The following is a 534,368-nucleotide window of genomic DNA, read 5'->3' as shown; positions in this document are numbered from 1 at the left end:
GGACTACAGGCATGCGCCACCATGCCCGGCTAATTTTTTCTATATATATTTTTAGCTGTCCATATAATTTCTTTCTATTTTTGGTAGAGGTGGGGTCTCGCTCTTGCTCAGGCTGGTCTCGAACTCCTGAGCTCAAACGATCCGCCCACCTCGGCCTCCCAGAGTGCTAGGATTACAGGCGTGAGCCACCGCGCCCGGCCGAGACTCATTCTTTAAAACAAAAAGTCCCACCTCTCAACGCTGTTACATTGGGGATTAAATGTCCAACACATGAGCTTTGGGGGACACATTCAAACCATAACACTCTGAAATCAGACAAAATGGGTCTATGTGTTGGATTCAGCCTGAGAGTTGCTAGTTTGTAACCTTTCAGCTATATAATCTCCCTTCTGGATGTAAAGGTTAATACTTATATGAACAATTAACAGCTATTAGGCACCTAAGTTGAACCAGGGATAGAACACATACTTTCACAGGTACTATTTTATTTAATGTTCTTTTCTACTAAGTCATTCAGAATTCTCTGAATTCTATTCATGCTGTGCCATTTTCAAGGTTGTCTGCTGCATGTTTGACTATAAATGAGGTCAAATCCCATTTTATAGGAAGATGCTGATATATACCCACCCATTCCCTTCTCACTGTGAGCCCGTAGCCATGGGAACTGTGATTAAGTACACAACACCTCCATGAACAAATCCTCAGGGAACAAAGTTCATTTTAATGAAGGTGGCCTGACCACAAAGGAATCTGGGGGACTTTCTGAGCTTCTCAGCACTGTGCCACCTCCTGGCTTTAAGCTGGCGCCGGAGGAGGAGAAAGTGGAGCTGTCTTAGGTATGGACTTCTCTCTGGGAGCTGGGACTTAGAGCAGACAAAGAAAGGCTGTGGGGAAAATTCTCCCAGGCCTGCTTCTCCTGAGGAGAAAGCAGAAGGGCCTTTTATATAGGGTCTTCAGGTCTCTGAGGGCTTTAGTAGTTCTGTGAGTATGTGGATCGAGCCTAGAATTTAGGATGAATTCTGGCATCACCCAGGGTGATTGGCTAGAATATCTTTGAGGATCCTTCCAGCCCTCAAATCATAGGAACATGGGACTCAATCCTATGACTGCTGCTTAGGCCCGTGGAGATGGAAGGGGAGATGAAAAGCTTGAGGCTAAATGATGGAGCTTGTACCCCACTAACTCACTCCCCTTTCTGCATCCTGACACTTCCCACAATATGTTCTTCACTTTGCTCTCTGAAAAGCCCAAGGACCTTTGCATTCCGCTGACTGCCTGGGGAAGGCACTGGGATCTATGCCCTCCAGAACCCTGCCTTTCTCTTTCCTCTGCTCCATGAGCCAGGGTTTCTGCCTCAGTTGCCCTAGGACTGGAACCACTCTAACCCCTGGCATCCAGAGCCCCTGGCCAGTGCCAGGCCCTGGAGTCAGGACTGTCTTCCTATGCTTGTGGTGCCAGGCCGGGCTTTGCTGTGGAAGAAACTGATTACTTAGAACTGCCATTCTGAATATAGTCACTACCAGGAATCTCTGGCTGCCTCTGATGGATTGTATAGATCTTACCAGCCTGAATCAAGCTATTTTGGACACAGTCCAGTAGGCCACAGCCTCATCTGTCAAGGAGTGGCTCTCCGGCAAGGTCAGGTTCTCAGTCCTTTTATTCAGTTCCGGTCCTGCGCGCTTTCTCACCTGCTCATACACCTGAGATCCCCGCATGCCTCTCTGGCCAAGCCACCCATTGTGAAAGAGATGGCCAAAAAAGACAGATGGATGAGAGAGAGAGAGAGAGAGAGAGAATACAGAGAGTACTAAAAAAGATTTCTTTTAGCAGTGTTTTGTAGCTTTCAATGTGCAAGTCTTTGGCCTCTTTCTTTAAATTTCTGCCTAAGTTTTCTTTTGAGGCTACTGCAAGTGGAATTATTATTATTACTATTATTTTGAGACAGAGTCTCACTCTGTTGCCCGGGCTAGAGTGCCGTGGCCTCAGCCTAGCTCACAGCAACCTCAAACTCCTGGGCTCAAGCGATCCTCCTGCCTCAGCCTCCCAAGTAGCTGGGACTACAGGCATGCGCCACCATGCCCGGCTAATTTTTTCTATATATATTTTTAGTTGGCCAGATCATTTCTTTCCATTTTTAGTAGAGACGAGGTCTCGCTCTTGCTCACGCTGGTCTCGAAATCCTGACCTCGAGCGATCCACCCGCCTCAGCCTCCCAGAGTGCTAGGATTACAGGCGTGAGCCACCACGCCCAGCCGGAATTATTTTTTTTAATTTCTTTTTCAGATTGTTTGTTGCAACTGTATAGAAATACAACTGATTTTTGTGTGTTGATTTTATATCCTGTAACTTTGCTGAATTTATTAACTCTAAAAATTTTGTGTGGCTGAAAAGAAATAATTTTACTTCTTTCCAAACTTGGAAGTCCTTTTTTTTTTTGGAGACAGGGTCTCACTGTGTCACCTGGGCTAGAGTGTAGTCATAGCTCACTGCCACCTCAAACTCCTGGCCCAAGTGATTCTCCTGCCTCAGCCTCCTGAGTAGTTGGAACTACAGGCACATGCCACCATGCCCAGCTAATTTTTGTTTTTTATAGAGATGGGGTCTTGCTCTTGCTCAGGCTGGTCTTGAACTCCTGAGCTCAAGTAATCCTCCTGCATTGGCCTCCCAGAGTGGTAGGATTACAGGCATGAGCCACCGCACCTGGCCAATAGTGTGTTATTTAACGTCCACATATTTGTGAATTTTCCAGTTCTTTTTTCCTATTATTGATTTCTAGTTTTATTCCATTGTGGTTGGAGAAGACACTTCGTATAATTCTAATCTTTTAAATTTAATGTGATTCATTTTGCAGAAAATTCACAAATATGTTCAAGTTCACTTCTTCTTCCTTCAGTCTGCTCAAATCTGCTGTTGAATCTGTCTAGTGAATTTTTCATTTTAGTTGTATTAGCATGTTTTTTATTTTTTATATTTCCTGATGCTTTAATATCTTGGGGACTAGCTGACCAGGGAGAGACTGCCCTTCTCAGGGTTAGCCAATTCCTAGAGACAGTAAAGGACTCACCTGCAAATGTGCCTTTCACATACAATAGTACAACCAGTCCAAAGCATATACCCCCAACCAACTCTTTTATTGAGCTCTTACACTCTAGGGAACTAGCCCTCTCCCCTAATCACGCAAAGGCAGATACCAGAAAAACAAGAGGCAGCCGCTAAACCCAGGAGCATGCTGAAATTATTCAAACTGGCCAATCTGAAGTCTGTTTATCCCAGCTTGCCTAGTCCTTTCTATGGAAACCACAATACAAGCTTTTGCCCGTGTTTTCCTCCTGCTCCCTCTGCCTCCTTACTGACCCTGGTGTTTCCCCCATGTGGCCCTGCATGGCCTGCTATACCTGCTGCTTTTAGGGATCTGTGAGTATGAAAACTTCTTTCTTGACAATCATCGCCGTGTCTGTGTTTCTTACCACACCTGATTGACACAAATCCTGTATATATTTTAAAACATCAGTTACTGTACTTTTTGGTTCCAAAATTCTATTTCATTCCTTTTTATAACTTGTATCTTTCTATTCATATCCTCCATTTGTTGAGACATTGTTCTGGTTTCCTTTAGTGCTTTGTCCATAGTTTCTTTTAACTCTTTGAGCACACTATGGACAGTTGACTTAAAGTCTTTGTCTAGTAAGTTCAAATTCTGTGTTTTCTTCCTTAGGTACATTTATATTTTACCTGTGAATGAACCATGTTTTATTGATTCTTTGCATACTTCAATTTTTTTTTTCCTGAAAACTGGACATTTTGAATACTATGGTGCAGGGAGAGGGGAGAGAAAGGGTGAAAGTAGTAGACAGAGGAGAAGAGAAGAAAAAATACTCCCTAGGTCTTTGCAGATTGTCTGTGTTGGGGCACCGCTTTAACATTTAGCCAGGCCATTTATAATCTTACCTCAGCTTTCACTTTCTGCTTATGCTGACACTGAAGGCCAGCTAGAGGGAAAAGCTTATGACCTCCTCAGGTATTTTCTGAGCATGCATCCTGGCATGGATGTGGGAGCTTTTCAAAGCCCTATTTTCCAAGATTCTCACTCCCCATCTTTTCCTCCCTGGCTTTTGGTGTGTCTATTGTTTGCCTCACTTGTTATATTTTGGCCCACGTGGCAGTGGCTTATTCATTTAGCTTTCAATTCTTTCTAGAAATACCCTCCATGCAGCTGCTTCTCTGCCCTGAGAGTGCTCCAAGTTAGGAAAAATGAAGGCAGTCCCCTTGCACCAGTCTTTCGGGGAACCCACAGACAGGTCAAAACAAACAAATGTAATTCCTTGGGCACAAGGTTTACACTGCTCCATCCAAGACCAGCGCCCATACCAGGAACAAAGGCTTCTGTCTTCAAGACTGCCACTGTGTCAGGGAGGGGCATGGGGCAAGGCTAAAGTTAAAATACCACAAAGTTCTCTTACCCTACGTCCACAATCTTTCTCCTGGATAAGCATTCACTTGGTTGCTGTAACCTTTGACTATCTTGGTTCTGACAGCATTTGCCAGGTTTCTTGGTGGTTCTGGGGGGGAATGGGCTGTCCAGGTTCCTACTCTGCCCTTTGCACTGATGTCATTCCATTACTCAGTTTTGAACATACTAAGGGAGGTTGCCTGTAGGACACCAAGTGTAGACAAAGTTATGAGATCTTGAGGCAAAGGATCCATCCGTTATATTCACCATTGGATCTCCTGCACTTAGAACAGTGCATGGCACACAGAGGAGGCACAACAAATGTTTGTTAAATGAGTAGAGCTTTTAGTAGCCATTTGGAAACATGGACCTTAAACTTGATTTCAATGTATGGCCTAGAGATAGGAATTTTTGAATCATCAGTGTATAGATAATAATTGAAGCTACTGATGAAAAAGAAATTGTTTTCAAATTACATTAGTAATAAATACATTCCTTTTTAGGAGAAAGCAAAATTACTATGGCTACCTGCCTCCCTAAAGTTCATGGGAGGCCATTCCAGACCCTACATATATATGAATTCTTTTGCAGATTGTTCTTCTTTTCCCTTTATGTATTTATATATCTTGGAGCTCTTTCCATGTTAGCAAAGATTTATATACAATCATTAATATATTCAACATATTATTCTGGATACATGTATTACAGACATTAAAAGCAGATTCTAGATTTAAGCTGCCTTAATTTAAATACTTGCTCCACTACTTATTAGATGTGTGACTTTTGCAAACTACTCCCACTTTATTTATAAAGTAGGGTAGTGATAATAAATAGGTTTCTCATGGAGTTTTTATTTGACATTTAAATAAAATAATCCCTAGAAATCACTTAGCACTGTGTTTGGTACACGGTAAGCTTTCATTAAAAGTTAACAATTTGGCTGGGTGTGGTGGCACATGTTCGTAGTCCCAGCACTTTGGGAGGCCGAGGTGGGAGGATCACTTGAGCCCAGGAGTTTGAGGTTGCAGTGAACTAGGGTCACGCCACTGCACTCTAGCCTGGGCAAGAGCGTTGTCTCTATAAAAAATAAAGTTAACTATTTGGAACAAGCAATCCAAAAAAAGAAATTAAGAAAACAGTGCCTTTAATGATAGCATTAAAAAGAATAAAATACTTAGGAATAAATTTAACCCAAGAGGCCAAAGACTTTTCCACTGTAAACTAGGAAACATTGCTGAAAGAAATTTAAGAAGACCTAAATAAATAGAATCCTATGTTCCTGGATTGAAAGACATAATTTTGTTAAGATAACACTACCCAAAGAGATCTCCAGATTCAATGCAATCTCTATCAAATTCCAATGCATTTTTATCAGAAATGGAAAAGGCAATCTTCAAATTCATATGGAATTGCAGGGGGCCCTAAATAGCCAAAACAATCTTAGAAAAGAAATATAAAGTTGGAGGACTCATGCTCCCTGATTTTAAAACTTACTTGAAAGCTATAATAATCAAGATAGGCCAAGCACAGTTGTACGTGCCTGTAGTCCCAGCTACTTGGGATGTTGAGGCAGGAGGATCCCTTGAGCCCAGGAGTTTAAGGCTACAGTGAGCTATGGTTGTGCCGCTGGATTCCAGCCTGGGCAACAGAGCAAAACTCTCTCTCTACAAAAAGAAAAGAAACAAAAGAAAAAGGAAAAAAAAAAAAAGCAATAATAATCAAGACAGTGTGTCACTAGCATAAATATAGACATAGAGATCAATTAAATAGCATTGAGAGCCCAGAAATAAATCCTTACATCTAAAGTCACATCTAAAGTCAATTGGGGCTGGGCGAGGTGGCTCACGCCTGTAATCCTAGCACTCTGGGAGGCCAAGGCGGGTGAATCGCTCAAGGTCAGGAGTTCGAGACCAGCCTGAGCAAGAGCAAGACCCCGTCTCTACTAAAAATAGAAAGAAATTATATGGACAACTAAAAATCTATATAGAAAAAATTAGCTGGGCATAGTGGCGCATGCCTGTAGTCCTAGCTACTGGGGAGGCTGAGGCAGTAGGATCGCTTAAGCCGAGGAGTCTGAGGTTGCTGTGAGCTAAGCTGATGCCACGGCACTCACTCTAGCCTGGGCAACAAAGTGAGACTCTGTCTCAACAAAAAAAAAAAAAAAAAAAAAAATGTAAAGTCAATTGATTTTTTCACACTTTTAAAATTTTTATTTTTGCATGTTTTATACAATAAATAGTGCATTAATAGGATAATATTGTAAAAACACTACTAGCAAATAACTATGTTATATTAAAGGTATAGGGTCAAAAGTTCTTACTGATAGAGGTGTACGGTCAAAAATATTTGGACACCAGGGTTGTTGACAAAGTTGTTTTCATAGGAAGAATTCAGAGCTGCTTTTTAAAAAACTGTTAATGAATATAGATAAATATTTGATCTAAATTAAACTAAGCTAATGGGAAACAAGACTGATGAGAAAAGACTTCATTAGAATGAAAAAAAGTTTGTGAAAAATGACCAGGCCCATATTTTGCAGGTTTTGAAACACTGGCCACTGGCCATGCTTCTGCATGGTCAATTGATTTTTCACAAGGGTGCCAAGACCATTCAATGGGGAAAGAATAGTCTCTTCAAGAAATGGTGCTGGGAAAATTGGATATCCACATGCAAAAGAATGAAGCTGGACCCTTACCTTATACCAAATTTAAAAATCAACCGAAAGCTATGTGCAGTAGTGTGGGCCTGTAGTCCCAGCTACTCAGGAGGCTGAGGCAGGATCATCGCTTGAGCCCAGGAGTTTGAGGTTGCTGTGAGCTAGACTGACGCCATGGCACTCTAGCCCGGGCAACAGAGCAAGACTCTGTCTCAAAAAAAAAAAAAAAAAACCAAAAAAAAAAAACTGGGCACAGGTTATAGACATTTCTCCAAAGAAGATATCCAAATAATAAGCAAGCACATAAAAATCTTCAACATGTTTAGTCATTAGGGAAATGCAAATTCAAACCACAATGAGCTATTATTTCCAATGCACTAGGATAACTATTATTAAAAAGATAACTGTTGGTGAAGATGTGGAAAAATTGGAACTCTTGTACATTGCTGGTGGGAATGTAAAATGGTGTGGCCACTACGGAAAACAATTTGACAGTTTATCAAAAAGCTTAACATAGTGTTACCATATGACCCGGTAATCCCTGGCATCTACCCAAAAGATTTGAAAACAGGGACTCAAACAGACACTTGTACACAATGTTCATTGCAACATAATTCACAATAGCCAAAAGGTGGAAACAATCTAAGTGTTCATTGACAGACGAATGGATAAACAACATGTGGTATATCCATATAACAGAATATTATTTGGCCATAAAAACGAATGAAATTCTGATGCATGCCACAACATGGATGAACCTTGAAGACATTATGCTAAGTGAAATTAGCCAGACACAAATAGACAAATATTTTATGATTCCACTTATATAAAATACATAGGCAGATACATAGAGACAGAAAGCAGATAAGAAGTTACTAGGGTCTATCTAGGTCAAGGAGGAATGGGGAGTTAGTTATTACTTTCTAGTTACAGAATTTCTGCTTGGGGTGATGAAAAAGTTTTCTAAATGGCGGTGATAGTTGCACAAAAATTGTGAATGTAATGGTTATCACTGAAATGTGCACTTAAAAATGGTTAAAATGGCAAATTTCATGTTACATATTTATGTGTTTTTACCATAGTTTTTTAAAACTAAGAAAAAAAGAATGACGCAGGTCCTCCTCTAAAAAAATTTATACTCTAGTAAGAGACTTTGGACATTTTAAAGAAAAAAATTAACTATTTGGTGATAGAATAGTGGTTTCCTATGTACGGGATAGGCAGGCACTAACTGGAAAGGGGAATGAGAGATGTTCTTTTTTTTTTTTTTTTTTTTTGTTGAGACAGAGTCTCACTTTGTTGCCCAGGCTAGAGTGAGTGCCGTGGCATCAGCTTAGCTCACAGCAACCTCAGACTCCTGGGCTTAAGTGATCCTCCTGCCTCAGCCTCCCGAGTAGCTGGGACTACAGGCATGCGCCACCATGCCCGGCTAATTTTTTTTTTTTCTATATAGATTTTTTTTTTTTAGTTGTCCATATAATGTCTTTCTATTTTTAGTAGAGACGGGGTCTCGCTCAGGCTGGTCTCGAACTCCTGACCTTGAGCGATCCACCCGCCTCGGCCTCCCAGAGTGCTAGGATTACAGGCGTGAGCCACCGCGCCCAGCTGAGAGATGTTCTTAAAGTGCTGGAAGTGTTTTATGTCTTTTTTTTTTTTTTTATAGAAGGGGTCTTACCATGTTGCCCAGTCTAGTCTGAAACTCCTGGCTTCAAATGATTCCCCCACCTCGGCCTCCCAAAGTGCTGGGATTATAGACATAGCCACTGAGCCAGGCCAGTTTTATGTCTTGATTGGGGTACTTATTATAGATGTTTAACATCTCTATTGGGTTCTTGTTCAAGGATGGGATCCAAGAGGACGAAGGCTCCTCTGATTCAAACTGCATGAAAAAGTTTAGATGAGTATGCATTTTTCTAGGGGAGAGTCCATAGCCAGATTGTAGTTCCAGGAGACCAGGGATCATGAATACTTTGTTCACCATTGTGCACCCAGCCCACAGAATAGAGCCTGGCAGCCAATAGATGTTTATTGAATGAGTATCTGACTGATTGGATGAAAAGCTTTCATCAGATCCTCAAAGGGGTCTGTAACCCCAAAAAGTTTTAAGACTCAATAATCTAGAAGGAAAAAAAATCAGACAGATCTCTGGGAGCTTTATCTGGGCCAGAATTCTGACAGAAATTTATCACTGTGGAATGATCAAGGAATTCCTCCCTTGATTTCTTTCAAGGGACTGGGTGATTCTCTTCTAAACTGGCTTTCTGATTCTCATAAACCCGACTTCTCCCCCCTACTATCTGTATGACCTTAGTTAAATCATTTAAGCTAAGGACCAGGTTTCCACAGTAACATCCACCGTGGGGGCCTGTTGAGTGGATTAAGTCAAAATGTTGGTATCATGTTGGAGCATTATAGTACACAACTAACTGTGTCCTCTCCTGCTCCCCACCACTTTCTTTTCCAGGACATTTGTTCACATCTATTTACCCTGATTCTCAGGCCTCGAGGCACTTCCTTGCTCTAACCAGTTTGCCTCCATTAGTCCACAGAATTGCTTGGTTTGGCCGTATAAGTAAATACCAATTACGGTCATTTACCAGAACTGCTGTTCAAATATGCCTAATTACAACCTACTTACAAGAATAATGAGGGAAAACTCATACTTGTAGACTTCCTATTGTGTATCAGCACTATGCTGGGCACTTTCGTGCTATATCTTACCCTACAAATTAGACCTGCCATTAAGTAGAAGCATTGACAAAGTTTTTGCTACATGGACATTAATTTTGTGCCTGGATCACAGCAGGCATTAAGAAAATACTTGACCAAATAAACCTTGTTTTAGGTTTTAATCTAAACTTCCCAAATGTTTAAGCATGCCCAGATGTGTTCCCAACTTTAACATGGGACTGAAAGTTGGTGAGTTCTCAGGGGAACTTGACCAACAAATACTTATTGAGTGGATACCATGAGCTTAAACTATGAAAAGACCTGGGGCTTGCAAGGTCATACTACTCCAGGAGCTGAGGTCCTGGGTGGGCAGACTAGACTAGATTAGGGAAAGGTTGCCTAGTTGGCCCAGGCTGGGCTGGGTATGAATGGGGAGTGCATGGACAGAAACCTTTGCAGGTGGTCAGGAGAGATCTCTTGGTAGGACTAAGCAAGGAGGATTTAGTGAGAAAGAGACTGGATTCTGTGCTGGGAAGCTTGGGCTCAAGTTCTGGCTGAGGCGTAACTGGTTGGGTAACCTGGAATATATCCTGTAACCCCTGCAGACCTCGGTTTAGCATCTGAAAAATAAGGGGATGAGGGTGTTATTGAACTTGCTCAGTTATTAAATGCCTTCTTAGATTGTAAAAGTCCCTATTAGCCACATTTTCCCCTTGAGAAGAAAATACCTTCTATCTTTAGAATGCCAACTAAGCCAATCAATGATGTTTATAAAGCACCCACTATACCCTAGGAGACTATGTCATAAACTTTTTCTTCCTGTGGTTTTTAAAAAAATTATTATTATTCATTTTTTTTTTGAGATAGGGTCTCACACTGTTGCCCAGGCTGGGGTGCAGTGGCGTGATCACAGTTTACTACAGCCCCAAACTTCTGGGTGAAGCGATCCTCCCACCTCAGCCTCCTAAAGTGCTGGGATTACACGTGTGAGCCACAGTGCCCAGCCTAATTATTATTTTTAATTGTAATAAAATGTACATAACATTAAATTTACCACCTTACTCATTTTAAGTGTACAGTTCAGTAGTGTTAAGCACTTGGTTGTGCAACATCACCACCATTTTCAGAACTTTTTCATCCTGCAAAACTAAAACTCTCAACTTTTTTTTTTTTTTTTTTTTTGAGACAGGGTCTCACTATATCATCCAGGCTGGGCTCCAACTCCTGCACTCAAGCAATCCTCCCTCCTCAGCCTCCCTGGTAGCAGGGACTATAGCACTGCTAGGATTCCCCATTCTCCCCTTTCCCTAGCCCCTAGCAACCAGTATTCTATTTTCTGTCTCTATGAATTTGACTACTCTAGGTACCTCATATATATGGAATTATTTGACTGGCTTTTTTCACTTAGCGTAATGTCCTCAAGGTTCATCTATGTTGTAGCATGTGTTAAAATTTCCTTCCTTTGTAAGGCTGAATAATATTCCCTTTTATATTGTATATACCGCATTTTGTTTATTCATCCACTGGTTGGACACTTGGATCGCTTCCACCTTTGGCTCTTGTGTATAATGCTGCTATGAACATGGGTGCCCAAATATCTCTTCAAGACCCTGCTTTTGATTCTTTTGGGTATACACCCAAAAGTGGAATTGCTGAATCATATGGTAATTCTATTTTTATTTTTTTAGGAACTGCTGTTTTCCATAGCAGCTGTACCATTTTATATTCCCATCAACGGTGCACAAGGGTTCTGATTTCTCCACACCTTCATCAAAACATGACTTTTTGATAGCAGCCATCCTAATGGGTACAAGGTGGTATTTCACTGTGGTTTTGCTTTGCATTTCTCTAATGATTAATGATGTTAAGCATTTGTTTCATGTGCTTTTTGGTCATTTGTACAGTATATCTTCTTAGAAGAAATGGCTATTCAAGTCCTTTGTCCGTTTTTTAATTAAGTTGCTTGTTTTTTTGGTGTAAGAGTTTACATATTGTAGATATTAACCCTTTATCAGAGGTAAGATTTCAAATATTTCCTTCCCTTCTGTGGGTTGCCTTTTCACTCTGTTGTTAGTGTCCTTTAATGCACATAAAAGGCTGTCTTTTCCCCACTAAACAGTCATGGCACCCGTATCAAAAATCACGTGACCATTTATGTGACGTTTTTGTGCCACAAACTTTTGCGGATGGTGGTACAGAAATGACAGTCTCTGCCTTAAGGAAGCCGGAGTCGAGTTAAATACTCAGATTCCGTTTCAAGCAGCTTTCGCCCAGCGCTGGTGTGTGCTCAGTGGGCACCCGCCCATGTTTTCCTACACTTTGCCTCTTAAGCTTCCAATCCAACCAGTGAGATAGGTAGGACGATCCCCTTTAGCAGAGGAGTAAACATAGCCGGGAGCGCATGGTTATGGCTTAGGCTGGGACACGTACAGAGTCAGGATTTGAACCCAGAGTTCCTGGTTGCATGTGTCAGTCATGCTATTTCAGGTAAGATGTTCTCATCTCTAAAATGTGGGCAGAAGTGAAATGAGATGGCCTCTTTAAGCAGCCTTGCAACGCTAGCATCCTACGCATTACGGAGTCGCTAAAAGCCAGAGACCCTGCGTGAGGTGTAGACATTAACTATTATTGGGGTACACAGAAGAGTGGGGCCCACACATCAATCCCAGCCCAGAAGAACAGAGTCCTAAGGCGGCGGCCCTAACCCACTGAGCGGACCCCAAGTCCTTACCCGGAACCTGGGCGCGGCTGGGCTATGCTATTGGCGCGGGTGAGGGGACGAGCAACAGAGAAATGCCTGCGACCAGATCGTCGCTGAAATTCTCCCGCAGTCTCTCCGAGGGGAGATTGCGGGACTCTACAGCGTCTCTAGCATTAGCTGCCTTGCCTCGCTCCCGTTTCCTCACTTCCCGCGGAGTCATTTCGTCCCCTCAGTCCCCTTGTCGGACTTCCTTTTGGTACGCCCCCACCCAGCTCGGAGACGCCAGGCGGGCGCACGCGTGGCCACTGCGCATGCGGACCCTCGCTGCGGGGGCGGTGCTGGGGGGAGGGAAGCGCGGGCCCCGCCCCTTCGCGGCTCCACGCGTGACGTCGCGGGGGGCGCCGGCCTCCGCCCGGCTCCGAGCGGTGAGAGCTGCGGGCAGACCCGACGCGCTAGACTGGGAAGGGATGAGGGTGCTGCGATCCTTCAGGAAGGGGACTTGGGGGGCAGGGGAGGCTCAGGTGCTCCACCAGCCGCCGGCCCTCAGGCTCTGCCCTACCCCCTCCTCTTCCCCCGCTTCCAGCAGTGCAGGGACGGGAGGCGGGGCAGGGGCTGACTTGTGACACCTTCATTTCTGTGGCGCCCCCTTGTTCCCCACCCCCTGTTTATCTTCTCACCTTCCAGATACTCTTTCATCAGGCTGTCGCTTCTTGCGTGGGAGAGAGCACCCCACTTGGAAGCAGGAGGATTTCAGACCTTGGTTCTACCATTGCTATGTTAAAGTCCGCGAGCCCCAGTTTCCCCCACGGTGCTTTTGCCTGGCCTCATCTGGGTTTGAGGATCATTTGTGACACAGAGAAGGAGAAAGGAAATGGGACATTTGTTGAGTTGCTGCACCGCCGAGTACCATGCAGACTGCTTTATCTGCCACATTTAATCCTCATTACTTGGTGTTTTTAAAACTCCCATTTCACCGATTCTTAAGCTCACAGAGAAGTTGCCTGACTTGGTTTTATATAGCCAGTGAGTAGCAGAGGGGGATTCAGACCTAGCCGTTTAGCTCTGAGGCTGAGTTCTGCATACACTTCCCTTGTGTGGGCTGCGGCTGGAACTGTTCAGCTAAACCCTAGTCCCAGAAAAGCAGCTTCCTATTTCTCCAGCTAAGAATTCTACTTTTTGGGTTCCTTTTTCCAGCACAGGGGGCTCTGCTCTGCTTCTGCTTTGATTAGTTCAGAAATGAAATGCAACAAACATTTATTGAGTGGTGCAGGGAGATGAACTGTTGGAGTCAAGAGGCTTAAATTCTTGTCCTAGTTCTGCCACTAACTGTGTGGCCTTGGACAAGTCCCTTATCTGCTCAGAGCTTTAGCTTCCCTTTCCATAAAATCGGTGAGTGCCTTCTCACCAGCAGGCTCTTGTCCAGTTCTCCATCCCTGTCCTCCAGCAGGCTCTCTGTGGAGGCCCAGATACCCCTCTTCCTCATGGGTGACTGCCAGGCAGGGCACAACCTGCATCTGTGTCTGGCCCACCACCCACCTCTGGTCTGTGCCACCTTGATCCTGCTGCTGCTTGGCCTCTCTGGCTTGGGCCTTGGCAGCTTCCTCCTCACCCACAGGACTGGCCTGCGCAGCCCTGACATCCCTCAGGTAAGTGCCCTCCTGTTCATCCTTCCTGTGTAGACCTGCTCTTGCTGCTAATCCCATCTCACCTCTCTCCCACCCTCCTTTTGCACGCAGGACTGGGTCTCCTTTTTGAGATCTTTTGGCCAGCTGACCCTGTGCCCCGTGAATGGGACGGTCACAGGGAAGTGGCAAGGGTCTCACGTCGTGGGCTTACTGACCACCTTGAACTTCGGAGATGGTCCAGAAAGGAACAAGACCCAGATATTCCAAACCAAGATCCTGGGTAGTCAGATGGGACTGAAAGGTGAGATCAGGGAGAACTGTGGGGTCGGGCATCAGAACACTCAAGCCTAGGCCCTGCCTCTGACTTCACCAACCTGGTAACGTTGGCTACATCCCTGAGTCACTTCTGCTGTAACAAGTACTAGATATTTGTAGTGAACATGCTGCTCACAGTGAAGGTTCTCTATAAATGTTTTCCCTTTTCCCTTCCAGTCTTGAGGTTGAGTCTGTCCTTGGAGGTGTGATGAGATGGGTTAGGTTTGACCCAGTGTTCTTGCTCATCCCTATGGCTGTCTGCTTTTAGAGGCACCTTCTTTTTCCTCAGGGATATCGGAGAAACATGTTCTGTTCAATCAAACTAGTGTCTTAAGTGCCTGCTACATGCTTAGCATAGCTCTCTGTGTGCTATGGAGGATACAGAAAAAAATTAGACACTATCAATTTCCAAAGAGCTTATAGTCTTCTGGGAAAATGACAAGTGTATGTGAGAGAGAGAGAGTTAGTAGATACCATTAATCCCTGTGTCATATTTGGCCTCAGATTCCTTATCTGAAAATTGGGAAGATGAGGAGGGAGGAGAGAAAGTAGAATTTTCTGACTTCTTTTTTTTTTTTTTTTTGAGACAGAGTCTCGCTCTGTTGCCCAGACTAGAGTGCCGTGGCGTCAGCCTAGCTCACAGCAACCTCAAACTCCTGGGCTCAAGCGATCCTCCTGCCTCAGCCTCCTGAGTAGCTGGGACTACAGGCATGTGCCACCATGCCCGGCTGATTTTCTTCTACATATATAATTTTAGCTGTCCAGATCATTTCTTTCTATTTTTAGTAGAGACGGGGTCTTGCTCTTGCTCAGGCTGGTCTTGAACTCCTGATCTCGAGTGATCCTCCCGCCTCTGCCTCCCAGAGTGCTAGGACTACAGGCATGAGCCACCGCTCCTGGCCCCAAACTGTTTTCCAAAGCAGCTATACAATTTTATATTCCCACCAGAATGAGATTTCCATTTTGTGCACATCCTCACCAACACTTGTTATTATCTATCTTTTTGATTATAGCCATCCTAGTTATTGCGAAGTTGTGTCTCACTGTAGTTGTGATTTGCATTTTCCTGATGGCTAGTGAGATTGATAATAATTTTTTATGTGTTTATTGGCCATTTGTATATCTTCTTTGGAGAAATATATATTCAGAGTCTTTGCCCATCTTAAAAATTGGTTAATTTGTCTTTTAATTATTGAAATATAAGAATTATGCTTTCTAGGCCGGGCGAGGTGGCTCATGCCTGTAATCCTAGCACTCTGGGAGGCCGAGGCGGGCGGATTGTTTGAGCTCAGGAGTTCGAAACCAGCCTGAGCAAGAGCGACACCCCGTCTCTACTAAAAATAGAAAGAAATTATATGGACAGCTAAAAATATATATAGAAAAATTAGCTGGGTATGGTGGCGCATGCCTGTAGTCCCAGCTACTTGGGAGGCTGAGGCAGGAGGATTGCTTGAGCCCAGGAGTTTGAGGTTGCTGTGAGCTAGGCTGACGCCATGGCACTCTAGCCCGGGCAACAGAGTGAGATTCTGTCTCAAAAAAAAAAAAAGAATTATGTTTTCTAGATACAAGTCCCTTATCTGATATATGATTTACATATATATGTAAATTTACATATATATGATCTTTTCTCTCATTTTGTGAGTTGTGTTTTCATTGTTGATGGTATTCTTTGAAGCATAAAATTCTTAAATTTTGATGAAGTCCAATTTATCTGTTTTTTTTCTTTTGTTTCTTGTACTTTTAGTGTCGTATCTAAGAAGACTTTGCCTAACCCAAGGTCACAAAGATTTACTTCTATATTTTCTTCTAATAATTTTATAGTTTTAGCTTTTACATTTAGGTCTATAATCCATTTTTAGTTACTCTTTGTGTATGGTATGAGGATGGGGTTCAACTTTATTCTTTTGCATGTGGCTAGCCAGTTGTCCTAGCACCTTTTATTTAAAACACTATTCTTTCCCCATTGAATGATCTTGGCACTATTATTGAAAATCAGTTGACCACAGATGTATGGGTTTGTTTCTGGACTCTCAATTCTATTCCATTTATCTAGATGTCTGTTCTTATGCTAGTACCACATTGTTTTGATTACTGTAGCTTTGTAGTAAGTTTTGAAACCAGGAAATATAAGTCCTCCGACTTTGTTCTTTTTTTTTTTTTTTTTTTTTTAGACTAGTCAAGTGCAGTAGTGAGGAGGGGGGAAAGTAGTAGAACAAGGAGTTCAATCTGTAACTGACTGTGAACAATCAAGTGAGATAACTCACTACCTTTGGACCAGCCCGACTTTGTTCGTTTTCAGGATTGTTTTGGCTATTCCAGTTCTCTTTGAGTTTCCATATGAATTTTAGGATCGACTTGTTAATTTCTTCTGCAAAGAAGCTTTTTCCTTTTTATAATGATTAGAAAGAAAGTAATGACATCAAAAATTATTTTAGGGGTAAAATCACCTATGACTGCATCATCCAGGTAACAATTATTGAGCACCTACTATGTACCAGGCATGGGGAATCCAGAGATTTGTAAAACAGGCCCTCCTCTCAAGATGCTCATAGTCTAGCAAGGATATGGATATAAGTAAAAGTAAATACCTTTTGACATGTGAAATAGAGCACCAGATACAGAGGAAGTACCCGAAAGTCTGTAAAGTAGGGCTGGTAAAGGCAGGCTTTTCCAAGAATACTGTGCCTGAGCTAAGGTTTGAGGATGCTTAGAAGTGTACGGTTCCAGCCAGAGGGAATAGCACCCACAAAGGCATGTAGATGGGAACCACAATGGCATGTTTGAGAACTTCCAAGGGTTCAGTTTGGCTGGTGAAGGAGAGGAAATGTTGAATGAGTAGCTGGAGATGGATCTGAAGAAGGAGGAAGAAACTTATGGAGGGTCTCATGTGCCAACCCAAGGTAGCTGGACTTTATCTAGTACATGGGGCAAACTCCAAGATTTTAATCAAGAAAGCAGTGGGATTTTATTGTTCTTTTTTGAAAAATCACACTCTGTGGCTGACTGCTTGGAAGGAATGTGTCTGGACACAGGAAGACCAGTTAGGAGGTGGTTGCAATAAAGAAGTGATGAGAAAAGCTGAGCTAAGACAGTGGCATGATCTGCGAGAGACGTCAGGTGTGGGATTGACAAGGTTTGGTGACTGATTCCATTTGGGAAATGTGGAAGAAAGGGGAGAAGTTCTCTTACAGAATTTTACATGTACATTTTTTCTGTTGTAATTATGATGTATATACTAATTTGTATTTCTCTTTTTTCACTTACACATAAATGGTTTTCCATATTAACATGGTCTTCAACATTATTTTAATGGCCATAAATTGATCCATTAAGTGGTTTGGCCATTGTTAATGCTTTCCTTATTAAACATTTCTATTGTTTCCTATTTGTTTTTTTTTTTTAAGACAGGTTTTCGGTCTGTTGCCTGGGCTAGAGTGCAATGGTGTAATCATAGCTCACTGCAACTGCAATCTCAAACTCCTAGGTTCAAGAGAGCCTCCTGCCTGAGCCTCCAGAGTAGCTGGAACTACAGGCATGCGCCACCATGCCCAGCCAATTTTTTTTATTTTTTGTAGAGATGGGGTCTCACTTTGGTGCTGAGGCTGGTCTCAAACTCCTGGCCTCAAGTGATCCTCCCACCTCGTCCTCCCAAAGTGCTGGGATTACAGGTGTGAGCCACTGTGCCCAGCTATTTGGGGGTATTTTTAATGAAATCACAGTAAACATCTTGGTATACTTTGCATTTTTCTTTTGAATCTTTTCCTTAGGATTAATTTCTACAGTTGGTATTACCGATTCAAAGGGTATGGACCTTTTAAAAAAACTAATACATATTCATTTTGTTGTGTATTCAGACCATGTAGATGTATACAAAGCAAATATGAAAGAGGTCCACGGTTTGGTGGGCATCCTCTCAGTCCCTTTCATTACCCATTTAAAATTATGATAGATACAGCCACATTGTTGTCTACAAGTAAGAATGCTCACTTCCTCACATCTTCAACAATTTTTGTTATTGTCAGTCTTTTTAATTTTTACCAAGTTCATAGGCAAAGGAATTATCTGATTGTCTTAATTTACTTTTTCTGATTTTTAGTAAGGTTAACCCTCTTCTTATGGGTTTATTGGACATTTTCAAGTTGTCTGTGGCTTACCTCTGTTCATTTCCCTTGTTCATTTTTTATTTGTCTTTTTCTTCTTGATTTGTAGGTCTTTACTCTAGATAGTATACCATTTTGTCAATTAAATATAGGTATTTTCAACCAATCTATTACTTGTTTTTTTAATTTATCTTTCATTGCATAGAAGTCTTTAGTCTTTTTCAGGTTAGGTTATTGCTCTTGTCCTTTATGCAGCTTTTAGGTTTTTGTGTCTTTCACAGGAAGGCCTTCCTCACTTTAAAATTAGAAAATATTCTTCTGTATTTTCTTTTAATACTTGCTCAAGGGCCAGGGGCGGTGGCTTACGCCTGTAATCCTAGCTCTCTGGGAGGCCAAGTTGGGTGGATTGTTTGAGCTCAGCAGTTTGAGACCAGCCTGAGCAAGAGCAAGACCCTGTCTCTACTAAAAAAATAGAAAGAAATTAGCTGGACAACTAAAAATATATAGAAAAAATTAGCCGGGCATGGTGGCACATGCCTGTAGTCGCAGCTACTTGGGAGGCTGAGGCAGAAGGATCGCTTGAGCCCAGGAGTTTGAGGTTGCTGTGAGCTAGGCTGATGCCACAGCACTCTAGCCCTGGCGTGAGTGAGACTTTGTCTCAAAAAAAAAAAAAAATACTTGCTTAAGTTTTTTAAAATTTGTATAGTTCTACATCTGGACTGTATTTTATAGTGTCAGGTAACAGTCTACATATTTTTTCCACATGGAAATTGTCCCAAGGCCATTTACTGAATAGGCCATCCTTTCTCCACTAGTTTAAAATAGGGTGTGAACCTTTTACTGAGTCTCAATACCTAGTGAAAACTGCTTTCTTACAAAGAACAAACTAGTTTATACAAACTGATGACAGCAATGTGAACCTTGCGAGTATTCATGTGATTGTTGTATTGATTGTGAGCTAATTTGTGTTATTGATACACAGTTACTTTAATTTCTCAGTGATATAAATGGTGGTATATGGAGTACTTTATTGAATAGAATCAGTGCCAAACACCTGGTATTGTAGGAAGCCTTACAAATGAATAGAAGTCTGAAGATGGAGGCTCCTGCCCTGCCCCTTATTTTCTTCCATCTCTTCTCCTGTGCTTGTCACAGGATCTTCTGCAGGACAGCAGGTCCTCATCACAGCCAGGGTGACCACAGAGAGGACCCCAGGAATCTGCCTGTATTTTAGTGCTGTTCCAGGAATTCTGCCTTCCAGCCAGCCACCCATATCCTGCTCAGAGGAGGGAGCAGGAAATGCCACCCTAAGCCCTAAGGTGGGTGAGGAATGTGTCAGGGTCTGGAGCCACGAAGGCCTCGTGCTTACCAAGCTGCTCACCTCGGTAAGAGCCTCACGTCTCGGTCATTAGGGTTTCATTGACTGCCATGCTGACTACTGTGTCTTGATGGTTCCTGGAGGCAATTTTACCTAGTAAAAAAGGCACAGGCTTTATTACCTCGTCTTGGAGGCTGTATGACCTAGAGAAAGGGTCTGAACCTCTCTGAGCCTCAGCTTCCTCATCTGTAAAACAGAAATCCTGATACTATCTGTTAATTCCAACAAATAAGGATTAAATGAGAATGACTGGAAATGCCCAGCACAAATGCCCAGTACATAATAGAGATTTGATAAATGACAGCTATTACTGTTTGCTATTGTCTTTGTTTTTTTCTTTTTCTTTTTTTTTTTGACACAGAGTCTCACTCTGTTGCCTGGGCTAGAGTGCCATGGCATCAGCCTAGCTCACAGCAACCTCAAACTCATGGGTTCAAGCAATCCTTCTGCCTCAGCCTCCTGAGTAGCTGGGACTACAGGCATGCGCCACCATGCCCGGCTAATTTTTTTCTATATATTTTTAGTTGTCCAGTTAATTTCTTTCTATTTTTTTTTAAGTAGAGATGGGGTCTCGCTCTTGCTCAGGCTGGTCTCAAACCTGACCTCGAGTGATCCTCCTGCCTTCGCCTCCCAGAGTGCTAGGATTACAGGCGTGAGCCACCGCTCCCGGCCTGCTACTGTCTTTAAATACAATAAGGGCCAGGCATGGTGGCGCATGCCTGTAGTCCCAGCTACTCGGGAAGCTGAGGCAGGAGGATCACTTGAGCCCAGGAGTTTGAGGTTGCTGTGAGCTAGGCTGACGCCACGGCACTCTAGCCTGGGCAACAGAGTGAGACTCTGTCTCAAAAAAAAAATAAAATAAAATAAATAAAATAAAAAAATAAATACAATAAAACATGATCTCTATCTCAAAGGAATTCAGAAGCTGTAATAAGAGGCAGAATGGGCTAATTGCTATCACAGAGATGTCAGCAGTGTGTTATACAGAGTAAGGAGCAATTAACCCTAACTTGAACATTTATGGAGAGCGCTTCATAGAGAAGGTGGCATTTAAGAAAGAGAATTGTGCACAGTAGTTTACAATGTACAGAGTGCTTTCAGGTTCATTAACTCATTTGATCTTAAAGTAGCCTTTTGAGATAGGTGTTATTATCCCATTTTACAGATGAGGAAACATGTTTAGAGAGAGGGAGTTAATTGCCTAAGGCCATACCAGCTGGTTAAGTGACAGAGGCCGGATTGCAATCCACACCTTTCGCCCTGTCAAGATGACCCTTGAAAAATGAGAAAGATTTGGGTAGGGTAGGGAGTGCAGTGTAGGAGGTTCAGGAGAGGGGAATGCATTCCAGGAGAAGGGCCCAGCATGAGCACAGGCCATGGGGAGCACTCGATGGTGAGAGGCTTAGGAATGATGTAAAAGAAGAGGTAGGAGAGGCTGCAGAGGCCCGACCATGAGGCACTGTGAATGCCAGGTTAGGATGCCGTGACTTGATACTGAAGGCCGTGTGGGCCACTGTGGAGTCCCAAGGAGGAGAGAGAAGCGCTCCACTGGTGGTGGGTAGAGGAGACTGGCTGAGGTTTTCTATCTCATGGAATCTTTATGGGGGTTCAGGTTGATGGTTGGGCAAGTTTGCAAACAGTTTGCAAACCATCAAGACAAATGTTAGCTTGTATAAAAATGACATTTTTTGTTTAGTTAATCCCTAGACATGGAGAGCTCTCTCCGTCATGGAGGTGTCTCTCTATATCCCTTGGCTGGGGTGAGATGTTTTCCCAAGGGAACGTTCCCCACTCACCTTCCCTCCATCATTCCCCCTTTCCTCCCTGTGCCCACCTATAGGAGGAGCTGGCTCTGTGTGGCTCCAGGCTGCTGGTCTTGGGCTCCTTCCTGCTTCTCTTCTGTGGCCTTCTCTGCTGTGTCACTGCTTTGTGCTTCCACCCACGTCGGGAGTCCCACTGGTCCAGAACCCGGCTCTGAAGGCACTGGCCTACTTCCTGCCTTGTTCTCAGGTGAGGTTCTTTGCTCCAGTCCTGTGGGAGCAGGGGATGGGGTGGGGGTAGCAATTGTAACTTGAGTAGAGCAGATCCTTGGAATCTACCCTCAAATATTGCTGATTCTGAGTCCCTAAGAACCCTCCTCAACTATGGTTATCCTGTAGGGACTGGGAACAATTTATACCATCAGCACTCAATATTTTTCTTATTATTTTTACTTTTTTATTATGACATATTTAAAACTCATGTAGAAAAGTCCAAAAATCATAAAAGTACAGCTTGGAAATTGTCATAAAGTGGATACGTGTAAATACCACTCAGGGAAAAAGTAGAATATTACCAGCAACCCAGAAGCCCCCATGGTTCCTTCTGTTTTCCTAGAAGTAACTACTAGGCTGCTTTACAGTTTATCACCAAGTATGCATTCTAAATAATATAGCTTGGTTTTACTTATTTTTGAACTTTATATAGATATAATCATATATATTCTTTTGTAACTGACTTCTTTGGAGTAACATTCTGATTTTATTAATAAGTGTCACTCATAGCTATAGTTCACATCCAGGCTTTTTGGCAATAATAGTGACTTAAAAGAGTTCAAGTTTGAGGATCCATCCTGGCTATAAATCATGTTTGTCTTGCTTTTGTCCTGAAATTCTGATACCCGGTTTTACGATGCAAATTTCATAAAATTCAACTTGAACAGCTCAAAAGAATCTAACTGATGATGCCTATTTACTGGGCACATAGTATGTGTCCAAGAACTTTACATGCACCTTCTGTCTTCCATTTAGTCATCACTGCATTTAGGAAAAGTTGGTTCAGCTAACAAGATCTTTGGAGAGAATCAGCTTCACAAAGGTAGCAGTGGGTGGGGGGCATACTGGCTAACTACTTCATATGTCAGCTCATTGAGGGAAAAAAATATTTCTGCAAAAAATCTTCACCCTGTCAGGTGGATCTCTCATAATTTGAGAGCTGTATGATATGCATCCAGCTTTGGCTGGCTGCTATGCCCTTGGAAGTTACTATGGGAGAAGTGGAAACGGTCCAGGTCCAGGGAACTGCTCCAGCCAGAGAAACTGGAAGCTCAAGATCAACTTTCCTTATTTTGCTTTGGGCTAAACCTGACCACCCCAACCACCTACTTTGGACAGGAAATGATGGTACCCTCTCAGCTTGGACTGAGAAAGGAAGGCTTCTTGGCCCCCGGCAGATCCTGCGGTCCTGAGGCTACCCCAGTTGGGATTAAGTGCCTGTACCCGTCTCTAGTTGTCATTCCCTCTGCTCCTTCCTCAGTTTCTGCACCCAGCCCAGAGCTCTGCCTGAGAGCTCTCTGATCTGTCCTGTTTTTTATTTCCTTTCTCCTCAGGTTTGAATCAACTTCTTGGGCCTTGTTTCTGAGTTGGAAGAGATGTTACAAAAAGTGAAGAGCTGAAATGTGGGGGAAATAAAAGGCTTTTTTGCTCTGTGTTGCCTAAGGTGTTTATTGGGGATTGGATTGAGGTGAGAATTTTATGGAGGACAAGCTTGGGAGGTTGGGGGGACTTTTCCTTGTTGACTCTTTGGTTGGGATACAGTTTGGCGTAGGCCATAGGTTACTGCAGCTCTTCCCATGGTTGACTTGGCTTTGGAAAACACCTGGGTTTGATCCGACCTGTGCCACTTTGTGTCTTGTTTTCTTCTATGAAATAAAACTGATAATTCCAGTTAGTTGAGGGGGGAGGATGTCAGGTCATGGAAATGCTTTGACATAAATGTACTCTGAGCTTGGGCAAGTCATCCAACTCTGTAGGGCCTCCGTTTCCTGAAGGGATTTGAGCGATTGAGTTTTCCCAACACTCACGTGCAAAGATTCTTCGCACTTGGGGGTCCACGTCCAGGCTGGGTGGTTACAAATCTCGGAACAGTCCATTTTCCCGCCTTTTCCGCGCCCAGCAGCAGCTTTCCCTTATCGTTCCCAACGCATACCCTGCACGCAGGCGCAGATCACGCCGCTCGCCGTTTCTTCCCTTCCACCCGCGCCCCTTCAAAGCTTCCCCTAGCAACAAGCTCGGGCCCGCGCATGCGCCGCAGTTCTTTCCTCTGCCAGTCGTCGGACCGCGCGCTGGGCTCCTCCCGTGCAAGCCTAGCCCTTGTCCCCGCCCCTTGCCACCCCTGGTCCGCGTGGCGGGGCGCGCGCGCACTAGGGCTCGGTAGCAGCCGGTCTCCGGAGCCGGGGCAGTGAGCAGAGAGGGCGGGGCTGTTTCCTCTGGGGCCCCGCCCCCTTTGGCCCGGCATCCCTACCGCGCCTGCGTGCTCCCGCCCGGTCTCCATCTTGGAATTGGGAGGAAGAGGGAGAGGGAGACCGGGACGATACCGGGCCTGTGGTGCGGAGAGAGGCTGAGACGGAAGAGAGGGGAGGAAGAGAGGGCGCGGGGACCGTTAGCAGCGGCTTAGTTACAATCTCTCAGCTATTCTCGGAAGAGAGAAGGGGAGAGGGAGGAGGCCAGGGCGGGAGTGGGGGCTGTCACCCTCGGACCCCGGCGTGAGAGGGGCCGTGCGGCCGGACGTCCTCGGGGGTGGGCCCCCTGTCGGTGGCCGAAAACCTGGGGCTCAGGCCCCCCGAGTCCCAAATTTCCGGGCTTTGCCTCTCGCTTCTCAGATACCCAGGTATCAGCCCTCATATTCCAGATATCCGGGACTCGGGTCCCAGCCTCTCTAAACCTGGGTCTCTGTTTCATAGAATTTCAAATCTCTGGGGTTCAGGCCCCTGCGTGCACCAGTATCGGGGGTTCATTCCCCAGGCATTCAAATATCGGGTTCAGTTTCTCCCCGTTCAGATATACGGGGTTCAGACCCCACTATCAGAAATCCGGGATTCCGCAACTGTCGCCCTCGAGGAGGGAGAGGACTGGACCGCGAGGTCAGATCAGGTTGTTACCCCCTCCCCTCCAGGGGAGGCTTCCCGGGCCCGCCCCTCAAGAAGGGCGAAAGCCGAGGAAGAGGTGGCAAGGGGAAAGGTCTCCTTGCCCCTCTCCCTGCTTGGCAGAGCCGCTGGAGGACCCCAGGCGGAAGCGGAGGCGCTGGGGCACCATAGTGACCCCTACCAGGTGAGACACGGGGTGCAGGGGCGCGGGTCCCTGTGTCTAGCACTGAGAAGAAAGGGTACTCCTTTCTGAGAAGCTGGACCTGGGTAGGCCCTCTCAGGATGGGAAAACCCAGCTGGGCCAGTGGTCAGCCTCTGGCTAGCCTTGCCTTCTGTTGCCAACCTCTTCCCCTTCCTCTTCCCTTTATGGTGTCTGGTTGATGGGGGACCTCAGGTGACAGGGTCTCTGATGTCACCAGGGGTCAAGTCTTAGGGTGTTTGAGCTAATCAGATAGATGGGTTTACACCTTCTGGTCTTCCGTGTTCACTTTGCCCCTCACAGCCACCTCTTCTCCATGATCATGTCCCTTTTTCCTCACTGCTCTGGGGTGTTGATTCCCATGCCTCTGTTTCCCATGGTGAGTCTGCTTATCCGCTTTTCAGGCCTGGTCTGGTTGGGTTTCTTGTCCTTGCAAGGATGTGTGTGTGTGTCTGTGTTTGGGGGTGCCTGGCAATATTATCCTCCAGCTACAGTTGTCTTCCAACCTCTTGTTGTAATGGTATAATCTCATACATTTGTCATGCAATTTATCTTTTACAAAGTACTTATACATCTATTTCCTCATGTGACATTTCCCCCTCTGCGCCCCATCGGTCCACCCTGTGGAGGCTCTTTTATGGGCATCTTCCCATTTTACAGTCAAGAATATTGAGGCCCAGAGAGGTTGCCCAAGGTCACACAGTGGCAGAATCTGAATTTGAACCCAGGTCCTCAATCAGATCTTTCCCCTGATCTCTACCTGGTTTTTGCCATCTCTTTTCTTCTGAGCCTGGGCTTGGCCAGGGGTCCCTAGGTGAATGAGTTGGGGTGAGGTTTAAGAATTGAGATAAAATGAGCTTCCTTTCCAGGAAGGCTATACTCAAAGCTTTTCCTGATGGGAGGCTCTGGCTCCTGCCTCTGCCTCATGCATTTTTCTGTCTAGTGTGACCTTCATCTTTACCCTGATCCCAGACTTTGGCCTAGGTTCCCAAGAGGGCTCTTCTTTCTGACAAATGATAGCCATTGTGGTGTCTTTTAACAGTTAAAGCCAAGCTGTTGGGGTAGGGTGATCCCCAAAAGATTAAAGCCTTTGGGGACCCTGGAGGCAGGGAAAGAAAAATCCATATGCTGAGTAGTCTGTATAGTGTTCCTAAGTATGAGATCTCATTAAAATCTTACAACAGCCCCATGCTGTAATCCATTTTACTGAAGAGAAGACCAAGAAGTATAAGGAACTTATCCAAAGCCCTGTTGCTGTACATTGCAGATGGAATGTACTGGTAACATAGCTTAAGGACAGATAAATTTGGGTTTCCTCACCTGCAGAATGAAGATAACATTTTCCATTTTAGAAGGTGGTTATGATTTAGCATAGACTTTGGTAATTGTTTAAGTGTTTGTTACTGTGAGGAAGGGGACCTGTATGATGTTTTGCCAAAGGCTGGCATCACTTCCATGTTGCCTGGGGTCCTTGGTTGGCATTCTTGGGCCAGAGCTGGTAAAGAGGTCAGGAAGATTCCTTTGGCAGGTTGTGAGCACCTGCCTTTGTGTGTGGGTGTGTGGTGAGAGGTGCTTGGCTTGGTTGCTGGCAGGAGAAGGGAGAAAGGGGCCTGCTTTGAGCAGCCTGCTGAGGGCTGAGCTGAGAGCAATCAATCAATCTCCCAGGCTATTCTGAGCCTTCTGCACCCTGGGGGCCCACTGGAGAGTCAGGCTCCCTTCTTGCCCTCCAGCTTCCAGTTGGGCTGAGGAGACAAAATTAACAACATAACAGGAAACAATGCACGACAGAATATAATTACATGCTAAAATTGTTAGGTGCTTTTAAGTAGCTAGAACTCTGCCCTGGGAGTCCAGCTCTGCTGAAGGCTCCTTTGTGTCTAACTTCAGGCAGGTGCTCAGGCAGGAGCCTGTGCTGGAATCCCCTTGAGGATCCTGTTCTGATATCCTGTAGGAACTTTCCAGGGTGTTTGGGTGCCCTAGGAGCTCTCCCCAAGGGCTGGAGTGGTCAGGGGTGGCTTCCTGCAAGAGTGGGGCTGAACTTGGGGTGATGAGCTGAGAGAATAATGGGCACACAGGCCTGACTAGGGAGGGGAAGGTACTGTTCTCTGACCTTGGAGAAGTCATTTTTGCTCTCTGTGCCTCAGTGACCTCATCTGGGAAATGGTGGTCATGATCTGCCCTGGTGTTTCATAGGGTTGTTCTGAAAGCATAGTGGTGGAGGACCAGCTTTGGGCAAGTCACTTAACCTTTCTGAGCCTGTATTCTTACCTGTAAAATAGGGATGATCATAATACTTGCCTCATAAGGTTGCGATGAGGATTGAATGAGAGATAATACATCTCAGGTACTTATTATACGTGTTCAATAAATGTTATTTGTACACTGCAAATGTCCTGTACCTGTATGTGACGTTTATGCAATTGGATTGGACAAGTAAGGCAGCCCAGACCACAGAGAGGCTCTCAAAGCCAGATGCCATTTATATCCCTGTCCTTCCCCATTCTGGATCTCCTCCCTGCCACAGTGTCCCTAGCCCTTTTTGAGAGTGAGTCTGCTGGCTCCTCTGGGCCAGTACCCACTTATAACAATGGCCGGATTTCCACTGCCTCCGGCCTGGCCATTTCCTGTTCTCTTCCAGGGTGTGAGAAGTTGAGGGAGGAGGGGGCCTCAGGGCTAAGGGGAACAGGAAGGTGCCTGGAAATGGGGTATGGGACTTGCGGAACAGGACACTTGGGGATCTGGAGTGCTGGCTAGGAGGCGGAATCTTTTACCCTTGAGGGGAGAAGTAGGGGTTATAGGGAAATGGAAGTTGTAGAAGGCTGAGGGGAGTGGTGAGGATGCTTACCTTCCCAGAATCTTCCTAGCCGTTTTAGGGACACCAGGGACCCGGCCCCCACGATCTGGTTGCCAGGGGAGCTTCATTTTTTTGAGCTTTTATGTTGTTGCTAATCTCCCCCTGCCCTTCCTCAGCAGTGCCTCGCCCTCATCAGGGAAATGAGGGGAGGAGAAGGCAGAAACTTGAGGGACCCCTTCCTCTCTCTGAGGTTCCCATCCTTGCTCTAAGGGTCCCATCTCCATTCCCCAGGCCAGGCCCCACTCTGAGGGCCCCCGGGGGCCACCATGCCAGCTGGGGGTCGGGCCGGGAGCCTGAAGGACCCTGATGTGGCTGAGCTCTTCTTCAAGGATGACCCTGAAAAGCTCTTCTCTGACCTCCGGGAAATTGGCCATGGCAGCTTTGGAGCCGTGTACTTCGTGAGTTGGGTCTTGGGGGATGCAGTAGGGGTGGGGACTCTACTGTTACCCCTGTGGACCTCCAGACAGCCCTTCTACACTACTCTACCATACTTGCCTTTCCTACCTTTCCTCCTGGGCCAGCAAGTCTTCCCACTGAGGTGGGAAGGCTCTCACCACCTTCACCACCTCTGGTCTGGTCTTCTAGGCCCGGGATGTCCGGAATAGCGAGGTGGTGGCCATCAAGAAGATGTCCTATAGCGGGAAGCAATCAAATGAGGTGGGTCAGGCTCAGTAAGACCTGGTTGGGGGGGACAGGGGACCCCAGTCTCAAGATGCAGGCTGCGTAACCCTCCTCCTCCCCTGATCTCCTCCTAGAAATGGCAAGACATCATCAAGGAGGTGCGGTTCTTACAGAAGCTCCGGCATCCCAACACCATTCAGTACCGGGGCTGTTACCTGAGGGAGCACACGGCTTGGGTGAGCTGGCCCCTACTCAGGCCTGTCCTTATCCTAGTCCAGTCTCTTAAGCGGGCCCTGCTCAGGGTGCCACTCTGGGATCCTGGGAAGGAGGAAGTCTCTCTTGACTGCTTTTAGACAAACCCATGAGCAACAATGTCAGTCGAGGAGAGGCTGACTCAAAGAGTGCCATAGACATTTAGCAGGCGAAAGGGCACATGGGCTGGAGGAGGTGGAGATTGAATGGGACTTTGAAGGGATTCAGAGGGAGTGGTGGTGTTTGGGCTCTTTTTAGGAGGGGCCTTGCCCCTAGGGACTTTGCCACGATCCCCTCACTGTCTCCAGTTGCCCTTCCTCCCTGTCGTTTCCTGGGGGCATTGCCTGAGTAGAGGATCGGCAAGGAAGCTCTATTTTGAGTGTCTGCCCAAGGGAAGTAGGCCAGGAGTGGCCAGGATCTGCTGATCTCTGACCCTTGACCCTTCCTTAGCTGGTGATGGAGTATTGCCTGGGCTCAGCTTCTGACCTTCTAGAAGGTAAGTGACTCTTTGGCCAATAAGTAGGAGAAGGGAGAAGAGCAGAGAAGCTATAGGGGAAGGGTTAAGGGGAGCTTATTCCAGTTCCACCATTGGGCCCCTCAGTTTGATGTTTTTCCTTCACTCCCCAGTGCACAAGAAGCCCCTTCAGGAGGTGGAGATTGCAGCTGTGACCCATGGGGCACTTCAGGGCCTGGCCTATCTGCACTCTCACAACATGATCCATAGGTACGAGCAGCGTCGATGGTGGCTGGGAGAGGGGTGCTCTCCGTACCGCTTTTCATATTTAGCTGGGCTGTGGTCATCTTGGAAACTCTGCGCTAAAACCCCTGCCTGGACTTCCTGAGCACATCTCATCCCTGTACTTTGCCTCTGGCAGGGATGTGAAGGCTGGAAACATCCTGCTGTCAGAGCCAGGCTTGGTGAAGCTGGGAGACTTCGGCTCCGCGTCCATCATGGCGCCTGCCAACTCCTTCGTGGGTACCCCATACTGGTGAGTGAGGGTGGTGGTGAGTGGAGAGAGCTCCCGGGATGTTGGTAGTAGGAGTTGCAGGGTCTGGGCGAGTGATTAGCCTTTCTCTCCTGACCGTTCTCTCAGGATGGCACCTGAGGTGATCCTGGCAATGGATGAGGGGCAGTACGATGGCAAAGTGGATGTCTGGTCCTTGGGGATAACCTGCATTGAGCTGGGTAAGGACATCCTCCTCTCTGTTCCTGCATCTCTTTCTTCCCCACTCTTTTCTGTTACTGTTCCCAGACTCTCCCCTTCTCCATGGATCCCAGTCTCCAAGCTCCTGTCCATTTAGAGTATACCCTGGAGCCCCAGTACAGGCAGCTGTGAAATCCTGTCAGCTCTTAGGCCTAAAGATTTTGTAGCATTCTTTTCTTCCTGTCCACTATCCTAGCTCAAAATCTTTTTTGAATGTGTACTGTGCTGGGTTCTGGGATTAGAGCAGTGAATGAGAATCCTGCCCTCATGGAACTTAACATTCAAGTTGTTGGGGAAACCAGACGTGTTTTTTCTCTGAATGTGATGAAAGCTGAATGGAGAGGTTACAGAAGTGGTACAAACAAAACAAGGGACTTGACCTAGTTTAGGGGCTAAGAAAGGCCTCTTTGTAGCAGAGATGTTTGAACAGACCCGCAAGGTAAATAATAGCTCTTTGAAGTCCGTAGAGAAGAACGTTCCAGACAGAGCAGCATATGCAGAACTCTGGAGGTAGGAGGAGGCCTGGGGAACTGGGAGTAGATTCTGTTGTTTGGAATCTAGCAAGTAATGCAGTGCAACGAGGGATGGAGCCAGAGGGTTAGGCTTGAGCAAGTTCATGAGGCCCTGAAGTCATGGCAGGGTTCTCATCTCTGCCACCCTACGCTATTGAAATAACTGATGAGGTAATGTTTGTAAGGCCTCCCACACAATGCTGAGCACAAAGTAGCTGCCCAGGAAAGAGTTGCTGTTAGTTACTGTTATCGACAACCTCCTATAGTGATCCTACTTACTGCCAATGTCTTCTCCCTTCCAGCCTCTCTTGAGTACTGATGCCAGAGAGATCTGCCTAAGCTCAGTGCTATTGTTTCACTCCCTACTCAGCCATCAGTCGCTCCCTGTTGCCTTCAACACTGAAGTCATCCCTGTCCTTCTTTACATCAGGCTAAAGTCTATGCTTCCTAAAGGCGGCCTCTCTCCTTCATGGGCTCCACCCCCTGAGTGTGTCATGAACTTTTCTACTCCCTTGCCTTGGCTTGTATTGCATCCTCTGCCCAAGGTCAGAGATTTGGACATGCCTTTTCCCTCCATCTCCACAGTCCACATAGCCAGGGCCAGACAGGTGATGAAAATGTATGAAGCAGGCGAAGTGTAAGCTAGATCTGTCCATTTTACTCGTAGTTTTTGACAGAGATAGGGATACAGAGAAATACTTCTCTACTGTTGAAAAAAAACAAAAACCATCCAGCCTGATTATAAACGGCAACTGATACTCAGAGAAGCAATATGGAGGGGGCTTTGGCAAACTGGAGATTGCTGCTCCCATATGAAGAGAGCAGCTATTGCTTAGCTCCAGCCCATTATCATATAGGAGTGTAGATGCCATTTCACCACATCTAACTTTTAAAGAGAAACTGGAACTTTGGATTATTATTTTTGTTGGCAATTAATTTTTAAAAATCACATAATGTTAGACATTTGTCTAGGGCACAAGGGACTCTTGGCTCACAACTTCTAATCTAAGGCCTGGCTCTAGTACCTCTTTTTACAAAAGACTTTCCGTGAATTCCCTGCACATGGACAAGCTTGAAGCCCCACCTCACACTTTCAACTTCCCATTCATTTACCTGTCTCCCTCTTTGCCAGTTAACACTTTGAACTTGATGTTACTTTTTTAGTCCTATTTAATCTCTTTTAGGCCAGGCATGGTGGCTCACTCCTGTAATCCTAGCACTTGGGAGGCCGAGGCGGGCAGATCGTTTGAGCTCAGGAGTTGGAGACCAGCCTGAGCAACAGTGAGACCCTGTCTCCACTAAAAAAACAGAAAGAAATTAGCTGGACAACTAAAAATACATAGAAAAAATCAGCCGGGCATGGTGGCACACACCTGTAGTCCCAGCTACTCGGGAGGCTGAGGCAGTAGGATCGCTTAAGACCAAGAGTTTGAGGTTGCTGTGAGCTAGGCTGATGTTACGGCACTCTAACCCAGGCAACAGAGTGAGACTCTGTCTCAAAAAAAAAAAAAAAAAAAATCTCTTTTAGACTGGAAGTTCCTTGAGGGCAGGGCCTTATTCTTGTTTTTCTTTATCTTCCCTTAATACTTGCTCTCATTTGGCACCTAACAAGTATTAGTTGGGCTGATATCTGAATATGCTTCCTTCTGCCTTCTTCTTTGGTGGTTTTGCATATATTATGTTCTTCGATCCCTATTCCACCTGTGTGCATTGGAGAGGATGGGTGCTGTATTTTACAGAGAAGGGGATTAATTGAGACTCAGGGGGATTATGAAAGTTGTTCAAGGTCATTTGGCAAGAAAGCCAGGGAGCTGGAGTTTGAACTCAAGCCATCTCAGTTCCATTCTAGTCTCCTCTGCCCACCTGCCATCCTCTCACCTTCTCGTCCTCGACCTTTCTCTGTAGCGGAACGGAAACCACCGCTGTTTAACATGAATGCGATGAGTGCCTTATACCACATTGCACAGAACGAGTCCCCCGTGCTCCAGTCAGGACACTGGTGAGGACTGGGATTCCTGGGCTCAGAGGTTAGGCCATGGGCTAAGGCTGCCTGGCTCATTCTCATTCTCTCCCCACCCATCTCCCACCTTCCCATGACTTCCAGGTCTGAGTACTTCCGGAATTTTGTCGACTCCTGTCTTCAGAAAATCCCTCAAGACAGACCAACCTCAGAGGTTCTTCTGAAGGTGAGAGCTTACTGGCCTAGCATTCTCCTAGAACTGAAGCTTGTTAGAACCACAAGAAACCCCCCAGTGAAACCAGTAGTTCCCAGTTTCTCCTCCACCAAGAGCTTCGTTTATAAATTCCAACCCCATCCCCAATGCCCAGTGGACTCTGTGCTTTGCAAATTTTGTCTAACCAGACTGCCTTAATTTTTTTAAGTGATAATTTGGTTTTCCATCTTTTATTAATCAAAAATGTATATAATTGCCAGCCAGAGCCTCTGGTCAGCTTGCGATAATCAGGGTTGCCACACTGATCTGATGTAATTCAAGCCAAAAAGCCTGTGTAGCCTTATCATGGGTAAATGTATGATTTCCCTTAGGTGTTTTTTGAGTTATCAAAAGTAGAGGGGTCCCATTCCCTTCACAAACCTGTGGGGGCCTAAGGATCCCTAATTGGGAACTTAGATTATCTAGTTTGACCTACTTGTTTTATAATTGTAGAATACCTCATGAGGCCCAAAGAGACCTCCTGACATGTCCAAGATCACATAGCACTTTGGTAGAGGAGCTGGACTAGAATCCAGATCTCCTGACTGTTCTTGCCTGTCAGCCATGCCTGGAGGAACAAGAGTCTGTCTAGGGAAGTAGAGACTGGGTGGCAGAGAAAATAACTGTGGGAGGAGGGTTTGGGACAAGGCCAGCATCAACCCATGGTGGGTGTGGGCCCCAGGGGAGTGCCTCCGGCCAGAGGGAATGCCAAGGCCATGGGTTATGGGGGGTGGCAGCAGGCCTCAGTGTTCTCTTCCCCCAGCACCGCTTCGTGCTCCGGGAGCGGCCACCCACAGTCATCATGGACCTAATCCAGAGGACCAAAGATGCTGTGCGGGAACTTGACAACTTGCAGTACCGCAAGATGAAGAAAATCCTGTTCCAAGAGGCACCCAATGGCCCCGGTGCTGAGGCCCCAGAGGAGGAGGAGGTGACCCAGCTTGGCCTGCCACCCTTCTTTATCCCTGTGCTGTGCTGGCCTTCTAGCAGCTGCTTGGCCCCTCTTCCCACCCCCGCTAACACCCTCTGTCTCCTTGTGCTACCTCCATGCGTACACCCCCAGTTTTTCCCCTTCCCTGTCCAACAGCCCACGGCCTGTTCACAGGAGGCAGAGCCCTACATGCACCGGGCCGGGACTCTGACCAGTCTAGAGAGCAGCCACTCAGTGCCCAGCATGTCCATCAGCGCCTCCAGTCAGAGCAGCTCAGTCAACAGCCTAGCAGATGCCTCAGACAATGAGGAGGAAGAGGAGGAGGAGGAAGAGGAGGAGGAGGAGGAGGAAGGCCCTGAAGCCCGGGAAATGGCCATGATGCAGGAGGGGGAGCACACAGTCACCTCCCACAGTTCCATCATCCACCGGCTGCCGGTACGCAGCTCGTCCTGAGTGGGCCTGACACACACGTGGTCCAGCCTGAGCTCCTCTGCTCCAGAATCGTCCGGGTTCCCTGCCCTCCGTCCCTAAGCGTGACTGCTCCTCTGCTCTGGAATTGTCTGGGTTCCCTGCCCTCCCTCCCTGAGCGTGACTGCTCCTCTAAGTCTGAATGGGTCTCCTCAGGTAACTCCCTTTGGGCCTCTGATCCTTGGGCATCGCTTCCACCTTCCCTTCCTCTAGGGCTCTGACAACCTCTATGATGACCCCTACCAGCCAGAGATGACCCCAGGCCCTCTCCAGCCACCTGTAGCCCCAGCTCCAGCCTCCACCACATCTTCTGCCCGCCGGCGGGCCTACTGCCGCAACCGGGACCACTTTGCCACCATCCGTACTGCCTCCCTGGTGAGTGTGGGCTTCCTCACTCGGCCTGCTCGTCGTGTTTTTCTACCTAATCTGGATGCCCCAAACGGTGTTTCTAAGTCCAGAAGTTATTTTCTCCCTGTGACACATGATGAAATCCAGATTCTACCCTCACTCTCTGTTGCTGGCTCCAGCATTATCACCCCACCTCTTCCCCTCTTCCCAACAGACAGCTTTGGTCACATTGCCCAGTCTGGGTGTTCCTAGCTTGGCGAACTCTTCCTCCATTTCTGTGTCCTGGCTTAACTAACATCTCCTGAGGTGCCTTCCCAGGCTCCTCTGGCCAGTCAGGTGATTCACATCCCTGCACACAAGCGTGTCCGGCCCTGTGCTGGCTGCTCCTGAACAGCAGCATGCTTTGCTGGATTCTGTGCCCCCGAGGGCAGGGATAGTATTCAAGCGTCTTCCTCATGCCAGTGATTAGCTGTGAGGCCCCTACACAGGCCTGTGTTTTATCCTTCCAGCGACTCTGGGAGGGAGAGGGCAGGCTCCCACTGGAGAGATGAGGCAGCTGTGGCTCGGAGGGCCTGCTCGCCCGGGGCACTTACCCAGGTGCCTCTGTGGTCCTCAGCTTCTGTAAGCAGGCCCGTGGTCCTCTCCTAAAATCAAGTCATGGCAATCTTTTCCTCAGTTCACAGGGAAGGGTGGTTAGGCTTTTCATAAAGCATAGTTTTTCATCCATGCTTTTAATAAATGCTTTAGATCACATTCATGCCTAGCTGTATTTGAGCCTCCTTAGAGGCCACTGTTTCGGTCTAGTGTGTTCCGGCCGCCTCTGCTTGTGGCTGATGTGCTAGGACAATTCTTCAGATCCTATGCTTGATACTTTGTGGTACTGTACAGAAAGGTCTGTGACTTGCTTGGCCACTTGGACTAGGTTGAGAGCCACTGAGAGAGCCAGTTGAGAATGGGACTTGAGATCACACTTTGGATGAAGATGTCCAGGCCCAGCGATTTTGTTATTTTAGCATTTCACGGCCTAGATCCCAGCTCAGTACCTGGGTGTAATAGGCCCACTGTGTTTGCTGAAGGGGAAGGAAGCAGGGAGTGTTCTATTAGATATTTATCAAATGTAGCTCCACTGCCTCCTATGAGGAGGTATTATTGCCCCATTTAAAAGATGAGGGAACTGATGCTTTGAGAAGTTAACTTGCTTGAGATCACATGGTTAATAAAGTGGCAAAGCTGGGATTTGACCCCAGGTCTGTCTGGTTCACTCTTTGAACTAATCTGTGTTGTTCCTGCTTTTGTGCAGGCCCTGTGCTCCCCACCTTTTATCATCTCATTCGATGACACCAACCTGTGAAGTAGATAATATCTCCATTATCCAGTTGAGGAAACAGGCTCAGAGAGGTTAAGTGTGAGGAAGGTACTAAGTGAGAATGAAAGCTATGCATCTACAACCCATGGAGCACAAAGACCATCTGTGTGAATAAAATGGGGGCCAGGGTTGAGCCCCACTTCTCATCCTCTCTCCCACCCCAGGTCAGCCGTCAGATCCAGGAGCACGAGCAGGATTCAGCACTGCGGGAGCAGCTGAGTGGCTATAAGCGGATGCGACGACAGCACCAGAAGCAGCTGCTGGCCCTGGAGTCGCGGCTGAGGGGCGAGCGTGAGGAGCACAGTGCACGGCTGCAGCGAGAGCTCGAGGCACAGCGGGCTGGCTTTGGGGCTGAAGCAGAAAAGCTGGCACGGCGGCACCAGGCCATCGGTGAGAAGGAGGCACGAGCTGCCCAGGCCGAGGAGCGGAAGTTCCAGCAGCACATCCTTGGGCAGCAGAAGAAGGAGCTGGCTGCCCTGCTGGAGGCGCAGAAGCGGACCTACAAACTTCGGAAGGAGCAGCTGAAGGAGGTGGGCGAGGGCTGTGCGGAGGGCGGGGCTGATGGTGGGCGAAGCGGGCCCTGACCCTGCTCCCCACTGCCTCGCCCAGGAGCTCCAGGAGAACCCCAGCACGCCCAAGCGGGAGAAGGCTGAGTGGCTTCTGCGGCAAAAGGAGCAGCTCCAGCAGTGCCAGGCGGAGGAGGAGGCAGGGCTGCTGCGGCGGCAACGCCAGTACTTCGAGCTGCAGTGTCGCCAGTACAAGCGCAAGATGCTGCTGGCTCGGCATAGCCTTGACCAGGACCTGCTGCGAGAGGTAGGCTGCCCTGTCCACTCTTCCTCCTCTCTCCACTCGCTCACGGGTCCCAGGCACCTTCCCCTGTCCATTTGCCTCACTGTGTCATCTTTCCCCTCTGCCCTAGTGTGCTACAGCTCAGCTTCTCTTCAGCACCCCTTTTGCTTCCCATCCCCAGCAGACCCTGCTAGAATTTCTTCAGGCCTTTTGTTCCCAGGTCAGCCAAGAGTTTGGCTCCCTTACACCTCTCATCTCCCCACCTCACCCCATCCCCAGCTCCCTCTGCCAAGGAGTTCTGGGCTCTCACTTGCTGGACACCAACAAGCCTCCCTGACCAGGCCCTGGGCCCTGCTTCCCTTCTGCCTCAGGACTTGAACAAGAAACAGACACAGAAGGACTTGGAGTGTGCACTGCTGCTTCGGCAGCATGAGGCCACACGGGAGCTGGAGCTACGGCAGCTCCAGGCTGTACAGCGCACACGGGCTGAGCTCACCCGCCTGCAGCACCAGACAGAGCTGGGCAACCAGCTGGAGTACAACAAACGGCGTGAGCAAGAGTTGCGGCAGAAGCACGCGGCCCAGGTTCGCCAGCAGCCTAAGAGCCTCAAAGTACGTGCAGGCCAGAGCCCCCCGGGCCTCCCGCTCCCCATTCCTGGGGCTCTGGTACCACCCAGCACAGGCACCCCTAGAGAAGAGCAGCCCTGCTCATCTGGCCAGGAGGCAGTCCTGGCCCAAAGAATGCTGGGAGATGAGGAGGAAGCAGTTCCAGAGAGAAGGATTCTGGGAAAGGAAGGGGCCACCTTGGAGCCAGAGGAGCAGAGGATTCTGGGGGAAGAATTAGGAGCTCCTAGTCACAGTCCACAAAAACATAGGAGTCTTGTTGATGAGGAAGTTTGGGGTGTACCTGAGGAGGAGATAGAGGAGTTTAGAGTCCCATCCCTGGCACCCCAGGAGAGGAGCATTGTTGGCCAGGAGGAGGCTGGGACGTGGAGGTTGTGGGGGAAGGAGGATGGGAACCTTCTGGATGAGGAGTTTGAGCTTGGCTGGGTCCAAGGCCCAGGACTGACTCCAGTCCCTGAGGAGGAGGAGGAAGAGGAGGAGGGGGCTCCAGTTGGGACTCCTAGGGATCCTGGAGACGGCTGTCCCTCCCCAGACATCCCCCCTGAACCCCCTCCAACACATCTGAGGCCCCCCGGCCCTGCTAGCCAGTTCCTTGGACTCCTATACCATGTCCTCCTGGCTGGGCTCTCCTTTGCAGTGGGGTCCTCCTCTGGCCTCCTCCCCCTACTGTTGCTGCTCCTGCTCCCACTGCTGGCAGCCCAGGGCGGGGGTGGCCTGCAGGCAGCACTGTTGGCTCTTGAGGTGGGGCTGGTGGGCCTGGGGGCCTCCTACCTGCTGCTTTGTACAGCTCTGCACCTGCCCTCCCGTCTCTTCCTACTCCTGGCCCAGGGCACTGCACTGGGGGCCGTCCTGGGCCTGAGCTGGCGCCGAGGCCTTGTGGGCGTGCCTCTGGGTCTTGGGGCTGCCTGGCTCCTAGCTTGGGCAGGCCTGGCTCTACCTCTGGCGGCTGTGGCAGCTGGGGGCAAGTGGGTGCAGCAGCAGGGCCCCCGGATACGGCGGGGCATCTCTCGACTCTGGTTGCGGATTCTGCTGCGCCTGTCGCCCATGGCCTTCCGGGCCCTTCAGGGCTGTGGGGCTGTGGGGGACCGGGGTCTGTTTGCACTCTACCCCAAAACCAACAAGGATGGCTTCCGCAGCCGCCTGCCTGTCCCTGGGCCCCAGCGGAGTAATGCCCGCACTGCCAAACACCCACTGGCCCTGTTGGCCAGGGTTTGGGCCCTGTGCAAGGGCTGGAACTGGCGCCTGGCACAGGCCAGCCAGGGTTTAGCCTCCCGCTTGCCCCCCTGGGCCATCCACACCCTGGTCAGCTGGGGTCTGCTTCGAGGTGAACGGCCCAGCCGTATTCCCCGGCTGCTGCCACGCAGCCAGCGCCGGTTAGGGCCCCCTGCTTCCCGCCAGCCACTGCCAGAGACTCTAGCTGGGCGGAGGTCCCGCACCCGCCCGTCCCGGGCCCTGCCTCCCTGGAGGTAACTAATTCCAGCCCCGGTGCAAATCTAGAGCATTGAGCACTTTATCTCCCAGGACTCAGTGAAGTTTCTCCAGTCCCCAGCCCTCTCCTCCCTCTCGGCCCTCCTTGCTCAGTGTGCCCCTCCACCCCAAGGACCTCTAGACAGGCAGCCGCCTCCACCGTGGAGTCCAGAAGTCACACTTTGTGTTCTCCTGATGCTCGTCCCCTAAGTTATTGCTCTTCTCCCCTGTGTGTGTGCTCATCCTCACCCTCATCGACTTAGGCCTGGGGCCAGGGGTGGTGGTGGGTGGGAAGAGTCATGTTTTTTTTCTCTTCTTTGATTTTGTTTTTCTGTCTCCCTTCCAACCTGTTCCCTTCCCCCCACCAAAAAAAAAAAACAAAAAAAAAAAAAAACAAAAAGACAAACACAAATAAAATATCTGAGCGGAACTGTATCTTTGGCCCAGGCTGCCTCTGTCTGCTTTGTCCTGCCACCTAGCCTCCCGGTATGCCCCAGTCTACCCTTGGCCCCCAGCTCCATGACCTCACCCCTTCCATGTTATCTCAGCCCCTCTCACTCCTCAGCCTCATCCTTTCCGCCTTCATAACTTCATTGTACCACGACCACCATCAGCTCTGGAGTCTGGGACCCTGTGGAGCTTCCACAGGACTTCTTGGTCCCACAGTGCCCTGTTTGTGGGTTCCCATAGGTTCCAGGCCCTTTGGTCTCCTTGTCCCCTGCCTTTTCTCCCAACCCCATTCCCTACATAGTCCCCTTCTGTTTGGGAGCTGAATCAGTCTCCTATATCAGGCATTGCCCTAGGGTTGGGGGAGGGGACTGCAAACCCTCCACAGTATGGGGTGCTGGGCTTGGGGTGGGCGGCCAGGCAGAGAGTGTGCAGGCCATGGAAACGGATTGGCTGTGGGCTTGGAGTGGGAGCTGAGTGCGTAAGGGGCGGGCTGGAATGTGGATCTGGTCAGGGTGGCAGCTGCTGGCCTGTCGAACTTGTCAGGCCCTTTCCGGCCTCCTTCTTTGCCCCTTTCCCTTCTGTGGCCCGAAACAGGGCAGCCCCGTATCCATTTCTCAGCTCAGCGCTTATTCCCTGTCTTCTTCCCTGAGGTGCTGGACCTGGGATTTCCTCTGTCTGTCCTCGGTTGTGTTGCTTTCTTCTGTGGGTGTTTTGTGTGACTGGGTCTTCTTGCTCATTCTGTGCACATTCTTACGTTTGCTCACATGCTTCTATCTTTAGGTCATATTTTCTCCCGCTTTGCCTGGTCAAAGCTTCTTTTGTGCACTCAGTACTCCAAAGATTCTCAGTTCCCTATCCATTAACTCTGATGTTCTTTCTCATGAGTATTCCACCCAGTTCTGTGAACGTGCCTTTGGTTCCTGTCTTGTCTTCTCTGCATCTCTTGCCCATTGAAACCTTCCTGATCTCTCTCAACACGATCCCATCTCTCCGTGTCTGTCTGTATACAGCTCCCCCCACCCCCTCTGTCTAACATGTTTTCTGTTTCTCTCCCTCTCCCTGTCTCTGCTTCTGTCTCCTCTTCTCTCTCTCTCTTCTCCCCCTTTCCCCTGGTGGTTCCTCCTCCTTCTCCTCTTCCTTCTCCTCCTCCTGCTCCTCCTCCTCTCCCCTGCCCCCATCTCCCCTTGATCCATCCACTGCATAGTCTAAGGAGCTGCAGATCAAGAAGCAGTTCCAGGAGACGTGTAAGATCCAGACTCGGCAGTACAAGGCTCTGCGGGCACACTTGCTGGAGACCACACCCAAGGCTCAGCACAAGAGCCTCCTTAAGCGGCTCAAGGAAGAACAGACCCGCAAGCTGGCGATCTTGGCCGAGCAGTATGACCAGTCCATCTCAGAGATGCTCAGCTCACAGGCGGTGAGGCCTGGGGTCCAGGGAGGGAGCGCAGTGGAGGTTGGCCTCTGTATTTGCAGCTTAGTTATGGGCAGTGGGAGGTGGGGGTTGTGGACAGAGCTAGAGCTTTGTGTATTTGGGAAACTCAGATACTCCTTCACTGTTAATATTCTTCCCAGTGGTTTTACTATTTTGAATTCTCTGCAACGGTGTTATTACTTCTCTTAGTATTTTCTTAAGGTCTAGACAAAGCCATCCTGCCTACTCTACTAAAAGCCAGCAAGGAAAAGAGTGGCTATTATTTTTTCCTGGGCCTTAGTTTAATGTGTGAACAGGGAGCAAATTAAAATGAGTGTAGCCCTCAGGCCAATTTACTTTGATTTCTGAACGATTATTGAAGGTTGCTGTTCTAAAAAGTTGGCCAGGCATGGTAGCTTATGCCTGTAATCCTAGCACTTTAGGAGGCCAAGGCGAGAGGACTGCTTGAGCCCAGGAGTTCGAGACCAGCCTGGGCAACATAGTGAGACCCCATCTCTACAAAAAATAGAAAAATTAGCCAGGCATGGTGATGTGTGCCTGTAGTCCCAGCTACTCTGGAGGCTGAGGCAGGAGGATCGCTTGAGCCCAGGAGTTTGAGATTGTAGTGAGCTATTATGATGCCACTGCACTGTAGCCCAGTGTCACTGTGTGACAGAGCGAAAACCTATCTCAAAAAAAAAAAAAAAAATCACACATAAATCTAGAGTGAGCCACTTAAAATGTACATAGGATATAGAGTGAAAGTGCCCCATTGGTGATCATTCTGTCACTTAGTCCCACCTCTCAGAGGTAACTTGTTAATAATTAACTGTATTTTAGATTTTTTCCAATGCATATTTTAAAAAGTATATAAAAATTTTAAACACAAATGAAATCATACTTTACATACTATTCTCGGACTTCTTTTTTCCACTTAATATTTCTTAGACATCTTTCCATGTCAGTACACATCTCATTTTTTTTACAGCATAGAGTTTTCTATGGTATGGCTGTACCATAATTTATTTAACCCATCCCTTATTGGTGGACATTTAGGTTGTTTCCAGTATTTTGCTATCACAACGCTTCCGTGAGCACCTCGAGCACATGTGCAAGTATACCTGGGGGATAGATTCCTGCAGTGTAATTGCTGTGCCACAGGGTATGACCATCTTCCCTTCTGGTAGACGTTGAGACTGCTGCTTCTTGAAACCTTAGGGCCCAGGCCTACCTGGGGCTGGGGAGGATTGTGGGGATCAGGGAGGAGATCCCTAAAACCTGTCCTTCCTGTCCTCCAGCTGCGGCTTGATGAGACCCAGGAGGCAGAGTTCCAGGCCCTTCGACAGCAGCTTCAACAGGAGCTGGAGCTGCTTAACGCTTACCAGAGCAAGATCAAGATCCGCACGGAGAGTCAGCATGAGCGGGAGCTACGGGAGCTGGAGCAGAGAGTAGCTCTGAGGCGGGCACTGCTGGAGCAGCGGGTAAGGGGTTCAGCCTCCAGGACCGGGCAGGGAGGGCAGGCTACCTTCCCCAGACACTGACCTCTGTTCTGGGTGCTCCAGGTGGAGGAAGAGTTGCTGGCCCTGCAGACTGGGCGCTCCGAGCGAATCCGGAGTCTGCTAGAGCGGCAGGCCCGTGAGATCGAGGCCTTCGATGCTGAGAGCATGAGGCTGGGCTTCTCCAGCATGGCTCTGGGGGGCATCCCAGCCGAGGCTGCTGCCCAGGGCTATCCCGCTCCACCGCCTGCCCCTGCCTGGCCCTCCCGTCCTGTTCCTCGTTCAGGGGCACACTGGAGCCACGGCCCTCCTCCACCAGGCATGCCCCCACCAGCCTGGCGTCAGCCATCTCTGCTGGCACCCCCAGGTCCCCCAAACTGGCTGGGGCCCCCAACACAGAGTGGAACACCCCGTGGTGGAGCCCTGCTGCTGCTAAGAAACAGCCCCCAGCCCCTGCGGCGGGCAGCCTCAGGGGGCAGTGGCAGTGAGAATGTGGGCCCACCTGCTGCCGCCATGCCAGGGCCTCTGAGCCGCAGCACCAGTGTTGCTTCCCACATCCTCAATGGTTCTTCCCACTTCTATTCCTGAAGTGCAGGGTAGACGAGTGATGAGTGGGGCAGGGGTGGGTGCAGCCTACTGTCCTAGAGGCAGTAAGCTCGAGGCCCACCGAAGGGTAGGGGACAGGATATTGGCTCCAGCTCCCCTCAGACCTCCTCATCTCATGAGCTTCATGGGGCTGGCCAGTGGCCTAGGGCCAGCTTGGGCATAGGTGCCTCAAGGCTGACCAGGAGCCCTGCCTCCCCACCATGGTGCCAGGGTCTCCCTCCATCACCGCCTGGGAAGAGAGGGAGATGTGCGTGTCAAATATTCATCTAGTCCCCTGGGGGAGGGGAAGGGTGGGTCTAGATATATTATATTCAGAGAATTATACTACCCTCACAGTGGGGCCATGGACTGGAGACAACAGGGCCCCCAGACCTGGGACGTGGCAGAGCAGGTCTGGGACCTGAGGCGGGACAATGGGAGAAGGCATTCCTACGAAAGAAGGATCAGGATGGGGTCTTGGGGTCAGGATGCCTGGGTCTCTCCATTCCCCCGTTGCTGTCTGACGTCCTGTGCCGTCTTGTCTTTTATCTTTTTTTTTTTTTTTTTTTTTAATTGGGATCAGGGCTGGGGCAGGGGAACAAGGGAAGGACCTTGGAAGGGGCTGCTCCTGGGCCTGGGGGCAGTCATGGATGCCCCTCTCAGCTGTGGGCTGGCACAGAGCCCCAGGGCAAGCTTTTAATAAACTGTTGGTTATTCTAACAGACTCCAGAACTCAACCTTTCTGTCTAAGGTGTGTATGAAGGAATGTTCAATGGCAAATGATAGTATTCCTTGTATTTAAAAAGAGAATTTATTGGCGTACATAACTGAAAATTTCAGGGCTTTTAATGACTTCCAGTGTGACTGGATCCAGGGCCTCAACGGAGGTCACCAACCTAACCTCATTTCCTGTGCTTTCCTTTGCTCTGGCTTTGAAGATTCTTAGAAGGTTCACTTCACACACAGACCCCTGGCAGCTCCAAGCTTACACCTTACCAGCAACCGTCAAAGGCAAGAGTTCCTGCAGAGACCTGTAGTGACTTCATTGGCTAGATCTGTAGCCAGGCCCTGGAGTGCTCTGGTTGGTCAACTGAGTCTAGGTCCTCCTGTACCCACCCCTTTAAGGCTGAAAGAGTCAGCCCTTGGGCTAAGTGGCTGTTTCCAGAAGAAGGGGGAAGGAAGACATAAACACCAGCTGTCCTGAATCATTTTGTGCTTCACATTCTTAAGGCCAGTTATTCAGATCCTCCTCCCAACTGGGCCTTAGGTTATCAGACCCAGCTAAAAGAAGCAAGGTTGTCAAGAAGGGCCCAGCGGTTAGGTTAGGTCGTAAGGTTAGAAGGGAAGGGGCCACACACTTCTCTGATAGGGCCTGGTGGCAGACTTTGGATGGCAGGGTCTGGAGGCTGGAACTGCTCTGGGGAACCTGGGGGAAATTAAAAACCAGACCAGGGGAATGGGTGGGGAGCAGTGGCCACTCCAGCTTCCTGGCCTAAAGTACAGGAACTGGGAGTGGGGGACCAGTTTTGATGAGGTGATTACAAACACTCCTTTATTGAGTCTCAAAAAATAAAACCCTCTAAACACCTTAAACGGAGAACATGAAGCTGAGATGTGTCCCAACAACTTGTGTCCTTGGGGGCTGCAGTCTTCTCTGAAGAAAGCTGCTCCTGCTCTGTGCAGGCACAAAGCAAGGGGTGTTACATATGCTCTGTACACATTGGAAAGGGTCCATATCCTGGGAGGTGGGGAAGTTCAGTTACTCTCGCCATCACTGCTGATGATGCCACGCATATGTGACCAGTCTGGGGGTGCGGGACGGGGCCGTTCTTCCTCTGAGTCTAGGGTCCGGCGGTATAGCTCCCCTGGGGGAGCTGCTTCTCCTAAAGGGTTCCAGGCTGTGCGTCTGCGTGGCCGGCCTAGGAGGAAGAGGAAATGGGAGATTAGTTGTTTGAAAAAATCCAACCCTACCCATCTTTTCCTGGGCAGTGAGAGGAAACCCCGTACCTGAACCACTGATGATATTGGCAACATCCAAGGAGGCCACCTCGGCCGCCTCCTCCCGCTGCTCCTTCAGGGCCCGGCACTTCTCCAAGGAAGGGTTACCTGGGGCAGAGGAAGCTCGTGATCCTCTCCTCCCCAGCAGCAAGGCCCTCTCCTGCTGCCCCCCAGGGCACACCTGGCCTCACCCTTCATGCCCAAGGCTTCCAGTTCTGCTCGGAGGACACTCAGGCGCTCCTTGTGTGAGCGACAGGAGCCCAGTAGCTTCTTGTAGTTTCGATGGGCACCACAGGCCCGAATGTAGCGCTTTAGCCTCATCACAGCTGGGTGGTCCTCTCCACGGCGGCCAGAGCCAGCCTACAAGGAAAGCCAGCTGAAGGCCAAGACTGCTAGGCTTGAGTCAGGGTCTCCTTCCTCCCTAACAGTAGCCTCCCACGCCCCCTTACCTTCCCTCCTTTCGGCTCTGGGCTTCCATCTGAGGAGGAAGAGGAGCTGCGTGTCCTGCCTTTCTTGGAGCTCTTCTTGGAAGAGCGGTTCTTCCTTTCCCCCCTGGGGCTCCCTGCTGCCTCACTGTCACTCACCTCCCTTTCCAAGTCACTCTCCTCACCACTGACACTGCCCAGTTTGGCTATCTTTCCGGTGCCTTTAGCCATTGCTTTCACCTTCCAGCTGTCTTCCCCAGCCTCGCTGCTCCCACTCTGCCTTTCCCCACTCTCACACAAGGTCCCATCCTTGTTCTTCCTCTGCTCTGGGGGCTCTTCCCCTCCCCTACTGCTATCCCCACTGCCTGCAGCCTCTTTTTCCTTCTCTTCCCCACTGTCCTCCGAGTCTCCCATTAGTCTCCTCACCCTGCTTTTCTGCTTACAGCTCCCCTCCTCCCAAGCTGACCTTTTCCCTCCATTGCTCCTGGCTCTGGATTTCCAATCTTCCTCCTCCTCCTCTTCTTCCTCCCTGATCTCTTTGTTCTTGGCTAGGATCTCCTCCTCCTTCTCCTCATTCTCCTGGTAGGTTTTAACTCCTTTATTTCCCTGTACCTTCTGTGCTGTCATCTGGGCAGGTTCTTCCTCACTGTCCTCACTTTCTTCCCTGGCCTGCTTCCTGCTAACTGAGGCCTTGCCTGATGCCTGCTTGTTCTTTGTCACAGGTCTGTTCTCAGTCCTGCCCTTGTACCCCTTTTTCTCTTCCTCTTCCTCTTCACTGCTCTCTTCCTCCCAGACCTTACTTGTTCTGATAGAACAATCCTGCTCCTCCTCCTCCTCCTCACTGCTCTCCTCTAATTTTATCTTTGCAGTCAGGTCCTTCTGTTGTTCTTCTTCATCGCTGCTTTCTCTGTTCCCTTCAACTGCTTTCTTTGAGGCCTGCCTTGGACTCTCTTCCTCCTTGGCTGGGCTGACTTCTGGGGCTGCCCTCCCGTTCTTTGCTAGGGGTCCAAAGTATTCTGGGCTGGAGGTTGCAGAGCTGGGCTCTGGAATATGGAGAGAAAAGAGGGTTGGGACAAGTTCCTTCTGTCCCTTCTCCTACCACTTGGGATAGGTTGCCTCTACCCGTGGCCTGACCGTTGAGGAAGGGCAACAGGAAACAGGTATCCTGTGTTTCCACCCTGTTCTTGGTTCCTGACTCACCGGTCTCACCCCCTCACTACCACCTTTGGATATAATATATGCACAATAGATACTTTTTGAGTGAACCAATGATGTAAAAGTCACCAATAGCAAGAAGGAGGCACTAACCTGACTCTGAATTTAAGTGGAACCTTTTTCTCTCTGATTCACTGCAGGGGGTGGGAGGTCTCTTCACCTTCTTGGTAAGGTCTAGTTTCTCTTCCCTGGTACCAGCTTCATCCACCTATGTGTGCATCCAGAGGGTAAAACAGATACCAAGGTTGCTTTGTGCCCCATCCCCTCTCAGGCCCCTCCTACTCGGCAACAAACCCCGCCTCCCGTGGCCCAGACTCGTGCCCACACCTGCATCTTCAGCAGCTCCTCCTCCACTAGCCGCTTCAGCGCCTGCTTTTCCTCGGGTTCCAGGTGATCGCGGCCCGCGTGAGCCAAGAACCTCCGCCGCACGATGGAATGAGTGAGCGTGCTGCGGCGACATGGTGTCAAGACGGAGTCCCCGTCCCACCCCGTCCCTTTCCAACCCCAACTCCAACCCCCTATGCACCTGAGGTCTGGGCGGCCTCGGAAGAAGCTACGGGTGAACTCCTGCATCTCCTTCTCCCGCGCCATTTTGCTCCACCCGGGATTGGCGGCTCCCGCCTTTTTTTCTTGTCGGCCTCCGTCAGCGCGTTTGACAGCGGCTTCCGCAAGCGCAGTGTTGTGACACCTTAAGGCAAGGGGCCGTTGAATCTCGGTCGCGGACTGCTGGGGCCGAGAACTTTGCCAGACCAAACTTGTTTTCCCTGGGTAGTTGGAGGTCTCGCGGCTCCCACCTTTTCTTAGAATGAACGGTTAAAGTTCTTATTAGAAACCGGTTCAGCGTCGGCAATCTGTCGGTGTAACGTAATTAACGCGCGACGCAGCCTTCTTCCCTGTTACGGGCACCATCTAGGCCGCTGTTATCTCGAAACGCAGAAAAAAAAGAGCATCTTCGCCAGGAGATTGGGAACATCTGGATGAAACGTTCCCGTGGCTTCAAATCTCTAAGCAGATTTGGAATAAAAAACAGCCTCCTCCAACGTCCGCCATCTTTGTGACGTCACCGCGTCGCGGCTTCGCCGTCTCCTGCGTAACCACTCGAATCCCCGTTCCTTTCCCGGTATTCCCCTGGAGGACGGCCCGGGCGGTTGCGCTGCCTGGGCGCGGGGCACGCCGGGAGTTGTAGTCCTAGCCGGCACAGCCTTGCGAAGTCTCCGGAAGTGGAGACGTGAAAGGCCGGGCTGAGCCGGCTCGGGGTAGCGGCAGACGCTGGGGCGCCTCTCCCGGGCCGGTCATGAACGGGCCGGCGGACGGCGAAGTGGACTACAAAAAGAAATACCGGAATCTGAAGCGAAAGCTCAAGTTCCTCATCTACGTGAGTGCTGGTGGTGTGGGAAGGTTGCGGGGCGTGAGGCCTGGCGCTTATAGGACCTCAGTTTACCCATGTGTAAACGGGGTGGGGCGAGTTGTCCCGAGTTCCGGAACCCTTTATGGATGGCCGTTGGCGCAGCGCCCACCTTGCCCTTGATACAGGAACACGAGTGCTTCCAGGAGGAACTGAGGAAGGCGCAGAGGAAATTGCTGAAGGTGTCCCGGGACAAGAGGTGAGGCACGTTGGGGGCGGGGGCGATGCGGCTCCTGGGGATCTGCATTCGGGCTCCATCCTGGAATAGGGCCACAAATGCATGGGCTCCTTTCGGGTTTTTTTTTTTTTTTTTCCTTTTTTCTTTCTTTTGAGACAGAGCCTTACTCTGTTGCCCGGGCTAGAGTGCCCGTGGCGTCAGCCTAGCTCACAGCAACCTCAAACTCCTAGGCTCAAGCGATCCTCCTGCCTCAGCCTCCCGAGTAGCTGTAGGCATGCGCCACCATGCCCGGCTAATTTTTTCTACATATATATTTTAGCTGTCCATATAATTTCTTTCTATTTTTAGTAGAGACGGGGTCTCGCTCTTGCTCAGGCTGGTCTCGAACTCCTGAGCTCAAACAATCCTCCCGCCTCGGCCTCCCAGAGTGCTGGGATGGGCTACTTTCGAGGATCCAGTGAGCCATCTAGAAGGGACAGGGACCCAGGAGAACATTGCTGAGATGGGAACAAACACTCTCGTTCTCCTCACCTCTTCCCTCAGTTTCCTCCTAGACCGACTTCTGCAGTATGAGAACGTGGATGAAGACTCTTCTGGTGAGCAAGGTCATGAAATTTTGGTGGAGGACATGGCTCCTGGCATTTCAGCAAACTTCCTGGACCTCTCCTTGTAGGCTGTGCAAGCTGATGCAGCCTCTCATGGTTCCGAAACCTAGTTGATTGCCTTCCATTCAAGTATTTATTGAGCAGCTACTGTATTTCAGGCACTGTGCTTGGCACAGGGGATACAGGAGTAGCAAAGGTGGATGAAGCCCTTGGCCTCTTGTAATTTATATTCTAGTTGGGGAGAATAAGTAAATGGAGAAATAAACTAGAATTTTTGGTAGCTCTAAGGACTTGAAGGGAATGAAAACAGGGGTATGTGGTAGTGATAGGAGTTGACAAACTTTCTCTGCAAAGGGCCAGTTGGACTTTCTGAAATATAGAGTCCTTGAAGCAACTGCTCAGCTCTGCTGTTGTAGTGTGAAAGCAGCCATAGCTGATATGAAAATAAATGAGTATGGCAGTGTTCAATAAAATTTTATTTACAGATACTGAAATTTGAACTTCATATTATTGTCACATGAAATATTATATTTTTAATTTATTTCAACCACTTAAAAACAAAAACGTAAAAGCCATTCTTAGCTTGCAGACCACACAAAAGCAGGCAACAGGCAATATCTGAATAGAGTACTTAAGAAAGACCTTTTCAGGGAGTAATGTTTGAGGCTGGGACCTAGATAAGAAGAAAGCAACCTTATGAAGATGTGAGCTAGAACTTTCCAGGCAAAATAACAAATGTAGATGCTCTGAGGTAAGAACGGGCCAGGCTTGAAGAGCAGAGGGATTAAGCTTATAGAGCTCGGCTTTTCAAGCTTTTCTCTGAGTACTTTTTACAATTAATTGGATAGTTTACATCATGATCAGGTCCCCACATATATATAAAATTATAAAACAGTATTTAATGAAACATTTTTAAGTAAGTCACTGTATCCAATTCATCTTGATAATTTTAGACTGTTTTTTTTTCCTCTTTTTAATGCTGGTTGCAAACCGATAAATTGATTTCATGATCCACTAATGGACTGAAACCCACAGTTTGAAAAGCCCTAAGGTGGGCATTTGTGGGCCTGTTGCTGGGTGGAGCCCTCATAAGCAGTGTCACATAGAGTCACCTGTCCACAGTACCTTTAAACGCTGGTTTAGGGCAAGGATCAGCAAACAGCAGCCAGGCATGTTTTTGTAAACAGTATTTCGTTGGAACACACAGCACTCGTTCATTTATTATAGGAGGATGACAGACAAAGGGAAGTAGGCAGGGGCAATGTAGGTTATGGCAGAAATATTTGGCTTTTATTCTAGCCTCTTATTTCCTGCCTTTCCCATCCCTAGGGTCTTTCGGTTAACTTCCTATTTGAGGGAAACTTCAGGGCAAGAGACATGAGAGAGCCCAGCATGATATGTCTCAGCACAGTGTGAGGATGGCTGTGACAAGTGAGAGTAGAGGGTTCTGGAAGAGCCAGCAATTAACTGGACCTGAGGGTTTCTGGAAGACTTCTCAGAGGAGGTGGTGTTTAATCTGCTTCTTAAGGGATCTCTGTGGGCAGAGAAATTGGGATCAGCTTACGTAACGTGTAGCAGTTGTTTATTAAACGAAAAATGTGCCTTTTAGGCAGGGTGCTGAACTAGGAAATAAATTTCTTTTTTGAGGAAATAGGTTGGTGTGATTTGGAGAATACAGTCTTTTGGGGAGACCAGAAAGGTAGATTGAGGTCAGATTAAGAAACACTACAGGCCGGGCGCGGTGGCTCACGCCTGTAATCCTAGCACTCTGGGAGGCCGAGGCGGGTGGATTGCTCAAGGTCAGGAGTTCGAGACCAGCCTGAGCGAGACCCCGTCTCTACTAAAAATAGAACGACATTATATGGACAACTAAAAATCTATATAGAAAAAATTAGCCGGGCATAGTGGCGCATGCCTGTAGTCCCAGCTACTCGGGAGGCTGAGGCAGTAGGATCGCTTAAGCCCAGGAGTCTGAGGTTGCTGTGAGCTAAGCTGACACCACGGCACTCACTCTAGCCCGGGCAACAAAGTGAGACTCTGTCTCAACAAAAAAAAAAAAAAAAAAGAAACACTACAAATTTATGCAGGCAGAAGGAATGTCACCAGGAAAGATGTGGCAGTTTTATGTTTTAGGTCGTTGTGGGGTTGGAGTGGACAGTGAGTGGCAGGGAGCGGTGACAGTGCTTAGCAGGTGATTTTGACATGGAGATGGCATGACCTTGTGGCCATGGCAGTGGAGAGCAGTGGATGAAAGTAAGAGAGATTTGAGGGGTAGATTAACAGGACGACACCCCCCCCTCCCCCGGCTATGGGGAGTGGAGCAGAGGCAGGAGCTGAGGCAAGTAAGGAGAGAGTGGCATAAAATGGCCAAGGAGACCTGAGTTCAGTCCCAGCCCCACACCTTAGTTTCTGAGCCTCAGTGACCTCATGTGGCAAGTGGAAGGGGTACCCTTACCTTCCTCCTTAGATGGTTATGAAAGACAGGGAGGTGGGGAGTGGGAAGGAGCCTGGCAGGGTGTACTGCAGCGAGTGCTGAGTGCTTGGCGAGTGCGTTGTGGGAAGGGCCGGAGCAGGAGGTGGGCTGGGGAAGCTGAGAAGCCACCTGGGAACAGAGCATGCGCATGTGCCATTGGGACCTCAGAGTCCTTGGAGCTTCCCCGCTTCCCCCACTTTTTTTTTCCAGAGACAGGGTCTTGCTCTGTCACCCAAGGCTGGAGTACAGTGGCATGATCATAGCTCACTGCAGCCTCCAGCTCTTGGGCTCTGGTGATCCTCTCACCTCAGCTTCCTGAGCAGCTGGGACTGCAGGCACATGCCACCACACCTGGCTAATTTTTAAATTTTTTATAGAGAGGGGGTCTCGCTATGTTGCCCAGGCTAGGCTGGAACTCCTGGGCTCAAACGATCCTCCCGCCTTGGCCTCCCAAAGTGCTGGGATTACAGACGTGAGCCACCATGGCCAGCCCCCCAGAGCCCTTCTGTAGTGTTGAGGTTTTACTCCTCTGAGGTGTAACCGCCCACTCCCACTGACCCGCCCTCCCCCTAACAGATTCAGATGCCACTGCATCTTCAGATAACAGCGAGACAGAGGGCACACCCAAGTTGTCGGACACACCAGCCCCCAAGAGGTGAGAAAACAGCATGGGGGAGGGGAGGGGATGGGGCACCTGGGCCTCCAAACTGCCTCTGACACCCCCCCCCCCCCCCCCGTCCTTTCTCCAGGAAGAGAAGCCCTCCACTGGGGGGTGCCCCCTCTCCCTCCAGCCTCTCCCTGCCTCCTTCAGCAGCGTTCCCCCTGCAGGCCTCCGGGGCCCCCTCCCCATACCTGAGCTCGGTGAGTTGGGGCCAAGGGTGGGAAGTGGTGAACTGAGTTGCCTGGGAATAAGGTGGGCATCATTTGGGCCAAAGGGCTAGGCCTCAGGGTGAGGCCAGCCTAACTCTGGGGACAACTGTCTGGGTGTGGCCAGCAAGTGTCCCTTGGAGGGTATGAGTCGGGAGTGCCCACTTCTGTGTTGTAGGAAGGGGGAACAGACGTAGCTAAGGAGAGCAGACCCCAGGACACAGTCCTGCTGTCCCCTGCCCTTCTGTTCTGGGAGCCCTGGGAGCCACACTCATCACCATCTCTTTTGTTTTTCCATTCTTCCTTCTGTTTGCATTTCTTCCCTTCTCCTCACCCTGATCCACTCCATCTCCCATCTCCACCCCAACTCCCGCCTGCAGCTGGCTTCCCCCCTCTACCCCCCATTCCCTTCTGACTACCTGGCCCTGCAGCTGCCCGAGCCCAGCCCCCTGAGGCCCAAGCGGGAGAAACGGCCCCGCCTGCCCCGGAAACTCAAGGTACCCTGATTTGGGGATGTTAGGGAGGGGCCAGAATGGTAGGAGGACAGCCCTGTGAGGGAGGCTTAAGACAGACTGGGGGCCTGTCCAAGAACTCTGAACCATTGATTTGGGACTGCTGGGGACCCAGCCCAGAGCTAGGCACTGAGGGATGGATCAGAGAAGTACTGGCTCACAGGCCCATTCTGGGGCACTAGGAATGAGGCTCCTTTTCACAGGGGTGTATTCAGTGATGCCAGACAGCCTCAGAGTAGGCACAGAAGTGGAGAATCCAGAATCAAGTCGAGCCTGCCCCAAGTTAAAAAGCATGTGACCTTGAACAGGTCTCTTTGACCCGGTAGGTCTAGATTGGGCATCTGTAAAGTGAGGAATCTAGATGGGATCAATGAGTGTTTGTGGAGCACCTGCCATGTACCAGGCATTGTTCTGGGAGCTACAGATACAATAGTGAACAAAACAGACAAAAACCCCTGCCCTCACTGGGCTGACGTTCTAGTAAGATAGGCAGAAAATAAACAAGATGACTAGGCAACAGTGGCGCAGAATGGAGTCAGGTAAAGGGGACGGAGAGCTTAGGGGGTGTGGCTGATGTTTATGGTTGGCAGTCTGGGCTACAATTTGATCAGAGACTTAAAGGAAATGAGAGTAGCCATGTGGCCGTCTGGGAAAGGGTTTCACTAGAGGCCCGCTCGGCTTGTGCAGGGATCCGAAAGGAGGCCTGTGGTGGGAGGAGGATGAGGGGAGAGTGGGCAGGGGGCCCCCGGCAGAGTCCAAAGAACCAAGGGGCAGGATGGTGGCAGGCCTCAGAGATACTGGAAAGCCTCGGGCTTGTGCTGTGGATGAGATGGGCCATTGGAGGTGGTTGAGCAGAGGGGGGAGTCTGATCTAATTTACATTTTAACAAAATTGTGAGTGCTGCGGTGTATAAATTAGACTGGGTGCAGAGGTCCGAGTGAGTCAGGAAGGAAGGGAGGAGGCTACCACCCTGTGTGAGAAGCTGTGCAGAGGGGGAAAAGTGGCCCGAGGACCCATTTCAAAGAACAAGCCGCAGGAGCACCTGAAAGCCCAAGTGTGGGCTAAGAGAGGAGGCAGGGTCGCTCCAGGGATTTTAGCCCGAGCCACTGAAAAAGTGGAGTTGCCTTTTTTCTGAGATGGTGAGAGCTGTGGGAGGAGCAGGTTTTGGAGGGAAGATGCGGTGTTTGGTTATGGACATGCTGAGATGCCATCTGGAAATGCCTGTGGCAACCGGGTACGTGAGCCTGGAGTTCACGGGGATGGCGCTGGGAAGTAGGCAGCATGGAGGGAGATGCGTGCGTCGGGATGTGGGGGAGTGTGGGTGGAGAAGGGGGCACTGCTCCCTGAGCCCCCGGGGCGGTGAAGAGGGCCATCTGAGGGTGCGGACCAGCACAGTGCCCTTCTGCCTCTGCATCAAAGTTAAATAGGGGACCGGGCGCGGTGGCTCACGCCTGTAATCCCAGCACTCTGGGAGGCCAGGGCGGGAGGATCGCATGAGGCCAGGAGTTCAAGACCAGTCTGGGCCGGGCGCGGTGGCTCACGCCTGTAATCCTAGCACTCTGGGAGGCCGAGGCGGGTGGATCGCTCGAGGTCAGGAGTTCGAGACCAGCCTGAGCAAGAGTGAGACCCCGTCTCTACTAAAAATAGAAAGAAATTATATGGACAACTAAAATATATATATATACAAAAAAATTAGCCGGGCATGGTGGCGCATGTCTGTAGTCCCAGCTACTCGGGAGGCTGAGGCAGTAGGATCGCTTAAGCCCAGGAGTTTGAGGTTGCTGTGAGCTAGGCTGACGCCACGGCACTCACTCTAGCCCGGGCAACAGAGTGAGACTCTGTCTCAAAAAAAAAAAAAAAAAAAAAAAAAAAAAAAAAAAAAAAAAAAGACCAGTCTGAGCAAGAGCAAGACCTCCTCTCCACAAAAAATAGAAAAAATCAGCTAGGTGCAGTGGTGCACACCTGTAGTCCCAGCTACTCAGGAGGCTGAGGCAGGAGGATCGCTTGAGCCCAGGAGTTTGAGGTTGCTGTGAGCTAGACTGACGCCACAGCACTCTAGCCGGGGAGACAGAGCAAGACCCTGTCTCAACAACAACAAAAAAGTTGAACAGGTGAATAGGGACCAGACTGGACAGCTTTCAAGGCTCTGGAGCCAGAAGCAAGATAGGAGGCTGTGTGTGTGGTGGTTAGGAGTATGGGTTCTGGAGTTCAAATCCCAGCTCTTCCATTTACTCCCTTATTGCTTACGTTCTGGAGCCTGAAAAATGGGGGTAATGATGCTGGCCCTTGCTCCTCTTAGCAGGGTTTTTGCGTTTGGCCTGGAGGGCAGAGTAGTGGAGAAGGCAGGGGTGCACGCAGGGGGTGGGGGTGTGGCACTACGTGGGCAGGGGCCTGTTGGGGCTTTCTGGCTGGCCCTGGGCCGTGCAGTGGAGCACTGTCAGGGAGCTAAGTTCTGGATGTACAGGGGAGAAGTGTGGGCTGGGAGGGGGCCCCAGTCAGTGACTGTGCAGTGTCGAGTGGGGGGGCAGGATAAATCAGGGAAGGTTGAAAGAAGAGAACATTTGGGCCCAGGGGGAGTGAGGTTTGGATATACCAGGCTGAGGCCATCATGGGAAGGGAGACAGAGACACAGTGAAAGTATTGTTTGGACTGGAGCTGGAGTGCTCAGGGAGAACATTGGGATGAGAATTAGGGTGGGGTTACAGAGGCCTGCACTCCCAGAAGCGGGAGTCTGCCTGCCACCAAGGAGGGAGTGGGAGTCCCTGAGGTTATGGGAGACATGGTGTGATGGGAGGTAGCAAGTCTGAGCAGAGCTGGGGCAGCTGTGAGGACTGTGGAGGTCGCTTAGGCTTGGGTCTGAGTCAGACTTGCAGTTGGAATCAGCTCTTCCACCTACTTGCTGTGACCTTGGGCATGTCATTTAACTCTTTGAGCCTCAGCTTGGGGTCATTGTGAGGAGAATGTGAGTTAAGGGGTGGAAAACACTGATCCTGGAGCCTGGCCCCAGTGAGCCCCAGGTAAACATCAGCTGCCATGGGTCATGCCGAGGGGGCCATTGAGTAAGCCCAGGCAAGGGCAGGACGTGGGCATAGGGTCAGGATGGAGAGGTGGAGCCAGAGGAGGGGCAGTCCTCAGGCAGCTGTCGTGTTTGGTTGTGCATGTTTGTCTGCTCCCGTGTGTTCACATGGGTGCCTGGGACTGGGTGCAGGGGCGCCGTTCAGAGTTGAGCCCCTTGACGGTCACCAGTCCTGCTAGGCCCCTGCACCCCAGGCCTGACTCGTGCTGCCCCCCCACGCCACCCCAGGGCCAGACTGGATGCTGCCCAGTGGGACCCCCATGGACCTGCTCCTTCGGGCCTCTGTTTCCAAATCTCAGTGTCCGCCTCTGGCATTTGACCTCTCCTCCCTCCCAGTGTGTCCTAAAGGTTGAAGATCATTAACAGAAATCACCTGGCACGTAGTAGGTTCTCGGCTTGTACCCGCAGGCAAAGCATGGGGGCTGTCGCAGCCCAGAGCTCTCCATGGGGAGGATTTGTCAGGATGGGGCTGGGGGGTCGGGTGGGAGAGAGGCCACTTCCCGGTCTCAGAGGACAAAGTAGGACTTTTTCCAACTAGAGAAGGATGCCCCAGGTGGAGGGGCCAGCCTGTTGCCAGGCATGTTGCTCTGCCTGTCCTGAGGGCAGTGAGGAGCCTGAGGGCCCAGGAGTGGAAGAATGACATGCGCAGGTTTGTGTTGTAGAGAGATCACTCTGGCTGCAGTGTGGAGGAGGAGCTGGATCGGGGAGAGGCTGAAGGCAGGGAGTCCAGTTAGGAGGCTGGTCCCATAGCACAGGTGAGCCGAGAGGAGGGCCTGGTCTAGGCCAATGGCTGCGGGGATCCCAAGGAGGGGCCCCGACCAACATACAACAGAAGTTCCTGGGGGGCAAAGAAGCTGCCCAGGCTCCTGGCTGGGGCGGCCTGCGCTGCCCTCCGCGGAACCGGTGAGTCCCGAGCTGGAGGAGGGAGAAGCAGCCGGTGGTGGCAAGCGGTATACGAGGTGCCCAGAGGCAGGCGGGCACTCCAGGCTGACTCTGCTGTTAACTGCTGTTGCAGTGGCAGCCAAGGTGCCTCCCTGGAGAGGGCAGGGCCCAGCTTTTCCCTCCGGTGTCCTGTGAGACCCCCACCCCCTCATTTCGCCTCCATCACCCCCTTCACCCCCGGGCACTTGCTGGTTTGAGACTCTGCAGGGGCTGAATTGGGGCAGGGCCCTGATTCCAGTACTGGCTGACCGGGCTGTGCCCACAGCCCCTTCCCATCCCCCAGAGCTGCCCTGGGGGGTCAGTGCCCAGCCTCCTGGAGGTCCCAGTGCCTCCCTGACGAATGCCCCCTGTGTTTCTTCCCCTGCTACAGATGGCGGTGGGACCCCCCGACTGTCCTGTGGGAGGGCCGCTGACCTTCCCTGGCCGGGGTTCTGGGGCTGGGGTTGGGGCAGCCCTGACTCCCCTCCCGCCTCCCAAGATGCACCCCCCCACGATCCTGAGCACCGTCCCTCGGCAGATGTTCAGCGATGCAGGCAGCGGGGATGATGCCCTGGACGGGGACGATGACCTGGTAATCGACATCCCGGAGTGACCCCCGCTGCTGTGTGCCAAGCCCCTGCCCGGGGCCCCTCCCCGTGCCAGCACGCGCAAGCCCCCAGCTTCCTCAGAGATGTTTATTGGTGCCCAGTTGCCATGCTTTGGCCACTGACACAATCAGAAAAGGCGTAAACATGCACAAATGTCCTCCAGGAGGGTGGCAGGGGCCCTGCCTGCACATCTCGACCCCATCTAGGGGACAGTATTTAGATGAGCCGCCGGGAGCATCTGCCACCCCCTGAGGAGGCAGAGACTCCACAGTGGCCACCCCTTTAAAAGGGCAGCTGTACAGGGCTAGGTTTTTGTTGTTGGGTTTTGTTGTTTGTTTGTTTTTTAATGAAGATTCTGTGTTAAAGAGGTGGCTCTGGGGTTTTTTTGTCCTTTTCTGTTTTGGAAACATCCTCCTCTGAACCTCCCCTGATCCGACCTCCTCCCTGTCGGGGGAGGGGCCGGGCAGCGTGGAGAGGCAGGAGCAGGAGCAGGAGCAGCAGGGGCTTGGGGCGGGCCCTGACAGCACCCCCGCAGGTGTGCAGAGGATGGGTGGCTTGCATATTTGCAGGATAGCTAGTCAGGCAGGAGGAAGTTTGCATATATGAATATAGAGCTCCACAACCCCTCACAAGAAGACAGACCCACAGTCACGGAGACTCTCACAAAAATAAGACAGGTAGTGCGGGCAGGGGCATCCACCCCCTGTAAACGTGCAACACACTCGTGCAAAGGTTGGGTACTGGACCCCGCCAGGAGGGTCGCTGGGCAGCTGTGGCCCGCTCAGGCCGAAGGCAGAGCCCCAGCTGCTGGGGGCAGCTCGCTGGTCAGGGTGTGCCAGCGCTCCAGGGCTGCGTCTGGCTGCTGCAGACAGTCGCTCCAGTGCTTTCGGGCCTCGCCTCGGGCTCCTGGCCCCAGGGACACGCCACCTGGGGGTCAGGCAGAGTCAGGACCCCTCTTCTTGCCAGTTGCCCTCCCCCAGCACCACGCAGCCAGGCTCCTCCCTCACCGATGAAGTCATTCGATTTGCCGATGTCATAGTCCCAGACTGTGACTTCCAGAGTCTTGGTGGCCAGAGTGGGGAGCTCCATCTCGTAGAAGAACTCCTGAGGGACAAGGCAAGCCGCACCTTCCACGAAGCCTTCTCCTCCGCCTCCCCGAGCCCACCTGTATTTCTGGTCCCTGCCCTGCCCACCTCGTTAAATTCTGGGTTTAGGGTCTTCTTCTTCACACACGTCTTATGCTTGGATTTCTTATCCACATCCGGTCTCAGGTACCTAGGGGTAGAGGGAGAGGAGTCATGCAGTTAGGGACAGGACAGGCCCCAAAGGAACATCGGGCAGGGGCCAGGCTCCCAGGGGAGGGCAGAGCAGGCCTTAGGGCGAGGGCTCACGTCTTAACGTAGGGATCGGAGTAGCCATTGACGTCCATGGCAGCCAGGTGGGCACAGCGAACGATGCCCACCAGCAGCCCCCGGCGCCGAGAGCTGTAGCTGAGGCAGAGCAGGATGCGGCCACGCTCTTCCAGCAGCCCAGGCCCCTGCTCCGCCTGCTCTAGCTGCAGCGGACAGATGCAGGGGTCAGCCTGGGTCCTCCACCACCTCCCACCCAGATGTCGTCCCTGTGAGGTGCCTCACCTCCTTCAGGTAACAAGAAATGCCCCTCAGTGCTGCCGACATGGAAGAGGGTGAAGCCAGCTGAGGAGGCAAAGAGAAGGTTCTGGAAACCTGGCCTCCCCAGGGCCCCTCCCCCTGGAGTCCCTGCAGCCCCCACACAGACCGGGACCTGGCGCTCAAGGCAGATGTTAAAATGCTTCTTCTGTGAAGGCTTGAGGCGGCGGAGGGGCACTCGGATCTCCCCGATAAACTCATTGTGGCTCAGCTTGTCCTCGTCACAGACAGAGATCCTGGCGGGGAACTGCAGGGTCAGGGCCCCCTGGGGTCCTGAGCCCTGCTCCAATGTGGGAGAAAGATCCTCAGGCCCACCCCAGTTCTGCCCTGAATACTCCCCACCTCGTCTGGAAAACAGGCTGGAGCCTGAGAGGGACGATTGGATTTGCCTGTTCCACTGCCCTCCTTTCCAGCTGCCCAGGCTGTCCCTGGTCCATCAGGACCTGCTCAGCCACTGCCAGAAGCCCTCACAAGTCAGGGGGCCCACCCCACTCACTGCCTCCTCTAGGGTCTGGGGCAGGGTCTGACTGAGCACCACAGGCGGGTGTCAGCCATAGATGTAGGCTGTGAGAGCTAGAAGGGCCTTGAGGAGCCTTGGGCAGCCAGACGGGAACCCCACATCTCCTCAGGCCGTCCTGTCCTTTTCTGCATGGAGCCAGCCTGCAAGGACACATGAGCCCAGAGATTAAAAAATGATTGCTTTGGCCGGGCGTGGTGGCTCACGCCTGTAATCCCAGCACTCCGGGAGGCCGAGGCAGGAGGATCGCTTGAGCTCAGGAGTTCGAGACCAGCCTGAGCAAGAGCGAGACCCCGTCTCTACTAAAGATGGAAAAATTAGCTGGGCATGGTGGTGCACCTGTAGTCCCAGCTACTCGGGAGGCTGAGGCAGGAGGATCGCTTGAGCCCAGGAGTTGGAGGTTGCTGTGAGCTATGATGATGCCACTGCACTCTAGCTAGGGCAACAAAGCAAAACTGTCTCAAAAAAAAAAAAAAAAAAAGATCGGATCGCTTTGACTTGTGCCCATCCCCTCGGGCAGCCTCTGTGCTGCTGCTGCTGTGACCTGCTGCTGTGCTGGGCAGCTGTGGCGTGGAGGCTGTTCAAAGCCCAGCACTGCCACTTTCAAGCCATCTGTGTGACCTTGGGCAAGTCAATCTCCCTAAACCTCAACTGCTATCTGTAAAAGGGAGATAATCAAGTGGAAGGAAATTTTGCATTAATGCTTAGCCCAGGGCTGGCCACTAGTGAGCACTGTCATTTTAGGCCTCATTCCTTCACCTCTGGAACATGGTGCCAGCCCTTCTGGTGCTGCCTCCGGCCTCCCCCAGCCTACCTGCACACCCAGCACCAAGGTGAGCTCTACAGCAGCCCTGGTCATGCCCCTTCCCTGATGCAAACCCCTTCTGTGGCTCCCTGTTGCCCAACAAAGAAAGGTCTCTTTCAGCCCGGGCTTTGCTGCCCTCCATTGCCCTTAAGGGCATACTCTCCTCAAGTCTCCATCTCCTGGGATGATGGAGCCCGTTCCCTGCCCCTGAAGACTTCACTCCCTACAGGTTTTAGAGGAACTCAGGGAACAGAAGGGGCAGACCTAAACTGCATAGGTGTGACTTCAGCCAGGGGCTCTGAGAAAGGGTCTCAGTGACCAGGGGCAGTTTTCAGGAGGAGGCAGAGCTTGGACTCGGGCTCACATGAGTGGATTTAGGCTGGCAGAGACGAAACAGAGGGTGCTTTCTAGGTGGAAGAGACACAACAGGCAAAGTTCCAGAGTTATGAACGCGGCCGGTCGGAAGAAGGCGGTCCTCTCCTCAAGGAGCAGTAGGAGAAGCTTTGGGGCCAGCAATGCCAGGGAAAACTCTGGCCTGCCGCTGGAGTGGTTGGGGAGCCACTGATTGTTCTTGAGCTTCAGAGAGGTAGGGTCTTAATGGGACATAGATCAATCAACCAAAGAAGGTTACAATGACACGTTCATGCAGCACCCTTGGCTGGGGGAGGGAGTGTGAGCTGTCCCAGAAGAGGTGTTAGGCTGCAGTCCTTGGTATCAGGGAGGATGGGCCCTCACCTGAGCACCTTGTGGGTGATGTCCTCATCCGTGATTCCACTATACATCAGGTCTTCGTTCCACACGGGATTCAGCGTGTTCCTCTGAGTCTTCGTTTTTAGCTTATTGGCCTGGGGTGTGGGGACGAAGCATTCTGAACCCATGTCCCCTGGCCCACAAAGGCTGAAGGCAGAGGCTGGGGAAATCTGGGACAGACCCCCCACCCCCCAAGCTGGGCCAGGCTGGGGAGAGAGGAGGCTGTTACCTTGCAGGCTCCAGGCAGCAGGTGCAGCTTGACATAGGGGTCTGCAAGGCCATTGAAGTCCATGGGCTTGAGACCCTGGAGAGGAGGGTGGGGCAGAGGGCTGTGGGCTCCCATCCTCTTTCCCTCGCTCCCTCCACAGAGCTGGCCCCTGAGGTGTGCAGCGCCCAGAAGGAGGGTGCTGGGGTGGGGAGGAAAGGAGCAGGCATTTGGCCTGGGGAAGGGAGGGAGGGAGGGATGGAAAGCCACCACCCCTCCTGGGCTGGGAGGCAAACAGGGCCAGGGCCTGGGAGGCCGGGAGCGCCCACCTTGGCCCTGAGGATGCTACAGTGCAGAGTGCAGGAGGCCTGGTCGTAGAGAAGGTCAAACTCCAGCGTGCCCAGGGCAGCTGGAGAGAGGGGAAAGGTAGCATGAGTCAGTGTGTGAAGGCAGGTGTGTATGAGACCGGCGGGAGGCACTGGATGTGTGTCTCCATCTCCGTCAGCCCAGAGCGTGTGTGCAAGAGGCTGAGTGGGCACGTGTGTGTGTGTGTGTGCGCGCGCGCGCGCCTCTGGGTCCGTGCCTCGGCCACAACTGGGTCTGTGTGGGTGGTGGAGCGTCTCAGCAGAAATATTGAATATTGAGCCTTGCCGAAGCTGTAATCTCCACGCTGACTGCAGCTGTGGCAACAGTCCCCGCTGCCCCCAACAGTGCCCACCCAGCAGGGCTTGTCCCCTCCCCACAAGCCTGGAGGCCCCTTCACACACACACACACACACACGCACGCACACCCGACTCACTGGTATCATCCGAGTCATAGCTGTCCACTTCAGCTCCGTCCTCAGGCGTGGTGGCCCCAAGGAGGGCTGCAGGAGGGGCCAGAGCCAGGGGGGCCAGACGAGCAGGGGCCTCCCCGCAGCCGCCTCCACCCCCTTCGGGTCCTGGTCCCCGGCGGGGGAAGTAGTCCGAGATCTGGCGGATGGGCCGGATGGGCCCGGGGCACACATTGATGGCCATGTGCTCCTGGATGTTGATGGTCATGCGGTCGCCCCTGCGGCCCCTCATGCAGCACCCCTGGCTGGGGGAGGGGGTGTGAGCCAGCCTGAGCCAGGGTGACTCCTCGTACCTACCATTGGTGGCTGAGGGCCCAGCAGCAACCTCCTCCGCCTGTGGGGCCCTCACTGGCCTCCCTTCCTAGGTGTCGAGGGACAGAATGGCCTGGCCCTCCAGACCCCAGGCCTTGCTCCACAGGGGCCGGGCTGCCAGCTCACTCCCCGAAGACAGCCCCCCTCGTCCACCTACCTCGAGGTTGTCCCTCTGTCATCTTCCCAGCTCCTTCTCTCATTCTGGGCTCCCATCTGCCCCTGAGCCTTGCCTACTCCCAACATCCCCATAGGTCCCCGCCTGTCTCTCTGAGGCTCCTTCCATCCTTTGCACCAGGCGCTGGTCTGGTCAGGTTATCAACCACCCCTCTAGGCTTCCACTTCCCAATGTCCCTGCATTCAAGCCCAGGCTCTGTCTGCCTGCGGGGTTCCCCGCCCCCTCTGCGCAGCCCCAGGTGGAGACCCCTGCCTCAGATGCCTCCTCCCGAGCTTGGCTCCCCAGGGGCGCCAGAAATCGCAGCCGCAGGAGAGCGAAACACCCCCGGAACCCAGCAGACTAAGACGCACCCCCTCACCCTCACGCCCCCAGCCGGCCCAGCCCCCTGCACCTGTCTCTGCCTCCAACAGGTGCCCAGGCACGGGGTGGGGGACGGCGGGTGCAGGCTGGGCGGTGGCGGCCGGCGATTCCCAGGGCGGCCGGCGAGAAGAGCCCGAGTCCGGCTGTGCGAGCGAGAGCAGGGAGCGCAGAGAAAGTGCGGGGAGGAGGGGGTGAGCGGGGTGGCGGCGCGGATGCAGCCGGCGCAGGCGGCACGGGGCGGGGAGGGGCGGCCGGGCTGGGGAGGGGGCGGGACTCTCCGGCTACACCCGGCGCCCGCCCGGGCACGCTCGGGAGCACGCGCAAGTGCACACGCCGACACGAGTGTCCGCGCGCGCACGCACACACACGCGTGTGCACACGTTGCCCGGGCACTCCCGCGCGCACACGCCTGTGCCCACGTGTGCACGCTCACCCACATGCACAAACCCAGACACGCGCGGAGAACTTCGCATACACACTCTGGCAAACACGCGGGCTCCCTGCGGCGCCAGGAACCCACGGCGAGACTCGCCGGGTGTCCCCAGGTCTTCCCGGAGACCCAGGCCCGCGCCGCCCCCGCGGAGCTCTGGCGCCTCCCTGCCTCGCCTTCTCCCTCCTTCCCCCGTGGGTCTCCCGGGCTGACCACCCGCCTGGTCGCCATGGCGACACCAGCTAGCCACCCACCTCAACTCCGCACCTCCTCACGCCCCTCCCCGGCAGAGAGCGCGGGGCGTCTGCCCGCCCCCTCCCCATATCCGTAGGGGCGGGGCATGGAGATCCGCAGTGAACTAGGGGCGGGCAGGCCCAGGGGGTCTGCACTTGCCGTCGCTGGCCTGGGACTCCGGGGTCTCGGGGCGGAGCGCGGCTGGGGAGCCCCACAGTCCGAGGGAGGAGACAGGCCTGAGGCTGTGGCTTCCCCCGCGCCTCCTCCCTTTGGCTGTTCAGGCGTCTCTACCTGTTACCCAAACCAGTCCCCTGGGGCCCGTGTCTCAGGGATGTCATCTCCTCTGGGGATCCACCCTCCGTCACCCCACCCCCTGCCATCTCCAGTTCTGTCCTGCAGTGTGGAGGGGACAGGTGTGGAGGGGACGCGGGGCTTGGCTCTGAATGCCCAGAGCCCTGCGGTCGTCCTCTGCGTCTGCCACTTCTCACCCAAACCCTCCACCCCCACGCCGCCTCCCTGCTCCGCCCTGCCCCCGGCCTGTCAGTCGGACCCTAACCTTTGGTCTTCGCTCTCTCTTGCCCCAAACTTACCATCGCCGAAAGAGAAAGTACCTCATCACCCCGCTGCCCACCGCCAGCTCGCACCAGTTACCTGCAGTTCCTAGAACAGCAGTTCCTTGATTTCTCAGCCGCTGGACCTTTGCTCACAGACGCTCCTCTACCTGGGAGACCTTCCTGCCCTTCCTTCAGGAGTCATCCTGAGTCACCTCTTCCTAGGAGCCTTCCTGGAGCATCCTCCTCTGCCCCTCAGCTTCCAGCGCTGGCGGGGACTCAGCTCTGCCGGCGCCGTTTTGTCTGCGCCTCCCCCACCAGGCAGCGAGCTCCACAGTGAGCGAGGCTGATTCATCTCCCAGTCCCCAGTGCCCCAAACCGGCCTGGCACTAAGTCGGCGTCCCCGAATAGTGTTCTTTAAGAGAGAGAAATGTGATTGTGCAACGATGTAACGATACCTGACACTAACTGTACACTTAAACATGGTTAAAGATGGTAAATTTTGTTATGTGTATTTTACCACAATTTTTTTTAAAAGTAAAGGAAATGGGGCTGGGTGCAGAGGCTGATGTGGGCTTGAGTGTTTGAGGTCAGCCTGGGCAACACAGCAAGATGCTGTCTCTTAAAAAAAAGAAAAGCAAGAGAAATGTAAAGTCAAACTGTACTGAAATACCATTTGTCACTTGTCAAATGAGCAAAATCAAAGTGTCTGTTAACACACAATGTTGGAAAGGCTGTGGGTAAGTGAGCGACCCCTCTGCCTACTCCAGTCTGGCAGCGGATACCAAGATGACAAATTCACATACTCTTGGACCCAGAAATTCCACTGCTAGGATTTTATGCTATAAATATGCTGATCCATGAGCAAAATAATAGAAGTTCAAGATTCCGAACCACAGCATGTTCCAAAAGACTGGAAACAACCAAAATTCCACAAGGAGGGGACCAGTTTAATCAGTTATGACATAATTTCAAATGATGAAATAATGGATAATGAATAATTTCAATGAAATAGTATACGGCCAGGAAAAACAAGGAGGCTGCTTTTGCACTTGTATAGAATCATCTTCAGAGGCTCATTTTAAGTTAAAAAAAGCAAGGTGCAGGACAGCATGTATGGAATGCTGCCATTTGACCGGGGAAAGGAACTTCCACATGTTTATTTGTGCATTAAGTTATTTCTGGAAGGCCGCACGAGAAAATGATAACTCTAGTGACCTCTGAAGAGGTAAAGCGGGAATAGGAAAGACTTATTTTCAACATACATCCTTTTGTATTTTTTGAATTTTGTGCCACGTGATAGGTTACCCATTCCAAAGAATATATTAAGATAATACATTTTTAAAGTAAAGGCAACCATTAGGTTTTCTTCATGGCTGTCCAGGTTAAGAAAGGAGGCAGAACTAGGAGATGCCATCCAGGGCCACAGCTGGTGGGTTCAGCGGGACTGTGTCCATGGCAACGTGGCCCAGGAGTCTGCAGAGCCCTGTCTCCTCCAGTGCTCTCTCCTCAGTGCTCCCGGGCCAGCAAGCCTCCAGAAAGCCGTGTTGAAGACAGGTGAGGATGAGGAGCTAAGCCAACTGCAGGGGGAAATAGCGGGCAGTGCCGAGCCCTGGTTTGTCCAGACACGGAAGGCTTTTCATCCACCAGTCATCCGCCTAGTTGTTCAGTAAATGTTCACTGAATTCCTCCTACAGATAGAGGTGATACAGCTATGGCCAAGATCAGTGGTCTCTGGCTTCCCAGCCTCCTAGGGGAGATAGTCAAACACACAGACAGTTCCAATTCAGGGAGACAGTCACAATGATAGGGATGGTCAGAAAGCCATGGGAGCCCAGGGCTCGCTTCCCAGAGGAAGTTTTGTCTCGGCTGAGCCCTGAAAGATGATCAGGAGTTAGCCAGGGTCAAGCGTGGAGGCAGGGGTATCCAGGCAGAGATCCATGCCAAGGCTGGGAGGCAGTCAGGAACTGGGTGTATACAAAGAACAGCCCGAAGGCCAGTATGGCTGGGTGCGCTGAGGAGGGTAAGGATGAGAAGGTCCGAAGGGGGTCAGTGAAGAGGAGCTGGCCAGCCGGAGTCTTGCAAGCAAAGGGGAAATGCTCAGAATACCAGGGGCAACAGGAAGTCACTGGAGGGTTTTAAGTAGTGGATCCTCGTGTTCTGATTGTTCTGGCCCATAGTTGGGGAATGGGTCTTAGAGGGTAGGAGTGAACGTCGATGGACCAGTCCACAGGCTGCCACAGTAAGCCACGTGAAACACGGTGTCGGCTTGAACGGGGAGGGCCGCAGTGGAGGGGAGGGCAGCGATGGATCTGGGATGGGATCTCTGTTGGACATTGAACCCACGGGTCTTAACTGGGGGTTTTTCAGGTGAGAGCTGGGAGGGATGGGAGATGATTCCTGGGTTCCCGTGTTGAGCAGAATGTGCAGAGGAGTGGTGGGACCATTTGCTGAGATGAAAAGACGAGAGAAGGAGCAGGTTTGGGTAGGAGACTCAAGAGCTCCATTTGGGAACTATTGCATTAGAGATGTTTTTGGACATTCAAACAGAGACATCAAGCAGGAAGCTGGCTATAGGAGTCTGGAGCTCAGAGGAGAGGTCTGGGCTGGAAATATGCATTTGTGAGTCACCAGCATATAGATGGTATTTAAAGCCATGAGTATGGATGAGATCACCTAGGCAGAGAGAATATAGATAGAAAAGCAAATGCCCAAGGCTGAGCTGGCTAGAGAAGGAGGAGTCTCAAAAATTGATGAGTGTGGCTCCCATGCCCAGAGTTAGGGGCAGGTGTACCCTGCTGAGAGACAGAATGGAAAAAGAAGTAACCATTGGATTTGGCAAACCAAGAGGTCATTCATTGGTAGACTTGCCCAAAGTGGCTTCGGTGCAGTGGTGGGGATGAAGAAAGATCAGAAGAGGCTGAAGAATACATTAAAGGCGAGGGAGTGGGGACAGCAAGTGTAGACAACTCCTTAGGAGTTGTCCGTCTCATACCGGAGCGCTGTGCATCCGTGTGTTCTCTCCCTGTGATTCCGAAGGGCAGAGACCATGGCCTGGTGATTTCTATCTAAGCCATACATGGAGTCCAGCCAGCACATAGCGGGAGCTCAATACGTGTATTTAATGGTCGGATGAATGGATGAGTGGATAATTCACTGTTGGAGTCAAAAGGGCCTTTTCTTGTAGCGAGAGCAGCTGTATTCTTTTGAGGCAATTGAGGAAGCTAAAAAATCAGCCCCAAAGGCTACAGGCTGTGGCCCCCTTCTCCCAGCTGACGGCCAGGAGCAGCTGCACACAGGCCTGTGGCGGGAGTCCTGGCCCTGAGTCAGGAACCAGGCTGAGCCCCTGCATCCCCCGCATACGCTGCGGTTTTGGGTAAGTCACTTCCTCTTTGTCCGAAGAGAAGAGCTGGGGAAGCAGCCTGCAGGGCCAGTCCCAAAGAGGCCCCATAGGTGTTAGTCTCCCTCCTCTTTTTCCTTTTTTTTTTTTTTTTTTTTTCCTTTCTGGGCTTTTTTCTTGCCTAGGAGCTAGATGCTGATTGTGTGAGTACCTCCCAGGGTTGCTGTTGGAAGCACAGGTGGGCTAGGACTCTGGGGGCCCTGGGGCAGGAAAGACGGAGAGGTGGAGCATCCAGCCCAGGAGGGGGCCTCCATCTATGGGCAGAGGACCTCACACACGCCACGGACACACGCGTGGCTGTGGGGGAAGCCACGGCCCTGGGCGTGCCAGAGACTGTTGAAAAGGCACTTGTGTAGTGAAACTAAGGAGACCCTGAAGTGTCCTTGGGCTTGGGGGGATGGAACATGTCTGTGACAGACAGGCCTGCCTGCCAATCAGAAGGGAGCTAACTCTTGCACCCTGAGCGGCCACAGGGTATCTGGGGCCACAGGAGTGGGAATGGCTGTTGGGAAGTGTGACCCAGAGGGGAGATGGGATGGCCGTTGGGAGAGCCCACCGGCCGCAGAAGGGGAAACTGAGCCACAGCGAGGGGAGTCAGCCAAGACTCTGTGGATGGCCAAGAGACCTGCCTCGGAATGGGCCCGGGGACTTCCTCTGACAAGCCCCCGACTGCCATTCCGCAGCGATCCGTTTTCCTGCAGCACCAGTTGCAACCTGTGGGAAGAGGCGGGAGGAGGCCCCGGGGCCGCCGGCTGGCGGAGGGGAACAGCCAGGCGCGGACACTGCTGCCACCTAGCGGGGAGGGGCTGTTACTTCTCTTGGTTCCCAGCCCCGGGAGCCTCATTCTTTCTCAGCTGGGCAATGAGATCCGGTTTGGTGCTGGATCGGGAGACCGCTGTTCCCAGGATTTGGGCAAGAGGGAAGCCTCAGGGAGGAAGGCACACACCCCTGGTTAGTGTGCACCGCTCCATCACTTTCCCCCTCTGTGTCTTGGTTCCTTCTTCTGTACAAGGGGGGCAAGAGTACCCGCGTCGCAGGGTTGTTCCAGGGGTTGAAAGAGCCAATCTGCGCCAAGTACTTGGACTAGAAATAAGTGCTCAGCAAATGCTACCTGTGATTGATCCAAGGGGTAACTGGAGGTGTGCAGTAGCCCTGTACCCCCACCCCAAAATGTCCCTGCTGTACAAATGCAGCTTCCCTTAGTTCTGGCTTTCAGCAAGATTGCCCTACTAAGCCCCTCATGTTTGTAGATTCTGGGGCTGCCATTGTCATGGTTTTGTCATCAGCGTCATCCCAAAGGATGAAGGCTCTGTTGGTCCCAACCTCTTCTCTTCTGATTCTGGGGGGTCCCAGGTCCTAGCGCTTTCTCTATCCCCTCGCCCTGGAGTGTGCACTCAGAATGGTTCTGGGCTGTGACATCATAGAGCCCCCACCGCATAATTGGAGTGGAGGGGCCATGAGGCTGTACCAGCGGGTGCTGGCGTGGGTGTGGCTGGCGGGGCTGGGGACCATAGAAACAGGTGGGGCGCTGTTGGGGAGCAGTGGGAAGGAAGGAGGCTGTGGGGTGAGGGGCAATACCCCCTTAGGGATTGGGAGGCCAACCCCAGGCCTTTCTCTTTTCTCTCTACGCTTCTGTCCCATCCTCCCCATCTGTCCCCATCCCCTTCCCCACCATGGCCTCTCATGGAGAGCTCAGCTGACCCGAGGGACAAATTCCAGCCCCTCTGGAGCCACAATAAGGCAGCCTCAGCTTCTTGGGGTGTGGGCAGGGGTCTGCTGGGCTGTGGTCACAGCCTTTGCTGTGGGTCCTAGCGCCCAGCCCACAGCGCGCCAAGGCTTTAGTCCTGGGCACAGAGTCCCCAGTCTTCATACACAGACCTGATTTCTTCGATTACCCAGACTCGGACCAAGCCAGCCTCCTGGCTGTGGCCCGGTTCATTGGAGAGAGGCCTGCCGTCTTTCCTCGCTCAGGTGTGAACCAGGGCCTGGGGGAGAACTGCCCGTCACCCTCCCGCTGGGGACGAGTCAGGGGTCCCCGTCTCCCCTCCTTGCCTAGCAGGTTCCAACTCGGGGCTCTTCCATCACATCCTGGTGGGCGCGCTGGTGCTGGCCTTCCTCTTCCTCCTCTTCCAGTTCTGCACCCACGTGTAAGGCCTGCCCCCGCCCCGACCCCACTCACCTCCACCTTTCTCAGGAGAGGCTGAAGGACCCCAGTCCTGGGGGGCAGTGTGTGACCTCCCTTCTCTGACCTTCGTGCCCCACAGGAGCTTCCAGAAAGGGGCCTGAAGAGTGGACAAGGTCCCTGGAATCAGCCCAAGTGCTCCAATCCTCCCTCCTCTCCTGCTGATGAATACAAGTCCTCGCTTTCTCACCCCTGACAGCTCTGTGACCCGCCGGGGTCCTGCCCTCCCTTGCGGATGTCCCTGTTTCCACCACCTGTGCCCACCTCCTCCCTTCCAGACCCCAAAGAACCGGGTGAAGAGGGCCTTGGCGGCGTTCACACAGATCGTCTTTATTAGCGGTCTGTAAGCACCTCCCAGGTCCCCCGACCCCAGATTGGAGGAAGCCTTGCGAGGTCTGTAGCACCAGGGACATGCCAGGGCTGAGGGCAAGACGCGCAGCCTGACGGGAAAGGACGGCGCCCTCGCCTGCCCCAGGGCCGCTCAGCGCTGAGGCTTGGCGGGCAGCAGCGCCCTCCCTCCCCCCACCCCAACAGACCAGTCTGAATTTGGACAAATAAATAAAATAAATAAGATTCCCCAGCCTGGCCCGCCCCTCAGGCGAGCTCTGGGGGGGCCGGCCCCCGGTGAGGCCTGTGGTGGGTGTGATTAGGGTGTCCTCTCTCTCCCAGATGACAGGAAGCCCCGGGGTTTGCAGCAGGGGGCGGGGATGTCCTTGGCAGCGGGGGGGCCTCCCCCATGTCCTGACTCCTGGTCCCCTTGAGTCCTTGTCTCCCCATGGGCCCTCCGGCCCTCAGCAGGCGGGAGGTGGTGCCCCCTTCCCTTCTCCAGTGAGGGGTACACCGGGAGGGGTCACCAGCCCCGGCTCGGGCACCGTGGGGAGAAGAGGTCCTCCCTCTCCCTGCCATTGGCCCCTGAGGGAGGGCCCCTCCGCCTTCTGGTCCACCCCCGTCCTGGGGCTGTCCAGCGAGGGCCCCCGGTTGCCACCGCCACCGGTCAGCCCCACAGCCCCGTCCGCAGGGTGGTGGGGCGGGGAGGGGCAGGGGCAGGGCCCCAGGCCCCCTCAGTCCTGGGCCTGGCAGGGGGAGGGCGGCGGGGAGCGGGGCCGGAAGAGGCGGCAGGCCCCGCGGCAGATGAGGAAGAACCAGTAGAGCTGGGGAGCCAGGAGCAGTGCGGCGCCCAGGTTGACGTGGGCCGGGATGGCCCAGGGCACGGCCAGCAGGGGCAGGCCCGCGTGCCGCCCGTAGGCCCAGTACAGGTAGGGGAAGAGCAGCACCCGGCAGCACAGGAAGCTGAGCAGCATCAGGGCCCCGTTGACCTTGTGCAGCAGGGTGTGCTGCTGCTTGTACTGTGGACACACGTGGAGGGAGGCCAGAGTGCCCTGCCCTGCTGCCCCGCTCGCCCCTCCCTGCCTCCCCCCTGCCGCAGCCTGCAGCTCCCCCAGAATCCCTGAAGGTCCCCGAAGGTGCCTCCCTTCCTGTGCCCTCTCTTCAGGCTCCTACACCCTCAGGTACCCTCTCACCTGGATAAGGATCTTGCCAAGGCAGACGAAGGGGGTGCTGACCTCTGCCATCAACATGCAGCCCAGAAAGAAATCCCCCTTGCCCTGTCGCCACACCTGAGCAGAGAGGGAGGAAGGTGGGGGCCGGGCCTCACCCTGGGCTCCTCTCTCTGCTGTCACTTTCAGAGATGCTTAACTCTGGACCTCCGAACATGTGGGCACAGTTGCAAAGCTGGGTGCGTGACCTCACTGTATCCCTCCAACAGTCCTGCAGGTAGGACTGATTCCCTATGTTACAGGTGAGGAAACTGAGGCTCAGAGACACTCGACACCAGATCCAAAGCACCACAGCAGGGCACGGCACAGACCCTCATGCTTAGCAAACCCTCCAGGCCAACAGCTTTTCCCGGGGCCCTGCGGGGCCCTCCCTGCTGCTGGGACCCAGACCCGCAGCCCCCCGGGGCCCCCGAGGACTCACCACCGACAGCGGGAAGCACACCAGCACCATGACGGCGTGGTGGAGCACCATGAGGAACTCCTTGTGCAGGTAGCCGCGCGCCACAGCCCAGGTGCTGCCCGGGGCTCCAGCCGCTCCGTCGTCCCCTCCATGCCCTTTGACCTGGTGCTTGTGCCAGTGACAGAGGAACATGGCGTAGATGTCGTAGATGAAGTAGGGCACGGCAAATTGCGTGTAGGCAGAGGAAAGCCAGTGTCTGTGGGGCAGAGAGAGAGAAGAATCGGGAGGAGACGGGACGGACGGCGTGACTCAGAGCTCAAGTGATCCTCACAGCAGCCCTGAGAGGGAAGCGGAGCCTCCAGCTACAGAGCATGGAACCAAAGGGTAGAGGATGAGAAACTCCCGCAGGCCACAGTCCCGCAGCTGGTCGGTGGCGGTGCTGGGGTTCGAGACTGATGTTCTCCCGTGTTCCTCCCTCCCTCTCTGCAATACCGTGGGAGAGACGGGAAGGGACCAGAAGACACCCGCAGCCCAAAGGGCGGAGATGGAGTGAGAATACGAGCTCGGGCGAGGGACGGGGCTGGCTTAGGTTAAAGCAGTAACAGCAGAAGGGGTGAGTGGTGGGGGGAGGCCACGTCGGTGGCCACCAGCTGTCTGCTTGCTGGGCACAGGTACTGCTCTAATCCTCGGATCCTTGGCGCGCGCGAATGTGCTCACTTCTCCCCAGACCCTGTGAAGGGCAGGGGTTCATCACCCCCGTGATACAGATGAGGAAACTGAGTCACAGAGAAGCTAGGTAAGCTGGCCAAGGAAAAAACATGGTAAGTCTGGCTTCAGAGCCTTTGCTCGCAGCCCTGCTGTCCCTAGAAGATTCCAGAGGCGTCAGACTAGGCCCTGTTGGCAAGTAAGAGGTGGTGACAGTGTGCTGCTTGTTCTGCCTGAATGTGACCCAATCTCTTGTTTTTTCAGGTACAGCCAAGCATTAAGGAGAAAACGCTGAGCAAAAGGAGCCAAGAACATAAAAAGTTCTATGTACTTTGAGAGTAAACAAAAATGAGAAGTGCATGAATATGCAACATTGCATTTTTCTTCTTGAGTCAGCACGTTGGCACTTTGTCTTAAATCCCACAGTCCTGAGACAGGCGTGGGGAGGGGGCTGTGAGGTCAGGAAGGCAGGCCCAGGGGGGCTCACCCGCCGGAAGCGACACAGAAAGAGAGCTTGAGAGCTCGGGCCAAAGCTGGGGCTGCTCTGGGGGTCAGAGAAGCGGGCGCTGGGGCCAGCAGGGTGGGCAGAAGCAGAAGACAAGTCCTGGCGCTGCCCGCTGCCCAGCAGGGACATTTCCGGGAACTGCTGGAACTGTGGCCTGGGGGCAGGGAGAGGGGAGGGACAGGCAGCTGGTTAGGAACAAAGGACAGGAGAATGGAGAGAGTGGAAAAGGATCCAACTGTCTCTGGAGAAGTTACACAGGGAGTGGCCCAGAGAGCTGGCTCTGCGGAGCAGATGTGACGGGAGAGGGGCTGGCCTGGCCGTGGGGAGCAGCTGCGGGCCTGGTGGCTAGGTGTGGTGTTCAGTCCCATCCCCGCCCTCTCAGCAATTAGGTGCTCAGAAATAGGAACAGCTGCTGTCCCCGGATTAACCTTGATCCCCCCACCTGAGGATTAAAGCGGGGAGAGACAAGAACAGACCTGGGTGGGGGGATGCAAGAGCCAAAAGGTGACTCTGCGTATGAGATTTTAAGGAGCCGGGCACATCTTGGACCAGGGCGGGGAGGGGCGGAGAGAGGCCAGAGGGAGCCGAGTCACTGGCAGGGTCTGAAGAAGGAGTTAGGCTTCCACTGTGAGGTGACAGGGCTGTCCTTGGCGTCTGCCACATATCAACTCAACTCCTCCTTGCAACAGCCCTTCCAGGAAGGGACACTGCCCTCATGCTACAGTGGAGGGGACTCGTCTTTGGGGAAGATGAGGCAGACCTCCAGGTCAGGTCCCCCAGATGATGTCCCCTGGGGCTCAGTGGGAAGCAGGGCCAGAAGCTGAGAGGGAGCACTGTCAGCACTCACAAGCCACCAGCAGCAGCCTGTGGGTCACCCCAGAGCGGACTGTCAGCACCATGGACAGGGCCCCTCTCCTCCGCCTCCGCCGCCTCCTGCCCCATCTCTCAGACCTGGGCCTTTTTGGCAAGCACCAGGCACTGCAGCAGCTGCTGTGCTAAATTCTGGCCTCTTCCCCCCTCCCCTCCCCCACCGCCTGACCGTTAGTGGCCCTGTGTGTGTCATCTGTCTCCTCTCTTCTCCCTGGTGCGCGGAGCTGGGCTGCACACCTGGGTTCTGAGAGGAGGTGAGGGGTGAGCCTGGCATGAAGAGGGGGCTCCCCAGTTGGGTGCTGGTTGGAAGTGGGGTCTGACTCCCAGGTGCAAGGGCAGGAGGAGGCCGGGAGGAAAGGACATTCAGAACCACTAAGACCGAGCAGGCAGGGGCGCTGACGGGGAGGATTCTCTTTGATCCTCACCCCTTCTCTCCCTGGTCTGACCTTTAAGGACAGGACGGGATAAATTTATCCCTGGGTGTTGAGTTGCAGCTATTGAAGTTAACTTGCTCGGGCCCAAGTTAAGGCCTTCGGGACCACTGCAGTTCCCTGCAAGATGTGGGGTGTTCTGGCGTCGCACAGAGGCAGACTGCTGAAAACGGGGCAGGGGTGGTCTCAGGGCACTTACTGGTCGTCAATGATGTGCTTGCAGGAGGTGGAGACGATGTAGCCAGCTGTGGAGGCCATGATGGCTTGGACAGAGGACACGAGCCTGGGGAGAAATAAATAGAGCAGAGTGGTAGAGAGAAGAGGCGTGTGCCTCGATTTCCCTCCCTGCTAGTCTAGTGACCGTGCTTCGGATCTGGTCACTTCTCAGAGCCAGTCCTTGCCCCTCCTCCCGAGGTGGGGCTTGCCCAGCTTCACCCCCCCACAGCCGCTTCCCTCCTTCCCTCCGGTTGTGGATACTGAGCTGCCTTCCTCTCAGGAGGACAGCAGGGAGGTCATGCTGGGGTGGCACAGTGCTGCTGCCGGCAAGGCTCTCCCCGGGGCAGGAGGGCACTGCGAGGAGGCCAGGGGAGCCCTGTGCCTGTTCCCTGTCCACTCAGCTGCCCGGTCACCGTGCCCCATCACTCTGGCCCCTCGGTGACCCCAAGTTCCCCCCGGGCCACCTTCCCACTCTGTCCTTGACTGCCACCGTGACCCCTCCCCAACTCTGGCCCTCGTTCCAGGATTGTAGAGTTCTACCGTTAACTCTTCTGTCCCTTGTCCCCCCAAACACTCACCCTGGCTCTCTGCCCCTTGCCTTGGTCGTTAATATCTGATAGGAATGTTTTAGTCACAGGCTGGCCCTATTTTGGAGGGTGGGGGGTGAACAGGGGAAGGAGGAGCAGTCTGAACACTAGTCGACCAGATGGCTGGGCTGGCCGGGTCTCCCGGGACAGCAAGTGAGGCTGTGAGGAGGGAAGGAAGCTTGGAGGCAAAGCCCACCAACCACTGCAGGGGCTCCCAGTCCCCACCAGCTGGCCGAGGTCCAGGGAAGCGCTGAGGTCCCCTCCGTCCCCAGAGAGGCCTGAGAAGGAGCAGGGGGCTGAGGGGAAGGGAAGCAGTTTACCTGGCAGAGACAATGACCGCGTCGGCCTCCTCCCAGCGCAGCTGGGGCAGCCGCTGGAGCGTGTTCTTGGAGAGGAGGAAGAGTCCGGGGAACACCACTCCCCCAGCCACCATTGGGGTCAGCATGGTGGCCATGAAGGGACAGGGAGGCCGCAGAAGGGGGTTAGAGGTGGGGAAGGGACGCCAAGCTAGGGAAGGAGAGAGAACAAGAGAGGAAGGGGCACAAAGGGGACAGGGTGGAGACTGGATGAGGCAAGGGAGCCAGACCGAGGGGGGAGAAGAGGAGTCGGTGCGACTGAGCGAGCAGGGAGGGGCGGCTGGGCTGAGGCTGGGACAGAGAGGGCCGGAGAGAGGGAGCAGGAGCCAGCCAGTGAGAGGGCTGGGAAGAGATGAGGAGGGGACGACTTGGCCAGGGACAGAGAGGAAGAGGGGACAGGAGGAGGATGCAGATGGGGGAGGGGAGGGAGGACCGGGCAGGTGGGGGGGGGTGGCTTACGTGGAGAGGCTGGGAGGGCCCGAGAGGCGGGGTGGGGGGACCGCGGTGCCAGCCCTGAAGGAGGGAGGGGGGCCGGCAGGGAGGGAAGGAGCCGGGAGCAGCCGGGCAAGTGGTCAGCCGTCAACGCGGCTCTCCCACCGCCTCTGCCGCCTCCGTCCGCCGCCACGGTCCCCGCTGCCCAGCACGGGCACAGCACATGGCATTACAGAGAGTTCATGCCCAGCCCCCTGCCCCCTCTGCGGGGAGGGGGAGGGGGAGGGGAGGCCACCAGCTTGGGAGGGAGGGGTGGGAAATGATGGCACCGACCAGACACCCAGAAACCGGACCTGCAGCAGCAGTCTCCCCATGCAGCTCTGAGCCACAGCGTGGCTGCGACAGAGATGGGGGGAGCTGAGAAAGAGGGAGGGGGGAGGCCCTTAAAGAGACAGCAGCTGTGGCACAGGGGGCTGCTGGGGACAAGGGCGCGAAAGGGATGGCTCTTCTCCTGGAGAAGAAGGGGGCCTGGGGCTCCTTGGCCAGCTGGGAGGGCTCTGAGGCCCCAGATGGGCCTGACCCCATCTCCCGTCAGCCCTTTGCAGATGCCCGGCGTTCCTCCTCTGCCCGCGCCTCCAGCAGGCACCCTCAGTGGCCTGCCGGGGGCCAGCTTAGGACACCCACTCAGGCAGAAGGGAGGACACCCTGGGAGAGGGGGCAGGAGAAAGGGGTGCATCTTTCGCTCTCAGAAGGAAGTGCTGAAGGAGTGGGTGGGAACAAGCCCCTCGACACAGCATCCTCCAGACCAGAGACCCCTCACCCAAATGGCAGACAGGGAAGCTGACACACACGAGGCGCCTTGTGTGAGCATGGCCCGTGCTGCGACGTTGCGCCTGCCCCATCGCTCTCCTGGGACTCCCGCAACAGCACCCAGGCAGCCGCACCGGCCCCTCCCGAAGGGCCAGGCAGTGGTCCTGAGGCACTAAGTGAGGCCGCCCAAGGTCACAGTTAAGCGGCAGAACCCTCTCCTGCCGGGTGTCAGAGTGGCAGTGCACGGTGTGAGGATGGTGGGCCCTCAGAAAGCCCACCTGGAGCCCAAGGGCTCTGGGGCACTGGCCCCTCCTGACCTCCCCTGGGCACCCACCACACTTTTTCTTCAGTTTTCTTGTGCTCCTGGCTCCCTTCCCTCTGAGGTTTCAAAGGACAGCCCAGTTTCAGAGTGTGAAGGCCCGTGGGACTGGCTGGCTCAGGCCGTTCGTTCCAGCACAGGCAGGGCGAGGCGCAGTGACTCGGCCAGGGTCACGTTGCTGCTCTTCCCTGCTGCCTCCCTGGGATTCTGCCTTCCTGTCCTCACCCAGCTGTCCTGCGGACTTCTGCAAAACGCGGGGCCTGCTACCCAAACTGCACTTTGGTGTCCAGGCTTGCCCTAAGGTTCGCCCCAATAACCAGCCCTGCAGTTGGCCTCTCCCTGCCCCAGGCCCGCCACCTCCTCCCCTACAGAGGTGAGGGGCTGCGATGTGCAGTTTTGTGCTGCCCTCTAATGGCGAACTGTAGGAAAGCCCCCGACAAATCCTGTCTTAGGCAGGAGTGACAGATTGTTACACAGCTTTTAGAGACAACAGTAGACCTAACCTGACCTCAGAGCTTCACCCGAGGGGAAATAGGGACTAATTTCCTGAGTTTTTACTACATTCTGGGTTCAGTGAGAGGTGATTTATGTTGATTCTTACTTAATCTTCCCAACTGGTGGTCTCCCTGTTTTATAGAAGAAGGTTTAGAAGTTGGGGGGAAAAAAGACCTTGCCAAGATGACACAGCTATGACACTTGGTAAGGCTGCATTTCAGCAGGGAGCAGGGATGGGCGAGCTCACACCTAGCATGTACAGTGCACACTATCTGAGTGACGGACACACCTGTAACTTTGACTCCATTTGTACAAAAGCAATTCATGTCACCCAAATGTTTGTACCCTCGTAATATTCTGAAACTTAAAAAAAAAAAAAAAGCTGGATTTCAAACCCATGTTGGCATAATCGAAAGCCACACAAGAGCAAAACCATAAAAAAGCACTGAGTTGGGAGGATGGGGGATGGTAGCCCACCATAGCTACTTAATTAAGGACCACAGAGCTGGTCTCGGAGCTTTGCTTTCATTTTGAATGAGGCAGATTAAAGCAGGTAGAGAAAGTTTTTGCTTTGTTTTGTTTTTTCTGCCAGGAATTCACTTAGACACCCTAGTAAAATCTGCCTTCTACAAACTCCCTCTTCTCTCTATGGTTTGATGATAGCATGTATGTTAAGCTTTGTCAAATAGGTCATAAATTTGTAGCCCGAGGGCCCAACCCAGCCCCCAGACATATTTTGTTTGGCCAGTATGGTGTTATTAGGATAGTATTTTCTTAAATAAATTCTAAGTTATTTGTCAATATTCAAAAACTGGGCAATTTAAAAAAAAAGAAAGAAAGAAAAAGAAAAGAAAAGAAAAGCTCAGGCCGGGCGTGGTGGCTCACGCCTGTAATCCTAGCACTCTGGGAGGCCGAGGCAGGTGGATCGCTCAAGGTCAGGAGTTCGAGACCAGCCTGAGCAAGAGCGAGACCCCGTCTCTACTAAAAATAGAAAGAAATGATCTGGCCAACTAAAATATATATAGAAAAAATTAGCCGGGCATGGTGGCGCATGCCTGTAGTCCCAGCTACTTGGGAGGCTGAGGCAGGAGGATCACTTGAGCCCAGGAGTCTGAGGTTGCTGTGAGCTAGGCTGACGCCACGGCACTCACTCTAGCCAGGGCAACAAAGCGACACTCTGTCTCAAAAAAAAAAAAAAAAAGAAAGAAAGAAAAGGAAAGCTCAATTTTTTTTTTCTTAGACAAAGTCTCAGTCTGTCGCCCAGACTGGAGAGCAGTGGCCTCATCATAGCTCACAGCAACCTCAAACTCCTGGGCTCAAGCGATCCTCCTGCCTCGCTGAGCAGCTGGGACTACCATGCCTGGCTTCAACTTCTTTTAAGAAAGAATCAGAAGAACAGACAACACTGGGCTCACATTCTAACTCCATAGCATTTGGCTGGGGCTGAGCAGCCACTGCCCCCATTACATGAAATGTGAGTCCTCTTGCTCACAAGATCCCCACAGAGCCTACCTCCCTTATATTATTTGCAGGAGTTTGCAACCCCTACTTTATACACGTTAATTCACATGACATCTCCAGGAAGAAAGGAAAGTTGGTGTTATTATTAAACCCATTTACCAATGAGAGATCTGAAGTTCAGAGGAATTATACGAATTGCAAAAGATCCCACAGTTGATGTCTTTTGACCCTTAGCCCCACCCCCACCCCAGTTCCCACTCTGCTTCTGCTTTCAGTACTAACTTTCCCTGAAAGTAAGGTATCAGCTCTGCCAGCCCTGGCCCCGGCAAAGATACTCTCACCCTTGTCCTCTTACTTGGATGCCACCAAGACAGCCTCCTGTCTCTCCATCCGCAGGCTGGCATGGTTCTGCAGGCCCCAGCGTAGGACAGTGAAGCACAGTGGGAAGAAAATGCAGCCTAGCACGAAGAGCAGGGGCATGCCTGTCTAAAGAAGAGAAGGTGAAAAAAGATGGCCATGGGGACACCTCAGCGCAGTGCCCTTCAGACCCCTCACCAGCCTCCTTCACCCCAACAAGGCAGTGGCCCCTGAGATCCATCCATCTGTGACCATCAAAAGCCACCAGGCAGACTCTCATCTCTTGTGGGTCTGTATTGCTCTTTTGATATGCCTCACCTAGGGCAATTAGATGTCTTAATTTTTTGTTTTAAACCCAATTCTGTCAAAGTCATTTTTTTCCTGTAACCCCGAAGCTGGCCTGCACTCCCAGTCCATCTCCCACCTTAAAAATTCCTTCTCTTTTTCCTTCACCCAGTGACACGATGCTTTTTCTGAACTCCACCCTATCCCATCTTCTGCACGCCCTGCTCCCCCGCCCCAAGCTCTTTTAGTCACCTCTCCCTTCTAGGTCCTTAAACTTCTCACAGGGCCTCACCTCTGAGCGACAAGATGGGAGGCTAGAGAGGGAGGCTGATGTTTCTCCTCAGCACCCAAAACTTGGAAAAGGGCGAGAGAGGGTATTCAAATTGTCAAGATACTTGAAACTTTAAAATGACATTTCTTGAAAAAGAAAAAGAAAACCAAAGCGATTGTTGTCCCATTAAAAAAGAGAACAAAGGAAATAAAAGAAGAAAGCCTGAAAACATATATTTACATATATATTATTTTTGTCTGGAAAGGCCTTCCCTCCCATCTGCTCCAGGGAGGAGAAGACTGGGGAGGGCCCAGGTGGGACTTAGGGAGTCCAGGCCTGCCATCTTGCATCCTTTACGTGGCCTCGAAGGGACCCTCTCAGGATACAAGGAAGGCGTCAAACTGCAAGGGCACGAGGCTGCCCCACCAAGGCAGTTGGAGTAGGAGAGGGCAGGAACATCACCCTCCCATTGGTGGACTGGTCGGACTATGCCATCCTCCTATTGGTCAACCAGTAGGCACATGCTCCCTATCATGTGCTTCCCACGGCTGTGGGGGGGGGGGGTCTAGCCTTTTGCATGTAATTGGCCAATTAGAATGTGTTGATGACTTGATGGACAGCTACGTTTTAGGGACGGAGCTGCAAGAAGAGAAAGGAAGAGGAGGGAGAGGTAAAGTAAGAGTAGCAGCCGTAGGTTGTCATTGCTGTAACAGGCGGTGTAGGTCGGGCGCGGTGGCTCACGCCTGGGAGGCCGAGGCGGGCGGATCATTTGAGCTGGGAAGTTCGAGACCAGCCTGAGCAAGAGCGAGACCCCGTCTCTACTAAAACATAGGAAGAAATTAACTGGACAACTAAAAACATATATATTAAAAAAGCCGGGCATGGTGGCGCATGCCGGTAGTCCCAGCTACTCGGGAGGCCGAGGCAGGAGGATCGCTTGAGCCCAGGAGTTTGAGGTTGCTGTGAGCGAGGCTGACGCCGCGGCACTCACTCTAGCCCGGGCAACAGAGCGAGACTCTGTCTTAAAAAAAAAAAAAAAAAATGGCGGTGTAGGATAATAGCTAAAGATGGCAGTTTCTAGGGTGGGAGCATCTGGACTTCAAATGCACATTCCACATACAATCAAAGAAACGCACTGTTTCTTTGTGCACTTTAAGCTGCAATTTAAAAAAATGCTAAAGAAATTTAGGGCCGGGCGCGGTGGCTCACGCCTGTAATCCTAGCACTCTGGGAGGCCGAGGCGGGAGGATCGCTTGAGCTCAGGAGTTCGAGACCAGCCTGAGCAAGAGTGAGACCCCATCTCTACTAAAAATAGAAAAAGTAGCCGGGCATGGTGGCGCGCACCTGTAGTCCCAGCTTTACTCTGAGGCTGAGGCGGGAGGATCGCTTGAGCCCAGGAATTGACGTTCCAGTGAGCTATGATGACACCGCTGCCATCATTCAAGCCCAGGCAACAGAGCAAGACCCTTTCTCAAAAAAAAAAAAAAAAAAAAAAGAGAGGAAAGAAATTTAGGTTTTTTCACTCCCTGAATAAAAGGGGACAAAACCTTTGTGGGCCTCAGTTTCTTCATCTGTGAGACTGGGATAATAAAGCCAGCCCATTAAATACTACTTATATAGCATTTACTATGGGCTGATCTTTTTACCCGATCTGAGTGCTTAAAAACATCAAGTCATTTCCTCAAAACAACCTTGTGGATAGGAATGATCATTGTGCCTTTTTTACAGATGAGAAAACAAAGGCACAAAGAGGTTTGGTACCCTGTCCAAGGTTACTCAGTCAGGAAGTGCATGAAGTAGGATTTTTTTCAATCATATTTTCTGAATTTATTGGTCTCTATAAAGTCAGGCAGATACAGAAAACCCATAAACCCGTTTTCCTAATGGAACTGAAAGTTTTTATTTTAAAAAAAAAAAAAAGGAGGAAAAAAACATTGAATACAATTTAGACATGCTCATTCACATTTTCAGAGCTTATATCTCTGTTAGCGGCTCTTGTTTCTTAGCCACTCCATTTTCTTCCCCTCTGGATGTGCCTCTGAAAATTAAAGGGTAAGCCAAGAACAAGATGAGGTTGTTAAAGATGAAGCTTCTAGTTGCCTAATCACTATTCATTCTCACCTTCTTCCTTATTTTGTTGGGGACTGAAATGAGACTATTTTTGTTCATTTTATTTATTTACTTATTTATCTTGAGACAGAGTCTTGGTCTGTTGCCCGGGCATGAGTACAGTGGCATCATTATAGCTCACTGCAACTCCTGGGCTCAAGTGATCTTCCTGCCTGAGCCTCCCCAGTAATGAGGACTACAGGCACATGCCACCACACCTGGCTAATTTTTTCTATTTTTAGAGAGACCGGGTCTTGTTCTTGCTCAGGCTGGTATTGAACTCCTGAGCTCAAACGATCCACCTGCCTTGGCCTCCCAGAAGGGTAGGATTACAGGCATGAGCTACCACACCTGGCAGAACCTATTTTTAAAAACTACATTTCCCTGCCTCCCTTGCAGCTAGAATTTTAGCTAATGTGATATAAGCAGAAGTCATTATATGAGGTTATGAGAACAGCTCCTTTTATTATTATTATTATTACTTTGTAGAGATGAGGTCTTGCTTTGTTGCCCAGGGTGGAGTATAGTGGTACTATCATAGCTCACTATAACCTCCAATTCCTGGGCTCAAACTTTCCTCCTGCCTTAGCCTCAGAGTAGCTGGGACTACAGGCGCCCCACCACATCCTGCTAATCTTATGTTTTTGTAGAGACAGGGTCTCACTATGTTGCCCAGGCTGAATAGCTCCTTTTTAAAAAGGAGGCAATGCAGTTCACAAAGAAAGAAATATGTATGACCTTTAAAGATATGGAAAGATCCTGAGCTGGGATTGGAAACCAGGCATGCTGTCCGTGGAGCTGGCCCTGCTTCCTTCCCAGTCCTGCGCGGCTCATTGCACAGATTAAAGAGAGAAAATGCACATAAACTACAGTACTTCACACGGTATTTGGCTACTATTATTAAGAATATTCACAGTATGCGAGTTTCCTAGCACAAGGCACTGTGTTAAGCAACATACATTTTATCATTTAATCATCTCTACCACCTTACAGATAACTTCCCCATTTTACTACCGAGAAAACTGAGGCTCAGAGAAGTTAAATCACTTGCCCCAGGTCACACAGTAAATGGCAGAGCTAACTCAGACTTGGGTCGACAGGACGGCTGCCTTCCAAGATCAGAGGAGAGGAGAGAAGGGGAGGGCAGGGGCAGGCAGAGGAAGGAATGAAGAGAGCAGCACCCTCTGTGCTGAGGGGTGGCCATTTTCCTCTGCACCTGCGGCTGCCCCTGCATGATAGAATGAGGAAGGAATGAAAAGTCATGGTCAAGTTCAGACCCAAGTTTCATTGGAATCTGGACTCTCACCTACATTTCTTTCTTTCTTTCATCATCAATATCTTCTTGTTTCCAGGGCAACAGTCTAAGGCTACACAAGCTTGTCTGAGATATGAAAGAGGAGGGGAGAGAATAGAGTTTTTGGGTATTTGGTGTTTTATTTTGTTTCTTGAGACAGGGTCTTGCCCTGTTGCCTGCCCCCATGCCTGGCTAATTTTTCTATTTTTTGTAGAGACCAGATCTCATTTTTGCTCAGGCTGGTCTTGAAATCTTGGCCACAAGCAATCCTCCTGCCTTGGTCTCCCAAAGTGCTGGGATTACAGATGTGAGCCACCATGCCTGGCCTGAGAATAGTGTTTTTGATTAATGGCTTTCAACTATTTTTACGGTGACCCACAAGAGATATCTTTTATTTCATAACTCAGTACACACACACACCCCGAACTGAAAGGAAACTTTTTCACAATAAATACTGACTGGCCCCTGTTGTGTGTGGTCCCCTATGGCATTTTCTATATCATTTTTCCCCAAAGGCTGGTCATGACCTATTAAGCTGCTTTCACAACCCACTAGTGGGCAACCACCCAAGTAGGAAAAACCTTGGTGTCAAGCAGTGTTTCTCAACCTGTTTTTGTTATTGCTCCCCTAAAGAGCCTTTTTGAGACTTTTTTCCCCTAATTGCTGCCCATGATGAAATTTGAATAACATAGATATACTGGATATATATTTATGTATGTATGTCTGTGCTTTATATATTAAAAAGAGTGAGGCATTTTTGCCCACCGAGAGCCAATTCCTGCCCCCTTGCGGGTAACATTATCCCAGTTGAGGCTGCATGAGCGCCATCACACTGACACTCATTTTCTGAGCTGCCTCTACACATACCACCCCAATGTCCGGTTAGACAGTATTAGTCCCATTTTGCAGTTGAATAAGTCAAGGCTGAGAGGTTATAATAATTATTGAAGATTGAAATGGCTGGTAATTAGATTAGGAATCCAGAAACTTACCAAGGGCCTAGCTCAGCCTCTATCTTCTCCAAACCTTTGTTTCCCCATGTGGAAAATGGTGGAATTGATCCATAGAAGTGGTCCTCAAACCTCAGTTATGGGTGTTTTTGCCCTATTTGATGTAATAAGAGCAAACATTTATATAGCATTTGCTAAATGTTAGGCACCATTCTAAGGCCTTTACTTATATTAACTAATGTAATCCTCACACTAACCTAAGAGAGAAATACTGTCATTACTTTCCCAGTACAGATGAGGGACTTGAGGCACAGAGAGGTTGTGTGACTAGCCCAAGGTCACACAGGTAGGAGGTGGCACAGCTGGGATTTGAACCTAGTAGTCTCATTTCCAGAGTACCTGCTTCTAACCATGTACTTTAAAAGGAAACTTGACCAGGTGCAGTGGCTCGCACCTGTAATGCTAGCACTCTAGAAGGCTGAGGAAGGAGGATTGCTTGAGGCCAGGAGTTCAAGACCACACTGAGCAAGAGGAAGACCCCTGTCTCTACAAAAAACAGAAAAATTAGCTGAGCATCGTGGTGAATGCCTGTAGTCCCAGCTAATTGGGAGGATCTCTTGAGCCCAGGAGTTTGAAGCTGCAGTGAGCTAGGCTGATGCCACTGCACTCTAGCCCAGACAACAGAGCAAGACTGTCTCAAAAAAAAAATAAAATAAAAATAAAAGGAAACTTTTTATCACTACACAAAATAGAAAGCCAGTATCACTTGTTGTAAATAGAAGGCAACAAAAAATATATAAAATGAAAACACATAACATTCTAGCCAGCTGCTACCCTTGTTGCGCTGTTCCTTTTACTCTGAGCTGGAGGCCTGCTCTCTCTTTGTTTAAAAAAGAAAGAAAGAGGCCGGGCGCGGTGGCTCACGCCTGTAATCCTAGCACTCTGGGAGGCCGAGGTGGGCGGATCGTTTGAGCTCAGGAGTTCGAGACCAGCCTGAGCAAGAGCGAGACCCCGTCTCTACTAAAAATAGAAAGAAATTATATGGACAGCTAAAAAAATATATACAGAAAAAATTAGCCGGGCATGGTGGTGCATGCCTGTAGTCCCAGCTACTCGGGAGGCTGAGACAGGAGGATCGCTTGAGCCCAGGAGTTTGAGGTTGCTGTGAGCTAGGCTGACGCCACGGCACTCACTCTAGCCTGGGCAACAGAGTGAGACTCTGTCTCAAAAAAAAAAAAAAAAAAAAAAAAAAAAAGAAAGAAAGAAAGATTAGAAAAGCTAAGCACAAACAGAAAGGTGTTGAAGCATTTCTGGCAGCAACATGATTCTCCTGGAGTAATCAGAAGTGTTGAAAGGGAATTGGAAAGAGAATAGCATTGGGAGGTGTGCGTTTTCTTGCTGAACTGGGTACCACCTAGAACAAACCCAAGACGGGAAGCACTCCACACACTCCGAACCCTCGGCTGGGCAGTCCAGGCGTGTCTGGACGTCCCCGCAGAGGAAGCAGACGCCACCGGCTAGTGCCGGCCTGGGTGCGCAGCCAGAGCGCGTCCTGCAGCCGCACGTGCAGGAGCAATGCAGGGCGGCGCCACGGGAGGCCCCTCTGGGCTCACAGGACTTTGACCACCCACCGTCTTCCCTCCCTCAGCCCGGCTCCCCCGTCCCCCACCCCCTTGTAGCCCTCACTGAGCTGACGCCGAGTTTACTCTGGGCCTAGAGTTTGCCGCGCTCTGTTCCTGCAGGCTCCTCCATCCAGATGCCGTTTGGGTCATCCTTCTTACCTGGGTGCCGAGGCTCCTCAGCCCTGCGGAGGTGAGCAGGTGTGATATCATCGAAAGCTGTGAATAAGTAAACAATAAGCGGCCAGGAGTGGCCTGTTTCTTACATGATACCCCGGGCAGGGTCCGATTCCCCCGACCCAGTGCTCTGGGGAGAGTCCTGGCCAGGGTGCCAGAGCATTCATTATTTAGTATTTTTACTTGTACCTGTCCCACCTTAGGTACTGTCCCAAGCAATTCCAGTCTCACCCTTCATCTGTTCAGCAGAAAACGCTGAGGGACACAACAGGTGAGTTGGAGTCAGACAGCCAAGGGTCCAAGGCCCTTTCTTCTCTCATAGGCTGGCTGTGTGATCTTGCCAAGTTTCAGAACCTCTCTGAGCCTTTGTTGTATAAACACAAAGTCTCACTGACTGGACCTAAATCCTGGTTCTGCCACTCACTAACCAGGAGTCCTTGTGCAAGTGATTTAACTCCTCTGGGCCTCAGACTTCTTATCTATAAAATGGGGACAATAGCAGTACCTCTACATGAAGCTGCTGGAGTGATTAAATGAGACATGTGTAAAGCACAGTTCCTATATAAACATTCACTGTGATATGCATTAACAGCTGTTGTTGGGCCAGGCATAGTGGCTTATGCCTGTAATCCTAGCATTCTGGGAGGATGAGGTGGGAGGATCGCTTGAGGTCTGGAGTTGGAGAACAGCCTCAGCAAGAGCAAGATCTCATCTCTACTAAAAATAGAAAAAATTAGCCGGGGTGGTGTCACACGCCTGTAGTCCCAGCTACGGGGGAGGCTGAGGCAAGAGGATCACTTGAGCGCAGGAGTTTGAGGTTGCTGTGAGCTAGGCTGACGCCATGGCACTCTAGTCCAGGCAACAGAGCGAGACTCTGTCTCAAAAACAAAAATAGTTGTTGTTGTATTTTTAAATTTGCTGTTGTTCTATGCCAGGTACTTTATATACATTTTCTCTAGTCATTGCCACAAGCCTTGGCAGTCTGCTATGATAATTCCCACTTTCACATGAGGAAGACTGAGGGTCAGTGAGGCCAATTGACTTGCCTAAGGTCATACAAACACATGATGGCAGAACTAGAATTCGAACCCAGATCTTGCCTGCTTCTAAAGTGCTGGGTTTTTGTTTTTGTTCCTGTTTTTGTTTTCTAACTAGGCCATAATTCTTTCCATGAAATGGAAATAACGGCTTCTGCTACCCCGGTCTATTGTGAGGATTAAATAAGATAAGGTCTACTTAGAGGCCTCTACTGATGCTAGCTGTAGCTCAGCTCAGCTTCTTTCTCCTCCCAGGGTAATTGACCTTTCATTTTCCTAATAAGGAGCCTGGGGAATCTCTTCTTAATCTCTGGGAGCTGATGCTGTCTGATGTCCACAGGAGGGGGCTGAAAGTAAGAGATCAAAATCAGAACTGCCAGGTTACCATCCCACACCCAAGCCCAAGCCTGCTGAGGCTTCTTTCATCTTCTGGGCCTTTTCTACATCTTCAGTCTCCCACTTACCCAGCGATGATTGGGAGGAAATAATCCTTTTCTCCCTTTCCCAGGGGCAGGGCAAAAGTATTAAATACAGGTGATACTATCTGACATCTTCACCCTCAATCTTCAGGTAGAGGGAGATCTCATGGTTATCTGGCTACTGTGGAGTAGCCTCCAACAAATGGTGTGTGGTGGGTAGAAGTAGGGCCTTGCCAAAGTGGGGTGCACGTATCACCCCTCCTCTTGGCTAGCCTGGCAACCAGCAGGCCTGGGGCACTGTCCACCCTCCTGCATGACGTATGGGCCCATGGTAGGAGCAGAACACCGTCAGCAGTGAGCCTGACCACTGCAGGCCACGCACGCATCCAGAGGCCTTGCCAAAGCTGACATCTCTCTGTTGGCAGGAGCCAAAGAGAGTATGTGTCACCAGAGGCCCTTTCTGGGGTGGGATTGGGAACTGGTCTCATCTTGGTCCTCGAGATTCTGTCAGACAATAGGACAGCCCAAGAAGGCAATCTGACCCTGCCTCAGAATCAACAAAGGTGACATTGGGAACAGTTAGACTACTATTTTCTGGGGTTGAAACCCTCTATGAGAGGGCTAGTGGTGGCAAAAGGGGTGGTTGAAGGTGGGAGGGGAGGTTTGGGACCCCAGGACATAGACTCTGGGAATTTCCGTGGCTGCCTCATGGTGTAGGAAATCCCCAGGGGCAGCAGCTGTGGTGAGGTACATTAGCGTGGAGAACATGGACAAAAATAGGTATTTGGTGGTACCGCTTTCAGGGGAAAATGCCAGGATGCAGCAGTCATGTAGGAAGTCCAAGGTGTCCACAGGGAGGTGGACCGTGCATGTGTGCCAGCATGCGTGTGTGTAGGAGCAAAAGGGTTAGGAATGAAAGGGGGAGGTCTGAGTGCCTTGAAAACCAAGGGAACTGGACATCTGGATGACAACAACTACACTTCTGTGGAGCTGGATTCTATTCATTCATAGGATCAGTGAGTATTCACCATGGCCCCCAAGATTAGGCCAAGTGCTAGAACTTAGGATGCAGAGATGAGTCACACCAGGCCCCCAGGCACTTCCGGTCTAATTGCCAGGTGGGTACTGAAGTGGGGAACCTTGTGCTAAGTGCTGGAACAACAGTGTCTATATGGTGCTATGGGAACTTAGAGCCCAAAGCAGCCACGTCCACCTGAGGTTGGCAGGGACACCTCACCAAGAGGAACGAAACTGAGCACATGCTTGAGTGTGAGGAAGTTTGTCAGGGGAAGGGTGTTCCAGGCAGATGGAACAGCAGCTGCAAAGCTGTGGACCTATGAGGCCCTATGCACTGATTCCCATGCAGGAAGCTTCAACAGATCCCATGTGGAGCCTTGGAAAAACTGAGGAAGTACAAAATCTTATTCGTTTATATATTTATTATCTGATCCTCCTCCTCCAGTAGAATGTTAGCAATGTGAGGGCAGGGAATTTGCCTTCGTCTTTGCTGGAGCTGCAGAGCCTACGGCAGTACCTGGAACCCAGCTGGGTATGTCGTGAATGAACAAAGACAAGGTAGGCAGGGCTGGTCCGCTGCTGCGTTGGGGCTTTATCCTGGAGTCAATGGGAAGCCTTTGGAGGTTTTAAAGTAGAAAAGGAACAAGATCTGATGTGGGTGGTAGGAAAACACTTTGACGGTGATGCGAAGACTACAAAAATGGAGTAAAAATGGAGAAGTGGGGTCAGAATGAAAAAATATTGATAATTCCATACAATTAACAAGTAGCTTTGATTTTTACAATATCCCTGAGAGGCAGGCGTTTCCCCCTTTTCCGGATGAGGAAATGGACTCAGTGACGCTCACGGACTTGGCAAAGTCACACAGCAAGTCGGGGCTATAGCCCGGGGGTTCAGGGGCCAGTCATCCCTTTGCAGAGTCCCAGGCCCCGGGGCCTCCTCCAACTTCCAGCATCTGATGAGGATCCGACCCAGGCCGGTGGTGGCCGGAATGCGCTCTTTTCACTTAGCCTCCGCGGCGGGACAGCCCGGAGGACCAAGGTTCCGAAGGACTCGCAGGAGGCCAGGCGTGGTGGCGCATGCCTGTAGTCCCAGCACTCTGGGAGGCCGAGGCGGGAGGATCGCTTGAGCCCAGGAGTCTGAGGTTGCTGTGAGCTAGGCTGACGCCACGGCACTCACTCTAGCCCGGGCAACAGAGCGAGACTCTGTCTCAAAAAAAAAAAAAAAAAAAAAAAAAAAAAAGGACTCGCTGGAGAAGCGAGGAGGGAAGAAGGAGTTTGGGCCTCGGCGGTCGCCGTAGAAATAACGCTTGATCCCCATGGCAACAGCAAGAAGCAGCCAAAGGCTTCTGGGCGGAGCTGGCTCCGCGGCCGATTGGAGCCAGCGCGGCGCGGAATCCGCGAATTGCCCGTGGCCACGCGGGTGCAGGTGACGGGGCTGGGTCGACGGAGAGAGCCGGGGTGTGGGACAGCGGACGGGTGTGGCCCGGGCCGGGCTGGGGCCTGCGAGGAAGGCGCCGCCCTCGAATCCCCGGACCGCCAGCTCGCACTGTCCGAACCGTAGAGAAACTGAGCCCAGTTTCCCCCAAACTGGAAATGGGAGGAGGAGGAGAGTGGGCACCCGGGTCTGACGGCCCCTCTCGGCCTCTGAGGCCCAGGACCTTCTCTCCCCTGCAGCTCCCGGACGGACTGGCGCTGCCCTGCCCCATGGACGTGAGTCTGGCGCGGCCCCTTCGGCGCCCCGTGCTCGCCTGGTTTTGGCTGCTTTCCGGCCCGGACCGGGGAGGGGCTTTCTACCCATCACAGCCCCTTCCAGCTCAGGACAAAAGCTGTGAGAAAGAGAGTGCCAAGGAGGGACTGCCCACGGGAGGGCACATTTCTGGTATTCCTGGCAAGATAAGGAGGAGTTTGCCAAGTAATCAAGGAGCAAAGGCATTCCAGGCAGAGGGGAAGCATGGGGCCTGGGTGTGGGAGAGAGGATGGGTCCTTTGGGGGAACTGCTAGGACTTCAGTGCGGCCGGAGCGGAGAGGCGGGAGGGAGAGAGAGGTAGGCAGGGCAAGATTAGGGACTCTGTCACTAAGAAAGTTTTCACTGAGTCACTGGGAGCCATCGATGGGTTTTAAGGAAGGGTGGGATACACAAGGACAGCTGGGGTGGAAAGGGGCAAAAGTGCAGGTTGAGAGACGGTTGGCAGTGATGTGGGCTGAGGGATGCCAAAGTAGTGGTATCGGGGTCAGAGACAAGAGCTCTGTTTGGAGAGACATTCTGAAAGGAAGATCAGTTAGTCTAAGAAGATTCTAGAATGATCCACAAGTACTTGATGGTGCTGAAATGGGGATGCCAGGAATAAAGGCAGGTCTGGGGGGATAAGACAGTGAGTCAGGGTACAGTCCTATGGACTCCCCACCGTCTGGGGGTTGTTCCTCCCCCAGCCATCTCTGTGTCCCTCCTGGTAGTCCTGTGTTCCTGCAGCCCCTCTCCACTCCTTGTCATCCCTTCCTCCTGTGCTCGTCCAGGCCTCCTCTAGCCCATGGAATCCAACCCCGGCTCCCGTCAGCAGCCCTCACCTGCTGCTCCCCATCCCTGCCATCGTCTTCATCGCTGTGGGCGTCTATTTGTTGCTGCTGGGCCTAGTGCTGCTGGTTAGGCACTGCCTGCGGGTGAGGGGCCTGGTGGGGATGAAGGGTGGGCTCTGGGGAAGAGGAACCCAGTTAACCTGTCCCTTCATCTGCAGGCTCTTACCTTGAGGCTCCTTTGCCATTTAGTCCCCACATCTGTCCCTTTTGTGGAACCAAAAGGTCCCTCCCCTCCTGTCCCCAGCGAAACCTTTTCCTGCCCCCTTAAGAAAGCCAAATCTTGGCTGTCATTATCTGCTGCCTGGCCCAGATCCTGAGCCCTGTCATCTCCTAGGTCCAGGGCTGCTGCACAGACTGCAGCTCCCCCTGCAGGAAGCAAGGTGCCTTCCGGCCTCAAGACTGTTGCTGGACCTGTGCCGAAGCCTGTGACTTCCCTCTGCCCAGCCCAGCCCACTGCCTGGATGCCTGCTGCCCCCAGCCCACCGAAGCTGTGAGTTCCATTCTTACCTTCTGCCCCACTGAGCCCTGATCTAGATAGGATCTGTGCATTCTTTTTTTTTTGATGTTCAACATTTATTATTGAGCACCTACTGTAAGCCAGGCAGCATTCTAGATACTGAATTATGTGGAAACAGGCAAAAACAGCACATCAGTTGAAAGTTGGTGATGAAAGCTACTTGAAGAAAAGAAAATAGGGTGCCAGCATGAGAAAGGTGATGTGAATAACACACATCGCACATACTCAGCACTTCTGAAAATGGTAGCTAAAAGCAAAAAGAGTTCAAAGAGCTCTTACTGTTCATTGGGTGAATACTATGTTCCACATACAGTGCCACTTTATTTTGACATTACTTTTCTCAACAACCCTGAGAACTGGGTATTTTTTTTCTTCCTTCCCACCCTACAGACCTGGGTATTTTTAAAAACTTAAATATATTTTTTCTGATTACAAAAGTTATTGTTTACAAAGTATGCATATAGAAACACACAGAAAGGCTGCGCGCAGTGGCGTGTGCCTGTAGTCCCAGCTACTCAGGAGGCTGGGGCAGGAGGATCACTTGAGCCCAAGACTTCAAATTCAGTCTGGGTGACATAGTGAGTCCCCGTCTCTAATAAAAAAAAAAAAAAATACATCAAATCACTTTATAAATCAGTTCCTTAACCCAAAGTTGCTGCATTTTATGTATGTCCCTCATATACCACCATACAAGTACTATCACTGCTGTATTTTACTATTATTTGGCTAAGATGGAGTTATACCATGTAGACTATTTCATCAGAACTGCTACTTGCCCTTCTTAACTTGACATCAAATGCTGGCCACCTGTCCATGCCTGCACATATCGATGGGTAAATATTACTACCCTCCTTTTGCAGGGGAGTAAACTGGCTTAGAGAAGTTTGGTTGCTTCTCCAGTGTCACACAGGAGAGCCTTACATAGCATATTGCTCCATAGCAGTTAGTTGAAACAGAATCCTCAGGGGAGAAGCCTGGCTCACAGAAGACAGGCCATTTTTGCATTTGTGGTTTAAAGATGTTAAATGTAATCGACCACCTTCTTAGGCAATGATTATTTTGGGCTCACAGATTTAGACAGAAAAACTCCTGCCCTTGGTGTATTGACCTTCCCTAGGAGGGAAGGCAAGGATGAACAAGCCCAGCAAGTTCATAAAACTGGGCTGACTGTGACTGGTACAAATCCCTGGAAGATGTTTTCAATTTTGAAATAAATCGTGGGGCAAGGAGCTCTCTTCTTTCTGGTTTCCCAGGGGTAGCCAAGAGAGGAGTCCCAGGATTGGAGCTGAGGGAGAAAAGGGAAAATGGAGGGTTCTAAAAACTTCCATCTTGTAGGAGGTATTCAGTTACAAAATGATTTTTGGCCCCCTATCCTGGGGACACAGCCCCCTGTCCCCTCTCTCCACTCAAAGTGAACAGTCAGGGACCCATCTTCTCTTCCTTGGGAGAAAGGTGTATTATACAGAGGGACTGGGTCCTCCCACCTACCCCCCAGGGTTGCAGGAACTCCTAAACCTGGACACTTGGGGCCTGATCCTATCCGGTTTCTACTGGAGCCAGGAAGGGATTTAGAATGGCGGAGGGCGGGGCAGGTTCATTCTGTCCTTGAGCTGTCTTTCCACCAAGTACATTTAAGTCCCTCTGTTCTTCAGTTTCCTTGTGATAACAGTAAGAGCCACGAAGGTTTCAAAGCTCTTGCCCATTTTACAGTTGTAGACACTGAGGCTTAAACAGGCTTGAGTGACTTGCCTGAGGTTATATGGCTGAACCAGCCAGAACACAAACCCAGGTTTCTTCTCTTTTCTTAGGAAGAAACCTTGCCTTCGCTGCTTCTTTCCCAGGCATGTTGCAAACATCTAATTCATTCATTTATTCATTCACTCACCAAATGTTTATGGAGTCACTGTTAAGGCACTATACTAGACCCTGCGGGCTCAGTAGAAACCAGATAGACAAGGTCCCAGGCCTCAAGGGGGCTTCCATTCTGGTGATGGACAGAAAGAAAGAAACAGGCTGTTACAATAGAGAACTGATGGGATATGGTGCAGTGGTTGACTCTCAGCCCTGTGTGTGGTCAAGAAGCAAGTATGCTTGTAAAAGGAAAGCCAGGCACCAGGCCCCACACGCAGTGGGTCTGGGATGGGACTAAAGTTTGTGAATTTTTAACAAGTTCTCACAGGATTCTGATACAGACTGCTAGGGGGAAATCAAGCTATGACAAGAGAACAGCTCACTGAATATCAGGCATCGGGCTTAGTTCTTTCCACTGATTCCCCACAATGACCCTGTGAAGTAGGTGTTATATTTGCCTCAGAGATGAGGAATCTGAGGCTCAAAACATGAATTAGCCAAGCTGATATTCAAACCCAGGCTTTACTGACTCACGGGCCTGAGTTCTCCCTAGCAAAGGGCTGGCCCTCACAAAGTTGGGGGTAAAAAACCAAAGTGGAAAACTCTCCCAAGAGCCTAAAGAAACACAAGGGTTAACAGTCTTGTGGAGTCCTTGTTTAATGTACTTAAACAGCAGATTCCTTCCAGAAGCCACATGGCTGCTTGTAAGAGCCGAGAAACCCATTAGCCAGTTATTAATGACTCGATCTAAACCCTTCCAGTGCACAGAGCCAAGAAATGCTTTTAATACCCTCTTCTCTGAGGTAAGGGCAGCAGAGCCTCTCTCAGCCACCAGTTCTGTACACAGAATGACAGTGTGGTCCTCCAAAAAACCCACAGAGTCAATTTCATCCCCAAACCTAGACTCCCTAGAGATGCCCCAAACCACACCCTCATCAAACACAAGAAAAACCACCTCTCTCTCTCCCCTCCCCCACACCGTGACGCTTCAAGCCTCCCCCTAACAGGCAATTCTGTGGGCAGTGGCATAGCCCAATATGGACCCCCTCCCTGCGGACGGCTGGTGCCCTCTCCTCACTGGAGCCCCTAGTGATATCTGATCTCACCAGTCATCTGACACAGCACCCCGAAACCTCAGCTGTTGGAAAGGTCATTCCCCTATTCCTGGCTTGGCCTGATTTCTGATTGAGCTGTACAACTGTGACTGTCACTACCTTGGCTTCTGGCCTCAAGGAACCAATCTTGTGTCACACAGCCATCCTGAGTGTGTCCCACTCCAGCCACTTGGCCTGACTCTAGTCCATGCCCGAGGCAGCTGCAGATCATCCCTGTGCCAAGTCAGGGGAGCAGTGAGTTCCCAGGAAGGAGGCGGGGTCTCCATTCCTGTCTCTAAGGACATGCTGTTCCTGTTCTCCAAGAGACCGACTTTCTGCTTCTCCCAGGAGCTGAGAAGCCCCCTCCTTTCTTTTTTGCCTAAAGAGTGGGAAATGATATGCTCAGATTCATCCATTCATTCAACATTCATCTATATCTCGGACACCTGCTGAGCACGAGTCCCCATGCTAGCTCAGTGGAGAACATGAGAGGAACAGTCCCTGTTCTTGCAGACCCAGAGAGAAGCTGATGTTCCTGGCCCTGGGAGGCAGAGGGGTTGAGGGGTATCACAGGGCTGGAAGCAAGCAGAGCCTGGTTCATCCTAGCTCCATTCCCTAGTTGTGTTCCTTTGGGCAAATCACTCCCCCTCTGAACCTCCATTTCCTCTTTTGTACAGAGGCCCACTACTCAGAGTTCTGACAATTAAAAGAGATATAACTCTTTTTAAAACATTCAAAATTTAAAAAGTATAGAAATTGCCATTTTCAACGAAAACTACAAAGATTTTATTAATCATTCATGAATGCAGTCTGTGTCTTGCACAGGGTAGGTACTCAAATATATGAATGAGATCCTGTAGTTTGGTCTCATGCCAAGGAAGAAGTCCATAAAAAAATCACAAGTTATTTTCATGATTGACAGAAAAATGTGTGTGCTTTCTCTGTCTACTGACTCTCAATTGCATGAGGCCATGAGGATGTAGCAGAGCCATCTTTGAACTGGACATAGGGAAGCTCAAATTCTAGCATGGGACCCAGGGCCAGTTGCTCTCTGGTCCTCCCTCAGTCTCCTCACCTATAAAATGGGAAGGGGGGAACCCTTGCATAATTGCTTCCAGCCCTTGAACTCCGTTGTTCAGAACATTGCCTCATTACTGATTTTTCAACAGCAGAGAGAATTGCTTTGTTCCCTCTGTTCCACTGGGCAAATGCGACTTCCCAGGCTTCTCTGTTCCCTTCTCCCCTTAGAGGGAAAAAGATTCTGGCTCTGGTCCCACCTCTCTCACCCCTCTCTCTTCTCCCTCAGGGTTGGGCACCTCGCTGCCCTCGCTGCTGCCCACTCTGCGACTGTGCCTGCGCATGCCAACTTCCCGACTGCCAGAGCCTCAACTGTCTCTGCTTTGAGATCAAGCTCCGATGAGGATCCAGGGTCCCTGCCCTTTGGGGAGCGGCCAGCCTCCAGGACTCACATACCCTCATCCCTAAGGGGCCTCAGGACACCTTTCTCCAGGTTACTGGAACCACACAAATGGCCTGCCCAGCTCACAGCCCCAGGAACTGGAACTGGCAGTGGGGGGCCTGGCTCCCTGAGTCCTGGCGGAGTCCAGCCCAGCTGCAGCTCCTTGGAGGGCTAGAAGAGACGGGGCTGGCGTTCCAGCAGGTGTCCTGCCCCTCTTCCCCTCCCCAAGTAAACTCTCCTCCCTCTAAGGGGCGGGAGGCACTGCTCACCACAGACAGCATTATCCGAGGAGCTTGGACCTTAAATATCAGGATATATAGGGGTGCCCCAACCACATCCCTGTCCATGGACTCTTGGTTATTTTAAGAGGTGAGTGCAGTGCCTGTATTTGCCCTCCCTCTGAAACAAATGGGCTCCAGCTGGTGCAACAGCCATCATCAAGGCCCAGAGTCAGGGGAGGAGGGGCACCAGAGAAGGAGCCAGTGGGAAGGAGGCAGGGAGAGCCACAGGATCTGAGTCCCCTTACTCCTTTCCCTCCCACAGATCCCTGGCCAAGATTTATTTCTCTTGACAACCAAGGGCCTCAGTCTGGATTTCCAAGGAAGAAATTTCCTTTGAAGTAGCGGTGAGTGGGCAGGGGGCCCCTCATTTCCCCTCAATAGGGCAGACCCAAGGCTTCCTCTCCCTTCCCCCATGCCGAGCCCCATGCTGGCATGAATGTCAGGGGCTTCAGGTTTCCCTAAATATAGGTCCCTGCCAGGGGATCTGTGGCGGGGAAAGGGCAGGGGTCACTGGAGAAGGTCGGGGACACTGGTTGAGGGGGAGGGCAGGAGCTGCCTTATAACCCAGCCCCGGGCACGCCTGGCTCACTCGCTGCTGACCAGGCTCTGCCGGCTCCTCCAGTCTTGCCGCAGGTGGGCCGCTAGCAGGACCGAGCTGGGATGGGGAGGTGGGGGAAAAGCGAGTGGACGAAGGGATCGGGATGAAGCAGGGGTGGGGTGGTGGCTCGGAAAGTATCTAGGAGGTGGGTCAAGTCGGGGAAGGATTTTATTTTGGGGAAGTCAGGCCCAAGGAAGACGTTTCTCAGGGACTGTGTCCGCCCCTCCCCCCGCCATCCCAGAGACTTGGCTTGGGCCGAGCCGTGGCAGGTCAATTTCCGCATAGTTTGGTTTTCGGTGGTGGCGGGGTACAACCCGCCTGGCAGCCGCGGCCCCGGGCGGATGCGTACGCGCATGTGCAGGCCATGGTGGCCTGGCCTCCGCGGCCCCAGAGCCCAGCTGCCAGGACCCAGCTCCTGGGGGAGGGGAGGACTCGCCTCCGCGCCCCGCCAGCCCCCGCGGCCCGGGTGCTCCCTGTGCGTCTACTCGCCGCCCTTTCCTCCGCCTCTCTTACGCCTGGGCTAGTGACAGGGAGCGCGCATCCTGCGCAGCCCAGCCAGCGGGCGAGGCAGGCAGACACACCCGACTTCTCGATTAGGTTACAATGTGACGCGCGCTGCAGCCGCACAGGTCGGAAGCTGGGGCGGCGCCGGGCCGCTCGGGCTGGGCGTGGGAGGGGAAGCCAAGTCTTCATCTTTTCTGACTCTTCCACCGGCTTTCCCTCCCCCTCACCCCCAATCCCCATCTCCTCCGGTGCCAACATTCTGGCTGAGTCACGGGGCCCCACAGCGCGCCAGGCGGGGGAAAAAGCGAGGAGGGGGGAGCTCTGGCGATCCGCGGGATGTGGCCCGAGTCACGTCCGAGGGGAGCGGGGAGGGATCATGTTCTCGCCGCCCCGCCCCCTCCCAAGCGCCGCCTCTGGCTTTGCCTCTCGGGGGCGGCCTCTTGCGCAGCTCCTCGCCTGCCATTGGTCGTCTCCCGCTCCCTGCAAAGGAAAAAACCCGGCGGAGCATGGAGCGGTGCCTTTAAAAGGCGGGGCACCACCTCCCTCCTGCCCGCCCCCTGCGCCGCCCCCTCCGGATCTGAATAGGCTGTGTTCCTCCTGGAACGCACCGCAGAACCCGGTGCTGGTGACGACCGTCGCGTTCGCGCTCTCGGTCCGCTCGCCAGCCCTCCGCCGCGGTACCCCGCGCACCCGCTCTCTCCTGTGCCAGGTGAGCGTCCCTCTTCACGAGCGAGGGTCAGGGACCCTGGAGAAGGATCTTGGGGGCAGTGGCGGGTCGGGCGTCGGCGCAGAGCCCCACTCCCACCCCGTCCGAGCATCTCCCCACTACCACCCCCCACACACATGCTCCCCGCCCTGGTGCCCCGGCCCTCGGTAGCGCGAGCTCCCTGGGTCTGCTGCGCAATGCAGCGGCTCCACGCGCTGAGTCATGGCGGTGGAGGAAGGAGAACGAGTTGGAGGGCCGTTCCCCCTCCCTTTTCCTCGCAGGGACTCCTGGTGCAGAGCTTTCGGGCCTTTTGGCATCGGCAGAGATCCCGAGAGGCAGCGAGGGGTGGGGGCCTGCTCGTTTACTGCCTCAGGGTTCTTGCAAGCGGGAGGTTAGACCTCGCTAGGTGCCCCTAGCGTGGAGGGGGGAATCCCCTTGGCAGCACGTGATGCCCCATTAACACTTTCCCTATCTTTCCTTATCGGGTGACCTTGATTCTGAGCCTGGAACAGCTGCAGCCCAGCGAACCGACAGGAGCATTTTTCGGGGAAAGGGGTGGGGCTCTTGCCTCTCCTGCACGTTCTTTCCCTGTATGACCAGTGACAACGGCAAATCTTAACCACTTCCCCCTATCTCGGGCTAGGGCTTGCTCTGCTGCCCTTTCCTGAGCTTCTGATTGCCCTCCTGCCTTTTTCCTAACACCCTTTTCCTAACACCCTCCCCTCACCTTGCGGGGAGAAGCCTGACCTTGGGATGTCCTTGAAGCACTGGAGCCTGGGCCAGCCCTGGGATCTTGGGTGGATTGGAAGGAACACCCTGATGGCAGTCAGAAGATCTGGGTTCTAATCTCAGATCTGGCCCCTGGGTTGCTGTGTGGCTTGAAGCACAGACCTTTCCCTTTTCTGGGCCCTTTTAAATGAGGGTGTTGGGCCCTCTACCCTTTTCAAGACCTTTAAATTCTAAAATACTCCGGTTCGGTTTTGTTTCTAGGCAAGGTGACCCCATGGCAAGGCGCAAGCCAGAAGGGTCCAGCTTCACCATGACCTGCCTGTCCATGGCTATGGCCTTTTCCTATCCCCCAGTTGCCAGTGGGCAACTCCACCCTCAGCTGGGCAACACCCAGCAACAGACAGAGTTAGGAAAGGTACAGGAGGCAGGCCTAGTATAGGGAAGTCGGGTGTACAGAGCTGGGGACAAGAAGTTCCCCAGGGCCCGCTGGGTGTGGGGCAGGAGAGGTAGGGAACATTTGCCCTGATCTCCAGGTGAGGGGCCCTGCTCCTTGAGCAACGGAAGACTCAGCTTACAAGTCCTCCTCCATCTGTCGCTTCTACCCAGGAACTTGCTGTCACCAGCACCATGCCCTACCCACATCCAGCGCTGACCCCGGAGCAGAAGAAGGAGCTGTCTGACATCGCTCACCGCATTGTGGCTCCGGGCAAGGGCATCCTGGCTGCAGATGAGTCCACTGGTATGGGCAGGAGACAGAGTGGGAGGGGTGCCCAGGGTTGGGAGTGGCAGGCGGGTCCCCTTATTCCCTTACTCCCTGATGCTCCCCTTCAGGGAGTATTGCCAAGCGACTGCAGTCCATCGGCACTGAGAACACAGAGGAGAACCGGCGCTTCTACCGCCAGCTGCTGCTGACAGCCGATGACCGCGTGAATCCCTGCATTGGGGGTGTCATCCTCTTCCATGAGACACTCTACCAGAAGGCGGATGATGGGCGTCCCTTCCCCCAAGTTATCAAATCCAAGGGTGGGGTTGTGGGCATCAAGGTGAGGGGGCAGGGCCTCAGAATGTGAGATCTGAGATGGATCTGGGGGAGAGAAGCCCAGAGTAATGAACGAGGCAGGGGGTGAATACTGGGCTGGAAGTCTAGAGAATTGGATGGAGTCTGCCCCGGACCTATGGTACCTAGTTGGCATTTTTAATCCTCAAAATTCTAAGAGCAGGGTATGTCACTGCACAGATGAAAAGCCAGCAGCTCAGGGAGAAGTGTTCTGCATACAGTTGCTAAGTGGCAGAGCACAAGTCTCCTGACAGCCAGCATTCCTGACAGTTAGCATTCGTGGTGTCAAATAATATCCAGTGTATCCTGCCTCACAGGATTAAACGAAATACTTGCAACTGTAACTAAACGAAATACTTGCAAACCCTGAGATGCTGCTTGAGAGATTAAGTAGAGGGGAGAGTGGGGCTAGAGAGGAGGAAAGGGCACTAGAAGTCATTTCTCCTGTCTCATATTGTTGCCCCCCTCCCCCAACAGGTAGACAAGGGTGTGGTGCCCTTGGCAGGAACAAATGGCGAGACTACCACCCAAGGTGAGACCATTTGGCTCTCTCCCCTCCCAACCCAAGGCAACTCATCTCTTGGGTGCCAGGGGTGAGTGGGAGCCACATTCCCCTCTCCCCCACCATGCTTTGACTCCTCTGTCTTTTCTTAGGGCTGGATGGGCTATCTGAGCGCTGTGCCCAGTACAAGAAGGATGGAGCCGACTTTGCCAAGTGGCGTTGTGTGCTGAAAATTGGGGAACACACCCCCTCAGCCCTTGCCATCATGGAAAATGCCAACGTTCTGGCCCGTTATGCCAGTATCTGCCAGCAGGTGGGCCTGCAAGTCCCCAGTAGGCCACCTCCTGCCTCATTTGGTTCTAGTGTTGATAGTTTGCCATCCACCTGCCAGGACGCCTACCTCCCTCAAAGCAACTGTTCGTGATACTCACCGAGCATCAGCCTTGGCCCGTGGAGGACACCTGAGGGCTCTGTGAGGCAGAGGGGCAGAATGGGGACTGTGGGGTGGATCTGAGGAGATGCCTGTCTCCTGTCATCCACTGAGGGCTTTGAAGCCATGAGTCCCTATCATCATCAAGATAAGATCTTGGCACATAGGTGGGATTCCAGGTTAGGAGGCCTCACAGCTACCCTGTCTCTCGCCCCCCAGAATGGCATTGTGCCCATCGTGGAGCCTGAGATCCTCCCTGATGGGGACCATGACTTGAAGCGCTGTCAGTATGTAACCGAGAAGGTAGGTGCTTGCCTACCTGCCCAGTGTGGTAGGCTGGGCAGCTGGGCCGGGGGCCCTGGGGCTAACCCCTGCCCTCCACGCCACCTCACTTTGACCCCGCCGTCTTCCAGGTGCTGGCTGCTGTCTACAAGGCTCTCAGTGACCATCACATCTACCTGGAAGGCACCTTGCTGAAGCCCAATATGGTAACCCCAGGCCACGCCTGCACCCAGAAGTTTTCTCACGAGGAGATTGCCATGGCAACTGTCACCGCACTGCGACGCACAGTGCCCCCCGCTGTTACTGGTGAGGCTCGCACCCTCATCTTGGCCTCTGGGAGGTAGACAAACTGTACCCACAACCTTTATGCCTTTTGTTCTGATTTTCAAGGCAGCTGCCAGGGGCTCCTAGCAACCCCTGGTTCTCTGACCACAACCCTCCTCCCATCTCGCCCCTTGTTCTGCAGGGGTCACCTTCCTGTCTGGAGGCCAGAGTGAGGAGGAGGCATCCATCAACCTCAACGCCATCAACAAGTGCCCCCTGCTGAAGCCATGGGCCCTGACCTTCTCCTATGGCCGCGCCCTGCAGGCCTCTGCCCTGAAGGCCTGGGGTGGGAAGAAGGAGAACCTGAAGGCTGCCCAGGAGGAGTATGTGAAGCGAGCCCTGGTAAGTATGGGGCAGAAGGCGGGCAGGGTGCCTGGGCGAACAGGATTCTTAGAAAAGAACTTCTCACTCTGTCTCCTCTCCCCTCTTAGGCCAATAGCCTCGCCTGTCAAGGAAAGTACACCCCCAGTGGTCAGGCCGGGGCTGCAGCCAGCGAGTCCCTCTTCGTCTCCAACCACGCCTACTAAGCTGAGGTGTTCTAAGGCTGCCCCCTCAACACTCCAGACCCTGCCCCCTCCCACAGTTGGAGAGGGGGCCTCATGCAGGGTTCCAGGCTGTCTCGCCCATCGCTCTTACCTGCCATGTGACACTGGTGTGTGGTGTTGTCTGTGTATGCTAATGCCATCACTCTTTCCAGCCCACTGCCAATAAACAACTATTTAAGGGGGAGTCTTTTGTCTGTATCTTGTGGTGTCTAGGGCAGGGGAGGGCCTGGGGAGGTGGCAGAGCCCAAAAGAACAGTCCTTATTTTGTGTTCTTCCTTTCTGGGCAGGAAAGGGGTAAAAGATTGAAAGGACCTCTCTCTGTTTGATACTTGCCCATGGGTTTGAGAAAGGCAGAGAGCCTGTGAAGTTTTCTTCTAGCCATTACAGTCTTCACTCCTACTAGCAGCATCTGATAGGGTTCACGGTTGTCGAGCGAAGGTGTAACAGCTCAAGATTTAGGCGGCTACAGCATCAGTCTCACTTGTAGGCCCAGAAGTCAAGGGTACAGAAAGGCTCCTGTGACCAAAACAGCCACTGAGTGCCATGAGCCAGGCAATGTAATAGGTGATCTTATGAGTAGGTGGTGGTATTCACAATTTATGCTTAAGGCTCTTTTGCCCAAGATTGCACTGTTTCTTGGTGGAAACGGGATTGTCAATGCATATCTCCTTAATTTACGCTATTGAGTTTCCTGATTCCCCATCTTAACAGGAGATGGGATTAAAAATGGCTTCTTAGTCTCCTTCGGGCTGTGGAACTCCGTGAAAAACTTGAATCCCTTCTGACACCCTCCTCAACAATGCAGGTACACAGAGTTCAACTGCAGAGTTCAGGCTCCAGGTTAAGATTAGCCTCTAGCTGCTGCATTCCATGAAGCCAGAATGGGGGGGGTCCACATTTATGGAGCCCCTATGCCATGCCTTGAGCCCTTCCCCAATAACCCAAGCTGGGTACATGTGGCAGTAACTACACAAGGTCTTAGTTGCTACAGATCCTAGCTAGCCATATCTGGGAAACTAGTTAGTCCTGCCATTTTCTAAATTTCCTGCAACCTTTCTGCAGCCTTTCCTGGTATGGATCCTTTTTCCTCTCTGAGCTCTTGTCTCAAAAAAAATGTTGACCTTTCTGATCTCTCTGGACCAACAATCCTTGCAGGGACCCACCTACAACTGACTGACCTAGGGTCTTCTAAGAGTTTAAAAACTTGGTCCTTCCCTTCTCCGCACATTGGCATCTGTTGCTTACATCCAAAACGAAACCCATCCCTAGTACCCCTCCAAACTTTGGCCTCACTTCTCTGCCTAGCCTCATTCAGGTCTCTGGGAAACAAAATCTGAAGTGAAGCAAATAAAGTGTCAGTAAAAGATGGCGAAGGACATTCCAAAACAGAGCATCATGTGCAAAAGGCCAGAGACTGGAGAGTTGTTTAAAGATCAATAGCTCCCTCTCCTACAGCAAGAGACTTGGAGCGTCTGGACGTCTCCATTGTATGACAATCTGAGTTCCGGAAGGTGAGTGATAGGAGAAGACTAGTACAGAGAACACAGTTATCCTGGATTCAAATTTCAACCGTGATTCAAATCCCAAATTCTTAGTTATACAACCAATGACCAAGTTACTTAACCTCTCTGAGCCTGTTTTATCCAATTAAAGAAGGAATAAAACTTTTCAGGCGATAGAAAGCAACTGAGGGGTGTCAAGGGAACCATTTCGAAATCAGAGAAGTCATGCTGACAGGCTTGGTGTGGGAAAGGTGTATTCCTTTCTGCTTCTAACTGCGGAGGTCCTCCATGGCTAGGATTTCTCTGGGGCCATGGGATGAGATTTGGATTGGGATCCTCTCGGCCAGTCAACAAGTACCTGTGTATGACTACTGTGCCAGGCCTTATTCTAAGCACTGAGGCTGCTGCAATGGTGAACAAGACAAAAAAATCTCTCGAGGATTATGGTGGCGAAGGCAGACTCAAACACGGAAACAAAAATGTGTAAAGTCACAAGACCTATTCCCAGCTTAGCCGCAGTCTATTTCCCTAACTAAAATGGGAGGGGATTGGTCTGGGGTCTCTAACAGCCCTCACATCGCCCTTTGCCTGAGTCCGCAAAGACTTCCGCCCGCACATCGCCCGTCCGAGGTTCCTCCAGCTCTTCCCTTTCTTCCGCTTGGGAGGAGGAGCCGAGGGTGCGCCGAGGGAGGGGGCGGAGTGTGTATGACGCCACATCCGGCGCGCGGCGGAACTGGCCTCCCTTTGCTTCCGCCGCGGGGACGGAAGTAGAAGCGGCGGCGGCGGCGGCGGCCCAAAGCGGAGGGAAGGAAGGAGGCAAGGAGTCCGAGAGCCGGAGCCGCAGTCGTAGCGGCGGTAAAGTCTGAGGCCCCTCTAGGTCACCGTCCTTAGCGCGGGACCGCGGAGTTCGGCGGGAGCTAGCAGGGCTGCGGCCAGGCCGTGGGACGCTGGGGCTCCGGGGGCCGATGTGAGGGGACGCGGGGTGGGGGGGCTGCCGGGCCAGCCTTAGAATCGAGTTGCCCCCCACCCGCGCGCCCCGCACGGACACTCTGATCCGCGAGCACGTCTTGGCCTTCCCCAGGAGACCCCTGTGCGGTGCGGAGGGGGCGGCGGCCCCAACTCTGACCCGCGCCGGGGGGTGGGCCATGGCGGAGATCAGCGACCTGGACCGGCAGATCGAGCAGCTGCGGCGCTGCGAGCTCATTAAGGAGAGCGAAGTCAAGGCCCTGTGTGCTAAGGCCAGGTGAGCCCGGTAGCGCCGAGGAAGGGAGGCCCAGCCACCGCCTAGTGGTTCCAGCCTGGGGCCAACTCAGCTGAGAACTTTGGGCTTGCCCCAGCCTGGAAGCCTTCCCAGAGAGGAGCAGAATAGGACCACTTCCCTACAGGAACGACTAGCCTGCTGGGGGAAGACAGGCCCGGATTAAGACAGTTAAAGTATTAGATGATGTATTTCCAGGGCAGTAAGAGAGTTACAGGAAGTACTTAGGAAACTCCGGGAAACATTCCCCTCTGAGGGAACAGAGGCTTTTTGTAGGAGCCGAACTCTGGCATAGGCCTTGAAGAATAAGAAGGTGGTAAAAGAGAGTATTAACTAGAATCAAGGTTTGAGGCAGGATAGCTAAAGACCCTGTAATTAAAATTAAAATTCTTTTGATTCTAACAGCAATCCCTAAAGGTAGGTGGTATTGTTCCCATTTTACAGGTAAGGACTCTGATGTTCAAAGTGGCTTTCATCAGGCTGAAGAATTGTGGGAGAAGAGCCAGCAAAATTTCCCCCCTGTTTACTGAACGATAGGCCCACTATTGACAAAAAATTTATATCCATTTCCTCCCCCCAAAGATCCTGTTAAGCTGGAGTAATTTGCTCTATTTTACAGAGCAGAAAGCCACGAGTTGTAGAGGCCTGGTGACTTGACTGAGATCACCCAGTGAGGAAGTACTAGAGCTGTCTTCTGTATCTGTGGCGGTCAGACTCTGCCTCACACAGACAGACTCCCTGCAGCCAGACAGGGCCTGCAGGGGTTTGATGAACAGGCTAGGCTCCTTTTCAAAGGCCTATCTGTGGCTCTTCTTTTCTGCCAGCTCAAGGAACTCTCCTTGAACAGATGAGCCCTAGGGTGTTTTTAGTATTCCCTTCTCTCTCAGTCCTAATTGGCATTTTTGGGAACCTAAACCAATTGCTCCTTGGGGCACAACTGTCTGAGTTTTCCCTGTGAGTCTTATCACCCCGACAGGGCCTGGATCGGTGTGGTGGTGATGATAGGTAACGTTTGGATAGCATGCTGGAGTTTTCAGAATAACAGAGAAGTTATGTGTTCAGACTCCATGGCTTTTTGTAGCATCCCCATGGAATAGGCAGGACGAGGGTGAGTATTTACCCCATTTCACAGAAGAGAAAACTGAGCCTCAGAGTAGATAATGTCTTGCCCGACGTCACACGGCTAGTTGGAGGGGAAGTTAGTTTTGCATCCAGGTCTTTGACTATGCCTCGTGGTCATTGATAGCGAGGCGGTAACATCTGGATTTTGATGTAGGGGCAGTAGGGAGCAGGGAGGAGTGGAGGGTCCTGCCCAGTTGAAACTGAGATGGAAACAGGAGGGACTAGGCAGAGGCCTGAGTTGGCCACAATTTCCCAGGCTCATTCTGAAGAGGAAACAACTCTAGCACTTCTCTGTGGCCTCCTGGGGACCCACCAGGGACCCAGGCTGAGGTTGGTAGTGTCGTCAAGAGTGGTCAGCTTGCCCAGAAGGCACATAGACTTTACATCAAACCCTGGAACCATGGAGGCCTGCAGTGTCTGAGCTGAAACTGTTCCTATTAAAAATATTAGCGTGTTAGAAGAGCAGAACTTTTGAATCAGGTGGCCTTCGGTATGAATCTGTGCTTTGTCACCCATAAGCAGTATGACCCTGGTCAAGTCAACCTGTGTGAGTTTCTGAAGTCATTATGAGGTGTAAATGAGATTCTAGGTATCCAGGGTCAGGGCCTGCCCTGTTGGTAGTTGTGGAAGTAAAGGAGAGCAGCTGCAGGTCATGATAGGGCTGGTGGGTTTCAAGTTTTGACTCAGGGTTTGTGGAAGGGGCTGTCATAAATTCCAAATTGGGTTCCTGAGTTCCAAGTCAGTCACTCTCCAGTTTTGTGACCTTGATACCTCCATTTTTTTCTAAGCCTTGGTCTCTTTATGAGTCAGGTTAGGATGAAAAGAACCTCCGCAGAAAGATCCTTGTAAGTAGTTGATGTGGAAGGATGTTAAGCACAAGGTGCAGTCCATACAGGTGGGCGAGCCGAGTTGCTGTTACGGCATCTTGGACCACCGCCAGTGCCGCCTCCCGTTCCTGGACAGCTAAGGCAGACCTCTTTCTTGCTGCCTTTGTTAGAGCAAAGGGACTAAGTCAAAGCTGTTGGCTGAACTAAGGATACTCACAGTCTAAGGGAAGAAACTTGCAGAAGGAATGTGGGCCAGGCAAGTGCCTGGGCTTCCCACATCTGAATAGCTTGATAGAGTCAGACCCTGGAGCCAGGCTGCCTTGGTTCAAATCCCACTTGTGTGACTGCAGCCAAGCCAGCGTCCTCCTGTGCTTCAGTTTCTTCCTCTGCACTGGGATCATCACAGTACCTGCCTCTTGAGGTGGTGGTTTGATGGCACGCGTCTGTGCAGAGCTCTTGATGACAGCCTGGCACATGGTATGAGCTTGAATGCGCACAGGGCAAAATTTAGAAATGCAGTGCTGCTTAAATTGGGTGGCTGACGGACAAAGTGATTTTATCTCATGCTCACTCAAATAGAAGTAGACTGCACTACAAGGAGAAATAAGTAAATAAAGTCCTGGCTGAGCACGGTGGCTCATGCCTGAAATCCTAGCACTTTGGGAGTCTGAGGCAAGAGGATCACTTGAGGTCAGGAGTTCGAGACCAGCCTGAGCAACATAGTGAGACCCCGTCTCTACCAACAAAAAACACAAAAATTAGCTGAAAAAATGTGCTGTCTTCCCAGCTACTTGGGACACTGAGGCAGGAGGATCGCTTGAATCCAGGTGCTTGAGATTGCAGTGAGCTTGATGACTCCACTGCACTCTACCCCAGGCTATAGGGTGAGACCCTGTCTCAAATAAATAAAGTCCTCATTGTCTGTAAAGAAACACTGAAAACATAATAGCTGTGTGTCACTTTGAAGGTGCATCTGATGGTTGGCCTGCCTTGGGCCCTACCGTTGTCTTCGGACAGTCTGGGAGGAGGCCCTGTGATTGGTGAGAGTTATGTGAGACCAAGGGCACAGGCTCTAGGAGCAGAGGGCTCTATGCAGAGAGGAGGAGACTGGCTTTCCAGTGCTGGGTGCCAGAGAGGGAGCAGCAGGGGTTGTCACAGCCTACTTGGAAGGGTTTGAATGCTGGGATTCAAAGAACTTGGACTTTGTCCTTCTGGCAGCAGGGAGCCATGGAAGGGTGTTGAGTGGTGGAGGGTCATGGTCAGCCTATCTTGGGGAAATTGCACATTTTACTCCTGTCCCGTGGAGGTTCAAGGACTACCTCGTATCCTCCCCCGCCCGCAAAAAAAAAAAGGTCAGGAATTGGGCTGGCCTGGCCTGGCTGTGGTGACCCTGGTCTTCTCTTGTCTCCAGAGAGATCTTGGTAGAGGAGAGCAACGTGCAGAGGGTGGACTCCCCAGTCACGGTGAGTACCCTCTGTCCCTGCTGAGCCTGGCTAGGTCTTTTAGCCACGTGGACTTTCCTCTTAGTTGTGTGAGCTCTGTAAGTTCACTCCTCATTCTTGGGATCCTGTAAAGCTCCTTGTATCTGTCTCCCGTCTTCAAGGGTGCCCTGCTATAAAAAGTAGATGTTGTGGGAAGGATCTTTCGATTTTTGGTGGGGAGACTCTTGGCCAGGGCAGAAGGACTCTTAATTTGGTGAGTGATTCTGGTCACTCTGAGCCTCTGCGTTGGTAACTTCATTCTGGGTAGCTTAAGGGGAGTAGGGAGAGAAGAGGGCCAGGTCCTCCAGGGGCTGCAGGTCTAGCGTCTGCTCGCAGAATAGTTGGCATTCAGTGTGGGGTGGTGGGTGATTCTGGACCAGGCTAACCTGCAGTGAAAGAGCAGAATTTTGGCCCTGAGAAGCAGAAACATGGCCAAAAACAATCAGCCTCTCCTAAAGCAGTGGGTGTTGTAGAGGATATTTCCTGGGAACAAAGGCTTTCCACTGTGAGAGTTGCAACCCACTTTCCTACTCCCCAGGTATGTGGTGACATCCATGGACAATTCTATGACCTCAAGGAGCTGTTCAGAGTGAGTGTGGGGCAAACACTGGGGAACGTGACGGGGGGATGACTGGAAGGCCCCTTTAGGGAGAGTGGAAGCCTTAATTTAGTGAGTAGAGGGGGGGCAAGAGGCCCTGGTGAGGTGGGCCTCACTAGAACATGGGCCACCGCAGTGGGTAGTGGGTGGTTTAGGACCAAGCAGAACCTCTTCCCCTCAGGTAGGTGGTGACGTCCCTGAGACCAACTACCTCTTTATGGGGGACTTTGTGGACCGTGGCTTCTATAGCGTCGAAACGTTCCTCCTGCTGCTGGCACTGAAGGTGAGAACCCCTGGCTTCTGGACCCCACACCTGGGCCACCTCAGGCCTGGCCTGCCTGCTTCCTTTCTGCCCTGGTCTCTAACTCCAGTCACCCCAACGTGGAGCTGTGCTGCTGGTGTGGACCGATTCTGCTTGGCAGGGTGGTCAGAGCCAGTTCCCTTGACTTGGGATGCCTGATTGGGCCCCTGGAGGGTGAGGCTGGCAGGGCAGCGTCCTAGGGGAGGGAATAGAGGCTCGCTACATCCACAAAGTGGCAAGTATGACTTGGTACAGTATCCCTTGGTGGGAGAGGTGGTGAGGGGCCAGGTGAGAGAGGGCCTGGAGTGTCTTACTAAGGACTTGTGCCTGTATTTGGTGGGTGAAAGGATTCATTAGGTTCACAGTTGATGGAGAGGGGTCTGGCTTGTGTTCTCTGGAGGAGGGACTGGGGGCCTGTGAGGTGGCTGTTGCCACATGAGTCAGGCAAGAGATGACATGAGTCTGGGCCGGGGAAGTGGTTTTGAGGAGATTTGGGGCATAGGTGGAGGGACAGGGCCTGGGGACCAGCCCTCCTTGGTGGCTCCCCCAGGTTCGCTATCCTGACCGCATCACCCTGATCCGGGGCAACCACGAGAGCCGCCAGATCACGCAGGTCTACGGCTTCTATGACGAGTGCCTGCGCAAATACGGCTCGGTGACTGTGTGGCGCTACTGCACCGAGATCTTTGACTACCTCAGCCTGTCGGCCATCATCGATGGCAAGGTAGGCCAGCTGCGGGGCTGCCCGGGCCTGGGAGAGCTGAGGATGCTCTGGGCCTCAGCCCCTTCCTCCTTTCCCTGTTCCCCTGCAGATCTTCTGTGTGCACGGGGGCCTGTCCCCCTCCATCCAGACCCTGGACCAGATCCGGACGATTGACCGAAAGCAAGAGGTGCCTCATGACGGGCCTATGTGTGACCTCCTCTGGTCCGACCCTGAAGGTGAGGGCGGGTGGGCAGGGGCGGGCTGGCTCCACCCTTCATTTGTCCAGACTGATTAAAGCAAGTGCCATGAAGGGACACGCAGGCCGGGGGGTCAGGGAAGAATGGGAGCAGGCCTGGTCTTTACTGGCTTCCGCCCTTGACCTGCCAACTGGCTACCACCCTCGAGGAGGCGCAGGGACGCCTGCATCAAGCTCAGAGAATGGCCTGGAGCGTGCATATCATGGCTCAGAGGGCTGTTGAGGACCAGGTCATTGGCTCCTGAATGCGAAGGGGCTCAGAACGTGACAGCAGCTTCTTCAGAGGTCAGACCCCCAGAATGATAGCCCCCCGGGACTCCCTCATTTCCCGAGGTTCCCCACCAGTACGGAGCTCAGCGGAGTTTTAAATCCAGGGCTCCTGGTGTCGCCTTCTCACCCTCACGTGCACGCGCACATGCAGCCTCCACTCCGTCACTGCCCTTCCCTGCTGCCCTGTTACGGTGTAGGGTGACCGTACATCCCCGTGCACTGTGCGTGCCTCCTTCCCTCTTGTGTGCCTGTTTGGACAGGAAATCGTGTGGCCACTATGATTATGAGGTGGCCCTGGCCATCGAGGTTCTGTCTCCTTTGGAGCCTATCTGCCCAACATTTGCTGTGCTGGTCCCCAAAATCCTCCATCCCGTATTCAGGCCCCAGGCGCCTGCCCCGCAGGCTTCTGGTTGATGGAGGGAGGGAGACAGGCAGTTCACCTTCACGGGGCAATGGGCAATCAGAAGCCTTGAGGATGTCCTCTCCCCATCCCTACCTTATCTCCTCCTCAGACACGACAGGCTGGGGTGTGAGCCCCCGTGGGGCCGGCTACCTATTTGGCAGTGACGTGGTGGCCCAGTTCAATGCAGCCAATGACATTGACATGATCTGCCGGGCCCACCAACTAGTGATGGAAGGTTACAAGTGGCACTTCAATGAGACTGTGCTCACTGTGTGGTCAGCACCCAACTACTGCTACCGGTGAGCTGGATGGGCCAGGTCGGGGTGGGGATCCAGGCCTGACCCATTCCTAACGCTGCCGCCTCCTCCTTCCAGCTGTGGGAACGTGGCAGCCATCTTGGAGCTGGATGAGCACCTCCAGAAAGATTTCATCATCTTCGAGGCCGCTCCACAAGAGACTCGGGGCATCCCCTCCAAGAAGCCTGTGGCTGACTACTTCCTGTGACCCCTTGGCCCCTGCCCCTCCAACCCTTCTGGCCCTCGGACCACTGTGACTCTGCCCTCTTCCCCAGACGGAGGCTGGGTGTGGGGCTGTCCCTGGCTCTGCTCTGCCCCCAGAGGGTGCTTCCAGGGTGAGGACTTTCTCTGGAGAGGCTTGGGGCCTTTGCTCCATCCTCCTCCTCTCCTTTCTCCCCACTTGAACCATGAAATTTCCAATAATTTTTTTGTTTTTCTTTTTTTCCTTCTTTTTTTGTTTGATTTTAGATAAAAATTTTGAGAAAAAATGGAAAAAAAAATTCTAATAAAAGAAGAAAAATGGTCTTTGGGTTTGTGTCAGATCTGGTTGAGGATGTGCGGAGTTGATGGCCTGGGACCTGGGGTGGACTTTGGGGCCTTCAGAGGCTCAGGCCAGTGAACTTGCCCAGAGCCCCCAGGGCCCAGCCAGTGACCTCCCCAAAGGCTTTCCTCAGTGCTGGGCAGAGGGCTGGGTTCTTGTGGGCAGCCTATTCAAGTCTCCGAACATAAATGTCATGAGATTCAGTTTCCCCGACTTTCCTGATGAGGAAACAGGCCCAGAGCTGGTCAATTTATGGACATGAGAGGATTTCTGTGCACAAGGTCAAGCAGCCGGCAACTGGCAGGTCTGGGCCTGGGTCTGCCCACAAAGCCTTTGCTCACCCAGCCCTGCCCAGGGCCCGACACCATTAGCCCACGTTTCCTGAGTACTGATGTCTTTTGAGTTTTATTAACAAAAATACTCTGGCCCTGAGAACAACAGACTGGTGTGGCTGGCAGGAGTGGTGAGGGGGTAGAACCTGCCCAAACTGATGCGGAGGCCTGGGGTGGGGTGGGGGGGAATGCTGGTCTGTGGCCCCATTTGGCCAGGGAGAGCCCCCCTCCATTCACACCGAGGTGAGAGCCGGGAAGGGGAAGCTGGCCCCAGCTGGACTCCCAGCAGCCCAGCCTAAGCTTTGAAGCCAGAGAGGGGTGGGAGTGAAATCAAGGTGTGAAGTGGGGGGGCAGGGGGCAGGGCCAAGGTAGCCATTTGGTGTGGGGGATGGGGCCAGTGGAAGTGAGGGGCTACAGGGCTGGGGGAAGGGAACTGGAGGTCTGTGATGGGAGATGATGGGAGGCTGAGGGGCCCAGCAGTGGCTCAGTACATCGGCTTGGAGCCCACATCCAGGTAACTCCCAGGCCCAGGGTATGGCAGGGGGAAGGGGCCCGCTTGGAGGAAGTGAGGGGCAAAGGACGCTGCAGGGGAAGTTGCTGGGTACCCTGAGCCCCCTGGTCCTGGCTGCAGATCCAGGAATGCTGTCGAGTAGGGGGCTGGGTGCCCAGAGTCTGGAGCCTCTGGGAAGCTGGGGTTCCTAAAGTGGAGAGAGATGTCAGAACAGGGGAGAGGGACCCTCAAGCCTGTGACAGCCCTGCCCTGTGCCTTTGTCCCACTCACCTGGTTGGAAGGTGACTGGGGGCCCCATGAAAAGCTGCAGGGTGCAGGAGGTAGGCCTCAGCGCTGGGGCCACCGCATGGAGGAACTGGGGCAGGGGCAGCTTCCCGGGGTGCTGGGGCCTTCTCTGGGTCTGTCTCACGAATGTCCCCACCCAGGGTGGAGTCACAGGGACCACCTGGTGCTTCTGGGCAGACAGAGGGAAAGATTGGGCTAGGGAGGATCAGTGTCTCAGGCCTGATCACCATTGGGACTGCACTTACCTCCACTCCCATAGGCCTCTGTGGCTACTGGCTCTGGGCCCCGCAGTTTCCTCTTCACACGGGCATCTCGCTCCCTGGGGAATAGTGGTGATGATGGTGATGATGATGATGGTGACGGTGATGATGATGGCAATAATAGTATTTACCAGGTGCCACGTATTTCACCCTCCTAGGGACCCTATCAGGTATGCACTGTCATTATACCCATTTTACAGATGAAGGTACTGAAGGTCAAAAAATGAAATAACTAAAAAGTGGCAAAGCTGGATTTATTCCCCACTTAAGCTCGCCAGTGCTTTCCTGTGGCACTTAGACTCAATGGAAACTCCTTCCCAAGCTGCGAGGCCAGGCACAGGCTGAGCCCAGCTCACCTCTGCCCATCTCCACTAGCGTCCTTCAGCCTCTCTTGAATCCTCTTCCGCCCGCTCTTAACCTCTTACTTAACTCATCCTTCTCCGTTCAAGCACAACTTCCTCAAGGAAGTCCTTCCTGACCTCTGAGCATGCCATACACCCTCCCTGAAAACATTTATCACGTTTCTGCTTTTACGTTTCATAGGGTTATGAACCCTTTGGTTAATGTCTGTCTCTTCTGACAGACTGGAGGCTCCTTGAGGGCAGGGCCAGCTCTGAGGGGCCGCACTCAAAACAGCTGACCAAGTCCTTACTAAACCAACATCATCTGGCTGCCTGTCCCCTCCCTTACTCCAGCCATGCTGCAGGTGGTGTGGGGCCCTTGCTCGTGCTGGTCCCACACAGCACACCCTCCCCAGATACCACCTGGCTCCCTGCCTTACTTCCTTCAGGTCTTTTCTCAGATGTCCTCTTCTTATCTAATACCTCACCCCAGTCCTTCCTCTCCTTCTTCCCTGCTTTAGTTCCCATCTCTTTAGAACGTATTCCTAACACATAGTATTTTATTTATTTCTCGTTTACTTGTCTACTCTGCCCACTAGAATATCAGTTCCATGAGGGCAGGGGCTTTGGTTTGCTTTGTCTCCTGATGTATCTGTCTCTAGGGCCTAGAACTGTGCCTGGCACGTAGCAGGTACTATTTGTTGAATCAATGAGTGAGTAAGTGTCTTTACTTACCACTGCGTTCCTGAATCCAGCACAGTGCCTGGACACAGCGAGCGACTGATAAGCATTTGTTGAAGGAATGAGTGAATGAACAATGCCCACCTCACCTCTTACAGTTTCTGCCGTTCTCCCGGAAGCCTTTGGCAAAGGGATTGGCTGCAATCTTCAGTTGTGTGATCTGGGGGCACACACCCAGGGTCAAAGCTCCTGTGGCCTGGGCAGGGCACCACACCCCCTCAAGCAGGGCCACTCACCCGTGGGTTCTGGTAGGCTGTCACAGAGATGAAGATGGTTTCGGGGAAGCGGAAGGACGCCACGCCCCCCCAGTGTTGGCTGCAAAGCTGGGCTGCCCGCACCAGGTGTATGCGGGGTTGGTACTTGTGCATGGAGTGCAAGATCAGCTAGGAGGGAAGAAATGGGAGTGACTCCCTGTCCTGGGCCCCAGCCTTGGTCTCCCATCCGGCACCACCCCCCGTCCCTGTCTGGGCCTCACGTGGCCATGGGGGTCCAGCGTGCTGTTGGTGAGCTTGACACGATGGAAAGACACAGGCTGCCGCATCCAGTGACCACCAGTGGCAGGAGAGTCAGGGTGAATGTAGACGCGGTCGGGCAGGCGGGGCTCTGCCTTGCCACTGGGCTCCCAGTGCCGGCCCTGCCACCGGTAGCGAGCCCCATCTACCGGAACCACATCCAGAAGAAACAGGTAGCGGGCCTCGGGGTCCAGGCCAGTGACTGATACTCGACAAGCAGGGAACATGCGCCTGCACAGGGGAGGGCGTGGGAGAGGCCAGGAGTGGGCACAGCACCAGCAAAGGGACAGAGCAACAGGCCCCCGGTGCTGGCAGAGAAACACCCGGGAGGTGGAATCAGAACCCAGAGGGCAGAATCCTAGAGCTGGAAAGGTGTCTCCTTCCATCTTGTATATGGGGAAACAGGAGAGACAGGTTAGGCGATCCGGCCAGGATCACACAGCAGGTGAGGAGCAGAGCCCAGGCTCCTCCTCACTCCTCGACCCTCAAAGTCCATTTGCAGAAGCAGTGGTGACTACTTATCTCTCAGAAATCTTGCCAGGAGCCTACCCTGGTCTCCTCAACTGATCCCCAGCACCAGCATCTGCAGCTATTGGACAAATTTGCCTCAGAAAAAACATTCTCTGCCTTCAGCGGGGCAGAGAACTTACCACGCCGGGAGCCCTCCCGCCCTCCCACCTCCACACAGGCCACACGGTGACCACACCCCTGCCTGTAGGGCAACCCCAGACCTAGTCTTATACTGATTCCTATTCAGTCACATACTGACCCCTGATCCTGGCCAGATTTCACTGATGCTGGTCACTGGCTGGCCCTTGACCCCAGTCAGTCTGAATCCTGATTCCAGGCCCAGCCTGACCCATGATCTAGGCCACACACTAACCTATAATCCAGCCAGACTTCTTGAACCTGGCAGACTGACCTATGACCCTTGACATAGATTGGTCCCCATACCCAGCCACAGACTCCACAGACTGACCCTTGACCTTTGCCACAGAATGACTCCTGATTCCAGCCACAGAGTAACTCCTGCCCAGGCCATATTCAGATTCTGAACTTAGGCAGAGCCCCAGCCATCAGGGAAAGCCCCAAACCTAGCCCCATCCCAGGAATCCTGCCTTCCCCAAGAGACCCCTCCAGAAACACTGATCCTGGCCAGCCCCTCACCTCCCAGCTTTGGTGATGATCATCTCTGTCCCCACAGAGCTGAACTCCTTCCACAGCTCCCGGTTCTCCAGGCTCAGGCTGACCCCAGGGAGTGAATGGAGGACCTCTGGGGCTGACGGTGCCGGTTCAGTGCCCACGGCTGAGGGCAGAAGGGGCAGAGGTGGGGGTGCAGCCAGAGGGCGGGGAGCAGCCTCAATTCCAGAGAGGAAGCAATCCAGTTTTGGGGTGTCCAAATCTGGAGATGGAGGAAGAATGAGGAGCCAGTGGAGAGCCACAGCAACCCCAGACTCCTACCCAGGAGCTGGTCCCAAAGCTCACCGGGGTAGCGGTAGCCTTCTGCCAGGGCAGACGGGAAGCTGGAGTCAGCCCCGGGCTGGGGGGGCCCCAGGCGGTAGCCGGCCCCCAAGGAGGGGTACAACTCTCGTGGATGGTACATGTTGTAGTTCCCTCTGGCCTCAGGTCCTGCTTCCTAGAGTCCCCCAGTGCTGAGAGATGCCCCCTTTATAGCTCACAGCTCAGCCCCTTCCAGACCCAGGATCACAGCCCCTCCCCTCTTTGGGGCCCTGGAGTTGGGCTGGGGTGGAGACCCCTGGGGCCTCGATGGGGTCCAAGAAGGGGCCGGATACCTGGGTACCCTCCCCACCCCTCCCAGGGCGGCTTCATTAGCCCCGACCCCCTGCCCCCTCATTACATAATTAACTCCTCGGCCTGATTGATCCCCCGGGGCTCGACAGGGACGCAGTTTGGTGCTTCCGGCCAGCTGGTCCCCGTTCCCACGGGGGGAGCCCCGGCGAGAGATAAGCTGGGGGGCGGGGCCTGGACCCTGGGACGGCGCCTGGAGTCTTGGGGCAGACCCCGGCACCCTAGACTTTCTGGCAGGTGACCCCCTCCTCGCCCCCCTTCATTTGAAGGACAGGCCTTGGAGGGGAAAAACCTAACTGGAGGGAAAGTGCAGGGCTGGAGGGACGCGGCCTGAGCTGATGACGCGGGGTACTCGGGGCCTCGAGGAGTCCGCAGCCGAGGCCCGAACCCTGGAGTCCTCCCCGGTTCCCATTCTGTAAAACCTCCATTCTGGGCCAAATCTCAAAAGTTTAGAGGCGCGCAGTCTCCACAGTCAAGTCTGGCGACTCGCGCAGGGTTTCCCAGAGGTCCCGCGGCAGGGAAACCCGCGGAACTACACTTCCCAGCAGGCCCAGCGCCCCGGCCCGCCCCGAGAAGGCCGACGGGCCGCGCCGGGGCCATTGGGAGTCGTAGTCCACCGGGAGGGGCAGCCGAGCAGGCGGCGCGATCGCCTCCCGGTAGAGCTGCCCCTAGGCGGCGGCCAAACGCTGAAGCCGAGAAGATGCAGATCAGCCGAGGTCAAGGCCTGGGGAGCCAGCGTGGGCGCGAGAATCCCCACCGGCTGTGAGACCTGTCCTGGTTCCTAAACGCCCAGCTTGGACGGCACAGAACCGCGAGCAGGTCTTTAGGGGCAGGAATCTCCATTTGAATTCCCCCTTCCTGGGTTCCACATGAGCCTGGGGCTGTCTCCACTCCATTGTTTTATTATGTACAAACGCTACAGAACAAGGGGAACAGACACGCGTGGGGTAAGAGGGGCCTGGTGGGAGAAGTTCACAGAGCAGACGGTGCACTGGGGCCAAGAGAGCAGCACACAGGCCATTATCTATAGGGCAGGCGGGACAGGGACGGGTTAAAAATGAGATCCAAGCCAGCCAGATCGCAGGGAGGTGCGGGGGTGTCGGTCCCCCTTCTGATCTCCCCCCAAGGTCACAGTGCATGCAATAAAATATATGTACAGGAGCTGGGTCCTTCCTCCACAGGGGCTCTGAGGGGTCAGAGCTCCCTTCCGGCGGAGGGAAGCCAGTGGCGCCCCCTGGCGGCCAGGCCGGGCTGGAGCCACATGCGTCAGGAGCAGGGGTCAATCCCAGCCGTTGTCTTTGATCATGTGGTTGAGTTCAATGATGTACTTCCCCTCTTTGTACTTCTGGCTGCTCTCAAAGGCCTGTTCCTGAAAGGAGGAGAGGGCCCATCATCCCTGGAGCAAAAGCCCTACCACAAGGCACAGGGGTTGGGAAGTGGATATGACTGGCCCCATTTTACATATGAGGAAACTGTGGACCAGAGAAGTCAAGCCACCTGCCCACAGACACAAGCTGGTAAATGGCAGGGCGGTGTTTCTCACTAACAGGGGGTCGACAGGACTCTCTGAATCATAGATACTTTTTAAGTACTAATGATGGCTCCAACAGAGAGGATATGGAAGTGTCTAAAAGACTTCATAGTCTAGGGGTTGCCAACTGGTGGCCTGAGGGCCATTTTAGTCTACACATGTTTTGTTTGGACAGGAGAAAGTTTTATAAAAATAACTTTAAAATTTTAAAATATAGGCAGACCATGCTCATTCCAGTTGGCCGCAGCCTGCTCCCCCCATCACCTCCAATCCTTTCTGCACCTTTTAAAAATCCACAGTATCTGCTTGGCCTTGCAGGCACTTGAGTTTTTGATCTCTGGACTAGGTAGGCCACCCCTCTATTTTACAGATGTCTAGAGAGGCCAAGCCACCTGTCCAGAGACACACGGCAAATCTATGGCAGGGTCAAGGGTGAACTCAGGTCAGGGCTGGCTGTCTGTCTCTGTCCATCCACTTCACGTAGGCACCACAGCTCTAAGCGATGCCTGAAGAATCCTCTCCCTTGCACTTTCCCAAGAGCATCTTCCTTTGCTACATCTATTCTGATCCCCGTAACAATCTTGGGTGCCAGGTAGTGGCTTTATCTTCCACTGCCAGATAAGGAAATGAGACTCACGGTGGTGAAATCAGACCCTGGACAGCAGCAGTGGCAATGAGGGCAGTGAAAAGGAGGCCCGTGAACCCAAGCTCCATGTTGCTGTGGAGTCTTAGGCAACTTTTCTTATCCTCTGAATGATAACATAGGCTGGTGGCCAAGGGTTTGGAGTAAAAGAAAAAAAAAAAAAATCAACTAGGATTCCGGTCCCTATTCTGTTACTTACCAGTTGTATGATCTTGGGCAAGCTACCTAACATCTCTGGGCCTCCCTGTTGTCTTCTGTAAAGTGGAGATAATAATGGATTCTATCTACAGGATTGTTGTAATAATTGAATGAGATAATATATGCCAAGCACACAACAGTTCCTGGCACATAAGCATTCAATAAAGGTTAACTCTGATTATATCCTCATCTCTAAAATGGGGATGCAAGTACCTGTGAGGGAAGGGATGAGTTAAGAGAAAAATTCTAAAAGCCCTTGTAGGATGTGAGAGAAGAGAACACGGTCAGGGGATCAAAAGACAGTTTGGCTTGTGTGAGCCGGGCCTATGCACTCTGAAAGATTACCAGATGACTGCTTGTGAAGAGGTGACGTAAGGTCAGGTCAAAGGCTAGCCTGGGGTCAGAGGCTGCTAACTCACATATTTCCAGCCCAAAGTGGTCTTGCAGTTCTCGCAGTGGATGTCAGCGACAGCATGGAGGCCTGTCAGCAGCACCCGCTCCTCGGCTGGCCCGCAGCCCACGTTCACCCTGTGGGGACATGGGGCAGTCCCAGGGAGGGTCCCACCATCACAGAGCCCCCCCGCCTTGCAACCTTGTATTCACTGTGTCAGTTTTTAGCATCCAAGAGAAGGGTGATCACAGCTTCCTGCCTGAACCAGGGAACTCTGGGAGTCTCAGCATGATGCCAGGGGCCACAGGTCACAACAGAGGTCAGGGAAAGAAAGGAGGGAGGCTGAATACTCACACGGAGTTGAAGAGGTAGGCACGCCCCTGACTGCCCTGGAAGGACTACAGGGTGGGAAGAGAGAAGGGGTCAGGGCTACTGGTGGGGAGCTGCCAGGCAGCCTGTCTAGCCTCCCATTCCAGCCCCAACTGTGGCCTGGTTACCTTGGAGATGAGGTCGTCGTGGTTGGCCAGGTGAGCGCGGCAGTGGGCACAGCTATACCTCCGGTGACAATCATCCAAGTAGGCCTGAAACGTCTTGGGCTTTGAAATCCGCACCATGGCGGGGGCCGGGGGCAGTGGCCCCACGCGGGGAGCAGCCCACGGGGAGCAGAGGGAGCCCAGTGCCTGCCGGGGAGGGAGTAGGTGGGCTGTCAGGACCCGGACCACACACATGCAGGCACTCCCAGAGTGACAGGGATTCTCTCTGTCACACTTGGCTGCTCTCTACTTTCCCCAGAGCCAAAAGCCTCTCTAGGGACTAGAGTCATTTCAGTTTTGACTCAGTGAGGAGGCCTCAGGTTGCATCAGTAGGGAAACTGAGGCTAGGAGGAGCCCAGGGTGAGTCACCCACCTGCTTCCAGCCTCACCCCTGCTGACCTGGCAGCTGAAGCTGGAGGAAGGAGTTTTAGAGTGGATGGGCTGTCAGTTTACAGTTTAGGAGGAGCATGGGGGGTTAGGAATTGGTTGGTCCTTAGGACCTCATTTGGACTGTGCCTGGCGCTTCACCTGAGTGCAGGGAGTTCATCTGGGGAGAGGGTCCCTCACCTGGAGGAGGCAGGAGGCCTCGCTGAAGGTGGAGGGTCACCTAGGAGGGGAGGGGCTCTTACCTGGGGGCGCTGAGGCCTTATCTACGCAGAAGGGACCTTACCTGCATCGCGGAGCCTTACCTGAGACCCCGGGGCTCACCTGGGGCGCGGGGGTTGAGGGCGGGCGCCCGGGGAAGGGACAGTCCTCGCCGGCGGGGCGGGGGCGCGGGGCGACGCGCAGCGCTGATGATGCGGGCCTCACCTCTCCTGGGCGCGCGAGGGCCCAGTCCGCCGAGGTGGCCTGGCCTGGGAGTGGGGGGCGCTCCTGGTGGGCGCCGTCCCCCCCGGCCCGGGTTCGCAACCGCCTTGACTTGTTTACACCGAGACCAGCTGCTGCCGCCGCTGCGGCGGGAGGGGGAGGGGGCCCGCCTCCTGTCCCGGCGGCCGCCGTGGCCAATCGGCGCGCGGCATGCAAATAAGGGGGCGCGTCATACGGCGGCCAGCGCAGGCCTGGGCTGCCCTTCCCCCTGCTCCCCGCTCTGGCCAGCCCGGAAATGCGGCTGCGGCCGGCCCGGCCCGCCGCGTCCAGGCCTGGCCGCCGCTTTGGCTTCCCGGGGTTCTTGAAGGGGCGAGGATCCGAGGGTCCCGACCGAGGGTAGGGTTAGGAGGAGGCTGGTGTTTGCACGCACGCCCCTGAGAAATTAGGCATAATTACCTGCGTTTAGCCGCCACCGGTGTCCCGCTCTCTTAATCTCCCATCGATCCTATAAGGCAATTGTTCCTATTGTCTCCATTTTGGAAACTGAGGCCCAGCGAGGCCCAGCAGCTCTCTCGAGGTCATCCAGCTAGTAAGAGGCAAAGCTGGAATTTTCACTTTGGGGGGACAGATTCAGTTCACCTCTTAGAAGAGCTAAAGCTGTGTATCCCAGTTAGACCCCTGGGAGCCTGAGCCTTGGGATAAACCAGTCCCTACTGTTGAGCATCACATCCTCCAGGCAGCCCCCTCTGATGCCCCTACCCTCCAGGCCTGGTTAGGTGCGAACTCAGTTGAAAATATTTGCTTAAACATACATCTGCCATACTTGGACTTGTCTTGTGTACTGCAGTGTTCCCAGTCTGGCCCAGAGTAGGCACTCAATAAATGCCTCTGTCTTGTGAATATGGGATTCATCAAATGAATTAGGTACCAGGGCTGCAGAGGGCAGGGGAGTTCAGGGAGCTTCTGGAGGAGAGGAGGGTTAGAGGCAACAGAGGGCTGCTGTGAACTCAGCCGTCCCACCCAGGCCCACCCTCTACAGCCCAGTGAGGAGGACCACGGAGGCCAGAGGTGGGAGAAGTCAAGTAACTGGTCATGTGCCTGGGGCTCTTGATGGCCTCAGGAAAATGGAACCATTATCTGTGGCTCTCAAGGGGCTCCGGGCCAGGACACCAGGGTTGGCCCTGCAAGGTACATTCCTGAGGAAAGTAGAGGCCAGGCTGGCACTGGGTGTGGGACCGTTCTGGGTCTGGAATGTAGTGGAACCAGTGGGTCAGGCTTGTTAGAGGCTCTGGCCTCTCCATGCTTGAAGTCTTCAGGATGACCCCCACCCCTCACTCCAAGCACAATGATGTAACTGAAAAATATTTATTTTCCAGGAAGAGAAATAGAGGAGAGGGTAGGGGGGGCTCTGGACTTAAGAGGCCCAGGCAGCTGGTCTGTGGTTGTCCAGGTAGCGCCGCAGGGCTGTGGGATAATCGGTCATGACACCAGTGGCTCCCAGGCTGAAGGCCGCTTCAAAATCCGACTCTTCATTAAGGCACCAAAAGATCACCTGGGCAGGGAGTGGGGCTTGTAGTTTCCAAACAATTGTACTTGGAACTTCCCCTTACATCTAGACGGTGGGAGCACTCCTCCGTGAAGATCTCCCAGCAGTAGTATGCTGGAGCTGATTGTTAAATTTTGAGGAATTTTGCAAAGTGGTTATTAAATCCAGCCATTATTAAAAATTAAATTCTATGTAAACTTATAATTAAATTATATTAACAACGCAGGTAATAAATACTCAAAACTTATCGCTTTCTAATTATAACCTATGTTCTTGAGGTTCTATGTCTGTTGCAGCTGTACGAAGGAAATACCGTGTAATGATGAGCCACCACATGCCTCTTCCCATTCTGCATTTGGTGAGCTCATGTTGGTGGCCTGAAATTGGCCAAAGTGGGAGTATTTAAACCAGGGAAATTCACGCTCAAATCAGGGCTTTTATTTTTTTCCTTCTGGAGAACCGGTTGTTGACTGTGTACCAGCACACCCATGCCTCCCAGCACACCCATGCCTCCCAGCCTGCCCTGTGTCTGTGCCTTCCCTGCCTTCCTCAGTCTTCTCTTGTGGGCACCAAGGCAGGTGGAGATAGTATTTTTATACTAGACAAGTTCCTCGATCTCTCAATTTTTTTTTTTTTTTTTTAAGACAGGGCCTCACTCTGTCATCTGGGGTGGAGTGCAGTGGCATCATCATGGCTCACTGCAACCTCAAACTCCTGGACTCAAGAGATCCTCCCGCCTCGGCCTCCCAGAGTGCTAGGATTACAGGCATGAGCCACCACACCTGGCCTCAATTCCTAATTTGATGAATGAGAGCGGTGGTCCACACCTTCAGCTTTGTGGTGAAAATGTGAGTGAGAGGGTTGACCTGAAAGAGCTCTGTCACACCATGCTGCACGCCCCCCACAGCCAATCAGCAGCCTGGCCTGGCCTGTCTGTGAGGCCATCCATCCCCAGTGCTGCCGCCTGAGCTAAGTCCTGTCAGTGGCAGCAGCGCCTGCTACTGAGACTCTCTGCTTCCACAGCGGCCCCCACAATCTCTTCTCCACATGTTGTTCACTCAGCAAACCTCAACTGGATCGGGTCTTTCCACTGCTTCAGACCCGCAAAAGCTTCCCTTCCCTCTGGGCTGAAGTCCATGTTCCTTACTGAGGTCCACAGGCCGGCCTCAGCCTCTGCTGCCTTCTCTAGCTCCCCTGCCACTTCCTCCAGGCTGCAGCCTGGGGGACCCTCTTGGCCCCTCTGCCAGCTCTCCCAGCAGTCACACATGCTGGGCCTCCTGGCTGAGATGTTCTCCCCTCCTTCCCCGAGAGCCGGCTTCCTCCCATCCTTCATACGGCTGCTCACCCCTCACTTCTTCCAGAAGGCCTCTGAGCCCACAGACCACAGCACTCTGTTTCCTTTCTGTCCACTCATTGCCCTTGCAATGGCGGCTTCATTTCTTCTCCTGCCCTTGATGGTAAGCTCCCATCCTCAGTACCACCGTGCCTGGAACATTCTCAACAAAGTTTTGCTAATTAAATGACCTGGTCAAAGCTGATGCTCAGGGGAGGGGGTGGTGCTGGGCCTGAGCTGTCCCTGCTCTGATCCTTCCCCAGCCCCCCCATCAGGGATCAGGATAGTAGGTTCAATACATCATCCTCGACATCATGGCTAATGTTTATCATGCCCTTACTGAGTACCAGTTACATATTCAAAAGAATTAAATATAACATTCTCCCCATTTTGCAGATGAAGAAACTGAGACTCAGAAGGTGAGTGACCTGCCCAAGTGATCCAGCTCGTGAGTGGCAGACTGGGACTGGACCCTGCTACCAGGCCTACGTGCTGCGGGAGTGGCAGTCTGACCTCACCTGCACCCCACGGTCCTCCAGGTGGCGGATCAGACTCTTCCTCATGATGAGCCTGCAGGGTTGGGTGGGGTGACAAAGGGAGCGATGAGACGGGACAGAGAAGGGCAGTGGCAAGTCTCTAAGGGATTCTCCATCTAACCTTCTTGCTCAGCTCACCATTTGGAAACCGTAGCTGTCAGCTGGTTCAGCCAAGAGCAGGGAAATGGGAAATAGGTCCTGTGGAGAGATGGGAGGGTCAGCCCTTCAGGTCCCCCTCTCTCATTGCAGGGGAAATAGTGACCCCCTGACCAGTGTAACCCTACCCCCCAGAAGAAACTTTGTAGTTGCCCAAATGAATAATTCACCCACTATTCAGTGAGACCCTACTCTAATATCCATGCTTTGAGGATGTGCCCCTCCCCTCGCCATTTTATTGTTAAGGAAACTGAGTCTTAGAGAGCTAAGGTGACCTGCCAGTCACAAAGCAAAGCAGTGGTGAGGCCAGGGCCAGGGCCACGACCCAGCTTGATTCCAAAGCTGGACACCGACTCTGGAGGGTCTCCTGCTTGGGCCTGGCCAGCTTGAGACCAGACAGCACTTCATGTTTCACCTACTTGCCCCTAATTATCCCACTCCAGAGTGACTTCAGAGGCCCTTTATAGTGTCCCAGGGTAGGCTTTGGAGGAAGCCCCGGGGCAAACCTGGGCTCTATACTTCTAGCTGTGTGACCTTGGACAAATTACAGAACCTCTCTGAGTCCCAGAATCTCCATGGGTACCATGGGGAACATGATTTCCATACCTCCTGGAGGTGCTGTAGGGTAAAGATTAAATAAACCAAAAGATGTAAAAACACTTTACAAGCCCTGTATAAAAAGTCACGTCAGCTGGGCACAGTGGCTCCCGCCTGTAATCTCAGCATGTTGGGAGGCCCAGGTGAGAGGATGGCTTGAGCCCAGGAGTTCTAGACCAGCCTGGGCAACAGAGTGAAATCCTGTCTCTACAAAAAAATTTAAAAAAATTGGCCAGGTGTGGTGGCTCATGCTTATAGTTCTAGCTACTTTGAGAGGCTGAGGCAGGAGGATCACTTGAGCCCAGTAATTCCAGGTTGCAGTGAGCTGTGATCACATCACTGCACTCCAGCCAGGGCTACAGTGAGATCCTACCTCCAAAAAAAAAAAAAAAAAAAAAAAAAAGTTACCTACACAAAGCTTTTAGCATAATGATTTCTTTGTAGCAAGGGATTGTGGGGGCTGGGTAGGAGCCTCTCTCAGGACAACAGAGGGGAGCAGACAGAGAGCCCTGGGGACCACGCATAGAAGTTGTTAGAAAGCAAAGGGTGAGGCCAGGCCTGAAAGCTAGGAAGTATCCAAATTCCTGATACTTTACCCAGCTGTTACTTTGTTAATCCCTGTCTCCCTGCAGGAGAAGGCTGGCTTTTTCCTTCTGAGAGTTGAGAGAGCCGCACTCTAAAGAGTTACTATAGTATCTGTCTCCCCAGCCAGACTGTAAACTCACAGGGGCCTCACCCCCCAACTGGTCTTATTTACTGGTATAACTTATTTACCGGAACAGCGGAGACATTCAATAAATATGTTGGATGAATAAATGAATGCTTTACCCTGAAGCTCCCTGTCAGTACACAGCTGCATGTAATTTCACACGTATTCTCGAATGCTGGGGAAGATCCACTGTGTTCCAAGGGCCTTGGGGTTACCTTGGAAGGGATCCAGGGAGCTGGGGGAAAAGAGGACTCCTCCCCTACAGGGACCCAGAGCAATGGGCTTGAGGGGGGGTGTTTTTATGAGGTTCTGCCCCCACCCTGGCACCTGTTGATGATGGTGGGCAGGAAGCAGAAGAAGAACTTCTCCGGGATGGGGGTGAAAGGCAGCAGCCCCAGGTAATAGAGCAGCAGCACCCACAATCCTCTCCTCACCGTGAAGGACCGTGGCATCTCAGCGTTCTGGGGAGAAAGCAGAGGGTGAGAAAGAGATCAGCCTGCTCTCGAGGAAGCAGAGAGGAGGTGCGAGCTGCAGGGGAGTGGTGGTGGATGTTCAGCAGGTCCTACTACAGGCATGATCAAAGTCACATCGTGGCCCAGCGTTCGAGATCTAAATCCGGCTTCCTTGTTGCCGCCTCTATGTGGTCCCTCACCCCCCTCACCAGCCACCTCTTCAAGTTCTACCCTGGGAGACCCTGCTCAAGGGCCAGTTCCTCCAGAACCTTCCCCAACCCCTCTAGCTCAGGCCCCTCAGAACTCTGGCTCTTGGGAGGAGGGGACCCTGGAGCGGGAAGGACAGGGTCTCACGGCAGCCTTGCACTTCTTCATGACTGAGCTCTTCTCTGAGGCCCAGATGGAGATTTCATTGCGGTTAAAGCGCCTCACCAGGCTTGCTATCTGGGAGGAGGAGACGAAGGTGAGGGGAAGCCAGGCCTCTCTCCAGCTGGGCCACTGCCCCCCTCTGCCTGCAGCCCCACCTTGTGAATGAGCTCTTCATTCTCTTCTTTGACCTCCAAGCTCATGGGTGTCCTTGGGAACCTCTGGAACGTGTCCTCCAGACTCACCATGTGCCGGTCTGACCCGTGAGCAAAGTGGCCTGGGGTAGGGGGCGGTTGTGGGAGGAGGGTTCAGAGGAGGAATGGTGGGCTGGGGGTGGGAAACCGAGGCAGGGGTCTGGGGAAGGTGGGCCGGGCTTGGTCATGGCTCACAGCCCTTGCTCTCACCTGGTGAGAAGTAAATCTCCAGCTTCTCCTTGTAGAGGGGCAGGTCCTGGGGAGGGCAGGAAGCACGTCACTAGAGGCACACAGGGAAACATGGCAACTCTGCGCGGGGGTGGGGGTCAGGGCGAGGCCCACCTCAAAGTCCAGGCTGCTCACATCCCTGTTCAGGCCTGACTGGCGGGACAGGTTCTCATCATGTGACACCACCACCACTCCGTCCCTTGTCAGCTGGCAGTCTAGCTCTAGGAGGTCAGCTCGCTGGGTCATGGAGCTATGGGAACAAAGGTCAGTGGGGGGGGGGGCGGCCACGGGGTGGGAAGACTGAGATTGGCCAGACTGCATGTTGGTGGGGAGGTATGTAGGGGAATGGGGAGGGGTGCAGACTTCACTGTGGGATGTGCAGGCGCACCTCTAGTGTGCTCCAGTCACAGGACCCCTTGGTATGATGCAGTGCACAACTGGCACAACCTTACATGGCGACTCGGCCAGGGGCAGGTGCACTCACTTCTCCATGGCCTCCATGGTGTGCTCCAGCCGCTCTCCAGATCCTGTGTGGGATAGCTGGGGTGGGTCCCTGGGGCATGGACTGGCCTAGTCACATTCCTCTCACTGGTCTCCCTTCTGCCTCCTCTTCCCAGTTACTGCTGGTTGAGCCAGACTCTCCCTCCCTATCCATCCCCTGCCCTGCCACCTTGCTGTCCTTCTGCTTTGGTCCTTGCCCTGTTTCTGGCATCCCGCCCATGGACTAACTCTTCTTTGCTGTCCACCTTGACGCCTGTCTTGCCATCCTCACTCTACCCCATCCCTGCCAGTCCCTCCCTTCCCTCCCCTGCCCAGCTCACCTCCTCGGTGGGCCCCCAGGCGGACACGATAGGCTGGAGCCCAGGGTGTGTACAGCAGGCGAGGCCGGCGCAGGAAGAAGATGGACAGCATGACATAGCTGCCCAGGGCGGGCAGGGCGTAGTACAACAGGGGACTCATGGCCACACTCCCGTGGCTCCCGCAGCCACAAGCTCAGCCGTCTCGAAGGAGGACTGTGCTGCCTCGCTGCCTGCCTAGCCGGTGTGGGCTGGCTCTTGTACTGGCCACTGCCACACCCCTGGGACCTGCTGAGCCTGCTGCTGGAGCGAAGCCAGGCTGCAGGGCTCAGCTGGAGCCAGGGTGGAAGCAGAATAGGCAGGCAGCCCGGCCCTCACACTCCCAGCCCTTCAGGGACCCCAGCACCCCTCCATCCTTGGCCACATGGCAGGAATAAAGTCCCCCCCAACCAGGTCTGTTGTGGCCTTCCCCGCACCCACTGGTGCTTGTGGCCAGGGTTCACAACGCACCTGCCCCTTGCCATTCCAGAGAATCTGGGGATGTGTAGGGTACCCCTGAGTCACCCCCAAATCACCCCCAGCAAGTCAGACAGGAAGCCATAAGAGAGGGGAGAGGAAAGTGACTCAGGTGAAAACTGACCCCACCCCACTCTTTCCAGGAGTCTGGAGCTCCTTTCACGCCCATCCTCAAGCTTGGCCAGCTGGGAGCCAAAGGGCACCAGGGTCACGTACAGCCACAGCTGGGCAGCAGCTGGGCTGAAGTCAGTCCTCAAAGCAGCGATGGTTAGGGTCGGGGCATCGGCACACACAGACAGAGGCAGGACCATCCGTATACACATCTCTATATTTATATATTAGATACAGGCACAGGGAGGTGGGCAGGGGGCAGCGTGTGCTCCACGTACCCCCAGCTTCACTTCCGCTCACCCACACACAGAAGCAGCAAGGGTGTTAAATGTGGCAGCTTTGAGGGGGGGGGTTTGGGCCTGGCCCTACTCCTCAGGGATACTAGCCCTTGAGACTTAGGAATGTTCCTTCAGGGAAACAAGGTGGGTTTGAATGAGATGAGTGGGGCAGGGCTTGCCCTGAGTCCTTACTCAGTGCCGCACCCCACAGTGGGTCCTGGGGCAGCCAGAGCCCTTCCACTCCAGAACTACCAGACTGGGATAGCTGGGGTAGGTGAAGACAGAGCAGCACAGGGACATTCGCTTTGGGGCCACTTGAGCCCTCGGGCCCCAGCGGGAGGGGGTGAGGGACACCTTGGCCCGGCTGAAGCAGGAAGCCTGAGCAAAGGGAGAGAAGGTGGCCAGGCCCACCCTCTGAGCCGGCCTGGGCTGCCGGGGTCTGGGCTGGGCACAGTGTCCATTTCTAACAGTCTGGCGGGAGAGGGGCAGGCAGGAGGCAGGACCTAAAGGAAAAGACAGGCAGGGAAGGAATCGTTAGTACTCATGAGGGGACCTGATAGAGCCCTGACCTCAATGTCCCTCATCTCATCCTTACATTGGATAAGATGCATCTCAGTTTCCTTACCTGTAAATGAGATAATTACATATTTTTATATATTTTACATATTCATATATATTTTTAGAGATGGGGTCTTGTTTTGTTGCCCAGGCTGGAGTGTAGTAGCGTCATCATAGTTCACTGCAGCCTCGAACTCCTGGGCTCAAGTGATCCTCCTGCCTCAGCCTCCCAAGTAGCTGGGACTACAGGCATGTACCACCCTGCCTGGCTAATTTTTTTTTGTAGAAATAGGGTCTTGCTATGTTGCCCAGACCAGTCTCGAACTCCTGGCCTCAAGCGATCCTCCCACCTCAGCCTCCCAAAGTGTTGGGATTACAGGCGTGAGCCACTGTGCCCAGCCAGTGGAGATAACAATAGTACTTATCTCAAGGTCGTGCTATAAGGATTAAATGAATTAATACATGTAAACCTATTAGAACAATGTTGAGATTTCTCTCACTGCTTGCTCTCCTTATTAGACTGTCTCCAGGAAATGGTGATGCAGAGAGGTGAGGTGTCTTGCACAGTATCACACAGTGCTTAATGAGCGGCAGGCCTGGGTTTGAGCCCAGGTGTGTCTGTCTTCTTTCTAACAGACCACAGCTGGCCAAAGCCAGGAAGAGACTGTAGGAGGGAAGTACGGCAGTGTGGGTGGGGGCAGGCCGAGCGGGGTCCCCCACAGCTGTGTGAACTGCCGACCTGAGCAGCAGGTGTGCGAGGGCCTGGCATCTGGGTCAGGGTGGGTGCTACTGGGCTCCTCCCAAACAAATCACAGCCCCACCTGCCTCTCTGCCCACACTGGGAGAGCCAAAGCCTGGCTCTGCTCCTCAGATGGGTGACAGGCACCCTCAGTGACCTCTGGAGGTCTGGAACGGCTACTGGGGCTGGAGCATGCAGGGTGTTGACAGGTGGGAGATATTTGGGGTTGGAGGACTGAGTAGGCCACAAGTCTGGGCCTGGGCAAGCCCGTGACTGTGTGGAGGTGTGTTAGGCACCCTGGTGTCAGCTGAGCGTGTGCGTGGGCAGTGGGAACACTCACCAGGCCCAGAGGGCAGGACCGTCTGTCCAGGTTAGGGGGCCTCCAGCACCCCAGGCTGGAAGCGGGCTGTCTCCTGGAAGATGAGCTCCTTCAGCCGCTCCTTGGGTAGATCATCCAGCTCCATGTCGAAGGTGAAGGGCTCCTCAGCGACCGGCTGGGGTGGCAAAGACAGTGAGGCTCAGGGCAGGTGCTGGGGGAGGCCTGAGCTCCCGCCGGCCCTGCTGCGGGGGGCTGGCCCACCTCATCCGTCGGGTCGTAGTACTGCTCTAGGTAGGGGTGAGCCAGTGCTTCCTCCACTGTGATCCGTTTGTTGGGGTTAAAGGTTAACATCCGGTCCAGCAGGTCAAGGGCTAGGGAAGGACAGGAGCCAGGGTCAAAGGGAAGGCCGGAGGAGCTCCTAGAAGCACCACTTTGCTGCGTGTGCCCAGGGGCCTATCTCCTCAGGGGGCTGCTGGGCTCACGCACCCTTCTCTGCACCCAGCGTTTAGGCCGTACCAGCCCCTCGTCTCTCTCACCTTTGGAGTCCGACTTGGGAAACAGTTTGGCCCAGGCCACCTTGGTCTTGGAGGGCAGAGACTGTAGGTAGTTTCGAGCCTTCATGTTGATGATGCAATTGAGGTCCTCCTGGGATGGGGAGCCCAGGATGCCTGCAGATAAGGAGGTGACTTGGTGAAAGATCTCCTCCTCCTTCTGGGACTCGGACAGGCAAGGAGGCAGGAACAAGAGCTCCCAGCTCAGCAACTCACTCCTGTCCCTCACACGGTCACCTCCAGGCCACTGGTGTGCTGGTGAAGAGCGAGGGGCTGGACTCGGGCAGACCTAGCTCAAACCCTGGCTCTAGCGCGTCCTTAGGTGGGGGCTTAGCCTTGCTTTTCCCATCTATCAAATGGGGATAGTGTCTACACCTCACTGAAATACTGTGAGACACTGGAGGGGCCCTTCACTCTGACCCTCAAGAAATCTCACCTCAGGTAAGCTAATACCTGCCCCTCAGCCGGCCAGGCGCCCTCACCCAGAATGTGGTTGAGCTGATCCAGGTAGTGCTTGCCAGGGAAGATGGGCCGGTTGGAGAGCATCTCAGCCAGGATGCAGCCCACAGACCAGATGTCAATGGACTTGGTGTAGCCCTGGGGAGGAGGAGAAAGTGGTGGGCTCCTGGGCCAGCCTCAACAGGGTCCTATTGTCTGGGCTAAGCCACTAGCTCCAAACTAGTTCCAACAGCAGCCAGAGAGACAGAGGGCAGAGGCCTGGAGGACCCAATGCTCAGCTTTCCTCCAGAGCCCAAGTGCCAGAGGGAAGTGACAAGGCCCACAGGGTGGACTTCCAGTGCCATGGGGGTCAGTACCTAGCTCAGTGGTGGCTCCAGAGCTTCCCGGGACCTGGCCCCTTCCCTTCAGGGCTGGGGAGCTCTCCTACCTTAGAGTTCAGCATGATCTCTGGGGCGCGGTACCAGCGTGTGGCCACATATTCCGTCAGAAAGCCAGTGTGGTCGTGCTCAGGGTCAGCAATCCGAGCCAGGCCGAAATCACAGATCTGGAATCAGACCCAGGCTGCTGAGCTCTGGGCTTCAGCCTTCCATGGCCCAGGGGGTCACACTGCCTTGCTTTTGCCCTCACTGTTCCCCTTGCTTGTGATGCGCTCCTGCCTGAGGCTCCTACTGGTCACCTGGAAGCCCGAGACCCTAGGGGAAGAGGGGACAGGTGCCCAACCTCTGACCTTAAGGTCGCAGGTGGTGTTAATGAGCAGGTTGGAGGGCTTTAGATCCCGGTGGAGCACGTTGGCTGAGTGGATATACTTGAGGCCCCGCAGGATCTGGTAGAGGAAGTAGCAGATGTGGTCGTTGCTCAGCTGCTGGCTTTTGAGCAATTTATACAGGTCTGTCTCCATTAGGTCCTGCACAATGTAGCTGAGCATGGCTCCGGAGACCCCCGGGCAGGGGGCAGCAGGAGGCACTTGGTTAAGGAAAACAGGCCCTGGCAACTAGGCTGCATGTCCCCTCCAGCCAGAGCCCCTTGGACTTAACGATCTGCCAACCCATATCATGAGCTGGGCAGGGCCACGTGCAGCACCAGGGCTCGGAGCCTCTGCTGCATCTCAGCTGAGGCACTGTACCCTCCCCAGCAAGGCACTTCATCCTGTGGCCTCAGTTTCCCTACTGGGGAGACAGAGGTAATAATAAACCTTGGGAGGCAGGAGAACTTCACAGTTAAGAGCAGAGCTCAGGAGGTAACCCAATGATGTCTGAAATCCCCACTCTGCTACTCACTGGCTACAACCTGTCTGTGCCTTGACTTCCTCATCTGGAGAGTAGGGAAAATAATTGTTCTGTGAGTGTGGCTGTGAAGACTAGATGAGGTGACCCACGTTAAGCTGCCAGCCCAGTGCTTGGCACCCTGTGAGTGCTCAGCAAACGTGAACTATTATTGCTAATATGAGTGCCTGAGTCACGTGGCTGTTGAGGGACTTAAATGAGATAATGCACGAACACCATCTGGCATGCAATGTTTGCTTAAAAATAAAATGCCTGACTTATGGGATTGGTTTGTGCAAGAAAAATGAGGAGACACTCCCAACAGCACACTCCTACTCAAGGAAGAATGCTTGGCCATACATCATGAGATAGAGGAGTAAGTGTCTTCATATTTGAAGATAAAACAAAGATCAAACATAAATAAATAAATAAATAAATGCCATTTGGCTTGTCTCTGGAAGAATAAGTCAGGGCTGTGTTTTAGAGTCAGCCTTAAAAGGGTCTTCAGGGGACATCTTGACCAACCCTGCTGTTTTATAGATGGGGAGGCCCAGCGAGAATGCAGTCACTTGCTTAAGGTCATGCGGCCAACTGGGGGTGAGCATGGAATTTCCTGTCTAGTCTGTGGTGGGGGCCGCAGACTCTGTAGTACCAATTCCTTCTCTTGGGTGGAGGACCGGGACTGGCAGCAGTGGGCAGGATAGGGAAGGGGTGATGGGTGTTACAAGGTGCCAACAACAAGGCCAGGCAGGAAGTGCACAACAAACTAGGAAAGCAATATTGGGGGAGGGCAGCAAAGGCTGGGCTGTCCCTCCCTGGGCAAGGTGCAAGCCTACAGGTGATTAGGTGGGGCTCTGAGTGGGAAGTCCCAGAGAAAGGACAAATTCCCACCTGGGGGGGGGGGAGCAGGCAGCAACAGAAACACTCGATTTTAGGCTTCTGGGCCTTGGTTTCCTCATCTTTGAAATGGAGCTGATGAGGCCATCTCATAGCGCAGCTGGGAAGTAGAATAAGAAACGTCGAAGCACTTGTCACACATGGCATCTGACAGAGAGGAGGCCCTCAAGAAAAGGCAGTTTTGTTTTCCCTGCCTTCGCTCTAGTCTGGGGACCCAGAGAGGAAAGAATCATCAGTTTGTTAAGCAAGAACTGGTTGTGGACAGAAACTGGATCATGTCACAGAACTACAGATGTCAGAAGACAAAGCTCCCATAGAGACCATCTTGCCCAGCCCCCCCCCCCCCACTGAGGCAGGGAGCAGAGAACCGACTTGTCCAAGGTCATTCCGCCTGGCTGCAGCAGGCCAGGATTCATCTGAGACCTCCAAGCCCTGTTACACTCTGTGGCCTCTCCTCAGCTGGAAAGTTTCTTTTACTGGGTTTGTTTTGGAGGGTGGCAGGGAAGATGGAAACAGAAAGAAAGCCAGTGTTCCCCAGCCCAGCTCTGAAGCTGTGCCTGGACAGCCATCTGGCCAAGGTGAAGGATACACATCCCGCATGGCCTCCAGGGTGGGCGCTCGCAGAATGTCTCGGATGCCAATGACATTCTCATGACGGAATCGCAGCAAGATCTGGATCTCTCGCAGCGTGCGCTGGCAGTACGTCTGATGCTCGAAGGGGCTGATCTTTTTGATGGCCACTCGAGTCTTGCGCATGTGGTCATAAGCTGAGCTGAGAGGGCCAGAGACATGTTGCTGGTGTGGCCTTACAAAGGGGGAGTCCAGGCCTGGTGGCCCCACCCAGGCCTTGGCAGGGAGGGGAGGGAGCAGGAGAAAGCTCTGGCCAAGTCATAAACAATGCTGGTTCCTTCCTGCTGTGAAGGCCTGGGATCTCCAGGGAGAAGGCTGGGGACCAGCCAGGCAGCCCTTCGGTGACTTCATAAACAGAGGAAGAGCCTGACCGCTGACTTCCCCTCTCCTCAATCCCTTTCCATTCTAGTTGCCCTGAGCCCTCCTCTGCCCTGCCCAGGAAGGGCTCCTTCAACCCAAGACTGGCCCAGCGGGTGGAGATGAGTAGATGAGAATGAAGCAAAGGCACTCGTAGGAGGGATAGAGAGAATGGATAAGGTGAGGGGCCTGGGCAGTCTGCTGTCCCTGAGGAGCAGAGGCCCAGAGCACATGGAGGAGCCAGGAGAACTGGCAGACCGCTCCCAGAAGATGCAGGGAGACACTCCTGCCCCCTCATCCCTTACTGGGCCCCTCCCAAGGGACCCAAAGCCCTGCCCCATCCTGAGCTCTGCTCTTCTCTCCCCAACTCCCTGCACAGCTTCACTGGGGGAATTCAAGACACGCTCTCCCCCCAAAAGGGGCCCTCACCCACCCTTCCCTAGGGACACCACATCCCCGAGGATACTTATTCTCTGTGCTTCACCCCTTGTCTCCAGGGTCCCGGGGGCCCCCACAACTCCCCCATATCCACTTAGATGCCCCTCCTTTCATTATAGAAGGGTCGGTTCAAAATCTCCAAGCCCCCTCCCCCAGAAAGCACTCACAGGCTCCCTCCTTGGGACGCTCCCAAGCCTCCAGAGTCCCCTGCCTCTTCAGACGTTCCGAGCCTCCACGTCCCAGAAAGCACTCAGGACCTCTCCCCTCCCTCTCCCTCGAAACCCGCTCCCCCTAAGTCGCCCCCTCCCCCGGAACGCCCCCTCACCTGACCATGCCGTACGCGCCCTCGCCGATGTACTGCAGCTGCGTGTAGCGCGGGCCCACGTCGAACGGCTGCCCCTTCACTATCTCCACTTCCCCCGGGACCCCCGGGCCGACCCCATCGGCTCCCCGGGGCTCCCCGCCCCCGCCCCCCTGAGCCGCAGCCGCCGCCGCCGCCATCTCCACTCCTCCCCTCCCGCCCGCCTCCCCCGGCGGCCCCGCCCGAGGCCCCGCCCCTTCCCGCCCGCCCTGTCACCCGCGGGGCCGCGCGCGCCAGGCCCCGCCCCCGCCCCGTCCCCCGCGCGTCCCGCGGGCTGGCGCGCGGGCCCGCGATCGCCACGTGACCCGGCCCGGGCGCGCCGGGCCTTCCCGCCGCGGGTGCCGCGGTCCTCGGCCCGGCCTCGGCTGCGCCGGTTGCCGCCGGGCCCCGCAGGGCCGTTTCAGGGGCGTCCACGCCGTCCCCTCGAAGGCGAAGCAGCGGGTCGGGCCGGCCGGTGACTTACCCCGGGCCGCCCCGAGGACGAGTACTGGAGCCGGACCAGAGCCGCGGCCCTAGGTCACCCTGGGTCAAAATTTTTTGGAATGCATGAATCAGGTTTTACAGATGGAGAATCTGGGGAGTGGGGTTAACTAACTTGGGCAAGGTCACCGTAACAATGACAGCGGAGACTCAAAGCGATGGCTTCTGTCGCAGAGGCAGTAATTCCATGCTGTCGCAGGTCACAGACTGTGAAAACTCGAGGAGGGGCCCTCAGACTGTCCCGTCCATCCCTCCCATTTCACAGTGAAGATGTGAGCTGGAAGCCTCACAAAAACACACAGCTCCTAGGCTTCAGTAAGTAATGGCGGTGTTTTTTCTTCCTGAGGAGCTGGGGTTAGGTCCTTGTATGCATTACAGATCAAGAGACAAAATGGAACAGTAATTATGATTCTGAAATTGCTCATGATTACACGCACAGCCCGGCATTCTAACTCGGATTAGTGAGACTGAGTTGCTGGTTCCCAATACCCCATAGGTCAGTGAAGGTTCTAGAGGTGCTCATTAGATCAGTGATTTTTTTAGTTATTCATTTGACAAACCACTGAATGGCACCGTGTACAAAGCTCTGAGCTAGGCACTGTGGCTGAAGACGGGGTATTACCGAGTGTGAATTCATGGTTGAGAGCAAGAACTCTGGAGCCAGAGTGCCTGGTTTAGAATCCCACCTTTGCCACTTACTGGCTGTATTACCCTGGGCAAATGACCTACTGGCCTCTCGTGGAGGTTCTAATCTATTGAAGAGACAAGATGCACATGCATAATTCAACTTAATACAAGATAGAAGGACGTACTATATGGTGTGTGAGCTCAGGGATGGGCAAGATCAGTCTTTGTGAAGAAGTGAGGAGAGAGTAATGGAGGTGGTGTTTGAGTCACTGAAAAAGCAGGAGGGCTGCAGAAGGCTGTGACCAGGAAAGCCATCAAGGGAAGGGCACCGGAGCCAAGGCGTAGAGGCGGGAGCGTGACCCGTCCGGTGTGGCTGCAGTGAAAAGGATGAAGGGGGTTCAGGCTGGAGGGGTAGGTTGGGGCCAGATGGAGGAAGGCCATGGATTCTGGCAGGGAGTTTGGATGTTACTCAGTAAGTGTAAAAGCCCTTGAGGGGCTTTTGCCAGATCATTTTGCAACTGCGGGAGATCATAGTGAGTCAGAGAAAACACCACAAGAGTTCCTCATGGAGCCAGGTTTCCTGAGTGGGAGTGTGTGCGCAGGGAGGAGTCTGCCACCTCCTGCTGCGAAGGCTCATTTAGAGAGTGTGACCGAGGTTCCCCTCTAGTGGCTGAGGTTGGTATTTCCATAGAGGCCTGGACGGGAATCATTTTCCCTGCCAGGTAGTTCATTACCTACCTCACAGCTCCCTGCATTCTTAGAGTTTTTCTAATAGCTCCTATTTGGTTTAGCTCTGTCCTTTGGCGCTACCCAGACTAAATATTAAATCATTTCTTATCTTTTTGTGATTTCAAGGTCCGGCACATGAAAGAGCACAAATGAACATTCCCATTTCAACTTACTCAACTAGCCAGTGTGTGTGCAGGATGAAGGGTCAGAACACATTAAAACATGTATCAAGATTTAAGTACTGACTATTTTTTAAAAATCAAAAAAAGCCTCTGTTATCATTTTCTTGGGACCTTTCTTTATATATTACAGATATTTGAGATGCCCAAATATCTCTTCTCTGGTATAAGCATTCTTCAACTGATCCCTTCTCCAAAATCTTTTTTATTTTTTTATTTTTTATTTTAAGAGACAGAATCTTGCTCTGTCACCCAGGCTGGAGTGCAGCGCCACAATCATAGCTCAACTGCAGCCTCGAACTCCTTGTCTCAAGTGATCCTCCTGCCTCAGCCTCCCCAGTGGCTGGGACAACAGGTGTGTGCCACCAGGCCTGGCTCCTTCTCTGAAATCTTTGTGGTCAGCTCTGCCAGTCTGTGCTGGGCCCCTTCCCTGTGCTGTTCTCCGCTTCACCAGGTTTCTTTCTCTGCAGTGTCTCCCTTAGTCACATCATATTCCTGTGGCATTGGCTTTTTCCTTTATGTAAAATCTCTGCCCTTAGCCTAGTTCCAGTGTCTGCTGGAGGCTAGCTGATACATCCGATTCAACATGTCCAGTGAAAGTCGTCTTCTGGCCGGGCGCGGTGGCTCACGCCTGTAATCCTAACACTCTGGGAGGCCAAGGCGGGAGGATTGCTTGAGGTCAGGAGTTCGAGACCAGCCTGAGCAAGAACAAGACCCTGTCTCTACTAAAAATAGAAAGAAATGATTTGGACAGCTAAAAAATATATAGAGAGAAAAAAATTAGCCGGGCATGGTGGCACATGCCTGTAGTCCCAGCTACTCAGGAGGCTGAGGCAGGAGGATCGCTTGAGCCCAGGAATTTGAGGTTGCTGTGAGCTAGGCTGACGCCACGGCACTCTAGCTCAGGCAACAGAGCGAGACTCTGTCTCAAAAAAAAAGAAAGAAAAAGAAAGTCATCTTCTACTCCCCAAACTGTTTCTCTCCTACACTCCCTTTTCTTTAGTACCACCACCATTCTCTCATGGCTGAGCCCTGCAATTTTTCCAGTTTTCCGTTTCTCTCCACCTGCAGCCAACTCCTTGTCATATTATTGCCATAGCATTTCCTGAAGCCATGCCCTCTACAAATGATCTAACCCTAATTTCATATTTTTATTATTTTTTAACTTTTTAAATAATTTCAGACATACCAAAAAGTTACAAAAATAGTTCAAAGAATTTCTGTATACCCTTCAGTACTCCCCAGACATTAACATTTTATTTATACAGTACAACTATTAAAATCAAGAAATAATATTAATAGAGTTAATCTATAGATCTTATTCAAATTTTGCCAATTGTCCCACTAATGTCCCTTTTCTGGCTTAGGATCAAATTCAGGATCACATGTTCACATGTTGCATTTAGTTGTTGTGACTCCTTAGTTTCCTTTAATCTAGAACAGTTCCTTATCCTTTTTGGGGGGGGGGTCTTTCATGACCTTGAGTTTTTGAAGATTACAGGCCAGTTATTTTGTAGAATATCCCTCAGTTTGGGTTTGTCTGATGTTTCCTCTTGATTCCCAGGTGATTTTGCCTTTATTATAGTATTCCACTATTACTATTGTATTAACTAGTTTCCTTTCTCCTTAGCTATGCCTAAAACACAACCTTGATTAGGTTTGCACTAGGCAGGAATCTTTTAGCAACAAGTGGTCAAAGACCCAACTCAAACTGACTTAGGCAAGAAAGGAATATATTGGCTTACTTACTGAAAAGGTTAGCAATAGATGTTAAGGCACAGTTGGCCCTAAGGATTCAAACAATGTCATCAGGACTTTGGTCCTGTCTCTTAGCTCTGCTTTTTTCTGAATTGGTTCCATCTCAGCCAGCTCTTCCTCTCAGAGTAGCCCAATGGCTGCCAGCAGTTCCAGATTCATGTCTGACTTTTTCCAGTAATTCCAGTGAAGGGAGAGCTCTTCTCTCTCTATTTCTCTCTGTCTCTCCTTGTCTCCTTGTAACTAGATTTGACTCTTACTGGTTACCAGTTTTGTTTGTAGCCTGTGCAAATCCTTGAACCTGAATCAGTGTGCAGTTGGAGATCAGTTATCTCTATGGGTACAACATGAGCTGAGCTGGAAGAGGGATGGTTTTCCCAAGGAAAATTGGGGCATGGTCCCCAGAAAGTGCTGAGTAGGCAACACAGTAGTGTCTAATTACATTTTTTATTCTGAATTCTTCCCAGTAAGTGTCAGATGAAGTCCAAATCCCTTTATCAACATTCAAGGCCCTACTGACTTTGATCCAGGTCTATCATTTCAGGCTCATTTCCCAGATGACCTTTGCTCTAGCCCAGTGAAATTTCTCAGTGTCTAATGTATCATACACATCCTGCTTCTGCACTTTTGCTCATGCTATTTCTATTAATGTTATTTCGGATGCTACTTATATGGGATGGGTATTTCAGTTAAAGAGAATCCTTTCCATTGGCAGGATTGGCTCACATACCACCCCCTCCTGAGGTGTTTCCTGATACCCTCCCACTCCATGTGGTATATCTGTACCTTTTTCCTGTCTTAGAGCAAATGCCCAATTTGTATTATGTTTATTTATGTACTCATCTTGCCCTCCTAATAGATTGGAGATCCATCCTTCCTTCCTTCCTTCCTTTTCTTCCTTTCTTTTCTTTCCTTCCTTCCTTCCTTCCTTTCTTCCCTTTCTTTCTTGCTGGGTCTCACTTTGCCACCCAGGCTGGAGTGCAGTGGCACAATCATATCACACTGCAACCTCGAACTCCTGGGCTCCAGTGATCCTCCTGCCTCAGCCTACTGAGTAGCTAGGATGATAGGCACACACTACCACACCAGGCTAGTTTTAAAAAATTTTTTGTAGAGATGGGGTCTTGCTATGTTGCCCAGGCTGGTCTTGAACTCCTGACCTCAAGTGATCCTCCCATCTCAGCCTCCTAAAGTGCTGGGATTACAGATAAGAGCCACCGGGCCCAGCCTGTATAATTTCCTGAAGCCCATGATGCTGGTGTCTTCCCTTTCAAACCCTCTCCAGTGTCAAGTAATATTTTGCACCTTATAAATATTAGTTGAATGAATAAGTTGAATATTTATGGCACAGTCTCCACATCCTTCATCATCTGGGATGCTATTTTCTGGATGAGCTCAGGGTTGACTGCGTCCCTGTTAAAATGCAGTGTGCAAAATAGAATACCATTTTCTAGATGTGGGAGTACAGTAGGAGTACTCTTCCCTGGTAGCGTTCCAATACTTTATTCATTTCTACACAGAGCCTTTCCCTGAGCCTCCAGTCTACACTACATGCTTTTCATAAGCCTCCCTCACGGTGTTCTTTCTTTCATGGAACTTATCACAATTTGTCATTATACATTCGTGAAGTGAGAAAGTGCAGTGATTTTAAGTGTGGGGGCTGCAAGATCCCTTCTTTTTCTGCTTCTGTGAATTCACTTCCCAGAACTGTGGAGGTGAGGTGTGTTACTGTCAATTTTCAAAATACATTCATTGGCCAGGTGCAGTGTGTCTCCTCCCTGTAATGCCAGAACTTTGGGAGGCTGAGGCAGGAGGATCACTTGAGCCCAGGAGTTCAAGACCAGCCTAAGCAACATAGTAAGACCTCATCGCTACAAAAAATTTAAAAATTAGCCAGGCATGGTAGCCAGCCCCTATAGTCCCAACTACTTGGGAGACTGAGGAGGGGGGGATCACTTGAACCCAGGAGTTCAAGGCTGCAGTGAGCTATGATTGCACCGCTGTGCTCCAGTGCCTGGGTGACAGAGCAAGACCCCGTCTCTAAAAACAAAAAAATACATTCATTGAGTACTTATGTGCCATATGAGCAATAGCTAAATTGGAGGAGAAAATCAAATGCTTCCCAAGTGCTAGATTGTTGGGGAGCACATGGTCTCATTTGATTTTTATGATAGCCACGTGAGGTAGAAGTCATCTTGTTTTCACAGGAGTGGGAAAGTTTGAGATGGGGAAGTTGGGTGACTTGCTTGAGACTACGTACTCGGCAAGCGTGGGAGACTCAAAGCCATGTCTGTCTGGCTCCAGAGCAAAGACCGTAAGTGGGTGGCCCAAGACCACATTCAGCGTGAAGGTGCATATTGCTTGGCCTGTGTCATTTTGCTTTCTTTTAATCTGAAAAAACAAAGCAAAACAAAAATACGGCCTGTGGAATCAGACTGCCTGAGTTTGAATCCTTTCACCACTTATCAGTTGTTTAACTTCTTCCTTCGTTTTCTCATCTAAAAAAGAAGATGCAGTACTCACTTCGTAAGAATGTTGAGATTTAAATGCGTTTGTATGTGAACCTGCGTAGGTGATATAACTTTCCTGAACTTCAGTTTTCTCAATTACAGATTTGAGAATATAAAACTGATTCTGTCTACTTAACGAAGTTAGAGTAAAGTTTTGGAGATTTCGAGTGTGGAAGCCTTAAAACTGCAAAGCATATATAGATGTTATACGTCTTTTTGTTTAATTAATTAATTAGTTTTTTAAGAATGACCTCCATTGTCTCTTGTCATTAGAGATGTCTTCTTAAATTGACATCAAATTTTTATTATGTAAAAAAATCAAGATATAATTATATTCAATAAAATCCACCCATTGAAGGACACAGCTAGATGAATTTTGATAATTATATATAATCATGTAACAATCACCACCAACAGGATATAGAACAATTTCTTCAAACCAAAAAGCCGCTTTCTAGGCAGGCAATATCTATATCTATATCTATATCTATATCCAGGCAACAATGATCTCTTTTCTGTCACTCTAGTTTTGCTTTTCTAGAGTTTCATATAAATGGAAACTTACGCTATGTAGTGTTCGTGTTTGACTTTTTACACTTAGTATAACATTTTTTTTTTTTTTTGAGACAGAGTCTCACTCTGTTGCCCAGGCTAGAGTGAGTGCCGTGGCGTCAGCCTAGCTCACAGCAACCTCAAACTCCTGAGCTCAAGGGATCCTCCTGTCTCAGCCTCCCAAGTAGCTGGGACTACAGGCATGTGCCACCATGCCCGGCTAATTTTTTCTATATATATTTTTAGCTGTCCATATAATTTCTTTCTATTTTTAGTAGAGATGGGGTCTCGCTCTTGCTCAGGCTGGTCTTGAACTCCTGAGCTCAAACGATCCACCCACCTCGGCCTCCCAGAGTGCTAGGATTACAGGCGTGAGCCACGGCGCCCGGCCAGTATAACATTTTTGAGATTCATCTATGTTGGTATATTAATAGTTCGCTCCTTGAAATCAACTTTTTTATTGAGATATAATTCACACGCCATAAAATTCAGTATTCTAAAGTGTACAATTGAGTGGTTTTAGTATATTCCCAAGATTATGGAACCATCACCACTATCTAATTCCAGAACATTTTTATCACCCCAAAAAGAATCCCCCCGTACCCATGAGCAGTAACTTATTTCCCCTCCCTACAGCCCCCGAACAACCACTGATCTGCATTCTGTCTCTGTTCTGGATCTTTCACAGTAACAGAATTATATGACATGTAGCCTTTCGCATTGTTCACTTAACATTGTGTTTCCGAGTTTCATCCAGATTGTGGCTTTTATCAGCACTTCAGTCCTTTCTATGTCTTAATAACAGTCCATGTGTGGGTATACCACATTTGGATATCCATTATCAGTTGATGGACATTTGGGTTGACTTTTTTGGCTACTATAATTAATACTGCTGTGAACATTCTTGAACATAATACAAGTTTTTGTGCAAACATATGTCTTCAGTTCTCTTGGGTGTATACCTAAGAGTAGAATTGCTGGATCATGGTAACTCTACATTTAACTTTTTTGAGGAACTGCCAGACTGTTTTCTGTAGTGGCTGCACCATTTTACATCAGTGTATGAGGGTTTCAACTTCTCTACATCCTTGTCAACGCTATTATCTGTCTTTTTTATTATACACTTCTTAGTAGTTGTGAAGTGATATCTCATAGTTTTTATTTCCCTGATGGCTATGTGCTTATTGATCATTTGAATATCTTCTTTGGAAAAATGTCTACTTAAGTCTTTTGCCCATTTTTACCCCTCTCTCTGTCTTTTTTTTTGACAGAGTCTCACTCTGTTGCCCTGAGTGGAGTGCCGTGGCGTCAGCCTAGCTCACAGCAACCTCAAACTCCTGGGCTCAAGCGATCCTCCTGCCTCAGCCTCCCGAGTAGCTGGGACTACAGGCATGCGCCACCATGCCCAGCTAATTTTTTCTATTTTTGGTAGAGACGGGATCTCGCTGTTGCTCAGGCTGGTCTTGAACTCCTGAGCTTAAGCGACCTCCCGCCTCGGCCTCCCAGAGTGTTAGGATTATAGGCATGAGCCACCACGCCCGGCTGGTTTTGCCCATTTTTATTTATTTATTTATTTATCTATTTTTGAGACAAAGTCTCGCTCTGTTGCCCGGGCTAGAGTGCCATGGAGTCAGCCGTGGCTCACAGCAACCTCAAACTCCTGGGCTCAAGCAATCCTCCTGCCTCAGCCTCCCGAGTAGCTGGGACTACAGGCATGCGCCACCATGCCTGGCTAATTTTTTGTATATATACATTTTAGTTGTCCATATAATTTCTTTCTATTTTTAGTAGAGACGGGGTCTCGCTCTTGCTCAGGCTGGTCTTGAACTCCTGACCTCGAGTGATCCTCCTGCCTTGGCCTCCCAGAGTGCTAGGATTACAGGCTTGAGCCACCACGCCTGGCCAGCCCATTTTTAAATTGGATTGTTAGTCTTTTTGTTGTTGAATTTTAAGAGTTCTTAATATATTCTGGATGTGGGACCCTTATCAGATGCATGATTTGCAAATATTTTCTCCCATTCAGGGGTTTGTCTTTTCATTTTCTTGGTAGTATGCTTTGAAGCACAAAATGTTTTCATTTTGATGGAGTCTAGTTTGTCTATGTTTTTTATTTTTCTTGCTCATGCATTATTTAGGGTTCATGTATAAGAAACTGTTGCATACTCCAAGGTCAGAAAGATGTATGCCTATGTTTTCTTGTAAGAATTTTATAGTTTTAGCTCTTACATTTAGATATTTAATCCTTTTTGAGTTATTTAAAAAAAAAATTTTTTTTAAATAGAGACAGGATCTTGCTCTGTTGCCCAGGCTGGAGTGCAGTGGTGTGATCATAGCTCACTAGAATCTCAAACTCCTGCCTCAAGTGATCCTCCTGCAGTGGCCTCCCAAAGTGCTAGGATTATGGGCATGAACCTCCCCAACCAACCTTGAATTATTTTTGTGTCCGGTGTGAGGGGGGATCCAAATTTATTCTTTTGCATGTTGCTATCCAATTATCCTCACATTACTTGTTGAAAAGACTATCTCCCATTGAATTGTCTTTAGACCTTCGTTCAAAATCAGCTAACCAAAAAACCAAAAGAACACCCCTCCAAAATCAGCTTACCATAGATATATGGGTTTATTTTTGGACTGTCAGTTCTATTCCATCAATCTAATCATTATTTCTTTCCTTCTCTGTTTTTCCTTCTGCTTGCTTTCCTTTCCAGTGTCTTAAGGAGGAAGATTAGGTTGTTGATTTGAGATCTTTCTTCTTTTATACTATGGCATTTCTAATATAGGCTCAAATTTAAGCCTCAAATTTATAAACCCCCTCTAAGCACTGCCTCAGAAGCATCCTGTAAGTTTTGGTATGTTGTATATTCATTTTCGTTCATCTCAAAGTATTTTCTAATTTTCCTTGTAATTTCTTCTTTAACTCATTATATGTAATAAGAGTGTATTGTTTAATTTCCACATGTTTGTGAATTCCTCAAATTTCTCTCTGTTAATAATTTCACATTTCATTTCATTGGGGTCAGATAACATACTTTGTATGATGTCACTATTTTTAAATTTACTGAAGCTAGTTCTATGGCCTACAATATGGTTTTTTTTTCTTTTCTTTCTTTCTTTTCTTTCCTTTTCCTCTTGCTTGTCAACCAGGGACTGCAATACGGTGTATCCTGGAGAATCTCCCGCGTGCACTTGAGAAGAATGTGTACGTGTATGTGCTGTTGTTGTTGTTGAGTAGAACATTCTATAGATGTGTTCTAGCTCTGGTTTGTGCATACTGTTATTCGAGTCTTCTATTTCCTTGTTGTTTTTACTGCTTAGTCATTCTATTCATTGTTAAAAGTGGAGTACTGAAACCTCCAACTATTATTGTTGAGTTTTCTATTTTTCTCCTCAATTCTGTGAGATTTTGCTTCACGTATTTTGGAGCTCTGTTGTTAGGTACATATATGATTATGACTGCACTATCTTCCTGATGAATTGACCGTTATATCATTAGGAAACATCCCTCTTTATCTGTAGTAACATTTTAAATTTGTTTTAAAAGTTTATTTTGCCTGATATTAGTATAGCCACTCCAACTTTCCTAGAATTGCTTTCTGCATGATATTTATATTTATTCCATCCTGTTACTTTCAACCTATTTGTGTCTTTGAATCTAAAGCATGTCTCCTATAGATTACTCACTATGACAATCTCTGCCGTTTGATTGCTTAATCCATTAACATATATTATTGATACAGTTGAATTTACATCTGCCACTATTCTTTTTGTTTTCATATATTCTTATGTCTTTTTGTTTTTCCATTCCTTCTTTACTGATTTCTTTTGCATTAAGTGAATATTTTCTTATATAACATTTAAATTTTTAAAATTATTTTTTACTATATATTATATAGTACATATATATATATATATATATTTTTTTTTTTTAGAGATAGGGTCTCACTATGTTGCCCAGGCAGTAGTGCAGTGGCTATTCACAGGTGAATCAAAGCACACTACAGTTGGGAACTCTTGGGCTCAAGAGATCCTCCTGCCTCAGCCCCCTAAGTAGCTGGTACTACTTAGGCATGGTGGCACATGCCTGACTTTACAATATTTTTTTGAGTTATTTTCTTAATGGTTGTTTTAGGGCTGATTAAAAAATATATATACATACACACACAGACACACACACATATATATACACATATGTCAGAATCTACTTCAAATTTATACCAACTTAATTTCATTGAGATATAGAATGAAACTCCTATATAGCCATAGTCCCTCTTCCCCCACTTTGTGCTATTATTGTTATGCATATTATTGTATTACAAATCCAACAATACATTGTTATAATTCTTACTTTAAATAATTTTATGCCTACTGAAGAATCTGAGAAAAAAGGAGAACAATTATGTATTTATAGAATTTCTTATATTTATTTCACTATTTCCAGTTCTCTTAATTTGTTCCTGTGGGTTCAAGTTACTATCTAGTAGTATTTTCTTCTTTTTCTTTATTTATTTAATTTAATTTTTTTTTTTTGTCCCAGCCCAGTATTTTATTCTTATTCATTTTTTTTTTTGAGACAGGATCTTGCCCTGTTTTGCAGGCTAGAGTGCAGTGGTGTGATCACAGCTCACAGCTCATTGCAACCTTGAATGCCTGGACTCAAGCAATCCTCCTGCCTTAGTCTCCCAAGTAGCTAGGGCTACAGGTGTGTGCCACCATGCCCAGCTAATTTTTAAAAATGTTTTAATAAAGACAGGGTCTTGCTATGTTGCCCAGGTTAGCCATGAACTCCTGGCCCCAAGTGATCCTCCCGTCTCAGCCTTTTCAAAGGCTGAGATTACGAATGTGAGCCACTGCACCTAGCCTGGTAGTACCTTCTTACTTCAACACAACTTTGGTCCCACCACCTCCATTGTGCCATTGTCAAGTATATTCCTATATGTTATAGACCCAGCAATACAAGTACATACATATTGTTTTATATAATTGCTTTTAAAATCATTTAAGAGAAGAAAAATGCATTTATATTGTCTTTCATAATGACATAACTACCTTTACTGTCGCTCTTTGTTTTTCATGTAGATTTGAATTTTAATCTGGGCTTACTTTTCAGCTTGACTTCTTTTAGTATTTCTTGTAAAGTGGGTCTGCTAGCAATGAATTCTCTTAGTTTTGTTTTATCTGGGAATGTCTATTTCTTCTCTATTTTTGAAAGGTAGTTTTACTGGATATAAGATTTCTTGGTTGATTGTTTTTGTTGGTTTTTTTTTTTCACTGCAAATAATCCTAATTCTTCACCGACTCCACATTTGCAAATTTGCTTCCTTGCTAAAATTTATTTTAACCCTGAAATCACTACTTGCTGTGCTTTCATGGCCATTCACGGCCATGTGCAGAGCAGCAAAAATTTAGGTCACCAGATGCATGCTCATAGCTGAGAGTGAACAAGGTGATTGATGCTGTCTTGTTTCAGCTCTTAAACAAGTGTCTCTTTCATGGTCTATTTAATGCCATGTTTTCTGCATTTTTGTGCCTTTTATTGGTGCTTTCACTGTTTAAAATGGCCCCGAAGTATAGTACTGAAGTGTTGTCTAGTGTTCCTCAGCCCAAGGAGGCTGTGGGGTACCTTATGGAGACAATATATGGGTTAGATAAGCTTCATACAGGCATGGGTTATGGTTTCGTTGGCCATGAGTTAAATGTTAATGAATCAATAATATATGCTAAATAAAGTGTCTTGAAACAGACATGTACGTAAAATAAAGGCTATGGATTGATTGATTGACTAAAGGGTCATGACCAGAGGTTGGCAGGAACTTCCTTTGTATTTCACTTAAGAGTAATGTTCAGTATTCACTAATGCAGTGTTTGTGGTGGTTCTGTAGAATGTAACTACCACAAATAACAAGAATCAGCTGTGCTTCGAATACCTCGCCCCACTGCCTTCTGGCCTCCATTGTTTCCGATTAGCAGCCAACTGCTAATCTCACTGGAGTTTCCTCCTACGTGATGAGTCGTTTTTCTCTTGCTGCTTTCAAGATTTTCTCTTTGTTTTTGTCCTTCAGCATTTTTAGTATAATATGTCTGGGTGTTGTTTTCTTTGCATTTATCCTACTTGGAGTTTGTCAACCTTCTTCAATGTATAGATTAACATTTTCCAGCAAAATTGGGCAGTTTTTAGCCATTATTTCTTCAATTTTTTTTTCTCCTTTCTCCTTCTCCTCTCTTCTAGTAATCCTGTTACACACGTTAGTGTGTATGTCCCACATTTCCCATTCTCTGTCTCTTTTTTTTTTTTTTTTCCGAGACAGAGTCTCACTCTGTTGCCCAGGCTAGAGTGAGTGCCGTGGCATCAGCCTAGCTCACAGCAACCTCAAACTCCTGGGCTCAAATGATCTTCCTGCCTCAGCCTCCCAAATAGCTGGGACTACAGGAATGCGCCACCATGCCCGGCTAATTTTTTCTGTATATATATTTAGCTGTCTATATAATTTCTTTCTATTTTTAGTAGAGATGGGGTCTCGCTCTTGCTCAGGCTGGTCTTGAACTCCTGAGCTCAAACGATCCGCCCACCTCAGCCTCCTAGAGTGCTAGGATTACAGGCATGAGCCACCGCGCCCGGCCTCTGTCTCTTTTTTTAGACAGGGTTTCACTCTGTCACCCAGGCTGGAGTGCAGTAGCACAATCATAGCTCACTGCAACCTCAAACTACTGGGCTCAAGCAGTCTTCCCACCTCAGCCTCCCAAGTAGTTGTGACTACAGGCATGCATCACCATGCCTGGCTAATTTTTCTTTCTTTCTTTTTTTTTTTTTTTTGTTGAGACAGAGTCTCACTTTGTTGCCCAGGCTAGAGTGAGTGCGTGGCGTCAGCTTAGCTCACAGCAACCTCAGACTCCTCGGCTTAAGCGATCCTACTGCCTCAGCCTCCCGAGTAGCTGGGACTACAGGCATGCGCCACTATGCCCGGCTAATTTTTTCTATATAGATTTTTAGTTGTCCATATAATGTCTTTCTATTTTTAGTAGAGACGGGGTCTCGCTCAGGCTGGTCACGAACTCCTGACCTTGAGCGATCCACCCGCCTCGGCCTCCCAGAGTGCTAGGATTACAGGCGTGAGCCACCGCGCCCGGCCTAATTTTTCTTATTTTTTGTAGAGACGGGGTCTCACTATGTTGTCCAGGCTGGTCTCAAACTCCTAGCCTCAAGGGATCCTCCTGCTTCGGCCTCCCAAAATACTAAGATTACAGATGTGAGCTACTGTGCCAGCCTCATTTTCCCTTTCTTCTTTGGATTGCATAATCTCTATTTGTCTGTCTTCATGTTTGCTGATTCTTTCTTTTGCCAATTCACATCTACTGTTGGGCCCCTGTAATGAATTTTACCTTTTGGATAATATATTCTCCAACTCCAGAATTTCTGTTTTTTTTTTTTTTTTTTTTTTTGAGGAGACAGAGTCTCACTCTGTTGCCCAGGCTAGAGAGAGGGCCGTGGCGTCAGCCTAGCTCACAGCAACCTCAAACTCCTGGGCTCAAGCGATCCTCCTGCCTCAGCCTCCCAAGTAGCTGGGACTACAGGCATGCACCACCATGCCCAGCTAATTTTTCTATATATTTTTAGCTGTCCATATAATTTATTTCTATTTTTATTTTATTTTTTTATAGCCCCGGGAGGAACCCGAGGCCGCAAGTGCGTTCGAAGTGTCGATGATCAATGTGTCCTGCTATTTATTTATTTCTATTTTTAATAGAGACGGGGTCTCGCTCTTGTTCAGGCTGGTCTCGAACCCCTGAGCTCAAACAATCTGCCCGCCTCGGCCTCCCAGAGTGCTAGGATTACAGGCGTGAGCCACCGCGCCTGGCCTTCTGTTTGGTTTTTTCTTCCCCAATAATTTTTACCTCTTTACTGATATTCTCTATTTGATGAAACATTGTCATCATACTTTCTTTGATTTCTTTAAACATGGTTTCCTTTAGTTTCTTGAACATATTTATAATGGCTACGTTGAAGTCTTTTTAAAATCTGATATTGGGTGCCTCTCATAGGCAGTTTCTGTTGCCTGATTTTTTGCCTATATATGGGTGACATGTTCCTGTTTCTTTGTGTCTGTCATAATTTTTGTTGAACATGGTACAATTTAGGTAATATATTGTAGCAACTCTGGATACTGACTCTCCTTCTCCCACTCTGAAGGTGGTTTTTGTTGTTTATTTGTTTTGTGACTTGACTAGGCTATGTTGGTTAAGTTTCATCTCCCCTCAGCATGAAGGCTTTTGTGTTGCTCCTTGGAGGGCCCAGCCCCGGGTATGCACTCTTTGATTGCCTCTTTCTCTAATTTCTCTATTAAAGGTGTCTGCTTCATTTGGTGTTATACACTGCCTGTTAGGTTCTACTAACTAATGGCTCTATTGTTTTTGACAATGCCTTGGGGCGTATAATTCTCAGCAGTCTGATCCTATTAAATGTGGGTAGGGGTAGGTTTTGAGGTTGATCTTTGGAGGTTTGTTCTGTCCCCGGGAGGGCTCTTATTAGCTGTCTCTTTCTAGGGTTCTCGTTGGTGAGTTAGGTAGCCTGTGGTTTATCTTTGTTGCTCTTAAATAAGAGGAGCTATTGGTTTTTTGAGTGTGCTCTTAGGATTGAACTTTCCCACACTATGTTTCAAATAGTCACTTCCTTTTGGGAATAGCCTTGATTCTCTTTTCTTACGGTCTGCCTCTCCCCCAGGCAAAGTGTCTGAGCCACCATTCTGAACCCTGGTGGAGCAGTAGCCTCTGGTCTCCTTGGCTTGCTTCTCCCAGCACGGGATCTCTGTTGTACGAGCAAACTGGGATGAGGCTGATCATGGTCCCAGTATTCTTGGACTGTCACACCTGGGATGGGAAGGGCTGCGTAGAGGAAGGGAGCCACCTACCTCTCTACCACATTCACCAGAAATTTAGGCTCTTCAATTTGGATTTGGAAGGAATGAACAATGCTGGCAGCCTGCCCCTCCTGGTGAGATACGGTAAGCCTTGATTGGGAGCGGAGAGGAGAGGGAGCGTCTTCTTGGCCACACCTGCTCAGAGTAGAACTTCCTTCAAGCTGAGCTGTAGGAGGAGAGAGTCAGGAGGTAGTTGGTGTTTTTTAAGAATATTTTTCGCCAGCGGTGCTTGTCTTGCCGGGGAGTGCATCCACAGACTCCTCACACTGTTATCTCAGAGCTTGGATCTCCCTCCCAAAGCTTTTCCTTTCATGCTTCTGGGCTAGTCTGTTGTTGGCCCCAACAGCTGTCCACCAGTTCCAGCAACTGCAGAGTTAAAGCGCTTGCCTGTAAATGTTTCTGACCAATACTCCTGGGGAGAAGGCTTGTGGTACTGGGCAAGACCCAAGCGAGGTCAAATATGGACAGCCTCGTAACGGGGCCTTCCAGGGAACCTCAAGACAGCTTCGGTAATGACAGTTCTTTGGGAATAAGACTTTGAAAGCATTCCAGCTCTGTTTTATTCCCTCCAGTGGCTGCCAGGTTGCACTGAGAATGTGGGCTGTTATTTTGTAAGGTTGTAACAGAGCTGGAAAGTGAGGCATGAGACTAGGGAAATTTCTTTTTTTTTTTTTTTGAGACAGGGTTTTGCTCTGTTACCCAGGCTGGAGTGCAGTGGCATGATCATACGTCACTGCAGCCTCAAACTCCTGGGCTCAAGCCAACTGCCTGCCTCGGCCTCCCAAATTGCTGGGACTATAGGCGTGAGCCACCATGCCCAGCCTCAAAATCAATTTTTAATAAATATTGATGTTCAAACTACTGTCGACCCAAATTACTGTACTTGTGCTCAGGTTTATTTATATCATTTGCAGGGATGTTCTGAAAGACTTTGTGTCGTCTTTGACATCAACGCAGAAAGCAAGTCAAGATGTAAAGGTCACCCTAACAGTGTTGTAACCTAACCCTATTGTAATGCTGTGAAAGAGGGAAATGAGGTTTACTTAGCTTTGTATTTCTCACTGGTCTCACTACTTGTTGCTCACAAATTATCTAAAGAAAATGGAACCTAGAACTTTGTGAGGGACACTAATACCAAAGTCACTGGTGAATAGTTTTATAAATTACTTTTTAAATTTTCTTGAAATTTAGAGCAATATGTGCCTATCCCCAGTATTTTCCTTATTTCCTAAAATTTATCAAAGTTGGTCTACAACGGTTCCAAAACCATATCTGTAGTTCTTTTCACCATCGTCAGGGATGGACTGCACCCAAATCTGGGGTCTTGAACATTTCAGTTGAGTTAGTGTCCTCTTACCATTCTTCACTTCTTTGGGGCTTCAATTTCCTCTTAACTACAACCTTAAAGCAATTTAATCTTGATTGTCATTCTCTTTATAGAAAACACAAACCAGATGAAAATGGAGAGGTTCTGCTTTCTCTTGGTCATCTGTTTGTGTTACACCATCTACCCTAAGCAACAGGCCTATTTCTTCCTTCTTTTCTTGCTCCAAATATAGCTATAAAAGCCTTTCTTGTTGTCTCCAGTGTGTTTTGTAATCTCAGCTCACTCTGAGTTATAGCCATCCTGACACTATGCATGAATGTTTATACCAGTCTTTTGTGTGCATCCCTGGGTTAGTGGCTCCTCTTACGTCCTTTATCACAGAATTTCCTGTGCAGCCACTTTGGCTCCTTTAAATGCTCTTCCCATTGCATCCTCATCAGGATCCAAAAGGGATGAAGGAATGACTAGTTTTTTTGGTGGTGGTGAGGATTGGATAGTCTTGAAATGATAAATAAAATTATACATATTAATTCAATGTTGGAAATAGATAAATAGTACATGCAATGAGATAATTGTTCATTAATTTAGCATCTAGTGATTAATTTATGCATCATCAGTTTAGTGTCCTATGATTAATTTAGCGTCCTTGTAGTCATAGGCATTGTCTTGTTCACCCTGAGTACGTTAATACACAATTACATGCTGCTTTTTCCCTTAGCTTTTGCTTCAGTTATCCATTACTGTGTAATAAACCATCCCAAAATTTAGTGGCATAAAACAACCCGCGCGTGTGTGTGTGTGTGTGTGTGTGCGTGCGCGCGCGCGCCCAAATGCTCACTGAGGGTAGGATTTGGAAAGGGAGCAGTAGGAAAAGCTATGCTCTGCTCCATGATGTCTAAGTCTCAGCTGGGATGACCCGAACAGCCAAGGTTGACTCTTAACTGATGGAGAGGGAACGGCTGGGGCTGTAAGAGCCACTTCCTAGGTGGCTTCTTCACTCATGTGCCTATTGCCTGGGCTGGGGTTTCAGGAGGGCAGGCCCAGGCTCAGATGGGACCGTCAGTCACAGAGCCTATGTGTGTTTTACCCACACTTCTCATATGGGAGCTCCAGACTCCAGGAACGAGTGTTCCAGCCAGCAAAGTGAAAACTGCCGGGTCTTTTGTGACCTAGCCGGGGAAGTCACATAGCATCATTTCCACCACACTCTGTTTATGGAGGCAGTCACAGGCCAGCCCAGATTCAAGGGGAGGGGACGCAGACCTCACCCCTTGATGGGAGGAGTGTCAAAGAATTTCTGGTCTAGAAGAATTGTCTAGCCTACCCACAGAATTGTAAGTTAAATATTAATAAAACAAAAGAACCCCAAAACAAACAACAAAGGCAAAACAAAAAGTATTTATGGCCATATATTAAAACTATCACAGCTCTGCAAATAATTGTTTATAAAAGTGGAGTATGCATTCTTGGAAGGTTGCCAAACCAGTGTCCAGAAATACTTATTTTCAGCCAATTTCTTCTTTTGATCAATTGAAATATCTTTGTATAAAAAAATAAATGTATGCTTCTCGTAAGAATACAGACATATAGAAAGTGGGAAAATTCTCCATCTCAGGCGGGTGTTTTACTTATCCTTTTTCCAAAGTACCATATGCACATCTTTAGAAAACCTATAAGGCTTATTTTGAAAAACTGGGGCTCCCCCAAAACCCATTTCCTGTTCCCCAGAGGCAACCACGTTCAACCCCTCTAGCTAATTCTTTGGTATTTGCCTCCGTGTCTCTAAAGAATATGCTCATATTGCTACTTCTTGATTTTTTGGTTTTAGGCATCATCTATCATCATTTTGAAAGTTGAGGCTTAAACTCTCTTTCACCTCCCTTCTAAGACATACATAGGTATCTGTGTGTGTGTGTGTGTGTGTGTGTGTGTGTACGCATGCGCGCACGCACGTGTATACACTTCCTGTCTTCATTCTTCCTATGTTACTGTATCACAGTTTTGGTTACATAGATATTCAGGGTTTTCATCACTCTATGAAAATGCTGTCCACAGCTGAACCATGTAGTTACTATGATTACTTCTTCCTTCCTAGACCTTCTGTTTCTCCCTTTCCCCTCCACCCCACTGAGTTAATAACTATGTCATGTCTTTGTTGTTTTGTTTGCTTGGCATGTAACACTAATTCAATCCTAAATTCTACCTTCAATCCCTCATTGCATTCAAACACATTAGATTTCCTATTGCTTTTATTTTCTTAAGGACAACTCTCTCTCTAACTGTCTGGCCTGTTTCCATCTGGAGTGGCCATTCTCCTGGCCTCTTGCTCAGTTGTCTTCTTGGAGTCTCCCTTCACCATCTACTGGGGCTTTCCTTCATGAATTTCTTCTGTTGGATCCCTAGTTTCCTGGATCCCATAGCTTCCTCTTTCCCGCTTTATCCCTTGTTTTGGTGGGTACATTTTCCAGTAAAGGGTAGTAGATTTTTGAGACTTTGTATGTCTGAAAATGTCTTTATTTTATTTTACTTGCCCACTTAATAGCTTGGGTAGAGAACTCAAGATTGGAAATCGGCTAACGGTGGCTTATGCCTGTAATCGTAGCACTCTGGGATGTCAAGGTGGGAGGATTGCTTGAGCTCAGGAGTTTGAGACCAACCTGAGCAAGAGCGAGACCCCATCTCTACAAAAATAAAAAAAATAGCCAGGCACAGTGGCATGTGCCTGTAGTCCCAGCTACTTGGGAGGCTGAGGCAGGAGGATCACTTGAGCCAGGAGTTTGAGGTTGCATTGACAACGCCACTGCACTCTAGCCCAGGGAGCAGAGCGAGACTTCGTCTCAAAAAAAAAAAAAAAAAAAAAAGATTGGAAATCATTTGTCCTCAGTATTTGGATGTACAGCTCTGTCTTCTGGTTCCCATGGTCACCACTGAGCAATCCAGTCACACTCTGGTTCATGACTGCTCTCCAGAAGCATGTGGGAGTCTTCAGTGTTCTGAAGATCTTGGTTTAGATCTGTTTTCATTCACTGTGTCAGACCCCTTCGTTCTGGAAATACATTCTGTAAGGTTTTTATTTCTTTTTTTATTGTAGTATTGTGTATAAAATACATATGTACAATTTAACAAAACAGTGGAAAGTGAAGAGCCACTATCACCTAGGTCAAGAAGGAAGATTGTCAGCATCTCCAGAAGCCCAATCCCAATCCTGCCCATCCCCGAGAGGGGTAATGACCATGGGAACTGTTGTGATGGTCACCGTCATGCCATTCTTTGTAGTCTCCTCCCCCCACCCCGATGTATACATTTCTTTTTTTTTTTCTTTTCTTTTGAGACAGAGTCTTTGTTGCCCAGGTTAGAGTGCCGTGGCGTCAGCCTAGCTCACAGCAACCTCAAACTCCTGGGCTCAAGTGATCCTCCTGCCTCAGCCTCCCGAGTAGCTGGGACTACAGGCACGTGCCAGCACGCCAGGCTATTTTTTCTATTTTTAATTGCTTGGCTGATTTCTCTTCTTCTTTTTTTTTTTTTTTTTTTTAGTAGAGACAGGGTCTCACTCTTGCTCAGGCTGGTCTCGAACTCCTGACCTCAAGTGATCCTCTCACCTCGGCCTTCCAGAGTGCTAGGATTACAGGTGTGAGCCACTGAGCCTGGCCTTGGCCTCTGTCTTTTATGTTCAATGCTTTCCTCAAATGTCTGGTGAACCTTGGGTGTCTGCTCATACTTCAGTGTGGAGCTATTGAAAAGCTGATCAAAGGTTTCCACTGTGGGCAGGTTTATTCCCTGTGGCCTTTGCTGGAGGGTGACCCAGCTGGTGGTTTCCCAGGGAGCTCCTGATATCATTGTCTTCAGGTCTTTCCTCTCAGGTTGAACATACTCCCTCCAGGAGGCTCTTCCAGTCTCCTGCCTGAAGGTACCAATTTCTGTGTCTTTTGTGGCTTCTGCAAAGAAAATCTGTTGACTTCTCATTTTTTTCTAATGTGAGCTCAAGATTCCATTTCCTCAGTTCTAGTAAATCAGTTACCATGTGTCCATAATTACCTGGCTTAAAAATTTCTGTTCCTATTGTATTCTCTCCCATTACTGTTCTTGTAGGTTTGTGGCATTAGAAAAAAAATCCTCTTACTGCCATTTTATTGTGGGTGGGGCAAAAACAGAGGTAAATACATGTGTTTAACCTACTTTCTTTAACCTGATGCATTGCAATTTTTTTTAAGTAAACCTTTTCTTGAAGTATAACATACAGACATCAAATTTGTTTATGACTAAATTGTTTGCATCCTAATAAATTGTTTAGAAGTTCAGAAGAGAAAGGAATAGTTTCATGGAAAAATTGGGACTTCAGAGATATGAGCTGCTCTGGAGAGGTAAAAGGGAGATACGAGAAACTTCCAAAAGTGGGAGACAATGAGTTTACCTGGAATGAAGGGCTCAAGAATGAGAGTTGTGCGGAGAAGAACAGGAGGGGCAGGTGACGAGGAAGCCCTGAGGGCTAGGATAGAAAGATTGGATTTTCTGCTAGAAAGAATGAGGGCATTTTATCACGCTGCTCAGCTTTAGAGGGTTGCAGTAAAAACATTTGCACATTTGCATGTTGCGGAAGACATTTACAAATATAGAAAAGACGTGACAATCTGCACTGTTCTCCGGTAAGATCCCCAGTTGGTGTTAGTGATATCATTGGCCACACCAGTTACAGCAGGTGGAAAAGTACTTCAGGATGTTAGGCTTGTACCCGATGTTTGAGCATGATCAGTGGATTTTAAGAAAAAGGAAAACATTATCAAGGACCCAGCAATATTGGAAACAGAAATATGAAACTCATTTGCCAACATATGCAGCCACCTTTAGCTACATGGATATTTGAGACAGAGCTTTTCCGGGTACTCATGTATTGAAAGGAGAGGACGAGGGAGACAAAGTATAGAAAACCAACTATTCATCTGTTCAGGCCTCATCACTCTTTAACAATGTATGGCAGCCAGTAGTGAACATTTTGAACATTTGCCTCTAAATATGTGTGCTATAATACTATAACATAATTTTAATTTCAAGTTAAACTTATTGAGTTTATAAACCTTTATAGGAAAAACCAAGTGGTATTTGAGAAAAAGCATGTGCCAACTCTGCGTGACACCAACAGATGGAATTAATGGTTGCATGTGATCACATTAGCATCACTCCTTTATCTTCGCTGTGTTTTCTGGGTTTGTACTTGGTCTTTAGGTGTTTACAGACATTGTTAATCCTGCCATGCCTCATCGGTGTTAAAAGTACTAGTTCGAATCTCCTTGATATATTCTAATTTAAAAAAAGAAAAGAAAAAAGTACTAGTTAGAGGCTGTGTACGTTGGTTGGCTCAGGCCTGTAATCCCAGCACTTTGGGAAGCCAAGGTGGGAGAATTTCTTGAGGCCAAGAGTTCAAGACCAGCCAGACAACATGCAAGACTCCATCTCTACAAAAGATGTTTAAAAATTAGCTGAGCATGGTGGTGCAGGCCTAAGTCCTAGCTACTTGGTAGGCTGAGGTAGGAGGATGGCTTGAGCCCAGGATTTCAAGGTTTCAGTGATCTATGATTACACCACTGCACCCAGCCTGGGCAACAGAGCAAGACCCTGTCTCTAAAAAAAAAAAACCAAAAAACAAACAAAGAAAAAGAAAAGAAATGCTACATGGGTTGGGAAGTGTCATAGTGGTAACTCATAAGAAAATGATAAATGATCATGAATATTTGGGATGAATTTTTCCCCAATAGAAAGCCATTCTGAAGAACAAAGATTTAATTATTCAACCTGCAAAAATGTGTCATTGATGATCATCAAGAGAAGAGGAAAAGTGATTGGCAAATGCCTCCAATGCCTCGTACCCTGATATTGGTTGGCAAAACTTATAAGCTAAGCTTGGTGAAGGTACTGTGCTGAAACTTCGGTCACATGACTCCGCTAGGTTCTTGTGTCCAGCCCCTTCCGATCTGGACAACATCTGAATAAGTAAGCAGGTGGCAAGTGTGGACGTGGTGGCTGCTAAGGATTCCCACTGACACCGAGATCCTCACGGGAGGAGGTTTCCTGCTGCCACAGATGCCAACAGTGGTGTTCAATAAAATGTTATCTGCACGGAGGCTCAGGGGAGCTTAGGACGAACACACAGTCCTGTTTAAGGGGAATGCACGTCAAGAGTGCAAGCCTAACCCCCTCTTCCTTGCAAATGAATGGACACATGAACAGCCCTTCAGGATCTAACCTGTTTGTAAGTTAATGAGCTTCTTTCTTAGTTACCAAAATGACTTCTTCCAAATGGGACGTGTACATATCATTTATTGAGCATCAACTATGTATAAGTCAGGGGGAAGCGAGGATGAATAAGAACTGATTCTACCCTCAAGAAAGTTATAGCATAAGAGGGGAATACCCCTGCATGAATGGTTCATTGCAATACTTTGTAAGTGTGATCACACACTACATGATTATTATTATAATCAGACTGTGTTGTAACGGTGGAGCTAGCCAGAGGGTCCCGTGAAACACAGGGGCATGCTTAACAGGGGAGAGCCTTCCTGGCATAGGTGGCACCTGAGTGTAGTTGGGAAGAACCAGGGAGGCTCACTGGAGCGAGGAAGGGAGGTGAGAGGTAATGGAGGAGTCGGGGTTGAGTCATGGAGGGTCATACCCGCCACATGAAGGCGTTTAGACCCTATTCAGTTTCAGGCAATAAAAAATCATTAAAAGGTTAAAAGTGGGGTCTGACATCAGATTTATATTTTAGGTAATATTTTAAGTTTTCTTTTGCTCCCCCAACAAGTTGCTATGAACTTAGAGACTTAACACAAATGTATTATCTCACAGTTTGTAGTTTAGAAGTCCAGCTTGGCTCAACTGGTTTCTCTCTTCCAGGATTCACTAGGCTGAAATCAAGGTGTCAGCTGGCTAGACTCTGATGGGGAGGCACTGGGAAGAATCCACTTCCTCATTCTGCTGTTGGCAGAATCTAGTTCCTTGCAGTTGTAGGACTGAGGTTCCCATCTCCTTGCTGACGGCCGCCCTTGGCTCCCAGAGGCCTCCTTCCTGGGTGTGCGCACAGCCTCTGCATCTCAGAGCCAGCAGGGCGTGTGTGCACTATAGCTTCTCTTGCTTCCAGCTGCAGAAAGTTCTCTGTTTTTAAGGGCTTATGTGATTAGATTGTGCTCACTTGACTAATCCAGGCTAATTTCCCTATTTTAAGATCCATAACCTTAATTACATCTGCAAAGACCTATTACCTATATAAGGTGACATATTCACAGCTTCTAGGGATTAATTGTGGACATCTGGGACAACTTATGAAGTTGTGCAACCCTTACTACAATCTGGTTTTAGAACATTTACATCAACCCAGAAAGAGTTTCCACGCCTGTTTGCATTCAGCTGGCTATTCCTACCTATTCTCTTTTTTAGGCTCATCTTTTAATGCTACTGTTGACGGGTCAGATGCCAAGGCCTCCCGTTCTCACGCGTCTCCAGTCACCACCACAGCCCTGCAGGGCTGCTTAGCTGGTGTTGGCTCCATGGCCAGCTCATGGCATCAGAGCTGGGCCCAACTCATGGAACATGCTGTTTTCTCTACTCAGTCTTTGGAATAGAAGCTTGAAGAGAAAACCCGGTCTAGGAATGTTGGCAAGGCCAATACAAATATTGCAGTGTAGCAGCTGTGAAATATTAACAAAGTTCCAGGTTCTATTTAGCTCAAGAAACTGCCAGAAGTACTGTTTTGTTTTTTTTTTTTTAATTTAAGCTTGTTTTTTAAACTTCTGCAGGAGGAAGATAGAAAATTGTGTTGAATATCTCAAAAACAAAAAGCTATACCAGCTTTTTACAGTTTGAAGGACAAAAGGGGAATTTTGGACAGGAAATCTCATAAATTTCATTGCAAAGCAGGTTCATGTGAAATGATTGACAAGTAAAATCAGTGAAGTATCATTAGACTCCTACACTGATCATGACAAATAATTTCTCGTAATTATTAAAATGTATTTCATAATTCTTGACAAACAAGAAGGCTTATGTTTTAGAAAGGTAATAAAATAAGTTGTCAGCAAGACCTTATCTGTTTTCACTGAATGGTAGGAACATATACCAGAACTTAAAATTAGGAACAGAGGAAGGCCACATATAATCTTTTTTGAAATAACAGCTTTATTGAAATATACATATAGCATAAAGTTTACTTTTTCAAAGTGTACAATTCAGTAGTTTTGATTTTTAGTGTATTCACAAAGTTGTACATCAATCACCATATCTAATTCCAGAATATTTTCTTTCTTTCTTTTTTTTTTTGAGATGGTGTTACACCATGTTGCCCAGGCTGGTCTTGAACTCCGGGGCTCAAGTGATCCCTCTGACTCAGCCTCTTGAGTAGCTGGGATTATAGGCCTGCACCACTGCACCCAAATTCCAGAATATTTTCATCACCCCAAGAAGAAACACCATATTCATTAGCAGGCACTCTCCATCTCCTTCCCACTCCCCAAATCCCTGACAACCTAATCTAGTTTTTGTTGCTATGGATTTGCCTATTCTGGACAGAACACATGTAAAGGTTTTGCCTAATCTGATTAATTTATAGATTCTGGCTGGGCTCGGTGGCTCATGCCTGTAATTCTAGCACTTTGGGAGGCTGAGGTGGGAGGATTGCTAGAGGCCAGGAGTTCAAGACCAGCCTGAGCAAGAGTGAGACCCCTGTCTCTAAAAAAAATAGAAAAAAATTAGCTGGGTGTGGTGGCATGCGCCTGTAGTCCCAGCTACATGGGAGGCTGAGGCAGGAGGATAACTTGAGCCCAGGAGTTTGAGGTTGCAGTGAGCTATGATGAGGCCACTGCATCCGAGGCTGGGTGACAGAGCTAGACTCTTTCTCATAAAACAATTTTTTATAGGTTCTATTTTTATAGATACATAACTTTTCATGTCAGCAAAAATGAAAGATTTAGAACATAGTACCTGAACCTCCCAGGCATTATTTTAGGTTCAAATGATTTATTCCAGCTTCTACTCTTTTTTTTTTTTTTTTTAATGAGACAGAGTCTCACTCTGTCACCCAGGCTAGAGTGTCATGGCGTTAGCCTAGCTCACAGCAACCTCAAACTCCTGGGCTCAAGCAATCCTCCTGCCTCAGCCTCCCAGGTAGCTGGGACTACAGGCATGTGGCACCATGCTCGGCTAAGTTTTTGTTTCTATTTTTAGTTGCCTGGCTAATTTTTTTTTCTATTTTTAGTAGAGACGGGGTCTCGCTCTTGCTCAGGCTGGTCTCGACCTCCTGGCCTCAAGCGATCCTCCCGTCTTGGCCTCCCAGAGTGCTAGGATTACAGGTGTGAGCTACTGTGCCCGGCCTATTTCAGCTTCTACTTAATTAAAGCTGATCTCTTACTAGAAATCTTGGGGACATTACTATCAGCCTTACAGAAATAAAAAGGATTATAAAGGAATACAATGAACAATCATATGTCATTAAATTAGACAACTTAGGTGAAATGGGCTAAGTCCTAGAAAAACAAAAGCTACCAAATTTCAAGGAGAAATAGAAAATCTGAATAAACCTATAATAAGTAAGACATTGAATTAGTAATGAAAAAAACGCTCACAAAGAAAAGCCCAGGCCCAGATGGCTTCACCAGTATATTTGATGAAATATTTAAAGAAAAATTATTAAATAATACCAGTTCTTCTCTATCAAAAAATAGAAGGGGAGGCCACACTTTCCAACTCTTTCTATGAGGCTGGTATTTATTACCTTGATACCAAAACCTGACAAAGATACCATAAGAAAGAAAACTATAGATCAATACCTCTTATGAATATAGAGGCAAAAACCTTCAAACAAATACTAGCAAACAGAATCCAGCAACATATCGAAAGGAGAGAGTGCTCCATGATCAATTGAGATTTATCCCAGGAATGCAAGGATGGTTTAACATCTGAAAATAAATTAATACACCACAGTATTAAAGAAAAAACTCAATCATCTCAGTAGATGCAGAAAAAAAAACCTTTGTCAAAATTCAACATTCTTTCATAATAAAAACATGCAACAAACTAAAAATAGAGAACATCCTGTACCTGATAAAGAGCATCTGTGAAAAACCCATGGCTAAAGTCATACTTAATGGTGAATGTTCCTGAAAGATCAGAACAAAACAAGGATGTCCACTCCTGCCACTTATATTCTACATCATGCTGGAGATTCCAGCCAGAAAAATTAAGCAAGAAAGTGAAATAAAAGACATTTAGATTGGAAAGAAAGAAGTGAAACTATCTCTATTTGCAGATGACATGATCTTGTATACAGAAAATCTTAAGGAACCCACTAAAAAATTGGAACTATATCACTGATCACCAGGGAAACACAAATCAAAACCTCTAAAGAAAAAACATGAACTATGCTTTTTGTCTGCTCTCACATCACAACAACAATTACTACAGAAGACTTCTGTGACCAAATTTAGGGGGGCCCCCACACACCAAGAAAGCAATCACTTCTGTAGTAGACAGCAGCTGGGTGTCCTCTAATTCAATTTCAATGCTGTCTGGAGATAGCATCGGCTCCCACAGGTTGAAGGCTCAGTCCCACAAGACTGCCCTCCCGCCACTTAAGACACCAATCACAAGTCTGGGCTTCTGGAACTTCTGACCAACCAGCTTCAAGATGGGAAACTTGTTTACTGGTTTGTTATAAAGGATATTACAAAGGATTTAGATGAAGAGATGTGTAAGGCAAGGTATGAGGGAAGGGGCCTGGAGCTTCTAGACACTCCCCCAGCACTCCACCCTCCAGGAACCCCCATATATTCAGCTCTCTGGAAGCGCTCCAAATCCTGTCCTCTTGGGCGTTTTTTGGAGACTTCACTGATTGACAACTGTGTGGAACTGTGACTGGACAAGAAGGATATAATCTAATATTGTTAATAGTAGACTGAGTGGGGAATCCCAGCAAGGCCTGCCTGTCCAGATTCTTCTTGGCTTCTTTGTGTAGCATTCCTTCCTCCAGAGTATGGGGCAGGATTCCTTCTGAAATGAGAGTCTTATGACCTGCAATCAGACAAGGCAGGTCAGAGAATTTCTTTATGGCCAGCTCCAAGACGGGCCATAAAGGAAGATTCCTGCCTTGGGGAGAAAAAGGAGCAGGTAAAAGGAGGGCAGGAGAAAGTCAGAGAGAGAGAGATTCTGTTGACTGAGGCCTGCTTCTGAGGCCTCAAGTGCCCCAACATCCTAACAAGGGCTATGGGAGTTACGAGCCAAGAACTGGGGTGAAAATTTATCTATCTATCTATCATCTATCTATCTATTTCATAACATCACAAAACCACAGTGAGGTATCACCTCATACCTGTTAGAATGGCCATTTTGAAAAAAAACCAATAATAATAAAAAACGAAACCAGAAAATAACAGGTGTTGGCAAGAATGTGGAGAAATTGGAGTCTTTATGCACTGTTGGTGGGAATATAAACTGGTATAGTCACTGTGGAAGACAATATGGTGGCTCCTCAAAAAATTAAAATTATAACTACCATATGGTCCACCAATCCCATTTATGGGTATTTCTTCAAAAAAACTGAAATCAGAATCTCAAAAAGATATTTTCACTCCCATGTTCATTTCAGCATTATTCACAGTAGCCAAGAGTTGGAAACGAGCAGAATGTCCATCAACAGATGAATGCATAAAGAAAATGTGGCATACGCATGCCATGGAATATTTTAACTCAACTTTTATTGTATTCAAATATACAATGAAATATTATTCAGCTATAAAAAAGAAAGAAATCTTGTCATATGTTACAACATGGATGCACCTTGAAGACATTATGCTAAGTGAAATAAACCAGTCACAGAAGAACAAACACTGCATGATTCCACTTATATGAGGAATCTAAAGTAGTCAAGCTCATGGAAACAGCAATTGGAATAGTGACTTCCAGGGGCTGGAGGAAGAGGAAAATGAGGAGTTGCTGTTAATTTGAGTATAGAGTTTCAATCGGGCAAGATGAAAAAGTTCTAGAGATGTGCTGGACAACATTGTGTTTGTAGTTAACAATACCATACCATACACTTAAAAACTTGTTAAGATCGTGTTTCTGCCTTTTAGCTAAGATCAAGTGTAAAAACTTGTTAAGAGAGTACTCACTACCACAATAAAAAAAAATAGAACTAATTAATGAGAACAGCAAAGTTGCAGGATATAAGGTTAATATGCAAAACTCAGTTGTATTTCTGTACACTTGCAATGGACAATCCAAAAAGGAAATTAAGAAAACAATTCAATTTACAATAGCACCCTCTAAAAAATAAAATGTTTAACAATAAATTTAACAAAAGATGTACAAAAAGTGTGTACTCTGAAACTTTCAAATAATTGTTGAAACAAAGAAAATTTGATTTCTAAGTAAATGGAAAGACACCCATATTCATGGATCATAAGATTTAATATTGTTAAGTTTCTCTACAGATTAAACAATCCTTACTGGAATCCCAGTGGTTTCTTTGTGGAAATTGGCAAGTGAGTCCTAAAATTTATATTGAAACTCAAGGGGCCGGGTGCGGTGGCTCACGCCTGTAATCCTAGCACTCTGGGAGGCCGAGGTGGGCAGATTGTTTGAGCTCAGGAGTTCGAGACCAGCCTGAGCAAGAGCGAGACCCCACCTCTACTAAAAATAGAAAGAAATTATATGGACAGCTAAAAATATATATAGAAAAAAATTAGCTGGGCATGGTGGTGCATGCCTGTAGTCCCAGCTACTCGGGAGGCTGAGACAGGAGGATCGCTTGAGCTCAGGAGTTTGAGGTTGCTGTGAGCTAGACTGATGCCACGGCACTCACTCTAGCCCGGGCAACAGAGTGAGACTCTGTCTCAAAAAAAAAAAAAAAAGAAAGAAACTCAAGGGACTCAGAATAGCCAAAACAATCTTGAAAAAGAAGAATAAAGTTGTAGGACTCACACTTCCTAATTTCAAGACTTACCGTAAAAGCTACAGTAATGAAGACAGTGTGGTACTGGCATAGGTTAGAACCATGTATCAATGGACGAATCTAAAGTCCATAAATAAACCCATACATATGTCAATGGCCAAGATTTTGGATAAGGGTGCCAAGACAATTCAATGAGGGAAAGAATAGTCTTTGAACAAGTGGTGCTATGTGCCATTGAACATGTACAAAATATACACATACAAAAAATGAATCTGGAGCCTCTACCTCATACCATATGCAATAATTAACTCAAAATAGATTTAAAAAACCCCAAATATAAGCGATAAAACTATAAAACTCTTAGAAGAAAATGTAGAGATGTCTTCATGGCCTTGAGTTTGACAGTTTTCTTAGCTATGTCACCAAAAGCGCAAGCAACAACAACAAAAAATAGACAAATTGGACTTTGTCAAAATTTGAAACTTTTGTGCTTCAAAGGACACCATGAAGAAAGTGAAAAATCTGGCCGGGCGCGGTGGCTCACGCCTGTAATCCTAGCACTCTGGGAGGCCGAGGTGGGCGGATCGTTTGAGCTCAGGAGTTCGAGACCAGCCTGAGCAAGAGCGAGACCCCATCTCTACTAAAAATAGAAAGAAATTATATGGACAGCTAAAAATATATATAGAAAAAAAAAATTAGCCGGGCATGGTGGTGCATGCCTGTAGTCCCAGCTACTTGGGAGGCTGAGACAGGAGGATTGCTTGAGCTCAGGAGTTTGAGGTTGCTGTGAGCTAGGCTGACGCCACGGCACTCACTCTAGCCTGGGCAACAGAGTGAGACTCTGTCTCAAAAAAAAAAAAAAAGAAAGTGAAAAATCTACAGAATAGCAGAAAAATTTGCAAACCATATATCTGATATAGGACTTGTATCCAAAATATATAAAGAACTATTACAACTTAATAATAAAAAGACAAATAATGCAATTAAAAATGGGCAAAGGCAGGAGTTCGAGACTATGGTGAGCTATGATCGTGCCAATGCACTCCAGCCTGGGTGACAGAGCAAGACCCTGTAGAAGAAGAAAGAGGAAAGAGGAGAAAGAGAAGCAGGGGAAAGGGGAGGGGAAGGGGGAGGGTGAGAGGAAGGGGGAGGGGAAAGAAGAAAGAAGAGGAAGAGGAGGAGGAGGAAAATGGGCAAGGATCTGAATAGACATTCTATTAAAAAATATACACATGGCTCAACATCTTTAGTCACTAGGGAAATGTGAATAAAAAGCAAAGGTGCTATAACATTTCCCATCCACAAGAGTGTCTAGAATCAAAAAGTTAAATAATGAAGTGTGGGTGAGGATGTGGAGACATCAGACTCCTCATAAACTGCTGGTAGAAATGTAAAATAATAAATAAAAATATCTCCCAGCTCTTAAAATTAGGCAATTTTTTAAATTTAACTGCTCTTGCCTGAAAAATTACACAATTCTATTGGAAGAGATATAACTCTGTATAGAGATAACAAGGAAGAGTTTGAATTTATCAGGAGAGTGATGGGAAGCTATCTAAGTTTATAAAGCAAGACAGTAACATTAAAGCTATGTTTTAGAAAGATAACCACATTCTGCGATTCTGAAATAGCTACATTTAGGTAGATTGTGAAATGTGCTACTGATCTTCTCTTAATGAAACTAAACTTTCTATTCTACAACAGGAATTATTTGTTCTTGTGACAATGATGAAGGTGATTACCAATTCCCTCAAGTATTAGGGATATCCAACTTAAATAGGCAAAAATATTTATTGAATGATATAATTGAAAAGTCCTGGGTACAGTTGGCTTCAGGAAAATCTGAATGTAAGTGTTCAAATAATGTCTTCAGGAATTTGTCTAACCAGTCTCTTGCCTGTGTGAGCTTCATTTTCAGGCAGGCTCTTTTTTCTACCATTTTGTCAACCAGCAGAAAGAAATCTCTTTCCCAGAAGTTCCAACAGTAGTTCCTTGGGAGGACTCTCATTGGTCTAAAATGGATTGTAAGTCCTAATCTAAACTAATCCCTATGGGGAAGAAGAGGTAGGAATATGCTTTGGTTTCCCAGGGTAATGGCAGTGGGGACAGAGGATGGACCAGCCGGGAAAGAAGGCGGTGGAGGCAGAGTGGGCAAGAGTTGGTTGCTCAGCAGTGTTGGGAAAGGAAGATCATGTTTATTGAATGCCAGCCATGTGTTGGGCCCTGTGCGGAACAAATAAGACTCAGTCTAGTGGAGGAGTTGGGCATGTAAACACGTATCCAGTGTACTGATTACAATGTTGGAGGGATGCACCAAGGGCCAGGACTGCAGGGGAGAAAGGACACCATTTGAGGAGTGGCTCTGTCTCAGGACAGAGGGGTGGGTCAAGGAAGGCTTCCAAGAGAAGGAAATCTTGACCTGAGTCTTAAACGATAAGTAGGGCACATAAATGTTTCGTAGCAAACAGAGCAAGAGATTTTAGGCTCATGCAAAGGGCAAAGAGCAGAGTCAAAAAATTGCTGACCAGAAAAACCACATCCACACCAAAGATGTGGCTGGGCGTGGTGGCTCACGCCTGTAATCCTAGCACTCTGGGAGGCCGAGGCAGGAGGATCACTTGAGATCAGGAGTTCGAGACCAGCCTAAGCAAGAGTGAAACCCTGTTTCTACTAAAAATAGAAAGAAATTAGCCAGACAGCTAAAAACAGAAAAATTTAGCTGGGTTAGCTGGGCATGGTGGTGCATGCCTGTAGTCCCAGCTACTTGGGAGGCTGAGGCAGGAGGATCACTTGAGCCCAGGAGTTTGAGATTGCTGTGAGCTAGGCTGATGCCACAGCACTGTAGCCTGGGCAACAGAGTGAGACTCTGTCTCAAGAAAACCCCTAAAAAAACAAAAAACAAACAAACAAAAAGAAAAGATATATTTAGTTTTGCTCACACAACATTTTCAAAAATTTTTGAATTAGTTGCCAATGTTGAAAGATCTAGAGCTTTCACATAAAAATCCATATTTCCAACTTATCTTGAAAAACCAGGTTTGGCTAACAAAGGGCCAGCATGTCTGCATGGTGACAAATGTCTGGCATGGCCACAGCCTGTCCACTCCCTATTATATTGCACCTGCCCTGTATCAGATATTCATGTTACCTCTGTAGTCCTCTGTAATGGATTAAAGATGTCTGCAAATTCTTTGTAACTCTCTACCTCAGAAGGAGGAGTTTATTTCCCCTCCCCTGGAATCAAGGCTGGTCCTACGACTGCTTAACCAATAGGATGTGGTAGAAGTCCTGCCATGACAATTACAGGCCTGTCCTTTCAGAGGACCGGTAGCTTTTGCTTCCTTCCTCTTGGGGCACTCTCTCTTGGAACACTTCCTTCTCAAGACCCTAGAATACTGAGAGATAATAAAATGGTTGTCGTTTTAAGTCACGAAGTTTTAGGGTGGTTTGTTATTTCATAACGGATACCCAGAATGGAACATCCACCTCCGCCACTTCCCTTGTGGGTATTGGAGGGCTCAGCCTCTGCACCAGAGGCCGGAGGGCACATACCGAGCTTGCGTAGCGCCAAACAGACCAGACAGGTAGATGGGGAAGATCAGGAATAGCTTTGCATGCCAGGCTCAGGGAGTTTTGACTTTTTCCTAGAGATGCTGAGGAGCTGGCTGAGTTTTCTTAAGGTAGGCCTGTTATGATCAGATTTACCTTTAAGGATGGTGATTCTAGCAGTGTTATAAAAAATGGATCAGAGGACGGTGTGATGGCGAGCAGATTATTTAGACGGCCAGTGCAGTGGCACAAGCAACTGGACTCAAGTGATGGAGAGAAAGCGGGAGATTCAAGGTCCAGTCTTCCTCCTCCCCAAGGCCCTTCCTGAGGGGCCAGTGGGACCTGCAGTCAGAACCAGGGAACACAGAGACAGGTTGGGAGCTGTCTAGGGGGGTAGCTGGAGCTGCTGATGTGGGTGAAGAAGCAGGAGGAGTCGGGTGTGACAAGAAGAGGCGAAGTCCTGGCGAGGTCTGCATATAACGTGTCAGACAAGGGAAGAGACACCTGAAGCGGATGGAGAGCGGAAGCCACAGAGGAAAGGAGAGAACCAGGGGAGGGTGGGGTCCCAGATGCCAAACAAAGACGACATTCAGGAGGGAGGTAGTAGTCAGCAGCGTCAGGCGGTCACCTAAACGTGTTTGCTGATTCCATGACCAGAGGATTATCGGTGGCCTCGGCGAAGGCAAGTCTGTGTGGAATGGTGATAGCAGAAGCCAGACTCCAGTAGGTGGAAAAGTAGGAGATGAAGAAGTGGAGACAGTGAGTGTAAACAGATCTCTCAAGAAAACTCAATTATGAACAGGAGTGAGATAGGGAAGTGGTTTGAGGTCGCTGGGTTGAGAAAGGTTCCCACGACACACAGAGACTGAGCATGTTTCTACAAACTGAAAAGAGAGGGTCTGTGGAGAGAGAACCTGGCAGGGCAGGAGAAAGGGGGTAAGCAGGGGAGTCAGGGCACGGAGGAAACGGAAAGGAATGTGTCCCCAGGGGGAGGAATCAGCCCTAGGTCCCCAGAGAACCCCTAACTCTTTGCTAACAGTCTGTAGCTGGAGAGGCTGTTGCTGGTGAGAGCAGAGGGGTTGAAAGAGTTTTCGTTTTGTTTTGCCGTAAAATCGGAGTAATGATCATGTCATGCTGAGGGGGCAGCCTAGGGGAGATGGCCAGCAAAAAGTGGCCGGCAAGGTTGACCCAGGCCTGAGCCTGTAGACCATGTGATCTGGCTCCCTCATAGACCTCCCGTGATGGCCAGGATCGGTTCCTGAATGGGGATCGGCGCCAAGCCTGCAGGTGCATGGAAGCCCGTGGGCATGACTTAGGGGCCACACGGGCAGGGGCCAAGCTACAAGAGTAACCTCTTTTTTTTGGCCGGGCGCGGTGGCTCACGCCTGTAATCCTAGCACTCTGGGAGGCCGAGGCGGGTGGATCGCTCAAGGTCAGGAGTTCGAGACCAGCCTGAGCAAGAGTGAGACCCCGTCTCTACTAAAAATAGAAAGAAATTATATGGACAACTAAAATATATATATACAAAAAAAAAATTAGCCGGCATGGTGGCGCATGTCTGTAGTCCCAGCTACTCGGGAGGCTGAGGCAGTAGGATCGCTTAAGCCCAGGAGTTTGAGGTTGCTGTGAGCTAGACTGACGCCACGGCACTCACTCTAGCCCGGGCAAGAGAGTGAGACTCTGTCTCAAAAAAAAAAAATAAAATAAAATAAAAAAAAAAAAATAAAAAAAAATAAAATAAATAAAAAACCTCTTTTTTTTTTTTTTTGAGACAGAGTCTCGCTCTGTTGCCCAGGCTAGAGTGCCGTGATGTCAGCCTAGCTCACAGCAACCTCAAACTCCTGGGCTTAAGCGATCCTCCTGCCTCAGCCTCCCGAGTAGCTGGGACTACAGGCATGCGCCACCATGCCGGCTAATTTTTTTTTTGTATATATATATTTTAGTTGTCCATATAATTTCTTTCTATTTTTAGTAGAGACGGGGGGGGGGGGGGGTCTCACTCTTGCTCAGGCTGGTCTCGAACTCCTGACCTCGAGCGATCCACCCACCTCGGCCTCCCAGAGTGCTAGGATTACAGGCGTGAGCCACCGCGCCCGGCCTGAGTAACCTCTTTTAAACACGACATTGTCAGTTCTTTGCTGGGAGACTTGTGTGGCTTCCCATTGCCTACAGGAGCAAGCTACCTGAGAGGTCCCTCATGCTCTGCTTCCTGGGGACCTTCCCAGCTTTCTCACCTCCCCTCAGTCCCCCAGCATCGGAGGCTCCAGCTGTGGCGGGGAGCTCTGCACTCCCTAAAATGTCACGATCTTTTCCTGCCTTTATCTGAATGGCCTTTGTCCCTCTCTCCTCTCTTCTCTGCCTGGCAAACTCATATTCAGGACCCAGTTGAAATGTAATGCCACCCATGATCCCACCACCGTCTGTGGAGTGTCTCACCTTGGTCGCCCTCGGCTTCAAGAGGACACCTGGACAGTCTGGTTGGACTCATTCATGGGTTTCAGAGTCAGGCAGACTTGGACGTGAATCCTCGTGGCGACCTTGGGTCACTTATCTCCTCCTGGGCCTTGATTTCCTCATCTGTAAAAGAGGGACAGATACCTACAGGGCCTTGAGACTTCTCAGTGATGGAGTGTTCGTGAAGGCACTTGGCATAGCACCTTGGACGCAGCGCTGCTTGGAGCAGTCAGGACTCTGCATTGTAAGAACCCAATGAAAAATCTCCTTTTACAGTTGATTTGTTTGAATGAGGATCCAAAGAAAGTCCACACGTTACAGCTTATGACTTTTTTAATGTATTTCCACCTTGTTCTCTTTTAGTGCCACTTACTGTTGAAGTCGGCCTGTAAAATTTTCTGCATTGTAGATTTAGGTAATTGCTTCCACATGGTATTATTTATCCCTCTTATTTTCTGCAAACTAATAGATCTAGAGGCTTGATTAAAGATTATTATCATTATTATCATTTTGGCACAAATACTATTCATCCGAAGGTGACGCTGCATTACTACATCATAGCAGAAGGCACATGATGTCTGCTTGACCTACTTTTGGTGATGTTAAGATTAATCAGTGGGTTTTTTTCTTCTGGCAATCACAGAAATTTGAACATAATCTGGGTATTAGATGATATTAAGAAATTACTGCTCGGCCGGGCGCGGTGGCTCACGCCTGTAATCCTAGCACTCTGGGAGGCCGAGGTGGGCGGATCGTTTGAGGTCAGGAGTTCGAGACCAGCCTGAGCAAGAGCGAGACCCCATCTCTACTAAAAATAGAAAGAAATTATATGGACAGCTAAAAATATATATAGAAAAAATTAGCCGGGCATGGTGGCGCATGCCTGTAGTCCCAGCTACTTGGGAGGCTGAGACAGGAGGATCGCTTGAGCTCAGGAGTTTGAGGTTGCTGTGAGCTAGGCTAACGCCACGGCACTCACTCTAGCCTGGGCAACAGAGTGAGACTCTGACTCAAAAAAAAAAAAAAAGAAAAAGAAAAAAAGAAATTACTGCTCAATTTTTAAGGTGTAATTATACATAATTATGTAAATATATATATACATAATGGTACTGTGGTTAGGTAAAATAAAAATCCTTATCTGATGTTATAGTAACATGCATGAATCTCAAAACATTACACTGAGTGAAAAACCAGACCCATATTGTATGATTTCATTTGTATGGAACATTCTAGAACAGGCAAAACTAATCTCTAGTAACAACAAACAGATCAGTGGTTGCCTGGGTCTGAGTCTGGGAATTGATTGTGGAAGGACATGAAGAAACTTTTTTTTCTTTTCTTTTCTTTTTTTTTTTTTTTTTTTGAGACAGAGTCTCACTCTGTTGCCCGGGCTAGAGTGCCGTGGCGTCAGCCTAGCTCACAGCAACCTCAAACTCCTGGACTCAAGCGATCCTCCTGCCTCAGCCTCCCGGGTAGCTGGGACTACAGGCATGCGCCACCATGCCCGGCTAATTTTTTCTATATATATTTTTAGTTGTCCGGCTAATTTCTTTCTATTTTTAGTAGAGACGGGGTCTCCCTCTTGGTCAGGCTGGTCTCGAACTCCTGACCTCAAGTGATCCTCCCACCTTGGCCCCCCAGAATGCTAGGATTACAGGCGTGAACCACTGCGCCTGGCCTACATGAAGAAACTTTTAAGGGTGATAGAAATATTTTATGTTTTGATTATGGTGGTAATTACATGGGTATGTACATTTGTCAAAACTAATTGAGCCATGTACTTAAAATTAGTGTGTTTTAATGTATGAAAAAAAAATTTTTTTGAGACAAGGTATCACTTTGTCACATCAGCTGGAGTGCAGTGGCATCATCATAGCTCACTGCAACCTCAAATTCCTGGGTTCAAGCGATCTTCCTGCCTCAGCCTCCTGAGTAACTGGGACTACAGGTGCATGCCACCGTGCCCAGCTAATTTTTTAACTTTTTGTAGAGACGGGTCTCGCATTTGCTCAGGCTGGTCTGGAACTCCTGACCTCAAGCAATCCTTCCGCTTCAGCCTCCCAAAGTGCTAGGGTTATAGGCGTGAGCCACTGCGCCCGACCTGTATGAAAATTGAGATGTATTTTATTGTGTGTAAGTAAAGTTGATTGTAAAAGTCCCTATCTGTTATAAGTAAATGCCGAAGTATTTAAGTTGAAATGTTATGATGTCTGGGATTTGTTTTAATACATTCTATGAAAATAATGTGGAAGAAGAAATGAATCAATATTTGCCAATATTGCCATATTTGAATCAAATATTGCCAATATATGTTAATTGTCAAACTTGGAAGATGAATACAAGTGTTTATTATTTAATTCTTTTGGTTTTATGTATTTGAAAATTTCTACAGTAAAAGTTCAAAAGTGTAAATGGCTCAAATTTTAAAACCAGATAAAATAAAACCTTATTTCCACCAAAAGTTAAAAAAAAAAAAAGAAACCTAAGTCAAGGTTGGTAAGAAAAAAAGAGAACTTGCTGCTTCACATAACTGAAAACGGCCAGCTTCAAGTCTGGCTAGACCCAGGGTCTTCCACAGTGACTCTGTCTAACTCTCTTCCTTTCTTGGCCCTACTGTCCTCTAGGTTGGGTCTGTTCTCAGGCAGTCTTGCTTCCGATGAAGGTGAGAAGAGATGACCACCAGCATCTTTTAGACTTCTATCCTGTAACCTGAGTCACCCAACAGAAAGCTCCAATTAGAGGCCTGGAAGAGTTGCAGGGCGCTGTTGGCCTGGCATGGGTCACCAGCCCATATCTCTTGATCAGGTCCTCTCTACTGTTAGGGGTGTGCCTAGTTAGCCTCTGGATCCCCTGCACCAAGCACGCTGCCTGGGACACAACCAGGTGGGTGGTAGGATGGATGGATGGATGAAGAAAGGGATGGAAAATAAGCAACACAGTGAGACCCTGTCTCAAAAAAAGAGAGAAGAATCCTTTTCATATGTATATAGAGAACATCACCATTTGGAGGGCAGAAAACTCCAAGTGGAAGTGACTTCCCAAGGACAACATGTTACTTGTGTGGTTCTAGGGCCATGCTTTCTTCCTGAGGAAAGCCCAGGGAGTGGGAGGCATGCCAGCACCCTCACGCACGGTTACTGGCACGATGCCCAGCGTTCACTATAAATTATTTCAATCAGTCCTCATATTCGATAAAGTGAGAGCTGCTGTGCACCTTTTCTTTTCTTTTCTTTTTTTTTTTTTTGAGACAGAGTGTCACTTTGTTGCCCTGGCTAGAGTGAGTGCCGTGGCATCAGCCTTAGCTCACAGCAACCTCAGACTCCTGGGCTCAAGCGATCCTCCTGCCTCAGCCTCCCGAGTAGCTGGGACTACAGGCATACGCCACCATGCCCGGCTAATTTTTTCTATATAGATTTTTAGTTGTCCAGCTAATTTCTTTCTATTTTTTAGTAGAGACGGGGTCTCGCTCTTGCTCAGGCTGGTCTTGAACTCCTGAGCTCAAGCGATCCACCCGCCTCGGCCTCCCAGAGTGCTAGGATTACAGGCGTGAGCCACCGCGCCCGCCCTGTGCACCTTTTCTAAATGAGGAAACCTCACTTGGCCGGGCGTGACAAGGAGATGGTGAAGTTAGGGTTCTCAGGTCTGTCTGACCCCATTGTATTCTGCAGCCTGTTTAGGGCAGGACAGACCAAAGAAGGCCTTGTGAGCCTTGCTAAGGAGTGTGGACTTTATCCCAACATTTCAGTTCATTTCTGCTGTATGTGTTTGGCTCCTTGGAAGGGTCTCTGGTCCTGTCTCCCTCTAGGGCGGGTGTACCAGTCAGAAGAATGCTTTCAGTTGCAAGTGCCAGAAATTCAACTCAAACTTATTAGGTTATGTGAAAAAGGAACTTATTGCCTTATGTAACAGAAAAGTTAAGGGGTTCAGGCATGGCTTGATCCAGATACTCAAATGATGTCAAGGCTATGTCTGGCTACATATCTTGCCTCTGCAGTCTTCTGTGTGGGCTCATTCTGGCCGGCTTTTCCTACATGGTGACATATGGTCCCAACCAGTGCTGGGCTTATATCCTATCAGCTTACCAACCCCCCGTGGAAAGAGGGCATCCTTCTCCCAGTAGCTCCCAGTAGCTTCTGATTGTGTAGACTTGAATCAAGGGTCCATCTCTGAGCAACGGAAAGAGTTTGCTTTGGCTGGGGAAGCATGGGCCATGGGCCCACCCGGATCCCCTCCCGAACCTCATGGACTGCCTGAGGAAAGGTTGGTTGCTCAAAGGAAAGCCCAGGTACTGCCAGGAGTGAAGACGTAAGAGGGCGCGCCGTCAGCAACAAGAGAGACAAATGCCCTTCTCTCGTCCTCCGAGGCAAGCGCCAGCCCCTTCTCAAACACGCGGAAAGCCGCGCAGCCCGGCCTTCGCTGCCTGCCACTGAGCTAACTCAGCCTTGCGCGCTGCAGAGTCTGCCTCCCTGAAGCTCCCGCACTGGCCTCAAGTCCGCCCCCTGCGGCAGCCCCTTGTCCACGCACCCCCAGCGCCGCAGGCCGCCCGGTGTCTGGAATCAGGGTTGTCTGCCACAACCCCTGCCTCTCCAGGCCCGTCAGGCTCACTGCCTTTGGGGGCGTGGTTTTCACCAAAGTGCTTGTCCTCTATGTGGCAATGGGCTCTCTACAGTTGAAGCCAGTGTGTGCCTCAGTTTCCTCCTCTGTAAAATGGAGATAGTAGCTGCCATCTAGGGGCATTTCAGGATTAAATGAGTGTAGTATAGTTATAGTGTTTACAGCTGTGCCTGCCATAGAGTAGGTACTCAGTAAACAACAGCTATTGTTCTTATCACTTCAGTTGGAGACTGCACATCACAGTTCCTGCCCCCTCTCAGCCCAGTCCAGTCCTACTGGGATAATTACGTTTTTCCAGTTGAATTATCTGTCACTTCCATATGCATTGTCTCATTAGAGCCTCAGCTTTGTGTGGTGGGCAGAACAAATCTTATTTTATCCCTCATTTACTGATGAAGAAACTGACGTTCAGAGAGGTTAGGACTCTTGCCCGAGAGCACACATTCAATCGGTGGTGGAATAGGATTTGAACCAGTCCCTTGCTGTTTCTGGAACCTCTTAACATCATTGGGCCTTTGCTCAGGCTGTCCCCCAGCCCACAGGACCCCTACGAGCCTTGCCTGTTGGCTCTTTCTCATCCTTCAGGCTCAGCCCAAATACTCTGTAAACAATAGTAATAAGATTTTACTTTTTAAAATAAGTAATAAAATAACATTTATTAAGCCACTTGCTACTCTCCCACGAGGTGCCTAAGGCTTTTCTTGGGTTATTTTAGGTAATCACTCCCATAACACTATTCAGTAGGTGTGGCTCTGTTACAGAGGGAGAAACTGAGGCTGAGAAAGGTTAAGCATCTTGTCAGTAGGTGTGACAGCCAGGGGTCACACTCAGAAAGCAACCAGATTCTAGAGTAGGCCTTTCTCGCCGGCCTTGGAGCTCCGTGCAGGGTGCGCTCTGAATGCGGGATGGGAGCAGACTCTTCCGCGGCCTGGGTCTGACCGACGTCCGGCCTCCTCTCTCCTCCCGCCAGGCCGAGAGCCTGACCCATGGCCTCTGTGCGGGGAACCATCCCAGCCGGACCTCAGAGAAGCCAGGGTCGGCCGCTGCCTTCCTGTGTGGAGCTCCCAGGGGTGGGGATGGCACGGAAGGGCACCTGCTTTCCAGAGCGGAGGCGAGAGGCAGAGGTGTAGGCAGGAGACACCGGGACCTGAGCCATCACCGGTTTCTGGTGCCCAGAGACCTACTGGGGAAGCCATCCTGTCGCCGCTTTCCCTCTGGGCGGGCCCCTCACACTTCTTCCTGTGTGTCCGGCGCTGTGCTCCGTAATGCCGGGTTATTTCAGCTGTTCCTTGCCACAACCCTGCGAAGCAGGTGGACAAGCGTGCTCCAGGTGAAGACAGGACACCCCGGAGGATAAGTGATCCCTGAAGCCACCCATGAGTAGATCTAGAAGCCGGGGCAAGAACCTTGGTCCCCTCGCCCTCGCTGTCCTGCCGTGCCGGCGGCGCGGGGGTCCGGAGGCCTGGAGGGCTGCCAGGCAGCTGTCACGAATGCCGGGGCAAGGATGCCGAGCAGGCTGGGGCGGGCTGAATGACGGAGGAAGAATGGGGTATTTTTGCATTTTGACATTTTTCAAAAGTGCAAGTTCGATTAGGAGCGACTGGCCAGCAGCATGTGCTTGGGCCCCGCAGTTGTCGCCGAGCCGGAGGCGGGTGGCGGCGCGGGTGGCGGCGGCCGTCGGGGGCGGGCCCGGCCCCTAGAGCTCCGCCCCGAGGGGCGCTGCCCCCCGCAGGAGGCGGTGCTCGGCCGCTTCTCATTCATTGTCTTGACAAGAGCATCCTTAGCGGGCGCGTCTCGGCTCCTCCGCTCCTTCCTCCTCCGCCTCCGCCTCCGCCTCCGCCTCCATTTGGGGGTCACTCTCCACTCTCAGCTCGGCAGCAGGTAAGGCTGGGGCCCCCGGGGCGGCGGGGGTGGCCTGGCGGCCACCGGCCACCTGTGGGGCAGGCGCGAGCGTGGGCGCCGCGGGCTGCGGGGGCGGGCGGGCTGTCAGCACCCCGCAGGGCTGAGGCGACGGAGCCGGTGGGTCCGGCCGCCTGGAGGGACGCTGCCTGGAGAGCGAGGGCCCGCCGGGGACCCGAGGGCTCCGAGGAGGTGAGGGAGCGGGGCCCCCGCAGCCAAGATGGGGGTGGGGAGCCGGGGTCAGCACAGACTCCGGAATGGGAGTCTCTGCGGGTGGGAGTGGGGCGCAGGGTGGGGCGAGCGAGGCAGCTGCCCTGGGCTCGGAGACAGGAAGGGGTTGAGAGCAAAACAAGAAAAAGACCAAGTTCCCCTTTCCGTGGTTTCCGGGCCTGGTACCTGCGGTGGGGGAGGAGGCAGGGTGGGGCGATGGCTTCCTATCCCCCCACCTCTGGTCTGGGGCTCCCCTCTCCCCAGACCCGGGCTGCCCACGAGACTGGGGCCCTTCACACACCTCCTCACAGCTTTTGGGGCCGGCACACCTAGCAGCCTCCTCCCTGGGCCCAGGGTGGGCTAGGGGCTGGAGCCCAAGGCAGGGCAAGGGGCGAAGCTGCGGAGGTGGGCAGAAGGCTCTGGGCAGGGTGCCCTCTGAGCATAGCACAGGCCCCTTCACTGAGCAGGAAGGTGACGCTGTTGGGCACAGGATTGGCCCCTGGAGCTCCTTGTTCCCCACCCAGCCATCGTGGGGGGAACCATCCCAGCCGGACCTCAGAGAAGCCAGGGTCGGCCGCTGCCTTCCTGTGTGGAGCTCCCAGGGGTGGGGATGGCACGGAAGGGCACCTGCTTTCCAGAGCGGAGGCGAGAGGCAGAGGTGTAGGCAGGAGACACTGGGACCTGAGCCATCACCGGTTTCTGGTGCCCAGAGACCTACTGGGGAAGCCATCCTGTCACCGCTTTCCCTCTGGGCGGGCCCCTCACACTTCTTCCTGTGTGTCCAGCCCTGTGCCAGGAGGCGAGGCAGGGCCGGCCCCTGACCCTGCCTTCAGGAAGCTCTCCATGTGGGTATGAGGGATGTGGCCTCTGGACACAGTAACTAAGGGAGAACCCACCCTCTGCCATCTGGGCTGATGCCCTGGAATCCGAGCCATTAGAGACGAAGGGCTCTGCATCCGACGGCCAGTCAGTCAACAAACATGTGCTGGGCGCCGCTCCGCACCTTCTCTGTTGCAGAGGCTGAGGCTGTGGGACTGAGAGGGCGGCTGAGAGTGGCCTGCAGTGGGTGGAGAAGGTGGGCTTGCCGGCTAGACAGGAGTGAGGGGGCTGGGGAAGGTGAGCAGGGAGGGTGGCAGGCTTTCAGCCACAGAGAGTAAGGGGCAAGGAGCCCCCAGGGATGATGCTCGGACTGAGGGGTGTCCTGGGGGAGGTGGGGGCCACTGAAAGATCAGAGCTGACATGAAGGGAGAAAAGCTCTCAACCTGTGTGCCCCCAGGATGAGCCGGCAGGTGGTCCGCTCTAGCAAGTTCCGCCACGTGTTTGGCCAGCCGGCCAAGGCTGACCAGTGCTATGAGGACGTGCGTGTCTCACAGACCACCTGGGACAGTGGCTTCTGTGCCGTCAACCCCAAGTTCGTGGCCCTGATCTGTGAGGCCAGCGGGGGAGGAGCCTTCCTGGTGCTGCCCCTGGGCAAGGTGAGGCCCTGGACACAGCAGCTCCTGCACCTAACCCATGGCTCCGGAGAGGTCCTGATTAGGTGACTGTCATCAAGCCTTCCTGGGCCTCAATGTTGTCATCTGTAACACTGAGCTGGGCTGGATGAGTCTTAAGCTCCCTCCAGCTCCTCCATGCTGGGGGTGTGGGGAAACTGAAGCTCAGATGGGAGACAGCACAAGAAAGGTGTCACGGCAAGTCCTGCAGGACCTCCCAGGACCAGGTCTCCTGAGTCTCAGCCTGAGGCTCTCCCCGCAGAAGCACGGAGAGGGCTGGGATGCGGTCTGGACAGGCCCAGCAGTGTTCTCGGGGCTGGGAGGGACTCCAGGTTGGGGCCTGTCTGAGAAGCCAGGCTGAGCCCCTGGGGACCCAGTAAGCTCCAGCCCCCAGCTCGCAGGCAGAGATGATGCAAGAGGCCTTCTCCCTCCCCAGCCCAGCTTTCCCTCTGGTGGCGCTGCCCCTCCACCTGCCGTCTGCCGACCCCACCCCAGCACACCCCTGTGCTCTTTGGGGGGTAAGGCAGGAAGGGGAGATGGCCCTGAGCTGTTACCTTAAAAGGGCCGATGGAAGCAAAAAGAAGAGGAAGTGGTTGTCGGGGTGAGAGCTGGGCCCGCGCCCTGCATGGCTCTCTACACAGGAAGCCCTGCTGAAGCAGCTGTCCCCGGAAGAGGCCATTTCCAAACCTCTGTCCTTGCCGGGGGGCCAGTTATGACAGACTTCCTCGGACCCCTCCTTTTGGCAGGGCCCATCCCTGCAGCCCCACCATTCACATTCTTCCTTGGAGAGCCCCAACCCTGCCCCTGTCCTGGGTCCCGGGCCTTGGCCTGTTGTGCCCATGGAAGCCTCACTCCGGGACGTGGGGCGGGGGCGGTGGGGGGGGGGGTGCCGACTCTCAGGCACAGACTAGGACTGAGATAGAGACTGGCGGGAACTTGGCCAGGGTCTCACAGTAAGGCAGGGGCAGGACCCTGCATCCTGGGGTTTGCCCAGGCAACTCTGGGATTGGGGCAAAGAGAACAAACCGTCCCCACCCCAGGCCCTGGGCCACTTCCTGGAACCCCACAGCCTTCCTCTCTGGGCCTCTCCAAAGTGGGTGTAGGGAGGTTGGATTGGGTTTGGGGGCAAAAGTGCTTCTTGTAAGGCCCTCCTGTGCCCTCTAGACTGGACGTGTGGACAAGAACGCACCCACAGTCTGTGGCCACACAGCCCCCGTGCTGGACATCGCCTGGTGCCCACACAATGACAATGTCATTGCCAGTGGCTCTGAGGACTGCACAGTCATGGTGAGTGGTGATGGGGACCCAGGGGCTAGGAGGAGGGCTCCAGGATGGGATCTGACATTTGGACCCCAAAGACTCACTCACTCACCCCTTCTCTGCAGGTGTGGGAGATCCCTGATGGGGGCCTGACACTGCCCCTGCGGGAGCCTGTTATCACCCTGGAGGGCCACACCAAGCGCGTGGGCATCGTGACCTGGCACCCCACAGCCCAGAACGTGCTGCTAAGTGCAGGTGCCACAGGGGGTGGGGGATGAGGGGTGGCTGGTGGCCTGACATGGATGAGGGCAGGAGGATCATGGTTTCTGGCACTGGGGGGGATTGCACAGGTTGTGACAATGTGATCCTGGTGTGGGACGTGGGCACTGGGGTGGCCGTGCTGACGCTGGGCCCAGACGTGCACCCAGACACGATCTACAGCGTGGACTGGAGCCGAGACGGAGCCCTCATCTGCACCTCCTGCCGCGACAAGCGCGTGCGCATAATTGAGCCCCGAAAAGGCACTGTTGTAGCTGTGAGTCACCATGAACCCTGACCCTTGACCCTAGGACCTTTATCCCTTTTACCTGCCATCAACCAGGCGCTTGGATGCTGCCTTCCCTTGCTCCCACCTGGGACTGGCCCCGTAGAGGGTGTGTGTGTGCCTGACCTGCCACCTCCCTTTCTTTGCAGGAGAAGGACCGTCCGCACGAGGGGACCCGGCCTGTGCGTGCTGTGTTCGTGTCGGATGGAAAGATCCTGACCACGGGCTTCAGCCGCATGAGCGAGCGGCAGGTGGCGCTGTGGGACACAGTGAGTTCCAAACTGGGACGCAGAGGGCCCCTGGACTGGGAGTTAAAAAAAAAAAAAAAAAAGACTGGAGGCTTGGCTGGGTATGGTGGCTCACGCCTGTAATCCTAGCACTTTGGGAGGCCGGGGAGGGAGGATCTCTTGAGCTCAGGAGTTCAAGACCAGCCTGAGCAAGAGCAAGACCCTGTCTCTACTAAAAATAGAAAAAATTAGCCGGGCATGGTGGTGCGTGCCTGTAGTCCCAGCTACTCAGGAGGCTGAGGCAGGAGGAATGCTGGATCCCAAGAGTGAGGCTGCTGTGAGCTAGGCTGACACCATGGCACTCTAACTGGGGCAACAGAATGAGACTCTGTCTCAAGGACTGGAGGATTAGGCCCTGCTCTGCCACTTGCCAGGCCAGAAAAGCCATGGGCCTCAGTTTACCCGTGCATGAGATGGGGCTCCCACTGTTTGGCGTGGGATGGCTCTCACTGGGTCACTGCCTGGTGAAGATCACCATCCCAGGGCCTGACATGGCCCAGCCCATTGTTACCTACCACCTGTCTCTACAGAAGCACCTGGAGGAGCCGCTGTCCCTGCAGGAGCTGGACACAAGCAGCGGTGTCCTGCTGCCCTTCTTTGACCCCGACACCAACATTGTCTACCTCTGTGGCAAGGTGGCCAGTCAGGCGGGGTGGGCAGGGAGGTGGGTGGTGAGGACTCGGAGAGGACCAGGGCCAAGGCATCTGTTGGAGCTGACTCTCCCTCTGCCACCTGCAGGGTGACAGCTCTATCCGGTACTTTGAGATCACTTCTGAGGCCCCATTCCTGCACTATCTCTCCATGTTCAGTTCCAAGGAGTCCCAGCGTGGCATGGGCTACATGCCCAAACGTGGCCTGGAGGTGAACAAGTGTGAGATTGCCAGGTGACTGACCCTTGACCCTGACTGGCGCATGCTCCTTGGGCAGTGCTAACCACATGCTGGCCTTTAGCCCCCCACCCAGCCATGCTGTGGGCGATGCTCACCTTCCCGTTTTCACAGATTCTACAAGCTGCACGAGCGGAGGTGTGAGCCTATTGCCATGACAGTGCCTAGAAAGGTGACGCTCCCATGCCCTTCCCTGGGCTCCCGGGAGGGGCATTGACCCCAGGGCATTGCAGGGTGGTGTTGCAGCGTAAGTACTCTCTTAACCAGCCTTGGCCTTGCCCACAGTCGGACCTGTTCCAGGAGGACCTGTATCCCCCCACTGCAGGGCCTGACCCTGCCCTGACAGCTGAGGAGTGGCTGGGGGGTCGGGATGCTGGGCCCCTCCTCATTTCCCTCAAGGATGGCTACGTTCCCCCGAAGAGCCGGGAGCTGAGGGTCAACCGGGGCCTGGACACCGGGCGTAGGAGGGCAGCACCGGAGGCCAGTGGCACTCCCAGCTCGGTGAGAGGGTGGGGCAGCAGGGCAGTTGGGACAGGCAGATGGGGTAGGGCTGGTGTTTGTGGCAGCTCAAACTCACAACAGTGGGGACCCTTTGGGGGCTGGGAGTGGGTAATCCTGAGGACTCGGAACAGGTTTCAGGTTTACAGGCCTGTAGGTCTCCAGGTAGCAACTGGCTGAGGGACAGAAGGGCCCGAGGCCTGGGGCTCTTGCGAGGGGCTTGGCAGATGCAGGGTAAGGGGAACCCAGGGAGGAGCTGGGCCTAATGCAGCACTGGGTCCCTCAGGAGGTCGTATCCCGGCTGGAGGAAGAGATGAGGAAGCTCCAGGCCACGGTGCAGGAGCTACAGAAGCGCCTGGATAGGCTGGAGGAGACCATCCAGGCCAAGTAGAGGCTCCAGGACCTTCAGTGGGGCCAGCCATTCACAACCTTCCATTCAGTCCCCACTCCTCGGGCCACATGGCAGATAAGAAAAAAAATAATAAAATGGCTTTATTTTCTGGTACTGCTCAGACTCTGATGACTGGTGGTCTGGATGCTGGGTCTGGTGAACTGACTAGCCCTTGCACTTCCCCGCAGTAGCCCTGATGAGACTGCCCATGGTAGGGGTGGGGAGTGCCTCCAGATGCCCTACGACACAGGATGTGCTTCAGAGCCTGTTCTCCATTTCCCAGCTCCTCAGGGCTGGCAGGTCTGAGCTATTCAAAGCCCTGGCCTAAGGCCTCAAAAATGTCCATATTCATCCCAAATCTGGCTTTCCTAGTCAACCAAAACATCTGGTTGCATGCAGTCGTACTGGCACTATTGCTTGGGGGGAGCTGAACCACTGCAGGCCTAAAGAATAAAAATAACATGGAAGCCTTCTCCAAGGAAAAAGCTTAGAAGCAAAACAACAGCCTGGGCCGGGCGTGGTGGCTCACGCCTGTAATCCTAGCACTGGGAGGCTGAGGCGGGAGGATTGCTCGAGGTCAGGAGTTCGAGACCAGCCTGAGCAAGAGCGAGACCCCGTCTCTACTAAAAATAGAAAGAAATTATATGGACAGCTAAAAACATATATAGAAAAAATTAGCCGGGCATGGTAGCGCATGCCTGTAGTCCCAGCTACTTGGGAGGCTGAGGCAGTAGGATCGCTTGGGCCCAGGAGTTTGAGGTTCCTGTGAGCTAGGCTGACGCCACGGCACTCACTCTAGCCAGGGCAACAAAACAACACTCTGTCTCAAAAAAACAAAAAAACAACAGCCTGACCCCAGTTTACAGGTAAGGAAACTAAGGCACAGAGTGAGACCAGCTTGCTGAAGGGAGATCCCGAGTCATGGCCTAAGTCTCCCCCTTCAAGTTCAGGGCCTTCCCCTGTGCAGAGCTGCTGCCTCTTGAGCCCTTACTGTGGGTCCTCCCTGGGCCTAGCCTCTGTGCGAGGGCCCTGGAAGGAATAGATCTGTCAGGCCCTGCTGAGGGGGGGTGTGGGAGTAGGTTCTGATGACCAACTTAGTGGGTGATCCCCTGAACCGGGAGGACACAGGGCTGTTTGGGATGGGTGTCTTGGCCATAGCAGAACTTGGCACATATCATGCAGGAGCCACCAAAGGCCCCATTCCCAGACCCCTGCTCTTCAGCATGCCATTGGAAACTACCTGGGTAGAGAAGTGCATGAAAACAGATGGACAAACATCCCCATCTGCCCACTTGGGTTTCACCCTTTATGCAAGCTATGTGACCCTGGGCAAGTCACTTCTCTCCAGGCCTCAGCTGCCATCTATAAAATGGGGGAGGGATGTCATCACAGCCCGGTGAATGTGGTAGGTGGATCCAATCAGAGGTGCGGTCTTGGCTTCTTAAAGAGGCAATGATCCTACTCTGAGCCTCTCCCGCACAATGGGAACGATGGGGCCTTCTGGGGTCTGCATAAGTAGACTCAGTCACTAGTTTTCCTCTTGGCCCAAGGGAACCAAAAAAAGTTCAGGAAATGATCCCTGGAGCCCTGAAGGATTAACCAGTCATGACCACGACTCTCCGCTTTACTAGCCCATTCTCTTCTGGTGGAAACAAGAAAAGGAGGTAGGGGTTGGAGGTAATTTAGGGACCGAGAAACTAGTCTTGAAAACACAGGGGAACAGAGTGGGTGATGGCTGAAACTTGCAATTTCTCAGTCCCAAAGAGCCCTGGCACCAACTGGGTCGCTTGCTATCCCTCCTGGGTTTCAGTGACCTCTGTGCAAGGTCCTACCAACCCTAACAACCTGTGGTTAAGACTGACACAGGAGCACCACCTGCCCCAATTTTGTGACTCAGGTCAGCCTTCTTTTTCTGCTCCAATCCCATCCCTATCCCCTCTCCACAGCCCCAATTCCTGAAAACCTCATGATCTTCCCAGGGGCAGCTGTGGCCACATCAAGCCCAGAGCTATGAGGCCACTGGACCTTCTCCAGTGGGCCAGAAAACTTCAGATTTCAGGTGTTGAGGAGCTCCTACTTGGGCATCACATCCCCTGAGGCCTTTGAAGGGCCGAGGGAAGGTACCTGTAGGGGATGTGTAAAATCCTGTAACATGCCTTTGATATTAGAAGGGTGCTGGGGAGAGGGAGAGGCTTGTTCAACTGTCCAGGGCCCTGAAACCTTGAGCACTTTCTCATCTCTGCATCTTGAAGGCTGGTAGAAAGCAGGAACCCCAGCTCTCTGGGGTTGGGTGGGTGGTGGCAGTATAGGCCCTTAGGGGTCTACAGAGAGTTACACAGACAAGGCTTGTGAGGCAGGCTCTGGAGGGGACCGTAACAATAAAACTTTCATTTTACAAGCAGGTATACAGAAGCCCAGATGGGAGAGGGCCTTGTCCAAGGTAAAACAATGGAGGAGGGCAGGGAGAGGCCAGGTCCTAGAGTCAGTCTCAATGCCCTCCCACACACAACACACCAACACAGACGCTGGTCCTGACTTATAATTTAATGGCTGTGCAGGTCCTGGTCCCTCATTTCTGCTGCTCACGGGCCCACTGCTCTGGGGTCAGAGTTTTCTGCTCAAAAGCATGGATGTGCGGGAGCTCTTCCACTAGACACGTGTTCACCAGCCTAGGGGGAGAGATGCCGTTAGGAATGGGAGAATGGGGCCTGGGTTGCGGCCCTCGAAGCTAGGGTGACTCAGGAGACTGTAGGTGTCCTCAAGGTTTGTAGTCCCCAGGACGTGGGAACAGTTGGGGGTGTTGGGCTTAAATTGAAATACTTGAAGCAGGGGCCACGAAGGCGGGATCCTTAAGGTCACGGGGCCACGTTGTAGGGGTAAGGGAATTAGGTTGCAGGAGAAAGGGGAGTGGCCACGGTTGTGGTCCCAGAGTTCTGACCGCTCTGTGCGGCGTGTTGCCGGGACCTCACCGGTGTCTCTGAAGCAGCGGCTTCCCCTCAAACTTGGCGGACACCACCAGGACTCGGAAGCTGGACGCGCAACGGCTGGGGGTCGTGTCCTCCACCTCCTACCCGGCAGAATAATACGAATGGAGCCGAGCGCGTCCCCCAGGAACACTTTTCCCCCGTTGGGGCGGCTCAACTCACCACGTGCTCCGCCTCCAGGTCCCGCTGCAGCTTCTCCCGAAGGTATTCGGCGCTGAGTTCCATAGCGGCAGTCCAGCTGGGGCTGCAGCCCAGCGGGGACGGAACCTCAGCTCGTAACCGGGCCACACCGCTTTCCGCCCTTACAGAAGCCACTTCCGCTGGGGCATCTACTTCCGCCCTTACTAAGGCGTCGGTAAACGCGGTACTCCGCCCTCAAGCAAGCCGAGCTTTCCAACAGTCAAGGGTTTCCGCGCTTGCCATCAGTTAGCCAATCAGAGTGTGCGTAAGGATGGTCGCTGCCGGAGCCGACGCTCATTGGCTGGCGCTCGTCGCCGCCGTACCGGCCTCGGTTCTGTGGGCGGGTTTCCAAACCCCTCAGCAGCCCAGAGAGAGGGCACGGACCCGCATTGCTGTGACTTCCACGGTTCCTGGGGATCGTCCCCAAGCACTTTTTCCGAAACAAGCATCTTACAGCCCTAGCAGCCCAGCCCTCCCTGGGGTCTTAGGTCATAGCAGTCAACCCCCAGCGGCTGCCCCTTACCCACAAGCCCCGATGGGCCCCGCGGGGGACGCGGTGAGGGCGGGGCGCTTCTACGGCGTTTACCTGCTCTACTGCCTGAACCCTCGGCACCGGGGCCGCGTCTACGTGGGGTTTACCGTCAACCCTGCTCGACGGGTCCAGCAGCACAATGGGGGCCGCAAAAAAGGCGGAGCCTGGCGGACCAGCGGGCGAGGGCCCTGGTAAGAGGGAGCGGGTCTGTGTGTCAAGAAGGAAGGCTTCATGGAGAAGGCGGGCCCCGCGGGGCAGAAGCCTGAGGAGAGGGGCGAGCCAGGCCAGTGATAGAGGGCAGGGCTGCTGTGGGGTCTGATGGGGCTGGAACGGGGAAGGGGGGTGAGGGTGGGGTTCTAGTGACGGGGGCGGGGCCTATCACAGGGGAGGGGCGCGGCAGGGAGGCGGTGCCCTGTGGAACTCCGGGCGGGGGAGGGGGCTGGCTAAGGAGGGGACTGGTGAGCAAGGCTGGGGTTGGAATAGAGCCTAGAAGGGACGGGAGTCAGGTACCTGGGACTGGAGCGAGGCCTGGGGTTGCACGTGTGCGGGACGTACCTCCCCGGAGGGGGCGGGGCCTCGCGGCCAGGCTTGAGGCTGGGTGTGAGGACTCCGAACCGTGGCCAGGGGATTCGGCATGACGGAGTCGGGGGCTCACGGACCGCACCCTCGTTCTCCTCTGCCCCCTAACCAGGGAGATGGTGCTCATCGTTCACGGCTTCCCGTCCACTGTGGCCGCCCTTCGGGTAAGAAAGAAGACCCGGCGGCGGGCGGGGGGCTTGGGGCCTGCCCCAGGCCGCCCCCTGCCCCGAGCTGCCCTGACGCTCTTGTACCCCGTCTGCAGTTCGAGTGGGCCTGGCAGCACCCGCAAGCCTCCCGCCGCCTGGCGCACGTGGGTCGGCGTCTGCGCGGCGAGGCGGCCTTCGCTTTCCACCTGCGCGTGCTGGCGCACATGCTGCGCGCGCCTCCCTGGGCGCGCCTCCCGCTCACGCTGCGTTGGCTGCGCCCTGACTTCCGCCAGGAACTCTGCCTGCCGCCGCCGCCACACGTGCCGCTGGCCTTCGGGCCTCCGCCGCCCCGGCTCTCTGTCCCCAGGTGCCGCACCAGTCCCTGTGCTGACACCGAGCCTGAGCTGGACCCGGGCGCCGCTGAGGCCTGCTGCACCCTGTGCGCTCACTTGCTCCAGGTGAGATCCGCCCAACGCAGGGGCGGGTCTAGGGTCCAGACAACTTCGGATCAAGTTTGGCCGCCTTGCCCCCGTCTCTGAAATGGGGATGATAGTACTTGTGGCCATTCACGAACACATCAGTGCCTCCTCAGTGCCTTTGCACTTTCCCTCTGCCTGGAAGGGTCTTCCCTAGACTTTCTGTCTTTTTTTTGAGACAGAGTCTCGCTCTGTTGCCCGGGCTAGAGTGAGTGCCGTGGCGTCAGCCTAGCTCACAGCAACCTCCAACTCCTGGGCTCGAGCGATCCTCCTGCCTCAGCCTCCCGAGTAGCTGGGACGACAGGCATGCGCCACCATACCCGGCTAATTTTTTCCATATATATTTTTAGTTGTCCAGCTAATTTCTTTCTATATTTAGTAGAGATGGGGTCTCGCTCTTGCTCAGGCTGGTCTCGAACTCCTGACCTCGAGCGATCCTCCTGCCTCGGCCTCTCAGAGTGCTAGGATTACAGGCGTGAGCCACCGCGCCCGGCCTAGACCTTTTGTCTTGATGACATGTCACCTTTTCAGTGAGATCTTCCCTGGCTTGCTATTTAAAATTGCACCTTTCTTGTACACTTTCCTGCCCCACTTTTTTCCCTGAGCACTTACTATTGTTTGACATAGTACATATTTTATTGTCTTATTAGTCTCTCCTCACCCCCATACTAAACTTCACAAGGGCAGCTCTTGTTCACTACTGCAGATATTTAACAAATTAATAATGATGGCCCTGGCTTCTCCTGAGCTCTCAGTGAATGTAAATGGTTGAGTGCTTGCCATTCAGAGATGTGAGCTGCCTGCGGCTCCTTGGGCTGTAAGGAACTACAGGTGTGGCTGCAGTGGCCAGGCTGTGACATAATCACTGCTGATGCTCAGAGGAAGTTGTACAGCTTAGTTCCTGGGGGCAAGTATTTTACCCTCTCCGTACCTGTTTCTTCATCTGTAAGATGTAAAAAATAGTAGTATGTGCCTCAGAGGGTTGTTTTGTGTAATGCAGCGGTCCCCAACCTTTTTGGCACCAGGGACCAGTTTCATGGTAGACAGTTTTTGCATGGACCGGGGGTCGGGGGGACGTGGTGCAGAGCTCAGGCGGTGAGGAGCAGCCCGTTTCCTAACAGGCCGCGGACCGGTACTCAGCTACAGCCTGGGTGTTGGCGGCCGCAGATGTAATGGCCCCAGAACATTGTCCGGTCCATAGAAATGCTTTATGAAGAAATGCATCATTCCTCTTTGTGTGCTCTTACCTGCCTGCCACCTCTGACAGGATGAAGAGGGTCCCTTGTGTTGCCCCCACCCTGGCTGTCCCCTAAGGGCCCATGTGATCTGCCTGGCAGAGGAGTTCCTTCGGGAAGAACCAGGGCAGCTTTTGCCCCTAGAGGGCCAATGCCCTAGGTGAGTTCGCTACCCCTACTCCTGCCTGGTCTAGCTCTGGGAAGTGGGTGCCCAGTTGTCCAATCTAGGCCCAGGCAGCTGAGTCCTCATCTGGGCACCCAGGGCCTAGCCTGGAGGGGGCTTGTGATGCCTGACACTTGTGTTTTCTCACACAACCCCTTGGTAGCTGTGAGAACTCAGTGCTTTGGGGAGACCTGATCTGGCTGTGCCGGATGGGCACTGAGGAGGAAGAAGAGTTGGAATCAGAAGAGGTGAGAGATGGCTTTGGCCCCGGCCTCTCTGCCCTCCTCCGTCCCCTGGGCTGCCTTGGACCAATCCCCCTTGCCTCCACAGGAACACTGGACAGACATGCTGGAGACTGATCCTCAGTGTCCCTAACCCTCCTCCCCCTCCTGTTCTGTGCCACACCCCCCCGCCCCGCCCCCGTGGGTCTGGCCAGGTTTTACTTGAGTTCAATAAAAAGTCTGACTAAGTTAAGGGTACCTTCTGGTGTTCGTTGTGGGGTGGGGGGCAGGGTGGAGCAAGTAGGCAGGGGCAAGTAGGCTTGGGTGAGAGGAACAGAGGAAGGAGGAGGGGCCGCCACTGGCCCAAGAATGTGACCAGCCCCTCCTCTGCCTGGAGACCACGCTGCCTCAGCTTTCCCAGCTGGCCTCTGAGGTCGTATAGGTCTTTGAAGGCTCGGAAGACTCACACACCCTTGCTCAGACTGTTAACTGCCTGCAGCGCCTGGCTTGACTTTGGACTTCAATCCACATTGTGAGGACAAAGGCTGAGGAGGAAGGTGGGGTGCTCTCCTTCCTTGAGGCCCTGTGGCTTCCAAGCCCCAGTCTCTTCTTGTCTCTGTCTGTGGAGCTGCCTTCAAACCCAGGGGAAGAAAAGCACCTTCTGGGGTGCTTTCACGAGTGATGTTCTGTGAGGTCCTCCGGGAGTGTGACGCTGGGGCTCACTCCCAGAGTCATTAGGCTCCAGCATCCTCGTGCATTCTTGTCCTGTGTTGCCTCCAGAGGAACTTTCCTTGGTCTGCTCCACCCCCAACCCCTTCACCCTGCCCACCCACATCACTCTGGACTTGCCTGTGGTCAGAGCCTGGAATGCCTGGGCCAGAACTCTTGGCACCTTCACGACCGGCCTGGAGCGAGTGGGCAGGTGAGTGGCCCGCCCTGCCCCATGCCTGCCTAGCACGTGTGCATCCTTCCCCTTCCCTCCTCCCCGTCCTGCACAGAGTCCATAAGAAAAAGCCACCTGACCTTGCAGGGGCAGTTCGGAGGGGCAGGTCAGGAGCCAGATTACAGCTCAAAAACCAAACCACTATTGGGCCCTTTCTCCTTTCAGTCTTTCTTTTGTTTTCTACACACTAAAGTCACATCTTGAGGTTTGGGTCAGTCTAGGTGTGGCTCCAGGCTCCCCCACCCCTTTCCTTCCGGGAGGACTGCCAAGGCCCAGCGCTGGCTCCAGATCCCTCCCACTTTAGAGTTACAAAATCCTCAGCTCAGAGAGCAGCTCTGCGCTGTCCACACGGCACACACCCTGAGCGACAGCACGCCGAGGTGGGCACAGGCCAGGTTCCTGAAAAGTCAGGTGAGTGCCAGGGTGGCAGTGGGCTGGGCCAGATCCCCCTCACCCTGCTCGGCTCCTGTGGCTGGTCCCTCTGCTCCGGCCTCTCCCACCCCTGCTTGTGTCCCATGGGTATCCCCATTTCAGCGCAGCTCTCGGCTGGCCTGGATCCCCCTTCCTTCTGCCGAGTCATAAGAGCTTTCCTCATTCACATACCAGACTCTGGCCCCGAGAGCAAGCTCAGTTGCTCAATTGGCCATATTTGTCCCCAAGCCAAGATAGAGTGTGGCTGGGCAAGTGGAATGACAGGCCTGGTCAGCCTGGGGGTTTCCACAAGTGAGGGGCCTGCGGAGCTCAAGGAGGGGAACGGGTCGGGGGTGGAGCGCATAGAGGCGCCCACTGGATGGAGGCTGGCTCCAGCAGGAAGTAGTGAGAGAAAATAAAGCTGGCCCGCAGGGAGTTCGGATGGGCAGGCCCTAGAGTTTTCTCAAGTGCAGGCTGGAATCTCCTGCAGAGCTTCAAAAACCCTGCTATCTGGGCTCCACCCCAGAGAGTGCTTTAATCCTGCAGTCCCCAACCCCTGGGCCATGGTCTGTGGCCTGCTCAGAAAACAGGGCTGCACATCACCGCCCGAGCTCTGCCTCCACCCGCCACCCCCACCCGTGGGAAAATTGTCTTCCATGAAACCGGTCCCTGGTGCCAAAAAGTTTGGGGACCCGTGGTTTACTTGGTCTGGGATGAAGCCTGGGCACTGGGATTGTGAAAGCTCTACAGGTACATCAAAGGTGCGGCCAGCACGGGAGCACGGCACTGGAGTCTGAGTCCCCAGCCCCACCACTCACTAGACTTGGAGCCTGGGCAAGTCGCTCAGCATCCCCAAACCTCAGTGTCCTCATCTTAAAGCGAGACTTCAGCAGATGGTATTGTTTGATGGTATTAAGGGGTCTGGCTTCTGACACAGCAGCATGGAGCTAGTCCAGGATACTTACCGCCAGCCAGAGGAGTATGTGAAGGGGGTCCCGCTCATCAAGTGCTTTGCAGAAGCTTTGGGGCCGCTGCAGAGCTTCCAGCCCCAGCCTGATGACCTGCTGATTTGCACCTACCCCAAGTCTGGTAGGTGAAGAGGGCCACCCACCCTCTCCTGGGCCGCCATCCCCACCCTGGCCCTCAGGGGCACGCCCTCAGCCCTGCTCGCCTCCCGTTCCCATCTCCCTCCCTCTCTAGGCACCACTTGGGTGAGCCAGATACTGGACATGATCTACCACGGTGGCGACCTAGAGAAGTGTCACCGGGCCCCCATCTTCATCCGTGTGCCCTTCCTTGAGTTCAAAGCCCCAGGGCTTCCCTCAGGTGTGTGGTGGCTGCTGGGGGCAAGTGGAGTGCAGGGAGCGAGGCCCGGGCTCCAGCTCACCAAACCTTTCCCTACCCGCGGCTTAGGTTTGGAGACGCTGAAAGAAACACCAGCCCCACGGCTCCTCAAGACGCACTTGCCCCTGGCCCTGCTGCCCCAGTCTCTGCTGGATCAGAAGATCAAAGTAAGTGGCAGGGGAAGCCAAGGGGAGGCTCCTGGGGACATCCAGCTTTAGTCCTGTTCTTCTGGGAAGGTCTCCTTACTTCCTCGAGCCTTTTCTCATCTCTCTGCCGCTTGACCTGGTGGGGCTCAGCCAGGAAAGTGAGCTGTTCACTGCAGACCCGAGAAAGGCGGAGCCCAGGTGATCACAGGCTCTCGGGAGAGGGGGCTGGTGGGACCCGGCATGTCTTGCTCCAAATCTGGGTGTGATGGCATCAACAGAGATTAGATTAATGTAAAATATGGCTCCAGGGACCAGCTAGGACTTTGGCATCAAAGCAGGTTCAAATCCCAGCCCAGTAATAACCTATCTTGAGAGATCTCAAGTCAGCCTCTAAGCCTCAGTTTCCTCCTTTCCCAGACAGAGATAACTTCGCTCACAGGGATGCTGTCCAGGGCGACAGGAGGGCAGGATGGGGGCCCAGGACTGGTGTGGGGTGTGCTGTGTGGTGATGGTGCTGGGGGTTGAGGTGATCTGCCCCTGCAGGTGGTCTATGTTGCCCGCAATGCAAAGGATGTGGCTGTCTCCTATTACCACTTCTACTGCATGGCCAAGGTGCACCCTGATCCTGGTACCTGGGACAGCTTCCTGGAGAAGTTCATGGCCGGGAAAGGTGGGCCCTACTCGGGGAAGGAGGGGGCGGAGCTGAGGAGCAGCAGCTAGAACTAACTCCAGCCCCACCCTGGTGCCCTGCCCCTTCCCAGTGTGCTACGGGTCCTGGTACCAGCACGTGCAGGAGTGGTGGGAGCTGAGTCGCACCCACCCGGTCCTCTACCTCTTCTATGAAGACATGAAGGAGGTGAGACCCCCTGTTCCTGCTTCCCTCCATGTCGCACCTGGGGGGCAGGATCCTCACAGAGGCCTGCCAAAGCCCTCTCAGGCCCCCTCCCCATGGCAGTGCCCACCCCATCCTGGATCTCCGTCCTGGCTTCCCTCAGCCGCAGTGCCAGGTACTCTGTACGGCCCTTATCCCTGGCGCCTGAGTCAGCCACACATGCAGTCAGTCACCAATCAGCAGTTCACCGCCCTCTACCCTCCCTGCCAAAGGGTTTGCCAAGGGTTTACCCTGGGGCCCGGTATGAAGGAGTACCGTGCCTGTCCTCAGCCAGGAAGAACCAAACCCAGCTTATTACAGGATCACAGGCAGGTGAGAGGATGAGTGAGACAAGGAGCTGGCTCTGAGGTTCCTAGTGGAAGTGGCCAGGTCCCTTCTGAGGTTAGAGGAGATCCCCCTTTCGTTTGCTCAGTGAGCAACCCAAACCTCGCTGAAGCGTCCTCTGCTGCTCTAGAACCCCAAAAGGGAGATTCAGAAGATCATGGAGTTTGTGGGGCGCTCCCTGCCGGAGGAGATCGTGGACCACATCGTCCAGCACACATCTTTCGAGGAGATGAAGAAGAACCCCATGACTAACTATACCACCGTCCCCCACGACATCATGGACCATGACATTTCCCCCTTCATGAGGAGAGGTGGGTGCCCAGCCGGGATGGGTGTCGAGGGAGGGTGGGAGCAGCAGCCAGAGCCCACCCTGAGCCATGGGGCCCCCTCTGCAGCGGGACTTCACCCCCCTCCTTCCCCCACAAGGTGTGGCTGGGGACTGGAAAACCACCTTCACCGTGGCCCAGAGTGAGCGCTTTGACGCCGACTACGCCGAGAAGATGACTGGCTGGGACCTCGGCTTCTGCTCACAGCTGGGAGTGGTGTTCGGCGGGAATCAGTCCAGAGGGAGCGTGTGAAACAAGGTTGACCCAAGGCCTCAAGAATAAAATATGATTTGGGTTCGATGCAGGCTTCTATTGGAAGCCAAGAGGAAACCTGCGCTTAAAGAGTAAATGCCCACTGGGACCAAATAAGGCCAGCTGCCGCCGCAGCCTCCACCTCCCCGACTTGCCCTGCTTGGGGAGGGGAAGAGTGTTTGGAGAAGTAAAACCCGGGAGACGCGGGCCAGGGGGAAGGTATTTATTTGATCACAGAACACCTTTGTTGATCTCCCCCACGAGGGCGGTGGGAGTCTGCCAGCCAGCTTCACTTCTTCTTCGGCTCCTTACAAGCCACCACGTACCTCTGGGCCACATTGAGAGGGGGGGAGTAACCATCTGCGTAGGAGGTGTCTTCAAACAGGACCGAGTAGTCGTCCTGGGGCTGCGGCGGAGGCAGACGGGACGGGCTGGTCAGAGGCCCCTGGCCAGGCCAGCCCCCATCTTCCACTCAGAGTCAGGATGTCTTGTCCCCACCGTCCCTGCTCTTTTCTCAGCAACAAGGGCCCAAGGGCAGGGACTAAAGAGCAGGAAGAAAGGAGACTCGCTCCCTACACGGTCGGGCCACAGCTGCAGGACCTGGTACCATTCGGACACCTGTGTTAAGGGGATCAAGGACAGCCCAGAGGGCAGCAGGCAGGGATCCTGCCCTTATAACGTGTGCCCAGGAGTCAGACTTGGGCACAAGCTTCCCATTTCAGGGTCTGTATCCTCCACTGACTGCAGGGGTGAGGCGAGGCTGGAGCAGCAGCAGGCCGCTCGGTCGGGGCTTGCCAAGGGGACCGCAGAGCGGACTCTGGGAAGCAGGAGAGGGAGGGCAGGTCCCTTTAGCTGAGGTGTGAGGTGAAGAGAAAGGGGAAAGACACAGGAGGATGACCCCTGACCTTCTTGGTCAGCCTGGTCCTGGTGGCATGATGGCCTGTGCCACAGAGCCTGCCTTACCCGTTGTGGGGGCGCGTGGATCAGCGCACGGTAGAAGCAAGTGGTCTGGGGGTACAGGGCCAGCACGAGCTGCTCCTTCTGGAACAAGGCCTCCGGGTCTGTTTCAGGGTTGGCCTTCCACTGGGGCAGTGGGATGATGCGCCGCCGGCTCAGGGTGTGTCTCCTGGGGGTGAAGGGGACTTCCGGCAACCCATAGCCAGGTGGGGGGACTCCCTCCCAGCAGTGTGGCTGCCCCCCAGGCTCCCACTGCCCCTCCCTGGCCCGGACACTCACTCTTTGCCTTCTTCATCAATGTCATCTACCTCATACCTGTGGACAAGGAAGAGGCCCATGGGGTGAGGTGCACAGTCCACGCGGGGCTGAGACGGGGAAGGAGCCCGTGTTTCCGTCACACCCGTCCCTGCCCACAGCACCCTCTGGTAGGAAAGAACGCGGCTAAAGCAGGTCTGATGACAGCAGCCCGGGGGCCACGTGTCCACTCACTTGTTGGTGGCATGGCTGTAACTGACCACCTCAGCCAGGATCCACTGCTCGTCCCCGTCCACAGCCTTTACCCGGGCAGCCACCTTGTCTCCAGGTTTGGCCACATAGTCCCCTGAGGCTGGGATGGCCCCACAGAGGGGTGGGGGCCTGTGCGTGGAACAGAGCATCAGTCCCAGGCCTTGCCGCCGGCCCCTCCCCCACAGCTCCCGCCCTCACTTGTCACCAGGCTTCCCGATCCACAGGGGCAGGGTCATCGCCGACTGCTGCAGTAGGGTCATCAGCACCCCCCTGCGCATGGTCTTCCGGGGCGGCTCCGAGTCGTTGTACAGGCCTGCGATCTTGGCCGCTGCGGAAGGAAGTGAGCCCCTGAGGCGCCAGGGACAGGCGCTTGCCCCACACCCACCCTCAGGCCCCGCTGTCACATGTGGACTCAGCCTCCTCAGGCCTGGCTGCACACACCTGCCTGGCTGCACACAAGGCCAAGGTGGCACACGACAACATTCTGATGGGTGAGGGGTCTGTCCACTATGGGTTTGTAGGAAGGGCAAGAGAGAGGTGGGAAAGCCAAGGAAAGGGCGGCCAGAAAAGGCTGGAAGGCTGGGTTTTGAGACACGCAGGGTGTGGCTCGGCAAGAAATGGGACTGGGCTGTGCCAGGACTGAGGAGGCAATTGGCCCAGGCCACAGAGGAGGAGGGAGATGTGAGGGCAAGAGCGGAACCATCTGGAAAACCACGTCTCCCAGTGTTGGGAGTGCTCTGCATTCCCTTCCCAGTGGGTCCACACTGCCAGACACGCCGCGGGATGATCCCACCAGGCTGCAGCCATGGGCTGCTCTCAGGAATCTCACTCTCTGGCCAGACTCGTCCTCTCCAACTCACCGATCCGCCTCTCTTCCAGCAGAGACTTGATTTCAGCAATCTTATCTAGGGCCTTCCGAAGGATGCTGAGGGTGGGGAGGAGGGAGAGAGAGGTCTGGTGGAAGCATATAGCACAGACTTCCTTTTCTAATTGCAGCAGGCTGGATGATTCAGACCAACCCTACTGCTGAAAATTAAAAACTCCGTAAGATTTTTATTTATTTATTTTTTTTTAAGACAGAGTCTCACTCTGTTGCCTGGGCTAGAGTGCCGTGGTGTCAGCTGAGCTCACAGCAACCTCAAACTCCTGGGCTCAAGTGATCCTCCTGCCTCAGCCTCCTGGGTAGCTGGGACTATAGGCATGTGCCACCATGCCCGGCTAATTTTTCTATATATATATATTTTTAGCTGTCCAGATCATTTCTTTTCTATTTTTAGTAGAGACAGGGTCTCGCTCTTGCTCAAGCTGGTCTTGAACTCCTGAGCTCAAACGATCCGCCTGCCTCGGCCTCCCAGAGTGCTAGGATTACAGGTGTGAGCCACCGCGCCCTGCCAAGATTTTTAGTCTTTTTTTTTTCTTTTTTTTTTTTTTTCTTTTTTTTTTTTTGAGACAGAGTCTCACTCTGTTGCCTGGGCTAGAGTGAGTGCCGTGGCGTCAGCCTAGCTCACAGCAACCTCAAACTCCTGGGCTTAAGCGATCCTCCTGCCTCAGCCTCCCGAGTAGCTGGGACTACAGGCATGTGCCACCATGCCCGGCTAATTTTTTGTATATATATATTTTAGTTGTCCATATAATTTCTTTCTATTTTTAGTAGAGACGGGGTCTCGCTCTTGCTCAGGCTGGCCTCGAACTCCTGACCTCGAGCGATCCACCCGCCTCGGCCTCCCAGAGTGCTAGGATTATAGGCGTGAGCCACCGCGCCCGGCCAATTTTTAGTCTTAAAAGCATAAAAGACAAGACAGTAGGAAGTGGCAGGCCAACAGCTCTTAAGAGAAAGCAGGATCCCAGAGAGGTGAGCAAACGGACTGAGTGGCCTTTGACAAATCCTGAAGAAGTGCAGCTCAGTTCTGGCAGCCTCTCACCTCTTGAGGACAAAGGGTCAAACTCAGGGTCTACCCAAGATGGGACATGTAAAAGGAGAAACCCCCAGAGGTGGGGAGAGCTGCTGGTTCAGAGCAGGGCTGGGGTGGAGGGAGCTAATCCCTGAAAGGCTGTACCCAGACAAACCCCAGCATGGACTTGCGGTCGCAGGAAACTATGAAGTCAGTGTTTGGGGGCTCCAGGATGGCAGGGACCCAAGTAACCTCGCAGAAGCAAACAGAGCTTTGCTGGAGGCAGGTTTCTTTGTCCTGGATCTTGAGAAATCTCCCGAAAGAATATTTCAACAGCAGTAAGCAGTGCAGACTCCACTTTGGGTCATTTTTTGCTCCTCTGCTCCCATGGCAAACCCTAGTCCATTCCTTTAGCAAACTTATTAAATGCCCCCATGGTACTAAAGATCTTTGTCCAACAGAAGGAAGTACCTAGGAACACAGCACATGACCCATGGAGTTCACCAGGCAGAGGCCAGAAGACGGGGATCGGCCAGGGGCAGCCAAACCAAAGCAGGGAGGGTGAACCGCTTGCCGCTATGCGTGGAGCGTCGCAGTTCAGTGTGGCCAGCACATGGTGCCGGGGAGCGCTCAGCCAGAGCCACCACGGGCTGTGAGCACTGGGACCTAGGCAAGCAGACATCCCAGAAAACAAGGAATAAAAGTCCTGAGGCCGATGGGAACCTTGAAGTTTGATCACTGCTGTTGGGCCTATTTGGGTTTTTTTTTTTTTTTTTTGAGACAGAGTCTCGTTCTGTTGCCCAGGCTAGAGTGAGTGCCTTGGCGTCAGCCTAGTTCACAGCAACCTCAGACTCCCGGGCTTAAGCAATCCTTCTGCCTCAGCCTCCCAAGTAGCTGGGACTACAGGCATGTGCCACCATGCCCAGCTAATTTTTTTTTTCTATATATTTTTAGTTGGCCAGATAATTTCTTTCTATTTTTTTTAGTAGAGACGGGGTCTCACTCTTGCTCAGGCTGGTCTCGAACTCCTGACCTTGAGCGATCCACCCGCCTCGGCCTCCCAGAGTGCTAGGATTACAGGCGTGAGCCACCGCGCCCGGCCTGTTGGGCCTATTTGGAGGACAGTTTTATGAAGCATACATAGCCTAACTTGTAGTCTGTGATATCTGTTTCTTTGTTTATTATTTGTTTATATATTAGAGATGGGGTCTCTGTCATCCAGATTGGAGGGCAGTGGTGTTGTCATAGCTCACTGCAGCCTCAAACTCCCGGGCTCAAGTCATCCTTCTGCCTCAGCCTCCGGAGTAGCTAGGACTACAAGGCACATGCCGCCATGCCCGGCTAAATTTTTAAATTTTTTGTAGAGACACGGTCTTGCTGTGTTGCACAGGCTGGAGTACAGTGGTGCGATCATAGCTCACAGCAGCCTCAAACTCCTGGGCCCAAGAGATCCTCCCATCTCAGCCTCCTGAGTAGCTGGGACTACAGGCACAAACCACATAGTCTGGCCTTCTGTGATATATTAATGGAGTTATTTTCAACCCTAGCTGGACATCAGAGTCTCCTGGGGAACTTTAAAAAAAAAAAAGCCAATTGTTTCAGGCAAGAATTATAAACAGATGCTAAAACTGCTGGGTTTAATGTGAATGGAATATTTACATAGTCTCAAAGTATCTTCCCACAAGATATTTATTAACCACACCATGGAAAATAGCAATAATTCAACACTGGAGAAACCTGGAAGATACTACCTTAACCAATGGGACAAGTAGCATCTTGTGCTTCCTAATATGATCTACGGAGGACAACGTTACTTTTGTGGTATTACTGCCAAAAGCGTAAAACCTGAATCTAACAGTGAGGAAATGCCAGACAACCCACGCTGAGGGACATTCTGCAGAATAACCAGCCATCTTCAAAATGTCAAGGTCAGGGAAGGCCAAGACAGACAGGGAGGGCACTCTTCCGGACTGAAGGAGACTGAGGAGACAGGATGCTCAATCCCATGGTGGCTGCACTACAAAAATGGCTTTCTCCTTTTGCTATAAAGGCCATCAGCAGATAAGATGAAATCTGAATAAGATCTGTAGTTAATGGTTTTATATAAGTGTTAATGTCCTGATTTTGAGAATTGTACTGTAGTTACATAAGAATGTCCTTGTTTTTAGGAAATACCGACTAATGTGTTTAGAGGTCAGGGGTCACGTCTGTAACTTAAATGGTTCAGAAAAATACCACCAAACAAGTTTGTGAAATACTGAATTAAAGGAAATTATTATTGTAGGAACTTATCAGAGCCTTTAATGCTTTAATTTGCTCTGTGAATCTCTAGGAGAGGAATGTAATGTTCCGTTTCCTAAAGTTACTGCAGTTTTGCTGAGATTCAAGGAAACAATGTTTGTGAGATCATTCAAAAAGCAGCCATGGCCAGGTGTGGTGGCTCAGGCCTGTAATCCCAGCACTTTGGGATGCTGAGGCAGGAAGAGTGCTTGAGGCCAGGAGTTCAAGACCAGCCTGGCCAATACAGCAAGACCCCATCTCTACAAAAAAATTTAAAAATTAGCCAGGCATGGTGGTGTGAGCCTGTACTCCGAGCTACTCAGGAGGTTGTAGTGGAAGGATCACTTGAGGCCAGGAGTTCGAGGTTTTAGTGAGCTATGATTAGGCCACTGCAATCCAGCTGGGCAACAGTGAGACCCTGTCTCCATTTAAAAAAATAAATAAATAAAAATAAAAAGCAGTTTTCTGGAATGGAAACTTCTCCATCTCAGAGTCATAAAAGCATCAGGCCGTCTAGTATGACCTCCCAGGTGAGCCTGAGTCCCTGCCTCTGCCAGCCAGCCAGCCAGCCAGCCTGACAGCAAACCTCAGGGACAGTCCCACCTGAGGAGGCCCCCTGTACCTGGGACAGCTGAAGAAGGACTTCTTTCCAGATGACATTCCTTTGACTGCAGCCAAGAGCCCAGAGCTCTAGCCTCCCTCCCTACTGACCATTAGTAAGGGGCGAAAACAACTGTGGGCCCTTTAGAATTTGCCAATACTACTGCGTACAAATACACAGCATCATTATTTGATTAGGGTGACTTTTTAAAAAGCAAAAAGGTAAAAAGCAATTCCTTTTGGCCTTCCCTCTTGTTGAAGGGGCTGGAGCTGTGCTTGCAGAGTTGGACAGAAAGCAGCAAAGGCCCAGGGCGCTGCTCCATCCCACCCCCTCCACCACCCGCCCAGAACAGGAGGGGCCTGTGGCAGCCCCGCGAGCCTCTCCGACCGCTGGACCCTGGCTGAGTGGGAGAGGTGATCAGTGTTGACTTCCCAGCACACGGCTTCTTTGCCCCCATAAGCAGTCCATGCTTGTGTGTGGTCTGTGTCAGGGTGAGGAGGAAGAAATACCTTCCTTCTGGCTCCTGGGCTAGGACTTGAACACTACATCTGGTCAGCAACACGGAACACCCTTCATGCTGCGGTGCACCAGCAAGGGGCCTCAATTCACTCCGCCTCCAGGCACTCGGAAAGGTTTATAAACCAATCTGCTGGGAAAACGCACTGATGCACGTAGCACCAGCAGTAACACAGGGTGACAGGGTCTTCCCCCACCTAGACTCTGGCAGCAGGGTTGGCATCTCATCCACCTCTCCCGCTCTCCCTTCCCCACAATAGTATTGGGCTGAGGAGGCCTTATCCAGTGTTTACCTAACGAATGTATGAAGGTTTTAGATTCTCAGAGTCTGAAAAAGTGAAATGGCAGCAGAATTGCAAGAAGTTGGGCTCTGCATTTATGAAACTGAGCTCATGTTTCCCTCTGCGGAAGTCAACACCAGAGACGGCCCGCACCAAACTGGGTTCAGGGTCACTTTGTTCTGCCAGCAGCCAGGCTAGGATGGGACAGTTTGCTTTTTACTCTCACATGAGCAAGAGTCACTCCAACTTACGCAAGGCAAACTCCAGCCCAGGAGGAAAGTGGGTGGGCCAGGAGGAGGAGCCTATTTCCAAGGCCTCCATGGGAATGTGCCCCGCTCTTCCCTGCAGGCCAGCCTACTCTTTTGTTCTGCTCCTTGGCCTGGCACAGGGAGCCCCACCAAACCCCTCGGCCCCAGCTAGAAACCCTGGACTCTTCAACTCCTCCTCTTCCCCAGTTTGATCTCAGACACTGCTCCTGAGCCCATCCGTGCTCTCCACCCCACTGCCAGTGTCTCAGCTCAACCCTGCCCCTCTCTTGCCTGGCCTGCTAGCTGGCCTGCTTCCCTCCTGGCCTGTTCTGCACGTGGCAGCCAGGGTTTCCTTCCTGCCCTGAGTCTTCATTGGCCCCCCCATGGCCTCCAGGATAAAGTCCATGGCAGCGGGGACCCTTCATGTCTTTCTCTCCTTGTCCCCAGCCATACAGGGTTAGTCCTCCCTCCCCAAATGCCTGTGCTCTGCAGTCCCTCCTCCATGGCCTCTGCACCTCTGTCCCGCTGCCTGGGCTTCTGCCTCGTCTGCCAACTGCTCCCTAGCTCAAGGTTGTGCTCCAGTCCCTCCCACTTCCTGAGGACATCCTAGATCCCTCACTTCTGCAGGACAACTCCACTGTCCTACAACTGTTTTCTTTAGGGTGTCTCCCCTTTCTGGACTGTACCCTTGAAGGAGGATCCTCCCTATCCTCATGTCTCTACATGGAGACGGCCCAGTGCCAGACTTGGGGTAAGCACCAGCAACGGTCTGCAGAACGGCTGACGGCCGGCAAAGAAAATACAGGACCATGAACACAGGACAGAGCTGTGAGAGCCAGATGGGAGGAAGGATGAGCCCTGGAGCCATTAGTAATGCTCAGGGCGCTGCCTCTGGCCCATGGCTGTCACCCCCACTGGGCCCTGAATGTTAGCCATCACCTGCACACACAAGGCAGTGGTATTTAAACTGCAGGTTGTGGCTCATTAGTGAGTCATGAAATTAATTTTTTGGGTAGCAACCAGCATTAAAAAAAAAACAAAAAAACAGCATAGTAACAGTAAGGGCTGGAACACTTATTCCAATTCTGAGATACACACACATAAAACAAATGTGTGTGCTGTAGAAAGGTACCTTATACCATTCTAGCAGGTCCACATTAAAGAATGGGGACTTTGGGTTTAAAATTGGGCTTCTCCACTTACTAGTTGTGTGACTTTTGGCAGATCATGTAACCTCTCAGTGCCTCGGTTTCTTCATCTGTAAAATGGGGCTAATACTACAAACCACCTTAAAGAATTGCCATGAGATTAAATGACGGGGTAAACATACAAAGTACTTGGAATAGTACCAGGAGTATAGTAAGGCCACACAGGGGTTATTACTACTGAGCCACATTATAGAATGTGGGTTATGGTCAAAAGAGTTTGAAAACCATTGGCATTAGGCACTTTACATGCATTATTTATGCTTACAATCCTGTAGGTAGTTCTTATCCCTAATTTATTTTATTTTCTTAATTTTTTTGAAACAAGGTCTTGTTCTGTTGTCTGGGCTAGCGTGCTGTGGCATCATCATAGCTCACAGCAACCTCGAACTCCTGCGCTCAAGCGATCCTCCTGCCTCAGCCTCCCGAGTAGTTGGGACTTACAGGAACACACCACCATGCCCAGCTAATATTTTGTATTTTTGTGTAGACATAGGGTCTCACTATGTTGCCCAGGCTGGTCTTGAACTCCTGGCCTCAAGTGATCCTCCTGCCTTGGCCTCCCAAAGTGCTGGGATTAGAGGTGTGAGCCACCGTGCCCGGCTTTATTCTCCCTCTTTTAATGATGGGACAACCGAGTCTCTGCTGCAGTGACTGCCCAAGGTCCCATGACCAGTAAATGGCAGCACCGACACAGGCCTCGCTGGCACCTATAAAGCGGCAGGGCTGAGGGAAGAATGGGCCTAGAGCAGTAGACTCCAGGAAAGGCAGGACCCAAGGGACAGGCTGGGAGTAGGAATCGATTTCTCCATGGGAGGGAGGCAAGCTGGGGGTCTGGTCCACAGGGGCCTGCAGCCCAGTGCCCAGGCGAGGCGGGCGCGGCGGCGGGCAGGTGGGAAGGTACTCACTTGCACTCTGCCTCTGCATCAGCCTTGGCTGTTGTATAGAGGCCACGCAGCTTTGTCCGGTAATAGGGAGAAACTGCAGAGGAAACACAGGGGTAGGCAGGTGTGCGCGAGGGCAGGCGGCAGTGACGCGGCCCTGCTTCCAGTTCACCGCACTCCGGGAGGCACAGGGAGGCCCGGGCCTGAAGACTGAGCTTTACCGGTTCAGAAATGCTCCCAGAGGCGGATGCCCCCATGCTCAGTGGGTTCATTCATGTTTCCTTATGGTACAAATGCTATCCTCTCCTACATCTAGGAGAGGACTTTCTAGCCTCTACTATATCATGACACAGCTCGAAAGTATTTGTCAGCACACAGAAAAACAGACAATTCTCAAAGCTACCCAGAGTTGGAAGGCACCCGCCCACGACCTGGAGGTCTCAGGGCACATGCAGGGACACCTGGGAGGGCAGCTCTGCTCCGGAAAACACCAGCGACCAGGTGCTTGTGCCTCCAAGGCCAAGTTTCCCTACATGTGGCCTCATTTCACTGCCTTTCCAGTCCCTGGAGTTGAGGGATTTTTAAGGTTCTTTAGTACTAAGCAGTCTGTCACCAGTCTCCTGGGCGACTTTAGGTCACCCAGCCTAAAGGAAAACTGTCCCTCTGGCCTAAGGAGCAGTTCATTTTGGAATATGCTGATACATGCAACAGCCCCCTTGGAGAATGGTTCCAGCCACATCCCGTCCTCAGCCTCTTTCTCTCCTGAGTCAGCTACTCACTCTTGTTTTCTGTCTGCATCCGCTCGTGGGTCTTCTGAATGTTCACTAGGTTGTGTTCGCTCCGAGAACGCTCTTCCTGTAGGAATGAGGGTCAACAGGACGTGAGGGAGGCCTGTCATCCTGCTGTGGCACCCTGCATCCCAGGCCAGAGGCCGCATCCCATAAATACAACCCTCATTTTCTAAATCCAAATTCAGGATAAATTCGAGATGATTTTTTTCCCCCTGACTAATGCAAAAGCTTTACAAAAGGAATGAAAGTTGAAATCCTAAGTTACAGCTTTCATGACTCTCCTTTATCAACAAAAGATAAATTGATCTACACGCTCAGTGCAATCCCCATCAAAATTCCAACTGACTTCTTCATAGAAATTGACCAGCTCATCCTAAAATTCATATGGAAACTCAAGAGGCCCAGATTAGCACAAACAATTTTGAAAAGGAAAGACAAAGTTGGAAGACTCACACTTCCCAATTTCAAAATTTACTACAAAGTTGCTGTAACCAGGACGCTGTGGTGCCGGCACAGAGATCAACAGAATAGAATCAAGAGTCCACAAATTAACACAGACATCTACGGTCCACTGATCTGGGGAAGAAGGAGTGGAGAAGGATGCTGGAAACAGGGATGATTCCCTAAACAAGAAATTGTAGTAACTACATCTTTTAAACTTTATGTGAGAATTATTTTTCTTTTATTCTTTTTGAGATAGAGCCTCACTCTGTTGCCCGGGCTAGAGTGTCGTGGCGTCAGCCTAGCTCACAGCAAGCTTAAACTCCTGTGCTCAAGCAATCCTCCTGCCTCAGCCTCCCGAATAGCTGGGACTACAGGCATGCGCCACCATGCCTGGCTAATTTTTTCTATATATATCTTTAGCTGTCCATATAATTTCTTTCTATTTTTAGTAGAGACAGGGTCTCGCTCTTGCTCAGGCTGGTCTCGAACTCCTGGCTCAGACGATCTGCCTGCCTCGGCCTCCCAGAGTGCTAGGATTACAGGCGTGAGCCACCGCGCCTGGCCTATGTGAGAATTTTTAAGTGCCTGAGGGGTAGGTTGCACCTTTACCTCATCTGGCAAAATGGGGTTAACAGTGGACAAAGCTGGTTGAGATCGCCCACCAGTCCGTACCTAAGTGGACTGAACGAGGATGCCTGCCAGACAAGTGCTGTGCTGGCAATCTGGACCAGCACAGTGGCCAAACCTAACATCCCTTCCGAAGGTGGAAAAGTTTGGGTAAAATCAATGACAAACGGAAAAGGAGAAATAGTAGCTGAGGTTAAATGGGTTATGCAACAAGGGAAATCCAATATTATATTAATATCTCGAAAGGCTCAGAGCAAGAGACTATTGTCTCTTAGTTATACCAGATGCCCGAAAGGGTGAAGCCGTATGTCTGCCAAAACCACTCCTGCTTTTGGAACCTAACACAGTCTCATGGAGGCCTGCAAACCTGAGCTGCACCCCTCTGAGAGACACTCTGGTTATATGGAATGATGATAAACTGGACTAATTGTTAATGACTGAATGGAGTCTTGTAATATGCCAGTATCTTTTTTTTCCTTTAACAATAAACTATTTTTAGAGTTTTAGGTTTATAGAAAAGTTGAGTAGATAGTACAGAGAGTTCCCATATACCTGCTCTCTGCACACTTTCCCCTATTACTAACATCTTGCATTAGTGTGGTGTGTTTGCTACAACTGATAACCCAGTACTGACACCTTATTACTAACTGAAGTCATAGTTTCCATTAGGGCTCACTGTGTTGTGCAGTTCTATGGGTTTTGACAAATGCACAATATCGTGTGTCCGCCATTACAGTGGTTGGGATGGCCCACTCTCAAATATTCTACCACACCTCCCTAAAAATCCTCTGTGCTCCACCTACTCATCCCTCCCATGGCTCTGACAGTCACTGATCTATTTACTCTCTCTCTAGTTTTGCCTTTTCCAGAATGTCATATAGTTGGAGTCACACAGTAGGCAGCCTTCCAGACTGAGTTCTTTAACTTAGCAATATGTGTGCCAGTATCTTCTGACTCTTATTCTCCCGGTTACGTCTACTGAAAAGGGTATCATCTGGGAAGGAATTATTGGGAACTACTCCTTACTGGACTGTGTGGTGTACAACTGGCAACAGACTGATCACTGTGTAGCTATAAACCTGGGTGATCAAATGTTTAGAAAGGTCCCTGATTATAATGGACAAAATATGGCAGCGGCATGCCTGACATGCCACAATGAGCTATAGGAACAAATACATATCATGCTCGTATTTGTGAACATAAGCTATTAAATGGGGGGAAAGTGGGTTTCTGACAGGAAACATTGGGCATCACATGGTGGGTCCCAATTCCCCTGGGGAACAGCCCCACCCTGAGAAAAGGAAGGTTAGGGAGGCTGTGTGGTTTGCTCAGGCTAAGTGCTAGGTATGACTACCACTCGTTTCATACTAGTATGGGGAACCCCAAATTTTTGGGCACAAAATATGTATCCTAACTGCACTCAAGCCAATGGTACACAATGGCAACAACATGCATGGCAGAGCAAACAACACTGGCCCACAGACTGAAAAGGGCTTTAGGAGAGACAGGCATTGGGTCTGTGCATTGTGAGACAAGGTGAATTCACATTTAATGAGGAGCACCACTGAGAGGAAAACAATTTGTTAATCAGAATAAGCAGACTAAAGTGAGTTCTCTTCCAGGAGAAAGGCAAGGAATGGGAGTCAGTCTAGAAAGATGATAAGGCTTTAGTGCAGGGGGTCAAGTAGACCCCAAATATAATGCTGGGTAATTATAGGACAACCTGGTGTGGCGACAGGGCTTACACCCTGACCCAACAGGGTCTCTTGGCTATTTTAATACAAATGGAGGCCAGAGTAGCCATGAGACAATGGCCTTGCATCCTAGCTGCGGAGGCCAAGGGGCACACCTCTGGGAATCTTATGGACCTCAAACCTATGGAAGTCCTCTGTGGGCACCTGTAATTACACCGATGCACCACCAAGTGGTGGTGCCCTTGATCCAAGAATAGATCAAAATAAGACAGATCTGGAAGTACATTAAGCAGGGGTAGGAATTACAGGTATCTGAATACCACCTGTGTCTTTCCCATAGGAGAAAGGTGAGTAGGCAACAGGAAACCAGTCTCAGTACAAGCCTGTGAACTGAGACAGGGTGACTGCCTTTGTTCCCAACTGTGCTGGAAACCAAAACTAACTGAATCATAGCAAACTGTAATGATGCCTGTTTATAGTAATATCTGATATAATGGCAAGGGCCAATTTTGTTTGAAAAGCATAACAAATATCTTTGTGATTCTTACTGATCTGTTCTGTCATGAAACTGAATTTTACCATGACCACATTGCAATATGGTATGTGCATTCTGGTATTGTTGGCAAGATTCAGCAGCTCCCTTATATAAATAAGTCATATGATAATACTGATATACATGTTTACTGGTTTTTTTTGACAGAGTCCTGCTCTGTTGCCTGGGCTAGGGTGTCGTGGTGTCAGCCTTGCTCACAGCAACCTCAAACTCCTGGGCTCAAGCGATCCTCCTGTCTCAGCCTCCCGAATAGCTAGGACTACAGGCATGCACCACTGCGCCTGCCTAATCTTTTCTATTTTTAGTAGAGACAGGGTCTTGCTCTTGCTCAGGCTGGTCTAGAACTCCTGCCCTCAAGCAATCCTCCCACCTCGGCCTCCTAGCATATTAGGATTACAGGCGTGAGCCACTGAGCCTGGCCTGATATATATTTAAAAACAGTTTTTTTTTTTTTTTTTTTTAGAGACAAGGTCTTGCTCTGTAGCCCAAGTTGGAGTGCAGTGGTGCAATCATAGCTTACTGTAGTCTTGAACTCCTGGGCTCACGCAATCCTCCAGCCTCAGCCTCCCGAGTAGCTAGGACTACAGGTGTGCACCATCATACCTGGCTAATTTTTTTTTTTAATTTTAATTTTTGGTAGAAATGGGGTCTCCCAGTGTTGCCCAGGCTGGTCTCAAACTCCTGGCCTCAAGCGATCTTCCTGCCTTGGCCTCCCAAAGTGTTGGGATTATAGGCATGAGCCACCATGCCTCGCCTATAATACTGATATTGATGATCAAATGTAAGTATACCTTCTCAGAATGTAATACTGATAGAAAATTACTGGCCTGAGGAAGAATTTGATTTAGCTAAACATCAACTAATTTATTGTAAAAAGTTCTATGCAAATTTATCGTAAGGTACAAATAGTGGTAGATCAAGGGAGGAAACAAGTAATCAAATTAGAACAAAAATATGAAAATGTATGTAATGGCTTTATGGGACAGATTAGCTATTTCTTTCTTTTTTTTTTTTTTTCAAAGACAGGGTCTCACTCTCACCCAGACTGGAGTGCTGTGGTGCAATCACAGCTGACTGCTACATGCAACTCCCAGGCTCAAGCGATCCTCCTGGTTTAGTCTCCTGAGAAGCTGGGACTCAGGCACATGCCACCATGCCCAGCTAATTTTTACAATTTTTTTGTAGAGGCAGGATCTTGCTGGTCTCGAACTCCTGGCCTCAAGCAATCCTCCTGCTTCAGCCTCCCCAAATGCTGGGAATACAGATGTGAGCCACCGCGCCTGGCTAGTTGTTTATGTCCATCTCTACCCCATGATGGCTCCTCCAAGTGTTAAGCATATTCATACTGATGCTACTGCTATATCTGTTATATAAATGCTATGCTAAATACAGATGCTCAAACAAATATGATTGTTGTGCTATAAGAAAGCCTAGGCCAAGGGCCAGGGGAGTAACCTGTGCAAGAAAGGATTAACTCAGCAGGCCTGGATTGTCCAGACTCTGCACATTCTAAGAAAAGGTTTGATCCTTGACCAGCTCCTGAGAGATATCCTCTAAGCCCTTGGAATATCTTGCCTAGTAAGAGAGTGGAGGAAAATGGGACTGGCTGTTAATAGGTATGGGGCATTTTTGTTGAGTGATAAAAATGTTCCGAAATTGATCACGATAATGGTTGTACAAGCCTGTGAATATACTGAAAACCACTGAATTGTGCACTTTAAATGAGTGCGTTGCCGGGTACGTAAATTATCTCTCAATACAGTTGTTAAAAGGAATCATGAAATCATGTATATAATAGAATATCCAACAGGAATGGTAATTATATCTCAAATTCCCTAACTCTCCCCTTCATTACATTGTCTTGGTTCCTGCATGTCCAGTTCCTGTGAACACAAGCCCCATCGTCACCCCTCCACAGCTCAGCATCATAGCTCACGGTCCCATCTAGGAGTGGACAGCAACAGCTTCTTACCTGGGTTTGTTTAATCAGCTGATGGAGCTCTGTGAGAAGTTCTGCAATGCGGGAATCAGCAGACACAAGGGCCATGGTCTATGAAGGGCACCTGGTGGGCAGTGAAAACACAAGCGAACTCTGTTAGTGACTGCTCTGAGTTGAACGGTATTTCCTCAAAAGATACAGTGAAGTCCTAACCCCTGGTACCTAGGAATGTGACCTTATTTGGAAATAGAGTCTTTGTAGATATAATTAAGATGTACATTAAGATGAGCTCATACTGGAGTAGGATGTGCCCTTAATCCAGTATGGCTGATGTCCTTTAAAGGAGAGAGAGGAGCGAGACGTAGAGACAGACACACACACAGAGAGAACACGGACATGTGACTGGAACAGAGGCAGAGATTAGAAGTTACGCAGCTGCAAGTCACGGCAGCCACCTAACCAGCCGGGGGAGAGGCATGGAACATAGTCTCCTTCTGAGCTTTCAAGAAGGAACAAACCCTTGATTTTGGAACCAAGCTGACACCTTGATTTTAGAATTCTGACCTCCAGAACTGTGAAGGAAAAAGTTTCTCTTGTTTTAAGCCACCCTGGTAAGGTAATTTGTTATGATAGCCCTAAGAAACTAATACTGTGGCAAGTTGTCCTTGAATTCTACCCTACTCCAATGATATGTCTGTATTCAACATGTTCAACCAAGTCAAGGGGTACTTACGAAATGCCTTCGAAAAGCAGGCCCTGGCCCCAGCTCTGCTACTAATATTCTGACAAATGATTTAAGAATTCTGGTCTCCATTTTTTAATCTGTGAAATGGGATCACCTCTGCTATATTTCAGGAAATTCAAATAAGATTGTATATGAAGACACTTTCCAAGTCACAAAGCACTGTTACTTTCTTACTGTAGAGGAAAGAGAAATTAACTACTAAAAAATATCTCACTCAAGGCAAGGTGAATGTATTCTGATGAAAATAAAATGCTTTTGTACAATAAAAGGTAATTAGACAAAGAATAAAAAGACAATAAGAAGTAATAAGTTATAACTAGGTAAAAAGGGACATAAGCCTAAAGATAAAGGTATATTGGATAAAAAAAAAGACATTTTGGCTGGGTGTGATGGCTCACATGTCCAGCACTTTGGGAAGCTGAGGCGGGAAGATCATTTGAGGCCAGGAGTTTAAGTCTACCCTAGACAACACAGTGAGACCTCTGTCTCTACAAAAAAATAAAAAAAATTAGCTGGGTATGATGGTGCACACCTGTAGTCCCAGCTACTCAGGAGGCTGAGGAGGCTGAGGAGGAAGGATCACTTGAGCCCAGGAGTTTGAGGTTACAGTGAGCTATGATTGCACCACTGCACTCCAGACTAGGTGACAGAGACCCTGTCTCTAAGAAAGAAAAGACCTGTAGTCCCAGCTACTTGGGAGGCTGAGGCAGGAGGATCGCTTGAGCCCAGGAGTTTGAGGTTGCTGTGAGCTAGGCTGATGCCACGGTACTCTAGCCCAGGCAACAGAGTGACACTCTGTCTCAAAATAAATAAATAAATAAATAAAAATAAAATAAAATAAAAGGAACTATTTTTCCTCTGCTTTCACTCTGCAACAATCAACACAGAAGACTTCTGTGACCAAATGTGTGGGGATTTCTCCCGTCAACAAGCAAGTGGTCAATCGAACAGTGGACACCAGCTGCGTATCCTCTAATTCAATTTAATTCCAACAAGATACACAGGGCAAGACACGCAGGAAGGGCTGCGGAGCTTCCATATCCTCTCTGGGTGCAGCGCGCCGTCCTCCAGGAACCTCCACATGTTCAGCTATTGGGAAGCTCTTCCAACCTAAAGCTGGGCTTCATTACATAGGCAAGACTGATTAAACCACTGGCAATCAATTTAACCTTCAACCCCTCTCGCCTCCCCAGAGGTGGGTGTGGGGCTGAGAAGTCCTAACCCTGTAATCATGCCTGTTCTTTCCAGTGACCAGCCCACGTCCTGATGCTACCCAGGGGCAGCCAGCCATCAGTGAACTCATTAGCATACAAAATGACATGGCATTGGAGACGCCAAGGATTTTAGGAGCTGTATGCCAGGAAACTGGGACGAAAACTGAGTATTAATATATATTTTACAATATCACACATTCAACAAATACCTTTTATGCTTAGGATAGTTGGGGTTAGCTTTTTGTTATCTGCAACTGAGAAGCTTGACTAATAAAGAGGAACCTTCAATTCTTAGGGACAAAGGTTGCAAGGTGGAAGTACTGTAGGGATAAAGCAGAAAAGAAAGGTCGAGAGAGCCTGGTACAGCCATTTTGATGGATACCAGACCCTGACCACCCTGAACAAGGACGTCGCCAGCAAGTCGCTAGGACTACACTAGGCCAAATGCCTTGCAAACTGTTTGTGCTTAGCTTTCAGTGACAGCACTTTATGATTAACCTTTATGGACTGACCTTAGTCAATGCTGGTCATGTATGGGTTGTTTTTTTTTTTTTTTTTTTTCGAGACAGAGTCTCACTCTGTTGCCTGGGCTAGAGTGCCCTGGCATAAGCCTCGCTCATGGCAACCTCAAACTCCTGGGCTCAAGCGGTCCTCCTGCCTCAGCCTCCCGAGTAGCTGGGATTACAGGCATGTGCCACCAAGCCCGGCTAATTTTTCTCTATATATATTTTTTAGCTGCCCATATAATTTCTTTCTATTTTTGGTAGAGATAGGGTCTCGCTCTTGCTCAGGCTGGTCTCGAACTCCTGAGCTCAAACAATCCGCCCGCCTCGGCCTCCCAGAGTGCTAGGATTACAGGCATGAGCCACTGCGCCCGGCCATGCATGGGGTTTTTAAACATATAAAAACGTTACCACTGACCCATAAGCGGTCCCCCTCCTGCTTGGGCAAGGAAACCTAGTCTGTCTGTGGAGTAAGATCTGTTGTCTGTTTCTCTCTCAATAAACTTTCTGTTGCTAGTTGACTTGCTCTCAAATTCTTTCCAGCACGAAGCCCAGAACCCACCTGGCAAGTTGAGGAGGCTTTCCTCTCTTCATTGGGGCACCCCTAAATCAGAAGCATAGAGTAACCACACTAAACACCCAGCCTAAAATTGCTGGCCCTTCAACTGGTAGCCAAGACTTCAAACAAACAAATCCAAAATCCTATGTTTATTTATTTATTTGAGACAGAGTCTCACTCTGTTGCCCGGGCTAGAGTGAGTGCCGTGGCGTCAGCCTCGCTCACAGCAACCTCAAACTCCTGGGCTCAAGCGATCCTACTGCCTCAGCCTCCCAAGTAGCTGGGACTACAGGCATGCGCCACCATGCCCAGCTAATTTTTTCTATATATATATATTTTAGTTGGCCAGATAATTTCTTTCTATTTTTAGTAGAGACGGGGTCTTGCTCTTGCTCAGGCTGGTCTCGAACTCCTGAGCTCGAGCGAACCACCCGCCTCGGCCTCCCAGAGTGCTAGGATTACAGGCGTGAGCCACCGTGCCCGGCTCAAAATCCTATATTTAAACCACTCCAAGATTAATCCCATGGGGTTTAAGACAGTATGAGCTTTGTTGAGTCAAAGGGAAAGAAGGCATCTAATACCCTACTCTCAGATCGCACATCCTCAATCCAGTCACTATCAATAACAATCTACATTATCAATTGGTCAAAAAAAAAAAGAGACAATGTTGATTTTTTTCCCCACCATGCCTATATATGTACTGGGACTTACTTATCCAAGTAATTTCTCATTTAAATGTTACAGCAATCCTATAACATAGACATCAGCAAATCCTTTTTATAGCTGGGGAAATGCAAGTTCAGATAAATCATGCTAGGTAACTCTGTTAAGAAAAACAGGTAGTTGAGGCGGGGTTGCAAAGCTGCAGATTCCAAAAGCTATGCTCAGCTGGGCGTGGTGGCTCACACCTGTAATCCTTGCACTCTGGGAGGCCGAGGCAGGAGGATCACTTGAGGTCAGGAGTTCAAGATCAGCCTGAGCAAGAGTGAAACCCCGTCTCTACCAAAAATAGAAAAAATTAGCCAGCTGTTGTGGCATGCGCTTATAGTCCCAGCTACTCGAGAGGCTGAGGCAGGAGGATGGCTTGAGCCCAGGAGTTTGAGGTTGCAGTGAGCTGTCATGACACCACTACACTCTACCTGGAGCCAATGGTGTGAGAATCTGTCTCAAAAAATAACATAAAAGAATAAAAATAAAAGCTATGCTCTTCCTCTGAATTCCAAGTTTTGTCATAACTTCAGCATATTCAATAGAAAAAGAAATAGTGGACGTAGAAGCATTTTGTCTCTTGTAAACTGCCAATCAACTGTTAGGCTATTATGATTACACTGAAAGTATTACCAGTAAAATGGTGATTGCTGTGGCAACTGAGAAAAAGAGATAGGAAAATGTGATGGTTAATTTTATGTGTCAATCAGACTGCCTAAGGGATGCTCAGACAGCTGGTGAAATATTATTTCCAGGTGTGTCTGTGAGGGTGTTTCCACAGGGTTTGAACTGGAACTATATCAGCTTTCCTGGGCCTCCAGCTTGCAGATGGCAGATCCTGGGACTTCTCAGCCTTCATAATTGTGCAACCCAATCTATCATAACCAATCTCTTTCAATACATCTATACAGTGACCACTGAACAACACAGGTTCGAACTGTGCAGTCCACTAAAACGTGGATTTTCTTTCACCTCTGCCACCCCTGAGACGGCAAGATCAATCCCTCTTCTTCCTCAGCCTACTTGATGTGAAGATGGGAATGATGAAGAACTTTATGATGATCCACTTCCACTTAATATAGTTTCTCTTTCTTAATAACAATTTTTCTAGCTTACTTTATTGTAATAATATAGTACATAATATATGCACAAAATATGTGTTAATCAACAGCCTATGTTATCAGTAAGGCTTCTGGTCAACAGTAGCTATTTAGAAGTTAAGTTTCAGGAGAGTGGAAAGTTCTATGTGAATTTGACTGTGCAGCGGGGTAGGTATCCCTAACCTCCACATTGTTCAAGGGTCAACTGTATATGTAACCCCCTCACAATGGTAAGAAATATTCATCCAAAGCACGTTCTAAATACGTGCTTTCCAGGGCTCTCTGCTTGGGAAATAGTTCCACTCACTTTAAGAAAACAGCACAGAACACATCTCTAAAGAAGTGTGCTTGGATTTAGCTTTTAAACGTGTACAGGTAAACCTCTCACAATGAAACCTTAAACACGACGGTAAGAAGCATCCTTCAAGAGCATGTTCTAAACATGTGCTTACAGAGTTCTCTGCTTAGGAAACAGTTCCAGTTGCTGTAAAAAAGCAGCACACCATGCACCTCTGAAGCAGCATGCTTAGAGCACTGTACACAAACTTCTGTCCTTGCACTTGTGACACGTACACCAAGAGACTAATCGTTTCACTTGTCTATCCTGCTAGACCACGAGCTCTTAGAAGAGCAAGGTCCAGTTTTATTCATCTTTATATTCCCAGCACAGGCCCTGGCACCTACTAAGTCTTCAAAACAGATTGCTGAACTGAACTAAATCCTAAACCCTTAAAACGGTCTTTCAACTTAAAACACTGCCACAATTCTGAAGCTGGGCTATTCAACATCTTCTCCTCCTCATTCCCAGAAAAAAACTTGTCACTATCAACATACTCGAAGAGAGAATGTCTACTTCCCACCAAGGGAGAAACACTTCCCTTTATAAATTCATTCACGTTCAACAGTATCTACCAAGCACCTACTCTGTGCCAGGCATGAGAGATATATGGCAGCGAATGAGACCAAGAATCCCTGCCTTGCTCTTAGAAGACAGTCCAGAAAGGAACACAGACACTACACAAATAGTTCCATTTACTTATTTGTAGCTGAAACAAGCACTAAAGGAGACACAGAGGACAGAGTAGATAAATGGATAACTCTGAATACATAATGACAGAGAATGTCAAAGACCTGAAAAAAAATTCTCAGGCAGAAAGGACCTACCAAGTGCCAAAGAGAATATCCATGTTAAATAAAAATTACAGGAGGTTGAGAAAGAAAAGAAACTTTTCATCTGAGGAATGAGCCCTTTTAAATTTTCAGGCCCAGAGAGGCATTGGAATGAGACAGCCGTCATGTCCTCCCATCCCCGTTGAGCTAAGTATCATTTTGAAGTCACCCTGCTATATGGATTTGAGACTGAGTGTTGCCACCAATAGCTATAATGTGACCTAACAATGTCATTCCCTGGACATCATAACCCATACCCTATAGCTCAAAAACGTATAGCCAATCACTAATCAACGTTATTTGTGTAAACCAATTCCTGACAAAGTTTTTGGAATTGACCCCCTCTCTCCATTCATCCTTTTTTCTTTAAAAGCTTGAGCTTCTTTGTTTTCTGGAGCACTTCTCAAGGCAACCTGGAAGTGTTTCCTGAGCTGCAGTCCTCAACCGTGGCCCAGATCACCAAACCCCAGATCACCAAACCTAAACTAAGTTATCTAATCTTCTGAGAAATCAGAAGAGATAACAATTTCCCAAACAGGCCAGTTTAAATCTTGAATGGGTGTGATAATGAAGTTCCCTTCAACTTTAATTCTTACACCAAAAGGGTAGCCTGAAGTAACCTGATGTTAACTAATCAGTTTTTTTTTTCTATTTTTGTTTCCCTATCCCCACTTTACAAGAAAAAGTAACTTCGAAAACTAATACCCTCTTTGTTCTTTACTTCTGCTTTCTTCAGCCCTTCTCTTGTTCATAATGCCAACCTCTTTCTACTCAGCTCACTGGAACACTTATTCTATTTTATGCAAATCACAAATTTGCAAAAATAAAAAATAAAGCCAATTGAGATCTTTATGCTAAGTTTATTGTAATTTTGTCCCTTTTTGGGTAAAGAGACAGGGTCTCACTATGTAGCCCAGGCTGGACTGCAGAGGCTACTCACAGGCAACGTCATAACACCCTACAGCCTTGAACTCTTGATCAAAGTGTGAAATGGATAACAGCTAGGCAGTGATTAGAGACAGAAAAGAGATCAAAGATTAAGGCTTGGTGTAGTACAACCATTCAAGATAAGGAAGAAGAGCAAGAATCAGCAGAGGAGAGGCCAGAGAGGGCGCAGGTTAAGGAAGAATGTTCAGCAAGTCAAATGAAGAGAGTTTCAAGAACAAGCAGTGATCAACTGCATCAAATACGGCTACAGGATCGAGAACTAACTTCACACTGAACTTGGTAACCTAGAGATCATTGGTGGCTTTGAGAAAGAGCTGTTTCAGTGGAGTGGTGGGAACCAAAGCCTAACCGGAGAGGGATCAAGAGACTGTGAGGGGGAAGGTGCCAGCAAGCACAGACTGAAGCCCCCGGCTGCAAACGGGCACACAGATGAGGTAGCTGGCGGGTGAATAAGGTTTTACTGTTCTTAAGATGGGCACTTTCTGAGCAAATAATAAAAAGTGCTGGAGCCCAGGGCCTTCGTCAGATCTTGTCTTCCTGACCCTGAGCTGAGCACTCCACCTTCTGCCGGCCTCCTTGCCAAACTCCACCTGCTGCGGTTTCCCACCCAGGCTCCCGACCGAAGGGCGCACGCGCAGAACCCAAGGCGGCCGGGCCCGGGGCCTCCCTCCGCGGACCCCGCCCCCTTGCCGCCCAGGGCGCGTGCGCACCGCCCTTCCAGAGCCGCCTCGTGGAGGCCGGAGACGTCGGGGAAGGACCTCAGCCTTTCGCTCCCGCGCTTCTCCGCGGGTCCCAGGCCGCGACCCATCCCCACCTACCGCGCTTCGGACAAAACAAGCTCGTCTCGCTGGAAATTGCAACGGCGGGAGCAGGCGCGTCCCTCGAACGCTTTTTTCAGAGTCTCTGGATGTTCACGCGCTTGAGTTCGAAGGTTCGCGGCACGTCGAGAAACCTACGCGCTTTTTCCCCTTTTATGAGCGTAGCCGAGCGCGGAGGACCCTTTTACGCATGCGCGGTCCCACCGCTGTGACGTCTCGCGCTGCCTCCTGGGAAATGTAGTTTTTACCTTGACATACTTCCGTTTTCTTGGCTGAACCTTCATATAACAAGCCAGCGCGCTTGTGAATTTTCAGTGTTTTCTCCCATTCCCCCAAGGGCTCTACTGAAAACAAAAAGCAGAAAAACTTAAAAGCGAGCAGATTGTTGCTCGTTGCGGGGAGGGCCCCAGAGGATATATGGGAACTCTGTACTTTCTGCTTAATTTTGCTGGGAACCTAAAATTGCTCTTAAAAAAAGGGCTTTAATACTGAAACTATTTCAACCCCAAAATTAACGCATCACTTTCTTCCATCAAGCTTGCATTTCTTTCTGTGGTCTCTAGCTCAATGAATGACAAGACCATCCACCCAGTCTCAATTCAACATCCGGCATTTTATGAATTTTACATTTGTAAAGGTCTCAGGAGTTATTTTTCCTGAATGTCAAATACTGACCGCTAATTGCTCATCAGGAAAGATTTGGGGCTCATAATTATTTTTAAATTTATCTTTAATATCTGATTTTTCTTAATTTTAAAAGGTGTTTTTAAGTGTTGCCCACATGTAAGGAGTTGCTTTGCCTTCGCCTTTCACATACAGATTTCTCAAGAGAATGATCAGATTTCATTTCCTCTCCTTCCACTCTACACAGTGTCCCCAACCCGCACCTAGAGCTTATCCCTGACATCGCCTTTTCCCTCCCCTTCCATATTCAATCCACCACTAAGGGTCTACAGTATAAAAACACATTTGTTGGGCACTCATTCTGTAACTGACACTGTTGAAAATGTTTTGCATGTATTCATTCATATAACGCAATCCATCTACTTTCCCTCTCCACCACATCCACTGTAGTCCAAGGTAGAGGCACCTTGCCTAAAATACTGCAAAAGCTTTCTCTTTTTTTAGTCCTAGGCACTGAGGTTGAATTACTCATTTCTACTTTATGACACACTATTATCTTTGGGCTCTTTACTGCCTCTCTCGTTTTATATAATTGTGTCCCTTTAAACCTTTTCTCCACCCCTCCCTCTTTCACCAATAGTGTGTGGGAATTTCCTTATAAAACATGTTTAGTATGTGTGTATCTTCAACTTACTTACTAAATGTGTGCTATAAACCTTCTATTTCATTTTTTTCCCTCTCAGCACTACACTTTTAAGACCCATCCTTGTTGCATGTACACCTAGCCTGTGACTTAGAACCACTGTGGAATATTTCAACATGGGCAACCACATTTTAGTTGATTTGGACCCATGATGATGGACCTCTAAATTGCCTCCAACTATTGGTTACCACAAACAGTGCCACAGTGAACAACTTCAAGCTTGTCCCCTTGTGGCCCATACGAAGATTTCTCTGGAATGTATATCCACTAGTGGGACTGAGCAATGCCCTCTTAAATTGTCTCCTCTCACCTATTCTGGCCGGAGCGACCTTTTAAAATTGCACATGTGTTCATGTCTTGGCATCCCTGTCTCTTGTCCCACTGCTTTTCCACTTCAGCCTCCTCAGTCCTCTTCAGGTCCCTCCTCTCCCAGGGGCTCTGCAAAGATCCCTGGAGCACATTTTCCTTCTTTACCTCCACAACTCCTCATCTTTCAATCCCCCTGATTGGGTCAAATCCCTCTATTATTAATATAATCTCTCACAGCACATGCAGACCTCTGTAATTCTGACAGTCACACAAATGTCACAATTTTATATTTGTGATAGAATTGGATTCATGTCTGTCCTACCCCTCCTTCAATTATAAGCTCCATGAAGGCTGGGCTTGTATCTGTTTATGCTCATTACTTTATCTGTAGCACTTAGCCTAGGGCCTGGCACATAATATAAACATTTGTTAAATGAGGTTGGTTAAGGTGGCTCCTGCCTATAATCCCAGCACTTTGGGAGGCCAAGGTGGGAGGATCACTTGAGGCCAGGAGTTTGAAACCAGCCTGGGCAATACAGTGAGACCCCATCTCTATAAAATTTTTAAAAAAATTTTTGTTAAAGAGAAATGAAGGTGTTATCTCTGCTCAGGGAGGGCCATGGAGGCGGCAACGTCTTGGTGCTATAGAGTTTGGTCTTCAGCTTTGCAGGATCAGAAGGTTCATTCCAGCAGCAACCTCTCAGGATAGATTTCCACTGATGCAACTTACAAGAGAATGAGACATAAACCACGAGCCCCCTGAGTTACCTGGGAAGAGGCTCACATCCGTCACAGTGGAGCTGACCCGAATACTCCCTTTCCCTGGGAAAGCCACAACAGGGCAAAGAAATCTAGGCCTTCCTGTTCTCTCCTTAGATTTCATTGCCTCAGGCCGTTACTTCTGAAATCCTTTCCCAAAGAATCCTGAAAAGTCACAGGGGTATTTACTGAAGGTCTCTTGAGGATACCAAGGAGGACATTACATAGCATAACTTCTTTTTTTCCTCTTCCTTTCCTCTCCTTTCCTCTCTTCTTTCCTTTTCTTTTCCTTTCCTCTTCTTTCCTTTCCTTTCCTTTCTTTTTTTTTTTATGTTTTACTTTTTCTTTTTTTCTCCCCAAACCTGAAACGCTTCAAAATATCATAACTTCTGGCCGGGCGCGGTGGCTCACGCCTGTAATCCTAGCACTCTGGGAGGCCGAGGCGGGTGGATCGCTCGAGGTCAGGAGTTCAAGACCAGCCTGAGCAAGAGTGAGACCCCCCGTCTCTACTAAAAAATAGAAAGAAATTATATGGACAACTAAAATATATATATACAAAAAAATTAGCCGGGCATGGTGGCTCATGCCTGTAGTCCCAGCTACTCGGGAGGCTGAGGCAGGAGGATCGCTTGAGCCCAGGAGTTTGAGGTTGCTGTGAGCTAGGCTGACGCCACGGCACTCACTCTAGCCCGGGCAACAGAGTGAGACTCTGTCTCAAAAAAAAAAAAAAAAAATCATAACTTCCTAACAATCCTTTTTACAAATACCCTCCCTTCTGAGTTCTACTGTTGAGGGCAAAGCTCACATCTCTCCCTCCTCTCTTCTTTCTCCCCCTTCAAAATCCTCTTTCTGCTTGGGGGCTTCTGGCACCTTCTAAGTAAAGCCAGCCACACATCTCTCACCTCGTACCTGTTCATGCCCAGCCATCGCCCATTTGAACAAAACAAAAGTCTCTCGGGCAGGATCAGACATGGCAGGCAGGTCAGGGAAATTGTAACTATTCACGATTTAATGGTTTTTGTCTCGGAGGCATACAGAAGCCTTATTATGGCCAGAAGGTGGCATAGTATGCAGGGAATCCAAGGGAGGAAGATGATGCAACACATTAACTCTTAAACATTGCATTTTTTTCTGCCTATCAACTAGATAGACATTGCAAAAAAGTCAAACATTGCAGAGATCTGGAATCTACAATATACGAGGTAAAAGTTCGCCGTAATCCCAGTCTAGGATATAACCACTGTGGTGAGTTTGGTGAGTTTGATGCGCCGCTGCTAGCTCCTGTGCAGTGCAAGGCCGAGTTGGGCTCTGGCTCGCCCTCCGGGGTGGACAGTGACATTGGGGTGTGCTTCCTTCCCGGTCCCTGGGGTCCTGGGCATCGCCCCTGTGGTACCCGCTCCCCAATGGCACCGGCTCTCCAACCACCTGCCCAACCAGCGTGCGCAGGGCAAGGTGCCAGGAAGGCGCTCCTGCCCTGCGAGAGAATAAATACAACTTCTCTATGAGGATTGACCGGTGTTTCGCATTGGATAAGGCACCAAGCAGAGCTCAAAGATCACCCTGACTGACTCCTGGGAGCCTCTTGACCTTCCTCAGAAGTCCACCTTTGAACACCAGCCCCATCGGGCCCTCCAGAAGCCGACCGTCCAGGAGTGGTCACACAGAAAGTCACCTAGAGCCTATGCAACCTGGATTGTTATCCTGCCCTGGAAGCCTTCACCAAAAGTTACAGTGTGATGTTGCCCACCTGGTTTTTCTACATACAGCTGGACATTAAAGAGTGCTCTGTGTTGACCCCACGGGCACGTGCCAGATGGTCCAGCGGAGAAGATGCCCAGGATTGCTGCTGCTGGTGAACCTGGGAATGCAGAAGCGACAGACAGCACGGGACATCAGACAACAGTGGCTCCTGCTGGAAACAGATTTGCGTCTTGAGATGAGAATCTTCATTGGCGTTTTTTTGTGTATGATCTTGACTAGCCAAACTACGTTTACAAAACGAAACTGAATGCAGAATATGTGGTGACAAGAGCTGAATCAGTGGCTAATATGGGTATCTCAGATATTTCCAAAGCCTGTTTGGGTTCTGTTTTTTATCCATGTGCAGGTAAGTTTAGTTCTGTAGGAGCAGTTTCCTGTGGCAGGGAGGCGTGTTTTATTAATGACTGACATTGTTGAGAATTGATAGTGATAATGAAAAGAAAGACTTAGATCAGTTTAATTGCTAATTAATAAGTTCCCTACATACAATAACCACATTATTGCCTGCACTCAGTGGGTGCGGATGCTCCCCACTGCCTGTCCCCACAAAATGTTCCCTTATTCCAGATATTTAAGAGTTTTATGGCATGACCCAATTGCTATAAAAATTTTAGCTTAAAGGAAAATCAACATTATGAAGTAACTATTTCTGTAAGGAAACATTTTAAGCAAGAGGGTTTGGAAAATCTAAATATCTACACCTGGGTAAGCACTAGCCATCTGTGTTTCCTTTTCTTTCTCTATGCAAGAGTGTTAATAAATGTGCTGAATCATTACTTACTTGTCAATAGACCTAGTGAAACAGGAAGTATTTTAAAAACAGCACTGAACTGGGGGTCAGGATGCTATTTTCTCCTTAAACCCATGACTAGAATTGCCTTGTACTCGAACTCCTTTGGTTAACTAAATGCACTATACTCTCCCTAATTTTGGCCTTCCTGGGACACTGCTGTGTGACCGCCTGGTCTATCTGACTTCTGCTCATCCTTCCCAGGTCAGCTCACACCTTACTTTCTCTGGGAGTTGCTCCCAAACCTGGATTTTTACACTGTGCAGCTTGAACGTGTCTTTCTTGCATTACTTATTAAGCTGTGTGATAATTTTCTGCCTGTTGGACAAGCTGGAGTGCAGGTATTGTGTTCTGTTTACTTTTATATCCCAGCACCAAGCACATGACTGGCATATGGTTAGTACTCTAAACATTTGTAGGCTGGAGAATGCTAGCCTCTCTGGTCCTTACTTTCCTTTTCTGTTAAATGGGGTTTAATTTCCTCATCTGTAAAATGGGGTTGGGTTTGCTGATGTGTAGGGAGACTTCAGTAATAGAATTTATTATTCTATTTTTTTTTTTTTTGAGACAGAGTCTCACTCTGTTGCCCAGGCTAGAGTGAGTGCCGTGGCGTTAGCCTAGCTCACAGCAACCTCAAACTCCTGAGCTCAAGCGATCCTCCTGTCTCAGCCTCCCGAGTAGCTGGGACTACAGGCATGCACCACCATGCCCGGCTAATTTTTTCTATATATATATTTTAGCTGTCCATATAATTTCTTTCTATTTTTAGTAGAGATGGGGTCTCGCTCTTGCTCAGGCTGGTCTCGAACTCCTGAGCTCAAACGATCCGCCCACCTCGGCCTCCCAGAGTGCTAGGATTACAGGCGTGAGCCACCGCGCCCGGCCTATTATTCTATTTTTTTTAATATAAAAGGATCGAGGCTGGGCACAGTGGCTCATGCCTGTAATCCTAGCACTCTGGGAGGCCGAAGTGGGAGGATCGCTTGAGCTCAGGAGTTCGAGACCAGCCTGAGCAAGAGCGAGACCCCGTCTCTACTAAAAATAGAAAGAAATTAGCCAAACAACTAAAAATAGAAAAAATTAGCTGGGCATGGTGGCGCATGCCTGTAGTCCCAGCTACTCGGGAGGCTGAGGCAGGAGGATCGCTTGAGCCCAGGAGTTTGAGGTTGCTGTGAGCTAGGCTGACACCATGGCGCTCTAGCACAGGCAAGAGAGTGAGACTCTGTCTCAAAAATAAAATAAAATAAAAGGATTGACTTATTGTAGTTCAAATACATATACTGAACATTCAAACATCTGAATATTAAAACTTAGGAACAAAAGTTTAATGTTCAAGCAGGAGTATAGTTTTCAGGGAACACCCAGAAAAGTAATTTGTTGTCTAATCCAGAATACTGATAAAGATCACTTCATGATGAATAAAATGTTTCACCAGCAGTTCTATTCTGGCCAACATCTTAATGACTGTGGTTCCATACCTGAGAAGAAATTGCTAAGTAAATCTTAGGCTAAACAAGACTTGGCTAAACAACAAGACTTCAGAGGGGATAATCAAAGCCTATAAGTAAACAAATTAAACAGTTCTTTAGAGATGAAGATAAAAGCATGTCCATTACAGTAATCTTAGTCTCTGGAAGATAATTCAATTTTCAGTGTTTTACCTGCTTAAAAAAAAAAAACAAAACAAACCTGAACTTGGGCTTTCTCGGAGTCTGTGGTATTTGCATCTTGCAAACCACATATGCTCATTTTCTTTTTTTTTTAGAGAGAGGTCTCCCTCTGTTGCACAGGCTGGAGTGCAGTGCTATCATCATAGTTCACTGTAACTCAAACTCCTGGGCTCAAGGGATCCTCCCGCGTCAGCCTCCCGAGTACGTGGGACTACCAGTACACACCACCACGCCTGGCTAAGTTTTTCTGTACTTTTTGTAGAGACGGGGTCTCGCTATGTTGCCTAGGCTGGTCTTGAACTCCTGGCCTCAAGCAATCCTCCCCTGAGCCTCCCAAAGTGCTGGGATAACAGGGGGGAGCTACCGGGCCGGCCGACACATGCTCTTTGGAACTCTTCATGTATACCACTGTTAGGAAGAACATCGCTAAAAGTCACCAACTTCTGCACCTCATAAAAGGATGATTTTTTTTTTTAGTTTCAAGATTTTAAATTTACTAGAGATAGTCTATATTAAAGTATGTCAATCATGTTACACAAAGAAAAATATTTCCAAAGCATTCTCTGTTCAAAAACTTCACAAATGCTTCTCCTATTCGTCAGATCATTTTGCAATAGGTTGACTAATGTGTATTTGTATAAAAACCTGAAAATTGGCTTATGAAATCATTTCAAGTTAGTAGATTACCTTCATGGAAGAGTACACAGAATTATTTTGCCTTGTGGGCTCTGAGGCTCTAGGAGACGGGGATGGAGCCTGGCATTCTAGGTTATCAGCATATGCCACTGCCAGTTTATGCCTCTCTTCTGGCACATAGTCCAGTATTGGGTATCGTTTATCATTCTGCAAAATTTTGTCTCTGTCTTTCCAGTGCTGGTCAGACTCTTAGATTAGCTCTGTTCTGTTGATGAACAGAGAACTTCAGTTTGCAGGACTGCCAATCCCAACATCTTCCACAAGCTTTCACTTTCACATCTTTCACTAAATTGATTTTATATTATAAATTTCGTTTCTTTCAAAAGTGTCCTGATGTCAACTTTGGTTGTGATATATCTGTCTCTGATATATTCTTCAAATTCTCTATTTTTTCCTATCACTGGAGAACTGAATGTACAGAGGATCTTCTGTAATGATTTTTTTTTAATTCTTTCCATATGGATGTTAAGGTAATCACAGAGGTTTCACGCAGAAGTTGCCTAAAGTCTTCCCTCTTCTTTTTGGTAAGTGTATCAATGTGTTCATTAAGTTTCTGTATCTCTTTTCTTTCCAACAAAGATCCAGATTCCCAGTAGTGATGTTTTTGGGGAATCCTCTATCAAAAACGATGACACATCTAAAGAACATATCTCAACAACCCTGAGGAGTAATGCAGAAGGATTTTTCAAGAAAGTTCCAGGGTATCTCCTGGGGTTGGTATACCTCCAGTTCTACATCTCATAGTTTTTCAAAACAGTTTTATTGAGATATAACTTGTATACTGTACTTTAAAATGTTCAACTCAATGGATTTAAGTATACTCAAATTGTGTGCAACCAGCACCACAATCTAACTGTAGGATATGTTCATCACTCTGAAAAGAAATCCCACACCCATTGGCAGTTACTCTCCATTCCAGCATTAGGCAACCACTAATTTTTCTGCTTACTCTGGATCATATAAATGGAGTCACATAATTTGTGATCTTTTGTGACTGGCTTCTTTCACCTGACAATATTTTCAAAGTTCATCCATGTGTAGAATGTGTTAGTCCCTCATTTTTTTCTATTGCCAAATACTGGTTATAGACCTAGGAGTAGAATTGCTAAATTGTATGGCAACTCTATGTTTAGAATTCCTTTTGAAGAACTCATAGTCTGTTTTCCAAGGTGGTTGCACCATTTTACATTCCCACCAGCAACTTATGAGGGTTCCAGTTTCTCCACATCTTCACCCTTTTTAATTATAGCCATTCTGGGAAATATTTCATTGTGGTTTTGATTTTCATTTCTCTGATGATTAACTGTGTTGGGCATCTTTTCATGTGCTAACTGGCCATTTTTATAGCAGTGTTTGTTTCTTTCAAAAACTGTCACATCAAGAAACTTTTCAAAACTAAGGGTACGTTTTTCTGTGCTAAGGCAATTGTTTTGATGTACTTCCCTTTGCTTTTGATGACACACTGTGCTCCATCTTCTGACATGTTGACCAAATACTATACATACAAACACTAAGACTTGGTTTGGGGCTGCCCACTGTTAAGTCCAAACTCAACAAAATGCATGGAGACTTTGAAAAATCCTTCAGGATAATTCTACAGTTAAGACTTTGCTGAAGCAAGTGTTTTTTCTAACTCTTTGAGCTACATATTGCCTTGAGTAATCATCATCCGGATTGTATCCTCTTTTGTGGCACTTTTCTTTCTTTTGAATTCTTCCCTTGCCCAGTCCTTCAGGTATTTGCAATCAGAGTCATTTGGAACTTGCCAAATTGCTTGCAAACCTCTTCTGTAGAGGAAGAGAACTTGCTGCCTTCTCATGAACTGCTTTAGAGTTAGCATCGCTGGGGGTAAGCAGGAAGCGGCCATGTCCTCCAGATAGCATCCCCCTGGAGCCTCAGGGCCAGAATTTATTATTCTAGATTCTTCTACTGTTGTGTTTTATCTGGGTATGTTTTTTGGTTACCAGGAGAAATGTATGACACCTATATTATGCTGAAAACAATGTATTACTCAGTGTTACCTATATTATTTCAATAAATTTAATGCAAAAATAGAATTATAGTACATATAATGTTCTGCAGCCTGCTTTTTTTCATTTAACAATGTATTTTGGACCTTTGTCATCAGAGTCAGAGATACAGCTTATCTCCAGGGTGCTGACTGCCTGCAGTACTTTCCCTGCGAAAAACAAGTCTTCGGTGAGCCTCCTCGTACGCTCCTCTTTACTCACCCGGGAGCATTTCCGTAGGAGACTCCTGAAAGTGGAACTGCAATATCGGGGGGATGCACATTTCAAAATCTTATCAATATTTCCAAACCATCCATTAAAGACAGCATCCATTTATATTCAAGATGATGAAATCACACAGCCAAGAAAAATTCCAAGTGCAGCTGCCAGATTTGATGGTTTCTCTGGACTGGGACTGTGAAGTCATACAGATACATCTTGTTTAACCTCATTTTAGGCTTCTCTGTCCCCTTGGTACACAGTGATGTCACCACATTACACGTCCTGCCTATAGCCTGGAAAGCTTGTGACTTTGAGCTAGTGACTTCGGCACATCCCTCAGTCTATCCAGGCATTCCTGATTTAGAAGGTTTAACTTCTGGAATGGGTGTGTCTTGCTCTTTCCCACAATCAGAATTCTTGTTCAAACTTTACCTCCTCCAGGAAGTCTGCCCTGATCCTCTCCCCAGCCCCAGCTGGGTTAGGTGCCCTCCTGGGAGCTCTCTGGCCCCTGTGTTTACTCCAGGCTGATGGTGCTGGGTTGTAATAGGTATGCCTGGTAACCTCCCAGAATGTCATGAAGGTATAATCACAAGAAGAAAGAAAATAAATTTCCTTGTGGCTGATTATACACACACCTGGAAGCTAGAGGATGGGAAAACACACCTCCTGACTTTTCCCATTAAGTCACCTTTTGGGTACTATTGGTCCATGCCAGATGGGTCCCAGAAGTCCCTTCTCTTGGCCACCTCCCTCTGCCCATCCCTCCCCCCAGGGTCTGGGCTTCCTTCTTCTAGCACCTGCAAGATCAAGGCCAGAGAGACCTTCCCTGGCTTCATGGCAAACGATCACAGTGTCTTCACTGTCCTCTGTGGGACTAGGATTGGGCCTCTCAGTTTCCTCGGAGCAGAGCATCGGGAAGCTGAACAGGCAATACTGATCCTAGCAAAGCTTCGTGTATTCAGTTAGTCACTTACTGAGCTCTGAGTGCCAAGCACAGAGGATACAATGATAAAATGATGATAATCAAAGGCACTGTGCTAAGCCTTTATCAGAATTGGTCTTTTACTTCTCACAACAACCCCACCAGGTAGGTACTATTATTAATTCTCATTTTACAAATGAGGAAACCAAGGCACAGAGAGGCTGAGTGATTTGTCTAAGGACATGTAGCTAACGAGGGATAGAACCAAACTTTGGACCCAGGTAGCCCGGCTCTAGAGCCTACTCCTGTAACCACGAACTAAACCAAACCAGTGGTTGCATTCAAGTGGAGACAAATAATAGAGAAGTTAACAAATAGAAAAAGATACTTTCAGTTAGTGATAACTCAATGCTATGAAGAAAGTAAAAGAAAATCAGGTTAATGGGATAAAGGAAAATTAGAGGTGTGTGTGGTATTTTGGGCAGGAATGTGCACTGACGTGCTAAACACCTGCCTCCTCCATTGCACGGAGCTTCCAGAAGGTGCAGGTCACATGTAGTTCTCTGTGTCCTCAACACTGGGTCTGGGCCAAAGCAGGCACCACTAACTATTCGGGAAGGGAGGCTGGAAGGGGAGGAGGGATCCCAGACCTTTGCCAGTGTCTGGCTAGCTGTGCTTAGAACAAGCCCTGGAACTGGGGCTCGGTTTTCCTTCTTTGAAGAATGGGTCGAAAACGGCACACCGCGTGCCTGGCTCTAGGTTAAGCCCTTCCACGAGTGGGTGCTGTCATCGCCCTCCCTTTTCAGATGAGCAAACTGAAACTGAGCTGTGCCCAAGGCCTCTCAGCTAGTCACCACGGTGGCCTGGTGGCAAGGCCAGCACTGCCCCCTAGCGGGAATCTTGGGAATTTGCGGGGGTGATTACAGTCGTCACAGTAACGGGTGGGACAGAAAAAGGTCAGGACAGTCCCACATTCTGCACAGCATTTGGCGGTCCCGATAGACATTCATGAAGGTAAAAAGGTTATTTGTAATTGCCCAGGCCTAGAACCTAACCACATCGTACGTCACGAGAGAGGAATTATTTTGCTGCACTCGGCGATGAAGCCCACCACTATCCAAGAACACCTATCTCCTCATTTTCTTCACCTTAATTTGTCTGGACGTATTATCTTTGTTTAAATTAAGATTGTTTTCCTCTTTTCTTATCGTCTGGTTTGTTATTATCATCCCAATTCTGTTGTTATCCATGTGTCCTTCTGTCTTCCCTTTCATTTCACAAATCACACAATCACCCAAATCTGGAAAACAAAAGCTAAATTTAATTCTGGTTCAGGCAAGGGAGTAACGTAAGCAGAAGTGCAGCTTCTTGTTAAACAAAGGACGAGACTGGGCTGTTAACAGGGTTTGGGGGAGGGATGGAGTTCAGCGAGCACCGAGGTGGACGGGTTTTGTGGGCTCAAAACAAAGTGGGGTGTGAGTAGAAAATTAACATCTGTCCTGGCCTGAGAAGGTCCTGTTTTGTTGGAAACTAGAGTTAAAATAAAAAGAAGTGGAAAGTTTTGTCTGCCTACCTCCCTGTCCCAAGATTGCAGAGCAGATAAAATGAGTGGGCAACCAAAGGTGTGACCTCTCTAGCCCAACGTGACTCACCCAGTTCAGATCCTTCAGACAAGAGTGGAATGTTCCATCTTCATGGTTTTATTTTCTGAACTTAAAATTCATACTAATTCCAGCCAGACATGGTGGTGTACCTGTAGTCCCAGTTACTCGGGAGGCTGAGGCAGGAGGATCGCTTGAGCCCGGGAGTTTGAGGTTGCTGTGAGCTATGATGATGCCACTGCACTCTAGCATGGGCAACACAGCGAGACCCTGTCTCAAAAAAACAATTTATACTAATTCCTTTCAAGCCAGCAATGGCATGTTGAAGAAAACAAAATCATACAAATTCCTATTAAATTCACACTTAACCTTAAATTCTTACTAACTCATATTAAGGAAGTACAAACATCTGTTTACCTCATTATGTCTTCTACTTCAGTATATCCATGTTTTGAAATGTGTATTGTTTTATTATAAATTAATTTCCTTTTCTGTCTCCTTTGTGTTACCGTGAGGACTACACAAAACTACACTGGGTGTTTTCGCAGCTCTGTGATGAATCCTGGTGTGGAGCTTACTCTGTGCCAGGCACTGTGGCAAGGGCCTTTACACGTATTAGCTCATCTGATTCTCTCCCCAGCTCTAGGAAGTACATTATTATCATCATCCGAGGCACAGAGAGGTGAAGTGACTTGTCCAAGGTCATAGGAAGTAGGATCAGGGTTCGCACCAGGGGCATCTGGCTCTACAGTCTGCACTCTCAGCCACTCTGCAGCCTCCTTCTCTGGGACCCCGTTCCAAAGGGGCATTGGGTGTGACAGGGCAGAGACAAATGATCTGCACATAGCAGTCCCCGCCCCCTCCTTTGTCATGCCCTGAATCTGAGCCAGAATTGGGGTGGGGAGATCACCCCTGTGGCCATGACCCCAGGCCCAGGAGGGGCATGCGACCTGTTGGCCGTGATCCCAAGGACTGTTTACACCTGGACCTGCCTCTTCCCTCCTCCTGAGAGGGGCGGGGATCTCTGTGGAAAACACCCAGCTGGGCGAGGGAGGAGGTGAGGGGGGCTGGGACTCACAGGACCAACTCTCTTCCCCTCTCAGGACTGGTGTTTGCTGGGCTGGGCTCTGGGCCAGGGCCAGATTGCATCAGACAGAGCCTGAGGGGCTGGAGCCCGACTGTGGTCTGAGGAGGAGCCTCGTACGTTGGGGCGAGTGGAGTGGGAGAGGAGAGCCACTTGGTCAGGAAACCAGACACAAAGCTCTGGAAGACGACGAGAGACAAGGAGAGACAACGAGAGCAAGCCGGACATGACGGCCACCTCCCCTCGAGCAGCCAGCCCCTCCCAGCAGCCAACAGGCCCCGAGGACGAGGACCCCAGCCTGGATGAGTACGACCTGTACAGCCTGGCCCACTCCTACCTGGGTAAGCCACTCTGTCCACTTCCTGGTCCTTCCACCGCCCGCCTCCTCTGGGGCTTCTCCCCCACCCTGTCCTCTTCTGGCCAGCCTGTTCCCTTGACCCTTCAGGTCACCCCCTTCTAATAACCTTACACACAGTGGGGTCCCTCATGTCACAGATGGGGAAACAGCTGGCTGGCTGTGCCTGCCCCAAAGCTCCATGGTGCCCCCCCCACCGCCCCCAGTCTCCCGCTGTTTCCACCTCTGTAGCCCTGACCACCTGCCTCTTCTCTGAGGCCTCTGCACACTTCACCTCTGACTCCTGCCTTGGCTACAGGAGGTGGAGGCCGGAAAGGTCGCACCAAGAAAGAAGCTGCCACCAACACCAACCGCCCCAGCCCTGGTGGGCACGAGAGGAAGCTGGTGACCAAGCTCCAGAGATCGGAGAGGAAAAAGCGAGGGGCACGGCGCTGAGATGGAGCTGGAGGTAAGAAGTCAGGGGGCCCAGAGAGCCTACACGGGGCCTCTGCCTTGAAAGGACAGGCCTGAGCGTGTGTGTTTGGGTGGGAGGAGGGAGGGATCAGAGAACTGCTGCCTCAACATAGAATAAAATGAGACATACGTTTGGCTCTGGGTTTCCTAGTGACCAGAGCAAAGGGGGAAAACAGAACCTTTCCATCATGGACAGAAATTTGGTTTACAGACAGAGAAACTAAAGCCAGAGAAGGTCAGGCCAAGGATTTCCCCTGTATTAATTTATTTTATCCTTATAGCAACCTTCTGAGGCAGGTTCCAATATGATCCCATTTTAAAGAGGCAGAAACTGAGGCACAAGAACATTAAAAAATTCTCACAACCTCCCATAAGATGGAGCAGGGACCCCTTTTAGGGACCTTCCAGGCCCTTCACAGAGCAAGTGAATAGGAGAGGTAGAATTAGAACCCAGGTCTCTGTCCCTTTCACCACCTGCTTTCCCTCTCCCTAGATGAGGCCAGACCACGGACACCACACCCAGCAATGCACACAGGACTATGGAGGAATGAGGCCCTGGGGACAGGATCCAGGCCTGCTTGCCCCACCCCCCACCCCCAGGACTTACCCCACCTGACTGAGTCGCTGAGGGGCTGCCAACCGAGCCCTGCCAACCCCAGCAGAAAGGCAAGATGGAGAGCAAGAGGCAGGGAACAGAGAGGGGGGCAGGAAGGCACCGAGGAAAAGAAAGCCACTGAGGAAACCGGAACTCTCTGACAGTGGCTGCCACAATAAACAAAGTACAGCAGCTGCAGCTTATGTGTGTGTTTTTATCTCTACTCTGTGTGTGTTTTTGTTTGGGCACATTTCTGCCTGCATGTGTTCATGCATTTGCGTGAACAAGTGAGAAAATTTTTGGTGTGTATTTGTATTTGGTGTATGTATTTGGGGCAGGGAGTGTCCCTGTTTTTGTAAGGGCTTAGGCTGTGAACCTGTTGTTTGGTTTGTTTTTTTGTTTTGTATGTTTTATATTTTGGTGCATACATTTCTGTGGTCTCTTATGGGGTGCAAAGGAATTTTCTTTGTTTCTTTGCAATGTTGCCCATGAAACCCCATGATTATGTCCTGTTCATATAAAACCACCAAAATGCCTTTTTTTAAAGACATGGGGTCTTGCTCTGTCACCCAGGCTGAATACAGTGGCTCAATCATAGCTCACTGCAGCCTCGAACTCTTGGGCTCAAGCGATGCTCCTGCTTCAGCCTCCCAAGTAGCTGGGACTATAAGCATGCACCACTATGCCCAGCTAATTTTTATTATTTTTTGTAGCGACAAGGGTCTCACTATGTTGCCCAGGCTGGTCTTGAACTCCTGACCTCAAGTGATCCTCCCATCTCAGCATCTCATCTCAACCCAAAGAGCTAGGATTACAGATATGAGCCACTATGTCTGGCCTAAAACCACATTTTGAAGGGAATGTTATTTATTTATTGATGCGAGATGTAGAAAACTGAGATTTAAAATATTAAATGTCCTAAGTTACTCAGGGCTCATATTCAAGGATTTTATTGTCCTTAAGTATGAAGTGGGTCCCCATGCCAAGGTGGCCGCCAGAATTGGGGGTTCTGGGAGGACAGCTGAGGGAGGAAGGTTCTTATCCAGTGTTGTCAGTCTCAGGACCAGAGTTCGAGAAGAATGTAGGGCAAATAAAAAGTGTGGTTGGAGCTAAGAAGATGTATTGACTGAAATACAGGTTGGGGCTGCTATAATGGAGAATCAAATAAAACAGGATGGAAAGTTATTTCTTTCTCACTTAACAGCTCCAAGGGTAAGTACTCCTGGGCTCAAATGGCAACTCCATTGCGTTGGGGAGTCCAGCTACTTTTAGCTCATTGGCCACACTCAAAACATGGCTTTCACTTTCAGGTTCAAAATAGCTTCTCCAGCACCTGCCATCACACCTGCATCTCAGCCTGTGGAATAGGAGGAGGAAAGAGACCAGGGGGAGGCCATGCCTATTCATTTTTAAGGGCAAAACCTAAAAGTATAACACATCACATCTGCTCGGAATTTAGTCATGGCCACACCCACCTCCCAGAGAGGCTGGAGAATGTAGTATTTAACTGCTTGGCCACATGAGAGCCAAAACTTGGGCGAGGGCAGGGTTTTGTTATTAAAGGAAGCAGGAGAGAGTGAATACTGGAAGAAACTAGCAAGAAACATTGTCCACATGCAGACTCAACAGAAGTGGGGGCAGAAAACTGTAGGTCTGGCTCTGGACAGAGCCTTTTTCATTTTCTCCTATCCCTTCTATCTAAGCCCTAGGCTGCAGAAGTTGAAACCGATGGTTGGTTCTTAGGGACCCAAGAATATCAACAGAGGACTGAGGTACCTGTTAGAGCAGTCACAGACGCACAGCAGACTATGGCCAGCTGGAACCCTCGGGGACCTCTATCCGCCCACATTCCCTGAGCCCAGCCTAGTAACTGCCATAGAATCCATGACTGGAAAGGACATTAAAAGACCTCTGGCCCAACTCCACTCCACTCAACACTGGGATAACTTCTGCTACTTAAATACTGCTAGGAATAGGGAACTTGCTACTCTCTTATGTGGGCTGAAACCTCTCTCCCACCTGCCTGTGAGCAAGCTTCTGCCTTTCTGATCCTTTCTGTCTGAGATGACTTTAATCCCCCCATTTCATGAACCTCAGCTCAGCTGTCTCCTCCTTGAAGTCTTCCCTGACTTGCCTCTACACACTGTCTCCTGACCTCCACCCCAGTCAGACCCCTTCTCCAGCATCACGCGGCAAGTCTGGGCCCAGAATCTCATGGTCACCTCAGCAAACAGCTCTTTCAGATTTCCCCTCCAATCCCTCTTTCTATACAAATTATTTATTAATCCGATGTTTATTGGATGCCGACTGTATTACCAGGGCCTGGCTGAAGGCATGGACTGCAAGGAGGGACAAATGGGATCCTGGTCTGATCGGATCCAGGTCTTAGGGCCACTATCAGCTCTAGAACCCAGGGAGCAAATGGCAGGACAAACACTGGGCAGCGGGCTCTCAGCCCAGCACAGATCTGGGTGTCGGCTTTAGAAAATCATAGCAACAGCTCCCGTGTTTGGGCTCCTACTCTGTGACAGGTGTTTTATAGGCTTTGCTCTATTTAATCCTTATAGTAGCCCAATAGGACATGTTATTATTGACTCCCCCCCTTTTTAGACCAGAAAATCAAGGTTCAGAGAAGTTAAATAATTTCACATAGTAGGAGCTGGGATTATGAACTCAGGTCTGTCTGATTTTTAAGGCCTAGACTTTTTCCTTTTTACTGTATGCCTGAGAATTGCCATGCACTGACAATGAGGAATCCTGCACTCTATTTAATTTCCTGTCAATGACTCCTCTGAGTCTCACTTGCCTCACCTGTCAAATGGTGACATTAGCCTCTCTTCTGTTAAAAGACCAAACAAAGGCAGGGAAGTGCTGTGTCCCTAGCTGGCGTGGTCACTCCCTGCCTACTGGGTCCTTTGACATTGCAGGGGGCCCCAGACACCACCCCCAACTCCTGGCCTCTGCCTGGCCTTCCCCAGCCCTGCCCTTCCCTGGCACAGCCTCTGCCTGGGATGCCCTTAAGTGGCTGTTCCAGGAACTGTTAAGACAATTCCTGCAATCACAGAACTTTTGGATCTGGAAGGATCCCGTCTAGAATCTCCTCTTCTGTCTCCACCTCCTTTCTCTATACTCCTTCTTCTCCCGGTTGCAAGTAATGTCCGTTTCCCCAGTTTTGAGGGATCCTTGAGAACTGGAGAAATCACTACTTCTTGTTCCCCTCAGGGGCTTACACAAACATCCCCATCAGGTTTCCATAACTCAAAGGATTCCCAGGTCCTTGCAGAGAATTGAGACACTCACTATGGGGTTGTCTGTCCTGCAAACATCCTGAGTCTCCTCCTCCCTCCCCTCTCTCAAAGGCCAGCTCTCAGACACATTATATATCGTTTCAAATTTCAGAATCACCCCAACTTGATTTTCAACTAGCATTCCCTAAGGTAATAAATACTACTAATAGGAGCAGTCATAGCTGCCACCATTGGTGATCTGCCCCAGGCTTTTCCTGGCTGCAGCTTTCCCATAGCACTTCTGTGAAGGATTTCTGCTGCATGTCAGTGATTTCTGCTGCATGTCAGTGATTTCTGCTGCATGTCAATGATTTCTGCTGCATGTCAGTGATTTCTGCTGCATGTCAGTGATTTCTGCTGCATGTGCATTCAAGCTATACGATTTTTACTATACTGTGTTGCCCTAGCTTTTAAAAAATTACCTCCTTACTTTTTTTACTCAAATGTATTTAAAATGGGAACCATTTTGTGAACACTGACATCAAAACGAATAAATAAATAAATAAAATGGAAACTACTGCATATAACCACCCCAAATGGAAAACCATAGTCACACGTCACAATTGGAAATTAACTACAAAATGAAACTCCGAACTGTAACTTTTTAAAAAAGTTTATCTGTGCACTACCTACGATGATCTGGCGTACGAAGAGTCACAAGTGCACACACTTGGGGAAACACCCAGCGTGATATTGTGATCCGATGGGAACATCGTAAGAAATACGTTTGTCCACATATTTAGTAAGAGAGACAAAGTATTGAGTGCCCACTACAGCAAACAAATAAGCATAACAAACTCACTGTTTTTCTCTATATTGTCATACAACACTTCTGACACCAAATGTGTGGTTTTCCACACCAAGCAATTCCCTAATTCTCTGTGGATACCCACTGGGTGTCCCACAATTTAATTTGACACTACTCGAGTAGACCCTACGGGTTAGGGGCTCAGTGGCACAAGAATGCCTCCACTTCAGGTGCCAATTGCAAGCCCAGGCCTCTCATACTTCTGATGCACCAGCTATAAATCTGGGGTTCCCATGACCCTCTCCTTGCGTTCATTAATTTGCTATAATGGTTTACAAAACTCAGGGAAATGCTTACTTATATTTATTGGTATAGTATAAAGGATAAAACTCAGGAGCAGCCAAATGGAAGACATACACAAGGCAAAGAATGTGGCGGGGGGAGAGCTGGGGCGGGAGTGGGGAGCGTCCATGCCCTCTCCCAGCACCTCGATGTGCTCATCAACACCAAAGCCCCCTGAACCCCTTTGTTTAGGGTTTTTATGGGGGCCACATTATATAGGTACAATTGATTAAATCACCGGTCATTGGTGTAATCTGACCTCCAGCCCTTCTCCCCTCTCTGGAGGTCAAGGGCTGGGGCTGAAGCTTCCAACCCGCTGATCACATGGTTGGCTCCTCTGGTGACAGCCTCATCCTCCTGGAGTCCCCTCATTAGTATAAACTCAGGTATGGTTGGTTGAAAGAGGATTGTTATGAATAGCAAAAAATGTTCTTCTACTATCACTCAGGAAATCCAAGGGTTTTAGGAGCTCCGTGCCAGCAATGGGAATGAAGACCAAATGCATATTTCTTATTATATCACAATACCACAACCAGTTGTTTACGAGCAAGACTCTGTGCCAGGTGCTTTGCATTCCTGAGGGATGGCCTCATTGTACTCACTGGGAATCAAAGAAAATACTGATGCCTCACTCCCACTGCCAGGGAGTCTGGTTTAACTAGTCTGGGTTATGCCCCTGGCATTGGGACTTTGGAAAGTAATTCTAATGTGCGGTGAAGCCTGAGGACCACTGATGCAGTGGGCTTTTGTCACACATGGCGTTTAACAAAGATGGCCACAGTAAGAGCTCACATCCCATACACTCTTCTTTCTCATGGAGGGACCTTGACACCTTCCCATCCAATGTGGGGACAGGACTGTGTCCTCTCTATGACTGCCTTGACTGATGGAAGTAGTGCTATCATAAAATGCCATGCGATCCACCTTGCACCAGGGGGTTCTTGGAACCCAGCTGCCACGCTGTCAGGAAGTCCAGAATGGTCCCCTGGAGAGACAGGACAGAAAGGCCATGCGCTGTTAGTGTTCTGGCCTTCAGCCCAGCCAAAGTCCCAGCTGAAAGCCATCATTTGCCAGCACTCAGGTGACTGCAGGGAGCCTGGAAGTCATTCCAGCCCCAGCTGCCAAGTCAGTCCCAGCAACTGAATCTTCCCAGACGAGGCCAAGGCGGTGTGGGCCAGAGACAAACTGTCTCCAATTTGTGACCCAAGGAATCTGTGAGTGTGATAAAATGGTTGTTTTCTCCCACCGCATTTTGGGATGGTTTGTTACACAGAAGTAGGAACTGAGGCAGCTTTACAGTTCCCCAGAGCTGTGCCCAGATCCTGTCTGTAAACCTACGGTGTGACCTGGGACAAGTTATTACTTACCCTGCCTCTAAATCGCCTCATCTGTAAACAGGAGATGAAGATAACATCCACCTCCCAGAATGGTTTTGAGAACTGAAGGAAACTGTTTTTAAATACTTAGTGGGGTACCCAATAAGAACTTAAAGAGGCAGCAGAGTCATAGCTAACAGCTTGGGCACTAGACCCAGGATACATGAGTTCAAATCCCAGCTTGCTCTAACTTATTATCTGTGTGACCTTGGACCAGTAATCTGACCTCTCTATGCCTCGGTTTTCTAACGTGTAACATGGAATGTCAATGACATTCAGCACGGGCTGTTGCTGTGATTAAGGGAGTTAATGTTCTAAAATGCATAGTAAGCACCACGTAATCCATGATTAAAACAATGATATATGAACACAGCTTAGGTGTGCAAGCCATGTGACTCTGTCTATTGTTTAAATTTCTATTTCCTCTTCCCTTTCAACCAGGTAGCAGGTGTTTGATGGGGGTCAGTTTAAGGTTTTTCTTGTCCCTTTGCCCAGGATTGCCCAGGAGTGGAGTTGGGAAGGGATATGGAGTCATCTGGGCCTAGATATCACCTTGGCACACTGGCATTTGCCACGGTGGTCCCTTCTTTCTGTCCTTTCTGTCTACTCTTTACTCTCAACACACCACCCCTGCCTTACTCTATGTCCTCTGGGCCACTTCTTACAGCCCTTGTGTCACACTGGAGTTCATGGGCACCGCTGGGGTCTGTCTGCTGGTCCTCAGATGCCTCCAACCTACTCAGAAAGAGCAGAGCATGGGAGCCCTTCCTCAGGGACACACCAGTTCTAAGTTCTCTGTTTCCTCTTCAGATTGCCTCTTTCCTTGACTTGGGGGAATATTTTAAAGTTTGCTCCCTATCACCACACCTTAACCCCATCCACCTTGCTCCGACAATTCTCTATGCGTTGAGTCCCCTAAGGCCATGGGACTAAAAATGAAATTGCAATGACAGCCTTGCACCCTAGCAATAAAAGCCACTCAGCCCTCACTGGGTAAAGGGGGATGGGCTGAAGATTGCTAAAAATGATGGGAGGCGGCCGGGCACAGTGGCTCACGCCTGTAATCCTAGCACTCTGGGAGGCCGAGGCGGGAGGATCGCTCAAGGTCAGGAGTTCAAGACCAGCCTGAGCAAGAGCGAGACCCCCATCTCTACTAAAAATAGAAAGAAATTATATGGACAGCTAAAAATATATATAGAAAAAATTAGCCGGGCATGGTGGTGCATGCCTGTAGTCCCAGCTACTCGGGAGGCTGAGGCAGGAGGATCGCTTGAGCCCAGGAGTTTGAGGTTGCTGTGAGCTAGGCTGACGCCACGGCACTCCAGCCTGGGCAACAGAGTGAGACTCTGTCTCAAAAAAAAAAAAAAAAAAAATGATGGGAGGCCATTGGTTTGGACTGAGCTCCTACACTAGGTCCCAACAGACCAGACCAAACTAAAGTGGGGTCACTCATGCTAAATGCCACATAATCAAACTGAAACTTTAAGGAAGGTGATAGATCCCAAATCAGGACATTTTTTCCTGAAAATAGGAGATTCCAGTCTACCTGAGCCAGGGTGATTTGGAAGTCCCCTCTGCTTTAACCCTTACAAAAACTTAACCTGAAGTAACCTGATGTTAAACAATCCGCTTTTTTTTTAATTGTTCTGTTTCCATGTCCCCACCTTACAGAACCCACAGTCTGCCACTACCCAGTGGGAGCTCTCATTCTACTTTGTCGACTGGAGACTGCCCCAATTCATGAACCTCGAATGAAAGCCAACTACATCTGTAACTAAATTTGTTGTCATTCTCTTTTTTGACAAGGTGGAAGAGGAATGGGATAACTCTACCTTGGTTTGTATCTAAAAACATTCGTCAGCCACAGTGATGGCTATCATCACACCAGCTATTCACCAAAGCCCGAGTCACAGGTCACTGCTGGCCTAAGGCTGAGCCAAGAGTGAACCAAGCGTGCTGACACCCATGCCCCTGCTTTCCAGAGAGGGCTTTGGACGTCAGGGCATCGCAGGAGAGTCAGCAAAGAGGTGGTCCTGAGAGAAAGCACCCCCCCCAAGTGCCATGCTAAGGGGTGGGGCACCTGTGGCCTTGGGATCACATGTGGCCCTCCGGATCCCCGAACGCGACCCCTTGACTGAATCCAAACTTCACAGAACAAATCCCCCTCCTTCCAACTATTGCAAAACACTGAAATTATAAAATTAATGTTTCTCTGTCATCACTTCATGGAATGCTTATAGCAGCTGTATGTGACCTTATCCAGTTCTCTCTTTTCTGGAAAACTAGTTTGGAGGGTTTTGTTTGTTTTTAAATGTTTAGAGAAATAATCATTTATTCGTTCAACAAATATTCACCGAGTACCTACCATATGCCAGGGAATATGCTAAAAGCTGTGAAGACAGTAGTAACTGTGACACAGAGACACTGTCCTTTCCTCCAGGAGCTCACATCCTAGTGGGGGCAGACAAACAATTACAGGTGAACAAACAAACAAGAATTTCAGCATGGCTTGCATGGCTTGTGTATTTTTAAATGCCTTGGTTAAGGAAAGCCTCACTGAGAAGGTGGCTTTCAAGCCAAGCCCAGAAGGAAGTTTCAGTCATGCTGAAATTCCTGTTTATTTCCTTAAGTGCACATAGTACCATCTGACATGTTGCATATTTTACTTATTTATTGGCTGATATTTTTTGCCACTATCTCCTAGATATCTGAACATAGTAGGTGCTTAATAAATATTTGTTGACTGCCTGAAAAATGCTATGAAGAAAATAAGCATTGAGTTGGGTGTAGTGGCTCATGCCTGTAATCCTAGCCCTCTGGGAGGCCAAGGCGGGGGGGATCTTTGGAGCTCAGGAGTTTGAGACCAGCCTGAGCAAGAGCGAGACCTCGTCTCCACTAAAAATAGAAAAATTAGACAGGTGCAGTGGCACGCGCCTGTAGTCCCAGCTACTCGGGAGGCTGAGGCAGGAGGATTGCTTGAGCCCAGGAGTTTGAGGGTGCTGTGAGCTATGATAACACCACTGCACTCTAGCCAAGGCAATGGAGTGAGATTCTGTTGAAAGAAAGAAAAGAAAAGAAAGAAAGAAAAAGGAAGGAAGAAAGGAAGGGAGAAAGAGGAAAGAAAAAAAAAAAAGAAAAGGAAGGAAAGAAAGAAAGAAAGAAAGAAAGAAAATAAGCAGAATGATTTGATTGAGAGTAACTGATGGGTGAGGAGAGAGGTCAGTAAATACTTCATATATACATATACAGTAGACTATATTGCCCAGGCTGGTCTTGAACTCCTGGCCTCAAAGTGATCCTTCTGCCTCAGCCTCCTAAAATGCTGGGATTACAGGCATGAGCCACTATTCGCAGCCAGTTAATGCTTCTCTGAAGAGTTAACTTTGGAGCTGAAACCCAAATAATTATAACAAGGAACAAAGCATATGAAAATAGGAGTATTAGTTACCTATTACTATGTAACAAGTGACCCCAAAATGTAGAGGCTTAAGAAAACACACATTTATTATCTCACAGTTCCTACGGGACAGGGATCTGGGTGTGGCTCAGCTGGGTGGTTCTGGCTCCCAGCCTCACAAGACTGCAGTAAAGGTGGTGGCCAGAACTGCAGTTACCTTAAGGCCAGACAATGGGGAGGGGCGGGGAGCAGGATCTGCTTCCAAGCTCACGCAGTGCTGGCAAAGGCCCCAAGTGCTTGCTGGCTGCTAGTCAGAGACCAGCTCCAGAGGGCAGCTCACGATCTGGCAGCTGGCTTACCCCAGAAAAAGAATCCTGAAAGAGAGAGAGCAGGCGATGGCACACAAGACAGAAGCCATGGTCTTTTTTGTTTTTTAGAGATAGAGTCTTGGCAGAGGCCTAATGACAGCTCACTCAAACTTCCAACTCTTGGGCTCAAGCAATCCTCCTGCCTCAGCCTCCCAAAGTGCTGGTATTACGGGCACATACTGCCATATCTGGCTAATTTTTCTATTTTTTGTAAAGATGGGGGGGTCTCACTAAGTTGCTCAGGCTGGTCTTGAACTCCTGCCCTCAAACGATCCACCTGCCTCAGTCTCCCAAAGTGCTGGGATTACAGGCCTGAGCCATTGAGTCTGGCTGCCGGTCTTTTTGTAACCTAAGTTCAGAAGTGACATCCCATGACTTTTGCCATATTCTGTTTCTTGGAAGTGAGTCACTAGTCCAGTCCACACGTATCACTATCAAAATAGCAGGGCAACATTAGGGTGTTGGGGACAGAGAAGATTATGGCTTAGCTGTGGGGCCCTTATCCTACTCACAAGACCTCAGTCAAGGAGTGACTGTGGAGAGTGAGGTCAGGTAAGATGGGGGCACAGACAACCTGTGAAGCTTCCTGATTTCCGGGGTGGCACTGATTCATGCCCAAAGGGAGTAGAAAAGAAGCAGACTTCAAGGGGCTATGTGGCGACCTATGGCATTGAGAGCTGCGGCCTAACAGCACAATGGGTTTTGAGAGAATGCCTGAGTGGTGCAGGGCTCAAGAACCCCACAGGCCCCTCTCCCAGCCTCTGGCCACTTTGTAAATTTGGAGACTGAGATTCACACACTTTTGGCTGGTAAACAGATAATTAGAAATATATGCCGGATAAGGTCGCTCCTACCTGTAGTCCCAGTGACAGGGGAGGCCAAGGCGGAAGGATGGCTTGAGGTTGGCAGCTCAAGACAAGGCTGGGCAACACAGGGAGACCCCGTCTCTACGAAGAATAAACGACAGAATCGTTGTCAAGTGGTCAGAAAAGGCCTCCTGAAGAGTGATGAGGCGCTGGTGAGGCCGGAAAGTCAGACACCAATGTGATGTTACAGATCTAAGAAACAAGAAAAAGTTAAGCTGGTGGTTCCTAGCGCCTGATGGCGAACCAGGTCATAACGTTGCTCTGAACAACAGATTCAGGCGCCACAAAGGCCTTTCCCTTCCAACAGGTCTCCACCCAAGGGGACCCTGAAAGATGGAAGCTTAGTTTATTCCCCTTTGTGTTACGGTTATCTACTGGCCCAGACGGGAGAGGGGCCTTTGCAACGTACCGAGTTAAATACAATTTCCCAAATGCAAACTGCGCATTCTGGAGCCTTGGGATTGGAATTCCTGCGTTAGGCCATCCTGGCCTCTTTACTCCATGTCAGGCCAAGCGCTCCAACTGGGAACGCTAACGCACAAGTCAGTCCCCGAGAACTACAACTCCCAGCATGCCCGCGGTGATTTTTTTGCGCGAGACTTGCTGGCAGCCGTGGTGGCTTAGGCTTAGGCTCTGAGCGCCCCGGCCTGGCCCGACAGCCTTCGCGCGTTCCTGGGTGACGTCATATCACCATGCTGAAGCCGCTGCCAGGTGGTGGGCGGAAGCGTTTGGGAACTTAGCAGGAGAGATGGGGCAGGGCAATAGAGTTAGGGGAGGCGACCCATTGCCCTGAAAAGCCCGACCCAACAAGCGGGAGACTATGGGGGGCGGCGGGAGGAGCTGGAGGCCGAGGAACCAACGGCGGGAGTGCAAGGGTTGAGGGTAGGCCGTCGGGGGAGGGGGCAGGCAGGGAGATCTGAAGTGTCCACTCTTCTGCTTAGCTCTCCCTCCCCTACAGTGAGGTGCGGCTGCCCTGCTCCTTGGTAAAGGTGTGCCACTCCCCCAGGGGTCTCCTGCAGTTGTCCTGTTAGTGGGCCTCTCTGTCACCATTCTTCCTAACATGGCTCCCCGTTGCCCATTTGACACAGTCCATATTCTTGGGTGTGGCCTTCCAGGGCCTCAACCACCTGCACTTTCATCTAAGTGCCCTTGGGTTTCTCTTGCCTAGGGTTGGTGCCTGGCAGTGAGTGGGTGTACAGTAAATGTTTGTGAATGGACATATAAGAAATAGCCTGGCTTCACACCATCCCTTTTGTTGGGGACATTTCTCCTATCTGCCTATCAGAATTCTACTTGTTCTCAGTAGTAACCCTTGTCCATTGACCTGGTAGTAAAGCTGTCTTTCCATTTTACAGTTTCTCCTATTCAGTCAGCCAACAGATGTGACCCTCGCAGTAACCCTGTTAGGCAAATATAGTCATCCTCCTCATTTCACAGATACAGAGACCCAGGCTCAAAGTGAAAATGAGCTGTGTAGCTGTCTTGAGGCAAAGCTGAAGCTGGAACCCCTAGGCTAGGGCCAGGGCAGAGACTCTCCTGCAGGAAGCCCACTCAGAGTCTCCTCACAGGAATGGCCCTCTCCTCACACACAGCCCCATGCCCTTTGCTCCTCCTGTTGCAGTTCAGCCTCTTTTACGGCACTTAGTGTCTGCATCTGCTTCCCCTTTGAATGAGAACAAAATGAGGGGGTGGTCAGCATAACTTTGCTGCCTCTATTTGAGTTGGCCAGGCCTGCTTTGCTCGCCTCCCCAAGTACCAAGTGGGACAGTTGTCTTCTGTGACTCAGACCAGCAAGGATGGTGGTGAAGACATTGAAGTCCTGACCAACCATTTCTGCATGGCGGGGTGAGTGTGGGGTGGGGGTTCCTGGTAAGCAGGAATGGTTTACCTTCAAGATCTATTACCTGCAGAAGTGGGTGTGAGCCAGGATAGAGGTCAAGGATTTGCTTAGGGGGAGCTTGATGTGGCTGTGACCTCTGACATCAACCTAAGCTCTCTGACAGCTAATTTCCTGCTTTCATCCACTTCTTTGCTCCTAAGGATTTTCTGGTATTTACTGAGAAAGCTTGGAATGCACCTGCACAGGTGAGCAGTACCAGAATTTGAGGGAATGGCTATGAGATTTCTGGTGGGAGAATGTGTGAAGTCCCAGGGGACTGGGAGACTTTCTGGGTTCCATACTTTGCTTTGCCCTCTTGTTGCTTCTGTTCCTTGCATACTTTTTTTTTTTTTTTTTTTTTAGACAATGTCTTGCTCTGTTGCCCGGGCTAGAGTGCAGTGGTGTCATAATAGCTCACTGCAACCTTGAACTCTCACGCTCAAGCCATCCTCCTGCCTTAGCCTCCTGCATAGCCAGGACTACAGGTACATGCCACCACAGCTGGCTAATTTTTTATAGAGATTGGGGGTCTCCCTGTGTTTCTCAGGCTGGTCTCAAATGATCCTCCTGCCTTGGCCTCCCAAAGTGCTGGGATTAAAGGTGTGAGCCACTGAGCCCAGCCCCTTGCATGCTTTTTACTTCTGCTGCACAGAGGGTCATCACAGCAAGACCCTCTGTGTAGGGAACATGGACAGCCCAGCTGTTGGGCCATGGGGTGGGAGGCAGGGCGAGTAGGGTTCATCACACTCTCAGAATGAATGCAAGAAGGATCATCTCTTTATCAAGACTGAAACCTGGCATCATTTAGATATGGGGACTTAGGGCTGGGCCTCTTGCCATCCTTCACCCCTGAGCTTGATTTTTGTTTTCTGCCCCCTATTTGTTCTTATGTTCGTTCATTATAAGCAGTGTGTGCTAGTGGTTAAGGGTATGGACTCTTGAGCCACACTATTTTGGTTCAAATTTCAGTTCTGCCACTGTTGTTTAACCTCAGTTTCCTCATCTGTAAAATGGATTGTTTGGTGATGACAGTAGTTCTCCCTTAACCACAGGGAATGTGTTCCAAGACCTCCAGTGGATGCCTGAAATGACAGATAGTTCTGAACCCTATATACTACGTTTTTTCCTATCCATATGTACTTGTGATAAAATTTAACTTATAAATTAGTCACAGTAAGAGATTAACGATAACTAATAATAAAAATCAAACAATTATTGATATAACAATATACTATAATAAAAGTTATGTGAATGTGGTCTCTCTCAAAATATCTTATTGTACTGTACACATCATTTTTTTTCCCTCTAGGGACAGAGTCTCGCTCTCTTACCCACGCTGGAGTGCAGTGGCATGATCATAACTCACTTCAGCCTCTAACTACTGGACTCAAGCAATCCTCCCATCTCAGCCTCCCAAGTAGTTGGGACTAGAGGTGTGTGCCACCATGCCCAGCTAATTTTTAAATTTTTTGTAGAGACGGAGGCTTGCTATGTTGCCTAGGCTGGTCTCATACTCCTAGGCTTAAGCAATCCTTCTGTCTCAGCCTCCCAAAGTGCTGGGATTACAGGCATGAGCCACTGCGCTCCGCCTGCTCGCCTATTTTTGGATCACAGTTGACCACGGGTAACTGAAACTGCAGAAAGCAAAACCACAGATATGAGGGGACTACTCTATATGAGTTTATGCATGTAAAGCTATTAGAACAGTGCCTGGCATATAGAGCAGGCTCAGTAAATGCTAGCTGCTATGCCAGGCAGTACGGTACAGTAGTTTAAAAAGCCAGACTGCCTTGAGTTCAAATCTGAGAGCTGCCACTTATTAGCTCTGTGACCTTGGGCAGGTCACTTAACCTCTCTGGACCTCAGTTTTCTCTTCTGTATAAAATGAACATGAATAATAGTATCTACATGATAGGATTATTGTGAAGATTAAATGAGCCAATAGTTGAAAAGCACTTAGCACATGTAACCATTTAGTTACATTTTAGTTATAATTTTATTTCATTCAATACAAACTCCATAAAAGTAGAGCTTCCTATTTGCTTTGCTCACCGCTGTATCTCTGACGCTTGGAACAATGACTGGGACACACTGAGTTGGTGCTCGGTAAATACTGACTGAGTACCCTCTTTTCAGACTTTTCCATCTGAAATGCTCTCTCTGCTGGCTTTTGACACAGTGCTCTTTCTCCTATATGATACTCTTTGGCTTTATCATGATTATCTAGCCTGTGATTTTTATTTATTTATTTGTTTGTTTTTATTTTGTTGTTCTTATTGCAACATATTGTGGGGGTACAAAAGTTTAGGTTACGTATATTGCCCTTGCCTCCCCACTCCCCCGAGTCAGAGCTTCAAACGTGTCCGTCCCCTAGACAGTGCGCATCGCACTCATTGTGTATGTGTACACCCCTCCCCTCCCCCACCCACATCTGCCCGACACCGGATCAATGTTATTGCTGAATGTGCTCTTGGGTAATGATCAGGGAAACCAATTTATACGTACATAATGAGTGCGATGCGCACCATCTGGGGGATGGACACACTTGAAGCTCTGACTTGGGGGGAGGGGGACAAGGGCAATACACATAACCTAAACATTTGTACCCCCATAATATGCTGAAATTTAAAAAAAGCAATTGCTTCAAGAATGGGTGGATCTAGGAGCTCAAAATAAATAATAATCAAGATTCTTGTGTCTTCTCCAGCTCTTAGCTCTACTCTCCCATGCGTTGGCTCCAGACAGAGGGAGGGTCTTCCCTTGTAGCAGCCCTCAACAGATTCAAGTTCACACCCTATCAGTTTAGTGATCCCTGCAGAGAGAGAGAGAGAGAGGGAGAGCTCGCATGTGCCAGCCTCTTTCCTTATAGCAAATCCAGGGGCCAGCTCTCAGTGTGTCATATGCCTGTCCCTGAACTGTTCACCGTAGTGAGCGGCATGGAGCACCCTTACTGGCTGGTCCTGGGTCTTGTGCCTGCTATGGCGGAGGGGCAGCCTTTGAGAAACAGGAGATGATTCCCCGAAGGAAAATCCAGTGCTTTGCTTTTTTAAAACTTAAAAAGGAGGAGGAGGGCATGGCATTGTGCACTTGTAGTCCCAGTGACTTGGGAGGCTGAGGCAGGAGGATGGCTTGAGCCCAGGAGTTCCAGGCTGCGGTGAGCTATGATCATGCCACTACACCCCAGCCTGGGTGACAGAGCTAGATACCAGCTCTAAAATAATTAAAATATAAAAGGGAGGAATGGGTGGGCAGGTGGAAATGACAAATGTCAACTATATCCCAAACAATGCTCTTCTCTCCTCACCCTCCCACCCATGGCCAGTTGACAATCTTTGCTTTATGCTTTCTCAATGCTAAGAGCATGTTCCAGTTTCCAGGGCACCAGAGCACATGTGCTCCTGCACTCTCTGTGAAGAAGGTATTGCTGTGCCCGTTCTCCAGGTGAAGAAACAAAGACCAGAAAGTGGCTTGCCAGGCTCTCCCAACATGTTACAGACTCTGTCCTGCTTTGTCTTGTTCTCTCTGGTTTCATGTGTATGTCCAGTATTCTCAGCTAGGTGTGGCCGCCCCTGTGGGCAAGGACCATGGTTCCCACACCTCGGTATCCAGTCCCTAATGCTGTCTCTCCCTCTCCTACCTGGGTGCACCACCTCAATGCAGAAAAACAGAAGGAAGTAGAAGCTGTTTATAGCAACATTGCCAACAGGGCCTAGATGTCTGATAAGGTGGGTGGGGCTTGAGGTCTGGACAAGACTCTAGGGATTTGAGAAGGGCCCAGAATGTGTAGAAAAATTGAGAGGCTAAGAGACTATTGTCTGGATCTTAGGGTTGTGCACGGGATGGGACAGTCCTCCGAGCCATAGAGGGCAGAAGGAAGTTGTGAATAGGTGAGATGTGAGGGAGGAGAAAGGAGCTGGTTATGTGAAGAGCCAGGGGAAGGGTGTTCCTGGCAGAGAGGACAGCAGGCACAGAGGCCTGAGGTAGGAGTGTACCTGGTATGTTGGCAGGGCAGCCAGGAGGCCAGGGAGAGAGTAAAAGAGGTGAGAGAAGTGATGGCAAGGATCATGAGGACATTATAGTCCCTCAAGAGGGTTTTGTTTTTACTCAGAGGGAAATGGGGAGCCACGGGAATTGGAGAACCCATCATGTCCTGTTGGGACCCAGGATCAGAACTCAGGTAGGAGGAAGCAAAGTGGGTGGACGGGAACGTATGTTGTACATATTCTTTTGTACAGATCAGCTAGTGCGTGAAAATACTAGTGGTGCGTGGCGTGTGTTGCTGGTCCCCTTCCTGGGGAGTAAACCGTCTTCTCACCTGGGTGTTCCACATGCAGTGGGCAGGACAAGCAAGGGACATGGTGGTCAGGGGTGGCTGAGGGCTCTGGGATGGGCACGGGGCCCAGTGTCAGCCTGGGAGTTCAGGGCCGCTGGAGGACCTGGTGTGCATGCCCGGGCCTGCCTCCCCATCTCAGACACCTGACACGGCTATCCTGGGGCTCAGCCCAAGGTCTGTCTCCATTCTGTGTCCTCTTCTTGGGGATGTTGATGATGAGCCTGCCAGGGGTGCTGCTGCAGTGCAGGGCGAGGCCTCCTGGACTCCAGGGATACCCGGGTGGAGCCCGCCCCACCCATCCACCCAGTGGGCATCAGACCTAAGGCTGTGCACCCTGGCCCAGGGGCCAACTGGCTGGCTCCCTGAGATTTCTGCTTCTGGCCTGGTCTCTGCTCTAACGTACGTCTCGGTGTCACCAGGCCCCTTCTGCCTGTGGTTCTTCCTCCCCAACCTGCACCGCCCACCGCCCCCTCCACTTTCTAAGCTCTGACTGCAGCCTCTTCTCTTTTCACCTGCTTCCCTCCTCCTCCAAGTCTGCTTCAGCCCTTTGCCTGTGGATAACAACCATCCCCTGCATTTATTAATGACAACTAACATTTCTTGAGAATTTCCTGTGGGTCAGGCCTTGTACTACTAGTAATAGCTAAAACCCACCCTGTTCAAAGCACTACACATAATATCTCATTGAATCCTGGGCACGGTGCTCACACCTATGATCCCAACACTTTGGAAGGGTGGGGCAGGAGGATCGCCTGAGCCCAGGAGTTTGAGACCAGCCTGGGCAACATACTGAGACCCAGTCTCTACAAAAAATAGAAGAATTAGCTGGGTATGGTGGCACCTGTAGTCCCAGCTACTCAGGAGGCTGAGGCAGGAGGATCACTTGAGCCTGGGAGTTGGAGGTTGCAGTGAGCTATGATGATGCCATTGCACTCCAGCCTGGGCAACAGAGTGAGACCCTGTCTTTATAAAAACAACAACAAAAAAAGTCCAGTCTTATGAATCTGTATTATTTTCCTCACATTATAGGTGATGAAACTGAGGCACAGAGAGGTTAAGTCACTTGCCTAAGATCACTGTACCATTTCATATGCATAATTGTCACAGCAGTCCTACCCAGCTGGTACTTGGTAGGTGAGCCCAGCCCAGGGAGGTTACATGTCTGGACCCAAGGTCACGCTCTGGGAAGTGCGGGGGCTCTGAAAGGAGGAGTGTGGGGCCGTCTGACTCCCTGAGCCAGCCAGGGCCCTGACCCATGACCCCTCCCAAGCTCACCTTCACATCCAGGCTGAGAGGTGGGCAGGGCTGGGAGCGTGGGCCTCATTTTACAGAGGGGGAAACTGAAGCTCAGAAGGTTTGGCCGTCTTGTCCAAGAGGGCACAAAGAGGAAAGGGCACAGCAGAGCTGGGACTCAAACCGGGACTTTTTGTCCCCAGGCTGGTGTTTTTCCTCTGCAGTCCCTGCTTCCTGGGCTTGAACTCTTCCTTCCCAGCACTCACCAGACCTGGCCTCCCACCTTCCCCTCACCCCTGCATAGCTCAGTCTTCCCGGGCCTGATTCCTGTCATCTACATCCCCGAGAAGAGCACCCCCTCACCCTCTTCCTCTCAGCCCTCCCCGGGTGCCTGCCAGGGCTGCGAGAGCGGCAGGGTACACAGTGCCCCCTAAGCTTACAGGGAGAAAAGTAAGGTGGGACAGAGGGAGAGAAGCCCTTTTCCCCTGGCCCGACTCTCCCTCCGGGGGCCATTGGTCCGATGACAGATGCCACATTTAGGGGCAGCCCCCAAGGTGGGCAGGAGAGGGCTAGACACCCAAGCCCCCTGTTGCTGCCACGAGTGCACACTGCAGAATACATGCTGGTGGGGTCCCGGGGCGTGGGGCGAGCTGCATGTGCACGAAGGGAGGCGGGCCCAGTAGTCAGCGATGGCACTGTGGGCCTCAGCGCGCCCTCTCCTGGCCTAGCCTCAGGGTCACACCACCTGTGCTGGGGAGGCTCTGAGGGGAGGCCTCGGCCCACCCTCTCCTGGTCCCGCATTCGCTGCCCCCAGCCTTCCTGCTTTCACCGCACACCGTTTTGGTTTCACCCAGAGGTTAGTTCCAAGCCTCGGAGCTGACATCACAGAGAGCAGGGATTCCCCTCCTGGGCCCGAGCTGGAAACAGAGGACTCAAGGTCCGGTCTTCATTCTGTCGCTCATCTGCTGTGTGACCTTGAACAAGACTTTCCTTCTCTGATTTCATCCTGAGGTCACATCTGAAGCATCTAACTTCTGCCCCCGGGCTCAGGACTCCCATGCAAGCCCACGGAGTGCCCCACGGCAGCGGTCCCCAACCTTTTAGGCACCAGGGACCGGTTTCATGGAAGACAATTTTTCCACCGACTGGGGGCAGGTGGATGGTTTCAGGATGATTGGAGCCCATTGCATTTATCGCGCACTTTTATTTCTATTATCATGACATTGTAACATACAATGAAATAATTATACAACTCACCATAGGTTGGGAACCTCTGTCCCACAGGGTCAGAGCTGTAACAGGGCTTGGAAAATAACCAGAAAATTGGTGGATGCTTCTTTTTTTCTTTTTCTTTCTTTTGTTATTTATTTGTTTATTTTTTGGTCCAGCTTTTAATTTCTCTAAAAATAGTATGGCAGCATTTGAAAATTGCTATCACTTTTCAGTGAGGAGACTGAGGTCCAGAGCAGGCCAGTGACTTACCTGAGGTCACCGGAAGTGTTTGCTGCACACTGGAGTCTACAACCCAGGCTTCCCGGTTTCCTTTCTCCTCGTTCTCCCCCTCACCACATCCCTTCTGCTTCCTGCTGGCACCAACACAAGCCTCAGCCCTTTAACCAAGACCACCTATGGAAACTGAGGTACAGGTAGCCAGAGACTGGCCCAGACCCTTCGTCCAAGAATGTGGACAGATTCTGGCACTGTCCTCATTGGCCCTCTGGGTTCTTGCCAAGGATCTGCTGGATCCCAGGGCCATGTCTGGCAGCCTGGGTGCCCCCTTGCCATCCCTGCAGCATGGGGCTGGAGACTGGGCTGAGTGCAAGGCTGCCAGTGAGACCCCAGGGCTCAGGCTAGTCCCAGACCTGCTCCATCCAGGCAACTTACATGTCACCAGCATGAGCAGAACCTGGATCAAGCACTTGTGGCAGAAAATGGATTTGTTCAACAATTTTTTTTTTTTTTTTTTTTTTGAGACAGGGTGTCCCTCTGTTGCTTGGGCTAGAGTGCAGTGGTGTCATCATAGCTCACTGCAACCTCAAACTCAGACTCCTGGACTCAAGCGATCTTCCTGCCTCAGCCTCCCAAGTAGCTGGAACTACAGGCGGACACCACCACACTCTCCTAATTTTTCTATTTTTAGTGGAGACGGGGTCTTGCTCTTGCTCAGGCTGGTCTCAAACTCCTGGCCTCCAGTGATCCTCCCACCTTGGCCTGCCAGAGTGCTAGGATTACAAGGCATGAGCCACTGTGCCCATCCAACAATGATTTATTAAGAGCCTCCTATTAACTTCTGGGAACACAGCAGTGCACAAAACAGGCAAAAATTCCCACCCTCGTGGAACCCATATTCTAATGCATGAAGACAGACAAAAAAAAAAAAATGGACAAATGTTAGATATCTAAAATATATAAATGCTAGGTAGAAAAATAAGGCGGGGAAGGGGATAGAAAGTGCCAGGGACAGGGTTTTAGTAAGAAGGTGACATTTGAGCATTTTCTTTTTTTAAAGAGCCTTACTATGTTGCCCAGGCTGGAGTGCTGTGGCTATTCACAGCTGCAATCATAGCTCATTGCAGTTTCAAACTCCTGGGCTCAAGCGATTCTCCTGCCTCAGCCTCCCGAGTAGCTGGGACTACAGCCGCGTGCCACCATACCCAACTTGAGCAGACTCTTAAGGAGAGAGTGAGCTTTGCAGATATCTGGAAGAAGAGTGCTCCAGGCAGAAGGAACCGCAAGTGCAAAGGCCCTGAGGTAGGAGTGTGCCTGTCATATTTATGGCTGGAGTGGTGTGAGTGAGGCTAGAGTGAACAAGATTTTTAAAAATATGATATGTCCATTTGAGACAAGATTTATGGCAGGAAGGAATTAGCCATTCATGGGTAACCCAGCAACAGCGGGTATGGGTGCAGGGAAGGCTGGAGAGGGGGAACTCCAGAGAAGGCAAGATGGCATTCCAGGCAGAGAACGGCTTGTGCATAGGCAAGGAAGTGCAAGGTGGCTCATCGAGTTGACACATGAGTGGAAAGTTGCTCGAGTTGGAAGAGGGCGAGGGTGAGCCTGGAGGAATCCGCGGCAGCCGGGTTGAGAAGGGCAGAGGAGCAGCATGGGACAGGGTCTCAGGGAGCCCTGAGAGGGCATTGGAGGGCTGGGAGGCTGTGGTCAGAGAGTGGGAGGATGGGTTCAAGGTTTGAAAGGTATAGCAGTTCTGGGTGCTGGCAGAGGGTGGGAGGGGCTGTGGAGAGTGGAGGGAGGACCGGTGTGCTTGAGGGGCTGAGCGGGTGGCATGCCTCCAGGATGACAGCAGGACTTGGGGATGTGCAGAAGACAAGCCAGGCCGCTGTCCTCACAGTCAGTCTCGGGACGTGCTGGACCCCAGCCCCGGTGGGAAGCCCAAGCTACAGATGTGGGAGAATGAGCTGCCCCCACTGGGGGCACCGCGGGGATCCCTGCATCCCTGTCCTTCTCCAGCTGCCCCGGGGCTGCTCCCAGGGCAGATGCTGGTACTTCCCTGGCACTGGGTCCTAGCAGCCCTGGCGACCTGGCGAGCAGTGCCTACGGGGGCTGAGGAGGCAGGGAACAGGCAGGGGAAGCCCCCTTGGTTTCTGTCTCACAGCAGGGACCCAGCAGGGAAACCCCACAGGTCCCAAAAGGAAAGTGGCAGCAGTGGGTCCCGGGGAAGACCAAGAAACCCCATCCTCTCCCTGAAGATGGGAAATCCAGGGTGGGGCTGAAGGCAGGGCCGTGCCGGAAGGGAGCTCTGTGGCTGCTGCCACCCACCCTGACGGTGGTCTCCACAGAGCAGAAACACTGAGTTTACTCTGGGTGCTGGGCGAGCCCTGATCCTGACCTCACGCAAGCCCAGTCTGACTGCAGGATGAGCCCTGATCCTGGTCATTGACTGAGCTCTTATCCCGGCCCAAGCCTGCACCCTCACCTGAGTGACAACAGCCTCATTCAGAACCTTGGTCACAGACTGAGCGCTGTCCCAGATCTGAACTGAGTTCTGGGCCCAACCCTGACAGGCCACAAGAAGAGCCCCAGGTCACTGATAGCTCTGACCCCAAACACAGAGCCAGAACGTTGGCCCCAGACTAGGCTCTGAGTCCAGCCCTAAAACAAGTCCTAGCCCTGGTTATAGCCTGAGCTCTAATCCTGTATCTGACTCTGGCCAGAGACTGAGCCCTTGGCCCTGGATGGAGGCCTGACCCTGGTTCCAGACATGGCCTTGGACCTGCTCTTATCCTGTCCTGACCATAGTTACAGACTGAGCTCCAATCCCAGCCCAGGCACCATCAGACTGAGCCTCTGCCTGCTCCGTACAAGAACCCGTCCCAGCGACCCATTGAGCCCTGACTTCCCTCACACCCCTCCCTCGGCTATCTGGTAAACCAGAAGAGAGTAAGGATGACTCAAAACCCCAAGTCCCCTCTGGTGGGCAATCCCCTTACCTGGCCATCCATCTTTTGAAGCACAGTGGGCTGGTAATGGCCCTAGGATGATGATGGCAGAGCAGAGACGTGGGAGGGGGTTTGAGTCTCTGGGACCTCCCAGGCAATAGCGCCCGTGGCTCACCCAGGAGTGGGGAATTGAGCGAAGGGCTGGCCTTGGAAGCTGAGCAGTAGGTCCAGAGCTTGGATTGACCGAAACTCCAGCTTCCCGTCACTCCCCACCGTAACTCCCACCCCCTCTGGGAAGGGAAATTACATTTCCCCATTTTAGCAAGGGGTGGTGAGGAGGGAAGACTGAGTGAATGCAAAGCTGAAAGTACAAGCAGGACGGAAAGTGAAACCGGGTGCAGCCCCCAGTATAAGACCCCCCCTACCCAGGAGATGGCTGGCCAAAGAGGCTGGGCCCCGACATGGGCCAGACGGCAGGCGACCTTGGCTGGCGTGAGTTTGAGGCCAGGGCTGGGGCACAGGGTGGGGACTTGGTTGAGACTGGGCAGAGGACGGGTGAGCTTGGCCACTGTGGATGGGGCTGAGGGCTGGAGGCTGGCTGGAGGATGGGAATGAGGCTGGCATGACTGGGGTGGGGGCCTGGGGCAATGGGGTAGTGGTTGGGCCCGGGGCTGGGCAGAGGATGGGACGATTTGGCTGGCATGAATGGGGAGGAGGGGTGGGGGATGGATGGGTGGTGATTTGACCAGGGCTGGGCAGAGGATGGGAAGCCTTGGCTAGCATGAGTGGGAGGGTTGGATAGACAGCTTGACCAGGACCAGGACTAGGCAGATAAATGAAGAGTTTGGAGTGAATGAGCAGGGGCCAGACAGCTTGGCTAAGACAGAGGACTGGCGTCGGCTAGAGGAAGAATGGCAGGAGGAGTGGCACAAGGGGTGCACTGAGGTCAAGGGTCAGCAGCCTAATGGGCCAAGGGTCTTCAGCTTGGAAAGAGGACCAATCTGCAGTTGGTGGCTGAAGAACTCAGTGGCTAGAACCAGAGTTGCAGGCAGAGGAGCAGGTAACATGGCCAGGTAGGGGCCAATGGCTGGAGGATGGAGACAGAACCTTCAAAGGCCAGGGCCAAGGACCCTGGGCTGGCCACAGAGGGTAGGGAGAGGGCCTGGGGGCTCCAGAGCTCAGTCAGGAAAGGGGGATAAGTAGGAGATGGCTCAGCTAAATTCTGGGTGGGCAATATCCACCAGGGCCCGGGGGTACCCACTCTGTCTGCAACATAAAACTAGGAAGAACCCCACTCTGCCCTAAGTTTCCAGGATGTCAGAGGGTCAGAGTGGCCCCCAAGCCAGGGAAGCTGAATGCCAAAGCTCTTAGCCATTACCTACCACCTCTGGAGATCCATAAGGGAAGTGGATGTCCCTAGAAGCTCCCCGTAACCTTTACTGTGGAGACATTTCAAGGAGCAGAGCTCAGGGATTAGAGATTGAGAATGGACAGGGAAGAGGCAGGAGAGGAGGGAGAGCAGGGATGGACTCGGGGCCAGTTTTGGTTTGTGTTTCGAGGAGAATTGTGTAACTCCTCTGACGGCTGGATTTCCTCTCCCTGAGGGAGAAACTGCTGAACGCTGCCCTCTGCCCAGAGCCTCTACCCCATCGCCCTTCTTTCCTCTTTCCAGGAAAATGCAGAGCAGGAAGCACCCTCAGAAATCAGCTATTCTGAGTCCCCCATTTTACAGATGGGGGCCTGAGGCACAGGGAAAGGCCAGGCTGAGAAAGAGAGCTCCTGCCTCCCATCCTAGGCCCTCCTCCCTCTCCTGTAGCCCCCACTCTTCCCTCTCCCACACTGGCCATTTGCCCCAGGCAGGTTCCCCTGCGCAGTGACCCACCTGCCTTGGTGGAGGCTGGACCAACCTGTCCTTCTGACTCCCTGGAATAGAACCTCTGGCAGTGCCAACCCACCCCTGGGGCCCTAGGGGCCAGTTCAAGCCATCAGAGCCGCCTGGCTGAGCCCAAGGAATCCTTAACAGAACAGAGTGTGCCCAATCCTGGGGCAGATGGCTGCCTCTTCTGAGTTCCCTGGGGAAAGCACATGGGCTATGCATTTGGAAAGATCTGGAATCCAGTCCTGGCTCCCCCACCCTCTGGCTATCTGATCTTGGGCAAATCAACTTTACTGAGCCTCACTTTCCTCATCTGCAAAATGGGGAGAATAACATCTAGGCTACCACATGCAGTTGTGCAGGCTGTTCACGGACAAAAGCACTTGGCCAAGGGAGTGAGTGGCAGGGTCAAGATCCAGCCTCCAGTATGCTTGCAAAGTTGGGCACTCTGTGCGGAGATGCCACCTGGTGGCCTTAATAGCCCCTGGTGGTTTTGGGGGGGCAGTGGGAGGACGTCCATGAACGCGCCTACACAGTGCTCACACGTAGCGCAGGCTCAGAAAGGGCACGTCCCTCCCTTCTCCTGAGTTCTTAAACTCTCTCCTCATCTTGCTCCCAATGCCCGCCCCCTCCGCCCCCCTCCACGTCTCTCCAGGGCTCAGCCTGTTGCTACTGTCCTTGCTCCTGGTTCAAGCTGGTGTCTGGGGATTCCCAAGGCCCCCTCTGAGCCTGCAGGAGCTGCGAAGGGAGTTCACGGTCAGCTTGCAGCTCGCCAGGAAGCTGCTCTCCGAGGTTCGGGGCCAGGCCCACCGCTTTGTGAGTCTCCCTAATGTGGCTCTGGGGGTGGAGTGGGCAGAGCCCCAGTCCCCTCTGGGCCCCACTAACAGGCCTTGCCCCACAGGCTCAATCTCACCTGCCGGGAGTGAGCCTGGACCTTCTACCCCTGGGAGAGCAGCTCCCCAACGTCTCTCTGACCTTCCACGCCTGGCGCCGCCTCTCTGTGAGTGAGACCCGGGCGGTGGGGTGCGAAGCTGCCAGCCTAGGGCTGGGGCATGTGGACATGAAGTTGGGGATCGGGCTGAAGATGGGTTTGGGTAGTGTCTAGGTGAGGTAGAGTGTATCTCTGTATATAAAGATGGAGCTGGAGTGAGGAAGTGGGGTAGGAAGAGGGTAAGGACAAAGTCCAGCATGGGAAAGGGACGGGGTGGAGGATGGATTAGAGATATGATGGAAAGATGGGGAGAATGATGGAGATGAGATTAGGAATGGGAATAAGGGTGGAAATGGGATGAAGTGAGCAGGAGGTAGGACAGGACGGTGGAGAAGAGGATGGGATGGAGCTCGGATGGGGAGTGCTGTGGGGGTGGCAGTGGGTAGCCAGAGAAGAGTGGGCATGGGGCTGCAAGGGAGGCTGGAAGAGGAAGTGGGTAGAGGTCGAGGACAGTGGAGATGGGGAGGGTGAGAGCACAGGAGGGGATGGGGATGGCAGTGGGGCAGAGGGTGAGAAGAGGGATGGGATGGAGGGAGGTGGGCGTATGGAATGGGAATGAGAACCAGATAGGCAGGGTTTGGGTTTAATGTGGGTCATCCTTGGCCCATGGGCCTTTCCTGACCTTTTCCCTCCCCTTCAATAGGGACCAGAACGACTCTGCTTCCTCTCCACGACGCTTCGGCCCTTCCATGCCCTGCTGGGGGCGCTGGGGAGCCAGGGAGAATGGACCAGCTCTGAGAGGATGCGGCTGTGGGCCATGCGGCTGGACCTCCGGGACCTGCAGTGGCATCTCCGCTTCCAGGTGGTGCGCCCACTCCCTCCTCCACTCCCAGGGACCAGAACACAAAATAAGTCTCATTGGCTACTTTTTTAAAACACTCCACTTCCCACAGGTTGGGAAGTCTGGAGGGAGATGTTTCAGATCCTCTGAGTGTGCTGTGAGTGAGTGTGTGTGACGCGAGAGTGTGTGGCAGTGTGTCTGAGTGTGAGCGTGCATGTGTGTGCAGCTGCACCAGGCCCTGGAGCCGTGGAGCTGCCTCATAATCTCTGATCTTTGTCTTCTCCTGGGGATTGGTTTTTGTTTTGTTTCGTTTTGTTTTTAGAAACAGGATCTTGCTCTGTCACCCAGGCTGGAGTGCAGTGGCATGATCATAGCTCATTGTAGCTTCCCACTGCTGGGCTCAAATGATGCTCCCCACCTGAGCCTCCTGAGTAGCTGGGACTACAGGCACATGCCTCCATGCCCAGCTAATTTTTTTCTTATTTTTTTGTAGAGATGGGGTTTCACTATGTTGCCCAGGCTGGTCTTGAACTCCTGGGCTCAAGCAGTCCTCCCACCTTTGCCTCCCACTATGCTGGGATGACAGGTGTGAACCACCGTGCCCGGCCCGGGGGTTGGTCGTAAATGAGAGAACAGCTCTGAAGCACCCAGGACCGCGTCCGGCATCAGCAGAGTTGCTTCCCTTCTCCCTGACTCTCTGACATTACCCAGATCCTCCTGAACCTTTCAAAGGGAAATAGGAATTTTCCTCTTAATAAAAGGAGAATAGAAAATGCAACCAGTATGGAAATTTTAGCCAAGTCACCCCCTGCCCGTTTCTGATCCTGCAACAATCCTTAATAGCAGAGAGATATTTCCTGAAGCCCAACCCCCAGGGCACTCCTGGGAGAGTGACCCAGCTCTGTGAGCATCATCTTGCTCCGTGACTTTCATTTTCTTGAACCGAAAAATCAGGTAGGACACATGAGATGATGACATCATAGAAGATATGAAGGACGGGCTGTCTAGGGAAATCATGACCTCATGGTCTGATGTCCCTGTGAGTCGTTGGGCACATATAAGAAACAAAGATTCGGTCAGGCTCTCAGCCAGGCTGCTCTCTGACCCATGGGCCTCTCCTCACAGGTGCTGGCTGCAGGATTCAACCTCCCCGAGGAGGAAGAGGAGAAGGAGGAGGGGAAGGGGCTTCTCCCAGGAGCTCCTGGCAGCGCCCTGAAGGTGCCGGCCCAGGCGTCCTGGCCCCGGCTGCTGTACACCTACCAGCTGCTTCACTCCCTGGAGCTTGTCTTATCTCGGGCCGTGCGGGACTTGCTGCTGCTGTCCAAGGCCGGAAACCCAGCCAAGGCCTTGGGGTTCCCGACACCTGGCCCCCAGCCCTGATGGGGTGACTTCTTAGCCTCCTACCCCTCACCCTTTAGGACTTCAGTACTGAAGTCTTGACCAACAGGACAGCTCCAGCTCATATGCCTTAGACAAGGCAGGCCTCTACCAGCCCCCAGCCCCAGGCCCTACCCAATAACTTAAAGCCCCTCCAGTCCTTGCCAGCTATTTATTTCTTGGATATTTATTTATTGTTTAGGGAGATGATGGTTTATTTATTGTTTCGGGGCCTGGCCACCAAGCTGGGTACCTAATAAAACACTCTCACCTTCTCCCCGCCTCAGCTTTTTTTCAGGGTATGGCCGCCTGACACCCAAAGGGTGGGATGGCCTGGAATGGAGCTGGCAGCCTCTGACCACCCTGGACCCCTCTCTGATCCTACATTTTTGGGGTCCGTGATCCATCCTCCCCTACTCTGGCCTTTCGGCTGGGCGGTTACCATAGTAACCAGCAGAGGTCCCAGGCTGAGCTACTATTTTGGAAGCTCAGGGCAGCCCCCTGGATCCCAGTGGTGCTTATGAGGTCCTCCTAACCCCCTGCCTTTGGGCAGGCGTCACACCCAGAGGTTTGTTGTTCCTGCACAGCTCTGAGGGGCTTGGGTGGGAGGTGGGCTGGGGAGATGGGCCAGAGAGGGAAGGCTGTGGGCAGAATGGTGTCTGTCCCCTCTCGGTCCTCTGTTCAGTCTCTGGACAGCTGAGATAGGCTGGGGAGGTAACCAGGGCAGGGATGCTGAGAAGTGGTTCCAGTGGGGCAGGTGGCCCAGCAGCCTGCACTGGAGAATCAGATTCCCTAAGTTCAAGGTCTTCACAAATGTCTGGTTTTGTCCACTCCATGAAAGACACACTATGAAACTGAGGCTCAGAGGGTGGAAAGGATGTGTCCAGGTTGGCAGAAGGAGTGAGGGGTGAGCAGGGTCCAATCGAGCCTCTGCCCCTCACTCAGGGCTGGTTCCCATGGCGTCAAGTCTCAGTTACTGGGGCTTTGGCTGGCCCAGGCGGGCTTGCAGTTCCTGCATCATGCCGAGGTGTGCAAGGCCAAACCTGCAGGTGGATGACAGGAGCCAGTCCCTAGATGCCCACAGCCTCCTCCTCCATCCCAGCCCAGTCACCCTGTGCCTACCCGTGTCCCAGGGGCCTTCTCCTGGCTGGCACCGGGGTCCCTTCAGGCCTCAGAGGCCTTGGCTCTGGGGGTTCCTCCAGCTGTAGTAGACTCTGCTCTGGAGCTGACAGCCCCTCCGCGGGCTGGGGGCTAGGGGGCTCCTCTTGCTGCTCAGGGGCAGGGGTCCTACAGAAAGAGGGCCGGGAGCGGCGCTGGGAGGAGCTTCGTGAGAGGAGTACTCGGCTCCTCGGAACAGAGACATCCAGGCGGGACCCAGGAAGCAGAGCCTGCAGGGAAGGAGGCACAGAGGATTACAGGGCTGGCTTTGAGATTCTGCCCTGCCCCGCCCTGGACCCTGCCCACTGGAGCCCTCACCTCACTCCAGCTGCTGTGAGCATCCCCTCCGACATTGCCCGTGGCCTCTGCGGTCTCAGCGTCCCCGAGTGGCCCAGGCGCAGCCTCTGCAGGGTCCTGTTTTACTGGCTCCTCCTGGCCCTTGATGTGCCCCAGGCCTTCTGGGTCCATCTCCTCAGCCTCTGTCTGGCCCCGAGTCACCTGGATCTCCTCCTCAAGGGTCTCCTCATCAAGGGGCCCTCGCGCCTCTCCCTCGGGGTGGCAGTCCCCATGCTGCCCCTCACTGTCCTCCCTCTGCTCTCCTGCTTGCCACTCCCCAGCCTCTTTTTCCAAAACTATCTGCTTTCCCAGGAGCCCCTGAAGCTCCACTGTGGCTCTGGTCCCCTCTGTCCTCACCGCCTGGGAGCCCAAGTTCAAGTGATCCAGCCCACCGTTTCCTTCTGCCTCTGCAGACTCCCCAGCCTCTGCCTGCCCTACCCCATGTTCTCCCTCCCCGGCCTCAAAAGCCTCTGCTAAGCCACCTCTGCCAACCACCTCTTCCTCTGCTGAGCCCTCCAAGCCAAACTCCTGCCCACCTCCGCTCTGTGCCGCTGCAGCCGCCTCTCTCCCTTCTGAGTCCCAGCTCCTCCCAGACTCCCCCTCCCAAGCGGCTCCTGCCCCAGCAGCCCTTATATCCAGATCTGCCTTATCCTCCACCATCTCTGCAGCCAAAGCACTGGTCTGTGTGTTCTCCCCGTCCAGGAGGCCCAGAGCTGCCCCCTCCAGCCTCCAGCCTCTCCTAGATGTTCTGTCTGCCTCTCGTGGCCTTGTGGCCTCTACCTCCCCAGGCTTGGTTTCTCTGGCATCTGACTCTCCCAGTGACTGGCCTGTCCCCGCTCCTGCCCTGGGGCTGCTATTCAGCTCCTGGGTCTCTGCTACAGAAGAGACCTCTGTTTCACACCCCTTTTCCTTTGCTTTCTTTCCCTCCCCACCTGCCTCCAGGACCTCTGGTAGTTCAGAGGCTTGGCCTCCTCTGGCCTCTGCCTCCAGGGCCTGGACTCCTGAGGCCTCCTCTTCCCCACCTTTGGCCTCTCCCTCCACCTCTTCCCCCTCCTCCTCCCCTTCTTCCACCTCCCTGTCCTCTTCGGCATTTGCTTCTTCCGCCTGGGTATCTCCTCTCTCCTTGTCCCTTCTCCTCTGGTTTTCCCAGGCTTCTGGGAAAGCCTGTGAGTCCTCAGGCTCTACACACTCCAGGTGCCCAGGATAGTCCTCCAGGATCCTTTCTGTCCCCTCTTTGCTCAGGGCTGGAACTCTCCAGAGCTCTTCCTTACCGCCCTGTCCTTCCTCAGGTTGCTTTGTTGGGGTCTGGGTGCCTCCCATCTGCTCGGATTCCTGGCCTTCGGTGACCTTGTGTTGGAGGCCACCCTGCTCCGTCCTGGGTGCCTCTGGACTCATCTGGGCCTCCTCACTCCTCTGCCCTGTGAAGTCCTCTTCAGGCCTGGCCTTTGTGGTTGCCTCCAGGTCAACATAACCTCTGGCTTCTTTGTCTAGGGACAGCTCAGCTCCGGTGGCCCAGTACCTCCCTTTCTCCTCCTGGGCCTCCTCTGCCTGTACCACATCTTCCAGACTGGCCTGCTCTGCCTCTTTCCCACGCTGATCTGCCCGGCCCTCCAAGCCCTCCCCTGCCGCCTCCTCCCACTCCTGGCCCCCCGCAGCCTCCCTCCCTGATGTCTGGCCCTCAGCTGCCTCTTCCACTGCCTCAGGGCCCAGGGCCTGGGCCTGTTTGGGGAAAAGACTCAGCTCAGCCTCTGTCTTCTCACCCACCTCCTCCTCCTGGGCTCCCTTGGAGCCCTCCTCTAGGACCCAGACTCTCCCAGTAGCCTCTGGGATCCTTTCTCCGGGGACTGGCCCATATTCTGTCTCCCTGACTCCTGGGAGGTAAGCCTCCTCCCTGCCCCAGGTCGTCCCAGCCTCCTCTCTGCCCAAGGTTGCCCAGTCCTCAGACTCCTCCCCTGGGCTCTGTATCCCCTGCGCACTTGTGCTTTGGCAGCCCCTCACCTTTATTGCCACCTCTTCTTCCCTCCCAACCTTTCTCGCCCCAGGCCTCTTAGGTTCCCCTGCACTTGCCTCCTTGATCACCTGCTCTGTCTCCCTGCTGTCCCCTGCCACCTTTTGCCCATCAGCAGCAGCCTTCCCCTCAGGCTGCCTGTGCCAGGTCCACTCTGACTCCACCCCTCTTGCCATCCCTGGCTCTCTTGCTCTGACTTCTTCCTCCCCCTCCTGTTCCCAGGTTCTCAGCGTCTCCCCTCTGTTCACTTCCTGCTCCTCGGGCTCCTGCCTTTCCTGGGCTTGGCTGCTCCTGTCTCGTCGAGCCCCAGACCCTGCCTCAGACTTCTTTCCAGACTCCAAGGAGACACTTGGCTCCTGGCACCTGGCAACCTTGGCTGCCTCCCAGACCCCTGTGTCCTGCCTGTCTGTTTGGGACCCATGGGAGCTGCTGTCTCCCCAGCCCCAGGCTTGTTCTGCAGCTAAGCTTCCCTCTTGGCATCTTCTGGCTTCTCCAGGCCCTCCCAGCCTTCCATCCCCCTTGCTTTGGCCACCTCTAAGGCCCTCCATGGCCTCCTGGGCCTCCTCCTCCACAGTCTTCCCTGGCCTTTCTACCGCCATCACCCCTAGTTCCTCGGCTGCCTGCGCCTCCCTCTCTACAGTGGGGACTGCATCTCCTATGAGGTAGGAGACAAAGGTGCCGAAGGAATCCTAGAAGAAAGGGGGTGGGGGAGGCATTAAAGGAAGGCCCAGCCCTTGCCCTGGGGGCCCTGGGGCCAGAGGAGCCAGGACAAGCAAGAGGGCTTCTGGGATCTGGGAGGAGAAGGAGAGCAGGATCTGCAGAGAAAGTAAGAGAGGGCCTAGATTGGGGGCATGTGGATGTGTTTGTGGAGGTAGAGGGATTGAAATCCAGAAAAGATTGGGCTAGGGGGCTGTCTGATCCCAAGAAAGGAATCTCGAGCTGAGAAGTTCAAAGGGAGGAGGAAAGGTGAGGCCCAGGGGAGAGGGCTGAGGCAAGGCCCCAGGGATTAGGGTGAAGGTCTCTGGCATCTCTTTGCCCCTCTCACCAGTGCCCCCCTCAAGGCCTGATGCAGCCCAGGGAGGTATAGCCGGAGGAAGTCCATCCTGTCTGTCTTTGTCTGTGTGTCCAGAAAGCTGACAATGACTGTCCCCACCTACAAGCCAGGCCTCCCCGGGACCCAAGACACTTCCTCTTCCTCTGTTTCCCCTGACGCATACCCACCCCAGGCCCTGCCCACTGCCCCAATGCCCACTGCAGCCTCCACTCCCGGCTGGGCAACAGGTGGGCATCACACAGGGGACTCAGGTGCACATTTGGAATTAAAGGACAAGGGGGAAGACAGAAAGGAAAAAGTGGGAGCAGGAGACCTCAGAATTGGTAATGGGGGAGGGGGCATGTGGCAACTGCAGCTCAAGTGACTCAGGTCTTATATTCATACCTCAGCCATTTCCGTCTCCCCCAAGCCACAGCCACTCTGTGAGAGGAAGCTGGGGTTTGTGGTTCCTGTTTTGCCTGGGGACAAGCAGTAGGAGTGAGGAGACGGCTGGTAGGAGCTCTGTCTTCTCATTTCACTGTCATTAAAGCTTCCCCAAGGGGACAAATGGGCTGGGTTGGTGGCTGCAATGCCCATCCCCTCATGTGTGGTTAATCTTGCAAAAGAGAACTTGGCTAAACTTTGTATTGTGGTTATTTGTGTCTGCCACCCACCCTCCTGTGAGTTCCTTGAGGGCAGAGGCTGTGTATGAAACGCTGCTGAATTTCTAGAGCCCTTCGTGATAGTAGGACCCCAGTTTTTCATTATTTGAGTGACCTGGGAAGCACACTAGAGAGAGTATATTTTAAACAACAGTCTGAAGGCTTGGTGGTGAGAAAGAGCTAGTAGAGGTGGGCACAGCCTGTTGGAAGCCCACAGCAGACTTTAGCAGGGAAACTACGCCATGAAGAGAATTCAGGATGCTGCTTTACCACCTAGAGGAAGGTAAGGGTATAACTCCTTATTTGGGACTATGTGATGTGACCTTGATCTACATTTCTTCCCCATCCCCTCTCCCCAGCCCCAGCTTAATTTCCAATTAGGGCAATTGAATCAGAATCTTAGGCCTTAGAATCATCTGGTCTAAGCACCCTTGATGGAGGCAGGAATCCTGCAGCAGCCTGCCCAGTGGTTCCCTGCCTGTGGTGCTCTATTTGTTATTGCCAAAGGGGTCTCTAAGGTCACCTTTGGATGTCACTAACTTTACTTTGTTTTTTGGTACCTCGGTTTTCCCATCTGTAAAACCAGGAATTGGACTACTTCCGTGATATTTTTTGGCTCCAGCATAATTGGCGAAAGGGGATCTTTTAACGTCTTGGATACCGCCCATAGATAATTCATGAAATTCCTTCAGGTGAGTGTTATTTTTATTTTAGATTTCTAAAACAATTTGTAAAGGCAACAGGTAGGAGAAAGAATAACCTACAGCTGGCGTCTTTGTTCCCAGCCGGAAACAGTCCTGTTTGAAAAAAGGATTAGCCAGGTGGCCATATTTGTTTCTGGTAAGCGAGTGCTGAGGGAAAGGATCTGAAGCCGCCCGCAGCCATGACTAGTCCTGGCAGGATACCGTCACCGCCTTGGGCGCAGCTAATGCAACGTCACGTAGCTAACTTGCTGATCCCACCGCTCCAGTTTAAAGCCAAGGGTTCCAGGGTTCTCCCGGCCTCTCCCTTTCTCACGCCCCAAAGCTGAGACGGCCTAAAGTTAAGAGGGAGTTAGGACCCGGAAGTAGGGAGGACCTCCGAGCACGTGATGTGGGGGGGGGAAACACGCGGATGCTGTCACGTGACCCAACAACCTGCCAGTCCTCGATGCGGAACGCTCTGCGGCTCTTAAAGGTACAGGTCGCAGAGCCCCCCGCTATAGATGGGGTGGGGGCAGAGGCCGACGGGTGGGGCGTGGGAGGGCGTGAGATGGCTCGCGATGGAGCCTGGGGCTCGCCTCATGGATCGCGGGGCGCGAGTGCAGCAGACAAGCCGGAGCTGGGACCGGGAATGGGGCGTTGATCCTTCTCACCTGTCGCAGACCGTCATCTATCCTGTCGAAGCCGACTCTGAAGAACACTCAGTGACTTTGGACCCTTGGGGCACCTGAACTTGATGCCATGGGAGGACGTGCAGGCTCGTGGCGGAGCCTTTCGGATTCTGAGGGTGAGTATCACCGCCATCCTCACGGGAGTGACCACGTCTGACTCGCAGCCCACCTGACGGGAGTGAGAGCTGGCTCGGCCCCGGGAAGACACCCATGTGGCCGTCGTGCCCCTGAGAGTGGGGTGGGGGGTCATGCTATCTTCTCGCCCTCCCAGGGGAGGAGACCGCCTCGGATCCCCAGCCCCCTTTGTTAGACCATCAGGGCGCCCATTGGAAGAACGCAGTGGGCTTCTGGTGAGTGGCCTAGAGTTCAGCAAAAATAACGATGGGGTGGGAAGAGGGAACTGACGGGAGGGAAAGGGGAAGAAAGAGTTGAGCTGCACGAAGGAGCTGAATCTGTAGGTACTTACTGAGTCAACAGGTTTGCCCTGAGGTGGCGCATAAATTTTCCAAACTTAGCTCCTCTTCTTACCACCTTCAGGCTTTAGCCAGATCCTCATATCACGTAGGATTATTTACTTCGCGTTTTTCCTCCAATCAATTCAGCTTTAAAAATTTTTAATGCACATGTTTTTAAAAAGAAAACTTTAAATCACTACTCCAAAGGGAAAACCAATATTTTCCTAATGCATGTTTAAATAAATACGTCACTACTAGAATGTTTTAAAAAAGTCATCCATCTACCTTCTAGAATTATTCAAATACTGAGCCTTGGGGAATACTTCTAGCATTAACCTAAACATTAAGGACTTGGGTTGCAGTTTGGGTTGGAAGTGGCTTCCCATGTGTTCTTTGGAAGAGTCACTTAACCTCTCTGAGCCTCAGTTTCCTCAACAGTAAAATGTGAGGGAAGAGTACTGTAGTACCACTTCATAGGCTTGGGGAAAGGTCATTTATGAAATCGCTGGCACTGGGCCCACTTTTCTTCCCATCACCGAGTGTAGCTCTGAAAGATGAGAGTAAGTGAATAAGATCCTTTGCATGGATCATAAAGGGCTTTGGTATGGACTTCCTTTGATCCCTGCAGCACTCTGTGAGGTAATCAGGAGAGAAATTTGTATCCCATTTTACACGAGTAGATGGAGGCCACAAAATTCAGAAGTGGCAGACTCAGGACTTGAACAAAGTCCTCTAGGTTTCAGCCCCAGGATTTTTTTTTACTGTACCACAGTGCATCAGTGGGTGAGAAATGCCCCCAGGAACTGAATCCTAGTAGGAGATCAGAGGAAACAGTGATCAAGGATAGCCTCCTGGTAGAGGTCTCCGAGGTTGGAACTGAACCCAAGATCCTAAAGCCTTTATCTCTGACCCCAACACTGAATGAAGGTGGGATCTGGTGACAGAGGAAAAAAAAGAAGGAGCTGATTGGAGGGCACAGATAAGGGGGAGGTTTGGCACAAAGACTGTGATAGATTAAAGACCTGAAAGGAAGCTGAGATCTGTCCTGCTCGTTCCAGGCTGCTAGGTCTTTGCAACAACTTCTCTTATGTGGTGATGCTGAGTGCTGCCCATGACATCCTTAGCCATGAGAGGGTACCTGGGAACCAGAGCCATGTAAGTGACCCCCTCTCTACCACCACCACCATGGTTAAGCCCTGTGTGAAGATGACAGACTCCCCCTGGGTTAGAGGCCCCCTTGAAAAACTCATGGAATAGAGTGGCCTAGGGGGTGGGACAAGGGGGCTCAAGTTCCCAGTCTCCCAGACCCTCAAAGCAGGAAGGGCCTTTAGGGGATGAATGGGTGCCGGGTTTGCAAGCTCAAATGTTGGCTGGGTGGGACCAGAAACTCTGGCAGGGTTTCTTAACCTGGGCCCTATTGACATTTTGGGCTGGATGAGCCTTTGTTGTGGGGCTTCCCTGTGCATTGTAGGATGTTTAGCAGCATTCTTGGCTTCTACCTGCTAGATGCCAGTAGCACACCCCACGACTGCCAGTTGTGACAATGAAGAATGTCTCCATATGTTGACAAATGTTCCCTGGGGAGGTAAAAGTGCCCTTGGTTGAGAATCACTTGTCCGTGGTGAGCTGGAGGGGCACATGCCCCGTCCAAGGGGAGCACCTATCACCTTCCAGGTCCAACAGTGAATTTGGTCCTGGATCAGATTTTCTGGAAACCGAAATTTTTGTATGAAAGCTCTTAAATGTGTTACCCAAATAAAGTCTGTTTCCAGGACTATTTTGGCTTGTGGGCCATTAGTTTGTGACTTACATGGAAATACCCCTCCACTGTGCAGGTAGAGAAGGCTGGTGCTGATCTAACGCCATCCTTCAAGTTAAGGCAGAACTGGGGCAGGAGGTGGGCTCTGTTTGTCCACCCTTCTGCCTCCCTGGGTGAAAGACTTTCTCCTCTCTCACCAGGTGGACCCAGGCCCAACGCCCATCCCTCTCAATAGCTCCTCTCGATTTGACTGCAACTCTGTCTCCACTGCTGTGCGTACTCATCTGTTCTGTCCCGCCCCAGGCCCTCTGGGTCTGTAGACCCCACCCCCTGACCTCTCAGTACCCAGCTAGGACCCTCATGATGAAAATAATTGAGACCACCATTTACTGAGCCCTTTCTATGTGTAGTGTATATTAGCTCATTTAATCCACACAGCAGCCCTGTGAGCTAGGGAGCTAGGCACTGTAATCATCCCCATTTTTCAGATGAGGAAACTGAAGCTCAGAGACTATAAATGCCTTGACACACAGCTAAGGAGCAGCAGAGCTGAGAGTTGAACTCAGATCTGCCTGACTCCAAACCCCGTGTTTGTAGAAGGCCTAATTGGCCGACTCCGGCCTTTCCTTGGCCACTTGGTGGGGAAGGTTGTCCCTGGGAGGTCTGGGCTCTCACTCTGCTCTCCTGTCCAGGCGGTGCTCCTGGCAGACATCCTCCCCACCTTTGGCATAAAGTTGCTGGCTCCTCTTGGCCTTCACATGCTGCCCTACAGGTCTGGGTGTGGGTGGCGGGAGGACGGGCAGGTTGGGGCTGGGAGTGGGGAGGCTGGGAGGGCGAAGGAGGTGGCAAAAGAGGAGGAGGTGGGAGGGCTGGGGGCTGAGAGTGGAGGCTGACCCTCCCCTTCCTATCCCTCCTCGCCCTCAGCCCTCGGGTTCTCATCAGTGGGCTTTGTGCTGCTGGGAGCTTCATCCTGGTTGCCTTTTCTCATTCAGTGGGGACCAGCTTGTGTGGTGAGTGTGTGGTTTTGTGTCAGGTGGGGGGCCCAGGGGAACACAGTGTTTGTGGGGTGTGGTCTCCCCCGCTTCCCAGAGGAAAGGGCTTATTTTTGTAAGTCTCAGAAGCCTGCTAGGGCTGTCACAGTAGGAGATCAGAGGTGAGGGCAATTTGGAGGGGCAGGTGGTGGAGGAGATGGGAGGAAATGGATGGATTGGATGGAGACTGAGGTGAGCAGAGTCACCCAGACGTCGAGGACAAGTTCTTGCTCCTGGTCTGTTAACTGGGTGGATGGAGGTACTGGTCTCTGTGAGAGGACATGGGGAGGAGGGCGTTGGCTGTGCTTCAGATCTGGAGCCCAGCGTGTCCAAGGGATCTGTTTTTAGCTCCTTTGGGCTGATACAGAGGAAGCCATGGTCAAATACCGTAGGGGACGCGGGCTGTCGAGGAAAGGCTAGGTATGGCCACCTGTGTGCTTATCCTTCTCCCAGGTGTAGTCTTGGCTAGCATCTCCTCGGGCCTGGGGGAGGTCACCTTCCTCTCTCTCACTGCCTGCTATCCCAGGTAAGCAGCTAGAGCCAGCCCTGAGGGGAGAGGCTGTCCTGCTGCTGGCGTGGGTCTTCCTGAGCGTTCCTGTGTTCTCCTTCTCAGGGCTGTGATCTCCTGGTGGTCCTCGGGTACTGGGGGCGCAGGGCTGCTGGGGGCATTGTCTTACCTGGGCCTCACCCAGGCAGGCCTCTCCCCCCAGCACACCCTGCTGTCCATGCTGGGTATTCCTGTCCTGCTGCTGGCCAGGTGAGCTGTCTGAGCTGGGAGGAAGAGGGATTGAAGGAGAGAGAACTTGATCATGATCCCAGTCTTCAAATCCCTACCACCTCGCTATGAGGGGATGTGGATTCTGGTCTCTGGTAGCCCTAGATTTGAGTCCCGGAGCTGCCACTTGTTAGCTGTGTGGTGTTGGACAAGTTACCTCACCTCTCTGACCCTCGGTTTCCCCATATCTCAAATAGTGGTAGTTCTCCTTGCTTTCCCGTGAGGTGACGAGTGTGACGCATTCAGCACAGTGTGGTTCCCGAGATGGTTTGAAATGGGACATGGGTGGACTTATTTTGTTAGTTCTGTATGTATTTTCCTGTATATGAGGAAACAATTTGAACTAGCCAATCAAACATGGGCATTCACAGATTATTGCTTAGGACAAGGCCAGGTAGAAAAAGCGAGTCAATTCAAAAGAAAATATTAAGTAAAAAATAGTATGTACAGGAGGAATGTGGATATGGCAAATCACATGAAGCCAGAACATAAGTGACTAAAATTTGGGCAGTCCTGGCCTAGCACAGAGTGAACATATAATTTATTGTAGCTGGAGTGATCATTAGAGTTAAGACGATGAGAAGACAGAAGCGAGTCTCCTGGTGTGAGCCAGCAGTCGGAACAAGGGCCCTGGGCAGGGGCCTTTCCAGCCCGCCAGCGGCCCTTTGACCCTGTGTTCATCCTACTCCAGCTATTTCTTGCTGCTCACGTCTCCCGAGCCCCAGGACCCTGGAGGGGAAGCGGAGGCAGAGACAGCAGCTCGGCAGCCCCTAATAGGCACTGAGGCCCCAGAGTCGAAGACAGGTAGGAGACACAGACCCTCAGAGAGGTCACTTTCGCTCTCGGGGTTTTAGTCTTTTGCTCTCTACAGTGGACATAGTCAAGAAGGGAAGAGGGTGGGTGTCCTGGTTACAGGAAAAGCAGTGACATATTCAGGAAATACTCACTGAGCGCTTACTATCTGCCAGGCACTCTGGTCACTGGAGGAGTAGCAAGTGCCAAGGCCCTATGCGGGGAATGAGCTTGGACGCTCTAGAAACAGAGAAGGGCCAGTGAGGCTGGGCAGAGTGGGCAGGTGGACGTCTGTTGAGCTGTGTTCGAGCTGTAAAGAGGTCTCACCTGGTTAACTCTTTTCTTTAAACTGTGGTAAAATATGGACATAACATAAAGTTTACCATTTTAACCATTTTTAAGTGTAGAATCTGGTGGCAATTAAGTCCGTTCCCACTCTTGTGTTGGCTGGTTAATCTGGCATACCAGCGCCCCTTTGCTGAGCCTTTCAGTGTGAAAACTTCATCCACCCTTCTCTTCCTGTTCCCTGCAGGGTGCAGCTCAGGCCTGTCCTTTCAGGAAAGGTGGACGGTGTTTAAGGTTTGGATGGTGGCTGTGGTGTGTCCCCCATGGGTGGTGCCCACCTCCTGGCCTTCCACTTATATCCTCTGACTCTTCTAGAGCCTGCTGCAGTACATCCTCCCCCTGGTCCTGGTGTACTTTGCCGAGTATTTCATCAACCAGGGACTTGTGAGTGAGGGGTGCAGGGAGGGCCGTGGAGGGAGCAATCGGGGTTGGGGCCCACATGTCCACGTCCTGGTTCATCTCCCGTGTCTGGTCTTTGCTGCAGTTTGAGCTCCTCTTTTTCCGGAACACATCCCTGAGTCACGCTCAGCAGTACCGCTGGTAGGAGGAGTGGAGCGGTGGGCTGGGAGGGTCCCTTGATGGTGTAGTGGGGCTGGGGCTGGGAGGGGCTGCTGTGCCCAGTAGGCACCTGGGGGTGGGGGGGAGTGTGCAGGTGCCCAGCTTCCTCCTCCTCCCTCCCCCCAACTCAGGTACCAGATGCTGTACCAGGCCGGCGTCTTTGCCTCCCGTTCTTCTCTCCACTGCTGTCGCATCCACCACACCTGGGCTCTGGCCGTGCTACAGGTACTGAGCCCCTGCCCCTCACCCCCTCCCACCTTGGCTCCCAGCTTCCCAGGGCCTGCTGCTTCCCTCCGTCAATGGGAAGTAGTCCTTGTACACTCTCATTTATAAGCACAGGGAACCAAAGGCCAACAGGGCTCCATGTAAAATGCGTAGTGTCAGGAGCCAGGCAAACCCGGGTGCAAATTTTAGCTTCTGTGCTCAGCAGCTGTGTGACTTAGGGCACATCTCTGGACCTCTCTGAGCCTCATCTATAAATCAGGTGTCACCAACATCCATTTCTCAGGTTACTGTAAGAAATAGAGATGAGAAGAAAAATGAACAAGATTTTGTGTTATGTTTCAATCAGAAGCATTGTTTAATGATGATTTGCATGTACCTCGTGCACAGTGACAGGCTTTCAAATAATGTTTCTAACTGTAAGAAAATGCCCAGTTCTTTTTTTCTGGATGGTTAATTATAATAGAATCAGTGACATTCTAGTCAGTGGATTCATTATCTCATAGCTGGTGAGGAAATTCAACTACCCATGGCAAACGGTCCACAGCACAAACACCCTTTCTTAGACCAGTCTAACAAAGGGAGTCTCACATAACCAGCATTCATCATTTCAAGGTTACAAGTCCACAGCCCCTGAAGGTAACTGTTAAACCTTCAACTATAACAGGAAAATCCGTTGCCCTTAAAACTTAAGAACTCAATTCTATGATAACAGGATACAGAATAAGTATAGACTACACTTTAATTGTTATGGCAAAAGCATTTAAATATTCTCTGCCCTTCTTGCTTTCTTATCTAAGCAGTACTGCCAGCCCAGGGCTTGTACCAACAAAGTCCCAACTTGTTGTGTCAATCTGTAACTCAGGGTTCTTCTAGATGCTGCTGAAATATGCAGCTTATGGTCTTAGCTGTAATTTTTTTTTTTTTCTTTTGAGACAGAGTCTTGCTCAGTCACCCTGGGTAGAGTGCTGTGGTGTCAGCATAGCTCACAGCAACCTCAAACTCCCGGGCACAAGCAATCCTCCTGTCTTATCCTCTCAAGTGGCTGGGACTAGAGGCACTCACCACCATGCCCCACTAATTTTTAGTTGCCTGTCTAATTTTTTCTATTTTTAGTAGAGACAAGGTCTCACTGTTGCTTAGGCTGGTCTTAAACTCCTGACCTCAAGTGATTTTCCAGTCTCAGCCTCCCAGAGTGCTAGGAGTACAGGCGTGAGCCCCTGTGCCTGACCAAGCTGTAATTTTTTATTTAAATTATTATGAGTACATAAGAGTTGTGTATATTCATAGGGTTTGTGTGATGTTTTGATACAGGTATACAACGTGAATTGATCAAATCAGGATAATTGGGCTATCATTGCATGAAGCATTTATTGTTTGTGTTAGGAACATTCCAAGTCTACTCTTTTAGTTATTTTAAGGTATACCATAACTTATTGTTGACTGTAGTCTTAGCTGTAATTTTAACCAAGGCTGTTTTGTACGGTTAGGGCTTATATCGTTTACTTCCATTACAGAAGACACCTAACCTAATGCTGCAGATGAAAGTGTTTGGAGTGTTTCACTGGTTACATTAGTGTTACCAGGATGTGTTCTTTTTAATGCACATTTCTGAGCCTACGTCAGACACACTGAATTAGGACCTCTAGAGCTGTGGTCCCCAGCCCCGGCACTGCAGCCCAGTACTGGCCCGCGGCCTGTTAGAAAACATGCCGCGTATCACTGTCTGAACTCTGCACCACCTCCCGGCCACCCACGACACCACGACCCCCCACCCCCCACCCCCCACCCTTGGTCCATGGAAAAATTGTCTTCCATGAAACTGGTCCTCGGTGCCAAAAAGGTTGAGGACCACTGCTCCAGGGGGAAGTCTCCATGGTGCATTTGTAACAAGATCCCAGGTGATTGTTATGTACATAAGGAGCGAACTGCCAGGAGGTGGGTGTTTAATGATTACTTGAACATGCCTCATGCAGAGCTTTCAAAGAATGTTTCTAACTGTAAGAAAATGCACAATTCTTTTATTCTGGATGGTGGGACCCCCTGGAGGGACTGGGACACAGAGAGGAACCTGCCCCCTTGGGTGGGGGGGCCAAAGATGCTTCCTAAAAGAGATGGGAATATCTAAACCCGGGTTTCTGAACCTCAGCACTCTTGACATTTGGGGTCTGATATTCTTTGTTGTGGGGGACTGTCCTGTGCATTGTAGGGTGTTTAGCACTATCCCTGATCTCTACCCACTAGATGTCAGTAGCACCTCCTCCACCCCCCATGTTGTGACAACCAAGAATGCCTCTAGACGTTGCTATATATCCCTTGGGCAGCAAAACTGTCCCTGTTTGAGAACCACTGGTCTCACTGTGGTAAAATGGGGGTGGGGTGGGCATTCTGTTCAAGGAGCCCTTGGGAGGAAGAAATAAGATCCCAGGAGTGGGAATGACCCTGATCCAAGTTGAGCTGTGAACAGTGACTGGGAGATCCCAAGGGAGGGAAGGTGGGACACGTTGGGGGGTGGGGTAGGAGTGATGGGAGCAAAGGTGTGGGGGGGGGAGGAGGCCGGTGAAGTGCAGGGTGCTGAGGATGGGGTGGGGGAAGGCCACCCAGATCCCAGGGTGTGGCAGGCTGGGCTGGGTGTTGGGGTTCTCCAGGCCTGTCTGCCCTCTCCTCCACCAGTATCTCCTAGGCTCAGCCCTCCCGTCTGCCTCTGCCCACAGTGCCTCAACCTGGCCATCCTGCTGGCGGACATGTGGTTCAGCTTTCTGCCGAGCATCTACCTTGTTTTCCTGATCATTCTGTATGAGGGGCTCCTGGGGGGTGCGGCCTATGTGAACACCTTCCACAACATTGCCCTGGAGGTCAGCACCCGCCGGGCGAGGGCTGTGGATGGTCTGTCTGGGGAGGTACAGGGCAGGGAGCTCTAGGACTGAAGACTCACCCCTGTTCTCTGCCCTCCCAGACCAGTAATGAGCACCGGGAATTTGCCATGGCAGCTGCCTGCATCTCTGACACCTTGGGGATCTCCCTGTCTGGGCTCCTGGCCTTGCCTCTGCATGACTTCCTCTGCCATCTCTCCTGACACTCAGGCTCCTCGGGATGCAAGACATGCTGACCTGTGGGCAGGTCAGACACCCAGGCCTACCCATAGCCCATCCATGAGCTCTGCCCCTGGCCTTACATGCCCGCTGGGGGTGGGGCAGTGCTAAGGCCTTATAACAGGGAGCAGGGGCAGCCCTTGTCTCCCATTCCCAAGCTGGTCTCGGGGAGTTTCTTGGCATCATGCCCTACGAATAAATGCCTATTTTATCAGTTGACTTTTTGTGCCATTTTTCTTTCTGGAAAAAAATTAATTTTCTTGTATTATAAAAGTAATAGAAGCCTGCTTTGGAATATATACATATAGGAGAGAGTGGCCGGCGACTTGCTTTTGCGTGCGCCTGTCTCTCCGGAGCCCTGGTGAGGAGCGTGCCCAGCGTGAGGCCTGGGCCTGAGGCCCCAGTGTGGTGGAGAAAAAGTCTGCGGTGGTCTGGGGGTTCGGAAGCCCAGGGGACGGTTTTCTGCCGTGGGCGGGCGGGTGTAGCGGATGTCCCAGTGTGTGTGGGTGGCGTTGACCCAGCAGCACTTAAGTATCCTGGCGTCCGGCCGGGTGTGGGCCCAGGGCTGGGATGCTCTACTGCTGCGTGGCGGTGCTGCAGCGGTGCCCGGCCGGGGGTGGGCGCCAGGCCGGGCCTGCAGGGCATAGGGTCCCCCCTTCCCTCTCCACGCAGGCCAATTAGCCGGACAAAGAAGAGGCAAAAGCCTACAGCACCCGGTATTCCCAGGCGGTCTCCCATCCAAGTACTAACCGGGCCCGACCCTGCTTAGCTTCCGAGATCAGACGAGATCGGTTGCATTCAGGGTGGTGTGGCCCTGGACGACGGTGGCCGTCCCCGGCCGTCCCTAGAGGCCGAGCTGCTCGGTGTAACTCCCTGCCCAGTCCTGCCCGCTGCTCCCCGCCAGTGCTCACTCCTGGCCTCGCCTTCTCGGCCCGAGGGCCGTGGGCCGCAGGGCCGTAGGGCAGGGTGGCGGGGGGGTGGGGCAGGGGGCCGGGCTGCCGGGCACACGATGCACCCCCACGCCGCCCAGCGCCCCCTGCCCCAACCGACAGGCGGCACGGCGCTGTCCCGCTGCCTGGCGGGGCGCCAGAGGCCTCGGTCGTGCCGGGGACCCGGCCTCCCAGTCCCTCCCCTCAGACCTGCACGCTAGGGCCCTCCCCACGCTGACCGACTTCCCGTCAGCCTAGCAGACCGGCCAAGCTCAGGACGTGTCAGCAGGACCCCGGCGCCTCGGCCTTCCCCTCCCGCCGGGCCCCATCTGGCCCCAGCCCCAACGGCTCCGGCGCTGCCCCTCCCCCCACGCGCGCCGCGGGTCACGCCCCCACCGCAAGGACCCCGCCGCCGCGCTCCCCGCGCTCTCCGCTGGCTCGGTTGCCCCAGCCCCTCGCCCTGGCGCTTCCCTACAACACCTGTCCGCCTCTGGGGCGGGGGGAGACTGACGGCGTGCCGGCTACGGGAGCCCAGACACACACACCCCCACCCGAACACACGGACGCGTCACCGTCACACACCCCAACGAGCACGGCCACAGGCACACGCGCAGAAACAGACTTCCAGACGTGGGGTCAGAGAGCCAGAGCCGGAGAGCGCGCCAGAGAGGGCCCTCTGGCCCCCCAGGCGAGGGCACGGAGTGGAGGGGCTTCGGGGCAGGGCCAGGACAAGGAGGCAGGGCCGTGGGGCTGGTTCCCTTCACCCGGAGGTCCTGAAGACGTGCGGCCCCGTCTCTGGGGAGGCTTGTGCTGCCTGGATTCCCATGGGGCCTGTCTGTGGCAGCAGCAGCCGCGGGCCCCGGAGCCGGCTCTCCTGTTCCTTGGTCGGGTGGGGGTTGGGATGGATTCGCACGGGTAGCCATAGGTTGGGCGGACGGCGTGTAGGTGGGTTTGGGTGCCTGTCCTCCGTGCGTTCCTTGGTTTCCTGTTGCCTGTCCTCTCTGCCCGGATGGCCGGCGACTTGCTGTGCGCGGGCGCAGGTCTGTCTCTCGGGAGCCCTGGCGAGGAGCCTGCCCAGCCCGAGGCCGGGGCCTGAGGCCCTGGTGAGTGGCGGAGACAAAGTCCCTGGCGGGCTGGGGGTCCTGGAGCCCAGGGGATGGTTTTCTGCCCTGGGCTGTCCTGCGCCCCAGTGGAAATGAAATACAAACGAAATTTTCATATAATTTAAAATCTTAAAGTCATCACGTGAAGTTAAAAATTATCATAAAGTGTCTGGGTCATTCATAAGGTAAAATACTACAACATTAGTTCTTAAACGTAAGTTTAAGCTTATGCCTTGTTATCTTATTTTTCTATTTAAGAACGCTAATAAAAAGGGCGACCAACACTTCAAAGTCACTTTAACTTCCTAGGATTTTCTAAGAGTTGACATTATCATCTGTATATGTAATTGAAACTTCTAGGTGAAAGGGAAACAATTCTATCCAAAAAATTTTTAATGGAAATGTTAGAAGATAGAAGTGTTTTGTTAAAAGATAATTTTGTCTAATTTATTTTTGAAACTCCTTAAATTCAATCTGTAAATGTTGATTAAAAATTAAGTGGAGATAAAAGTTAAAGGTCATAAAAGGTCTGTAAAAGTCTTAACTTACAGTCTAATTGGTTAAAATTAAATGGATTTATTTAAGAGATTTTATGGAAATTAACTTTATCACTAATACACGAATATAACGAAACTTGGCTTTCTCTTTTGAACTCGATTGTCATGTGCTATTAATAGGAATAACAAAAGATTTTTTATTTACCTTTTAAACTGCAAAAAAGGAAGGGAAGGAAAGAAAGACACAGATTTAGCCTCTTTCTCTATTACCTTGTACTTCAGTCTGTCTTTGAGGTCTTATACTTGTTTGAGAAACTGAGGCTCCTCTCTCACAGAATAGGATTCTTGCCTGTAAAAAATTTGAATTATCAGTTTGGCTATAATTTTATAGTAACCTGCAGTCTTGCTTCATGACAAGTGTCTTATGATGAACAATTCATGACTTCACTTAAAGCTTTCAGTAAAATTTAAGGTGACTAAAAATAGGAATTCTACTCGATGCCTGTAATTTTATCTATAAGGTGTACCAAGGAATAAGAGGTTTTTAATAAGAAAAATTATAAAAGAAATGGAAGGTGTGCTTATTAAAATATGTATAACTTTGTCTAATTCAGAGGTTATTTAAAGGTTGAATCCAAATAAATTTAGAAAGAAAAGAAAAACAAAATTCCACTTGTGAGTAAGAGAAAGATGTAAAAAGGCAATGAATATAGAAATATACTTTTTAGTAACAAAGGTTAAACAGAAAGAATAATGTAAAGAAAAAATCTCAGCCACAAGGGTCCCACCGAGGGACTGGATGGACCCAGGGCAGATACCCACACCACCCTCGCAAAGGATGGCACAAAATGAAAGTTGGGCCGTAGATGCTGTCTCTGACATATCTTGGCAAAAAGGGGGGAATTGGGAACTAAAATAAAAGTTTAAGGCTGACCGCCACCCCCCTCCCCCCCCACACACACACACACGCAGACCGGTTGACTACATGCACCACCCCTAGTGGCCACAGCGAGTCCACCTGCTCAAGGCCTCTTGGGCGTGGCTCTGGGTCATGATCCACAAATTTGGCTCAGAATAAATCTCTTTAACTTATTATACAGAGTTTGGCTTTTTCTTTCGTTGACACCCAGCAGCACTTAAGTATTCTGGCGGCCTGCGGCCCAGTGTGGGCCCAGGGCTGGGATGCTCTGCTGCTACGTGGGTGGCCGTGCTGCAGCGGAGGATGGGGCCACTGGGCGGGGAGGGGGAAGCCGGAGACGGGGGTGGGCGCCCAGTCGGCCCCGCAGGACATAGGGCCCCCCCTTCCTACTCCCCCCTCCACGCAGGCCAATGGGCCGGACAAAAGAAGAGGCAAAAGCCTACACCATCCAGTATTGAGGAAACTTAAAAAACTGACCACGCTGTTGGCTAGGAGGAGAACTCTTACACACACACACACTGCTGACACTGCAGGTGGATTTATAAAATAATTTGGACAACAATTTAGCATAAATGAATACAAATAAACACGGGCATCATTTAGAACAAGCATATTCTCTGAGTAGCACATGCCATAGAGAAGATAGGGCACACATGACCAGGGAACACCTAGAGTGATACTGACGGGAGCCCTGTTTATGTGTACCTAGTCAAAGATCAGACAAAGATTTTCCATTTATTTGTGCGGTGTCATTCGATAGAAGTGCTGATGAACTCCAGATTCGTGTGTAAACAAGGATTATTCTCCAAACTGAAGGATTCCCCTGGAACACAAGTTACCCAGAATGAATCCAGAATGGTTCTACATGTATTATATAAACTGTGAAATTAACAAAATATCTCAATGAGATAGTGATATAATAGAGAGCAAAAACCTTAAAACGAAAAGCAAAAAAAAAAAAAAATGATGACAGTCGAGATGGGACTTGTTTGGAAGAAGTGTTTTCTTGGTTCCATGCCTTCAGAAACACATACACAGGGGCTTCCAACTTAGGAAAAAACTCCAATTTTTATAAGGTGAGCAGCAGAGTAACATATCCATTTCCCAAATTAAAAGAAAGAGAGAAAGAAACAGATTGTAAATTTCTGGTTACAACCCTGCTTAAATTTGATTATTTATTAATTTGGGGAAATGATTATTTTGGGGATTCTGTGCCCATCTATCTAGGAATATAGTCTAAATCTCCATCGATTTGGGCCACCATTTATATTTTCACTAAGTTTTCCATCTAAGCTGGCACCCATTTCCCCTAGGTGCTACGCAGACTTTCAATGAGTTCAAATGTTAATTGTTTATAAAAATTGAATTTATTCTCTATTTGCTAGGAAAAAAGAAATATTGAAACTATCGATTGAATGTTGATTTCAGATAGAGCTATCTTGCTGGACTCACTTAGGATTTCGACAGGTCTCCCATGCATACTGGCAAACATTCTATTTTGAGAACCGTAGGAGGTGAGGAAAATGAAGAAGGTGATTTTCCTTTCCCGTATATTGTTAGTGTCTTCCCCTGTTTGAGTATATTTTTAGAGCGTCGCTTGCAGTATTGAACAGAAGAATTTCATATCAACACCCTGTTCTTGCTCGTGACTTTCCAAAGAATGTTTTTACTTCTTAATCCTTAAGAATATTTTCTAAAGATTTAGACTTTTGAAAAGTGTTTCTAGGTGTCTTCTCATCTGGATTCTTAAATTCCTTTCCCGTGAACGAATAGCCAACTGTTTAGATTCTATGCTTCTGCATATATGGATATGATCGAATTTTTCCTTTCCTAGGGTAACGTGGTCATGTACTTGGACAACTTTAGAATTTGTCCTGAATTCAGAGCCGGTCCGTCAGCAGTTCCGGAGGCCCGGACCTGGGGCAGGTGTCTGAGGGCCGACAGCCTCGGGGACTGAGCCTCCACATCTCAAATCTGACCCTCTCTCCAGGGGCCACGGGGCAGGATCCGGGCCTGCCGGGGCGGGGTGGGGGTGGGCGGGGGCGGGAGCCAGGACGGGCGTGGAGGGCGAAGGGCCCCCCCCCCTTTCCCAGCCGAGGTGGGCGGAGGAGCCCCCCCTTCCCAGCCCAGGGCGGGCGGGACAGAAAAAGAGGCAAAGCAAAAAGCCTACAGCACCCGGTATTCCCAGGCGGTCTCCCATCCAAGTACTAACCGGGCCCGACCCTGCTTAGCTTCCGAGATCAGACGAGATCGGGCGCGTTCAGGGTGGTATGGCCGTAGACGATGGCGGCCGCCCCCGGACGCCTCAAGAGGCCGAGCTGCTGCTACGCGTCCCTCCCTGCCCAGTCCGGTCCCTCCCGCCGCCCTGGCCCTTCGCTAGACCACCTGTCCGTATCCGGGGCAGGCGGAGACTGACGGGTCTCGCGCGCATCCCCCCTCCCCCACCCAAACCGCGGACGCACCACCGTCCCGCAGCCCAAGGAGCAGCCCCACGGGCAAGCGCGCAGGGACAGACTTCCACGCGTGGGGACGGAGGGCCAGAGCCGGAGAGTGCGCGCGAGAGGGCCCTCCGCCGCCCCACGCGAGGGCACGGTGGAGAGGGGCTTTGGGGCAGGGCCAGGACAAGGAGGCAGGGCCGTGTGCGCGGCTGGTCCTTCACCCCGAGGTCCTGAAGACGTGCAGTGTCCCCCCCACCCCGCCACCCCACTCCGTCTGGGGAGGACTGTTCTGCCTCGATTTCCCCTCAGGGCCTGCATGTGGCAGCAGCACCCGCGTGGGGGTGGGGGGCCCAGAGCCGGCTGTCCTGTTGCTCGGTGGGGCGGGGTTTGGGGGTGGGGCGTTTGGGTTTGGGTGCGTGTGCTCCGTGTGCTGTTGTGTGTCCTCTCTGCCCGGGCGGCCGGCCACTTGCCCTGTGCGGTGCGCCGGTGTGTCTCTCGGGAGCCCCGGCCCGAGGCCCGGGTGTGCGGCGGAGAGGAAGTCCACGGTGGGCTGGGGGTCCGGGGGCCCAGGGGACGGTTTGCGGCCGTGGACTGTCCCGCGCCGGGTGTAGGGATTGTCCCGGGGGGGCCGGGGGGTGGAGACCCAGCAGCACTTAGGGATCCCGCCGCCCGGCCCGGTGTGGGCCCAGGGCTGGGGCTCCGCTGCTGGGCGGAACGGAACGGCTGGGATGCTCCGCCGCTGCCGCCGCCTGGCGGTGGTGCTGCAGCCGGGGAGAGGAGAGGAAGCCTCCGGCGGGCGCAGCGGGCGGCGACCGGGGCCAAGGGCGGGCGCGGAGGGCGGAGGGCCGAGGGCGGAGGGACCGGCCCACCCCCAGCCCCACCCCCCGACCCCCGACAGGCCGGCGGGCGGGACAAAAGAAGAGGCAAAAGCCTACAGCACCCGGTATTCCCAGGCGGTCTCCCATCCAAGTACTAACCAGGCCCGACCCTGCTTAGCTTCCGAGATCAGACGAGATCGGGCGCGTTCAGGGTGGTATGGCCGTAGACGACGGCGGCCGCCCCCGGACGCCTCAAGAGGCCGAGCTGCTGCTACGCGTCCCTCCCTGCCCAGTCCGGTCCCTCCCGCCGCCCTGGCCCTTCGCTAGACCACCTGTCCGTATCCGGGGCAGGCGGAGACTGACGGGTCTCGCGCGCATCCCCCCTCCCCCACCCAAACCGCGGACGCACCACCGTCCCGCAGCCCAAGGAGCAGCCCCACGGGCAAGCGCGCAGGGACAGACTTCCACGCGTGGGGACGGAGGGCCAGAGCCGGAGAGTGCGCGCGAGAGGGCCCTCCGCCGCCCCACGCGAGGGCACGGTGGAGAGGGGCTTTGGGGCAGGGCCAGGACAAGGAGGCAGGGCCGTGTGCGCGGCTGGTCCTTCACCCCGAGGTCCTGAAGACGTGCAGTGTCCCCCCCACCCCGCCACCCCACTCCGTCTGGGGAGGACTGTTCTGCCTCGATTTCCCCTCAGGGCCTGCATGTGGCAGCAGCACCCGCGTGGGGGTGGGGGGCCCAGAGCCGGCTGTCCTGTTGCTCGGTGGGGCGGGGTTTGGGGGTGGGGCGTCTGGGTTTGGGTGCGTGTGCTCCGTGTGCTGTTGTGTGTCCTCTCTGCCCGGGCGGCCGGCCACTTGCCCTGTGCGGTGCGCCGGTGTGTCTCTCGGGAGCCCCGGCCCGAGGCCCGGGTGTGCGGCGGAGAGGAAGTCCACGGTGGGCTGGGGGTCCGGGGGCCCAGGGGACGGTTTGCGGCCGTGGACTGTCCCGCGCCGGGTGTAGGGATTGTCCCGGGGGGGCCGGGGGGTGGAGACCCAGCAGCACTTAGGGATCCCGCCGCCCGGCCCGGTGTGGGCCCAGGGCTGGGGCTCCGCTGCTGGGCGGAACGGAACGGCTGGGATGCTCCGCCGCTGCCGCCGCCTGGCGGTGGTGCTGCAGCCGGGGAGAGGAGAGGAAGCCTCCGGCGGGCGCAGCGGGCGGCGACCGGGGCCAAGGGCGGGCGCGGAGGGCGGAGGGCCGAGGGCCGAGGGCCGAGGGCGGAGGGACCGGCCCACCCCCAGCCCCACCCCCCGACCCCCGACAGGCCGGCGGGCGGGACAAAAGAAGAGGCAAAAGCCTACAGCACCCGGTATTCCCAGGCGGTCTCCCATCCAAGTACTAACCAGGCCCGACCCTGCTTAGCTTCCGAGATCAGACGAGATCGGGCGCGTTCAGGGTGGTATGGCCGTAGACGACCGTGGCCGTCCCCGGACGCCTCAAGAGGCCGAGCTGCTGCCACGGGGCCCTCCCGGCCCAGCGCCCCCTCCCAACCCCCGCCGCCCCCCCTCCTCCCGCGCAGTCCTGCAGCCCACTAGCCTTCAAAGCCTTGCTCAGTAGCTGCTACACGCACATCAAAGACTCAATACTTTTCCACAAACACATACACCAATGACAACAAAAATCAAAGACTCAAGATGACATCCATTGAAAGCACGGAGGACACAAACGGAGGACAGCGTGTGACTTAGCAGATTCTACACACTGCAGGAGCTGACATGAAGGCCCAGGGAAATATTCCAAAGGAGTGTGCCATGGCTCAGAGCTCCTCGGCATGAGCAGACTGGCTTCGGCTGACAGCAGCTCTTAGATTTTCACAGTGGAGCCAGAACAGTAGAAAGTTCCTTCCTCGCCTTTCCTACTTCATGCAGTACTAAGTAGTCCACGGTTATATGGTGAATGGATACGATTATTCTGTGGGATCATGCAAAGAAGAAATGCTGTTGGTGTCTTTGAGAACTGGGAATTTGGGGGTGAGAGAAAGAAGTGAAATCGATAAAGTAGCGTAAAAAAACTCTCAGTCTCAGATTGAATTTGGATTATCAGTGGACACTCAATGTGTTTTTCTTTAATTTTTTTTTTTTTATCCCCATGGAGGGTGCTGAGAAGTAGGTGCAAACTGAACAGTAGTGCATTTCACCAGCATCTAGATCGTGGTCTCCACAAACCATTGTTATTAAATGGTCCGAAGCCTTACCGGAGACACAGGCTGACTTCAAGTCCGGGGCAGGAAATGGACGCTTCTTCTGCCGGGAAGCGTGGATGCTCTGATATCCAACAGAACGAGGGTCATGTCAAAAGACACAGGAACCAGAATGAGTAGACTCCCGTCTGCCAAACACAGGACGGTTTGATCACCAGTAAGTATAATAATTGCAAGATATTGAAGCACATTAAATGTGTTTAAATCCACGACTAAACCCCTAACAATGCAAAAATAACTCGGGTCCCCCACTGTGGAGAGCGGGAGGAAACAAAGTGAAATGGTGACAACCGGGACTGCCCCCAACTGGTTGGGATGTATGGACACTCTTTCCAAAGACCTCTCAACCGAGCACAATGTATGTACTGTATTTGGACTGGATTCCAAGAAACTGAAATGAGTGTATGTGTGTCAGGGAAACGCAAACATTGAGGACTTGCTGTTCTCTCCAATACGGTTAGATTCTTAGATGGAATAATGTGGCTGCGGTTACATTTAAAAAGGAAAGAAAGCCTCTACCTTTGATAGAAACATATTGACTTTTTGTCGATGGAGGGATATCGTTAAGGGGATCATGAACTTAAGGTAGGAGGGGTATAAAAGAAACAAGATCTGACCAAGGGTTGATGATTTCTTGAGTCAGGGTAGTGAGTAGGTATTATATATTCTTTCTGTTTTTGTTTATATTTCAAATTTTCCATAACAAAAAGTTTCCAAAGATACCATAAACACGGTACAAAACAAGTTGCAAACAGGACAAGGGATCTGTAGCGCATACAATTGGCAAAATATCACTGCTACAGAATATCTATGTGTAATAGGCTTAATACGCGTTTGACACTGTATCCTCATTATTAATCAAGGAAACACAAAATAAAAAATGAAGCAAGATGTAGTTCCAAACTCACCAGATTGAGGAAACTTAAAACACTGATCACTGTGTTGGCTGGGAGGAGAACTCTTAACACGCACACTGCTGATATGGGAGGTGAAATTATAGAACCATTTGGAAAACAATGTAGCATAAATGGATATGAATGAACACTGGCATAATTTAGGAACAAGCATATTCTCTGAGTAGCACGTACCAGAGAGAAGATAGGGCACACGTGACCAGGAAACATCCAGAGTAATACTCACGGGAGCCCCGTGTACATGGACCTAGTCAAAGATCGGATAAAGATACTTTGATTGACTCGTGCAGTGCCATTCTATAGAAGTGCTGATGAACTGCAGCTTCCTGTGTAAGCAAGGCGTATTCCCCAAACAGAAGGTTTCCCCTGGAACACAAGTTAGCCAGAATGAATCCAGAATGGCTCCACATGTGTTATATAAACTGTGAAATTAACAAACTACCTCAATGAGATAGTCATGGAACAGAGAGCAAAAGCTTTAAAAGGAAAAGCCAGCAAAATGATGAGAGTCGAGATGGGATTTGTTTGGGAGAAGTGTTTTTTCGGTTCCATGCCTTCGGAAAAAGATACACAGCGGCTTCCGACATATGAATAAACTCCCATTTTTATAAGGCGAGTGGTAGAGAGTTTTGGTACAGTTAATTGGGTCTAATAGAATAAAACTAATAATTGCTATTATTGCTCTTTAACATATCCATTTCCCAAATTAAAAGAAAGAGAGAAAGAAACAGATTGTAAATTTCTAGTTATAAACCCTGTTTAAATTGCACTATTTATTAATTTGGGGGAAATGATTAGTTTGGGGACTCCGTGTCCATCTATCTAGGAATATAGTAGAGCCTCTCCATGGATTTGGGCCGTCATTGACGTTGTTACTAAGTTTTCCATCTAAGTTGGCACCTTTGTCCCGTAGGTGCTATGTAGATTTTCTGTGACTTTGCATGTTATCCTTTTTACAAATTGCCTTCAACATTGTGTATTTGCTAGGAAATAAGAAATATTGAAACTATCGATTGAATGTTGATTTCAGATAGAGCTATCTTGCTGGACTCACTTAGGATTTCGACAGGTCTCCCATGCATACTGGCAAACATTCTATTTTGAGAACCGTAGGAGGTGAGGAAAATGAAGAAGGTGATTTTCCTTTCCCGTATATTGTTAGTGTCTTCCCCTGTTTGAGTATATTTTTAGAGCGTCGCTTGCAGTATTGAACAGAAGAATTTCATATCAACACCCTGTTCTTGCTCGTGACTTTCCAAAGAATGTTTTTACTTCTTAATCCTTAAGAATATTTTCTAAAGATTTAGACTTTTGAAAAGTGTTTCTAGGTGTCTTCTCATCTGGATTCTTAAATTCCTTTCCCGTGAACGAATAGCCAACTGTTTAGATTCTATGCTTCTGCATATATGGATATGATCGAATTTTTCCTTTCCTAGGGTAACGTGGTCATGTACTTGGACAACTTTAGAATTTGTCCTGAATTCAGAGCCGGTCCGTCAGCAGTTCCGGAGGCCCGGACCTGGGGCAGGTGTCTGAGGGCCGACAGCCTCGGGGACTGAGCCTCCACATCTCAAATCTGACCCTCTCTCCAGGGGCCACGGGGCAGGATCCGGGCCTGCCGGGGCGGGGTGGGGGTGGGCGGGGGCGGGAGCCAGGACGGGCGTGGAGGGCGAAGGGCCCCCCCCCTTTCCCAGCCGAGGTGGGCGGAGGAGCCCCCCCTTCCCAGCCCAGGGCGGGCGGGACAGAAAAAGAGGCAAAGCAAAAAGCCTACAGCACCCGGTATTCCCAGGCGGTCTCCCACCCAAGTACTAACCGGGCCCGACCCTGCTTAGCTTCCGAGATCAGACGAGATCGGGCGCGTTCAGGGTGGTATGGCCGTAGACGACGGCGGCCGTCCCCGGACGCCTCAAGAGGCCGAGCTGCTGCTACGCGTCCCTCCCTGCCCAGTCCGGTCCCTCCCGCCGCCCTGGCCCTTCGCTAGACCACCTGTCCGTATCCGGGGCAGGCGGAGACTGACGGGTCTCGCGCGCATCCCCCCTCCCCCACCCAAACCGCGGACGCACCACCGTCCCGCAGCCCAAGGAGCAGCCCCACGGGCAAGCGCGCAGGGACAGACTTCCACGCGTGGGGACGGAGGGCCAGAGCCGGAGAGTGCGCGCGAGAGGGCCCTCCGCCGCCCCACGCGAGGGCACGGTGGAGAGGGGCTTTGGGGCAGGGCCAGGACAAGGAGGCAGGGCCGTGTGCGCGGCTGGTCCTTCACCCCGAGGTCCTGAAGACGTGCAGTGTCCCCCCCACCCCGCCACCCCACTCCGTCTGGGGAGGACTGTTCTGCCTCGATTTCCCCTCAGGGCCTGCATGTGGCAGCAGCACCCGCGTGGGGGTGGGGGGCCCAGAGCCGGCTGTCCTGTTGCTCGGTGGGGCGGGGTTTGGGGGTGGGGCGTCTGGGTTTGGGTGCGTGTGCTCCGTGTGCTGTTGTGTGTCCTCTCTGCCCGGGCGGCCGGCCACTTGCCCTGTGCGGTGCGCCGGTGTGTCTCTCGGGAGCCCCGGCCCGAGGCCCGGGTGTGCGGCGGAGAGGAAGTCCACGGTGGGCTGGGGGTCCGGGGGCCCAGGGGACGGTTTGCGGCCGTGGACTGTCCCGCGCCGGGTGTAGGGATTGTCCCGGGGGGGCCGGGGGGTGGAGACCCAGCAGCACTTAGGGATCCCGCCGCCCGGCCCGGTGTGGGCCCAGGGCTGGGGCTCCGCTGCTGGGCGGAACGGAACGGCTGGGATGCTCCGCCGCTGCCGCCGCCTGGCGGTGGTGCTGCAGCCGGGGAGAGGAGAGGAAGCCTCCGGCGGGCGCAGCGGGCGGCGACCGGGGCCAAGGGCGGGCGCGGAGGGCGGAGGGCCGAGGGCGGAGGGACCGGCCCACCCCCAGCCCCACCCCCCGACCCCCGACAGGCCGGCGGGCGGGACAAAAGAAGAGGCAAAAGCCTACAGCACCCGGTATTCCCAGGCGGTCTCCCATCCAAGTACTAACCAGGCCCGACCCTGCTTAGCTTCCGAGATCAGACGAGATCGGGCGCGTTCAGGGTGGTATGGCCGTAGACGACCGTGGCCGTCCCCGGACGCCTCAAGAGGCCGAGCTGCTGCCACGGGGCCCTCCCGGCCCAGCGCCCCCTCCCAACCCCCGCCGCCCCCCCTCCTCCCGCGCAGTCCTGCAGCCCACTAGCCTTCAAAGCCTTGCTCAGTAGCTGCTACACGCACATCAAAGACTCAATACTTTTCCACAAACACATACACCAATGACAACAAAAATCAAAGACTCAAGATGACATCCATTGAAAGCACGGAGGACACAAACGGAGGACAGCGTGTGACTTAGCAGATTCTACACACTGCAGGAGCTGACATGAAGGCCCAGGGAAATATTCCAAAGGAGTGTGCCATGGCTCAGAGCTCCTCGGCATGAGCAGACTGGCTTCGGCTGACAGCAGCTCTTAGATTTTCACAGTGGAGCCAGAACAGTAGAAAGTTCCTTCCTCGCCTTTCCTACTTCATGCAGTACTAAGTAGTCCACGGTTATATGGTGAATGGATACGATTATTCTGTGGGATCATGCAAAGAAGAAATGCTGTTGGTGTCTTTGAGAACTGGGAATTTGGGGGTGAGAGAAAGAAGTGAAATCGATAAAGTAGCGTAAAAAAACTCTCAGTCTCAGATTGAATTTGGATTATCAGTGGACACTCAATGTGTTTTTCTTTAATTTTTTTTTTTTTATCCCCATGGAGGGTGCTGAGAAGTAGGTGCAAACTGAACAGTAGTGCATTTCACCAGCATCTAGATCGTGGTCTCCACAAACCATTGTTATTAAATGGTCCGAAGCCTTACCGGAGACACAGGCTGACTTCAAGTCCGGGGCAGGAAATGGACGCTTCTTCTGCCGGGAAGCGTGGATGCTCTGATATCCAACAGAACGAGGGTCATGTCAAAAGACACAGGAACCAGAATGAGTAGACTCCCGTCTGCCAAACACAGGACGGTTTGATCACCAGTAAGTATAATAATTGCAAGATATTGAAGCACATTAAATGTGTTTAAATCCACGACTAAACCCCTAACAATGCAAAAATAACTCGGGTCCCCCACTGTGGAGAGCGGGAGGAAACAAAGTGAAATGGTGACAACCGGGACTGCCCCCAACTGGTTGGGATGTATGGACACTCTTTCCAAAGACCTCTCAACCGAGCACAATGTATGTACTGTATTTGGACTGGATTCCAAGAAACTGAAATGAGTGTATGTGTGTCAGGGAAACGCAAACCTTGAGGACTTGCTGTTCTCTCCAATACGGTTAGATTCTTAGATGGAATAATGTGGCTGCGGTTACATTTAAAAAGGAAAGAAAGCCTCTACCTTTGATAGAAACATATTGACTTTTTGTCGATGGAGGGATATCGTTAAGGGGATCATGAACTTAAGGTAGGAGGGGTATAAAAGAAACAAGATCTGACCAAGGGTTGATGATTTCTTGAGTCAGGGTAGTGAGTAGGTATTATATATTCTTTCTGTTTTTGTTTATATTTCAAATTTTCCATAACAAAAAGTTTCCAAAGATACCATAAACACGGTACAAAACAAGTTGCAAACAGGACAAGGGATCTGTAGCGCATACAATTGGCAAAATATCACTGCTACAGAATATCTATGTGTAATAGGCTTAATACGCGTTTGACACTGTATCCTCATTATTAATCAAGGAAACACAAAATAAAAAATGAAGCAAGATGTAGTTCCAAACTCACCAGATTGAGGAAACTTAAAACACTGATCACTGTGTTGGCTGGGAGGAGAACTCTTAACACGCACACTGCTGATATGGGAGGTGAAATTATAGAACCATTTGGAAAACAATGTAGCATAAATGGATATGAATGAACACTGGCATAATTTAGGAACAAGCATATTCTCTGAGTAGCACGTACCAGAGAGAAGATAGGGCACACGTGACCAGGAAACATCCAGAGTAATACTCACGGGAGCCCCGTGTACATGGACCTAGTCAAAGATCGGATAAAGATACTTTGATTGACTCGTGCAGTGCCATTCTATAGAAGTGCTGATGAACTGCAGCTTCCTGTGTAAGCAAGGCGTATTCCCCAAACAGAAGGTTTCCCCTGGAACACAAGTTAGCCAGAATGAATCCAGAATGGCTCCACATGTGTTATATAAACTGTGAAATTAACAAACTACCTCAATGAGATAGTCATGGAACAGAGAGCAAAAGCTTTAAAAGGAAAAGCCAGCAAAATGATGAGAGTCGAGATGGGATTTGTTTGGGAGAAGTGTTTTTTCGGTTCCATGCCTTCGGAAAAAGATACACAGCGGCTTCCGACATATGAATAAACTCCCATTTTTATAAGGCGAGTGGTAGAGAGTTTTGGTACAGTTAATTGGGTCTAATAGAATAAAACTAATAATTGCTATTATTGCTCTTTAACATATCCATTTCCCAAATTAAAAGAAAGAGAGAAAGAAACAGATTGTAAATTTCTAGTTATAAACCCTGTTTAAATTGCACTATTTATTAATTTGGGGGAAATGATTAGTTTGGGGACTCCGTGTCCATCTATCTAGGAATATAGTAGAGCCTCTCCATGGATTTGGGCCGTCATTGACGTTGTTACTAAGTTTTCCATCTAAGTTGGCACCTTTGTCCCGTAGGTGCTATGTAGATTTTCTGTGACTTTGCATGTTATCCTTTTTACAAATTGCCTTCAACATTGTGTATTTGCTAGGAAATAAGAAATATTGAAACTATCGATTGAATGTTGATTTCAGATAGAGCTATCTTGCTGGACTCACTTAGGATTTCGACAGGTCTCCCATGCATACTGGCAAACATTCTATTTTGAGAACCGTAGGAGGTGAGGAAAATGAAGAAGGTGATTTTCCTTTCCCGTATATTGTTAGTGTCTTCCCCTGTTTGAGTATATTTTTAGAGCGTCGCTTGCAGTATTGAACAGAAGAATTTCATATCAACACCCTGTTCTTGCTCGTGACTTTCCAAAGAATGTTTTTACTTCTTAATCCTTAAGAATATTTTCTAAAGATTTAGACTTTTGAAAAGTGTTTCTAGGTGTCTTCTCATCTGGATTCTTAAATTCCTTTCCCGTGAACGAATAGCCAACTGTTTAGATTCTATGCTTCTGCATATATGGATATGATCGAATTTTTCCTTTCCTAGGGTAACGTGGTCATGTACTTGGACAACTTTAGAATTTGTCCTGAATTCAGAGCCGGTCCGTCAGCAGTTCCGGAGGCCCGGACCTGGGGCAGGTGTCTGAGGGCCGACAGCCTCGGGGACTGAGCCTCCACATCTCAAATCTGACCCTCTCTCCAGGGGCCACGGGGCAGGATCCGGGCCTGCCGGGGCGGGGTGGGGGTGGGCGGGGGCGGGAGCCAGGACGGGCGTGGAGGGCGAAGGGCCCCCCCCCCTTTCCCAGCCGAGGTGGGCGGAGGAGCCCCCCCTTCCCAGCCCAGGGCGGGCGGGACAGAAAAAGAGGCAAAGCAAAAAGCCTACAGCACCCGGTATTCCCAGGCGGTCTCCCATCCAAGTACTAACCGGGCCCGACCCTGCTTAGCTTCCGAGATCAGACGAGATCGGGCGCGTTCAGGGTGGTATGGCCGTAGACGATGGCGGCCGCCCCCGGACGCCTCAAGAGGCCGAGCTGCTGCTACGCGTCCCTCCCTGCCCAGTCCGGTCCCTCCCGCCGCCCTGGCCCTTCGCTAGACCACCTGTCCGTATCCGGGGCAGGCGGAGACTGACGGGTCTCGCGCGCATCCCCCCTCCCCCACCCAAACCGCGGACGCACCACCGTCCCGCAGCCCAAGGAGCAGCCCCACGGGCAAGCGCGCAGGGACAGACTTCCACGCGTGGGGACGGAGGGCCAGAGCCGGAGAGTGCGCGCGAGAGGGCCCTCCGCCGCCCCACGCGAGGGCACGGTGGAGAGGGGCTTTGGGGCAGGGCCAGGACAAGGAGGCAGGGCCGTGTGCGCGGCTGGTCCTTCACCCCGAGGTCCTGAAGACGTGCAGTGTCCCCCCCACCCCGCCACCCCACTCCGTCTGGGGAGGACTGTTCTGCCTCGATTTCCCCTCAGGGCCTGCATGTGGCAGCAGCACCCGCGTGGGGGTGGGGGGCCCAGAGCCGGCTGTCCTGTTGCTCGGTGGGGCGGGGTTTGGGGGTGGGGCGTTTGGGTTTGGGTGCGTGTGCTCCGTGTGCTGTTGTGTGTCCTCTCTGCCCGGGCGGCCGGCCACTTGCCCTGTGCGGTGCGCCGGTGTGTCTCTCGGGAGCCCCGGCCCGAGGCCCGGGTGTGCGGCGGAGAGGAAGTCCACGGTGGGCTGGGGGTCCGGGGGCCCAGGGGACGGTTTGCGGCCGTGGACTGTCCCGCGCCGGGTGTAGGGATTGTCCCGGGGGGGCCGGGGGGTGGAGACCCAGCAGCACTTAGGGATCCCGCCGCCCGGCCCGGTGTGGGCCCAGGGCTGGGGCTCCGCTGCTGGGCGGAACGGAACGGCTGGGATGCTCCGCCGCTGCCGCCGCCTGGCGGTGGTGCTGCAGCCGGGGAGAGGAGAGGAAGCCTCCGGCGGGCGCAGCGGGCGGCGACCGGGGCCAAGGGCGGGCGCGGAGGGCGGAGGGCCGAGGGCGGAGGGACCGGCCCACCCCCAGCCCCACCCCCCGACCCCCGACAGGCCGGCGGGCGGGACAAAAGAAGAGGCAAAAGCCTACAGCACCCGGTATTCCCAGGCGGTCTCCCATCCAAGTACTAACCAGGCCCGACCCTGCTTAGCTTCCGAGATCAGACGAGATCGGGCGCGTTCAGGGTGGTATGGCCGTAGACGACGGCGGCCGCCCCCGGACGCCTCAAGAGGCCGAGCTGCTGCTACGCGTCCCTCCCTGCCCAGTCCGGTCCCTCCCGCCGCCCTGGCCCTTCGCTAGACCACCTGTCCGTATCCGGGGCAGGCGGAGACTGACGGGTCTCGCGCGCATCCCCCCTCCCCCACCCAAACCGCGGACGCACCACCGTCCCGCAGCCCAAGGAGCAGCCCCACGGGCAAGCGCGCAGGGACAGACTTCCACGCGTGGGGACGGAGGGCCAGAGCCGGAGAGTGCGCGCGAGAGGGCCCTCCGCCGCCCCACGCGAGGGCACGGTGGAGAGGGGCTTTGGGGCAGGGCCAGGACAAGGAGGCAGGGCCGTGTGCGCGGCTGGTCCTTCACCCCGAGGTCCTGAAGACGTGCAGTGTCCCCCCCACCCCGCCACCCCACTCCGTCTGGGGAGGACTGTTCTGCTTCGATTTCCCCTCAGGGCCTGCATGTGGCAGCAGCACCCGCGTGGGGGTGGGGGGCCCAGAGCCGGCTGTCCTGTTGCTCGGTGGGGCGGGGTTTGGGGGTGGGGCGTCTGGGTTTGGGTGCGTGTGCTCCGTGTGCTGTTGTGTGTCCTCTCTGCCCGGGCGGCCGGCCACTTGCCCTGTGCGGTGCGCCGGTGTGTCTCTCGGGAGCCCCGGCCCGAGGCCCGGGTGTGCGGCGGAGAGGAAGTCCACGGTGGGCTGGGGGTCCGGGGGCCCAGGGGACGGTTTGCGGCCGTGGACTGTCCCGCGCCGGGTGTAGGGATTGTCCCGGGGGGGCCGGGGGGTGGAGACCCAGCAGCACTTAGGGATCCCGCCGCCCGGCCCGGTGTGGGCCCAGGGCTGGGGCTCCGCTGCTGGGCGGAACGGAACGGCTGGGATGCTCCGCCGCTGCCGCCGCCTGGCGGTGGTGCTGCAGCCGGGGAGAGGAGAGGAAGCCTCCGGCGGGCGCAGCGGGCGGCGACCGGGGCCAAGGGCGGGCGCGGAGGGCGGAGGGCCGAGGGCCGAGGGCCGAGGGCGGAGGGACCGGCCCACCCCCAGCCCCACCCCCCGACCCCCGACAGGCCGGCGGGCGGGACAAAAGAAGAGGCAAAAGCCTACAGCACCCGGTATTCCCAGGCGGTCTCCCATCCAAGTACTAACCAGGCCCGACCCTGCTTAGCTTCCGAGATCAGACGAGATCGGGCGCGTTCAGGGTGGTATGGCCGTAGACGACCGTGGCCGTCCCCGGACGTCTCAAGAGGCCGAGCTGCTGCCACGGGGCCCTCCCGGCCCAGCGCCCCCTCCCAACCCCCGCCGCCCCCCCTCCTCCCGCGCAGTCCTGCAGCCCACTAGCCTTCAAAGCCTTGCTCAGTAGCTGCTACACGCACATCAAAGACTCAATACTTTTCCACAAACACATACACCAATGACAACAAAAATCAAAGACTCAAGATGACATCCATTGAAAGCACGGAGGACACAAACGGAGGACAGCGTGTGACTTAGCAGATTCTACACACTGCAGGAGCTGACATGAAGGCCCAGGGAAATATTCCAAAGGAGTGTGCCATGGCTCAGAGCTCCTCGGCATGAGCAGACTGGCTTCGGCTGACAGCAGCTCTTAGATTTTCACAGTGGAGCCAGAACAGTAGAAAGTTCCTTCCTCGCCTTTCCTACTTCATGCAGTACTAAGTAGTCCACGGTTATATGGTGAATGGATACGATTATTCTGTGGGATCATGCAAAGAAGAAATGCTGTTGGTGTCTTTGAGAACTGGGAATTTGGGGGTGAGAGAAAGAAGTGAAATCGATAAAGTAGCGTAAAAAAACTCTCAGTCTCAGATTGAATTTGGATTATCAGTGGACACTCAATGTGTTTTTCTTTAATTTTTTTTTTTTTATCCCCATGGAGGGTGCTGAGAAGTAGGTGCAAACTGAACAGTAGTGCATTTCACCAGCATCTAGATCGTGGTCTCCACAAACCATTGTTATTAAATGGTCCGAAGCCTTACCGGAGACACAGGCTGACTTCAAGTCCGGGGCAGGAAATGGACGCTTCTTCTGCCGGGAAGCGTGGATGCTCTGATATCCAACAGAACGAGGGTCATGTCAAAAGACACAGGAACCAGAATGAGTAGACTCCCGTCTGCCAAACACAGGACGGTTTGATCACCAGTAAGTATAATAATTGCAAGATATTGAAGCACATTAAATGTGTTTAAATCCACGACTAAACCCCTAACAATGCAAAAATAACTCGGGTCCCCCACTGTGGAGAGCGGGAGGAAACAAAGTGAAATGGTGACAACCGGGACTGCCCCCAACTGGTTGGGATGTATGGACACTCTTTCCAAAGACCTCTCAACCGAGCACAATGTATGTACTGTATTTGGACTGGATTCCAAGAAACTGAAATGAGTGTATGTGTGTCAGGGAAACGCAAACATTGAGGACTTGCTGTTCTCTCCAATACGGTTAGATTCTTAGATGGAATAATGTGGCTGCGGTTACATTTAAAAAGGAAAGAAAGCCTCTACCTTTGATAGAAACATATTGACTTTTTGTCGATGGAGGGATATCGTTAAGGGGATCATGAACTTAAGGTAGGAGGGGTATAAAAGAAACAAGATCTGACCAAGGGTTGATGATTTCTTGAGTCAGGGTAGTGAGTAGGTATTATATATTCTTTCTGTTTTTGTTTATATTTCAAATTTTCCATAACAAAAAGTTTCCAAAGATACCATAAACACGGTACAAAACAAGTTGCAAACAGGACAAGGGATCTGTAGCGCATACAATTGGCAAAATATCACTGCTACAGAATATCTATGTGTAATAGGCTTAATACGCGTTTGACACTGTATCCTCATTATTAATCAAGGAAACACAAAATAAAAAATGAAGCAAGATGTAGTTCCAAACTCACCAGATTGAGGAAACTTAAAACACTGATCACTGTGTTGGCTGGGAGGAGAACTCTTAACACGCACACTGCTGATATGGGAGGTGAAATTATAGAACCATTTGGAAAACAATGTAGCATAAATGGATATGAATGAACACTGGCATAATTTAGGAACAAGCATATTCTCTGAGTAGCACGTACCAGAGAGAAGATAGGGCACACGTGACCAGGAAACATCCAGAGTAATACTCACGGGAGCCCCGTGTACATGGACCTAGTCAAAGATCGGATAAAGATACTTTGATTGACTCGTGCAGTGCCATTCTATAGAAGTGCTGATGAACTGCAGCTTCCTGTGTAAGCAAGGCGTATTCCCCAAACAGAAGGTTTCCCCTGGAACACAAGTTAGCCAGAATGAATCCAGAATGGCTCCACATGTGTTATATAAACTGTGAAATTAACAAACTACCTCAATGAGATAGTCATGGAACAGAGAGCAAAAGCTTTAAAAGGAAAAGCCAGCAAAATGATGAGAGTCGAGATGGGATTTGTTTGGGAGAAGTGTTTTTTCGGTTCCATGCCTTCGGAAAAAGATACACAGCGGCTTCCGACATATGAATAAACTCCCATTTTTATAAGGCGAGTGGTAGAGAGTTTTGGTACAGTTAATTGGGTCTAATAGAATAAAACTAATAATTGCTATTATTGCTCTTTAACATATCCATTTCCCAAATTAAAAGAAAGAGAGAAAGAAACAGATTGTAAATTTCTAGTTATAAACCCTGTTTAAATTGCACTATTTATTAATTTGGGGGAAATGATTAGTTTGGGGACTCCGTGTCCATCTATCTAGGAATATAGTAGAGCCTCTCCATGGATTTGGGCCGTCATTGACGTTGTTACTAAGTTTTCCATCTAAGTTGGCACCTTTGTCCCGTAGGTGCTATGTAGATTTTCTGTGACTTTGCATGTTATCCTTTTTACAAATTGCCTTCAACATTGTGTATTTGCTAGGAAATAAGAAATATTGAAACTATCGATTGAATGTTGATTTCAGATAGAGCTATCTTGCTGGACTCACTTAGGATTTCGACAGGTCTCCCATGCATACTGGCAAACATTCTATTTTGAGAACCGTAGGAGGTGAGGAAAATGAAGAAGGTGATTTTCCTTTCCCGTATATTGTTAGTGTCTTCCCCTGTTTGAGTATATTTTTAGAGCGTCGCTTGCAGTATTGAACAGAAGAATTTCATATCAACACCCTGTTCTTGCTCGTGACTTTCCAAAGAATGTTTTTACTTCTTAATCCTTAAGAATATTTTCTAAAGATTTAGACTTTTGAAAAGTGTTTCTAGGTGTCTTCTCATCTGGATTCTTAAATTCCTTTCCCGTGAACGAATAGCCAACTGTTTAGATTCTATGCTTCTGCATATATGGATATGATCGAATTTTTCCTTTCCTAGGGTAACGTGGTCATGTACTTGGACAACTTTAGAATTTGTCCTGAATTCAGAGCCGGTCCGTCAGCAGTTCCGGAGGCCCGGACCTGGGGCAGGTGTCTGAGGGCCGACAGCCTCGGGGACTGAGCCTCCACATCTCAAATCTGACCCTCTCTCCAGGGGCCACGGGGCAGGATCCGGGCCTGCCGGGGCGGGGTGGGGGTGGGCGGGGGCGGGAGCCAGGACGGGCGTGGAGGGCGAAGGGCCCCCCCCCTTTCCCAGCCGAGGTGGGCGGAGGAGCCCCCCCTTCCCAGCCCAGGGCGGGCGGGACAGAAAAAGAGGCAAAGCAAAAAGCCTACAGCACCCGGTATTCCCAGGCGGTCTCCCACCCAAGTACTAACCGGGCCCGACCCTGCTTAGCTTCCGAGATCAGACGAGATCGGGCGCGTTCAGGGTGGTATGGCCGTAGACGACGGCGGCCGTCCCCGGACGCCTCAAGAGGCCGAGCTGCTGCTACGCGTCCCTCCCTGCCCAGTCCGGTCCCTCCCGCCGCCCTGGCCCTTCGCTAGACCACCTGTCCGTATCCGGGGCAGGCGGAGACTGACGGGTCTCGCGCGCATCCCCCCTCCCCCACCCAAACCGCGGACGCACCACCGTCCCGCAGCCCAAGGAGCAGACCCACGGGCAAGCGCGCAGGGACAGACTTCCACGCGTGGGGACGGAGGGCCAGAGCCGGAGAGTGCGCGCGAGAGGGCCCTCCGCCGCCCCACGCGAGGGCACGGTGGAGAGGGGCTTTGGGGCAGGGCCAGGACAAGGAGGCAGGGCCGTGTGCGCGGCTGGTCCTTCACCCCGAGGTCCTGAAGACGTGCAGTGTCCCCCCCACCCCGCCACCCCACTCCGTCTGGGGAGGACTGTTCTGCCTCGATTTCCCCTCAGGGCCTGCATGTGGCAGCAGCACCCGCGTGGGGGTGGGGGGCCCAGAGCCGGCTGTCCTGTTGCTCGGTGGGGCGGGGTTTGGGGGTGGGGCGTCTGGGTTTGGGTGCGTGTGCTCCGTGTGCTGTTGTGTGTCCTCTCTGCCCGGGCGGCCGGCCACTTGCCCTGTGCGGTGCGCCGGTGTGTCTCTCGGGAGCCCCGGCCCGAGGCCCGGGTGTGCGGCGGAGAGGAAGTCCACGGTGGGCTGGGGGTCCGGGGGCCCAGGGGACGGTTTGCGGCCGTGGACTGTCCCGCGCCGGGTGTAGGGATTGTCCCGGGGGGGCCGGGGGGTGGAGACCCAGCAGCACTTAGGGATCCCGCCGCCCGGCCCGGTGTGGGCCCAGGGCTGGGGCTCCGCTGCTGGGCGGAACGGAACGGCTGGGATGCTCCGCCGCTGCCGCCGCCTGGCGGTGGTGCTGCAGCCGGGGAGAGGAGAGGAAGCCTCCGGCGGGCGCAGCGGGCGGCGACCGGGGCCAAGGGCGGGCGCGGAGGGCGGAGGGCCGAGGGCGGAGGGACCGGCCCACCCCCAGCCCCACCCCCCGACCCCCGACAGGCCGGCGGGCGGGACAAAAGAAGAGGCAAAAGCCTACAGCACCCGGTATTCCCAGGCGGTCTCCCATCCAAGTACTAACCAGGCCCGACCCTGCTTAGCTTCCGAGATCAGACGAGATCGGGCGCGTTCAGGGTGGTATGGCCGTAGACGACGGCGGCCGCCCCCGGACGCCTCAAGAGGCCGAGCTGCTGCTACGCGTCCCTCCCTGCCCAGTCCGGTCCCTCCCGCCGCCCTGGCCCTTCGCTAGACCACCTGTCCGTATCCGGGGCAGGCGGAGACTGACGGGTCTCGCGCGCATCCCCCCTCCCCCACCCAAACCGCGGACGCACCACCGTCCCGCAGCCCAAGGAGCAGCCCCACGGGCAAGCGCGCAGGGACAGACTTCCACGCGTGGGGACGGAGGGCCAGAGCCGGAGAGTGCGCGCGAGAGGGCCCTCCGCCGCCCCACGCGAGGGCACGGTGGAGAGGGGCTTTGGGGCAGGGCCAGGACAAGGAGGCAGGGCCGTGTGCGCGGCTGGTCCTTCACCCCGAGGTCCTGAAGACGTGCAGTGTCCCCCCCACCCCGCCACCCCACTCCGTCTGGGGAGGACTGTTCTGCTTCGATTTCCCCTCAGGGCCTGCATGTGGCAGCAGCACCCGCGTGGGGGTGGGGGGCCCAGAGCCGGCTGTCCTGTTGCTCGGTGGGGCGGGGTTTGGGGGTGGGGCGTCTGGGTTTGGGTGCGTGTGCTCCGTGTGCTGTTGTGTGTCCTCTCTGCCCGGGCGGCCGGCCACTTGCCCTGTGCGGTGCGCCGGTGTGTCTCTCGGGAGCCCCGGCCCGAGGCCCGGGTGTGCGGCGGAGAGGAAGTCCACGGTGGGCTGGGGGTCCGGGGGCCCAGGGGACGGTTTGCGGCCGTGGACTGTCCCGCGCCGGGTGTAGGGATTGTCCCGGGGGGGCCGGGGGGTGGAGACCCAGCAGCACTTAGGGATCCCGCCGCCCGGCCCGGTGTGGGCCCAGGGCTGGGGCTCCGCTGCTGGGCGGAACGGAACGGCTGGGATGCTCCGCCGCTGCCGCCGCCTGGCGGTGGTGCTGCAGCCGGGGAGAGGAGAGGAAGCCTCCGGCGGGCGCAGCGGGCGGCGACCGGGGCCAAGGGCGGGCGCGGAGGGCGGAGGGCCGAGGGCCGAGGGCCGAGGGCGGAGGGACCGGCCCACCCCCAGCCCCACCCCCCGACCCCCGACAGGCCGGCGGGCGGGACAAAAGAAGAGGCAAAAGCCTACAGCACCCGGTATTCCCAGGCGGTCTCCCATCCAAGTACTAACCAGGCCCGACCCTGCTTAGCTTCCGAGATCAGACGAGATCGGGCGCGTTCAGGGTGGTATGGCCGTAGACGACCGTGGCCGTCCCCGGACGTCTCAAGAGGCCGAGCTGCTGCCACGGGGCCCTCCCGGCCCAGCGCCCCCTCCCAACCCCCGCCGCCCCCCCTCCTCCCGCGCAGTCCTGCAGCCCACTAGCCTTCAAAGCCTTGCTCAGTAGCTGCTACACGCACATCAAAGACTCAATACTTTTCCACAAACACATACACCAATGACAACAAAAATCAAAGACTCAAGATGACATCCATTGAAAGCACGGAGGACACAAACGGAGGACAGCGTGTGACTTAGCAGATTCTACACACTGCAGGAGCTGACATGAAGGCCCAGGGAAATATTCCAAAGGAGTGTGCCATGGCTCAGAGCTCCTCGGCATGAGCAGACTGGCTTCGGCTGACAGCAGCTCTTAGATTTTCACAGTGGAGCCAGAACAGTAGAAAGTTCCTTCCTCGCCTTTCCTACTTCATGCAGTACTAAGTAGTCCACGGTTATATGGTGAATGGATACGATTATTCTGTGGGATCATGCAAAGAAGAAATGCTGTTGGTGTCTTTGAGAACTGGGAATTTGGGGGTGAGAGAAAGAAGTGAAATCGATAAAGTAGCGTAAAAAAACTCTCAGTCTCAGATTGAATTTGGATTATCAGTGGACACTCAATGTGTTTTTCTTTAATTTTTTTTTTTTTATCCCCATGGAGGGTGCTGAGAAGTAGGTGCAAACTGAACAGTAGTGCATTTCACCAGCATCTAGATCGTGGTCTCCACAAACCATTGTTATTAAATGGTCCGAAGCCTTACCGGAGACACAGGCTGACTTCAAGTCCGGGGCAGGAAATGGACGCTTCTTCTGCCGGGAAGCGTGGATGCTCTGATATCCAACAGAACGAGGGTCATGTCAAAAGACACAGGAACCAGAATGAGTAGACTCCCGTCTGCCAAACACAGGACGGTTTGATCACCAGTAAGTATAATAATTGCAAGATATTGAAGCACATTAAATGTGTTTAAATCCACGACTAAACCCCTAACAATGCAAAAATAACTCGGGTCCCCCACTGTGGAGAGCGGGAGGAAACAAAGTGAAATGGTGACAACCGGGACTGCCCCCAACTGGTTGGGATGTATGGACACTCTTTCCAAAGACCTCTCAACCGAGCACAATGTATGTACTGTATTTGGACTGGATTCCAAGAAACTGAAATGAGTGTATGTGTGTCAGGGAAACGCAAACATTGAGGACTTGCTGTTCTCTCCAATACGGTTAGATTCTTAGATGGAATAATGTGGCTGCGGTTACATTTAAAAAGGAAAGAAAGCCTCTACCTTTGATAGAAACATATTGACTTTTTGTCGATGGAGGGATATCGTTAAGGGGATCATGAACTTAAGGTAGGAGGGGTATAAAAGAAACAAGATCTGACCAAGGGTTGATGATTTCTTGAGTCAGGGTAGTGAGTAGGTATTATATATTCTTTCTGTTTTTGTTTATATTTCAAATTTTCCATAACAAAAAGTTTCCAAAGATACCATAAACACGGTACAAAACAAGTTGCAAACAGGACAAGGGATCTGTAGCGCATACAATTGGCAAAATATCACTGCTACAGAATATCTATGTGTAATAGGCTTAATACGCGTTTGACACTGTATCCTCATTATTAATCAAGGAAACACAAAATAAAAAATGAAGCAAGATGTAGTTCCAAACTCACCAGATTGAGGAAACTTAAAACACTGATCACTGTGTTGGCTGGGAGGAGAACTCTTAACACGCACACTGCTGATATGGGAGGTGAAATTATAGAACCATTTGGAAAACAATGTAGCATAAATGGATATGAATGAACACTGGCATAATTTAGGAACAAGCATATTCTCTGAGTAGCACGTACCAGAGAGAAGATAGGGCACACGTGACCAGGAAACATCCAGAGTAATACTCACGGGAGCCCCGTGTACATGGACCTAGTCAAAGATCGGATAAAGATACTTTGATTGACTCGTGCAGTGCCATTCTATAGAAGTGCTGATGAACTGCAGCTTCCTGTGTAAGCAAGGCGTATTCCCCAAACAGAAGGTTTCCCCTGGAACACAAGTTAGCCAGAATGAATCCAGAATGGCTCCACATGTGTTATATAAACTGTGAAATTAACAAACTACCTCAATGAGATAGTCATGGAACAGAGAGCAAAAGCTTTAAAAGGAAAAGCCAGCAAAATGATGAGAGTCGAGATGGGATTTGTTTGGGAGAAGTGTTTTTTCGGTTCCATGCCTTCGGAAAAAGATACACAGCGGCTTCCGACATATGAATAAACTCCCATTTTTATAAGGCGAGTGGTAGAGAGTTTTGGTACAGTTAATTGGGTCTAATAGAATAAAACTAATAATTGCTATTATTGCTCTTTAACATATCCATTTCCCAAATTAAAAGAAAGAGAGAAAGAAACAGATTGTAAATTTCTAGTTATAAACCCTGTTTAAATTGCACTATTTATTAATTTGGGGGAAATGATTAGTTTGGGGACTCCGTGTCCATCTATCTAGGAATATAGTAGAGCCTCTCCATGGATTTGGGCCGTCATTGACGTTGTTACTAAGTTTTCCATCTAAGTTGGCACCTTTGTCCCGTAGGTGCTATGTAGATTTTCTGTGACTTTGCATGTTATCCTTTTTACAAATTGCCTTCAACATTGTGTATTTGCTAGGAAATAAGAAATATTGAAACTATCGATTGAATGTTGATTTCAGATAGAGCTATCTTGCTGGACTCACTTAGGATTTCGACAGGTCTCCCATGCATACTGGCAAACATTCTATTTTGAGAACCGTAGGAGGTGAGGAAAATGAAGAAGGTGATTTTCCTTTCCCGTATATTGTTAGTGTCTTCCCCTGTTTGAGTATATTTTTAGAGCGTCGCTTGCAGTATTGAACAGAAGAATTTCATATCAACACCCTGTTCTTGCTCGTGACTTTCCAAAGAATGTTTTTACTTCTTAATCCTTAAGAATATTTTCTAAAGATTTAGACTTTTGAAAAGTGTTTCTAGGTGTCTTCTCATCTGGATTCTTAAATTCCTTTCCCGTGAACGAATAGCCAACTGTTTAGATTCTATGCTTCTGCATATATGGATATGATCGAATTTTTCCTTTCCTAGGGTAACGTGGTCATGTACTTGGACAACTTTAGAATTTGTCCTGAATTCAGAGCCGGTCCGTCAGCAGTTCCGGAGGCCCGGACCTGGGGCAGGTGTCTGAGGGCCGACAGCCTCGGGGACTGAGCCTCCACATCTCAAATCTGACCCTCTCTCCAGGGGCCACGGGGCAGGATCCGGGCCTGCCGGGGCGGGGTGGGGGTGGGCGGGGGCGGGAGCCAGGACGGGCGTGGAGGGCGAAGGGCCCCCCCCCCTTTCCCAGCCGAGGTGGGCGGAGGAGCCCCCCCTTCCCAGCCCAGGGCGGGCGGGACAGAAAAAGAGGCAAAGCAAAAAGCCTACAGCACCCGGTATTCCCAGGCGGTCTCCCATCCAAGTACTAACCGGGCCCGACCCTGCTTAGCTTCCGAGATCAGACGAGATCGGGCGCGTTCAGGGTGGTATGGCCGTAGACGATGGCGGCCGCCCCCGGACGCCTCAAGAGGCCGAGCTGCTGCTACGCGTCCCTCCCTGCCCAGTCCGGTCCCTCCCGCCGCCCTGGCCCTTCGCTAGACCACCTGTCCGTATCCGGGGCAGGCGGAGACTGACGGGTCTCGCGCGCATCCCCCCTCCCCCACCCAAACCGCGGACGCACCACCGTCCCGCAGCCCAAGGAGCAGCCCCACGGGCAAGCGCGCAGGGACAGACTTCCACGCGTGGGGACGGAGGGCCAGAGCCGGAGAGTGCGCGCGAGAGGGCCCTCCGCCGCCCCACGCGAGGGCACGGTGGAGAGGGGCTTTGGGGCAGGGCCAGGACAAGGAGGCAGGGCCGTGTGCGCGGCTGGTCCTTCACCCCGAGGTCCTGAAGACGTGCAGTGTCCCCCCCACCCCGCCACCCCACTCCGTCTGGGGAGGACTGTTCTGCCTCGATTTCCCCTCAGGGCCTGCATGTGGCAGCAGCACCCGCGTGGGGGTGGGGGGCCCAGAGCCGGCTGTCCTGTTGCTCGGTGGGGCGGGGTTTGGGGGTGGGGCGTTTGGGTTTGGGTGCGTGTGCTCCGTGTGCTGTTGTGTGTCCTCTCTGCCCGGGCGGCCGGCCACTTGCCCTGTGCGGTGCGCCGGTGTGTCTCTCGGGAGCCCCGGCCCGAGGCCCGGGTGTGCGGCGGAGAGGAAGTCCACGGTGGGCTGGGGGTCCGGGGGCCCAGGGGACGGTTTGCGGCCGTGGACTGTCCCGCGCCGGGTGTAGGGATTGTCCCGGGGGGGCCGGGGGGTGGAGACCCAGCAGCACTTAGGGATCCCGCCGCCCGGCCCGGTGTGGGCCCAGGGCTGGGGCTCCGCTGCTGGGCGGAACGGAACGGCTGGGATGCTCCGCCGCTGCCGCCGCCTGGCGGTGGTGCTGCAGCCGGGGAGAGGAGAGGAAGCCTCCGGCGGGCGCAGCGGGCGGCGACCGGGGCCAAGGGCGGGCGCGGAGGGCGGAGGGCCGAGGGCGGAGGGACCGGCCCACCCCCAGCCCCACCCCCCGACCCCCGACAGGCCGGCGGGCGGGACAAAAGAAGAGGCAAAAGCCTACAGCACCCGGTATTCCCAGGCGGTCTCCCATCCAAGTACTAACCAGGCCCGACCCTGCTTAGCTTCCGAGATCAGACGAGATCGGGCGCGTTCAGGGTGGTATGGCCGTAGACGACGGCGGCCGCCCCCGGACGCCTCAAGAGGCCGAGCTGCTGCTACGCGTCCCTCCCTGCCCAGTCCGGTCCCTCCCGCCGCCCTGGCCCTTCGCTAGACCACCTGTCCGTATCCGGGGCAGGCGGAGACTGACGGGTCTCGCGCGCATCCCCCCTCCCCCACCCAAACCGCGGACGCACCACCGTCCCGCAGCCCAAGGAGCAGCCCCACGGGCAAGCGCGCAGGGACAGACTTCCACGCGTGGGGACGGAGGGCCAGAGCCGGAGAGTGCGCGCGAGAGGGCCCTCCGCCGCCCCACGCGAGGGCACGGTGGAGAGGGGCTTTGGGGCAGGGCCAGGACAAGGAGGCAGGGCCGTGTGCGCGGCTGGTCCTTCACCCCGAGGTCCTGAAGACGTGCAGTGTCCCCCCCACCCCGCCACCCCACTCCGTCTGGGGAGGACTGTTCTGCTTCGATTTCCCCTCAGGGCCTGCATGTGGCAGCAGCACCCGCGTGGGGGTGGGGGGCCCAGAGCCGGCTGTCCTGTTGCTCGGTGGGGCGGGGTTTGGGGGTGGGGCGTCTGGGTTTGGGTGCGTGTGCTCCGTGTGCTGTTGTGTGTCCTCTCTGCCCGGGCGGCCGGCCACTTGCCCTGTGCGGTGCGCCGGTGTGTCTCTCGGGAGCCCCGGCCCGAGGCCCGGGTGTGCGGCGGAGAGGAAGTCCACGGTGGGCTGGGGGTCCGGGGGCCCAGGGGACGGTTTGCGGCCGTGGACTGTCCCGCGCCGGGTGTAGGGATTGTCCCGGGGGGGCCGGGGGGTGGAGACCCAGCAGCACTTAGGGATCCCGCCGCCCGGCCCGGTGTGGGCCCAGGGCTGGGGCTCCGCTGCTGGGCGGAACGGAACGGCTGGGATGCTCCGCCGCTGCCGCCGCCTGGCGGTGGTGCTGCAGCCGGGGAGAGGAGAGGAAGCCTCCGGCGGGCGCAGCGGGCGGCGACCGGGGCCAAGGGCGGGCGCGGAGGGCGGAGGGCCGAGGGCGGAGGGACCGGCCCACCCCCAGCCCCACCCCCCGACCCCCGACAGGCCGGCGGGCGGGACAAAAGAAGAGGCAAAAGCCTACAGCACCCGGTATTCCCAGGCGGTCTCCCATCCAAGTACTAACCAGGCCCGACCCTGCTTAGCTTCCGAGATCAGACGAGATCGGGCGCGTTCAGGGTGGTATGGCCGTAGACGACCGTGGCCGTCCCCGGACGTCTCAAGAGGCCGAGCTGCTGCCACGGGGCCCTCCCGGCCCAGCGCCCCCTCCCAACCCCCGCCGCCCCCCCTCCTCCCGCGCAGTCCTGCAGCCCACTAGCCTTCAAAGCCTTGCTCAGTAGCTGCTACACGCACATCAAAGACTCAATACTTTTCCACAAACACATACACCAATGACAACAAAAATCAAAGACTCAAGATGACATCCATTGAAAGCACGGAGGACACAAACGGAGGACAGCGTGTGACTTAGCAGATTCTACACACTGCAGGAGCTGACATGAAGGCCCAGGGAAATATTCCAAAGGAGTGTGCCATGGCTCAGAGCTCCTCGGCATGAGCAGACTGGCTTCGGCTGACAGCAGCTCTTAGATTTTCACAGTGGAGCCAGAACAGTAGAAAGTTCCTTCCTCGCCTTTCCTACTTCATGCAGTACTAAGTAGTCCACGGTTATATGGTGAATGGATACGATTATTCTGTGGGATCATGCAAAGAAGAAATGCTGTTGGTGTCTTTGAGAACTGGGAATTTGGGGGTGAGAGAAAGAAGTGAAATCGATAAAGTAGCGTAAAAAAACTCTCAGTCTCAGATTGAATTTGGATTATCAGTGGACACTCAATGTGTTTTTCTTTAATTTTTTTTTTTTTATCCCCATGGAGGGTGCTGAGAAGTAGGTGCAAACTGAACAGTAGTGCATTTCACCAGCATCTAGATCGTGGTCTCCACAAACCATTGTTATTAAATGGTCCGAAGCCTTACCGGAGACACAGGCTGACTTCAAGTCCGGGGCAGGAAATGGACGCTTCTTCTGCCGGGAAGCGTGGATGCTCTGATATCCAACAGAACGAGGGTCATGTCAAAAGACACAGGAACCAGAATGAGTAGACTCCCGTCTGCCAAACACAGGACGGTTTGATCACCAGTAAGTATAATAATTGCAAGATATTGAAGCACATTAAATGTGTTTAAATCCACGACTAAACCCCTAACAATGCAAAAATAACTCGGGTCCCCCACTGTGGAGAGCGGGAGGAAACAAAGTGAAATGGTGACAACCGGGACTGCCCCCAACTGGTTGGGATGTATGGACACTCTTTCCAAAGACCTCTCAACCGAGCACAATGTATGTACTGTATTTGGACTGGATTCCAAGAAACTGAAATGAGTGTATGTGTGTCAGGGAAACGCAAACATTGAGGACTTGCTGTTCTCTCCAATACGGTTAGATTCTTAGATGGAATAATGTGGCTGCGGTTACATTTAAAAAGGAAAGAAAGCCTCTACCTTTGATAGAAACATATTGACTTTTTGTCGATGGAGGGATATCGTTAAGGGGATCATGAACTTAAGGTAGGAGGGGTATAAAAGAAACAAGATCTGACCAAGGGTTGATGATTTCTTGAGTCAGGGTAGTGAGTAGGTATTATATATTCTTTCTGTTTTTGTTTATATTTCAAATTTTCCATAACAAAAAGTTTCCAAAGATACCATAAACACGGTACAAAACAAGTTGCAAACAGGACAAGGGATCTGTAGCGCATACAATTGGCAAAATATCACTGCTACAGAATATCTATGTGTAATAGGCTTAATACGCGTTTGACACTGTATCCTCATTATTAATCAAGGAAACACAAAATAAAAAATGAAGCAAGATGTAGTTCCAAACTCACCAGATTGAGGAAACTTAAAACACTGATCACTGTGTTGGCTGGGAGGAGAACTCTTAACACGCACACTGCTGATATGGGAGGTGAAATTATAGAACCATTTGGAAAACAATGTAGCATAAATGGATATGAATGAACACTGGCATAATTTAGGAACAAGCATATTCTCTGAGTAGCACGTACCAGAGAGAAGATAGGGCACACGTGACCAGGAAACATCCAGAGTAATACTCACGGGAGCCCCGTGTACATGGACCTAGTCAAAGATCGGATAAAGATACTTTGATTGACTCGTGCAGTGCCATTCTATAGAAGTGCTGATGAACTGCAGCTTCCTGTGTAAGCAAGGCGTATTCCCCAAACAGAAGGTTTCCCCTGGAACACAAGTTAGCCAGAATGAATCCAGAATGGCTCCACATGTGTTATATAAACTGTGAAATTAACAAACTACCTCAATGAGATAGTCATGGAACAGAGAGCAAAAGCTTTAAAAGGAAAAGCCAGCAAAATGATGAGAGTCGAGATGGGATTTGTTTGGGAGAAGTGTTTTTTCGGTTCCATGCCTTCGGAAAAAGATACACAGCGGCTTCCGACATATGAATAAACTCCCATTTTTATAAGGCGAGTGGTAGAGAGTTTTGGTACAGTTAATTGGGTCTAATAGAATAAAACTAATAATTGCTATTATTGCTCTTTAACATATCCATTTCCCAAATTAAAAGAAAGAGAGAAAGAAACAGATTGTAAATTTCTAGTTATAAACCCTGTTTAAATTGCACTATTTATTAATTTGGGGGAAATGATTAGTTTGGGGACTCCGTGTCCATCTATCTAGGAATATAGTAGAGCCTCTCCATGGATTTGGGCCGTCATTGACGTTGTTACTAAGTTTTCCATCTAAGTTGGCACCTTTGTCCCGTAGGTGCTATGTAGATTTTCTGTGACTTTGCATGTTATCCTTTTTACAAATTGCCTTCAACATTGTGTATTTGCTAGGAAATAAGAAATATTGAAACTATCGATTGAATGTTGATTTCAGATAGAGCTATCTTGCTGGACTCACTTAGGATTTCGACAGGTCTCCCATGCATACTGGCAAACATTCTATTTTGAGAACCGTAGGAGGTGAGGAAAATGAAGAAGGTGATTTTCCTTTCCCGTATATTGTTAGTGTCTTCCCCTGTTTGAGTATATTTTTAGAGCGTCGCTTGCAGTATTGAACAGAAGAATTTCATATCAACACCCTGTTCTTGCTCGTGACTTTCCAAAGAATGTTTTTACTTCTTAATCCTTAAGAATATTTTCTAAAGATTTAGACTTTTGAAAAGTGTTTCTAGGTGTCTTCTCATCTGGATTCTTAAATTCCTTTCCCGTGAACGAATAGCCAACTGTTTAGATTCTATGCTTCTGCATATATGGATATGATCGAATTTTTCCTTTCCTAGGGTAACGTGGTCATGTACTTGGACAACTTTAGAATTTGTCCTGAATTCAGAGCCGGTCCGTCAGCAGTTCCGGAGGCCCGGACCTGGGGCAGGTGTCTGAGGGCCGACAGCCTCGGGGACTGAGCCTCCACATCTCAAATCTGACCCTCTCTCCAGGGGCCACGGGGCAGGATCCGGGCCTGCCGGGGCGGGGTGGGGGTGGGCGGGGGCGGGAGCCAGGACGGGCGTGGAGGGCGAAGGGCCCCCCCCCCTTTCCCAGCCGAGGTGGGCGGAGGAGCCCCCCCTTCCCAGCCCAGGGCGGGCGGGACAGAAAAAGAGGCAAAGCAAAAAGCCTACAGCACCCGGTATTCCCAGGCGGTCTCCCATCCAAGTACTAACCGGGCCCGACCCTGCTTAGCTTCCGAGATCAGACGAGATCGGGCGCGTTCAGGGTGGTATGGCCGTAGACGATGGCGGCCGCCCCCGGACGCCTCAAGAGGCCGAGCTGCTGCTACGCGTCCCTCCCTGCCCAGTCCGGTCCCTCCCGCCGCCCTGGCCCTTCGCTAGACCACCTGTCCGTATCCGGGGCAGGCGGAGACTGACGGGTCTCGCGCGCATCCCCCCTCCCCCACCCAAACCGCGGACGCACCACCGTCCCGCAGCCCAAGGAGCAGCCCCACGGGCAAGCGCGCAGGGACAGACTTCCACGCGTGGGGACGGAGGGCCAGAGCCGGAGAGTGCGCGCGAGAGGGCCCTCCGCCGCCCCACGCGAGGGCACGGTGGAGAGGGGCTTTGGGGCAGGGCCAGGACAAGGAGGCAGGGCCGTGTGCGCGGCTGGTCCTTCACCCCGAGGTCCTGAAGACGTGCAGTGTCCCCCCCACCCCGCCACCCCACTCCGTCTGGGGAGGACTGTTCTGCCTCGATTTCCCCTCAGGGCCTGCATGTGGCAGCAGCACCCGCGTGGGGGTGGGGGGCCCAGAGCCGGCTGTCCTGTTGCTCGGTGGGGCGGGGTTTGGGGGTGGGGCGTTTGGGTTTGGGTGCGTGTGCTCCGTGTGCTGTTGTGTGTCCTCTCTGCCCGGGCGGCCGGCCACTTGCCCTGTGCGGTGCGCCGGTGTGTCTCTCGGGAGCCCCGGCCCGAGGCCCGGGTGTGCGGCGGAGAGGAAGTCCACGGTGGGCTGGGGGTCCGGGGGCCCAGGGGACGGTTTGCGGCCGTGGACTGTCCCGCGCCGGGTGTAGGGATTGTCCCGGGGGGGCCGGGGGGTGGAGACCCAGCAGCACTTAGGGATCCCGCCGCCCGGCCCGGTGTGGGCCCAGGGCTGGGGCTCCGCTGCTGGGCGGAACGGAACGGCTGGGATGCTCCGCCGCTGCCGCCGCCTGGCGGTGGTGCTGCAGCCGGGGAGAGGAGAGGAAGCCTCCGGCGGGCGCAGCGGGCGGCGACCGGGGCCAAGGGCGGGCGCGGAGGGCGGAGGGCCGAGGGCGGAGGGACCGGCCCACCCCCAGCCCCACCCCCCGACCCCCGACAGGCCGGCGGGCGGGACAAAAGAAGAGGCAAAAGCCTACAGCACCCGGTATTCCCAGGCGGTCTCCCATCCAAGTACTAACCAGGCCCGACCCTGCTTAGCTTCCGAGATCAGACGAGATCGGGCGCGTTCAGGGTGGTATGGCCGTAGACGACGGCGGCCGCCCCCGGACGCCTCAAGAGGCCGAGCTGCTGCTACGCGTCCCTCCCTGCCCAGTCCGGTCCCTCCCGCCGCCCTGGCCCTTCGCTAGACCACCTGTCCGTATCCGGGGCAGGCGGAGACTGACGGGTCTCGCGCGCATCCCCCCTCCCCCACCCAAACCGCGGACGCACCACCGTCCCGCAGCCCAAGGAGCAGCCCCACGGGCAAGCGCGCAGGGACAGACTTCCACGCGTGGGGACGGAGGGCCAGAGCCGGAGAGTGCGCGCGAGAGGGCCCTCCGCCGCCCCACGCGAGGGCACGGTGGAGAGGGGCTTTGGGGCAGGGCCAGGACAAGGAGGCAGGGCCGTGTGCGCGGCTGGTCCTTCACCCCGAGGTCCTGAAGACGTGCAGTGTCCCCCCCACCCCGCCACCCCACTCCGTCTGGGGAGGACTGTTCTGCTTCGATTTCCCCTCAGGGCCTGCATGTGGCAGCAGCACCCGCGTGGGGGTGGGGGGCCCAGAGCCGGCTGTCCTGTTGCTCGGTGGGGCGGGGTTTGGGGGTGGGGCGTCTGGGTTTGGGTGCGTGTGCTCCGTGTGCTGTTGTGTGTCCTCTCTGCCCGGGCGGCCGGCCACTTGCCCTGTGCGGTGCGCCGGTGTGTCTCTCGGGAGCCCCGGCCCGAGGCCCGGGTGTGCGGCGGAGAGGAAGTCCACGGTGGGCTGGGGGTCCGGGGGCCCAGGGGACGGTTTGCGGCCGTGGACTGTCCCGCGCCGGGTGTAGGGATTGTCCCGGGGGGGCCGGGGGGTGGAGACCCAGCAGCACTTAGGGATCCCGCCGCCCGGCCCGGTGTGGGCCCAGGGCTGGGGCTCCGCTGCTGGGCGGAACGGAACGGCTGGGATGCTCCGCCGCTGCCGCCGCCTGGCGGTGGTGCTGCAGCCGGGGAGAGGAGAGGAAGCCTCCGGCGGGCGCAGCGGGCGGCGACCGGGGCCAAGGGCGGGCGCGGAGGGCGGAGGGCCGAGGGCGGAGGGACCGGCCCACCCCCAGCCCCACCCCCCGACCCCCGACAGGCCGGCGGGCGGGACAAAAGAAGAGGCAAAAGCCTACAGCACCCGGTATTCCCAGGCGGTCTCCCATCCAAGTACTAACCAGGCCCGACCCTGCTTAGCTTCCGAGATCAGACGAGATCGGGCGCGTTCAGGGTGGTATGGCCGTAGACGACCGTGGCCGTCCCCGGACGTCTCAAGAGGCCGAGCTGCTGCCACGGGGCCCTCCCGGCCCAGCGCCCCCTCCCAACCCCCGCCGCCCCCCCTCCTCCCGCGCAGTCCTGCAGCCCACTAGCCTTCAAAGCCTTGCTCAGTAGCTGCTACACGCACATCAAAGACTCAATACTTTTCCACAAACACATACACCAATGACAACAAAAATCAAAGACTCAAGATGACATCCATTGAAAGCACGGAGGACACAAACGGAGGACAGCGTGTGACTTAGCAGATTCTACACACTGCAGGAGCTGACATGAAGGCCCAGGGAAATATTCCAAAGGAGTGTGCCATGGCTCAGAGCTCCTCGGCATGAGCAGACTGGCTTCGGCTGACAGCAGCTCTTAGATTTTCACAGTGGAGCCAGAACAGTAGAAAGTTCCTTCCTCGCCTTTCCTACTTCATGCAGTACTAAGTAGTCCACGGTTATATGGTGAATGGATACGATTATTCTGTGGGATCATGCAAAGAAGAAATGCTGTTGGTGTCTTTGAGAACTGGGAATTTGGGGGTGAGAGAAAGAAGTGAAATCGATAAAGTAGCGTAAAAAAACTCTCAGTCTCAGATTGAATTTGGATTATCAGTGGACACTCAATGTGTTTTTCTTTAATTTTTTTTTTTTTATCCCCATGGAGGGTGCTGAGAAGTAGGTGCAAACTGAACAGTAGTGCATTTCACCAGCATCTAGATCGTGGTCTCCACAAACCATTGTTATTAAATGGTCCGAAGCCTTACCGGAGACACAGGCTGACTTCAAGTCCGGGGCAGGAAATGGACGCTTCTTCTGCCGGGAAGCGTGGATGCTCTGATATCCAACAGAACGAGGGTCATGTCAAAAGACACAGGAACCAGAATGAGTAGACTCCCGTCTGCCAAACACAGGACGGTTTGATCACCAGTAAGTATAATAATTGCAAGATATTGAAGCACATTAAATGTGTTTAAATCCACGACTAAACCCCTAACAATGCAAAAATAACTCGGGTCCCCCACTGTGGAGAGCGGGAGGAAACAAAGTGAAATGGTGACAACCGGGACTGCCCCCAACTGGTTGGGATGTATGGACACTCTTTCCAAAGACCTCTCAACCGAGCACAATGTATGTACTGTATTTGGACTGGATTCCAAGAAACTGAAATGAGTGTATGTGTGTCAGGGAAACGCAAACATTGAGGACTTGCTGTTCTCTCCAATACGGTTAGATTCTTAGATGGAATAATGTGGCTGCGGTTACATTTAAAAAGGAAAGAAAGCCTCTACCTTTGATAGAAACATATTGACTTTTTGTCGATGGAGGGATATCGTTAAGGGGATCATGAACTTAAGGTAGGAGGGGTATAAAAGAAACAAGATCTGACCAAGGGTTGATGATTTCTTGAGTCAGGGTAGTGAGTAGGTATTATATATTCTTTCTGTTTTTGTTTATATTTCAAATTTTCCATAACAAAAAGTTTCCAAAGATACCATAAACACGGTACAAAACAAGTTGCAAACAGGACAAGGGATCTGTAGCGCATACAATTGGCAAAATATCACTGCTACAGAATATCTATGTGTAATAGGCTTAATACGCGTTTGACACTGTATCCTCATTATTAATCAAGGAAACACAAAATAAAAAATGAAGCAAGATGTAGTTCCAAACTCACCAGATTGAGGAAACTTAAAACACTGATCACTGTGTTGGCTGGGAGGAGAACTCTTAACACGCACACTGCTGATATGGGAGGTGAAATTATAGAACCATTTGGAAAACAATGTAGCATAAATGGATATGAATGAACACTGGCATAATTTAGGAACAAGCATATTCTCTGAGTAGCACGTACCAGAGAGAAGATAGGGCACACGTGACCAGGAAACATCCAGAGTAATACTCACGGGAGCCCCGTGTACATGGACCTAGTCAAAGATCGGATAAAGATACTTTGATTGACTCGTGCAGTGCCATTCTATAGAAGTGCTGATGAACTGCAGCTTCCTGTGTAAGCAAGGCGTATTCCCCAAACAGAAGGTTTCCCCTGGAACACAAGTTAGCCAGAATGAATCCAGAATGGCTCCACATGTGTTATATAAACTGTGAAATTAACAAACTACCTCAATGAGATAGTCATGGAACAGAGAGCAAAAGCTTTAAAAGGAAAAGCCAGCAAAATGATGAGAGTCGAGATGGGATTTGTTTGGGAGAAGTGTTTTTTCGGTTCCATGCCTTCGGAAAAAGATACACAGCGGCTTCCGACATATGAATAAACTCCCATTTTTATAAGGCGAGTGGTAGAGAGTTTTGGTACAGTTAATTGGGTCTAATAGAATAAAACTAATAATTGCTATTATTGCTCTTTAACATATCCATTTCCCAAATTAAAAGAAAGAGAGAAAGAAACAGATTGTAAATTTCTAGTTATAAACCCTGTTTAAATTGCACTATTTATTAATTTGGGGGAAATGATTAGTTTGGGGACTCCGTGTCCATCTATCTAGGAATATAGTAGAGCCTCTCCATGGATTTGGGCCGTCATTGACGTTGTTACTAAGTTTTCCATCTAAGTTGGCACCTTTGTCCCGTAGGTGCTATGTAGATTTTCTGTGACTTTGCATGTTATCCTTTTTACAAATTGCCTTCAACATTGTGTATTTGCTAGGAAATAAGAAATATTGAAACTATCGATTGAATGTTGATTTCAGATAGAGCTATCTTGCTGGACTCACTTAGGATTTCGACAGGTCTCCCATGCATACTGGCAAACATTCTATTTTGAGAACCGTAGGAGGTGAGGAAAATGAAGAAGGTGATTTTCCTTTCCCGTATATTGTTAGTGTCTTCCCCTGTTTGAGTATATTTTTAGAGCGTCGCTTGCAGTATTGAACAGAAGAATTTCATATCAACACCCTGTTCTTGCTCGTGACTTTCCAAAGAATGTTTTTACTTCTTAATCCTTAAGAATATTTTCTAAAGATTTAGACTTTTGAAAAGTGTTTCTAGGTGTCTTCTCATCTGGATTCTTAAATTCCTTTCCCGTGAACGAATAGCCAACTGTTTAGATTCTATGCTTCTGCATATATGGATATGATCGAATTTTTCCTTTCCTAGGGTAACGTGGTCATGTACTTGGACAACTTTAGAATTTGTCCTGAATTCAGAGCCGGTCCGTCAGCAGTTCCGGAGGCCCGGACCTGGGGCAGGTGTCTGAGGGCCGACAGCCTCGGGGACTGAGCCTCCACATCTCAAATCTGACCCTCTCTCCAGGGGCCACGGGGCAGGATCCGGGCCTGCCGGGGCGGGGTGGGGGTGGGCGGGGGCGGGAGCCAGGACGGGCGTGGAGGGCGAAGGGCCCCCCCCCCTTTCCCAGCCGAGGTGGGCGGAGGAGCCCCCCCTTCCCAGCCCAGGGCGGGCGGGACAGAAAAAGAGGCAAAGCAAAAAGCCTACAGCACCCGGTATTCCCAGGCGGTCTCCCATCCAAGTACTAACCGGGCCCGACCCTGCTTAGCTTCCGAGATCAGACGAGATCGGGCGCGTTCAGGGTGGTATGGCCGTAGACGACGGCGGCCGTCCCCGGACGCCTCAAGAGGCCGAGCTGCTGCTACGCGTCCCTCCCTGCCCAGTCCGGTCCCTCCCGCCGCCCTGGCCCTTCGCTAGACCACCTGTCCGTATCCGGGGCAGGCGGAGACTGACGGGTCTCGCGCGCATCCCCCCTCCCCCACCCAAACCGCGGACGCACCACCGTCCCGCAGCCCAAGGAGCAGACCCACGGGCAAGCGCGCAGGGACAGACTTCCACGCGTGGGGACGGAGGGCCAGAGCCGGAGAGTGCGCGCGAGAGGGCCCTCCGCCGCCCCACGCGAGGGCACGGTGGAGAGGGGCTTTGGGGCAGGGCCAGGACAAGGAGGCAGGGCCGTGTGCGCGGCTGGTCCTTCACCCCGAGGTCCTGAAGACGTGCAGTGTCCCCCCCACCCCGCCACCCCACTCCGTCTGGGGAGGACTGTTCTGCCTCGATTTCCCCTCAGGGCCTGCATGTGGCAGCAGCACCCGCGTGGGGGTGGGGGGCCCAGAGCCGGCTGTCCTGTTGCTCGGTGGGGCGGGGTTTGGGGGTGGGGCGTCTGGGTTTGGGTGCGTGTGCTCCGTGTGCTGTTGTGTGTCCTCTCTGCCCGGGCGGCCGGCCACTTGCCCTGTGCGGTGCGCCGGTGTGTCTCTCGGGAGCCCCGGCCCGAGGCCCGGGTGTGCGGCGGAGAGGAAGTCCACGGTGGGCTGGGGGTCCGGGGGCCCAGGGGACGGTTTGCGGCCGTGGACTGTCCCGCGCCGGGTGTAGGGATTGTCCCGGGGGGGCCGGGGGGTGGAGACCCAGCAGCACTTAGGGATCCCGCCGCCCGGCCCGGTGTGGGCCCAGGGCTGGGGCTCCGCTGCTGGGCGGAACGGAACGGCTGGGATGCTCCGCCGCTGCCGCCGCCTGGCGGTGGTGCTGCAGCCGGGGAGAGGAGAGGAAGCCTCCGGCGGGCGCAGCGGGCGGCGACCGGGGCCAAGGGCGGGCGCGGAGGGCGGAGGGCCGAGGGCGGAGGGACCGGCCCACCCCCAGCCCCACCCCCCGACCCCCGACAGGCCGGCGGGCGGGACAAAAGAAGAGGCAAAAGCCTACAGCACCCGGTATTCCCAGGCGGTCTCCCATCCAAGTACTAACCAGGCCCGACCCTGCTTAGCTTCCGAGATCAGACGAGATCGGGCGCGTTCGGGGTGGTATGGCCGTAGACGACCGTGGCCGTCCCCGGACGCCTCAAGAGGCCGAGCTGCTGCCACGGGGCCCTCCCGGCCCAGCGCCCCCTCCCAACCCCCGCCGCCCCCCCTCCTCCCGCGCAGTCCTGCAGCCCACTAGCCTTCAAAGCCTTGCTCAGTAGCTGCTACACGCACATCAAAGACTCAATACTTTTCCACAAACACATACACCAATGACAACAAAAATCAAAGACTCAAGATGACATCCATTGAAAGCACGGAGGACACAAACGGAGGACAGCGTGTGACTTAGCAGATTCTACACACTGCAGGAGCTGACATGAAGGCCCAGGGAAATATTCCAAAGGAGTGTGCCATGGCTCAGAGCTCCTCGGCATGAGCAGACTGGCTTCGGCTGACAGCAGCTCTTAGATTTTCACAGTGGAGCCAGAACAGTAGAAAGTTCCTTCCTCGCCTTTCCTACTTCATGCAGTACTAAGTAGTCCACGGTTATATGGTGAATGGATACGATTATTCTGTGGGATCATGCAAAGAAGAAATGCTGTTGGTGTCTTTGAGAACTGGGAATTTGGGGGTGAGAGAAAGAAGTGAAATCGATAAAGTAGCGTAAAAAAACTCTCAGTCTCAGATTGAATTTGGATTATCAGTGGACACTCAATGTGTTTTTCTTTAATTTTTTTTTTTTTATCCCCATGGAGGGTGCTGAGAAGTAGGTGCAAACTGAACAGTAGTGCATTTCACCAGCATCTAGATCGTGGTCTCCACAAACCATTGTTATTAAATGGTCCGAAGCCTTACCGGAGACACAGGCTGACTTCAAGTCCGGGGCAGGAAATGGACGCTTCTTCTGCCGGGAAGCGTGGATGCTCTGATATCCAACAGAACGAGGGTCATGTCAAAAGACACAGGAACCAGAATGAGTAGACTCCCGTCTGCCAAACACAGGACGGTTTGATCACCAGTAAGTATAATAATTGCAAGATATTGAAGCACATTAAATGTGTTTAAATCCACGACTAAACCCCTAACAATGCAAAAATAACTCGGGTCCCCCACTGTGGAGAGCGGGAGGAAACAAAGTGAAATGGTGACAACCGGGACTGCCCCCAACTGGTTGGGATGTATGGACACTCTTTCCAAAGACCTCTCAACCGAGCACAATGTATGTACTGTATTTGGACTGGATTCCAAGAAACTGAAATGAGTGTATGTGTGTCAGGGAAACGCAAACATTGAGGACTTGCTGTTCTCTCCAATACGGTTAGATTCTTAGATGGAATAATGTGGCTGCGGTTACATTTAAAAAGGAAAGAAAGCCTCTACCTTTGATAGAAACATATTGACTTTTTGTCGATGGAGGGATATCGTTAAGGGGATCATGAACTTAAGGTAGGAGGGGTATAAAAGAAACAAGATCTGACCAAGGGTTGATGATTTCTTGAGTCAGGGTAGTGAGTAGGTATTATATATTCTTTCTGTTTTTGTTTATATTTCAAATTTTCCATAACAAAAAGTTTCCAAAGATACCATAAACACGGTACAAAACAAGTTGCAAACAGGACAAGGGATCTGTAGCGCATACAATTGGCAAAATATCACTGCTACAGAATATCTATGTGTAATAGGCTTAATACGCGTTTGACACTGTATCCTCATTATTAATCAAGGAAACACAAAATAAAAAATGAAGCAAGATGTAGTTCCAAACTCACCAGATTGAGGAAACTTAAAACACTGATCACTGTGTTGGCTGGGAGGAGAACTCTTAACACGCACACTGCTGATATGGGAGGTGAAATTATAGAACCATTTGGAAAACAATGTAGCATAAATGGATATGAATGAACACTGGCATAATTTAGGAACAAGCATATTCTCTGAGTAGCACGTACCAGAGAGAAGATAGGGCACACGTGACCAGGAAACATCCAGAGTAATACTCACGGGAGCCCCGTGTACATGGACCTAGTCAAAGATCGGATAAAGATACTTTGATTGACTCGTGCAGTGCCATTCTATAGAAGTGCTGATGAACTGCAGCTTCCTGTGTAAGCAAGGCGTATTCCCCAAACAGAAGGTTTCCCCTGGAACACAAGTTAGCCAGAATGAATCCAGAATGGCTCCACATGTGTTATATAAACTGTGAAATTAACAAACTACCTCAATGAGATAGTCATGGAACAGAGAGCAAAAGCTTTAAAAGGAAAAGCCAGCAAAATGATGAGAGTCGAGATGGGATTTGTTTGGGAGAAGTGTTTTTTCGGTTCCATGCCTTCGGAAAAAGATACACAGCGGCTTCCGACATATGAATAAACTCCCATTTTTATAAGGCGAGTGGTAGAGAGTTTTGGTACAGTTAATTGGGTCTAATAGAATAAAACTAATAATTGCTATTATTGCTCTTTAACATATCCATTTCCCAAATTAAAAGAAAGAGAGAAAGAAACAGATTGTAAATTTCTAGTTATAAACCCTGTTTAAATTGCACTATTTATTAATTTGGGGGAAATGATTAGTTTGGGGACTCCGTGTCCATCTATCTAGGAATATAGTAGAGCCTCTCCATGGATTTGGGCCGTCATTGACGTTGTTACTAAGTTTTCCATCTAAGTTGGCACCTTTGTCCCGTAGGTGCTATGTAGATTTTCTGTGACTTTGCATGTTATCCTTTTTACAAATTGCCTTCAACATTGTGTATTTGCTAGGAAATAAGAAATATTGAAACTATCGATTGAATGTTGATTTCAGATAGAGCTATCTTGCTGGACTCACTTAGGATTTCGACAGGTCTCCCATGCATACTGGCAAACATTCTATTTTGAGAACCGTAGGAGGTGAGGAAAATGAAGAAGGTGATTTTCCTTTCCCGTATATTGTTAGTGTCTTCCCCTGTTTGAGTATATTTTTAGAGCGTCGCTTGCAGTATTGAACAGAAGAATTTCATATCAACACCCTGTTCTTGCTCGTGACTTTCCAAAGAATGTTTTTACTTCTTAATCCTTAAGAATATTTTCTAAAGATTTAGACTTTTGAAAAGTGTTTCTAGGTGTCTTCTCATCTGGATTCTTAAATTCCTTTCCCGTGAACGAATAGCCAACTGTTTAGATTCTATGCTTCTGCATATATGGATATGATCGAATTTTTCCTTTCCTAGGGTAACGTGGTCATGTACTTGGACAACTTTAGAATTTGTCCTGAATTCAGAGCCGGTCCGTCAGCAGTTCCGGAGGCCCGGACCTGGGGCAGGTGTCTGAGGGCCGACAGCCTCGGGGACTGAGCCTCCACATCTCAAATCTGACCCTCTCTCCAGGGGCCACGGGGCAGGATCCGGGCCTGCCGGGGCGGGGTGGGGGTGGGCGGGGGCGGGAGCCAGGACGGGCGTGGAGGGCGAAGGGCCCCCCCCCCCTTTCCCAGCCGAGGTGGGCGGAGGAGCCCCCCCTTCCCAGCCCAGGGCGGGCGGGACAGAAAAAGAGGCAAAGCAAAAAGCCTACAGCACCTGGTATTCCCAGGCGGTCTCCCATCCAAGTACTAACCGGGCCCGACCCTGCTTAGCTTCCGAGATCAGACGAGATCGGGCGCGTTCAGGGTGGTATGGCCGTAGACGACGGCGGCCGCCCCCGGACGCCTCAAGAGGCCGAGCTGCTGCTACGCGTCCCTCCCTGCCCAGTCCGGTCCCTCCCGCCGCCCTGGCCCTTCGCTAGACCACCTGTCCGTATCCGGGGCAGGCGGAGACTGACGGGTCTCGCGCGCATCCCCCCTCCCCCACCCAAACCGCGGACGCACCACCGTCCCGCAGCCCAAGGAGCAGCCCCACGGGCAAGCGCGCAGGGACAGACTTCCACGCGTGGGGACGGAGGGCCAGAGCCGGAGAGTGCGCGCGAGAGGGCCCTCCGCCGCCCCACGCGAGGGCACGGTGGAGAGGGGCTTTGGGGCAGGGCCAGGACAAGGAGGCAGGGCCGTGTGCGCGGCTGGTCCTTCACCCCGAGGTCCTGAAGACGTGCAGTGTCCCCCCCACCCCGCCACCCCACTCCGTCTGGGGAGGACTGTTCTGCCTCGATTTCCCCTCAGGGCCTGCATGTGGCAGCAGCACCCGCGTGGGGGTGGGGGGCCCAGAGCCGGCTGTCCTTTTGCTCGGTGGGGCGGGGTTTGGGGGTGGGGCGTTTGGGTTTGGGTGCGTGTGCTCCGTGTGCTGTTGTGTGTCCTCTCTGCCCGGGCGGCCGGCCACTTGCCCTGTGCGGTGCGCCGGTGTGTCTCTCGGGAGCCCCGGCCCGAGGCCCGGGTGTGCGGCGGAGAGGAAGTCCACGGTGGGCTGGGGGTCCGGGGGCCCAGGGGACGGTTTGCGGCCGTGGACTGTCCCGCGCCGGGTGTAGGGATTGTCCCGGGGGGGCCGGGGGGTGGAGACCCAGCAGCACTTAGGGATCCCGCCGCCCCGCCCGGTGTGGGCCCAGGGCTGGGGCTCCGCTGCTGGGCGGAACGGAACGGCTGGGATGCTCCGCCGCTGCCGCCGCCTGGCGGTGGTGCTGCAGCCGGGGAGAGGAGAGGAAGCCTCCGGCGGGCGCAGCGGGCGGCGACCGGGGCCAAGGGCGGGCGCGGAGGGCGGAGGGCCGAGGGCGGAGGGACCGGCCCACCCCCAGCCCCACCCCCCGACCCCCGACAGGCCGGCGGGCGGGACAAAAGAAGAGGCAAAAGCCTACAGCACCCGGTATTCCCAGGCGGTCTCCCATCCAAGTACTAACCAGGCCCGACCCTGCTTAGCTTCCGAGATCAGACGAGATCGGGCGCGTTCAGGGTGGTATGGCCGTAGACGACGGCGGCCGCCCCCGGACGCCTCAAGAGGCCGAGCTGCTGCTACGCGTCCCTCCCTGCCCAGTCCGGTCCCTCCCGCCGCCCTGGCCCTTCGCTAGACCACCTGTCCGTATCCGGGGCAGGCGGAGACTGACGGGTCTCGCGCGCATCCCCCCTCCCCCACCCAAACCGCGGACGCACCACCTTCCCGCAGCCCAAGGAGCAGCCCCACGGGCAAGCGCGCAGGAACAGACTTCCACGCGTGGGGACGGAGGGCCAGAGCCGGAGAGTGCGCGCGAGAGGGCCCTCCGCCGCCCCACGCGAGGGCACGGTGGAGAGGGGCTTTGGGGCAGGGCCAGGACAAGGAGGCAGGGCCGTGTGCGCGGCTGGTCCTTCACCCCGAGGTCCTGAAGACGTGCAGTGTCCCCCCCACCCCGCCACCCCACTCCGTCTGGGGAGGACTGTTCTGCCTCGATTTCCCCTCAGGGCCTGCATGTGGCAGCAGCACCCGCGTGGGGGTGGGGGGCCCAGAGCCGGCTGTCCTGTTGCTCGGTGGGGCGGGGTTTGGGGGTGGGGCGTCTGGGTTTGGGTGCGTGTGCTCCGTGTGCTGTTGTGTGTCCTCTCTGCCCGGGCGGCCGGCCACTTGCCCTGTGCGGTGCGCCGGTGTGTCTCTCGGGAGCCCCGGCCCGAGGCCCGGGTGTGCGGCAGAGAGGAAGTCCACGGTGGGCTGGGGGTCCGGGGGCCCAGGGGACGGTTTGCGGCCGTGGACTGTCCCGCGCCGGGTGTAGGGATTGTCCCGGGGGGGCCGGGGGGTGGAGACCCAGCAGCACTTAGGGATCCCGCCGCCCGGCCCGGTGTGGGCCCAGGGCTGGGGCTCCGCTGCTGGGCGGAACGGAACGGCTGGGATGCTCCGCCGCTGCCGCCGCCTGGCGGTGGTGCTGCAGCCGGGGAGAGGAGAGGAAGCCTCCGGCGGGCGCAGCGGGCGGCGACCGGGGCCAAGGGCGGGCGCGGAGGGCGGAGGGCCGAGGGCGGAGGGACCGGCCCACCCCCAGCCCGACCCCCCGACCCCCGACAGGCCGGCGGGCGGGACAAAAGAAGAGGCAAAAGCCTACAGCACCCGGTATTCCCAGGCGGTCTCCCATCCAAGTACTAACCGGGCCCGACCCTGCTTAGCTTCCGAGATCAGACGAGATCGGGCGCGTTCAGGGTGGTATGGCCGTAGACGACGGCGGCCGCCCCCGGACGCCTCAAGAGGCCGAGCTGCTGCTACGCGTCCCTCCCTGCCCAGTCCGGTCCCTCCCGCCGCCCTGGCCCTTCGCTAGACCACCTGTCCGTATCCGGGGCAGGCGGAGACTGACGGGTCTCGCGCGCATCCCCCCTCCCCCACCCAAACCGCGGACGCACCACCGTCCCGCAGCCCAAGGAGCAGCCCCACGGGCAAGCGCGCAGGGACAGACTTCCACGCGTGGGGACGGAGGGCCAGAGCCGGAGAGTGCGCGCGAGAGGGCCCTCCGCCGCCCCACGCGAGGGCACGGTGGAGAGGGGCTTTGGGGCAGGGCCAGGACAAGGAGGCAGGGCCGTGTGCGCGGCTGGTCCTTCACCCCGAGGTCCTGAAGACGTGCAGTGTCCCCCCCACCCCGCCACCCCACCTCCGTCTGGGGAGGACTGTTCTGCCTCGATTTCCCCTCAGGGCCTGCATGTGGCAGCAGCACCCGCGTGGGGGTGGGGGGCCCAGAGCCGGCTGTCCTGTTGCTCGGTGGGGCGGGGTTTGGGGGTGGGGCGTTTGGGTTTGGGTGCGCGTGCTCCCTGTGCTGTTGTGTGTCCTCTCTGCCCGGGCGGCCGGCCACTTGCCCTGTGCGGTGCGCCGGTGTGTCTCTCGGGAGCCCCGGCCCGAGGCCCGGGTGTGCGGCGGAGAGGAAGTCCACGGTGGGCTGGGGGTCCGGGGGCCCAGGGGACGGTTTGCCGCCGTGGACTGTCCCGCGCCGGGTGTAGGGATTGTCCCGGGGGGGCCGGGGGGTGGAGACCCAGCAGCACTTAGGGATCCCGCCGCCCGGCCCGGTGTGGGCCCAGGGCTGGGGCTCCGCTGCTGGGCGGAACGGGACGGCTGGGATGCTCCGCCGCTGCCGCCGCCTGGCGGTGGTGCTGCAGCCGGGGAGAGGAGAGGAAGCCTCCGGCGGGGACAGCGGGCGGCGACCGGGGCCGGGGGCGGGCGCGGAGGGCGGAGGGCGGAGGGCCGAGGGCCGAGGGCGGAGGGACGGGCCCACCCCCAGCCCCACCCCTCGACCCCCGACAGGCCGGCGGGCGGGACAAAAGAAGAGGCAAAAGCCTACAGCACTCGGTATTCCCAGGCGGTCTCCCATCCAAGTACTAACCAGGCCCGACCCTGCTTAGCTTCCGAGATCAGACGAGATCGGGCGCGTTCAGGGTGGTATGGCCGTAGACGACCGTGGCCGTCCCCGGACGCCTCAAGAGGCCGAGCTGCTGCCACGGGGCCCTCCCGGCCCAGCGCCCCCTCCCAACCCCCGCCGCCCCCCCCCTCCCGCGCAGTCCTGCAGCCCACTTGCCTTCAAAGCCTTGCTCAGTAGCTGCTACACGCACATCAAAGACTCAATACTTTTCCACAAACACATACACCAATGACAACAAAAATCAAAGACTCAAGATGACATCCATTGAAAGCACGGAGGACACAAACGGAGGACAGCGTGTGACTTAGCAGATTCTACACACTGCAGGAGCTGACATGAAGGCCCAGGGAAATATTCCAAAGGAGTGTGCCATGGCTCAGAGCTCCTCGGCATGAGCAGACTGGCTTCGGCTGACAGCAGCTCTTAGATTTTCACAGTGGAGCCAGAACAGTAGAAAGTTCCTTCCTCGCCTTTCCTACTTCATGCAGTACTAAGTAGTCCACGGTTATATGGTGAATGGATACGATTATTCTGTGGGATCATGCAAAGAAGAAATGCTGTTGGTGTCTTTGAGAACTGGGAATTTGGGGGTGAGAGAAAGAAGTGAAATCGATAAAGTAGCGTAAAAAAACTCTCAGTCTCAGATTGAATTTGGATTATCAGTGGACACTCAATGTGTTTTTCTTTAATTTTTTTTTTTTTTTATCCCCATGGAGGGTGCTGAGAAGTAGGTGCAAACTGAACAGTAGTGCATTTCACCAGCATCTAGATCGTGGTCTCCACAAACCATTGTTATTAAATGGTCCGAAGCCTTACCGGAGACACAGGCTGACTTCAAGTCCGGGGCAGGAAATGGACGCTTCTTCTGCCGGGAAGCGTGGATGCTCTGATATCCAACAGAACGAGGGTCATGTCAAAAGACACAGGAACCAGAATGAGTAGACTCCCGTCTGCCAAACACAGGACGGTTTGATCACCAGTAAGTATAATAATTGCAAGATATTGAAGCACATTAAATGTGTTTAAATCCACGACTAAACCCCTAACAATGCAAAAATAACTCGGATCCCCCACTGTGGAGAGCGGGAGGAAACAAAGTGAAATGGTGACAACCGGGACTGCCCCCAACTGGTTGGGATGTATGGACACTCTTTCCAAAGACCTCTCAACCGAGCACAATGTATGTACTGTATTTGGACTGGATTCCAAGAAACTGAAATGAGTGTATGTGTCTCAGGGAAACGCAAACCTTGAGGACTTGCTGTTCTCTCCAATACGGTTAGATTCTTAGATGGAATAATGTGGCTGCGGTTACATTTAAAAAGGAAAGAAAGCCTCTACCTTTGATAGAAACATATTGACTTTTTGTCGATGGAGGGATATCGTTAAGGGGATCATGAACTTAAGGTAGGAGGGGTATAAAAGAAACAAGATCTGACCAAGGGTTGATGATTTCTTGAGTCAGGGTAGTGAGTAGGTATTATAGTATTCTTTCTGTTTTTGTTTATATTTCAAATTTTCCATAACAAAAAGTTTCCAAAGATACCATAAACACGGTACAAAACAAGTTGCAAACAGGACAAGGGATCTGTAGCGCATACAATTGGCAAAATATCACTGCTACAGAATATCTATGTGTAATAGGCTTAATACGCGTTTGACACTGTATCCTCATTATTAATCAAGGAAACACAAAATAAAAAATGAAGCAAGATGTAGTTCCAAACTCACCAGATTGAGGAAACTTAAAACACTGATCACTGTGTTGGCTGGGAGGAGAACTCTTAACACGCACACTGCTGATATGGGAGGTGAAATTATAGAACCATTTGGAAAACAATGTAGCATAAATGGATATGAATGAACACTGGCATAATTTAGGAACAAGCATATTCTCTGAGTAGCACGTACCAGAGAGAAGATAGGGCACACGTGACCAGGAAACATCCAGAGTAATACTCACGGGAGCCCCGTGTACATGGACCTAGTCAAAGATCGGATAAAGATACTTTGATTGACTCGTGCAGTGCCATTCTATAGAAGTGCTGATGAACTGCAGCTTCCTGTGTAAGCAAGGCGTATTCCCCAAACAGAAGGTTTCCCCTGGAACACAAGTTAGCCAGAATGAATCCAGAATGGCTCCACATGTGTTATATAAACTGTGAAATTAACAAACTACCTCAATGAGATAGTCATGGAACAGAGAGCAAAAGCTTTAAAAGGAAAAGCCAGCAAAATGATGAGAGTCGAGATGGGATTTGTTTGGGAGAAGTGTTTTTTCGGTTCCATGCCTTCGGAAAAAGATACACAGCGGCTTCCGACATATGAATAAACTCCCATTTTTATAAGGCGAGTGGTAGAGAGTTTTGGTACAGTTAATTGGGTCTAATAGAATAAAACTAATAATTGCTATTATTGCTCTTTAACATATCCATTTCCCAAATTAAAAGAAAGAGAGAAAGAAACAGATTGTAAATTTCTAGTTATAAACCCTGTTTAAATTGCACTATTTATTAATTTGGGGGAAATGATTAGTTTGGGGACTCCGTGTCCATCTATCTAGGAATATAGTAGAGCCTCTCCATGGATTTGGGCCGTCATTGACGTTGTTACTAAGTTTTCCATCTAAGTTGGCACCTTTGTCCCGTAGGTGCTATGTAGATTTTCTGTGACTTTGCATGTTATCCTTTTTACAAATTGCCTTCAACATTGTGTATTTGCTAGGAAATAAGAAATATTGAAACTATCGATTGAATGTTGATTTCAGATAGAGCTATCTTGCTGGACTCACTTAGGATTTCGACAGGTCTCCCATGCATACTGGCAAACATTCTATTTTGAGAACCGTAGGAGGTGAGGAAAATGAAGAAGGTGATTTTCCTTTCCCGTATATTGTTAGTGTCTTCCCCTGTTTGAGTATATTTTTAGAGCGTCGCTTGCAGTATTGAACAGAAGAATTTCATATCAACACCCTGTTCTTGCTCGTGACTTTCCAAAGAATGTTTTTACTTCTTAATCCTTAAGAATATTTTCTAAAGATTTAGACTTTTGAAAAGTGTTTCTAGGTGTCTTCTCATCTGGATTCTTAAATTCCTTTCCCGTGAACGAATAGCCAACTGTTTAGATTCCATGCTTCTGCATATATGGATATGATCGAATTTTTCCTTTCCTAGGGTAACGTGGTCATGTACTTGGACAACTTTAGAATTTGTCCTGAATTCAGAGCCGGTCCGTCAGCAGTTCCGGAGGCCCGGACCTGGGGCAGGTGTCTGAGGGCCGACAGCCTCGGGGACTGAGCCTCCACATCTCAAATCTGACCCTCTCTCCAGGGGCCACGGGGCAGGATCCGGGCCTGCCGGGGCGGGGTGGGGGTGGGCGGGGGCGGGAGCCAGGACGGGCGTGGAGGGCGAAGGGCCCCCCCCTTTCCCAGCCGAGGTGGGCGGAGGAGCCCCCCCTTCCCAGCCCAGGGCGGGCGGGACAGAAAAAGAGGCAAAGCAAAAAGCCTACAGCACCCGGTATTCCCAGGCGGTCTCCCATCCAAGTACTAACCGGGCCCGACCCTGCTTAGCTTCCGAGATCAGACGAGATCGGGCGCGTTCAGGGTGGTATGGCCGTAGACGACGGCGGCCGCCCCCGGACGCCTCAAGAGGCCGAGCTGCTGCTACGCGTCCCTCCCTGCCCAGTCCGGTCCCTCCCGCCGCCCTGGCCCTTCGCTAGACCACCTGTCCGTATCCGGGGCAGGCGGAGACTGACGGGTCTCGCGCGCATCCCCCCTCCCCCACCCAAACCGCGGACGCACCACCGTCCCGCAGCCCAAGGAGCAGCCCCACGGGCAAGCGCGCAGGGACAGACTTCCACGCGTGGGGACGGAGGGCCAGAGCCGGAGAGTGCGCGCGAGAGGGCCCTCCGCCGCCCCACGCGAGGGCACGGTGGAGAGGGGCCTTTGGGGCAGGGCCAGGACAAGGAGGCAGGGCCGTGTGCGCGGCTGGTCCTTCACCCCGAGGTCCTGAAGACGTGCAGTGTCCCCCCCACCCCGCCACCCCACTCCGTCTGGGGAGGACTGTTCTGCCTCGATTTCCCCTCAGGGCCTGCATGTGGCAGCAGCACCCGCGTGGGGGTGGGGGGCCCAGAGCCGGCTGTCCTGTTGCTCGGTGGGGCGGGGTTTGGGGGTGGGGCGTCTGGGTTTGGGTGCGTGTGCTCCGTGTGCTGTTGTGTGTCCTCTCTGCCCGGGCGGCCGGCCACTTGCCCTGTGCGGTGCGCCGGTGTGTCTCTCGGGAGCCCCGGCCCGAGGCCCGGGTGTGCGGCGGAGAGGAAGTCCACGGTGGGCTGGGGGTCCGGGGGCCCAGGGGACGGTTTGCGGCCGTGGACTGTCCCGCGCCGGGTGTAGGGATTGTCCCGGGGGGGCCGGGGGGTGGAGACCCAGCAGCACTTAGGGATCCCGCCGCCCGGCCCGGTGTGGGCCCAGGGCTGGGGCTCCGCTGCTGGGCGGAACGGAACGGCTGGGATGCTCCGCCGCTGCCGCCGCCTGGCGGTGGTGCTGCAGCCGGGGAGAGGAGAGGAAGCCTCCGGCGGGCGCAGCGGGCGGCGACCGGGGCCAAGGGCGGGCGCGGAGGGCGGAGGGCCGAGGGCGGAGGGACCGGCCCACCCCCAGCCCCACCCCCCGACCCCCGACAGGCCGGCGGGCGGGACAAAAGAAGAGGCAAAAGCCTACAGCACCCGGTATTCCCAGGCGGTCTCCCATCCAAGTACTAACCGGGCCCGACCCTGCTTAGCTTCCGAGATCAGACGAGATCGGGCGCGTTCAGGGTGGTATGGCCGTAGACGACCGTGGCCGTCCCCGGACGCCTCAAGAGGCCGAGCTGCTGCCACGGGGCCCTCCCGGCCCAGCGCCCCCTCCCAACCCCCGCCGCCCCCCCTCCTCCCGCGCAGTCCTGCAGCCCACTAGCCTTCAAAGCCTTGCTCAGTAGCTGCTACACGCACATCAAAGACTCAATACTTTTCCACAAACACATACACCAATGACAACAAAAATCAAAGACTCAAGATGACATCCATTGAAAGCACGGAGGACACAAACGGAGGACAGCGTGTGACTTAGCAGATTCTACACACTGCAGGAGCTGACATGAAGGCCCAGGGAAATATTCCAAAGGAGTGTGCCATGGCTCAGAGCTCCTCGGCATGAGCAGACTGGCTTCGGCTGACAGCAGCTCTTAGATTTTCACAGTGGAGCCAGAACAGTAGAAAGTTCCTTCCTCGCCTTTCCTACTTCATGCAGTACTAAGTAGTCCACGGTTATATGGTGAATGGATACGGTTATTCTGTGGGATCATGCAAAGAAGAAATGCTGTTGGTGTCTTTGAGAACTGGGAATTTGGGGGTGAGAGAAAGAAGTGAAATCGATAAAGTAGCGTAAAAAAACTCTCAGTCTCAGATTGAATTTGGATTATCAGTGGACACTCAATGTGTTTTTCTTTAATTTTTTTTTTTTTTATCCCCATGGAGGGTGCTGAGAAGTAGGTGCAAACTGAACAGTAGTGCATTTCACCAGCATCTAGATCGTGGTCTCCACAAACCATTGTTATTAAATGGTCCGAAGCCTTACCGGAGACACAGGCTGACTTCAAGTCCGGGGCAGGAAATGGACGCTTCTTCTGCCGGGAAGCGTGGATGCTCTGATATCCAACAGAACGAGGGTCATGTCAAAAGACACAGGAACCAGAATGAGTAGACTCCCGTCTGCCAAACACAGGACGGTTTGATCACCAGTAAGTATAATAATTGCAAGATATTGAAGCACATTAAATGTGTTTAAATCCACGACTAAACCCCTAACAATGCAAAAATAACTCGGGTCCCCCACTGTGGAGAGCGGGAGGAAACAAAGTGAAATGGTGACAACCGGGACTGCCCCCAACTGGTTGGGATGTATGGACACTCTTTCCAAAGACCTCTCAACCGAGCACAATGTATGTACTGTATTTGGACTGGATTCCAAGAAACTGAAATGAGTGTATGTGTGTCAGGGAAACGCAAACATTGAGGACTTGCTGTTCTCTCCAATACGGTTAGATTCTTAGATGGAATAATGTGGCTGCGGTTACATTTAAAAAGGAAAGAAAGCCTCTACCTTTGATAGAAACATATTGACTTTTTGTCGATGGAGGGATATCGTTAAGGGGATCATGAACTTAAGGTAGGAGGGGTATAAAAGAAACAAGATCTGACCAAGGGTTGATGATTTCTTGAGTCAGGGTAGTGAGTAGGTATTATAGTATTCTTTCTGTTTTTGTTTATATTTCAAATTTTCCATAACAAAAAGTTTCCAAAGATACCATAAACACGGTACAAAACAAGTTGCAAACAGGACAAGGGATCTGTAGCGCATACAATTGGCAAAATATCACTGCTACAGAATATCTATGTGTAATAGGCTTAATACGCGTTTGACACTGTATCCTCATTATTAATCAAGGAAACACAAAATAAAAAATGAAGCAAGATGTAGTTCCAAACTCACCAGATTGAGGAAACTTAAAACACTGATCACTGTGTTGGCTGGGAGGAGAACTCTTAACACGCACACTGCTGATATGGGAGGTGAAATTATAGAACCATTTGGAAAACAATGTAGCATAAATGGATATGAATGAACACTGGCATAATTTAGGAACAAGCATATTCTCTGAGTAGCACGTACCAGAGAGAAGATAGGGCACACGTGACCAGGAAACATCCAGAGTAATACTCACGGGAGCCCCGTGTACATGGACCTAGTCAAAGATCGGATAAAGATACTTTGATTGACTCGTGCAGTGCCATTCTATAGAAGTGCTGATGAACTGCAGCTTCCTGTGTAAGCAAGGCGTATTCCCCAAACAGAAGGTTTCCCCTGGAACACAAGTTAGCCAGAATGAATCCAGAATGGCTCCACATGTGTTATATAAACTGTGAAATTAACAAACTACCTCAATGAGATAGTCATGGAACAGAGAGCAAAAACTTTAAAAGGAAAAGCCAGCAAAATGATGAGAGTCGAGATGGGATTTGTTTGGGAGAAGTGTTTTTTCGGTTCCATGCCTTCGGAAAAAGATACACAGCGGCTTCCGACATATGAATAAACTCCCATTTTTATAAGGCGAGTGGTAGAGAGTTTTGGTACAGTTAATTGGGTCTAATAGAATAAAACTAATAATTGCTATTATTGCTCTTTAACATATCCATTTCCCAAATTAAAAGAAAGAGAGAAAGAAACAGATTGTAAATTTCTAGTTATAAACCCTGTTTAAATTGCACTATTTATTAATTTGGGGGAAATGATTAGTTTGGGGACTCCGTGTCCATCTATCTAGGAATATAGTAGAGCCTCTCCATGGATTTGGGCCGTCATTGACGTTGTTACTAAGTTTTCCATCTAAGTTGGCACCTTTGTCCCGTAGGTGCTATGTAGATTTTCTGTGACTTTGCATGTTATCCTTTTTACAAATTGCCTTCAACATTGTGTATTTGCTAGGAAATAAGAAATATTGAAACTATCGATTGAATGTTGATTTCAGATAGAGCTATCTTGCTGGACTCACTTAGGATTTCGACAGGTCTCCCATGCATACTGGCAAACATTCTATTTTGAGAACCGTAGGAGGTGAGGAAAATGAAGAAGGTGATTTTCCTTTCCCGTATATTGTTAGTGTCTTCCCCTGTTTGAGTATATTTTTAGAGCGTCGCTTGCAGTATTGAACAGAAGAATTTCATATCAACACCCTGTTCTTGCTCGTGACTTTCCAAAGAATGTTTTTACTTCTTAATCCTTAAGAATATTTTCTAAAGATTTAGACTTTTGAAAAGTGTTTCTAGGTGTCTTCTCATCTGGATTCTTAAATTCCTTTCCCGTGAACGAATAGCCAACTGTTTAGATTCCATGCTTCTGCATATATGGATATGATCGAATTTTTCCTTTCCTAGGGTAACGTGGTCATGTACTTGGACAACTTTAGAATTTGTCCTGAATTCAGAGCCGGTCCGTCAGCAGTTCCGGAGGCCCGGACCTGGGGCAGGTGTCTGAGGGCCGACAGCCTCGGGGACTGAGCCTCCACATCTCAAATCTGACCCTCTCTCCAGGGGCCACGGGGCAGGATCCGGGCCTGCCGGGGCGGGGTGGGGGTGGGCGGGGGCGGGAGCCAGGACGGGCGTGGAGGGCGAAGGGCCCCCCCCTTTCCCAGCCGAGGTGGGCGGAGGAGCCCCCCCTTCCCAGCCCAGGGCGGGCGGGACAGAAAAAGAGGCAAAGCAAAAAGCCTACAGCACCCGGTATTCCCAGGCGGTCTCCCATCCAAGTACTAACCGGGCCCGACCCTGCTTAGCTTCCGAGATCAGACGAGATCGGGCGCGTTCAGGGTGGTATGGCCGTAGACGACGGCGGCCGCCCCCGGACGCCTCAAGAGGCCGAGCTGCTGCTACGCGTCCCTCCCTGCCCAGTCCGGTCCCTCCCGCCGCCCTGGCCCTTCGCTAGACCACCTGTCCGTATCCGGGGCAGGCGGAGACTGACGGGTCTCGCGCGCATCCCCCCTCCCCCACCCAAACCGCGGACGCACCACCGTCCCGCAGCCCAAGGAGCAGCCCCACGGGCAAGCGCGCAGGGACAGACTTCCACGCGTGGGGACGGAGGGCCAGAGCCGGAGAGTGCGCGCGAGAGGGCCCTCCGCCGCCCCACGCGAGGGCACGGTGGAGAGGGGCCTTTGGGGCAGGGCCAGGACAAGGAGGCAGGGCCGTGTGCGCGGCTGGTCCTTCACCCCGAGGTCCTGAAGACGTGCAGTGTCCCCCCCACCCCGCCACCCCACTCCGTCTGGGGAGGACTGTTCTGCCTCGATTTCCCCTCAGGGCCTGCATGTGGCAGCAGCACCCGCGTGGGGGTGGGGGGCCCAGAGCCGGCTGTCCTGTTGCTCGGTGGGGCGGGGTTTGGGGGTGGGGCGTCTGGGTTTGGGTGCGTGTGCTCCGTGTGCTGTTGTGTGTCCTCTCTGCCCGGGCGGCCGGCCACTTGCCCTGTGCGGTGCGCCGGTGTGTCTCTCGGGAGCCCCGGCCCGAGGCCCGGGTGTGCGGCGGAGAGGAAGTCCACGGTGGGCTGGGGGTCCGGGGGCCCAGGGGACGGTTTGCGGCCGTGGACTGTCCCGCGCCGGGTGTAGGGATTGTCCCGGGGGGGCCGGGGGGTGGAGACCCAGCAGCACTTAGGGATCCCGCCGCCCGGCCCGGTGTGGGCCCAGGGCTGGGGCTCCGCTGCTGGGCGGAACGGAACGGCTGGGATGCTCCGCCGCTGCCGCCGCCTGGCGGTGGTGCTGCAGCCGGGGAGAGGAGAGGAAGCCTCCGGCGGGCGCAGCGGGCGGCGACCGGGGCCAAGGGCGGGCGCGGAGGGCGGAAGGCCGAGGGCGGAGGGACCGACCCACCCCCAGCCCCACCCCCCGACCCCCGACAGGCCGGCGGGCGGGACAAAAGAAGAGGCAAAAGCCTACAGCACCCGGTATTCCCAGGCGGTCTCCCATCCAAGTACTAACCGGGCCCGACCCTGCTTAGCTTCCGAGATCAGACGAGATCGGGCGCGTTCAGGGTGGTATGGCCGTAGACGACCGTGGCCGTCCCCGGACGCCTCAAGAGGCCGAGCTGCTGCCACGGGGCCCTCCCGGCCCAGCGCCCCCTCCCAACCCCCGCCGCCCCCCCTCCTCCCGCGCAGTCCTGCAGCCCACTAGCCTTCAAAGCCTTGCTCAGTAGCTGCTACACGCACATCAAAGACTCAATACTTTTCCACAAACACATACACCAATGACAACAAAAATCAAAGACTCAAGATGACATCCATTGAAAGCACGGAGGACACAAACGGAGGACAGCGTGTGACTTAGCAGATTCTACACACTGCAGGAGCTGACATGAAGGCCCAGGGAAATATTCCAAAGGAGTGTGCCATGGCTCAGAGCTCCTCGGCATGAGCAGACTGGCTTCGGCTGACAGCAGCTCTTAGATTTTCACAGTGGAGCCAGAACAGTAGAAAGTTCCTTCCTCGCCTTTCCTACTTCATGCAGTACTAAGTAGTCCACGGTTATATGGTGAATGGATACGGTTATTCTGTGGGATCATGCAAAGAAGAAATGCTGTTGGTGTCTTTGAGAACTGGGAATTTGGGGGTGAGAGAAAGAAGTGAAATCGATAAAGTAGCGTAAAAAAACTCTCAGTCTCAGATTGAATTTGGATTATCAGTGGACACTCAATGTGTTTTTCTTTAATTTTTTTTTTTTTTATCCCCATGGAGGGTGCTGAGAAGTAGGTGCAAACTGAACAGTAGTGCATTTCACCAGCATCTAGATCGTGGTCTCCACAAACCATTGTTATTAAATGGTCCGAAGCCTTACCGGAGACACAGGCTGACTTCAAGTCCGGGGCAGGAAATGGACGCTTCTTCTGCCGGGAAGCGTGGATGCTCTGATATCCAACAGAACGAGGGTCATGTCAAAAGACACAGGAACCAGAATGAGTAGACTCCCGTCTGCCAAACACAGGACGGTTTGATCACCAGTAAGTATAATAATTGCAAGATATTGAAGCACATTAAATGTGTTTAAATCCACGACTAAACCCCTAACAATGCAAAAATAACTCGGGTCCCCCACTGTGGAGAGCGGGAGGAAACAAAGTGAAATGGTGACAACCGGGACTGCCCCCAACTGGTTGGGATGTATGGACACTCTTTCCAAAGACCTCTCAACCGAGCACAATGTATGTACTGTATTTGGACTGGATTCCAAGAAACTGAAATGAGTGTATGTGTGTCAGGGAAACGCAAACATTGAGGACTTGCTGTTCTCTCCAATACGGTTAGATTCTTAGATGGAATAATGTGGCTGCGGTTACATTTAAAAAGGAAAGAAAGCCTCTACCTTTGATAGAAACATATTGACTTTTTGTCGATGGAGGGATATCGTTAAGGGGATCATGAACTTAAGGTAGGAGGGGTATAAAAGAAACAAGATCTGACCAAGGGTTGATGATTTCTTGAGTCAGGGTAGTGAGTAGGTATTATAGTATTCTTTCTGTTTTTGTTTATATTTCAAATTTTCCATAACAAAAAGTTTCCAAAGATACCATAAACACGGTACAAAACAAGTTGCAAACAGGACAAGGGATCTGTAGCGCATACAATTGGCAAAATATCACTGCTACAGAATATCTATGTGTAATAGGCTTAATACGCGTTTGACACTGTATCCTCATTATTAATCAAGGAAACACAAAATAAAAAATGAAGCAAGATGTAGTTCCAAACTCACCAGATTGAGGAAACTTAAAACACTGATCACTGTGTTGGCTGGGAGGAGAACTCTTAACACGCACACTGCTGATATGGGAGGTGAAATTATAGAACCATTTGGAAAACAATGTAGCATAAATGGATATGAATGAACACTGGCATAATTTAGGAACAAGCATATTCTCTGAGTAGCACGTACCAGAGAGAAGATAGGGCACACGTGACCAGGAAACATCCAGAGTAATACTCACGGGAGCCCCGTGTACATGGACCTAGTCAAAGATCGGATAAAGATACTTTGATTGACTCGTGCAGTGCCATTCTATAGAAGTGCTGATGAACTGCAGCTTCCTGTGTAAGCAAGGCGTATTCCCCAAACAGAAGGTTTCCCCTGGAACACAAGTTAGCCAGAATGAATCCAGAATGGCTCCACATGTGTTATATAAACTGTGAAATTAACAAACTACCTCAATGAGATAGTCATGGAACAGAGAGCAAAAACTTTAAAAGGAAAAGCCAGCAAAATGATGAGAGTCGAGATGGGATTTGTTTGGGAGAAGTGTTTTTTCGGTTCCATGCCTTCGGAAAAAGATACACAGCGGCTTCCGACATATGAATAAACTCCCATTTTTATAAGGCGAGTGGTAGAGAGTTTTGGTACAGTTAATTGGGTCTAATAGAATAAAACTAATAATTGCTATTATTGCTCTTTAACATATCCATTTCCCAAATTAAAAGAAAGAGAGAAAGAAACAGATTGTAAATTTCTAGTTATAAACCCTGTTTAAATTGCACTATTTATTAATTTGGGGGAAATGATTAGTTTGGGGACTCCGTGTCCATCTATCTAGGAATATAGTAGAGCCTCTCCATGGATTTGGGCCGTCATTGACGTTGTTACTAAGTTTTCCATCTAAGTTGGCACCTTTGTCCCGTAGGTGCTATGTAGATTTTCTGTGACTTTGCATGTTATCCTTTTTACAAATTGCCTTCAACATTGTGTATTTGCTAGGAAATAAGAAATATTGAAACTATCGATTGAATGTTGATTTCAGATAGAGCTATCTTGCTGGACTCACTTAGGATTTCGACAGGTCTCCCATGCATACTGGCAAACATTCTATTTTGAGAACCGTAGGAGGTGAGGAAAATGAAGAAGGTGATTTTCCTTTCCCGTATATTGTTAGTGTCTTCCCCTGTTTGAGTATATTTTTAGAGCGTCGCTTGCAGTATTGAACAGAAGAATTTCATATCAACACCCTGTTCTTGCTCGTGACTTTCCAAAGAATGTTTTTACTTCTTAATCCTTAAGAATATTTTCTAAAGATTTAGACTTTTGAAAAGTGTTTCTAGGTGTCTTCTCATCTGGATTCTTAAATTCCTTTCCCGTGAACGAATAGCCAACTGTTTAGATTCCATGCTTCTGCATATATGGATATGATCGAATTTTTCCTTTCCTAGGGTAACGTGGTCATGTACTTGGACAACTTTAGAATTTGTCCTGAATTCAGAGCCGGTCCGTCAGCAGTTCCGGAGGCCCGGACCTGGGGCAGGTGTCTGAGGGCCGACAGCCTCGGGGACTGAGCCTCCACATCTCAAATCTGACCCTCTCTCCAGGGGCCACGGGGCAGGATCCGGGCCTGCCGGGGGCGGGGTGGGGGTGGGCGGGGGCGGGAGCCAGGACGGGCGTGGAGGGCGAAGGGCCCCCCCCTTTCCCAGCCGAGGTGGGCGGAGGAGCCCCCCCTTCCCAGCCCAGGGCGGGCGGGACAGAAAAAGAGGCAAAGCAAAAAGCCTACAGCACCCGGTATTCCCAGGCGGTCTCCCATCCAAGTACTAACCGGGCCCGACCCTGCTTAGCTTCCGAGATCAGACGAGATCGGGCGCGTTCAGGGTGGTATGGCCGTAGACGACGGCGGCCGCCCCCGGACGCCTCAAGAGGCCGAGCTGCTGCTACGCGTCCCTCCCTGCCCAGTCCGGTCCCTCCCGCCGCCCTGGCCCTTCGCTAGACCACCTGTCCGTATCCGGGGCAGGCGGAGACTGACGGGTCTCGCGCGCATCCCCCCTCCCCCACCCAAACCGCGGACGCACCACCGTCCCGCAGCCCAAGGAGCAGCCCCACGGGCAAGCGCGCAGGGACAGACTTCCACGCGTGGGGACGGAGGGCCAGAGCCGGAGAGTGCGCGCGAGAGGGCCCTCCGCCGCCCCACGCGAGGGCACGGTGGAGAGGGGCTTTGGGGTAGGGCCAGGACAAGGAGGCAGGGCCGTGTGCGCGGCTGGTCCTTCACCCCGAGGTCCTGAAGACGTGCAGTGTCCCCCCCACCCCGCCACCCCACCTCCGTCTGGGGAGGACTGTTCTGCCTCGATTTCCCCTCAGGGCCTGCATGTGGCAGCAGCACCCGCGTGGGGGTGGGGGGCCCAGAGCCGGCTGTCCTGTTGCTCGGTGGGGCGGGGTTTGGGGGTGGGGCGTTTGGGTTTGGGTGCGCGTGCTCCGTGTGCTGTTGTGTGTCCTCTCTGCCCGGGCGGCCGGCCACTTGCCCTGTGCGGTGCGCCGGTGTGTCTCTCGGGAGCCCCGGCCCGAGGCCCGGGTGTGCGGCGGAGAGGAAGTCCACGGTGGGCTGGGGGTCCGGGGGCCCAGGGGACGGTTTGCCGCCGTGGACTGTCCCGCGCCGGGTGTAGGGATTGTCCCGGGGGGGCCGGGGGGTGGAGACCCAGCAGCACTTAGGGATCCCGCCGCCCGGCCCGGTGTGGGCCCAGGGCTGGGGCTCCGCTGCTGGGCGGAACGGGACGGCTGGGATGCTCCGCCGCTGCCGCCGCCTGGCGGTGGTGCTGCAGCCGGGGAGAGGAGAGGAAGCCTCCGGCGGGGACAGCGGGCGGCGACCGGGGCCGGGGGCGGGCGCGGAGGGCGGAGGGCGGAGGGCGGAGGGCCGAGGGCGGAGGGACGGGCCCACCCCCAGCCCCACCCCCCGACCCCCGACAGGCCGGCGGGCCGGACAAAAGAAGAGGCAAAAGCCTACAGCACTCGGTATTCCCAGGCGGTCTCCCATCCAAGTACTAACCAGGCCCGACCCTGCTTAGCTTCCGAGATCAGACGAGATCGGGCGCGTTCAGGGTGGTATGGCCGTAGACGACCGTGGCCGTCCCCGGACGCCTCAAGAGGCCGAGCTGCTGCCATGGGGCCCTCCCGGCCCAGCGCCCCCTCCCAACCCCCGCCGCCCCCCCCCTCCCGCGCAGTCCTGCAGCCCACTAGCCTTCAAAGCCTTGCTCAGTAGCTGCTACACGCACATCAAAGACTCAATACTTTTCCACAAACACATACACCAATGACAACAAAAATCAAAGACTCAAGATGACATCCATTGAAAGCACGGAGGACACAAACGGAGGACAGCGTGTGACTTAGCAGATTCTACACACTGCAGGAGCTGACATGAAGGCCCAGGGAAATATTCCAAAGGAGTGTGCCATGGCTCAGAGCTCCTCGGCATGAGCAGACTGGCTTCGGCTGACAGCAGCTCTTAGATTTTCACAGTGGAGCCAGAACAGTAGAAAGTTCCTTCCTCGCCTTTCCTACTTCATGCAGTACTAAGTAGTCCACGGTTATATGGTGAATGGATACGATTATTCTGTGGGATCATGCAAAGAAGAAATGCTGTTGGTGTCTTTGAGAACTGGGAATTTGGGGGTGAGAGAAAGAAGTGAAATCGATAAAGTAGCGTAAAAAAACTCTCAGTCTCAGATTGAATTTGGATTATCAGTGGACACTCAATGTGTTTTTCTTTAATTTTTTTTTTTTTTATCCCCATGGAGGGTGCTGAGAAGTAGGTGCAAACTGAACAGTAGTGCATTTCACCAGCATCTAGATCGTGGTCTCCACAAACCATTGTTATTAAATGGTCCGAAGCCTTACCGGAGACACAGGCTGACTTCAAGTCCGGGGCAGGAAATGGACGCTTCTTCTGCCGGGAAGCGTGGATGCTCTGATATCCAACAGAACGAGGGTCATGTCAAAAGACACAGGAACCAGAATGAGTAGACTCCCGTCTGCCAAACACAGGACGGTTTGATCACCAGTAAGTATAATAATTGCAAGATATTGAAGCACATTAAATGTGTTTAAATCCACGACTAAACCCCTAACAATGCAAAAATAACTCGGATCCCCCACTGTGGAGAGCGGGAGGAAACAAAGTGAAATGGTGACAACCGGGACTGCCCCCAACTGGTTGGGATGTATGGACACTCTTTCCAAAGGCCTCTCAACCGAGCACAATGTATGTACTGTATTTGGACTGGATTCCAAGAAACTGAAATGAGTGTATGTGTCTCAGGGAAACGCAAACCTTGAGGACTTGCTGTTCTCTCCAATACGGTTAGATTCTTAGATGGAATAATGTGGCTGCGGTTACATTTAAAAAGGAAAGAAAGCCTCTACCTTTGATAGAAACATATTGACTTTTTGTCGATGGAGGGATATCGTTAAGGGGATCATGAACTTAAGGTAGGAGGGGTATAAAAGAAACAAGATCTGACCAAGGGTTGATGATTTCTTGAGTCAGGGTAGTGAGTAGGTATTATAGTATTCTTTCTGTTTTTGTTTATATTTCAAATTTTCCATAACAAAAAGTTTCCAAAGATACCATAAACACGGTACAAAACAAGTTGCAAACAGGACAAGGGATCTGTAGCGCATACAATTGGCAAAATATCACTGCTACAGAATATCTATGTGTAATAGGCTTAATACGCGTTTGACACTGTATCCTCATTATTAATCAAGGAAACACAAAATAAAAAATGAAGCAAGATGTAGTTCCAAACTCACCAGATTGAGGAAACTTAAAACACTGATCACTGTGTTGGCTGGGAGGAGAACTCTTAACACGCACACTGCTGATATGGGAGGTGAAATTATAGAACCATTTGGAAAACAATGTAGCATAAATGGATATGAATGAACACTGGCATAATTTAGGAACAAGCATATTCTCTGAGTAGCACGTACCAGAGAGAAGATAGGGCACACGTGACCAGGAAACATCCAGAGTAATACTCACGGGAGCCCCGTGTACATGGACCTAGTCAAAGATCGGATAAAGATACTTTGATTGACTCGTGCAGTGCCATTCTATAGAAGTGCTGATGAACTGCAGCTTCCTGTGTAAGCAAGGCGTATTCCCCAAACAGAAGGTTTCCCCTGGAACACAAGTTAGCCAGAATGAATCCAGAATGGCTCCACATGTGTTATATAAACTGTGAAATTAACAAACTACCTCAATGAGATAGTCATGGAACAGAGAGCAAAAGCTTTAAAAGGAAAAGCCAGCAAAATGATGAGAGTCGAGATGGGATTTGTTTGGGAGAAGTGTTTTTTCGGTTCCATGCCTTCGGAAAAAGATACACAGCGGCTTCCGACATATGAATAAACTCCCATTTTTATAAGGCGAGTGGTAGAGAGTTTTGGTACAGTTAATTGGGTCTAATAGAATAAAACTAATAATTGCTATTATTGCTCTTTAACATATCCATTTCCCAAATTAAAAGAAAGAGAGAAAGAAACAGATTGTAAATTTCTAGTTATAAACCCTGTTTAAATTGCACTATTTATTAATTTGGGGGAAATGATTAGTTTGGGGACTCCGTGTCCATCTATCTAGGAATATAGTAGAGCCTCTCCATGGATTTGGGCCGTCATTGACGTTGTTACTAAGTTTTCCATCTAAGTTGGCACCTTTGTCCCGTAGGTGCTATGTAGATTTTCTGTGACTTTGCATGTTATCCTTTTTACAAATTGCCTTCAACATTGTGTATTTGCTAGGAAATAAGAAATATTGAAACTATCGATTGAATGTTGATTTCAGATAGAGCTATCTTGCTGGACTCACTTAGGATTTCGACAGGTCTCCCATGCATACTGGCAAACATTCTATTTTGAGAACCGTAGGAGGTGAGGAAAATGAAGAAGGTGATTTTCCTTTCCCGTATATTGTTAGTGTCTTCCCCTGTTTGAGTATATTTTTAGAGCGTCGCTTGCAGTATTGAACAGAAGAATTTCATATCAACACCCTGTTCTTGCTCGTGACTTTCCAAAGAATGTTTTTACTTCTTAATCCTTAAGAATATTTTCTAAAGATTTAGACTTTTGAAAAGTGTTTCTAGGTGTCTTCTCATCTGGATTCTTAAATTCCTTTCCCGTGAACGAATAGCCAACTGTTTAGATTCCATGCTTCTGCATATATGGATATGATCGAATTTTTCCTTTCCTAGGGTAACGTGGTCATGTACTTGGACAACTTTAGAATTTGTCCTGAATTCAGAGCCGGTCCGTCAGCAGTTCCGGAGGCCCGGACCTGGGGCAGGTGTCTGAGGGCCGACAGCCTCGGGGACTGAGCCTCCACATCTCAAATCTGACCCTCTCTCCAGGGGCCACGGGGCAGGATCCGGGCCTGCCGGGGCGGGGTGGGGGTGGGCGGGGGCGGGAGCCAGGACGGGCGTGGAGGGCGAAGGGCCCCCCCCTTTCCCAGCCGAGGTGGGCGGAGGAGCCCCCCCTTCCCAGCCCAGGGCGGGCGGGACAGAAAAAGAGGCAAAGCAAAAAGCCTACAGCACCCGGTATTCCCAGGCGGTCTCCCATCCAAGTACTAACCGGGCCCGACCCTGCTTAGCTTCCGAGATCAGACGAGATCGGGCGCGTTCAGGGTGGTATGGCCGTAGACGACGGCGGCCGCCCCCGGACGCCTCAAGAGGCCGAGCTGCTGCTACGCGTCCCTCCCTGCCCAGTCCGGTCCCTCCCGCCGCCCTGGCCCTTCGCTAGACCACCTGTCCGTATCCGGGGCAGGCGGAGACTGACGGGTCTCGCGCGCATCCCCCCTCCCCCACCCAAACCGCGGACGCACCACCGTCCCGCAGCCCAAGGAGCAGCCCCACGGGCAAGCGCGCAGGGACAGACTTCCACGCGTGGGGACGGAGGGCCAGAGCCGGAGAGTGCGCGCGAGAGGGCCCTCCGCCGCCCCACGCGAGGGCACGGTGGAGAGGGGCCTTTGGGGCAGGGCCAGGACAAGGAGGCAGGGCCGTGTGCGCGGCTGGTCCTTCACCCCGAGGTCCTGAAGACGTGCAGTGTCCCCCCCACCCCGCCACCCCACTCCGTCTGGGGAGGACTGTTCTGCCTCGATTTCCCCTCAGGGCCTGCATGTGGCAGCAGCACCCGCGTGGGGGTGGGGGGCCCAGAGCCGGCTGTCCTGTTGCTCGGTGGGGCGGGGTTTGGGGGTGGGGCGTCTGGGTTTGGGTGCGTGTGCTCCGTGTGCTGTTGTGTGTCCTCTCTGCCCGGGCGGCCGGCCACTTGCCCTGTGCGGTGCGCCGGTGTGTCTCTCGGGAGCCCCGGCCCGAGGCCCGGGTGTGCGGCAGAGAGGAAGTCCACGGTGGGCTGGGGGTCCGGGGGCCCAGGGGACGGTTTGCGGCCGTGGACTGTCCCGCGCCGGGTGTAGGGATTGTCCCGGGGGGGCCGGGGGGTGGAGACCCAGCAGCACTTAGGGATCCCGCCGCCCGGCCCGGTGTGGGCCCAGGGCTGGGGCTCCGCTGCTGGGCGGAACGGAACGGCTGGGATGCTCCGCCGCTGCCGCCGCCTGGCGGTGGTGCTGCAGCCGGGGAGAGGAGAGGAAGCCTCCGGCGGGCGCAGCGGGCGGCGACCGGGGCCAAGGGCGGGCGCGGAGGGCGGAGGGCCGAGGGCGGAGGGACCGGCCCACCCCCAGCCCCACCCCCCGACCCCCGACAGGCCGGCGGGCGGGACAAAAGAAGAGGCAAAAGCCTACAGCACCCGGTATTCCCAGGCGGTCTCCCATCCAAGTACTAACCGGGCCCGACCCTGCTTAGCTTCCGAGATCAGACGAGATCGGGCGCGTTCAGGGTGGTATGGCCGTAGACGACCGTGGCCGTCCCCGGACGCCTCAAGAGGCCGAGCTGCTGCCACGGGGCCCTCCCGGCCCAGCGCCCCCTCCCAACCCCCGCCGCCCCCCCCCCTCCCGCGCAGTCCTGCAGCCCACTAGCCTTCAAAGCCTTGCTCAGTAGCTGCTACACGCACATCAAAGACTCAATACTTTTCCACAAACACATACACCAATGACAACAAAAATCAAAGACTCAAGATGACATCCATTGAAAGCACGGAGGACACAAACGGAGGACAGCGTGTGACTTAGCAGATTCTACACACTGCAGGAGCTGACATGAAGGCCCAGGGAAATATTCCAAAGGAGTGTGCCATGGCTCAGAGCTCCTCGGCATGAGCAGACTGGCTTCGGCTGACAGCAGCTCTTAGATTTTCACAGTGGAGCCAGAACAGTAGAAAGTTCCTTCCTCGCCTTTCCTACTTCATGCAGTACTAAGTAGTCCACGGTTATATGGTGAATGGATACGGTTATTCTGTGGGATCATGCAAAGAAGAAATGCTGTTGGTGTCTTTGAGAACTGGGAATTTGGGGGTGAGAGAAAGAAGTGAAATCGATAAAGTAGCGTAAAAAAACTCTCAGTCTCAGATTGAATTTGGATTATCAGTGGACACTCAATGTGTTTTTCTTTAATTTTTTTTTTTTTATCCCCATGGAGGGTGCTGAGAAGTAGGTGCAAACTGAACAGTAGTGCATTTCACCAGCATCTAGATCGTGGTCTCCACAAACCATTGTTATTAAATGGTCCGAAGCCTTACCGGAGACACAGGCTGACTTCAAGTCCGGGGCAGGAAATGGACGCTTCTTCTGCCGGGAAGCGTGGATGCTCTGATATCCAACAGAACGAGGGTCATGTCAAAAGACACAGGAACCAGAATGAGTAGACTCCCGTCTGCCAAACACAGGATGGTTTGATCACCAGTAAGTATAATAATTGCAAGATATTGAAGCACATTAAATGTGTTTAAATCCACGACTAAACCCCTAACAATGCAAAAATAACTCGGGTCCCCCACTGTGGAGAGCGGGAGGAAACAAAGTGAAATGGTGACAACCGGGACTGCCCCCAACTGGTTGGGATGTATGGACACTCTTTCCAAAGACCTCTCAACCGAGCACAATGTATGTACTGTATTTGGACTGGATTCCAAGAAACTGAAATGAGTGTATGTGTCTCAGGGAAACGCAAACATTGAGGACTTGCTGTTCTCTCCAATACGGTTAGATTCTTAGATGGAATAATGTGGCTGCGGTTACATTTAAAAAGGAAAGAAAGCCTCTACCTTTGATAGAAACATATTGACTTTTTGTCGATGGAGGGATATCGTTAAGGGGATCATGAACTTAAGGTAGGAGGGGTATAAAAGAAACAAGATCTGACCAAGGGTTGATGATTTCTTGAGTCAGGGTAGTGAGTAGGTATTATAGTATTCTTTCTGTTTTTGTTTATATTTCAAATTTTCCATAACAAAAAGTTTCCAAAGATACCATAAACACGGTACAAAACAAGTTGCAAACAGGACAAGGGATCTGTAGCGCATACAATTGGCAAAATATCACTGCTACAGAATATCTATGTGTAATAGGCTTAATACGCGTTTGACACTGTATCCTCATTATTAATCAAGGAAACACAAAATAAAAAATGAAGCAAGATGTAGTTCCAAACTCACCAGATTGAGGAAACTTAAAACACTGATCACTGTGTTGGCTGGGAGGAGAACTCTTAACACGCACACTGCTGATATGGGAGGTGAAATTATAGAACCATTTGGAAAACAATGTAGCATAAATGGATATGAATGAACACTGGCATAATTTAGGAACAAGCATATTCTCTGAGTAGCACGTACCAGAGAGAAGATAGGGCACACGTGACCAGGAAACATCCAGAGTAATACTCACGGGAGCCCCGTGTACATGGACCTAGTCAAAGATCGGATAAAGATACTTTGATTGACTCGTGCAGTGCCATTCTATAGAAGTGCTGATGAACTGCAGCTTCCTGTGTAAGCAAGGCGTATTCCCCAAACAGAAGGTTTCCCCTGGAACACAAGTTAGCCAGAATGAATCCAGAATGGCTCCACATGTGTTATATAAACTGTGAAATTAACAAACTACCTCAATGAGATAGTCATGGAACAGAGAGCAAAAGCTTTAAAAGGAAAAGCCAGCAAAATGATGAGAGTCGAGATGGGATTTGTTTGGGAGAAGTGTTTTTTCGGTTCCATGCCTTCGGAAAAAGATACACAGCGGCTTCCGACATATGAATAAACTCCCATTTTTATAAGGCGAGTGGTAGAGAGTTTTGGTACAGTTAATTGGGTCTAATAGAATAAAACTAATAATTGCTATTATTGCTCTTTAACATATCCATTTCCCAAATTAAAAGAAAGAGAGAAAGAAACAGATTGTAAATTTCTAGTTATAAACCCTGTTTAAATTGCACTATTTATTAATTTGGGGGAAATGATTAGTTTGGGGACTCCGTGTCCATCTATCTAGGAATATAGTAGAGCCTCTCCATGGATTTGGGCCGTCATTGACGTTGTTACTAAGTTTTCCATCTAAGTTGGCACCTTTGTCCCGTAGGTGCTATGTAGATTTTCTGTGACTTTGCATGTTATCCTTTTTACAAATTGCCTTCAACATTGTGTATTTGCTAGGAAATAAGAAATATTGAAACTATCGATTGAATGTTGATTTCAGATAGAGCTATCTTGCTGGACTCACTTAGGATTTCGACAGGTCTCCCATGCATACTGGCAAACATTCTATTTTGAGAACCGTAGGAGGTGAGGAAAATGAAGAAGGTGATTTTCCTTTCCCGTATATTGTTAGTGTCTTCCCCTGTTTGAGTATATTTTTAGAGCGTCGCTTGCAGTATTGAACAGAAGAATTTCATATCAACACCCTGTTCTTGCTCGTGACTTTCCAAAGAATGTTTTTACTTCTTAATCCTTAAGAATATTTTCTAAAGATTTAGACTTTTGAAAAGTGTTTCTAGGTGTCTTCTCATCTGGATTCTTAAATTCCTTTCCCGTGAACGAATAGCCAACTGTTTAGATTCCATGCTTCTGCATATATGGATATGATCGAATTTTTCCTTTCCTAGGGTAACGTGGTCATGTACTTGGACAACTTTAGAATTTGTCCTGAATTCAGAGCCGGTCCGTCAGCAGTTCCGGAGGCCCGGACCTGGGGCAGGTGTCTGAGGGCCGACAGCCTCGGGGACTGAGCCTCCACATCTCAAATCTGACCCTCTCTCCAGGGGCCACGGGGCAGGATCCGGGCCTGCCGGGGCGGGGTGGGGGTGGGCGGGGGCGGGAGCCAGGACGGGCGTGGAGGGCGAAGGGCCCCCCCCTTTCCCAGCCGAGGTGGGCGGAGGAGCCCCCCCTTCCCAGCCCAGGGCGGGCGGGACAGAAAAAGAGGCAAAGCAAAAAGCCTACAGCACCCGGTATTCCCAGGCGGTCTCCCATCCAAGTACTAACCGGGCCCGACCCTGCTTAGCTTCCGAGATCAGACGAGATCGGGCGCGTTCAGGGTGGTATGGCCGTAGACGACGGCGGCCGCCCCCGGACGCCTCAAGAGGCCGAGCTGCTGCTACGCGTCCCTCCCTGCCCAGTCCGGTCCCTCCCGCCGCCCTGGCCCTTCGCTAGACCACCTGTCCGTATCCGGGGCAGGCGGAGACTGACGGGTCTCGCGCGCATCCCCCCTCCCCCACCCAAACCGCGGACGCACCACCGTCCCGCAGCCCAAGGAGCAGCCCCACGGGCAAGCGCGCAGGGACAGACTTCCACGCGTGGGGACGGAGGGCCAGAGCCGGAGAGTGCGCGCGAGAGGGCCCTCCGCCGCCCCACGCGAGGGCACGGTGGAGAGGGGCCTTTGGGGCAGGGCCAGGACAAGGAGGCAGGGCCGTGTGCGCGGCTGGTCCTTCACCCCGAGGTCCTGAAGACGTGCAGTGTCCCCCCCACCCCGCCACCCCACTCCGTCTGGGGAGGACTGTTCTGCCTCGATTTCCCCTCAGGGCCTGCATGTGGCAGCAGCACCCGCGTGGGGGTGGGGGGCCCAGAGCCGGCTGTCCTGTTGCTCGGTGGGGCGGGGTTTGGGGGTGGGGCGTCTGGGTTTGGGTGCGTGTGCTCCGTGTGCTGTTGTGTGTCCTCTCTGCCCGGGCGGCCGGCCACTTGCCCTGTGCGGTGCGCCGGTGTGTCTCTCGGGAGCCCCGGCCCGAGGCCCGGGTGTGCGGCAGAGAGGAAGTCCACGGTGGGCTGGGGGTCCGGGGGCCCAGGGGACGGTTTGCGGCCGTGGACTGTCCCGCGCCGGGTGTAGGGATTGTCCCGGGGGGGCCGGGGGGTGGAGACCCAGCAGCACTTAGGGATCCCGCCGCCCGGCCCGGTGTGGGCCCAGGGCTGGGGCTCCGCTGCTGGGCGGAACGGAACGGCTGGGATGCTCCGCCGCTGCCGCCGCCTGGCGGTGGTGCTGCAGCCGGGGAGAGGAGAGGAAGCCTCCGGCGGGCGCAGCGGGCGGCGACCGGGGCCAAGAGCGGGCGCGGAGGGCGGAGGGCCGAGGGCCGAGGGCCGAGGGCGGAGGGACCGGCCCACCCCCAGCCCCACCCCCCGACCCCCGACAGGCCGGCGGGCGGGACAAAAGAAGAGGCAAAAGCCTACAGCACCCGGTATTCCCAGGCGGTCTCCCATCCAAGTACTAACCGGGCCCGACCCTGCTTAGCTTCCGAGATCAGACGAGATCGGGCGCGTTCAGGGTGGTATGGCCGTAGACGACCGTGGCCGTCCCCGGACGCCTCAAGAGGCCGAGCTGCTGCCACGGGGCCCTCCCGGCCCAGCGCCCCCTCCCAACCCCCGCCGCCCCCCCTCCTCCCGCGCAGTCCTGCAGCCCACTAGCCTTCAAAGCCTTGCTCAGTAGCTGCTACACGCACATCAAAGACTCAATACTTTTCCACAAACACATACACCAATGACAACAAAAATCAAAGACTCAAGATGACATCCATTGAAAGCACGGAGGACACAAACGGAGGACAGCGTGTGACTTAGCAGATTCTACACACTGCAGGAGCTGACATGAAGGCCCAGGGAAATATTCCAAAGGAGTGTGCCATGGCTCAGAGCTCCTCGGCATGAGCAGACTGGCTTCGGCTGACAGCAGCTCTTAGATTTTCACAGTGGAGCCAGAACAGTAGAAAGTTCCTTCCTCGCCTTTCCTACTTCATGCAGTACTAAGTAGTCCACGGTTATATGGTGAATGGATACGGTTATTCTGTGGGATCATGCAAAGAAGAAATGCTGTTGGTGTCTTTGAGAACTGGGAATTTGGGGGTGAGAGAAAGAAGTGAAATCGATAAAGTAGCGTAAAAAAACTCTCAGTCTCAGATTGAATTTGGATTATCAGTGGACACTCAATGTGTTTTTCTTTAATTTTTTTTTTTTTTATCCCCATGGAGGGTGCTGAGAAGTAGGTGCAAACTGAACAGTAGTGCATTTCACCAGCATCTAGATCGTGGTCTCCACAAACCATTGTTATTAAATGGTCCGAAGCCTTACCGGAGACACAGGCTGACTTCAAGTCCGGGGCAGGAAATGGACGCTTCTTCTGCCGGGAAGCGTGGATGCTCTGATATCCAACAGAACGAGGGTCATGTCAAAAGACACAGGAACCAGAATGAGTAGACTCCCGTCTGCCAAACACAGGACGGTTTGATCACCAGTAAGTATAATAATTGCAAGATATTGAAGCACATTAAATGTGTTTAAATCCACGACTAAACCCCTAACAATGCAAAAATAACTCGGGTCCCCCACTGTGGAGAGCGGGAGGAAACAAAGTGAAATGGTGACAACCGGGACTGCCCCCAACTGGTTGGGATGTATGGACACTCTTTCCAAAGACCTCTCAACCGAGCACAATGTATGTACTGTATTTGGACTGGATTCCAAGAAACTGAAATGAGTGTATGTGTGTCAGGGAAACGCAAACATTGAGGACTTGCTGTTCTCTCCAATACGGTTAGATTCTTAGATGGAATAATGTGGCTGCGGTTACATTTAAAAAGGAAAGAAAGCCTCTACCTTTGATAGAAACATATTGACTTTTTGTCGATGGAGGGATATCGTTAAGGGGATCATGAACTTAAGGTAGGAGGGGTATAAAAGAAACAAGATCTGACCAAGGGTTGATGATTTCTTGAGTCAGGGTAGTGAGTAGGTATTATATATTCTTTCTGTTTTTGTTTATATTTCAAATTTTCCATAACAAAAAGTTTCCAAAGATACCATAAACACGGTACAAAACAAGTTGCAAACAGGACAAGGGATCTGTAGCGCATACAATTGGCAAAATATCACTGCTACAGAATATCTATGTGTAATAGGCTTAATACGCGTTTGACACTGTATCCTCATTATTAATCAAGGAAACACAAAATAAAAAATGAAGCAAGATGTAGTTCCAAACTCACCAGATTGAGGAAACTTAAAACACTGATCACTGTGTTGGCTGGGAGGAGAACTCTTAACACGCACACTGCTGATATGGGAGGTGAAATTATAGAACCATTTGGAAAACAATGTAGCATAAATGGATATGAATGAACACTGGCATAATTTAGGAACAAGCATATTCTCTGAGTAGCACGTACCAGAGAGAAGATAGGGCACACGTGACCAGGAAACATCCAGAGTAATACTCACGGGAGCCCCGTGTACATGGACCTAGTCAAAGATCGGATAAAGATACTTTGATTGACTCGTGCAGTGCCATTCTATAGAAGTGCTGATGAACTGCAGCTTCCTGTGTAAGCAAGGCGTATTCCCCAAACAGAAGGTTTCCCCTGGAACACAAGTTAGCCAGAATGAATCCAGAATGGCTCCACATGTGTTATATAAACTGTGAAATTAACAAACTACCTCAATGAGATAGTCATGGAACAGAGAGCAAAAGCTTTAAAAGGAAAAGCCAGCAAAATGATGAGAGTCGAGATGGGATTTGTTTGGGAGAAGTGTTTTTTCGGTTCCATGCCTTCGGAAAAAGATACACAGCGGCTTCCGACATATGAATAAACTCCCATTTTTATAAGGCGAGTGGTAGAGAGTTTTGGTACAGTTAATTGGGTCTAATAGAATAAAACTAATAATTGCTATTATTGCTCTTTAACATATCCATTTCCCAAATTAAAAGAAAGAGAGAAAGAAACAGATTGTAAATTTCTAGTTATAAACCCTGTTTAAATTGCACTATTTATTAATTTGGGGGAAATGATTAGTTTGGGGACTCCGTGTCCATCTATCTAGGAATATAGTAGAGCCTCTCCATGGATTTGGGCCGTCATTGACGTTGTTACTAAGTTTTCCATCTAAGTTGGCACCTTTGTCCCGTAGGTGCTATGTAGATTTTCTGTGACTTTGCATGTTATCCTTTTTACAAATTGCCTTCAACATTGTGTATTTGCTAGGAAATAAGAAATATTGAAACTATCGATTGAATGTTGATTTCAGATAGAGCTATCTTGCTGGACTCACTTAGGATTTCGACAGGTCTCCCATGCATACTGGCAAACATTCTATTTTGAGAACCGTAGGAGGTGAGGAAAATGAAGAAGGTGATTTTCCTTTCCCGTATATTGTTAGTGTCTTCCCCTGTTTGAGTATATTTTTAGAGCGTCGCTTGCAGTATTGAACAGAAGAATTTCATATCAACACCCTGTTCTTGCTCGTGACTTTCCAAAGAATGTTTTTACTTCTTAATCCTTAAGAATATTTTCTAAAGATTTAGACTTTTGAAAAGTGTTTCTAGGTGTCTTCTCATCTGGATTCTTAAATTCCTTTCCCGTGAACGAATAGCCAACTGTTTAGATTCCATGCTTCTGCATATATGGATATGATAGAATTTTTCCTTTCCTAGGGTAACGTGGTCATGTACTTGGACAACTTTAGAATTTGTCCTGAATTCAGAGCCGGTCCGTCAGCAGTTCCGGAGGCCCGGACCTGGGGCAGGTGTCTGAGGGCCGACAGCCTCGGGGACTGAGCCTCCACATCTCAAATCTGACCCTCTCTCCAGGGGCCACGGGGCAGGATCCGGGCCTGCCGGGGCGGGGTGGGGGTGGGCGGGGGCGGGAGCCAGGACGGGCGTGGAGGGCGAAGGGCCCCCCCCCTTTCCCAGCCGAGGTGGGCGGAGGAGCCCCCCCTTCCCAGCCCAGGGCGGGCGGGACAGAAAAGGAGGCAAAGCAAAAAGCCTACGGCACCCGGTATTCCCAGGCGGTCTCCCATCCAAGTACTAACCGGGCCCGACCCTGCTTAGCTTCCGAGATCAGACGAGATCGGGCGCGTTCAGGGTGGTATGGCCGTAGACGACGGCGGCCGCCCCCGGACGCCTCAAGAGGCCGAGCTGCTGCTACGCGTCCCTCCCTGCCCAGTCCGGTCCCTCCCGCCGCCCTGGCCCTTCGCTAGACCACCTGTCCGTATCCGGGGCAGGCGGAGACTGACGGGTCTCGCGCGCATCCCCCCTCCCCCACCCAAACCGCGGACGCACCACCGTCCCGCAGCCCAAGGAGCAGCCCCACGGGCAAGCGCGCAGGGACAGACTTCCACGCGTGGGGACGGAGGGCCAGAGCCGGAGAGTGCGCGCGAGAGGGCCCTCCGCCGCCCCACGCGAGGGCACGGTGGAGAGGGGCTTTGGGGCAGGGCCAGGACAAGGAGGCAGGGCCGTGTGCGCGGCTGGTCCTTCACCCCGAGGTCCTGAAGACGTGCAGTGTCCCCCCCACCCCGCCACCCCACTCCGTCTGGGGAGGACTGTTCTGCCTCGATTTCCCCTCAGGGCCTGCATGTGGCAGCAGCACCCGCGTGGGGGTGGGGGGCCCAGAGCCGGCTGTCCTGTTGCTCGGTGGGGCGGGGTTTGGGGGTGGGGCGTCTGGGTTTGGGTGCGTGTGCTCCGTGTGCTGTTGTGTGTCCTCTCTGCCCGGGCGGCCGGCCACTTGCCCTGTGCGGTGCGCCGGTGTGTCTCTCGGGAGCCCCGGCCCGAGGCCCGGGTGTGCGGCAGAGAGGAAGTCCACGGTGGGCTGGGGGTCCGGGGGCCCAGGGGACGGTTTGCGGCCGTGGACTGTCCCGCGCCGGGTGTAGGGATTGTCCCGGGGGGGCCGGGGGGTGGAGACCCAGCAGCACTTAGGGATCCCGCCGCCCGGCCCGGTGTGGGCCCAGGGCTGGGGCTCCGCTGCTGGGCGGAACGGAACGGCTGGGATGCTCCGCCGCTGCCGCCGCCTGGCGGTGGTGCTGCAGCCGGGGAGAGGAGAGGAAGCCTCCGGCGGGCGCAGCGGGCGGCGACCGGGGCCAAGGGCGGGCGCGGAGGGCGGAGGGCCGAGGGCGGAGGGACCGGCCCACCCCCAGCCCCACCCCCCGACCCCCGACAGGCCGGCGGGCGGGACAAAAGAAGAGGCAAAAGCCTACAGCACCCGGTATTCCCAGGCGGTCTCCCATCCAAGTACTAACCGGGCCCGACCCTGCTTAGCTTCCGAGATCAGACGAGATCGGGCGCGTTCAGGGTGGTATGGCCGTAGACGACCGTGGCCGTCCCCGGACGCCTCAAGAGGCCGAGCTGCTGCCACGGGGCCCTCCCGGCCCAGCGCCCCCTCCCAACCCCCGCCGCCCCCCCCCCTCCCGCGCAGTCCTGCAGCCCACTAGCCTTCAAAGCCTTGCTCAGTAGCTGCTACACGCACATCAAAGACTCAATACTTTTCCACAAACACATACACCAATGACAACAAAAATCAAAGACTCAAGATGACATCCATTGAAAGCACGGAGGACACAAACGGAGGACAGCGTGTGACTTAGCAGATTCTACACACTGCAGGAGCTGACATGAAGGCCCAGGGAAATATTCCAAAGGAGTGTGCCATGGCTCAGAGCTCCTCGGCATGAGCAGACTGGCTTCGGCTGACAGCAGCTCTTAGATTTTCACAGTGGAGCCAGAACAGTAGAAAGTTCCTTCCTCGCCTTTCCTACTTCATGCAGTACTAAGTAGTCCACGGTTATATGGTGAATGGATACGGTTATTCTGTGGGATCATGCAAAGAAGAAATGCTGTTGGTGTCTTTGAGAACTGGGAATTTGGGGGTGAGAGAAAGAAGTGAAATCGATAAAGTAGCGTAAAAAAACTCTCAGTCTCAGATTGAATTTGGATTATCAGTGGACACTCAATGTGTTTTTCTTTAATTTTTTTTTTTTTATCCCCATGGAGGGTGCTGAGAAGTAGGTGCAAACTGAACAGTAGTGCATTTCACCAGCATCTAGATCGTGGTCTCCACAAACCATTGTTATTAAATGGTCCGAAGCCTTACCGGAGACACAGGCTGACTTCAAGTCCGGGGCAGGAAATGGACGCTTCTTCTGCCGGGAAGCGTGGATGCTCTGATATCCAACAGAACGAGGGTCATGTCAAAAGACACAGGAACCAGAATGAGTAGACTCCCGTCTGCCAAACACAGGATGGTTTGATCACCAGTAAGTATAATAATTGCAAGATATTGAAGCACATTAAATGTGTTTAAATCCACGACTAAACCCCTAACAATGCAAAAATAACTCGGGTCCCCCACTGTGGAGAGCGGGAGGAAACAAAGTGAAATGGTGACAACCGGGACTGCCCCCAACTGGTTGGGATGTATGGACACTCTTTCCAAAGACCTCTCAACCGAGCACAATGTATGTACTGTATTTGGACTGGATTCCAAGAAACTGAAATGAGTGTATGTGTGTCAGGGAAACGCAAACATTGAGGACTTGCTGTTCTCTCCAATACGGTTAGATTCTTAGATGGAATAATGTGGCTGCGGTTACATTTAAAAAGGAAAGAAAGCCTCTACCTTTGATAGAAACATATTGACTTTTTGTCGATGGAGGGATATCGTTAAGGGGATCATGAACTTAAGGTAGGAGGGGTATAAAAGAAACAAGATCTGACCAAGGGTTGATGATTTCTTGAGTCAGGGTAGTGAGTAGGTATTATAGTATTCTTTCTGTTTTTGTTTATATTTCAAATTTTCCATAACAAAAAGTTTCCAAAGATACCATAAACACGGTACAAAACAAGTTGCAAACAGGACAAGGGATCTGTAGCGCATACAATTGGCAAAATATCACTGCTACAGAATATCTATGTGTAATAGGCTTAATACGCGTTTGACACTGTATCCTCATTATTAATCAAGGAAACACAAAATAAAAAATGAAGCAAGATGTAGTTCCAAACTCACCAGATTGAGGAAACTTAAAACACTGATCACTGTGTTGGCTGGGAGGAGAACTCTTAACACGCACACTGCTGATATGGGAGGTGAAATTATAGAACCATTTGGAAAACAATGTAGCATAAATGGATATGAATGAACACTGGCATAATTTAGGAACAAGCATATTCTCTGAGTAGCACGTACCAGAGAGAAGATAGGGCACACGTGACCAGGAAACATCCAGAGTAATACTCACGGGAGCCCCGTGTACATGGACCTAGTCAAAGATCGGATAAAGATACTTTGATTGACTCGTGCAGTGCCATTCTATAGAAGTGCTGATGAACTGCAGCTTCCTGTGTAAGCAAGGCGTATTCCCCAAACAGAAGGTTTCCCCTGGAACACAAGTTAGCCAGAATGAATCCAGAATGGCTCCACATGTGTTATATAAACTGTGAAATTAACAAACTACCTCAATGAGATAGTCATGGAACAGAGAGCAAAAGCTTTAAAAGGAAAAGCCAGCAAAATGATGAGAGTCGAGATGGGATTTGTTTGGGAGAAGTGTTTTTTCGGTTCCATGCCTTCGGAAAAAGATACACAGCGGCTTCCGACATATGAATAAACTCCCATTTTTATAAGGCGAGTGGTAGAGAGTTTTGGTACAGTTAATTGGGTCTAATAGAATAAAACTAATAATTGCTATTATTGCTCTTTAACATATCCATTTCCCAAATTAAAAGAAAGAGAGAAAGAAACAGATTGTAAATTTCTAGTTATAAACCCTGTTTAAATTGCACTATTTATTAATTTGGGGGAAATGATTAGTTTGGGGACTCCGTGTCCATCTATCTAGGAATATAGTAGAGCCTCTCCATGGATTTGGGCCGTCATTGACGTTGTTACTAAGTTTTCCATCTAAGTTGGCACCTTTGTCCCGTAGGTGCTATGTAGATTTTCTGTGACTTTGCATGTTATCCTTTTTACAAATTGCCTTCAACATTGTGTATTTGCTAGGAAATAAGAAATATTGAAACTATCGATTGAATGTTGATTTCAGATAGAGCTATCTTGCTGGACTCACTTAGGATTTCGACAGGTCTCCCATGCATACTGGCAAACATTCTATTTTGAGAACCGTAGGAGGTGAGGAAAATGAAGAAGGTGATTTTCCTTTCCCGTATATTGTTAGTGTCTTCCCCTGTTTGAGTATATTTTTAGAGCGTCGCTTGCAGTATTGAACAGAAGAATTTCATATCAACACCCTGTTCTTGCTCGTGACTTTCCAAAGAATGTTTTTACTTCTTAATCCTTAAGAATATTTTCTAAAGATTTAGACTTTTGAAAAGTGTTTCTAGGTGTCTTCTCATCTGGATTCTTAAATTCCTTTCCCGTGAACGAATAGCCAACTGTTTAGATTCCATGCTTCTGCATATATGGATATGATCGAATTTTTCCTTTCCTAGGGTAACGTGGTCATGTACTTGGACAACTTTAGAATTTGTCCTGAATTCAGAGCCGGTCCGTCAGCAGTTCCGGAGGCCCGGACCTGGGGCAGGTGTCTGAGGGCCGACAGCCTCGGGGACTGAGCCTCCACATCTCAAATCTGACCCTCTCTCCAGGGGCCACGGGGCAGGATCCGGGCCTGCCGGGGCGGGGTGGGGGTGGGCGGGGGCGGGAGCCAGGACGGGCGTGGAGGGCGAAGGGCCCCCCCCTTTCCCAGCCGAGGTGGGCGGAGGAGCCCCCCCTTCCCAGCCCAGGGCGGGCGGGACAGAAAAAGAGGCAAAGCAAAAAGCCTACAGCACCCGGTATTCCCAGGCGGTCTCCCATCCAAGTACTAACCGGGCCCGACCCTGCTTAGCTTCCGAGATCAGACGAGATCGGGCGCGTTCAGGGTGGTATGGCCGTAGACGACGGCGGCCGCCCCCGGACGCCTCAAGAGGCCGAGCTGCTGCTACGCGTCCCTCCCTGCCCAGTCCGGTCCCTCCCGCCGCCCTGGCCCTTCGCTAGACCACCTGTCCGTATCCGGGGCAGGCGGAGACTGACGGGTCTCGCGCGCATCCCCCCTCCCCCACCCAAACCGCGGACGCACCACCGTCCCGCAGCCCAAGGAGCAGCCCCACGGGCAAGCGCGCAGGGACAGACTTCCACGCGTGGGGACGGAGGGCCAGAGCCGGAGAGTGCGCGCGAGAGGGCCCTCCGCCGCCCCACGCGAGGGCACGGTGGAGAGGGGCCTTTGGGGCAGGGCCAGGACAAGGAGGCAGGGCCGTGTGCGCGGCTGGTCCTTCACCCCGAGGTCCTGAAGACGTGCAGTGTCCCCCCCACCCCGCCACCCCACTCCGTCTGGGGAGGACTGTTCTGCCTCGATTTCCCCTCAGGGCCTGCATGTGGCAGCAGCACCCGCGTGGGGGTGGGGGGCCCAGAGCCGGCTGTCCTGTTGCTCGGTGGGGCGGGGTTTGGGGGTGGGGCGTCTGGGTTTGGGTGCGTGTGCTCCGTGTGCTGTTGTGTGTCCTCTCTGCCCGGGCGGCCGGCCACTTGCCCTGTGCGGTGCGCCGGTGTGTCTCTCGGGAGCCCCGGCCCGAGGCCCGGGTGTGCGGCAGAGAGGAAGTCCACGGTGGGCTGGGGGTCCGGGGGCCCAGGGGACGGTTTGCGGCCGTGGACTGTCCCGCGCCGGGTGTAGGGATTGTCCCGGGGGGGCCGGGGGGTGGAGACCCAGCAGCACTTAGGGATCCCGCCGCCCGGCCCGGTGTGGGCCCAGGGCTGGGGCTCCGCTGCTGGGCGGAACGGAACGGCTGGGATGCTCCGCCGCTGCCGCCGCCTGGCGGTGGTGCTGCAGCCGGGGAGAGGAGAGGAAGCCTCCGGCGGGCGCAGCGGGCGGCGACCGGGGCCAAGAGCGGGCGCGGAGGGCGGAGGGCCGAGGGCCGAGGGCCGAGGGCGGAGGGACCGGCCCACCCCCAGCCCCACCCCCCGACCCCCGACAGGCCGGCGGGCGGGACAAAAGAAGAGGCAAAAGCCTACAGCACCCGGTATTCCCAGGCGGTCTCCCATCCAAGTACTAACCAGGCCCGACCCTGCTTAGCTTCCGAGATCAGACGAGATCGGGCGCGTTCAGGGTGGTATGGCCGTAGACGACCGTGGCCGTCCCCGGACGCCTCAAGAGGCCGAGCTGCTGCCACGGGGCCCTCCCGGCCCAGCGCCCCCTCCCAACCCCCGCCGCCCCCCCCCCTCCCGCGCAGTCCTGCAGCCCACTAGCCTTCAAAGCCTTGCTCAGTAGCTGCTACACGCACATCAAAGACTCAATACTTTTCCACAAACACATACACCAATGACAACAAAAATCAAAGACTCAAGATGACATCCATTGAAAGCACGGAGGACACAAACGGAGGACAGCGTGTGACTTAGCAGATTCTACACACTGCAGGAGCTGACATGAAGGCCCAGGGAAATATTCCAAAGGAGTGTGCCATGGCTCAGAGCTCCTCGGCATGAGCAGACTGGCTTCGGCTGACAGCAGCTCTTAGATTTTCACAGTGGAGCCAGAACAGTAGAAAGTTCCTTCCTCGCCTTTCCTACTTCATGCAGTACTAAGTAGTCCACGGTTATATGGTGAATGGATACGGTTATTCTGTGGGATCATGCAAAGAAGAAATGCTGTTGGTGTCTTTGAGAACTGGGAATTTGGGGGTGAGAGAAAGAAGTGAAATCGATAAAGTAGCGTAAAAAAACTCTCAGTCTCAGATTGAATTTGGATTATCAGTGGACACTCAATGTGTTTTTCTTTAATTTTTTTTTTTTTTTATCCCCATGGAGGGTGCTGAGAAGTAGGTGCAAACTGAACAGTAGTGCATTTCACCAGCATCTAGATCGTGGTCTCCACAAACCATTGTTATTAAATGGTCCGAAGCCTTACCGGAGACACAGGCTGACTTCAAGTCCGGGGCAGGAAATGGACGCTTCTTCTGCCGGGAAGCGTGGATGCTCTGATATCCAACAGAACGAGGGTCATGTCAAAAGACACAGGAACCAGAATGAGTAGATTCCCGTCTGCCAAACACAGGACGGTTTGATCACCAGTAAGTATAATAATTGCAAGATATTGAAGCACATTAAATGTGTTTAAATCCACGACTAAACCCCTAACAATGCAAAAATAACTCGGGTCCCCCACTGTGGAGAGCGGGAGGAAACAAAGTGAAATGGTGACAACCGGGACTGCCCCCAACTGGTTGGGATGTATGGACACTCTTTCCAAAGACCTCTCAACCGAGCACAATGTATGTACTGTATTTGGACTGGATTCCAAGAAACTGAAATGAGTGTATGTGTGTCAGGGAAACGCAAACATTGAGGACTTGCTGTTCTCTCCAATACGGTTAGATTCTTAGATGGAATAATGTGGCTGCGGTTACATTTAAAAAGGAAAGAAAGCCTCTACCTTTGATAGAAACATATTGACTTTTTGTCGATGGAGGGATATCGTTAAGGGGATCATGAACTTAAGGTAGGAGGGGTATAAAAGAAACAAGATCTGACCAAGGGTTGATGATTTCTTGAGTCAGGGTAGTGAGTAGGTATTATAGTATTCTTTCTGTTTTTGTTTATATTTCAAATTTTCCATAACAAAAAGTTTCCAAAGATACCATAAACACGGTACAAAACAAGTTGCAAACAGGACAAGGGATCTGTAGCGCATACAATTGGCAAAATATCACTGCTACAGAATATCTATGTGTAATAGGCTTAATACGCGTTTGACACTGTATCCTCATTATTAATCAAGGAAACACAAAATAAAAAATGAAGCAAGATGTAGTTCCAAACTCACCAGATTGAGGAAACTTAAAACACTGATCACTGTGTTGGCTGGGAGGAGAACTCTTAACACGCACACTGCTGATATGGGAGGTGAAATTATAGAACCATTTGGAAAACAATGTAGCATAAATGGATATGAATGAACACTGGCATAATTTAGGAACAAGCATATTCTCTGAGTAGCACGTACCAGAGAGAAGATAGGGCACACGTGACCAGGAAACATCCAGAGTAATACTCACGGGAGCCCCGTGTACATGGACCTAGTCAAAGATCGGATAAAGATACTTTGATTGACTCGTGCAGTGCCATTCTATAGAAGTGCTGATGAACTGCAGCTTCCTGTGTAAGCAAGGCGTATTCCCCAAACAGAAGGTTTCCCCTGGAACACAAGTTAGCCAGAATGAATCCAGAATGGCTCCACATGTGTTATATAAACTGTGAAATTAACAAACTACCTCAATGAGATAGTCATGGAACAGAGAGCAAAAGCTTTAAAAGGAAAAGCCAGCAAAATGATGAGAGTCGAGATGGGATTTGTTTGGGAGAAGTGTTTTTTCGGTTCCATGCCTTCGGAAAAAGATACACAGCGGCTTCCGACATATGAATAAACTCCCATTTTTATAAGGCGAGTGGTAGAGAGTTTTGGTACAGTTAATTGGGTCTAATAGAATAAAACTAATAATTGCTATTATTGCTCTTTAACATATCCATTTCCCAAATTAAAAGAAAGAGAGAAAGAAACAGATTGTAAATTTCTAGTTATAAACCCTGTTTAAATTGCACTATTTATTAATTTGGGGGAAATGATTAGTTTGGGGACTCCGTGTCCATCTATCTAGGAATATAGTAGAGCCTCTCCATGGATTTGGGCCGTCATTGACGTTGTTACTAAGTTTTCCATCTAAGTTGGCACCTTTGTCCCGTAGGTGCTATGTAGATTTTCTGTGACTTTGCATGTTATCCTTTTTACAAATTGCCTTCAACATTGTGTATTTGCTAGGAAATAAGAAATATTGAAACTATCGATTGAATGTTGATTTCAGATAGAGCTATCTTGCTGGACTCACTTAGGATTTCGACAGGTCTCCCATGCATACTGGCAAACATTCTATTTTGAGAACCGTAGGAGGTGAGGAAAATGAAGAAGGTGATTTTCCTTTCCCGTATATTGTTAGTGTCTTCCCCTGTTTGAGTATATTTTTAGAGCGTCGCTTGCAGTATTGAACAGAAGAATTTCATATCAACACCCTGTTCTTGCTCGTGACTTTCCAAAGAATGTTTTTACTTCTTAATCCTTAAGAATATTTTCTAAAGATTTAGACTTTTGAAAAGTGTTTCTAGGTGTCTTCTCATCTGGATTCTTAAATTCCTTTCCCGTGAACGAATAGCCAACTGTTTAGATTCCATGCTTCTGCATATATGGATATGATCGAATTTTTCCTTTCCTAGGGTAACGTGGTCATGTACTTGGACAACTTTAGAATTTGTCCTGAATTCAGAGCCGGTCCGTCAGCAGTTCCGGAGGCCCGGACCTGGGGCAGGTGTCTGAGGGCCGACAGCCTCGGGGACTGAGCCTCCACATCTCAAATCTGACCCTCTCTCCAGGGGCCACGGGGCAGGATCCGGGCCTGCCGGGGCGGGGTGGGGGTGGGCGGGGGCGGGAGCCAGGACGGGCGTGGAGGGCGAAGGGCCCCCCCCTTTCCCAGCCGAGGTGGGCGGAGGAGCCCCCCCTTCCCAGCCCAGGGCGGGCGGGACAGAAAAAGAGGCAAAGCAAAAAGCCTACAGCACCCGGTATTCCCAGGCGGTCTCCCATCCAAGTACTAACCGGGCCCGACCCTGCTTAGCTTCCGAGATCAGACGAGATCGGGCGCGTTCAGGGTGGTATGGCCGTAGACGACGGCGGCCGCCCCCGGACGCCTCAAGAGGCCGAGCTGCTGCTACGCGTCCCTCCCTGCCCAGTCCGGTCCCTCCCGCCGCCCTGGCCCTTCGCTAGACCACCTGTCCGTATCCGGGGCAGGCGGAGACTGACGGGTCTCGCGCGCATCCCCCCTCCCCCACCCAAACCGCGGACGCACCACCGTCCCGCAGCCCAAGGAGCAGCCCCACGGGCAAGCGCGCAGGGACAGACTTCCACGCGTGGGGACGGAGGGCCAGAGCCGGAGAGTGCGCGCGAGAGGGCCCTCCGCCGCCCCACGCGAGGGCACGGTGGAGAGGGGCCTTTGGGGCAGGGCCAGGACAAGGAGGCAGGGCCGTGTGCGCGGCTGGTCCTTCACCCCGAGGTCCTGAAGACGTGCAGTGTCCCCCCCACCCCGCCACCCCACTCCGTCTGGGGAGGACTGTTCTGCCTCGATTTCCCCTCAGGGCCTGCATGTGGCAGCAGCACCCGCGTGGGGGTGGGGGGCCCAGAGCCGGCTGTCCTGTTGCTCGGTGGGGCGGGGTTTGGGGGTGGGGCGTCTGGGTTTGGGTGCGTGTGCTCCGTGTGCTGTTGTGTGTCCTCTCTGCCCGGGCGGCCGGCCACTTGCCCTGTGCGGTGCGCCGGTGTGTCTCTCGGGAGCCCCGGCCCGAGGCCCGGGTGTGCGGCAGAGAGGAAGTCCACGGTGGGCTGGGGGTCCGGGGGCCCAGGGGACGGTTTGCGGCCGTGGACTGTCCCGCGCCGGGTGTAGGGATTGTCCCGGGGGGGCCGGGGGGTGGAGACCCAGCAGCACTTAGGGATCCCGCCGCCCGGCCCGGTGTGGGCCCAGGGCTGGGGCTCCGCTGCTGGGCGGAACGGAACGGCTGGGATGCTCCGCCGCTGCCGCCGCCTGGCGGTGGTGCTGCAGCCGGGGAGAGGAGAGGAAGCCTCCGGCGGGCGCAGCGGGCGGCGACCGGGGCCAAGAGCGGGCGCGGAGGGCGGAGGGCCGAGGGCCGAGGGCCGAGGGCGGAGGGACCGGCCCACCCCCAGCCCCACCCCCCGACCCCCGACAGGCCGGCGGGCGGGACAAAAGAAGAGGCAAAAGCCTACAGCACCCGGTATTCCCAGGCGGTCTCCCATCCAAGTACTAACCAGGCCCGACCCTGCTTAGCTTCCGAGATCAGACGAGATCGGGCGCGTTCAGGGTGGTATGGCCGTAGACGACCGTGGCCGTCCCCGGACGCCTCAAGAGGCCGAGCTGCTGCCACGGGGCCCTCCCGGCCCAGCGCCCCCTCCCAACCCCCGCCGCCCCCCCCCCTCCCGCGCAGTCCTGCAGCCCACTAGCCTTCAAAGCCTTGCTCAGTAGCTGCTACACGCACATCAAAGACTCAATACTTTTCCACAAACACATACACCAATGACAACAAAAATCAAAGACTCAAGATGACATCCATTGAAAGCACGGAGGACACAAACGGAGGACAGCGTGTGACTTAGCAGATTCTACACACTGCAGGAGCTGACATGAAGGCCCAGGGAAATATTCCAAAGGAGTGTGCCATGGCTCAGAGCTCCTCGGCATGAGCAGACTGGCTTCGGCTGACAGCAGCTCTTAGATTTTCACAGTGGAGCCAGAACAGTAGAAAGTTCCTTCCTCGCCTTTCCTACTTCATGCAGTACTAAGTAGTCCACGGTTATATGGTGAATGGATACGGTTATTCTGTGGGATCATGCAAAGAAGAAATGCTGTTGGTGTCTTTGAGAACTGGGAATTTGGGGGTGAGAGAAAGAAGTGAAATCGATAAAGTAGCGTAAAAAAACTCTCAGTCTCAGATTGAATTTGGATTATCAGTGGACACTCAATGTGTTTTTCTTTAATTTTTTTTTTTTTTTATCCCCATGGAGGGTGCTGAGAAGTAGGTGCAAACTGAACAGTAGTGCATTTCACCAGCATCTAGATCGTGGTCTCCACAAACCATTGTTATTAAATGGTCCGAAGCCTTACCGGAGACACAGGCTGACTTCAAGTCCGGGGCAGGAAATGGACGCTTCTTCTGCCGGGAAGCGTGGATGCTCTGATATCCAACAGAACGAGGGTCATGTCAAAAGACACAGGAACCAGAATGAGTAGATTCCCGTCTGCCAAACACAGGACGGTTTGATCACCAGTAAGTATAATAATTGCAAGATATTGAAGCACATTAAATGTGTTTAAATCCACGACTAAACCCCTAACAATGCAAAAATAACTCGGGTCCCCCACTGTGGAGAGCGGGAGGAAACAAAGTGAAATGGTGACAACCGGGACTGCCCCCAACTGGTTGGGATGTATGGACACTCTTTCCAAAGACCTCTCAACCGAGCACAATGTATGTACTGTATTTGGACTGGATTCCAAGAAACTGAAATGAGTGTATGTGTGTCAGGGAAACGCAAACATTGAGGACTTGCTGTTCTCTCCAATACGGTTAGATTCTTAGATGGAATAATGTGGCTGCGGTTACATTTAAAAAGGAAAGAAAGCCTCTACCTTTGATAGAAACATATTGACTTTTTGTCGATGGAGGGATATCGTTAAGGGGATCATGAACTTAAGGTAGGAGGGGTATAAAAGAAACAAGATCTGACCAAGGGTTGATGATTTCTTGAGTCAGGGTAGTGAGTAGGTATTATAGTATTCTTTCTGTTTTTGTTTATATTTCAAATTTTCCATAACAAAAAGTTTCCAAAGATACCATAAACACGGTACAAAACAAGTTGCAAACAGGACAAGGGATCTGTAGCGCATACAATTGGCAAAATATCACTGCTACAGAATATCTATGTGTAATAGGCTTAATACGCGTTTGACACTGTATCCTCATTATTAATCAAGGAAACACAAAATAAAAAATGAAGCAAGATGTAGTTCCAAACTCACCAGATTGAGGAAACTTAAAACACTGATCACTGTGTTGGCTGGGAGGAGAACTCTTAACACGCACACTGCTGATATGGGAGGTGAAATTATAGAACCATTTGGAAAACAATGTAGCATAAATGGATATGAATGAACACTGGCATAATTTAGGAACAAGCATATTCTCTGAGTAGCACGTACCAGAGAGAAGATAGGGCACACGTGACCAGGAAACATCCAGAGTAATACTCACGGGAGCCCCGTGTACATGGACCTAGTCAAAGATCGGATAAAGATACTTTGATTGACTCGTGCAGTGCCATTCTATAGAAGTGCTGATGAACTGCAGCTTCCTGTGTAAGCAAGGCGTATTCCCCAAACAGAAGGTTTCCCCTGGAACACAAGTTAGCCAGAATGAATCCAGAATGGCTCCACATGTGTTATATAAACTGTGAAATTAACAAACTACCTCAATGAGATAGTCATGGAACAGAGAGCAAAAGCTTTAAAAGGAAAAGCCAGCAAAATGATGAGAGTCGAGATGGGATTTGTTTGGGAGAAGTGTTTTTTCGGTTCCATGCCTTCGGAAAAAGATACACAGCGGCTTCCGACATATGAATAAACTCCCATTTTTATAAGGCGAGTGGTAGAGAGTTTTGGTACAGTTAATTGGGTCTAATAGAATAAAACTAATAATTGCTATTATTGCTCTTTAACATATCCATTTCCCAAATTAAAAGAAAGAGAGAAAGAAACAGATTGTAAATTTCTAGTTATAAACCCTGTTTAAATTGCACTATTTATTAATTTGGGGGAAATGATTAGTTTGGGGACTCCGTGTCCATCTATCTAGGAATATAGTAGAGCCTCTCCATGGATTTGGGCCGTCATTGACGTTGTTACTAAGTTTTCCATCTAAGTTGGCACCTTTGTCCCGTAGGTGCTATGTAGATTTTCTGTGACTTTGCATGTTATCCTTTTTACAAATTGCCTTCAACATTGTGTATTTGCTAGGAAATAAGAAATATTGAAACTATCGATTGAATGTTGATTTCAGATAGAGCTATCTTGCTGGACTCACTTAGGATTTCGACAGGTCTCCCATGCATACTGGCAAACATTCTATTTTGAGAACCGTAGGAGGTGAGGAAAATGAAGAAGGTGATTTTCCTTTCCCGTATATTGTTAGTGTCTTCCCCTGTTTGAGTATATTTTTAGAGCGTCGCTTGCAGTATTGAACAGAAGAATTTCATATCAACACCCTGTTCTTGCTCGTGACTTTCCAAAGAATGTTTTTACTTCTTAATCCTTAAGAATATTTTCTAAAGATTTAGACTTTTGAAAAGTGTTTCTAGGTGTCTTCTCATCTGGATTCTTAAATTCCTTTCCCGTGAACGAATAGCCAACTGTTTAGATTCCATGCTTCTGCATATATGGATATGATCGAATTTTTCCTTTCCTAGGGTAACGTGGTCATGTACTTGGACAACTTTAGAATTTGTCCTGAATTCAGAGCCGGTCCGTCAGCAGTTCCGGAGGCCCGGACCTGGGGCAGGTGTCTGAGGGCCGACAGCCTCGGGGACTGAGCCTCCACATCTCAAATCTGACCCTCTCTCCAGGGGCCACGGGGCAGGATCCGGGCCTGCCGGGGCGGGGTGGGGGTGGGCGGGGGCGGGAGCCAGGACGGGCGTGGAGGGCGAAGGGCCCCCCCCTTTCCCAGCCGAGGTGGGCGGAGGAGCCCCCCCTTCCCAGCCCAGGGCGGGCGGGACAGAAAAAGAGGCAAAGCAAAAAGCCTACAGCACCCGGTATTCCCAGGCGGTCTCCCATCCAAGTACTAACCGGGCCCGACCCTGCTTAGCTTCCGAGATCAGACGAGATCGGGCGCGTTCAGGGTGGTATGGCCGTAGACGACGGCGGCCGCCCCCGGACGCCTCAAGAGGCCGAGCTGCTGCTACGCGTCCCTCCCTGCCCAGTCCGGTCCCTCCCGCCGCCCTGGCCCTTCGCTAGACCACCTGTCCGTATCCGGGGCAGGCGGAGACTGACGGGTCTCGCGCGCATCCCCCCTCCCCCACCCAAACCGCGGACGCACCACCGTCCCGCAGCCCAAGGAGCAGCCCCACGGGCAAGCGCGCAGGGACAGACTTCCACGCGTGGGGACGGAGGGCCAGAGCCGGAGAGTGCGCGCGAGAGGGCCCTCCGCCGCCCCACGCGAGGGCACGGTGGAGAGGGGCCTTTGGGGCAGGGCCAGGACAAGGAGGCAGGGCCGTGTGCGCGGCTGGTCCTTCACCCCGAGGTCCTGAAGACGTGCAGTGTCCCCCCCACCCCGCCACCCCACTCCGTCTGGGGAGGACTGTTCTGCCTCGATTTCCCCTCAGGGCCTGCATGTGGCAGCAGCACCCGCGTGGGGGTGGGGGGCCCAGAGCCGGCTGTCCTGTTGCTCGGTGGGGCGGGGTTTGGGGGTGGGGCGTCTGGGTTTGGGTGCGTGTGCTCCGTGTGCTGTTGTGTGTCCTCTCTGCCCGGGCGGCCGGCCACTTGCCCTGTGCGGTGCGCCGGTGTGTCTCTCGGGAGCCCCGGCCCGAGGCCCGGGTGTGCGGCAGAGAGGAAGTCCACGGTGGGCTGGGGGTCCGGGGGCCCAGGGGACGGTTTGCGGCCGTGGACTGTCCCGCGCCGGGTGTAGGGATTGTCCCGGGGGGGCCGGGGGGTGGAGACCCAGCAGCACTTAGGGATCCCGCCGCCCGGCCCGGTGTGGGCCCAGGGCTGGGGCTCCGCTGCTGGGCGGAACGGAACGGCTGGGATGCTCCGCCGCTGCCGCCGCCTGGCGGTGGTGCTGCAGCCGGGGAGAGGAGAGGAAGCCTCCGGCGGGCGCAGCGGGCGGCGACCGGGGCCAAGAGCGGGCGCGGAGGGCGGAGGGCCGAGGGCCGAGGGCCGAGGGCGGAGGGACCGGCCCACCCCCAGCCCCACCCCCCGACCCCCGACAGGCCGGCGGGCGGGACAAAAGAAGAGGCAAAAGCCTACAGCACCCGGTATTCCCAGGCGGTCTCCCATCCAAGTACTAACCAGGCCCGACCCTGCTTAGCTTCCGAGATCAGACGAGATCGGGCGCGTTCAGGGTGGTATGGCCGTAGACGACCGTGGCCGTCCCCGGACGCCTCAAGAGGCCGAGCTGCTGCCACGGGGCCCTCCCGGCCCAGCGCCCCCTCCCAACCCCCGCCGCCCCCCCCCCTCCCGCGCAGTCCTGCAGCCCACTAGCCTTCAAAGCCTTGCTCAGTAGCTGCTACACGCACATCAAAGACTCAATACTTTTCCACAAACACATACACCAATGACAACAAAAATCAAAGACTCAAGATGACATCCATTGAAAGCACGGAGGACACAAACGGAGGACAGCGTGTGACTTAGCAGATTCTACACACTGCAGGAGCTGACATGAAGGCCCAGGGAAATATTCCAAAGGAGTGTGCCATGGCTCAGAGCTCCTCGGCATGAGCAGACTGGCTTCGGCTGACAGCAGCTCTTAGATTTTCACAGTGGAGCCAGAACAGTAGAAAGTTCCTTCCTCGCCTTTCCTACTTCATGCAGTACTAAGTAGTCCACGGTTATATGGTGAATGGATACGGTTATTCTGTGGGATCATGCAAAGAAGAAATGCTGTTGGTGTCTTTGAGAACTGGGAATTTGGGGGTGAGAGAAAGAAGTGAAATCGATAAAGTAGCGTAAAAAAACTCTCAGTCTCAGATTGAATTTGGATTATCAGTGGACACTCAATGTGTTTTTCTTTAATTTTTTTTTTTTTTTATCCCCATGGAGGGTGCTGAGAAGTAGGTGCAAACTGAACAGTAGTGCATTTCACCAGCATCTAGATCGTGGTCTCCACAAACCATTGTTATTAAATGGTCCGAAGCCTTACCGGAGACACAGGCTGACTTCAAGTCCGGGGCAGGAAATGGACGCTTCTTCTGCCGGGAAGCGTGGATGCTCTGATATCCAACAGAACGAGGGTCATGTCAAAAGACACAGGAACCAGAATGAGTAGATTCCCGTCTGCCAAACACAGGACGGTTTGATCACCAGTAAGTATAATAATTGCAAGATATTGAAGCACATTAAATGTGTTTAAATCCACGACTAAACCCCTAACAATGCAAAAATAACTCGGGTCCCCCACTGTGGAGAGCGGGAGGAAACAAAGTGAAATGGTGACAACCGGGACTGCCCCCAACTGGTTGGGATGTATGGACACTCTTTCCAAAGACCTCTCAACCGAGCACAATGTATGTACTGTATTTGGACTGGATTCCAAGAAACTGAAATGAGTGTATGTGTGTCAGGGAAACGCAAACATTGAGGACTTGCTGTTCTCTCCAATACGGTTAGATTCTTAGATGGAATAATGTGGCTGCGGTTACATTTAAAAAGGAAAGAAAGCCTCTACCTTTGATAGAAACATATTGACTTTTTGTCGATGGAGGGATATCGTTAAGGGGATCATGAACTTAAGGTAGGAGGGGTATAAAAGAAACAAGATCTGACCAAGGGTTGATGATTTCTTGAGTCAGGGTAGTGAGTAGGTATTATAGTATTCTTTCTGTTTTTGTTTATATTTCAAATTTTCCATAACAAAAAGTTTCCAAAGATACCATAAACACGGTACAAAACAAGTTGCAAACAGGACAAGGGATCTGTAGCGCATACAATTGGCAAAATATCACTGCTACAGAATATCTATGTGTAATAGGCTTAATACGCGTTTGACACTGTATCCTCATTATTAATCAAGGAAACACAAAATAAAAAATGAAGCAAGATGTAGTTCCAAACTCACCAGATTGAGGAAACTTAAAACACTGATCACTGTGTTGGCTGGGAGGAGAACTCTTAACACGCACACTGCTGATATGGGAGGTGAAATTATAGAACCATTTGGAAAACAATGTAGCATAAATGGATATGAATGAACACTGGCATAATTTAGGAACAAGCATATTCTCTGAGTAGCACGTACCAGAGAGAAGATAGGGCACACGTGACCAGGAAACATCCAGAGTAATACTCACGGGAGCCCCGTGTACATGGACCTAGTCAAAGATCGGATAAAGATACTTTGATTGACTCGTGCAGTGCCATTCTATAGAAGTGCTGATGAACTGCAGCTTCCTGTGTAAGCAAGGCGTATTCCCCAAACAGAAGGTTTCCCCTGGAACACAAGTTAGCCAGAATGAATCCAGAATGGCTCCACATGTGTTATATAAACTGTGAAATTAACAAACTACCTCAATGAGATAGTCATGGAACAGAGAGCAAAAGCTTTAAAAGGAAAAGCCAGCAAAATGATGAGAGTCGAGATGGGATTTGTTTGGGAGAAGTGTTTTTTCGGTTCCATGCCTTCGGAAAAAGATACACAGCGGCTTCCGACATATGAATAAACTCCCATTTTTATAAGGCGAGTGGTAGAGAGTTTTGGTACAGTTAATTGGGTCTAATAGAATAAAACTAATAATTGCTATTATTGCTCTTTAACATATCCATTTCCCAAATTAAAAGAAAGAGAGAAAGAAACAGATTGTAAATTTCTAGTTATAAACCCTGTTTAAATTGCACTATTTATTAATTTGGGGGAAATGATTAGTTTGGGGACTCCGTGTCCATCTATCTAGGAATATAGTAGAGCCTCTCCATGGATTTGGGCCGTCATTGACGTTGTTACTAAGTTTTCCATCTAAGTTGGCACCTTTGTCCCGTAGGTGCTATGTAGATTTTCTGTGACTTTGCATGTTATCCTTTTTACAAATTGCCTTCAACATTGTGTATTTGCTAGGAAATAAGAAATATTGAAACTATCGATTGAATGTTGATTTCAGATAGAGCTATCTTGCTGGACTCACTTAGGATTTCGACAGGTCTCCCATGCATACTGGCAAACATTCTATTTTGAGAACCGTAGGAGGTGAGGAAAATGAAGAAGGTGATTTTCCTTTCCCGTATATTGTTAGTGTCTTCCCCTGTTTGAGTATATTTTTAGAGCGTCGCTTGCAGTATTGAACAGAAGAATTTCATATCAACACCCTGTTCTTGCTCGTGACTTTCCAAAGAATGTTTTTACTTCTTAATCCTTAAGAATATTTTCTAAAGATTTAGACTTTTGAAAAGTGTTTCTAGGTGTCTTCTCATCTGGATTCTTAAATTCCTTTCCCGTGAACGAATAGCCAACTGTTTAGATTCCATGCTTCTGCATATATGGATATGATCGAATTTTTCCTTTCCTAGGGTAACGTGGTCATGTACTTGGACAACTTTAGAATTTGTCCTGAATTCAGAGCCGGTCCGTCAGCAGTTCCGGAGGCCCGGACCTGGGGCAGGTGTCTGAGGGCCGACAGCCTCGGGGACTGAGCCTCCACATCTCAAATCTGACCCTCTCTCCAGGGGCCACGGGGCAGGATCCGGGCCTGCCGGGGCGGGGTGGGGGTGGGCGGGGGCGGGAGCCAGGACGGGCGTGGAGGGCGAAGGGCCCCCCCCTTTCCCAGCCGAGGTGGGCGGAGGAGCCCCCCCTTCCCAGCCCAGGGCGGGCGGGACAGAAAAAGAGGCAAAGCAAAAAGCCTACAGCACCCGGTATTCCCAGGCGGTCTCCCATCCAAGTACTAACCGGGCCCGACCCTGCTTAGCTTCCGAGATCAGACGAGATCGGGCGCGTTCAGGGTGGTATGGCCGTAGACGACGGCGGCCGCCCCCGGACGCCTCAAGAGGCCGAGCTGCTGCTACGCGTCCCTCCCTGCCCAGTCCGGTCCCTCCCGCCGCCCTGGCCCTTCGCTAGACCACCTGTCCGTATCCGGGGCAGGCGGAGACTGACGGGTCTCGCGCGCATCCCCCCTCCCCCACCCAAACCGCGGACGCACCACCGTCCCGCAGCCCAAGGAGCAGCCCCACGGGCAAGCGCGCAGGGACAGACTTCCACGCGTGGGGACGGAGGGCCAGAGCCGGAGAGTGCGCGCGAGAGGGCCCTCCGCCGCCCCACGCGAGGGCACGGTGGAGAGGGGCCTTTGGGGCAGGGCCAGGACAAGGAGGCAGGGCCGTGTGCGCGGCTGGTCCTTCACCCCGAGGTCCTGAAGACGTGCAGTGTCCCCCCCACCCCGCCACCCCACTCCGTCTGGGGAGGACTGTTCTGCCTCGATTTCCCCTCAGGGCCTGCATGTGGCAGCAGCACCCGCGTGGGGGTGGGGGGCCCAGAGCCGGCTGTCCTGTTGCTCGGTGGGGCGGGGTTTGGGGGTGGGGCGTCTGGGTTTGGGTGCGTGTGCTCCGTGTGCTGTTGTGTGTCCTCTCTGCCCGGGCGGCCGGCCACTTGCCCTGTGCGGTGCGCCGGTGTGTCTCTCGGGAGCCCCGGCCCGAGGCCCGGGTGTGCGGCAGAGAGGAAGTCCACGGTGGGCTGGGGGTCCGGGGGCCCAGGGGACGGTTTGCGGCCGTGGACTGTCCCGCGCCGGGTGTAGGGATTGTCCCGGGGGGGCCGGGGGGTGGAGACCCAGCAGCACTTAGGGATCCCGCCGCCCGGCCCGGTGTGGGCCCAGGGCTGGGGCTCCGCTGCTGGGCGGAACGGAACGGCTGGGATGCTCCGCCGCTGCCGCCGCCTGGCGGTGGTGCTGCAGCCGGGGAGAGGAGAGGAAGCCTCCGGCGGGCGCAGCGGGCGGCGACCGGGGCCAAGGGCGGGCGCGGAGGGCGGAGGGCCGAGGGCGGAGGGACCGGCCCACCCCCAGCCCCACCCCCCGACCCCCGACAGGCCGGCGGCCGGGACAAAAGAAGAGGCAAAAGCCTACAGCACCCGGTATTCCCAGGCGGTCTCCCATCCAAGTACTAACCAGGCCCGACCCTGCTTAGCTTCCGAGATCAGACGAGATCGGGCGCGTTCAGGGTGGTATGGCCGTAGACGACCGTGGCCGTCCCCGGACGCCTCAAGAGGCCGAGCTGCTGCCACGGGGCCCTCCCGGCCCAGCGCCCCCTCCCAACCCCCGCCGCCCCCCCTCCTCCCGCGCAGTCCTGCAGCCCACTAGCCTTCAAAGCCTTGCTCAGTAGCTGCTACACGCACATCAAAGACTCAATACTTTTCCACAAACACATACACCAATGACAACAAAAATCAAAGACTCAAGATGACATCCATTGAAAGCACGGAGGACACAAACGGAGGACAGCGTGTGACTTAGCAGATTCTACACACTGCAGGAGCTGACATGAAGGCCCAGGGAAATATTCCAAAGGAGTGTGCCATGGCTCAGAGCTCCTCGGCATGAGCAGACTGGCTTCGGCTGACAGCAGCTCTTAGATTTTCACAGTGGAGCCAGAACAGTAGAAAGTTCCTTCCTCGCCTTTCCTACTTCATGCAGTACTAAGTAGTCCACGGTTATATGGTGAATGGATACGGTTATTCTGTGGGATCATGCAAAGAAGAAATGCTGTTGGTGTCTTTGAGAACTGGGAATTTGGGGGTGAGAGAAAGAAGTGAAATCGATAAAGTAGCGTAAAAAAACTCTCAGTCTCAGATTGAATTTGGATTATCAGTGGACACTCAATGTGTTTTTCTTTAATTTTTTTTTTTTTTATCCCCATGGAGGGTGCTGAGAAGTAGGTGCAAACTGAACAGTAGTGCATTTCACCAGCATCTAGATCGTGGTCTCCACAAACCATTGTTATTAAATGGTCCGAAGCCTTACCGGAGACACAGGCTGACTTCAAGTCCGGGGCAGGAAATGGACGCTTCTTCTGCCGGGAAGCGTGGATGCTCTGATATCCAACAGAACGAGGGTCATGTCAAAAGACACAGGAACCAGAATGAGTAGACTCCCGTCTGCCAAACACAGGACGGTTTGATCACCAGTAAGTATAATAATTGCAAGATATTGAAGCACATTAAATGTGTTTAAATCCACGACTAAACCCCTAACAATGCAAAAATAACTCGGGTCCCCCACTGTGGAGAGCGGGAGGAAACAAAGTGAAATGGTGACAACCGGGACTGCCCCCAACTGGTTGGGATGTATGGACACTCTTTCCAAAGACCTCTCAACCGAGCACAATGTATGTACTGTATTTGGACTGGATTCCAAGAAACTGAAATGAGTGTATGTGTGTCAGGGAAACGCAAACATTGAGGACTTGCTGTTCTCTCCAATACGGTTAGATTCTTAGATGGAATAATGTGGCTGCGGTTACATTTAAAAAGGAAAGAAAGCCTCTACCTTTGATAGAAACATATTGACTTTTTGTCGATGGAGGGATATCGTTAAGGGGATCATGAACTTAAGGTAGGAGGGGTATAAAAGAAACAAGATCTGACCAAGGGTTGATGATTTCTTGAGTCAGGGTAGTGAGTAGGTATTATATATTCTTTCTGTTTTTGTTTATATTTCAAATTTTCCATAACAAAAAGTTTCCAAAGATACCATAAACACGGTACAAAACAAGTTGCAAACAGGACAAGGGATCTGTAGCGCATACAATTGGCAAAATATCACTGCTACAGAATATCTATGTGTAATAGGCTTAATACGCGTTTGACACTGTATCCTCATTATTAATCAAGGAAACACAAAATAAAAAATGAAGCAAGATGTAGTTCCAAACTCACCAGATTGAGGAAACTTAAAACACTGATCACTGTGTTGGCTGGGAGGAGAACTCTTAACACGCACACTGCTGATATGGGAGGTGAAATTATAGAACCATTTGGAAAACAATGTAGCATAAATGGATATGAATGAACACTGGCATAATTTAGGAACAAGCATATTCTCTGAGTAGCACGTACCAGAGAGAAGATAGGGCACACGTGACCAGGAAACATCCAGAGTAATACTCACGGGAGCCCCGTGTACATGGACCTAGTCAAAGATCGGATAAAGATACTTTGATTGACTCGTGCAGTGCCATTCTATAGAAGTGCTGATGAACTGCAGCTTCCTGTGTAAGCAAGGCGTATTCCCCAAACAGAAGGTTTCCCCTGGAACACAAGTTAGCCAGAATGAATCCAGAATGGCTCCACATGTGTTATATAAACTGTGAAATTAACAAACTACCTCAATGAGATAGTCATGGAACAGAGAGCAAAAGCTTTAAAAGGAAAAGCCAGCAAAATGATGAGAGTCGAGATGGGATTTGTTTGGGAGAAGTGTTTTTTCGGTTCCATGCCTTCGGAAAAAGATACACAGCGGCTTCCGACATATGAATAAACTCCCATTTTTATAAGGCGAGTGGTAGAGAGTTTTGGTACAGTTAATTGGGTCTAATAGAATAAAACTAATAATTGCTATTATTGCTCTTTAACATATCCATTTCCCAAATTAAAAGAAAGAGAGAAAGAAACAGATTGTAAATTTCTAGTTATAAACCCTGTTTAAATTGCACTATTTATTAATTTGGGGGAAATGATTAGTTTGGGGACTCCGTGTCCATCTATCTAGGAATATAGTAGAGCCTCTCCATGGATTTGGGCCGTCATTGACGTTGTTACTAAGTTTTCCATCTAAGTTGGCACCTTTGTCCCGTAGGTGCTATGTAGATTTTCTGTGACTTTGCATGTTATCCTTTTTACAAATTGCCTTCAACATTGTGTATTTGCTAGGAAATAAGAAATATTGAAACTATCGATTGAATGTTGATTTCAGATAGAGCTATCTTGCTGGACTCACTTAGGATTTCGACAGGTCTCCCATGCATACTGGCAAACATTCTATTTTGAGAACCGTAGGAGGTGAGGAAAATGAAGAAGGTGATTTTCCTTTCCCGTATATTGTTAGTGTCTTCCCCTGTTTGAGTATATTTTTAGAGCGTCGCTTGCAGTATTGAACAGAAGAATTTCATATCAACACCCTGTTCTTGCTCGTGACTTTCCAAAGAATGTTTTTACTTCTTAATCCTTAAGAATATTTTCTAAAGATTTAGACTTTTGAAAAGTGTTTCTAGGTGTCTTCTCATCTGGATTCTTAAATTCCTTTCCCGTGAACGAATAGCCAACTGTTTAGATTCCATGCTTCTGCATATATGGATATGATCGAATTTTTCCTTTCCTAGGGTAACGTGGTCATGTACTTGGACAACTTTAGAATTTGTCCTGAATTCAGAGCCGGTCCGTCAGCAGTTCCGGAGGCCCGGACCTGGGGCAGGTGTCTGAGGGCCGACAGCCTCGGGGACTGAGCCTCCACATCTCAAATCTGACCCTCTCTCCAGGGGCCACGGGGCAGGATCCGGGCCTGCCGGGGCGGGGTGGGGGTGGGCGGGGGCGGGAGCCAGGACGGGCGTGGAGGGCGAAGGGCCCCCCCCTTTCCCAGCCGAGGTGGGCGGAGGAGCCCCCCCCTTCCCAGCCCAGGGCGGGCGGGACAGAAAAAGAGGCAAAGCAAAAAGCCTACAGCACCCGGTATTCCCAGGCGGTCTCCCATCCAAGTACTAACCGGGCCCGACCCTGCTTAGCTTCCGAGATCAGACGAGATCGGGCGCGTTCAGGGTGGTATGGCCGTAGACGACGGCGGCCGCCCCCGGACGCCTCAAGAGGCCGAGCTGCTGCTACGCGTCCCTCCCTGCCCAGTCCGGTCCCTCCCGCCGCCCTGGCCCTTCGCTAGACCACCTGTCCGTATCCGGGGCAGGCGGAGACTGACGGGTCTCGCGCGCATCCCCCCTCCCCCACCCAAACCGCGGACGCACCACCGTCCCGCAGCCCAAGGAGCAGCCCCACGGGCAAGCGCGCAGGGACAGACTTCCACGCGTGGGGACGGAGGGCCAGAGCCGGAGAGTGCGCGCGAGAGGGCCCTCCGCCGCCCCACGCGAGGGCACGGTGGAGAGGGGCCTTTGGGGCAGGGCCAGGACAAGGAGGCAGGGCCGTGTGCGCGGCTGGTCCTTCACCCCGAGGTCCTGAAGACGTGCAGTGTCCCCCCCACCCCGCCACCCCACTCCGTCTGGGGAGGACTGTTCTGCCTCGATTTCCCCTCAGGGCCTGCATGTGGCAGCAGCACCCGCGTGGGGGTGGGGGGCCCAGAGCCGGCTGTCCTGTTGCTCGGTGGGGCGGGGTTTGGGGGTGGGGCGTCTGGGTTTGGGTGCGTGTGCTCCGTGTGCTGTTGTGTGTCCTCTCTGCCCGGGCGGCCGGCCACTTGCCCTGTGCGGTGCGCCGGTGTGTCTCTCGGGAGCCCCGGCCCGAGGCCCGGGTGTGCGGCAGAGAGGAAGTCCACGGTGGGCTGGGGGTCCGGGGGCCCAGGGGACGGTTTGCGGCCGTGGACTGTCCCGCGCCGGGTGTAGGGATTGTCCCGGGGGGGCCGGGGGGTGGAGACCCAGCAGCACTTAGGGATCCCGCCGCCCGGCCCGGTGTGGGCCCAGGGCTGGGGCTCCGCTGCTGGGCGGAACGGAACGGCTGGGATGCTCCGCCGCTGCCGCCGCCTGGCGGTGGTGCTGCAGCCGGGGAGAGGAGAGGAAGCCTCCGGCGGGCGCAGCGGGCGGCGCGGCCGGAGGGCGGAGGGCCGAGGGCGGAGGGACCGGCCCACCCCCAGCCCCACCCCCCGACCCCCGACAGGCCGGCGGGCGGGACAAAAGAAGAGGCAAAAGCCTACAGCACCCGGTATTCCCAGGCGGTCTCCCATCCAAGTACTAACCAGGCCCGACCCTGCTTAGCTTCCGAGATCAGACGAGATCGGGCGCGTTCAGGGTGGTATGGCCGTAGACGACCGTGGCCGTCCCCGGACGCCTCAAGAGGCCGAGCTGCTGCCACGGGGCCCTCCCGGCCCAGCGCCCCCTCCCAACCCCCGCCGCCCCCCCTCCTCCCGCGCAGTCCTGCAGCCCACTAGCCTTCAAAGCCTTGCTCAGTAGCTGCTACACGCACATCAAAGACTCAATACTTTTCCACAAACACATACACCAATGACAACAAAAATCAAAGACTCAAGATGACATCCATTGAAAGCACGGAGGACACAAACGGAGGACAGCGTGTGACTTAGCAGATTCTACACACTGCAGGAGCTGACATGAAGGCCCAGGGAAATATTCCAAAGGAGTGTGCCATGGCTCAGAGCTCCTCGGCATGAGCAGACTGGCTTCGGCTGACAGCAGCTCTTAGATTTTCACAGTGGAGCCAGAACAGTAGAAAGTTCCTTCCTCGCCTTTCCTACTTCATGCAGTACTAAGTAGTCCACGGTTATATGGTGAATGGATACGGTTATTCTGTGGGATCATGCAAAGAAGAAATGCTGTTGGTGTCTTTGAGAACTGGGAATTTGGGGGTGAGAGAAAGAAGTGAAATCGATAAAGTAGCGTAAAAAAACTCTCAGTCTCAGATTGAATTTGGATTATCAGTGGACACTCAATGTGTTTTTCTTTAATTTTTTTTTTTTTTATCCCCATGGAGGGTGCTGAGAAGTAGGTGCAAACTGAACAGTAGTGCATTTCACCAGCATCTAGATCGTGGTCTCCACAAACCATTGTTATTAAATGGTCCGAAGCCTTACCGGAGACACAGGCTGACTTCAAGTCCGGGGCAGGAAATGGACGCTTCTTCTGCCGGGAAGCGTGGATGCTCTGATATCCAACAGAACGAGGGTCATGTCAAAAGACACAGGAACCAGAATGAGTAGACTCCCGTCTGCCAAACACAGGACGGTTTGATCACCAGTAAGTATAATAATTGCAAGATATTGAAGCACATTAAATGTGTTTAAATCCACGACTAAACCCCTAACAATGCAAAAATAACTCGGGTCCCCCACTGTGGAGAGCGGGAGGAAACAAAGTGAAATGGTGACAACCGGGACTGCCCCCAACTGGTTGGGATGTATGGACACTCTTTCCAAAGACCTCTCAACCGAGCACAATGTATGTACTGTATTTGGACTGGATTCCAAGAAACTGAAATGAGTGTATGTGTGTCAGGGAAACGCAAACATTGAGGACTTGCTGTTCTCTCCAATACGGTTAGATTCTTAGATGGAATAATGTGGCTGCGGTTACATTTAAAAAGGAAAGAAAGCCTCTACCTTTGATAGAAACATATTGACTTTTTGTCGATGGAGGGATATCGTTAAGGGGATCATGAACTTAAGGTAGGAGGGGTATAAAAGAAACAAGATCTGACCAAGGGTTGATGATTTCTTGAGTCAGGGTAGTGAGTAGGTATTATATATTCTTTCTGTTTTTGTTTATATTTCAAATTTTCCATAACAAAAAGTTTCCAAAGATACCATAAACACGGTACAAAACAAGTTGCAAACAGGACAAGGGATCTGTAGCGCATACAATTGGCAAAATATCACTGCTACAGAATATCTATGTGTAATAGGCTTAATACGCGTTTGACACTGTATCCTCATTATTAATCAAGGAAACACAAAATAAAAAATGAAGCAAGATGTAGTTCCAAACTCACCAGATTGAGGAAACTTAAAACACTGATCACTGTGTTGGCTGGGAGGAGAACTCTTAACACGCACACTGCTGATATGGGAGGTGAAATTATAGAACCATTTGGAAAACAATGTAGCATAAATGGATATGAATGAACACTGGCATAATTTAGGAACAAGCATATTCTCTGAGTAGCACGTACCAGAGAGAAGATAGGGCACACGTGACCAGGAAACATCCAGAGTAATACTCACGGGAGCCCCGTGTACATGGACCTAGTCAAAGATCGGATAAAGATACTTTGATTGACTCGTGCAGTGCCATTCTATAGAAGTGCTGATGAACTGCAGCTTCCTGTGTAAGCAAGGCGTATTCCCCAAACAGAAGGTTTCCCCTGGAACACAAGTTAGCCAGAATGAATCCAGAATGGCTCCACATGTGTTATATAAACTGTGAAATTAACAAACTACCTCAATGAGATAGTCATGGAACAGAGAGCAAAAGCTTTAAAAGGAAAAGCCAGCAAAATGATGAGAGTCGAGATGGGATTTGTTTGGGAGAAGTGTTTTTTCGGTTCCATGCCTTCGGAAAAAGATACACAGCGGCTTCCGACATATGAATAAACTCCCATTTTTATAAGGCGAGTGGTAGAGAGTTTTGGTACAGTTAATTGGGTCTAATAGAATAAAACTAATAATTGCTATTATTGCTCTTTAACATATCCATTTCCCAAATTAAAAGAAAGAGAGAAAGAAACAGATTGTAAATTTCTAGTTATAAACCCTGTTTAAATTGCACTATTTATTAATTTGGGGGAAATGATTAGTTTGGGGACTCCGTGTCCATCTATCTAGGAATATAGTAGAGCCTCTCCATGGATTTGGGCCGTCATTGACGTTGTTACTAAGTTTTCCATCTAAGTTGGCACCTTTGTCCCGTAGGTGCTATGTAGATTTTCTGTGACTTTGCATGTTATCCTTTTTACAAATTGCCTTCAACATTGTGTATTTGCTAGGAAATAAGAAATATTGAAACTATCGATTGAATGTTGATTTCAGATAGAGCTATCTTGCTGGACTCACTTAGGATTTCGACAGGTCTCCCATGCATACTGGCAAACATTCTATTTTGAGAACCGTAGGAGGTGAGGAAAATGAAGAAGGTGATTTTCCTTTCCCGTATATTGTTAGTGTCTTCCCCTGTTTGAGTATATTTTTAGAGCGTCGCTTGCAGTATTGAACAGAAGAATTTCATATCAACACCCTGTTCTTGCTCGTGACTTTCCAAAGAATGTTTTTACTTCTTAATCCTTAAGAATATTTTCTAAAGATTTAGACTTTTGAAAAGTGTTTCTAGGTGTCTTCTCATCTGGATTCTTAAATTCCTTTCCCGTGAACGAATAGCCAACTGTTTAGATTCCATGCTTCTGCATATATGGATATGATCGAATTTTTCCTTTCCTAGGGTAACGTGGTCATGTACTTGGACAACTTTAGAATTTGTCCTGAATTCAGAGCCGGTCCGTCAGCAGTTCCGGAGGCCCGGACCTGGGGCAGGTGTCTGAGGGCCGACAGCCTCGGGGACTGAGCCTCCACATCTCAAATCTGACCCTCTCTCCAGGGGCCACGGGGCAGGATCCGGGCCTGCCGGGGCGGGGTGGGGGTGGGCGGGGGCGGGAGCCAGGACGGGCGTGGAGGGCGAAGGGCCCCCCCCTTTCCCAGCCGAGGTGGGCGGAGGAGCCCCCCCTTCCCAGCCCAGGGCGGGCGGGACAGAAAAAGAGGCAAAGCAAAAAGCCTACAGCACCCGGTATTCCCAGGCGGTCTCCCATCCAAGTACTAACCGGGCCCGACCCTGCTTAGCTTCCGAGATCAGACGAGATCGGGCGCGTTCAGGGTGGTATGGCCGTAGACGACGGCGGCCGCCCCCGGACGCCTCAAGAGGCCGAGCTGCTGCTACGCGTCCCTCCCTGCCCAGTCCGGTCCCTCCCGCCGCCCTGGCCCTTCGCTAGACCACCTGTCCGTATCCGGGGCAGGCGGAGACTGACGGGTCTCGCGCGCATCCCCCCTCCCCCACCCAAACCGCGGACGCACCACCGTCCCGCAGCCCAAGGAGCAGCCCCACGGGCAAGCGCGCAGGGACAGACTTCCACGCGTGGGGACGGAGGGCCAGAGCCGGAGAGTGCGCGCGAGAGGGCCCTCCGCCGCCCCACGCGAGGGCACGGTGGAGAGGGGCCTTTGGGGCAGGGCCAGGACAAGGAGGCAGGGCCGTGTGCGCGGCTGGTCCTTCACCCCGAGGTCCTGAAGACGTGCAGTGTCCCCCCCACCCCGCCACCCCACTCCATCTGGGGAGGACTGTTCTGCCTCGATTTCCCCTCAGGGCCTGCATGTGGCAGCAGCACCCGCGTGGGGGTGGGGGGCCCAGAGCCGGCTGTCCTGTTGCTCGGTGGGGCGGGGTTTGGGGGTGGGGCGTCTGGGTTTGGGTGCGTGTGCTCCGTGTGCTGTTGTGTGTCCTCTCTGCCCGGGCGGCCGGCCACTTGCCCTGTGCGGTGCGCCGGTGTGTCTCTCGGGAGCCCCGGCCCGAGGCCCGGGTGTGCGGCAGAGAGGAAGTCCACGGTGGGCTGGGGGTCCGGGGGCCCAGGGGACGGTTTGCGGCCGTGGACTGTCCCGCGCCGGGTGTAGGGATTGTCCCGGGGGGGCCGGGGGGTGGAGACCCAGCAGCACTTAGGGATCCCGCCGCCCGGCCCGGTGTGGGCCCAGGGCTGGGGCTCCGCTGCTGGGCGGAACGGAACGGCTGGGATGCTCCGCCGCTGCCGCCGCCTGGCGGTGGTGCTGCAGCCGGGGAGAGGAGAGGAAGCCTCCGGCGGGCGCAGCGGGCGGCGACCGGGGCCAAGGGCGGGCGCGGAGGGCGGAGGGCCGAGGGCGGAGGGACCGGCCCACCCCCAGCCCCACCCCCCGACCCCCGACAGGCCGGCGGGCGGGACAAAAGAAGAGGCAAAAGCCTACAGCACCCGGTATTCCCAGGCGGTCTCCCATCCAAGTACTAACCAGGCCCGACCCTGCTTAGCTTCCGAGATCAGACGAGATCGGGCGCGTTCGGGGTGGTATGGCCGTAGACGACCGTGGCCGTCCCCGGACGCCTCAAGAGGCCGAGCTGCTGCCACGGGGCCCTCCCGGCCCAGCGCCCCCTCCCAACCCCCGCCGCCCCCCCTCCTCCCGCGCAGTCCTGCAGCCCACTAGCCTTCAAAGCCTTGCTCAGTAGCTGCTACACGCACATCAAAGACTCAATACTTTTCCACAAACACATACACCAATGACAACAAAAATCAAAGACTCAAGATGACATCCATTGAAAGCACGGAGGACACAAACGGAGGACAGCGTGTGACTTAGCAGATTCTACACACTGCAGGAGCTGACATGAAGGCCCAGGGAAATATTCCAAAGGAGTGTGCCATGGCTCAGAGCTCCTCGGCATGAGCAGACTGGCTTCGGCTGACAGCAGCTCTTAGATTTTCACAGTGGAGCCAGAACAGTAGAAAGTTCCTTCCTCGCCTTTCCTACTTCATGCAGTACTAAGTAGTCCACGGTTATATGGTGAATGGATACGGTTATTCTGTGGGATCATGCAAAGAAGAAATGCTGTTGGTGTCTTTGAGAACTGGGAATTTGGGGGTGAGAGAAAGAAGTGAAATCGATAAAGTAGCGTAAAAAAACTCTCAGTCTCAGATTGAATTTGGATTATCAGTGGACACTCAATGTGTTTTTCTTTAATTTTTTTTTTTTTATCCCCATGGAGGGTGCTGAGAAGTAGGTGCAAACTGAACAGTAGTGCATTTCACCAGCATCTAGATCGTGGTCTCCACAAACCATTGTTATTAAATGGTCCGAAGCCTTACCGGAGACACAGGCTGACTTCAAGTCCGGGGCAGGAAATGGACGCTTCTTCTGCCGGGAAGCGTGGATGCTCTGATATCCAACAGAACGAGGGTCATGTCAAAAGACACAGGAACCAGAATGAGTAGACTCCCGTCTGCCAAACACAGGACGGTTTGATCACCAGTAAGTATAATAATTGCAAGATATTGAAGCACATTAAATGTGTTTAAATCCACGACTAAACCCCTAACAATGCAAAAATAACTCGGGTCCCCCACTGTGGAGAGCGGGAGGAAACAAAGTGAAATGGTGACAACCGGGACTGCCCCCAACTGGTTGGGATGTATGGACACTCTTTCCAAAGACCTCTCAACCGAGCACAATGTATGTACTGTATTTGGACTGGATTCCAAGAAACTGAAATGAGTGTATGTGTGTCAGGGAAACGCAAACATTGAGGACTTGCTGTTCTCTCCAATACGGTTAGATTCTTAGATGGAATAATGTGGCTGCGGTTACATTTAAAAAGGAAAGAAAGCCTCTACCTTTGATAGAAACATATTGACTTTTTGTCGATGGAGGGATATCGTTAAGGGGATCATGAACTTAAGGTAGGAGGGGTATAAAAGAAACAAGATCTGACCAAGGGTTGATGATTTCTTGAGTCAGGGTAGTGAGTAGGTATTATATATTCTTTCTGTTTTTGTTTATATTTCAAATTTTCCATAACAAAAAGTTTCCAAAGATACCATAAACACGGTACAAAACAAGTTGCAAACAGGACAAGGGATCTGTAGCGCATACAATTGGCAAAATATCACTGCTACAGAATATCTATGTGTAATAGGCTTAATACGCGTTTGACACTGTATCCTCATTATTAATCAAGGAAACACAAAATAAAAAATGAAGCAAGATGTAGTTCCAAACTCACCAGATTGAGGAAACTTAAAACACTGATCACTGTGTTGGCTGGGAGGAGAACTCTTAACACGCACACTGCTGATATGGGAGGTGAAATTATAGAACCATTTGGAAAACAATGTAGCATAAATGGATATGAATGAACACTGGCATAATTTAGGAACAAGCATATTCTCTGAGTAGCACGTACCAGAGAGAAGATAGGGCACACGTGACCAGGAAACATCCAGAGTAATACTCACGGGAGCCCCGTGTACATGGACCTAGTCAAAGATCGGATAAAGATACTTTGATTGACTCGTGCAGTGCCATTCTATAGAAGTGCTGATGAACTGCAGCTTCCTGTGTAAGCAAGGCGTATTCCCCAAACAGAAGGTTTCCCCTGGAACACAAGTTAGCCAGAATGAATCCAGAATGGCTCCACATGTGTTATATAAACTGTGAAATTAACAAACTACCTCAATGAGATAGTCATGGAACAGAGAGCAAAAGCTTTAAAAGGAAAAGCCAGCAAAATGATGAGAGTCGAGATGGGATTTGTTTGGGAGAAGTGTTTTTTCGGTTCCATGCCTTCGGAAAAAGATACACAGCGGCTTCCGACATATGAATAAACTCCCATTTTTATAAGGCGAGTGGTAGAGAGTTTTGGTACAGTTAATTGGGTCTAATAGAATAAAACTAATAATTGCTATTATTGCTCTTTAACATATCCATTTCCCAAATTAAAAGAAAGAGAGAAAGAAACAGATTGTAAATTTCTAGTTATAAACCCTGTTTAAATTGCACTATTTATTAATTTGGGGGAAATGATTAGTTTGGGGACTCCGTGTCCATCTATCTAGGAATATAGTAGAGCCTCTCCATGGATTTGGGCCGTCATTGACGTTGTTACTAAGTTTTCCATCTAAGTTGGCACCTTTGTCCCGTAGGTGCTATGTAGATTTTCTGTGACTTTGCATGTTATCCTTTTTACAAATTGCCTTCAACATTGTGTATTTGCTAGGAAATAAGAAATATTGAAACTATCGATTGAATGTTGATTTCAGATAGAGCTATCTTACTGGACTCACTTAGGATTTCGACAGGTCTCCCATGCATACTGGCAAACATTCTATTTTGAGAACCGTAGGAGGTGAGGAAAATGAAGAAGGTGATTTTCCTTTCCCGTATATTGTTAGTGTCTTCCCCTGTTTGAGTATATTTTTAGAGCGTCGCTTGCAGTATTGAACAGAAGAATTTCATATCAACACCCTGTTCTTGCTCGTGACTTTCCAAAGAATGTTTTTACTTCTTAATCCTTAAGAATATTTTCTAAAGATTTAGACTTTTGAAAAGTGTTTCTAGGTGTCTTCTCATCTGGATTCTTAAATTCCTTTCCCGTGAACGAATAGCCAACTGTTTAGATTCCATGCTTCTGCATATATGGATATGATCGAATTTTTCCTTTCCTAGGGTAACGTGGTCATGTACTTGGACAACTTTAGAATTTGTCCTGAATTCAGAGCCGGTCCGTCAGCAGTTCCGGAGGCCCGGACCTGGGGCAGGTGTCTGAGGGCCGACAGCCTCGGGGACTGAGCCTCCACATCTCAAATCTGACCCTCTCTCCAGGGGCCACGGGGCAGGATCCGGGCCTGCCGGGGCGGGGTGGGGGTGGGCGGGGGCGGGAGCCAGGACGGGCGTGGAGGGCGAAGGGCCCCCCCCTTTCCCAGCCGAGGTGGGCGGAGGAGCCCCCCCTTCCCAGCCCAGGGCGGGCGGGACAGAAAAAGAGGCAAAGCAAAAAGCCTACAGCACCCGGTATTCCCAGGCGGTCTCCCATCCAAGTACTAACCGGGCCCGACCCTGCTTAGCTTCCGAGATCAGACGAGATCGGGCGCGTTCAGGGTGGTATGGCCGTAGACGACGGCGGCCGCCCCCGGACGCCTCAAGAGGCCGAGCTGCTGCTACGCGTCCCTCCCTGCCCAGTCCGGTCCCTCCCGCCGCCCTGGCCCTTCGCTAGACCACCTGTCCGTATCCGGGGCAGGCGGAGACTGACGGGTCTCGCGCGCATCCCCCCTCCCCCACCCAAACCGCGGACGCACCACCGTCCCGCAGCCCAAGGAGCAGCCCCACGGGCAAGCGCGCAGGGACAGACTTCCACGCGTGGGGACGGAGGGCCAGAGCCGGAGAGTGCGCGCGAGAGGGCCCTCCGCCGCCCCACGCGAGGGCACGGTGGAGAGGGGCCTTTGGGGCAGGGCCAGGACAAGGAGGCAGGGCCGTGTGCGCGGCTGGTCCTTCACCCCGAGGTCCTGAAGACGTGCAGTGTCCCCCCCACCCCGCCACCCCACTCCGTCTGGGGAGGACTGTTCTGCCTCGATTTCCCCTCAGGGCCTGCATGTGGCAGCAGCACCCGCGTGGGGGTGGGGGGCCCAGAGCCGGCTGTCCTGTTGCTCGGTGGGGCGGGGTTTGGGGGTGGGGCGTCTGGGTTTGGGTGCGTGTGCTCCGTGTGCTGTTGTGTGTCCTCTCTGCCCGGGCGGCCGGCCACTTGCCCTGTGCGGTGCGCCAGTGTGTCTCTCGGGAGCCCCGGCCCGAGGCCCGGGTGTGCGGCAGAGAGGAAGTCCACGGTGGGCTGGGGGTCCGGGGGCCCAGGGGACGGTTTGCGGCCGTGGACTGTCCCGCGCCGGGTGTAGGGATTGTCCCGGGGGGGCCGGGGGGTGGAGACCCAGCAGCACTTAGGGATCCCGCCGCCCGGCCCGGTGTGGGCCCAGGGCTGGGGCTCCGCTGCTGGGCGGAACGGAACGGCTGGGATGCTCCGCCGCTGCCGCCGCCTGGCGGTGGTGCTGCAGCCGGGGAGAGGAGAGGAAGCCTCCGGCGGGCGCAGCGGGCGGCGACCGGGGCCAAGGGCGGGCGCGGAGGGCGGAGGGCCGAGGGCGGAGGGACCGGCCCACCCCCAGCCCCACCCCCCGACCCCCGACAGGCCGGCGGGCGGGACAAAAGAAGAGGCAAAAGCCTACAGCACCCGGTATTCCCAGGCGGTCTCCCATCCAAGTACTAACCAGGCCCGACCCTGCTTAGCTTCCGAGATCAGACGAGATCGGGCGCGTTCGGGGTGGTATGGCCGTAGACGACCGTGGCCGTCCCCGGACGCCTCAAGAGGCCGAGCTGCTGCCACGGGGCCCTCCCGGCCCAGCGCCCCCTCCCAACCCCCGCCGCCCCCCCTCCTCCCGCGCAGTCCTGCAGCCCACTAGCCTTCAAAGCCTTGCTCAGTAGCTGCTACACGCACATCAAAGACTCAATACTTTTCCACAAACACATACACCAATGACAACAAAAATCAAAGACTCAAGATGACATCCATTGAAAGCACGGAGGACACAAACGGAGGACAGCGTGTGACTTAGCAGATTCTACACACTGCAGGAGCTGACATGAAGGCCCAGGGAAATATTCCAAAGGAGTGTGCCATGGCTCAGAGCTCCTCGGCATGAGCAGACTGGCTTCGGCTGACAGCAGCTCTTAGATTTTCACAGTGGAGCCAGAACAGTAGAAAGTTCCTTCCTCGCCTTTCCTACTTCATGCAGTACTAAGTAGTCCACGGTTATATGGTGAATGGATACGGTTATTCTGTGGGATCATGCAAAGAAGAAATGCTGTTGGTGTCTTTGAGAACTGGGAATTTGGGGGTGAGAGAAAGAAGTGAAATCGATAAAGTAGCGTAAAAAAACTCTCAGTCTCAGATTGAATTTGGATTATCAGTGGACACTCAATGTGTTTTTCTTTAATTTTTTTTTTTTTATCCCCATGGAGGGTGCTGAGAAGTAGGTGCAAACTGAACAGTAGTGCATTTCACCAGCATCTAGATCGTGGTCTCCACAAACCATTGTTATTAAATGGTCCGAAGCCTTACCGGAGACACAGGCTGACTTCAAGTCCGGGGCAGGAAATGGACGCTTCTTCTGCCGGGAAGCGTGGATGCTCTGATATCCAACAGAACGAGGGTCATGTCAAAAGACACAGGAACCAGAATGAGTAGACTCCCGTCTGCCAAACACAGGACGGTTTGATCACCAGTAAGTATAATAATTGCAAGATATTGAAGCACATTAAATGTGTTTAAATCCACGACTAAACCCCTAACAATGCAAAAATAACTCGGGTCCCCCACTGTGGAGAGCGGGAGGAAACAAAGTGAAATGGTGACAACCGGGACTGCCCCCAACTGGTTGGGATGTATGGACACTCTTTCCAAAGACCTCTCAACCGAGCACAATGTATGTACTGTATTTGGACTGGATTCCAAGAAACTGAAATGAGTGTATGTGTGTCAGGGAAACGCAAACATTGAGGACTTGCTGTTCTCTCCAATACGGTTAGATTCTTAGATGGAATAATGTGGCTGCGGTTACATTTAAAAAGGAAAGAAAGCCTCTACCTTTGATAGAAACATATTGACTTTTTGTCGATGGAGGGATATCGTTAAGGGGATCATGAACTTAAGGTAGGAGGGGTATAAAAGAAACAAGATCTGACCAAGGGTTGATGATTTCTTGAGTCAGGGTAGTGAGTAGGTATTATATATTCTTTCTGTTTTTGTTTATATTTCAAATTTTCCATAACAAAAAGTTTCCAAAGATACCATAAACACGGTACAAAACAAGTTGCAAACAGGACAAGGGATCTGTAGCGCATACAATTGGCAAAATATCACTGCTACAGAATATCTATGTGTAATAGGCTTAATACGCGTTTGACACTGTATCCTCATTATTAATCAAGGAAACACAAAATAAAAAATGAAGCAAGATGTAGTTCCAAACTCACCAGATTGAGGAAACTTAAAACACTGATCACTGTGTTGGCTGGGAGGAGAACTCTTAACACGCACACTGCTGATATGGGAGGTGAAATTATAGAACCATTTGGAAAACAATGTAGCATAAATGGATATGAATGAACACTGGCATAATTTAGGAACAAGCATATTCTCTGAGTAGCACGTACCAGAGAGAAGATAGGGCACACGTGACCAGGAAACATCCAGAGTAATACTCACGGGAGCCCCGTGTACATGGACCTAGTCAAAGATCGGATAAAGATACTTTGATTGACTCGTGCAGTGCCATTCTATAGAAGTGCTGATGAACTGCAGCTTCCTGTGTAAGCAAGGCGTATTCCCCAAACAGAAGGTTTCCCCTGGAACACAAGTTAGCCAGAATGAATCCAGAATGGCTCCACATGTGTTATATAAACTGTGAAATTAACAAACTACCTCAATGAGATAGTCATGGAACAGAGAGCAAAAGCTTTAAAAGGAAAAGCCAGCAAAATGATGAGAGTCGAGATGGGATTTGTTTGGGAGAAGTGTTTTTTCGGTTCCATGCCTTCGGAAAAAGATACACAGCGGCTTCCGACATATGAATAAACTCCCATTTTTATAAGGCGAGTGGTAGAGAGTTTTGGTACAGTTAATTGGGTCTAATAGAATAAAACTAATAATTGCTATTATTGCTCTTTAACATATCCATTTCCCAAATTAAAAGAAAGAGAGAAAGAAACAGATTGTAAATTTCTAGTTATAAACCCTGTTTAAATTGCACTATTTATTAATTTGGGGGAAATGATTAGTTTGGGGACTCCGTGTCCATCTATCTAGGAATATAGTAGAGCCTCTCCATGGATTTGGGCCGTCATTGACGTTGTTACTAAGTTTTCCATCTAAGTTGGCACCTTTGTCCCGTAGGTGCTATGTAGATTTTCTGTGACTTTGCATGTTATCCTTTTTACAAATTGCCTTCAACATTGTGTATTTGCTAGGAAATAAGAAATATTGAAACTATCGATTGAATGTTGATTTCAGATAGAGCTATCTTACTGGACTCACTTAGGATTTCGACAGGTCTCCCATGCATACTGGCAAACATTCTATTTTGAGAACCGTAGGAGGTGAGGAAAATGAAGAAGGTGATTTTCCTTTCCCGTATATTGTTAGTGTCTTCCCCTGTTTGAGTATATTTTTAGAGCGTCGCTTGCAGTATTGAACAGAAGAATTTCATATCAACACCCTGTTCTTGCTCGTGACTTTCCAAAGAATGTTTTTACTTCTTAATCCTTAAGAATATTTTCTAAAGATTTAGACTTTTGAAAAGTGTTTCTAGGTGTCTTCTCATCTGGATTCTTAAATTCCTTTCCCGTGAACGAATAGCCAACTGTTTAGATTCCATGCTTCTGCATATATGGATATGATCGAATTTTTCCTTTCCTAGGGTAACGTGGTCATGTACTTGGACAACTTTAGAATTTGTCCTGAATTCAGAGCCGGTCCGTCAGCAGTTCCGGAGGCCCGGACCTGGGGCAGGTGTCTGAGGGCCGACAGCCTCGGGGACTGAGCCTCCACATCTCAAATCTGACCCTCTCTCCAGGGGCCACGGGGCAGGATCCGGGCCTGCCGGGGCGGGGTGGGGGTGGGCGGGGGCGGGAGCCAGGACGGGCGTGGAGGGCGAAGGGCCCCCCCCTTTCCCAGCCGAGGTGGGCGGAGGAGCCCCCCCTTCCCAGCCCAGGGCGGGCGGGACAGAAAAAGAGGCAAAGCAAAAAGCCTACAGCACCCGGTATTCCCAGGCGGTCTCCCATCCAAGTACTAACCGGGCCCAACCCTGCTTAGCTTCTGAGATCAGACGAGATCGGGCGCGTTCAGGGTGGTATGGCCGTAGACGACGGCGGCCGCCCCCGGACGCCTCAAGAGGCCGAGCTGCTGCTACGCGTCCCTCCCTGCCCAGTCCGGTCCCTCCCGCCGCCCTGGCCCTTCGCTAGACCACCTGTCCGTATCCGGGGCAGGCGGAGACTGACGGGTCTCGCGCGCATCCCCCCTCCCCCACCCAAACCGCGGACGCACCACCGTCCCGCAGCCCAAGGAGCAGCCCCACGGGCAAGCGCGCAGGGACAGACTTCCACGCGTGGGGACGGAGGGCCAGAGCCGGAGAGTGCGCGCGAGAGGGCCCTCCGCCGCCCCACGCGAGGGCACGGTGGAGAGGGGCCTTTGGGGCAGGGCCAGGACAAGGAGGCAGGGCCGTGTGCGCGGCTGGTCCTTCACCCCGAGGTCCTGAAGACGTGCAGTGTCCCCCCCACCCCGCCACCCCACTCCGTCTGGGGAGGACTGTTCTGCCTCGATTTCCCCTCAGGGCCTGCATGTGGCAGCAGCACCCGCGTGGGGGTGGGGGGCCCAGAGCCGGCTGTCCTGTTGCTCGGTGGGGCGGGGTTTGGGGGTGGGGCGTCTGGGTTTGGGTGCGTGTGCTCCGTGTGCTGTTGTGTGTCCTCTCTGCCCGGGCGGCCGGCCACTTGCCCTGTGCGGTGCGCCGGTGTGTCTCTCGGGAGCCCCGGCCCGAGGCCCGGGTGTGCGGCAGAGAGGAAGTCCACGGTGGGCTGGGGGTCCGGGGGCCCAGGGGACGGTTTGCGGCCGTGGACTGTCCCGCGCCGGGTGTAGGGATTGTCCCGGGGGGGCCGGGGGGTGGAGACCCAGCAGCACTTAGGGATCCCGCCGCCCGGCCCGGTGTGGGCCCAGGGCTGGGGCTCCGCTGCTGGGCGGAACGGAACGGCTGGGATGCTCCGCCGCTGCCGCCGCCTGGCGGTGGTGCTGCAGCCGGGGAGAGGAGAGGAAGCCTCCGGCGGGCGCAGCGGGCGGCGACCGGGGCCAAGGGCGGGCGCGGAGGGCGGAGGGCCGAGGGCGGAGGGACCGGCCCACCCCCAGCCCCACCCCCCGACCCCCGACAGGCCGGCGGGCGGGACAAAAGAAGAGGCAAAAGCCTACAGCACCCGGTATTCCCAGGCGGTCTCCCATCCAAGTACTAACCAGGCCCGACCCTGCTTAGCTTCCGAGATCAGACGAGATCGGGCGCGTTCGGGGTGGTATGGCCGTAGACGACCGTGGCCGTCCCCGGACGCCTCAAGAGGCCGAGCTGCTGCCACGGGGCCCTCCCGGCCCAGCGCCCCCTCCCAACCCCCGCCGCCCCCCCTCCTCCCGCGCAGTCCTGCAGCCCACTAGCCTTCAAAGCCTTGCTCAGTAGCTGCTACACGCACATCAAAGACTCAATACTTTTCCACAAACACATACACCAATGACAACAAAAATCAAAGACTCAAGATGACATCCATTGAAAGCACGGAGGACACAAACGGAGGACAGCGTGTGACTTAGCAGATTCTACACACTGCAGGAGCTGACATGAAGGCCCAGGGAAATATTCCAAAGGAGTGTGCCATGGCTCAGAGCTCCTCGGCATGAGCAGACTGGCTTCGGCTGACAGCAGCTCTTAGATTTTCACAGTGGAGCCAGAACAGTAGAAAGTTCCTTCCTCGCCTTTCCTACTTCATGCAGTACTAAGTAGTCCACGGTTATATGGTGAATGGATACGGTTATTCTGTGGGATCATGCAAAGAAGAAATGCTGTTGGTGTCTTTGAGAACTGGGAATTTGGGGGTGAGAGAAAGAAGTGAAATCGATAAAGTAGCGTAAAAAAACTCTCAGTCTCAGATTGAATTTGGATTATCAGTGGACACTCAATGTGTTTTTCTTTTATTTTTTTTTTTTTTATCCCCATGGAGGGTGCTGAGAAGTAGGTGCAAACTGAACAGTAGTGCATTTCACCAGCATCTAGATCGTGGTCTCCACAAACCATTGTTATTAAATGGTCCGAAGCCTTACCGGAGACACAGGCTGACTTCAAGTCCGGGGCAGGAAATGGACGCTTCTTCTGCCGGGAAGCGTGGATGCTCTGATATCCAACAGAACGAGGGTCATGTCAAAAGACACAGGAACCAGAATGAGTAGACTCCCGTCTGCCAAACACAGGACGGTTTGATCACCAGTAAGTATAATAATTGCAAGATATTGAAGCACATTAAATGTGTTTAAATCCACGACTAAACCCCTAACAATGCAAAAATAACTCGGGTCCCCCACTGTGGAGAGCGGGAGGAAACAAAGTGAAATGGTGACAACCGGGACTGCCCCCAACTGGTTGGGATGTATGGACACTCTTTCCAAAGACCTCTCAACCGAGCACAATGTATGTACTGTATTTGGACTGGATTCCAAGAAACTGAAATGAGTGTATGTGTGTCAGGGAAACGCAAACATTGAGGACTTGCTGTTCTCTCCAATACGGTTAGATTCTTAGATGGAATAATGTGGCTGCGGTTACATTTAAAAAGGAAAGAAAGCCTCTACCTTTGATAGAAACATATTGACTTTTTGTCGATGGAGGGATATCGTTAAGGGGATCATGAACTTAAGGTAGGAGGGGTATAAAAGAAACAAGATCTGACCAAGGGTTGATGATTTCTTGAGTCAGGGTAGTGAGTAGGTATTATATATTCTTTCTGTTTTTGTTTATATTTCAAATTTTCCATAACAAAAAGTTTCCAAAGATACCATAAACACGGTACAAAACAAGTTGCAAACAGGACAAGGGATCTGTAGCGCATACAATTGGCAAAATATCACTCCTACAGAATATCTATGTGTAATAGGCTTAATACGCGTTTGACACTGTATCCTCATTATTAATCAAGGAAACACAAAATAAAAAATGAAGCAAGATGTAGTTCCAAACTCACCAGATTGAGGAAACTTAAAACACTGATCACTGTGTTGGCTGGGAGGAGAACTCTTAACACGCACACTGCTGATATGGGAGGTGAAATTATAGAACCATTTGGAAAACAATGTAGCATAAATGGATATGAATGAACACTGGCATAATTTAGGAACAAGCATATTCTCTGAGTAGCACGTACCAGAGAGAAGATAGGGCACACGTGACCAGGAAACATCCAGAGTAATACTCACGGGAGCCCCGTGTACATGGACCTAGTCAAAGATCGGATAAAGATACTTTGATTGACTCGTGCAGTGCCATTCTATAGAAGTGCTGATGAACTGCAGCTTCCTGTGTAAGCAAGGCGTATTCCCCAAACAGAAGGTTTCCCCTGGAACACAAGTTAGCCAGAATGAATCCAGAATGGCTCCACATGTGTTATATAAACTGTGAAATTAACAAACTACCTCAATGAGATAGTCATGGAACAGAGAGCAAAAACTTTAAAAGGAAAAGCCAGCAAAATGATGAGAGTCGAGATGGGATTTGTTTGGGAGAAGTGTTTTTTCGGTTCCATGCCTTCGGAAAAAGATACACAGCGGCTTCCGACATATGAATAAACTCCCATTTTTATAAGGCGAGTGGTAGAGAGTTTTGGTACAGTTAATTGGGTCTAATAGAATAAAACTAATAATTGCTATTATTGCTCTTTAACATATCCATTTCCCAAATTAAAAGAAAGAGAGAAAGAAACAGATTGTAAATTTCTAGTTATAAACCCTGTTTAAATTGCACTATTTATTAATTTGGGGGAAATGATTAGTTTGGGGACTCCGTGTCCATCTATCTAGGAATATAGTAGAGCCTCTCCATGGATTTGGGCCGTCATTGACGTTGTTACTAAGTTTTCCATCTAAGTTGGCACCTTTGTCCCGTAGGTGCTATGTAGATTTTCTGTGACTTTGCATGTTATCCTTTTTACAAATTGCCTTCAACATTGTGTATTTGCTAGGAAATAAGAAATATTGAAACTATCGATTGAATGTTGATTTCAGATAGAGCTATCTTGCTGGACTCACTTAGGATTTCGACAGGTCTCCCATGCATACTGGCAAACATTCTATTTTGAGAACCGTAGGAGGTGAGGAAAATGAAGAAGGTGATTTTCCTTTCCCGTATATTGTTAGTGTCTTCCCCTGTTTGAGTATATTTTTAGAGCGTCACTTGCAGTATTGAACAGAAGAATTTCATATCAACACCCTGTTCTTGCTCGTGACTTTCCAAAGAATGTTTTTACTTCTTAATCCTTAAGAATATTTTCTAAAGATTTAGACTTTTGAAAAGTGTTTCTAGGTGTCTTCTCATCTGGATTCTTAAATTCCTTTCCCGTGAACGAATAGCCAACTGTTTAGATTCCATGCTTCTGCATATATGGATATGATCGAATTTTTCCTTTCCTAGGGTAACGTGGTCATGTACTTGGACAACTTTAGAATTTGTCCTGAATTCAGAGCCGGTCCGTCAGCAGTTCCGGAGGCCCGGACCTGGGGCAGGTGTCTGAGGGCCGACAGCCTCGGGGACTGAGCCTCCACATCTCAAATCTGACCCTCTCTCCAGGGGCCACGGGGCAGGATCCGGGCCTGCCGGGGCGGGGTGGGGGTGGGCGGGGGCGGGAGCCAGGACGGGCGTGGAGGGCGAAGGGCCCCCCCCTTTCCCAGCCGAGGTGGGCGGAGGAGCCCCCCCTTCCCAGCCCAGGGCGGGCGGGACAGAAAAAGAGGCAAAGCAAAAAGCCTACAGCACCCGGTATTCCCAGGCGGTCTCCCATCCAAGTACTAACCGGGCCCGACCCTGCTTAGCTTCCGAGATCAGACGAGATCGGGCGCGTTCAGGGTGGTATGGCCGTAGACGACGGCGGCCGCCCCCGGACGCCTCAAGAGGCCGAGCTGCTGCTACGCGTCCCTCCCTGCCCAGTCCGGTCCCTCCCGCCGCCCTGGCCCTTCGCTAGACCACCTGTCCGTATCCGGGGCAGGCGGAGACTGACGGGTCTCGCGCGCATCCCCCCTCCCCCACCCAAACCGCGGACGCACCACCGTCCCGCAGCCCAAGGAGCAGCCCCACGGGCAAGCGCGCAGGGACAGACTTCCACGCGTGGGGACGGAGGGCCAGAGCCGGAGAGTGCGCGCGAGAGGGCCCTCCGCCGCCCCACGCGAGGGCACGGTGGAGAGGGGCTTTGGGGCAGGGCCAGGACAAGGAGGCAGGGCCGTGTGCGCGGCTGGTCCTTCACCCCGAGGTCCTGAAGACGTGCAGTGTCCCCCCCACCCCGCCACCCCACTCCGTCTGGGGAGGACTGTTCTGCCTCGATTTCCCCTCAGGGCCTGCATGTGGCAGCAGCACCCGCGTGGGGGTGGGGGGCCCAGAGCCGGCTGTCCTGTTGCTCGGTGGGGCGGGGTTTGGGGGTGGGGCGTCTGGGTTTGGGTGCGTGTGCTCCGTGTGCTGTTGTGTGTCCTCTCTGCCCGGGCGGCCGGCCACTTGCCCTGTGCGGTGCGCCGGTGTGTCTCTCGGGAGCCCCGGCCCGAGGCCCGGGTGTGCGGCGGAGAGGAAGTCCACGGTGGGCTGGGGGTCCGGGGGCCCAGGGGACGGTTTGCCGCCGTGGACTGTCCCGCGCCGGGTGTAGGGATTGTCCCGGGGGGGCCGGGGGGTGGAGACCCAGCAGCACTTAGGGATCCCGCCGCCCGGCCCGGTGTGGGCCCAGGGCTGGGGCTCCGCTGCTGGGCGGAACGGAACGGCTGGGATGCTCCGCCGCTGCCGCCGCCTGGCGGTGGTGCTGCAGCCGGGGAGAGGAGAGGAAGCCTCCGGCGGGCGCAGCGGGCGGCGACCGGGGCCAAGAGCGGGCGCGGAGGGCGGAGGGCCGAGGGCCGAGGGCCGAGGGCGGAGGGACCGGCCCACCCCCAGCCCCACCCCCCGACCCCCGACAGGCCGGCGGGCGGGACAAAAGAAGAGGCAAAAGCCTACAGCACCCGGTATTCCCAGGCGGTCTCCCATCCAAGTACTAACCAGGCCCGACCCTGCTTAGCTTCCGAGATCAGACGAGATCGGGCGCGTTCAGGGTGGTATGGCCGTAGACGACCGTGGCCGTCCCCGGACGCCTCAAGAGGCCGAGCTGCTGCCACGGGGCCCTCCCGGCCCAGCGCCCCCTCCCAACCCCCGCCGCCCCCCCTCCTCCCGCGCAGTCCTGCAGCCCACTAGCCTTCAAAGCCTTGCTCAGTAGCTGCTACACGCACATCAAAGACTCAATACTTTTCCACAAACACATACACCAATGACAACAAAAATCAAAGACTCAAGATGACATCCATTGAAAGCACGGAGGACACAAACGGAGGACAGCGTGTGACTTAGCAGATTCTACACACTGCAGGAGCTGACATGAAGGCCCAGGGAAATATTCCAAAGGAGTGTGCCATGGCTCAGAGCTCCTCGGCATGAGCAGACTGGCTTCGGCTGACAGCAGCTCTTAGATTTTCACAGTGGAGCCAGAACAGTAGAAAGTTCCTTCCTCGCCTTTCCTACTTCATGCAGTACTAAGTAGTCCACGGTTATATGGTGAATGGATACGATTATTCTGTGGGATCATGCAAAGAAGAAATGCTGTTGGTGTCTTTGAGAACTGGGAATTTGGGGGTGAGAGAAAGAAGTGAAATCGATAAAGTAGCGTAAAAAAACTCTCAGTCTCAGATTGAATTTGGATTATCAGTGGACACTCAATGTGTTTTTCTTTAATTTTTTTTTTTTTTTATCCCCATGGAGGGTGCTGAGAAGTAGGTGCAAACTGAACAGTAGTGCATTTCACCAGCATCTAGATCGTGGTCTCCACAAACCATTGTTATTAAATGGTCCGAAGCCTTACCGGAGACACAGGCTGACTTCAAGTCCGGGGCAGGAAATGGACGCTTCTTCTGCCGGGAAGCGTGGATGCTCTGATATCCAACAGAACGAGGGTCATGTCAAAAGACACAGGAACCAGAATGAGTAGACTCCCGTCTGCCAAACACAGGACGGTTTGATCACCAGTAAGTATAATAATTGCAAGATATTGAAGCACATTAAATGTGTTTAAATCCACGACTAAACCCCTAACAATGCAAAAATAACTCGGGTCCCCCACTGTGGAGAGCGGGAGGAAACAAAGTGAAATGGTGACAACCGGGACTGCCCCCAACTGGTTGGGATGTATGGACACTCTTTCCAAAGACCTCTCAACCGAGCACAATGTATGTACTGTATTTGGACTGGATTCCAAGAAACTGAAATGAGTGTATGTGTGTCAGGGAAACGCAAACATTGAGGACTTGCTGTTCTCTCCAATACGGTTAGATTCTTAGATGGAATAATGTGGCTGCGGTTACATTTAAAAAGGAAGGAAAGCCTCTACCTTTGATAGAAACATATTGACTTTTTGTCGATGGAGGGATATCGTTAAGGGGATCATGAACTTAAGGTAGGAGGGGTATAAAAGAAACAAGATCTGACCAAGGGTTGATGATTTCTTGAGTCAGGGTAGTGAGTAGGTATTATAGTATTCTTTCTGTTTCTGTTTATATTTCAAATTTTCCATAACAAAAAGTTTCCAAAGATACCATAAACACGGTACAAAACAAGTTGCAAACAGGACAAGGGATCTGTAGCGCATACAATTGGCAAAATATCACTCCTACAGAATATCTATGTGTAATAGGCTTAATACGCATTTGACACTGTATCCTCATTATTAATCAAGGAAACACAAAATAAAAAATGAAGCAAGATGTAGTTCCAAACTCACCAGATTGAGGAAACTTAAAACACTGATCACTGTGTTGGCTGGGAGGAGAACTCTTAACACGCACACTGCTGATATGGGAGGTGAAATTATAGAACCATTTGGAAAACAATGTAGCATAAATGGATATGAATGAACACTGGCATAATTTAGGAACAAGCATATTCTCTGAGTAGCACGTACCAGAGAGAAGATAGGGCACACGTGACCAGGAAACATCCAGAGTAATACTCACGGGAGCCCCGTGTACATGGACCTAGTCAAAGATCGGATAAAGATACTTTGATTGACTCGTGCAGTGCCATTCTATAGAAGTGCTGATGAACTGCAGCTTCCTGTGTAAGCAAGGCGTATTCCCCAAACAGAAGGTTTCCCCTGGAACACAAGTTAGCCAGAATGAATCCAGAATGGCTCCACATGTGTTATATAAACTGTGAAATTAACAAACTACCTCAATGAGATAGTCATGGAACAGAGAGCAAAAACTTTAAAAGGAAAAGCCAGCAAAATGATGAGAGTCGAGATGGGATTTGTTTGGGAGAAGTGTTTTTTCGGTTCCATGCCTTCGGAAAAAGATACACAGCGGCTTCCGACATATGAATAAACTCCCATTTTTATAAGGCGAGTGGTAGAGAGTTTTGGTACAGTTAATTGGGTCTAATAGAATAAAACTAATAATTGCTATTATTGCTCTTTAACATATCCATTTCCCAAATTAAAAGAAAGAGAGAAAGAAACAGATTGTAAATTTCTAGTTATAAACCCTGTTTAAATTGCACTATTTATTAATTTGGGGGAAATGATTAGTTTGGGGACTCCGTGTCCATCTATCTAGGAATATAGTAGAGCCTCTCCATGGATTTGGGCCGTCATTGACGTTGTTACTAAGTTTTCCATCTAAGTTGGCACCTTTGTCCCGTAGGTGCTATGTAGATTTTCTGTGACTTTGCATGTTATCCTTTTTACAAATTGCCTTCAACATTGTGTATTTGCTAGGAAATAAGAAATATTGAAACTATCGATTGAATGTTGATTTCAGATAGAGCTATCTTGCTGGACTCACTTAGGATTTCGACAGGTCTCCCATGCATACTGGCAAACATTCTATTTTGAGAACCGTAGGAGGTGAGGAAAATGAAGAAGGTGATTTTCCTTTCCCGTATATTGTTAGTGTCTTCCCCTGTTTGAGTATATTTTTAGAGCGTCGCTTGCAGTATTGAACAGAAGAATTTCATATCAACACCCTGTTCTTGCTCGTGACTTTCCAAAGAATGTTTTTACTTCTTAATCCTTAAGAATATTTTCTAAAGATTTAGACTTTTGAAAAGTGTTTCTAGGTGTCTTCTCATCTGGATTCTTAAATTCCTTTCCCGTGAACGAATAGCCAACTGTTTAGATTCCATGCTTCTGCATATATGGATATGATCGAATTTTTCCTTTCCTAGGGTAACGTGGTCATGTACTTGGACAACTTTAGAATTTGTCCTGAATTCAGAGCCGGTCCGTCAGCAGTTCCGGAGGCCCGGACCTGGGGCAGGTGTCTGAGGGCCGACAGCCTCGGGGACTGAGCCTCCACATCTCAAATCTGACCCTCTCTCCAGGGGCCACGGGGCAGGATCCGGGCCTGCCGGGGCGGGGTGGGGGTGGGCGGGGGCGGGAGCCAGGACGGGCGTGGAGGGCGAAGGGCCCCCCCCTTTCCCAGCCGAGGTGGGCGGAGGAGCCCCCCCTTCCCAGCCCAGGGCGGGCGGGACAGAAAAAGAGGCAAAGCAAAAAGCCTACAGCACCCGGTATTCCCAGGCGGTCTCCCATCCAAGTACTAACCGGGCCCGACCCTGCTTAGCTTCCGAGATCAGACGAGATCGGGCGCGTTCAGGGTGGTATGGCCGTAGACGACGGCGGCCGCCCCCGGACGCCTCAAGAGGCCGAGCTGCTGCTACGCGTCCCTCCCTGCCCAGTCCGGTCCCTCCCGCCGCCCTGGCCCTTCGCTAGACCACCTGTCCGTATCCGGGGCAGGCGGAGACTGACGGGTCTCGCGCGCATCCCCCCTCCCCCACCCAAACCGCGGACGCACCACCGTCCCGCAGCCCAAGGAGCAGCCCCACGGGCAAGCGCGCAGGGACAGACTTCCACGCGTGGGGACGGAGGGCCAGAGCCGGAGAGTGCGCGCGAGAGGGCCCTCCGCCGCCCCACGCGAGGGCACGGTGGAGAGGGGCTTTGGGGCAGGGCCAGGACAAGGAGGCAGGGCCGTGTGCGCGGCTGGTCCTTCACCCCGAGGTCCTGAAGACGTGCAGTGTCCCCCCCACCCCGCCACCCCACTCCGTCTGGGGAGGACTGTTCTGCCTCGATTTCCCCTCAGGGCCTGCATGTGGCAGCAGCACCCGCGTGGGGGTGGGGGGCCCAGAGCCGGCTGTCCTGTTGCTCGGTGGGGCGGGGTTTGGGGGTGGGGCGTTTGGGTTTGGGTGCGTGTGCTCCGTGTGCTGTTGTGTGTCCTCTCTGCCCGGGCGGCCGGCCACTTGCCCTGTGCGGTGCGCCGGTGTGTCTCTCGGGAGCCCCGGCCCGAGGCCCGGGTGTGCGGCGGAGAGGAAGTCCACGGTGGGCTGGGGGTCCGGGGGCCCAGGGGACGGTTTGCCGCCGTGGACTGTCCCGCGCCGGGTGTAGGGATTGTCCCGGGGGCCCGGGGGGTGGAGACCCAGCAGCACTTAGGGATCCCGCCGCCCGGCCCGGTGTGGGCCCAGGGCTGGGGCTCCGCTGCTGGGCGGAACGGAACGGCTGGGATGCTCCGCCGCTGCCGCCGCCTGGCGGTGGTGCTGCAGCCGGGGAGAGGAGAGGAAGCCTCCGGCGGGCGCAGCGGGCGGCGACCGGGGCCAAGGGCGGGCGCGGAGGGCGGAGGGCCGAGGGCGGAGGGACCGGCCCACCCCCAGCCCCACCCCCCGACCCCCGACAGGCCGGCGGGCCGGACAAAAGAAGAGGCAAAAGCCTACAGCACTCGGTATTCCCAGGCGGTCTCCCATCCAAGTACTAACCAGGCCCGACCCTGCTTAGCTTCCGAGATCAGACGAGATCGGGCGCGTTCAGGGTGGTATGGCCGTAGACGACCGTGGCCGTCCCCGGACGCCTCAAGAGGCCGAGCTGCTGCCACGGGGCCCTCCCGGCCCAGCGCCCCCTCCCAACCCCCGCCGCCCCCCCCCCCTCCCGCGCAGTCCTGCAGCCCACTAGCCTTCAAAGCCTTGCTCAGTAGCTGCTACACGCACATCAAAGACTCAATACTTTTCCACAAACACATACACCAATGACAACAAAAATCAAAGACTCAAGATGACATCCATTGAAAGCACGGAGGACACAAACGGAGGACAGCGTGTGACTTAGCAGATTCTACACACTGCAGGAGCTGACATGAAGGCCCAGGGAAATATTCCAAAGGAGTGTGCCATGGCTCAGAGCTCCTCGGCATGAGCAGACTGGCTTCGGCTGACAGCAGCTCTTAGATTTTCACAGTGGAGCCAGAACAGTAGAAAGTTCCTTCCTCGCCTTTCCTACTTCATGCAGTACTAAGTAGTCCACGGTTATATGGTGAATGGATACGATTATTCTGTGGGATCATGCAAAGAAGAAATGCTGTTGGTGTCTTTGAGAACTGGGAATTTGGGGGTGAGAGAAAGAAGTGAAATCGATAAAGTAGCGTAAAAAAACTCTCAGTCTCAGATTGAATTTGGATTATCAGTGGACACTCAATGTGTTTTTCTTTAATTTTTTTTTTTTTTTATCCCCATGGAGGGTGCTGAGAAGTAGGTGCAAACTGAACAGTAGTGCATTTCACCAGCATCTAGATCGTGGTCTCCACAAACCATTGTTATTAAATGGTCCGAAGCCTTACCGGAGACACAGGCTGACTTCAAGTCCGGGGCAGGAAATGGACGCTTCTTCTGCCGGGAAGCGTGGATGCTCTGATATCCAACAGAACGAGGGTCATGTCAAAAGACACAGGAACCAGAATGAGTAGACTCCCGTCTGCCAAACACAGGACGGTTTGATCACCAGTAAGTATAATAATTGCAAGATATTGAAGCACATTAAATGTGTTTAAATCCACGACTAAACCCCTAACAATGCAAAAATAACTCGGGTCCCCCACTGTGGAGAGCGGGAGGAAACAAAGTGAAATGGTGACAACCGGGACTGCCCCCAACTGGTTGGGATGTATGGACACTCTTTCCAAAGACCTCTCAACCGAGCACAATGTATGTACTGTATTTGGACTGGATTCCAAGAAACTGAAATGAGTGTATGTGTGTCAGGGAAACGCAAACATTGAGGACTTGCTGTTCTCTCCAATACAGTTAGATTCTTAGATGGAATAATGTGGCTGCGGTTACATTTAAAAAGGAAGGAAAGCCTCTACCTTTGATAGAAACATATTGACTTTTTGTCGATGGAGGGATATCGTTAAGGGGATCATGAACTTAAGGTAGGAGGGGTATAAAAGAAACAAGATCTGACCAAGGGTTGATGATTTCTTGAGTCAGGGTAGTGAGTAGGTATTATAGTATTCTTTCTGTTTCTGTTTATATTTCAAATTTTCCATAACAAAAAGTTTCCAAAGATACCATAAACACGGTACAAAACAAGTTGCAAACAGGACAAGGGATCTGTAGCGCATACAATTGGCAAAATATCACTGCTACAGAATATCTATGTGTAATAGGCTTAATACGCATTTGACACTGTATCCTCATTATTAATCAAGGAAACACAAAATAAAAAATGAAGCAAGATGTAGTTCCAAACTCACCAGATTGAGGAAACTTAAAACACTGATCACTGTGTTGGCTGGGAGGAGAACTCTTAACACGCACACTGCTGATATGGGAGGTGAAATTATAGAACCATTTGGAAAACAATGTAGCATAAATGGATATGAATGAACACTGGCATAATTTAGGAACAAGCATATTCTCTGAGTAGCACGTACCAGAGAGAAGATAGGGCACACGTGACCAGGAAACATCCAGAGTAATACTCACGGGAGCCCCGTGTACATGGACCTAGTCAAAGATCGGATAAAGATACTTTGATTGACTCGTGCAGTGCCATTCTATAGAAGTGCTGATGAACTGCAGCTTCCTGTGTAAGCAAGGCGTATTCCCCAAACAGAAGGTTTCCCCTGGAACACAAGTTAGCCAGAATGAATCCAGAATGGCTCCACATGTGTTATATAAACTGTGAAATTAACAAACTACCTCAATGAGATAGTCATGGAACAGAGAGCAAAAGCTTTAAAAGGAAAAGCCAGCAAAATGATGAGAGTCGAGATGGGATTTGTTTGGGAGAAGTGTTTTTTCGGTTCCATGCCTTCGGAAAAAGATACACAGCGGCTTCCGACATATGAATAAACTCCCATTTTTATAAGGCGAGTGGTAGAGAGTTTTGGTACAGTTAATTGGGTCTAATAGAATAAAACTAATAATTGCTATTATTGCTCTTTAACATATCCATTTCCCAAATTAAAAGAAAGAGAGAAAGAAACAGATTGTAAATTTCTAGTTATAAACCCTGTTTAAATTGCACTATTTATTAATTTGGGGGAAATGATTAGTTTGGGGACTCCGTGTCCATCTATCTAGGAATATAGTAGAGCCTCTCCATGGATTTGGGCGGTCATTGACGTTGTTACTAAGTTTTCCATCTAAGTTGGCACCTTTGTCCCGTAGGTGCTATGTAGATTTTCTGTGACTTTGCATGTTATCCTTTTTACAAATTGCCTTCAACATTGTGTATTTGCTAGGAAATAAGAAATATTGAAACTATCGATTGAATGTTGATTTCAGATAGAGCTATCTTGCTGGACTCACTTAGGATTTCGACAGGTCTCCCATGCATACTGGCAAACATTCTATTTTGAGAACCGTAGGAGGTGAGGAAAATGAAGAAGGTGATTTTCCTTTCCCGTATATTGTTAGTGTCTTCCCCTGTTTGAGTATATTTTTAGAGCGTCGCTTGCAGTATTGAACAGAAGAATTTCATATCAACACCCTGTTCTTGCTCGTGACTTTCCAAAGAATGTTTTTACTTCTTAATCCTTAAGAATATTTTCTAAAGATTTAGACTTTTGAAAAGTGTTTCTAGGTGTCTTCTCATCTGGATTCTTAAATTCCTTTCCCGTGAACGAATAGCCAACTGTTTAGATTCCATGCTTCTGCATATATGGATATGATCGAATTTTTCCTTTCCTAGGGTAACGTGGTCATGTACTTGGACAACTTTAGAATTTGTCCTGAATTCAGAGCCGGTCCGTCAGCAGTTCCAGAGGCCCGGACCTGGGGCAGGTGTCTGAGGGCCGACAGCCTCGGGGACTGAGCCTCCACATCTCAAATCTGACCCTCTCTCCAGGGGCCACGGGGCAGGATCCGGGCCTGCCGGGGCGGGGTGGGGGTGGGCGGGGGCGGGAGCCAGGACGGGCGTGGAGGGCGAAGGGCCCCCCCCCTTTCCCAGCCGAGGTGGGCGGAGGAGCCCCCCCTTCCCAGCCCAGGGCGGGCGGGACAGAAAAAGAGGCAAAGCAAAAAGCCTACGGCACCCGGTATTCCCAGGCGGTCTCCCATCCAAGTACTAACCGGGCCCGACCCTGCTTAGCTTCCGAGATCAGACGAGATCGGGCGCGTTCAGGGTGGTATGGCCGTAGACGACGGCGGCCGTCCCCGGACGCCTCAAGAGGCCGAGCTGCTGCTACGCGTCCCTCCCTGCCCAGTCCGGTCCCTCCCGCCGCCCTGGCCCTTCGCTAGACCACCTGTCCGTATCCGGGGCAGGCGGAGACTGACGGGTCTCGCGCGCATCCCCCCTCCCCCACCCAAACCGCGGACGCACCACCGTCCCGCAGCCCAAGGAGCAGCCCCACGGGCAAGCGCGCAGGGACAGACTTCCACGCGTGGGGACGGAGGGCCAGAGCCGGAGAGTGCGCGCGAGAGGGCCCTCCGCCGCCCCACGCGAGGGCACGGTGGAGAGGGGCTTTGGGGCAGGGCCAGGACAAGGAGGCAGGGCCGTGTGCGCGGCTGGTCCTTCACCCCGAGGTCCTGAAGACGTGCAGTGTCCCCCCCACCCCGCCACCCCACTCCGTCTGGGGAGGACTGTTCTGCCTCGATTTCCCCTCAGGGCCTGCATGTGGCAGCAGCACCCGCGTGGGGGTGGGGGGCCCAGAGCCGGCTGTCCTGTTGCTCGGTGGGGCGGGGTTTGGGGGTGGGGCGTCTGGGTTTGGGTGCGTGTGCTCCGTGTGCTGTTGTGTGTCCTCTCTGCCCGGGCGGCCGGCCACTTGCCCTGTGCGGTGCGCCGGTGTGTCTCTCGGGAGCCCCGGCCCGAGGCCCGGGTGTGCGGCGGAGAGGAAGTCCACGGTGGGCTGGGGGTCCGGGGGCCCAGGGGACGGTTTGCGGCCGTGGACTGTCCCGCGCCGGGTGTAGGGATTGTCCCGGGGGGGCCGGGGGGTGGAGACCCAGCAGCACTTAGGGATCCCGCCGCCCGGCCCGGTGTGGGCCCAGGGCTGGGGCTCCGCTGCTGGGCGGAACGGAACGGCTGGGATGCTCCGCCGCTGCCGCCGCCTGGCGGTGGTGCTGCAGCCGGGGAGAGGAGAGGAAGCCTCCGGCGGGCGCAGCGGGCGGCGACCGGGGCCAAGGGCGGGCGCGGAGGGCGGAGGGCCGAGGGCGGAGGGACCGGCCCACCCCCAGCCCCACCCCCCGACCCCCGACAGGCCGGCGGGCCGGACAAAAGAAGAGGCAAAAGCCTACAGCACTCGGTATTCCCAGGCGGTCTCCCATCCAAGTACTAACCAGGCCCGACCCTGCTTAGCTTCCGAGATCAGACGAGATCGGGCGCGTTCAGGGTGGTATGGCCGTAGACGACCGTGGCCGTCCCCGGACGCCTCAAGAGGCCGAGCTGCTGCCACGGGGCCCTCCCGGCCCAGCGCCCCCTCCCAACCCCCGCCGCCCCCCCCCCTCCCGCGCAGTCCTGCAGCCCACTAGCCTTCAAAGCCTTGCTCAGTAGCTGCTACACGCACATCAAAGACTCAATACTTTTCCACAAACACATACACCAATGACAACAAAAATCAAAGACTCAAGATGACATCCATTGAAAGCACGGAGGACACAAACGGAGGACAGCGTGTGACTTAGCAGATTCTACACACTGCAGGAGCTGACATGAAGGCCCAGGGAAATATTCCAAAGGAGTGTGCCATGGCTCAGAGCTCCTCGGCATGAGCAGACTGGCTTCGGCTGACAGCAGCTCTTAGATTTTCACAGTGGAGCCAGAACAGTAGAAAGTTCCTTCCTCGCCTTTCCTACTTCATGCAGTACTAAGTAGTCCACGGTTATATGGTGAATGGATACGATTATTCTGTGGGATCATGCAAAGAAGAAATGCTGTTGGTGTCTTTGAGAACTGGGAATTTGGGGGTGAGAGAAAGAAGTGAAATCGATAAAGTAGCGTAAAAAAACTCTCAGTCTCAGATTGAATTTGGATTATCAGTGGACACTCAATGTGTTTTTCTTTAATTTTTTTTTTTTTTATCCCCATGGAGGGTGCTGAGAAGTAGGTGCAAACTGAACAGTAGTGCATTTCACCAGCATCTAGATCGTGGTCTCCACAAACCATTGTTATTAAATGGTCCGAAGCCTTACCGGAGACACAGGCTGACTTCAAGTCCGGGGCAGGAAATGGACGCTTCTTCTGCCGGGAAGCGTGGATGCTCTGATATCCAACAGAACGAGGGTCATGTCAAAGGACACAGGAACCAGAATGAGTAGACTCCCGTCTGCCAAACACAGGACGGTTTGATCACCAGTAAGTATAATAATTGCAAGATATTGAAGCACATTAAATGTGTTTAAATCCACGACTAAACCCCTAACAATGCAAAAATAACTCGGATCCCCCACTGTGGAGAGCGGGAGGAAACAAAGTGAAATGGTGACAACCGGGACTGCCCCCAACTGGTTGGGATGTATGGACACTCTTTCCAAAGACCTCTCAACCGAGCACAATGTATGTACTGTATTTGGACTGGATTCCAAGAAACTGAAATGAGTGTATGTGTCTCAGGGAAACGCAAACCTTGAGGACTTGCTGTTCTCTCCAATACGGTTAGATTCTTAGATGGAATAATGTGGCTGCGGTTACATTTAAAAAGGAAAGAAAGCCTCTACCTTTGATAGAAACATATTGACTTTTTGTCGATGGAGGGATATCGTTAAGGGGATCATGAACTTAAGGTAGGAGGGGTATAAAAGAAACAAGATCTGACCAAGGGTTGATGATTTCTTGAGTCAGGGTAGTGAGTAGGTATTATAGTATTCTTTCTGTTTTTGTTTATATTTCAAATTTTCCATAACAAAAAGTTTCCAAAGATACCATAAACACGGTACAAAACAAGTTGCAAACAGGACAAGGGATCTGTAGCGCATACAATTGGCAAAATATCACTGCTACAGAATATCTATGTGTAATAGGCTTAATACGCGTTTGACACTGTATCCTCATTATTAATCAAGGAAACACAAAATAAAAAATGAAGCAAGATGTAGTTCCAAACTCACCAGATTGAGGAAACTTAAAACACTGATCACTGTGTTGGCTGGGAGGAGAACTCTTAACACGCACACTGCTGATATGGGAGGTGAAATTATAGAACCATTTGGAAAACAATGTAGCATAAATGGATATGAATGAACACTGGCATAATTTAGGAACAAGCATATTCTCTGAGTAGCACGTACCAGAGAGAAGATAGGGCACACGTGACCAGGAAACATCCAGAGTAATACTCACGGGAGCCCCGTGTACATGGACCTAGTCAAAGATCGGATAAAGATACTTTGATTGACTCGTGCAGTGCCATTCTATAGAAGTGCTGATGAACTGCAGCTTCCTGTGTAAGCAAGGCGTATTCCCCAAACAGAAGGTTTCCCCTGGAACACAAGTTAGCCAGAATGAATCCAGAATGGCTCCACATGTGTTATATAAACTGTGAAATTAACAAACTACCTCAATGAGATAGTCATGGAACAGAGAGCAAAAACTTTAAAAGGAAAAGCCAGCAAAATGATGAGAGTCGAGATGGGATTTGTTTGGGAGAAGTGTTTTTTCGGTTCCATGCCTTCGGAAAAAGATACACAGCGGCTTCCGACATATGAATAAACTCCCATTTTTATAAGGCGAGTGGTAGAGAGTTTTGGTACAGTTAATTGGGTCTAATAGAATAAAACTAATAATTGCTATTATTGCTCTTTAACATATCCATTTCCCAAATTAAAAGAAAGAGAGAAAGAAACAGATTGTAAATTTCTAGTTATAAACCCTGTTTAAATTGCACTATTTATTAATTTGGGGGAAATGATTAGTTTGGGGACTCCGTGTCCATCTATCTAGGAATATAGTAGAGCCTCTCCATGGATTTGGGCGGTCATTGACGTTGTTACTAAGTTTTCCATCTAAGTTGGCACCTTTGTCCCGTAGGTGCTATGTAGATTTTCTGTGACTTTGCATGTTATCCTTTTTACAAATTGCCTTCAACATTGTGTATTTGCTAGGAAATAAGAAATATTGAAACTATCGATTGAATGTTGATTTCAGATAGAGCTATCTTGCTGGACTCACTTAGGATTTCGACAGGTCTCCCATGCATACTGGCAAACATTCTATTTTGAGAACCGTAGGAGGTGAGGAAAATGAAGAAGGTGATTTTCCTTTCCCGTATATTGTTAGTGTCTTCCCCTGTTTGAGTATATTTTTAGAGCGTCGCTTGCAGTATTGAACAGAAGAATTTCATATCAACACCCTGTTCTTGCTCGTGACTTTCCAAAGAATGTTTTTACTTCTTAATCCTTAAGAATATTTTCTAAAGATTTAGACTTTTGAAAAGTGTTTCTAGGTGTCTTCTCATCTGGATTCTTAAATTCCTTTCCCGTGAACGAATAGCCAACTGTTTAGATTCCATGCTTCTGCATATATGGATATGATCGAATTTTTCCTTTCCTAGGGTAACGTGGTCATGTACTTGGACAACTTTAGAATTTGTCCTGAATTCAGAGCCGGTCCGTCAGCAGTTCCAGAGGCCCGGACCTGGGGCAGGTGTCTGAGGGCCGACAGCCTCGGGGACTGAGCCTCCACATCTCAAATCTGACCCTCTCTCCAGGGGCCACGGGGCAGGATCCGGGCCTGCCGGGGCGGGGTGGGGGTGGGCGGGGGCGGGAGCCAGGACGGGCGTGGAGGGCGAAGGGCCCCCCCCTTTCCCAGCCGAGGTGGGCGGAGGAGCCCCCCCTTCCCAGCCCAGGGCGGGCGGGACAGAAAAAGAGGCAAAGCAAAAAGCCTACAGCACCCGGTATTCCCAGGCGGTCTCCCATCCAAGTACTAACCGGGCCCGACCCTGCTTAGCTTCCGAGATCAGACGAGATCGGGCGCGTTCAGGGTGGTATGGCCGTAGACGACGGCGGCCGCCCCCGGACGCCTCAAGAGGCCGAGCTGCTGCTACGCGTCCCTCCCTGCCCAGTCCGGTCCCTCCCGCCGCCCTGGCCCTTCGCTAGACCACCTGTCCGTATCCGGGGCAGGCGGAGACTGACGGGTCTCGCGCGCATCCCCCCTCCCCCACCCAAACCGCGGACGCACCACCGTCCCGCAGCCCAAGGAGCAGCCCCACGGGCAAGCGCGCAGGGACAGACTTCCACGCGTGGGGACGGAGGGCCAGAGCCGGAGAGTGCGCGCGAGAGGGCCCTCCGCCGCCCCACGCGAGGGCACGGTGGAGAGGGGCTTTGGGGCAGGGCCAGGACAAGGAGGCAGGGCCGTGTGCGCGGCTGGTCCTTCACCCCGAGGTCCTGAAGACGTGCAGTGTCCCCCCCACCCCGCCACCCCACTCCGTCTGGGGAGGACTGTTCTGCCTCGATTTCCCCTCAGGGCCTGCATGTGGCAGCAGCACCCGCGTGGGGGTGGGGGGCCCAGAGCCGGCTGTCCTGTTGCTCGGTGGGGCGGGGTTTGGGGGTGGGGCGTCTGGGTTTGGGTGCGTGTGCTCCGTGTGCTGTTGTGTGTCCTCTCTGCCCGGGCGGCCGGCCACTTGCCCTGTGCGGTGCGCCGGTGTGTCTCTCGGGAGCCCCGGCCCGAGGCCCGGGTGTGCGGCGGAGAGGAAGTCCACGGTGGGCTGGGGGTCCGGGGGCCCAGGGGACGGTTTGCCGCCGTGGACTGTCCCGCGCCGGGTGTAGGGATTGTCCCGGGGGGGCCGGGGGGTGGAGACCCAGCAGCACTTAGGGATCCCGCCGCCCGGCCCGGTGTGGGCCCAGGGCTGGGGCTCCGCTGCTGGGCGGAACGGAACGGCTGGGATGCTCCGCCGCTGCCGCCGCCTGGCGGTGGTGCTGCAGCCGGGGAGAGGAGAGGAAGCCTCCGGCGGGCGCAGCGGGCGGCGACCGGGGCCAAGAGCGGGCGCGGAGGGCGGAGGGCCGAGGGCCGAGGGCCGAGGGCGGAGGGACCGGCCCACCCCCAGCCCCACCCCCCGACCCCCGACAGGCCGGCGGGCGGGACAAAAGAAGAGGCAAAAGCCTACAGCACCCGGTATTCCCAGGCGGTCTCCCATCCAAGTACTAACCAGGCCCGACCCTGCTTAGCTTCCGAGATCAGACGAGATCGGGCGCGTTCAGGGTGGTATGGCCGTAGACGACCGTGGCCGTCCCCGGACGCCTCAAGAGGCCGAGCTGCTGCCACGGGGCCCTCCCGGCCCAGCGCCCCCTCCCAACCCCCGCCGCCCCCCCTCCTCCCGCGCAGTCCTGCAGCCCACTAGCCTTCAAAGCCTTGCTCAGTAGCTGCTACACGCACATCAAAGACTCAATACTTTTCCACAAACACATACACCAATGACAACAAAAATCAAAGACTCAAGATGACATCCATTGAAAGCACGGAGGACACAAACGGAGGACAGCGTGTGACTTAGCAGATTCTACACACTGCAGGAGCTGACATGAAGGCCCAGGGAAATATTCCAAAGGAGTGTGCCATGGCTCAGAGCTCCTCGGCATGAGCAGACTGGCTTCGGCTGACAGCAGCTCTTAGATTTTCACAGTGGAGCCAGAACAGTAGAAAGTTCCTTCCTCGCCTTTCCTACTTCATGCAGTACTAAGTAGTCCACGGTTATATGGTGAATGGATACGATTATTCTGTGGGATCATGCAAAGAAGAAATGCTGTTGGTGTCTTTGAGAACTGGGAATTTGGGGGTGAGAGAAAGAAGTGAAATCGATAAAGTAGCGTAAAAAAACTCTCAGTCTCAGATTGAATTTGGATTATCAGTGGACACTCAATGTGTTTTTCTTTAATTTTTTTTTTTTTTATCCCCATGGAGGGTGCTGAGAAGTAGGTGCAAACTGAACAGTAGTGCATTTCACCAGCATCTAGATCGTGGTCTCCACAAACCATTGTTATTAAATGGTCCGAAGCCTTACCGGAGACACAGGCTGACTTCAAGTCCGGGGCAGGAAATGGACGCTTCTTCTGCCGGGAAGCGTGGATGCTCTGATATCCAACAGAACGAGGGTCATGTCAAAAGACACAGGAACCAGAATGAGTAGACTCCCGTCTGCCAAACACAGGACGGTTTGATCACCAGTAAGTATAATAATTGCAAGATATTGAAGCACATTAAATGTGTTTAAATCCACGACTAAACCCCTAACAATGCAAAAATAACTCGGGTCCCCCACTGTGGAGAGCGGGAGGAAACAAAGTGAAATGGTGACAACCGGGACTGCCCCCAACTGGTTGGGATGTATGGACACTCTTTCCAAAGACCTCTCAACCGAGCACAATGTATGTACTGTATTTGGACTGGATTCCAAGAAACTGAAATGAGTGTATGTGTGTCAGGGAAACGCAAACATTGAGGACTTGCTGTTCTCTCCAATACGGTTAGATTCTTAGATGGAATAATGTGGCTGCGGTTACATTTAAAAAGGAAGGAAAGCCTCTACCTTTGATAGAAACATATTGACTTTTTGTCGATGGAGGGATATCGTTAAGGGGATCATGAACTTAAGGTAGGAGGGGTATAAAAGAAACAAGATCTGACCAAGGGTTGATGATTTCTTGAGTCAGGGTAGTGAGTAGGTATTATAGTATTCTTTCTGTTTCTGTTTATATTTCAAATTTTCCATAACAAAAAGTTTCCAAAGATACCATAAACACGGTACAAAACAAGTTGCAAACAGGACAAGGGATCTGTAGCGCATACAATTGGCAAAATATCACTCCTACAGAATATCTATGTGTAATAGGCTTAATACGCATTTGACACTGTATCCTCATTATTAATCAAGGAAACACAAAATAAAAAATGAAGCAAGATGTAGTTCCAAACTCACCAGATTGAGGAAACTTAAAACACTGATCACTGTGTTGGCTGGGAGGAGAACTCTTAACACGCACACTGCTGATATGGGAGGTGAAATTATAGAACCATTTGGAAAACAATGTAGCATAAATGGATATGAATGAACACTGGCATAATTTAGGAACAAGCATATTCTCTGAGTAGCACGTACCAGAGAGAAGATAGGGCACACGTGACCAGGAAACATCCAGAGTAATACTCACGGGAGCCCCGTGTACATGGACCTAGTCAAAGATCGGATAAAGATACTTTGATTGACTCGTGCAGTGCCATTCTATAGAAGTGCTGATGAACTGCAGCTTCCTGTGTAAGCAAGGCGTATTCCCCAAACAGAAGGTTTCCCCTGGAACACAAGTTAGCCAGAATGAATCCAGAATGGCTCCACATGTGTTATATAAACTGTGAAATTAACAAACTACCTCAATGAGATAGTCATGGAACAGAGAGCAAAAACTTTAAAAGGAAAAGCCAGCAAAATGATGAGAGTCGAGATGGGATTTGTTTGGGAGAAGTGTTTTTTCGGTTCCATGCCTTCGGAAAAAGATACACAGCGGCTTCCGACATATGAATAAACTCCCATTTTTATAAGGCGAGTGGTAGAGAGTTTTGGTACAGTTAATTGGGTCTAATAGAATAAAACTAATAATTGCTATTATTGCTCTTTAACATATCCATTTCCCAAATTAAAAGAAAGAGAGAAAGAAACAGATTGTAAATTTCTAGTTATAAACCCTGTTTAAATTGCACTATTTATTAATTTGGGGGAAATGATTAGTTTGGGGACTCCGTGTCCATCTATCTAGGAATATAGTAGAGCCTCTCCATGGATTTGGGCCGTCATTGACGTTGTTACTAAGTTTTCCATCTAAGTTGGCACCTTTGTCCCGTAGGTGCTATGTAGATTTTCTGTGACTTTGCATGTTATCCTTTTTACAAATTGCCTTCAACATTGTGTATTTGCTAGGAAATAAGAAATATTGAAACTATCGATTGAATGTTGATTTCAGATAGAGCTATCTTGCTGGACTCACTTAGGATTTCGACAGGTCTCCCATGCATACTGGCAAACATTCTATTTTGAGAACCGTAGGAGGTGAGGAAAATGAAGAAGGTGATTTTCCTTTCCCGTATATTGTTAGTGTCTTCCCCTGTTTGAGTATATTTTTAGAGCGTCGCTTGCAGTATTGAACAGAAGAATTTCATATCAACACCCTGTTCTTGCTCGTGACTTTCCAAAGAATGTTTTTACTTCTTAATCCTTAAGAATATTTTCTAAAGATTTAGACTTTTGAAAAGTGTTTCTAGGTGTCTTCTCATCTGGATTCTTAAATTCCTTTCCCGTGAACGAATAGCCAACTGTTTAGATTCCATGCTTCTGCATATATGGATATGATCGAATTTTTCCTTTCCTAGGGTAACGTGGTCATGTACTTGGACAACTTTAGAATTTGTCCTGAATTCAGAGCCGGTCCGTCAGCAGTTCCGGAGGCCCGGACCTGGGGCAGGTGTCTGAGGGCCGACAGCCTCGGGGACTGAGCCTCCACATCTCAAATCTGACCCTCTCTCCAGGGGCCACGGGGCAGGATCCGGGCCTGCCGGGGCGGGGTGGGGGTGGGCGGGGGCGGGAGCCAGGACGGGCGTGGAGGGCGAAGGGCCCCCCCCTTTCCCAGCCGAGGTGGGCGGAGGAGCCCCCCCTTCCCAGCCCAGGGCGGGCGGGACAGAAAAAGAGGCAAAGCAAAAAGCCTACAGCACCCGGTATTCCCAGGCGGTCTCCCATCCAAGTACTAACCGGGCCCGACCCTGCTTAGCTTCCGAGATCAGACGAGATCGGGCGCGTTCAGGGTGGTATGGCCGTAGACGACGGCGGCCGCCCCCGGACGCCTCAAGAGGCCGAGCTGCTGCTACGCGTCCCTCCCTGCCCAGTCCGGTCCCTCCCGCCGCCCTGGCCCTTCGCTAGACCACCTGTCCGTATCCGGGGCAGGCGGAGACTGACGGGTCTCGCGCGCATCCCCCCTCCCCCACCCAAACCGCGGACGCACCACCGTCCCGCAGCCCAAGGAGCAGCCCCACGGGCAAGCGCGCAGGGACAGACTTCCACGCGTGGGGACGGAGGGCCAGAGCCGGAGAGTGCGCGCGAGAGGGCCCTCCGCCGCCCCACGCGAGGGCACGGTGGAGAGGGGCTTTGGGGCAGGGCCAGGACAAGGAGGCAGGGCCGTGTGCGCGGCTGGTCCTTCACCCCGAGGTCCTGAAGACGTGCAGTGTCCCCCCCACCCCGCCACCCCACTCCGTCTGGGGAGGACTGTTCTGCCTCGATTTCCCCTCAGGGCCTGCATGTGGCAGCAGCACCCGCGTGGGGGTGGGGGGCCCAGAGCCGGCTGTCCTGTTGCTCGGTGGGGCGGGGTTTGGGGGTGGGGCGTTTGGGTTTGGGTGCGTGTGCTCCGTGTGCTGTTGTGTGTCCTCTCTGCCCGGGCGGCCGGCCACTTGCCCTGTGCGGTGCGCCGGTGTGTCTCTCGGGAGCCCCGGCCCGAGGCCCGGGTGTGCGGCGGAGAGGAAGTCCACGGTGGGCTGGGGGTCCGGGGGCCCAGGGGACGGTTTGCCGCCGTGGACTGTCCCGCGCCGGGTGTAGGGATTGTCCCGGGGGCCCGGGGGGTGGAGACCCAGCAGCACTTAGGGATCCCGCCGCCCGGCCCGGTGTGGGCCCAGGGCTGGGGCTCCGCTGCTGGGCGGAACGGAACGGCTGGGATGCTCCGCCGCTGCCGCCGCCTGGCGGTGGTGCTGCAGCCGGGGAGAGGAGAGGAAGCCTCCGGCGGGCGCAGCGGGCGGCGACCGGGGCCAAGGGCGGGCGCGGAGGGCGGAGGGCCGAGGGCGGAGGGACCGGCCCACCCCCAGCCCCACCCCCCGACCCCCGACAGGCCGGCGGGCCGGACAAAAGAAGAGGCAAAAGCCTACAGCACTCGGTATTCCCAGGCGGTCTCCCATCCAAGTACTAACCAGGCCCGACCCTGCTTAGCTTCCGAGATCAGACGAGATCGGGCGCGTTCAGGGTGGTATGGCCGTAGACGACCGTGGCCGTCCCCGGACGCCTCAAGAGGCCGAGCTGCTGCCACGGGGCCCTCCCGGCCCAGCGCCCCCTCCCAACCCCCGCCGCCCCCCCCCCCTCCCGCGCAGTCCTGCAGCCCACTAGCCTTCAAAGCCTTGCTCAGTAGCTGCTACACGCACATCAAAGACTCAATACTTTTCCACAAACACATACACCAATGACAACAAAAATCAAAGACTCAAGATGACATCCATTGAAAGCACGGAGGACACAAACGGAGGACAGCGTGTGACTTAGCAGATTCTACACACTGCAGGAGCTGACATGAAGGCCCAGGGAAATATTCCAAAGGAGTGTGCCATGGCTCAGAGCTCCTCGGCATGAGCAGACTGGCTTCGGCTGACAGCAGCTCTTAGATTTTCACAGTGGAGCCAGAACAGTAGAAAGTTCCTTCCTCGCCTTTCCTACTTCATGCAGTACTAAGTAGTCCACGGTTATATGGTGAATGGATACGATTATTCTGTGGGATCATGCAAAGAAGAAATGCTGTTGGTGTCTTTGAGAACTGGGAATTTGGGGGTGAGAGAAAGAAGTGAAATCGATAAAGTAGCGTAAAAAAACTCTCAGTCTCAGATTGAATTTGGATTATCAGTGGACACTCAATGTGTTTTTCTTTAATTTTTTTTTTTTTTTATCCCCATGGAGGGTGCTGAGAAGTAGGTGCAAACTGAACAGTAGTGCATTTCACCAGCATCTAGATCGTGGTCTCCACAAACCATTGTTATTAAATGGTCCGAAGCCTTACCGGAGACACAGGCTGACTTCAAGTCCGGGGCAGGAAATGGACGCTTCTTCTGCCGGGAAGCGTGGATGCTCTGATATCCAACAGAACGAGGGTCATGTCAAAAGACACAGGAACCAGAATGAGTAGACTCCCGTCTGCCAAACACAGGACGGTTTGATCACCAGTAAGTATAATAATTGCAAGATATTGAAGCACATTAAATGTGTTTAAATCCACGACTAAACCCCTAACAATGCAAAAATAACTCGGATCCCCCACTGTGGAGAGCGGGAGGAAACAAAGTGAAATGGTGACAACCGGGACTGCCCCCAACTGGTTGGGATGTATGGACACTCTTTCCAAAGACCTCTCAACCGAGCACAATGTATGTACTGTATTTGGACTGGATTCCAAGAAACTGAAATGAGTGTATGTGTCTCAGGGAAACGCAAACCTTGAGGACTTGCTGTTCTCTCCAATACGGTTAGATTCTTAGATGGAATAATGTGGCTGCGGTTACATTTAAAAAGGAAAGAAAGCCTCTACCTTTGATAGAAACATATTGACTTTTTGTCGATGGAGGGATATCGTTAAGGGGATCATGAACTTAAGGTAGGAGGGGTATAAAAGAAACAAGATCTGACCAAGGGTTGATGATTTCTTGAGTCAGGGTAGTGAGTAGGTATTATAGTATTCTTTCTGTTTTTGTTTATATTTCAAATTTTCCATAACAAAAAGTTTCCAAAGATACCATAAACACGGTACAAAACAAGTTGCAAACAGGACAAGGGATCTGTAGCGCATACAATTGGCAAAATATCACTGCTACAGAATATCTATGTGTAATAGGCTTAATACGCGTTTGACACTGTATCCTCATTATTAATCAAGGAAACACAAAATAAAAAATGAAGCAAGATGTAGTTCCAAACTCACCAGATTGAGGAAACTTAAAACACTGATCACTGTGTTGGCTGGGAGGAGAACTCTTAACACGCACACTGCTGATATGGGAGGTGAAATTATAGAACCATTTGGAAAACAATGTAGCATAAATGGATATGAATGAACACTGGCATAATTTAGGAACAAGCATATTCTCTGAGTAGCACGTACCAGAGAGAAGATAGGGCACACGTGACCAGGAAACATCCAGAGTAATACTCACGGGAGCCCCGTGTACATGGACCTAGTCAAAGATCGGATAAAGATACTTTGATTGACTCGTGCAGTGCCATTCTATAGAAGTGCTGATGAACTGCAGCTTCCTGTGTAAGCAAGGCGTATTCCCCAAACAGAAGGTTTCCCCTGGAACACAAGTTAGCCAGAATGAATCCAGAATGGCTCCACATGTGTTATATAAACTGTGAAATTAACAAACTACCTCAATGAGATAGTCATGGAACAGAGAGCAAAAACTTTAAAAGGAAAAGCCAGCAAAATGATGAGAGTCGAGATGGGATTTGTTTGGGAGAAGTGTTTTTTCGGTTCCATGCCTTCGGAAAAAGATACACAGCGGCTTCCGACATATGAATAAACTCCCATTTTTATAAGGCGAGTGGTAGAGAGTTTTGGTACAGTTAATTGGGTCTAATAGAATAAAACTAATAATTGCTATTATTGCTCTTTAACATATCCATTTCCCAAATTAAAAGAAAGAGAGAAAGAAACAGATTGTAAATTTCTAGTTATAAACCCTGTTTAAATTGCACTATTTATTAATTTGGGGGAAATGATTAGTTTGGGGACTCCGTGTCCATCTATCTAGGAATATAGTAGAGCCTCTCCATGGATTTGGGCGGTCATTGACGTTGTTACTAAGTTTTCCATCTAAGTTGGCACCTTTGTCCCGTAGGTGCTATGTAGATTTTCTGTGACTTTGCATGTTATCCTTTTTACAAATTGCCTTCAACATTGTGTATTTGCTAGGAAATAAGAAATATTGAAACTATCGATTGAATGTTGATTTCAGATAGAGCTATCTTGCTGGACTCACTTAGGATTTCGACAGGTCTCCCATGCATACTGGCAAACATTCTATTTTGAGAACCGTAGGAGGTGAGGAAAATGAAGAAGGTGATTTTCCTTTCCCGTATATTGTTAGTGTCTTCCCCTGTTTGAGTATATTTTTAGAGCGTCGCTTGCAGTATTGAACAGAAGAATTTCATATCAACACCCTGTTCTTGCTCGTGACTTTCCAAAGAATGTTTTTACTTCTTAATCCTTAAGAATATTTTCTAAAGATTTAGACTTTTGAAAAGTGTTTCTAGGTGTCTTCTCATCTGGATTCTTAAATTCCTTTCCCGTGAACGAATAGCCAACTGTTTAGATTCCATGCTTCTGCATATATGGATATGATCGAATTTTTCCTTTCCTAGGGTAACGTGGTCATGTACTTGGACAACTTTAGAATTTGTCCTGAATTCAGAGCCGGTCCGTCAGCAGTTCCGGAGGCCCGGACCTGGGGCAGGTGTCTGAGGGCCGACAGCCTCGGGGACTGAGCCTCCACATCTCAAATCTGACCCTCTCTCCAGGGGCCACGGGGCAGGATCCGGGCCTGCCGGGGCGGGGTGGGGGTGGGCGGGGGCGGGAGCCAGGACGGGCGTGGAGGGCGAAGGGCCCCCCCCTTTCCCAGCCGAGGTGGGCGGAGGAGCCCCCCCTTCCCAGCCCAGGGCGGGCGGGACAGAAAAAGAGGCAAAGCAAAAAGCCTACAGCACCCGGTATTCCCAGGCGGTCTCCCATCCAAGTACTAACCGGGCCCGACCCTGCTTAGCTTCCGAGATCAGACGAGATCGGGCGCGTTCAGGGTGGTATGGCCGTAGACGACGGCGGCCGCCCCCGGACGCCTCAAGAGGCCGAGCTGCTGCTACGCGTCCCTCCCTGCCCAGTCCGGTCCCTCCCGCCGCCCTGGCCCTTCGCTAGACCACCTGTCCGTATCCGGGGCAGGCGGAGACTGACGGGTCTCGCGCGCATCCCCCCTCCCCCACCCAAACCGCGGACGCACCACCGTCCCGCAGCCCAAGGAGCAGCCCCACGGGCAAGCGCGCAGGGACAGACTTCCACGCGTGGGGACGGAGGGCCAGAGCCGGAGAGTGCGCGCGAGAGGGCCCTCCGCCGCCCCACGCGAGGGCACGGTGGAGAGGGGCTTTGGGGCAGGGCCAGGACAAGGAGGCAGGGCCGTGTGCGCGGCTGGTCCTTCACCCCGAGGTCCTGAAGACGTGCAGTGTCCCCCCCACCCCGCCACCCCACTCCGTCTGGGGAGGACTGTTCTGCCTCGATTTCCCCTCAGGGCCTGCATGTGGCAGCAGCACCCGCGTGGGGGTGGGGGGCCCAGAGCCGGCTGTCCTGTTGCTCGGTGGGGCGGGGTTTGGGGGTGGGGCGTTTGGGTTTGGGTGCGTGTGCTCCGTGTGCTGTTGTGTGTCCTCTCTGCCCGGGCGGCCGGCCACTTGCCCTGTGCGGTGCGCCGGTGTGTCTCTCGGGAGCCCCGGCCCGAGGCCCGGGTGTGCGGCGGAGAGGAAGTCCACGGTGGGCTGGGGGTCCGGGGGCCCAGGGGACGGTTTGCCGCCGTGGACTGTCCCGCGCCGGGTGTAGGGATTGTCCCGGGGGCCCGGGGGGTGGAGACCCAGCAGCACTTAGGGATCCCGCCGCCCGGCCCGGTGTGGGCCCAGGGCTGGGGCTCCGCTGCTGGGCGGAACGGAACGGCTGGGATGCTCCGCCGCTGCCGCCGCCTGGCGGTGGTGCTGCAGCCGGGGAGAGGAGAGGAAGCCTCCGGCGGGCGCAGCGGGCGGCGACCGGGGCCAAGGGCGGGCGCGGAGGGCGGAGGGCCGAGGGCGGAGGGACCGGCCCACCCCCAGCCCCACCCCCCGACCCCCGACAGGCCGGCGGGCCGGACAAAAGAAGAGGCAAAAGCCTACAGCACTCGGTATTCCCAGGCGGTCTCCCATCCAAGTACTAACCAGGCCCGACCCTGCTTAGCTTCCGAGATCAGACGAGATCGGGCGCGTTCAGGGTGGTATGGCCGTAGACGACCGTGGCCGTCCCCGGACGCCTCAAGAGGCCGAGCTGCTGCCACGGGGCCCTCCCGGCCCAGCGCCCCCTCCCAACCCCCGCCGCCCCCCCCCCTCCCGCGCAGTCCTGCAGCCCACTAGCCTTCAAAGCCTTGCTCAGTAGCTGCTACACGCACATCAAAGACTCAATACTTTTCCACAAACACATACACCAATGACAACAAAAATCAAAGACTCAAGATGACATCCATTGAAAGCACGGAGGACACAAACGGAGGACAGCGTGTGACTTAGCAGATTCTACACACTGCAGGAGCTGACATGAAGGCCCAGGGAAATATTCCAAAGGAGTGTGCCATGGCTCAGAGCTCCTCGGCATGAGCAGACTGGCTTCGGCTGACAGCAGCTCTTAGATTTTCACAGTGGAGCCAGAACAGTAGAAAGTTCCTTCCTCGCCTTTCCTACTTCATGCAGTACTAAGTAGTCCACGGTTATATGGTGAATGGATACGATTATTCTGTGGGATCATGCAAAGAAGAAATGCTGTTGGTGTCTTTGAGAACTGGGAATTTGGGGGTGAGAGAAAGAAGTGAAATCGATAAAGTAGCGTAAAAAAACTCTCAGTCTCAGATTGAATTTGGATTATCAGTGGACACTCAATGTGTTTTTCTTTAATTTTTTTTTTTTTTTATCCCCATGGAGGGTGCTGAGAAGTAGGTGCAAACTGAACAGTAGTGCATTTCACCAGCATCTAGATCGTGGTCTCCACAAACCATTGTTATTAAATGGTCCGAAGCCTTACCGGAGACACAGGCTGACTTCAAGTCCGGGGCAGGAAATGGACGCTTCTTCTGCCGGGAAGCGTGGATGCTCTGATATCCAACAGAACGAGGGTCATGTCAAAAGACACAGGAACCAGAATGAGTAGACTCCCGTCTGCCAAACACAGGACGGTTTGATCACCAGTAAGTATAATAATTGCAAGATATTGAAGCACATTAAATGTGTTTAAATCCACGACTAAACCCCTAACAATGCAAAAATAACTCGGATCCCCCACTGTGGAGAGCGGGAGGAAACAAAGTGAAATGGTGACAACCGGGACTGCCCCCAACTGGTTGGGATGTATGGACACTCTTTCCAAAGACCTCTCAACCGAGCACAATGTATGTACTGTATTTGGACTGGATTCCAAGAAACTGAAATGAGTGTATGTGTCTCAGGGAAACGCAAACCTTGAGGACTTGCTGTTCTCTCCAATACGGTTAGATTCTTAGATGGAATAATGTGGCTGCGGTTACATTTAAAAAGGAAAGAAAGCCTCTACCTTTGATAGAAACATATTGACTTTTTGTCGATGGAGGGATATCGTTAAGGGGATCATGAACTTAAGGTAGGAGGGGTATAAAAGAAACAAGATCTGACCAAGGGTTGATGATTTCTTGAGTCAGGGTAGTGAGTAGGTATTATAGTATTCTTTCTGTTTTTGTTTATATTTCAAATTTTCCATAACAAAAAGTTTCCAAAGATACCATAAACACGGTACAAAACAAGTTGCAAACAGGACAAGGGATCTGTAGCGCATACAATTGGCAAAATATCACTGCTACAGAATATCTATGTGTAATAGGCTTAATACGCGTTTGACACTGTATCCTCATTATTAATCAAGGAAACACAAAATAAAAAATGAAGCAAGATGTAGTTCCAAACTCACCAGATTGAGGAAACTTAAAACACTGATCACTGTGTTGGCTGGGAGGAGAACTCTTAACACGCACACTGCTGATATGGGAGGTGAAATTATAGAACCATTTGGAAAACAATGTAGCATAAATGGATATGAATGAACACTGGCATAATTTAGGAACAAGCATATTCTCTGAGTAGCACGTACCAGAGAGAAGATAGGGCACACGTGACCAGGAAACATCCAGAGTAATACTCACGGGAGCCCCGTGTACATGGACCTAGTCAAAGATCGGATAAAGATACTTTGATTGACTCGTGCAGTGCCATTCTATAGAAGTGCTGATGAACTGCAGCTTCCTGTGTAAGCAAGGCGTATTCCCCAAACAGAAGGTTTCCCCTGGAACACAAGTTAGCCAGAATGAATCCAGAATGGCTCCACATGTGTTATATAAACTGTGAAATTAACAAACTACCTCAATGAGATAGTCATGGAACAGAGAGCAAAAACTTTAAAAGGAAAAGCCAGCAAAATGATGAGAGTCGAGATGGGATTTGTTTGGGAGAAGTGTTTTTTCGGTTCCATGCCTTCGGAAAAAGATACACAGCGGCTTCCGACATATGAATAAACTCCCATTTTTATAAGGCGAGTGGTAGAGAGTTTTGGTACAGTTAATTGGGTCTAATAGAATAAAACTAATAATTGCTATTATTGCTCTTTAACATATCCATTTCCCAAATTAAAAGAAAGAGAGAAAGAAACAGATTGTAAATTTCTAGTTATAAACCCTGTTTAAATTGCACTATTTATTAATTTGGGGGAAATGATTAGTTTGGGGACTCCGTGTCCATCTATCTAGGAATATAGTAGAGCCTCTCCATGGATTTGGGCGGTCATTGACGTTGTTACTAAGTTTTCCATCTAAGTTGGCACCTTTGTCCCGTAGGTGCTATGTAGATTTTCTGTGACTTTGCATGTTATCCTTTTTACAAATTGCCTTCAACATTGTGTATTTGCTAGGAAATAAGAAATATTGAAACTATCGATTGAATGTTGATTTCAGATAGAGCTATCTTGCTGGACTCACTTAGGATTTCGACAGGTCTCCCATGCATACTGGCAAACATTCTATTTTGAGAACCGTAGGAGGTGAGGAAAATGAAGAAGGTGATTTTCCTTTCCCGTATATTGTTAGTGTCTTCCCCTGTTTGAGTATATTTTTAGAGCGTCGCTTGCAGTATTGAACAGAAGAATTTCATATCAACACCCTGTTCTTGCTCGTGACTTTCCAAAGAATGTTTTTACTTCTTAATCCTTAAGAATATTTTCTAAAGATTTAGACTTTTGAAAAGTGTTTCTAGGTGTCTTCTCATCTGGATTCTTAAATTCCTTTCCCGTGAACGAATAGCCAACTGTTTAGATTCCATGCTTCTGCATATATGGATATGATCGAATTTTTCCTTTCCTAGGGTAACGTGGTCATGTACTTGGACAACTTTAGAATTTGTCCTGAATTCAGAGCCGGTCCGTCAGCAGTTCCAGAGGCCCGGACCTGGGGCAGGTGTCTGAGGGCCGACAGCCTCGGGGACTGAGCCTCCACATCTCAAATCTGACCCTCTCTCCAGGGGCCACGGGGCAGGATCCGGGCCTGCCGGGGCGGGGTGGGGGTGGGCGGGGGCGGGAGCCAGGACGGGCGTGGAGGGCGAAGGGCCCCCCCCCTTTCCCAGCCGAGGTGGGCGGAGGAGCCCCCCCTTCCCAGCCCAGGGCGGGCGGGACAGAAAAAGAGGCAAAGCAAAAAGCCTACGGCACCCGGTATTCCCAGGCGGTCTCCCATCCAAGTACTAACCGGGCCCGACCCTGCTTAGCTTCCGAGATCAGACGAGATCGGGCGCGTTCAGGGTGGTATGGCCGTAGACGACGGCGGCCGTCCCCGGACGCCTCAAGAGGCCGAGCTGCTGCTACGCGTCCCTCCCTGCCCAGTCCGGTCCCTCCCGCCGCCCTGGCCCTTCGCTAGACCACCTGTCCGTATCCGGGGCAGGCGGAGACTGACGGGTCTCGCGCGCATCCCCCCTCCCCCACCCAAACCGCGGACGCACCACCGTCCCGCAGCCCAAGGAGCAGCCCCACGGGCAAGCGCGCAGGGACAGACTTCCACGCGTGGGGACGGAGGGCCAGAGCCGGAGAGTGCGCGCGAGAGGGCCCTCCGCCGCCCCACGCGAGGGCACGGTGGAGAGGGGCTTTGGGGCAGGGCCAGGACAAGGAGGCAGGGCCGTGTGCGCGGCTGGTCCTTCACCCCGAGGTCCTGAAGACGTGCAGTGTCCCCCCCACCCCGCCACCCCACTCCGTCTGGGGAGGACTGTTCTGCCTCGATTTCCCCTCAGGGCCTGCATGTGGCAGCAGCACCCGCGTGGGGGTGGGGGGCCCAGAGCCGGCTGTCCTGTTGCTCGGTGGGGCGGGGTTTGGGGGTGGGGCGTCTGGGTTTGGGTGCGTGTGCTCCGTGTGCTGTTGTGTGTCCTCTCTGCCCGGGCGGCCGGCCACTTGCCCTGTGCGGTGCGCCGGTGTGTCTCTCGGGAGCCCCGGCCCGAGGCCCGGGTGTGCGGCGGAGAGGAAGTCCACGGTGGGCTGGGGGTCCGGGGGCCCAGGGGACGGTTTGCGGCCGTGGACTGTCCCGCGCCGGGTGTAGGGATTGTCCCGGGGGGGCCGGGGGGTGGAGACCCAGCAGCACTTAGGGATCCCGCCGCCCGGCCCGGTGTGGGCCCAGGGCTGGGGCTCCGCTGCTGGGCGGAACGGAACGGCTGGGATGCTCCGCCGCTGCCGCCGCCTGGCGGTGGTGCTGCAGCCGGGGAGAGGAGAGGAAGCCTCCGGCGGGCGCAGCGGGCGGCGACCGGGGCCAAGAGCGGGCGCGGAGGGCGGAGGGCCGAGGGCCGAGGGCCGAGGGCGGAGGGACCGGCCCACCCCCAGCCCCACCCCCCGACCCCCGACAGGCCGGCGGGCGGGACAAAAGAAGAGGCAAAAGCCTACAGCACCCGGTATTCCCAGGCGGTCTCCCATCCAAGTACTAACCAGGCCCGACCCTGCTTAGCTTCCGAGATCAGACGAGATCGGGCGCGTTCAGGGTGGTATGGCCGTAGACGACCGTGGCCGTCCCCGGACGCCTCAAGAGGCCGAGCTGCTGCCACGGGGCCCTCCCGGCCCAGCGCCCCCTCCCAACCCCCGCCGCCCCCCCTCCTCCCGCGCAGTCCTGCAGCCCACTAGCCTTCAAAGCCTTGCTCAGTAGCTGCTACACGCACATCAAAGACTCAATACTTTTCCACAAACACATACACCAATGACAACAAAAATCAAAGACTCAAGATGACATCCATTGAAAGCACGGAGGACACAAACGGAGGACAGCGTGTGACTTAGCAGATTCTACACACTGCAGGAGCTGACATGAAGGCCCAGGGAAATATTCCAAAGGAGTGTGCCATGGCTCAGAGCTCCTCGGCATGAGCAGACTGGCTTCGGCTGACAGCAGCTCTTAGATTTTCACAGTGGAGCCAGAACAGTAGAAAGTTCCTTCCTCGCCTTTCCTACTTCATGCAGTACTAAGTAGTCCACGGTTATATGGTGAATGGATACGATTATTCTGTGGGATCATGCAAAGAAGAAATGCTGTTGGTGTCTTTGAGAACTGGGAATTTGGGGGTGAGAGAAAGAAGTGAAATCGATAAAGTAGCGTAAAAAAACTCTCAGTCTCAGATTGAATTTGGATTATCAGTGGACACTCAATGTGTTTTTCTTTAATTTTTTTTTTTTTTATCCCCATGGAGGGTGCTGAGAAGTAGGTGCAAACTGAACAGTAGTGCATTTCACCAGCATCTAGATCGTGGTCTCCACAAACCATTGTTATTAAATGGTCCGAAGCCTTACCGGAGACACAGGCTGACTTCAAGTCCGGGGCAGGAAATGGACGCTTCTTCTGCCGGGAAGCGTGGATGCTCTGATATCCAACAGAACGAGGGTCATGTCAAAAGACACAGGAACCAGAATGAGTAGACTCCCGTCTGCCAAACACAGGACGGTTTGATCACCAGTAAGTATAATAATTGCAAGATATTGAAGCACATTAAATGTGTTTAAATCCACGACTAAACCCCTAACAATGCAAAAATAACTCGGGTCCCCCACTGTGGAGAGCGGGAGGAAACAAAGTGAAATGGTGACAACCGGGACTGCCCCCAACTGGTTGGGATGTATGGACACTCTTTCCAAAGACCTCTCAACCGAGCACAATGTATGTACTGTATTTGGACTGGATTCCAAGAAACTGAAATGAGTGTATGTGTGTCAGGGAAACGCAAACATTGAGGACTTGCTGTTCTCTCCAATACAGTTAGATTCTTAGATGGAATAATGTGGCTGCGGTTACATTTAAAAAGGAAGGAAAGCCTCTACCTTTGATAGAAACATATTGACTTTTTGTCGATGGAGGGATATCGTTAAGGGGATCATGAACTTAAGGTAGGAGGGGTATAAAAGAAACAAGATCTGACCAAGGGTTGATGATTTCTTGAGTCAGGGTAGTGAGTAGGTATTATAGTATTCTTTCTGTTTCTGTTTATATTTCAAATTTTCCATAACAAAAAGTTTCCAAAGATACCATAAACACGGTACAAAACAAGTTGCAAACAGGACAAGGGATCTGTAGCGCATACAATTGGCAAAATATCACTCCTACAGAATATCTATGTGTAATAGGCTTAATACGCATTTGACACTGTATCCTCATTATTAATCAAGGAAACACAAAATAAAAAATGAAGCAAGATGTAGTTCCAAACTCACCAGATTGAGGAAACTTAAAACACTGATCACTGTGTTGGCTGGGAGGAGAACTCTTAACACGCACACTGCTGATATGGGAGGTGAAATTATAGAACCATTTGGAAAACAATGTAGCATAAATGGATATGAATGAACACTGGCATAATTTAGGAACAAGCATATTCTCTGAGTAGCACGTACCAGAGAGAAGATAGGGCACACGTGACCAGGAAACATCCAGAGTAATACTCACGGGAGCCCCGTGTACATGGACCTAGTCAAAGATCGGATAAAGATACTTTGATTGACTCGTGCAGTGCCATTCTATAGAAGTGCTGATGAACTGCAGCTTCCTGTGTAAGCAAGGCGTATTCCCCAAACAGAAGGTTTCCCCTGGAACACAAGTTAGCCAGAATGAATCCAGAATGGCTCCACATGTGTTATATAAACTGTGAAATTAACAAACTACCTCAATGAGATAGTCATGGAACAGAGAGCAAAAACTTTAAAAGGAAAAGCCAGCAAAATGATGAGAGTCGAGATGGGATTTGTTTGGGAGAAGTGTTTTTTCGGTTCCATGCCTTCGGAAAAAGATACACAGCGGCTTCCGACATATGAATAAACTCCCATTTTTATAAGGCGAGTGGTAGAGAGTTTTGGTACAGTTAATTGGGTCTAATAGAATAAAACTAATAATTACTATTATTGCTCTTTAACATATCCATTTCCCAAATTAAAAGAAAGAGAGAAAGAAACAGATTGTAAATTTCTAGTTATAAACCCTGTTTAAATTGCACTATTTATTAATTTGGGGGAAATGATTAGTTTGGGGACTCCGTGTCCATCTATCTAGGAATATAGTAGAGCCTCTCCATGGATTTGGGCGGTCATTGACGTTGTTACTAAGTTTTCCATCTAAGTTGGCACCTTTGTCCCGTAGGTGCTATGTAGATTTTCTGTGACTTTGCATGTTATCCTTTTTACAAATTGCCTTCAACATTGTGTATTTGCTAGGAAATAAGAAATATTGAAACTATCGATTGAATGTTGATTTCAGATAGAGCTATCTTGCTGGACTCACTTAGGATTTCGACAGGTCTCCCATGCATACTGGCAAACATTCTATTTTGAGAACCGTAGGAGGTGAGGAAAATGAAGAAGGTGATTTTCCTTTCCCGTATATTGTTAGTGTCTTCCCCTGTTTGAGTATATTTTTAGAGCGTCGCTTGCAGTATTGAACAGAAGAATTTCATATCAACACCCTGTTCTTGCTCGTGACTTTCCAAAGAATGTTTTTACTTCTTAATCCTTAAGAATATTTTCTAAAGATTTAGACTTTTGAAAAGTGTTTCTAGGTGTCTTCTCATCTGGATTCTTAAATTCCTTTCCCGTGAACGAATAGCCAACTGTTTAGATTCCATGCTTCTGCATATATGGATATGATCGAATTTTTCCTTTCCTAGGGTAACGTGGTCATGTACTTGGACAACTTTAGAATTTGTCCTGAATTCAGAGCCGGTCCGTCAGCAGTTCCAGAGGCCCGGACCTGGGGCAGGTGTCTGAGGGCCGACAGCCTCGGGGACTGAGCCTCCACATCTCAAATCTGACCCTCTCTCCAGGGGCCACGGGGCAGGATCCGGGCCTGCCGGGGCGGGGTGGGGGTGGGCGGGGGCGGGAGCCAGGACGGGCGTGGAGGGCGAAGGGCCCCCCCCCTTTCCCAGCCGAGGTGGGCGGAGGAGCCCCCCCTTCCCAGCCCAGGGCGGGCGGGACAGAAAAAGAGGCAAAGCAAAAAGCCTACGGCACCCGGTATTCCCAGGCGGTCTCCCATCCAAGTACTAACCGGGCCCGACCCTGCTTAGCTTCCGAGATCAGACGAGATCGGGCGCGTTCAGGGTGGTATGGCCGTAGACGACGGCGGCCGTCCCCGGACGCCTCAAGAGGCCGAGCTGCTGCTACGCGTCCCTCCCTGCCCAGTCCGGTCCCTCCCGCCGCCCTGGCCCTTCGCTAGACCACCTGTCCGTATCCGGGGCAGGCGGAGACTGACGGGTCTCGCGCGCATCCCCCCTCCCCCACCCAAACCGCGGACGCACCACCGTCCCGCAGCCCAAGGAGCAGCCCCACGGGCAAGCGCGCAGGGACAGACTTCCACGCGTGGGGACGGAGGGCCAGAGCCGGAGAGTGCGCGCGAGAGGGCCCTCCGCCGCCCCACGCGAGGGCACGGTGGAGAGGGGCTTCGGGGCAGGGCCAGGACAAGGAGGCAGGGCCGTGTGCGCGGCTGGTCCTTCACCCCGAGGTCCTGAAGACGTGCAGTGTCCCCCCCACCCCGCCACCCCACTCCGTCTGGGGAGGACTGTTCTGCCTCGATTTCCCCTCAGGGCCTGCATGTGGCAGCAGCACCCGCGTGGGGGTGGGGGGCCCAGAGCCGGCTGTCCTGTTGCTCGGTGGGGCGGGGTTTGGGGGTGGGGCGTTTGGGTTTGGGTGCGTGTGCTCCGTGTGCTGTTGTGTGTCCTCTCTGCCCGGGCGGCCGGCCACTTGCCCTGTGCGGTGCGCCGGTGTGTCTCTCGGGAGCCCCGGCCCGAGGCCCGGGTGTGCGGCGGAGAGGAAGTCCACGGTGGGCTGGGGGTCCGGGGGCCCAGGGGACGGTTTGCGGCCGTGGACTGTCCCGCGCCGGGTGTAGGGATTGTCCCGGGGGGGCCGGGGGGTGGAGACCCAGCAGCACTTAGGGATCCCGCCGCCCGGCCCGGTGTGGGCCCAGGGCTGGGGCTCCGCTGCTGGGCGGAACGGAACGGCTGGGATGCTCCGCCGCTGCCGCCGCCTGGCGGTGGTGCTGCAGCCGGGGAGAGGAGAGGAAGCCTCCGGCGGGCGCAGCGGGCGGCGACCGGGGCCAAGAGCGGGCGCGGAGGGCGGAGGGCCGAGGGCCGAGGGCCGAGGGCGGAGGGACCGGCCCACCCCCAGCCCCACCCCCCGACCCCCGACAGGCCGGCGGGCGGGACAAAAGAAGAGGCAAAAGCCTACAGCACCCGGTATTCCCAGGCGGTCTCCCATCCAAGTACTAACCAGGCCCGACCCTGCTTAGCTTCCGAGATCAGACGAGATCGGGCGCGTTCAGGGTGGTATGGCCGTAGACGACCGTGGCCGTCCCCGGACGCCTCAAGAGGCCGAGCTGCTGCCACGGGGCCCTCCCGGCCCAGCGCCCCCTCCCAACCCCCGCCGCCCCCCCTCCTCCCGCGCAGTCCTGCAGCCCACTAGCCTTCAAAGCCTTGCTCAGTAGCTGCTACACGCACATCAAAGACTCAATACTTTTCCACAAACACATACACCAATGACAACAAAAATCAAAGACTCAAGATGACATCCATTGAAAGCACGGAGGACACAAACGGAGGACAGCGTGTGACTTAGCAGATTCTACACACTGCAGGAGCTGACATGAAGGCCCAGGGAAATATTCCAAAGGAGTGTGCCATGGCTCAGAGCTCCTCGGCATGAGCAGACTGGCTTCGGCTGACAGCAGCTCTTAGATTTTCACAGTGGAGCCAGAACAGTAGAAAGTTCCTTCCTCGCCTTTCCTACTTCATGCAGTACTAAGTAGTCCACGGTTATATGGTGAATGGATACGATTATTCTGTGGGATCATGCAAAGAAGAAATGCTGTTGGTGTCTTTGAGAACTGGGAATTTGGGGGTGAGAGAAAGAAGTGAAATCGATAAAGTAGCGTAAAAAAACTCTCAGTCTCAGATTGAATTTGGATTATCAGTGGACACTCAATGTGTTTTTCTTTAATTTTTTTTTTTTTTTATCCCCATGGAGGGTGCTGAGAAGTAGGTGCAAACTGAACAGTAGTGCATTTCACCAGCATCTAGATCGTGGTCTCCACAAACCATTGTTATTAAATGGTCCGAAGCCTTACCGGAGACACAGGCTGACTTCAAGTCCGGGGCAGGAAATGGACGCTTCTTCTGCCGGGAAGCGTGGATGCTCTGATATCCAACAGAACGAGGGTCATGTCAAAAGACACAGGAACCAGAATGAGTAGACTCCCGTCTGCCAAACACAGGACGGTTTGATCACCAGTAAGTATAATAATTGCAAGATATTGAAGCACATTAAATGTGTTTAAATCCACGACTAAACCCCTAACAATGCAAAAATAACTCGGGTCCCCCACTGTGGAGAGCGGGAGGAAACAAAGTGAAATGGTGACAACCGGGACTGCCCCCAACTGGTTGGGATGTATGGACACTCTTTCCAAAGACCTCTCAACCGAGCACAATGTATGTACTGTATTTGGACTGGATTCCAAGAAACTGAAATGAGTGTATGTGTGTCAGGGAAACGCAAACATTGAGGACTTGCTGTTCTCTCCAATACAGTTAGATTCTTAGATGGAATAATGTGGCTGCGGTTACATTTAAAAAGGAAGGAAAGCCTCTACCTTTGATAGAAACATATTGACTTTTTGTCGATGGAGGGATATCGTTAAGGGGATCATGAACTTAAGGTAGGAGGGGTATAAAAGAAACAAGATCTGACCAAGGGTTGATGATTTCTTGAGTCAGGGTAGTGAGTAGGTATTATAGTATTCTTTCTGTTTCTGTTTATATTTCAAATTTTCCATAACAAAAAGTTTCCAAAGATACCATAAACACGGTACAAAACAAGTTGCAAACAGGACAAGGGATCTGTAGCGCATACAATTGGCAAAATATCACTCCTACAGAATATCTATGTGTAATAGGCTTAATACGCATTTGACACTGTATCCTCATTATTAATCAAGGAAACACAAAATAAAAAATGAAGCAAGATGTAGTTCCAAACTCACCAGATTGAGGAAACTTAAAACACTGATCACTGTGTTGGCTGGGAGGAGAACTCTTAACACGCACACTGCTGATATGGGAGGTGAAATTATAGAACCATTTGGAAAACAATGTAGCATAAATGGATATGAATGAACACTGGCATAATTTAGGAACAAGCATATTCTCTGAGTAGCACGTACCAGAGAGAAGATAGGGCACACGTGACCAGGAAACATCCAGAGTAATACTCACGGGAGCCCCGTGTACATGGACCTAGTCAAAGATCGGATAAAGATACTTTGATTGACTCGTGCAGTGCCATTCTATAGAAGTGCTGATGAACTGCAGCTTCCTGTGTAAGCAAGGCGTATTCCCCAAACAGAAGGTTTCCCCTGGAACACAAGTTAGCCAGAATGAATCCAGAATGGCTCCACATGTGTTATATAAACTGTGAAATTAACAAACTACCTCAATGAGATAGTCATGGAACAGAGAGCAAAAACTTTAAAAGGAAAAGCCAGCAAAATGATGAGAGTCGAGATGGGATTTGTTTGGGAGAAGTGTTTTTTCGGTTCCATGCCTTCGGAAAAAGATACACAGCGGCTTCCGACATATGAATAAACTCCCATTTTTATAAGGCGAGTGGTAGAGAGTTTTGGTACAGTTAATTGGGTCTAATAGAATAAAACTAATAATTACTATTATTGCTCTTTAACATATCCATTTCCCAAATTAAAAGAAAGAGAGAAAGAAACAGATTGTAAATTTCTAGTTATAAACCCTGTTTAAATTGCACTATTTATTAATTTGGGGGAAATGATTAGTTTGGGGACTCCGTGTCCATCTATCTAGGAATATAGTAGAGCCTCTCCATGGATTTGGGCGGTCATTGACGTTGTTACTAAGTTTTCCATCTAAGTTGGCACCTTTGTCCCGTAGGTGCTATGTAGATTTTCTGTGACTTTGCATGTTATCCTTTTTACAAATTGCCTTCAACATTGTGTATTTGCTAGGAAATAAGAAATATTGAAACTATCGATTGAATGTTGATTTCAGATAGAGCTATCTTGCTGGACTCACTTAGGATTTCGACAGGTCTCCCATGCATACTGGCAAACATTCTATTTTGAGAACCGTAGGAGGTGAGGAAAATGAAGAAGGTGATTTTCCTTTCCCGTATATTGTTAGTGTCTTCCCCTGTTTGAGTATATTTTTAGAGCGTCGCTTGCAGTATTGAACAGAAGAATTTCATATCAACACCCTGTTCTTGCTCGTGACTTTCCAAAGAATGTTTTTACTTCTTAATCCTTAAGAATATTTTCTAAAGATTTAGACTTTTGAAAAGTGTTTCTAGGTGTCTTCTCATCTGGATTCTTAAATTCCTTTCCCGTGAACGAATAGCCAACTGTTTAGATTCCATGCTTCTGCATATATGGATATGATCGAATTTTTCCTTTCCTAGGGTAACGTGGTCATGTACTTGGACAACTTTAGAATTTGTCCTGAATTCAGAGCCGGTCCGTCAGCAGTTCCAGAGGCCCGGACCTGGGGCAGGTGTCTGAGGGCCGACAGCCTCGGGGACTGAGCCTCCACATCTCAAATCTGACCCTCTCTCCAGGGGCCACGGGGCAGGATCCGGGCCTGCCGGGGCGGGGTGGGGGTGGGCGGGGGCGGGAGCCAGGACGGGCGTGGAGGGCGAAGGGCCCCCCCCCTTTCCCAGCCGAGGTGGGCGGAGGAGCCCCCCCTTCCCAGCCCAGGGCGGGCGGGACAGAAAAAGAGGCAAAGCAAAAAGCCTACGGCACCCGGTATTCCCAGGCGGTCTCCCATCCAAGTACTAACCGGGCCCGACCCTGCTTAGCTTCCGAGATCAGACGAGATCGGGCGCGTTCAGGGTGGTATGGCCGTAGACGACGGCGGCCGTCCCCGGACGCCTCAAGAGGCCGAGCTGCTGCTACGCGTCCCTCCCTGCCCAGTCCGGTCCCTCCCGCCGCCCTGGCCCTTCGCTAGACCACCTGTCCGTATCCGGGGCAGGCGGAGACTGACGGGTCTCGCGCGCATCCCCCCTCCCCCACCCAAACCGCGGACGCACCACCGTCCCGCAGCCCAAGGAGCAGCCCCACGGGCAAGCGCGCAGGGACAGACTTCCACGCGTGGGGACGGAGGGCCAGAGCCGGAGAGTGCGCGCGAGAGGGCCCTCCGCCGCCCCACGCGAGGGCACGGTGGAGAGGGGCTTCGGGGCAGGGCCAGGACAAGGAGGCAGGGCCGTGTGCGCGGCTGGTCCTTCACCCCGAGGTCCTGAAGACGTGCAGTGTCCCCCCCACCCCGCCACCCCACTCCGTCTGGGGAGGACTGTTCTGCCTCGATTTCCCCTCAGGGCCTGCATGTGGCAGCAGCACCCGCGTGGGGGTGGGGGGCCCAGAGCCGGCTGTCCTGTTGCTCGGTGGGGCGGGGTTTGGGGGTGGGGCGTTTGGGTTTGGGTGCGTGTGCTCCGTGTGCTGTTGTGTGTCCTCTCTGCCCGGGCGGCCGGCCACTTGCCCTGTGCGGTGCGCCGGTGTGTCTCTCGGGAGCCCCGGCCCGAGGCCCGGGTGTGCGGCGGAGAGGAAGTCCACGGTGGGCTGGGGGTCCGGGGGCCCAGGGGACGGTTTGCGGCCGTGGACTGTCCCGCGCCGGGTGTAGGGATTGTCCCGGGGGGGCCGGGGGGTGGAGACCCAGCAGCACTTAGGGATCCCGCCGCCCGGCCCGGTGTGGGCCCAGGGCTGGGGCTCCGCTGCTGGGCGGAACGGAACGGCTGGGATGCTCCGCCGCTGCCGCCGCCTGGCGGTGGTGCTGCAGCCGGGGAGAGGAGAGGAAGCCTCCGGCGGGCGCAGCGGGCGGCGACCGGGGCCAAGAGCGGGCGCGGAGGGCGGAGGGCCGAGGGCCGAGGGCCGAGGGCGGAGGGACCGGCCCACCCCCAGCCCCACCCCCCGACCCCCGACAGGCCGGCGGGCGGGACAAAAGAAGAGGCAAAAGCCTACAGCACCCGGTATTCCCAGGCGGTCTCCCATCCAAGTACTAACCAGGCCCGACCCTGCTTAGCTTCCGAGATCAGACGAGATCGGGCGCGTTCAGGGTGGTATGGCCGTAGACGACCGTGGCCGTCCCCGGACGCCTCAAGAGGCCGAGCTGCTGCCACGGGGCCCTCCCGGCCCAGCGCCCCCTCCCAACCCCCGCCGCCCCCCCTCCTCCCGCGCAGTCCTGCAGCCCACTAGCCTTCAAAGCCTTGCTCAGTAGCTGCTACACGCACATCAAAGACTCAATACTTTTCCACAAACACATACACCAATGACAACAAAAATCAAAGACTCAAGATGACATCCATTGAAAGCACGGAGGACACAAACGGAGGACAGCGTGTGACTTAGCAGATTCTACACACTGCAGGAGCTGACATGAAGGCCCAGGGAAATATTCCAAAGGAGTGTGCCATGGCTCAGAGCTCCTCGGCATGAGCAGACTGGCTTCGGCTGACAGCAGCTCTTAGATTTTCACAGTGGAGCCAGAACAGTAGAAAGTTCCTTCCTCGCCTTTCCTACTTCATGCAGTACTAAGTAGTCCACGGTTATATGGTGAATGGATACGATTATTCTGTGGGATCATGCAAAGAAGAAATGCTGTTGGTGTCTTTGAGAACTGGGAATTTGGGGGTGAGAGAAAGAAGTGAAATCGATAAAGTAGCGTAAAAAAACTCTCAGTCTCAGATTGAATTTGGATTATCAGTGGACACTCAATGTGTTTTTCTTTAATTTTTTTTTTTTTTATCCCCATGGAGGGTGCTGAGAAGTAGGTGCAAACTGAACAGTAGTGCATTTCACCAGCATCTAGATCGTGGTCTCCACAAACCATTGTTATTAAATGGTCCGAAGCCTTACCGGAGACACAGGCTGACTTCAAGTCCGGGGCAGGAAATGGACGCTTCTTCTGCCGGGAAGCGTGGATGCTCTGATATCCAACAGAACGAGGGTCATGTCAAAAGACACAGGAACCAGAATGAGTAGACTCCCGTCTGCCAAACACAGGACGGTTTGATCACCAGTAAGTATAATAATTGCAAGATATTGAAGCACATTAAATGTGTTTAAATCCACGACTAAACCCCTAACAATGCAAAAATAACTCGGGTCCCCCACTGTGGAGAGCGGGAGGAAACAAAGTGAAATGGTGACAACCGGGACTGCCCCCAACTGGTTGGGATGTATGGACACTCTTTCCAAAGACCTCTCAACCGAGCACAATGTATGTACTGTATTTGGACTGGATTCCAAGAAACTGAAATGAGTGTATGTGTGTCAGGGAAACGCAAACATTGAGGACTTGCTGTTCTCTCCAATACAGTTAGATTCTTAGATGGAATAATGTGGCTGCGGTTACATTTAAAAAGGAAGGAAAGCCTCTACCTTTGATAGAAACATATTGACTTTTTGTCGATGGAGGGATATCGTTAAGGGGATCATGAACTTAAGGTAGGAGGGGTATAAAAGAAACAAGATCTGACCAAGGGTTGATGATTTCTTGAGTCAGGGTAGTGAGTAGGTATTATAGTATTCTTTCTGTTTCTGTTTATATTTCAAATTTTCCATAACAAAAAGTTTCCAAAGATACCATAAACACGGTACAAAACAAGTTGCAAACAGGACAAGGGATCTGTAGCGCATACAATTGGCAAAATATCACTCCTACAGAATATCTATGTGTAATAGGCTTAATACGCATTTGACACTGTATCCTCATTATTAATCAAGGAAACACAAAATAAAAAATGAAGCAAGATGTAGTTCCAAACTCACCAGATTGAGGAAACTTAAAACACTGATCACTGTGTTGGCTGGGAGGAGAACTCTTAACACGCACACTGCTGATATGGGAGGTGAAATTATAGAACCATTTGGAAAACAATGTAGCATAAATGGATATGAATGAACACTGGCATAATTTAGGAACAAGCATATTCTCTGAGTAGCACGTACCAGAGAGAAGATAGGGCACACGTGACCAGGAAACATCCAGAGTAATACTCACGGGAGCCCCGTGTACATGGACCTAGTCAAAGATCGGATAAAGATACTTTGATTGACTCGTGCAGTGCCATTCTATAGAAGTGCTGATGAACTGCAGCTTCCTGTGTAAGCAAGGCGTATTCCCCAAACAGAAGGTTTCCCCTGGAACACAAGTTAGCCAGAATGAATCCAGAATGGCTCCACATGTGTTATATAAACTGTGAAATTAACAAACTACCTCAATGAGATAGTCATGGAACAGAGAGCAAAAACTTTAAAAGGAAAAGCCAGCAAAATGATGAGAGTCGAGATGGGATTTGTTTGGGAGAAGTGTTTTTTCGGTTCCATGCCTTCGGAAAAAGATACACAGCGGCTTCCGACATATGAATAAACTCCCATTTTTATAAGGCGAGTGGTAGAGAGTTTTGGTACAGTTAATTGGGTCTAATAGAATAAAACTAATAATTACTATTATTGCTCTTTAACATATCCATTTCCCAAATTAAAAGAAAGAGAGAAAGAAACAGATTGTAAATTTCTAGTTATAAACCCTGTTTAAATTGCACTATTTATTAATTTGGGGGAAATGATTAGTTTGGGGACTCCGTGTCCATCTATCTAGGAATATAGTAGAGCCTCTCCATGGATTTGGGCGGTCATTGACGTTGTTACTAAGTTTTCCATCTAAGTTGGCACCTTTGTCCCGTAGGTGCTATGTAGATTTTCTGTGACTTTGCATGTTATCCTTTTTACAAATTGCCTTCAACATTGTGTATTTGCTAGGAAATAAGAAATATTGAAACTATCGATTGAATGTTGATTTCAGATAGAGCTATCTTGCTGGACTCACTTAGGATTTCGACAGGTCTCCCATGCATACTGGCAAACATTCTATTTTGAGAACCGTAGGAGGTGAGGAAAATGAAGAAGGTGATTTTCCTTTCCCGTATATTGTTAGTGTCTTCCCCTGTTTGAGTATATTTTTAGAGCGTCGCTTGCAGTATTGAACAGAAGAATTTCATATCAACACCCTGTTCTTGCTCGTGACTTTCCAAAGAATGTTTTTACTTCTTAATCCTTAAGAATATTTTCTAAAGATTTAGACTTTTGAAAAGTGTTTCTAGGTGTCTTCTCATCTGGATTCTTAAATTCCTTTCCCGTGAACGAATAGCCAACTGTTTAGATTCCATGCTTCTGCATATATGGATATGATCGAATTTTTCCTTTCCTAGGGTAACGTGGTCATGTACTTGGACAACTTTAGAATTTGTCCTGAATTCAGAGCCGGTCCGTCAGCAGTTCCAGAGGCCCGGACCTGGGGCAGGTGTCTGAGGGCCGACAGCCTCGGGGACTGAGCCTCCACATCTCAAATCTGACCCTCTCTCCAGGGGCCACGGGGCAGGATCCGGGCCTGCCGGGGCGGGGTGGGGGTGGGCGGGGGCGGGAGCCAGGACGGGCGTGGAGGGCGAAGGGCCCCCCCCCTTTCCCAGCCGAGGTGGGCGGAGGAGCCCCCCCTTCCCAGCCCAGGGCGGGCGGGACAGAAAAAGAGGCAAAGCAAAAAGCCTACGGCACCCGGTATTCCCAGGCGGTCTCCCATCCAAGTACTAACCGGGCCCGACCCTGCTTAGCTTCCGAGATCAGACGAGATCGGGCGCGTTCAGGGTGGTATGGCCGTAGACGACGGCGGCCGTCCCCGGACGCCTCAAGAGGCCGAGCTGCTGCTACGCGTCCCTCCCTGCCCAGTCCGGTCCCTCCCGCCGCCCTGGCCCTTCGCTAGACCACCTGTCCGTATCCGGGGCAGGCGGAGACTGACGGGTCTCGCGCGCATCCCCCCTCCCCCACCCAAACCGCGGACGCACCACCGTCCCGCAGCCCAAGGAGCAGCCCCACGGGCAAGCGCGCAGGGACAGACTTCCACGCGTGGGGACGGAGGGCCAGAGCCGGAGAGTGCGCGCGAGAGGGCCCTCCGCCGCCCCACGCGAGGGCACGGTGGAGAGGGGCTTTGGGGCAGGGCCAGGACAAGGAGGCAGGGCCGTGTGCGCGGCTGGTCCTTCACCCCGAGGTCCTGAAGACGTGCAGTGTCCCCCCCACCCCGCCACCCCACTCCGTCTGGGGAGGACTGTTCTGCCTCGATTTCCCCTCAGGGCCTGCATGTGGCAGCAGCACCCGCGTGGGGGTGGGGGGCCCAGAGCCGGCTGTCCTGTTGCTCGGTGGGGCGGGGTTTGGGGGTGGGGCGTCTGGGTTTGGGTGCGTGTGCTCCGTGTGCTGTTGTGTGTCCTCTCTGCCCGGGCGGCCGGCCACTTGCCCTGTGCGGTGCGCCGGTGTGTCTCTCGGGAGCCCCGGCCCGAGGCCCGGGTGTGCGGCGGAGAGGAAGTCCACGGTGGGCTGGGGGTCCGGGGGCCCAGGGGACGGTTTGCGGCCGTGGACTGTCCCGCGCCGGGTGTAGGGATTGTCCCGGGGGGGCCGGGGGGTGGAGACCCAGCAGCACTTAGGGATCCCGCCGCCCGGCCCGGTGTGGGCCCAGGGCTGGGGCTCCGCTGCTGGGCGGAACGGAACGGCTGGGATGCTCCGCCGCTGCCGCCGCCTGGCGGTGGTGCTGCAGCCGGGGAGAGGAGAGGAAGCCTCCGGCGGGCGCAGCGGGCGGCGACCGGGGCCAAGAGCGGGCGCGGAGGGCGGAGGGCCGAGGGCCGAGGGCGGAGGGCGGAGGGACCGGCCCACCCCCAGCCCCACCCCCCGACCCCCGACAGGCCGGCGGGCGGGACAAAAGAAGAGGCAAAAGCCTACAGCACCCGGTATTCCCAGGCGGTCTCCCATCCAAGTACTAACCAGGCCCGACCCTGCTTAGCTTCCGAGATCAGACGAGATCGGGCGCGTTCAGGGTGGTATGGCCGTAGACGACCGTGGCCGTCCCCGGACGCCTCAAGAGGCCGAGCTGCTGCCACGGGGCCCTCCCGGCCCAGCGCCCCCTCCCAACCCCCGCCGCCCCCCCTCCTCCCGCGCAGTCCTGCAGCCCACTAGCCTTCAAAGCCTTGCTCAGTAGCTGCTACACGCACATCAAAGACTCAATACTTTTCCACAAACACATACACCAATGACAACAAAAATCAAAGACTCAAGATGACATCCATTGAAAGCACGGAGGACACAAACGGAGGACAGCGTGTGACTTAGCAGATTCTACACACTGCAGGAGCTGACATGAAGGCCCAGGGAAATATTCCAAAGGAGTGTGCCATGGCTCAGAGCTCCTCGGCATGAGCAGACTGGCTTCGGCTGACAGCAGCTCTTAGATTTTCACAGTGGAGCCAGAACAGTAGAAAGTTCCTTCCTCGCCTTTCCTACTTCATGCAGTACTAAGTAGTCCACGGTTATATGGTGAATGGATACGATTATTCTGTGGGATCATGCAAAGAAGAAATGCTGTTGGTGTCTTTGAGAACTGGGAATTTGGGGGTGAGAGAAAGAAGTGAAATCGATAAAGTAGCGTAAAAAAACTCTCAGTCTCAGATTGAATTTGGATTATCAGTGGACACTCAATGTGTTTTTCTTTAATTTTTTTTTTTTTTATCCCCATGGAGGGTGCTGAGAAGTAGGTGCAAACTGAACAGTAGTGCATTTCACCAGCATCTAGATCGTGGTCTCCACAAACCATTGTTATTAAATGGTCCGAAGCCTTACCGGAGACACAGGCTGACTTCAAGTCCGGGGCAGGAAATGGACGCTTCTTCTGCCGGGAAGCGTGGATGCTCTGATATCCAACAGAACGAGGGTCATGTCAAAAGACACAGGAACCAGAATGAGTAGACTCCCGTCTGCCAAACACAGGACGGTTTGATCACCAGTAAGTATAATAATTGCAAGATATTGAAGCACATTAAATGTGTTTAAATCCACGACTAAACCCCTAACAATGCAAAAATAACTCGGGTCCCCCACTGTGGAGAGCGGGAGGAAACAAAGTGAAATGGTGACAACCGGGACTGCCCCCAACTGGTTGGGATGTATGGACACTCTTTCCAAAGACCTCTCAACCGAGCACAATGTATGTACTGTATTTGGACTGGATTCCAAGAAACTGAAATGAGTGTATGTGTGTCAGGGAAACGCAAACATTGAGGACTTGCTGTTCTCTCCAATACAGTTAGATTCTTAGATGGAATAATGTGGCTGCGGTTACATTTAAAAAGGAAGGAAAGCCTCTACCTTTGATAGAAACATATTGACTTTTTGTCGATGGAGGGATATCGTTAAGGGGATCATGAACTTAAGGTAGGAGGGGTATAAAAGAAACAAGATCTGACCAAGGGTTGATGATTTCTTGAGTCAGGGTAGTGAGTAGGTATTATAGTATTCTTTCTGTTTCTGTTTATATTTCAAATTTTCCATAACAAAAAGTTTCCAAAGATACCATAAACACGGTACAAAACAAGTTGCAAACAGGACAAGGGATCTGTAGCGCATACAATTGGCAAAATATCACTCCTACAGAATATCTATGTGTAATAGGCTTAATACGCATTTGACACTGTATCCTCATTATTAATCAAGGAAACACAAAATAAAAAATGAAGCAAGATGTAGTTCCAAACTCACCAGATTGAGGAAACTTAAAACACTGATCACTGTGTTGGCTGGGAGGAGAACTCTTAACACGCACACTGCTGATATGGGAGGTGAAATTATAGAACCATTTGGAAAACAATGTAGCATAAATGGATATGAATGAACACTGGCATAATTTAGGAACAAGCATATTCTCTGAGTAGCACGTACCAGAGAGAAGATAGGGCACACGTGACCAGGAAACATCCAGAGTAATACTCACGGGAGCCCCGTGTACATGGACCTAGTCAAAGATCGGATAAAGATACTTTGATTGACTCGTGCAGTGCCATTCTATAGAAGTGCTGATGAACTGCAGCTTCCTGTGTAAGCAAGGCGTATTCCCCAAACAGAAGGTTTCCCCTGGAACACAAGTTAGCCAGAATGAATCCAGAATGGCTCCACATGTGTTATATAAACTGTGAAATTAACAAACTACCTCAATGAGATAGTCATGGAACAGAGAGCAAAAACTTTAAAAGGAAAAGCCAGCAAAATGATGAGAGTCGAGATGGGATTTGTTTGGGAGAAGTGTTTTTTCGGTTCCATGCCTTCGGAAAAAGATACACAGCGGCTTCCGACATATGAATAAACTCCCATTTTTATAAGGCGAGTGGTAGAGAGTTTTGGTACAGTTAATTGGGTCTAATAGAATAAAACTAATAATTACTATTATTGCTCTTTAACATATCCATTTCCCAAATTAAAAGAAAGAGAGAAAGAAACAGATTGTAAATTTCTAGTTATAAACCCTGTTTAAATTGCACTATTTATTAATTTGGGGGAAATGATTAGTTTGGGGACTCCGTGTCCATCTATCTAGGAATATAGTAGAGCCTCTCCATGGATTTGGGCGGTCATTGACGTTGTTACTAAGTTTTCCATCTAAGTTGGCACCTTTGTCCCGTAGGTGCTATGTAGATTTTCTGTGACTTTGCATGTTATCCTTTTTACAAATTGCCTTCAACATTGTGTATTTGCTAGGAAATAAGAAATATTGAAACTATCGATTGAATGTTGATTTCAGATAGAGCTATCTTGCTGGACTCACTTAGGATTTCGACAGGTCTCCCATGCATACTGGCAAACATTCTATTTTGAGAACCGTAGGAGGTGAGGAAAATGAAGAAGGTGATTTTCCTTTCCCGTATATTGTTAGTGTCTTCCCCTGTTTGAGTATATTTTTAGAGCGTCGCTTGCAGTATTGAACAGAAGAATTTCATATCAACACCCTGTTCTTGCTCGTGACTTTCCAAAGAATGTTTTTACTTCTTAATCCTTAAGAATATTTTCTAAAGATTTAGACTTTTGAAAAGTGTTTCTAGGTGTCTTCTCATCTGGATTCTTAAATTCCTTTCCCGTGAACGAATAGCCAACTGTTTAGATTCCATGCTTCTGCATATATGGATATGATCGAATTTTTCCTTTCCTAGGGTAACGTGGTCATGTACTTGGACAACTTTAGAATTTGTCCTGAATTCAGAGCCGGTCCGTCAGCAGTTCCAGAGGCCCGGACCTGGGGCAGGTGTCTGAGGGCCGACAGCCTCGGGGACTGAGCCTCCACATCTCAAATCTGACCCTCTCTCCAGGGGCCACGGGGCAGGATCCGGGCCTGCCGGGGCGGGGTGGGGGTGGGCGGGGGCGGGAGCCAGGACGGGCGTGGAGGGCGAAGGGCCCCCCCCCTTTCCCAGCCGAGGTGGGCGGAGGAGCCCCCCCTTCCCAGCCCAGGGCGGGCGGGACAGAAAAAGAGGCAAAGCAAAAAGCCTACGGCACCCGGTATTCCCAGGCGGTCTCCCATCCAAGTACTAACCGGGCCCGACCCTGCTTAGCTTCCGAGATCAGACGAGATCGGGCGCGTTCAGGGTGGTATGGCCGTAGACGACGGCGGCCGTCCCCGGACGCCTCAAGAGGCCGAGCTGCTGCTACGCGTCCCTCCCTGCCCAGTCCGGTCCCTCCCGCCGCCCTGGCCCTTCGCTAGACCACCTGTCCGTATCCGGGGCAGGCGGAGACTGACGGGTCTCGCGCGCATCCCCCCTCCCCCACCCAAACCGCGGACGCACCACCGTCCCGCAGCCCAAGGAGCAGCCCCACGGGCAAGCGCGCAGGGACAGACTTCCACGCGTGGGGACGGAGGGCCAGAGCCGGAGAGTGCGCGCGAGAGGGCCCTCCGCCGCCCCACGCGAGGGCACGGTGGAGAGGGGCTTCGGGGCAGGGCCAGGACAAGGAGGCAGGGCCGTGTGCGCGGCTGGTCCTTCACCCCGAGGTCCTGAAGACGTGCAGTGTCCCCCCCACCCCGCCACCCCACTCCGTCTGGGGAGGACTGTTCTGCCTCGATTTCCCCTCAGGGCCTGCATGTGGCAGCAGCACCCGCGTGGGGGTGGGGGGCCCAGAGCCGGCTGTCCTGTTGCTCGGTGGGGCGGGGTTTGGGGGTGGGGCGTTTGGGTTTGGGTGCGTGTGCTCCGTGTGCTGTTGTGTGTCCTCTCTGCCCGGGCGGCCGGCCACTTGCCCTGTGCGGTGCGCCGGTGTGTCTCTCGGGAGCCCCGGCCCGAGGCCCGGGTGTGCGGCGGAGAGGAAGTCCACGGTGGGCTGGGGGTCCGGGGGCCCAGGGGACGGTTTGCGGCCGTGGACTGTCCCGCGCCGGGTGTAGGGATTGTCCCGGGGGGGCCGGGGGGTGGAGACCCAGCAGCACTTAGGGATCCCGCCGCCCGGCCCGGTGTGGGCCCAGGGCTGGGGCTCCGCTGCTGGGCGGAACGGAACGGCTGGGATGCTCCGCCGCTGCCGCCGCCTGGCGGTGGTGCTGCAGCCGGGGAGAGGAGAGGAAGCCTCCGGCGGGCGCAGCGGGCGGCGACCGGGGCCAAGAGCGGGCGCGGAGGGCGGAGGGCCGAGGGCCGAGGGCCGAGGGCGGAGGGACCGGCCCACCCCCAGCCCCACCCCCCGACCCCCGACAGGCCGGCGGGCGGGACAAAAGAAGAGGCAAAAGCCTACAGCACCCGGTATTCCCAGGCGGTCTCCCATCCAAGTACTAACCAGGCCCGACCCTGCTTAGCTTCCGAGATCAGACGAGATCGGGCGCGTTCAGGGTGGTATGGCCGTAGACGACCGTGGCCGTCCCCGGACGCCTCAAGAGGCCGAGCTGCTGCCACGGGGCCCTCCCGGCCCAGCGCCCCCTCCCAACCCCCGCCGCCCCCCCTCCTCCCGCGCAGTCCTGCAGCCCACTAGCCTTCAAAGCCTTGCTCAGTAGCTGCTACACGCACATCAAAGACTCAATACTTTTCCACAAACACATACACCAATGACAACAAAAATCAAAGACTCAAGATGACATCCATTGAAAGCACGGAGGACACAAACGGAGGACAGCGTGTGACTTAGCAGATTCTACACACTGCAGGAGCTGACATGAAGGCCCAGGGAAATATTCCAAAGGAGTGTGCCATGGCTCAGAGCTCCTCGGCATGAGCAGACTGGCTTCGGCTGACAGCAGCTCTTAGATTTTCACAGTGGAGCCAGAACAGTAGAAAGTTCCTTCCTCGCCTTTCCTACTTCATGCAGTACTAAGTAGTCCACGGTTATATGGTGAATGGATACGATTATTCTGTGGGATCATGCAAAGAAGAAATGCTGTTGGTGTCTTTGAGAACTGGGAATTTGGGGGTGAGAGAAAGAAGTGAAATCGATAAAGTAGCGTAAAAAAACTCTCAGTCTCAGATTGAATTTGGATTATCAGTGGACACTCAATGTGTTTTTCTTTAATTTTTTTTTTTTTTTATCCCCATGGAGGGTGCTGAGAAGTAGGTGCAAACTGAACAGTAGTGCATTTCACCAGCATCTAGATCGTGGTCTCCACAAACCATTGTTATTAAATGGTCCGAAGCCTTACCGGAGACACAGGCTGACTTCAAGTCCGGGGCAGGAAATGGACGCTTCTTCTGCCGGGAAGCGTGGATGCTCTGATATCCAACAGAACGAGGGTCATGTCAAAAGACACAGGAACCAGAATGAGTAGACTCCCGTCTGCCAAACACAGGACGGTTTGATCACCAGTAAGTATAATAATTGCAAGATATTGAAGCACATTAAATGTGTTTAAATCCACGACTAAACCCCTAACAATGCAAAAATAACTCGGGTCCCCCACTGTGGAGAGCGGGAGGAAACAAAGTGAAATGGTGACAACCGGGACTGCCCCCAACTGGTTGGGATGTATGGACACTCTTTCCAAAGACCTCTCAACCGAGCACAATGTATGTACTGTATTTGGACTGGATTCCAAGAAACTGAAATGAGTGTATGTGTGTCAGGGAAACGCAAACATTGAGGACTTGCTGTTCTCTCCAATACAGTTAGATTCTTAGATGGAATAATGTGGCTGCGGTTACATTTAAAAAGGAAGGAAAGCCTCTACCTTTGATAGAAACATATTGACTTTTTGTCGATGGAGGGATATCGTTAAGGGGATCATGAACTTAAGGTAGGAGGGGTATAAAAGAAACAAGATCTGACCAAGGGTTGATGATTTCTTGAGTCAGGGTAGTGAGTAGGTATTATAGTATTCTTTCTGTTTCTGTTTATATTTCAAATTTTCCATAACAAAAAGTTTCCAAAGATACCATAAACACGGTACAAAACAAGTTGCAAACAGGACAAGGGATCTGTAGCGCATACAATTGGCAAAATATCACTCCTACAGAATATCTATGTGTAATAGGCTTAATACGCATTTGACACTGTATCCTCATTATTAATCAAGGAAACACAAAATAAAAAATGAAGCAAGATGTAGTTCCAAACTCACCAGATTGAGGAAACTTAAAACACTGATCACTGTGTTGGCTGGGAGGAGAACTCTTAACACGCACACTGCTGATATGGGAGGTGAAATTATAGAACCATTTGGAAAACAATGTAGCATAAATGGATATGAATGAACACTGGCATAATTTAGGAACAAGCATATTCTCTGAGTAGCACGTACCAGAGAGAAGATAGGGCACACGTGACCAGGAAACATCCAGAGTAATACTCACGGGAGCCCCGTGTACATGGACCTAGTCAAAGATCGGATAAAGATACTTTGATTGACTCGTGCAGTGCCATTCTATAGAAGTGCTGATGAACTGCAGCTTCCTGTGTAAGCAAGGCGTATTCCCCAAACAGAAGGTTTCCCCTGGAACACAAGTTAGCCAGAATGAATCCAGAATGGCTCCACATGTGTTATATAAACTGTGAAATTAACAAACTACCTCAATGAGATAGTCATGGAACAGAGAGCAAAAACTTTAAAAGGAAAAGCCAGCAAAATGATGAGAGTCGAGATGGGATTTGTTTGGGAGAAGTGTTTTTTCGGTTCCATGCCTTCGGAAAAAGATACACAGCGGCTTCCGACATATGAATAAACTCCCATTTTTATAAGGCGAGTGGTAGAGAGTTTTGGTACAGTTAATTGGGTCTAATAGAATAAAACTAATAATTACTATTATTGCTCTTTAACATATCCATTTCCCAAATTAAAAGAAAGAGAGAAAGAAACAGATTGTAAATTTCTAGTTATAAACCCTGTTTAAATTGCACTATTTATTAATTTGGGGGAAATGATTAGTTTGGGGACTCCGTGTCCATCTATCTAGGAATATAGTAGAGCCTCTCCATGGATTTGGGCGGTCATTGACGTTGTTACTAAGTTTTCCATCTAAGTTGGCACCTTTGTCCCGTAGGTGCTATGTAGATTTTCTGTGACTTTGCATGTTATCCTTTTTACAAATTGCCTTCAACATTGTGTATTTGCTAGGAAATAAGAAATATTGAAACTATCGATTGAATGTTGATTTCAGATAGAGCTATCTTGCTGGACTCACTTAGGATTTCGACAGGTCTCCCATGCATACTGGCAAACATTCTATTTTGAGAACCGTAGGAGGTGAGGAAAATGAAGAAGGTGATTTTCCTTTCCCGTATATTGTTAGTGTCTTCCCCTGTTTGAGTATATTTTTAGAGCGTCGCTTGCAGTATTGAACAGAAGAATTTCATATCAACACCCTGTTCTTGCTCGTGACTTTCCAAAGAATGTTTTTACTTCTTAATCCTTAAGAATATTTTCTAAAGATTTAGACTTTTGAAAAGTGTTTCTAGGTGTCTTCTCATCTGGATTCTTAAATTCCTTTCCCGTGAACGAATAGCCAACTGTTTAGATTCCATGCTTCTGCATATATGGATATGATCGAATTTTTCCTTTCCTAGGGTAACGTGGTCATGTACTTGGACAACTTTAGAATTTGTCCTGAATTCAGAGCCGGTCCGTCAGCAGTTCCAGAGGCCCGGACCTGGGGCAGGTGTCTGAGGGCCGACAGCCTCGGGGACTGAGCCTCCACATCTCAAATCTGACCCTCTCTCCAGGGGCCACGGGGCAGGATCCGGGCCTGCCGGGGCGGGGTGGGGGTGGGCGGGGGCGGGAGCCAGGACGGGCATGGAGGGCGAAGGGCCCCCCCCCTTTCCCAGCCGAGGTGGGCGGAGGAGCCCCCCCTTCCCAGCCCAGGGCGGGCGGGACAGAAAAAGAGGCAAAGCAAAAAGCCTACGGCACCCGGTATTCCCAGGCGGTCTCCCATCCAAGTACTAACCGGGCCCGACCCTGCTTAGCTTCCGAGATCAGACGAGATCGGGCGCGTTCAGGGTGGTATGGCCGTAGACGACGGCGGCCGTCCCCGGACGCCTCAAGAGGCCGAGCTGCTGCTACGCGTCCCTCCCTGCCCAGTCCGGTCCCTCCCGCCGCCCTGGCCCTTCGCTAGACCACCTGTCCGTATCCGGGGCAGGCGGAGACTGACGGGTCTCGCGCGCATCCCCCCTCCCCCACCCAAACCGCGGACGCACCACCGTCCCGCAGCCCAAGGAGCAGCCCCACGGGCAAGCGCGCAGGGACAGACTTCCACGCGTGGGGACGGAGGGCCAGAGCCGGAGAGTGCGCGCGAGAGGGCCCTCCGCCGCCCCACGCGAGGGCACGGTGGAGAGGGGCTTTGGGGCAGGGCCAGGACAAGGAGGCAGGGCCGTGTGCGCGGCTGGTCCTTCACCCCGAGGTCCTGAAGACGTGCAGTGTCCCCCCCACCCCGCCACCCCACTCCGTCTGGGGAGGACTGTTCTGCCTCGATTTCCCCTCAGGGCCTGCATGTGGCAGCAGCACCCGCGTGGGGGTGGGGGGCCCAGAGCCGGCTGTCCTGTTGCTCGGTGGGGCGGGGTTTGGGGGTGGGGCGTTTGGGTTTGGGTGCGTTTGCTCCGTGTGCTGTTGTGTGTCCTCTCTGCCCGGGCGGCCGGCCACTTGCCCTGTGCGGTGCGCCGGTGTGTCTCTCGGGAGCCCCGGCCCGAGGCCCGGGTGTGCGGCGGAGAGGAAGTCCACGGTGGGCTGGGGGTCCGGGGGCCCAGGGGACGGTTTGCCGCCGTGGACTGTCCCGCGCCGGGTGTAGGGATTGTCCCGGGGGGGCCGGGGGGTGGAGACCCAGCAGCACTTAGGGATCCCGCCGCCCGGCCCGGTGTGGGCCCAGGGCTGGGGCTCCGCTGCTGGGCGGAACGGAACGGCTGGGATGCTCCGCCGCTGCCGCCGCCTGGCGGTGGTGCTGCAGCCGGGGAGAGGAGAGGAAGCCTCCGGCGGGCGCAGCGGGCGGCGACCGGGGCCAAGAGCGGGCGCGGAGGGCGGAGGGCCGAGGGCCGAGGGCCGAGGGCGGAGGGACCGGCCCACCCCCAGCCCCACCCCCCGACCCCCGACAGGCCGGCGGGCGGGACAAAAGAAGAGGCAAAAGCCTACAGCACCCGGTATTCCCAGGCGGTCTCCCATCCAAGTACTAACCAGGCCCGACCCTGCTTAGCTTCCGAGATCAGACGAGATCGGGCGCGTTCAGGGTGGTATGGCCGTAGACGACCGTGGCCGTCCCCGGACGCCTCAAGAGGCCGAGCTGCTGCCACGGGGCCCTCCCGGCCCAGCGCCCCCTCCCAACCCCCGCCGCCCCCCCCCCTCCCGCGCAGTCCTGCAGCCCACTAGCCTTCAAAGCCTTGCTCAGTAGCTGCTACACGCACATCAAAGACTCAATACTTTTCCACAAACACATACACCAATGACAACAAAAATCAAAGACTCAAGATGACATCCATTGAAAGCACGGAGGACACAAACGGAGGACAGCGTGTGACTTAGCAGATTCTACACACTGCAGGAGCTGACATGAAGGCCCAGGGAAATATTCCAAAGGAGTGTGCCATGGCTCAGAGCTCCTCGGCATGAGCAGACTGGCTTCGGCTGACAGCAGCTCTTAGATTTTCACAGTGGAGCCAGAACAGTAGAAAGTTCCTTCCTCGCCTTTCCTACTTCATGCAGTACTAAGTAGTCCACGGTTATATGGTGAATGGATACGATTATTCTGTGGGATCATGCAAAGAAGAAATGCTGTTGGTGTCTTTGAGAACTGGGAATTTGGGGGTGAGAGAAAGAAGTGAAATCGATAAAGTAGCGTAAAAAAACTCTCAGTCTCAGATTGAATTTGGATTATCAGTGGACACTCAATGTGTTTTTCTTTAATTTTTTTTTTTTTTTATCCCCATGGAGGGTGCTGAGAAGTAGGTGCAAACTGAACAGTAGTGCATTTCACCAGCATCTAGATCGTGGTCTCCACAAACCATTGTTATTAAATGGTCCGAAGCCTTACCGGAGACACAGGCTGACTTCAAGTCCGGGGCAGGAAATGGACGCTTCTTCTGCCGGGAAGCGTGGATGCTCTGATATCCAACAGAACGAGGGTCATGTCAAAAGACACAGGAACCAGAATGAGTAGACTCCCGTCTGCCAAACACAGGACGGTTTGATCACCAGTAAGTATAATAATTGCAAGATATTGAAGCACATTAAATGTGTTTAAATCCACGACTAAACCCCTAACAATGCAAAAATAACTCGGGTCCCCCACTGTGGAGAGCGGGAGGAAACAAAGTGAAATGGTGACAACCGGGACTGCCCCCAACTGGTTGGGATGTATGGACACTCTTTCCAAAGACCTCTCAACCGAGCACAATGTATGTACTGTATTTGGACTGGATTCCAAGAAACTGAAATGAGTGTATGTGTGTCAGGGAAACGCAAACATTGAGGACTTGCTGTTCTCTCCAATACAGTTAGATTCTTAGATGGAATAATGTGGCTGCGGTTACATTTAAAAAGGAAGGAAAGCCTCTACCTTTGATAGAAACATATTGACTTTTTGTCGATGGAGGGATATCGTTAAGGGGATCATGAACTTAAGGTAGGAGGGGTATAAAAGAAATAAGATCTGACCAAGGGTTGATGATTTCTTGAGTCAGGGTAGTGAGTAGGTATTATAGTATTCTTTCTGTTTCTGTTTATATTTCAAATTTTCCATAACAAAAAGTTTCCAAAGATACCATAAACACGGTACAAAACAAGTTGCAAACAGGACAAGGGATCTGTAGCGCATACAATTGGCAAAATATCACTGCTACAGAATATCTATGTGTAATAGGCTTAATACGCATTTGACACTGTATCCTCATTATTAATCAAGGAAACACAAAATAAAAAATGAAGCAAGATGTAGTTCCAAACTCACCAGATTGAGGAAACTTAAAACACTGATCACTGTGTTGGCTGGGAGGAGAACTCTTAACACGCACACTGCTGATATGGGAGGTGAAATTATAGAACCATTTGGAAAACAATGTAGCATAAATGGATATGAATGAACACTGGCATAATTTAGGAACAAGCATATTCTCTGAGTAGCACGTACCAGAGAGAAGATAGGGCACACGTGACCAGGAAACATCCAGAGTAATACTCACGGGAGCCCCGTGTACATGGACCTAGTCAAAGATCGGATAAAGATACTTTGATTGACTCGTGCAGTGCCATTCTATAGAAGTGCTGATGAACTGCAGCTTCCTGTGTAAGCAAGGCGTATTCCCCAAACAGAAGGTTTCCCCTGGAACACAAGTTAGCCAGAATGAATCCAGAATGGCTCCACATGTGTTATATAAACTGTGAAATTAACAAACTACCTCAATGAGATAGTCATGGAACAGAGAGCAAAAGCTTTAAAAGGAAAAGCCAGCAAAATGATGAGAGTCGAGATGGGATTTGTTTGGGAGAAGTGTTTTTTCGGTTCCATGCCTTCGGAAAAAGATACACAGCGGCTTCCGACATATGAATAAACTCCCATTTTTATAAGGCGAGTGGTAGAGAGTTTTGGTACAGTTAATTGGGTCTAATAGAATAAAACTAATAATTGCTATTATTGCTCTTTAACATATCCATTTCCCAAATTAAAAGAAAGAGAGAAAGAAACAGATTGTAAATTTCTAGTTATAAACCCTGTTTAAATTGCACTATTTATTAATTTGGGGGAAATGATTAGTTTGGGGACTCCGTGTCCATCTATCTAGGAATATAGTAGAGCCTCTCCATGGATTTGGGCGGTCATTGACGTTGTTACTAAGTTTTCCATCTAAGTTGGCACCTTTGTCCCGTAGGTGCTATGTAGATTTTCTGTGACTTTGCATGTTATCCTTTTTACAAATTGCCTTCAACATTGTGTATTTGCTAGGAAATAAGAAATATTGAAACTATCGATTGAATGTTGATTTCAGATAGAGCTATCTTGCTGGACTCACTTAGGATTTCGACAGGTCTCCCATGCATACTGGCAAACATTCTATTTTGAGAACCGTAGGAGGTGAGGAAAATGAAGAAGGTGATTTTCCTTTCCCGTATATTGTTAGTGTCTTCCCCTGTTTGAGTATATTTTTAGAGCGTCGCTTGCAGTATTGAACAGAAGAATTTCATATCAACACCCTGTTCTTGCTCGTGACTTTCCAAAGAATGTTTTTACTTCTTAATCCTTAAGAATATTTTCTAAAGATTTAGACTTTTGAAAAGTGTTTCTAGGTGTCTTCTCATCTGGATTCTTAAATTCCTTTCCCGTGAACGAATAGCCAACTGTTTAGATTCCATGCTTCTGCATATATGGATATGATCGAATTTTTCCTTTCCTAGGGTAACGTGGTCATGTACTTGGACAACTTTAGAATTTGTCCTGAATTCAGAGCCGGTCCGTCAGCAGTTCCAGAGGCCCGGACCTGGGGCAGGTGTCTGAGGGCCGACAGCCTCGGGGACTGAGCCTCCACATCTCAAATCTGACCCTCTCTCCAGGGGCCACGGGGCAGGATCCGGGCCTGCCGGGGCGGGGTGGGGGTGGGCGGGGGCGGGAGCCAGGACGGGCGTGGAGGGCGAAGGGCCCCCCCCCTTTCCCAGCCGAGGTGGGCGGAGGAGCCCCCCCTTCCCAGCCCAGGGCGGGCGGGACAGAAAAAGAGGCAAAGCAAAAAGCCTACGGCACCCGGTATTCCCAGGCGGTCTCCCATCCAAGTACTAACCGGGCCCGACCCTGCTTAGCTTCCGAGATCAGACGAGATCGGGCGCGTTCAGGGTGGTATGGCCGTAGACGACGGCGGCCGTCCCCGGACGCCTCAAGAGGCCGAGCTGCTGCTACGCGTCCCTCCCTGCCCAGTCCGGTCCCTCCCGCCGCCCTGGCCCTTCGCTAGACCACCTGTCCGTATCCGGGGCAGGCGGAGACTGACGGGTCTCGCGCGCATCCCCCCTCCCCCACCCAAACCGCGGACGCACCACCGTCCCGCAGCCCAAGGAGCAGCCCCACGGGCAAGCGCGCAGGGACAGACTTCCACGCGTGGGGACGGAGGGCCAGAGCCGGAGAGTGCGCGCGAGAGGGCCCTCCGCCGCCCCACGCGAGGGCACGGTGGAGAGGGGCTTTGGGGCAGGGCCAGGACAAGGAGGCAGGGCCGTGTGCGCGGCTGGTCCTTCACCCCGAGGTCCTGAAGACGTGCAGTGTCCCCCCCACCCCGCCACCCCACTCCGTCTGGGGAGGACTGTTCTGCCTCGATTTCCCCTCAGGGCCTGCATGTGGCAGCAGCACCCGCGTGGGGGTGGGGGGCCCAGAGCCGGCTGTCCTGTTGCTCGGTGGGGCGGGGTTTGGGGGTGGGGCGTCTGGGTTTGGGTGCGTGTGCTCCGTGTGCTGTTGTGTGTCCTCTCTGCCCGGGCGGCCGGCCACTTGCCCTGTGCGGTGCGCCGGTGTGTCTCTCGGGAGCCCCGGCCCGAGGCCCGGGTGTGCGGCGGAGAGGAAGTCCACGGTGGGCTGGGGGTCCGGGGGCCCAGGGGACGGTTTGCGGCCGTGGACTGTCCCGCGCCGGGTGTAGGGATTGTCCCGGGGGGGCCGGGGGGTGGAGACCCAGCAGCACTTAGGGATCCCGCCGCCCGGCCCGGTGTGGGCCCAGGGCTGGGGCTCCGCTGCTGGGCGGAACGGAACGGCTGGGATGCTCCGCCGCTGCCGCCGCCTGGCGGTGGTGCTGCAGCCGGGGAGAGGAGAGGAAGCCTCCGGCGGGCGCAGCGGGCGGCGACCGGGGCCAAGGGCGGGCGCGGAGGGCGGAGGGCCGAGGGCGGAGGGACCGGCCCACCCCCAGCCCCACCCCCCGACCCCCGACAGGCCGGCGGGCCGGACAAAAGAAGAGGCAAAAGCCTACAGCACTCGGTATTCCCAGGCGGTCTCCCATCCAAGTACTAACCAGGCCCGACCCTGCTTAGCTTCCGAGATCAGACGAGATCGGGCGCGTTCAGGGTGGTATGGCCGTAGACGACCGTGGCCGTCCCCGGACGCCTCAAGAGGCCGAGCTGCTGCCACGGGGCCCTCCCGGCCCAGCGCCCCCTCCCAACCCCCGCCGCCCCCCCCCCTCCCGCGCAGTCCTGCAGCCCACTAGCCTTCAAAGCCTTGCTCAGTAGCTGCTACACGCACATCAAAGACTCAATACTTTTCCACAAACACATACACCAATGACAACAAAAATCAAAGACTCAAGATGACATCCATTGAAAGCACGGAGGACACAAACGGAGGACAGCGTGTGACTTAGCAGATTCTACACACTGCAGGAGCTGACATGAAGGCCCAGGGAAATATTCCAAAGGAGTGTGCCATGGCTCAGAGCTCCTCGGCATGAGCAGACTGGCTTCGGCTGACAGCAGCTCTTAGATTTTCACAGTGGAGCCAGAACAGTAGAAAGTTCCTTCCTCGCCTTTCCTACTTCATGCAGTACTAAGTAGTCCACGGTTATATGGTGAATGGATACGATTATTCTGTGGGATCATGCAAAGAAGAAATGCTGTTGGTGTCTTTGAGAACTGGGAATTTGGGGGTGAGAGAAAGAAGTGAAATCGATAAAGTAGCGTAAAAAAACTCTCAGTCTCAGATTGAATTTGGATTATCAGTGGACACTCAATGTGTTTTTCTTTAATTTTTTTTTTTTTTATCCCCATGGAGGGTGCTGAGAAGTAGGTGCAAACTGAACAGTAGTGCATTTCACCAGCATCTAGATCGTGGTCTCCACAAACCATTGTTATTAAATGGTCCGAAGCCTTACCGGAGACACAGGCTGACTTCAAGTCCGGGGCAGGAAATGGACGCTTCTTCTGCCGGGAAGCGTGGATGCTCTGATATCCAACAGAACGAGGGTCATGTCAAAAGACACAGGAACCAGAATGAGTAGACTCCCGTCTGCCAAACACAGGACGGTTTGATCACCAGTAAGTATAATAATTGCAAGATATTGAAGCACATTAAATGTGTTTAAATCCACGACTAAACCCCTAACAATGCAAAAATAACTCGGGTCCCCCACTGTGGAGAGCGGGAGGAAACAAAGTGAAATGGTGACAACCGGGACTGCCCCCAACTGGTTGGGATGTATGGACACTCTTTCCAAAGACCTCTCAACCGAGCACAATGTATGTACTGTATTTGGACTGGATTCCAAGAAACTGAAATGAGTGTATGTGTGTCAGGGAAACGCAAACATTGAGGACTTGCTGTTCTCTCCAATACAGTTAGATTCTTAGATGGAATAATGTGGCTGCGGTTACATTTAAAAAGGAAGGAAAGCCTCTACCTTTGATAGAAACATATTGACTTTTTGTCGATGGAGGGATATCGTTAAGGGGATCATGAACTTAAGGTAGGAGGGGTATAAAAGAAACAAGATCTGACCAAGGGTTGATGATTTCTTGAGTCAGGGTAGTGAGTAGGTATTATAGTATTCTTTCTGTTTCTGTTTATATTTCAAATTTTCCATAACAAAAAGTTTCCAAAGATACCATAAACACGGTACAAAACAAGTTGCAAACAGGACAAGGGATCTGTAGCGCATACAATTGGCAAAATATCACTGCTACAGAATATCTATGTGTAATAGGCTTAATACGCATTTGACACTGTATCCTCATTATTAATCAAGGAAACACAAAATAAAAAATGAAGCAAGATGTAGTTCCAAACTCACCAGATTGAGGAAACTTAAAACACTGATCACTGTGTTGGCTGGGAGGAGAACTCTTAACACGCACACTGCTGATATGGGAGGTGAAATTATAGAACCATTTGGAAAACAATGTAGCATAAATGGATATGAATGAACACTGGCATAATTTAGGAACAAGCATATTCTCTGAGTAGCACGTACCAGAGAGAAGATAGGGCACACGTGACCAGGAAACATCCAGAGTAATACTCACGGGAGCCCCGTGTACATGGACCTAGTCAAAGATCGGATAAAGATACTTTGATTGACTCGTGCAGTGCCATTCTATAGAAGTGCTGATGAACTGCAGCTTCCTGTGTAAGCAAGGCGTATTCCCCAAACAGAAGGTTTCCCCTGGAACACAAGTTAGCCAGAATGAATCCAGAATGGCTCCACATGTGTTATATAAACTGTGAAATTAACAAACTACCTCAATGAGATAGTCATGGAACAGAGAGCAAAAGCTTTAAAAGGAAAAGCCAGCAAAATGATGAGAGTCGAGATGGGATTTGTTTGGGAGAAGTGTTTTTTCGGTTCCATGCCTTCGGAAAAAGATACACAGCGGCTTCCGACATATGAATAAACTCCCATTTTTATAAGGCGAGTGGTAGAGAGTTTTGGTACAGTTAATTGGGTCTAATAGAATAAAACTAATAATTGCTATTATTGCTCTTTAACATATCCATTTCCCAAATTAAAAGAAAGAGAGAAAGAAACAGATTGTAAATTTCTAGTTATAAACCCTGTTTAAATTGCACTATTTATTAATTTGGGGGAAATGATTAGTTTGGGGACTCCGTGTCCATCTATCTAGGAATATAGTAGAGCCTCTCCATGGATTTGGGCGGTCATTGACGTTGTTACTAAGTTTTCCATCTAAGTTGGCACCTTTGTCCCGTAGGTGCTATGTAGATTTTCTGTGACTTTGCATGTTATCCTTTTTACAAATTGCCTTCAACATTGTGTATTTGCTAGGAAATAAGAAATATTGAAACTATCGATTGAATGTTGATTTCAGATAGAGCTATCTTGCTGGACTCACTTAGGATTTCGACAGGTCTCCCATGCATACTGGCAAACATTCTATTTTGAGAACCGTAGGAGGTGAGGAAAATGAAGAAGGTGATTTTCCTTTCCCGTATATTGTTAGTGTCTTCCCCTGTTTGAGTATATTTTTAGAGCGTCGCTTGCAGTATTGAACAGAAGAATTTCATATCAACACCCTGTTCTTGCTCGTGACTTTCCAAAGAATGTTTTTACTTCTTAATCCTTAAGAATATTTTCTAAAGATTTAGACTTTTGAAAAGTGTTTCTAGGTGTCTTCTCATCTGGATTCTTAAATTCCTTTCCCGTGAACGAATAGCCAACTGTTTAGATTCCATGCTTCTGCATATATGGATATGATCGAATTTTTCCTTTCCTAGGGTAACGTGGTCATGTACTTGGACAACTTTAGAATTTGTCCTGAATTCAGAGCCGGTCCGTCAGCAGTTCCAGAGGCCCGGACCTGGGGCAGGTGTCTGAGGGCCGACAGCCTCGGGGACTGAGCCTCCACATCTCAAATCTGACCCTCTCTCCAGGGGCCACGGGGCAGGATCCGGGCCTGCCGGGGCGGGGTGGGGGTGGGCGGGGGCGGGAGCCAGGACGGGCGTGGAGGGCGAAGGGCCCCCCCCCTTTCCCAGCCGAGGTGGGCGGAGGAGCCCCCCCTTCCCAGCCCAGGGCGGGCGGGACAGAAAAAGAGGCAAAGCAAAAAGCCTACGGCACCCGGTATTCCCAGGCGGTCTCCCATCCAAGTACTAACCGGGCCCGACCCTGCTTAGCTTCCGAGATCAGACGAGATCGGGCGCGTTCAGGGTGGTATGGCCGTAGACGACGGCGGCCGTCCCCGGACGCCTCAAGAGGCCGAGCTGCTGCTACGCGTCCCTCCCTGCCCAGTCCGGTCCCTCCCGCCGCCCTGGCCCTTCGCTAGACCACCTGTCCGTATCCGGGGCAGGCGGAGACTGACGGGTCTCGCGCGCATCCCCCCTCCCCCACCCAAACCGCGGACGCACCACCGTCCCGCAGCCCAAGGAGCAGCCCCACGGGCAAGCGCGCAGGGACAGACTTCCACGCGTGGGGACGGAGGGCCAGAGCCGGAGAGTGCGCGCGAGAGGGCCCTCCGCCGCCCCACGCGAGGGCACGGTGGAGAGGGGCTTTGGGGCAGGGCCAGGACAAGGAGGCAGGGCCGTGTGCGCGGCTGGTCCTTCACCCCGAGGTCCTGAAGACGTGCAGTGTCCCCCCCACCCCGCCACCCCACTCCGTCTGGGGAGGACTGTTCTGCCTCGATTTCCCCTCAGGGCCTGCATGTGGCAGCAGCACCCGCGTGGGGGTGGGGGGCCCAGAGCCGGCTGTCCTGTTGCTCGGTGGGGCGGGGTTTGGGGGTGGGGCGTCTGGGTTTGGGTGCGTGTGCTCCGTGTGCTGTTGTGTGTCCTCTCTGCCCGGGCGGCCGGCCACTTGCCCTGTGCGGTGCGCCGGTGTGTCTCTCGGGAGCCCCGGCCCGAGGCCCGGGTGTGCGGCGGAGAGGAAGTCCACGGTGGGCTGGGGGTCCGGGGGCCCAGGGGACGGTTTGCGGCCGTGGACTGTCCCGCGCCGGGTGTAGGGATTGTCCCGGGGGGGCCGGGGGGTGGAGACCCAGCAGCACTTAGGGATCCCGCCGCCCGGCCCGGTGTGGGCCCAGGGCTGGGGCTCCGCTGCTGGGCGGAACGGAACGGCTGGGATGCTCCGCCGCTGCCGCCGCCTGGCGGTGGTGCTGCAGCCGGGGAGAGGAGAGGAAGCCTCCGGCGGGCGCAGCGGGCGGCGACCGGGGCCAAGGGCGGGCGCGGAGGGCGGAGGGCCGAGGGCGGAGGGACCGGCCCACCCCCAGCCCCACCCCCCGACCCCCGACAGGCCGGCGGGCCGGACAAAAGAAGAGGCAAAAGCCTACAGCACTCGGTATTCCCAGGCGGTCTCCCATCCAAGTACTAACCAGGCCCGACCCTGCTTAGCTTCCGAGATCAGACGAGATCGGGCGCGTTCAGGGTGGTATGGCCGTAGACGACCGTGGCCGTCCCCGGACGCCTCAAGAGGCCGAGCTGCTGCCACGGGGCCCTCCCGGCCCAGCGCCCCCTCCCAACCCCCGCCGCCCCCCCCCCTCCCGCGCAGTCCTGCAGCCCACTAGCCTTCAAAGCCTTGCTCAGTAGCTGCTACACGCACATCAAAGACTCAATACTTTTCCACAAACACATACACCAATGACAACAAAAATCAAAGACTCAAGATGACATCCATTGAAAGCACGGAGGACACAAACGGAGGACAGCGTGTGACTTAGCAGATTCTACACACTGCAGGAGCTGACATGAAGGCCCAGGGAAATATTCCAAAGGAGTGTGCCATGGCTCAGAGCTCCTCGGCATGAGCAGACTGGCTTCGGCTGACAGCAGCTCTTAGATTTTCACAGTGGAGCCAGAACAGTAGAAAGTTCCTTCCTCGCCTTTCCTACTTCATGCAGTACTAAGTAGTCCACGGTTATATGGTGAATGGATACGATTATTCTGTGGGATCATGCAAAGAAGAAATGCTGTTGGTGTCTTTGAGAACTGGGAATTTGGGGGTGAGAGAAAGAAGTGAAATCGATAAAGTAGCGTAAAAAAACTCTCAGTCTCAGATTGAATTTGGATTATCAGTGGACACTCAATGTGTTTTTCTTTAATTTTTTTTTTTTTTATCCCCATGGAGGGTGCTGAGAAGTAGGTGCAAACTGAACAGTAGTGCATTTCACCAGCATCTAGATCGTGGTCTCCACAAACCATTGTTATTAAATGGTCCGAAGCCTTACCGGAGACACAGGCTGACTTCAAGTCCGGGGCAGGAAATGGACGCTTCTTCTGCCGGGAAGCGTGGATGCTCTGATATCCAACAGAACGAGGGTCATGTCAAAGGACACAGGAACCAGAATGAGTAGACTCCCGTCTGCCAAACACAGGACGGTTTGATCACCAGTAAGTATAATAATTGCAAGATATTGAAGCACATTAAATGTGTTTAAATCCACGACTAAACCCCTAACAATGCAAAAATAACTCGGATCCCCCACTGTGGAGAGCGGGAGGAAACAAAGTGAAATGGTGACAACCGGGACTGCCCCCAACTGGTTGGGATGTATGGACACTCTTTCCAAAGACCTCTCAACCGAGCACAATGTATGTACTGTATTTGGACTGGATTCCAAGAAACTGAAATGAGTGTATGTGTCTCAGGGAAACGCAAACCTTGAGGACTTGCTGTTCTCTCCAATACGGTTAGATTCTTAGATGGAATAATGTGGCTGCGGTTACATTTAAAAAGGAAAGAAAGCCTCTACCTTTGATAGAAACATATTGACTTTTTGTCGATGGAGGGATATCGTTAAGGGGATCATGAACTTAAGGTAGGAGGGGTATAAAAGAAACAAGATCTGACCAAGGGTTGATGATTTCTTGAGTCAGGGTAGTGAGTAGGTATTATAGTATTCTTTCTGTTTTTGTTTATATTTCAAATTTTCCATAACAAAAAGTTTCCAAAGATACCATAAACACGGTACAAAACAAGTTGCAAACAGGACAAGGGATCTGTAGCGCATACAATTGGCAAAATATCACTGCTACAGAATATCTATGTGTAATAGGCTTAATACGCGTTTGACACTGTATCCTCATTATTAATCAAGGAAACACAAAATAAAAAATGAAGCAAGATGTAGTTCCAAACTCACCAGATTGAGGAAACTTAAAACACTGATCACTGTGTTGGCTGGGAGGAGAACTCTTAACACGCACACTGCTGATATGGGAGGTGAAATTATAGAACCATTTGGAAAACAATGTAGCATAAATGGATATGAATGAACACTGGCATAATTTAGGAACAAGCATATTCTCTGAGTAGCACGTACCAGAGAGAAGATAGGGCACACGTGACCAGGAAACATCCAGAGTAATACTCACGGGAGCCCCGTGTACATGGACCTAGTCAAAGATCGGATAAAGATACTTTGATTGACTCGTGCAGTGCCATTCTATAGAAGTGCTGATGAACTGCAGCTTCCTGTGTAAGCAAGGCGTATTCCCCAAACAGAAGGTTTCCCCTGGAACACAAGTTAGCCAGAATGAATCCAGAATGGCTCCACATGTGTTATATAAACTGTGAAATTAACAAACTACCTCAATGAGATAGTCATGGAACAGAGAGCAAAAACTTTAAAAGGAAAAGCCAGCAAAATGATGAGAGTCGAGATGGGATTTGTTTGGGAGAAGTGTTTTTTCGGTTCCATGCCTTCGGAAAAAGATACACAGCGGCTTCCGACATATGAATAAACTCCCATTTTTATAAGGCGAGTGGTAGAGAGTTTTGGTACAGTTAATTGGGTCTAATAGAATAAAACTAATAATTGCTATTATTGCTCTTTAACATATCCATTTCCCAAATTAAAAGAAAGAGAGAAAGAAACAGATTGTAAATTTCTAGTTATAAACCCTGTTTAAATTGCACTATTTATTAATTTGGGGGAAATGATTAGTTTGGGGACTCCGTGTCCATCTATCTAGGAATATAGTAGAGCCTCTCCATGGATTTGGGCCGTCATTGACGTTGTTACTAAGTTTTCCATCTAAGTTGGCACCTTTGTCCCGTAGGTGCTATGTAGATTTTCTGTGACTTTGCATGTTATCCTTTTTACAAATTGCCTTCAACATTGTGTATTTGCTAGGAAATAAGAAATATTGAAACTATCGATTGAATGTTGATTTCAGATAGAGCTATCTTGCTGGACTCACTTAGGATTTCGACAGGTCTCCCATGCATACTGGCAAACATTCTATTTTGAGAACCGTAGGAGGTGAGGAAAATGAAGAAGGTGATTTTCCTTTCCCGTATATTGTTAGTGTCTTCCCCTGTTTGAGTATATTTTTAGAGCGTCGCTTGCAGTATTGAACAGAAGAATTTCATATCAACACCCTGTTCTTGCTCGTGACTTTCCAAAGAATGTTTTTACTTCTTAATCCTTAAGAATATTTTCTAAAGATTTAGACTTTTGAAAAGTGTTTCTAGGTGTCTTCTCATCTGGATTCTTAAATTCCTTTCCCGTGAACGAATAGCCAACTGTTTAGATTCCATGCTTCTGCATATATGGATATGATCGAATTTTTCCTTTCCTAGGGTAACGTGGTCATGTACTTGGACAACTTTAGAATTTGTCCTGAATTCAGAGCCGGTCCGTCAGCAGTTCCAGAGGCCCGGACCTGGGGCAGGTGTCTGAGGGCCGACAGCCTCGGGGACTGAGCCTCCACATCTCAAATCTGACCCTCTCTCCAGGGGCCACGGGGCAGGATCCGGGCCTGCCGGGGCGGGGTGGGGGTGGGCGGGGGCGGGAGCCAGGACGGGCGTGGAGGGCGAAGGGCCCCCCCCCTTTCCCAGCCGAGGTGGGCGGAGGAGCCCCCCCTTCCCAGCCCAGGGCGGGCGGGACAGAAAAAGAGGCAAAGCAAAAAGCCTACGGCACCCGGTATTCCCAGGCGGTCTCCCATCCAAGTACTAACCGGGCCCGACCCTGCTTAGCTTCCGAGATCAGACGAGATCGGGCGCGTTCAGGGTGGTATGGCCGTAGACGACGGCGGCCGTCCCCGGACGCCTCAAGAGGCCGAGCTGCTGCTACGCGTCCCTCCCTGCCCAGTCCGGTCCCTCCCGCCGCCCTGGCCCTTCGCTAGACCACCTGTCCGTATCCGGGGCAGGCGGAGACTGACGGGTCTCGCGCGCATCCCCCCTCCCCCACCCAAACCGCGGACGCACCACCGTCCCGCAGCCCAAGGAGCAGCCCCACGGGCAAGCGCGCAGGGACAGACTTCCACGCGTGGGGACGGAGGGCCAGAGCCGGAGAGTGCGCGCGAGAGGGCCCTCCGCCGCCCCACGCGAGGGCACGGTGGAGAGGGGCTTTGGGGCAGGGCCAGGACAAGGAGGCAGGGCCGTGTGCGCGGCTGGTCCTTCACCCCGAGGTCCTGAAGACGTGCAGTGTCCCCCCCACCCCGCCACCCCACTCCGTCTGGGGAGGACTGTTCTGCCTCGATTTCCCCTCAGGGCCTGCATGTGGCAGCAGCACCCGCGTGGGGGTGGGGGGCCCAGAGCCGGCTGTCCTGTTGCTCGGTGGGGCGGGGTTTGGGGGTGGGGCGTCTGGGTTTGGGTGCGTGTGCTCCGTGTGCTGTTGTGTGTCCTCTCTGCCCGGGCGGCCGGCCACTTGCCCTGTGCGGTGCGCCGGTGTGTCTCTCGGGAGCCCCGGCCCGAGGCCCGGGTGTGCGGCGGAGAGGAAGTCCACGGTGGGCTGGGGGTCCGGGGGCCCAGGGGACGGTTTGCCGCCGTGGACTGTCCCGCGCCGGGTGTAGGGATTGTCCCGGGGGGGCCGGGGGGTGGAGACCCAGCAGCACTTAGGGATCCCGCCGCCCGGCCCGGTGTGGGCCCAGGGCTGGGGCTCCGCTGCTGGGCGGAACGGAACGGCTGGGATGCTCCGCCGCTGCCGCCGCCTGGCGGTGGTGCTGCAGCCGGGGAGAGGAGAGGAAGCCTCCGGCGGGCGCAGCGGGCGGCGACCGGGGCCAAGAGCGGGCGCGGAGGGCGGAGGGCGGAGGGCCCAGGGCCGAGGGCGGAGGGACCGGCCCACCCCCAGCCCCACCCCCCGACCCCCGACAGGCCGGCGGGCGGGACAAAAGAAGAGGCAAAAGCCTACAGCACCCGGTATTCCCAGGCGGTCTCCCATCCAAGTACTAACCAGGCCCGACCCTGCTTAGCTTCCGAGATCAGACGAGATCGGGCGCGTTCAGGGTGGTATGGCCGTAGACGACCGTGGCCGTCCCCGGACGCCTCAAGAGGCCGAGCTGCTGCCACGGGGCCCTCCCGGCCCAGCGCCCCCTCCCAACCCCCGCCGCCCCCCCCCCTCCCGCGCAGTCCTGCAGCCCACTAGCCTTCAAAGCCTTGCTCAGTAGCTGCTACACGCACATCAAAGACTCAATACTTTTCCACAAACACATACACCAATGACAACAAAAATCAAAGACTCAAGATGACATCCATTGAAAGCACGGAGGACACAAACGGAGGACAGCGTGTGACTTAGCAGATTCTACACACTGCAGGAGCTGACATGAAGGCCCAGGGAAATATTCCAAAGGAGTGTGCCATGGCTCAGAGCTCCTCGGCATGAGCAGACTGGCTTCGGCTGACAGCAGCTCTTAGATTTTCACAGTGGAGCCAGAACAGTAGAAAGTTCCTTCCTCGCCTTTCCTACTTCATGCAGTACTAAGTAGTCCACGGTTATATGGTGAATGGATACGATTATTCTGTGGGATCATGCAAAGAAGAAATGCTGTTGGTGTCTTTGAGAACTGGGAATTTGGGGGTGAGAGAAAGAAGTGAAATCGATAAAGTAGCGTAAAAAAACTCTCAGTCTCAGATTGAATTTGGATTATCAGTGGACACTCAATGTGTTTTTCTTTAATTTTTTTTTTTTTTATCCCCATGGAGGGTGCTGAGAAGTAGGTGCAAACTGAACAGTAGTGCATTTCACCAGCATCTAGATCGTGGTCTCCACAAACCATTGTTATTAAATGGTCCGAAGCCTTACCGGAGACACAGGCTGACTTCAAGTCCGGGGCAGGAAATGGACGCTTCTTCTGCCGGGAAGCGTGGATGCTCTGATATCCAACAGAACGAGGGTCATGTCAAAAGACACAGGAACCAGAATGAGTAGACTCCCGTCTGCCAAACACAGGACGGTTTGATCACCAGTAAGTATAATAATTGCAAGATATTGAAGCACATTAAATGTGTTTAAATCCACGACTAAACCCCTAACAATGCAAAAATAACTCGGGTCCCCCACTGTGGAGAGCGGGAGGAAACAAAGTGAAATGGTGACAACCGGGACTGCCCCCAACTGGTTGGGATGTATGGACACTCTTTCCAAAGACCTCTCAACCGAGCACAATGTATGTACTGTATTTGGACTGGATTCCAAGAAACTGAAATGAGTGTATGTGTGTCAGGGAAACGCAAACATTGAGGACTTGCTGTTCTCTCCAATACAGTTAGATTCTTAGATGGAATAATGTGGCTGCGGTTACATTTAAAAAGGAAGGAAAGCCTCTACCTTTGATAGAAACATATTGACTTTTTGTCGATGGAGGGATATCGTTAAGGGGATCATGAACTTAAGGTAGGAGGGGTATAAAAGAAACAAGATCTGACCAAGGGTTGATGATTTCTTGAGTCAGGGTAGTGAGTAGGTATTATAGTATTCTTTCTGTTTCTGTTTATATTTCAAATTTTCCATAACAAAAAGTTTCCAAAGATACCATAAACACGGTACAAAACAAGTTGCAAACAGGACAAGGGATCTGTAGCGCATACAATTGGCAAAATATCACTGCTACAGAATATCTATGTGTAATAGGCTTAATACGCATTTGACACTGTATCCTCATTATTAATCAAGGAAACACAAAATAAAAAATGAAGCAAGATGTAGTTCCAAACTCACCAGATTGAGGAAACTTAAAACACTGATCACTGTGTTGGCTGGGAGGAGAACTCTTAACACGCACACTGCTGATATGGGAGGTGAAATTATAGAACCATTTGGAAAACAATGTAGCATAAATGGATATGAATGAACACTGGCATAATTTAGGAACAAGCATATTCTCTGAGTAGCACGTACCAGAGAGAAGATAGGGCACACGTGACCAGGAAACATCCAGAGTAATACTCACGGGAGCCCCGTGTACATGGACCTAGTCAAAGATCGGATAAAGATACTTTGATTGACTCGTGCAGTGCCATTCTATAGAAGTGCTGATGAACTGCAGCTTCCTGTGTAAGCAAGGCGTATTCCCCAAACAGAAGGTTTCCCCTGGAACACAAGTTAGCCAGAATGAATCCAGAATGGCTCCACATGTGTTATATAAACTGTGAAATTAACAAACTACCTCAATGAGATAGTCATGGAACAGAGAGCAAAAGCTTTAAAAGGAAAAGCCAGCAAAATGATGAGAGTCGAGATGGGATTTGTTTGGGAGAAGTGTTTTTTCGGTTCCATGCCTTCGGAAAAAGATACACAGCGGCTTCCGACATATGAATAAACTCCCATTTTTATAAGGCGAGTGGTAGAGAGTTTTGGTACAGTTAATTGGGTCTAATAGAATAAAACTAATAATTGCTATTATTGCTCTTTAACATATCCATTTCCCAAATTAAAAGAAAGAGAGAAAGAAACAGATTGTAAATTTCTAGTTATAAACCCTGTTTAAATTGCACTATTTATTAATTTGGGGGAAATGATTAGTTTGGGGACTCCGTGTCCATCTATCTAGGAATATAGTAGAGCCTCTCCATGGATTTGGGCGGTCATTGACGTTGTTACTAAGTTTTCCATCTAAGTTGGCACCTTTGTCCCGTAGGTGCTATGTAGATTTTCTGTGACTTTGCATGTTATCCTTTTTACAAATTGCCTTCAACATTGTGTATTTGCTAGGAAATAAGAAATATTGAAACTATCGATTGAATGTTGATTTCAGATAGAGCTATCTTGCTGGACTCACTTAGGATTTCGACAGGTCTCCCATGCATACTGGCAAACATTCTATTTTGAGAACCGTAGGAGGTGAGGAAAATGAAGAAGGTGATTTTCCTTTCCCGTATATTGTTAGTGTCTTCCCCTGTTTGAGTATATTTTTAGAGCGTCGCTTGCAGTATTGAACAGAAGAATTTCATATCAACACCCTGTTCTTGCTCGTGACTTTCCAAAGAATGTTTTTACTTCTTAATCCTTAAGAATATTTTCTAAAGATTTAGACTTTTGAAAAGTGTTTCTAGGTGTCTTCTCATCTGGATTCTTAAATTCCTTTCCCGTGAACGAATAGCCAACTGTTTAGATTCCATGCTTCTGCATATATGGATATGATCGAATTTTTCCTTTCCTAGGGTAACGTGGTCATGTACTTGGACAACTTTAGAATTTGTCCTGAATTCAGAGCCGGTCCGTCAGCAGTTCCAGAGGCCCGGACCTGGGGCAGGTGTCTGAGGGCCGACAGCCTCGGGGACTGAGCCTCCACATCTCAAATCTGACCCTCTCTCCAGGGGCCACGGGGCAGGATCCGGGCCTGCCGGGGCGGGGTGGGGGTGGGCGGGGGCGGGAGCCAGGACGGGCGTGGAGGGCGAAGGGCCCCCCCCCTTTCCCAGCCGAGGTGGGCGGAGGAGCCCCCCCTTCCCAGCCCAGGGCGGGCGGGACAGAAAAAGAGGCAAAGCAAAAAGCCTACGGCACCCGGTATTCCCAGGCGGTCTCCCATCCAAGTACTAACCGGGCCCGACCCTGCTTAGCTTCCGAGATCAGACGAGATCGGGCGCGTTCAGGGTGGTATGGCCGTAGACGACGGCGGCCGTCCCCGGACGCCTCAAGAGGCCGAGCTGCTGCTACGCGTCCCTCCCTGCCCAGTCCGGTCCCTCCCGCCGCCCTGGCCCTTCGCTAGACCACCTGTCCGTATCCGGGGCAGGCGGAGACTGACGGGTCTCGCGCGCATCCCCCCTCCCCCACCCAAACCGCGGACGCACCACCGTCCCGCAGCCCAAGGAGCAGCCCCACGGGCAAGCGCGCAGGGACAGACTTCCACGCGTGGGGACGGAGGGCCAGAGCCGGAGAGTGCGCGCGAGAGGGCCCTCCGCCGCCCCACGCGAGGGCACGGTGGGGAGGGGCTTTGGGGCAGGGCCAGGACAAGGAGGCAGGGCCGTGTGCGCGGCTGGTCCTTCACCCCGAGGTCCTGAAGACGTGCAGTGTCCCCCCCACCCCGCCACCCCACTCCGTCTGGGGAGGACTGTTCTGCCTCGATTTCCCCTCAGGGCCTGCATGTGGCAGCAGCACCCGCGTGGGGGTGGGGGGCCCAGAGCCGGCTGTCCTGTTGCTCGGTGGGGCGGGGTTTGGGGGTGGGGCGTCTGGGTTTGGGTGCGTGTGCTCCGTGTGCTGTTGTGTGTCCTCTCTGCCCGGGCGGCCGGCCACTTGCCCTGTGCGGTGCGCCGGTGTGTCTCTCGGGAGCCCCGGCCCGAGGCCCGGGTGTGCGGCGGAGAGGAAGTCCACGGTGGGCTGGGGGTCCGGGGGCCCAGGGGACGGTTTGCGGCCGTGGACTGTCCCGCGCCGGGTGTAGGGATTGTCCCGGGGGGGCCGGGGGGTGGAGACCCAGCAGCACTTAGGGATCCCGCCGCCCGGCCCGGTGTGGGCCCAGGGCTGGGGCTCCGCTGCTGGGCGGAACGGAACGGCTGGGATGCTCCGCCGCTGCCGCCGCCTGGCGGTGGTGCTGCAGCCGGGGAGAGGAGAGGAAGCCTCCGGCGGGCGCAGCGGGCGGCGACCGGGGCCAAGAGCGGGCGCGGAGGGCGGAGGGCCGAGGGCCGAGGGCCGAGGGCGGAGGGACCGGCCCACCCCCAGCCCCACCCCCCGACCCCCGACAGGCCGGCGGGCGGGACAAAAGAAGAGGCAAAAGCCTACAGCACCCGGTATTCCCAGGCGGTCTCCCATCCAAGTACTAACCAGGCCCGACCCTGCTTAGCTTCCGAGATCAGACGAGATCGGGCGCGTTCAGGGTGGTATGGCCGTAGACGACCGTGGCCGTCCCCGGACGCCTCAAGAGGCCGAGCTGCTGCCACGGGGCCCTCCCGGCCCAGCGCCCCCTCCCAACCCCCGCCGCCCCCCCCCCTCCCGCGCAGTCCTGCAGCCCACTAGCCTTCAAAGCCTTGCTCAGTAGCTGCTACACGCACATCAAAGACTCAATACTTTTCCACAAACACATACACCAATGACAACAAAAATCAAAGACTCAAGATGACATCCATTGAAAGCACGGAGGACACAAACGGAGGACAGCGTGTGACTTAGCAGATTCTACACACTGCAGGAGCTGACATGAAGGCCCAGGGAAATATTCCAAAGGAGTGTGCCATGGCTCAGAGCTCCTCGGCATGAGCAGACTGGCTTCGGCTGACAGCAGCTCTTAGATTTTCACAGTGGAGCCAGAACAGTAGAAAGTTCCTTCCTCGCCTTTCCTACTTCATGCAGTACTAAGTAGTCCACGGTTATATGGTGAATGGATACGATTATTCTGTGGGATCATGCAAAGAAGAAATGCTGTTGGTGTCTTTGAGAACTGGGAATTTGGGGGTGAGAGAAAGAAGTGAAATCGATAAAGTAGCGTAAAAAAACTCTCAGTCTCAGATTGAATTTGGATTATCAGTGGACACTCAATGTGTTTTTCTTTAATTTTTTTTTTTTTTTATCCCCATGGAGGGTGCTGAGAAGTAGGTGCAAACTGAACAGTAGTGCATTTCACCAGCATCTAGATCGTGGTCTCCACAAACCATTGTTATTAAATGGTCCGAAGCCTTACCGGAGACACAGGCTGACTTCAAGTCCGGGGCAGGAAATGGACGCTTCTTCTGCCGGGAAGCGTGGATGCTCTGATATCCAACAGAACGAGGGTCATGTCAAAAGACACAGGAACCAGAATGAGTAGACTCCCGTCTGCCAAACACAGGACGGTTTGATCACCAGTAAGTATAATAATTGCAAGATATTGAAGCACATTAAATGTGTTTAAATCCACGACTAAACCCCTAACAATGCAAAAATAACTCGGGTCCCCCACTGTGGAGAGCGGGAGGAAACAAAGTGAAATGGTGACAACCGGGACTGCCCCCAACTGGTTGGGATGTATGGACACTCTTTCCAAAGACCTCTCAACCGAGCACAATGTATGTACTGTATTTGGACTGGATTCCAAGAAACTGAAATGAGTGTATGTGTGTCAGGGAAACGCAAACATTGAGGACTTGCTGTTCTCTCCAATACAGTTAGATTCTTAGATGGAATAATGTGGCTGCGGTTACATTTAAAAAGGAAGGAAAGCCTCTACCTTTGATAGAAACATATTGACTTTTTGTCGATGGAGGGATATCGTTAAGGGGATCATGAACTTAAGGTAGGAGGGGTATAAAAGAAACAAGATCTGACCAAGGGTTGATGATTTCTTGAGTCAGGGTAGTGAGTAGGTATTATAGTATTCTTTCTGTTTCTGTTTATATTTCAAATTTTCCATAACAAAAAGTTTCCAAAGATACCATAAACACGGTACAAAACAAGTTGCAAACAGGACAAGGGATCTGTAGCGCATACAATTGGCAAAATATCACTGCTACAGAATATCTATGTGTAATAGGCTTAATACGCATTTGACACTGTATCCTCATTATTAATCAAGGAAACACAAAATAAAAAATGAAGCAAGATGTAGTTCCAAACTCACCAGATTGAGGAAACTTAAAACACTGATCACTGTGTTGGCTGGGAGGAGAACTCTTAACACGCACACTGCTGATATGGGAGGTGAAATTATAGAACCATTTGGAAAACAATGTAGCATAAATGGATATGAATGAACACTGGCATAATTTAGGAACAAGCATATTCTCTGAGTAGCACGTACCAGAGAGAAGATAGGGCACACGTGACCAGGAAACATCCAGAGTAATACTCACGGGAGCCCCGTGTACATGGACCTAGTCAAAGATCGGATAAAGATACTTTGATTGACTCGTGCAGTGCCATTCTATAGAAGTGCTGATGAACTGCAGCTTCCTGTGTAAGCAAGGCGTATTCCCCAAACAGAAGGTTTCCCCTGGAACACAAGTTAGCCAGAATGAATCCAGAATGGCTCCACATGTGTTATATAAACTGTGAAATTAACAAACTACCTCAATGAGATAGTCATGGAACAGAGAGCAAAAGCTTTAAAAGGAAAAGCCAGCAAAATGATGAGAGTCGAGATGGGATTTGTTTGGGAGAAGTGTTTTTTCGGTTCCATGCCTTCGGAAAAAGATACACAGCGGCTTCCGACATATGAATAAACTCCCATTTTTATAAGGCGAGTGGTAGAGAGTTTTGGTACAGTTAATTGGGTCTAATAGAATAAAACTAATAATTGCTATTATTGCTCTTTAACATATCCATTTCCCAAATTAAAAGAAAGAGAGAAAGAAACAGATTGTAAATTTCTAGTTATAAACCCTGTTTAAATTGCACTATTTATTAATTTGGGGGAAATGATTAGTTTGGGGACTCCGTGTCCATCTATCTAGGAATATAGTAGAGCCTCTCCATGGATTTGGGCGGTCATTGACGTTGTTACTAAGTTTTCCATCTAAGTTGGCACCTTTGTCCCGTAGGTGCTATGTAGATTTTCTGTGACTTTGCATGTTATCCTTTTTACAAATTGCCTTCAACATTGTGTATTTGCTAGGAAATAAGAAATATTGAAACTATCGATTGAATGTTGATTTCAGATAGAGCTATCTTGCTGGACTCACTTAGGATTTCGACAGGTCTCCCATGCATACTGGCAAACATTCTATTTTGAGAACCGTAGGAGGTGAGGAAAATGAAGAAGGTGATTTTCCTTTCCCGTATATTGTTAGTGTCTTCCCCTGTTTGAGTATATTTTTAGAGCGTCGCTTGCAGTATTGAACAGAAGAATTTCATATCAACACCCTGTTCTTGCTCGTGACTTTCCAAAGAATGTTTTTACTTCTTAATCCTTAAGAATATTTTCTAAAGATTTAGACTTTTGAAAAGTGTTTCTAGGTGTCTTCTCATCTGGATTCTTAAATTCCTTTCCCGTGAACGAATAGCCAACTGTTTAGATTCCATGCTTCTGCATATATGGATATGATCGAATTTTTCCTTTCCTAGGGTAACGTGGTCATGTACTTGGACAACTTTAGAATTTGTCCTGAATTCAGAGCCGGTCCGTCAGCAGTTCCAGAGGCCCGGACCTGGGGCAGGTGTCTGAGGGCCGACAGCCTCGGGGACTGAGCCTCCACATCTCAAATCTGACCCTCTCTCCAGGGGCCACGGGGCAGGATCCGGGCCTGCCGGGGCGGGGTGGGGGTGGGCGGGGGCGGGAGCCAGGACGGGCGTGGAGGGCGAAGGGCCCCCCCCCTTTCCCAGCCGAGGTGGGCGGAGGAGCCCCCCCTTCCCAGCCCAGGGCGGGCGGGACAGAAAAAGAGGCAAAGCAAAAAGCCTACGGCACCCGGTATTCCCAGGCGGTCTCCCATCCAAGTACTAACCGGGCCCGACCCTGCTTAGCTTCCGAGATCAGACGAGATCGGGCGCGTTCAGGGTGGTATGGCCGTAGACGACGGCGGCCGTCCCCGGACGCCTCAAGAGGCCGAGCTGCTGCTACGCGTCCCTCCCTGCCCAGTCCGGTCCCTCCCGCCGCCCTGGCCCTTCGCTAGACCACCTGTCCGTATCCGGGGCAGGCGGAGACTGACGGGTCTCGCGCGCATCCCCCCTCCCCCACCCAAACCGCGGACGCACCACCGTCCCGCAGCCCAAGGAGCAGCCCCACGGGCAAGCGCGCAGGGACAGACTTCCACGCGTGGGGACGGAGGGCCAGAGCCGGAGAGTGCGCGCGAGAGGGCCCTCCGCCGCCCCACGCGAGGGCACGGTGGGGAGGGGCTTTGGGGCAGGGCCAGGACAAGGAGGCAGGGCCGTGTGCGCGGCTGGTCCTTCACCCCGAGGTCCTGAAGACGTGCAGTGTCCCCCCCACCCCGCCACCCCACTCCGTCTGGGGAGGACTGTTCTGCCTCGATTTCCCCTCAGGGCCTGCATGTGGCAGCAGCACCCGCGTGGGGGTGGGGGGCCCAGAGCCGGCTGTCCTGTTGCTCGGTGGGGCGGGGTTTGGGGGTGGGGCGTCTGGGTTTGGGTGCGTGTGCTCCGTGTGCTGTTGTGTGTCCTCTCTGCCCGGGCGGCCGGCCACTTGCCCTGTGCGGTGCGCCGGTGTGTCTCTCGGGAGCCCCGGCCCGAGGCCCGGGTGTGCGGCGGAGAGGAAGTCCACGGTGGGCTGGGGGTCCGGGGGCCCAGGGGACGGTTTGCGGCCGTGGACTGTCCCGCGCCGGGTGTAGGGATTGTCCCGGGGGGGCCGGGGGGTGGAGACCCAGCAGCACTTAGGGATCCCGCCGCCCGGCCCGGTGTGGGCCCAGGGCTGGGGCTCCGCTGCTGGGCGGAACGGAACGGCTGGGATGCTCCGCCGCTGCCGCCGCCTGGCGGTGGTGCTGCAGCCGGGGAGAGGAGAGGAAGCCTCCGGCGGGCGCAGCGGGCGGCGACCGGGGCCAAGGGCGGGCGCGGAGGGCGGAGGGCCGAGGGCGGAGGGACCGGCCCACCCCCAGCCCCACCCCCCGACCCCCGACAGGCCGGCGGGCCGGACAAAAGAAGAGGCAAAAGCCTACAGCACTCGGTATTCCCAGGCGGTCTCCCATCCAAGTACTAACCAGGCCCGACCCTGCTTAGCTTCCGAGATCAGACGAGATCGGGCGCGTTCAGGGTGGTATGGCCGTAGACGACCGTGGCCGTCCCCGGACGCCTCAAGAGGCCGAGCTGCTGCCACGGGGCCCTCCCGGCCCAGCGCCCCCTCCCAACCCCCGCCGCCCCCCCCCCCCTCCCGCGCAGTCCTGCAGCCCACTAGCCTTCAAAGCCTTGCTCAGTAGCTGCTACACGCACATCAAAGACTCAATACTTTTCCACAAACACATACACCAATGACAACAAAAATCAAAGACTCAAGATGACATCCATTGAAAGCACGGAGGACACAAACGGAGGACAGCGTGTGACTTAGCAGATTCTACACACTGCAGGAGCTGACATGAAGGCCCAGGGAAATATTCCAAAGGAGTGTGCCATGGCTCAGAGCTCCTCGGCATGAGCAGACTGGCTTCGGCTGACAGCAGCTCTTAGATTTTCACAGTGGAGCCAGAACAGTAGAAAGTTCCTTCCTCGCCTTTCCTACTTCATGCAGTACTAAGTAGTCCACGGTTATATGGTGAATGGATACGATTATTCTGTGGGATCATGCAAAGAAGAAATGCTGTTGGTGTCTTTGAGAACTGGGAATTTGGGGGTGAGAGAAAGAAGTGAAATCGATAAAGTAGCGTAAAAAAACTCTCAGTCTCAGATTGAATTTGGATTATCAGTGGACACTCAATGTGTTTTTCTTTAATTTTTTTTTTTTTTATCCCCATGGAGGGTGCTGAGAAGTAGGTGCAAACTGAACAGTAGTGCATTTCACCAGCATCTAGATCGTGGTCTCCACAAACCATTGTTATTAAATGGTCCGAAGCCTTACCGGAGACACAGGCTGACTTCAAGTCCGGGGCAGGAAATGGACGCTTCTTCTGCCGGGAAGCGTGGATGCTCTGATATCCAACAGAACGAGGGTCATGTCAAAGGACACAGGAACCAGAATGAGTAGACTCCCGTCTGCCAAACACAGGACGGTTTGATCACCAGTAAGTATAATAATTGCAAGATATTGAAGCACATTAAATGTGTTTAAATCCACGACTAAACCCCTAACAATGCAAAAATAACTCGGATCCCCCACTGTGGAGAGCGGGAGGAAACAAAGTGAAATGGTGACAACCGGGACTGCCCCCAACTGGTTGGGATGTATGGACACTCTTTCCAAAGACCTCTCAACCGAGCACAATGTATGTACTGTATTTGGACTGGATTCCAAGAAACTGAAATGAGTGTATGTGTCTCAGGGAAACGCAAACCTTGAGGACTTGCTGTTCTCTCCAATACGGTTAGATTCTTAGATGGAATAATGTGGCTGCGGTTACATTTAAAAAGGAAAGAAAGCCTCTACCTTTGATAGAAACATATTGACTTTTTGTCGATGGAGGGATATCGTTAAGGGGATCATGAACTTAAGGTAGGAGGGGTATAAAAGAAACAAGATCTGACCAAGGGTTGATGATTTCTTGAGTCAGGGTAGTGAGTAGGTATTATAGTATTCTTTCTGTTTTTGTTTATATTTCAAATTTTCCATAACAAAAAGTTTCCAAAGATACCATAAACACGGTACAAAACAAGTTGCAAACAGGACAAGGGATCTGTAGCGCATACAATTGGCAAAATATCACTGCTACAGAATATCTATGTGTAATAGGCTTAATACGCGTTTGACACTGTATCCTCATTATTAATCAAGGAAACACAAAATAAAAAATGAAGCAAGATGTAGTTCCAAACTCACCAGATTGAGGAAACTTAAAACACTGATCACTGTGTTGGCTGGGAGGAGAACTCTTAACACGCACACTGCTGATATGGGAGGTGAAATTATAGAACCATTTGGAAAACAATGTAGCATAAATGGATATGAATGAACACTGGCATAATTTAGGAACAAGCATATTCTCTGAGTAGCACGTACCAGAGAGAAGATAGGGCACACGTGACCAGGAAACATCCAGAGTAATACTCACGGGAGCCCCGTGTACATGGACCTAGTCAAAGATCGGATAAAGATACTTTGATTGACTCGTGCAGTGCCATTCTATAGAAGTGCTGATGAACTGCAGCTTCCTGTGTAAGCAAGGCGTATTCCCCAAACAGAAGGTTTCCCCTGGAACACAAGTTAGCCAGAATGAATCCAGAATGGCTCCACATGTGTTATATAAACTGTGAAATTAACAAACTACCTCAATGAGATAGTCATGGAACAGAGAGCAAAAGCTTTAAAAGGAAAAGCCAGCAAAATGATGAGAGTCGAGATGGGATTTGTTTGGGAGAAGTGTTTTTTCGGTTCCATGCCTTCGGAAAAAGATACACAGCGGCTTCCGACATATGAATAAACTCCCATTTTTATAAGGCGAGTGGTAGAGAGTTTTGGTACAGTTAATTGGGTCTAATAGAATAAAACTAATAATTGCTATTATTGCTCTTTAACATATCCATTTCCCAAATTAAAAGAAAGAGAGAAAGAAACAGATTGTAAATTTCTAGTTATAAACCCTGTTTAAATTGCACTATTTATTAATTTGGGGGAAATGATTAGTTTGGGGACTCCGTGTCCATCTATCTAGGAATATAGTAGAGCCTCTCCATGGATTTGGGCCGTCATTGACGTTGTTACTAAGTTTTCCATCTAAGTTGGCACCTTTGTCCCGTAGGTGCTATGTAGATTTTCTGTGACTTTGCATGTTATCCTTTTTACAAATTGCCTTCAACATTGTGTATTTGCTAGGAAATAAGAAATATTGAAACTATCGATTGAATGTTGATTTCAGATAGAGCTATCTTGCTGGACTCACTTAGGATTTCGACAGGTCTCCCATGCATACTGGCAAACATTCTATTTTGAGAACCGTAGGAGGTGAGGAAAATGAAGAAGGTGATTTTCCTTTCCCGTATATTGTTAGTGTCTTCCCCTGTTTGAGTATATTTTTAGAGCGTCGCTTGCAGTATTGAACAGAAGAATTTCATATCAACACCCTGTTCTTGCTCGTGACTTTCCAAAGAATGTTTTTACTTCTTAATCCTTAAGAATATTTTCTAAAGATTTAGACTTTTGAAAAGTGTTTCTAGGTGTCTTCTCATCTGGATTCTTAAATTCCTTTCCCGTGAACGAATAGCCAACTGTTTAGATTCCATGCTTCTGCATATATGGATATGATCGAATTTTTCCTTTCCTAGGGTAACGTGGTCATGTACTTGGACAACTTTAGAATTTGTCCTGAATTCAGAGCCGGTCCGTCAGCAGTTCCAGAGGCCCGGACCTGGGGCAGGTGTCTGAGGGCCGACAGCCTCGGGGACTGAGCCTCCACATCTCAAATCTGACCCTCTCTCCAGGGGCCACGGGGCAGGATCCGGGCCTGCCGGGGCGGGGTGGGGGTGGGCGGGGGCGGGAGCCAGGACGGGCGTGGAGGGCGAAGGGCCCCCCCCCTTTCCCAGCCGAGGTGGGCGGAGGAGCCCCCCCTTCCCAGCCCAGGGCGGGCGGGACAGAAAAAGAGGCAAAGCAAAAAGCCTACGGCACCCGGTATTCCCAGGCGGTCTCCCATCCAAGTACTAACCGGGCCCGACCCTGCTTAGCTTCCGAGATCAGACGAGATCGGGCGCGTTCAGGGTGGTATGGCCGTAGACGACGGCGGCCGCCCCCGGACGCCTCAAGAGGCCGAGCTGCTGCTACGCGTCCCTCCCTGCCCAGTCCGGTCCCTCCCGCCGCCCTGGCCCTTCGCTAGACCACCTGTCCGTATCCGGGGCAGGCGGAGACTGACGGGTCTCGCGCGCATCCCCCCTCCCCCACCCAAACCGCGGACGCACCACCGTCCCGCAGCCCAAGGAGCAGCCCCACGGGCAAGCGCGCAGGGACAGACTTCCACGCGTGGGGACGGAGGGCCAGAGCCGGAGAGTGCGCGCGAGAGGGCCCTCCGCCGCCCCACGCGAGGGCACGGTGGAGAGGGGCTTTGGGGCAGGGCCAGGACAAGGAGGCAGGGCCGTGTGCGCGGCTGGTCCTTCACCCCGAGGTCCTGAAGACGTGCAGTGTCCCCCCCACCCCGCCACCCCACTCCGTCTGGGGAGGACTGTTCTGCCTCGATTTCCCCTCAGGGCCTGCATGTGGCAGCAGCACCCGCGTGGGGGTGGGGGGCCCAGAGCCGGCTGTCCTGTTGCTCGGTGGGGCGGGGTTTGGGGGTGGGGCGTCTGGGTTTGGGTGCGTGTGCTCCGTGTGCTGTTGTGTGTCCTCTCTGCCCGGGCGGCCGGCCACTTGCCCTGTGCGGTGCGCCGGTGTGTCTCTCGGGAGCCCCGGCCCGAGGCCCGGGTGTGCGGCGGAGAGGAAGTCCACGGTGGGCTGGGGGTCCGGGGGCCCAGGGGACGGTTTGCGGCCGTGGACTGTCCCGCGCCGGGTGTAGGGATTGTCCCGGGGGGGCCGGGGGGTGGAGACCCAGCAGCACTTAGGGATCCCGCCGCCCGGCCCGGTGTGGGCCCAGGGCTGGGGCTCCGCTGCTGGGCGGAACGGAACGGCTGGGATGCTCCGCCGCTGCCGCCGCCTGGCGGTGGTGCTGCAGCCGGGGAGAGGAGAGGAAGCCTCCGGCGGGCGCAGCGGGCGGCGACCGGGGCCAAGAGCGGGCGCGGAGGGCGGAGGGCCGAGGGCCGAGGGCCGAGGGCGGAGGGACCGGCCCACCCCCAGCCCCACCCCCCGACCCCCGACAGGCCGGCGGGCGGGACAAAAGAAGAGGCAAAAGCCTACAGCACCCGGTATTCCCAGGCGGTCTCCCATCCAAGTACTAACCAGGCCCGACCCTGCTTAGCTTCCGAGATCAGACGAGATCGGGCGCGTTCAGGGTGGTATGGCCGTAGACGACCGTGGCCGTCCCCGGACGCCTCAAGAGGCCGAGCTGCTGCCACGGGGCCCTCCCGGCCCAGCGCCCCCTCCCAACCCCCGCCGCCCCCCCCCCTCCCGCGCAGTCCTGCAGCCCACTAGCCTTCAAAGCCTTGCTCAGTAGCTGCTACACGCACATCAAAGACTCAATACTTTTCCACAAACACATACACCAATGACAACAAAAATCAAAGACTCAAGATGACATCCATTGAAAGCACGGAGGACACAAACGGAGGACAGCGTGTGACTTAGCAGATTCTACACACTGCAGGAGCTGACATGAAGGCCCAGGGAAATATTCCAAAGGAGTGTGCCATGGCTCAGAGCTCCTCGGCATGAGCAGACTGGCTTCGGCTGACAGCAGCTCTTAGATTTTCACAGTGGAGCCAGAACAGTAGAAAGTTCCTTCCTCGCCTTTCCTACTTCATGCAGTACTAAGTAGTCCACGGTTATATGGTGAATGGATACGATTATTCTGTGGGATCATGCAAAGAAGAAATGCTGTTGGTGTCTTTGAGAACTGGGAATTTGGGGGTGAGAGAAAGAAGTGAAATCGATAAAGTAGCGTAAAAAAACTCTCAGTCTCAGATTGAATTTGGATTATCAGTGGACACTCAATGTGTTTTTCTTTAATTTTTTTTTTTTTTTATCCCCATGGAGGGTGCTGAGAAGTAGGTGCAAACTGAACAGTAGTGCATTTCACCAGCATCTAGATCGTGGTCTCCACAAACCATTGTTATTAAATGGTCCGAAGCCTTACCGGAGACACAGGCTGACTTCAAGTCCGGGGCAGGAAATGGACGCTTCTTCTGCCGGGAAGCGTGGATGCTCTGATATCCAACAGAACGAGGGTCATGTCAAAAGACACAGGAACCAGAATGAGTAGACTCCCGTCTGCCAAACACAGGACGGTTTGATCACCAGTAAGTATAATAATTGCAAGATATTGAAGCACATTAAATGTGTTTAAATCCACGACTAAACCCCTAACAATGCAAAAATAACTCGGGTCCCCCACTGTGGAGAGCGGGAGGAAACAAAGTGAAATGGTGACAACCGGGACTGCCCCCAACTGGTTGGGATGTATGGACACTCTTTCCAAAGACCTCTCAACCGAGCACAATGTATGTACTGTATTTGGACTGGATTCCAAGAAACTGAAATGAGTGTATGTGTGTCAGGGAAACGCAAACATTGAGGACTTGCTGTTCTCTCCAATACAGTTAGATTCTTAGATGGAATAATGTGGCTGCGGTTACATTTAAAAAGGAAGGAAAGCCTCTACCTTTGATAGAAACATATTGACTTTTTGTCGATGGAGGGATATCGTTAAGGGGATCATGAACTTAAGGTAGGAGGGGTATAAAAGAAACAAGATCTGACCAAGGGTTGATGATTTCTTGAGTCAGGGTAGTGAGTAGGTATTATAGTATTCTTTCTGTTTCTGTTTATATTTCAAATTTTCCATAACAAAAAGTTTCCAAAGATACCATAAACACGGTACAAAACAAGTTGCAAACAGGACAAGGGATCTGTAGCGCATACAATTGGCAAAATATCACTGCTACAGAATATCTATGTGTAATAGGCTTAATACGCATTTGACACTGTATCCTCATTATTAATCAAGGAAACACAAAATAAAAAATGAAGCAAGATGTAGTTCCAAACTCACCAGATTGAGGAAACTTAAAACACTGATCACTGTGTTGGCTGGGAGGAGAACTCTTAACACGCACACTGCTGATATGGGAGGTGAAATTATAGAACCATTTGGAAAACAATGTAGCATAAATGGATATGAATGAACACTGGCATAATTTAGGAACAAGCATATTCTCTGAGTAGCACGTACCAGAGAGAAGATAGGGCACACGTGACCAGGAAACATCCAGAGTAATACTCACGGGAGCCCCGTGTACATGGACCTAGTCAAAGATCGGATAAAGATACTTTGATTGACTCGTGCAGTGCCATTCTATAGAAGTGCTGATGAACTGCAGCTTCCTGTGTAAGCAAGGCGTATTCCCCAAACAGAAGGTTTCCCCTGGAACACAAGTTAGCCAGAATGAATCCAGAATGGCTCCACATGTGTTATATAAACTGTGAAATTAACAAACTACCTCAATGAGATAGTCATGGAACAGAGAGCAAAAGCTTTAAAAGGAAAAGCCAGCAAAATGATGAGAGTCGAGATGGGATTTGTTTGGGAGAAGTGTTTTTTCGGTTCCATGCCTTCGGAAAAAGATACACAGCGGCTTCCGACATATGAATAAACTCCCATTTTTATAAGGCGAGTGGTAGAGAGTTTTGGTACAGTTAATTGGGTCTAATAGAATAAAACTAATAATTGCTATTATTGCTCTTTAACATATCCATTTCCCAAATTAAAAGAAAGAGAGAAAGAAACAGATTGTAAATTTCTAGTTATAAACCCTGTTTAAATTGCACTATTTATTAATTTGGGGGAAATGATTAGTTTGGGGACTCCGTGTCCATCTATCTAGGAATATAGTAGAGCCTCTCCATGGATTTGGGCGGTCATTGACGTTGTTACTAAGTTTTCCATCTAAGTTGGCACCTTTGTCCCGTAGGTGCTATGTAGATTTTCTGTGACTTTGCATGTTATCCTTTTTACAAATTGCCTTCAACATTGTGTATTTGCTAGGAAATAAGAAATATTGAAACTATCGATTGAATGTTGATTTCAGATAGAGCTATCTTGCTGGACTCACTTAGGATTTCGACAGGTCTCCCATGCATACTGGCAAACATTCTATTTTGAGAACCGTAGGAGGTGAGGAAAATGAAGAAGGTGATTTTCCTTTCCCGTATATTGTTAGTGTCTTCCCCTGTTTGAGTATATTTTTAGAGCGTCGCTTGCAGTATTGAACAGAAGAATTTCATATCAACACCCTGTTCTTGCTCGTGACTTTCCAAAGAATGTTTTTACTTCTTAATCCTTAAGAATATTTTCTAAAGATTTAGACTTTTGAAAAGTGTTTCTAGGTGTCTTCTCATCTGGATTCTTAAATTCCTTTCCCGTGAACGAATAGCCAACTGTTTAGATTCCATGCTTCTGCATATATGGATATGATCGAATTTTTCCTTTCCTAGGGTAACGTGGTCATGTACTTGGACAACTTTAGAATTTGTCCTGAATTCAGAGCCGGTCCGTCAGCAGTTCCAGAGGCCCGGACCTGGGGCAGGTGTCTGAGGGCCGACAGCCTCGGGGACTGAGCCTCCACATCTCAAATCTGACCCTCTCTCCAGGGGCCACGGGGCAGGATCCGGGCCTGCCGGGGCGGGGTGGGGGTGGGCGGGGGCGGGAGCCAGGACGGGCGTGGAGGGCGAAGGGCCCCCCCCCTTTCCCAGCCGAGGTGGGCGGAGGAGCCCCCCCTTCCCAGCCCAGGGCGGGCGGGACAGAAAAAGAGGCAAAGCAAAAAGCCTACGGCACCCGGTATTCCCAGGCGGTCTCCCATCCAAGTACTAACCGGGCCCGACCCTGCTTAGCTTCCGAGATCAGACGAGATCGGGCGCGTTCAGGGTGGTATGGCCGTAGACGACGGCGGCCGTCCCCGGACGCCTCAAGAGGCCGAGCTGCTGCTACGCGTCCCTCCCTGCCCAGTCCGGTCCCTCCCGCCGCCCTGGCCCTTCGCTAGACCACCTGTCCGTATCCGGGGCAGGCGGAGACTGACGGGTCTCGCGCGCATCCCCCCTCCCCCACCCAAACCGCGGACGCACCACCGTCCCGCAGCCCAAGGAGCAGCCCCACGGGCAAGCGCGCAGGGACAGACTTCCACGCGTGGGGACGGAGGGCCAGAGCCGGAGAGTGCGCGCGAGAGGGCCCTCCGCCGCCCCACGCGAGGGCACGGTGGAGAGGGGCTTTGGGGCAGGGCCAGGACAAGGAGGCAGGGCCGTGTGCGCGGCTGGTCCTTCACCCCGAGGTCCTGAAGACGTGCAGTGTCCCCCCCACCCCGCCACCCCACTCCGTCTGGGGAGGACTGTTCTGCCTCGATTTCCCCTCAGGGCCTGCATGTGGCAGCAGCACCCGCGTGGGGGTGGGGGGCCCAGAGCCGGCTGTCCTGTTGCTCGGTGGGGCGGGGTTTGGGGGTGGGGCGTTTGGGTTTGGGTGCGTGTGCTCCGTGTGCTGTTGTGTGTCCTCTCTGCCCGGGCGGCCGGCCACTTGCCCTGTGCGGTGCGCCGGTGTGTCTCTCGGGAGCCCCGGCCCGAGGCCCGGGTGTGCGGCGGAGAGGAAGTCCACGGTGGGCTGGGGGTCCGGGGGCCCAGGGGACGGTTTGCCGCCGTGGACTGTCCCGCGCCGGGTGTAGGGATTGTCCCGGGGGGGCCGGGGGGTGGAGACCCAGCAGCACTTAGGGATCCCGCCGCCCGGCCCGGTGTGGGCCCAGGGCTGGGGCTCCGCTGCTGGGCGGAACGGAACGGCTGGGATGCTCCGCCGCTGCCGCCGCCTGGCGGTGGTGCTGCAGCCGGGGAGAGGAGAGGAAGCCTCCGGCGGGCGCAGCGGGCGGCGACCGGGGCCAAGAGCGGGCGCGGAGGGCGGAGGGCCGAGGGCCGAGGGCCGAGGGCGGAGGGACCGGCCCACCCCCAGCCCCACCCCCCGACCCCCGACAGGCCGGCGGGCGGGACAAAAGAAGAGGCAAAAGCCTACAGCACCCGGTATTCCCAGGCGGTCTCCCATCCAAGTACTAACCAGGCCCGACCCTGCTTAGCTTCCGAGATCAGACGAGATCGGGCGCGTTCAGGGTGGTATGGCCGTAGACGACCGTGGCCGTCCCCGGACGCCTCAAGAGGCCGAGCTGCTGCCACGGGGCCCTCCCGGCCCAGCGCCCCCTCCCAACCCCCGCCGCCCCCCCCCCTCCCGCGCAGTCCTGCAGCCCACTAGCCTTCAAAGCCTTGCTCAGTAGCTGCTACACGCACATCAAAGACTCAATACTTTTCCACAAACACATACACCAATGACAACAAAAATCAAAGACTCAAGATGACATCCATTGAAAGCACGGAGGACACAAACGGAGGACAGCGTGTGACTTAGCAGATTCTACACACTGCAGGAGCTGACATGAAGGCCCAGGGAAATATTCCAAAGGAGTGTGCCATGGCTCAGAGCTCCTCGGCATGAGCAGACTGGCTTCGGCTGACAGCAGCTCTTAGATTTTCACAGTGGAGCCAGAACAGTAGAAAGTTCCTTCCTCGCCTTTCCTACTTCATGCAGTACTAAGTAGTCCACGGTTATATGGTGAATGGATACGATTATTCTGTGGGATCATGCAAAGAAGAAATGCTGTTGGTGTCTTTGAGAACTGGGAATTTGGGGGTGAGAGAAAGAAGTGAAATCGATAAAGTAGCGTAAAAAAACTCTCAGTCTCAGATTGAATTTGGATTATCAGTGGACACTCAATGTGTTTTTCTTTAATTTTTTTTTTTTTTTATCCCCATGGAGGGTGCTGAGAAGTAGGTGCAAACTGAACAGTAGTGCATTTCACCAGCATCTAGATCGTGGTCTCCACAAACCATTGTTATTAAATGGTCCGAAGCCTTACCGGAGACACAGGCTGACTTCAAGTCCGGGGCAGGAAATGGACGCTTCTTCTGCCGGGAAGCGTGGATGCTCTGATATCCAACAGAACGAGGGTCATGTCAAAGGACACAGGAACCAGAATGAGTAGACTCCCGTCTGCCAAACACAGGACGGTTTGATCACCAGTAAGTATAATAATTGCAAGATATTGAAGCACATTAAATGTGTTTAAATCCACGACTAAACCCCTAACAATGCAAAAATAACTCGGATCCCCCACTGTGGAGAGCGGGAGGAAACAAAGTGAAATGGTGACAACCGGGACTGCCCCCAACTGGTTGGGATGTATGGACACTCTTTCCAAAGACCTCTCAACCGAGCACAATGTATGTACTGTATTTGGACTGGATTCCAAGAAACTGAAATGAGTGTATGTGTCTCAGGGAAACGCAAACCTTGAGGACTTGCTGTTCTCTCCAATACGGTTAGATTCTTAGATGGAATAATGTGGCTGCGGTTACATTTAAAAAGGAAAGAAAGCCTCTACCTTTGATAGAAACATATTGACTTTTTGTCGATGGAGGGATATCGTTAAGGGGATCATGAACTTAAGGTAGGAGGGGTATAAAAGAAACAAGATCTGACCAAGGGTTGATGATTTCTTGAGTCAGGGTAGTGAGTAGGTATTATAGTATTCTTTCTGTTTTTGTTTATATTTCAAATTTTCCATAACAAAAAGTTTCCAAAGATACCATAAACACGGTACAAAACAAGTTGCAAACAGGACAAGGGATCTGTAGCGCATACAATTGGCAAAATATCACTGCTACAGAATATCTATGTGTAATAGGCTTAATACGCGTTTGACACTGTATCCTCATTATTAATCAAGGAAACACAAAATAAAAAATGAAGCAAGATGTAGTTCCAAACTCACCAGATTGAGGAAACTTAAAACACTGATCACTGTGTTGGCTGGGAGGAGAACTCTTAACACGCACACTGCTGATATGGGAGGTGAAATTATAGAACCATTTGGAAAACAATGTAGCATAAATGGATATGAATGAACACTGGCATAATTTAGGAACAAGCATATTCTCTGAGTAGCACGTACCAGAGAGAAGATAGGGCACACGTGACCAGGAAACATCCAGAGTAATACTCACGGGAGCCCCGTGTACATGGACCTAGTCAAAGATCGGATAAAGATACTTTGATTGACTCGTGCAGTGCCATTCTATAGAAGTGCTGATGAACTGCAGCTTCCTGTGTAAGCAAGGCGTATTCCCCAAACAGAAGGTTTCCCCTGGAACACAAGTTAGCCAGAATGAATCCAGAATGGCTCCACATGTGTTATATAAACTGTGAAATTAACAAACTACCTCAATGAGATAGTCATGGAACAGAGAGCAAAAGCTTTAAAAGGAAAAGCCAGCAAAATGATGAGAGTCGAGATGGGATTTGTTTGGGAGAAGTGTTTTTTCGGTTCCATGCCTTCGGAAAAAGATACACAGCGGCTTCCGACATATGAATAAACTCCCATTTTTATAAGGCGAGTGGTAGAGAGTTTTGGTACAGTTAATTGGGTCTAATAGAATAAAACTAATAATTGCTATTATTGCTCTTTAACATATCCATTTCCCAAATTAAAAGAAAGAGAGAAAGAAACAGATTGTAAATTTCTAGTTATAAACCCTGTTTAAATTGCACTATTTATTAATTTGGGGGAAATGATTAGTTTGGGGACTCCGTGTCCATCTATCTAGGAATATAGTAGAGCCTCTCCATGGATTTGGGCCGTCATTGACGTTGTTACTAAGTTTTCCATCTAAGTTGGCACCTTTGTCCCGTAGGTGCTATGTAGATTTTCTGTGACTTTGCATGTTATCCTTTTTACAAATTGCCTTCAACATTGTGTATTTGCTAGGAAATAAGAAATATTGAAACTATCGATTGAATGTTGATTTCAGATAGAGCTATCTTGCTGGACTCACTTAGGATTTCGACAGGTCTCCCATGCATACTGGCAAACATTCTATTTTGAGAACCGTAGGAGGTGAGGAAAATGAAGAAGGTGATTTTCCTTTCCCGTATATTGTTAGTGTCTTCCCCTGTTTGAGTATATTTTTAGAGCGTCGCTTGCAGTATTGAACAGAAGAATTTCATATCAACACCCTGTTCTTGCTCGTGACTTTCCAAAGAATGTTTTTACTTCTTAATCCTTAAGAATATTTTCTAAAGATTTAGACTTTTGAAAAGTGTTTCTAGGTGTCTTCTCATCTGGATTCTTAAATTCCTTTCCCGTGAACGAATAGCCAACTGTTTAGATTCCATGCTTCTGCATATATGGATATGATCGAATTTTTCCTTTCCTAGGGTAACGTGGTCATGTACTTGGACAACTTTAGAATTTGTCCTGAATTCAGAGCCGGTCCGTCAGCAGTTCCAGAGGCCCGGACCTGGGGCAGGTGTCTGAGGGCCGACAGCCTCGGGGACTGAGCCTCCACATCTCAAATCTGACCCTCTCTCCAGGGGCCACGGGGCAGGATCCGGGCCTGCCGGGGCGGGGTGGGGGTGGGCGGGGGCGGGAGCCAGGACGGGCGTGGAGGGCGAAGGGCCCCCCCCCTTTCCCAGCCGAGGTGGGCGGAGGAGCCCCCCCTTCCCAGCCCAGGGCGGGCGGGACAGAAAAAGAGGCAAAGCAAAAAGCCTACGGCACCCGGTATTCCCAGGCGGTCTCCCATCCAAGTACTAACCGGGCCCGACCCTGCTTAGCTTCCGAGATCAGACGAGATCGGGCGCGTTCAGGGTGGTATGGCCGTAGACGACGGCGGCCGCCCCCGGACGCCTCAAGAGGCCGAGCTGCTGCTACGCGTCCCTCCCTGCCCAGTCCGGTCCCTCCCGCCGCCCTGGCCCTTCGCTAGACCACCTGTCCGTATCCGGGGCAGGCGGAGACTGACGGGTCTCGCGCGCATCCCCCCTCCCCCACCCAAACCGCGGACGCACCACCGTCCCGCAGCCCAAGGAGCAGCCCCACGGGCAAGCGCGCAGGGACAGACTTCCACGCGTGGGGACGGAGGGCCAGAGCCGGAGAGTGCGCGCGAGAGGGCCCTCCGCCGCCCCACGCGAGGGCACGGTGGAGAGGGGCTTTGGGGCAGGGCCAGGACAAGGAGGCAGGGCCGTGTGCGCGGCTGGTCCTTCACCCCGAGGTCCTGAAGACGTGCAGTGTCCCCCCCACCCCGCCACCCCACTCCGTCTGGGGAGGACTGTTCTGCCTCGATTTCCCCTCAGGGCCTGCATGTGGCAGCAGCACCCGCGTGGGGGTGGGGGGCCCAGAGCCGGCTGTCCTGTTGCTCGGTGGGGCGGGGTTTGGGGGTGGGGCGTCTGGGTTTGGGTGCGTGTGCTCCGTGTGCTGTTGTGTGTCCTCTCTGCCCGGGCGGCCGGCCACTTGCCCTGTGCGGTGCGCCGGTGTGTCTCTCGGGAGCCCCGGCCCGAGGCCCGGGTGTGCGGCGGAGAGGAAGTCCACGGTGGGCTGGGGGTCCGGGGGCCCAGGGGACGGTTTGCGGCCGTGGACTGTCCCGCGCCGGGTGTAGGGATTGTCCCGGGGGGGCCGGGGGGTGGAGACCCAGCAGCACTTAGGGATCCCGCCGCCCGGCCCGGTGTGGGCCCAGGGCTGGGGCTCCGCTGCTGGGCGGAACGGAACGGCTGGGATGCTCCGCCGCTGCCGCCGCCTGGCGGTGGTGCTGCAGCCGGGGAGAGGAGAGGAAGCCTCCGGCGGGCGCAGCGGGCGGCGACCGGGGCCAAGAGCGGGCGCGGAGGGCGGAGGGCCGAGGGCCGAGGGCCGAGGGCGGAGGGACCGGCCCACCCCCAGCCCCACCCCCCGACCCCCGACAGGCCGGCGGGCGGGACAAAAGAAGAGGCAAAAGCCTACAGCACCCGGTATTCCCAGGCGGTCTCCCATCCAAGTACTAACCAGGCCCGACCCTGCTTAGCTTCCGAGATCAGACGAGATCGGGCGCGTTCAGGGTGGTATGGCCGTAGACGACCGTGGCCGTCCCCGGACGCCTCAAGAGGCCGAGCTGCTGCCACGGGGCCCTCCCGGCCCAGCGCCCCCTCCCAACCCCCGCCGCCCCCCCCCCTCCCGCGCAGTCCTGCAGCCCACTAGCCTTCAAAGCCTTGCTCAGTAGCTGCTACACGCACATCAAAGACTCAATACTTTTCCACAAACACATACACCAATGACAACAAAAATCAAAGACTCAAGATGACATCCATTGAAAGCACGGAGGACACAAACGGAGGACAGCGTGTGACTTAGCAGATTCTACACACTGCAGGAGCTGACATGAAGGCCCAGGGAAATATTCCAAAGGAGTGTGCCATGGCTCAGAGCTCCTCGGCATGAGCAGACTGGCTTCGGCTGACAGCAGCTCTTAGATTTTCACAGTGGAGCCAGAACAGTAGAAAGTTCCTTCCTCGCCTTTCCTACTTCATGCAGTACTAAGTAGTCCACGGTTATATGGTGAATGGATACGATTATTCTGTGGGATCATGCAAAGAAGAAATGCTGTTGGTGTCTTTGAGAACTGGGAATTTGGGGGTGAGAGAAAGAAGTGAAATCGATAAAGTAGCGTAAAAAAACTCTCAGTCTCAGATTGAATTTGGATTATCAGTGGACACTCAATGTGTTTTTCTTTAATTTTTTTTTTTTTTTATCCCCATGGAGGGTGCTGAGAAGTAGGTGCAAACTGAACAGTAGTGCATTTCACCAGCATCTAGATCGTGGTCTCCACAAACCATTGTTATTAAATGGTCCGAAGCCTTACCGGAGACACAGGCTGACTTCAAGTCCGGGGCAGGAAATGGACGCTTCTTCTGCCGGGAAGCGTGGATGCTCTGATATCCAACAGAACGAGGGTCATGTCAAAAGACACAGGAACCAGAATGAGTAGACTCCCGTCTGCCAAACACAGGACGGTTTGATCACCAGTAAGTATAATAATTGCAAGATATTGAAGCACATTAAATGTGTTTAAATCCACGACTAAACCCCTAACAATGCAAAAATAACTCGGGTCCCCCACTGTGGAGAGCGGGAGGAAACAAAGTGAAATGGTGACAACCGGGACTGCCCCCAACTGGTTGGGATGTATGGACACTCTTTCCAAAGACCTCTCAACCGAGCACAATGTATGTACTGTATTTGGACTGGATTCCAAGAAACTGAAATGAGTGTATGTGTGTCAGGGAAACGCAAACATTGAGGACTTGCTGTTCTCTCCAATACAGTTAGATTCTTAGATGGAATAATGTGGCTGCGGTTACATTTAAAAAGGAAGGAAAGCCTCTACCTTTGATAGAAACATATTGACTTTTTGTCGATGGAGGGATATCGTTAAGGGGATCATGAACTTAAGGTAGGAGGGGTATAAAAGAAACAAGATCTGACCAAGGGTTGATGATTTCTTGAGTCAGGGTAGTGAGTAGGTATTATAGTATTCTTTCTGTTTCTGTTTATATTTCAAATTTTCCATAACAAAAAGTTTCCAAAGATACCATAAACACGGTACAAAACAAGTTGCAAACAGGACAAGGGATCTGTAGCGCATACAATTGGCAAAATATCACTGCTACAGAATATCTATGTGTAATAGGCTTAATACGCATTTGACACTGTATCCTCATTATTAATCAAGGAAACACAAAATAAAAAATGAAGCAAGATGTAGTTCCAAACTCACCAGATTGAGGAAACTTAAAACACTGATCACTGTGTTGGCTGGGAGGAGAACTCTTAACACGCACACTGCTGATATGGGAGGTGAAATTATAGAACCATTTGGAAAACAATGTAGCATAAATGGATATGAATGAACACTGGCATAATTTAGGAACAAGCATATTCTCTGAGTAGCACGTACCAGAGAGAAGATAGGGCACACGTGACCAGGAAACATCCAGAGTAATACTCACGGGAGCCCCGTGTACATGGACCTAGTCAAAGATCGGATAAAGATACTTTGATTGACTCGTGCAGTGCCATTCTATAGAAGTGCTGATGAACTGCAGCTTCCTGTGTAAGCAAGGCGTATTCCCCAAACAGAAGGTTTCCCCTGGAACACAAGTTAGCCAGAATGAATCCAGAATGGCTCCACATGTGTTATATAAACTGTGAAATTAACAAACTACCTCAATGAGATAGTCATGGAACAGAGAGCAAAAGCTTTAAAAGGAAAAGCCAGCAAAATGATGAGAGTCGAGATGGGATTTGTTTGGGAGAAGTGTTTTTTCGGTTCCATGCCTTCGGAAAAAGATACACAGCGGCTTCCGACATATGAATAAACTCCCATTTTTATAAGGCGAGTGGTAGAGAGTTTTGGTACAGTTAATTGGGTCTAATAGAATAAAACTAATAATTGCTATTATTGCTCTTTAACATATCCATTTCCCAAATTAAAAGAAAGAGAGAAAGAAACAGATTGTAAATTTCTAGTTATAAACCCTGTTTAAATTGCACTATTTATTAATTTGGGGGAAATGATTAGTTTGGGGACTCCGTGTCCATCTATCTAGGAATATAGTAGAGCCTCTCCATGGATTTGGGCGGTCATTGACGTTGTTACTAAGTTTTCCATCTAAGTTGGCACCTTTGTCCCGTAGGTGCTATGTAGATTTTCTGTGACTTTGCATGTTATCCTTTTTACAAATTGCCTTCAACATTGTGTATTTGCTAGGAAATAAGAAATATTGAAACTATCGATTGAATGTTGATTTCAGATAGAGCTATCTTGCTGGACTCACTTAGGATTTCGACAGGTCTCCCATGCATACTGGCAAACATTCTATTTTGAGAACCGTAGGAGGTGAGGAAAATGAAGAAGGTGATTTTCCTTTCCCGTATATTGTTAGTGTCTTCCCCTGTTTGAGTATATTTTTAGAGCGTCGCTTGCAGTATTGAACAGAAGAATTTCATATCAACACCCTGTTCTTGCTCGTGACTTTCCAAAGAATGTTTTTACTTCTTAATCCTTAAGAATATTTTCTAAAGATTTAGACTTTTGAAAAGTGTTTCTAGGTGTCTTCTCATCTGGATTCTTAAATTCCTTTCCCGTGAACGAATAGCCAACTGTTTAGATTCCATGCTTCTGCATATATGGATATGATCGAATTTTTCCTTTCCTAGGGTAACGTGGTCATGTACTTGGACAACTTTAGAATTTGTCCTGAATTCAGAGCCGGTCCGTCAGCAGTTCCAGAGGCCCGGACCTGGGGCAGGTGTCTGAGGGCCGACAGCCTCGGGGACTGAGCCTCCACATCTCAAATCTGACCCTCTCTCCAGGGGCCACGGGGCAGGATCCGGGCCTGCCGGGGCGGGGTGGGGGTGGGCGGGGGCGGGAGCCAGGACGGGCGTGGAGGGCGAAGGGCCCCCCCCCTTTCCCAGCCGAGGTGGGCGGAGGAGCCCCCCCTTCCCAGCCCAGGGCGGGCGGGACAGAAAAAGAGGCAAAGCAAAAAGCCTACGGCACCCGGTATTCCCAGGCGGTCTCCCATCCAAGTACTAACCGGGCCCGACCCTGCTTAGCTTCCGAGATCAGACGAGATCGGGCGCGTTCAGGGTGGTATGGCCGTAGACGACGGCGGCCGTCCCCGGACGCCTCAAGAGGCCGAGCTGCTGCTACGCGTCCCTCCCTGCCCAGTCCGGTCCCTCCCGCCGCCCTGGCCCTTCGCTAGACCACCTGTCCGTATCCGGGGCAGGCGGAGACTGACGGGTCTCGCGCGCATCCCCCCTCCCCCACCCAAACCGCGGACGCACCACCGTCCCGCAGCCCAAGGAGCAGCCCCACGGGCAAGCGCGCAGGGACAGACTTCCACGCGTGGGGACGGAGGGCCAGAGCCGGAGAGTGCGCGCGAGAGGGCCCTCCGCCGCCCCACGCGAGGGCACGGTGGAGAGGGGCTTTGGGGCAGGGCCAGGACAAGGAGGCAGGGCCGTGTGCGCGGCTGGTCCTTCACCCCGAGGTCCTGAAGACGTGCAGTGTCCCCCCCACCCCGCCACCCCACTCCGTCTGGGGAGGACTGTTCTGCCTCGATTTCCCCTCAGGGCCTGCATGTGGCAGCAGCACCCGCGTGGGGGTGGGGGGCCCAGAGCCGGCTGTCCTGTTGCTCGGTGGGGCGGGGTTTGGGGGTGGGGCGTTTGGGTTTGGGTGCGTGTGCTCCGTGTGCTGTTGTGTGTCCTCTCTGCCCGGGCGGCCGGCCACTTGCCCTGTGCGGTGCGCCGGTGTGTCTCTCGGGAGCCCCGGCCCGAGGCCCGGGTGTGCGGCGGAGAGGAAGTCCACGGTGGGCTGGGGGTCCGGGGGCCCAGGGGACGGTTTGCCGCCGTGGACTGTCCCGCGCCGGGTGTAGGGATTGTCCCGGGGGGGCCGGGGGGTGGAGACCCAGCAGCACTTAGGGATCCCGCCGCCCGGCCCGGTGTGGGCCCAGGGCTGGGGCTCCGCTGCTGGGCGGAACGGAACGGCTGGGATGCTCCGCCGCTGCCGCCGCCTGGCGGTGGTGCTGCAGCCGGGGAGAGGAGAGGAAGCCTCCGGCGGGCGCAGCGGGCGGCGACCGGGGCCAAGAGCGGGCGCGGAGGGCGGAGGGCCGAGGGCCGAGGGCCGAGGGCGGAGGGACCGGCCCACCCCCAGCCCCACCCCCCGACCCCCGACAGGCCGGCGGGCGGGACAAAAGAAGAGGCAAAAGCCTACAGCACCCGGTATTCCCAGGCGGTCTCCCATCCAAGTACTAACCAGGCCCGACCCTGCTTAGCTTCCGAGATCAGACGAGATCGGGCGCGTTCAGGGTGGTATGGCCGTAGACGACCGTGGCCGTCCCCGGACGCCTCAAGAGGCCGAGCTGCTGCCACGGGGCCCTCCCGGCCCAGCGCCCCCTCCCAACCCCCGCCGCCCCCCCCCCTCCCGCGCAGTCCTGCAGCCCACTAGCCTTCAAAGCCTTGCTCAGTAGCTGCTACACGCACATCAAAGACTCAATACTTTTCCACAAACACATACACCAATGACAACAAAAATCAAAGACTCAAGATGACATCCATTGAAAGCACGGAGGACACAAACGGAGGACAGCGTGTGACTTAGCAGATTCTACACACTGCAGGAGCTGACATGAAGGCCCAGGGAAATATTCCAAAGGAGTGTGCCATGGCTCAGAGCTCCTCGGCATGAGCAGACTGGCTTCGGCTGACAGCAGCTCTTAGATTTTCACAGTGGAGCCAGAACAGTAGAAAGTTCCTTCCTCGCCTTTCCTACTTCATGCAGTACTAAGTAGTCCACGGTTATATGGTGAATGGATACGATTATTCTGTGGGATCATGCAAAGAAGAAATGCTGTTGGTGTCTTTGAGAACTGGGAATTTGGGGGTGAGAGAAAGAAGTGAAATCGATAAAGTAGCGTAAAAAAACTCTCAGTCTCAGATTGAATTTGGATTATCAGTGGACACTCAATGTGTTTTTCTTTAATTTTTTTTTTTTTTTATCCCCATGGAGGGTGCTGAGAAGTAGGTGCAAACTGAACAGTAGTGCATTTCACCAGCATCTAGATCGTGGTCTCCACAAACCATTGTTATTAAATGGTCCGAAGCCTTACCGGAGACACAGGCTGACTTCAAGTCCGGGGCAGGAAATGGACGCTTCTTCTGCCGGGAAGCGTGGATGCTCTGATATCCAACAGAACGAGGGTCATGTCAAAAGACACAGGAACCAGAATGAGTAGACTCCCGTCTGCCAAACACAGGACGGTTTGATCACCAGTAAGTATAATAATTGCAAGATATTGAAGCACATTAAATGTGTTTAAATCCACGACTAAACCCCTAACAATGCAAAAATAACTCGGGTCCCCCACTGTGGAGAGCGGGAGGAAACAAAGTGAAATGGTGACAACCGGGACTGCCCCCAACTGGTTGGGATGTATGGACACTCTTTCCAAAGACCTCTCAACCGAGCACAATGTATGTACTGTATTTGGACTGGATTCCAAGAAACTGAAATGAGTGTATGTGTGTCAGGGAAACGCAAACATTGAGGACTTGCTGTTCTCTCCAATACAGTTAGATTCTTAGATGGAATAATGTGGCTGCGGTTACATTTAAAAAGGAAGGAAAGCCTCTACCTTTGATAGAAACATATTGACTTTTTGTCGATGGAGGGATATCGTTAAGGGGATCATGAACTTAAGGTAGGAGGGGTATAAAAGAAACAAGATCTGACCAAGGGTTGATGATTTCTTGAGTCAGGGTAGTGAGTAGGTATTATAGTATTCTTTCTGTTTCTGTTTATATTTCAAATTTTCCATAACAAAAAGTTTCCAAAGATACCATAAACACGGTACAAAACAAGTTGCAAACAGGACAAGGGATCTGTAGCGCATACAATTGGCAAAATATCACTGCTACAGAATATCTATGTGTAATAGGCTTAATACGCATTTGACACTGTATCCTCATTATTAATCAAGGAAACACAAAATAAAAAATGAAGCAAGATGTAGTTCCAAACTCACCAGATTGAGGAAACTTAAAACACTGATCACTGTGTTGGCTGGGAGGAGAACTCTTAACACGCACACTGCTGATATGGGAGGTGAAATTATAGAACCATTTGGAAAACAATGTAGCATAAATGGATATGAATGAACACTGGCATAATTTAGGAACAAGCATATTCTCTGAGTAGCACGTACCAGAGAGAAGATAGGGCACACGTGACCAGGAAACATCCAGAGTAATACTCACGGGAGCCCCGTGTACATGGACCTAGTCAAAGATCGGATAAAGATACTTTGATTGACTCGTGCAGTGCCATTCTATAGAAGTGCTGATGAACTGCAGCTTCCTGTGTAAGCAAGGCGTATTCCCCAAACAGAAGGTTTCCCCTGGAACACAAGTTAGCCAGAATGAATCCAGAATGGCTCCACATGTGTTATATAAACTGTGAAATTAACAAACTACCTCAATGAGATAGTCATGGAACAGAGAGCAAAAGCTTTAAAAGGAAAAGCCAGCAAAATGATGAGAGTCGAGATGGGATTTGTTTGGGAGAAGTGTTTTTTCGGTTCCATGCCTTCGGAAAAAGATACACAGCGGCTTCCGACATATGAATAAACTCCCATTTTTATAAGGCGAGTGGTAGAGAGTTTTGGTACAGTTAATTGGGTCTAATAGAATAAAACTAATAATTGCTATTATTGCTCTTTAACATATCCATTTCCCAAATTAAAAGAAAGAGAGAAAGAAACAGATTGTAAATTTCTAGTTATAAACCCTGTTTAAATTGCACTATTTATTAATTTGGGGGAAATGATTAGTTTGGGGACTCCGTGTCCATCTATCTAGGAATATAGTAGAGCCTCTCCATGGATTTGGGCGGTCATTGACGTTGTTACTAAGTTTTCCATCTAAGTTGGCACCTTTGTCCCGTAGGTGCTATGTAGATTTTCTGTGACTTTGCATGTTATCCTTTTTACAAATTGCCTTCAACATTGTGTATTTGCTAGGAAATAAGAAATATTGAAACTATCGATTGAATGTTGATTTCAGATAGAGCTATCTTGCTGGACTCACTTAGGATTTCGACAGGTCTCCCATGCATACTGGCAAACATTCTATTTTGAGAACCGTAGGAGGTGAGGAAAATGAAGAAGGTGATTTTCCTTTCCCGTATATTGTTAGTGTCTTCCCCTGTTTGAGTATATTTTTAGAGCGTCGCTTGCAGTATTGAACAGAAGAATTTCATATCAACACCCTGTTCTTGCTCGTGACTTTCCAAAGAATGTTTTTACTTCTTAATCCTTAAGAATATTTTCTAAAGATTTAGACTTTTGAAAAGTGTTTCTAGGTGTCTTCTCATCTGGATTCTTAAATTCCTTTCCCGTGAACGAATAGCCAACTGTTTAGATTCCATGCTTCTGCATATATGGATATGATCGAATTTTTCCTTTCCTAGGGTAACGTGGTCATGTACTTGGACAACTTTAGAATTTGTCCTGAATTCAGAGCCGGTCCGTCAGCAGTTCCAGAGGCCCGGACCTGGGGCAGGTGTCTGAGGGCCGACAGCCTCGGGGACTGAGCCTCCACATCTCAAATCTGACCCTCTCTCCAGGGGCCACGGGGCAGGATCCGGGCCTGCCGGGGCGGGGTGGGGGTGGGCGGGGGCGGGAGCCAGGACGGGCGTGGAGGGCGAAGGGCCCCCCCCCTTTCCCAGCCGAGGTGGGCGGAGGAGCCCCCCCTTCCCAGCCCAGGGCGGGCGGGACAGAAAAAGAGGCAAAGCAAAAAGCCTACGGCACCCGGTATTCCCAGGCGGTCTCCCATCCAAGTACTAACCGGGCCCGACCCTGCTTAGCTTCCGAGATCAGACGAGATCGGGCGCGTTCAGGGTGGTATGGCCGTAGACGACGGCGGCCGTCCCCGGACGCCTCAAGAGGCCGAGCTGCTGCTACGCGTCCCTCCCTGCCCAGTCCGGTCCCTCCCGCCGCCCTGGCCCTTCGCTAGACCACCTGTCCGTATCCGGGGCAGGCGGAGACTGACGGGTCTCGCGCGCATCCCCCCTCCCCCACCCAAACCGCGGACGCACCACCGTCCCGCAGCCCAAGGAGCAGCCCCACGGGCAAGCGCGCAGGGACAGACTTCCACGCGTGGGGACGGAGGGCCAGAGCCGGAGAGTGCGCGCGAGAGGGCCCTCCGCCGCCCCACGCGAGGGCACGGTGGAGAGGGGCTTTGGGGCAGGGCCAGGACAAGGAGGCAGGGCCGTGTGCGCGGCTGGTCCTTCACCCCGAGGTCCTGAAGACGTGCAGTGTCCCCCCCACCCCGCCACCCCACTCCGTCTGGGGAGGACTGTTCTGCCTCGATTTCCCCTCAGGGCCTGCATGTGGCAGCAGCACCCGCGTGGGGGTGGGGGGCCCAGAGCCGGCTGTCCTGTTGCTCGGTGGGGCGGGGTTTGGGGGTGGGGCGTCTGGGTTTGGGTGCGTGTGCTCCGTGTGCTGTTGTGTGTCCTCTCTGCCCGGGCGGCCGGCCACTTGCCCTGTGCGGTGCGCCGGTGTGTCTCTCGGGAGCCCCGGCCCGAGGCCCGGGTGTGCGGCGGAGAGGAAGTCCACGGTGGGCTGGGGGTCCGGGGGCCCAGGGGACGGTTTGCGGCCGTGGACTGTCCCGCGCCGGGTGTAGGGATTGTCCCGGGGGGGCCGGGGGGTGGAGACCCAGCAGCACTTAGGGATCCCGCCGCCCGGCCCGGTGTGGGCCCAGGGCTGGGGCTCCGCTGCTGGGCGGAACGGAACGGCTGGGATGCTCCGCCGCTGCCGCCGCCTGGCGGTGGTGCTGCAGCCGGGGAGAGGAGAGGAAGCCTCCGGCGGGCGCAGCGGGCGGCGACCGGGGCCAAGGGCGGGCGCGGAGGGCGGAGGGCCGAGGGCGGAGGGACCGGCCCACCCCCAGCCCCACCCCCCGACCCCCGACAGGCCGGCGGGCCGGACAAAAGAAGAGGCAAAAGCCTACAGCACTCGGTATTCCCAGGCGGTCTCCCATCCAAGTACTAACCAGGCCCGACCCTGCTTAGCTTCCGAGATCAGACGAGATCGGGCGCGTTCAGGGTGGTATGGCCGTAGACGACCGTGGCCGTCCCCGGACGCCTCAAGAGGCCGAGCTGCTGCCACGGGGCCCTCCCGGCCCAGCGCCCCCTCCCAACCCCCGCCGCCCCCCCCCCTCCCGCGCAGTCCTGCAGCCCACTAGCCTTCAAAGCCTTGCTCAGTAGCTGCTACACGCACATCAAAGACTCAATACTTTTCCACAAACACATACACCAATGACAACAAAAATCAAAGACTCAAGATGACATCCATTGAAAGCACGGAGGACACAAACGGAGGACAGCGTGTGACTTAGCAGATTCTACACACTGCAGGAGCTGACATGAAGGCCCAGGGAAATATTCCAAAGGAGTGTGCCATGGCTCAGAGCTCCTCGGCATGAGCAGACTGGCTTCGGCTGACAGCAGCTCTTAGATTTTCACAGTGGAGCCAGAACAGTAGAAAGTTCCTTCCTCGCCTTTCCTACTTCATGCAGTACTAAGTAGTCCACGGTTATATGGTGAATGGATACGATTATTCTGTGGGATCATGCAAAGAAGAAATGCTGTTGGTGTCTTTGAGAACTGGGAATTTGGGGGTGAGAGAAAGAAGTGAAATCGATAAAGTAGCGTAAAAAAACTCTCAGTCTCAGATTGAATTTGGATTATCAGTGGACACTCAATGTGTTTTTCTTTAATTTTTTTTTTTTTTATCCCCATGGAGGGTGCTGAGAAGTAGGTGCAAACTGAACAGTAGTGCATTTCACCAGCATCTAGATCGTGGTCTCCACAAACCATTGTTATTAAATGGTCCGAAGCCTTACCGGAGACACAGGCTGACTTCAAGTCCGGGGCAGGAAATGGACGCTTCTTCTGCCGGGAAGCGTGGATGCTCTGATATCCAACAGAACGAGGGTCATGTCAAAGGACACAGGAACCAGAATGAGTAGACTCCCGTCTGCCAAACACAGGACGGTTTGATCACCAGTAAGTATAATAATTGCAAGATATTGAAGCACATTAAATGTGTTTAAATCCACGACTAAACCCCTAACAATGCAAAAATAACTCGGATCCCCCACTGTGGAGAGCGGGAGGAAACAAAGTGAAATGGTGACAACCGGGACTGCCCCCAACTGGTTGGGATGTATGGACACTCTTTCCAAAGACCTCTCAACCGAGCACAATGTATGTACTGTATTTGGACTGGATTCCAAGAAACTGAAATGAGTGTATGTGTCTCAGGGAAACGCAAACCTTGAGGACTTGCTGTTCTCTCCAATACGGTTAGATTCTTAGATGGAATAATGTGGCTGCGGTTACATTTAAAAAGGAAAGAAAGCCTCTACCTTTGATAGAAACATATTGACTTTTTGTCGATGGAGGGATATCGTTAAGGGGATCATGAACTTAAGGTAGGAGGGGTATAAAAGAAACAAGATCTGACCAAGGGTTGATGATTTCTTGAGTCAGGGTAGTGAGTAGGTATTATAGTATTCTTTCTGTTTTTGTTTATATTTCAAATTTTCCATAACAAAAAGTTTCCAAAGATACCATAAACACGGTACAAAACAAGTTGCAAACAGGACAAGGGATCTGTAGCGCATACAATTGGCAAAATATCACTGCTACAGAATATCTATGTGTAATAGGCTTAATACGCGTTTGACACTGTATCCTCATTATTAATCAAGGAAACACAAAATAAAAAATGAAGCAAGATGTAGTTCCAAACTCACCAGATTGAGGAAACTTAAAACACTGATCACTGTGTTGGCTGGGAGGAGAACTCTTAACACGCACACTGCTGATATGGGAGGTGAAATTATAGAACCATTTGGAAAACAATGTAGCATAAATGGATATGAATGAACACTGGCATAATTTAGGAACAAGCATATTCTCTGAGTAGCACGTACCAGAGAGAAGATAGGGCACACGTGACCAGGAAACATCCAGAGTAATACTCACGGGAGCCCCGTGTACATGGACCTAGTCAAAGATCGGATAAAGATACTTTGATTGACTCGTGCAGTGCCATTCTATAGAAGTGCTGATGAACTGCAGCTTCCTGTGTAAGCAAGGCGTATTCCCCAAACAGAAGGTTTCCCCTGGAACACAAGTTAGCCAGAATGAATCCAGAATGGCTCCACATGTGTTATATAAACTGTGAAATTAACAAACTACCTCAATGAGATAGTCATGGAACAGAGAGCAAAAACTTTAAAAGGAAAAGCCAGCAAAATGATGAGAGTCGAGATGGGATTTGTTTGGGAGAAGTGTTTTTTCGGTTCCATGCCTTCGGAAAAAGATACACAGCGGCTTCCGACATATGAATAAACTCCCATTTTTATAAGGCGAGTGGTAGAGAGTTTTGGTACAGTTAATTGGGTCTAATAGAATAAAACTAATAATTGCTATTATTGCTCTTTAACATATCCATTTCCCAAATTAAAAGAAAGAGAGAAAGAAACAGATTGTAAATTTCTAGTTATAAACCCTGTTTAAATTGCACTATTTATTAATTTGGGGGAAATGATTAGTTTGGGGACTCCGTGTCCATCTATCTAGGAATATAGTAGAGCCTCTCCATGGATTTGGGCGGTCATTGACGTTGTTACTAAGTTTTCCATCTAAGTTGGCACCTTTGTCCCGTAGGTGCTATGTAGATTTTCTGTGACTTTGCATGTTATCCTTTTTACAAATTGCCTTCAACATTGTGTATTTGCTAGGAAATAAGAAATATTGAAACTATCGATTGAATGTTGATTTCAGATAGAGCTATCTTGCTGGACTCACTTAGGATTTCGACAGGTCTCCCATGCATACTGGCAAACATTCTATTTTGAGAACCGTAGGAGGTGAGGAAAATGAAGAAGGTGATTTTCCTTTCCCGTATATTGTTAGTGTCTTCCCCTGTTTGAGTATATTTTTAGAGCGTCGCTTGCAGTATTGAACAGAAGAATTTCATATCAACACCCTGTTCTTGCTCGTGACTTTCCAAAGAATGTTTTTACTTCTTAATCCTTAAGAATATTTTCTAAAGATTTAGACTTTTGAAAAGTGTTTCTAGGTGTCTTCTCATCTGGATTCTTAAATTCCTTTCCCGTGAACGAATAGCCAACTGTTTAGATTCCATGCTTCTGCATATATGGATATGATCGAATTTTTCCTTTCCTAGGGTAACGTGGTCATGTACTTGGACAACTTTAGAATTTGTCCTGAATTCAGAGCCGGTCCGTCAGCAGTTCCAGAGGCCCGGACCTGGGGCAGGTGTCTGAGGGCCGACAGCCTCGGGGACTGAGCCTCCACATCTCAAATCTGACCCTCTCTCCAGGGGCCACGGGGCAGGATCCGGGCCTGCCGGGGCGGGGTGGGGGTGGGCGGGGGCGGGAGCCAGGACGGGCGTGGAGGGCGAAGGGCCCCCCCCCTTTCCCAGCCGAGGTGGGCGGAGGAGCCCCCCCTTCCCAGCCCAGGGCGGGCGGGACAGAAAAAGAGGCAAAGCAAAAAGCCTACGGCACCCGGTATTCCCAGGCGGTCTCCCATCCAAGTACTAACCGGGCCCGACCCTGCTTAGCTTCCGAGATCAGACGAGATCGGGCGCGTTCAGGGTGGTATGGCCGTAGACGACGGCGGCCGTCCCCGGACGCCTCAAGAGGCCGAGCTGCTGCTACGCGTCCCTCCCTGCCCAGTCCGGTCCCTCCCGCCGCCCTGGCCCTTCGCTAGACCACCTGTCCGTATCCGGGGCAGGCGGAGACTGACGGGTCTCGCGCGCATCCCCCCTCCCCCACCCAAACCGCGGACGCACCACCGTCCCGCAGCCCAAGGAGCAGCCCCACGGGCAAGCGCGCAGGGACAGACTTCCACGCGTGGGGACGGAGGGCCAGAGCCGGAGAGTGCGCGCGAGAGGGCCCTCCGCCGCCCCACGCGAGGGCACGGTGGAGAGGGGCTTTGGGGCAGGGCCAGGACAAGGAGGCAGGGCCGTGTGCGCGGCTGGTCCTTCACCCCGAGGTCCTGAAGACGTGCAGTGTCCCCCCCACCCCGCCACCCCACTCCGTCTGGGGAGGACTGTTCTGCCTCGATTTCCCCTCAGGGCCTGCATGTGGCAGCAGCACCCGCGTGGGGGTGGGGGGCCCAGAGCCGGCTGTCCTGTTGCTCGGTGGGGCGGGGTTTGGGGGTGGGGCGTCTGGGTTTGGGTGCGTGTGCTCCGTGTGCTGTTGTGTGTCCTCTCTGCCCGGGCGGCCGGCCACTTGCCCTGTGCGGTGCGCCGGTGTGTCTCTCGGGAGCCCCGGCCCGAGGCCCGGGTGTGCGGCGGAGAGGAAGTCCACGGTGGGCTGGGGGTCCGGGGGCCCAGGGGACGGTTTGCGGCCGTGGACTGTCCCGCGCCGGGTGTAGGGATTGTCCCGGGGGGGCCGGGGGGTGGAGACCCAGCAGCACTTAGGGATCCCGCCGCCCGGCCCGGTGTGGGCCCAGGGCTGGGGCTCCGCTGCTGGGCGGAACGGAACGGCTGGGATGCTCCGCCGCTGCCGCCGCCTGGCGGTGGTGCTGCAGCCGGGGAGAGGAGAGGAAGCCTCCGGCGGGCGCAGCGGGCGGCGACCGGGGCCAAGGGCGGGCGCGGAGGGCGGAGGGCCGAGGGCGGAGGGACCGGCCCACCCCCAGCCCCACCCCCCGACCCCCGACAGGCCGGCGGGCCGGACAAAAGAAGAGGCAAAAGCCTACAGCACTCGGTATTCCCAGGCGGTCTCCCATCCAAGTACTAACCAGGCCCGACCCTGCTTAGCTTCCGAGATCAGACGAGATCGGGCGCGTTCAGGGTGGTATGGCCGTAGACGACCGTGGCCGTCCCCGGACGCCTCAAGAGGCCGAGCTGCTGCCACGGGGCCCTCCCGGCCCAGCGCCCCCTCCCAACCCCCGCCGCCCCCCCCCCTCCCGCGCAGTCCTGCAGCCCACTAGCCTTCAAAGCCTTGCTCAGTAGCTGCTACACGCACATCAAAGACTCAATACTTTTCCACAAACACATACACCAATGACAACAAAAATCAAAGACTCAAGATGACATCCATTGAAAGCACGGAGGACACAAACGGAGGACAGCGTGTGACTTAGCAGATTCTACACACTGCAGGAGCTGACATGAAGGCCCAGGGAAATATTCCAAAGGAGTGTGCCATGGCTCAGAGCTCCTCGGCATGAGCAGACTGGCTTCGGCTGACAGCAGCTCTTAGATTTTCACAGTGGAGCCAGAACAGTAGAAAGTTCCTTCCTCGCCTTTCCTACTTCATGCAGTACTAAGTAGTCCACGGTTATATGGTGAATGGATACGATTATTCTGTGGGATCATGCAAAGAAGAAATGCTGTTGGTGTCTTTGAGAACTGGGAATTTGGGGGTGAGAGAAAGAAGTGAAATCGATAAAGTAGCGTAAAAAAACTCTCAGTCTCAGATTGAATTTGGATTATCAGTGGACACTCAATGTGTTTTTCTTTAATTTTTTTTTTTTTTATCCCCATGGAGGGTGCTGAGAAGTAGGTGCAAACTGAACAGTAGTGCATTTCACCAGCATCTAGATCGTGGTCTCCACAAACCATTGTTATTAAATGGTCCGAAGCCTTACCGGAGACACAGGCTGACTTCAAGTCCGGGGCAGGAAATGGACGCTTCTTCTGCCGGGAAGCGTGGATGCTCTGATATCCAACAGAACGAGGGTCATGTCAAAAGACACAGGAACCAGAATGAGTAGACTCCCGTCTGCCAAACACAGGACGGTTTGATCACCAGTAAGTATAATAATTGCAAGATATTGAAGCACATTAAATGTGTTTAAATCCACGACTAAACCCCTAACAATGCAAAAATAACTCGGGTCCCCCACTGTGGAGAGCGGGAGGAAACAAAGTGAAATGGTGACAACCGGGACTGCCCCCAACTGGTTGGGATGTATGGACACTCTTTCCAAAGACCTCTCAACCGAGCACAATGTATGTACTGTATTTGGACTGGATTCCAAGAAACTGAAATGAGTGTATGTGTGTCAGGGAAACGCAAACATTGAGGACTTGCTGTTCTCTCCAATACAGTTAGATTCTTAGATGGAATAATGTGGCTGCGGTTACATTTAAAAAGGAAGGAAAGCCTCTACCTTTGATAGAAACATATTGACTTTTTGTCGATGGAGGGATATCGTTAAGGGGATCATGAACTTAAGGTAGGAGGGGTATAAAAGAAACAAGATCTGACCAAGGGTTGATGATTTCTTGAGTCAGGGTAGTGAGTAGGTATTATAGTATTCTTTCTGTTTCTGTTTATATTTCAAATTTTCCATAACAAAAAGTTTCCAAAGATACCATAAACACGGTACAAAACAAGTTGCAAACAGGACAAGGGATCTGTAGCGCATACAATTGGCAAAATATCACTGCTACAGAATATCTATGTGTAATAGGCTTAATACGCATTTGACACTGTATCCTCATTATTAATCAAGGAAACACAAAATAAAAAATGAAGCAAGATGTAGTTCCAAACTCACCAGATTGAGGAAACTTAAAACACTGATCACTGTGTTGGCTGGGAGGAGAACTCTTAACACGCACACTGCTGATATGGGAGGTGAAATTATAGAACCATTTGGAAAACAATGTAGCATAAATGGATATGAATGAACACTGGCATAATTTAGGAACAAGCATATTCTCTGAGTAGCACGTACCAGAGAGAAGATAGGGCACACGTGACCAGGAAACATCCAGAGTAATACTCACGGGAGCCCCGTGTACATGGACCTAGTCAAAGATCGGATAAAGATACTTTGATTGACTCGTGCAGTGCCATTCTATAGAAGTGCTGATGAACTGCAGCTTCCTGTGTAAGCAAGGCGTATTCCCCAAACAGAAGGTTTCCCCTGGAACACAAGTTAGCCAGAATGAATCCAGAATGGCTCCACATGTGTTATATAAACTGTGAAATTAACAAACTACCTCAATGAGATAGTCATGGAACAGAGAGCAAAAGCTTTAAAAGGAAAAGCCAGCAAAATGATGAGAGTCGAGATGGGATTTGTTTGGGAGAAGTGTTTTTTCGGTTCCATGCCTTCGGAAAAAGATACACAGCGGCTTCCGACATATGAATAAACTCCCATTTTTATAAGGCGAGTGGTAGAGAGTTTTGGTACAGTTAATTGGGTCTAATAGAATAAAACTAATAATTGCTATTATTGCTCTTTAACATATCCATTTCCCAAATTAAAAGAAAGAGAGAAAGAAACAGATTGTAAATTTCTAGTTATAAACCCTGTTTAAATTGCACTATTTATTAATTTGGGGGAAATGATTAGTTTGGGGACTCCGTGTCCATCTATCTAGGAATATAGTAGAGCCTCTCCATGGATTTGGGCGGTCATTGACGTTGTTACTAAGTTTTCCATCTAAGTTGGCACCTTTGTCCCGTAGGTGCTATGTAGATTTTCTGTGACTTTGCATGTTATCCTTTTTACAAATTGCCTTCAACATTGTGTATTTGCTAGGAAATAAGAAATATTGAAACTATCGATTGAATGTTGATTTCAGATAGAGCTATCTTGCTGGACTCACTTAGGATTTCGACAGGTCTCCCATGCATACTGGCAAACATTCTATTTTGAGAACCGTAGGAGGTGAGGAAAATGAAGAAGGTGATTTTCCTTTCCCGTATATTGTTAGTGTCTTCCCCTGTTTGAGTATATTTTTAGAGCGTCGCTTGCAGTATTGAACAGAAGAATTTCATATCAACACCCTGTTCTTGCTCGTGACTTTCCAAAGAATGTTTTTACTTCTTAATCCTTAAGAATATTTTCTAAAGATTTAGACTTTTGAAAAGTGTTTCTAGGTGTCTTCTCATCTGGATTCTTAAATTCCTTTCCCGTGAACGAATAGCCAACTGTTTAGATTCCATGCTTCTGCATATATGGATATGATCGAATTTTTCCTTTCCTAGGGTAACGTGGTCATGTACTTGGACAACTTTAGAATTTGTCCTGAATTCAGAGCCGGTCCGTCAGCAGTTCCAGAGGCCCGGACCTGGGGCAGGTGTCTGAGGGCCGACAGCCTCGGGGACTGAGCCTCCACATCTCAAATCTGACCCTCTCTCCAGGGGCCACGGGGCAGGATCCGGGCCTGCCGGGGCGGGGTGGGGGTGGGCGGGGGCGGGAGCCAGGACGGGCGTGGAGGGCGAAGGGCCCCCCCCCTTTCCCAGCCGAGGTGGGCGGAGGAGCCCCCCCTTCCCAGCCCAGGGCGGGCGGGACAGAAAAAGAGGCAAAGCAAAAAGCCTACGGCACCCGGTATTCCCAGGCGGTCTCCCATCCAAGTACTAACCGGGCCCGACCCTGCTTAGCTTCCGAGATCAGACGAGATCGGGCGCGTTCAGGGTGGTATGGCCGTAGACGACGGCGGCCGTCCCCGGACGCCTCAAGAGGCCGAGCTGCTGCTACGCGTCCCTCCCTGCCCAGTCCGGTCCCTCCCGCCGCCCTGGCCCTTCGCTAGACCACCTGTCCGTATCCGGGGCAGGCGGAGACTGACGGGTCTCGCGCGCATCCCCCCTCCCCCACCCAAACCGCGGACGCACCACCGTCCCGCAGCCCAAGGAGCAGCCCCACGGGCAAGCGCGCAGGGACAGACTTCCACGCGTGGGGACGGAGGGCCAGAGCCGGAGAGTGCGCGCGAGAGGGCCCTCCGCCGCCCCACGCGAGGGCACGGTGGGGAGGGGCTTTGGGGCAGGGCCAGGACAAGGAGGCAGGGCCGTGTGCGCGGCTGGTCCTTCACCCCGAGGTCCTGAAGACGTGCAGTGTCCCCCCCACCCCGCCACCCCACTCCGTCTGGGGAGGACTGTTCTGCCTCGATTTCCCCTCAGGGCCTGCATGTGGCAGCAGCACCCGCGTGGGGGTGGGGGGCCCAGAGCCGGCTGTCCTGTTGCTCGGTGGGGCGGGGTTTGGGGGTGGGGCGTCTGGGTTTGGGTGCGTGTGCTCCGTGTGCTGTTGTGTGTCCTCTCTGCCCGGGCGGCCGGCCACTTGCCCTGTGCGGTGCGCCGGTGTGTCTCTCGGGAGCCCCGGCCCGAGGCCCGGGTGTGCGGCGGAGAGGAAGTCCACGGTGGGCTGGGGGTCCGGGGGCCCAGGGGACGGTTTGCGGCCGTGGACTGTCCCGCGCCGGGTGTAGGGATTGTCCCGGGGGGGCCGGGGGGTGGAGACCCAGCAGCACTTAGGGATCCCGCCGCCCGGCCCGGTGTGGGCCCAGGGCTGGGGCTCCGCTGCTGGGCGGAACGGAACGGCTGGGATGCTCCGCCGCTGCCGCCGCCTGGCGGTGGTGCTGCAGCCGGGGAGAGGAGAGGAAGCCTCCGGCGGGCGCAGCGGGCGGCGACCGGGGCCAAGGGCGGGCGCGGAGGGCGGAGGGCCGAGGGCGGAGGGACCGGCCCACCCCCAGCCCCACCCCCCGACCCCCGACAGGCCGGCGGGCCGGACAAAAGAAGAGGCAAAAGCCTACAGCACTCGGTATTCCCAGGCGGTCTCCCATCCAAGTACTAACCAGGCCCGACCCTGCTTAGCTTCCGAGATCAGACGAGATCGGGCGCGTTCAGGGTGGTATGGCCGTAGACGACCGTGGCCGTCCCCGGACGCCTCAAGAGGCCGAGCTGCTGCCACGGGGCCCTCCCGGCCCAGCGCCCCCTCCCAACCCCCGCCGCCCCCCCCCCTCCCGCGCAGTCCTGCAGCCCACTAGCCTTCAAAGCCTTGCTCAGTAGCTGCTACACGCACATCAAAGACTCAATACTTTTCCACAAACACATACACCAATGACAACAAAAATCAAAGACTCAAGATGACATCCATTGAAAGCACGGAGGACACAAACGGAGGACAGCGTGTGACTTAGCAGATTCTACACACTGCAGGAGCTGACATGAAGGCCCAGGGAAATATTCCAAAGGAGTGTGCCATGGCTCAGAGCTCCTCGGCATGAGCAGACTGGCTTCGGCTGACAGCAGCTCTTAGATTTTCACAGTGGAGCCAGAACAGTAGAAAGTTCCTTCCTCGCCTTTCCTACTTCATGCAGTACTAAGTAGTCCACGGTTATATGGTGAATGGATACGATTATTCTGTGGGATCATGCAAAGAAGAAATGCTGTTGGTGTCTTTGAGAACTGGGAATTTGGGGGTGAGAGAAAGAAGTGAAATCGATAAAGTAGCGTAAAAAAACTCTCAGTCTCAGATTGAATTTGGATTATCAGTGGACACTCAATGTGTTTTTCTTTAATTTTTTTTTTTTTTATCCCCATGGAGGGTGCTGAGAAGTAGGTGCAAACTGAACAGTAGTGCATTTCACCAGCATCTAGATCGTGGTCTCCACAAACCATTGTTATTAAATGGTCCGAAGCCTTACCGGAGACACAGGCTGACTTCAAGTCCGGGGCAGGAAATGGACGCTTCTTCTGCCGGGAAGCGTGGATGCTCTGATATCCAACAGAACGAGGGTCATGTCAAAGGACACAGGAACCAGAATGAGTAGACTCCCGTCTGCCAAACACAGGACGGTTTGATCACCAGTAAGTATAATAATTGCAAGATATTGAAGCACATTAAATGTGTTTAAATCCACGACTAAACCCCTAACAATGCAAAAATAACTCGGATCCCCCACTGTGGAGAGCGGGAGGAAACAAAGTGAAATGGTGACAACCGGGACTGCCCCCAACTGGTTGGGATGTATGGACACTCTTTCCAAAGACCTCTCAACCGAGCACAATGTATGTACTGTATTTGGACTGGATTCCAAGAAACTGAAATGAGTGTATGTGTCTCAGGGAAACGCAAACCTTGAGGACTTGCTGTTCTCTCCAATACGGTTAGATTCTTAGATGGAATAATGTGGCTGCGGTTACATTTAAAAAGGAAAGAAAGCCTCTACCTTTGATAGAAACATATTGACTTTTTGTCGATGGAGGGATATCGTTAAGGGGATCATGAACTTAAGGTAGGAGGGGTATAAAAGAAACAAGATCTGACCAAGGGTTGATGATTTCTTGAGTCAGGGTAGTGAGTAGGTATTATAGTATTCTTTCTGTTTTTGTTTATATTTCAAATTTTCCATAACAAAAAGTTTCCAAAGATACCATAAACACGGTACAAAACAAGTTGCAAACAGGACAAGGGATCTGTAGCGCATACAATTGGCAAAATATCACTGCTACAGAATATCTATGTGTAATAGGCTTAATACGCGTTTGACACTGTATCCTCATTATTAATCAAGGAAACACAAAATAAAAAATGAAGCAAGATGTAGTTCCAAACTCACCAGATTGAGGAAACTTAAAACACTGATCACTGTGTTGGCTGGGAGGAGAACTCTTAACACGCACACTGCTGATATGGGAGGTGAAATTATAGAACCATTTGGAAAACAATGTAGCATAAATGGATATGAATGAACACTGGCATAATTTAGGAACAAGCATATTCTCTGAGTAGCACGTACCAGAGAGAAGATAGGGCACACGTGACCAGGAAACATCCAGAGTAATACTCACGGGAGCCCCGTGTACATGGACCTAGTCAAAGATCGGATAAAGATACTTTGATTGACTCGTGCAGTGCCATTCTATAGAAGTGCTGATGAACTGCAGCTTCCTGTGTAAGCAAGGCGTATTCCCCAAACAGAAGGTTTCCCCTGGAACACAAGTTAGCCAGAATGAATCCAGAATGGCTCCACATGTGTTATATAAACTGTGAAATTAACAAACTACCTCAATGAGATAGTCATGGAACAGAGAGCAAAAACTTTAAAAGGAAAAGCCAGCAAAATGATGAGAGTCGAGATGGGATTTGTTTGGGAGAAGTGTTTTTTCGGTTCCATGCCTTCGGAAAAAGATACACAGCGGCTTCCGACATATGAATAAACTCCCATTTTTATAAGGCGAGTGGTAGAGAGTTTTGGTACAGTTAATTGGGTCTAATAGAATAAAACTAATAATTGCTATTATTGCTCTTTAACATATCCATTTCCCAAATTAAAAGAAAGAGAGAAAGAAACAGATTGTAAATTTCTAGTTATAAACCCTGTTTAAATTGCACTATTTATTAATTTGGGGGAAATGATTAGTTTGGGGACTCCGTGTCCATCTATCTAGGAATATAGTAGAGCCTCTCCATGGATTTGGGCCGTCATTGACGTTGTTACTAAGTTTTCCATCTAAGTTGGCACCTTTGTCCCGTAGGTGCTATGTAGATTTTCTGTGACTTTGCATGTTATCCTTTTTACAAATTGCCTTCAACATTGTGTATTTGCTAGGAAATAAGAAATATTGAAACTATCGATTGAATGTTGATTTCAGATAGAGCTATCTTGCTGGACTCACTTAGGATTTCGACAGGTCTCCCATGCATACTGGCAAACATTCTATTTTGAGAACCGTAGGAGGTGAGGAAAATGAAGAAGGTGATTTTCCTTTCCCGTATATTGTTAGTGTCTTCCCCTGTTTGAGTATATTTTTAGAGCGTCGCTTGCAGTATTGAACAGAAGAATTTCATATCAACACCCTGTTCTTGCTCGTGACTTTCCAAAGAATGTTTTTACTTCTTAATCCTTAAGAATATTTTCTAAAGATTTAGACTTTTGAAAAGTGTTTCTAGGTGTCTTCTCATCTGGATTCTTAAATTCCTTTCCCGTGAACGAATAGCCAACTGTTTAGATTCCATGCTTCTGCATATATGGATATGATCGAATTTTTCCTTTCCTAGGGTAACGTGGTCATGTACTTGGACAACTTTAGAATTTGTCCTGAATTCAGAGCCGGTCCGTCAGCAGTTCCGGAGGCCCGGACCTGGGGCAGGTGTCTGAGGGCCGACAGCCTCGGGGACTGAGCCTCCACATCTCAAATCTGACCCTCTCTCCAGGGGCCACGGGGCAGGATCCGGGCCTGCCGGGGCGGGGTGGGGGTGGGCGGGGGCGGGAGCCAGGACGGGCGTGGAGGGCGAAGGGCCCCCCCTCTTTCCCAGCCGAGGTGGGCGGAGGAGCCCCCCCTTCCCAGCCCAGGGCGGGCGGGACAGAAAAAGAGGCAAAGCAAAAAGCCTACGGCACCCGGTATTCCCAGGCGGTCTCCCATCCAAGTACTAACCGGGCCCGACCCTGCTTAGCTTCCGAGATCAGACGAGATCGGGCGCGTTCAGGGTGGTATGGCCCTAGACGATGGCGGCCGCCCCCGGACGCCTCAAGAGGCCGAGCTGCTGCTACGCGTCCCTCCCTGCCCAGTCCGGTCCCTCCCGCCGCCCTGGCCCTTCGCTAGACCACCTGTCCGTATCCGGGGCAGGCGGAGACTGACGGGTCTCGCGCGCATCCCCCCTCCCCCACCCAAACCGCGGACGCACCACCGTCCCGCAGCCCAAGGAGCAGCCCCAGGGCAAGCGCGCAGGGACAGACTTCCACGCGTGGGGACGGAGGGCCAGAGCCGGAGAGTGCGCGCGAGAGGGCCCTCCGCCGCCCCACGCGAGGGCACGGTGGAGAGGGGCTTTGGGGCAGGGCCAGGACAAGGAGGCAGGGCCGTGTGCGCGGCTGGTGCTTCACCCCGAGGTCCTGAAGACTTGCAGTGTCCCCCCCACCCCGCCACCCCACTCCGTCTGGGGAGGACTGTTCTGCCTCGATTTCCCCTCAGGGCCTGCATGTGGCAGCAGCACCCGCGTGGGGGTGGGGGGCCCAGAGCCGGCTGTCCTGTTGCTCGGTGGGGCGGGGTTTGGGGGTGGGGCGTTTGGGTTTGGGTGCGTGTGCTCCGTGTGCTGTTGTGTGTCCTCTCTGCCCGGGCGGCCGGCCACTTGCCCTGTGCGGTGCGCCGGTGTGTCTCTCGGGAGCCCCGGCCCGAGGCCCGGGTGTGCGGCGGAGAGGAAGTCCACGGTGGGCTGGGGGTCCGGGGGCCCAGGGGACGGTTTGCCACCGTGGACTGTCCCGCGCCGGGTGTAGGGATTGTCCCGGGGGGGCCGGGGGGTGGAGACCCAGCAGCACTTAGGGATCCCGCCGCCCGGCCCGGTGTGGGCCCAGGGCTGGGGCTCCGCTGCTGGGCGGAACGGAACGGCTGGGATGCTCCGCCGCTGCCGCCGCCTGGCGGTGGTGCTGCAGCCGGGGAGAGGAGAGGAAGCCTCCGGCGGGCGCAGCGGGCGGCGACCGGGGCCAAGAGCGGGCGCGGAGGGCGGAGGGCCGAGGGCCGAGGGCCGAGGGCGGAGGGACCGGCCCACCCCCAGCCCCACCCCCCGACCCCCGACAGGCCGGCGGGCGGGACAAAAGAAGAGGCAAAAGCCTACAGCACCCGGTATTCCCAGGCGGTCTCCCATCCAAGTACTAACCAGGCCCGACCCTGCTTAGCTTCCGAGATCAGACGAGATCGGGCGCGTTCAGGGTGGTATGGCCGTAGACGACCGTGGCCGTCCCCGGACGCCTCAAGAGGCCGAGCTGCTGCCACGGGGCCCTCCCGGCCCAGCGCCCCCTCCCAACCCCCGCCGCCCCCCCTCCTCCCGCGCAGTCCTGCAGCCCACTAGCCTTCAAAGCCTTGCTCAGTAGCTGCTACACGCACATCAAAGACTCAATACTTTTCCACAAACACATACACCAATGACAACAAAAATCAAAGACTCAAGATGACATCCATTGAAAGCACGGAGGACACAAACGGAGGACAGCGTGTGACTTAGCAGATTCTACACACTGCAGGAGCTGACATGAAGGCCCAGGGAAATATTCCAAAGGAGTGTGCCATGGCTCAGAGCTCCTCGGCATGAGCAGACTGGCTTCGGCTGACAGCAGCTCTTAGATTTTCACAGTGGAGCCAGAACAGTAGAAAGTTCCTTCCTCGCCTTTCCTACTTCATGCAGTACTAAGTAGTCCACGGTTATATGGTGAATGGATACGATTATTCTGTGGGATCATGCAAAGAAGAAATGCTGTTGGTGTCTTTGAGAACTGGGAATTTGGGGGTGAGAGAAAGAAGTGAAATCGATAAAGTAGCGTAAAAAAACTCTCAGTCTCAGATTGAATTTGGATTATCAGTGGACACTCAATGTGTTTTTCTTTAATATTTTTTTTTTTTTATCCCCATGGAGGGTGCTGAGAAGTAGGTGCAAACTGAACAGTAGTGCATTTCACCAGCATCTAGATCGTGGTCTCCACAAACCATTGTTATTAAATGGTCCGAAGCCTTACCGGAGACACAGGCTGACTTCAAGTCCGGGGCAGGAAATGGACGCTTCTTCTGCCGGGAAGCGTGGATGCTCTGATATCCAACAGAACGAGGGTCATGTCAAAAGACACAGGAACCAGAATGAGTAGACTCCCGTCTGCCAAACACAGGACGGTTTGATCACCAGTAAGTATAATAATTGCAAGATATTGAAGCACATTAAATGTGTTTAAATCCACGACTAAACCCCTAACAATGCAAAAATAACTCGGGTCCCCCACTGTGGAGAGCGGGAGGAAACAAAGTGAAATGGTGACAACCGGGACTGCCCCCAACTGGTTGGGATGTATGGACACTCTTTCCAAAGACCTCTCAACCGAGCACAATGTATGTACTGTATTTGGACTGGATTCCAAGAAACTGAAATGAGTGTATGTGTGTCAGGGAAACGCAAACATTGAGGACTTGCTGTTCTCTCCAATACAGTTAGATTCTTAGATGGAATAATGTGGCTGCGGTTACATTTAAAAAGGAAGGAAAGCCTCTACCTTTGATAGAAACATATTGACTTTTTGTCGATGGAGGGATATCGTTAAGGGGATCATGAACTTAAGGTAGGAGGGGTATAAAAGAAACAAGATCTGACCAAGGGTTGATGATTTCTTGAGTCAGGGTAGTGAGTAGGTATTATAGTATTCTTCCTGTTTCTGTTTATATTTCAAATTTTCCATAACAAAAAGTTTCCAAAGATACCATAAACACGGTACAAAACAAGTTGCAAACAGGACAAGGGATCTGTAGCGCATACAATTGGCAAAATATCACTGCTACAGAATATCTATGTGTAATAGGCTTAATACGCGTTTGACACTGTATCCTCATTATTAATCAAGGAAACACAAAATAAAAAATGAAGCAAGATGTAGTTCCAAACTCACCAGATTGAGGAAACTTAAAACACTGATCACTGTGTTGGCTGGGAGGAGAACTCTTAACACGCACACTGCTGATATGGGAGGTGAAATTATAGAACCATTTGGAAAACAATGTAGCATAAATGGATATGAATGAACACTGGCATAATTTAGGAACAAGCATATTCTCTGAGTAGCACGTACCAGAGAGAAGATAGGGCACACGTGACCAGGAAACATCCAGAGTAATACTCACGGGAGCCCCGTGTACATGGACCTAGTCAAAGATCGGATAAAGATACTTTGATTGACTCGTGCAGTGCCATTCTATAGAAGTGCTGATGAACTGCAGCTTCCTGTGTAAGCAAGGCGTATTCCCCAAACAGAAGGTTTCCCCTGGAACACAAGTTAGCCAGAATGAATCCAGAATGGCTCCACATGTGTTATATAAACTGTGAAATTAACAAACTACCTCAATGAGATAGTCATGGAACAGAGAGCAAAAACTTTAAAAGGAAAAGCCAGCAAAATGATGAGAGTCGAGATGGGATTTGTTTGGGAGAAGTGTTTTTTCGGTTCCATGCCTTCGGAAAAAGATACACAGCGGCTTCCGACATATGAATAAACTCCCATTTTTATAAGGCGAGTGGTAGAGAGTTTTGGTACAGTTAATTGGGTCTAATAGAATAAAACTAATAATTACTATTATTGCTCTTTAACATATCCATTTCCCAAATTAAAAGAAAGAGAGAAAGAAACAGATTGTAAATTTCTAGTTATAAACCCTGTTTAAATTGCACTATTTATTAATTTGGGGGAAATGATTAGTTTGGGGACTCCGTGTCCATCTATCGAGGAATATAGTAGAGCCTCTCCATGGATTTGGGCGGTCATTGACGTTGTTACTAAGTTTTCCATCTAAGTTGGCACCTTTGTCCCGTAGGTGCTATGTAGATTTTCTGTGACTTTGCATGTTATCCTTTTTACAAATTGCCTTCAACATTGTGTATTTGCTAGGAAATAAGAAATATTGAAACTATCGATTGAATGTTGATTTCAGATAGAGCTATCTTGCTGGACTCACTTAGGATTTCGACAGGTCTCCCATGCATACTGGCAAACATTCTATTTTGAGAACCGTAGGAGGTGAGGAAAATGAAGAAGGTGATTTTCCTTTCCCGTATATTGTTAGTGTCTTCCCCTGTTTGAGTATATTTTTAGAGCGTCGCTTGCAGTATTGAACAGAAGAATTTCATATCAACACCCTGTTCTTGCTCGTGACTTTCCAAAGAATGTTTTTACTTCTTAATCCTTAAGAATATTTTCTAAAGATTTAGACTTTTGAAAAGTGTTTCTAGGTGTCTTCTCATCTGGATTCTTAAATTCCTTTCCCGTGAACGAATAGCCAACTGTTTAGATTCCATGCTTCTGCATATATGGATATGATCGAATTTTTCCTTTCCTAGGGTAACGTGGTCATGTACTTGGACAACTTTAGAATTTGTCCTGAATTCAGAGCCGGTCCGTCAGCAGTTCCAGAGGCCCGGACCTGGGGCAGGTGTCTGAGGGCCGACAGCCTCGGGGACTGAGCCTCCACATCTCAAATCTGACCCTCTCTCCAGGGGCCACGGGGCAGGATCCGGGCCTGCCGGGGCGGGGTGGGGGTGGGCGGGGGCGGGAGCCAGGACGGGCGTGGAGGGCGAAGGGCCCCCCCCCTTTCCCAGCCGAGGTGGGCGGAGGAGCCCCCCCTTCCCAGCCCAGGGCGGGCGGGACAGAAAAAGAGGCAAAGCAAAAAGCCTACGGCACCCGGTATTCCCAGGCGGTCTCCCATCCAAGTACTAACCGGGCCCGACCCTGCTTAGCTTCCGAGATCAGACGAGATCGGGCGCGTTCAGGGTGGTATGGCCGTAGACGACGGCGGCCGTCCCCGGACGCCTCAAGAGGCCGAGCTGCTGCTACGCGTCCCTCCCTGCCCAGTCCGGTCCCTCCCGCCGCCCTGGCCCTTCGCTAGACCACCTGTCCGTATCCGGGGCAGGCGGAGACTGACGGGTCTCGCGCGCATCCCCCCTCCCCCACCCAAACCGCGGACGCACCACCGTCCCGCAGCCCAAGGAGCAGCCCCACGGGCAAGCGCGCAGGGACAGACTTCCACGCGTGGGGACGGAGGGCCAGAGCCGGAGAGTGCGCGCGAGAGGGCCCTCCGCCGCCCCACACGAGGGCACGGTGGAGAGGGGCTTTGGGGCAGGGCCAGGACAAGGAGGCAGGGCCGTGTGCGCGGCTGGTCCTTCACCCCGAGGTCCTGAAGACGTGCAGTGTCCCCCCCACCCCGCCACCCCACTCCGTCTGGGGAGGACTGTTCTGCCTCGATTTCCCCTCAGGGCCTGCATGTGGCAGCAGCACCCGCGTGGGGGTGGGGGGCCCAGAGCCGGCTGTCCTGTTGCTCGGTGGGGCGGGGTTTGGGGGTGGGGCGTCTGGGTTTGGGTGCGTGTGCTCCGTGTGCTGTTGTGTGTCCTCTCTGCCCGGGCGGCCGGCCACTTGCCCTGTGCGGTGCGCCGGTGTGTCTCTCGGGAGCCCCGGCCCGAGGCCCGGGTGTGCGGCGGAGAGGAAGTCCACGGTGGGCTGGGGGTCCGGGGGCCCAGGGGACGGTTTGCCGCCGTGGACTGTCCCGCGCCGGGTGTAGGGATTGTCCCGGGGGGGCCGGGGGGTGGAGACCCAGCAGCACTTAGGGATCCCGCCGCCCGGCCCGGTGTGGGCCCAGGGCTGGGGCTCCGCTGCTGGGCGGAACGGAACGGCTGGGATGCTCCGCCGCTGCCGCCGCCTGGCGGTGGTGCTGCAGCCGGGGAGAGGAGAGGAAGCCTCCGGCGGGCGCAGCGGGCGGCGACCGGGGCCAAGAGCGGGCGCGGAGGGCGGAGGGCCGAGGGCCGAGGGCCGAGGGCGGAGGGACCGGCCCACCCCCAGCCCCACCCCCCGACCCCCGACAGGCCGGCGGGCGGGACAAAAGAAGAGGCAAAAGCCTACAGCACCCGGTATTCCCAGGCGGTCTCCCATCCAAGTACTAACCAGGCCCGACCCTGCTTAGCTTCCGAGATCAGACGAGATCGGGCGCGTTCAGGGTGGTATGGCCGTAGACGACCGTGGCCGTCCCCGGACGCCTCAAGAGGCCGAGCTGCTGCCACGGGGCCCTCCCGGCCCAGCGCCCCCTCCCAACCCCCGCCGCCCCCCCTCCTCCCGCGCAGTCCTGCAGCCCACTAGCCTTCAAAGCCTTGCTCAGTAGCTGCTACACGCACATCAAAGACTCAATACTTTTCCACAAACACATACACCAATGACAACAAAAATCAAAGACTCAAGATGACATCCATTGAAAGCACGGAGGACACAAACGGAGGACAGCGTGTGACTTAGCAGATTCTACACACTGCAGGAGCTGACATGAAGGCCCAGGGAAATATTCCAAAGGAGTGTGCCATGGCTCAGAGCTCCTCGGCATGAGCAGACTGGCTTCGGCTGACAGCAGCTCTTAGATTTTCACAGTGGAGCCAGAACAGTAGAAAGTTCCTTCCTCGCCTTTCCTACTTCATGCAGTACTAAGTAGTCCACGGTTATATGGTGAATGGATACGATTATTCTGTGGGATCATGCAAAGAAGAAATGCTGTTGGTGTCTTTGAGAACTGGGAATTTGGGGGTGAGAGAAAGAAGTGAAATCGATAAAGTAGCGTAAAAAAACTCTCAGTCTCAGATTGAATTTGGATTATCAGTGGACACTCAATGTGTTTTTCTTTAATATTTTTTTTTTTTATCCCCATGGAGGGTGCTGAGAAGTAGGTGCAAACTGAACAGTAGTGCATTTCACCAGCATCTAGATCGTGGTCTCCACAAACCATTGTTATTAAATGGTCCGAAGCCTTACCGGAGACACAGGCTGACTTCAAGTCCGGGGCAGGAAATGGACGCTTCTTCTGCCGGGAAGCGTGGATGCTCTGATATCCAACAGAACGAGGGTCATGTCAAAAGACACAGGAACCAGAATGAGTAGACTCCCGTCTGCCAAACACAGGACGGTTTGATCACCAGTAAGTATAATAATTGCAAGATATTGAAGCACATTAAATGTGTTTAAATCCACGACTAAACCCCTAACAATGCAAAAATAACTCGGGTCCCCCACTGTGGAGAGCGGGAGGAAACAAAGTGAAATGGTGACAACCGGGACTGCCCCCAACTGGTTGGGATGTATGGACACTCTTTCCAAAGACCTCTCAACCGAGCACAATGTATGTACTGTATTTGGACTGGATTCCAAGAAACTGAAATGAGTGTATGTGTGTCAGGGAAACGCAAACATTGAGGACTTGCTGTTCTCTCCAATACAGTTAGATTCTTAGATGGAATAATGTGGCTGCGGTTACATTTAAAAAGGAAGGAAAGCCTCTACCTTTGATAGAAACATATTGACTTTTTGTCGATGGAGGGATATCGTTAAGGGGATCATGAACTTAAGGTAGGAGGGGTATAAAAGAAACAAGATCTGACCAAGGGTTGATGATTTCTTGAGTCAGGGTAGTGAGTAGGTATTATAGTATTCTTCCTGTTTCTGTTTATATTTCAAATTTTCCATAACAAAAAGTTTCCAAAGATACCATAAACACGGTACAAAACAAGTTGCAAACAGGACAAGGGATCTGTAGCGCATACAATTGGCAAAATATCACTCCTACAGAATATCTATGTGTAATAGGCTTAATACGCGTTTGACACTGTATCCTCATTATTAATCAAGGAAACACAAAATAAAAAATGAAGCAAGATGTAGTTCCAAACTCACCAGATTGAGGAAACTTAAAACACTGATCACTGTGTTGGCTGGGAGGAGAACTCTTAACACGCACACTGCTGATATGGGAGGTGAAATTATAGAACCATTTGGAAAACAATGTAGCATAAATGGATATGAATGAACACTGGCATAATTTAGGAACAAGCATATTCTCTGAGTAGCACGTACCAGAGAGAAGATAGGGCACACGTGACCAGGAAACATCCAGAGTAATACTCACGGGAGCCCCGTGTACATGGACCTAGTCAAAGATCGGATAAAGATACTTTGATTGACTCGTGCAGTGCCATTCTATAGAAGTGCTGATGAACTGCAGCTTCCTGTGTAAGCAAGGCGTATTCCCCAAACAGAAGGTTTCCCCTGGAACACAAGTTAGCCAGAATGAATCCAGAATGGCTCCACATGTGTTATATAAACTGTGAAATTAACAAACTACCTCAATGAGATAGTCATGGAACAGAGAGCAAAAACTTTAAAAGGAAAAGCCAGCAAAATGATGAGAGTCGAGATGGGATTTGTTTGGGAGAAGTGTTTTTTCGGTTCCATGCCTTCGGAAAAAGATACACAGCGGCTTCCGACATATGAATAAACTCCCATTTTTATAAGGCGAGTGGTAGAGAGTTTTGGTACAGTTAATTGGGTCTAATAGAATAAAACTAATAATTACTATTATTGCTCTTTAACATATCCATTTCCCAAATTAAAAGAAAGAGAGAAAGAAACAGATTGTAAATTTCTAGTTATAAACCCTGTTTAAATTGCACTATTTATTAATTTGGGGGAAATGATTAGTTTGGGGACTCCGTGTCCATCTATCGAGGAATATAGTAGAGCCTCTCCATGGATTTGGGCGGTCATTGACGTTGTTACTAAGTTTTCCATCTAAGTTGGCACCTTTGTCCCGTAGGTGCTATGTAGATTTTCTGTGACTTTGCATGTTATCCTTTTTACAAATTGCCTTCAACATTGTGTATTTGCTAGGAAATAAGAAATATTGAAACTATCGATTGAATGTTGATTTCAGATAGAGCTATCTTGCTGGACTCACTTAGGATTTCGACAGGTCTCCCATGCATACTGGCAAACATTCTATTTTGAGAACCGTAGGAGGTGAGGAAAATGAAGAAGGTGATTTTCCTTTCCCGTATATTGTTAGTGTCTTCCCCTGTTTGAGTATATTTTTAGAGCGTCGCTTGCAGTATTGAACAGAAGAATTTCATATCAACACCCTGTTCTTGCTCGTGACTTTCCAAAGAATGTTTTTACTTCTTAATCCTTAAGAATATTTTCTAAAGATTTAGACTTTTGAAAAGTGTTTCTAGGTGTCTTCTCATCTGGATTCTTAAATTCCTTTCCCGTGAACGAATAGCCAACTGTTTAGATTCCATGCTTCTGCATATATGGATATGATCGAATTTTTCCTTTCCTAGGGTAACGTGGTCATGTACTTGGACAACTTTAGAATTTGTCCTGAATTCAGAGCCGGTCCGTCAGCAGTTCCAGAGGCCCGGACCTGGGGCAGGTGTCTGAGGGCCGACAGCCTCGGGGACTGAGCCTCCACATCTCAAATCTGACCCTCTCTCCAGGGGCCACGGGGCAGGATCCGGGCCTGCCGGGGCGGGGTGGGGGTGGGCGGGGGCGGGAGCCAGGACGGGCGTGGAGGGCGAAGGGCCCCCCCCCTTTCCCAGCCGAGGTGGGCGGAGGAGCCCCCCCTTCCCAGCCCAGGGCGGGCGGGACAGAAAAAGAGGCAAAGCAAAAAGCCTACGGCACCCGGTATTCCCAGGCGGTCTCCCATCCAAGTACTAACCGGGCCCGACCCTGCTTAGCTTCCGAGATCAGACGAGATCGGGCGCGTTCAGGGTGGTATGGCCGTAGACGACGGCGGCCGTCCCCGGACGCCTCAAGAGGCCGAGCTGCTGCTACGCGTCCCTCCCTGCCCAGTCCGGTCCCTCCCGCCGCCCTGGCCCTTCGCTAGACCACCTGTCCGTATCCGGGGCAGGCGGAGACTGACGGGTCTCGCGCGCATCCCCCCTCCCCCACCCAAACCGCGGACGCACCACCGTCCCGCAGCCCAAGGAGCAGCCCCACGGGCAAGCGCGCAGGGACAGACTTCCACGCGTGGGGACGGAGGGCCAGAGCCGGAGAGTGCGCGCGAGAGGGCCCTCCGCCGCCCCACGCGAGGGCACGGTGGGGAGGGGCTTTGGGGCAGGGCCAGGACAAGGAGGCAGGGCCGTGTGCGCGGCTGGTCCTTCACCCCGAGGTCCTGAAGACGTGCAGTGTCCCCCCCACCCCGCCACCCCACTCCGTCTGGGGAGGACTGTTCTGCCTCGATTTCCCCTCAGGGCCTGCATGTGGCAGCAGCACCCGCGTGGGGGTGGGGGGCCCAGAGCCGGCTGTCCTGTTGCTCGGTGGGGCGGGGTTTGGGGGTGGGGCGTTTGGGTTTGGGTGCGTGTGCTCCGTGTGCTGTTGTGTGTCCTCTCTGCCCGGGCGGCCGGCCACTTGCCCTGTGCGGTGCGCCGGTGTGTCTCTCGGGAGCCCCGGCCCGAGGCCCGGGTGTGCGGCGGAGAGGAAGTCCATGGTGGGCTGGGGGTCCGGGGGCCCAGGGGACGGTTTGCCGCCGTGGACTGTCCCGCGCCGGGTGTAGGGATTGTCCCGGGGGGGCCGGGGGGTGGAGACCCAGCAGCACTTAGGGATCCCGCCGCCCGGCCCGGTGTGGGCCCAGGGCTGGGGCTCCGCTGCTGGGCGGAACGGAACGGCTGGGATGCTCCGCCGCTGCCGCCGCCTGGCGGTGGTGCTGCAGCCGGGGAGAGGAGAGGAAGCCTCCGGCGGGCGCAGCGGGCGGCGACCGGGGCCAAGAGCGGGCGCGGAGGGCGGAGGGCCGAGGGCCGAGGGCCGAGGGCGGAGGGACCGGCCCACCCCCAGCCCCACCCCCCGACCCCCGACAGGCCGGCGGGCGGGACAAAAGAAGAGGCAAAAGCCTACAGCACCCGGTATTCCCAGGCGGTCTCCCATCCAAGTACTAACCAGGCCCGACCCTGCTTAGCTTCCGAGATCAGACGAGATCGGGCGCGTTCAGGGTGGTATGGCCGTAGACGACCGTGGCCGTCCCCGGACGCCTCAAGAGGCCGAGCTGCTGCCACGGGGCCCTCCCGGCCCAGCGCCCCCTCCCAACCCCCGCCGCCCCCCCTCCTCCCGCGCAGTCCTGCAGCCCACTAGCCTTCAAAGCCTTGCTCAGTAGCTGCTACACGCACATCAAAGACTCAATACTTTTCCACAAACACATACACCAATGACAACAAAAATCAAAGACTCAAGATGACATCCATTGAAAGCACGGAGGACACAAACGGAGGACAGCGTGTGACTTAGCAGATTCTACACACTGCAGGAGCTGACATGAAGGCCCAGGGAAATATTCCAAAGGAGTGTGCCATGGCTCAGAGCTCCTCGGCATGAGCAGACTGGCTTCGGCTGACAGCAGCTCTTAGATTTTCACAGTGGAGCCAGAACAGTAGAAAGTTCCTTCCTCGCCTTTCCTACTTCATGCAGTACTAAGTAGTCCACGGTTATATGGTGAATGGATACGATTATTCTGTGGGATCATGCAAAGAAGAAATGCTGTTGGTGTCTTTGAGAACTGGGAATTTGGGGGTGAGAGAAAGAAGTGAAATCGATAAAGTAGCGTAAAAAAACTCTCAGTCTCAGATTGAATTTGGATTATCAGTGGACACTCAATGTGTTTTTCTTTAATTTTTTTTTTTTTTTATCCCCATGGAGGGTGCTGAGAAGTAGGTGCAAACTGAACAGTAGTGCATTTCACCAGCATCTAGATCGTGGTCTCCACAAACCATTGTTATTAAATGGTCCGAAGCCTTACCGGAGACACAGGCTGACTTCAAGTCCGGGGCAGGAAATGGACGCTTCTTCTGCCGGGAAGCGTGGATGCTCTGATATCCAACAGAACGAGGGTCATGTCAAAAGACACAGGAACCAGAATGAGTAGACTCCCGTCTGCCAAACACAGGACGGTTTGATCACCAGTAAGTATAATAATTGCAAGATATTGAAGCACATTAAATGTGTTTAAATCCACGACTAAACCCCTAACAATGCAAAAATAACTCGGGTCCCCCACTGTGGAGAGCGGGAGGAAACAAAGTGAAATGGTGACAACCGGGACTGCCCCCAACTGGTTGGGATGTATGGACACTCTTTCCAAAGACCTCTCAACCGAGCACAATGTATGTACTGTATTTGGACTGGATTCCAAGAAACTGAAATGAGTGTATGTGTGTCAGGGAAACGCAAACATTGAGGACTTGCTGTTCTCTCCAATACAGTTAGATTCTTAGATGGAATAATGTGGCTGCGGTTACATTTAAAAAGGAAGGAAAGCCTCTACCTTTGATAGAAACATATTGACTTTTTGTCGATGGAGGGATATCGTTAAGGGGATCATGAACTTAAGGTAGGAGGGGTATAAAAGAAACAAGATCTGACCAAGGGTTGATGATTTCTTGAGTCAGGGTAGTGAGTAGGTATTATAGTATTCTTTCTGTTTCTGTTTATATTTCAAATTTTCCATAACAAAAAGTTTCCAAAGATACCATAAACACGGTACAAAACAAGTTGCAAACAGGACAAGGGATCTGTAGCGCATACAATTGGCAAAATATCACTCCTACAGAATATCTATGTGTAATAGGCTTAATACGCATTTGACACTGTATCCTCATTATTAATCAAGGAAACACAAAATAAAAAATGAAGCAAGATGTAGTTCCAAACTCACCAGATTGAGGAAACTTAAAACACTGATCACTGTGTTGGCTGGGAGGAGAACTCTTAACACGCACACTGCTGATATGGGAGGTGAAATTATAGAACCATTTGGAAAACAATGTAGCATAAATGGATATGAATGAACACTGGCATAATTTAGGAACAAGCATATTCTCTGAGTAGCACGTACCAGAGAGAAGATAGGGCACACGTGACCAGGAAACATCCAGAGTAATACTCACGGGAGCCCCGTGTACATGGACCTAGTCAAAGATCGGATAAAGATACTTTGATTGACTCGTGCAGTGCCATTCTATAGAAGTGCTGATGAACTGCAGCTTCCTGTGTAAGCAAGGCGTATTCCCCAAACAGAAGGTTTCCCCTGGAACACAAGTTAGCCAGAATGAATCCAGAATGGCTCCACATGTGTTATATAAACTGTGAAATTAACAAACTACCTCAATGAGATAGTCATGGAACAGAGAGCAAAAACTTTAAAAGGAAAAGCCAGCAAAATGATGAGAGTCGAGATGGGATTTGTTTGGGAGAAGTGTTTTTTCGGTTCCATGCCTTCGGAAAAAGATACACAGCGGCTTCCGACATATGAATAAACTCCCATTTTTATAAGGCGAGTGGTAGAGAGTTTTGGTACAGTTAATTGGGTCTAATAGAATAAAACTAATAATTACTATTATTGCTCTTTAACATATCCATTTCCCAAATTAAAAGAAAGAGAGAAAGAAACAGATTGTAAATTTCTAGTTATAAACCCTGTTTAAATTGCACTATTTATTAATTTGGGGGAAATGATTAGTTTGGGGACTCCGTGTCCATCTATCTAGGAATATAGTAGAGCCTCTCCATGGATTTGGGCCGTCATTGACGTTGTTACTAAGTTTTCCATCTAAGTTGGCACCTTTGTCCCGTAGGTGCTATGTAGATTTTCTGTGACTTTGCATGTTATCCTTTTTACAAATTGCCTTCAACATTGTGTATTTGCTAGGAAATAAGAAATATTGAAACTATCGATTGAATGTTGATTTCAGATAGAGCTATCTTGCTGGACTCACTTAGGATTTCGACAGGTCTCCCATGCATACTGGCAAACATTCTATTTTGAGAACCGTAGGAGGTGAGGAAAATGAAGAAGGTGATTTTCCTTTCCCGTATATTGTTAGTGTCTTCCCCTGTTTGAGTATATTTTTAGAGCGTCGCTTGCAGTATTGAACAGAAGAATTTCATATCAACACCCTGTTCTTGCTCGTGACTTTCCAAAGAATGTTTTTACTTCTTAATCCTTAAGAATATTTTCTAAAGATTTAGACTTTTGAAAAGTGTTTCTAGGTGTCTTCTCATCTGGATTCTTAAATTCCTTTCCCGTGAACGAATAGCCAACTGTTTAGATTCCATGCTTCTGCATATATGGATATGATCGAATTTTTCCTTTCCTAGGGTAACGTGGTCATGTACTTGGACAACTTTAGAATTTGTCCTGAATTCAGAGCCGGTCCGTCAGCAGTTCCAGAGGCCCGGACCTGGGGCAGGTGTCTGAGGGCCGACAGCCTCGGGGACTGAGCCTCCACATCTCAAATCTGACCCTCTCTCCAGGGGCCACGGGGCAGGATCCGGGCCTGCCGGGGCGGGGTGGGGGTGGGCGGGGGCGGGAGCCAGGACGGGCGTGGAGGGCGAAGGGCCCCCCCCCCTTTCCCAGCCGAGGTGGGCGGAGGAGCCCCCCCTTCCCAGCCCAGGGCGGGCGGGACAGAAAAAGAGGCAAAGCAAAAAGCCTACGGCACCCGGTATTCCCAGGCGGTCTCCCATCCAAGTACTAACCGGGCCCGACCCTGCTTAGCTTCCGAGATCAGACGAGATCGGGCGCGTTCAGGGTGGTATGGCCGTAGACGACGGCGGCCGTCCCGGACGCCTCAAGAGGCCGAGCTGCTGCTACGCGTCCCTCCCTGCCCAGTCCGGTCCCTCCCGCCGCCCTGGCCCTTCGCTAGACCACCTGTCCGTATCCGGGGCAGGCGGAGACTGACGGGTCTCGCGCGCATCCCCCCTCCCCCACCCAAACCGCGGACGCACCACCGTCCCGCAGCCCAAGGAGCAGCCCCACGGGCAAGCGCGCAGGGACAGACTTCCACGCGTGGGGACGGAGGGCCAGAGCCGGAGAGTGCGCGCGAGAGGGCCCTCCGCTGCCCCACGCGAGGGCACGGTGGAGAGGGGCTTTGGGGCAGGGCCAGGACAAGGAGGCAGGGCCGTGTGCGCGGCTGGTCCTTCACCCCGAGGTCCTGAAGACGTGCAGTGTCCCCCCCACCCCGCCACCCCACTCCGTCTGGGGAGGACTGTTCTGCCTCGATTTCCCCTCAGGGCCTGCATGTGGCAGCAGCACCCGCGTGGGGGTGGGGGGCCCAGAGCCGGCTGTCCTGTTGCTCGGTGGGGCGGGGTTTGGGGGTGGGGCGTCTGGGTTTGGGTGCGTGTGCTCCCTGTGCTGTTGTGTGTCCTCTCTGCCCGGGCGGCCGGCCACTTGCCCTGTGCGGTGCGCCGGTGTGTCTCTCGGGAGCCCCGGCCCGAGGCCCGGGTGTGCGGCGGAGAGGAAGTCCACGGTGGGCTGGGGGTCCGGGGGCCCAGGGGACGGTTTGCGGCCGTGGACTGTCCCGCGCCGGGTGTAGGGATTGTCCCGGGGGGGCCGGGGGGTGGAGACCCAGCAGCACTTAGGGATCCCGCCGCCCGGCCCGGTGTGGGCCCAGGGCTGGGGCTCCGCTGCTGGGCGGAACGGGACGGCTGGGATGCTCCGCCGCTGCCGCCGCCTGGCGGTGGTGCTGCAGCCGGGGAGAGGAGAGGAAGCCTCCGGCGGGCGCAGCGGGCGGCGACCGGGGCCAAGAGCGGGCGCGGAGGGCGGAGGGCCGAGGGCCGAGGGCCGAGGGCGGAGGGACCGGCCCACCCCCAGCCCCACCCCCCGACCCCCGACAGGCCGGCGGGCGGGACAAAAGAAGAGGCAAAAGCCTACAGCACCCGGTATTCCCAGGCGGTCTCCCATCCAAGTACTAACCAGGCCCGACCCTGCTTAGCTTCCGAGATCAGACGAGATCGGGCGCGTTCAGGGTGGTATGGCCGTAGACGACCGTGGCCGTCCCCGGACGCCTCAAGAGGCCGAGCTGCTGCCACGGGGCCCTCCCGGCCCAGCGCCCCCTCCCAACCCCCGCCGCCCCCCCTCCTCCCGCGCAGTCCTGCAGCCCACTAGCCTTCAAAGCCTTGCTCAGTAGCTGCTACACGCACATCAAAGACTCAATACTTTTCCACAAACACATACACCAATGACAACAAAAATCAAAGACTCAAGATGACATCCATTGAAAGCACGGAGGACACAAACGGAGGACAGCGTGTGACTTAGCAGATTCTACACACTGCAGGAGCTGACATGAAGGCCCAGGGAAATATTCCAAAGGAGTGTGCCATGGCTCAGAGCTCCTCGGCATGAGCAGACTGGCTTCGGCTGACAGCAGCTCTTAGATTTTCACAGTGGAGCCAGAACAGTAGAAAGTTCCTTCCTCGCCTTTCCTACTTCATGCAGTACTAAGTAGTCCACGGTTATATGGTGAATGGATACGATTATTCTGTGGGATCATGCAAAGAAGAAATGCTGTTGGTGTCTTTGAGAACTGGGAATTTGGGGGTGAGAGAAAGAAGTGAAATCGATAAAGTAGCGTAAAAAAACTCTCAGTCTCAGATTGAATTTGGATTATCAGTGGACACTCAATGTGTTTTTCTTTAATTTTTTTTTTTTTTTATCCCCATGGAGGGTGCTGAGAAGTAGGTGCAAACTGAACAGTAGTGCATTTCACCAGCATCTAGATCGTGGTCTCCACAAACCATTGTTATTAAATGGTCCGAAGCCTTACCGGAGACACAGGCTGACTTCAAGTCCGGGGCAGGAAATGGACGCTTCTTCTGCCGGGAAGCGTGGATGCTCTGATATCCAACAGAACGAGGGTCATGTCAAAAGACACAGGAACCAGAATGAGTAGACTCCCGTCTGCCAAACACAGGACGGTTTGATCACCAGTAAGTATAATAATTGCAAGATATTGAAGCACATTAAATGTGTTTAAATCCACGACTAAACCCCTAACAATGCAAAAATAACTCGGGTCCCCCACTGTGGAGAGCGGGAGGAAACAAAGTGAAATGGTGACAACCGGGACTGCCCCCAACTGGTTGGGATGTATGGACACTCTTTCCAAAGACCTCTCAACCGAGCACAATGTATGTACTGTATTTGGACTGGATTCCAAGAAACTGAAATGAGTGTATGTGTGTCAGGGAAACGCAAACATTGAGGACTTGCTGTTCTCTCCAATACGGTTAGATTCTTAGATGGAATAATGTGGCTGCGGTTACATTTAAAAAGGAAGGAAAGCCTCTACCTTTGATAGAAACATATTGACTTTTTGTCGATGGAGGGATATCGTTAAGGGGATCATGAACTTAAGGTAGGAGGGGTATAAAAGAAACAAGATCTGACCAAGGGTTGATGATTTCTTGAGTCAGGGTAGTGAGTAGGTATTATAGTATTCTTTCTGTTTCTGTTTATATTTCAAATTTTCCATAACAAAAAGTTTCCAAAGATACCATAAACACGGTACAAAACAAGTTGCAAACAGGACAAGGGATCTGTAGCGCATACAATTGGCAAAATATCACTCCTACAGAATATCTATGTGTAATAGGCTTAATACGCGTTTGACACTGTATCCTCATTATTAATCAAGGAAACACAAAATAAAAAATGAAGCAAGATGTAGTTCCAAACTCACCAGATTGAGGAAACTTAAAACACTGATCACTGTGTTGGCTGGGAGGAGAACTCTTAACACGCACACTGCTGATATGGGAGGTGAAATTATAGAACCATTTGGAAAACAATGTAGCATAAATGGATATGAATGAACACTGGCATAATTTAGGAACAAGCATATTCTCTGAGTAGCACGTACCAGAGAGAAGATAGGGCACACGTGACCAGGAAACATCCAGAGTAATACTCACGGGAGCCCCGTGTACATGGACCTAGTCAAAGATCGGATAAAGATACTTTGATTGACTCGTGCAGTGCCATTCTATAGAAGTGCTGATGAACTGCAGCTTCCTGTGTAAGCAAGGCGTATTCCCCAAACAGAAGGTTTCCCCTGGAACACAAGTTAGCCAGAATGAATCCAGAATGGCTCCACATGTGTTATATAAACTGTGAAATTAACAAACTACCTCAATGAGATAGTCATGGAACAGAGAGCAAAAACTTTAAAAGGAAAAGCCAGCAAAATGATGAGAGTCGAGATGGGATTTGTTTGGGAGAAGTGTTTTTTCGGTTCCATGCCTTCGGAAAAAGATACACAGCGGCTTCCGACATATGAATAAACTCCCATTTTTATAAGGCGAGTGGTAGAGAGTTTTGGTACAGTTAATTGGGTCTAATAGAATAAAACTAATAATTACTATTATTGCTCTTTAACATATCCATTTCCCAAATTAAAAGAAAGAGAGAAAGAAACAGATTGTAAATTTCTAGTTATAAACCCTGTTTAAATTGCACTATTTATTAATTTGGGGGAAATGATTAGTTTGGGGACTCCGTGTCCATCTATCTAGGAATATAGTAGAGCCTCTCCATGGATTTGGGCCGTCATTGACGTTGTTACTAAGTTTTCCATCTAAGTTGGCACCTTTGTCCCGTAGGTGCTATGTAGATTTTCTGTGACTTTGCATGTTATCCTTTTTACAAATTGCCTTCAACATTGTGTATTTGCTAGGAAATAAGAAATATTGAAACTATCGATTGAATGTTGATTTCAGATAGAGCTATCTTGCTGGACTCACTTAGGATTTCGACAGGTCTCCCATGCATACTGGCAAACATTCTATTTTGAGAACCGTAGGAGGTGAGGAAAATGAAGAAGGTGATTTTCCTTTCCCGTATATTGTTAGTGTCTTCCCCTGTTTGAGTATATTTTTAGAGCGTCGCTTGCAGTATTGAACAGAAGAATTTCATATCAACACCCTGTTCTTGCTCGTGACTTTCCAAAGAATGTTTTTACTTCTTAATCCTTAAGAATATTTTCTAAAGATTTAGACTTTTGAAAAGTGTTTCTAGGTGTCTTCTCATCTGGATTCTTAAATTCCTTTCCCGTGAACGAATAGCCAACTGTTTAGATTCCATGCTTCTGCATATATGGATATGATCGAATTTTTCCTTTCCTAGGGTAACGTGGTCATGTACTTGGACAACTTTAGAATTTGTCCTGAATTCAGAGCCGGTCCGTCAGCAGTTCCAGAGGCCCGGACCTGGGGCAGGTGTCTGAGGGCCGACAGCCTCGGGGACTGAGCCTCCACATCTCAAATCTGACCCTCTCTCCAGGGGCCACGGGGCAGGATCCGGGCCTGCCGGGGCGGGGTGGGGGTGGGCGGGGGCGGGAGCCAGGACGGGCGTGGAGGGCGAAGGGCCCCCCCCCTTTCCCAGCCGAGGTGGGCGGAGGAGCCCCCCCTTCCCAGCCCAGGGCGGGCGGGACAGAAAAAGAGGCAAAGCAAAAAGCCTACGGCACCCGGTATTCCCAGGCGGTCTCCCATCCAAGTACTAACCGGGCCCGACCCTGCTTAGCTTCCGAGATCAGACGAGATCGGGCGCGTTCAGGGTGGTATGGCCGTAGACGACGGCGGCCGTCCCCGGACGCCTCAAGAGGCCGAGCTGCTGCTACGCGTCCCTCCCTGCCCAGTCCGGTCCCTCCCGCCGCCCTGGCCCTTCGCTAGACCACCTGTCCGTATCCGGGGCAGGCGGAGACTGACGGGTCTCGCGCGCATCCCCCCTCCCCCACCCAAACCGCGGACGCACCACCGTCCCGCAGCCCAAGGAGCAGCCCCACGGGCAAGCGCGCAGGGACAGACTTCCACGCGTGGGGACGGAGGGCCAGAGCCGGAGAGTGCGCGCGAGAGGGCGCTCCGCCGCCCCACGCGAGGGCACGGTGGAGAGGGGCTTTGGGGCAGGGCCAGGACAAGGAGGCAGGGCCGTGTGCGCGGCTGGTCCTTCACCCCGAGGTCCTGAAGACGTGCAGTGTCCCCCCCACCCCGCCACCCCACTCCGTCTGGGGAGGACTGTTCTGCCTCGATTTCCCCTCAGGGCCTGCATGTGGCAGCAGCACCCGCGTGGGGGTGGGGGGCCCAGAGCCGGCTGTCCTGTTGCTCGGTGGGGCGGGGTTTGGGGGTGGGGCGTTTGGGTTTGGGTGCGCGTGCTCCGTGTGCTGTTGTGTGTCCTCTCTGCCCGGGCGGCCGGCCACTTGCCCTGTGCGGTGCGCCGGTGTGTCTCTCGGGAGCCCCGGCCCGAGGCCCGGGTGTGCGGCGGAGAGGAAGTCCACGGTGGGCTGGGGGTCCGGGGGCCCAGGGGACGGTTTGCCGCCGTGGACTGTCCCGCGCCGGGTGTAGGGATTGTCCCGGGGGGGCCGGGGGGTGGAGACCCAGCAGCACTTAGGGATCCCGCCGCCCGGCCCGGTGTGGGCCCAGGGCTGGGGCTCCGCTGCTGGGCGGAACGGGACGGCTGGGATGCTCCGCCGCTGCCGCCGCCTGGCGGTGGTGCTGCAGCCGGGGAGAGGAGAGGAAGCCTCCGGCGGGGACAGCGGGCGGCGACCGGGGCCGGGGGCGGGCGCGGAGGGTGGAGGGCGGAGGGCGGAGGGCCGAGGGCGGAGGGACGGGCCCACCCCCAGCCCCACCCCCCGACCCCCGACAGGCCGGCGGGCGGGACAAAAGAAGAGGCAAAAGCCTACAGCACTCGGTATTCCCAGGCGGTCTCCCATCCAAGTACTAACCAGGCCCGACCCTGCTTAGCTTCCGAGATCAGACGAGATCGGGCGCGTTCAGGGTGGTATGGCCGTAGACGACCGTGGCCGTCCCCGGACGCCTCAAGAGGCCGAGCTGCTGCCACGGGGCCCTCCCGGCCCAGCGCCCCCTCCCAACCCCCGCCGCCCCCCCCCTCCCGCGCAGTCCTGCAGCCCACTAGCCTTCAAAGCCTTGCTCAGTAGCTGCTACACGCACATCAAAGACTCAATACTTTTCCACAAACACATACACCAATGACAACAAAAATCAAAGACTCAAGATGACATCCATTGAAAGCACGGAGGACACAAACGGAGGACAGCGTGTGACTTAGCAGATTCTACACACTGCAGGAGCTGACATGAAGGCCCAGGGAAATATTCCAAAGGAGTGTGCCATGGCTCAGAGCTCCTCGGCATGAGCAGACTGGCTTCGGCTGACAGCAGCTCTTAGATTTTCACAGTGGAGCCAGAACAGTAAAAAGTTCCTTCCTCGCCTTTCCTACTTCATGCAGTACTAAGTAGTCCACGGTTATATGGTGAATGGATACGATTATTCTGTGGGATCATGCAAAGAAGAAATGCTGTTGGTGTCTTTGAGAACTGGGAATTTGGGGGTGAGAGAAAGAAGTGAAATCGATAAAGTAGCGTAAAAAAACTCTCAGTCTCAGATTGAATTTGGATTATCAGTGGACACTCAATGTGTTTTTCTTTAATTTTTTTTTTTTTTTATCCCCATGGAGGGTGCTGAGAAGTAGGTGCAAACTGAACAGTAGTGCATTTCACCAGCATCTAGATCGTGGTCTCCACAAACCATTGTTATTAAATGGTCCGAAGCCTTACCGGAGACACAGGCTGACTTCAAGTCCGGGGCAGGAAATGGACGCTTCTTCTGCCGGGAAGCGTGGATGCTCTGATATCCAACAGAACGAGGGTCATGTCAAAAGACACAGGAACCAGAATGAGTAGACTCCCGTCTGCCAAACACAGGACGGTTTGATCACCAGTAAGTATAATAATTGCAAGATATTGAAGCACATTAAATGTGTTTAAATCCACGACTAAACCCCTAACAATGCAAAAATAACTCGGATCCCCCACTGTGGAGAGCGGGAGGAAACAAAGTGAAATGGTGACAACCGGGACTGCCCCCAACTGGTTGGGATGTATGGACACTCTTTCCAAAGACCTCTCAACCGAGCACAATGTATGTACTGTATTTGGACTGGATTCCAAGAAACTGAAATGAGTGTATGTGTCTCAGGGAAACGCAAACCTTGAGGACTTGCTGTTCTCTCCAATACGGTTAGATTCTTAGATGGAATAATGTGGCTGCGGTTACATTTAAAAAGGAAAGAAAGCCTCTACCTTTGATAGAAACATATTGACTTTTTGTCGATGGAGGGATATCGTTAAGGGGATCATGAACTTAAGGTAGGAGGGGTATAAAAGAAACAAGATCTGACCAAGGGTTGATGATTTCTTGAGTCAGGGTAGTGAGTAGGTATTATAGTATTCTTTCTGTTTTTGTTTATATTTCAAATTTTCCATAACAAAAAGTTTCCAAAGATACCATAAACACGGTACAAAACAAGTTGCAAACAGGACAAGGGATCTGTAGCGCATACAATTGGCAAAATATCACTGCTACAGAATATCTATGTGTAATAGGCTTAATACGCGTTTGACACTGTATCCTCATTATTAATCAAGGAAACACAAAATAAAAAATGAAGCAAGATGTAGTTCCAAACTCACCAGATTGAGGAAACTTAAAACACTGATCACTGTGTTGGCTGGGAGGAGAACTCTTAACACGCACACTGCTGATATGGGAGGTGAAATTATAGAACCATTTGGAAAACAATGTAGCATAAATGGATATGAATGAACACTGGCATAATTTAGGAACAAGCATATTCTCTGAGTAGCACGTACCAGAGAGAAGATAGGGCACACGTGACCAGGAAACATCCAGAGTAATACTCACGGGAGCCCCGTGTACATGGACCTAGTCAAAGATCGGATAAAGATACTTTGATTGACTCGTGCAGTGCCATTCTATAGAAGTGCTGATGAACTGCAGCTTCCTGTGTAAGCAAGGCGTATTCCCCAAACAGAAGGTTTCCCCTGGAACACAAGTTAGCCAGAATGAATCCAGAATGGCTCCACATGTGTTATATAAACTGTGAAATTAACAAACTACCTCAATGAGATAGTCATGGAACAGAGAGCAAAAACTTTAAAAGGAAAAGCCAGCAAAATGATGAGAGTCGAGATGGGATTTGTTTGGGAGAAGTGTTTTTTCGGTTCCATGCCTTCGGAAAAAGATACACAGCGGCTTCCGACATATGAATAAACTCCCATTTTTATAAGGCGAGTGGTAGAGAGTTTTGGTACAGTTAATTGGGTCTAATAGAATAAAACTAATAATTGCTATTATTGCTCTTTAACATATCCATTTCCCAAATTAAAAGAAAGAGAGAAAGAAACAGATTGTAAATTTCTAGTTATAAACCCTGTTTAAATTGCACTATTTATTAATTTGGGGGAAATGATTAGTTTGGGGACTCCGTGTCCATCTATCTAGGAATATAGTAGAGCCTCTCCATGGATTTGGGCCGTCATTGACGTTGTTACTAAGTTTTCCATCTAAGTTGGCACCTTTGTCCCGTAGGTGCTATGTAGATTTTCTGTGACTTTGCATGTTATCCTTTTTACAAATTGCCTTCAACATTGTGTATTTGCTAGGAAATAAGAAATATTGAAACTATCGATTGAATGTTGATTTCAGATAGAGCTATCTTGCTGGACTCACTTAGGATTTCGACAGGTCTCCCATGCATACTGGCAAACATTCTATTTTGAGAACCGTAGGAGGTGAGGAAAATGAAGAAGGTGATTTTCCTTTCCCGTATATTGTTAGTGTCTTCCCCTGTTTGAGTATATTTTTAGAGCGTCGCTTGCAGTATTGAACAGAAGAATTTCATATCAACACCCTGTTCTTGCTCGTGACTTTCCAAAGAATGTTTTTACTTCTTAATCCTTAAGAATATTTTCTAAAGATTTAGACTTTTGAAAAGTGTTTCTAGGTGTCTTCTCATCTGGATTCTTAAATTCCTTTCCCGTGAACGAATAGCCAACTGTTTAGATTCCATGCTTCTGCATATATGGATATGATCGAATTTTTCCTTTCCTAGGGTAACGTGGTCATGTACTTGGACAACTTTAGAATTTGTCCTGAATTCAGAGCCGGTCCGTCAGCAGTTCCGGAGGCCCGGACCTGGGGCAGGTGTCTGAGGGCCGACAGCCTCGGGGACTGAGCCTCCACATCTCAAATCTGACCCTCTCTCCAGGGGCCACGGGGCAGGATCCGGGCCTGCCGGGGCGGGGTGGGGGTGGGCGGGGGCGGGAGCCAGGACGGGCGTGGAGGGCGAAGGGCCCCCCCCTTTCCCAGCCGAGGTGGGCGGAGGAGCCCCCCCTTCCCAGCCCAGGGCGGGCGGGACAGAAAAAGAGGCAAAGCAAAAAGCCTACAGCACCCGGTATTCCCAGGCGGTCTCCCATCCAAGTACTAACCGGGCCCGACCCTGCTTAGCTTCCGAGATCAGACGAGATCGGGCGCGTTCAGGGTGGTATGGCGGTAGACGACGGCGGCCGCCCCCGGACGCCTCAAGAGGCCGAGCTGCTGCTACGCGTCCCTCCCTGCCCAGTCCGGTCCCTCCCGCCGCCCTGGCCCTTCGCTAGACCACCTGTCCGTATCCGGGGCAGGCGGAGACTGACGGGTCTCGCGCGCATCCCCCCTCCCCCACCCAAACCGCGGACGCACCACCGTCCCGCAGCCCAAGGAGCAGCCCCACGGGCAAGCGCGCAGGGACAGACTTCCACGCGTGGGGACGGAGGGCCAGAGCCGGAGAGTGCGCGCGAGAGGGCCCTCCGCCGCCCCACGCGAGGGCACGGTGGAGAGGGGCCTTTGGGGCAGGGCCAGGACAAGGAGGCAGGGCCGTGTGCGCGGCTGGTCCTTCACCCCGAGGTCCTGAAGACGTGCAGTGTCCCCCCCACCCCGCCACCCCACTCCGTCTGGGGAGGACTGTTCTGCCTCGATTTCCCCTCAGGGCCTGCATGTGGCAGCAGCACCCGCGTGGGGGTGGGGGGCCCAGAGCCGGCTGTCCTGTTGCTCGGTGGGGCGGGGTTTGGGGGTGGGGCGTCTGGGTTTGGGTGCGTGTGCTCCGTGTGCTGTTGTGTGTCCTCTCTGCCCGGGCGGCCGGCCACTTGCCCTGTGCGGTGCGCCGGTGTGTCTCTCGGGAGCCCCGGCCCGAGGCCCGGGTGTGCGGCAGAGAGGAAGTCCACGGTGGGCTGGGGGTCCGGGGGCCCAGGGGACGGTTTGCGGCCGTGGACTGTCCCGCGCCGGGTGTAGGGATTGTCCCGGGGGGGCCGGGGGGTGGAGACCCAGCAGCACTTAGGGATCCCGCCGCCCGGCCCGGTGTGGGCCCAGGGCTGGGGCTCCGCTGCTGGGCGGAACGGAACGGCTGGGATGCTCCGCCGCTGCCGCCGCCTGGCGGTGGTGCTGCAGCCGGGGAGAGGAGAGGAAGCCTCCGGCGGGCGCAGCGGGCGGCGACCGGGGCCAAGGGCGGGCGCGGAGGGCGGAGGGCCGAGGGCGGAGGGACCGGCCCACCCCCAGCCCCACCCCCCGACCCCCGACAGGCCGGCGGGCGGGACAAAAGAAGAGGCAAAAGCCTACAGCACCCGGTATTCCCAGGCGGTCTCCCATCCAAGTACTAACCAGGCCCGACCCTGCTTAGCTTCCGAGATCAGACGAGATCGGGCGCGTTCAGGGTGGTATGGCCGTAGACGACCGTGGCCGTCCCCGGACGCCTCAAGAGGCCGAGCTGCTGCCACGGGGCCCTCCCGGCCCAGCGCCCCCTCCCAACCCCCGCCGCCCCCCCCCCTCCCGCGCAGTCCTGCAGCCCACTAGCCTTCAAAGCCTTGCTCAGTAGCTGCTACACGCACATCAAAGACTCAATACTTTTCCACAAACACATACACCAATGACAACAAAAATCAAAGACTCAAGATGACATCCATTGAAAGCACGGAGGACACAAACGGAGGACAGCGTGTGACTTAGCAGATTCTACACACTGCAGGAGCTGACATGAAGGC

The 534,368-nt window shown here is 51.8% G+C and overlaps 22 protein-coding genes and 112 non-coding genes across 174 annotated transcripts; 12 read left to right on the top strand and 122 right to left on the bottom strand.

Moving 5' to 3' along the window:
- Positions 1-12,227: 12,227 nt before the first annotated feature.
- Positions 12,228-23,357, top strand: TMEM219 (transmembrane protein 219). 8 transcript variants are annotated; one of them, XM_069485616.1, is made up of 7 exons: positions 12,838-12,902; positions 13,162-13,427; positions 13,922-14,123; positions 14,214-14,403; positions 19,673-19,902; positions 21,736-21,905; positions 23,263-23,355. In XM_069485616.1, exons 2-6 carry the CDS (start codon positions 13,252-13,254, stop codon positions 21,871-21,873), a joined length of 936 nt encoding a protein of 311 aa, XP_069341717.1. In that variant the 5' UTR covers positions 12,838-12,902; positions 13,162-13,251; the 3' UTR covers positions 21,874-21,905; positions 23,263-23,355. The 8 variants fall into 8 exon arrangements, with proteins under 8 accessions (XP_069341718.1, XP_069341717.1, XP_069341719.1 ...); XM_069485617.1 differs by lacking the exons at positions 12,838-12,902; positions 13,162-13,427 and adding an exon at positions 12,228-12,263 and having other exon boundaries at positions 13,925-14,123; XM_069485618.1 differs by lacking the exon at positions 13,162-13,427 and having other exon boundaries at positions 13,925-14,123; positions 23,263-23,357.
- An 843-nt stretch (positions 23,358-24,200) lies between these two features.
- Positions 24,201-43,312, top strand: TAOK2 (TAO kinase 2). Of its 7 annotated transcripts, none has more exons than XM_069485929.1 (19): positions 24,201-24,982; positions 28,083-28,249; positions 28,437-28,508; positions 28,607-28,708; positions 29,175-29,220; positions 29,352-29,448; positions 29,600-29,713; positions 29,819-29,910; positions 32,347-32,440; positions 32,546-32,627; positions 33,418-33,585; positions 33,760-34,020; positions 34,267-34,428; positions 35,932-36,297; positions 36,377-36,580; positions 36,928-37,167; positions 40,301-40,513; positions 41,806-41,988; positions 42,070-43,312. In XM_069485929.1, the coding sequence occupies exons 2-19, from the start codon at positions 28,118-28,120 to the stop codon at positions 42,589-42,591; spliced, it is 3,150 nt and encodes a 1,049-aa protein (XP_069342030.1). In that variant the 5' UTR covers positions 24,201-24,982; positions 28,083-28,117; the 3' UTR covers positions 42,592-43,312. The 7 variants fall into 7 exon arrangements, with proteins under 7 accessions (XP_069342030.1, XP_069342028.1, XP_069342029.1 ...); XM_069485928.1 differs by having other exon boundaries at positions 24,849-24,982; positions 33,742-34,020; positions 42,070-43,269; XM_069485932.1 differs by lacking the exon at positions 42,070-43,312 and adding an exon at positions 41,564-41,669 and having other exon boundaries at positions 24,849-24,982; positions 33,742-34,020; positions 41,806-41,868.
- A 104-nt stretch (positions 43,313-43,416) lies between these two features.
- Positions 43,417-47,310, bottom strand: HIRIP3 (HIRA interacting protein 3). Of its 3 annotated transcripts, XM_069487244.1 has the most exons (8): positions 46,753-47,304; positions 46,554-46,674; positions 46,320-46,434; positions 45,854-46,054; positions 45,036-45,775; positions 44,778-44,946; positions 44,596-44,694; positions 43,417-44,507 (listed from the first exon to the last, which is right to left on the bottom strand). In XM_069487244.1, the coding sequence occupies exons 1-8, from the start codon at positions 46,815-46,817 to the stop codon at positions 44,344-44,346; spliced, it is 1,674 nt and encodes a 557-aa protein (XP_069343345.1). In that variant the 5' UTR covers positions 46,818-47,304; the 3' UTR covers positions 43,417-44,343. The 3 variants fall into 3 exon arrangements, with proteins under 3 accessions (XP_069343345.1, XP_069343343.1, XP_069343346.1); XM_069487242.1 differs by having other exon boundaries at positions 45,036-46,054; XM_069487245.1 differs by lacking the exons at positions 43,417-44,507; positions 45,036-45,775; positions 45,854-46,054 and having other exon boundaries at positions 44,628-44,694; positions 46,753-47,310.
- A 77-nt stretch (positions 47,311-47,387) lies between these two features.
- On the top strand, positions 47,388-57,223 carry INO80E (INO80 complex subunit E). 3 transcript variants are annotated; one of them, XM_069485644.1, is made up of 7 exons: positions 47,388-47,601; positions 47,760-47,830; positions 48,353-48,405; positions 51,464-51,542; positions 51,637-51,748; positions 52,135-52,251; positions 56,655-57,223. In XM_069485644.1, the coding sequence occupies exons 1-7, from the start codon at positions 47,521-47,523 to the stop codon at positions 56,874-56,876; spliced, it is 735 nt and encodes a 244-aa protein (XP_069341745.1). In that variant the 5' UTR covers positions 47,388-47,520; the 3' UTR covers positions 56,877-57,223. The 3 variants fall into 3 exon arrangements, with proteins under 3 accessions (XP_069341745.1, XP_069341747.1, XP_069341746.1); XM_069485646.1 differs by lacking the exon at positions 56,655-57,223 and adding an exon at positions 56,005-56,435; XM_069485645.1 differs by lacking the exon at positions 52,135-52,251.
- Positions 57,224-57,652: 429 nt separating this feature from the next.
- On the bottom strand, positions 57,653-61,880 carry DOC2A (double C2 domain alpha). The gene is made up of 10 exons (XM_069486259.1): positions 61,616-61,880; positions 61,145-61,224; positions 60,840-60,914; positions 60,596-60,705; positions 58,648-58,774; positions 58,506-58,565; positions 58,263-58,426; positions 58,065-58,146; positions 57,879-57,975; positions 57,653-57,798 (listed from the first exon to the last, which is right to left on the bottom strand). The coding sequence occupies exons 1-10, from the start codon at positions 61,878-61,880 to the stop codon at positions 57,653-57,655; spliced, it is 1,206 nt and encodes a 401-aa protein (XP_069342360.1).
- A 6,686-nt stretch (positions 61,881-68,566) lies between these two features.
- C14H16orf92 (chromosome 14 C16orf92 homolog) lies at positions 68,567-69,396 on the top strand. The gene is made up of 4 exons (XM_069486552.1): positions 68,567-68,630; positions 68,923-69,081; positions 69,170-69,257; positions 69,375-69,396. Exons 1-4 carry the CDS (start codon positions 68,567-68,569, stop codon positions 69,394-69,396), a joined length of 333 nt encoding a protein of 110 aa, XP_069342653.1.
- Positions 69,397-70,353: 957 nt separating this feature from the next.
- Positions 70,354-75,007, bottom strand: TLCD3B (TLC domain containing 3B). Its single transcript, XM_069486549.1, has 5 exons — positions 74,883-75,007; positions 73,959-74,042; positions 71,270-71,504; positions 70,813-70,908; positions 70,354-70,638 (listed from the first exon to the last, which is right to left on the bottom strand). Exons 1-5 carry the CDS (start codon positions 75,005-75,007, stop codon positions 70,354-70,356), a joined length of 825 nt encoding a protein of 274 aa, XP_069342650.1.
- Positions 75,008-95,877: 20,870 nt separating this feature from the next.
- ALDOA (aldolase, fructose-bisphosphate A) lies at positions 95,878-101,612 on the top strand. 4 transcript variants are annotated; one of them, XM_069487177.1, is made up of 10 exons: positions 97,399-97,559; positions 98,547-98,700; positions 98,892-99,024; positions 99,117-99,328; positions 99,820-99,874; positions 99,997-100,157; positions 100,494-100,577; positions 100,688-100,862; positions 101,023-101,222; positions 101,312-101,612. In XM_069487177.1, exons 2-10 carry the CDS (start codon positions 98,560-98,562, stop codon positions 101,405-101,407), a joined length of 1,257 nt encoding a protein of 418 aa, XP_069343278.1. In that variant the 5' UTR covers positions 97,399-97,559; positions 98,547-98,559; the 3' UTR covers positions 101,408-101,612. The 4 variants fall into 4 exon arrangements, with proteins under 4 accessions (XP_069343280.1, XP_069343281.1, XP_069343278.1 ...); XM_069487179.1 differs by lacking the exons at positions 97,399-97,559; positions 98,547-98,700 and adding an exon at positions 95,878-96,092; XM_069487180.1 differs by lacking the exons at positions 97,399-97,559; positions 98,547-98,700 and adding an exon at positions 96,084-96,381.
- A 2,077-nt stretch (positions 101,613-103,689) lies between these two features.
- On the top strand, positions 103,690-110,966 carry PPP4C (protein phosphatase 4 catalytic subunit). 6 transcript variants are annotated; one of them, XM_069485919.1, is made up of 9 exons: positions 103,690-103,782; positions 104,009-104,170; positions 107,546-107,597; positions 108,154-108,204; positions 108,395-108,496; positions 109,065-109,238; positions 109,327-109,453; positions 110,256-110,445; positions 110,521-110,966. In XM_069485919.1, exons 2-9 carry the CDS (start codon positions 104,073-104,075, stop codon positions 110,648-110,650), a joined length of 924 nt encoding a protein of 307 aa, XP_069342020.1. In that variant the 5' UTR covers positions 103,690-103,782; positions 104,009-104,072; the 3' UTR covers positions 110,651-110,966. The 6 variants fall into 6 exon arrangements, with proteins under 6 accessions (XP_069342020.1, XP_069342024.1, XP_069342022.1 ...); XM_069485923.1 differs by having other exon boundaries at positions 107,487-107,597; XM_069485921.1 differs by having other exon boundaries at positions 103,690-103,787.
- Positions 110,967-111,360: 394 nt separating this feature from the next.
- On the bottom strand, positions 111,361-115,931 carry TBX6 (T-box transcription factor 6). The gene is made up of 8 exons (XM_069486199.1): positions 115,451-115,931; positions 115,133-115,367; positions 113,929-114,196; positions 113,690-113,836; positions 113,543-113,613; positions 112,357-112,430; positions 112,097-112,280; positions 111,361-112,013 (listed from the first exon to the last, which is right to left on the bottom strand). The coding sequence occupies exons 1-8, from the start codon at positions 115,566-115,568 to the stop codon at positions 111,800-111,802; spliced, it is 1,311 nt and encodes a 436-aa protein (XP_069342300.1). The 5' UTR covers positions 115,569-115,931; the 3' UTR covers positions 111,361-111,799.
- A 725-nt stretch (positions 115,932-116,656) lies between these two features.
- Positions 116,657-119,997, bottom strand: YPEL3 (yippee like 3). Of its 4 annotated transcripts, none has more exons than XM_069485767.1 (5): positions 119,881-119,997; positions 119,035-119,217; positions 118,892-118,935; positions 118,566-118,674; positions 116,657-117,143 (listed from the first exon to the last, which is right to left on the bottom strand). In XM_069485767.1, the coding sequence occupies exons 2-5, from the start codon at positions 119,149-119,151 to the stop codon at positions 117,054-117,056; spliced, it is 360 nt and encodes a 119-aa protein (XP_069341868.1). In that variant the 5' UTR covers positions 119,152-119,217; positions 119,881-119,997; the 3' UTR covers positions 116,657-117,053. The 4 variants fall into 4 exon arrangements, with proteins under 4 accessions (XP_069341868.1, XP_069341869.1, XP_069341870.1 ...); XM_069485768.1 differs by lacking the exon at positions 119,881-119,997 and adding an exon at positions 119,760-119,870 and having other exon boundaries at positions 116,666-117,143; XM_069485769.1 differs by lacking the exon at positions 119,881-119,997 and adding an exon at positions 119,779-119,870 and having other exon boundaries at positions 116,666-117,143.
- Positions 119,998-121,236: 1,239 nt separating this feature from the next.
- Positions 121,237-127,014, bottom strand: GDPD3 (glycerophosphodiester phosphodiesterase domain containing 3). Its single transcript, XM_069485892.1, has 10 exons — positions 126,816-127,014; positions 126,479-126,521; positions 126,109-126,244; positions 125,977-126,022; positions 125,731-125,849; positions 125,561-125,650; positions 125,082-125,215; positions 123,431-123,490; positions 123,275-123,326; positions 121,237-121,429 (listed from the first exon to the last, which is right to left on the bottom strand). Exons 1-10 carry the CDS (start codon positions 126,952-126,954, stop codon positions 121,292-121,294), a joined length of 957 nt encoding a protein of 318 aa, XP_069341993.1. The 5' UTR covers positions 126,955-127,014; the 3' UTR covers positions 121,237-121,291.
- Positions 127,015-127,617: 603 nt separating this feature from the next.
- Positions 127,618-134,418, bottom strand: MAPK3 (mitogen-activated protein kinase 3). 2 transcript variants are annotated; one of them, XM_069485633.1, is made up of 9 exons: positions 134,232-134,418; positions 133,071-133,253; positions 131,050-131,239; positions 130,750-130,866; positions 130,346-130,460; positions 129,849-129,980; positions 129,574-129,683; positions 129,334-129,487; positions 127,618-128,199 (listed from the first exon to the last, which is right to left on the bottom strand). In XM_069485633.1, exons 1-8 carry the CDS (start codon positions 134,405-134,407, stop codon positions 129,365-129,367), a joined length of 1,146 nt encoding a protein of 381 aa, XP_069341734.1. In that variant the 5' UTR covers positions 134,408-134,418; the 3' UTR covers positions 127,618-128,199; positions 129,334-129,364. The 2 variants fall into 2 exon arrangements, with proteins under 2 accessions (XP_069341734.1, XP_069341735.1); XM_069485634.1 differs by lacking the exon at positions 129,849-129,980.
- Positions 134,419-176,685: 42,267 nt separating this feature from the next.
- CORO1A (coronin 1A) lies at positions 176,686-182,446 on the top strand. Its single transcript, XM_069485606.1, has 11 exons — positions 176,686-176,767; positions 178,272-178,470; positions 179,650-179,772; positions 179,871-180,000; positions 180,096-180,280; positions 180,439-180,558; positions 181,107-181,211; positions 181,315-181,460; positions 181,578-181,635; positions 181,749-181,964; positions 182,248-182,446. The coding sequence occupies exons 2-11, from the start codon at positions 178,273-178,275 to the stop codon at positions 182,350-182,352; spliced, it is 1,386 nt and encodes a 461-aa protein (XP_069341707.1). The 5' UTR covers positions 176,686-176,767; position 178,272; the 3' UTR covers positions 182,353-182,446.
- Positions 182,447-184,718: 2,272 nt separating this feature from the next.
- BOLA2B (bolA family member 2B) lies at positions 184,719-185,757 on the bottom strand. Its single transcript, XM_069486058.1, has 3 exons — positions 185,499-185,757; positions 185,322-185,419; positions 184,719-185,021 (listed from the first exon to the last, which is right to left on the bottom strand). The coding sequence occupies exons 1-3, from the start codon at positions 185,559-185,561 to the stop codon at positions 184,922-184,924; spliced, it is 261 nt and encodes an 86-aa protein (XP_069342159.1). The 5' UTR covers positions 185,562-185,757; the 3' UTR covers positions 184,719-184,921.
- Positions 185,758-185,868: 111 nt separating this feature from the next.
- SLX1A (SLX1 homolog A, structure-specific endonuclease subunit) lies at positions 185,869-189,154 on the top strand. Of its 5 annotated transcripts, none has more exons than XM_069485791.1 (6): positions 185,869-186,239; positions 186,740-186,791; positions 186,896-187,231; positions 188,517-188,644; positions 188,811-188,895; positions 188,978-189,154. In XM_069485791.1, the coding sequence occupies exons 1-6, from the start codon at positions 186,052-186,054 to the stop codon at positions 189,020-189,022; spliced, it is 834 nt and encodes a 277-aa protein (XP_069341892.1). In that variant the 5' UTR covers positions 185,869-186,051; the 3' UTR covers positions 189,023-189,154. The 5 variants fall into 5 exon arrangements, with proteins under 5 accessions (XP_069341892.1, XP_069341891.1, XP_069341894.1 ...); XM_069485790.1 differs by having other exon boundaries at positions 186,890-187,231; XM_069485793.1 differs by lacking the exon at positions 186,896-187,231.
- Positions 189,155-190,131: 977 nt separating this feature from the next.
- On the top strand, positions 190,132-193,554 carry LOC138394767 (sulfotransferase 1A1). 4 transcript variants are annotated; one of them, XM_069487140.1, is made up of 8 exons: positions 190,132-190,222; positions 191,140-191,311; positions 191,423-191,548; positions 191,636-191,733; positions 192,256-192,382; positions 192,474-192,568; positions 193,059-193,239; positions 193,355-193,554. In XM_069487140.1, the coding sequence occupies exons 2-8, from the start codon at positions 191,164-191,166 to the stop codon at positions 193,504-193,506; spliced, it is 927 nt and encodes a 308-aa protein (XP_069343241.1). In that variant the 5' UTR covers positions 190,132-190,222; positions 191,140-191,163; the 3' UTR covers positions 193,507-193,554. The 4 variants fall into 4 exon arrangements, with proteins under 4 accessions (XP_069343241.1, XP_069343240.1, XP_069343239.1 ...); XM_069487139.1 differs by having other exon boundaries at positions 190,133-190,222; positions 191,163-191,311; XM_069487138.1 differs by having other exon boundaries at positions 190,133-190,222; positions 191,160-191,311.
- Positions 193,555-193,726: 172 nt separating this feature from the next.
- Positions 193,727-216,868, bottom strand: SGF29 (SAGA complex associated factor 29). Of its 2 annotated transcripts, none has more exons than XM_069485735.1 (10): positions 216,691-216,868; positions 208,959-209,049; positions 203,657-203,732; positions 202,902-202,974; positions 195,831-195,895; positions 195,169-195,298; positions 194,953-195,099; positions 194,743-194,778; positions 194,470-194,632; positions 193,727-193,912 (listed from the first exon to the last, which is right to left on the bottom strand). In XM_069485735.1, the coding sequence occupies exons 2-10, from the start codon at positions 209,031-209,033 to the stop codon at positions 193,796-193,798; spliced, it is 882 nt and encodes a 293-aa protein (XP_069341836.1). In that variant the 5' UTR covers positions 209,034-209,049; positions 216,691-216,868; the 3' UTR covers positions 193,727-193,795. The 2 variants fall into 2 exon arrangements, with proteins under 2 accessions (XP_069341836.1, XP_069341837.1); XM_069485736.1 differs by having other exon boundaries at positions 216,687-216,831.
- Positions 216,869-229,858: 12,990 nt separating this feature from the next.
- NUPR1 (nuclear protein 1, transcriptional regulator) lies at positions 229,859-231,429 on the top strand. Its single transcript, XM_069486145.1, has 3 exons — positions 229,859-230,181; positions 230,494-230,643; positions 231,142-231,429. Exons 1-2 carry the CDS (start codon positions 230,067-230,069, stop codon positions 230,628-230,630), a joined length of 252 nt encoding a protein of 83 aa, XP_069342246.1. The 5' UTR covers positions 229,859-230,066; the 3' UTR covers positions 230,631-230,643; positions 231,142-231,429.
- A 22,501-nt stretch (positions 231,430-253,930) lies between these two features.
- IL27 (interleukin 27) lies at positions 253,931-258,497 on the top strand. The gene is made up of 5 exons (XM_069486619.1): positions 253,931-253,961; positions 256,001-256,161; positions 256,247-256,345; positions 256,980-257,138; positions 258,243-258,497. Exons 1-5 carry the CDS (start codon positions 253,931-253,933, stop codon positions 258,495-258,497), a joined length of 705 nt encoding a protein of 234 aa, XP_069342720.1.
- An 845-nt stretch (positions 258,498-259,342) lies between these two features.
- Positions 259,343-263,098, bottom strand: APOBR (apolipoprotein B receptor). 2 transcript variants are annotated; one of them, XM_069485819.1, is made up of 5 exons: positions 263,042-263,098; positions 261,078-262,685; positions 259,971-261,038; positions 259,617-259,882; positions 259,343-259,537 (listed from the first exon to the last, which is right to left on the bottom strand). In XM_069485819.1, exons 1-5 carry the CDS (start codon positions 263,096-263,098, stop codon positions 259,468-259,470), a joined length of 3,069 nt encoding a protein of 1,022 aa, XP_069341920.1. In that variant the 3' UTR covers positions 259,343-259,467. The 2 variants fall into 2 exon arrangements, with proteins under 2 accessions (XP_069341920.1, XP_069341918.1); XM_069485817.1 differs by having other exon boundaries at positions 259,971-262,685.
- Positions 263,099-264,758: 1,660 nt separating this feature from the next.
- Positions 264,759-274,278, top strand: CLN3 (CLN3 lysosomal/endosomal transmembrane protein, battenin). 3 transcript variants are annotated; one of them, XM_069487130.1, is made up of 16 exons: positions 264,759-264,867; positions 265,055-265,179; positions 265,335-265,413; positions 266,577-266,673; positions 267,478-267,549; positions 267,970-268,049; positions 268,202-268,287; positions 268,762-268,834; positions 268,922-269,065; positions 269,775-269,887; positions 270,408-270,454; positions 270,536-270,604; positions 270,705-270,760; positions 270,910-271,003; positions 273,715-273,855; positions 273,957-274,278. In XM_069487130.1, the coding sequence occupies exons 2-16, from the start codon at positions 265,134-265,136 to the stop codon at positions 274,074-274,076; spliced, it is 1,317 nt and encodes a 438-aa protein (XP_069343231.1). In that variant the 5' UTR covers positions 264,759-264,867; positions 265,055-265,133; the 3' UTR covers positions 274,077-274,278. The 3 variants fall into 3 exon arrangements, with proteins under 3 accessions (XP_069343231.1, XP_069343233.1, XP_069343232.1); XM_069487131.1 differs by lacking the exon at positions 265,335-265,413 and having other exon boundaries at positions 264,760-265,179; XM_069487132.1 differs by lacking the exons at positions 265,335-265,413; positions 267,478-267,549 and having other exon boundaries at positions 264,759-265,179.
- A 515-nt stretch (positions 274,279-274,793) lies between these two features.
- LOC138394887 (5S ribosomal RNA) lies at positions 274,794-274,912 on the bottom strand. The gene has a single exon (XR_011235411.1). It is a non-coding gene; the product is annotated as a 5S ribosomal RNA (ribosomal RNA).
- A 4,791-nt stretch (positions 274,913-279,703) lies between these two features.
- On the bottom strand, positions 279,704-279,822 carry LOC138394859 (5S ribosomal RNA). The gene has a single exon (XR_011235384.1). It is a non-coding gene; the product is annotated as a 5S ribosomal RNA (ribosomal RNA).
- Positions 279,823-280,906: 1,084 nt separating this feature from the next.
- LOC138394822 (5S ribosomal RNA) lies at positions 280,907-281,025 on the bottom strand. The gene has a single exon (XR_011235349.1). It is a non-coding gene; the product is annotated as a 5S ribosomal RNA (ribosomal RNA).
- Positions 281,026-282,123: 1,098 nt separating this feature from the next.
- LOC138394821 (5S ribosomal RNA) lies at positions 282,124-282,242 on the bottom strand. The gene has a single exon (XR_011235348.1). It is a non-coding gene; the product is annotated as a 5S ribosomal RNA (ribosomal RNA).
- Positions 282,243-285,707: 3,465 nt separating this feature from the next.
- Positions 285,708-285,826, bottom strand: LOC138394861 (5S ribosomal RNA). Its single transcript, XR_011235386.1, has one exon. It is a non-coding gene; the product is annotated as a 5S ribosomal RNA (ribosomal RNA).
- A 1,084-nt stretch (positions 285,827-286,910) lies between these two features.
- On the bottom strand, positions 286,911-287,029 carry LOC138394820 (5S ribosomal RNA). Its single transcript, XR_011235347.1, has one exon. It is a non-coding gene; the product is annotated as a 5S ribosomal RNA (ribosomal RNA).
- A 3,466-nt stretch (positions 287,030-290,495) lies between these two features.
- On the bottom strand, positions 290,496-290,614 carry LOC138394857 (5S ribosomal RNA). The gene has a single exon (XR_011235382.1). It is a non-coding gene; the product is annotated as a 5S ribosomal RNA (ribosomal RNA).
- Positions 290,615-291,698: 1,084 nt separating this feature from the next.
- On the bottom strand, positions 291,699-291,817 carry LOC138394819 (5S ribosomal RNA). The gene has a single exon (XR_011235346.1). It is a non-coding gene; the product is annotated as a 5S ribosomal RNA (ribosomal RNA).
- Positions 291,818-292,915: 1,098 nt separating this feature from the next.
- LOC138394818 (5S ribosomal RNA) lies at positions 292,916-293,034 on the bottom strand. The gene has a single exon (XR_011235345.1). It is a non-coding gene; the product is annotated as a 5S ribosomal RNA (ribosomal RNA).
- A 3,465-nt stretch (positions 293,035-296,499) lies between these two features.
- On the bottom strand, positions 296,500-296,618 carry LOC138394860 (5S ribosomal RNA). The gene has a single exon (XR_011235385.1). It is a non-coding gene; the product is annotated as a 5S ribosomal RNA (ribosomal RNA).
- A 1,084-nt stretch (positions 296,619-297,702) lies between these two features.
- Positions 297,703-297,821, bottom strand: LOC138394817 (5S ribosomal RNA). The gene has a single exon (XR_011235344.1). It is a non-coding gene; the product is annotated as a 5S ribosomal RNA (ribosomal RNA).
- A 1,098-nt stretch (positions 297,822-298,919) lies between these two features.
- Positions 298,920-299,038, bottom strand: LOC138394816 (5S ribosomal RNA). Its single transcript, XR_011235343.1, has one exon. It is a non-coding gene; the product is annotated as a 5S ribosomal RNA (ribosomal RNA).
- Positions 299,039-302,504: 3,466 nt separating this feature from the next.
- LOC138394856 (5S ribosomal RNA) lies at positions 302,505-302,623 on the bottom strand. The gene has a single exon (XR_011235381.1). It is a non-coding gene; the product is annotated as a 5S ribosomal RNA (ribosomal RNA).
- Positions 302,624-303,707: 1,084 nt separating this feature from the next.
- Positions 303,708-303,826, bottom strand: LOC138394815 (5S ribosomal RNA). Its single transcript, XR_011235342.1, has one exon. It is a non-coding gene; the product is annotated as a 5S ribosomal RNA (ribosomal RNA).
- A 1,084-nt stretch (positions 303,827-304,910) lies between these two features.
- LOC138394814 (5S ribosomal RNA) lies at positions 304,911-305,029 on the bottom strand. The gene has a single exon (XR_011235341.1). It is a non-coding gene; the product is annotated as a 5S ribosomal RNA (ribosomal RNA).
- A 3,466-nt stretch (positions 305,030-308,495) lies between these two features.
- On the bottom strand, positions 308,496-308,614 carry LOC138394855 (5S ribosomal RNA). The gene has a single exon (XR_011235380.1). It is a non-coding gene; the product is annotated as a 5S ribosomal RNA (ribosomal RNA).
- Positions 308,615-309,698: 1,084 nt separating this feature from the next.
- On the bottom strand, positions 309,699-309,817 carry LOC138394813 (5S ribosomal RNA). The gene has a single exon (XR_011235340.1). It is a non-coding gene; the product is annotated as a 5S ribosomal RNA (ribosomal RNA).
- Positions 309,818-310,901: 1,084 nt separating this feature from the next.
- On the bottom strand, positions 310,902-311,020 carry LOC138394811 (5S ribosomal RNA). The gene has a single exon (XR_011235338.1). It is a non-coding gene; the product is annotated as a 5S ribosomal RNA (ribosomal RNA).
- Positions 311,021-314,486: 3,466 nt separating this feature from the next.
- Positions 314,487-314,605, bottom strand: LOC138394854 (5S ribosomal RNA). The gene has a single exon (XR_011235379.1). It is a non-coding gene; the product is annotated as a 5S ribosomal RNA (ribosomal RNA).
- Positions 314,606-315,689: 1,084 nt separating this feature from the next.
- LOC138394865 (5S ribosomal RNA) lies at positions 315,690-315,808 on the bottom strand. The gene has a single exon (XR_011235390.1). It is a non-coding gene; the product is annotated as a 5S ribosomal RNA (ribosomal RNA).
- A 3,467-nt stretch (positions 315,809-319,275) lies between these two features.
- LOC138394806 (5S ribosomal RNA) lies at positions 319,276-319,394 on the bottom strand. Its single transcript, XR_011235333.1, has one exon. It is a non-coding gene; the product is annotated as a 5S ribosomal RNA (ribosomal RNA).
- A 1,084-nt stretch (positions 319,395-320,478) lies between these two features.
- LOC138394810 (5S ribosomal RNA) lies at positions 320,479-320,597 on the bottom strand. Its single transcript, XR_011235337.1, has one exon. It is a non-coding gene; the product is annotated as a 5S ribosomal RNA (ribosomal RNA).
- A 1,084-nt stretch (positions 320,598-321,681) lies between these two features.
- On the bottom strand, positions 321,682-321,800 carry LOC138394853 (5S ribosomal RNA). Its single transcript, XR_011235378.1, has one exon. It is a non-coding gene; the product is annotated as a 5S ribosomal RNA (ribosomal RNA).
- Positions 321,801-322,899: 1,099 nt separating this feature from the next.
- Positions 322,900-323,018, bottom strand: LOC138394883 (5S ribosomal RNA). The gene has a single exon (XR_011235407.1). It is a non-coding gene; the product is annotated as a 5S ribosomal RNA (ribosomal RNA).
- A 3,466-nt stretch (positions 323,019-326,484) lies between these two features.
- Positions 326,485-326,603, bottom strand: LOC138394852 (5S ribosomal RNA). The gene has a single exon (XR_011235377.1). It is a non-coding gene; the product is annotated as a 5S ribosomal RNA (ribosomal RNA).
- Positions 326,604-327,688: 1,085 nt separating this feature from the next.
- LOC138394851 (5S ribosomal RNA) lies at positions 327,689-327,807 on the bottom strand. The gene has a single exon (XR_011235376.1). It is a non-coding gene; the product is annotated as a 5S ribosomal RNA (ribosomal RNA).
- A 3,466-nt stretch (positions 327,808-331,273) lies between these two features.
- Positions 331,274-331,392, bottom strand: LOC138394850 (5S ribosomal RNA). Its single transcript, XR_011235375.1, has one exon. It is a non-coding gene; the product is annotated as a 5S ribosomal RNA (ribosomal RNA).
- A 1,085-nt stretch (positions 331,393-332,477) lies between these two features.
- LOC138394849 (5S ribosomal RNA) lies at positions 332,478-332,596 on the bottom strand. The gene has a single exon (XR_011235374.1). It is a non-coding gene; the product is annotated as a 5S ribosomal RNA (ribosomal RNA).
- A 3,467-nt stretch (positions 332,597-336,063) lies between these two features.
- On the bottom strand, positions 336,064-336,182 carry LOC138394848 (5S ribosomal RNA). Its single transcript, XR_011235373.1, has one exon. It is a non-coding gene; the product is annotated as a 5S ribosomal RNA (ribosomal RNA).
- Positions 336,183-337,281: 1,099 nt separating this feature from the next.
- LOC138394882 (5S ribosomal RNA) lies at positions 337,282-337,400 on the bottom strand. The gene has a single exon (XR_011235406.1). It is a non-coding gene; the product is annotated as a 5S ribosomal RNA (ribosomal RNA).
- Positions 337,401-340,865: 3,465 nt separating this feature from the next.
- On the bottom strand, positions 340,866-340,984 carry LOC138394846 (5S ribosomal RNA). Its single transcript, XR_011235371.1, has one exon. It is a non-coding gene; the product is annotated as a 5S ribosomal RNA (ribosomal RNA).
- Positions 340,985-342,069: 1,085 nt separating this feature from the next.
- LOC138394845 (5S ribosomal RNA) lies at positions 342,070-342,188 on the bottom strand. Its single transcript, XR_011235370.1, has one exon. It is a non-coding gene; the product is annotated as a 5S ribosomal RNA (ribosomal RNA).
- A 3,465-nt stretch (positions 342,189-345,653) lies between these two features.
- LOC138394844 (5S ribosomal RNA) lies at positions 345,654-345,772 on the bottom strand. The gene has a single exon (XR_011235369.1). It is a non-coding gene; the product is annotated as a 5S ribosomal RNA (ribosomal RNA).
- A 1,099-nt stretch (positions 345,773-346,871) lies between these two features.
- Positions 346,872-346,990, bottom strand: LOC138394843 (5S ribosomal RNA). The gene has a single exon (XR_011235368.1). It is a non-coding gene; the product is annotated as a 5S ribosomal RNA (ribosomal RNA).
- A 3,466-nt stretch (positions 346,991-350,456) lies between these two features.
- LOC138394969 (5S ribosomal RNA) lies at positions 350,457-350,575 on the bottom strand. The gene has a single exon (XR_011235472.1). It is a non-coding gene; the product is annotated as a 5S ribosomal RNA (ribosomal RNA).
- A 1,084-nt stretch (positions 350,576-351,659) lies between these two features.
- On the bottom strand, positions 351,660-351,778 carry LOC138394842 (5S ribosomal RNA). The gene has a single exon (XR_011235367.1). It is a non-coding gene; the product is annotated as a 5S ribosomal RNA (ribosomal RNA).
- A 3,465-nt stretch (positions 351,779-355,243) lies between these two features.
- LOC138394841 (5S ribosomal RNA) lies at positions 355,244-355,362 on the bottom strand. Its single transcript, XR_011235366.1, has one exon. It is a non-coding gene; the product is annotated as a 5S ribosomal RNA (ribosomal RNA).
- A 1,099-nt stretch (positions 355,363-356,461) lies between these two features.
- On the bottom strand, positions 356,462-356,580 carry LOC138394809 (5S ribosomal RNA). Its single transcript, XR_011235336.1, has one exon. It is a non-coding gene; the product is annotated as a 5S ribosomal RNA (ribosomal RNA).
- A 3,467-nt stretch (positions 356,581-360,047) lies between these two features.
- On the bottom strand, positions 360,048-360,166 carry LOC138394839 (5S ribosomal RNA). The gene has a single exon (XR_011235365.1). It is a non-coding gene; the product is annotated as a 5S ribosomal RNA (ribosomal RNA).
- A 1,099-nt stretch (positions 360,167-361,265) lies between these two features.
- On the bottom strand, positions 361,266-361,384 carry LOC138394808 (5S ribosomal RNA). Its single transcript, XR_011235335.1, has one exon. It is a non-coding gene; the product is annotated as a 5S ribosomal RNA (ribosomal RNA).
- A 3,467-nt stretch (positions 361,385-364,851) lies between these two features.
- On the bottom strand, positions 364,852-364,970 carry LOC138394838 (5S ribosomal RNA). The gene has a single exon (XR_011235364.1). It is a non-coding gene; the product is annotated as a 5S ribosomal RNA (ribosomal RNA).
- Positions 364,971-366,069: 1,099 nt separating this feature from the next.
- LOC138394807 (5S ribosomal RNA) lies at positions 366,070-366,188 on the bottom strand. The gene has a single exon (XR_011235334.1). It is a non-coding gene; the product is annotated as a 5S ribosomal RNA (ribosomal RNA).
- A 3,467-nt stretch (positions 366,189-369,655) lies between these two features.
- LOC138394837 (5S ribosomal RNA) lies at positions 369,656-369,774 on the bottom strand. Its single transcript, XR_011235363.1, has one exon. It is a non-coding gene; the product is annotated as a 5S ribosomal RNA (ribosomal RNA).
- Positions 369,775-370,859: 1,085 nt separating this feature from the next.
- Positions 370,860-370,978, bottom strand: LOC138394999 (5S ribosomal RNA). Its single transcript, XR_011235500.1, has one exon. It is a non-coding gene; the product is annotated as a 5S ribosomal RNA (ribosomal RNA).
- Positions 370,979-374,444: 3,466 nt separating this feature from the next.
- Positions 374,445-374,563, bottom strand: LOC138394836 (5S ribosomal RNA). Its single transcript, XR_011235362.1, has one exon. It is a non-coding gene; the product is annotated as a 5S ribosomal RNA (ribosomal RNA).
- Positions 374,564-375,632: 1,069 nt separating this feature from the next.
- On the bottom strand, positions 375,633-375,751 carry LOC138394997 (5S ribosomal RNA). The gene has a single exon (XR_011235499.1). It is a non-coding gene; the product is annotated as a 5S ribosomal RNA (ribosomal RNA).
- Positions 375,752-379,216: 3,465 nt separating this feature from the next.
- Positions 379,217-379,335, bottom strand: LOC138394834 (5S ribosomal RNA). Its single transcript, XR_011235360.1, has one exon. It is a non-coding gene; the product is annotated as a 5S ribosomal RNA (ribosomal RNA).
- Positions 379,336-380,420: 1,085 nt separating this feature from the next.
- On the bottom strand, positions 380,421-380,539 carry LOC138394864 (5S ribosomal RNA). The gene has a single exon (XR_011235389.1). It is a non-coding gene; the product is annotated as a 5S ribosomal RNA (ribosomal RNA).
- Positions 380,540-384,003: 3,464 nt separating this feature from the next.
- On the bottom strand, positions 384,004-384,122 carry LOC138394833 (5S ribosomal RNA). Its single transcript, XR_011235359.1, has one exon. It is a non-coding gene; the product is annotated as a 5S ribosomal RNA (ribosomal RNA).
- Positions 384,123-385,207: 1,085 nt separating this feature from the next.
- LOC138394863 (5S ribosomal RNA) lies at positions 385,208-385,326 on the bottom strand. The gene has a single exon (XR_011235388.1). It is a non-coding gene; the product is annotated as a 5S ribosomal RNA (ribosomal RNA).
- Positions 385,327-388,790: 3,464 nt separating this feature from the next.
- On the bottom strand, positions 388,791-388,909 carry LOC138394867 (5S ribosomal RNA). Its single transcript, XR_011235392.1, has one exon. It is a non-coding gene; the product is annotated as a 5S ribosomal RNA (ribosomal RNA).
- Positions 388,910-389,994: 1,085 nt separating this feature from the next.
- On the bottom strand, positions 389,995-390,113 carry LOC138394862 (5S ribosomal RNA). Its single transcript, XR_011235387.1, has one exon. It is a non-coding gene; the product is annotated as a 5S ribosomal RNA (ribosomal RNA).
- Positions 390,114-393,578: 3,465 nt separating this feature from the next.
- Positions 393,579-393,697, bottom strand: LOC138394832 (5S ribosomal RNA). Its single transcript, XR_011235358.1, has one exon. It is a non-coding gene; the product is annotated as a 5S ribosomal RNA (ribosomal RNA).
- Positions 393,698-394,795: 1,098 nt separating this feature from the next.
- On the bottom strand, positions 394,796-394,914 carry LOC138394996 (5S ribosomal RNA). Its single transcript, XR_011235498.1, has one exon. It is a non-coding gene; the product is annotated as a 5S ribosomal RNA (ribosomal RNA).
- A 3,467-nt stretch (positions 394,915-398,381) lies between these two features.
- LOC138394831 (5S ribosomal RNA) lies at positions 398,382-398,500 on the bottom strand. The gene has a single exon (XR_011235357.1). It is a non-coding gene; the product is annotated as a 5S ribosomal RNA (ribosomal RNA).
- Positions 398,501-399,583: 1,083 nt separating this feature from the next.
- Positions 399,584-399,702, bottom strand: LOC138394880 (5S ribosomal RNA). Its single transcript, XR_011235404.1, has one exon. It is a non-coding gene; the product is annotated as a 5S ribosomal RNA (ribosomal RNA).
- Positions 399,703-403,171: 3,469 nt separating this feature from the next.
- On the bottom strand, positions 403,172-403,290 carry LOC138394968 (5S ribosomal RNA). The gene has a single exon (XR_011235471.1). It is a non-coding gene; the product is annotated as a 5S ribosomal RNA (ribosomal RNA).
- A 1,084-nt stretch (positions 403,291-404,374) lies between these two features.
- Positions 404,375-404,493, bottom strand: LOC138394879 (5S ribosomal RNA). Its single transcript, XR_011235403.1, has one exon. It is a non-coding gene; the product is annotated as a 5S ribosomal RNA (ribosomal RNA).
- Positions 404,494-407,959: 3,466 nt separating this feature from the next.
- On the bottom strand, positions 407,960-408,078 carry LOC138394830 (5S ribosomal RNA). The gene has a single exon (XR_011235356.1). It is a non-coding gene; the product is annotated as a 5S ribosomal RNA (ribosomal RNA).
- A 1,098-nt stretch (positions 408,079-409,176) lies between these two features.
- Positions 409,177-409,295, bottom strand: LOC138394995 (5S ribosomal RNA). The gene has a single exon (XR_011235497.1). It is a non-coding gene; the product is annotated as a 5S ribosomal RNA (ribosomal RNA).
- Positions 409,296-412,761: 3,466 nt separating this feature from the next.
- Positions 412,762-412,880, bottom strand: LOC138394829 (5S ribosomal RNA). The gene has a single exon (XR_011235355.1). It is a non-coding gene; the product is annotated as a 5S ribosomal RNA (ribosomal RNA).
- Positions 412,881-413,963: 1,083 nt separating this feature from the next.
- LOC138394878 (5S ribosomal RNA) lies at positions 413,964-414,082 on the bottom strand. Its single transcript, XR_011235402.1, has one exon. It is a non-coding gene; the product is annotated as a 5S ribosomal RNA (ribosomal RNA).
- A 3,468-nt stretch (positions 414,083-417,550) lies between these two features.
- LOC138394828 (5S ribosomal RNA) lies at positions 417,551-417,669 on the bottom strand. The gene has a single exon (XR_011235354.1). It is a non-coding gene; the product is annotated as a 5S ribosomal RNA (ribosomal RNA).
- A 1,083-nt stretch (positions 417,670-418,752) lies between these two features.
- LOC138394877 (5S ribosomal RNA) lies at positions 418,753-418,871 on the bottom strand. Its single transcript, XR_011235401.1, has one exon. It is a non-coding gene; the product is annotated as a 5S ribosomal RNA (ribosomal RNA).
- Positions 418,872-422,339: 3,468 nt separating this feature from the next.
- LOC138394967 (5S ribosomal RNA) lies at positions 422,340-422,458 on the bottom strand. The gene has a single exon (XR_011235470.1). It is a non-coding gene; the product is annotated as a 5S ribosomal RNA (ribosomal RNA).
- A 1,098-nt stretch (positions 422,459-423,556) lies between these two features.
- Positions 423,557-423,675, bottom strand: LOC138394994 (5S ribosomal RNA). Its single transcript, XR_011235496.1, has one exon. It is a non-coding gene; the product is annotated as a 5S ribosomal RNA (ribosomal RNA).
- Positions 423,676-427,142: 3,467 nt separating this feature from the next.
- On the bottom strand, positions 427,143-427,261 carry LOC138394965 (5S ribosomal RNA). Its single transcript, XR_011235469.1, has one exon. It is a non-coding gene; the product is annotated as a 5S ribosomal RNA (ribosomal RNA).
- A 1,098-nt stretch (positions 427,262-428,359) lies between these two features.
- LOC138394992 (5S ribosomal RNA) lies at positions 428,360-428,478 on the bottom strand. Its single transcript, XR_011235494.1, has one exon. It is a non-coding gene; the product is annotated as a 5S ribosomal RNA (ribosomal RNA).
- Positions 428,479-431,946: 3,468 nt separating this feature from the next.
- Positions 431,947-432,065, bottom strand: LOC138394964 (5S ribosomal RNA). Its single transcript, XR_011235468.1, has one exon. It is a non-coding gene; the product is annotated as a 5S ribosomal RNA (ribosomal RNA).
- A 1,098-nt stretch (positions 432,066-433,163) lies between these two features.
- Positions 433,164-433,282, bottom strand: LOC138394991 (5S ribosomal RNA). Its single transcript, XR_011235493.1, has one exon. It is a non-coding gene; the product is annotated as a 5S ribosomal RNA (ribosomal RNA).
- A 3,467-nt stretch (positions 433,283-436,749) lies between these two features.
- Positions 436,750-436,868, bottom strand: LOC138394958 (5S ribosomal RNA). Its single transcript, XR_011235464.1, has one exon. It is a non-coding gene; the product is annotated as a 5S ribosomal RNA (ribosomal RNA).
- A 1,098-nt stretch (positions 436,869-437,966) lies between these two features.
- On the bottom strand, positions 437,967-438,085 carry LOC138394990 (5S ribosomal RNA). Its single transcript, XR_011235492.1, has one exon. It is a non-coding gene; the product is annotated as a 5S ribosomal RNA (ribosomal RNA).
- A 3,467-nt stretch (positions 438,086-441,552) lies between these two features.
- On the bottom strand, positions 441,553-441,671 carry LOC138394947 (5S ribosomal RNA). Its single transcript, XR_011235455.1, has one exon. It is a non-coding gene; the product is annotated as a 5S ribosomal RNA (ribosomal RNA).
- A 1,098-nt stretch (positions 441,672-442,769) lies between these two features.
- LOC138394989 (5S ribosomal RNA) lies at positions 442,770-442,888 on the bottom strand. The gene has a single exon (XR_011235491.1). It is a non-coding gene; the product is annotated as a 5S ribosomal RNA (ribosomal RNA).
- A 3,468-nt stretch (positions 442,889-446,356) lies between these two features.
- On the bottom strand, positions 446,357-446,475 carry LOC138394935 (5S ribosomal RNA). Its single transcript, XR_011235445.1, has one exon. It is a non-coding gene; the product is annotated as a 5S ribosomal RNA (ribosomal RNA).
- A 1,098-nt stretch (positions 446,476-447,573) lies between these two features.
- On the bottom strand, positions 447,574-447,692 carry LOC138394988 (5S ribosomal RNA). The gene has a single exon (XR_011235490.1). It is a non-coding gene; the product is annotated as a 5S ribosomal RNA (ribosomal RNA).
- Positions 447,693-451,160: 3,468 nt separating this feature from the next.
- On the bottom strand, positions 451,161-451,279 carry LOC138394923 (5S ribosomal RNA). The gene has a single exon (XR_011235440.1). It is a non-coding gene; the product is annotated as a 5S ribosomal RNA (ribosomal RNA).
- A 1,084-nt stretch (positions 451,280-452,363) lies between these two features.
- Positions 452,364-452,482, bottom strand: LOC138394875 (5S ribosomal RNA). The gene has a single exon (XR_011235400.1). It is a non-coding gene; the product is annotated as a 5S ribosomal RNA (ribosomal RNA).
- A 3,467-nt stretch (positions 452,483-455,949) lies between these two features.
- Positions 455,950-456,068, bottom strand: LOC138394912 (5S ribosomal RNA). The gene has a single exon (XR_011235429.1). It is a non-coding gene; the product is annotated as a 5S ribosomal RNA (ribosomal RNA).
- A 1,084-nt stretch (positions 456,069-457,152) lies between these two features.
- On the bottom strand, positions 457,153-457,271 carry LOC138394874 (5S ribosomal RNA). Its single transcript, XR_011235399.1, has one exon. It is a non-coding gene; the product is annotated as a 5S ribosomal RNA (ribosomal RNA).
- A 3,467-nt stretch (positions 457,272-460,738) lies between these two features.
- Positions 460,739-460,857, bottom strand: LOC138394899 (5S ribosomal RNA). Its single transcript, XR_011235417.1, has one exon. It is a non-coding gene; the product is annotated as a 5S ribosomal RNA (ribosomal RNA).
- Positions 460,858-461,955: 1,098 nt separating this feature from the next.
- LOC138394987 (5S ribosomal RNA) lies at positions 461,956-462,074 on the bottom strand. Its single transcript, XR_011235489.1, has one exon. It is a non-coding gene; the product is annotated as a 5S ribosomal RNA (ribosomal RNA).
- A 3,467-nt stretch (positions 462,075-465,541) lies between these two features.
- On the bottom strand, positions 465,542-465,660 carry LOC138394889 (5S ribosomal RNA). The gene has a single exon (XR_011235413.1). It is a non-coding gene; the product is annotated as a 5S ribosomal RNA (ribosomal RNA).
- A 1,098-nt stretch (positions 465,661-466,758) lies between these two features.
- LOC138394986 (5S ribosomal RNA) lies at positions 466,759-466,877 on the bottom strand. The gene has a single exon (XR_011235488.1). It is a non-coding gene; the product is annotated as a 5S ribosomal RNA (ribosomal RNA).
- A 3,468-nt stretch (positions 466,878-470,345) lies between these two features.
- On the bottom strand, positions 470,346-470,464 carry LOC138394888 (5S ribosomal RNA). Its single transcript, XR_011235412.1, has one exon. It is a non-coding gene; the product is annotated as a 5S ribosomal RNA (ribosomal RNA).
- Positions 470,465-471,548: 1,084 nt separating this feature from the next.
- LOC138394873 (5S ribosomal RNA) lies at positions 471,549-471,667 on the bottom strand. Its single transcript, XR_011235398.1, has one exon. It is a non-coding gene; the product is annotated as a 5S ribosomal RNA (ribosomal RNA).
- A 3,469-nt stretch (positions 471,668-475,136) lies between these two features.
- On the bottom strand, positions 475,137-475,255 carry LOC138394881 (5S ribosomal RNA). Its single transcript, XR_011235405.1, has one exon. It is a non-coding gene; the product is annotated as a 5S ribosomal RNA (ribosomal RNA).
- A 1,098-nt stretch (positions 475,256-476,353) lies between these two features.
- Positions 476,354-476,472, bottom strand: LOC138394985 (5S ribosomal RNA). Its single transcript, XR_011235487.1, has one exon. It is a non-coding gene; the product is annotated as a 5S ribosomal RNA (ribosomal RNA).
- A 3,468-nt stretch (positions 476,473-479,940) lies between these two features.
- LOC138394869 (5S ribosomal RNA) lies at positions 479,941-480,059 on the bottom strand. Its single transcript, XR_011235394.1, has one exon. It is a non-coding gene; the product is annotated as a 5S ribosomal RNA (ribosomal RNA).
- Positions 480,060-481,157: 1,098 nt separating this feature from the next.
- Positions 481,158-481,276, bottom strand: LOC138394984 (5S ribosomal RNA). The gene has a single exon (XR_011235486.1). It is a non-coding gene; the product is annotated as a 5S ribosomal RNA (ribosomal RNA).
- A 3,468-nt stretch (positions 481,277-484,744) lies between these two features.
- Positions 484,745-484,863, bottom strand: LOC138394858 (5S ribosomal RNA). The gene has a single exon (XR_011235383.1). It is a non-coding gene; the product is annotated as a 5S ribosomal RNA (ribosomal RNA).
- A 1,098-nt stretch (positions 484,864-485,961) lies between these two features.
- Positions 485,962-486,080, bottom strand: LOC138394983 (5S ribosomal RNA). The gene has a single exon (XR_011235485.1). It is a non-coding gene; the product is annotated as a 5S ribosomal RNA (ribosomal RNA).
- A 3,468-nt stretch (positions 486,081-489,548) lies between these two features.
- On the bottom strand, positions 489,549-489,667 carry LOC138394847 (5S ribosomal RNA). The gene has a single exon (XR_011235372.1). It is a non-coding gene; the product is annotated as a 5S ribosomal RNA (ribosomal RNA).
- Positions 489,668-490,765: 1,098 nt separating this feature from the next.
- Positions 490,766-490,884, bottom strand: LOC138394980 (5S ribosomal RNA). The gene has a single exon (XR_011235483.1). It is a non-coding gene; the product is annotated as a 5S ribosomal RNA (ribosomal RNA).
- A 3,468-nt stretch (positions 490,885-494,352) lies between these two features.
- On the bottom strand, positions 494,353-494,471 carry LOC138394835 (5S ribosomal RNA). Its single transcript, XR_011235361.1, has one exon. It is a non-coding gene; the product is annotated as a 5S ribosomal RNA (ribosomal RNA).
- A 1,084-nt stretch (positions 494,472-495,555) lies between these two features.
- LOC138394872 (5S ribosomal RNA) lies at positions 495,556-495,674 on the bottom strand. The gene has a single exon (XR_011235397.1). It is a non-coding gene; the product is annotated as a 5S ribosomal RNA (ribosomal RNA).
- A 3,467-nt stretch (positions 495,675-499,141) lies between these two features.
- On the bottom strand, positions 499,142-499,260 carry LOC138394823 (5S ribosomal RNA). Its single transcript, XR_011235350.1, has one exon. It is a non-coding gene; the product is annotated as a 5S ribosomal RNA (ribosomal RNA).
- Positions 499,261-500,344: 1,084 nt separating this feature from the next.
- On the bottom strand, positions 500,345-500,463 carry LOC138394871 (5S ribosomal RNA). Its single transcript, XR_011235396.1, has one exon. It is a non-coding gene; the product is annotated as a 5S ribosomal RNA (ribosomal RNA).
- Positions 500,464-503,930: 3,467 nt separating this feature from the next.
- On the bottom strand, positions 503,931-504,049 carry LOC138394812 (5S ribosomal RNA). The gene has a single exon (XR_011235339.1). It is a non-coding gene; the product is annotated as a 5S ribosomal RNA (ribosomal RNA).
- Positions 504,050-505,133: 1,084 nt separating this feature from the next.
- LOC138394870 (5S ribosomal RNA) lies at positions 505,134-505,252 on the bottom strand. The gene has a single exon (XR_011235395.1). It is a non-coding gene; the product is annotated as a 5S ribosomal RNA (ribosomal RNA).
- A 3,467-nt stretch (positions 505,253-508,719) lies between these two features.
- On the bottom strand, positions 508,720-508,838 carry LOC138394866 (5S ribosomal RNA). Its single transcript, XR_011235391.1, has one exon. It is a non-coding gene; the product is annotated as a 5S ribosomal RNA (ribosomal RNA).
- A 1,097-nt stretch (positions 508,839-509,935) lies between these two features.
- Positions 509,936-510,054, bottom strand: LOC138394979 (5S ribosomal RNA). The gene has a single exon (XR_011235482.1). It is a non-coding gene; the product is annotated as a 5S ribosomal RNA (ribosomal RNA).
- A 3,468-nt stretch (positions 510,055-513,522) lies between these two features.
- On the bottom strand, positions 513,523-513,641 carry LOC138394993 (5S ribosomal RNA). The gene has a single exon (XR_011235495.1). It is a non-coding gene; the product is annotated as a 5S ribosomal RNA (ribosomal RNA).
- A 1,098-nt stretch (positions 513,642-514,739) lies between these two features.
- LOC138394978 (5S ribosomal RNA) lies at positions 514,740-514,858 on the bottom strand. The gene has a single exon (XR_011235481.1). It is a non-coding gene; the product is annotated as a 5S ribosomal RNA (ribosomal RNA).
- A 3,467-nt stretch (positions 514,859-518,325) lies between these two features.
- On the bottom strand, positions 518,326-518,444 carry LOC138394981 (5S ribosomal RNA). Its single transcript, XR_011235484.1, has one exon. It is a non-coding gene; the product is annotated as a 5S ribosomal RNA (ribosomal RNA).
- A 1,098-nt stretch (positions 518,445-519,542) lies between these two features.
- On the bottom strand, positions 519,543-519,661 carry LOC138394977 (5S ribosomal RNA). Its single transcript, XR_011235480.1, has one exon. It is a non-coding gene; the product is annotated as a 5S ribosomal RNA (ribosomal RNA).
- Positions 519,662-523,130: 3,469 nt separating this feature from the next.
- Positions 523,131-523,249, bottom strand: LOC138394970 (5S ribosomal RNA). The gene has a single exon (XR_011235473.1). It is a non-coding gene; the product is annotated as a 5S ribosomal RNA (ribosomal RNA).
- Positions 523,250-524,346: 1,097 nt separating this feature from the next.
- On the bottom strand, positions 524,347-524,465 carry LOC138394976 (5S ribosomal RNA). The gene has a single exon (XR_011235479.1). It is a non-coding gene; the product is annotated as a 5S ribosomal RNA (ribosomal RNA).
- A 3,468-nt stretch (positions 524,466-527,933) lies between these two features.
- LOC138394905 (5S ribosomal RNA) lies at positions 527,934-528,052 on the bottom strand. The gene has a single exon (XR_011235423.1). It is a non-coding gene; the product is annotated as a 5S ribosomal RNA (ribosomal RNA).
- Positions 528,053-529,150: 1,098 nt separating this feature from the next.
- Positions 529,151-529,269, bottom strand: LOC138394868 (5S ribosomal RNA). Its single transcript, XR_011235393.1, has one exon. It is a non-coding gene; the product is annotated as a 5S ribosomal RNA (ribosomal RNA).
- Positions 529,270-532,735: 3,466 nt separating this feature from the next.
- LOC138394886 (5S ribosomal RNA) lies at positions 532,736-532,854 on the bottom strand. The gene has a single exon (XR_011235410.1). It is a non-coding gene; the product is annotated as a 5S ribosomal RNA (ribosomal RNA).
- A 1,085-nt stretch (positions 532,855-533,939) lies between these two features.
- Positions 533,940-534,058, bottom strand: LOC138394975 (5S ribosomal RNA). The gene has a single exon (XR_011235478.1). It is a non-coding gene; the product is annotated as a 5S ribosomal RNA (ribosomal RNA).
- Between the last annotated feature and the right edge of the window lie 310 nt (positions 534,059-534,368).

This window comes from Eulemur rufifrons, chromosome 14 (assembly GCF_041146395.1).
Source record: "Eulemur rufifrons isolate Redbay chromosome 14, OSU_ERuf_1, whole genome shotgun sequence".
NCBI classification, from domain to species: Eukaryota; Metazoa; Chordata; class Mammalia; order Primates; family Lemuridae; genus Eulemur; species Eulemur rufifrons.
Note: the sequence above shows the minus strand (reverse complement) of the source record. Positions and strands in the feature narration are given on the sequence as shown.

Excerpts from the sequence above, each read along its gene's own strand:
- C14H16orf92 (XM_069486552.1), top strand. The coding sequence starts at position 68,567 with ATGAGGCTGTACCAGCGGGTGCTGGCGTGGGTGTGGCTGGCGGGGCTG. Across the intron at positions 68,631-68,922 it reads GCTGGGGACCATAGAAACAG|CGCCCAGCCCACAGCGCGCC; the intron begins GTGGGGCGCTGT and ends TGTGGGTCCTAG. Across the intron at positions 69,258-69,374 it reads TTCCAGTTCTGCACCCACGT|GAGCTTCCAGAAAGGGGCCT; the intron begins GTAAGGCCTGCC and ends CGTGCCCCACAG.
- TMEM219 (XM_069485616.1), top strand. The coding sequence starts at position 13,252 with ATGTTAAAGTCCGCGAGCCCCAGTTTCCCCCACGGTGCTTTTGCCTGG. Across the intron at positions 13,428-13,921 it reads CATTTAATCCTCATTACTTG|CAGGCTCTCTGTGGAGGCCC; the intron begins GTGTTTTTAAAA and ends CCTGTCCTCCAG. Across the intron at positions 14,124-14,213 it reads GCAGCCCTGACATCCCTCAG|GACTGGGTCTCCTTTTTGAG; the intron begins GTAAGTGCCCTC and ends TTTTGCACGCAG.
- TLCD3B (XM_069486549.1), bottom strand. The coding sequence starts at position 75,007 with ATGCTGACCCCAATGGTGGCTGGGGGAGTGGTGTTCCCCGGACTCTTC. Across the intron at positions 74,043-74,882 it reads GCGGTCATTGTCTCTGCCAG|GCTCGTGTCCTCTGTCCAAG; the intron begins GTAAACTGCTTC and ends ATTTCTCCCCAG. Across the intron at positions 70,639-70,812 it reads TTGGCAAGATCCTTATCCAG|TACAAGCAGCAGCACACCCT; the intron begins GTGAGAGGGTAC and ends GTGTGTCCACAG.
- APOBR (XM_069485817.1), bottom strand. The coding sequence starts at position 263,098 with ATGGACTTCCTCCGGCTATACCTCCCTGGGCTGCATCAGGCCTTGAGG. Across the intron at positions 259,883-259,970 it reads CTCACAGCAGCTGGAGTGAG|GCTCTGCTTCCTGGGTCCCG; the intron begins GTGAGGGCTCCA and ends CCTTCCCTGCAG. Across the intron at positions 259,538-259,616 it reads AGAAGGCCCCTGGGACACGG|GTTTGGCCTTGCACACCTCG; the intron begins GTAGGCACAGGG and ends ATCCACCTGCAG.
- CORO1A (XM_069485606.1), top strand. The coding sequence starts at position 178,273 with ATGAGCCGGCAGGTGGTCCGCTCTAGCAAGTTCCGCCACGTGTTTGGC. Across the intron at positions 181,461-181,577 it reads AACAAGTGTGAGATTGCCAG|ATTCTACAAGCTGCACGAGC; the intron begins GTGACTGACCCT and ends CCGTTTTCACAG. Across the intron at positions 181,636-181,748 it reads CCATGACAGTGCCTAGAAAG|TCGGACCTGTTCCAGGAGGA; the intron begins GTGACGCTCCCA and ends CCTTGCCCACAG.
- PPP4C (XM_069485919.1), top strand. The coding sequence starts at position 104,073 with ATGGCGGAGATCAGCGACCTGGACCGGCAGATCGAGCAGCTGCGGCGC. Across the intron at positions 107,598-108,153 it reads GGGTGGACTCCCCAGTCACG|GTATGTGGTGACATCCATGG; the intron begins GTGAGTACCCTC and ends CCTACTCCCCAG. Across the intron at positions 110,446-110,520 it reads GCACCCAACTACTGCTACCG|CTGTGGGAACGTGGCAGCCA; the intron begins GTGAGCTGGATG and ends TCCTCCTTCCAG.
- INO80E (XM_069485644.1), top strand. The coding sequence starts at position 47,521 with ATGAACGGGCCGGCGGACGGCGAAGTGGACTACAAAAAGAAATACCGG. Across the intron at positions 47,602-47,759 it reads AGCTCAAGTTCCTCATCTAC|GAACACGAGTGCTTCCAGGA; the intron begins GTGAGTGCTGGT and ends CCCTTGATACAG. Across the intron at positions 51,749-52,134 it reads CCTCCCCATACCTGAGCTCG|CTGGCTTCCCCCCTCTACCC; the intron begins GTGAGTTGGGGC and ends TCCCGCCTGCAG.
- YPEL3 (XM_069485766.1), bottom strand. The coding sequence starts at position 119,265 with ATGTGTGTGGTCCGGGTCCTGACAGCCCACCTACTCCCTCCCCGGCAG. Across the intron at positions 118,936-119,034 it reads ACGACGACCTCATCTCCAAG|TCCTTCCAGGGCAGTCAGGG; the intron begins GTAACCAGGCCA and ends CCCACCCTGTAG. Across the intron at positions 117,144-118,565 it reads CCACTTTGGGCTGGAAATAT|GAACAGGCCTTTGAGAGCAG; the intron begins GTGAGTTAGCAG and ends TCCTCCTTTCAG.
- SGF29 (XM_069485735.1), bottom strand. The coding sequence starts at position 209,033 with ATGGCCCTTGTGTCTGCTGATTCCCGCATTGCAGAACTTCTCACAGAG. Across the intron at positions 195,896-202,901 it reads GATGCAGAGGCAGAGTGCAA|CATCCTTCGGAAGGCCCTAG; the intron begins GTGAGTACCTTC and ends CCCCACCCTCAG. Across the intron at positions 194,779-194,952 it reads TACAGCCATGCCACCAACAA|GTATGAGGTAGATGACATTG; the intron begins GTGAGTGGACAC and ends CCTTGTCCACAG.
- LOC138394767 (XM_069487140.1), top strand. The coding sequence starts at position 191,164 with ATGGAGCTAGTCCAGGATACTTACCGCCAGCCAGAGGAGTATGTGAAG. Across the intron at positions 192,383-192,473 it reads GAAGTTCATGGCCGGGAAAG|TGTGCTACGGGTCCTGGTAC; the intron begins GTGGGCCCTACT and ends GCCCCTTCCCAG. Across the intron at positions 192,569-193,058 it reads TCTATGAAGACATGAAGGAG|AACCCCAAAAGGGAGATTCA; the intron begins GTGAGACCCCCT and ends CTGCTGCTCTAG.
- HIRIP3 (XM_069487242.1), bottom strand. The coding sequence starts at position 46,817 with ATGGCGCGGGAGAAGGAGATGCAGGAGTTCACCCGTAGCTTCTTCCGA. Across the intron at positions 44,695-44,777 it reads GGAAGCCTTGGGCATGAAGG|GTAACCCTTCCTTGGAGAAG; the intron begins GTGAGGCCAGGT and ends CCTCTGCCCCAG. Across the intron at positions 44,508-44,595 it reads CAATATCATCAGTGGTTCAG|GCCGGCCACGCAGACGCACA; the intron begins GTACGGGGTTTC and ends TCTTCCTCCTAG.
- SLX1A (XM_069485790.1), top strand. The coding sequence starts at position 186,052 with ATGGGCCCCGCGGGGGACGCGGTGAGGGCGGGGCGCTTCTACGGCGTT. Across the intron at positions 186,792-186,889 it reads CCACTGTGGCCGCCCTTCGG|TTCGAGTGGGCCTGGCAGCA; the intron begins GTAAGAAAGAAG and ends CCCCGTCTGCAG. Across the intron at positions 188,896-188,977 it reads AAGAGTTGGAATCAGAAGAG|GAACACTGGACAGACATGCT; the intron begins GTGAGAGATGGC and ends TTGCCTCCACAG.
- BOLA2B (XM_069486058.1), bottom strand. The coding sequence starts at position 185,561 with ATGGAACTCAGCGCCGAATACCTTCGGGAGAAGCTGCAGCGGGACCTG. Across the intron at positions 185,420-185,498 it reads ACCTGGAGGCGGAGCACGTG|GAGGTGGAGGACACGACCCC; the intron begins GTGAGTTGAGCC and ends TCTGCCGGGTAG. Across the intron at positions 185,022-185,321 it reads CCGCTGCTTCAGAGACACCG|GCTGGTGAACACGTGTCTAG; the intron begins GTGAGGTCCCGG and ends CTCTCCCCCTAG.
- ALDOA (XM_069487177.1), top strand. The coding sequence starts at position 98,560 with ATGGCAAGGCGCAAGCCAGAAGGGTCCAGCTTCACCATGACCTGCCTG. Across the intron at positions 98,701-98,891 it reads AACAGACAGAGTTAGGAAAG|GAACTTGCTGTCACCAGCAC; the intron begins GTACAGGAGGCA and ends GCTTCTACCCAG. Across the intron at positions 99,329-99,819 it reads GTGGGGTTGTGGGCATCAAG|GTAGACAAGGGTGTGGTGCC; the intron begins GTGAGGGGGCAG and ends CTCCCCCAACAG.
- TAOK2 (XM_069485925.1), top strand. The coding sequence starts at position 28,118 with ATGCCAGCTGGGGGTCGGGCCGGGAGCCTGAAGGACCCTGATGTGGCT. Across the intron at positions 29,714-29,818 it reads TTCGTGGGTACCCCATACTG|GATGGCACCTGAGGTGATCC; the intron begins GTGAGTGAGGGT and ends CCGTTCTCTCAG. Across the intron at positions 32,441-32,545 it reads GTGCTCCAGTCAGGACACTG|GTCTGAGTACTTCCGGAATT; the intron begins GTGAGGACTGGG and ends CATGACTTCCAG.
- DOC2A (XM_069486259.1), bottom strand. The coding sequence starts at position 61,880 with ATGAGGGGCCGCAGGGGCGACCGCATGACCATCAACATCCAGGAGCAC. Across the intron at positions 57,976-58,064 it reads TAAACCCAGAATTTAACGAG|GAGTTCTTCTACGAGATGGA; the intron begins GTGGGCAGGGCA and ends CTTGTCCCTCAG. Across the intron at positions 57,799-57,878 it reads CAAATCGAATGACTTCATCG|GTGGCGTGTCCCTGGGGCCA; the intron begins GTGAGGGAGGAG and ends CCTGACCCCCAG.
- MAPK3 (XM_069485633.1), bottom strand. The coding sequence starts at position 134,407 with ATGGCGGCGGCGGCGGCTGCGGCTCAGGGGGGCGGGGGCGGGGAGCCC. Across the intron at positions 133,254-134,231 it reads GGCGCGTACGGCATGGTCAG|CTCAGCTTATGACCACATGC; the intron begins GTGAGGGGGCGT and ends TGGCCCTCTCAG. Across the intron at positions 130,867-131,049 it reads ACACCACCTGCGACCTTAAG|ATCTGTGATTTCGGCCTGGC; the intron begins GTCAGAGGTTGG and ends GTCTGATTCCAG.
- CLN3 (XM_069487130.1), top strand. The coding sequence starts at position 265,134 with ATGGGAGGACGTGCAGGCTCGTGGCGGAGCCTTTCGGATTCTGAGG. Across the intron at positions 269,066-269,774 it reads CCTGTCCTGCTGCTGGCCAG|CTATTTCTTGCTGCTCACGT; the intron begins GTGAGCTGTCTG and ends ATCCTACTCCAG. Across the intron at positions 270,761-270,909 it reads CACGCTCAGCAGTACCGCTG|GTACCAGATGCTGTACCAGG; the intron begins GTAGGAGGAGTG and ends CCCCCAACTCAG.
- NUPR1 (XM_069486145.1), top strand. The coding sequence starts at position 230,067 with ATGACGGCCACCTCCCCTCGAGCAGCCAGCCCCTCCCAGCAGCCAACA. Across the intron at positions 230,182-230,493 it reads CCTGGCCCACTCCTACCTGG|GAGGTGGAGGCCGGAAAGGT; the intron begins GTAAGCCACTCT and ends CCTTGGCTACAG.
- TBX6 (XM_069486199.1), bottom strand. The coding sequence starts at position 115,568 with ATGTACCATCCACGAGAGTTGTACCCCTCCTTGGGGGCCGGCTACCGC. Across the intron at positions 113,837-113,928 it reads CGCTGGACCCCCATGGCCAC|CTGATCTTGCACTCCATGCA; the intron begins GTGAGGCCCAGA and ends CTTCCCTCCTAG. Across the intron at positions 112,281-112,356 it reads AGAGGCCTATGGGAGTGGAG|AAGCACCAGGTGGTCCCTGT; the intron begins GTAAGTGCAGTC and ends CTGTCTGCCCAG.
- GDPD3 (XM_069485892.1), bottom strand. The coding sequence starts at position 126,954 with ATGAGTCCCCTGTTGTACTACGCCCTGCCCGCCCTGGGCAGCTATGTC. Across the intron at positions 126,245-126,478 it reads ACCATGGAGGCCATGGAGAA|CTCCATGACCCAGCGAGCTG; the intron begins GTGAGTGCACCT and ends TTGTTCCCATAG. Across the intron at positions 125,651-125,730 it reads ATGAAGAGCTCATTCACAAG|ATAGCAAGCCTGGTGAGGCG; the intron begins GTGGGGCTGCAG and ends TCCTCCTCCCAG.
- IL27 (XM_069486619.1), top strand. The coding sequence starts at position 253,931 with ATGGGCCAGACGGCAGGCGACCTTGGCTGGC. Across the intron at positions 256,346-256,979 it reads ACGCCTGGCGCCGCCTCTCT|GGACCAGAACGACTCTGCTT; the intron begins GTGAGTGAGACC and ends CCCCTTCAATAG. Across the intron at positions 257,139-258,242 it reads AGTGGCATCTCCGCTTCCAG|GTGCTGGCTGCAGGATTCAA; the intron begins GTGGTGCGCCCA and ends CTCTCCTCACAG.